At 46.4% G+C, this 561418-nt stretch overlaps 2 protein-coding genes and 1 long non-coding RNA gene across 3 annotated transcripts; 1 reads left to right on the forward strand and 2 right to left on the reverse strand.

Annotated features, from left to right (window-relative positions):
- Positions 1 to 6385: 6385 nt before the first annotated feature.
- On the reverse strand, positions 6386 to 10451 carry LOC115480573. The gene is made up of 3 exons (XR_003943844.1): positions 10388 to 10451; positions 10090 to 10157; positions 6386 to 7621 (listed from the first exon to the last, which is right to left on the reverse strand). It is a non-coding gene; the product is annotated as an uncharacterized LOC115480573 (long non-coding RNA).
- Positions 10452 to 47048: 36597 nt separating this feature from the next.
- LOC115479878 lies at positions 47049 to 376823 on the reverse strand. Its single transcript, XM_030218177.1, has 11 exons — positions 376708 to 376823; positions 374903 to 375034; positions 330883 to 332412; positions 175384 to 175501; positions 140644 to 141488; positions 125602 to 125713; positions 90453 to 91351; positions 89568 to 89632; positions 54648 to 54754; positions 53250 to 53354; positions 47049 to 49407 (listed from the first exon to the last, which is right to left on the reverse strand). Exons 2-7 carry the CDS (start codon positions 375024 to 375026, stop codon positions 91219 to 91221), a joined length of 2862 nt encoding a protein of 953 aa, XP_030074037.1. The 5' UTR covers positions 375027 to 375034; positions 376708 to 376823; the 3' UTR covers positions 47049 to 49407; positions 53250 to 53354; positions 54648 to 54754; positions 89568 to 89632; positions 90453 to 91218.
- Positions 376824 to 388411: 11588 nt separating this feature from the next.
- LOC115480737 (semaphorin-4E-like) lies at positions 388412 to 529828 on the forward strand. The gene is made up of 15 exons (XM_030219608.1): positions 388412 to 388463; positions 389070 to 389396; positions 433111 to 433256; positions 434581 to 434643; positions 451424 to 451522; positions 478426 to 478525; positions 510044 to 510160; positions 514412 to 514563; positions 515409 to 515584; positions 522709 to 522865; positions 523452 to 523674; positions 524108 to 524223; positions 524762 to 524928; positions 525098 to 525150; positions 527673 to 529828. The coding sequence occupies exons 2-15, from the start codon at positions 389288 to 389290 to the stop codon at positions 528350 to 528352; spliced, it is 2358 nt and encodes a 785-aa protein (XP_030075468.1). The 5' UTR covers positions 388412 to 388463; positions 389070 to 389287; the 3' UTR covers positions 528353 to 529828.
- The last annotated feature ends 31590 nt before the right edge of the window (positions 529829 to 561418 follow it).

Below are 561418 nucleotides of genomic sequence, written 5' to 3' on the forward strand. Positions count from 1 at the left end.
ATGTAAAATATTGCTGTTGATGCAAATTAGTACATTTCCTTAGATCCATTTTTTTAAATATATGTAGAGTACATGGCACAGAATTATAGCTAATTTATCTCCAGGAATGTCTCTCACCAAGTCCATGATCCTGGGGGTTCCAATCTGATATTTGTTTTTCAATTTATATATATATGTATTTTCTTATTTCTAATTTTAACATTTCCATTTACATCATGTTAGTCATATTGTGTTTTTTATGTTTTCTTTTGTTACCTCTCTCCGTAGCACCCCTCCAGACCAGTCCAGATGCTTGTGGGTCCATAGCACCTGTTTAGGGACCTAAGATTCAGAATACATCACTATCCTTCTGAGATAGAATTAGAGTGCTAGGCCTTGTACTTGATTCTTCTTTTTCCTTTGAACAGTGTTTTCTCTTTAGTGTGATTAGCTTTCACCATTTTGCAGAAAGCTACAACAGTAAGATTTATTTGATCTCAGAAAGACCTTCAGTGTCTTATTCATACTTTGATTTTAAATTATGTTAATTATTGTGATTCTTTTGTTGTTGGGAGCAGGAGGATCAGTATTTAAAAAGGAATAAAACCATTCAAAACACAGATCAATTTTTGTATGTAGTTATTAAATATATTTGTATTATACCACTGATTTATAATCAGAATTGACACTTTATTTTGGGTATCTTTGAAAGCTCTTTTGTTGACACACTGGGACAGCCTCAGTATTCCCCCCCCCCCCCCCCCACACACACACACTTCAACTCCTTCTATCGTGTCAGGTTTGATTTGTTCACTTGCAATCTCCATTATTATCCATAGTGTGGTTGTTGGAAAGTCTACTTATAACTTATCTGGCCCTGTATATGGAATGGTTTACCTCTCAATGTCCACATGGAAGCTTATTACATTAGATTATCAAAAATTAAAGAACATTTTTTAAAGGTCTGGTTATTTTCTCATGAATTTTAAATCTGAGGGGTTTTTTGGGGGGGGGGAGGGGGAGGGCAGGTAGGTAGCCTTATTCTATGTTGACATTGCCTTTTGTCTCTGGAAATGTAGGTGGGAGCTACTTGTATTACAAGCCATTTTGCTTGTATGTCAAGTGTTCAGCGTTGTGTGCGTCTGGTAGCGCTATATAAATGCTATTAGTAGTAGTAGTAGTTGTCTGGTTTTATTATTTGTTATATATAGTGTTTTTGTTTTGCTTTTTGGGGTTTTTAAAAGTACCATTTGTTATTATTGTAACCCATATTGCTGATGATAATAAGAAAGTGGTTTATCAAATACAATAAACCTTCTTGGGACTGAGAAGAATCTCTGCCTAGAACTGGTACCTCCTAAACTTTTGCACACCGAAGGGCCTTTATCTTTGTAGCTAGGACAGTGAGCTAAGAGGAGGAGTGAGGAGAGTCAGCAATAAGAGGCAGCAGCACAGAAGCAGTGTTGTATGATAACTAAGGGGTCCTTTTACAAAGATGCGCTTGCGCTTTTAGTGAGCACTGAAAATAAGCATGTGTTAAATGCTAGAGATGCCCATATATTCCTATAGCAGAAATTGATTTGGTTAGAATTTATAGCCAAGAGTGCAATCAAGCGATTCTTAAATATTTTTTGTCAAGCTTAATATGGGGATCTTCAGATATTAATGCAGCTCACACCATAGGACTCAGCGTACCTTATTCTAAAAAGAAAAAAATGGTTGTGGCGCAAATCGTCATAGGATCACCCTCAATATTTTTTTAAATTATATCAATTTTAAACATCTTCAGTGTCAAACATTTTTCCAAAGCGTGGATAGTGAAAAAACAACACTTATCTTTTTAAATTGGCAGCAGCTTTTAACAACAGGAGAACCTCCGCCGACTTGGCCAGGTTTCGACTAACTTCCTCAGGGAAGAGGCTCTCTAAAAAAACAAAAAATATATCAAAACTAATAACAAAAAAATCTCTTAACTTACATTCCTACTGTGATATATTAAATTTCCATTACACTCACAGCTACGTAGTATTCATGCTCCTGCAAAAGAAAAAAATGGCCGCTTTAAATAGACTACAGCTGATCGACAAAACACAACTTATGATTGGACCAAAAAACTGTACAGATAACCAATCAGATTAGAGACCACCAATCAATCTCAGAATTCAGTCCGTCAGGATGTAAGGTTTGTAGTTGGAAAGTCCAGCGCTGTTCTTTAAAATTCAATAACTGGCTAACATTTCCACCTTCCCACCCCAGCTGCACATGATCTATAGTCCTCCATTTGATTTCAGTTAATGAGTGATGAAGCTCTAACCAGTGTTGGACCAACGGTGCTGTAAAAACTTGATTTTTAATCCCCGATTTATGCTGATTTAAACGAGCCTTTACTGGTCGGCTTGACCTGCCAATGTAAATTTTTTGGCAGGCACATATAGTTGCATAAACTACATTACTAGTTGAGCAGTTGGTAGATGATTGTGCATAAATCGGACGTGAGGAGGTAGATATTGCCACATAGGTCCTTCAATAATTAAATCACACCACTGACAAGAACCACATTTGATGTGCCCCAAACTGTCAGAGGGATTGCTATCATAGTCCAATCTTTTATAGGTGAGAAGTTCCCCTATGGTTTTATTACGCTTAAATGCGCAAATTGGATATTCCAAAAAACAGTCATAAATTTGTAACATGCGCCAATGAAGATGAATGCTAGCGTTGATTTTAGAGCTCAAAGGAGAGTATGGTATCACCGCTGTTAACTTATCTTCTTCTTCTTTAGACCGATATTGTAATAGTAAGTCTCTCTGAGAAAATTTCGCTCTTAAATAAGCTTTTTCCACAGCAGACCTCGGATAACCTCTCTCCTGGAAGCGCTTCGCCATTAAAGCTGCTTGGGTCTCAAATGCAGTGCTATTAGAACAGATTCTTTTTATTCTTAAAAATTGACTAATGGGCAGGCTAGCTTTCAGATGGTAAGGATGAGAGCTAGAGAAATGCAACACAAAGTATTTCGTGCAGTGGGTTTTTGAAAAAGAATAGTGTGTATTTGATTCCCTACCCTAAATATCCATACATCTAGAAATTCCAAACCTTGAGAATAATAGTGAAACATAAATTTCAAATTATGTTGAAAAGAATTCAACTTCTCCATAAAAAGCAGTAAAGATTGAGAAGAACCATTCCAGATTAAAAGAATATCGTCCAGTTAGCGTTTTCAAAAGGAAACAAATTGAAATTCAGCAGAGCCATACACAAATTGTTCTTCAAATTTTGCTAGATAATGTTTTGCCAGAGACGGAGCTAAAGTTGCCTCCTTCGCTATTCCTTGTTTTTGCTCATAATATTCCTTCTGGAAAAAGAAATAGTTCTTACTAATAACAAGGTGTGCCAACTTCATCAAAAACTGTGTAGATATGCGTTGAGGCAAGGGACGATCATCAAGTATCTCAGAAATAGTTAATAAAGCTTCATCCTGCAGAATGACAGTATAGAGTGAAGTAGCATCAACTGTCACAAAAATGGACTCCTCAAAAAGCTCCACCTCCTGAAGACAGTGTAAAAATCTGTAGTGTCCTGCAAATGTGACTTAACCTGATGTGCTACAGGTTTCAGAAAAAAATCTAGGAATTTTGACAAAGGTTCCACAACAGTGTTACATAACGCCACAATAGGGTGACCCAGAGGTTCTTCAATATTCTTATGGGCTTTAGGGAGGAAGTAAATTCTAGGTACATTAAGATATTCACAGATCAGAAAGCGGGCTTCTTGTGAAGTTAATATAGAATTACTTGTTGCTTCTAATATAAGTTCTTTGATTGCACCTTGAAGTTCCAAGGTAGGATCTGAAGGAAGCTTCTTGTAAGTTATATCATCTTCCAATTGCTTCTGACCTTCCAACAGATATTTGTGTCCCATAATGTTACTGCTCCTCCCCTGTCCGCATGAACAATCAAAGCTTCTTGCTGATTTTGTAACCATACTAGAGCCTCATGTTGTCTTTTAGATAAATTCTGTGTATGAAATTTCAAATCCTGACGTTTTTCCATTTGTTCTAAATCATGTAAAATACAGTTTTGAAATGCACAAACAGAAGAATCCAGATGTTCAGAAGGCATCCAGGTAAATTTCGGTTGCACAATAGAAATATCAGGAGAAGGCAGGTGAAAAAGAAAACATCTTTTTAAATGTAGCTTCCTAAAGAATTTGAAAAGTGACACTCATGTGGCGAAGGGATCATATCTGACCGAGGGTACAAACCCTAACCCTAAATTTAAAAGTTGTTCTTGAGCCACCGTCAGTACATACGATGAAATATTAATTATTGCTGATTTTGGGTTGTGCAAGCCCGAGTTTGGTAATGTCTCCCTGAACTCGGAGGATCGCCATAATTCTCTTGTGTCTGGAATCTTGTTTGGTGGCCTCATCGTCCGCAAGTAGAGGGGCATCGAGATTCTAAAAAGGTTTGAGGTCTTAATGAACCTGCGTGTTCAGGTCTTATGTTATCATCACCACTCGAGTCGCTGTCACTCATCATACCACTAAACACTGTATCCGATGTAGTTTTCGGAAGTTTATCTTTAGTCATCCAAAAATAAATTTGATTAGTCGCATAATCAAATATAAATATGGATATATATGAAGAAAAGTATCCTTATGTACAGCATTATTGTTTGGGACACTAGCTTATTTTCGAAAGGGAAGGACGCCCATCTTCCAACACAAATCGGGAGATGGGCGTCCTTCTCCCGAGGTCGCCCAAATCGGCATAATCGAAAGTGGATTTTTTGCGTCAACTGCTTTCCATTGCGGGGATGACCAAAGTTCACAGGGGCGTGTCTGCAGTGTAGCGAAGGCGGGACGGGGCGTGGTTAAGAGATGGGCGTCCTCGGCTGGTAATTGAAAAAAGAAGGGCATCTCTCACGAGCATTTGGTCGACTTTACTTGGTCCCTTTTTTTTCACGACCAAGCCTCGAAAAGGTGCCCGAACTGACCAGATGACCACCGGAGGGAATCGGGGATGACCTCCCCTTACTTCCCCAGTGGTCACCAACCTCTTCCTACCCTAAAAAAAAAAAATTAAAAAACATTTTTTCCAGCCTCTATGCCAGCCTCAGATGTCATATCCAGCTCCATCACAGCAGTATGCAGGTCCCTGGAGCAGTTTTTAGTGGGTGCAGTGCACTTCAGGCAGGCGGACCCAGGCCCATCCCCCCCCCCACCTGTTACACTTGTGGTGGTAAATGTGAGCCCTCCAAAACCCACTGTACCCACATGTAGGTGCCCCCTTCATCCTTAAGGGCTATGGTAGTGGTGTACAGTTGTGGGGAGTGGGTTTTGGGGGGCTCAGCACCCAAGGGAGCTATGCACCTGGGAGCAATTTGTGAAGTCCACTGCAGTGCCCCCTAGGGTGCCCAGTTGGTGTCCTGGCATGTGAGGAGGACCAGTGCACTACAAATGCTGGCTCCTCCCATGACCAAAGGGCTTGGATTTGGTCATTTTTGAGATGGGCGTCCTCAGTTTCCATTATGGTTGAAAAGCGGGGACGACCGTCTCTAAGGTCGACCATCTCAACATTTAGGACGACCATCTCTAAGGTGGCATCACATCTGTGGGCATCTCTAGCGTTTAGTATGCACTAATCATTAGCATGCACTAAAAACGCTACCACGCCTCTGTAAAAGACCCCCTAAGTAAATGTAACTAATTACTGTACTTAAGTTTTGTCATTTTACTTGTAAAGAAGTACAGGATAACATTTATTACTCTTTCTGAAGTAATAATTTTGCCAATTTTTACTACTTTTACTCAGTTACATCTGATGCTTGCAGTTAAAGGAAAAGTGGAAGCGAGATGTAAATGACAACTCCTCAGTTGTGAATGAAACAGCAAAACCACAGTGGATCATCTCAAATTTTGCTGTTCATTTAATATAGCTTATAAGAACAGTGGGGTTGCCTGTATTTGTTGAACTAGTTACTGGTCTCCAGCCACACAGAGCAGTAGTAAGTTGGATCACTTTAAAGGAGAGATGAAGCTAATTCTGGTAGCAATTCTTGGTGAACAGGCATTTGTCTCTACCACAACAGACTCAAGGACATTCCATGGAAAATTTTTGCATTGGGGTGACTGTCCACTAAATTGAGTCTTTAGAGACTTGCATCAGTTTGCCATCAGAAGAAAAATTATTAGAATAAACAATGGATTCCAACTTTGTGAAAGCCTTTTTTGTAATTGGACATCATAATAATGATAATGAAGTCAAAGATGAAGATGCAAGTGATGAATCAGACAGCACTACTTCTAATGCAGATGATAATGATAATAATGAAGATAAAGTATTCTTTGCTAAGTGTTTCAGAGATTCCCTTGATCAAAACCTGCAGATCAAGTCAGAAGACATCAGTAATATTGCAACTTGGCCTGATTTTGAAGGAACTTTTTATCAGATTGAACAATCCACTTTCTGCTAGCTTAGTTGTTGTACACCTTTTAGTGACTCACAAGTGCACTTGCATGAATGACAGTTATTTTCAAAACTTTAATTTTACTAAAAGCAAAGTGGATTGAATTTTACAGCAATAATGTTGATGGGAGAAAAATGTTAATTGTTTCATTCATTGTAGTGGTGGTACTTTAATTTTCAAAAAGTATTAATTAGGCAATAACTTTGTTACTTTCACATAAGTACATTTTTTAAACGTGTTCACTGTACTTTATACTTTTACTGAAGCATTAAAATATATTTATTTTTACTTTTATTTAAGTACTCAGACCTAGTACTTTGAACAACACTCCATAGATGTTGGGTAAAATTGATTTTATAGCCATGAGAAACTAATCTGAGGATCCAAGTTACCAAGGGCCAAACCTCCCTTAAAAAAAAGTATTTGTTGTCGTTGTTCTCCCCCCCCCCAATAGGCGAGTAGTCAAAATTTGGGGTTACCTGATTATGCGGAGGTTGTTTTCCTTTCCAAGGCCTCTACCATTAGGTAAAGCATTGCTAGGATGGGCAGATCAAAGGGAAAAGGGATGGGATTTGGATATACCACCTTTCTGTGGCTACAAAAGGAGCCTGGTACTCAGCTTGGAAAAACATAAGAATGGACTGCATGTGTTGCGTAAGGGAACTGCAGAACTTGTAATCGCTGCACAATCCCAGAATTTAGCATGACTCCTTGACTTTCCACCCACATCAAGCACTTTGGAATCTTTACCTAAAGGGGTGTTAGAATGGGTTTTGTAAGTAGGTCTGCCCCTACAACAATCAGTTGGTGTGGAAGTTGTGTTGTTTTGTTTTGTGGCCTGAAGCACACCACAACTTGTACTTTAGATCTAGTCTTCTCTGAAGTCCAGATTACGAAGAGTGGATTCAGCCAAACCCCAATTTGCACATCCTTGTTGATTCTGAAGGAATTATTAAAGAAGGTAGAGCATGTAGCTGTAAGACATGGGAAAGTCATAGAAACAGAGAAAATAGCAGCAGATAGAGACTACACATCTTTTCCAGCCTACCTATCCATACCAATGACTAAACTCTACAGTCCTTTCCTCTCCCTTAGAGATCCTTTGTGCTTGTCCCATGCTCTCTTGAATTCAGATACAGTTCTTTCTCCAGTGGGAAGCCATTCCAAACATCACCCTATTAATAAAGAAAACAATTCCTTACATTACTGTTGAGTCTACTCCTTTTTTCAGCCTATGCCCCGTCATTCTCAAGCTTGTTTCCCAACTGAAAGAGGACCATCTCTTGTGCATTTATGCCATGGAGGTATTTATTCCATCATAATCTTCCCTCTTCTGCATTTCTATAAATATTCTAAATCATGTTACATACTAGATGCTCCATCCCCCCCCCCCCTTTAATGGTCTCACCACAAGAATTTTTAAGTTATTTTATTTAATTAGATCAAACATTTACTCAAACAAGGTTGTTCCCCCAGTAGAATGGGTGAAATTGTTCATTACATGCATTATGAAGGATTTAAAAGAGCCAAACAGATTTTCAACTATAGATCTGTCACATCTACACCTTTCTTTGTAAAACTTATAGGTTCAGTTGGTTCTCAGTTAGACTTATATTTGATAAAACATAACATTACTCAGTCTGGTTTTCAATCTTTACACAGAACTGAGACGGTAGCAAATTCTCTCTCTCTCTCTCTCTCTCTCTATATATATATATATATATGTATTTCTCATTCCGGAAATGGCGATCGCTATTAGGGCATCATTTAAGCCACATTGAGCCTGCAAATAGGTGAGGAAATGTGGGATACAAATTCAAAAAATAAATAAATATGGGAGAGAGTGGAATGTTTGACCACGGAAAACCAAAGACTGGAGGGATGGATTCTTAAAAGTTGTTTATTGATGAAAAAAGACTCGACACAAATGTTGTGTTTCGGCCGTTAGGCCTGCATCAGGAACCTACAAAACACATATATACACGTATACATTAATAAAATCAATGACTATACAGATATATAATTAAAATCACAGATAAAACAAGAAATTAAAATATTAATTTTTTTATGTATATAGACCAAATAATAATAATAATTTTGTAAGCTAAGAACTAATCAAATAAAAAGATAATCAAATAAAGAAAATATCAATTTTTGTGTACATACTTCTATGTATAACCATACAACATTTATATATGTATTTGCACATGAAATACTCTTGTTTCAACCATAAAATAGTACGTTGAAGGAGAAGAATAATATTACATCAAGTATGTGTACAATCCCTTATGGATAGGTAAGTAAAAAAAATGAATTAAAAAAAAAAAAAGATTAAAAGTACAGAGAGTATGGATAAATTATGTCTACATGATGTGTTAAAAATATGTATGTGTTTATGTAGGACAAAAATGGTTATATACATATATATGTACATACACGCATATGTGCATTCATATATACATGTATACATATCTCTTTCTCACTCTATGCACATCATATATACCTGTATACCTTCTCTTAAATGTACCTTTTTGCAGAGGAGTCTGAATATATGTAATTCTGTGAAATATAAAGATAATTTATATGTTATGATCAACAATTGTAAAAAATGCTGGTTTATAAAAAAATGAGTACATGTAGAGCCAATGGTAATGAAACGTTGATAGAAACTGAAGTGTGGATATCATTTCAAATCCGTATATGGAAAATAGCGAGTTGCAAGTAAAAAAACAAGTACAAAATAAATAATAAAAAATAAACAAAAAAATATAAAAAGATAAAACATATAAAAATAAAAAAATAATTAATAAATCAAAACAAAACAGTTTATAATTGTAACGGATTGCGTCATGTGGCTTTGATTAGCTAAAAAATGGGATAGGTAGGTGTATGGAAGAAAACAGAAAAAAAGGGGGGGAAGGAGAGAAGGGGGGAAGGGGAGAGAGTGGGAGGGGGGAAAGAAGAGAAAGGGAGGAAAAAAGGGGGAAAAGGGGAGGGGGAAGAAAAGGGGGAAGGGGAAAGAAGGGGGAAAAGGGAGGGGAAATGGAGGGAGTAGGTGAAAGGGGGGGGGGGGCAGGAAGATGGTCAAAATAAAATTAAAATGAACCAGAAAGCGTGAAATGAATATTTAAAATAAAGCAGAAAAATGTGTATCAAGAAATATTGATTCATGTTCAAGATATACATATAGCTATGCGTACATATACATACATATATATATGCACGCTTGCACACTTACATGTATATATAACCAGAAAGGTAACATATACTGGATGACTTAAACGGATATAATTCCGTTGACATGCTGAACGCTTTTTTGTAGGGTATATGAGTGACTAAAAATGTGAATATGCTTAAACTTATTGCCCTGATACTGATCTCAGTCAACGGAGAACAACTGATACAAACGTTTAGAAGCACGTGGTATGGTGATCAATAAGGTGGTTCTGTAACAACACAAACGTATGAATGATGGGTATAGAGTTGCACCGCAGTATGAGAAGGTGTGGAGAAGAGTGATAAAGAAAGAGGAAGAAAGCCAAATGAAAAAAGCAAAATGAAAAAAAGTGAAAAAAAGCTGCATTGTATCTCAGAGTGGGCTTTGCGCTGGAATTGTGCACAAACTTATTACCCTGATACTGACCTCAGTCGACGGAGAACAGTTGATGCGATCATTTAAAAACATGTGCTGTGGTGATCAATGAGGTTGGTCTGTAACAAAACAAACGTTTGAATGATGGGTATAAAATAATGGGGAAGAGGAAGAATGCGAAATGGAAAAAACAATGTCAAAACATGAAATGAAAAAGACAGAACAAAAAGGAGGAACCCACATCGTTACGCTGGAATATACTTCCTGGTTTAGGCATGAATATAGAGAAGTTCTAATTGAAATGCTTGAACATAATAAAAAAAAGATAGCTGGTGGATCAACAATTTACCTTTAAAAAGACCTTTTCCGAAGAAACTTGCTCATAGACAATTGAAATGTCAGCGTAAAACGAAAAGGATCCGGTTTGTATGGATGGTCCCTTAAAAAAATGAAAAGGCGCCAAAATGGGCGGAAATGACATCGATGGACAGTCGTAGTGGAAATCGAAAGTAAAAAAAAGGGAATTCAAAATGTAGCAAAAAAAAGGGGGGGGGGGGGGGTAAGAAATGAAAAAAAATGGTTGTTAAAAAAGTGGAATACTGAAGTATTATTTTATAGAAAAGAAATTGGTAAAAACTCTGATGTAACAACTGAATGAATGACATGGTTAATGAGAGTAGATAACGGTGCTAGGAAAGAGAATGTGTGAATTGATGATTGGGCTATCAGAGGTCTTAAAAACAGGTAGAATAATAGATGTAATAGGCATCTATATTGAGCAGTAAATATAAGTATGAAAAGTATATGTTTTAGGAAATGAAAAAATATGAACAATATAAATGGTTGATAAACAGAAAAGAAAAGGTGTATGAAAATATTGCTGTGATTTGATGTTGTTAAAAAAATAAGATGCCATGTCTATAGATGTGACGTGACTTTTAAAAAATTGCAATACTGATGTTTGAAGGGAGAAAAAACGAAAGGGGGAAAAGTGGAAAAAGTGGGGGGAGGGAAGAGAAAAGGATGGGTAATATGGGAGGGTGGGGAGGGGTGGAGAGTATGATACTTAAAATAAATGGTAAAAGTCAAAATACAGTTCCTATGGTAATGATGACGTAATGTAAAAAAGTATTTGAGGAATCCAATAATGTGTTGCTATGAATTGGAAATTGGAAAATGGAAAATAATAATAATAATATTGAAAAAATAAAAATGAATAATTAAAAGGAAAGTATTATCGGCACCATTAGTTGAGCACTGGATCTCAGCAAATCATTCAATCTCTGACATTAAGTTCTTGGTTTTCAGGACATTCACCAAAAAATGGAGAGGTGGTGATTTAGATAGTCAATTACTCCATGAGGAACAATAAGCTGATTTATGAATTTCAAACCTTAATCCCTAAAGGCTTGAATAATGAAATCGATTTCCGTCCCTTCCTTTGAATAATTCTACATTGCAGAATACTTTATATTTCAATATTACTCCCGCAAAAATTATTCTTTAGACAAAATAAACTGTATCTCCACACCCCCAGTTTATTAGTTTACAAAGTTTGTCACTTTCGCATACATTCAAAACCTATGCACACTCTTATTGTTTAATACCTATTTTTATAAAAAATGTTTTATTAAATGTATCTTATTTTTCAATATAATTTAAAAAAATTAATGTTTTAATTTATCATTAATACTACACTATTCTTCTTGTTTTGTGACCTTGTTTATAATCCAACACCTTATTCAGTATTGTTACAATTTTTAGTTTTCACATATATTTTCCATTTTTTTATTGTTTCTTTTATTATTCATATTTATTTTAATTTTTTCATTTTTTATCAATTTTTTGTTTATTTATTTTTATTTTATTTCTTTATTCATTTATTTTTTAGTTTTTAATTATTCATTTTTATTTTTTCAGTATTATTATTTTCCACTTTCCAATTCATTTTGTACTGATATTTTCTACATTGCAACACATTATTGGATTCCTCAAACACTTATTTTACATTAAGTCATCATTACCATAGGAACTGTTTTACCATTTATTTTAAGTATCATACTGTCCATCCCTCCTCACCCTCCCATATTACCCGTCCTTTTCTCTTTTCCCTTCCCCTTCCCCCCTTTCGTTTTTTTTCTCATTTTTCTCCCTTCATACATCAGTATTGCAATTTTTTAAAAGTCACGTCACATCTATAGACGTGGCATCTTATTTTTTTAACAACATCAAATCACAGCAATATTTTCATACACCTTTTCTTTTCTGTTTATCAACCATTTATATTGTTCATATTTTTTAATTTCCTAAAACATATACTTTTCATACTTATATTTACCGCTCAATATAGATGCCTATTACATCTATTATTCTACCTGTTTTAAGACCTCTGATAGCCCAATCATCAATTCACACATGCTCTCTTTCCTAGCACCGTTATCTACTCTCATTAACCATGTCATTCACTCAGCTATTACATCAGAGTTTTTAACAATTTCTTTTCCATAAAATACTTCAGTATTCCACTTTTTTAACAACCGTTTTTTTTCCATTTCTTCCCCCCCTTTTTTTCTCTACATTTTGAATTCCCTTTATTTTTACTTTCGATTTCCACTACAACTGTCCATCAACGTCATTTCCGCCCATTTTGGCGCCTTTTCATTTTTTTAAGGGACCATCCATACAAACCGGATCCTTTTCGTTTTATGCTGACATTTCAATTGTCTATGAGCAAGTTTCTTCGGAAAAGGTCTTTTTAAAGGTAAATTGTTGATCCACCAGCTATCTTTTTATTATGTTCAAGCATTTCAATTAGAACGTCTCTATATTCGTGCCTAAACCAGGAAGTATATTCCAGTGTAACAATGTGGGCTCCCCTTTTTGTTCTGTCTTTTTCATTTCATGTTTTGAAATTGTTTTTTCCATTTCACATTCTTCCTCTTTCCCATTATTTTATACCCATCAATCAAACGTTTGTTTTGTTACAGACCAACCTCATTGATCACATCACGTGCTTTTAAACGTTCGCATCAACTGTTCTCTGTCGACTGAGGTCAGTAACAGGGTACTAAGTTTGTGCACAATTCCAGCGCAAAGCCCACTCTGAGATACAATGCGGCTTTTGTTCTCTTTTTTTTCATTTGGCTTTCTTCCTCTTTCTTTATCACTCTTCTCCACACCTTCTCATACTGCGGTGCAACTCTATACCCATCATTCATATGTTTGTGTTGTTACAGAACCACCTTATTGATCACCATACCACGTGCTTCTAAATGTTTGTATCAGTTGTTCTCTGTCGACTGAGGTCAGTATCAGTTTAAGCATATTCACATTTTTAGCTACTCATATACCCTACAAAAAAGCATTCAGCATGTCAACGGAATTATATCCGGTTAAGTCATCCGGTATATGTTACCTTTCTGGTTATATATATATGTAAGTGTGCATGCATGCATATATATATATGTATGTATACGTACGCATAGGTGTATGTTTAGTATGTATATCTTGAACATGAATCAATATTTCTTGATACACATTTTTCTGCATTATTCTAAATATTCATTTCACGCTTTCTGGTTCATTTTAATTTTATTTTGACCATCTTCCTGCCCCCCCCCCCCCCCTTTTCACCTACTCCCTCCCTTTTCTCCCCCTTCCTTTTATTCCTCCTCCCCTTTTTCCCCTTTTTTCCTCCTTTCTCTTCTTTCCCCCCCCTCCCCCTTCTCTCCTACCCCTTTTTTTTCTGTGTTCTTTTCTTCCATCCAACTACCTATCCCATTTTTTGAGCTAATCAAACATGACACAATCTGTTACGATTATAAACCATTTTTTTATTTTTATTTATTATTTTTGTATATTTTTATATCTTTTTTATTTTTTATTTATTTTTTACTTGCAACTCGTTTCAAATTTCTATTTTCCATATACAGATTTGAAATGATATCCACACTTATATGTATATAACCGTTTTTGTCCTACATAAACACATAAATATTTTTAACACATCGTGTAGACATTATTTATCCATACGCTCTGTATTTTTAATCTTTATTTTTTTTATTCATTTTTTTACTTAGCTATCCATAAGGGACTGTACACATACTTGATGTAATATTCTTCTTCAACATACTATTTTATGGTTGAAACAAGAGTATTTCATGTGCAAATACATATATAAATGTTGTATGGTTATACATAGAAGTATGTACACAAAAATTGATATTTTCTTTGAGTAGCTTTTTATTTGATCAGTTCTTAGCTTACACAATTATTATTATTTGGTCTATATACATAAAAAATTAATATCTTTACTCGCTTTAACATCCTCCTTTAATCTCCAACTATGCTCCACCTCCCCCACTCATCAAAATGGTCACTGTCTTGATCTCATCTTCTCCTCCAACTGTTCACCCTCTAGTTTCCTTGCCTCTGATCTTCCCTTCTCTGATCACCATCTTATAACTTTCACACTTAAATCTCCTCCCTCCCAGTCCCGTCCTATCTTATCTAATTTATCCAGGAATCTTCAGGATATTGACCCTTCATCTCTATCCTCCCATGTTTCAAACCTCCTCTCTACTGTGGCACCATCCACGTCTGTCAACGAGGCTGTTTCTTCTTACAACAATACTCTATCCTCTGCCTTAGACACTCTTGCACCTTTGATGACCCGCCCTATAAGGCGTACAAAACCCCAACCTTGGCTGACTTCTAATATCCACTACCTACGTTCCTGTACCCGCTCCGCCGAATGCCTCTGGCGGAAATCTCGGGCCCTTGCTGATTTATTACACTTTAAGTTAATGCTGACCTCCTTCCAATCTGCTCTTTTACGTACCAAACAGGATTATTATATCCAACTGACCAACTCTCTTGGCTCTAACCCTCGACTTCTCTTCACCACATTGAACTCTCTCCTCAAGGTGCCCCCTCCCCCAACCCCCCCTTCATTATCTCCTCAGACCCTTGCTGAATTCTTTCACAACAAGGTTCAAAAGATAAACCTTGCTTTCTCTACCTCACCACCTCTCCCTCCACTAGTTCGTTCTCCTCTCTCTCCTTCCCCTCATTCCCTTTCCTCCTTTCCTGAAGTTACTATTGAGGAAACTACACTTCTCCTTTCTTCCTCAAAATGTACCACCTGTTCCTCTGATCCCATTCCCAGCCACCTACTTAATGCCATCTCTCCTGCTCTTATTCCTTTTATCTGTCACATTCTCAACCTCTCACTTTCCACTGCTACTGTCCCTGCTGCCTTTAAACATGCTGTGGTCACACCTCTCCTTAAGAAGCCTTCACTCGACCCTACTTGTCCCTCTAATTACTGACCCATCTCCCTCCTTCCTTTTCTCTCCAAATTACTTGAGCGTGCTGTTCACCGCCGCTGCCTTGATTTTCTCTCCTCACATGCTATTCTTGACCCACTACAATCTGGTTTTTGCCCTCTCCACTCAACCGAAACTCCGCTTACTAAAGTCTCCAATGACCTATTACTGGCTAAATCCAGAGGTCAATATTCCATCCTCATTCTTCTTGATCTTTCCGCTGCTTTTGACACTGTCGATCACAGCATACTTCTCGATATCCTGTCCTCATTTGGATTCCAGGGCTCTGTCCTTTCCTGGTTCTCTTCCTACCTCTCCCTCCGCACCTTTAGTGTTCACTCTGGTAGATCCTCTTCTACTTCTATCCCTCTGCCTGTCGGCGTACCTCAGGGTTCTGTTCTTGGTCCCCTCCTCTTTTCTATCTACACTTCTTCCCTTGGTTCATTAATCACATCCCATGGCTTTTCCTACCATCTCTATGCTGATGACTCCCAAATCTACCTTTCTACCCCTGATATCTCACCTTGCATCCAAACCAAAGTTTCAGCGTGCTTGTCTGACATTGCTGTCTGGATGTCTCAACACCACCTGAAATTAAATATGTCCAAAACCGAGCTTCTCATTTTCCCCCCCAAACCCACCTCCCCGCTCCCCCCGTTTTCTATTTCTGTTGATGGCTCTCTCATTCTCCCTGTCTCCTCAGCTCGAAACCTTGGGGTCATCTTTGACTCTTCTCTTCTTCTCTGCTCATATCCAGCAGATTGCCAAGACCTGTCGTTTCTTTTTTTACAACATCCGTAAAATCCGCCCCTTTCTTTCCGAGCACTCTACCAAAATCCTCATCCACACCCTTGTCACCTCTCGTTTAGACTACTGCAATCTGCTTCTTGCTGGCCTCCCACTTAGTCACCTCTCCCCTCTCCAGTCGGTTCAAAACTCTGCTGCCCGTCTCGTCTTCCGCCAGGGTCGCTTTACTCATACTACCCCTCTCCTCAAGTCCCTTCACTGGCTCCCTATCCGTTTTCGCATCCTGTTCAAACTTCTTCTACTAACCTATAAATGTACTCACTCTGCTGCTCCCCAGTATCTCTCCACACTCGTCCTTCCCTACACCCCTTCCCGTGCACTCCGCTCCATGGATAAATCTTTATCTGTTCCCTTCTCCACTACTGCCAACTCCAGACTTCGCGCCTTCTGTCTCGCTGCACCCTACGCCTGGAATAAACTTCCTGAGCCCCTACGTCTTGCCCTATCCTTGGCCACCTTTAAATCTAGACTGAAAGCCCACCTCTTTAACATTGCTTTTGACTCGTAACCACTCGCCTCCACCTACCCTCCTCTCTTCCTTCCCGTTCACATTAACTGATTTGATTTGCTTACTTTATTTTTATTTTTTGTCTATTAGATTGTAAGCTCTTTGAGCAGGGACTGTCTTTCTTCTATGTTTGTGCAGCGCTGCGTACGCCTTGTAGCGCTATAGAAATGCTAAATAGTAGTAATATTTTAATTTCTTGTTTTATCTGTGATTTTAATTATATATCTGTATAGTCATTGTTTTTTTATTAATGTATACGTGTATATGTGTTTTGTAAACTACTGATGCAGGCCTAATGGCCGAAACACGTTTGTGTCGAGTCTTTTTTCATCAATAAACAACTGTTTTAAGAATCCATCCCTACAGTCTTTGGTTTTCCATAGTCAAACATCCCACTCTCTCCCATATTTGTATTCTCTCGTGGGGCGTTCAAGTTTTCCGCCTGTTGCGGAGTATCTGAGCAATTTCTATCTGACACTGCTTGTCAAATTACATCTGTAAATGGCAAGGCTTTGTTAGTTCAGTTCGCTCTCATCTGCTTTTGATCTAGTAGATCACAACTTGATACTTTCTCAATTAAATCATATTGGTATAGATGGGAGAGTGTTGAACCAGTGTAGAGACTTTTTGCTGTCTCATTTTTATAGGGTTAAGTATAAAGGAATTTTGTCAAATACTTGGAGTAATGCCTGTGGTGTCCCCCAGGGCTCCTCTTCATCACCCACTGTGTTTAACAACTTTCTGCAGTCCCTGGGTTTAGAAATATCAAGATCAGGTTTCACTGTTCAAAGTTATGCTGATGACATTTCTGTTATTATCCCAGTTCCCTTTTCGCTGTCACAAGTTTTGGTTCATACATGTCTCGCCTGTATTAGTTCTTGGATGTGACAACACCCTTTAAAGCTTAATACCAATAAAACCAAATTCTATTTGATAACACAGACCTATATTGGTGGATTGAGTCAAATATACACTTTCCCCCATCATGAAGATCTTGGCTGTTTATTTTGGACCAGACCTTATCATTTGAAAAGCACCTTGGCTCTTTGACGAAAAGTTCATTTTTCATTCTATGAAACTTAAAATTTTTTGAATTTGAGCAATTTAGACTCTTAAGAGGGGCGTAATCGAAAGGGACACCCAAGTTTTTCTGAGGACGTCCTCGCAGGACATCTCTGTGAAAGGGCGGGAAAACCCGTATTATCAAAACAAGATGGACGTACATCTTTTGTTTTGATAATACGGTCGGGGATGCCCAAATCTGGAAATTTAGGTCGACCTTAGACTTGGTCGTTTTCGGCGATAATAGAAACTGAGGACGCCCATCCCAGAAACAACCAAATCCAAACCCTTTGGTCGTGGAAGAAGCCAGCATTCGTAGTGCACTGGTCCCCCTCACCTCAGGACACCAACCGGGCACCCTAGAGGGCACTGCAGTGGACTTCAGAAATTGCTCCCAGGTGCATAGCTCCCTTACTGTGTGTGCTGAGCCCCCCCAAGCCCACAACTGTACACCACTACCATAGCCCATATGGGTGAAGGGGGGCACCTAGATGTAGGTACAGTGGGTTTCTGGTGGATTTTGAAGGGCTCACATTTACCACCACAAGTGTAACAGGTAGGCAGGGATGGGCCTGGGTCCACCTGTCTGAAGTGCACTGCACCCACTAAAACTGCTCCAGGGACCTGCATACTGCTGCGATGGACCCAAGTAATACATTTAAGGCTGGCAAAAAATATTTTTAAAGAATTCTTTTGAGAGTGGGAGGGGGTTAGTGACCACTGGGGGAGTAAGGGGAGGTCATCTGATTCCCTCCGGTGGTCATCTGGTCAGTTCAGGCACCATTTTGTGGCTTGGTCGTAACAAAAAAAGGACCAAGGCGTCCATGTGCTTGTCAGGGACGCCCTTATTTTTTTGATTATGGGTTGAGGATGCCCAAGTCCCGCCTTCACTACACCTCCAACACGCCCCCAGGAACTTTGGTCGTCCCCGCAACGGAAAGCAGTTGAGGACGCCCAAAATTGCCTTTCGATTAAGTCAATTTGGGTGACACTGTGAGAAGCCCATCTTCCAATTTGTCGAAAGATGGTTGTCCTTCTCTTTCAAAAATAAACCTGTGTCGATCATTATTATCAAAGTTAGATTATTGTAATCTTATACTCTTAGATGCGCCCCCCAAAATAAATTATGCATAGGCTTCAAACTACAAAATACTGCAGTTAGACTGATTTTCTCATTGCAGAAAAGGGATAGCGTTTGCTCCTGTTTTTTGGAATTGCATCATTTGCCTGTGGAGGACAAAATTAAGTTCAAGTTTTATTGTTTGATCTACAAGATGGGAAGTGTCCATTGTATATGATATCTCACTTTGAATTTCAGCTCAACAATAGAACTAGAGGGTATAAAAAGATTCAAAATCTTCAATACTCTTGGCAGTTCAAACAAAATTATAGAAGGGTTTGTTCCCTTGTGTTAATTTTTCTTTGGATTCTAATCCTTTTAAGAATTTAAAAACTACTCTTTTAAATAGATTTATCTCTCACTAAACTTCCCAAACATCTGTCTTGGTTTTCTTGATCTAAACCACTTAGAACCTGGTGGTAGATGTGGTCTAAAAGTAAAGGTGTAATGTAACATATTGCAATCTTTAAGTTTGTCCCCCTATGAAGATCACTGACCATTTTAATAGCCACTCTCTGGCCTGGCTCCATCCCATCTATACCTTTTAGGTGTGGCCTCCAGAATTGTATACAGTACTCCTGCCATGTGGGAAGGTTAGAGAGTCATGGTCTTCTAAGGAGAGGGTTGGTCCCTGGTGTCAGATATAGTTCTTCTAATCTCTCTGGCCAGTAAAGTGGTTGGGGGAAGATGATCTCTAGTATATACCTGGTGGCAAAAGAAATAAATGAGCACTTCAGGGTATACTTGCACCCACAGGCAATGACAGTGGCTATAACAGTAGTGCTAGACATGCTGACCAGATGGCAGGAAAAGTGTGCAATGCCATCTACAGTGTTAGAGAAATAGCTTGACCCCCCCCCTATGGATTGTTGCTCTTAAACCTATGGTCAGCTTCTTGATAAGGGTCCTGTGGCTGCAAGTGCTCATGCAGTCTGATCCTGTCATAGATTTGCCTGATCAGCTGCCAGAATATAGGTTTGACACTTTTAGCCACATCTCTGCTACAGCCTATGGCTACTATTATGGATGCTATCACAGAGCTCTGTGTTGGATAACTCTTTGACAGCTACACAGAAAACCATCAGGACAACAAGCATGGTAGCCTTATTTATCATTTTCAGGTTTTTTTTTTTTTAAATTCTATGGATAGCACATCTGAACAATACCAGGGATACATGGAATCTGAGGGCTGCTATATAACATCACCATTTACCGCAGCACAGTCATGGCCCAGGGCTCAAAGGATTCTTAAAGCCTTCCACAGGCACAATTGAGCATGCATATGTGCCCTCGCACATGCTCAACGCACATAGAACCCTCCTTCAGATAGGGGTAGAGAAAATTCAAATGCTACAGGAGGTGGGAGGGATGTGATTATCTATGACTAGCTGTCCTCAAAAAACACATTCTACAGCTAACTTCATTTTCTCCAAGGACAGTAGATTATCATAGATAGGAATACCCTAAGTAGCAGGGTCACTGCAAACAACCAGGCACAGTCAATAGGGTCTTGCAAAACCAGGACCAGCCACAACTAATAACTAAACAACCAATAATTTACTGTTGTGAAGGTACAGCCTAGAACAGAAACGGCCTAGGAGGGTGGAGCTGGATTCTAGACTGTCTGACCAAACTAGTTGTCACATCTGGGATTCTGATCAAGGCAGTAATGAGATGTAAATGTGTGGGCTGAAGATATCTCAAGAGAGGCTGACTTCAAGTGGACTACTAATTCTACCATGGCTCCGATTCTGTGAGCCATGACATGATCTCCAGGGTCAGTCCAGCCTGTGCATAAGTGAAGAAGATGCAGTCTATAGCCAACTAATGGCTGGCCTGAACCTATTTGGGTAAAAAAAAAATTTTAAAAGCTGGGTACACTGTCTAAGGGCTTTAGTCCACTAGAGATAGAAGGCTGACTCACCTGCAGGCTAAAGGGTGCAGTGTGCATTCACCAGGATGAGCATGAGTTTCAGGAAAAATGTTGCAGGGTCAACTGCCAAAGACAGAACTAAGACACTACTTTAGGAAAGAACTTAGGATGCACACTGAGAACTACTCTATTATAATGAAACTGTATACAGCAGATCGCTACTAGGGCCTGAAGCTCACTCACCCTGCAAGCTGAAGTAACTGCCACCAAAAACGAGACCTTCCAGGTCCAATACTTCAGATGATGTGAATCAATCAGCTCAAATGGAGCTTGCATCAGCTGGGTGAGAACAACATTGAGGTCCCATTGATAGAGGGATTTTACCACAAGCAAACCTCACATAAAACGGCTAGAGGCTGTATAGAAATGGGCTTAGTCTCTACACATGAAGAAAAGCACTGCAGAGAGGTGTAGAAGGAAATCAAGCAGCTTTTGTGCAGGGCAAAAAAAAGGATCTACAGCCTTGCCTTCACACCAGACAGCAAACCACTTCTACTTGAAAGTAGCAGAGATCTTGATAGAATCTTTCCTTGAAACCAACAGGAGCTTGAAAACACCCTTAGGCAGTTGAAAAGTCTATGCTCTCACCATCCAATCTGTAAGTGCCAGAGCCTGGAGGCTGGGATACAGACAAGGCCCTTTGTACTACATGACGAGGGTCATAAAACACTCCAAGCTCCAACGTTCTTCAGAGGACAATTCCACACGAACAGGGAACCAGCTCAACCTTGCCCAGTAAACCATGAAGATGATCATGGTTCTTCAGTCCTGCTTGAGGTTCAGCAGCATAGAGGATATGTATACAGAAGACCCTCCCCCCACGCCCCAGTCAAGGAGGAAAGCATCTGATTCTAGCTTGATCTGTAATCTGAGCCTGCAGCAGTAGTGAGGGATTGTGTTGAGATGAGTGGCAAAGAAGATCCACTGAGAGGGGGTGCCCCCCTCTCAGATATCTTGAAGGCCACACCCATGTTGAGAGACTACTCATGCAATTGTATGATCCTGATCACTCTCGCCACCAGCCTTATCTTTTTCCCACCAGAGGACAAGACCTTTTTCAGATATGCAAGTGACAAGAGGAAGTGCCATAATAGCATTGTGAGGCTCAAAGCTGAGGGAAAGAAATATGTGAAAAACCTGGGGTAGGGCTGCAGAAAGCAAAGGCTAAATGGGATGGAGGTATGGTAGACCAAGACCTGTTTATGGAGGACTGTGTTCGTGAGGGACTTGCCAAACTAAAAGTAGTCAGAGCGATGGGGCCTGTTGGGATACACCCGAGGGTGCTTAAGGAACTCGGAGAAGTTCTGTCAGCTCCGCTGATGGACCTCTTTAATGCTTCCTTAGAAACTGGAGTGGTCCCAGTGGATTGGAGAAGGGCCGATGTGGTTCCTTTGCACAAGAGTGGAAGTAAGGAGGAGGTAGGGAATTACAGACCTGTCAGTCTGACCTCGGTGGTAAGCTAATGGAAACGCTTCTAAAGAAGAGGATTGTGACATTTCTTGAACTACATGGAAGGCGGGACCTGAGGCAGCATGGCTTCACTAGTGGCAGGTCGCGTCAGACAAATCTGTCTTCTTCGACTGGGTGACCAAACAGTTGGATGTGGGAGGGGCGCTTGATATGGTATACTTGGATTTCAGCAAAGCCATTGACATGGTTCTGCACAGGCGACTGATAAATAAATTGAGTGCCCTCGGTGTGGGACCTAGAGTAACTGATTGGGTAAAAAATTGGTTGAATGGTAGGAGACAGAGGGTGGTGGTAAATGGAGCTTGCTTTGAAGAAAAGAATGTCATCAGTGGAGTACCGCAGGGATCGGTCCTAGGGCCGGCTCTTTTTAACGTCTTTGTGAGCGATATTGGGGAAGGGCTGTCTGGTAAGGTTTGTCTTTTTGCAGATGATACTAAACTCTGCAACAGGGCGGACACCCTGGAGGATGTGAATGACATAAGGAAGGACCTAGCGAAGCTAGAGGAATGGACAGATATTTGGCAACTAAGGTTTAATCCCAAAAACTGCAGGGCCATGCACTTGGGTCGCAAAAATCCGAGGGAACAGTAAGTATAGGGGATGTAGTGCTTCAGTGTGCGAAGGAAGAGCAGGACTTGGGGGTGATTGTAGAAAAAGCGACGGCCAAAGCCAGAAGGATGCTTGGGTACATAAAGAGACGCATGACCAGCAGGAAAAAGGAGGTGATAGTGCAGTTGTATAAGTCTCTGGTGAGGCCTCATTTGGAGTACTGCGTGCAGGTCTGGAGACCACACCTACAGAAAGATATAAACAGGATGGAGTCAGTCCAGAGGGCGGCTACGAAATTAGTAAGCGAATGCAAAAATTATAGGGACAGGCTTATGAACCTCAACATGTTTATGCTGGAAGAGAGGAGACATGATAGAGACATTTAAATATCTCAAGGGCATTTATGTACAGGAAGAGAGCCTTTTTCAAATGAAGGAGAGCTCTGGAATGAGGGGGCATATGACAAAGGTAAGAGGGAATAGGCTTAGGAGTAACCTAAGGAAGTATTATTTCACAGAAAGGGTGGTGGAGGCGTGGAATGGCCTCCCGGTAGAGGTGGTGGAGTCAAGGACTGTTCCAGAATTTAAAAAGGCACAGGATAAGCATGTGGGGGATTGCTTAGGGACAGGAAGAATTAGGGGTTACAGAGGATGGGCAGACTGGATGGGTCATATGGCCTTTATCTGCCATCATGTTTCTGTGTTTCTAGGTAAATGTCATGGCTAGTGGACCACTGCCACAGTACAATTGCTTCCTGCCACAAGGGATAGAATTCCACACATCCCGGCTTATTGAGAGAGTACACTGCAACCAGACTGGAACAGAACAATTTGGTTCAACAGCCGACCTCTGAAAGCCTTTAGAGAGTTCCATAGTACACGCAGCTCTAGGAGATTAATGTGAAAACGAGTATCTCGACCAGACCTGTGACCGTGTGAAGACCAGCTACATATGCACTCCCCATCCCAGGATGGCTACATCTGTGGTTAGAATTTTCTGGGGAGGCGGGAAGAAGAATTTGGAATGAATGGGCCAAAGTCAAACTGGCTTTCAAGTGGTGTTAAGCCACACAAAGCTGAATGATGCCATTTGTGTCACCACAGCATTAGGACAATCCCTTCTCTGGTGAACAAATTGGACCAGAGTCCACTGGGCACCGCAGAAATGGAGATGTGGCTTGGATGCAACATGCACAGTCAAGGCCCTGTGAGCTAATAATCTCAACAGCTGTCAAGCTATGATATGCTGGCTGCTCTGACCCTGACAAATGATGCAAATCAGCACATCTGCCCTTACCTGATAAAAACAGGCACTGGAAGCAAGTAGGCCTGTGGGTTGTTGATTACAAACCCTAGTAGCTCTAAGAGCCGAATAGTTCTTTGCATTAAATTCTTGAGCAACTTCCTTCAATGTGCTTTTTACCAGCCAACAATCCAGAGTGGGTAACACGGGCACTCCTAGTCTACATAGCAATGCTGTGACTACTGCAAGTCACTTTGTAAACAATCTGGGAGCAAACACAAAGCCAAATGGCAGAACACAGTAGTGAGACAGCTCCTGTGACTTGTATATATCTAGATGTGGGTGTAAGCATTCTTTAAATACAGAGAGCATAGTCAATCCTTTTCCTAAAAAAGGTGCCCACGGAAATTATCCTGAACTTTTATTTGACCACATTTATTTAGAGCCCTTAGGTCTGGGATAGGATGTGTATAATTATGGTACAGCCAGAGACCCCCCCACTGGAATCGTGGTGGGCCCAGTCATAGAGCTCAGGCCATTACAGACCTTGGCTCAGTCAGAAATCTGATGGCTGACATAACTGGGAGCTTACTGGAAAAGTATGGCCTAGTTTGTAGCCCAGATTGAGGCCTAAAAGTTAAGTCAATAGATATGGAAACAAAATGGAGGATTTCAACACAAAATGGAAGCCCGTATCTGTTACAAAGTGGAATTTTCTCTAATGTAAGTTAGAAAAACAAGTTGAGAAATAAGTGAGTCATAGCAGGTGCAAAGAAAATAGAGAACTAGCTGTTCCAGAGAGGAGGGAGACTTCCTGTGAGCAGGATTGTGGTCAGCTGGTCAGCTGGTGTGAGAAAGGAAAGGCGTAGCAAGATAGAAGCTACTCATTAGCATGAGCCAATCAGTGACAACCATGACATTAGCATAGATCCAATCAGGTATATCTACTGTCATATTATCCATATCCTGAGGGCATCTATAAAAATCAGGGTATTTCCTGGTTTAAGTTAGAGAGACAAGGGTTGCCACTCTCTCTCCAAGGGAAACCGATGTGTCCAGCAGAATTAACAAATTACCTAATTGCTTTCCCTTGTAAAACCTCTAATTGGTAAAATAAATTATAAAAGATTAGCAAATAATTAACACCTGTTTGTAGCTTATTATATTCCTATAATTAATTGATTGTACATGCCTGTTGTCAATCACTGATTTGACTTAGACCTTAGCAAATAAACTCCTCATTCCAAATGATGATTTGTGGGCTTCACTTAATGATCAAAGGCTGTAAGTATAAATGCATTGTATAACTTGTAATCTAAATCCAGTTTGTCATAAGGCTGGTATCTTTTCCTTAGATCTAACATCTCCCTTAGAGGCAATAACTCCTTGATTACCCCAGTACTAGTGTTATTTAGAGATGGAGTCAGATTAAGGTCACTCTAGCCTTCTTGGGGGGGCTTGGGACCCCTTAATTCTCAACATTGGTGACCCTCCGTTCGATTTGAACACGCCACCAGAATTTTTGTCAAAGTGGGGGTTACTTATAGCTCTTGACTAAAATTCTGTTGTTTTATCTTCCAATTGATTGCTGTCCCTCATAAAGATCCAGAATTTCCTCCCCGGTGTTTCATACCCCTTATTACAGCATTCTGCTTTCTCTCTCTAAGCTTTCACTCTTTCCTGTGGTTAAGCCACTGCCAATTTCCCTTCCGTTATACTTTCCTATCGCAGTCAGTGAATTCTGTCCGTCCTTTCGTATACTCAGTTCTTTTCTCCCTCTTCTCCTGTCCCTCTTCCTCTTATGTTCATTCTCGTTCTGAAAGCTCCGGTTTACGGTGCTCTGCATTCTAGCCACTTACGGGCATAATACTTTTGCCTGTTTCCTATCTACGGCTGTGGGTTTTTTTTCTGCACTATTTTGTTTTTTCTCTTGCTCTTTTTAGTGTCATTCTCCCAATTCCCCCTCCCTTCCTCTATCTAGATTTCTTTTTCCTATCTTTGCATGCATTTGCGGTCCCATTTCTTCCGATTTTGTAAGGCTTTCACTGACTCTCTCAATTTACAAGTGCGTAGCTGCTTAACTTCCTCTTTTCTTCTGTAAGTGCCTGGCTCCCTGGGCGGTGCCCACTTCCTTCCTCTTCTCTGCATTTTCTCCCTCTCGTATCTGCTAATCTCTAACTTTGGAATCTATCATTAAATCCTTCTTTAATAATGTCTTGTTCTGTACTTTGTATTTGCTTCCGTTGGTCACTACAGCACCTTCCTTTTCTTTTGGCTATGTTCCCTGCTCTAGTCTGTCACTCTGTTACATTGTCCCTCTCTCTTATATACATGCTGTCTGTCAGTAAGATTATGTTCTGCTCCCTGTCAGCTATTTATCTGCTATACCATCTTGTCAGTTAGTTCTCTGACTATAAATATACCCTATGACAGGTCTGTTGCCAGTTCTAACTATTGTCAGCAAGTACATCTTATGCCTTGAGCGCTTGGTGTCCGTTTATGCACTGTAAATGTGATCTTGTGCCTTTACTTTTGACAGACTGCCACCATCTTCCGTGTTGATAATACTTTTGCTTTTCTAACACACCCTCCCATTATGGGCGTACCTAGGGGCGTGATCGTTGGTGTCACTCCATCCTTTGGGCCCACCCCTGATACGTCTCTCTCTATCCTGTCTTTCACTGTGTTTTTTTTTAATTTAACATTTCTATTGTGAAAGAAATTTATTGGATAATCAGTTGGATATTACTATAAGCAATTGATTGTTAGCATTCTAACCAAAGACTATTATAAGGATATTTACATTTGATACTTTGCAATGTAATATTGGGAACTGTAATTGTGTGAATCCGTTTTTGGATTAGGACAAACATATGCAGCATTTGTTTAGCCGTGAGGGGATCATTGAAGTGACAATCCGAAATGTAGTTTCATGATAATATGACTTAGAAGCTATTTGTGTTTCCTTTGCCTTGTTAGTATGGTATTTCTGTCTCCGGAACTTGGTTTATGGCATTATTTCTGACTGGCATGATTAATATGCATTTGTTTCCTGTAAGAACTGTGTGCCTGTAACTTTTCAGGATGCAAGTTAGATAGTAACCACAGATTAGCTTTGCCGTGAGAAGCTGGGGTTTTCATTTTTATTAAGACTGTGATACCGTGCTTGCGTTCTATAGGTAAATGGTGTATGCCATCGTTGTCAGTTCTATCATAAATACTGTTTTATAAAGGTGTAACTTAGTTTTATGGCATACTTTTCTGTAGGCATTACACAATGCATATTTATTAGAAATATATTCCTCCCAAATACTTATCCTTTTTATAACCCTCTGTATATGTGCACTTTTCTGCAAAATCAGTTGTGTTTGAATGCTTTTTACTTTCAGTTTCATGATTGTGGCGCTGGCTCGTTGTTTTCTTAAGGATAGACTCTGTTTCTGCATTGTAATCTTAACCCTCCTAGAACATTAATTTACAACCTGGTTTTATTTTATTAGTTCTGTTTATTTATTCTTTATCTTCTCCGATGTAGGGAAAATTACTTATCTGCTTGCTCATTGGGTTCTAATGCTTGTCTATCAATCTGAAAGTCCCACCTCCCTCCCTCTTTAGTGCATGTCATTTTTATTTGCAGTAAGGTATGAAACCACTCACTTGTTTTTGGTACAGTAATACTGTGTTCACATTTTATACATAGCTCATTTATGACATTGTTTCCTGTTGTATTGCATTTTCAGCTTTATGCAAATTTAATCTGCTTAACTAGATTTACAGGTACTTTTTCTCCGTAAGCATCAAAGTTGTAAAATTACTTATCTTTTGATGAATCATTTAGTGGTCTGTAGAGTTCGTTGTATGTGCACTTCTCTACATGCTGCAGTGTGCGCATGTATTTTTTGCTTTCACTTTTAAGATTATAGCACTGCATCGTAGGTTTGGTTTCCTAATATTGGCTTTGTTTTTGTACCATCATATTATAAACTCCACAACACTATATGTTTATTTAATTTTTTTTTTTTTTCCCTTCCTTCTTCACTCTTATTCTCCCCGGTACTGGGGAAAATATAAAGCTGCTTGATTAATGGTTTGCAATGCCTGTCCATCTATCTCTAAGTCCCACCCACTTCCCCATTTTCTGCATGTCAGATATTTTTCAGACTTTGACTTTTATCCTTGTACCGCGCTGCTCAAGTTTTGTGTTTTTATTTTATGGTCATAGCTACACAACTTTTTCTTTCTCTACTTTATCTTCAATTAAAAAGGCTTTCCTGTTGTACTACAGGTATAACTGAACGAAAGAATTTATTTGTACTATTTGCCCTTGCATTGCAGTCTTTTTTATTGTTACTGTTCCGCTCTAATGCTTTAGAGTTTCCTTCTCCTGGTTTGTTGAGTGGAAAATATATTGTCTAGTGAATGATGAACGTGGAATTTTTCACATTTTTTGTCCTGACTAAGGTGTTCCAACTAAAGGCTCTTTTTATGACTGTGCCTTCCCCGAAGAGCTTACATTTGTTTTGTTTTGCTTTGGAATATTTCGTTTTTCTCTCTATTTTTCTACCACTTCTATAGTAATTTTCAGGGGCTTTTCCCTGGGACATGCTATACTTTTATTGTTTTCTTATATACCAGTGTCACGCTATTACTATTGGGTTTGATACCGATGTCCGGGACTTACACCCATTTGGGGGCCACAAACCCTTCAATGGATGACGGTATCTCAATTAGTAGAAGCAGACTTCCATTCCATTTTCGGAGTGGCCTGCGGATTTGGCATTATTGCCCACATATGAGTTACTTGTATAGATGACCGCGGGGTTAATAAAGAGACGTCTAACGACTTTCGTTGCGATTGTGTACAGGTTGACTCGGGTATTTAAAATTGTTTAGAAATGGTTAGTTGTATACGCGGGAGAGCCTAACCTATAAAATTTTCATTTTACAGCGTTGTAGCGCTAAGGGTTTGTTGACCCTGCAGATGGTTTGTAGATCACTGCAGGTCCATTGGGGTGATTATGTTGTAGCTAATCAGCGGGACCCATTGGACCGCTGCTCCTCGACTCAGGAGACCTTATTCGCAGGTTTTTTGAGTTCTTTTCGGGGGTGTTTGCAATGTCCCTATTTGGGGGCTCTATCATGGTGTTGTAGCCCATGGCCGATAACCGGGAAAAGTTGTTGGCAGGCAAGTTGTAGCTGTCTTTAGAAGCACACTCTGGGGAGTAGTATTTATTAATTTGGGATAGAGTAGTATAAATATATAATAGCTGACACTACGTATTTATTTACTTTTGTACTGTCTCTCTAGGCATATTTCTGTTTACAGCTTTTGTCTTGCTTTCTCCTAATGTCACTTGCGGTCAAAGCGTTGAGCTTTCCGCCAATTCGTAATTTTTATTTTGGATCCCTTTGTTGGAGCACATTAATAGATGCGTGAGTATGATTGTGTTATGTCTCTGCATGTTTTACTATTAGGATAATCATTGCATGTTTTTGTAAACTGTTAGCACATTATCATTTCTAGATCTCCCTGCTATCTCTGAAGCTGCCTTTTGAACCACTAACCTTGTACCAGGTTCTAGATCTAATCAATATATATATTACTACCCTAATTCATTTTTTCTATAGCAAATTACAGGTCTGGAGCTTATTTGTAGACCACTTGTTTACTAGGTCCCGGTATTATACATATTGGGTGATGTTGTTCACTACCCGTTATATCATATCTTCCTCTCCGCACCCAACACCAGATACTGGTGATCTGACATCTATTCAGATCTCTGGTAAGGACTTTCCGTCCGAAACAAACCTTTCTATTTTGCGGTTGACCTCCCTATGCCACCGAGAGTTCAGAAGGGCATAGTGATCCCGCCAACTGTTCTCTTTCTCAATTGATTTTCTGCGCTGGAAATTACATTGCATGAATCGTGAGTATATTTTCATTTATTGTATGTGTTACTATTAAGCTTGCCTTTGTATACTTTCATGGCCTGTTGGATTAGCTCTAATTTAAATGTTTTATTTTACCAAATTTAGAATTAAGATTTTGTCCTCAATACAGAGGGACCTCTTTATGTGGGACAATAACTGTGTCTGTGTATGAGTGTGGTTTTCCTTTTCTGTCTGTGTGCTGTGACTTGTGATTGGCTACTGGAATATTTATTTTCATATTTGTTGTTTTAAAAACCCTAACTGTGCACAATTCCAATGATTGGTTTCGAACTACATTTAGACATATCTTGCTTCCTCTTCTGAACTTTAAGTTTTCTACTTATCAGGATTAGGTTACTGTTTCAATTTTATGTCTATATGTTGCTGTGTGTCCTGTGATAAATGAAATAAATTACACCAGCTATTTATTAAGGGATCATTTCTTTAGTTTTAAATTAGTGTTTTAAGGTTACTTTGAGAGATTGCCTATCAACTGCAGTGGTACTAAATCTCAAAGGAGTGTTTTTTTTTCCCAGGATTGTATATTATTTCATTTAAACAATGTTTGTTTGATTTGTGACGTGATGTTAAATACCTGATTGTTTTTGACTTCTGGTAAATTGCTTTCACTAGAAATGCAAGCACTTTTTAGTTTTAATTTTATAGGTGTGCGTCCGTGTATGTGTTCTTTGAAAATTACATAATTGTTTCAGATATTTCCTATGAAAGGTTCTATATTATATGCCATCTAAAACACTGTTTCTTTGTGATGTTGGTTAAAATAACTAGTGCTGATGTTCACTTCCTGGTTCTCTATTGGGGATGTGTTCCGTAATAATGTATTAAGTGTTTTAATTTTTCTTTTCACGTCTTATCTACTACTCTCAAACTTCCTTCCCTGCCTCTTAAAGATTTATAGTTTTAAGATATATTATTGTATAGAGTTTCAGCATTTTTGGTTCTCAAACCCCAAATGGCACAGTTAAATTTCGTTTCCGGATTCCATAATACTACGGTGCCTGCCTTATTATGTATGCAATAGGGTTCGGAGATTAACCCTTGCATAACATAATTAACTAGTAAATCTGAACTAAAGAAATTCAGGTTGCTATTATTTCAGAGCTATGTTCAGATAAGACTAGCTACAATTGAGAACCGTATCTCTGGAAGCAGATAAAGTAATAACCTTCTCTTCCTCCTTTTCCTCTCCTGAAGTATTAATTCTATGAAGACCAATTCCACCAGCATGAAGTTTTAATACGAAAACTTGAACTTACAGTTTTTGTCTGATGTTTAATCCTATCTTCAGTCACCATAATGTCCAATGCTTGTAGTGAGTAGTAAACTCAAATTAGACACAGGAAGCACCGTTATTTCATGATTTCCTTAAGACCGAATGATAGAGATTAACCCTTGTAGTTCTTATTTTATCTAAAGTTCAACTTTACAAATGCTTTGAACTCAGTATATGATGCAGGAATTCATTACGTGTTTCAGATTTTTAATAACTAGATGGGTTATTCTATGATTCTGTGTTATCCTTGTTACTTTGTTTAGAATTCAATTTACAATGTAGGCCTACAAGCTGTTCCATTTATCATACTGGTCCATATGAACATACCCTAAGGGTCAATTTATGCTATTTATTGCATTAATAAAAATTGTTATTATATTCTTGATTTTTGAATGTTACTAAAATGTTTAAAAAATGCTCCTACTTCTTGTCTTCTGCTTATAAAGCGGCTCCTCCTCTGTATTGAAAATATACTCTAAATTGTAAATTGATTCTTGGGAATATATAAGCTTATTTCTAGCTATCTCTCTGAATGTGAATCTTGATATGCTGTCATGATTTAGGGCCCAAATTGTGAAAGCATAGAAAGGATCAGTTTAGAATTTAATATAATTTTAATTTTCCAAATTGGCTCTGAACTATTACAGAGGACTATAGGTTATTGTCCTCCTCATTTGGCCTATTTGAACCTTGTAAAGGTCACGTGAGGAGCCCTCGTAGAAATATATAGTTTTTACATTTCTGATATTGGCTTTTCTCTATCTCTCTACATATCATATTAAGGGCTGTATTTTCCTGGAGCAGACTCTGACCACAATGTTTCCTCAGACTATGCTGACTTCCTGTGCCAGCAACATCTCATCTACAGAGAAAAATTGTTTTCTACTTGTAACTTATGATTTTATATATTGAAACTATGCTCCACATACTGGTGCACCAAGGAACTAGCAATGCATTCTTTGACTTTTCTTTCTAATGATCCTGTACTAAGATTTAACTACTAGGCATTACTCGTATCTCATCTCTATTTATTAAGTCCTGTAGGATGAGTGAAGACTGCAAATCCAATTCCTGATCTACCGCCTCTATTCCAGTTTAGTACTTCTACTGCAACTGACCTCTGGCCAGAAAAAGGAGCACCAACTTCTCCAATGAGGATTTTCTTTTGTCCAAATGATGTCATTAATGTAGACCTTCTTGGTTATGCACTTAAATATTCTACTGTATTAAATATTTTTGCAGGCTCATCTTTTCCAAAACCTACATGACACTTTACATATGAGCTCTCTGTTACAACAGACAGCGACCGTGATTCCAGAAGATACTTCCAACCTGGACTAGTTATGAGTTTTAAATTTCTGCACATTAGTCTTCTGCTTTGATTATGACTATTTCCTAAGCTACCCTTCTTTCTGAATCATCTAGCTCGTAAGTCCTGCTGGCCTCCTGCAACTGAGGGCTCAACCCTTGGTGAATGTTAGTCATCGCAGGTGAAGATTCCATACCTATTGGCGATAGATTTCAATGCATTGCCCGTGCCTTTTGACTATTTATTTTTGTGCACCATAATCCTGACCCTCCATACCTCAATAACTTGAACAATCAACATCATCTCTAAATTTAAGTTTTTATTGTTTTTTTTTTTTTGGTACCCTTTTCTTTGTTCCATATACTTAACTATTGTTATTTGTTCAGTTCTTCGTAGTAATTACCAATCTGTCTTGCACACTATGCAAGCCAGAAGTGGGGATACATTCTGCAAATGCCAATTCCTAGTATTAAGACTGTCACTTCTACTGATTCCTTGCCCAAGTTGCTGTGAAAATCCAGCCCTGTTAGATCTTCCAGATCTCCGTCCAGATTCTTCAGCGCTTCCACCGCCTCAACCATGATTGATGAAAGAGACTTTAGAACTGATACTTAATTTGAGAATTACTGTTGCTGTTTATGGACATTATAGATTCATATTTTGTTTTATTTTCAGTTTAGCAGTAATCCTGTCTATATATTGAAAAGGTTTTATTTTTATTTTCCTATTATTTCCTTTATTGTTCTAATTGTTTTTCTAAGAGTTTCCCCGTTATTTCTGTTTATGTAATTTAAATTGAAGTTGATATTGCTCAGATACAAGGGTAACATCAAACCCTAATACTGACTATGATATCATAATGTAGGTGTAAACCCTGTTAGTATCAACCAGTTATGCAATTGTTTAACTTTGGTGTAGGGTTACTTAAGCTGCATGTCTTTCTGTAGGTTTGACTAAGCTCCAAGTGGGGTAACGGATATATGAAATGCTTCCCATACTTCCAGGTTATTATGCATATGTCAAGATCCATGCATGACCTTTGTTAATATAAATTTTTCTATGATTGACCCTTTTTACTGTATGAGGCAACCTCATACGTGCTATCCACTTTTTAGTGCTCATGATTGGATGCTAATGATGAGTACTAGTAAGGTCCAGGAATTCCGATCTGTTTAAGGATTCTGAATACCGACAACCTAAAACAGCCTGCAATCTGAGTACTAACCATATATTTGTTGAGCCACCATAACAATGCTTAATCAAAACCACTATTCCTTCCGAGGACCACTGAGATACATACATTAGATTATCTCCCCATGCACTATGCAACAGATATAATAGAAGCCATAGAAAGACCTGAAAATGTTTATTAGTATGATCCACCTGAAATTGCTATTACCCACATACCTTCTAGCAATTTCTAAGACCAAAACTCCCCCTCTCGTTTGATAGCTTGCTACCTTCTGGAATGGATGATTACAAGCTTGACGAGCTTTGTGTCACCCCTCCTCAGAGGGGGTGACAAGTGGGGAATGTATAATTATGGTACAGCCAGAGACCCCCCCACTGGAATCGTGGTGGGCCCAGTCATAGAGCTCAGGCCATTACAGACCTTGGCTCAGTCAGAAATCTGATGGCTGACATAACTGGGAGCTTACTGGAAAAGTATGGCCTAGTTTGTAGCCCAGATTGAGGCCTAAAAGTTAAGTCAATAGATATGGAAACAAAATGGAGGATTTCAACACAAAATGGAAGCCCGTATCTGTTACAAAGTGGAATTTTCTCTAATGTAAGTTAGAAAAACAAGTTGAGAAATAAGTGAGTCATAGCAGGTGCAAAGAAAATAGAGAACTAGCTGTTCCAGAGAGGAGGGAGACTTCCTGTGAGCAGGATTGTGGTCAGCTGGTCAGCTGGTGTGAGAAAGGAAAGGCGTAGCAAGATAGAAGCTACTCATTAGCATGAGCCAATCAGTGACAACCATGACATTAGCATAGATCCAATCAGGTATATCTACTGTCATATTATCCATATCCTGAGGGCATCTATAAAAATCAGGGTATTTCCTGGTTTAAGTTAGAGAGACAAGGGTTGCCACTCTCTCTCCAAGGGAAACCGATGTGTCCAGCAGAATTAACAAATTACCTAATTGCTTTCCCTTGTAAAACCTCTAATTGGTAAAATAAATTATAAAAGATTAGCAAATAATTAACACCTGTTTGTAGCTTATTATATTCCTATAATTAATTGATTGTACATGCCTGTTGTCAATCACTGATTTGACTTAGACCTTAGCAAATAAACTCCTCATTCCAAATGATGATTTGTGGGCTTCACTTAATGATCAAAGGCTGTAAGTATAAATGCATTGTATAACTTGTAATCTAAATCCAGTTTGTCATAAGGCTGGTATCTTTTCCTTAGATCTAACATCTCCCTTAGAGGCAATAACTCCTTGATTACCCCAGTACTAGTGTTATTTAGAGATGGAGTCAGATTAAGGTCACTCTAGCCTTCTTGGGGGGGCTTGGGACCCCTTAATTCTCAACATTGGTGACCCTCCGTTCGATTTGAACACGCCACCAGAATTTTTGTCAAAGTGGGGGTTACTTATAGCTCTTGACTAAAATTCTGTTGTTTTATCTTCCAATTGATTGCTGTCCCTCATAAAGATCCAGAATTTCCTCCCCGGTGTTTCATACCCCTTATTACAGCATTCTGCTTTCTCTCTCTAAGCTTTCACTCTTTCCTGTGGTTAAGCCACTGCCAATTTCCCTTCCGTTATACTTTCCTATCGCAGTCAGTGAATTCTGTCCGTCCTTTCGTATACTCAGTTCTTTTCTCCCTCTTCTCCTGTCCCTCTTCCTCTTATGTTCATTCTCGTTCTGAAAGCTCCGGTTTACGGTGCTCTGCATTCTAGCCACTTACGGGCATAATACTTTTGCCTGTTTCCTATCTACGGCTGTGGGTTTTTTTTCTGCACTATTTTGTTTTTTCTCTTGCTCTTTTTAGTGTCATTCTCCCAATTCCCCCTCCCTTCCTCTATCTAGATTTCTTTTTCCTATCTTTGCATGCATTTGCGGTCCCATTTCTTCCGATTTTGTAAGGCTTTCACTGACTCTCTCAATTTACAAGTGCGTAGCTGCTTAACTTCCTCTTTTCTTCTGTAAGTGCCTGGCTCCCTGGGCGGTGCCCACTTCCTTCCTCTTCTCTGCATTTTCTCCCTCTCGTATCTGCTAATCTCTAACTTTGGAATCTATCATTAAATCCTTCTTTAATAATGTCTTGTTCTGTACTTTGTATTTGCTTCCGTTGGTCACTACAGCACCTTCCTTTTCTTTTGGCTATGTTCCCTGCTCTAGTCTGTCACTCTGTTACATTGTCCCTCTCTCTTATATACATGCTGTCTGTCAGTAAGATTATGTTCTGCTCCCTGTCAGCTATTTATCTGCTATACCATCTTGTCAGTTAGTTCTCTGACTATAAATATACCCTATGACAGGTCTGTTGCCAGTTCTAACTATTGTCAGCAAGTACATCTTATGCCTTGAGCGCTTGGTGTCCGTTTATGCACTGTAAATGTGATCTTGTGCCTTTACTTTTGACAGACTGCCACCATCTTCCGTGTTGATAATACTTTTGCTTTTCTAACACACCCTCCCATTATGGGCGTACCTAGGGGCGTGATCGTTGGTGTCACTCCATCCTTTGGGCCCACCCCTGATACGTCTCTCTCTATCCTGTCTTTCACTGTGTTTTTTTTTAATTTAACATTTCTATTGTGAAAGAAATTTATTGGATAATCAGTTGGATATTACTATAAGCAATTGATTGTTAGCATTCTAACCAAAGACTATTATAAGGATATTTACATTTGATACTTTGCAATGTAATATTGGGAACTGTAATTGTGTGAATCCGTTTTTTGGATTAGGACAAACATATGCAGCATTTGTTTAGCCGTGAGGGGATCATTGAAGTGACAATCCGAAATGTAGTTTCATGATAATATGACTTAGAAGCTATTTGTGTTTCCTTTGCCTTGTTAGTATGGTATTTCTGTCTCCGGAACTTGGTTTATGGCATTATTTCTGACTGGCATGATTAATATGCATTTGTTTCCTGTAAGAACTGTGTGCCTGTAACTTTTCAGGATGCAAGTTAGATAGTAAACCACAGATTAGCTTTGCCGTGAGAAGCTGGGGTTTTCATTTTTATTAAGACTGTGATACCGTGCTTGCGTTCTATAGGTAAATGGTGTATGCCATCGTTGTCAGTTCTATCATAAATACTGTTTTATAAAGGTGTAACTTAGTTTTATGGCATACTTTCTGTAGGCATTACACAATGCATATTTATTAGAAATATATTCCTCCCAAATACTTATCCTTTTTATAACCCTCTGTATATGTGCACTTTTCTGCAAAATCAGTTGTGTTTGAATGCTTTTTACTTTCAGTTTCATGATTGTGGCGCTGGCTCGTTGTTTTCTTAAGGATAGACTCTGTTTCTGCATTGTAATCTTAACCCTCCTAGAACATTAATTTACAACCTGGTTTTATTTTATTAGTTCTGTTTATTTATTCTTTATCTTCTCCGATGTAGGGAAAATTACTTATCTGCTTGCTCATTGGGTTCTAATGCTTGTCTATCAATCTGAAAGTCCCACCTCCCTCCCTCTTTAGTGCATGTCATTTTTATTTGCAGTAAGGTATGAAACCACTCACTTGTTTTTGGTACAGTAATACTGTGTTCACATTTTATACATAGCTCATTTATGACATTGTTTCCTGTTGTATTGCATTTTCAGCTTTATGCAAATTTAATCTGCTTAACTAGATTTACAGGTACTTTTTCTCCGTAAGCATCAAAGTTGTAAAATTACTTATCTTTTGATGAATCATTTAGTGGTCTGTAGAGTTCGTTGTATGTGCACTTCTCTACATGCTGCAGTGTGCGCATGTATTTTTTGCTTTCACTTTTAAGATTATAGCACTGCATCGTAGGTTTGGTTTCCTAATATTGGCTTTGTTTTTGTACCATCATATTATAAACTCCACAACACTATATGTTTATTTAATTTTTTTTTTTTTCCCTTCCTTCTTCACTCTTATTCTCCCCGGTACTGGGGAAAATATAAAGCTGCTTGATTAATGGTTTGCAATGCCTGTCCATCTATCTCTAAGTCCCACCCACTTCCCCATTTTCTGCATGTCAGATATTTTTCAGACTTTGACTTTTATCCTTGTACCGCGCTGCTCAAGTTTTGTGTTTTTATTTATGGTCATAGCTACACAACTTTTTCTTTCTCTACTTTATCTTCAATTAAAAAGGCTTTCCTGTTGTACTACAGGTATAACTGAACGAAAGAATTTATTTGTACTATTTGCCCTTGCATTGCAGTCTTTTTTATTGTTACTGTTCCGCTCTAATGCTTTAGAGTTTCCTTCTCCTGGTTTGTTGAGTGGAAAATATATTGTCTAGTGAATGATGAACGTGGAATTTTTCACATTTTTTGTCCTGACTAAGGTGTTCCAACTAAAGGCTCTTTTTATGACTGTGCCTTCCCCGAAGAGCTTACATTTGTTTTGTTTTGCTTTGGAATATTTCGTTTTTCTCTCTATTTTTCTACCACTTCTATAGTAATTTTCAGGGGCTTTTCCCTGGGACATGCTATACTTTTATTGTTTTCTTATATACCAGTGTCACGCTATTACTATTGGGTTTGATACCGATGTCCGGGACTTACACCCATTTGGGGGCCACAAACCCTTCAATGGATGACGGTATCTCAATTAGTAGAAGCAGACTTCCATTCCATTTTCGGAGTGGCCTGCGGATTTGGCATTATTGCCCACATATGAGTTACTTGTATAGATGACCGCGGGGTTAATAAAGAGACGTCTAACGACTTTCGTTGCGATTGTGTACAGGTTGACTCGGGTATTTAAAATTGTTTAGAAATGGTTAGTTGTATACGCGGGAGAGCCTAACCTATAAAATTTTCATTTTACAGCGTTGTAGCGCTAAGGGTTTGTTGACCCTGCAGATGGTTTGTAGATCACTGCAGGTCCATTGGGGTGATTATGTTGTAGCTAATCAGCGGGACCCATTGGACCGCTGCTCCTCGACTCAGGAGACCTTATTCGCAGGTTTTTTGAGTTCTTTTCGGGGGTGTTTGCAATGTCCCTATTTGGGGCTCTATCATGGTGTTGTAGCCCATGGCCGATAACCGGGAAAAGTTGTTGGCAGGCAAGTTGTAGCTGTCTTTAGAAGCACACTCTGGGGAGTAGTATTTATTAATTTGGGATAGAGTAGTATAAATATATAATAGCTGACACTACGTATTTATTTACTTTTGTACTGTCTCTCTAGGCATATTTCTGTTTACAGCTTTTGTCTTGCTTTCTCCTAATGTCACTTGCGGTCAAAGCGTTGAGCTTTCCGCCAATTCGTAATTTTATTTTGGATCCCTTTGTTGGAGCACATTAATAGATGCGTGAGTATGATTGTGTTATGTCTCTGCATGTTTTACTATTAGGATAATCATTGCATGTTTTTGTAAACTGTTAGCACATTATCATTTCTAGATCTCCCTGCTATCTCTGAAGCTGCCTTTTGAACCACTAACCTTGTACCAGGTTCTAGATCTAATCAATATATATATTACTACCCTAATTCATTTTTTCTATAGCAAATTACAGGTCTGGAGCTTATTTGTAGACCACTTGTTTACTAGGTCCCGGTATTATACATATTGGGTGATGTTGTTCACTACCCGTTATATCATATCTTCCTCTCCGCACCCAACACCAGATACTGGTGATCTGACATCTATTCAGATCTCTGGTAAGGACTTTCCGTCCGAAACAAACCTTTCTATTTTGCGGTTGACCTCCCTATGCACCGAGAGTTCAGAAGGGCATAGTGATCCCGCCAACTGTTCTCTTTCTCAATTGATTTTCTGCGCTGGAAATTACATTGCATGAATCGTGAGTATATTTTCATTTATTGTATGTGTTACTATTAAGCTTGCCTTTGTATACTTTCATGGCCTGTTGGATTAGCTCTAATTTAAATGTTTTATTTTACCAAATTTAGAATTAAGATTTTGTCCTCAATACAGAGGGACCTCTTTATGTGGGACAATAACTGTGTCTGTGTATGAGTGTGGTTTCCTTTTCTGTCTGTGTGCTGTGACTTGTGATTGGCTACTGGAATATTTATTTTCATATTGTTGTTTTAAAAACCCTAACTGTGCACAATTCCAATGATTGGTTTCGAACTACATTTAGACATATCTTGCTTCCTCTTCTGAACTTTAAGTTTTCTACTTATCAGGATTAGGTTACTGTTTCAATTTTATGTCTATATGTTGCTGTGTGTCCTGTGATAAATGAAATAAATTACACCAGCTATTTATTAAGGGATCATTTCTTTAGTTTTAAATTAGTGTTTTAAGGTTACTTTGAGAGATTGCCTATCAACTGCAGTGGTACTAAATCTCAAAGGAGTGTTTTTTTTTCCCAGGATTGTATATTATTTCATTTAAACAATGTTTGTTTGATTTGTGACGTGATGTTAAATACCTGATTGTTTGGGCTTGAACAGTACTTGAAATATAATCCCTTCCCCTAGTGAAAAGGTTCAAGCAGATGGGTCTTTAAAAATTCCTCTGTGAACACTTTCTGCTGAGAGCTGAGTTGTGAAGTTCTTGTGGGAAACTAGGAGGGGACTGATGCCAACTGAGGATGAAACACATCTAGACTATTTGGAGTACCTACCAAGCTCAGGTTACAAGGGGCCAACTTTCTTGGAAAAAATTCATTCTCCCTGCACCTGGGAGCTCATCCAGAACGGGTACTTTTATGTCAGCTATCCTCTGCTGAAGCCAGTGAAAAGCTTGTCCCCTACTTAAACCTGGGGAACTGGCTAAGAGTTTAGGGCTCATTGTTGCCAGGAGATCAAGCAGATATAGTGAACCAACTTCCAGTCACAAACATCCAAGCAGCGGAGGCAGCAGATGGAGCAGGCCCAGCCAGGGACTCATGGGGTATGAGGTTAACAACCTCTTCCACCTTGTCCTCAAAAATACAGTTGCCACTGGTTCTAGGCCTAAGACATACAGCCATGAGAGTCATGCCACATCATCTATGGAAGGAAGTCTGGATACCGCATCAAACACCCGAGCTATGTGCTTTCGACATTCCTGCTTAGCTGCTGGCGAAGTTCTGCAGCCTGCGCAAAGATGTAGAAGCTGAATCAGAGGCAAGAGTCCCCGCTTTGGGGAGACTGGTGCATCAGCACTATTTCAATGCAGGGGGAGCAGTGCTCATGGTGCCAATGTTTCTCAAGTACCGGCAACACCTTTCTCCTGGAGCTCCTGGCACCGTTCTTCGAAGAGGACTGATGCCGATGCCTGCCTTCACTCAATGCTGAGGACAATGCAGAATTCTGTCGGGTCCGATTATATTTGGCCTGGGCACTACCAGTGCCCAACACCAAGACAGGGGGAAACCTCATCAATGTTGATGTATCTCAAGTGTCCAGTGCAGCTCCTGAAGCCATATGGGACCAATACCTTCAATACTGATGGCCCAGACTTCAGCACACTAAAAGGTCTCTCACACAGGGCCTCCCAACTTTTCTGTGGTCTCTTCTGCATTTGAGCACAAAGAAAACGAGAGGACTTACAACACATGTGGGCCAATCACAGATATAGTCCTAGTGCAGCCCGTGTGCTGTTTGAACCACTGGAAAGCTTTTGGGACATCATTGGGAAAATAGCCACACCGAAATCAAACAGCTCAATTGTAAAATTATTGGTCCCCCCCCCCCCCCCCCCAAAAAAAAAAAAAAAGAACCAACCAGGAGCTCAGGCCAAAGAAAAAAAAAAACAAAACTTTGCAAAAAAAAAAAAAAAAACTAAGGAAAATAAAGAACAAAGGAAGGAAATGGGGTACCACACTACTCACAGACAAGAATGGAGGAGCAGGAAAGCAAGTAAAACCTTCTCTGAACAGAAACCATATGACAGGGAGAGAAATAACATCTTCATTGCTCTGTGAACAAAACTGTGTGTCTTGCACAAATGGAGCAGGCAAGAAGGCACATGCGCAGTCAGGCCTGCCAAAGGCTTCAAGGCTCTTCTAACGGTGGGCAGCATCTGTGCAAGACTCCACTGGAGATGTCACCCATCTATGGTAATCACTGTCCTGCTTATCCTCCAAGAACTTTAGTTAAGCGCAGCTATAATATATTCTCTACATTAAATACCAGTGGCACAATATGCTCCAATAAACTTCTCTCAAAATTCCATAATATGCTGAATGACATAAGGGGTTCAGCTATCCAAAGCAGGGTCCATCTTTGAATAAGTGAGAAACTTCAATAGTCTACTATGACTCTATAAAGGTGTGTTTATTCTTACCTATCATAAGTGAAGAGAAGGGAATTTTGGATTTGGCTCACACTTTTTCAGTAGTAGCTCAAGGCACCCACATTCAAGCACAGTAAGTAGAAAACAAGATTTTAAAGATAGTATTCTAAACATGGTAAACTTTTTAAAATAACTTTTAACAATGGTAAATCTTATGAATAAGTTATTTTAAAAAGTTTACCATGTTTAGAATACTATCTTTAAAATCAAAAGGATACCTACCACCCTAGAAGAAAGATCAAGTGTCCAACTTTTTCCCCCAAGGTTTTGCTTATGGATGTTTGTTTGTGTACTGTGGCAGAGGTTATTCTGTTAATTTCAAAAATATTTGGAAAAATGGTGTTATATTGCACCTGTAACAGATGAGACTACAACAGCCAAGTTTTAAAAATTCACATCACTTTATACATTAACTGGGAAATCACACACAAGTGCTTTTCATTCTTATTTCTATAATGGATCACACACTACATGCTACAATCCAATGAATTAAATGGCAGTTAAGTCATTTGATGAGAATCCTGGTACACCTTTGCTGAAGGCTGAGAGGAAAGGATTGATTTCACATACTTGTTGTTCATAGAGCTGTAAGGCTTCCTTACAGATATTCATCAAGCTGAAAAGTCTCTCTACTAAGGCTGCACTTTAACTGCAGTTAACTCTGCAATTAATACATTAAATCATTAATTGCAAATTTTTTAAAATCACATTTGTCACCTCCAAGCACCTCTTCTGCTCTCTTCTACTCCCAACCCCAGTCCTTGCTGTAATTTGACATCTTTCCTTCTACCTTCTGTTGATCCTTGCAACGGCAGCATTGCACATATGCTGACTTGTCTAAGTTTTCCCTTAGGCCTGTCCTGCCCAGGCAGAAACAGGGAATTATGTCAGAGGTGGCAGGACGGGCCAGAGGGAACAGGCAGCATTACCACTCCCAGGATCAGCAGATGACCACCTTTTAGGTATACCAGCAGGGGTATTGAAAAAAAAGGGGGGGGGGGGAGATGCTGAACACTGGGTAGGAGGGCGGTAAGCAGCACACCACCAAGCAGAACTGGAGGGGTCACTGATGGAAGCTGTGACTGAGGCACTGAGCTCCAGCAGCCACGAGAACTTGCTGCTGCTGCTGCTCACCACCAAGTTTGTGTTACAGCTCATGTTGGTGGAGGAGAGAGAGAAAAAAAAAGAGATAATGGACCTGGGGAAAAGAGAGGGAGTGAAGATTGAGAAAGGGCGAGATGATGGATCTGGGGATGGGAAGGAGGGAGATAATCATGCCCTGATGATCAAAAGCCCTGCACTGTTGCAAACAGTACCGGGCTTTGCCGCTCTTATGATCAGGGATAACAGCATGCAAATTTATGTATGCTATTATCTCTTATCATAGGGTAAAGTGCGGAAGGATTAATTCTACTGCACTTGACAGGTCCAGGCTGTCAAAAGCCCAGTCCTATCAAACACAGGGGCTGGAGGTCCATGGGCTCACCAGACCCAAACAGCAAAGGTCCTGGTGGCCTAGTGCCCTCACCGAACCCCACCCAGATCCAACGGACTTCCAGTACCCCCCCCCCCCCCAACACAAGTTCATGGGGGCGGATATCTGGTGGATCACCAGCCCCCTAACCCCCTCTTACATCCCCCCCCCCAACAAAAAAAAAGCCCTGGTTGCCCAGTGGGCTGCAAATCAAGCACCCCACCTGGTGGTCTAGTGGCCCTCTTCCCCGCCCCCTGTACCTTTGTCAGAGAAGGAAAGTAGTACACTCCCTCCTCTTCCAGCATTAGTGCTGTTTCTACCAATAATTTTTGTAGCTGTTTTTGTGATACTCTGTTTTTATTTCATGATATTTATATCTGCATATGGGAAGCATTCAATTTTAAAAAGCTGTTGAAGTGTAAAAAAAAAAAATCATTGTCCTCCACACATTTTAAAGCATCGCCTATCCAACTGGAACAGTTTTTGACTTTTTACAGATGAACCACACAGAGGCAGTCTGTTATTTCTAATTTTTTGCTATTATTTTGGGTGAACCACTCTGTTCGCAGTCTCCGCCTATTGCCAGCAATCTCCGCTTACTGGCGTCAACCCTATAATGGGCTAGAAAGCCTCGTACCCTCTGTTCTCAGTCTAACCTCCTTAGTCTATAAAGTGGACCTCAGTTTTGTATCTCCACCTGCTGGTTGATGGGATATGACTACCCACATGTCCTGGAAGTGTGAAGAACTAATGGAAATTCAGATAAGACCTAACTTCTCCTTACACCCCACCCACACACACACCTTTCTACAAAGCTGCGCTAACCCATTCACTTTGGGCTTTGGCTTCATTACCACACTGGCAGCCACTAGCGTGACTTTGTAAAAGAAGAGGTTAATTATATATATAGATTTTTTTTTGTTCTTAAATATTAAAAAGGAAAGTTGAGTTTTCTTTTACTAAAATCTCAAGACAATTGTAGAGTGAAAGGAAATCTAGGTATTAAATATGTTATCAACCTACTGTGGATCTAAGGTTCAGTCCAAACATTTAAGCTTAGATGCACAATTCTGTAAAAATGTAAAATGACTTGATTACAGCCATAACATGTAAAATTAACACACTGCACTTGAAATCTGTCTTGATCATCCCCTTATTTTTAAATCCTTTTTCCTGTTTTCCCTTATGACTGATTTTTTTTTAATTCATATGTGAATAGCGATTGACTCATAAGGACTAACATAATTGATTCCACAAGAAGAGGTTGAAGGGGGGCAGACTCGGGACTAATATCAGGAAGTATTTTTTCACGGAGAGGGTGGTGGATATGTGAAATGCCCTCCCGCGGGAGGTGGTGGTGATGAAAACGGTAATGGAATTCAAACGTGCATGGGATCAACACAAATGAATCCTGTTTAGAAGGAATGGTTCCGTGAAATCTTAGCGCAGATTGGGTGGCGACGCCGGTAATTGGAAACAAAATGAGAGCTGGGCAGACTTCTACAGTCTACGCCCTGATCGTGACTGAATAGATAAGGATGGGCTGGAGTGTAAATTTTAAGGGGCTTCGATGTTAGCTTCAGAACAGTACAAGAACAGTACTGGGTAGACTTCTACAGTCTGTGCCCTGAGAAAGCCAAGGACAAATCAAATTCAGGTACACATAAAAAGTATCACATACCATGTAAAATGAGTTTATCTTGTTAGGCAGACTGGATGGACCGTACAAGTCTTTATCTGCCGTCATTTACTATGTTACTATCTTGTTGGGCAGACTGGATGGACCGTGCAGGTCTTTTTCTGCCATCATCTACTATGTTACTATGTGGTGCCCAGCCCTGCCCAGTGCATCCTAGGATGTGCTCTCCTCCAGTGGTACAGGAGGCGGGGAAGGCCACAAGACCACCAGGTGGGGGGGGGGGGGGGCCTTAATTTGTGGACCACCAGGGCTTTTTGTGGGATGAGGATGCAAGGGGGTTGGGGCTGGAGATCCAACAGGGGGGTTGGGTCAGGGTTCCTGCGCCTACAGGGGGGACTAAATTTTTTTTTTGGGGGGGGGCCTGCTAGCATGCAAATGCATGCTGGATAGGGCTCACCATTCCTTCCTAATGGTTTGCAAACTGTAACACCAGCTCTGAGCTGATGTAAGGTTTGCCACAGACAGCGCACCAATGTTTGGTGTGCTGCTCACTAATCATTGGGGAGGAATATGTTTAGCATGCATTTGCATGCTACTTGCACTAAGAACCCTGTTTAGCATGTACTTGCATGCTAGTTGCAGTCAGAGCCCGCAAGCGCATTGCTTCATGCACTCAGAGGCTCTGATCATGGGGCGGTAGCAAATGCAGGCACTAGTATGGCACTAATAGCCTCTAGAACCTGAATTTGCTTCTGATTATCAGCCCATCAGTCCTTTAGGGAAGGGGGATGGGATTTGATATACCCACCTTGCTGTGACTACAATCAAAGTGGTTAACATACTATGTACAGGTACTTATTTTGTATTCAAGGTTAAGTGAGTTGACAAGTCACAAGGAACTGCAGTGGAAAATAAATAAATGAAATACCTTTAAATTGTGCAATTAATCACGATTAAAAATGTTAAGCAAAATGCAGCCCTGCTCTCTATAAAATCTTATCAATCTATTCAAGAAGAATGGAATTCTATAGGCAGAGTTATATGGAAGATAGTTAATTTTATTTTTTTTTATAGACTGGGCTTATTAAAACCCACTTATAAAAGGTTGGCGAGCCCCAGACTTTGTTTTTAACTATGGATGCTGAATAATTACAAAGATTTTAATTGAGACATAGTAAGTTCCTTTCAGCTAGAAAAGAAGATAATTCATAATTTGGGACTATTTCAATAGGCTCCAGCTGCTATTGAAATGGTCTAGTTCACGACAATACAAATAAAATAAGAAATATGGAGTTTTCTGTAGTACATTATGCTTCATCCTCAGCATACTTGATCATATCTTACAAACAGCCCATGTTCAGTCTTGGTCCATGTTGCTCTCACCCAGGTTTTCTGGATAAATGGATCTTGGATTATCTTCACCCTGTTCAGGGCTTTCAGCCAATTTCCCAGCTCAGGCACAAAAAGATCACATAATATACATGTACACAAATATATGAAGGATATTGAAAAATCACTGTAACACCATTCCCCAATTAATATGTGCTTTTCTAGCAGAAACTGTATGCAGACCTTTTTACGTCCAAACACCTTCTACAACCATAACAGATTAATGATCAAAATTGGACCGTTGTTCATACTGTGTGTGCAAACCCCCCCCCCCCCCCCCCCCCCGGAAAAGTCCTATTTGATCTGAAGGTGGTCCAAATGGGACTTATTACTGAACATTGAATAAAAAATACTCAGTCTCGTGAAAGATCACTCAAACCACTAAAAGAAAATTAAAAAGAAAAACTTTGTAACCATATCATTCACTACATAAGTGACTTTCTACTCAGTGTAAAAACTGGCCTTTTTTAAGCACTGATGGATAGGAAAAAAAGATTAAGTTTACACACATCAATCAAGGTTAGGTTTTGCATGCATTAACTCTGTTTTTATTTTTGAAAAAGGCTATTAGATCAAAAAGCAGATTACTAAAGATTAACCCATACATGACACAGAATGAAATTTATAGTCAATTTAAACACCACAACATGGGAGAAAGCAGTATGCTAAAGCTTTGTGAGTGGACAGTCACCAACTGGAACCGCTTCAAATTCCAATCCATCTGATTCTCTGCTCCAGATCAGTCTGTTTTTTCTTTATCCATTTCTTTACCAGAATTTATATTTTGGTTAGCAATAGTAGCTTTCATCTCTTGATCCAAGAAAAAGGAGAAAGACAGTACACCTCCAGAGTCCTGCATATACCTTGCATCATTCGCTGCTGTAGAAGTCAAGACATTTCTTTTAAGCTGTGGGGGAGGGGAGGAGGAAGAAGAGGGAAGAGACAAATTCTTCCACTGTTTGAAGTCAATCCATATTATAAACAGTTTTAAGTTACAAATTTCAGCCTTTGTTTACAGATTTTCGATGTCCATTGGGTAGTACCCTAAACCTTGACGCAGCAGCCTGCACTGGACCATCCTATAGCTATTTTCCGGCCTTGTCCGCAAGTTCAGCTCTTCCATGGATACAATCAATTTTTCACTGATGGTAACAGCTGCAGTAACATGTACCTTCAATTTTTAGAAAACTTCACAAATTTGGTACAAAATGTAGCCCATTGTGGCTGTTCATTAAGGTGGTGTTCCAGTGTTCTTGAGATGCAGCAACTTTGGCTTTCAACTACTTAAAGGCACTGATCATAGTCTAGTGTCTGGTTAGCACCATACACGTAAAACATTTGAAAACATTGCAGACTAATTCCTATGCTGACCAAGAACCAGAAACACCTGCTTTTAGAGTAGTAATCAGGTTGCATGGGAATACTGTACCCTTTTCTTTTAATACACACTTATGGCAGAAACAATACATGAAGCTACCAAAAGTTGACTTTATAAACTGCCAAAGCATCCTCCCCTCCCAAACTCTATACACTTCATCATCCCCTTTCCCCCCTTGACAGGAAACAGACTTCACTATTACATTGCTACGTTTTCTTTCATATGCATTTTTCAAAGCATAAATACTGGCAACCGTTACACCCCTTTGCTCTCAGCAGCTTTCCTTAATATAGGGAGAAGCGCTCTTGCAGAGCTGGATCAAGCCTTCAACTCCTTGATAACAGTACTCTGAAGACTCAGAAGTGGGTTGTCTGATGCATGAAGGTGGCAGATGTTCATCTGGGAACTTCTTGCTGGCATCGCAGGAGTCATACATGCGCGCAATCTATCCCCATGCAATCAAAAACTGAGGTGATATTCATGAAGCTGTACTGTCTTTCAAGTCCATCTTCTACAATGAGAACATCCTCCACACTCAGAACACAAAAACCCCAGAAAGAAAAACAAACCCCCCAATGAGATTCACAACATCCTGTTGCATCTTCTGTACTGGGTTGAGTGGGAGGGTGGGGAAGCTCTTGGAAAATGAAAACTTGATTTAAACATAACATTCTCTGAATGAGTACTAGTATACTAGTCTGTTTTACAATAAACTCAATTCTATTTTAATACATGTGTATAACAATAACAGAATGCCTCAAAATTCAAACCTTTTTTCCATGCCTAATCTACAACTGTAAAATAGGGCTTACGTCTCCATCCATCAATGAGATTAGCCAATCTGGACTTTTCTGGGGTGTAAATGGCCAATGCCTGACTGTACAGCAGACATTTAAAAGTGAGCCTAGCATAATAACGGCAGACAGGAATAAGACTGCATGAAAACTAAAGCAAGTTGGGTTTACAGGCTACTTAAGTCCAACTTAAATGGTTATATTGGTTACTCTATTACACATCTGAAAACTTATGTCCAGTCATCTGTTTTCAGAGATGTTGCCTGCACCTGGGCTCTTCAACAGTACTAAAGAGGATCTGCCACTCTCTCACTATCTGAAAACACTTCTAAAAATTCGTAAAACTCACCTGGAGAATTATTACTTTCAACAAAACCAAGGATAAGCCACTAGTTTATCAATAAATGTGTTTTTGAATTTGCAAAATGTTTCCCAGGGAGACAGCAAACATGGGAGTTGACCATTTTATTGAGTGGTAATAAAACTACATTTAAATGCCTACTAAAACGATAGTTTGCTAAGCCTATAACATATCACCCAAATAGGATTATTTCCAACGATGCTGCTACCTTATGCTAAACAAAGAAATAAAACTCACACTAAAAAAAATTTTATAATAAAATGAAGCAACTGTACAGCACGAGCACGGAAGTAACGTTTACATTTTTCATGGATGCCTGTAGTCTTCATGGAACAGATCCTGCAAACTAAAATGACAGAAAAGAAACTAGTGACTCGGTTACAAAGGCAGCGCACTGGCATAATGTTTCACGTTTGTACAGGCACTTCATTTTCAAAAGTACAATCCCTGTACTGACAAGCAGACAACCAGGGAATACAAGCAAGGTCAAATGATAAATTGCAACCTGCTTGAATAGTAAGAAACTTGTAACCTACTTGTTAGAAAATGGGAAAGGAGACTCGGACCACAATTCCACTACCATCATCTCTACGCCTATAAAAGTGTAGAGGTTGCAATAGTGAAATTGAAATCTGACTCACCACACAAACATAACAGTGATCTCAGCACCAACATTAATATGCTAAAGAAAGTCCCAAATTAAAAGCTGTATACAAGGAAGCTCAGCTGCACTCCTAACAGCACCTTAAAGATCTTTCGTGGATCTCACTTGGGAAGCTATATATCAAATAGTGCCTTCAAATCTCCTACCACCATCTTGGGAACTTTAAAGCTTTTTTTTTTCTGCTTAAGCAGGGTTCATGAGCTCTGATGTAGCACTGAGTTTAATATCACCCAGCTGACACCAAAACCAAACCAAATACAGGTCCAGCAGCTAGTGGCTGACTATGGAAATTTCTGGACTAAATGTGGAAGCCACACCTAATGCCATGCTTCTTTTGTCCTCTGTACCACATCCCCCTTTAAACTAGCCTTACCTTCATTAAGATCCTCTACTTTTGAAATATAAATATGCAAGATAAAGTGCATCAGAAAAAAATCAACTCCTCCAATCACAGTCCAGAAGAACACAGGCCAGTATTACCACCCATGTTTACATTTCATGGCAACAGGATGTCTTGTTTGGGACTCATTAATTTTTTCCCACGCCTTGCTTGCAGTGCCTTCAGCTCATTTGTCATTACCCGGTTTCCTGTGTCTCTCTACCCCTTCTCATTTGATATTTTAAGTCTTCCTTCACAAGTACCATCCCCTGGTCAGGACCCCAAATAACTCCTTTCAGAATCTACAGCATGTGCACCCCAAATTCTCCTCACAAGAGCAGATGGGATGCCTTCTCCCAGAGCCTGACCATGTTTCTGCAGTATTCCCAATATACACTAACTGCGGAGCAAGAATTAGGCTCAGAATTACACTTGGTTCATTTCCTTAAATGTCAAACAAAGACTATGAACAAGATTTTGGTTTAATGAGAGCATTTTGATCAGTCAAGAGCCATGTTCTGGTCCTTTTCTGATCTTTAATGACTTGCAAAAACCACTTGCTGGAATTAACTTTAATGGAGCTGCATCCCACTGTCTCAGCTACCTACAGCTACTACAGCACTTAGCCCAGGTGTATGACAGCTCTGTTACAATATGTAAGCAAAGGGTCCTTGTAGAGATACCAACGCTCTCAAAATTGCCATTTGTACATTGTGATTTCAGCATCAAGTTGTTTTCTTATTGTGTGAAAACCAATGAGGTTTCATGCAACCAAGGGCACTGAGCATTCTGCAAACCATCTACAAAAAATGTCATAAAACAGGGAACCCCCCCCCCCCCCACACACACACTTTTTCATTTGTATATGTGTTTATACAAATATATAATAATGAATATAAGCATACTTCATTTAAAATTTTAACTGTTAACATCCAATACTATGAGTTAAGGTCTTATTTTCAGTAGAACAGTGATCAGCTAAGGAAGCCAATTCACTGCCTTCAATTCACAGTCATTTCTAGAGTTCTAGCAGGAAACAATGCAACAAGATACTTAGTCTTCAGATCAGTAGAATCTTCACACTTTGGTTTCTGATCCATGTGCATTGACTACTCCCAACCTTCATTCCAATACATGTTAAATATGTTCAGCCTGTTCATTGATTTTTGAGCTGCTGTCTGAATAAAATTTAAGATGACCAGAAGTTCTTCCTAATGAGTTTGTGGAAACAATTCTGTATCATCCAGATATAAAAATACAGCATGCACCCATTCCCATACCCTCTACAACACTAACCTCAACTGTGCATTATTTAGGCTAAAGTTGCATCCTTCACCTCCCTCAGAGGTCAAGAGGGTTTGATGATGATGTTTGGTGACAGAAAAAAAAAATGTAACGCCCCAGGAGCCTCTCCTAGAAAAAGAGAACAAAACAAAAAGAAAAAGGGGGGCTCGGGGCAACCCAAGACTGGCCATACCAGAGTGGGCTCATCTGACCCGAGTAGGGTCCTGTCCTTCATTCCCATTCAACCAGGAAAAACAGACACCTTCACCTTGGGAGGAACTACTGAAGTTCTTGTCCAACTGGGACATCAGGAAATACATGCAGGGCTGTGGAAGTTCGACAGGGATCCTGTTCTACTGGGCAGAGTGATCCAAAGATCACTGCCCTGGGAGCTTGGGCAACTCAGGAGGAAAGCACATGGATAGGGAATTTGGGAGCTTGTCTGAAAACATATCCTGCTGCACCAGTTCAGCATGTGAGACTGTGTCCCAGAGATAGAGAAACTGCCTAATCTGCACCAATCCTTATAGCAGTAATAACATCAATATAAATAACTGTGGTTCAGTTTCCATCTGCTGGCAAAGTGGCATACCATTCTGCATCTGCAATGGTCTAGCAGAATAAAGGCATATTTTCCACATAGATCTGCTGGCTCATATGGAAGCAGGGGTGTCCCTGTCTAATATGGCTTTAAATAGTATTGCCACATATCCCTACAAAGCCCCTAAAAATTAACCACCAAGGATCCTGAACTCTGAACGTAACCCTTCTGGCTCTCACTGTCAGAAGGCTTCTACAGTGTTACAGCAGCAGCTCCCGCAGATAGGCAACTCTCACTATTCACTGCCTTCCTGCCTCCATTCTATAGTCTGGTTCCTGTGGCACCATGCTTCTACTGTTATTCCCAGTGTCATCCCGTTTCCAGTGCTGTCAATCTCTAAATTTATATATAAAATTCAAAAGTTTCAGGCACAAGCACTGCACGTCTGGAGATTAAAACACAAAACAGACCACTGAATTATAAAACATTTGGTCTTGGTTATTCTTGTGATGATTTTTCAGTCAGGTCTGGGGGTTGAGAAAGGAAGGGAAAAAAAAGAACACCAAGAATCACTTTACTTTCTTTGCTAGCAGCCTGAATCCAGCAATTAAAACAAAAAACACTGTTTATAATCTGAAGAAGCCACCTCAAAATCTGGAAAAGCACTATGCTTTTCACAGCTCTGTTTACAACAGCCTTCTTAACTTAGGCGGATGTTTCCTATAGCCTTGCTTCCAAGTCTTCATCCCTCCTGAAAACAAAGACTGCAGAAAGCAAAGAGAAAAAAAGGGGAGACCAAAACCAAGGAGGGCTCTCGGAACTTCTGGAAGTTTAAGAGCCACAATATTTTTAAAGTCCTTAAAAGTAGCAAAATTGCACAGCCAATAGGAAAGTGTAGTTTGTTTTAAATCCGGCAAAATCGCTTACCAAATGAAAAATGAGAGAAACTGAGTTGGGTAGGGATGGAAAGGTGGCAATTTTCTTAAAAAAAAAAAAAAAAAAAAAAAAAAGAGAGAGAAAATAATTTGATGTAAATGGCTGGTTCCTACATGTTCCACCACTTCAGATCCACAGAGCACACACGCACAATGTCAGCCAAAGATCCTGCCACATACCTATTATCTTGGAGACATTCTACTAAATACCTCCCACCCTTTTACCACACACAGAACGTGGAACCTTGCATTCTGGAAGACTGTATTCTCAGGAAGTGTTATTTATATAAAATAATTGGAAAAAAAGCAAACATTAAAATTTTCAGCCTGCATTTGAATTTCAGCATGGGTTGCAACTGAGAAGGAGATCTGCCTTTCAACATACCTACTTCCGGGGGATGGATTTTGGCTCACATATTTGCATCATAAGGTATCATCCATAGATTCACTGCCTGCAACACCCAAGCCCTCCCCACTACAGGCTGAACCCCTGTGGAATAAAATCAATAGTTAGTTCCTGTGTAAACAGATGAAGTTGCAAAGCTAAAAGTCAATCAATCAAAATCTACTCAATTTATGCATCTGTAAGGAACACTGCTGAATTCATATTCCAGCTTAGAGACCAGGAAGAAACTCAGGGAGTTAGGCTAATCTTATGTCATTTCACTGACATGCTCAGGTCCCACCCACTTTCCATGTGCTCCCTCTATCAAGATCTGAAATTCCAGTTTATTTTCATCTGGCTTGCCCTCCTTCACACCTGAGCTTCCAGCTCAGAAACATACCCCAATACCACTCAGCTGCACGTAACAGGGAAAATGGGGAGGAGTCAGGCCAAGACCATCCTCATGCACCCACTTTCTCTAACATAACCACTATTTCAGTAAGCCCCATAAGTACAAATGCTCAGAATATCACTTAGAGGTATGAGGTTTTGTTTCTCTCCTTATCCTCCTGCCTACTTCTCCATGCCCAGGAATACAAACACCCTCTGCAGAATCTAAAACACAGCAGAGGCATGTTCCAGCAGCACTGACATTGTGCCAGTCCTCTTAAAAACACTTTTGATGACACTTCACTAATGAGGTGAAGATATATATCTCTTTCTCAAGCCTAAATCATAGATCTCTCAAAATAAAGACCATTTCTGTGTATTTATTCTTTTAACTTTGGATTCCATAATCAGATTAAAAAAAAGAAATGGACTCTGGCACTGAAAAAAAACATCACTGAGGAGAGTGCTCTAAACATACTTGTAACTGTTTTGTCAGTCTGATGCACAATAGATCCAACTTCCATTCATACACCTAACTACGCCTTCACAATGCTCAATAAAGTCCAGCAAATCACTCAAGCGCGCAGATGTGTATTTTGTGTGTGGAAGGTTAACAGAGGAACAATTCTTAAGCATCTATGAATGATCTATCACCGGGGCCACAGAAAGTGATCACTCACTCTACTCAGCCCAACAGTACACACAGCGGGAGAAATGAAAGATCCAAACTGTTATCCAGCTATTCACTCTCTTTTCCTGACCTCGTCAAAAATCATTGATTGGATATGCAGTGAACTGACAGGAATCTGACAGGAGAGGCTTCTGCTATGGACTGAGTGGGGATTTGAACTGGAAGATGAAACGGTCATTCTCTTTTTGTGCTCCCCATCTTTCCAAATTCTTGCAAATGCCCAATAAAGGCTACCCAAAATTTCCTTCCAAATTAAGGGACCTTAACTGGTGTCTTAAGGACTCATAGCTGAAAGTGAATGAGCTCCTTTTACGTACAATTTCACAGCAGAGGAGGATGCAGGGCTCTCTTTGGCACCTTTCTTCCTGAGCGCCATGCCTGGACTGGACTCTGGTTTAATATCGGACTCTAAAGCCTCCGGCTTCTGTGTGAGAGCAGAATAAGAACAGCATGAGACATGAAAAACTCTAAAACATTTGAGGCTTTCATACTTGGGGTTTTGGGGTTTAGAAGTCAATAAGCATTTAATCCACACAGCACTTCCAGGAGCATTAACCTACTGAATTCCATCTATACAGTGAGAGAAGCCAATTCAATCTTCCCAGAGGATTCCATTCAGTACAAAACTATTTTAATAAAATTCTAACTCCACTATCACTGCCCCCATTTCCAAAAATCAGTCATATAAGGTAAAATTATGTATCATACCTGATAATTTTCTTTCCATTAATCATAGCTGATCAATCCATAGACTGGTGGGTTGTGTCCATCTACCAGCAGGTGGAGATAGAGAGCAAACTTTTGCCTCCCTATATGTGGTCATGTGCTGCCGGAAACTCCTCAGTATGTCGATATCAAAGCTCCATCCGCAGGACTCAGCACTTAGAGAATTACACCCACAAAGGGACACTCTGCCCAGCTCACCACCGCCGAAACGGGGGAGGGGAATTAACCCAGCTCATCCCCACACAAGTGGGGGAGGGGAATCCGTCCAGCTCATCCCCGCGGAGCGGGGGAGGGACACCACCCCGCCGATGCGGGGGGATCTGGCTTATCCTGCAACCGCAACCGCGGGAGGAGCTGACTGACCCTAACACCGCCGAAGCGGGAGGGGTACAAAGCTGCCCTACAGCCGCACGAAGTGGGAGGGAGTGCCGGCAGAATTTAAGTCTCAATCCAGCCCCGTAAAACGGAGGGGAGAGGAATGCAGCAGCTCACTGTAACACAAACTCGTCTCAACTCTTGAAGAATCCAAGTGAAAAAACTTGAACACGAAGTCCTCCTGAAGTAACTGAAGACTAAACTTGAACCTAAAATTCAACCAGAATATAGACAGTACAGATATCTGGGAGGGGCTATGGATTGATCAGCTATGATTAATGGAAAGAAAATTATCAGGTATGATACATAATTTTACCTTCCATATCATCAAGCTGATCAATCCATAGACTGGTGGGATGTACCGAAGCAGTACTCACCCAGGGTGGGACATAGAAATCCCTGACTGCAACACTGAAGCTCCAAACCGGGCCTCCGCCCGAGCAGCCACAGTCAAGCGGTAATGCTTGGAGAATGTATGGGCCGATGCCCAAGTTGCCGCCTTGCATATCTCTTCCAAGGAGACGGACCCGGCCTCTGCCATCGAGGCCGCCTGAGCCTTCAGCTGGATAGGCGGCACCTTCCCTGCGGCCACATAAGCCGCTGCAATGGCTTCCTTGACCCATCTTGCCACTGTAGGCTTAGCAGCCTGCAGACCCTTACGAGGACCTGCAAACAGGACAAACAGATGATCCGATTTCCGGAAATCATTGGTCACTTCCAAGTATCTGATGATGACTCGTCTCACATCCAGATATTTAAGAGCAGAGTACTCCTCTGGGTAGTCCTCCCTACGAAAGGAAGGGAGACAGAGCTGCTGATTCACATGGAAGCGAGAAACAATCTTGGGCAGGAAGGAAGGCACTGTGCGAATAGTCACTCCTGCCTCAGTGAACTGCAGAAAAGGCTCTCGACATGAGAGCGCCTGGAGCTCGGAAACTCTTCTGGCTGAAGTGATAGCCACCAAAAAGACTGCTTTCAACGTCAGGTCTTTCAGAGATGCCCTCGACAAGGGTTCAAAAGGCGGCTTCTGTAATGCTCTTAGCACCAGATTGAGATTCCACGCAGGCACCACCGAGTGCAGAGGAGGGCGCAGGTGATTAACTCCCTTGAGAAAACGCACCACATCTGGCTGCGAAGCCAGGGAAGCACCCTTCAGGCGGCCCCTGAAGCAAGCCAGGGCCGCTACCTGGACTTTAAGGGAACTGAGCGACAGGCCTTTCTCCAGACCTTCTTGCAGGAATGCCAACACTGAAGAAATTGGAGCAGAGAATGGAGAAAATGAGCCTGCTTCACACCACGCTGTAAAGGTACGCCAAACCCTGGCGTAAGCAGTAGAAGTAGAGCGCTTCCTCGCTCTCAGCATAGTGGCGATGACCTTGTCTGAGAAGCCCTTCTTCCTCAGACGCTGCCGCTCAATAGCCAGGCCGTAAGACCAAAGGGGGAGGGATCGTCCATCACCACGGGACCCTGATGCAACAGGCCCTGCTCCACTGGCAGCCGCAGAGGATCGTCGACTGAGAGCCTGATCAAGTCCGCATACCAGGGACGTCTGGGCCAATCCGGACCCACCAGGATTATCCGGCCCGGATGCTTTGCCACCCGGTCTAGCACCCTGCCCAACATGGGCCAGGGCGGGAACACATAGAGAAGCTCTTGTGTCGGCCACTGTTGGAGAAGAGCATCTACTCCCAGGGATCGAGGGTCCCGTCCTCTGCTGAAAAAGCGCGGCACTTGGCAATTGGCCGATGACACCATCAGATCTAGGCTCGGCTGGCCCCAGCGCTTCGTGATGTCCAAGAACGCCTGAGCAGATAGCTGCCACTCTCCGGGCTCCAAGGTATGGCGACTGAGAAAGTCCGCCTTGACATTCATGACTCCGGCAATGTGGGCCGCTGACAGCTGTTTCAGGTTCGCTTCCGCCCACTGGCATAGACTCATAGCCTCCTTGGCTAGAGGGGCGCTCTTGGTACCTCCATGGCGGTTGACATAGGCCACAGCCGTGGCATTGTCCGACAGGACCCGTACTGGCTTCAACGCCAGTACCGGGATGAACTCCAAAAGCGCCAACCGAATGGCTCTGAGTTCCAGGAGGTTGATAGACCACTTTGCCTCTGCAGGAGACCAGAGCCCCTGCGCTGTCCTTCCCAAGCAGTGGGCTCCCAAGCCCGACAAAGAGGCGTCCGTCGTGACAACAATCCACTCCGGGGTCACCAGAGGCATTCCCGCAGACAACTTGTCTGTCTGCATCCACCAGCTCAGCGCCTTGCGCACTGCTGGGTCCAAGGGAAGGCGCACAGCATAATCCTCCGACATCGGAGTCCAGCGCTGCAGCAGAGAGTGTTGTAGTGGTCTCATATGAGCCCTGGCCCAGGGCACTACTTCCATCGTGGCCGTCATAGAGCCCAACAGCTGCACATAGTCCCAAGCCCGAAGAGGAGAGGCTACTAGGAACTGGTCCACCTGAGCCTGAAGTTTGACAATCCGATTGTCTGGCAGGAACACTCTGCCCACTTGGGTGTCGAATCGAACTCCCAGATACTCCAGGGACTGAGTCGGGCGCAGCTGGCTTTTCTCCCAGTTGATGATCCACCCCAGGGAGCTCAAAAGAGCAACCACCCGGTTCACAGCTTTGCCGCACTCTGCATAAGAGGGGGCTCGGATCAACCAGTCGTCCAGATAAGGATGGACTTGTACTCCTTCCTTCCTCAGGAAGGCCGCGATGACCACCATGACTTTGGAGAAGGTCCGCGGAGCAGTAGCCAACCCGAACGGGAGGGCTCTGAACTGGAAGTGTCGGCCCAGGACTGCAAAACGCAGAAAGCGTTGATGGGGAGGCCAGATGGGAATATGCAAGTACGCTTCCTTGATGTCCAAGGATGCCAGGTACTCCCCTGCCTTCACTGCCGCTATAACAGAGCGGAGAGTCTCCATGCGAAAGTGCCGAACTTTCAAGGCCCGATTGACCCCTTTGAGGTCGAGGATAGGCCGTACAGAACCTCCTTTCTTTGGTACCACAAAGTAAATGGAGTAACGTCCCTTGCCAAGCTGATTTTCTGGCACCGGAACGACCGCACCCAGGCGGATCAGATTGTCCAAGGTCTGCTGCACTGCCACAGCTTTGACCGGAGACTTGCAGGGAGAGAGTACAAACCCGTCTCTTAAGGGTCGGCAGAACTCTAGCTTGTAGCCGTCTTTGATGACTTCCAGCACCCAAGCGTCTGAAGTTATTGTGGTCCACTCGCCCAGAAACGAGGACAGCCGTCCTCCAATCTGCACTGGGGTGTGGACCAAGGTCCCGTCATTGGGTACGAGACCCTGGGGGAGGACCGGAGGGAGCACCTCCGGGACGGCGGTCTCTGCGAAAGGAATGCTGCTTGAGGGAGAAGTTCCTCTTGAAGGAAGAGGAGGCAGAAGAGCCCGACCTGCCCGGGCGGTACCGACGGGCTTCCTGAAACCGTCCTCTGGAGGTACCGGGACGAGTACTAGCCCGAGCCCTGACCTCTGGTAACTTCTTGCCCTTAGACGTGCCGAGATCAGTCACGATTTTGTCCAGCTCGACCCCAAAGAGCAGCTTGCCTTTAAAAGGCAATTTCGCTAGGCGGGATTTAGAGGCGTGGTCAGCAGACCAATGCTTCAGCCAAAGCCACCGCCGCGCAGAGATTGTCTGAGCCATGCCTTTAGCTGAGGCCCTCAAGACATCATACAGCAAGTCTGCCAAATAGGCCAAGCCCGATTCCAGGGCCGGCCAATCAGCCCTCAAGGAATGATCCGAGGGGGAAGCCCGCTGCACCAAAGTCAGGCACGCCCTGGCCACATAGGAGCCGCAAACTGAGGCCTGCAAACTTAAAGCATCCGCCTCAAAGGACGACCTTAAGGCCGTCTCCAATCTTCTGTCTTGGGCGTCCTTTAGGGCCGTGCCACCTTCCACCGGCAACGCCGTTTTCTTAGTCACCGCAGTGATTAAAGAATCCACGGTAGGCCACAGACAGGCCTCACGTTCACTTTCAGGCAAAGGATAGAGGCGGGACATAGCCCTAGCCACTTTAAGGCTCGCTTCCGGGACATCCCATTGAGCCGAAATTAAGGTGTGCATGGCATCATGCACGTGGAAGGTTCTAGGCGGGCGCTTCGTCCCCAGCATAATGGCAGAGCCAACAGGGGCTGAGGGAGAGACGTCCTCCGGAGAGGAAATCTTCAAAATGCCCATGGCCTGCACTAACAGGTTGGGCAAATCCTCTGAGCGAAAGATCCGCGCTGCAGAGGGGTCATCCGCTCCATCCGAGCGGGGATCCGTCTCCTCCAAGGAATCCGCAAAGGACCGTTGGGAGAACTCAGATACGCTGCCCTCATCTACATCGGAGGAGACAAAGTCCTCCAAGGCCTGGGAATCAACCCGAGGGCGTTTACCTCCGGGGGCCTCAACCTCTTTACCAGACGAGGGAGCAGGGGCAGCGTTTTGCATAAGGAAGGCCTGATGCAGCAGCAAAACAAACTCGGGGGAGAAACCCCCCAGACTGTGCACTTCCACAGCCTGGGCCACAGCCCTAGACGCACCCTCAACCGGCGCTCGCAAGAGCGGGGGAGAGACATGCTGCGCATCCAAGATGGCGACACTCCGCGAAGGAGCCGCGCGGGAAGAACGGTGCTTAAGTTTAGCCGCTTCTGTGCCGTCGCCCAAATTAAGGGCGTTCATGGCATCAATGTCTCCCACCTCAAGGGTGGCCCAAGAAGAAGCCGTCCGAGCCGCGTGGCCGACCAATATGGCGGAGGCGAGCCGCGGGGGATGGGCGTTTATGGCGGGAAAAACCGCCACACCGGAGGAAGGACCGGGACACTCATCGGTCACGAAACTGTCACCCAACAAGGGCGAATCAGACTTTAAGACCCCCGCATCCCCTCTGGAAGCGCACACGCGATCCGGGGAGCGACTCTTTGCGCCCTCGCCCTCCGACGCCATGGGCCACGTGGAGACCAATCGGGGAACCCCCTGCCCGCTATAAAAGGTAAAAATTACCTGCTGTCCGCTCCGAGCTGTAACGACCTGGTGTCCCAGTGAGTAGCTGCAATAAACGTTTAAATAAACGTCGAAATAAACGCCTTTAAGGACGTTCAAAAAATTTTTTTTTTTTTAAACGGAGCCAGCGGGAGGGGGGAGAAAAGGAGGGACCTGGCGCCACCAGGTTTGCACTTGCTCAAGAAGAGCCCTCAACCCCAGGCACTCAACAAAACCTAAAAATTAGGCTTGGAGGACTAGCCAGAGCTGCTGCTGTGTGTGACCACCACCTGCTGAGATAGAGAACATACTGGGGAGTTTCCGGCAGCACATGACCACATATAGGGAGGCAAAAGTTTGCTCTCTATCTCCACCTGCTGGTAGATGGACACAACCCACCAGTCTATGGATTGATCAGCTTGATGATATGGAATTTATTTTTGGGTGGGGCAGAGTAAGAGGGACTGGGGCAACTGATAAGGATCTTACCTGCTAATTTTCTTTCCTTTAGTCCCTCCCAGACCAGTCCAGATGCTTGGGTTACGCACTCCTACCAGTACATTGAAAACTGAACTTCTGACTGAACCTATAATTTTCTGTGATGATCCCAGCCAGTCAGTATTCTGTACCAAAGTCAGATGAAACAGTCAACCTTCTCCGCTATTATTGTTTCTTTTCTCTGTTTTTCAGAGAAGTTAGATATTCTCCTTTCCTGTCAATGATGAAACACAGCATCTCCATGTAGAAACTGGGAACTCTGTTTACTTCTTTGAGATCTAAAATAGACCAGAACATATTTCCTGGGGACCACAAAAGAAACTGATTATATCCTGGTGCTGTGCTCTCTACAATAATGGTACCAATGCCTGAAGCTGCAGCAACCTCTGCAATCTCCTTGATGGCACCTGCCTTCCACCAGAACTGGCAGGGAGACTCCAGGAAAATATGTCTGGCAACGGATGCATAAACTCCAGGGACTACCCTCTGCAAATAACCGAGAACCCACTAGTCCAAAGTAATCTGGGTCTACCTCCAATGGAAGTCTCTCAGCTTTGCTCTGTCACTGGAAGATGCACCCAACACCATCACTGTGATCCCCAGAAGTGGCTGGTCTGAAATCCCAATCACCTCGTTAGCCACCCTGGGAGGGAAAAAAAAGTCTAACATGCTGCCTCAAACCCAGGGTGCTCCTGCCTATGCCCGTTGGTTTATTCTCCAGCAAACAAGGAATCTTGACCTCATCAAGACACTTGACAAACTTGTCCAAATCCTCACCAAACAGAAGTGTTCTATTAAAGGGAAATGAAAACGGTAACGGAATTCAAACATGCGTGGGATAAGCATAAAGGAATCCTGTGCCGAAGGAATGGATCCTCAGGAGCTTAGTCAAGATCAGGAGGCGGGGCTGGTGGTTGGGAGGCGGGGATAGTGCTGGGCAGACTTATACGGTCTGTGCCAGAGCCGGTGGTGGGAAGCGGGACTGGTGGTTGGGAGGCGGGGGTAGTGCTGGGCAGACTTATACGGTCTGTGCCAGAGCCGGTGGTTGGGAGGCGGGGCTGGTGGTTGGGAGGCGGGGATAGTGCTGGGCAGACTTATACGGTCTGTGCCCTGAAGAGCACAGGTACAAATCAAAGTAGGGTATACACAAAAAGTAGCAAATATGAGTTATCTTGTTGGGCAGACTCGATGGACCATGCAGGCCTTTTTCTGCCGTCATCTACTATGTTACTCAATTTTGATTTAGATGCCACATCTGCCTGCTATGCAGCCATAGAGACGGCCATCACAAGGACCATACTCTTCGCAGAGGCCCTTAACCAAATACAAAGGGCATCCCATCTCTATCTTGCTAACTCCCTGGTCCATTAGCTCTGACTCCCCTGCTGGCCTAACACCTTCTCGGCTCAACAAACTCTAGTAACCAGACCTCCCCCCCCCCCCAAATCGCTGCCTGCAAGGTAGGGTCAGAAACAAAGCTCTGCTTGAGAAAGGCCTCCATCCTATGGACCTGAGGGTCCATCAGTGCTGCTCCCCCTTCAACCAGGAGATTAGTCTTCATTGTAAAAGTGGACACCACTACATCTACTTTAGGGAACCTCAAGGTTTCAATATCCTCTCCAGCTTGCAGCTCATTTCTTAAAAAAAAAAAAAAAAAAGTGGGTAGAGCTGAGGAATCTTTCACTGGAGGCAAGTTCTTCCATCCAGGCATTCTTGACTTCTTCCTCCTGCTAATGCAGGCTAGATCTTCTGACACAGCTAATCCATCATTACCCAGGTCCTCCAACCACTCCAGCCGTGGTCTTTTGGATACATTGGGATCCACCTAGTAGCTCTCTGGCGCATAGACTGCTTGACCACCCAGTTTCTTTAAGCAGGTGGCTGACCACCCAGTTAAGCAGGTGGTCCTATACCTCACCTTTGCCACATGCCAATACAGGGAGGGGGCTCTACCACCTCTGGCTGTAGCAGATTCTCCAAATGCAGCATGTTTCAAATATAGCTGCAGTTCCCAAAAAAGTTGGAACTGCTGCCCTTGTTTGGATCTGGCCTGACACAAACTTCACCCCTGCACCACAGGCCACTTCTAATAATGTTGGCTCAGCAGATGAAGAACCTGCTCCCCTATAACTGACAATTTGCTCCCGGCCCTTCCAAACCTCAGCGACAAAACACAGCGGTGTCAGGATTGTTCACTGCTCCATCTATCTACCCTGCCAGGACCACTGAAACACTCCTCCTGTTTCCACACCACCAGACAGGCTGTGGCAGCTGTCCCCAATGACACACAATGGCCCTCACACTGGCACCCTGGGAGGGAAACAGAAAATTTGAGGGAGGGGGGACCGGCAAACCGAGGATAATATCCCCAGGGCAAGAGAAGCCACTGGGGACCTCTACTCATTTGCTACTTTATTTTATTGAAGACATATCTGAAAATCAGGGCCCCAGGGACCTTCCTAAGACAACAAGCCTACTAGTCTACCCCCATATTGACCTTGGTCGTTTGTTTCCCTTCTCGCTGCTGGCATCTAGTGGAGATCTGGCACGTTTGCATCGGGGGCATGGTGGCGGCTGCAGATGGAAGTGGACCGGTACCGGATCACCCAGCGGGGGCCAGCGCATTACAGAGGGCTCGTTTGGCCCACCAACAACGGGCATCTCTCTGTTCCTCCACGCCGCTGGCTTCCTCGGTGCTGTGGTTCTTCCCCCATTGCTGGCCTGCCGCTTGGTCAGTTGCTGGCCATTGGAGGTTGCGGCGGTGCCGTTGGATCATCTTGGAGGGTGCTGCCCTGCCGATCCCAGCTGCGAAGGTGGCCTGATTTGAATGCTCTCGGTTTCCGCTTTTCTCTCAGCTGTTTATCTTTGCAGAGGTCGGAGTGTGTGTGGGTCGTTGCACCAGTTATCATGGAAGCGGGAGTGGCGGTTAATGGACTCCATTTCCATCAAGCAGGGTCATCTTGGTGTGTCCAGTTGATTTACCTCTCTTCCAGCCAGAAGAGGCTCAGCCTACTCCTCGGATTCAACTTATGACCTGCAGTTCTTCCTACCAGCATATCTGCGGACCATTTTAGACTCATTTACCCTTTCCCTATTAACTACTTTCCCTGTTTCCACTATTCTATCGAATTTGATTGTAACCATATCATCTCTGATCTGGCAATAGCTATTCAGTGCATTGTAAGCCACTTTGAGCCTGCAAAACTGTGGGAAAAACGTGGGGTATAAATGTGCAAAATAAATAAATATTGCACTGGCTTACCATGTCTACCATCTGCTAGAAACTGAGAAATACTGACTGGCTGGTGACTGCATGAGACACTTATAGGTTCAATCAGAAGTAGAAGTTCATTCTGCTGGTAGAAGTGCATAACCCAAGTGTCTGGATCAGTCTGGAAGGATGCTAAGGAAAAGTAATTTCTTCTCTGGCTTGGTCTGCCAATGCAGGTTCAGTCTCATCTATCCTACCCATTAGAATGTGTGCAAGTCACTTAATGCCCACTCTATAAAATATCCTGCTGGGTTCTCTCTAAACATACATCTGTCTCCAAAGCAGTGGCATAAATAACCACTCTCTTGTTTCTTAGATGCAGAGCTCTGGAGTTTCAATGTGTGGATGAGGCAATGGTACAGGGAGGAGGGTTTTAAATTTGTTAGGAACTTGGCAACATTCTGTGGAAGGGGGAGCCTATCCTGAAAGGATGGGCTCCACCTTAACTAGGGTGAGATCAGACTGCTGGCATCAGTATTTAAAAAGGAGATAGAGCAGCTTTTAAACTAGGAACTGGGGGAAGGCCAATAATCATTCAAAAGCACATGGTTTGGAATATCTTTCAAAGATATCACCAAAACAGGGAAGATACGGCATCACAATAGCAAGGCTGCAATAGAGACCATAGTAGACAAGGAGAAATTAGGTCTTACCTGCTAATTTGCTTTCCTTTAGTCCCTCCGGACCAGCCCAGATTGTGACGGGTTATGCATGCCTTCCAGCAGATGAAGACTGAGAATACTGACTCATCAGAGAGAGCCAATAAGAGCCCTAATCAGGAAGAAAGATCCAGTATATCATAAAGCAGGAAAAGGAAAAGAAACCCATTCTGTGCATCTGAAAACCTGAGCAGCCACCGGCATCTGACCTATTCCGGGTCCATGCCATCAGCCTTCTGTGCCCAACTGCATAGAGCACGAAAAGGACTGTGTGAACATGTCAAAAGACACTTGACTCAAAGATAGACAATGTTGTCTTTTTTTTTTTTTTTTTTAAACAATAGCCAACACAGCTTTCCGAGCCAAAAGGAAACAAACCAACATACCGAACATAACGAAACAACAGACTGAAGTCCACTCAGGTGAGTTCTGGGCCAGTCCGGAGGGACTAAAGGAAAGCAAATTAGAAGGCAAAGCCTAATTTCTCCTTCCTTAGCGTCCCTCCAGACGGCCCAGATTGTGACTGATGGGAAGTAACAAAGCAGTAAAATTAGGGGCGGGCCCCTAACAACCCCGCTGTCAGGACACTCTCCCCAAAGACTGCATCCAGACGACTCTGCACATCCAACCTGTAATGCTTCGAAAAGGAGTGCAAAGAGGATCAAGCTGCTGCCCTACAGATGTCCAGAGGCAGAACTAGAGAACGCTCAGCCCAAGAAGCTGCCTGACCTCTAGCAGATTGAGCCTTTATTCCCTCAGGTACCAACTTACCTGCCAGAAGGTAAGCGGAAGCTATTGTCTCCTTCAACCACCTAGACAGAGTGGGCTTAGAAGCTGCTAACCCTTTCCGAGCTTCTCCGAGCAAGACAAACAACCGATCCAACCTCCGAAAGTCCTCCGTAACCCTCAAGTAGTGCTTGAGAACCGCTTGAAATCTAGGCACTTCAAACGGCGTTGCTCCTCCGATCCTGAGGACAAGCCCAGGATAGGTAAAACCACTGACTGCGAAACATGAGAATGCGACAAGACTTTTGGGAGAAAGGAAGGAATGGGGGTGCAACACTACCTGGTCCTTAGCAAATTCGAGAAACGGAGACCAGCAAGAAACCCTTCTAGCCAAGGCAATGGCAACCAGAAAACCCACCTTCAGAGTCAAATCCTTCAATGTACAGGCAGCCAAGGGCTCAAAGGGAGGCTGTAAAAGAGAAGAAAGAACCAGAATAAGATCCCACAAGGGAAAATTGGACCGTGTAGGAGGCCTCAACAGATCCGCACCTCGCAAAAAACGAATGACATCAGGATTGGAGGCCAGGGACCTCCCCTGATTGCGTCCCCTAAAGCAGGAAAGAGCTGCCACCTGAACCTTCAGCAAAGAAAGGCAAACCTTTCTCCAGATCACACTGCAAGAAATCTAAGATCTGCACTACGGAGGCTCGAAAGGGATACATCACACCTCAAACACTCTCCAAGTCCTGATATAGTTAAGTAGAACGATGCAGATACCGAAGCATGGTGGAAACCACATTCACCGAATAACCTTTCTTACTTAACCATGCCTGCTCAAGAGCCAGGCCATAAGACAAAACTAAGCCGGTCTGGATGAACCACCAGCCCCTGCACCAACCAGCCGGAATACTCCGGACGCCTGAGAGGAGGACCGACAAGCAGATGCACAAGGTTGGCGTACCAGGGTATGTGAGGCCAATCCGGCGCCACCACAATCACACGCCCCCATTGAGTCTCTATCCTTTGCAGAGGATGACTTATCAGGGGCCATGGAGGAAAGGTATACAGACAGAAGGCCCGTTGGCCAGGACTGCAGAATCGCATCCATTCCCTGTGCTGACGGATCCTTTCGGTGACTGAAGTACCTCGGCACTTTCGAATTGGAAGCAGAGGCGAGCAGATCCTTCACCAGCAGCCCCCAGTGATCAACAATGGTTCGAACCACTCCGGCACCGAGGGCCCACACTCCAAGATCTAGAGTGGTGCGACTGAGAAAATCCACCTGGACGTTCATCACTCCTGCTACGCCACCAGATGAAGTTCCACCCAGCTCGTGAGTAGGGCTGTTTCCCAGTCTAGTTGGAGATTTCTTCTTCCTCCTTGATGATTGACACATGCCACAGCTGTGACGTTGTCTGCCATGATACGGACCGATGTGCCTTCCACAAGAGAACAAAATGCTTGGAGAGCAAGGCGAATCGACCTGGTTTCTAGGAGGTTAATCGGACAAGTGCTCTCTTCCAGAGACCACAGCCCCTGGCATACTGACCCTGACAGTGGGCTTCTTGGCCCTTTAGACTGGCATCTGTCGTGACCACTGTCCATTGAGGGGCACCCAAGGGTTTCCCTTTGGACAGACTGGACATCCAAAGCCACCAGTGAAGTCTACCCCACTCCGGTGAAGAGCGCGGCAACTTCTGCAGGAGGGAGTCCCTCTGCGCTCTTGCCCACAGCACTGTCTCTATTGTCGCAGCCATGGATCCCAGCACTTGGGAGGTAATCCCTAGCATGCTGGGGTAATGCCCGTAGAAATTGACTAATCAGAGATTGCAGCTTGAGAATTCGGGCTTCAGTCAGAAACACCCGACCCCTCCGGGTGTCGAAAGTGACCCCCCCTCCCAGATACTCCAAGGACTGGGAAGGCTGAAGACGACTTTTCTGAAAGTTGACCACCCATCCAAGGGACTGCAGCAACTAGAACACCTGCTCCATGACCCTCAAGCTCTCCTGGTAGGTTTTTGCTCTGATCAGCCAATTATCCAAGTAAGGATGAACCAACACTCCCCTTCCTCCTGAGGGCCGCTGCTACGACTATCATGACCTTGGAAAAGGTGCAAGGGGCCGTCGCTAGGCCAAAGCCCAAAACTGGAAATGCCTACCGAGAATCGCGAAACATAGATACCGCTGATGCACAGTGCGAATTGGAATGTGCAGATAGGCCTTAACAAGGTCTAGAGTAGTCGAAAATTCTCCGGACCGCACTGCTACAATGATGGAGCAAAGAGTCTCCATGTGAAACGAAGAGACCCTTAGAACCCGGTTGAGGGGGGGTCACGTGATGGCAGAGACCTGAGCGGACGCCTGTTGGCTGCTCTTCCCGCTCCCACTGATAAATCGGCCCCCCGGGAAGGATCCAAATAGTGGTGATTTGCAGTGCCATAGTGTAGGGCACAAAGTGGTGGAATTTGGAGCGCCCCAGAAAGTCCGCACCCCAGTTATGCCAGCTAAGACCCAGCGGCCTGTGCGAGAGCATGGAGGTGTACACGCGGCCAAGATGGCGGCGGAACAGGGAGGATTGGGGGTGCGCCGCCTCTACCTCTCCACTCATATTTACTTTACAAGAGACAGCAATAAAAGAAATCACGTGGAATTTGGCAGACATTTTGGACGATAAGCTGTCTATATTGCATGCTGCTCTGGATGAGCTGAGGGAGAGCATGGCCTCGCAAAACACGCACATACAGCAGGCGGAGGACAGGATTTTGCAACAGGAGGATGCAACGGCAGACATGGCCTCCCGGGTCGCAGGGCTCGAAAAACACTGCAAGCTACTGGAGGAGAAAGTGGAGGACCAGGAGAACAGAAGTTGCAGAAATAACATCCGAATAAGAGGGCTGCCAGAGTCTGTGAAGGACAGGGAAATCTGGGACTTAGTGGAGGCCTGGCTGTCCAGGGAACTGGGCCCAGTCGAGGAGGGGCAAAAGCTGCAAGTAGAACGGGTGCATTGCGTGGGAGTGCTCCGAGATCAAAACGCCAGACCGCATCCAATAATCGCCAGGATACTCAACTATGCTGAAAAGTCTCTGCTTATACTTAAATGGCAACAGCGGAAAGAGGTTACCTACCAAGGGCATAAGTTACTGCTATTCCAAGATTTTTCCCCGCGGGTCTGGGACATCCGGCCAGCGTTTAGCGCTGTATTGCTCACAACTATTCAACAAAGGAGTCAAATTTTCCCTGCAATATCCTGTGAGAGTGTGGGTGGTGCATGAAAATGCCACGTTTTTCATGGAATCGCCAGAAGAACTTCAGGCCTTCCTGGGGCGGTTAACATAGAAGACATGATATGGGGACTGTGACTCTCGCTAATCCAGAGATCGTGTCCTGTTTTATTTGGCCTGCCTACTGAGGAAATTCTTACATTGACTACAAAGAGGCGGCTGCAGTCAGTTATGTGAAAGCAGATATAAGGGGCCGAGTGCTCTCGAATGGAGAATTTGATTTGAAAGACTGACATATGGTATTTGCCTGAACTGCCTCAGTGACTGCATTGTTGGCTGCTGCTGTGGTGTTGCTGCGGGAAGACTGCCTGGAAGACCAGATGTGGGCAAGAGGTTTAAAACTGCAGTCTGTTTGTTGGTTCTGGGGGAGGGGGCTTCCTCCGAGGGGTGGTTTAACACTGGGTGTTCTTGGGGAGGGGAGGTATGGGGAAGGGACAGGAGAGAGTGTGAGTAGTGGGGTCAGGATGGATGACGAAGTTGACGAGTGTGAAACTTGTGCAAATCAGGCTTTTTGTGTGGTGGCTGGTCTGGGGGGAAGGGAGGAAGAATGAGAGAGGGTGGGTAGGGGGGTTAGGCGAAGGGAAGGGAGGGGAGTCTGGGGAACCCGGGAGCCATTAGAAGTCTCTTATGCTTGTTGCTCTGTTATAATAGGGATTAATTTGTACTGCAATAGAGGGAAGCGGGGAGAGGCGCAGTTGGGACGCTGTTTCCCCGACCGATCTGATATTAACCTAGGGCCGGCATGCAAGCTATCTAGATTTCTAACCTATGAGTAATCTGAGGATAGGCACCTTTAATGTAGATGGCATTCACTCCCCTGTAAAACGCACAAAAATTCTTTCCTACTGTGCGAAGTTGCAGATGGATGTTATGCTGTTGCAGGAGACACATCTGTCGCAGGTTGAACACCTCAAACTGATGCACAGTTGGGTGGGGGAGCTAGCATTCTCCTCATTCAACAGCAGACAAAGGGGGGTAGCTATTCTGTTTCATAAAAAACATCAGACAGCTCAACACAGACTAATCCAAGAACCAGAGGGGCGGGGGATATGGCAGGGAAGAAGGTTGCCTTGTGCTCTGTGTATGCTCCTAATGTGTACTCCCACTCCTTTTTCTCTCGGCTTCTGGCACACCTGGTGTCCATATCCGGGTAACAACTGTTTGTGGGGGGAGACTTCAATATTACTGCTGATCCCTTAATAGATTGCTCTCCTGCCAAACCCAGATTGCAAAACTGGCGAAACAGAGGGGTAAACTTCGTTATGTGAGAGCTGGGCCTTTTGGATATATGGTGGGTATTACACCCTGACAAACCACGACTTTACCTTTTTCTCTCAGGTGCATGCGAGGCTAGACTACATACTGTTGGATCCTTCCTTGTTGTCTCGAGTAGTGGCAGCTGATATACAGGATGGGGCAGTTTCAGATCACTGCTTGTTGTGGGTGGATGTCTCCTAGCAACAAGGAGAGAGAACAAGGATGTGGCGAATGAACCCCACCTCTTTACTTAGATCAACACTTTCGTCATTACATAGCACAGGAGTGGGGTCACTACCTTGCAGAAAATGACCCTGACTCAGTTGACCCAGTCACCTATTGGGATGCGGGCAAGACGGTAATGAGGGGCAAGATCTTAGCTTACACAGCGAGGGTATGCAAGGAAAGGGAGAAACAACCTTTGTCTTTATCTGACCAGCTGCAAAAATTAAGAGGCCAGCATATTTTGACTAGGGACGAGGGGGTGAAGAAGGCATACAACGCCATATGCCAACAGATGATCTTTTGAATAGCAGGGCCACTCAGGACATCTCCATGTACAAATTCAACATGTACAGGTGGGGGAATAAAGCGGGTAAGTTATTGGCTACATTGGTAAAGCAAAGAGGGGCGAAGCAGGTCATCACCAAAATTAGATCGTTAGGAGGGAAGACAGATGGCGCAGGGAGATCAGAAGGCAGAATTTTATAAAGCACTTTATGATAAGGGGGCGGTAGATGTGGCGCAGAGGGAATCCTTCTTTAAGGATATCAGCATACTGCAATTAAAGCAAGAGCAACGGGATGGTTCAAATGCCCCAATCACAGTACTGGAGATAAGCCAGGCTATAAAGCGGCTCAAATTGGTGCAGAAAAGGCATTTGATAAAATAGTGCAGGACTACCTGTTTTGGATGCTTCCGCAATTTGGCATCATGGGAAAGTTTCTGGGAGGTATTAGATCCTTGTACAGCCACCCGACGGCGCAGATATTGATGGGGCATTAACCTCAGAGTTTAAATTAGAACGTGGCACGCAACAAGGTTGCCCTTTGTCCCCCATGCTGTTTGTGCTGTCCTTAGAACCACTAGCTATAAAAATAAGGCACTCAAGGGACCTGGGCGGGATTAAAGTTGGGTCGCAGGAGTTTAAGGCAAATCTGTTTGCCAATGACATGCTCATATACCTAGGCAACGCTTCAGAATCTGTTTCTACACTGGTGTCCCTCATTCAGGAGTTTGGTTCATTTTCGGGGTTAAAAATAAACTTTGACAAGTCCGAAGCCGTGCCTGTCTCCTCCTTAAGGGCAGCGGGTGCGCTGAAGTATTTGGGAGTATACCTCCACAGGGATATGGAGGTGGTCTATCGTAAGAATGTGCAGGAAAAGCTGGAACACATCAAAATGCTCTTTCGGAGGTGTAAGGATTTACCCCTAAAGCTGGTGGGTAGGGTGGCCTTAGTTAAAATGGTCATGCTCCCTAAGATCTTATATCCGTTGCAGATGCTATGTGGAAGTGTAAAAGGAAAGTGTGGGCTCCTTTCTCTGAAGGGGGCGCAGGGCGCAAATTAGCTTTATTAAACTGACCCGCCTCCGAGACGGGGGGGGGGGGTCTAAACCTCCCTGATCTACGGCTATACAATGTGGCAGCAATGCTTAGATGAACACATGAACTGCACACTGGGGTGGAGAGGTTTGCCCCACGGTACATTTAGGAGGACTACTCGTCCCCATACTCTGCTTTCAATTCGTTGCAGATGCAGCTGATGCAGAGGAGAGGGTTGCACTGTTTTCTCTGGCCACTATGTAAAGCCTGGATATGGTGGAGATGTCATGTGGGAAGAGCTTTGGGGCTGTCTCCTTTCTTATCAGCGGTTGATAACCCATTGCTTCCCAGCGGGGAACGGGAACTCCCGCTTTCGGGCGTGGGTGCTGGGAGGGTGTCGGTATGTAGGAAACTTTGTTGCACTGGGAGGAGGAGGAGGAGGAGGAGGAGGAGGAGGAGGAGGAGGAGGAGGAGGGACCCCCCCCCCCCCCCCATCGTTTGACCAAACTACGGAGGAATGGGGGCTATCCCAGTCAGATTTTTTTCCTTTTTTACAGTTAAGGCACTACTGCATATCGTTGACTTCAGTTAGGGACAGGGGGATAGGATTCACTCTTCTCGACAAGCTTTTCTGTCAAGTACCGGCCAAAGCTAATAAATTAGCAATGGTATGCCATGGGTAGAGAACAGCGTCCCTGTGCGGGCTGGGGGCGACTGGCGAGATGGTGGGGAGAGCAGCTGGGAGAAGTGATGGAGAGGGAATTGGCGGCAGGCTTTGTGTTAGCCTTTAAAACCTCTCCCAGCACTATGCTACAGGACATGCAATTCAAACTCCTACACGGTACATACATCACTAGAGCTAAAGGGCAACAAATGGGACTCTATGAGGATGATAAGTGTGTGCGGTGCAAATCCAAGGTAGACACTTTGATCCATCGCTTCCTAGAGTGTGTGCAGCTACGAGAGTTCTGGTCAGCAGTGCTTGAGTTGGTGAGAGGGGTAACTGGTGTGCAAGTGGAGGGGTCCTAAACGCTCCTACTTTTGGGGGATGATACTAGCTTGTGTGAGCAGGGGATGTCCCCCTCGCAGGGTCGGTTCATATGTGTGGCACTAATGCTAGCCAGGAAAACTATACTGCTTTACTGGTTAGAGGAGAAGGTGCTGCTATTACAGCGCTGGACAGCAAAGATGCTACAGATGGCCAGGTGGGAGAAACAGAGATTACAGTCTTCTGTAAAGGAATGCTACAGGGTATATAGATCCCTATGGTGCTTGTGCGAGGCACTGCTCCCTGGCTCTTAGGGCTCTCTTTAGGCGGAAGGGAGGGGGTGGGAGGGAGGAGGGGAGGCTGGGGGGGTTTGTCTGTTGGGTGAAAACAGAAAATGGACGGGTTGGTTCATGTACATAGACAGCATTGTTTTTTTTTTATTTGCTTATAGTTTGGTTAGTTCTTAATGCACTGGCAGCTGGTTCATGACTGCTGTCAGAGATTGTTGATGTGACCAGAGTTACATGTGCTCTAATAAAGATATTTTATTTTATTTATTATCTCATTTGTACCCCACAGTTTCCCAAGAGTGTCAGGCTCAATGTGGCTTACAATGCACCACAGAGGCAGGCGCCAATGCAGTAAAATGAAGCTAATACAGCAAACCTACAAGAGATAATGGGGAAGAATAGGAATGGATGGAAGGAGTGGGCAAAGTTTGAGGGAAGAGGGAAGGGGGATATGTCCAAATGTCTCTAGATCAGTGTGCTTCCAGCAGTGGAGTCACTTGAGTCCGCAGGGTAGGCACTTCTGAATAACATGGTCTTCAGCGAATTCCGGAAAGTTAGATGATCTGTAGTGGTTTTGATGGACCTCGGTAAAGAGTTCCAAAACTGAGTGCCAATGAAAGAGAAGGAGGTAGCGTACGCAGTCTTGTGCTTGACTCCATTGCAGTTCGGATAGTGAAGGGTAAGATATGAACGGGAGAGCCGGAACGTATTCCGAAGCGGTAGGGAGATGAGATCTATCATATAGCCAGGTACTTCACCATAGAGGATTTGGTGAACTAGAGAGCAAAGTTTAAAGGTGATGCGATCTGTGACAGGGAGCCAATGTAGCTTCTTTCGAAGGGGCGTAGCAGATTCGAACTTGGACTTACCACAAACCAATCTGGCCGCTGTGTTTTGGGCTGTCTGCAGTTTCCTTAAGCAGTTGCCATTTACATCCAACATACACTCCGTTACAGTAATCCAGGTGGCATAGTACGATGGATTGTATGAGGCTGCGGAAGACCTATCGAGAGAAAAACGGTTTAATTCTTTTTAGTTTCTACAGTGAGAAGAACATTTTCTTTGTGGTGGTGTTAACGTGCTGCTCGAGTGAGAGTGAGCGGTCCAGGGTGACTCCTAAAATTTTGAGGCTATCTAGTATAGGCAGGCGTAAGGTGGAGGTGAACTAATGCGGGAGGCCTGTACTTGCTGTGTTGAGAAGATAATAGTAGGCAGTGGGTTTTGTCTGCATTCAGTTTAAGTTTGAAAGAAGATGCCCAAAAGTACATTGTAGTTAAACAGCGGTCCACTTCTCTTGAGATCTCAGACAGGTCATTTTTGAAGGGGATATAAATAGTAATGTCATCAGCATAGATATGCGGGTGAAGTCCTAAGGTACTTAAGGGTCTTGGCCAGTGGAATCATCATAATATTGAAGAGAGTAGGCGACAGCGGAGAGCCTTGAGGGACTCCACAAGTAGCTTTCCACGACTTTGATAGAACTGAGTTGGTGATTACCTGGTAAGTTCTGGCAGAAAGAAAGCCCTTGATCCAGTTATGAACATGTCCGCAGATTCTTAGGCTATCAAGAAGGTTCAGCAGTATGGCATGATCAACCATGTCAAAAGCACTTGACATATCGAACTGTAATAACAGTAGACTGTTGCCACGAGCTATCTCCTGCCGAAAGCTGTTAAGTAAAGAAATGAGCACGGTTTCGGTGCTGTGATGGGAACGGAACCCAGACTGAGATTCGTGGAAAACGGAAAACTGGTCAAGAAAGTCTGTAAGTTGTTTCGTCACCATGCTCTCCATCAGCTTTACAAAAAGAGGTATTGAGGCAATAGGGTGATAATTAGTAAGATCACCACTTTTTTTCTTGGAGTCCTTTGGGATTGGCATGAGTAATATATTGCCATGCGCTACAGGGAATAGACCACGCTCCATCATAAAGTTGAGGTAGGTAGTAAGGTCTGCAATAAAGCATGGAGGTGCTGACTTGAGCAGGTAGTTAGGACAAGGGTCTAGCCGACAGTACTTTTTGGAAAATTTGTGAAACCCCTTGGTGACATCCTCCAAGGTGAGTGGGGCAAAGGTAGACAAGAAACGGTCCGCTGGATGCTCACCGGGGATTGGCGTGAGACATTGGAGAAAGGAATCAATGTCAGCATTACTGTGGAATTGTTTTCTGCAGATTAGCAATTTTTTCTTGAAAGTATGTTGCAAGATCGTCAGCAGGCGGTACAGCTGAGCAAGTGGTGGTTAAAGAATTAAAATCTGTTAATTTATTGACAAAGTAAAATAGTTTCCGTAAGTCTCTGAAGGTTGGACCTATTTTAGTTTTGTAGTAATGCCGTTTAGATTGTCTAATTGAATACTTATACTTTCACTGCGCTAATTTCCACGTGTGAAGAGTATGCTCAGTTTTGTTTCCTCTCCAGGCCCGCTCCGCACGTCGAGTAAATATTTTGAGAGTTCGGAGATCTTCATTATACCAAGGCGTCAAGTTCTGTCGGTGTGTTCTACGAGTGTGGACTGGAGCTAAAACATCTAGGACGGTTCTGCACCCAGTATCCCAATCGAAGTGGAAGGAGTTAGAATCCGCATTAGCTGACCAGTGAGTGTCATAAACCATTTCCCAAAAGTCCCTAGGGTCAATCTTATCTCTAAAACTGTAAGGTATACGTCCTGGTGAGCGTTGGGGACCCTTTTTCCGCCCTAAGAGGGTTATGTTTAGCTTGTAGTGATCGGACCATGGGGTTTCTGTCCACTTAGATTTCTTAAGGCAAAAATTAGTATCAAAGGCCAACCGGTAAGAAAGAAGATCGAGGGAATGCCCTTTGGTATGGGTAACTTGTAGGGATGGTAAAGAAAAGTCCCATGACAGGAGGAAATCAATGCAATCCCGCACATTGGCTGATGTGGTATCTTCAAGGTGGAGGTTGATGTCACCTACAATAATAATGCTTGGACTAGTTAAACATACGTTGGAGACAAAGTCAGTAAACATAGTTTGCGATTGATTCCAATTACCAGGTCTATAAAATAGAATGCAGGTTAAATAGCCGTGTAACGATTTGTTGGTGATTCCCAAGGAGGCAATTTCAAGGTGAGAAGTTAGTGAATCCGCTGTAATGTCAATAGTGAAATGACAGCGGTAGAGCAGAGCAATGCCACCTCCTCTTCTTCCCTGGTGAGACCAATGCATTATTTTGTAATCTGGAGGGCATAGATCAAGAAGAATGGGATCTTGTTGAATTGGAATCCACGTTTCACTGACAAAAAGCAAGTCTAGGTGTTCCACCGAGATCCAGTCAGAGATCATAGTTGCTTTGTTAACCACCGATCTAGCATTAACGTAGCCTATAAGGTGTTTTTGAAAGAGGGATGGCTGATTCGGTGAAGGAGATATCCGTAGGAGTTGCTGTTTGGGGGATGTTGTAGATTTAGGATGCCAGGTCTGACTGTTGAGTGAAGGTGGAGTTCTGCAGGACCCTCTGATTGTTATCCGACTGTAGGAAGGACGGCAAAACTGGCTATGGAAACTATGAATAACAGGAATAAAGCTATTTTCAGTGGGCGAGATAGGAAAAACAGGACAAAACAACAGTGGGAAGAGGGACCTGAAAAGAAGGTATAATTGATTCATGGTTCACACAGGCAATGCAATTCAGGACTGATGTGTATAGAACCGCTGCTCTGAGTTCCCTCGACGAGACTGAAGGTGATATTGAATGCTTCAGTGCTTCTCCTGACCCAGCTGGGGGCCCAGACTCCTCAGCATCTAGTTAAAAAGCTGGCTAGTTAGGGTGAAGATCAGGATTCCAAAACTGTGCTTCCCTAAGCTTTTGAGCCTTAAGTCAGCAGTGTTCCACTACTACTGCCAAAGCTGCTGTGCGAACTTCAAGCAGCTGGCGAAATTCCTGTGTTTCAAAGTTTCAGCAGAGAACAAGAGAGCAGCTGAATGGGGGTGGGACAGGCGTACAGTGGCTGACCAGCAACGGAGACAGGGCACTTCCACCAGAACAGCAGATCAGGAAAAAAAAAGCACCCGGTTGACAGCTTTGAGGTCCAGAATCGGTCTGAAAGAACCCTCTTTCTTGGGAACGTCAAAGTAGATGGAGTACTGACCCTTCTGAGCTCTGCTACGGGAACTGGACAGATTGCCCAAGATTGAGAACCCTCTCTAGCGTGTCCCTGACGATGGCCGCCTTGAAGCGAGACCGGCAGGGAGATTCCAGAAAAGTGACTGACAGAGGACGCGCAAATTCTAAGGAGTACACTTCTCGGATAACCTCTAGCACCCACTGATCTAATGTAATCTGGGCCCATCTCTGGTAAAACTGAGTCAAACAAGCTCCTACAGGGACCAGAGGCTGGGTCCGGACACCTTCACTGGGAAGGACGAGCAGCGGATTGGAAAGAAACTCCCATGTCTCTGCCCCTCTGCGAGCTCCCAGAAAGGACTAATGCCTGTGGAAAAACTGAGAACACTGAGCCGGCACCGCCTTACTTGACCTAAAATGCCTAGAGTCGCAACCCCGACCAGAGAAAACACGCTAACCAGAAGACTTAGGACGGTCCTCAGCAAGCCGCGGGACTTTAGTCTCTCCCCCAAACTATGGATTATTTTATCCAGCTCCTCACAAAACAACAAAGAACCCCTAAAGGGAAACTTATTGAGCTTAGACTTAGAAGCTGCATCAACCGACCAACCCCTAAGCCAGAGAGTCCTCCTAGCCGTTACACTCAAGGCTTGGCTGACGCTCACAGCATATCATACACGGCATCTGCCAGAAAGGCTGAACCCATTTCAAGCTTGGCCACCTCCGTATCTATGGATGACAAATCTTCAGAGGCTCTATCAAGGACCCACAGATGACCGCCTGCACAGCCAAGGCTAACACATTGAAGCTACTCTTCAACAGAGACTCCATGCGACAGTCCTGCACATCCTTAAGCGCGGTGCCACCATCCACCGGAACCGTGTTATGCTTAGTGACTGCTGAGACAACCGCATCAACCACATGAGGTTTCAAAAGGGATCTGTCAGCCTCCAGAACTAGATAGAGACGGACCATGGACTTGGCGGGCCTAAATGCCGAATCCGGGACATCCCACTGGGCCTGAATGACATCTCTGAGGTCCAGATGCATTGGAAAGGTCTTACCTGGCTTACGGACCCCTTTTATCAACAGGTCCACTTTATGGGGCTCCACCGCCTGAGAATCCTCATCCTCAAAGCGAAGGTGGAGGAAACTAAAGAAATTAATTCCTGCAAATCTCCCTTGTAAAAAATACGAAGGACTGAAGGATCCTCCCCTGGAGCAAAGGGGTCAGCCCCTGAACCTTCCTGACCAGGATCCTCTTCCATAGAGTCTTCCTGGTTAACTTCCAGTTCCTCCAAGGAAGGCATATCCAGGTCTGAATCATCCAGAAACCAGGACTGCCTGGACAATGTTTAGTGGGCACCAGATGACTTTCCAGAACTGGGAAAGGTTTAGAGTTCTGCAACAAAAAGGCGTTATACAATTGCAGCACAAATTCAGGAGGGAACCCCCCAGCCAAGTCACCAGGGACAAGAGAAGGAGAATCTGACTGCACCTGCTCAGAGGGCGCCGAAAGCACGGCGGGCTGATCTGGCTACTGAAGACAAAATGGTGGTGGTTCCCGCCACAGCCAGGACCACCGCTTTTCTTTTGCTGATTCAACATCCTTCCCTCCCAGAGAAGGAACCGAAGCAATAGCAGCACAGCAGTACAAAATTTGCAGACCCCGCTAGTGCCCAAGCCGTAGCACTGACAAAGAATGCAGTGCTTCAACTTCTCAGCCATGCTGCCAGCACAAAACAAATGTGTGCGGAAATTTGACCTCTTTTTTTTTTTTTTAAACTACTCAGAAACGGCTGCCTCTCCCAACCTAGATGCTCTTCCCTCAAAGAGACCTATGCACACAGCAGAAGAGATTCTGCAAATAGGGAGGAATTGGGGGGGGGGGGGCAGGGACCAGGCCCCCCGGGAGTAGCAACCCCGAGCCTGCAGCAGATCCCCGCGGACCTCAGTCTCAACTCTGCAAGTTTAAGCCAAACCAGGTGCACAGAACATCACTGCCTGAATGCAAAATACCACTCACAGAAAAAATTCTCACAGAAGAAAGGACAGAGAGACTGAAGGGCTCACAACCTTCCACCTGCTGGAGACCGAGATTACTGGATCTTTCTCTTCCTGACTAGGGCTCTTATTGGCTCTCCCTGATGAGTCAGTCTTCACCTGCTGGAAGGTGTGCACAACCCATCAGTCACAACCTGGGCTGGTCCGGAGGGATGCTAAGGAAGGTGTCTAAATAAAAAGCAGACAGATTTTCAAGACTGCACGTCATCACTGTCAACTGCTGAGCAAGATATAAATAGGAACAACAAACAGTTTGAAATGTCTATATGCAAATGCCAGAAGCCTAACAAATATGATGGGAGAGCTACAATATATTGCACTAAATGAAAAATTAGATATAATAGGCATCTCAGAGACCTGGTGGATGGAGGATAACCAGTGGGACACTGTCATACCAGGATACAAATTATATCGCAGTGATAGGGTAGATCGAATTGGTGAAGGGGTAGCATTATATGTTAAGGTGGGCCTTGAATCGAATTTCTGCAGGACATAAAATACATCTTGCAATCCCTATGGATTAAAATTCCATGTGTAAAAGGGGAAAATATAGTGATAGGAGTGTACTACCATCCACCTAGTCAGGATGAACAGAGATGTAGAAATGTTATCAGAAATTAGGGATGAGAACAAACTGGGGAACACAATAATAATCGGTGATTTCAATTACCCCAATACTGACTGGGTAAATGCAACTTCAGGGCATGCTTTATAGAGCAGACAAGCCGTAAAGCCTGTTAAAACGGGCGACATTTTGTTGTGAAAAATGTAATGAAATAGCCAAAGCAAGAAATGAGAGTGGATGTCTACAGTACACTTTTATATACTACGTTCTTTGTGTAAACAGAATATAAACCTTGTTGTTTGACTTATTTGATTTCCCATGTCCCTTATTCTAATATTTTTTTTTTTGTGTGTGTGTGTGTGTGAGAGAGAGAGAGAGAGAGAGAGAGAGAGAGAGAGAGAGAGAGTGCTGCTAGGAGTCCCTGTGACAGTGGAGGCAAAGCAGGGCTCGTTTTTGAGTCGCCTGCCGCCCCTCCCCCATACATCTTCCTGTAACCTATACGGGGTATGGTGCAGTTTTATTGGACTTCAATGAGTTCACTGTATGTGTGGTGTGTGTGAGCGACGTGCCTCGGATGTATTTCCGGTGTCACTGTGTGTGTGTGAGAGAGAGAGAGAGAGAGAGAGACAAAGTGTGTGAGTGTGTGTGAAAGAGAGAGTGTGTGTAAAACAGAGAGAGAGAGCTGCTAGGAGTCCCTCTGACAGTGGAGGGTCAGTCCTCATTGTAGCCAGCTGTTTGAGGCAGCAAAGCAGGGCTCGTTTTTGAGTCGCCTGCCCCCCCCCCCCCCTTCCCCATACATCTTCCTGTAATCCATATGGGGTATGGTGCAGTATTGTTGGAGGACTTCACTGTATGTGTGTTGTGGGTGAGCGATGTCCCTTATGGTTGGAATAATATTTTGTGTGTGTATGTGTGTGTGTGTGTGTTAGAGAGAAATGTGCCTCTGATCCATTGCTGGAGTCGGCTGACTCGCACTTTTGTTGTTCAAATTCGGCGGGCGCCTTTCAACTGCACCCAGTAGTGGCTGCAGTTGAAAAGCGTGAGCCAGCGTCAGAGGTACTGAGTTCACTTGAACAGCAAAAGCATGAGTCAGCCAAAGGTGCTGGAAATTGACGCTGCATTTGAACAGCGAAAGTGCGAGTCAGTCGAAGGGGCGGGACAGCTACGGCGGCAATGACACATCGGTCAGAGCTGAGACCTGCTGTGTTTGGCGCATGCGCAGCACGTTTCGAAGCACGTTGGTCAGAGCTTGCGGTGTCAACCTCGTGGGGTTGGAGGGGTGGTAACGGCAGCGTAGTGGGTGTAGTGACGCATACGCGGCACGTCAGTCAGAGCTCATTTATATAGTAGGATGGTTCAATCAGGAGCCAAAAAGAGAAGGAACAATTCTAGACAGTCCTTATTGTAGCACATGATTCGGTGCTGGAGGTAATGGTGTTGAGGCCGCTTGAAAATAGTAATGATATATCAGATTTGATATAAGCTCTGGAGCAGGTACACAAAGGAAATCCAATAACTTTCAAACAGGAGACTATGATAAAATGAGAATGGTGAGAAAAAAAAACTGAAGAGGAGCAGCTGCAAAGGTGAAAAACTTACATCAGGCATTGATGCTGTTCAAAAATACCATCCTGGAAGCCCAGGCCAAATATATTCCATGTATTAAAAAAGGAGGAAGAAAGACCAAACAGCCTGCAAAGTTGATGTATAAGAAATTTATGCAGTTTATCTGGAGGAGGAAGCAAAATAGTAGCTAGAAAAGGTTTGGTTTTTTTTTTTTTTTTTTTTTGGGGGGGGGGGGGGGGGGGAGGGGAGAGAAATTTCAACAGATAAAAACCATATGACCTCTCCAGTCTACTATCCCTTCCTCTCCCCTTAGAGATCCTATCTGCTTTCTCCACTGGAAGTATTTCCTTACATTATTCCCAAATCTATCCCCTTTCACCTTCACCTACCCCCCATTCTAGAGATTTCAGTTTAAAGGGACTTGCCTCTTGCACATTTATGCCAAGGAGGTATCTAAGTGTCTCTCCTGCCTTTCTTCCAAAGTATACATATATTTGTATCCCACATTTTCCCACCCATTTGCAGGCTCAATGTGGCTTACATAGTACTGTAAAGGCGTTCGACAATTCCGGTATGAACAAATACAATAATGTTGTGGTAGAATAAGGTTCGTGTGTACAGACACATTAGGGAATCGTAGAAAGGAAGAGTTATTATATGTTCATTATGAGCTTTGGTTTCGTTGTGTTGCAGGGTACAGGCATTTAAGTTGGGTCGGTAGGGTATGCCTTTTTGAATAGGTTAGTTTTTAATGATTTCTGGAAGTTTAGGTGATCATAAGTTATTTTCACGGCTTTTGGTAATGCGTTCCATAGTTGTGTGCTTATCTAGGAGAAGCTGGATGCATAGGCTGATTTGTATTCGAGTCCTTTGCAGCTTGGGTAGTGGAGATTTAGGTATGTTCGTTGTGTTTCTGGTTGGTAGGTCTATGAGGTCTGTCATGTATCCCGGGGCTTTGCCGTAGATAATGTGGAGGGGCATAACCAAACGTCGCTGGTGAAATAGATCGCCAGCTATTTTGGCAACGGCGCAACAGCTGGCCGGAACTGTATTTTCGAAAAAGATGGTCGGCCATCTTTTTTTTCGATAATACGGTTAGCCCGGCCAAATGCCAGAGTTCACCGGGTTTGAGATGGCCGTTTTTGTTTTTCAGCGATAATGGGAAAAAATGCCGGCGATCTCAAACCCGGCGAAATTCAAGGCATTTGGTTATGGGAGGAGCCAGCATTTGTAGTGCACTGGTCCCCCTGACATGCCAGGACACCAACCGGGCACCCTAGGGGGCACTTCTACAAATTAAAAAAATATATATACAAATACTTCCCAGGTGCATAGCTCCCTTCCCTTGGGTGCTGAGCTCCCCAAATCGCCCCAAAACCCACTCCCCACAACTGTACACCATTACCATAGCCCTTATGGGTGAAGGGGGGCACCTACATGTGGGTACAGTGGGTTTTTGGGGGGGTTTGGAGGGCTCAACATGAACCACAAGTGTAACAGGTAGGGGGGGGGGGGGGGGGGAGATGGACGTGGGTCTACCTGCCTGAAGTGCACTGCACCCATTAAAAACTGCTCCAGGGACTTGCATACTGCTGTCAGGGAGCTGGGTATGACATTTGAGGCTGGCATACAGGCTGGTAAAAAAAAAAGGTTTTGATTTGTATTTTTTTTTTAGTGTGGGAGGGGGTTGGTGACCACTGGGGGACTACGGGGAGGTCATCCCTCATTCCCTCCGGTGGTCATCTGGTCAGTTAGGGCACCTTTTTGAGGCTTGGTCGTGAAAATAAAAGGACCAAGTAAACCCGGCGAAATATTGCTTAACGCCGCTTTTTTTCCCCATTATCCGCAAAAGCCGGCCATCTGGTAGCCATGCCCGCACATGTCCCGCCTTCGCTACGTCGCCAACATGCCCCCTTGAACTTTCGCCGGCAAGGCGCCGGCAAAGCAGCAATGCTGTCAAAAAAGCCGCTTTCGATTATACCGATTTTGCTGCTTTTGAGAGATCGCCGGCCATCTCTCGATTTATTTGTTACATTTGTACCCCGCACTTTCCCACTCATGGCAGGCTCAATGCTGCGAAATGGCCGGCGATCACTTTCGAAAATAAGCCTGTTTATGAACCAGGGTGCAGATTTTGAAAGCAATACGTTATTTGATTGGGAGCCAGTGCAGTTTTTCTCGGAGGGGTTTGGTGCTTTCGAATCACGTTTTTCCAAATTTAAGCCTGGCTGCCGTGTTTTGAGCGGTCTGAAGTTTCTTTTAATTTGTTCTTTACATCCCGCATAAATTCCGTTGCAGTAGTCTACAAGGCTTAGTACCATTGATTGTATCAAGTTGCGAAATGTTTCCCTTGGGAAGAATGGTTGCACACGTTTGAGTTTCCACATTGAGTGGAACATTTTCTTTGTTGTAGATTTCACTTGGTTCTCTAGTGTGAGGTTACGGTCGATTGTAACGCCGACAATTTTCAGGCTGTCTGAGATAGAGGGAGGGTATAATCTGGGGTGTTTATGTTTGTGGGTTTGGTCGTATTGTATTGGGATGAGAGGGTGAGACAGTGTGTTTTTTCTGTGTTGAGTTTTAGTTGAAATGCGTTTGCCCATTGAAATCTTTAAGTCGGTCATCATATGCCTTATGATGAAGACCACTGGCAACCCTCTGAACCAACTCCATCCTAGTAAATCTTTTTAAAGGTGCTGTCTCCAAAACTACACATAATACTCTAAATGAGATCTTACCAGAGACTTATACAGAGGCACCATCATATCCTTTTTCCTGCTGGCCATTCCTCTCCCTAAGCACCCAAGCATATTTTGGATTTTGCAGTCAACCTTTTCTACCTGTTTAAGGAGGGGTTTAGCGCTTCTGAATTGCAGATAGGACTTAGCAGCCTAGCTGGATCGAGAGGTGGGAGAAGAAACGTACTATTCAACCTGAATACAAATGGTGTGATACATACTCATAGAAATACCTACCTTAGCTATCTGAGGGAAAGGATGTGGAAAGGGAAATGAATAAATTATTTTACAAGACATTTACTACAGGTATTGGGGGGGGGGGGGGGGCAGTATGTAGTTCAGCCGTTAGGTATGAAATGGTTTTCAAACAAGGGCAGGAAAAAACGGGGTTTAAGAGGTGGAAGGAGAAAGAGATTTGTAGGTTCTCTGCAGACAAGCAGGGGAATACGGGCATACTCTATGGTTATGTCACGGATGGAACCTTGTGTGTGGAGCTCTCCTCCAGCTCAGAAAAGTCTAAATTTAGACCTCTGACACTGTGCAGGAGCTCCTGTGGTGCCTCTTTAAATCTCAAACATCTACAGGATGAGGAAGTCTGCTTTGAAACAGTTCTCTTCATTGACCTCCACTCACTGCTTAGTTTCAATTTCATTACCCCACAGCTACGCTGCTGCCTGCTATTTCATTCTCAGTGTTTTAGCCTTCACCCTCAATCCCTGGTACTAAAGCAGGGGTTAAAACAGCAGGTAAACAAACTGCAGTACCGCAAGCCGTAACCGTGCCAGAAGCAGTCAGGAGCGCAGGAGTGCAAGGCCCACTGATTTGTGACCCTAGCTCCATGCCTCTCCACCACCCACCTCCCCTCCAATCCTGACATCCCTCCCACACAGCCATAGACCAACTCTGCAAGCAGAAATAATCTTCAGGTAAATAGCAAGGAATCACAGAGAAAAAGCCACGTGCTTGCAGCCTGCCCAGCCACAATGCTAAAGTGAAAACCAGCCTCATAAATAGCAGCAAAAGGAGAGGTATGGAATCATCTGTTAATCCTCTCCCTTCCTCCTCTGAGATAACACATCTAAAGACAGTCCTCCAGCCAAACAGAAAACATCAGGAGATAAATCTGCGCCCTTTCCTCCGCCCAGTTCTCCCTGCTCTGTCTCCATCAGTGCCAAAAGAAACTGAATTCAGCTTTTGAAAGTGTTTTGCCCAGGACAGTGAAGCCATTCTTCAAACTTCTGAACTACCACTGAACAAGTTACAAGCAGAGATAGTTAGCTACCACAAAAGTCCTTGACAATCTCCAACACCTGTCTGATCCCCTCAGCACTCTTCTCATTAGAAAATGGGCGTTCCCCTCACATTACTGGGACCTTATCCGTATAGAGACTGCATTCCCCAGCCCAGATTGTCTATTACATTCACCAAAAAGAGCTCAGCAAAGATGAAAATGCTTCTTTACAAAAAGGGTGGTGGAGCTGAACATCCCTCCCAGTGGAGGTGGTGGAGATGAGGACCATCTAAATTTTAAAAAGCAACGGACGAGCACATAGAAACTCAAAGAGAGGAAGGGATAGTAGATAGCATGGATGGTCCTTCACACCTCCAGGTAATAAAGGATTTCTGCTCTACACTTCAATTTTGTGGTGCCAACAAGGAAGTCTTAGCCTTACCAATCCATGAAATCCATCTGGAAAACCGCATCAATGCAACCTGCATGAAGATGTCTTGAGCTTAGATACAAAGTTTTACACCAGCACCAGGGTATGACCAATAGCTGCTTTCCTACTAGTTGCTGGTAATCCAAAGCAGCTTTAAAGCATACCAAACCTTCCAAGTCTCATCTTCCAGGAAAAGAGCATAAGACTCAATGCTACAGGAGAAACGGTTTACCAGAGTGCTCAACTGAATCTCAAGACAGTAGCTCAATTACAGATCTTGCATTGTCAACATGCAGTTTTACGACAAACCATTACTGTAAGATCACATATCCAACCTTCACTTGAACCTTCAAGAATTCACCTATCATCTCATATGATCTATGTAATGGCATACTTAGCATCCCTTGTACTGTATTCACCAGCCCATTGTCTTTTTTCTCTCAGTGATAACAGGTTAGTACTTTCTAATCCTAATCTCAAAACGGGAGTCCAACTAGAAATAGTGCATTTTATTTCCTCTCACCTGCACTCTGGTATTCATTCATTGTCACAATATCTTCGATTGGATGTCCCTCTCTTAGCTTCAATGATGCTCTGGATGGCCTTGTAGAATGGGAAAAGTTTCAGAAGCAATTTAAGTCCCTCCAGAATAGAGTTGCTTCCCTGTTTGTCTTCAACTGCAGTCTCCGAGATCCTCAAAATACAGAAGATGGTTCACCAGTAGTGTGCTTTTCCAGAAGCAGGAACTCCCCTTATCTATCAAGTGGATGATAGATAAGGGGAGTTCCTGCTTCTGAAAAAGGCACACTACTGGTGAACCATCTTCTTCTGGAAAGGGGATTTCTCCTTCCTCCAGTGAGCCTCCCCTGATTCTGTGCCCAGCACTCCTTTTAACTACCCAGAGAGATCTGTATCCCAGTCCAACTCTCAGAGTACTTCCTTGGTCCAATGGGCCCGCTTGAACACAGAAGCACTGAAAGAGCTTAGAGGGGGGTCTGTCCTCGCAAACTAACTACAGTCCCTTTGTTTCCTGATGCATGGAAAAAAAACAGTACATGGTGCACTTGAATTGTTAAAAATCTCTCTGGTGGGCTTGTTCTCCCCAGTCATTCTGCTGTTAGAATCAGTGGTCTTGGCTAAGGGAGTACCAAGCCCATGGAAAGTGTTTCACCATAACGGGGGCTCCACCCGCAATCCACGCCACAGGTACTCCTGCATCTCTGTAATATCTTGATCAGAAACTCCTCTACAGGCGAAAGCAGTTGCTCTGAGTTTATCTCCCCACCCAGGTATGAAAGAAGGGCAGCAGAAGGAAACTCTGAAGGGCCACTAGGAATGACTGTTGGTCTGGTGGCTCTGAGAAAGGAAAGGCTCATGATCTCCCTCCTTTCAAGCACATGGGAGCCCCACTCATGGGGTTGCCCAGCAGGGCCTCAATTTCAGATTCTGATGAACCAGCCAGAGCTCTACTCCACTTGGAAGAATATTGGCTGCTAGCCCTGCTGCACCTCAGGTTATACTGACAGCTTGAGCTGTCAGAAGTTTTTCTCTGCCTCCACTTGTTGGCAAGGAGCAATACAACCTAACTGAATGGAAGGGAAGGCTGAAGAGTGTTTATACAGGACTGATACAATTGATGGTGCTAAGCCATGCTGACTACTGCAATGGAATGTGGGATGCAAAGAACATAACTCTAGGAAACTTCAGACTGCTCAAAATATGGCGGCAAGACTCATCTTTGGAAAACACAATTTGAAAGTGCAACACCCTTACGCGAAAAACTACACTGGCTCCCAATCAAAGAACGCATCGCCTTCAAAATCTGCACTATGGTTCACAAAATCATCTACGTCGAAGCACCGGGATATATGACAGACTTGATTGACCTACCAACCAGAAACACAACCGCATCAGCTCGCAAATATCTAAATCTCAACTTTCCAAGCTGCAAAGGACTAAAATACAAATCTACCTATGCAGCCAACTTCTCCTACATCAGCACACAACTGTGGAATGCTTACCAAAAGCTGTGAAAACCACGTACGATCACCTCCAATTCAGGAAAAGGCTAAAAACTCACCTGTTTCAAAAGGCATATCCTCCCACCCCAACATAAAAACATGTACTTCGCAACACCACAGCATTACAGTTCGTTATGATCACCAATAAATCCATTTGCTCCTGACTTCCATCATGTGGTCCCACCACATAAACCTTTTCCTACCATTACTTAACTTTGTATTTGTAACTGTTTACTCCGGAGTTTACCAACACCTCTCCGGCAACATGTAAGCCACATTGAGCCTGCGACTAGGTGGGAAAACGTGGGGTACAAATGTAACAAATAATCTTGGGGGGGAGGGGGTGAGTGAAGAGAAGACATGAGAGGAGATTTTCAGAGGTATGGTAAGGTGTCTACTAGTATTTTCATAGAAGAAACGCTTACAAAATGCTTGTATCGGTGGTTCCTTGCACCAGCTAGACTATGACCATATATCCGGAGACCTCAAATTTTAGCAAGGGTGTTGTAAAGAGGGACCCTTTCTGCACATATGGTGGACATGCCTCAAGGTGAGTGTCTCTTGAGAAGGATTAGGCAGGAGCTGCAGGTATCAACAGGGGTACAGGTGGAATTGGAACCCAAATCTTAGGGTTGATCCCTAGCAACCATTTTACCGCCTTTAACAGGGTCTTAAGGATGGGGATAGTAGCCAAAAGGAGTGAGGCTGCAGTACAATGCAAGAGCAGCCTAGTACCAACACAGTGAACCAGTGGTGGTTGGTGGTCCCGATTAGACTAGGAAAAATGCTACAGATATGAGACATATGAAGCGGGGAGGAGGAATGGGAAAGTTGGCAATTTATTTGGGATTATAAATTAAGGTTAGTTGGTTTGGTGATCTTACATCAGCTCTCCAGTATTTGCAACAATACTAGATAGATAAATTCACCCTGTCCCTTCCTATATAGGGGGCTTCCAAGAGGTCACAAACATTGGCCCCTCAAACTGAGGAGGAACCTAATAACTGAACTAGTCAAAGTGTGGTTGCACCTAGAGGCTGACAATTTCAGTTTTAGTTATAGTGTTGAAACTGACCCAAAAGCCTTTTTCTGCCCATTTTCAGTTTCAGCCAAAAACATTATTTTAATTTTCGACCATGTTTTTGGTTTTGGAAGGATACTGGAAGAGAACTGAACTGAAAGGGGGGAACTGGCAACTCTTAGTTGATATATAATAGAGTGGTATCAGCTAGGGATAGAAGCACTGTTTGCAGTTGGTGCATAAAATACATTACTAAGAACCAAACAAGTGGTGGAACAGGCTGGGGGATTTTAAGAATAGTGGGTACGGTAGAGTCAATGTTATTTATCATCATTGTTGTGATATGCACAGACGGAACTGGAAGTTGTGAGATAAGATATAGGCCAAGTTTATGTATATTGGACTATGTTCCTGTGAATCGAAAACATAAGTTGGAAAAAAATTACATATTAAATTTTATATTACAATTCATAGCAAATACAATATAAAACAAACATTTTTAAAATATAAAATCTCAATCCTGCCAAAAACATACAATAAGGGCCCTATTTACTAAGTAGCGCTAAAGTCGCCCACATTGCCAATGTGCGACTCTAGTGTTTAGCACGCGCTAAAAACGCTAGTGCACCTTAGTAAACAGTGCCCTAATAGTCTTACCAGAAATACGTTTTTAAATCCCAATTATATAAAGCAGGATTAAACATTATTCAATCAAAATTTCTAATACCCATTTTTTATTAACCTCCTAAAAGTCCTATAATTCATTTACTGCCTAATCTCAGGGGAAAGATCATTCTATTCTTTTTATCATTCTAAAGACCATTATCCTATCTGCTGTTTTATTAAAAGGATTAACTACTGGAAGAACTGAGTGTGTACAAGCTGATACATAAGAGTTCTCTGCTTTTACCGTCTTCCTGGGTCTTCCCGGACGACCACGGGGTTTCTCACTGCTAGTTCTGGCAGGATCCTCAACTAAAGTTCAGATCCAAAAAATAAATTAGAATTAAATGTTCATTTTTTCCCTACCAGGTCTAAGTCAACAGCATGAAACATACCCCCCACACACCCATTAAACAAAAAACGTTTGCTATTTCATGAATAGACATATCATATAAACATTTCTCAACCATTCTATTTTCCAGCTTCTTTGAAATACAGCAGTCCAGCATACAGTTGCATAAAATCTAAGACACAAAAAATCCTGGGTACAACAGACATGTATAAAGAAAGAAGTAGTTATATAACTCTTAATGCTACCTTTTGCTTTTTATTAAGGGGTAGAATTAAATCAAGTCTGTCCAGTATTAGTTTTTACTCCTTTAGTTTAAAATACATTTTTATTGAATATAGACAGAAAGGTAAGGAATAACTGTGGTCTAAAAATCAAGAAGTCATAACGTCAAACCAAAGGATTCTAAAGACCAAGCAAAATTACATCACAAATAATTCCTTTTTCTTGGACAAATGGTACAAGATTTTCTGTTAGGAGCCATCCCTCCCAAATAAGACGATCAACCCCTTATGATGATCCTTGGCAAGCAACCAGAACACAAACCATGTGCTCCAAGAAAGTTATTATCCAGACAAAGGTAAAATTACAACTATATGCTCCACAGCACCAAAAAAAAAAAAAAAAGGAAAATATGGTGAAATCTTAAAACAGGTCAATTCATTACTCAGGAATTCGTTTCCCATACCTATCAGAGACCTGGCATCAGGACAACTTACAGAGAACAGATGCTTCAAACTGGACCCCTCAAAAATCCACCCAACCACTGAGGTGAACACATACCTTGTGCTTCCTCTGTCGGCTTGGGGGAACTTGCAGGCTGCTGAAGAGGTCGACCTCTTTCCGTGTTACAGGGCCATGTGCGGTAGAAGCAGTTGTGTCTTGGGAGAGAGGTGGACTGTCATCCACATCAGGTGCTACTGCTGCTGCCTCATCTCCTGACTCCACCTTCATTTCTGTGTCTTCACTAGGCTGAGAGGATAACTCTTCAAGTTCGACTTCAGATTTTAAACAATTCAGACTCCTCTGGCTTAGGCCTCTTTCAGTCCTGACTCTGGCTCATCAGTATATGTTGTTAGCTCACTCTCTTCCATAACAATTTCCTTCATCGGTTCCCCCCGAGTCTCTGTGGGAGCCGGCAAAGGTGTCTCCTGAGCCTCAATGGGAACCTCTTCAGCCTCTGAGAGAGGCAGTGCAGGAGCCTCCTCAGCCTCCGGGGAAGCCAACATAGGAGCCGCCTCAGCCTCTGGGGAAGCTGGCGCAGAAGCCTCCTCAGCCTCTTGGGAAACAGGAATAGAAGATTCCTCAGCCTCTTGGGAAGCCGGCATAGGAGCCTCCTGAGCTTGGCACACTAGCAGAGCAGCCTGCCGTGCTGGTGAGGGAGCTTCCGGAACCTTAAGTGTCAATGGAGGAGCTTGAGCTTTTGTGGGACTTCCTGAGCTTGTGGAACTGGCAGAGGAGTTTCTGGAATCTTGGATTCCTGCAGTCCAGGTTCAGATCCTTCCTGCTGCTGCTCCACAATCATTGCTCTTCCGTCGCAGATTCGGAGTCAGAACGGTCCTAGCTCATCTTCTTGTGCTTTTAAAACTTCCAAATAGGAAGATTTGCCCATGGCTCGACAAACTTCCGTTACCTTCATTTGGTAGTATCTGTATGCTGCACTTCTTCTTGAATTTAAAAACCTAGCATAAACAAAATGAAATATTTACAATTGCTGAATGCAGTTCACTTGCAATGGCCAGTTTAACAACACATGAAAAAACAGTCTCCTTGGGAAAAGAAAATGTATCCAGTTGTGCTATGTAGTTATAGAAACAAACAGCTAGAAACCAATACAACCAACTCCACAAACAGGCCAGAAGCAAGCACTGCAGTGCCAATTAGGTTAACTCAAGCCTCAGAAGAAAGACTTATTAGGTATACCAAGTACAGTCAGGATTGTTGGGTATGTCCTACTCAGTGAGTTAACAGACCTTGGCGAATTGCTGAAGTAGAACTGTATCTCCTCAGCCAACCCAGCGAGCTACTTCCTTCCAGTTTTATTATCTTTACCGGTCATGAATATAAGTACAAACTAAAGGAAAACTATTAGGAAGGAAAGCCACCACTTACATCTAGGTATGACCAACAAGAAGTGATCTACTCTATGGGATTCTGCCTGATACTTGTTTGGTATGATCCAGTATGGCAACACGAAAAGATGTAGTTTTACCTGCTACCTTTCTTCTGCATCCTGACAGATCAGTCTAGACATATGGGTTTATGCCTTCTGACCCCCACTATCAGCAGATGGAGACAGTACATCTAGAATGCTGACAATTCTGTATAGGGTCCTGTGCTGAAATCAGCTCTCCACGAATTGTAACAATGTTAGATAAATGAATCCACCCTGTCCCTTCCTATATAAAGGGGGGGGGGGGGGGGGGGGTCAAAGACAGTAGACAAACATTGGCCTTCCAAACTAAAGAGGAACCTAATAACTGAATAAGCTAAAGCATGGTTGTACCTAGAGACTGAATTTCAGTTTCAGTTACAGCCATATTTTTGGTTTCAGCTGATCATGTGTTTTCGGTGGAAGCTGCAAGTTTGTGCTTTTGTCTCCCTACTACTACTTAACATTTCTAGAGCGCTACTAGGGTTACGCAGCGCTGTACAGTTTAACAATGAAGGACAGTCCCTGCTCAAAGGAGCTTACAATCTAAAGGACGAAATGTCAAGTTCGGGCAGTCTAGATTTCCTGAATAGAGGTATGGTGGTTAGGTGCTAAAGGCGACATTGAAGAGATGGGCTTTGAGTAAGGATTTGAAGATGGGCAGGGAGGGGGCCTGGTGAATGGTCTCAGGGAGTTTATTCCCTACCTCCCCCTCCCCCAAACAGGAGTTGCCCCTTCTTCTGCCCCCCCCCCCCCCCCCCCCGCCTACCCCTTCCACCTGATGGTCTAGGAGTATAGTTGGGACAGAAGTGGTGCCCAATTACTCCTGCCCATTCTGGCTCTGCTCTCAAAATGGCTGCCATGACTGGGGCATCGCTCCTGCCCCAACTACACCACTAGAGATTGCAAGTTAGTTGGTTGGGGGGAGGGGGAGGGGGAGGAACAGAATACTACTCTTAGGTTTTTTTATTTTTTGGGAGAGGGAGGGTTGTACTGCAGTTATCTTACACAATAGTTTATATGATCAAGTGCGCCACATAATGCTTTTGATATAAGATTTTAGTAGGAATTTAAGTCTGTAAATTTGGAATAAGCACTCCTTAGGAATTAGCTTCTATGTGGAATTATGATGGCAGCTGTCACTCCAAGTGTGGTGCAAAGGCAGCCACTGTAAAAGAATTGTGGCTTTTGTTTTCATTAGCTGTAATCCATCTGTGTGGAAGCTATTTTGTTTGGAGATAAAATAGTCTTTCATTATTTAAATTATTATATTCTGGCTTGGATATTACATGTTCAGCAGAAGGATGCAGACAAAGCTTTGACAATCCCCAATGGCCCTCACCAGTTCACATTCACACAACCAAACTTGAGTTTTTGGTTCTTGTTTCAGTCAAAAGCTTTCAGAACAGTTTTGGTAGCAGTTTTGGTCGGTCTCTAGTCTACCATTTTCATTTGTCTCAACTCTAAACTGAATTAGTACCATAAAGTACAAATCCATATCCAGAACTAGAGACAGACCAATCCAAGACCCACTCAGACTCTGCAACAGGGCTCAAGGAAAGAAAAATAGCAGGTAGGACTACCTTTTTCTCTTCCTCTTTGTTCAGCCAAACTAGTCTAGAACAGGGCCACTGACAGGGGGTGTGAGGGTGGGGGCAAAATTCCCCGGGCCTCCAAGGGGGGGGCCCAGTGCGGGGGTCTCTCTCCCTCCTGGTCCTGATAGGAGCCGAGTGATTGCGTCCCGACAGAAGCAGGAGAGAGAAAACTCCGGCGCCAGGCCCCCCTTGGAGGTTGAGGAGGACCCGGAGCTTCCTCCAGCACTGCTCTTCTGCCCATTGCTGAGTGTTGCTTTCCTCTCAGGTGCGCATGCTCGGTTTTGAAACCGAGCATGCCCTGAGAGGAAAAGCAGGCGCAGGGGCAGGCAGTCAGCACTGGAGGAAGACATCTTCTGCTGGCGGGACCTCAGGATCCCCGCCAGTCAAGGTATTTTAACCCTGTTGTGGGGGCAGAAGTGAATGGGGGGTGGTGGCCATGCTCCGGGCCCGGTTCAGTCTCTCGGCGACCCTGGGTCTACACACATGGGATGGACCAAAGCAGACCCTCAAACCAGGTAGGAGACTAAAGACCTGCTCTCAAAACACCAATCCCAAATTGTGTCCTCTCTGGCTTGAGCATCTAGTTGATGTTTGATAAATAAGCATAAGGAAGCCCAAGTAGCCATCTCATAGTACTCCAGAGAGGCCCAGGACTTCTCAACGATTAGCAATCCCTTAGTATATAAAAGCCACCAATAAAGCGAATGCTACATACCTGTAGAAGGTATTCTCCGAGGACAGCAGGCTGATTGTTCTCACTGATGGGTGACGTCCACGGCAGCCCCTCCAATCGGAAACTTCACTAGCAAAGTCCTTTGCTAGCCCTCGCGCGCCCGCGCGCACCGCGCAGGCGCGGCCGTCTTCCCGCCCGAAACCGGCTCGAGCCGGCCAGTCCAGTATGTAGCAAGACAATACACTTCAAGGGAAGACACAACTCCAAGGGGAGGCGGGCCGGGTTTGTGAGAACAATCAGCCTGCTGTCCTCGGAGAATACCTTCTACAGGTATGTAGCATTCGCTTTCCTCCGAGGACAAGCAGGCTGCTTGTTCTCACTGATGGGGTATCCTAGCCCCCAGGCTCACTCAAAACAACAACATTGGTCAATTGGGCCTCGCAACGGCGAGGACATAACTGAGATTGACCTAAAAAATTTACCAACTACTGAGAGTGTAGCCTGGAACAGAACAAACAGGGCCCTCGGGGGGTGGAGTTGGATCCTAAAGCCCAAACAGGTTCTGAAGAACTGACTGCCCGAACCGACTGTCACGTCGGGTATCCTGCTGCAGGCAGTATGAGATGTGAATGTGTGGACAGATGACCACGTCGCAGCTTTGCAAATTTCCTCCATGGTGGCTGACTTCAAGTGGGCTACCGACGCTGCCATGGCTCTAACATTATGAGCCGTGACATGACCCTCAAGAGCCAGCCCATCTGGGCGTAAGTGAAGGAAATGCAATCTGCTAGCCAATTGGATATGGTGCGTTTCCCTACAGCCACTCCCCTCTTGTTGGGATCAAAAGAACAAACAATTGGGCGGACTGTCTGTGGGGCTGTGTCCGCTCCAGATAGAAGGCCAATGCTCTCTTGCAGTCCAATGTGTGCAGCTGACGTTCAGCAGGGCAGGAATGAGGACGGGGAAAGAATGTTGGCAAGACATTGACTGGTTCAGATGGAACTCCGACACAACTTTGGCAGAAACTTAGGGTGAGTGCGGAGGACTACTCTGTTGTGATGAAATTTGGTGTAAGGGGCCTGGGCTACCAGGGCCTGAGCTCACTGACTCTACGAGCCGAGGTAACTGCCACCAAGAAAATGACCTTCCAGGTCAAGTACTTCGGATGGCAGGAATTCAGTGGCTCGAAAGGAGGTTTCATCAGCTGGGTGAGAACGACATTGAGATCCCATGACACTGTAGGAGGCTTGACAGGGGGCTTTGACAAAAGCAAACCTCTCATGAAGCGAACAACTAAAGGCTGTCCTGAGATCGGCTTACCTTCCACTTGGTAATGGTATGCACTGATTGCACTAAGGTGAACCCTTACGGAGTTGGTCTTCAGACCAGACTCAGACAGTGGAGAAGGTATTCAAGCAGGGTCTGTGTAGGACAAGAGCGAGGATCTAGGGGCCTTGCTGTCACACCAGACGGCAAACCTCCTCCAATGAAAGAAGTAGCTTCTCTTAGTGGATCTTTCCTGGAAGCAAGCAAGATGCGGGAGACACCCTCTTGGCAGACCCAAAGAGGCAAAGTCTACGCCCTCAACATCCAGGCCGTGAGAGCCAGGGACTGGAGGTTGGATGCAGAAGAGCCCCTTCGTCCTGCGTGATGAGGGTCGGAAAACACTCCAATCTCCACGGTTCTTCGGAGGATAACTCCAGAAGAAGAGGGAAACCAGATCTGACGCGGCCAAAAGGGAGCAATCAGAATCATGGTGCCTCGGTCTTGCTTGAGTTTCAACAAAGTCTTCCCCACCAGAGGAATGGGAGGATAAGCATACAGCAGACCTTCCCCCCAATCCAGGAGGAAGGCATCCGACGCCAGTCTGCCGTGGGCCTGAAGCCTGGAACAGAACTGAGGGACTTGTGGTTCACTTGAGATGCGAAGAGATCCACCAGGGGGTTGCCCACGCCTGGAAGATCTGTCGCACCACACGGGAATTGAGCGACCACTCGTGAGGTTGCATAATCCTGCTCAACCTGTCGGCCAGACTGTTGTTTACGCCTGCCAGATATGTGGCTTGGAGCACCATGCCTTGACGGCGAGCCAGAGCCACATGCTGACGGCTTCCTGACACAGGGGGCGAGATCCGGTGCCCCCCTGCTTGTTGACATAGTACATGGCAACCTGATTGTCTGTCTGAATTTGGATAATTTGGTGGGACAGCCGATCTCTGAAAGCCTTCAGAGCGTTCCAGATCGCTCGCAACTCCAGAAGATTGATCTGTAGATCGCTTTCTTGGAGGGACCACCTTCCTTGGGTGTGAAGCCCATCGACATGAAGCTCCCCATCCCAGGAGAGACGCATCCGTGGTCAGCACTTTTTGAGGCTGAGGAATTTGGAAGGGACGTCCAGAGTCAAATTGGAGCAAATCGTCCACCAATACAGGGATTCGAGAAAACTCGTGGACAGGTGGATCACGTCCTCTAGACCCCCGGCGGCCTGATACCACTGGGAGGCTAGGGTCCATTGAGCAGATCTCATGTGAAGGCGGGCCATGGGAGTCACATGAACTGTGGAAGCCATGTGGCCCAGCAATCTCAACATCTGCCGAGCTGTGATCTGCTGGGACGCTCGCGACCCGCGAGACGAGGGACAACAAGTTGTGGGCCCTCGCCTCTGGGAGATAGGCCGAGAGCCGTCCGAGAATCCAGCAGGGCTCCGATGAATTCGAGTTTCTGCACTGGGAGAAGATGGGACTTTGGGTAATTTATCACAAACCCCAGTAGCTCCAGGAGGCGAATAGTCATCTGCATGGACTGCAGGGCTCCTGCCTCGGATGTGTTCTTCACCAGCCAATCGTCGAGATATGGGAACACGTGCACCCCCAGCCTGCGAAGCGCCGCTGCTACCACAGCTAGGCACTTTGTGAACACCCTGGGCGCAGAGGCGAGCCCAAAGGGTAGCACACAGTACTGGAAGTGGCGTGCGCCCAGCTGAAATCGCAGATACTGTCTGTGAGCTGGCAGTATCGGGATGTGTGTGTAGGCATCCTTCAAGTCCAGAGAGCATAGCCAATCGTTTTGCTGAATCATGGGGAGAAGGGTGCCCAGGGAAAGCATCCTGAACTTTTCTTTTACGAGATATTTGTTCAGGGCCCGTAGGTCTAGGATGGGACGCATCCCCCCTGTTTCTTTCACAAGGAAGTACCTGGAATAGAACCCCAGCCCTTCTTGCCCGGATGGCACGGGCTCGACCGCATTGGCGCTGAGAAGGGCGAGAGTTCCTCTGCAAGTACCTGCTTGTGCTGGAAGCTGTAGGACTGAGCTCCCGGTGGACAATTTGGAGGAAGTGAGGCCAAATTGAGGGTGTATCCTTGCCGGACTATTTGGAGAACCCACTGATCGGAGGTTATGAGAGGCCACCTTTGGTGAAAAGCTTTCAACCTCCCTCCGACAGGCAGGTCGCCCGGCACTGACACTTGGATGTCGGCTATGCTCTGCTGGAGCCAGTCAAAAGCTCGCCCCTTGCTTTTGCTGGGGAGCCGCGGGGCCTTGCTGATTCGCACGCTGCTGACGAGAGCGAGCGCGCTGGGGCTTAGCCTGGGCCGCAGGCTGTCGGGAAGGAGGATTGTACCTACGCTTGCCAGAAGTATAGGGAACAGTCTTCCTTCCCCCGAAAAAATCGTCTACCTGTAGAGGTAGAAGCTGAAGCTGCCGGCGGGCGAACTTGTCGAATGCGGTGTCCCGCTGGTGGAGAGACTCTACCACCTGCTCGACTTTTTCGCCAAAAATGTTATCCGCACGGCAAGGCGAGTCCGCAATCCGCTGCTGGATTCCTATTCTCCAGGTCGGCGGCACGCAGCCATGAGAGCCTGCGCATCACCACACCTTGAGCAGCGGCCTGGACGCAACATCAAAAGTGTCATAAACTCCTCTGGCCAGGAATTTTCTGCACGCCTTCAGCTGCCTGACCACCTCCTGAAAAGGCTTGGCTTGCTCAGGGGGAAGAGCATCAACCAAGCCCGCCACTGCCGCACATTATTCCGCATTTGATGCTCGTGTAGAGCTGGTAAGACTGGATCTTGGACACGAGCATAGAGGAATGGTAGGCCTTCCTCCCAAAGGAGTCTAAGGTTCTAGCGTCCTTGCCCGGGGCGCCGAAGCATGTTTCCCTAGAACTCTTAGCCTTCTTTAGGGCCAAATCCACAACTCCAGAGTCATGAGGCAACTGAGTGCGCATCAGCTCTGGGTCCCCATGGATCCGGTACTGGGACTCGATCTTCTTGGGAATGTGGGGATTAGTTAATGGCTTGGTCCAGTTCGCAAGCAATGTCTTCTTCAGGACATGGTGCAAGGGAATAGTGGACGCTTCCTTAGGTGGAGAAGGATAGTCCAGGAGCTCAAACATTTCAGCCCTGGGCTCGTCCTCCACAACCACCGGGAAGGGGATGGCCGTAGACATCTCCCGGACAAAGGAGGCAAAAGACAGACTCTCGGGAGGAGAAAGCTGTCTCTCAGGAGAGGGAGTGGGATCAGACGGAAGACCCTCAGACTCCTCGTCAGAGAAATATCTGGGATCTTCCTCTTCCTCCCACGAGGCCTCACCCTCGGTGTCAGACACAGTTCACGGACCTGTGTCTGCAACCTCGCCCTGCTCGACTCCGTGGAACCCCGTCCACGATGGGGGCGTCGAGAGGTAGACTCCCTCGCCCGCATCGGCGAAGCTCCCTCCGCCGACGTAGTCGGGGAGCCTTCCTGGGAAGGTGGCCGCGGTCGGTACCGCACGCGGTACCGACGTCGGGGACCTCAACCTGGGCGATGGGCCAGCCGGCGCCACGCTCGACGGTACCGGTGGCGCAAGCACCGCCGGTACCGGAGGGTAGGGCGCAACAGCTCTCCCAGAATCTCTGGGAGAACGGCCCGGAGGCTCTCGTTTAGAGCGGCTGGCAGAGAAAGGCTGAGAGGTCGATGCAGGCGTCGACGTCAGTACCTGTTCCGGGCGTGGAGGCTGTTCCGGGCTGTCCAGAGCGGAGCGCATCGACACCTCCTGAACAGAGGGTGAGCGGTCCTCTCGGTGCCGATGCCTGCTGGGTGCCAAATCCCTCGGCGACCCAGAGCTCTCGGTGCCGACACGGGGAGGAGACCGGTGTCGATGCTTCTTCGATTTCTTCCGAAGCATGTCACCGGAGCTCCCCGGCACCGACGAGGAGGACGTCGAATCCATCCGTCGCTTCCTCGGGGCCGAGACTGAAGAAGGTCGATCTCGGGGGGGCTGTACCGCAGGAGCCCTCAGGGTAGGCGGAGACCCACCCGAGGGCTCACCGCCACCAGCAGGGGAATGGACAGCCCTCACCTGCACTCCACCCGATGCACCACCGTCCGACGACATCAGCAGACGAGGTCCTGGTACCACCGACGTCGATGCAGCTATCCGATGTCTCGGCGCCGATGCAGAGGCCCGATGCCTCGATGCACTCGATGCAGGGGCGGCCGAGGAAGATGGTCTGGACGCTGACGACGTCGATGCACTCGAAGATCCCGGTGCCGATGCCGACGAAGAGCCCGAGAACAACCGTTCCACTGGGCTATTCTCGCTACCTGAGTCCGCCTTTGAAGCAGGGAACACAGACTGCAGTTCTGAGGGCGGTGCTCGGGCCCCCAGACACTGAAGACACGACGAGTGTCGATCAGTGAGCGAGATAACCCGGGCGCACTGGGTTGCACTTCTTGAAGCCGCTGGAAGGCTTCGATGTCATGGCGGAAAAATCACGCCGGCGAAATCAAAAGCCGAAATGGCGAAATTTGAAGCACCAAATTTAGAGGGAGAAAAAATCTCGACCGAGGCCGAAAAGAGGCCTACCCCGACGACGAAAGAAAACTTACCGGGGCAAAAAGCTGGAAGTACGGGGAGATTTACACGAAACCCGGCGGGGGGTTTCCGGAGCACTTCCCGACTAGGACAAAGCTTTCCCGAAGGAAAAAACACGTTCAAAACAAATTGGACGCGCGAGGTCGACTTTCCGGGGCTCGACACGGCGAAAACACGACCGTACCGAGTGCGGACAAAAGAAGACTGGACTGGCCGGCTCGAGCCGGTTTCGGGCGGGAAGACGGCCGCGCATGCGCGGTGCGCGCGGGCGCGCGAGGGCTAGCAAAGGACTTTGCTAGTGAAGTTTCCGATTGGAGGGGCTGCCGTGGACGTCACCCATCAGTGAGAACAAGCAGCCTGCTTGTCCTCGGAGAAATTCCTTAACCCACCATCTATCAATCCCTTAGATTAAGGACATCAACTAGATCCAGATTTGGACAGGTTGATCCAGTCCTGGTTTACCCCACTGCATGCTGGAACTTAGTCTTTTCTTCTTACAGAATGCCAAGGGGAATCAAAACTACAAGTCCCTGCATGCAACAAGGTAAACCCAGGACTAGATCAATGCTGTTCTGCAATTCTAGATCCGGTTTGCAGCCTTATCATAGATGCAGCTCCCCCTTCCCCCATCCACTGATAAGGATGAACAAAATGATCTGATTCCTGAAAAGAGTTGTCACCTTCAGACAGGTCAGAAGAGATCCAAGAACATCTAGTAAATGTTCCTTATAATACTTCACATAAGTTTCTCTCCTGAAGGATGGAAACTATAGTAACAAAACTGAGAATGACACACCATGGTCAGACCATTACAAACTAAATTTATCCCTACAATGGCGAAAAATGGCTCAAACTGAATACAAGAACAATCAACCTACACCACAAGAGGCCAAACTGACCTGGAAACATTCTGGCAACTGATCTACAAGAACGAACGGACACCACAAACAGACTCGATATACTATCTCCTAGATTGGGACAAAAGATGCAGAAGCATATTAGACAAAATAGCACCACTACAAACAAGATCCTCACGTAGGACATAACTCAATACCGTGGTACAACAAAGACCTGAGAAAACTAAAAACACAAACTAGGAAACTTGAACAAGCATGGAAAAAAACAAAATGTGAGCACACACTCAACGCATGGAAACAAACAAAGAAAATACAAATATGCAAGACAAACCAAAAGGACATACTATAAAACCAAAATAGGGCCAGACTACAAAGACACGAAGAAACTATATCAACTCATGAACAAACTACTAGACACCATATCGGTCACCACAACCAACACAGACACCCCATCAGCAGACATACTTGCTAAACACTTCAAAGAAAAAATTGTAAACCTACGCAACACGTTACCTCAGAACACAACAGACTTCGAAAAATTAACTGAGTGCCTAGACCCAATCCTTGGTGAATAACCAGCAGATAGAATCTGGACAAATTTCGCCCTCCTTACCGCGGAAACAATCACCCAAGCGATCAACAAGTCCGCCAGAACTCACTGTAAATTGGACACGTCCCAATTACCTAATAAAATCCGCGCCTCAACGATTCATAGCAGACCTCACAGCCCACCTCAACTACATGCTTCAACATGGACTCTTCCCAAAGGAAAATGGCAACATCCTACTCACCCCGATACCAAAAGATAGAAAGAAAAAAAACGAACGAAATCACCAACTATTGCCCAGTCGCATCTATCCACTGGTAGTCAAACTGACAGAAAGCATGGTAACCAAACAACTCATCGATTACTTAAACAAATTCTCTATACTACACGAATCACAATCAGGATTTCGCTCCAACCACAGCACAGAAACAGTACTAGCAACTTTCATAATGAAATTCAAACAAGAAATTGCAAAAGGCAAAAGCATACTTCTCCTACAATTCGACATGTCTAGTGCGTTCAACATGGTAAACCATAATATACTACTATACCTCCTAGAGTACTTCGGGATTGGTGGAAGTGTACTTAGCTGGATTTAGGGTTTCTTAACCACTAGAACATATCAAGTGAAATCGCACTTGAACATATCATCACCATGGAAAACAGACTGTGGAGTACCCCAAGGATCACCATTATCACCAATCCTTTTCAACCTGATGACCCCACTAGCCAAATCCCTAGCCCGCCAAGGCCTCAATCCATACATCTACGCAATGTCACGATATACATCCCTACAAACATGATCTATCAGAAATCACCAATGAAATCAAATTCAGCATGAAAATCATGAACTCATGGGCGGATGTACTCCAACTAAAACAACGCAGACAAAACACACTGTCTCATCTTATCATCCCAATACAACATGAACAAACCCACCTACATAAACATCCCAAGACTACACCCTTCCTGTTTCAGATAGCCTGAAAATCCTCAGAGTTATCGACCGAAACCTCACGCTAGAAAACCAAGCGAAATCTACAACAAAGAAAATGTTCCACTCAATGTGGAAACTCAAAAGAATAAAACCTTTCTTCCTGAGGGAAATATTCCACAACTTGGTACAATCAATGGTACTAAGCCACCTAGACTACTGTAATGGAATCTACGCGGGATGCAAAGAACTAATCATAAAGAAACTCCAAACAGCTCAAAATACCGCAGCCAGGCTTATATTTGGAAAAACAAGATTAGAAAGCGCCAAACCCCTTCAAGAAAAACTGCACTGGCTCCCAATCAAAGAACGTATTGCGTTCAAAAATCTGCACTTTGGTTCATAAAATTATCTACAGCGAGGCACCAGGATACATGACAAACCTCACTGACCTACCAACCAGAAACACAACAAGATCAACATGCACATACCTAAATCTCCACCACCCAAGTTGCAAAGGACTCAAATACAAATCAACCTATGCATCCAGCTTCTCCTATATAAGCACGCAATTATGGAACGCACTACCAAACACCATGAAAACAACGCAAGACATATCTAACTTCCGAAAATCACTAAAAACTTACCTGTTCAAAAGGCATATCGACATGATCCAACTTAAATGCCCAGACCCTGCAATACAACAAATCTAATACTCAAAATGGACATAACATACTCTTCCTCCTTTCCAATTCCATAATGTGTCTGTCACACATGATCTCTACCATGATATCACTATGTATTTGTCATACTGGAACTGGCGATCGCCAGCACGGTGCTATGTAAGCCACACTGAGCCTGCAAACAGGTGGGAAAATGTGGGATACAAATGCAACAAATAATAAAAATAAATAAATCTTGAGTAGTAAGAATAGTGGTATGTAGATCAGACTTCTTATCCAAGATCTTCAGGCAAGTTTTCCTGCAACAGGTCACCTCCAGGAAGGAAGTCTTCAATGATAGATCCTTCAACATCACACATCCTTGAGAAGTTTGAACAGCAATGGAACAAGGCATTCAGAAACAGATTCAACAGAGGCAATTCACACTATTATGACCTGAGGAAAGTGGTTCTGGCCTTCAAAGGCTAATCAAAAAATGTATCAAATTAATCCAATAGAAAAAGTCTTATTTTTCTTTATTTTATTCTATATATCATTCCTTTCTGAAATTATAAAAACAGAAGGATGGACTTTCCCAGACTTGGCCCATGTAGAAGAAAGCCGTATCCAAATTAAGCACATTTTTCTCAAGGCTACCTTGAAAAAAGGTTAGGCTAGTCTACACTGACAAGTGCTAAGAAACTGACTTCTTTCAATCTTGCAAAAAGATCAATATTGCTTTTTTCTGAATAGCTTCTCAAAACACGTCCTTTGAAGGACACCATTACTGGTTCCTGTCTTAGAAAGCCCTTAAGTGGAGGATCTATAGCCCCTGAAATTCTTTAAAGGACCAACATATAAATAGCCAAGTTGGAAAGATATATAGAAGCTTCCAGTCTTTAGTTTTCATGCAGCTGAAGATTTTACTACTCTAAGTTTCTTGTGCTTATCATGAGATCCATGTGGTCACCCTCATGGCAACTATTGTAGAGAAGCTAATCTTGCAATCTCCCATTCTCCAGTGTCCAATGCATGCAAAAGTCAGCCAATGTGGAGAAAATTCAGGCAATGTGACCTGCTGAAAGAACACAAATTGCTTCTCTACAGCCTCATCTCAACAAGCTGTGGAAATCTGGTGCCTTTCTGACAATTTAAATGACACCACCATCTCATTGTCTGCCTTGAAAGACTGGAACACACTCTTAAAAAGCTTTTTTTTTTTTTTTTTTGCAGCCTTTTTCCCTAACTGGTATAGAACTACTTGGCCTCTGAGCCCCCCCCCCCCAAATGGACAGATGGCATCTGCTGCAACCATTATATGGGATGGAGATTCCAGGTTTACTCGTTTCTCCAGACTCTCCACATTCAACCACCAGGCAAGACTGCCCTTTGCCTCTGCAATAGCAGCAACTTTACAAGGTGCCCCCATGAATAGGTAGACCACCGTGACAGAGATCTCTGCAAGGAATGCCACCACAGTTCCCAGTATTCCCCCCATCATTTGGGGACTTACACTGCTAGGAGCTACATAAATCATAGGAAAGAAACGTAAGCACAACCAAAGAATAAAACAGGATGTAGTACAGAGGAGACAAGAAGCATGGGTCAGTGTCAGACAATCCTATAAGTTAATCAGGGGTGCCAAATGCTTCTTTGACTAGCCAGGTTTTGAGATCAACCTTAAAATACTTTTAAATAATGAATTTGCATGTAAAGACAGTGGTAAGTTTTTCAAGTATAAGGGCCAAAAAATAAAAAGTCGTATGTCGGGTGGAATAATAATGTGCAGTTTTTGGGTTTGACACAAGATGGTGGTCATTAAGAGATTGTAGAACTCTATTAGGACAGTAAGGTATACTACTACTATTTACTACTATTTAGCATTTCTATAGCGCTACAAAGGCATACGCAGCGCTGCACAAACATAGAAGAAAGACAGTCCCTGCTCAAAGAGCTTACAATCTAATAGACAAAAATAATAAAGTAAGCAAATCAAATCAATTAATGTGAACGGGAAGGAAGAGAGGAGGGTAGGTGGAGGCGGGTGGTTACAAGTGGTTACGAGTCAAAAGCAATGTTAAAGAGGTGGGCTTTCAGTCTAGATTTAAAGGTGGCCAAGGATGGGGCAAGACGTAGGGGCTCAGGAAGTTTATTCCAGCGTAGGGTGCAGCGAGACAGAAGGCGCGAAAGTCTGGAGTGGCAGTAGTGGAGAAGGGAACAGATAAGAAGGATTTATCCATGGAGCGGAGTGCATGGGAAGGGGTGTAGGGAAGGGACGAGTGTGAGAGATACTGGGGAGCAGCAGAGTGATACATTTATAGGTTAGTAGAAGAAGTTGAACAGGATGCGAAAACGGATAGGGAGCCAGTGAAGGGTCTTGAGGAGAGGGGTAGTATGAGTAAAGCGACCCTGGCGGAAGATGAGACGGGCAGCAGAGTTTTGAACCGACTGGAGAGGGGAGAGGTGACTAACAGGACTACCAGACTGGTAAGCTTTAAAGGTGAGTAGAGCAGTATTATAATCAATCCTTTTGATCTTTAGGCAACCAACGGTGGCTTTTAAGCAGATGAATTGTTTGGAGAATTTTCAAAGAGAACCGGGGCAAAACAGCATACACAATACTACAATAATCAAGTCTGGAAATAATAAATGAATGTACTAAATTGTGAAAATCATCATGGCTAAACAAATGTCAAATACTATGCAACTGACGGAAAGCACAAAAGCAGGAATTAATCAGATTAGAAATCTGCGGATGCTGACCAGCAGGAGACAGAGCACACGGAGCTGCATACAGTGCTTAAGACCATAGCACAATTCTAACAGTTCAGTATTTCGATAACCAAGTTGTACAGATGTGCCAAAAAACATAGTTATTCCCTTCTAATACCTTTATTTCAATGTCATCCCCCCCCCCCTGTAAATTCAAAACACACAAAAAAAAACCTGAACTCAAACATAGGAAGCCAGTGCTTCAGCAACTTCAAAACATAGCTAAATTACAAAAAGGGAGGGTATTTGGATTGGTCTGGTGGGACTAAAGGAAAGAAAATTAGCAAGTAAGATCATTTCTCCTTCCTTAGCGTCCCCCAGATCAATCCAGAGCTATTGGGATGTTACTAGCAGGCTTCATGAAGGGAGAGGAACAGCCATCACTTGCCCCTATGACTGACATACTGAAGAATGCATCCTATCTTGCCAAAATAGCCAGTATATAATGCTTAAAAGAAGTATGCAACGAGGACCGCCACTCTACAAACATTAAGACTGCTTTAAGTTCTGAAGTGCACTTAAAGTGCCAACAAAGATGCTTACAGGCCAGAAGGTAAGCAGTCCTGAAACGCGACGTTGCTCAGAGTCCACTTTCTGGGATCCAACAAGTGTCGACTGAGAAAGTCTGCCTGAACATTTTGAACTCCTGCTACATGAGCCGCTGATAGCGTCCTCAGATGCGCCTCGGACGACTGCAACAGCTGCGTTGCCTCTCGCTCCGATGGAAGACTCCTCGTCCCTTCTTGCCGATAGATATAAGCTACCGCGGCGGAACTGTCTGACATCATTCGAACTGCCTCGCCCCTCAGCAGATGAACAAAGGCCTGAAGTGCTAGCCGAATTGCTCTGGTCTCTTAACAGATTAATCGAGCAAGATTTCTCCAGAGGGGACCATAGGCCTTGAGCATACTCTCCCTGACAGTGAGCCCCCCAGCCCTGGAGACTGGCATCTGTCGTAAGTATTCTCCAGCTGGGCTGATCCGGAGGCATACCCTTGGTCAGATTGGCATCTCTCAACCACCATTGAAGACTGCTCCTTACCTGAAGAGGAAGAGATAATCTCTGAAGCAGAGAGTTTGTCTGTGACAAATACCGCAATAGAAGCAACTTCTCCAGAGTCCTCATGTGCGCCCTGGCCCAGCGAAGTTACTTACCTGTAGCAGGTATTCTCCGAGGACAGCAAGCTGATTGTTCTCACATATGGGTGACGTCTGACGGCAGCCCCAGGAACGGAATCTTCCTAGCAACAAAGTTTGCAGAGCCCTCGCGTGCCTGTGTGCGCACCGCGCATGCGCGACCGTCTTCCCACCCGAATCGCGAACGTGCCTCAATCAAATCACAAGCAAAGACAAGGGAAGAGACAACTCCAAAGGGGAGGGGGGCGGGTTGGTGAGATCAGCCAGCCTGCTGTCCTCGAAGAATACCTGCTACAGGTAAGTAACTTCGCTTTCTCCGAGGACAAGCAGGCTGCTTGTTCTCACATATGGGTATACCTAGCCCCCAGGCTCACTCAAAAAAAACAAACAGGGTCAATTGGGCCCCGCAACAGCGAGGACATAACATAGATTGACCTGAAAAATAACAACTGAGAGTGCAGCCTGGAACAGAACAAAAATGGGCCGGGGGGGGGGGGGGGGTGGGGGGGGAGTTGGATTCAACACCCCAAACAGATTCTGCATGACCGACTGCCCAAACCGACTGTTGCGTCAGGTATCCTGCTGAGTGCAGTAATGAGATGTGAATGTGTGCACAGATGACCACGTAGCAGCCTTACAAATCTCCTCAATAGTGGCTGACTTCAAGTGGGCCACTGATGCCGCCATGGCTCTAACACTATGAGCCGTGACATGACCCTCGAGAGTCAGCCCAGCTTGGGCATAAAGTGAAGGAAATGCAATCTGCTAGCCAATTAGAAATGGTGCGTTTCCCGACAGCTACTCCCCTTCTGTTGGGATCGAAAGAAACAAACATTTGGGCGGACTGTCTGAAGGGGCTTGTCTGCTCCAGATAGAAGGCCAATGCTCGCTTGCAGTCCAATGTGTGCAACTCACGTTCAGCAGGGCGGGTATGAGGACGGGGCAAAAATGTTGGCAAGACGATTGACTGGTTCAGATGGAACTCCGACACCACCTTCGGCAAAAACTTAGGGTGAGTGCGGAGGACTACTCTGTTATGATGAAATTTAGTATCTGGAGCATGGGCTACCAAGGCTTGGAGCTCACTGACTCTACGATCTGAAGTAACAGCCACCAAGGAAATGACCTTCCAAGTCAAGTACTTCAGATGACAGGAATTCAGTGGCTCAAAAGGAGGTTTCATCAGCTGGGTGAGAACGACATTGAGATCCCATGACACTGGTGGAGGTTTGACAGGGGGCTTTGACAAAAGCAAACCTCTCATGAAGCGAACAACTAAAGGCTGTCCAGAGATAGGCTTACCCTCTACACGATATTGCACTAAGATGAACTCTTACGGAGTTGGTCTTAAGACCAGACTCAGACAAATGTAGAAGGTATTCAAGCAAGGTCTGTGTAGGACAAGAGCGAGGGTCTAAGGCCTTGCTGTCACACCAGATGACAAACCTCTTCCATTTGAAAGAGTAACTCTTTTTAGTGGAATCTTTCCTGGAAGCAAGCAAGACTCGGGAGACACCCTCTGACAGACCCAAGGAGGTAAGTCTACGCTCTCAACATCCAGGCCGTGAGAGCCAGAGACTGGAGGTTGGGATGCAGAAGCGCCTCCTCGTTCTGAGTTTTGGAAAACACTCCAATCTCCACGGTTCTTCGGAGGACAACTCCAGAAGAGGAGGGAACCAGATCTGGCGCAGCCAGAAAGGTGCAATCAGAATCATGGTCCCGCAATCCTGCTTGAGTTTCAGCAAAGTCTTCCCCACCAAGGGCATGGGAGGATACGCATACAGGAGGCCCTTCCCACAATAAAGGAGAAAGTCATTTGATGCTAGTCTGTCGTGGGTCTGAAGTCTGGAACAAAACTGAGGGACCTTGTGATTAGTCTGAGCAGCAAAGAGATCGACCAAGGGGGTGCCCCACGCTTGAAAGATCTGACGTACCACCCTCAAGTTGAGGGACTACTCGTGAGGTTGCATTATCCTGATCAGCCTGCCAGCCAGACTGTTGTTTACGCCTACCAGATACGTGGCTTGGAGAAACATGCCGTGGTGGCGAGCCCAGAGCCACATCTAGACGGCTTCCTGACACAGGGGGCGAGATCCGGTGCCCCCCTGCTTGTTGGTGTAATACATGGCAACCTGATTGTCTGTCTGAATTTGAATAATTTGATTGGACAGCCGATCTCTGAAAGCCTTTAGAGCGTTCCAGACCGCTCGCAACTTCAGGAGATTGATCTGAAGACCTGATTCCTGGAGGGACCAACATCCTTGAGCGTGAAGCCCATCGACATGAGCTCCCCACCCGAGAGATGCATCCTTTGTCAGCACTTTTTGTGGCTGAGGAATTTGAAAGGGACGTCCCAAGGTCAAATTGGATCGAATTGTCCACCAATGAAGACGTTGAGAAACCTCGTGGACAGCTGGATCGCGTCCTCTAGATCCCCGGTAGCTTGAAACCACTGGGAAGCTAGGGTCCATTGAGCTGATCTCATGTGAAGACGGGCCATGGGAGTCACATGAACTGTGGAGGCCATGTGGCCTAGTAATCTCAACATCTGCCGAGCCGTGATCTGCTGAGAGGCTCGTACCCAGGAAACAAGAGACAGAAGGTTGTCTTCCCTCGCCTCGGGTTGGTAGGCATGAGCCGTCTGAGAGTCCAGCAGAGCTCCTATGAATTCTAGCTTTTGAACTGGAAGAAGGTGGGACTTGGTGTAATTTATGACAAACCCTAGTAGCTCCAGGAGTTGAATAGTCATCTGCATGGACTGTAGAGCTCCTGTCTGCGAGGTGTTCTTCACCAGCCAATCATCAAGATAAGGGAACATATGCACTCCCAGTCTGCGCAGCAACGCCACTACCACCGCCAGGCATTTTGTAAACACCCGGGGCGCAGAGGCGAGACCAAAGGGCAGCACACAGTATTGAAAATGCCGTGTTCCCAGACGGAATCGAAGATATTGCCTGTGAGCAGGCAGTATCGGGATGTGAGTATAAGCATCCTTTAAGTCCAGAGAGCATAGCCAATCGTTTTACTGAATCATGGGAAGAAGGGTGCCCAGGGAAAGCATCCTGAACTTTTCTCGGACCAGATATTTGTTCAGGGCCCTTAGGTCTAGGATGGGACACATCCCCCCTGTTTTCTTTTGCACAAAGAAATACCTGGAATAGAATCCCAGCCCTTCCTGCCCCGGTGGCACGGGCTCGACCGCATTGGCGCTTAGAAGGGCGGAGAGTTCCTCTACAAGTACCTGCCTGTGCTGGAAGCTGAAGGACTGAGCTCCCAGTGGGCAATTTGGAGGTGTTGAGGTCAAATTGAGGGAGTATCCTTGTCGGACTATTTGAAGAACCCACCGATCGGAGGTTACGAGAGGCCACCTTTGGTGAAAAAATTTTAACCTCCCCCCGACCGGTAGATCATCTGGCACAGACACTTTTATATCGGCTATGCTCGCCTGGAGCCAGTCAAAAGCCCGTCCCTTGCTTTTGCTGGGGAGCTGGAGGGGCCTGTGGAGGCGCACGCTGTCGAGAAGGTGAATTGTACCTACGCCTATTAGAAGCATAGGGAACATTCTTCCTTCCCCATAAAAACGTCTACCTGCTGAGGTAGATGCTGAAGGCGTCTGGTGGGAGAGCTTGTTGAATGCGGTATCCCGCTGGTGGAGCTGTTTGACCTTCTCACCGAAAATGTTTTCCCCCCGGCAAGGAGCATCCACAATCCGCTGCTGGACTCGATTTTCCATGTCAGAGGCACGCAGCCATGAGAGTCTGCGCATCACTATACCTTGAGCAGCGGCCCTGGACGCGACATCAAAAGTATTGTAGGCACCCCTGGACAGGAATTTCCTACACGCCTTCAGCTGCCTGACCACCTCCTGAAAAGGCTTGGCCTGCTCCGACGGGAGCTTATTGACCAAGTCCGCCAGTTGCCGCACATTGTTTCGCAAGTGGATGCTCGTGTAGAGCTGGTAGGACTGAATTTTGGAGACGAGCATAGCAGAATGATAGGCCTTCCTCCCAAAAGAGTCTAGAGTTTACGACTCCCGCCCCAGGGGCACCGAGGCGTAATCCCGAGAACTCCTGGCTCTCTTGAGAGCAGAATCCACAATACCAGAGTCATGAGGCAACTGGGTCTTCATCAACTCTGGGTCCCCATGGATCCTATACTGGGACTCAATCTTTTTGAGAATGTGGGGATTAGATAATGGTTTCGCCCAGTTTATCAGCAATGTCTGTTTCAGGACATTATGCAGACGAACAGTGGACTCCTCCTTAGGTGGCGAAGGATAGTCCAGGACCTCGAACATCTCAGCCCTGGGCTCATCCTCAGTAACCACTGGGAAGGGAATGGCCTTAGACATTTCCCGCACAAAGGAGGAGAAAGCCAAGCTCTCAGGAGGAGAAAGCTTCCTCTCCGGCGAAGGAGTTGGATCAGAAGGAAGACCACCAGACTCCTCTTCAGAGAAATATCAGGTGTCCTCCTCTGCTTCCCAAGAGTCCTCCCCTTCGGTATCGGACACCAGTTCCCTGATTGCAGTCCGAATCCGAGCCCATCTCGATGCCGAGGCACTATGGCATCGATGGCGAAATCGAGAAGACGACCCGCGCACTGGCGACGATGAAGCTCCCTCCATCGACGACGCCGGGGAGTCAACTCGTGTGGCCACCGAAGACAGACAAAGCTGATACCACAAGCGGCACCGGCGTCGGAGGCCTCACCACGGGCAGCGAGCCAGCCGCTGCATCCACCATCGGTACCGGCGGCGCAAGCACCCCCAGTACCAAAGCTGACGATCGCAGCAGCCCTTCCATGATCCCAGGAGGAGGGCTCGGCGGCGACGCTTGCTAGGTACCGAATCCTTCGGTGCCCCGGAGCTCTCGGTACTGTGGCAGGAAGGCGACCGATTACGGTTCTTCTTCGCCTTCCCTCGAAGCACGTCACCGGAAGCCCCTGGTACAGACGAGGAGGACGTGGAATCCACACGCCTCCTCGGGGTCGGGTCCGAAAGAGGTCGGTCCCGATGGGCCTGTACCGCAGGAGCCCTCAAGGCAGGTGGAGACCCACTCAATGGCTCACTGCTACCAGCATGGGGGGTCCTATGGACATCACCTGCGCTCCCGACGTCGATGCACTCTCCGATGCCAACATCGTCGATGACCCCGGTACCGGTGCCAACGTCGACTTCAAAGAACCGGACGGGGATCCGAACAGCAGGTTCCACTGAGCCGATCTCACCGCCTGGGTCCTCTTTTTGAGCTGAAGACACAACATACAGGCGGTGGGGCGATGACCAGCCCCCAGACACTGAAGACACGAAATGTGCGGATCAGTGAACGAGATAGTCCGGTTGCACCGCGTGCACTTTTTGAAGCTGCTGGCAGGCTTCGATGACATGGGCGAAAAAATCACATCAGCGAAATCAAGTCGCGATGATGCCGAAAAAGACACCAAAACAAGGAAAACACCCGTACGGGCAGCCACAAAGGCCGCTGACGAAAACAAAAGGAAACTTAGAGGTCAAAACTAAGGCGATAAACGAAAAAGGTTTTTTTTTTTTTTTTTTAACCACAAACCGAAAGGAGTGGCCTAGTGGTTAGGGTGGTGGACTTTGGTCCTGAGGAACTGAGTTCGATTCCCACTTCAGGCACAGGCAGCTCCTTGTGACTCTGGGCAAGTCACTTAACCCTCCATTGCCCCATCCATGTAAGTCGCATTGAGCCTGCCATGAGTGGGAAAAATGCGGGGTACAAATGCAACAAAAAAAAAAAAAAAAGAGAAAAAACCTGAAGAGGACACGAAAAGATGAACAGCGAAGCTGTGAGGGCTCTTTCTGGGGCGCAGAGCAGCGGAAAAAAACAGTTACCCTGACTGCGGAAAAAAAGAGACTGAGGCACATTCGCGATTCGGGTGGGAAGGGCTCTGCAAACTTTGTTGCTAGGAAGATTCCGTTCCTGGGGCAGCCGACAGACGTCACCCATTTGTGAGAACAAGCAGCCTGCTTGTCCTCTGAGAATGCCTCAATCGTTTCCGCCATGGAACCCAGGACTTGTAGATAGTCCTTGGCCACTAGTCTCGGGGACTGCAATAACTGACGAATCTGAGACTTCAGTTTGAGGACACGGGCCGACAGAAGAAACACCCGGACCTGTAATGTGTTGAAACGGACTCCGAAGTACTCCAATGACTGAGAAGGCTGAAGACGGCTCCGCTTGACATTGACTACCCAACCTAGGGACTCCAAGAATTCTACCATGCGAGCTATCGCCTGAACACTCTACTGGTAAGTCTTCGCCCTGATCAACCAATCGTCTAAGTATGGATGTACTGAAATGCCTTCTGTTCTGAGAGCTGCTGCTACTACGACCATGACCTTGGTGAAAGTATGAGGAGTGGTTGCGAGCCCAAAAGGAAGGGCTCGAAACAAAGTGCTGGCCTAGTATTACAAATAGGAGGAAACGTTGATGCGCAGGACAGATAGGAATATGCAAGTAGGCCTCCGTGAGATTGAAAGATGTCAGAAACTCCCCAGGATGTACCGCAACAATGACCAATCGTAAAGTCTCCATACGGAACGAGGGCACCCTGAGAGCTCGATTTGACGGCCTTGAGATCTAAAAATCGGCCTGAAGGAACCCTCCCTTTTTGGGCACCAGAAAGTATATGGAGTAACACCTCTGACGCTGTTCTTCCAAGGGAACTGGACAAATAGCCCGAAGGTCGAGAAGCCTGCGAAGAGTGTCCCTGACAGCCCAGACCTTGAGGCGGGAACAGCAGGGGGATTCCAGAAACACGTCTGACAAAGGACGAGCGTACCCGTGTCGAATAACCTCTAGTAATGTATTTTTAATGTATTACATTTGTACCCCGCACTTTCCCACTCATGGCAGGCTCAATGCGGCTTACATGGGGACAATGGAGGGTTAAGTGACTTGCCCACTGTCACGTTTGTGACTGTTTTCCATGTGGGTGCTCTCCTTGCCCTCTGGTGGCCAGAACTGGTGGCTGCTATGGACTGTTTTCTGCTGTCTTCCATGTTCCAGACTTCAGTGAGTCCGGTTCGGATTTTCTAGGTTGCCAGACTTGCTTTGCTGGTTTGTCCTGGAACAGCAACCTTACTTGGCTGGTGATTTACTGCAGCTGTGGGTCAGCTGCTGAGGGGCTTATTAGCTTCTGTGAGCCTTGCTTGCCTTGGTATCAAAGGTCATCCTGAGTTCCTGTTGGATTGTTGGAGTTCCTGCTCTGTAAGTTTCCTGTGTGTTTGAACCTTTGCCTGGACCTGGACTTTGATTTTGCTTTCTGCCTGCCTAAAAGACTCTTGTTAGTTTATGGATTACCCGTGTTTGCTGCCTGCCCTTTGACTTTGCTGTGCTACTGGATATTGTTACTGTCTACTATTAAAGCCTCTTCTAGTTATATTGTGTGGTTCCTGCCTGTTGTGTTCAGCACTGCTTTCTGCTTGGGTGATTTGCCTGCCGCTGCCACTCCTTGGCAGTGGCCCAAGGGCTCACAATTTCAGAGACTGGGTGAGAGCCCTGACACCCAGAGTCACACGGAGCTGCCTGTGCCTGAAGTGGGAATCGAACTCAGTTCCTCAGGACCAAAGTCCACCACCCTAACCACTAGGCCACTCCTCCACTGGTCTGAAGTAATTTGGGTCCACCTCCCATAAAATTGTGTCAATCGAGCACCTACTTGAACTGGAGGCTGGGCCCGCAAACCTTCATTGTTGAGAACGGGAGGAGGACAAAAAGGAATTACCTGTCTTCCGACCTCCCCTCCGACCACCCCGAAAGGAGCGAGTCCTCTGAAAAAAACCTGGAGCATTGAACAGGGACTACACTGCCCGGTCTATACCGACAAAAATCACGGCCTCTAGCCTGACTGGAAAAAATACCATGCCCAGATCTTCTGGGACGGTCCTCAGGAAGCCTTGGAACCTTAAGTCTCACCAAGGGTACGCACCAGCTTGTCCAATTCATCACCAAACAGAAAGGCACCCTTAAAGAGAAATTTACAAAGCTTGGATTTAGAGGTCGCATCAGCCAACCAGCCCCGAAGCCAAAGAGACCGGCGGGCCGCGACAGAGAGAGAGCCATAGACTCAGCAGAAGCTCGAAGAAAATCGTACAGCATCCACCAAAAAGGCAGAACCCATCTCCAACTTTGCCACTTTGGCATCCACTGCTGAAAGATCACCAGAAGTATGGTCCAAAACTCTTTCAGTACACCGAAAACAAGCCCTTCCCACCAAGGACCCACAAAACTTTTTCAGACCACTGAAAACAAGCCCTTGACACCAAGGACACACAAATAGCGACCTGCACTGCCAGAGCAGAAACATCAAAAGAATTCTTTATCAAGGATTCTATACAGCGATCCTGGGCATCCCTCAAAGCCGTCCCGCCATCCACAGGAACCGTATTACGCTTGGTAATTGCGGACACTCCCGCATCTACTACCGGAGGGTGCAAAAGCTCCTTGTCTGAATCTGGAACCAGATAAAGCCTGACCATGGATCTAGCAAAACGAAAGGCAGAATCAGGCACCTCCCACTGTGCCTGAATAATATCTCTAATATCCTGATGCATTGGAAAAGACCTACAGGGTCTGCGAATACCCTTTACCAGCAAATCTACTTTTCTGGATTCCACCACTGGAGCCTCCTGGCTCCTCAAAACGTAACATAGTGGAAACCTGGAAAATAAATTCCTGCAGGTCATCCTTATGAAAAATTCTTACCACAGCACTATCCTCCCCCGCAGGAAAAGGCTCTGCTCCATCTTCCGGCTGCCTAAGGTCCTCAGAAAGGTGCTTTCCAGGAAACCACTCTCTCCTCCAAGGAAGGCATTTCCTGATCAAGGTCAAAAGAAAAATCTTCTTCTGCCTCCAAAAACTGCCTGACCCGCTTTGCAGCCATGGATTGCCCTTCCTGAGACCTCTTCACAGAAGTTTCCCCTGGAGCAGCTTTGTGCAATTGAAAGGCTTGGTACATCTGTACCACAAATTCAGGTGGAAAGCCTCCCTCACCCGCTGAAGAAATGGGCATCTGAGAAAGAACCAAAATAGAAAACGGTAACGCAGGACGCAGGCAGGGGCGCAGCATGCAGCGAGGAATCCAAAATGGCGGCATTTCCCGCCGAAATCAGTGCTGCCAGCAAGGCTGACCCGCCCGCACCTAAAGCGCCCGAATAGGATCCCCCAGCTGACAGCGCCATTTTCATCGCCCTTGCTCCACCGGAGACTCTAACACGGTGCAGAATTTAGAGACATCGCTTGTTCCGACTCCCCGCTGCTGACAGACTGAACAGGAGCTTGTCTGTCATTGCGCCTGGGACCAAACTGCCGCGAAGAAATACAGCCCAAAGCCAGAACAAACAAGGTAAGCCAGCAAACCACCATAAAAGAGCTGCCCTGCTCATTTAAAGTCCCAAAAGAGAGAGGTCACGTGATGCCGCGGTGGTAAGCGGTTGTGTGTGAGACAAACTCCCGACCTCCATCTGCGTTCTCTGCCTTTATTTGGTATTATTCAGCAGCGATTTGATCTAAGGTTCAAGCTACGTGAAGAGCGGAGACTACTAGATGAATTAGCAGTGCAAGTCAGGCACATCTATGGCAACTAAAGCGCACAGAAAACAGCCGGATAGATCGAGGCAGTCAGACGCAGGCAAGATGGCGGCGAATGAGGCCAGTGGACGGTGAGTTCAGCCTAGGTGGCAGAAATAGTCACGGAGGTGACGCTTGCTATAGAATCCTCATTGGATAAAAAGTGTTACCGATAAATTGGATTCATTAGGTGGGTGGATGGAAGCGATTCGTGGGGAGTTTTCGAGCCAGCGGGTTACAGACCTGGAGGACCGCGTGCAGCAAATGGAAATGGTGAACGAGGCACTTAAAGCTAAGATGTCAGACCTGGAAGGCAAACTAGATGATATCGAAAATAGATCCAGGAGAGGACATTTGAGGTTAGTGGGGCTACCGGAATCCATTTCAGATGCAGAGCTGAGAGGCTTTCTGGAAAAGTGGTTAGTTAACACGCTGCAACTACAATCAGAAGTGGGGCCTTTGCATATTGAGAGAGCGCACAGGTTGGGCCCTCGAAGACAACTGGAGACTAGACCTAGAGTGGTTATATTTAAACTCCTAAATTATGTACGCAAAATGGAAGTGTTATGGGCCATTAGAGCGCGGGGTCCCCTGACCTATGAAAATAATACAATTCTATGTTTCCAAGATTTCTCCATGCGGGTGTCAGCTCTGAGGAAGGCTTATGCGCCACTATGTTCGGACCTACACAAAAGACATGTTCAGTTTGCGCTGTTGTATCCAGCCCGCCTGAAAGAGTTCATGGATGGCAAACCGTAGTTCTTCATTTCTCCAGAGGCAGCAAAAGACTTTGCGGCATATTTTCAAAGCACTTAGCCTTCCTAAGTTCCATAGCAACCTATGGAACTTTGGAAGGCTAAGAGCTTTGAAAATATGCCTCTTTGTTAATCAGCTACCGGGACATCTAAAGACCTGAACAATTGAGCACTTGGAAATCTTAGGTATGGAATGCCTGAGATACTCTTGAGACTAACTTTACTGAAAGCTGTAATGACAATGCCTGGGAATTTTCCATCCAGCATTTCTTCGATATCTCAGAGGCAGCTAAAGAATTTGTTAATCAGTTATCGGTGACATTTAAGGAACTGAACAACTGAGTAGCTGGACTACTGGGGTGCAGATTGACTGAGGTCCATCTTAGGGCTAACTTTTATGATGGATGTTGTAACAATATTTGGGATTTTCCCACCAAGCAATTCTTCAATATCCCAAGGGCAGTAAACGTCTGTTCATCAGCTACCAGTTACATCTGAGGAACAGAGCAAATGAGTAGTTGGAACTCCCTAGGTACAGGCTGCCTGAGGACCTTCTTGAGGCTACTTTAATGAAGGAGGGCTTGATAATATCTGGCAATTTCCCACTAAGCAGCCCTTCGATACTCCAGAGGTAGCAAAGACTTTGGTAATCAGTTCCCGGTGACAGCTGAAGACCTGAACAGATGAGTACTTGGAACTATTAAGGTACAGACTGCTTGAGGACATTTTTGAGGATAACTTCAATGAAGGATGTTGTGACAATATCTGGGACTCTCCCACAAAGCTGAAGACTGTTTTGGTTTTTTTTTTTTAATTATTATGATGAAAAGGTAAGAGGGTATAGTAAGATTTGGATTGTTGGGTGGGATGGACTCGTGAGGACATGGGTGCGTGAAACACGATTGGGTCTGAGCATGGATATGGAGCGGGTTATACTGTTGATTGTTATTTTTCTCCGCTGCATATGCATTAGCTGGTATACACAGATATAAACTAATTTTTTTTTTTTTTTGCAGACTGCATAAGAGGGAGAGGATGGGAGGCACAATATTTGGAAAGGTGTGGGATTGTTGTGGTTGCTTTTGCGGGGAACGCAGGGAGGGAAGGGATAGCCTTGCGGTGACCTTTTCTGTAGTAGTTCATGCCCAGGAGGAAGGGCATCGACGAAGACAGCCCTAGAAGTGGGTTGTTGGAATACCAGGTTGGGAGGGGAGAAGAGATGGGGGAGGGTTGGGTTTATGGGATATATTTTGTTTTGATTTACTGGATGTTGAGATTTGTGTGACAGGTCGTTTGGTCTGGCGGAGGCAACAGTGGAGGGGAGGTGGACTACAGACTTCTATTTTGGTGGAGGGGGGACTGTAAGCTGGGACGGTCCACTCTCACATATGCAAGTTCTTGGGCATGTGTTTTTGTTGCCTTCAGGGACGCACTTGATGTCACTTAAATTTGTGTCCTGGAATGTTAATGGAGTGACTTCCCCCATTAAGAGGCAAAAACTGCTGCAAGTATTAAACTGTCATGGGGCGGATGTGGCCTTTTTACAGGAAAAAGCATCTGAATACATCAGAGCATGGGAAATTCAAGAAATGGTGGGTCAGGGATGTGTTGGAAGCTCCAGCTAAAGAGTGCAAAGCGGGGGTTGTGATGCTTTTTTGGAAATCTTTGGATGTGCAAGTTCAGAGAAGCTGGAAAGCGGCTTATTATAAACAAGCAAAAATTGTTATGTAACATCTATGCCCCTAATGTATATGAAAAAGCTTTTATTTGAGTCGCTGATCCACATAATTACTCAGCAGCAGGGTGCCCCGGTCATTATGGAAGAGGATTTCAACATAGTCCATGATCCGGACCTTGATAGCTCGTCGGGTTCTATTTATTTATTTAGATTTTGCTCATACCTTTTTCAGTAGTAGCTCAAGGTGAGTTACATTCAGGTACACTGGAATTTTCTCTGTCCCAGGAGGGCTCACAATCTAAGTTTGTACCTGAAACAATGGAGGGTTAAGTGATTTGCCCAAGATCACAAGGAGCAGCAGTGAGATTTGAACCGGCCACCTCTGGATTGCAAGACCGGTGGCTCTAACCACTAGACCACTCCTCCACTCTAGAATGGCAGGGGGGAAACAACCGAGGGGGATATCATTACTTTGTTCGGCACTGGACCTGTTAGATGTTTGGAGGACACTTCACCCAGGTGAACGAGACTATACGCATCTGTCTAGGGCTCATGCCTCCCCAATCTAGAATTTACTACTGGCTCTTGTCGGAAACTATGTTTGGGAAGGTTCAGGACGCGGGTATAGGGGCCTTATGAAGTTTCTGATCATGCGACGTATGGTGCTTGCTTGCAGTGGGTCCGCATATGGAGAATTTGTTCTGTTGGAGGTTTCCTGTTTCTCTTTACTGGGATACGACCTTCTGAGAGTACATAACTAAACAGTGGGAGAAGTACCAGGCCACGAGAAGACCTGGTGTTATATTGGGAAGCCACGAAAGCAGTATTAAGGGGGCCAATAATAACATATACGAGCTTTAAGAGAAGGACCAAAGACAAGGAACTACAATTAGAGCGTCGGGTGAGGGAGCAGCGGAAAAGGCTTGGCAGGAAACCCACCTTACAACACCAAAACCAGTTGCTGGCTACACAAAACGCACTTAATGAGTTGCTACAATTAAATCCCTGTTGTACTATAAGCTTTTCTTACATGGTAATAAGCAGAGTAGAATGCTAGCCAATCTGGTGCAACGGAGAGTATGTTTGCAGCAGATACGGCAGATAGACAGAAGAGGGGGGCACATTGGTGCGTACAAACAAGGAGATAGCTGAAGTGTTTATGTTTCAACATTTTTATTGATGGATCAGCTTTATATACACAACTGGATAACTCCAAACACAATTTTGCAAAGTTACACCAAACAGTGGTGCGAATGAATTATGAATTGCCATCAACAAGTTTTTCAGATTTTTCTCCCCTCTCCCTCTTATGTACCAATTGTGAGTTGATCACATTAGCATTGTGGATCAAGAGTCCGGGAGTTTTCCAGGCTATCAAACAGTTCTGCCGGCTTACATTTGGTCCTAGTCCACTCTTATGTACTGCCTTTGTTAACTCAGCGGACATTTGCTGTTCCGTGAAGGAGCCCTTGCTCTTGTGGCCTCCTCTCCGAGATTCAAACATTCCGCTAACCTTTACATTTTTGTCCACCAGGTCAGGTACATCAGCGCATCATCATATTAGACAGTTGTACTAACAATTGGTCCCCCAATTTCAGTCATACCCACTTTCGGTGTTCCGCTATCCATCCCCCCCTCCCCCCCCCCCCCCCCCCCCCCCCCATAGCTGAAGTGTTTAAAACCTTTTACCAACAACTCTACACTAAGCCAACAGATGAGGAGTTAGATAGGAAGCTCTACCTGGAGGCAGGCAATTGCCTACATTAACTGCTCACGGCACCGGTACTCAATGCCCCAATCACAGCGGATGAGGTCCTTTGGTGATTCAACAAGGGATTTCTTTATAAAGCCCTGGGACCTGATGGATTCCGTTCGGAATTTCTATAAAATTCTGGCTCCAAAGATAGCAGATACACTGCAAGATGTGTTCACTTGTTTTATCGAGATGGGAGAGTTACCGGATTCATTGCATACAGCGACGATAGTAGTGCTCCCTAAGCCAGGGAAGAACCCAGAGCAGGCGTCTTTGTACAGACCTATATCTCTTTTAAATGTGGAAGCAAATTGTTTACAAAGCTTTGGCTAACAGATTGGCTAGGATTTTACCATCTTTAATAGATGAGAGCCAAATAGGTTTGTGAGGGGGCGCACAATCTCTAACAATCTCCGTAAAGTATTAGCTTTCAAGTGGAATGGATAGAACGCTCTGAAACTCCATCTTTCTTTCGACAGAGTTAGCTGGGACTTATTCGCTACCTTGGAAGTTTATGGCTTTGATGGGCTATTCCTGAATGCTATCCGGGCCCTTTACAAATCTCCCAGAGCAGAACTGTGGGTGAATGGGATGCTATCAGAGCCCTTTTGAGAAAGGCAGGGGAACGCGGCAAGGTTGTCCGATGTCCCCATTGCTATTTGTTTTGTCCCTGGATCCACTAGTACGTGAAATATTAAGTAATCTGGATATACGGGGGGGGGGGGGGGGGGGGGGGGGGGGGTGTGAGTGGGGACACACAAGTTTAAAATATCGGCATTTGCGATGATATATTGGTACATATTGTTGACCCCTTCCAGATCTTTGGCAGTGTTGATAGATAGCTTTGCTGAATATAGCGATTTTTCAGGTTTTAGGTTAAATTTGGAAAAAAAAACACTGGTCTTGTCTACTTCTCCTTCGGTGAAACACGATTGGACGGGTACCTTCCCTGTGAAAGTGGACGTCGGGGTTGTTTCCTTATCTAGGCATAAAGTTACCAAATCGGATCGTAGGTTGCATGGTCTCAATGTCTCAGCGCTTCTCGATTATACACAAACATGTTTAGCAAATAGATGGCAATGCTTCTTTAGTGTCCGGCAGAATTCACCTGTTCCGTATGATTCTTTTCCCTAAATGGCTCAACACATTGCAATTGTTGCCTATAAGACTAACACATAGGAACCTTATGTTGCTTCGCTGGATGTTGATGCGGTTTTGTTGGCAGGGGAAGAAGCCCAGGACTTGCAGGGTTCTTGGCGACAGGGGGGATTAGGGCTTCCAGATATGCGTAGATATAATATGGCCTTGTCTGCTTCATCACTTGGGGGACTGGATACTGGAGGAGACGACCTTTACACCCAGGGCGTATGAAAAGGCAGTGTATTACACAGAGACCTTAGAGGAAGCATTCTACTTTGGTCGCAGCGGGCGACCTGGAAGTATTTAGTGTTGTTACTGGGAGGGGATCCCCAGACTTCAGATTGCTTTGCCCTTGTTAGGTAATCTACAATTGTGCCTGGGAGGGAAAATGCCAGTTTCCGCAGATGGGCAACTAAAGGGATCTTATATGTGCGTCATCTACTTGCGGAGGGGGGGCATAGACTTGGAGGGGAAGAACTTCTATGAAGAGGAGAGGTAGAGGCTCGAGATTAGTTTGCATATTGGCAGATAAGCCACTATCTGGAGAGTTTGGATCTGACAAGCCCGGAATTTCGGGTGAGGGAGAGACTGGTGGTGTATTTTGCTCCTTATCAGTAGGGAGGGCTGTCGGTCTCATCTTTACACAAGGTACTGGGTACCCTCCTCCCTCCTGACAGGTCGGAGTTGCAAAATCGCTGGGGAAGAGATTTGGAGGTCCCTTTTAGATTCTCTGGATCTATTCGGTCTAGCCAGTCGAGGGCCAGTGGTGTCTGTAAATGCAGATCTAAGGGAATGTCACTTTAGAGTGATCCATAGGGCATATTTTACACAGGAGAGACTTTTTAAAACAGGAGGAGTGGCATCCCCCATCTGTGGGAGGTCAACTCTTTTTTCCATGGTTTCTGGTCATGTGGGATCATTAACTACTTTTGGGTGCAAATAGTTCAGTATTTGGAAACATTGTGTGAGAACCCAATTTAAATGACACCATGGGTTTTTATTAAACATGAAACTTTGGGGGTACACAGTCGTTCATCTAAACTTTTAATATGGAAGGCCGAGCTACAAAGAGAATTATATTGGGAGTGTGGATTAGCGACGAGGCGCCATCCTTTTGGCAATGGAGGAATAGATTTCATGCTCTGATGTTAATGGAGAAACAACATGCTCGCTTCTCCCATAAAAGGAGGCAGATGTTTTTGGCCACTTGCGACAGTTATCTCCAATCACTTCCTCACAAAGCTCGTAGTCTCACTGTCAATTCCTTGTGAGCCAACGCTAGATCTGTGTGTGTGTGTGTGTGTGTGTCTTGTTTTTTTTTTTTGGGGGGGGGAGGGGTGGGATTAATCATACGATACAGCTGACTTACTAAGTGAGGGATGCTGAGAGAACAGCAGCATCTCAAAAAGCAGATATTTTGGGAGTTGCAGTAAGTAGTCAGAGGACAGTATTATATTTGGTTAGAACTACAGTTCAGTTTCACTTGCAGTTATAGGGCAGTAGGTCATATTGGTCTTGAATGAGGCTAGTTGAGGGGGTGCCTAGTTACTGTTAGAGGGCACGAAGGAGAACAAAGAAGAAGGGTGCCCTCTGGGTGGGATGCCTAGCATTATATTTAGGTTACAGCTGAATATTGTATATTAAATTATTTGAAGTTATAAAGCAGGGGTGGGGTGGGGATGCAAATGGTTAATACTAGATGACAATATGGTTTGTATTGCATGTATTCTTTCAGATGAACGCTGTATCACTGCAATTTGAGATGTGCCTGTTTTTTTGTTTTGTCATCAATAAAATTGTTATACATTAAAGTCCCAAAAGAGCAAAATAGCAACAGCCAAGCTACATTTCTTTATTTGTTTTTAACGTATTTATTATTTTTTTAAAGACGTAGCTGCCTCTCCCTGACTCTAAAGTCCTTCCCCTGTAGAGCTTGAGGAAACTGCAAATTCTTGAATGAGCTGTTCAGGTAATAAACGAATTACAGCTCCAAACACAGTAGGGAGTATATGAGCGGGAGGGACTCGGCCATCCGAGTGTGACACCCCCGAGGCGCAAAAAGACCCCACGGGCCTCTGCCTCTCAGAAAACAGGCTTTTTTTTTTAACCAGATGCACAGATAAAACTAATCCATCAAAACAAAGGAATTTAAAAGAAAATACCTTAAAGAATAGAAAAAAAGACGAAGAATGAGACTGAAGGGCTCACCACCTTCCACCTGCTGGAGACTGAGATTACTGGATCTTTCTCTAGCTGGCAAAGGCTCTTATTGGCTCTCTAGTCACAGGTTTTTCTCAGTCTCCACCTGCTGGAAGGTGTGCACAACCCATCAGTCACATTCTGGGCCGGCCCAGAGGGACGCTAAGGAATTGTTTCTTTAACCACCTAGAAACTGAAACTTTGATAGCTGGCTCAACCTTCCCTGGCCTGACCAAACAAGACAAGCAATCAGACTTTCAAAACTCGAAGATTACTTTTAAGCACCTCATCAATCAATAATGGAGTATCTTCTGCCAAGGGCACCATCTTTTCCAGTGCAGCCCCCCCACCCCACCCCCGCTTCCTTCATCAGAAAGATTTGTGCATCAGCAGTCCAAACTTGGGAGAAAACCCCTGAATCTTTCTGGGGCTTCTCTCCTGGCTGTTGTCCCTACATTCACATTTCCAAAATGGCAGTAGTTCTTACCAAAATCAGGTTTGCTGCCATCTCCAGGATTTGGTGTGTGATGCTGGGTCTTGACCAGCTTTGACATTTGGCCGCACCTCCATCAAGTCCCCCACAGGTCATCCTTGTACCTGTAGCATTTGCCCAGTATCTGCCAAGTGTCTAACAACTGCTGCAGACACTACAGCACCACAGTCTCTTTTCTGCTGGTGCCGCCAGCTGACTCAAAACCGCAGTCTGCCAGTTCTTCTCCCCCCTCCCCCTCCAAGGCAGCTCCATCTGCAATTGAGGGTGCCACACACTCTACAAGCAGCACTATAGCCCTATTCAACCTCTCTGTTCAGCTAGCCAACTGTTTTCTTAGCTATAATAGGGCTGCATTTCGATACATTTTAATTGCAATTAAATTAGGTCCTGGTTCAATTATATATTATGTTGTGATTCTCAAAATACTACTGTTCAGTTTCAATTGTTTCTTGACAGATAAGATACCACAATGTGTTAGCCAGAAAAAGAATGAAGGGACAAGCACCCTTGTGCACTTTAGGAACACAATACCATATGCCTATCCTCAACGACTGCTCAACTCTGCTGTCCCTTCTCTTTCCCCTGAAAAAAAACATGCTTTCTTGAATTCAGATACTGTCCTTGTTCCAATATCTCCAAAACAATTAGCAGATTGTGGACTTCAAATTACTCACCCATCCGAAGTCTGAAATAAAGTTAAGTTTCAGTAGGTTATTTCCCTTCCCAAGAGGGCTTGCAATCTAAGGGCTTGAGTTTCTAACATGTGCTAATGTGCATAAACGCAAATTTATAACGTGTTATTTTATTCAATAGGACCTAACTACCGTACTACATGCATCAGCAGCCTCAACATGCAGCAATCCAATAGAACGCTTTAGTAAATCTAGCCCTAAATTGTTCCCAAGGTAATAGAAGGTCAAGTGATTTGTCCATGGTCACAAGGAGGCTGTGGGAAAAAGCAGGATTTGATCCCTGGTTTCCCTGTTTCTCAGTACAGAGCTCTAACCATTAGACCACTCCTCCAATAGTCTGAACATTTTTATTTTTATGAATTGCAAAAATAAAATTAAGTTTTGCTATTGCATATTCTCCTACTACTTATACAAAAAAACAAAAACAAACAAAAAACAGACCACTCACCAAAATTCTGGGTTATTTGCAACATTTTCTCTGCTGAATTTTTCTATTTCTGGTCCCACTTGAGCAACAAACTGAGCCAGTTTATCTGCAGTATCCATTGTCTTCAGATCAACTAGAAATGACAACATATGAACCAAAACATTTTTCTAAATGTTTGTCAACTACAAACAGATTATGGTGAGCAAGGTAGCATATTTAAAACAAATCTGAGGATGCTTTTTTTTCCCCACTCAATGCACAATCAAACTGGAATTTCTTGCTGAAGATGTGGTCAAGGCAGTTGGCATAGCTTGGTTTAAAAGGGGTTTGGACAAGTTCCTGGAAAAAAAGTCCATGAACAGTTATCAGCTAGAGACAATTATTCCTGGGTTTGAATGGGGAGGGGCAGGGGGAGGAAATAACGAATGATACATACCTGTAGCAGATGTTCTCCGAGGACAGCAGGCTGATTGTTCTCACGACTGGTTGACGTGCACGGCAGCCCCCCACCAACCAGAACAAAAACTTTGTGGGCGGTCCCGCACTCAGGGCACGCCCACCGCGCATGCGCGGGCCGTCTTCCCGCCCATGCGCGACCGTTCCCGCTCAGTTGAATGACAAGCAAAGAATGAGGAAAAAAACGAACTCCAAAGGGGAGGAGGAAGGGTAGGTGAGAACAATCAGCCTGCTGTCCTCGGAGAACATTCGCTTTCTCCGAGGACAAGCAGGCTGCTTGTTCTCACGACTGGGGTATCCCTAGCTCTCAGGCTCACTCAAAAAAAGAACCCAGGTCAATTGAACCTCGCAACAGCGAGGGCATAACAGAAATTGACCTACGAAGAACAACTAACTGAGAGTGCAGCCTGAACAGAACAAAATCGGGTTCTGGAGGGTGGAGTTGGATTCAAACCCCAAACAGATTCTGCAGCACCGACTGCCCGAACCGACTGTCACGTCGGGTATCCTGCTGGAGGCAGTAATGTGATGTGAATGTGTGGACAGATGACCACATCGCAGCCTTGCAAATCTCTTCGACAGTGGCTGACTTCAAGTGGGCCACTGACGCTGCCATGGCTCTATGAGCCGTGACATGACCCTCAAGAGCCAGCCCAGCCTGGGCGTAAGTGAAGGAAATGCAATCTGCTAGCCAATTGGAGATGGTGCGTTTCCCGACAGCGACCCCTTTCCTGTTGGGGTCGAAAGAAATAAACAATTGGGCGGACTGTCTGTGAGGCTGTGTCCGCTCCAGTTAGAAGGCCAACACTCGCTTGCAGTCCAATGTGTGCAACTGACGTTCAGCAGGGCGGGTATGTGGTCTGGGAAAGAATGTTGGCAAGACAACTGACTGGTTAAGATGGAACTCCGACACCACCTTTGGCAGGAACTTAGGGTGAGTGCGGAGTACTACTCTGTTATGATGAAATTTGGTATAAGGAGCATGAGCTACCAGGGCTTGAGGCTCACTGACTCTTCGAGCTGAAGTAACTGCCACCAAGAAAATGACCTTCCAGGTCAAGTACTTCAGATGGCAGGAATTCAGTGGCTCAAAAGGAGGTTTCATCAGCTGGGTGAGGACGACGTTGAGATCCCATGACACTGCAGGAGGCTTGACAGGGGGCCTTGACAAAAGCAAGCCTCTCATGAATCGAACGACTAAAGGCTCTCCAGAGATGGCTTTACCCTCTAAACGATAATGGTAAGCACTAATCGCACTAAGGTGATTCCTTACTGAGGTGCAGCGAAGGGCGACTAAAATGATAGCGGGGATGGGACGACTTCCCTATGAAGAAAGACTAAGGAGGCTAGGGCTATACAGCTTGGAGAAGAGACGGCTGAGGGGAGACATGATAGAGGTATATAAAATAATGAGTGGAGTGGAACAGGTGGATGTGAAGCGTCTGTTCACGCTTTCCAAAAATACTAGGACTAGGGGGCATGCGATGAAACTACAGTATAGTAAATTTAAAACAAATCAGAGAAAATTTTTCTTCACCCAACGTGTAATTAAACTCTGGAATTCGTTGCCGGAGAAAGTGGTGAAGGCGGTTAGCTTAGCAGAGTTTAAAAAGGGGTTGGACGGTTTCCTAAAGGACAAGTCCATAAACCACTACTAAACGGACTTGGAAAAATCCAAAATTCCAGGAATAACATGTATAGAATGTTTGTACATTTGGGAAGCTTGCCAGGTGCCCTTGGCCTGGATTGGCCGCTGTCGTGGACAGGATGCTGGGCTCGATGGACCCTTGGTCTTTTCCCAGTATGGCATTACTTATGTACTTATGTACTTGAGGCCAGACTCTGATAAGTGCAGAAGGTATTCAAGCAGGTTCTGTGCAGGACAAGAACGAGGTTCTAGGGCCTTGCTCTCACACCAAACGACAAACCTACTCCACTTAAAAAAGTAACTCTTTTTAGTGGAATCCTTTCTAGAGGCAAGCAAGACGCGGGAGACACCCTCAGACAGACCCAACGAAGCAAAGACTACGCCCTCAACATCCAGGCCATGAGAGCCAGAGACTGAAGGTTGGGGTGCAGAAGCGCTCCGTCGTTCTGCGAAATGAGGGTCGGAAAACACTCCAATCTCCACGGTTCTTCGGAGGACAACTCCAGAAGTAGAGGGAACCAGATCTGACGGGGCCAAAAAAGGCGCTATCAGAATCATGGTGCCGTGGTCTTGCTTGAGCTTCAGTAAGGTCTTCCCCACCAAAGGTATGGGAGGATAAGCACACAGGAGGCCGGTCCCCCAATGGAGGAGAAAGGCATCCGACGCTAGTCTGCCGTGTGCCTGTAGTCTAGAACAGAACAGAGGCAGCTTGTGGTTGGTCTGAGAGGCGAAAAGGTCCACCAAGGGAGTGCCCCACTCTCAGAAGATCTTGCGTACCACTCTGGAATGGAGCGACCACTCGTGCAGTTGCATGACTCTGCTCAGTCTGTCGGCCAGACTGTTGTTTACACCTGCCAGGTATGTGGCTTGAAGAAGCATGCCGAACTGGCAGGCCCAACGCCACATCCCGACGGCTTCATGACACAGGGGGCAAGATCCAGTGCCCCCCTGCTTGTTGATGTAATACATTGCATCCTGTCTGTCCGAATTTGGATAATTTGATAGGACAGCCGATCTCTGAAGGCCTTCAGTGCGTTCCAGACCGCTCGGAGCTCCAGGAGGTTGATCTGAAGATCCTGTTCCTGGAGGGACCACAGTCCCTGGGTGTGAAGCCCATCGACATGAGCTCCCCACCCCCGGCGAGATGCATCCGTCGTCAGCACCTTCGTGGGCTGTGGAATTTGGAATGGACGTCCCAGGGTCAAATTGGTCCGAAGTGTCCACCAGTGCAGCGAATTGCGGCAACTGAGGGACAGGCGGATGAAATCGTCTAGATTCCCGGTGGCTTGAAACCACTGGGAAGCTAGGGTCCATTGAGCAGATCTCATGTGAAGACGAGCCATGGGAGTCACATGAACTGTGGAGGCCATATGACCCAGGAGTCTCAACATCTGCCGAGCTGTGACCTGCTGAGACGCTCTGGTCTGGGAAGCGAGGGACATGAGGTTGTGGGCCCTCGCCTCGGGAAGAAAGGCCTGAGCCGTCTGTGAATTCAGCAGAGCTCCTATGAATTCCAGAGATTGGACTGGTTGGAGATGGGATTTTGGGTAATTTATCACAAACCCCAGCAGCTCCAGGAGGTGAATAGTGCACTGCATGGACCGGAGAGCCCCTGCCTCCGAGGTGTTCTTGACCAGCCAATCGTCGAGATACGGGAACACGTGCACTCCCAGCTTGCGTAGATACGCCGCGACCACCACGAGGCACTTCGTGAACACCCGTGGGGCAGAGGCGAGCCCAAAGGGCAGCACACAATACTAAAAGTGCCGTGTCCCCAGGCGGAATCTGAGATACTGTCTGTGGGCTGGCAGTATCGGGATGTGAGTATAAGCGTCCTTTAAATCCAGGGAACATAGCCAATCGTCTTTCTGAATCATTGGTAGAAGGGTGCCTAAGGAAAGCATCCTGAACTTTTCTTTGATCAGGTATTTGCTCAGACCTCTCAGGTCTAGGATGGGGCGCATCCCCCCTGTTTTCTTTTCCACAAGGAAGTACCTGGAATAGAATCCCTGCCCGGGTGGCACGGGCTCGACCGCATTGGCGCTGAGAAGGGCGGAGAGTTCCTCTGCAAGTACCTGCCTGTGATGGGAGCTGAAGGTTTGGGCTCTCGGTGGGCAATTTGGTGGAGTGGAGGCCAAATTCAGGGCGTATCCGCACCGCACTATTTGGAGAACCCACTGGTCGAAGGTTATCAGAGGCCACCTTTGGTGAAAAACTTTCAACCTCCCCCCGACCGGCAGGTCGTCCGGTACGGACACTTTGATGGCGGCTATGTTCCCATGGATCCAGTCAAAAGCCCGTCCCCGGCTTTTGCTGTGGAGGCGCAGGGGGCTGCTTAGGCGCACGCTGTTGATGGGAACGAGCGCGCTGGGACTGTCCCTGTGCCTGAGGAGGCCTTCGGGCCGGCTGGGTGTACCTACGCTTGTTGTAGGCGTAGGGTGCAGCCTGCCTGGCCCGGGAAAAACGTCCACCTGCTGAGGTGGATGCTGAAGGCGCCCGGTGGGAGAGCTTGTCGAGAGCGGTTTCCCGCTGGTGTAGTTGGTCCACCAACTGCTCGACCTTCTCGCCAAAGATATTATCCCCCCGGCAAGGGACATCCGCCAGTCATTGCTGGGTGCGGTTGTCCAGGTCAGAGGCACGCAGCCAGGAGAGTCTGCACATCACTATACCTTGGGCCGCAGCTCGAGATGCCACATCACAGGTGTCATAGATACCCCTGGACAGGAACTTTCTGCACGCCTTCAGCTGCCTGACCACCTCCTGAAAAGGCCTGGACTGCTCCGGAGGGAGCTTGTCGACCAGGTCCACCAGTTGCTTCACATTGTTCTGCATGTGAATGCTCGTGTAGAGCTGGTACGACTGGATGCGGGTCATGAGCATGGAAGATTGGTAGGTCTTCCTCCCAAACGAGTCCAGAGTGCGAGACTCCCACCCCAGGGGCGCCGAGGCGGTATCCTTCGAACTCCGTGCCCTCTTGAGAGCAGAGTCCACGACCGCCGAGTCATGAGGCAATTGGGGCCGCATCAACTCTGGGTCAGAGTGGATTCTGTATTGGGACTCCGCTTTCTTGGGGATGGTGGGGTTAGATAAGGGCTTCAGCCAGTTCCGAAGCAGTGTCTCTTTGAGGACATTGTGCAACGGCACCGTGGAAGACTCTCTAGGTGGTGATGGATAGTTGAGGACCTCGAGCATCTCAGCCCTTGGATCATCCACAGAGACCACAGGGAAGGGAATGGAAATCGACATATCCCTAACGAAGGACGCAAAGGAGAGGCTCTCAGGGGGCGAAAGCTTCCTCTCCGGTGAAGGAGTGGGGTCGGAGGGAAGGCCCTCAGACTCCTCTGAGGAGAAATATCTGGGGTCCTCCTCCTCCCCCCACGAGGCCTCTTCCTCGGTGTCGGACATGAGCTCTTGCAGCTCAGACCTGAACCGGGCCCGTCTCGACTGCGAGGAACCATGTCCTCGATGGTGGCGTCGAGCGGTGGACTCCCGTGCCGGCGGGGATGAAGCTTCCTCCATCAACGTCGACGGGGATTCCACCTGCGTGGCTGTCGACACCGGCACCGCAAGCGGCGTCGGCGGCCTCTGCATCGGGCTAGAGCACGCCGGCGCCTCCATCAATGGCGCCGGGGGCGCAAGCACCCCCGGTGCCAGCAAAGCCTGGCGCATCAGCCCTTCCAGAATCCCTGGAAGGATGGCTCGGAGGCACTCGTCAAGGCCCGCTGTCGGGAAAGGCAGGGGGGCCGGTGCGGGGGCCGGAAGCTGCTCAGGTCCAGGAGACGGTACCGAAGCACCCATGGACTGACGCAGCGACACCTCTTCAACCGAGGGGGAACGCTCCTCTCGGCACTGCCGCTTCCTCGGCGTCGAGTCATCTCTGGAGGCGCCAGAACTGGTAGTCCCGTGCGCCGTGGGCGACCGATGACTATGTTTTTTAGTCTTCTTTCGGTGCCCATCATCGGCGCTCGGTGGCAGAGATGAAGAGGAGGTAGAACCTCCCCGGCCTCGAGGGATCGGGTCTGACAGGGTTCGGTCCTGATGGCCCTGGGTAGAGGGAGTAGCCGGGGCCGACTGCCCGCGCGGTCTCTCACCCCCACCGTCGCCGGTGGTCCGGCGGGCCAATGGTACCTGTGCTCCTGGGGTCGGTGCCATCGTCGGTGCCGATTTCGTCGACATCAGTACCGGTACCGAAGATCCGGCCATCGACACCGATGCAGTCGACGGGCCAGCGCAAGTTCCAAAAAGACGGTCCCGAAGAACTTGCCTCGCCACCTGTGTCCGCTTCCGCAAACCGAGACACAAGGTGCACGTCTTGGTATTACGCTCCAGCCCAAGGCACTGGAGGCACCAAGCGTGGGTATCGGTTTGCGAGATCTGCCGGCCGCACCGACCACACTTTTTTAATCCGCTCGGGACCTTCGAGGACAGACGGAAAAATCACGTCGGCGAAGTCAAAGTCGTCGATGGTGGCGGTGAAAAGCACACCCGAAAAAGAAACGACCGCGCGGCCACGAGGCTGCAACGAGGCGCCCCCGCGGCTGACGACGAGGGGACAAACTAACCTTTTTTTTTTTTTTAACACAGAAAATAAAGAAAAGAAGCGCGAACACGCACAAAAAGAGAAAAGCTCGTGGTTAGGCCGCGATCCGGTTTCCGGGGCTGACAGAGAGAGAGAGACGATAAGATGTCTCTCTCCAGCGCGGAATCAAAAAAAACTGAGTGGGAACGGTCGCGCACGGGCGGGAAGACGGCCGCGCATGCGCGGTGGGCGTGCCCTGCGTGCGGGACCGCCCGCGAAGTTTTTGTTCCGGTTGGTGGGGGCTGCCGTGGACGTCAACCCAGTCGTGAGAACAAGCAGCCTGCTTGTCCTCGGAGAATGTCAGGTACCTCTTATCTTTTTAGAGCGATTCTGAAATTTACTCTTCATTAGATTGTTGCTGTTAAACCCCAATACACTAGTTTCAGTGGCATAAGTTGAAATTAAGGGCCCCCAGAATGGGAAAGGTACATAAGAACATCTGGGAGTGGCCTGCAGATAACCCGCCCCTTCATCCTTTGTACCTCCCCCTTTGTACTGCTGGAGCTGCTTGGGTGGAATTATGCCACAGATTAGTTCCTTCTATGATTAACATCCAGCTACCAGTGTTTCCAGCAACTCTCATTAGGGAAAACAGAAAGAGAAGGGCAATGGAACTTGATATACTGCCTTGATATACTGTGGTTACAGTCCAAGCTGTTTACATATTATATATTGGTAATTATTTTGTACGTGGGGCAATGGAAGGTTAACTGACTTGACCAGAGTCACAGGGGCCCCAATATCCCCTGCGCTGTTCTAAAACAGCTCTCTAAAAACAGCACCAGAACGAAGGGAATTAACTCCCCAATGATCAATGCTAACATGTAAATTTATGTTTAGATTTCTTTATTGAATTTATACAAAAACAAACTACAAAATCTATGCATGATATGACTTAACATGTGATACAAATTTAGGCACGTTATTAGCACTGATCATCGGGGGAAGTGCAAGAGGATTGTGCCTGGGTATGCACTCAGGCACAATCCTCCCGGCACTTGCTTGATAGGTCTGGGCTGTCAAAAGCCCGGACCTGTCAAACACAGAAGCTAGAGGTCTGTGGGACCCCCCCAGACCTCTCCCCAAAGGCAATGCTCTGGTGGCTTAGTGCCTGCCCCCTGACCCCCCACCCCACCCCCAAGGGCACAGGGGGCTGGAGGGCCCCCCTAACCCAGCCCCACCCCGACACAAAGTAATTCCCTGGTGGCCCAGGAGGCTACATGCTCCCACCCACCCTGGTGGTCTAGCGACCCCCCCTGCCCCATACCTTGTAAGTAGTGATGAGGAGGGAGTAGCACTCCCTCCTCCTTCCAGCGCCACCTCTAAAATGGCGGCGCCCTGCCCAGTGCATCATGAGATGTGCTGAGCAGAGCTTCCCTACTGCTGTCTGGGGGGGGGGGGGAAGGGGGGGGGGCACTAGCCCACCCATTGAGGGGGGTCCAGGGGTCCACTGGGCCCCCAGGAATGACAGTGACAACCTGGGCTGCTTCGCATTGGACTGGGCGGGGGGGGGGGGGGGAGGAAGAGCCTCAACCCTAACGCCAGTTCCGAGCTGGCGTAGGGTTAAGGCGCTATTTGGCCCATAGGATCAGAGAGCACTGCTCTAATCATACGGATGGAATACCGGGGAGCTACATTTAAATATAATTTAAATGAGCCCTGAGGTATTCCCTGAGCAATCGCGCCAGACACCCTCTGATCATGGGCGCTGAGTAAATGCGGGCACTAGTGGTCTCTAGCGCCCACATTTACTTTTTATCATCGGGTCCAAGGAGCTGCAGTGGGAATCGAGCCTGGGTCCCCTCATTCTCAGGCCCTGCACTAATCATTAGGCTACTCCTCCCATTCCCATTACCCTTATAGCAAAAAAAAAAAAAAAAAAGAAAAAAAAGAAAAATATTACTGTAAGTCTTCCAAACCTATTCAGCAATGCGGGTTTACAAAATAAAAAAACAAGTAGTTACACAATTATATCTTCTCAATGCCATATTAATTGTGCTCCTTTAACTTCATTTACAATTTGGATTTCATCATGAATTGATAGCCACTGTGATAAATTTAGTCCAAAGGATCATTACATATAGGGCTTCTGATTCTAGACAGTTTGGAACTTTAGGTGTTTGTTTTTCTTAGGCATTAGGTGCTGAGGGTTGAAAAAAAGGAGAAATTAGATCTTACCTGCTAATTTGCTTTCCTTTAGTCCCTCCGGACCGGACCAGGATTTGACTGATGGGTTGTGCTCGCCTTCCAGCAGGTGGAGACTGAGAAAAAAACTGACTCTAGAGAGCCAATAAGAGCCCTGGTCATGTGACCTTAGCCTCAGTATTTGACTAACAAAGCAGGAAAGAAAGACCTTCTGTGCCGTATGGAATCCTAGCAGCCACAAAGCACTCGGCAATGCCAAGTATTAGAGCTCACCAGCAACTCTAACCAGAGAAGTGGTATGGCCCCTTTTTGTATTCGAGCTCACCAGCAACTCTCACCAGAGAAGTGGTATGGCCCCTTTTTTATTAGAGCTCACCAGCGACTCTCACCAGAGAAGTGGTATGGCTTACTTGTATTATAGCTTACCAGCAACTCTCACCAGAGAAGTGGAATGGCTCACTTGTATTATAGCATACCAGCAACTCTCACTAGAGAAGAGGTATGTCTCAGTTGTATTATAGCTCACTATGAACTCCCACCAGAGCAGTGGTATAGACCACTTAAAGTTTTACATATACATACCAGCAACTGAGCACCCTAGCAACTCTCACTAGAGAAGAGGTATGTCCCTCTCGCAGTAAAGCTTACTAGCAACTCCCACCAGATGGCTCACATGAATTATAACTCACCAGGAACTCACAGCAGAGAAAAAGGTAAGACCCTATTTAAAGTTCTTTATATATATAAACCCATACATACCTATAGCTACATATAAATTCCAGCAACTGAGCCTACCAGCAACTCCGACCAGAGACATGGCATGGCCCACTTAAAGGCCACTATATATAGTAGCATCTGGTTTGATTGTTTTATTTATTTATTTTTTATTATTCTGTTGAAAACAAAAGACGAAACCTGGGAGGGGCCTGGTCCGGAGGGACTAAAGGAAAGCAAATTAGCAGGTAAGATCTAATTTCTCCTTCCTTAGCGTCCCTCCGGACCGGACCAGGATTTGACTGATGGGAAGTACCAAAGCAGTAATATTACGGGAGGGACCCTATGAAAACCCTGAGGGAATACTGGAGTTGCCAAAACCGCCTACTGGCGACAGGGACCATTCAATATACAAAGGACTTTGAGGGCCCCCAAAAGAAATCCCTCTGCAAAGAGACAACCGATTATCTAGTTGAGAAATGAATTTCATTACTGTAACTGTACCCCCGAAAAGACGACAATTAGAAGGTCTGAATTTCCTAATGCAGCGAAATATAGTGAAGCAGAAACGACCAATACGTTACGCCAATCGGCTAGAAGGACAGAAGGACTATCCCAGCGCCAAAAATGTTCAATAGTGGTGAAACACCATGTAACAGAAGGACAGGACAATCCCAACGCCGAAAAATGGGAAATAGTTGTGAAATATCATGTAACAGCTCTCTTAATTGGCAAGATCCCCGTTAATGTCGAAATCATTGAATCTGTTGTTATCTTAAGATCACGAAGAAGACCCCATAACAGCAAGAAAAAACTGATTGAGAAAGATGAAAACATGACCTTTCGGAAGACAGAAAAGAAGGAACCAGAAGAAAAAACAGCTGCAACCTGCAGGTAAAGAAAAGAGAGAGAGAGAGAGAGATGCGGTCCGACGATGCAACTGCAGCCTAGTTACAATTACTGACGCAGCAAATCCTGTCTTAGCTCAACAAGGCCATAGAAAAAAAACCAAAGAAGAAGACCAAAACAAAACTGTTCTGAATGAAAGATGGGACTGTGGAACAGCAGGGCCTTGTGAACAGGAAGATGTAGAATAGACACCAAGAAAGACGCTAAAGATCCGCATATCCCGGATCTCAGGACCAATATGGAGCTGCCAGATCTACTGGGTCCCCGTGTGTCTCTATCTCTTGTAAAAGACGACTCCAGAGAAAAAACGGAGGAAAGAGATAGAGAAGATTACCGCTGCCATAGGACACCTACCCCTGCCGCTGACGAGACAGTTCAGTGAGAGACTAAGCGAGGAGCCTGTGAGGACAGAGCGAAAGCAAAAGGTTGCAGAACTGAAGCGTCCCACTAAGGAACTATCAGCTGACCACACTCATAAGGTGAGAGTCCATTCCTCTGAAACTAGGGAGAAACAAAAGAGAAAAATGCACTTAATAAATCTCGTTTTTTTTTTTGTTTGTTTTTTTTTTAACTCCAACCACATGAAAAACAGAGCGACAGTAAGGCGAAAAACTACCCATGCTAATAAAGTCGCCTTCTGCCATATGAATCGTAGCCTCTACATTGATCTTTGAGAAAATACATAGGCTGTCAAGGAATTGTCCGACAGACTCTCACAGAGAAAGAAACGCCTCTAGAAGTAAAGAAATTATTCAAATTTTGAAGATATTGAAGAAGTGACAAGTTGCCCACTGAAAATGGGGTAGCCTGCCTAACCAACAGGCATCCCCGCCACAGAAACTGCCAAGGAACGATAAAACATGTTCACTGTGCATATTATAGAGACATATGTGCAGTAAGGATGCTTTAGAGTGTTCTTTTACAAAGAATGAGCCAGCATTACTACTAGTAACAGGTGTGGTAACCTTAGTACTGTGGTGGTAGTGGTCATTATGGTTGAAACACCAGAACAGAGAATAGCAGAAAAATGTCAAGAAAAATATAGCCTAGGAAAGAACTCCAACAAATCGCTGTCATGGACAGTAACCTGAATATAATGTCAAACATAAAGAACGCAACCTAGGAACTATATTTGAATCTGCCCCACCTTAGTAGCCAGCCGCTCAGTCTAAGACTGGTCAACTTGCTTGATAAAACGTTTTCCTGATGAGCCGGACATGTAGATACTGGAAAGTAGAATTCTCTCTTCCATAAGAACTACTGCCACCACTACCAAAAGCTTGGTAACAGTGGGAGTGACTGCTGCGAGATACAAAAAACAAATGGTGTCCCAGAATCTCAAACCGCATAAAACCTTTGGCAAGCGGTTCTGAAAGGAATATGTAGGTAAGTTGCCATCAGATCCAAGGATATTAAAAAACAGTATGCCATATTCAAATGACTCCATAGAAAAAACATGTGACATGGAGAACGCGGTACCTTGAAAACAAACACAATAGGCTGCTTGCAAAGTCAAAAGCTTGAAGATCCAAGAACCGCCAACAAACAAAATAGGAGGATTACAAATCCAAAATCCTGAGGGTCCAAGAGCCGCTGTAGATTGCCCCCTACCGCACTAGCAGTGCAGTGAGGACAAGAAGACTCTAGAAAGACGGCTGAAAGAAAGCTGACAAAGCTAGAGGCATAACCGTCTCGAAAAATCTGCAATGATTCCGCCTCAACTGTAGAAAGTGGAAACACGAATCCTGAACTACAAACTCCTACTTGTCTCTTACAGAGCTTGCAGTACCGTGATAGTGACAGGTAGCCGGTAAACATACGCGGAAACGAAACTGGACCAAGAGTAAGGAATAGCCTCCCCACTGAACAGAGAAAATATAGGCCCTTCTGAGCTGTAGAAAGCGAAAAAAACAAGGGTCCTGAACTACCAAGCCTCCCCTGATAAAGGTAGGTGCTAAACTATTGGCCACATAGAAGCAGATAGCGACATGCGCAAATAGTGTCATCCACATCTTACTTCCTCCCCTGAAACCAGAGAGGTGAGAATTGAACAAATTAAACATGCACCCATAGAAAGTAAGTTATGAGAAAAAATATACATCCAACAAGTACAATCCATACCAGGCAGAAAAACTGCCTGTGACTGCTACTGCTGCAAGAAAATTCTCAGTGGGGGTTTTTTTTTTTTTTTTTTAATTTGGCTATTGTTACCAATATTATGATGCCCAGCCCGCCTTCCAGTGGTGAACCCGGACCGCTCCTGATGAGCTGGGCACTTGCGTTATCTGGAATGCACACCTGCACCACACTGCAGCTGCCCCGTTTTTTTTTTTTTTTTTTTTTTACAGCAAGTGCAGCTACCTGAATTGCCACAAAAATCAGATACCTGACATGAGAAAAGGCAAAAATACTGTGAAAGAGGTCCTCACTGTGCGCTATCTACTCACACACAAAAATCAAACAGTCTGACCAAATACAAAAGCAAAAGATATCGACACCAAAACATACAGGTATCTCCTAAAGGGTGACCTGACATTAAGAATATAAGGGACAAGCAAAATATTATTATTATAATTATTATTAACATTTGTATAGCGGTACCAGATGCCCGCAGCGCAGAACACCTTACAAAGAAAGACAATCCCTGCTCCATAGAGCTTACATGAGTCTTTATGTAACATATAGTATAGAGGAGCAGCCATTGACCCATGGCCAGACCCTGGGTCAAAGAAGAAAAGACCCGAGGGAAATACCCATCTGCTGCAAATCCCCAGACTACCCCAGAAACAACATCTCTGTTTCCTTCTACACTCCCGAGAAAAACAAAACCGAACCGGAGAAACGCTGCCTCGTAAAGGAAACTGCAGCTGGAGGCAAACATGGCTACCTAGCGCGCCAAAAGTAAAAGGACGAGGATCAAAGAAGAACAAACACGGAGGACATGAAAGGAGATGCGATCGCAAACGAAGAAGCAGGAAATTGCTGCCGCTGGTAGAGAAAGAAAAAAGTTACCCTCCGGTGCCGAGCAAAAACATGCTTTAGCCTCTCCTCCGACGCTAATAGACAGCGCAGCACATCCTGAGCTTTTCAGACCGATCGGAGAAGAGCGGGCACGCGCCGAAGCGGTTCGCGCCATTTTTTTTTTTTTTTTTTTCAATTCACAGCTGCTAAAACGCCAGAAAACGAAGGAACATAATTGTGAAAATAAAAAAATCACCCTTTAAAGTCTCAAACACTGAATTGTTCCCATCTTTTATTTATTTATTTATCTTTGCACAGCTGAACTAGAAAAGAAAAAACTCCTCAAGCATAATAAATCACAACCGAGCTGACTGCCAGGAAAAATCTGGGGAAAGAAAAAAGGGCTTCTTCTCGTAATTTCCTTCTATTTGTTTTAACTCTTTTAAAGTACAATCCCCAAAGAGAAATATTCTCTTAAGTTTCTTTTTTTTTTTTCCGAGTTAGAAAAGACAGTGCTGAAGTGAAGTAGAATAGCACAGAGCTGCCTGCTCGTTAACAGCCTGGGTATATACATTTTTTTTTTTTTTTTTTTAAACAGTTGAGCTTGCTCATTAAAATTGTGACTTTCTAGAGTGGCTGCCTCTCCCAAAGACATACACCTTTCTAAACAAAGGGTAGCCCTTCCCAGCTACATATGGGAGATGGGGAGGAAGGGGGGAGGGACCCGGGGACACCCGAGTTTAACACCCCCAGAGGCTGTAAAAGAAAGGAAAAGAAATTCCTACCTGCCCAGCGTCTAATAGAGAATTCCTAGGCACAGAAGAAGAGATAGTATTATTGTTGTTGTAATTATGAACCTCTAAAAGAGAAAGAGATAGAGAGAGACTAAAGGGCTCACTTCCTACCTGCTGGGAGACTGAGAAAATACTGGGGCTAAGGTCACATGACCAGGGCTCTTATTGGCTCTCTAGAGTCAGTTTTTTTCTCAGTCTCCACCTGCTGGAAGGCGAGCACAACCCATCAGTCAAATCCTGGTCCGGTCCGGAGGGACGCTAAGGAAATAGGGATTTATCAGTGTATCTGCATTGCAAAAAAAAAAATTATATATTATATTATATATATATTATAGTAACTTTTCAGGTGGATTTCACTGAATAACCCAAAATGCAATTTTCCAATGCTGCCCTACCCCTTCTAATTTCCAGACCCCATATTAACAGCTCCTCCCCCCTCCAAGCTCTCTCCATCAGCTTCCCACTTTCCCCAGGTCCAACAATCCACCACCATCACCTGCTACAAGGGCAGAAGTTTGTGTCCTTACTCCTGCCACTCTGTTGCTTTTCCAACTCTGTAGATGGCACCATGGGGAGACTTTGAAATGCAAAAAAAAAAAAAAAAAAAAGATCTTGTTCTTGCATTTCAAAAAGCTTTTTTTTTTTTTTTAGCATCAGCAACAGAGCCAGTGAAGCAATGGAAAGTGGAAAAAGAAAGAAGCTTCTGCCACTGCTGAGAGACTCTGGGACTTTGCAGTGGCCGACACAGATATTCCCTGACTGCAAAAGGTTGTTTCAGAAGAGGGTTTTTTTTTTTTTTTTTTTTAACCACCACCAAAAATCGTAAGTCCTAATTATATACAAAGAGCAGCACCTACCACCCAAGAGTTGAGTAGCCATTAAGGTTTCCGACTGCATGGCAGGTTCAGATGAATGGGAATCGCCATCTCCTTTTGAGCTCTTTACAGTTCCTGATGGCTGTTCTGATGATTTAGCCAATTCAGACAAGGATGACTTTTTCTGAGAGGACACAGCCACAGCAGTTAAAGCCAACTCAGCCACTGAGGGCTCCTCTGACCTGTTGTGACTTTTTACATGAGATAGTTTTGAACTGGGATCCTTTTTGTGAGAAGCAACGCCAGTGTGCTTCTCTGACAAGTGGCATTTTGAAGTGGAAGACCTCTCCCGAGAGGAACCAGATGACCCAGAGACAGAACGTCTCTCAGATCTGGAATCTCTCTCATGTGATGCTCTGGAACTGGAAGAGTAGTTTTCCTTCTGGGTGACAGGCAAAGATGACTCAGATGTAGAAGTAAGATTGGACTTATTTGATCTCTGACGTTTTACAAGACACACAGAGGAGCGAGATGATTCGGATCGTGAGCGTTTCTCCGGACGGCATCTTTTTGAAAGACGACCCTCTGTAGTAGATAACTTCTGTTTTGATTTAGCTTGTTCAGACTGGGAGCACTTCAGCTTCGTAGAAACTTGAGCCCGCCTGGCCTGCAGCATTACAGCAGCCGAAAGGACTGTTTGTGTTGTCCTGGATGTTTTCTTAATTTTTTTGTGCTTTGAAGCTCCCAAGCGCTCTGCCTTCAATTTAGCTGTCTTCAGTAGCTTTGCCTGAATCCCAACCTCCATGGTGATCTTTCTCAACCTCTGAAACTGTGCCAGCTTCAGGCGATAGTACTTATACTCCATACTGTTCTCATCAAATAAAAACCTACATTAAAAAAAAGGGAAAAAAATATTAACCCAACTTGACTCCACCATATTAAATCTTTCACACACAGAAAATACAACTGTTTTATGAATGTACCAGTGGACAATTAATTTTGAAAACCATCAGTGCAGAATAGTTTCACCAGTAAAACAGTACTACACTTGAGAGAAGTACCCTCTGGACACCAGAGATGCTAAGTTTCCCAGTTGCAAGTTGGGGATTTTGGGACAGTCCTGGATTTTTGCTCACTCCATTTTTGTTCATTATGAGAGCTGCAGCACTGATTTCAACAGGCAGGATCAGACACTGCAAATCCCCAAATCTCCAGTCTGGAACTAAGGGGGGGGGGGGGGGGGGGGGAAACATGCTCAAAGCTTACCGTGCTAGCAACACCTGATTTAAACTGGTTCTAACCAGTCTAGCAATCATGATATTCAGCTTCTAATGCACAAAAGGGGTTCTACATGGTTTTTACCATTTTGGGTAGCAGCAAACAATAATCCTATGTAATGTACTACAAAGAGTTCATTAGTATGAAAAGGAGCATTCCAAGCAATGCACAAACATTTCTGAGTGATGCACAGAATGGACCTCCAGGTCTGGATCTGTCCTCCTGTGAGGAGCAGTCTGCTTGCATTTTTCAATAGCAAAGCTTGTCTGAGAGCAACTTTACAGAGAAACAGTTGGAGGGGGGCTTTCAGCAAGGAGGTGATTGTTTTCAATAGCATACAGTGTGGGAGAGCAGAGCACAGCTTAGAGGGGCAAAGAAACAGTTGGCGGTGGTGGGGGGGGGGGGGGGGGGGTGCTTCCAGCAAGGAGATTTCTTTCAATAGCAAACACTGCTGGAGCGTAGAAGAGAGCCTAGGGCGGTGATGGCAAACCTATGGCACACGTGCCAGAGAGGGGACGCAGAGCCCTCTCTGTGGGCACGGGCACCGCCCGTCGCCTCAGCCCGTTCCAGTCCTCCCTCCCACCCGCCCGGCATCAAGCATTCCTTCCTCCCTCCCACCATCAGCCCGCCCAGCCTCCATCCCTCCCTCCGAGCAGAAAATTTAAGAGTCTTCCCTTGTCGCTGTTAAAGCCGCATCAGCAGTAGCAGTGAAAAGCGTGCTGCTGGTTCGGCGCGCCTCCAGCCTTCCGTCTCTCAAATTCTGGTCCCGCCCTAACAGGAAATGAGGGCGGGACCAGAGTTTGAGAGATGGAAGGCTGAAGGCGCGCCAAACCAGCAGCACGCTTTTCACTGTTACTGCTGACGCGGCCTTAACCCCGACAAGGGAAGACTGTTAAATTTCCTGCTCGGAGGGAGGGAGGGAGGCCGGGCTGGTGCCGGGTGGGAGGGAGGGACGAAGGAATGCTTGACGCCGGGTGGGTGGGAGGGAGGGTGGTCTGGTGCCTGCTGCCAGGTGGGTGGGAGGCCTGGTGCCGGGTGGCAGGCCTGGTGCTGGGTGGCCTGGGTGGGTGGGAGGTAGGGAGGCTTGGTGCTGGGTGGGAGGCAGTGCTGGGTGGGAGGGAGGCTGGACATGGATGGAGGGCAAGAAATGAAGAAGAAAGGAGGAAAGTATTTTGCACTGGGTATAAAGGAGCTGTAACAACTTACAGAAATGATTTATAATGAAAGAAAATCATGTTATTTTTTTCTCCTATACTAGTATAATATTTTCAATGATGTCTGTTTATATGCTGGAAAATGAACGGAGCAGATCGTTAAACAAAACTTAATTTATTAATGGAAACCAATTGCAATATATGTATACACACATACATATATTTGCAATTGGTTTCTATTAATAAATTAAGTTTTGTTTGTTAACGATCTGCTCCGTTCATTTTCCATCTTGGAGTTTGCAGACCGTCTGCCTTTGTGCTTTCTTAGACCCGTCTGTTTATATGCGCCATGGCTGGTGTAAGGGGGTGTGGCTATCATAGGGGTGGAGTCATATGTGGTGACCCCGCCCATAATGAGTACCGGCACTTCGCGATAAATAATTAGATTTTGGGTTGCTGTTTGGGCACTCGGTCTCTGAAAGGTTCGCCATCACTGGCCTAGGGGTTGAGAAACAAGACAGCCAAACAGCTGAGGAAAGCCCCTATGATGTCAGCTGGGGGGGGGGGGGGGACTTTCCCAAGCAAAATAATTGGGGGGGGGGGGGGGGGGCAGAGAGAAGGCAAGCAAGCTGCAGGAGGAAGGTGGAGCTAGAACCAGAGCACTGCAAGGGAAAGGAGACAGGGTGACAGTGGAGCCAGCAAGTATTGCAGGGAAAAGAAAAGTACACCAGCCCTAGCAAATACGCAGAACAGGGACACTTACCGAGAGACTGTTCTGTGTTAGGCACTTTCCCTACCGAACTGCTTGTTGAAATTGCTTGCAGCTCATTTACATGTGACTTCCTTTGAGCATCGCTCGTTATTTCCGAATCAGCAAGTTCTACCGAGAATCTAAACGCATGCAGTTTTTAACAGGGACTTTTGTGCACTGTGCCCTGGGTAACTTGGCATCTGTGGGATACTCATCATGCACCCGCATTTCAAATGTTTATAGCCACTATTTAAATCAACATTTCTAATACACCTGGCAGAAATCTGCCAATTTAATATCAACTATGAAAAAATTAGGCTTACCTGTTAATGTTATTTCCTTTAGTCCTACCAGACTAGTCCAGAACCTATGGGTTATAATCAACCATCAGACGGAGAGAGACCTGTGAGCTCTCCCCAAAGGGGCACCATGCAGCCTTAAGTCTTTAGTACATTGAATGAAAAAGCAAGATATTAGGGTTTTTCCTTTCCAAAGAACCATACAAGTTAACTATATTTTGACCTACAAACATTAAATTTTGAAAACTTTAGAAGAAACTTTTCATCCTGAAAGGAAAACTAGACCAATGGAAGTATTACTGTACAAATCTGAGCATTTACATTGTGTCTGGGAGGGTCTCTGGACTGGTCTGGTAAGACTATAGAAAAACATAAAAAAGTTAAGCAAGCCTAACTGCTCATCCTTATTAGACCAGTCCAGAACCCATGGGGTACAGAAAAGCAACCCTTAAGAAGGGTGGGCCTCAAATTTCGGCCCGAAGAACTTAGGCTCAAAATACAGCACCAACTCAAGCAGCCACATTGAGCCTTCACCGTTTTTGAAGTAGGGGCCACACGGGTGAAAAGACTTCATCAACATGTGAGCCAGAAACAATGCTGGATAAAGCAGATGGTGCTCAGAGCACTAAGCAACTGGGGATTGGGGGAGGGGGCAGGTTGTCCCTCTCCACTGATATAGTCAGTTCAGTTGCTTGGGTGCACTCAAAATTCTGTAAATTAAATGAAATATGATTTTCCATATTCTCTCTCTCAACCAACATTTCCCTTAATACTAGGGAGCAGGTAAACATGGTAAACCGCAGCAAAACCGCAAGGAACGGCAGAACATTTCAAAGTTTTATCACAGGTGCAAACAGAGGTTATTTCCCCATCCCGTGGGAGCAGTAATAACCCCTGCACCCACAGTAAAACAGACACCTACCTTTTTACAGTCCATTCTGCTCATTTTCAAGTTGTTGATAGTCGGCTGCTCAGTCTGCCTCCAACCAGGATGCAGTGCACTATAGCGTGCAGGCTTGCACGAGACACATGCCCAGATAATCCGCCACAAGCGGAGAACTCGAACACCCCACAAGATAATACAAGTATGAGAGAGAGTGGGATTTTTGACCACAGAAAACCAAAGACTGGAGCAATGGATTCTTAAAAACAGTTAATTGATGAAAAAAAGCCAACACAAACGTGTTTCGGCCATTAGGCCTGCATCAGGAGTCTACAAAACACATATATACACGTATACATTATTAGAAAACAATGACTATACAGATATACAATCAAAATCACAAATAAAACGGAAAACTCAAAAATTTTAAAAAATTAAATATATATATATATATATATATATATAATGAAATTAAAATGGAAATTTTTTAATAAAAACATTTTTATATATAGACCAAAAAATAATAAATAATAAATAGTGCAAGCTATAAAACCAATCAATTAGATAATCAAATAAAGAAAATATTAATTTGTGTGTGCATAGTTCTGTACACAACCATACAATATTTTTGTAAGTGTTTACGCATAAAATACTTACATTGCAACCATCCAATCATACATTGGAGGAGAATAATAACATCAAATATGTGTACAATTCCCTTATGGATTGGTAAATGAAAGAATAATGAGTGAATCAAACAAAGATTAAAGATGCAGAACTTATTGATAAATCATATCCACACAATGTGTAAAATGTATGTGTTTATATAGGACAAAAACATTTATACACATATAAATTTTTTTTTATATATATAAAAAATCCCCATATATATAAAAAAGTGCACATATGGGAAAATTATGTTCTTACCGTGATAATTTTCTTTCCTTTAGTCATAGCAGATGCAGCCATTACAGATGGGTTGTGTCCATCAACCAGCAGAGGGAGATAGAGAGCACACTTTTTTCAGTGCCTCATACCAGCTTGCTCCACTGCCTCTCCTTCAGTAATTGAAGCTTCCAAAGCAGTATGGCAAACCGCAATGGGAATAACATGAGCTTTCCTCACAGCGAACGATGGCCCTACAACAAAGGGCATTAACTCAGAATGGAGGGAATGAAACATCCTCCCGGAGGGCATAAACTCATCCTCCACTGAGACATAACTGGAGGGAATAAACTCATCCTCCCGGAGGGAATAAACTCATCCTCCAAAACATGAAACTGGAGGGAATTAAGTCATCCTCCTTTAATTGAACAAGAATCCTGAAGACTGTTTTCCGACTTTCTCCCAAGGACGGAATCTCCAGGAAACATGAACAGAACCTGAAATAGATTTACAGCAGATAGCAATCAGACAGGGAGGGATCATGGCTGCATCTGCTATGACTAAAGGAAAGAAAATTATCACGGTAAGAACCTAATTTTCCCTTCCTTGTCATCAAGCAGATGCAGCCATTACAGATGGGATGGGATGTATCAAAGCAATACCTAGATAGGGCGGGAACAATGTGCGTCCCTCCTGGCAGCCACATCCAGCTTGTAATGTCGGGCAAAAGAGAGCTTAGAAGCCCATGTTGCTGCACTACAAATCTCTTGAAGAGAGAGTGCTCCAGTTTCAGCCCAAGAAGAGGAAATTCCTCTAGTGGAATGCGCCTTAAAGGCATCAGGCGGAGGCCGGCCGGCAAGCAAATAAGCTGAAAAGATAGATTCTTTAAGCCAGCGGGCAATAGTGGCTTTAGACGCTGGAGACCCTCTGCGAGGCCCTGATAGCAAAACAAACAGATGATCAGAGGTCCTGAAAGAGTTAGTAACTCGCAGATACCGCAGCAGAGTCCTGCGCACGTCCAACAGGTGCAATTGCCCAAAAGAGTCTGGAAACTCCTCCTTTATAAAGGAGGGCAAGAAAATAGGTTGGTTTAGGTGAAACGCTAAACCACCTTAGGCAAGAAGGAAGGCACGGTCCGAACCGTGACCCCGGACTCTGAAAACTGCAGAAAAGGGTCTCTACAGGACAGCGCCTGGAGCTCTAACACCTGTCTCGCCGAAGTAATGCCACTAAAAATATGGCCTTCAGTGTCAAATCTTTCTCTGAAGCACGCCGAAGCGGTTCAAAGGGAGCACCCTGAAGGGCTTTCAGCACTAGCCCCAGGTTCCACGCTGGACAAGGTGCACGCACGGGAGGACGGAGCCGAAGCACCCCTCTAAGAAACCGTGCCACATCTGGATGAGCAGCTAAAGACACGCCTTCAACCTTGCCACGCAGGGAGGCCAACGCTGCCACTTGCACCCGCAGGGAATTATAGGCCAAGCCTTTTTGTACACCATTCTGCAAAAAGTCCAGAATCGGCGAGACAGGAGCCCGCAGGGGTGTGATCTCTTTAGAAGCACACCAGACTTCAAACTGGCGCCAAATCCTGGCATAAGCCACGGAAGTGGAACGCTTGCGGGCTTGCAGGAGAGTGGTAATTACTTTATTGGAATAGCCTTTGTCTCTCATTTGTGCCCTCTCAATCGCCAGGCCATAAGACCAAATCGGCCGGCGTCCTCCATGGTCACCGGACCCTGTGACAACAGGTTGGGAACCAGAGGTAACTGAAGGGGATCCTCTACGAGCATCTGTCAGAGGTCCGCATACCAAGGCCACCTAGGCCAATCCGGGGCGACGAAAACCACTTCTCCTGGATGCAGCCGAATCCGCAGGAGCACGCGCCCTATCAAGGGCCACGGAGGGAACACATACAGTAGGCCCGGAGGCCAGGGTTGAGCCAAGGCATCCAACCTCGCCGAGCGAGGATCTCTCAGTCTGCTGAAGAAGCACGGGACTTTGGCATTGGTGCTTGTCGCCATTAGATCCATCACGGGCTTGCCCCACTTGGCACATATCTGCAGGAATACTTCGTCTGCAAGTTCCCACTCCGCTGGATCGATCTGATGCCTGCTTAATCGGCTTGCACGTTGCTCTGACCTGCCATGTGAGCTGCCGACAGAAACTGTAGATGCAGCTCGGCCCAGTGGCAAATTGTTCGGCCTGCGCGGCTAGAGCTCTGCACTGAGTGCCGCCTTGTCGATTTATGTAGGCCACTGCTGTTGTGTCGTCAGACATCACTCGGACAGCCAAACCTTCCAGGGTCACTTGAAAGGCCAGAAGAGCCAGAAACACCGCTTTCAACTCCAGGCGGTTGATAGACCACTCCGACTCGTCAGGCGTCCACACAAGTTGGCATCTGTCACCACTAGGCACCAATCGGGGAGCACCAGCGGCATTCCCCGCCGCAACATGCTGTCCGAGAGCCACCACTCCATACTGAGGTGGGCCGCAGGGAGCCAAGAAAGTCTGCACTGATAATCCTGAGATACTGGAGACCATCGTTGAAGTAGAAAATACTGTAGAGGTCTCAGGTGCACTCTCGCCCATGGCACCACTTCCAAGGTGGCCGTCATCGATCCCAACAGCTGGACAATGTCCCAAGCTCGCGGGCGGGACATCCTCAGGAGCAGACGGACCTGATTCTGAAGCTTGCACCGCCTTTGCTCGGGAAGAAACACATAGCCCGAGGCTGTGTCGAACCTGGCCATGTCATGATCAGCTGATTAAGGGAAAATTAGGTTCTTACCTTGGTAATTTTCTTTCCTTTAGTCATAGCAAATGAAGCCATTACATATGGGTTATGTCCATCAACCAGCAGGGGAGATAGAGAGCACTCAAACTTTCACAGTGCCCTCTTGGCCAGCTAGCTCCACTGCCTCTTCAGTATTTGAAGCTTCCAAAGCAGTATGGCAAACCGCAATGGGAATCACAAGAGCTTTCCTCACAGCGAACGATGGCCCATCACAAGGGCATGAACTCATAAAGGAGGGAATGCACATCCTCCTGGAGGGAATAAACTCATCCTCCTTATTGTATAAGTGGAGGGGAACACACGCGCTTCCTGGAGGGAATCACACATCCTCCCAACACACTGGAGGGAATGAACTCATCCTCCTATTTATAGAACTGGAGGGGAACACACGCGCCTCCTGGAGAGAATCAACACATCCTCCAAAAAAAAACATGCTGGAGAGAATCAACACATCCTCCTAAATTTAAACTGAACATGAATCCTGAAGATTGTTTTCCAACTTTCTCCCAAGGAAGGAACTTCAGGAAATTAGAACAGAACCTGAAAAACAGATTCACAGCATACAGACAATCATACAGGGAGGGCTCATGGCTTCATCTGCTATGACTAAAGGAAAGAAAATTACCAAGGTAAGAACCTAATTTTCCCTTCCTTGTCATCAAGCAGATGAAGCCATTACGTATGGGATGTAACAAAGCAATCCCTAGATAGGGTGGGAACAAGCCACACCACGCGCTAGCACTTGTGCACCAAAACGCGCATCCCTCCTGGCAGCCACATCCAGCCTGTAATGTCGGGCAAAGGAGAGCTTAGAAGCCCATGTTGCTGCACTGCATATCTCTTGAGAGAGAGTGCTCCAGTTTCAGCCCAAGAGGAAGAAATCGCTCTAGTAGAATGTGCCTTAAAGGCTACAGGCGGAACCCTGCCGGCCAGCAGATAAGCTGAAAAGATAGTTTCTTTGAGCCAGCGGGCAATAGTGGCTTTAGACGCTGGAGACCCTCTGCGAGAACCGGATAGCAAAACAAACAGATGATCAGAAGTCCTGAAAGAGTTAGTAACTCGCAGATACTGCAGCAGAGTCCTGCACACATCCAAAAGGTGCAGCTGCCCAAAAGCTTCTGGAAACTCTTCCTCTGAAAAAGAGGGCAAGAAAATAGGCTGGTTAAAGTGAAAGGCTGAAACCACCTTAGGCATAAAGGAAGGCACGGTCCGAACCGTGACTCCGGACTCTGAAAATTGCAGAAATGGGTCTCTACAGGACAGCGCCTGGAGCTCTGACACCCGTCTCGCCAAGGTAATGGCCACCAGAAAAACGGCCTTCAGTGTCAAGTCTTTCTCTGATGCTCGCCGAAGCGGCTCAAAAGGAGATGCCTGCAGGGTTTTCAAAACTAGCCCCAGGTTCCAAGCTGGACAGGGTGCTCGCACAGGAGGTCGGAGCCGAAGCACGCCTCTAAGAAACCGTGCCACATCTGGGTGAGCAGCCAAAGACACGCCTTCCACCTTACCACAAAGGGAGGCCAACGCTGCCACCTGCACCCGCAGGGAATTATAGGCCAAGCCTTTTTGTACACCTTCCTGCAAAAAGTCCAGAATCGGCGAGACAGGAGCCCGCATTGGAACAATGGCTCTGGAAGCACACCAAGACTCAAACAGGCACCAAATCCTGGCATAAGCCACGGAAGTGGACCGTTTGCGGGCTTGCAGGAGAGTGGAAATAACTTTACTGGAATAATCTTTATCCCTCAATTGCGCACTCTCAATAGCCATGCCGTAAGACCAAAGCGGCCGGCGTCCTCCATGGCTACTGGTCCCTGAGTCAACAGGTTCGGTACCAGAAATAACGGCAGAGGAGCCTCCAGGAGCATCTGTCGGAGGTCTGCATACCAAGGTCTCCTTGGCCAATCCGGGGCGATGAGGACCACTTCTACTGGGTGCAGCCGAATCCGCAAGAGCAGGCGCCCTATCAAGGGCCATGGGGGAAACACATAAAGTAGACCCGGAGGCCAGGGTTGAGCCAAGGCATCCAACCCCGCCGAGCGAGGATCTCTCCGTCTGCTGAAGAAGCACGGGACTTTGGTATTGGCACTTGTCGCCATTAGATCCATCACGGGCTTGCCCCATTTGGCACAGATCTGCAGGAATACTTCGTCTGCCAGATTCCATTCTGCTGGATCGATCTGATGCCTGCTCAGATAATCGGCCTGCACATTGCTCTGACCTGCAATATGAGCTGCCGACAGACACTGAAGATGCAGCTCGGCCCAGTGGCAAATCAGTTCGGCCTGCGCGGCTAGTGCTCTGCACCTTGTTCCGCCTTGTCAATTTATATAGGCCACCGTTGTCGTGTTGTCCGACATCACTCTGACAGCCAATCCTTCCAGGGTCACTTGAAAGGCCAGAAGTGCCTGAAACACCGCTTTCAACTCTAGGCGGTTGATGGACCACTCCGACTCCTCGGGTGTCCATAGACCCTGGGCATGCTTCCCCTTGCAGTGTGCGCCCCAGCCCTTCAGGCTGGCATCTGTTAACACTAGGCACCAAACGGGGAGCATCAGCGGCATTCCTCGCCGCAGCATGCTGTCCGAGAGCCACCACTCCATGCTGAGACGGGCCGCAGGGAGCCAAGTAAGTCTGCATTGGTAATCCTGAGAAATAGGAGACCATCTCCGGAGTAGGGAATACTGTAGAGGTCTCAGGTGCGCTCTCGCCCAGGGTACCACTTCCATCATGGCTGTCATCGATCCCAGCAGCTGGACAATGTCCCAAGCTCGCGGGCGGGGCATCCTCAGGAGCAGACGGACCTGATTCTGAAGCTTGCACCGCCTTATTCCGGGTAGGAACACATAGCCCGAGACTGTGTCGAACCTGGCCCCCAAAAACTCTAGAGATTGTGAAGGGGACAGGTGACTTTTGGCCATATTGACGACCCAGCCTAGAGATTGCAGTACTGAGACCACTCTGGCTGTAGCTTGTAAGCTCTCTGTTGCAGAGTCTACTCTGATGAGCCAGTCGTCTAGGTACGGGTGAACCCTGATACCTTCTCGCCTGAGAAAAGCAGCTACTACCACCATTACCTTCGAAAAGGTTCGGGGAGCTGTGGCGAGGCCAAAAGGCAAGGCCCTGAACTGGAAATGTTTTCCCAACACCGCAAACCTCAGAAACTTCTGGTGCGGGGGCCAAATCGGTATGTGCAAGTAAGCTTCTTTCAGGTCTAGAGACGCGAGAAACTCTCCTGGCTGAACCGCCGCAATGACGGAGCGCAGGGATTCCATGTGGAAATGCCGCACTCTCAGGGACTTGTTCACTTCTTTTAAGTCCAGAATAGGGCGAAAGGACCCACCTTTTCGCGGCACCACAAAGTAGATGGAGTATCGGCCGCAGCCTTGCTCGGCGGGAGGCACCGGGGTCACTGCCCCTAACTGAATCAGACCTTGTAAAGTCTCCTCCACCGCCGCCCGTTTGACGGCAGAACCGCATCGGGACTCCACAAACACGTCTCTTACTGGGGCGTTGAATTCTATTCTGTATCCATCTCTGATCAGGTCCAGAACCCACTGATCTGAGGAAATCTTGGCCCACTCCTCGACAAAGAGGGAAAGCCGTCCTCCGATGACAGGCATCGAGGAGAGGGCCGGCACACCATCATTGAGAGGGTCGCCCCTGAACGCCTGGTCTTGAGCCACCGGCTGCGGAACGCTTGTCTGAGCGAAAGGAGTTCCTCTGCTGACCACGGGCACGTGAAGTGAACCCAGCAGAACGCCCCGGGTGGTACCTTCTAGCTTCACGGAAGCGAGGTCTGTACGAGGAGTGGACCGCCTGGCCCTTACAGGAAGGCCTCTGCCTATCTTCGGGCAAGCGCTGGGGTTTTGGATCACCCAGGCCTTTCACAATTTTCTCTAACTCCTCACCAAATAGGAGAAGTCCTTGAAAAGGCAACTTCACCAACCTTTGCTTAGAGGCCATGTCCGCTGCCCAGTGTCGTAGCCACAGACGACGGTGAGCCGTCACTGCTACTGCCATTTGTTTAGCCGAAGCTCTGACAAGGTCATAAAGGGCATCAGCCAGAAAGGACAAGGCCACCTCCATCCGCGGAGCCACATCCAAGAAGGGCTCCGCTCCATCTCCGGGCTGAGCCACTGCCTGTTGCAGCCAAGCTAGGCAGGCTCTCACAGCATAACAGCTGCATGCAGACGCCCGAACAGTGAGACCTGCAATTTCTAAGGACCGTTTCAACGCTGTTTCCAGCCTACGGTCTTGAACGTCCTTCAGGGCAACACCTCCCTCAACAGGGAGGGTAGTTCTCTTTGTCACCGCAGTGACTAGGGCATCCACTGTAGGCATTTGAAAACGAGCCATATGTCCCTCACGCAGAGGGTATAACTGCCCCATAGCCCTGGAAACTCTCAAAGGTCCCTCGGGGTCAGCCCACTGAGCCGAAACAAGCTCTAGGATGGAGTCATGCAAAGGGAAGGCCCGAGCAGCTTTCTTGGTACTAGCCATCCTGGGATTACCCGAGGAGGCCATGCCACTGTCAGGATCTTCAATCGAGAGGGCTTATCTGAAATAAGCGCTGGCAGCTCATCACGGTGGAAAATCCTCACCGCGGAGGGATCATCCAGATCCTGTGGTAAATCCGCACCTGACTCTGGTTCCTCAGACCAAGAACGTCTGTCAGAGTTCTCCGAATCCTCACACCCCGACCACGGGGGGGAAAAAGGTGCACCACAATCTGAAGGGGAATTAACCCTTCTGCGCTTATCTTTAGGCCAAGCATCCGGGAAAAAAGCCTCACTGGGCAGTCCCAGGCCAGAATCCATCGGGGGGGGGGGGGCAATCAGAGGAGCCTCAGGCGACCATTGAGGAAGGGCTCTTTTCATCATGTATGCTTTATGCAGCAAAAGCACAAAATCCGGGGAGAAAATCTCACCCTGGGCACCCAAATCCTGTCCGGTGCTAGCCACTCCTGAAATAACCTCATCTCGAGGTGCCCCACCCAGCTCAGGTCTCTCCGTGTCCACGGAGGCTGCGCCATGCGATGTAAGCAAAATGGCGCCCGCTGCCAGCTCAGAGCGGGAAGAAACATCGCTCGCCATGCTCGGGCCGGCTCCTACGCCAATACAGCACGATTTACAGAGCCCTGCTGCTGATTTGCGCTTGCCACAAGTGGAACAGCGCTTTACATTGTCCGCAGCCATCGCCGAAAAACGGCGGTAAAATCCAAAATGGAGGTTCGCGCCAAAATCGCCCCGATCGCGGGCCCACCCCGGAGGAGTTGGAAAACACTCTTACCTCAAAGGATCTAGTGTACAACTATGATCCTGCTGAAAATCGGGTCAAAAACCTCTGTTCCAGCGTCTCTGCGCTTAAAAACGCGACGCGACCTTTTTTTTTTTTTTTGGCAGGGAAAGGGCGAACCTATATGCCTGCATCCACTGTTGGTGGGTAAGGACAGGGAAAGCAAGGCAATATGTCCACATCCACAGAGGTATGGGTAAGGCAGGGAAAGGGCTAACCTATGTGCCTTTAAAGTGAAGCTGCTATAGCCTCCAACACCCCGGTTAACAACTGGCAAGCCAGGAACCACCTCCCGGCAGATTTTTCTGGAGCTCGAACAAGCTGCAGCCACCCTGCTAAGGGAGATAGAGAATACTGGAGAGGCAGTGGAGCTAGCTGGCCAAGAGAGCACTGTGAAAGTTTGAGTGCTATCTCCCCTGCTGGTTGATGGACATAACCCATACGTAATGGCTTCATCTGCTTGATGACAAGGAAGAGCTCTTTTTAACATGTATGCATTATACAGCAAAAAAACAAATTCAGGGGAAAATGGCTCACCCTGGCCTCCCGGTTCCAGTCCGGGGGAAACAGCTATTTAATTAGCCTCTACATGAGGCGCCCCTCAAGGCTCAAACCCCTCCGCCTCAGCGGGGGTTGTGCCATGCTGTTCCAAAATGGCGCCCGCTGCCAGCTCCATGGAGCGGGAAGGAACATCGCTCGCCATGCTTGGGCCTGTTCTACCGTCTGAAAAGTACGCCTTACAGAGCCCCACTACAGATTTGCGCTTGCCACAAACGGAACAGCGCTTTACTTTCTCAGCTGCCATTGCCGAAAGCGGCGGAAATTCAAAATGGCGGATTTGCGCCAAAATCGTCCCAAACGCGGGCCCTCCCCGGAGGAGCTACAAAATGCTCTTACCTCACCAGACCAAGTCTCCGAGCTCCGGTCACGCTGTACAATCAGAAGAAAACCTCTTTTCTGGGATCGCAGTGCCAAAGCACGACGCAACCTTTTTTTTTTTTTTTTTAAACGCTGTGAGGAAAGATTGAGGCAACAGCGAAAGAGGCAAATTTCCAACTCCGGAGGATCAGTAGCTTGGGAAAGGCAGGAAAAGGCCGAACCTATGTGCCTGCATCCACAGCGTGGGCAAAGACAGGGACAGGGCTTGCCTATTTGTCTACTTCCACATCAGGGGCCGGGTAAGGCAGGGAAAGGGCTAACCTATTTGCCTTTAAAGTGGGCACCATCAGCCACAACACCCCTGCTACAACTGGCAAAAGCACAGGAGCCACCCCAGGCAGATTTTCTGAAGGAGCTTGAACAAGCTGCAACCACCCTGCTGGGGAAATAGAGAATACTGAAGAGGCAGATGGAGCTAGCTGGCCAAGAGGCACTATGGTTTTTCAGTGCTCTCTATCTCCCCCTGCTGGTTGATGGACACAACCCACTCGTAATGGATTCATCTGCTTGATGCCAAGGAACCAATGATGATCAAGCCGACGACAAACTACAGAGGAAATTGTGAAACTAAAAAAACTGATGAAAATACATAGGGAAAAGGTAAGCAGAAAAAATGGTGTCTCTCTGTCAGCAAACTAAAGGAGTCTGACTTAAAAAAGCGCTGTCAAATAGGATAGCAGCCAACAAATAGTTAAGTTATGAGAGTGCCGACATCTGATATTAAAATATGCTAATGTGTCTGATGTCAGGTCAGGATGTCAGTGCTATAAAAAAAAACTGTATGAAAAAACTGAACGCTAAGTGACTGAAGATTAGAACGCAATCTAAAAATGACTGCCTTGACCACCTACAGCAGTCTCGCAACACAGGAAGTTGCAGCAGCCAAATTGACTGCACAACCGGCATGGGCAGGAGCAATCAGGGATTGCTACTGCTCTGAAGGTATCGGAGTTCCACATTAATCAATCCATTGTACTTCCTGTCTTCTTCCCTAACCGACATTCTCATCCTAGAGAAGCAGCACTGCATGCTCTAGCATATTATCTGGAACATACAAAACCTCATAGGAAGTCCTCCCAGCTTTTTGTATCCTTCAGTCCTAACAGATTAGGAAATCACATCACCAAACATACTATATCTACGTGGCTAGCTGACTGTATCTCCTATACACATGCTCAGGCTGAGCTTGACCTTCATGGCCAGGTCACTGCTCACAATGCAAGAGCCATGGTGGCTTCAGTAGCCCATTTCCACTCTGCCTCCATTGAAGAAATTTGCAAGATGGCTACATGGTCTTCTATCCATCTTCACTGCTCACTACTGTCTGAAGCAACATTCTAGCCAGGTTAGCCAGTTTGAATAAGCAGTCTTACAGAATCATTTTACTACTTAAAACTCAACTCCTACCTCCGGCCCCTTTTTCCCCCCACCAGGCTCACTACTTAGTTACCAAAGAATTCATTTATATCGTTAGCCTGGTAGCTAGTGAGTCCCCATATGAGACTATTATGCCTGATTGTCCTTGGAGAAAGCTGTTACATCTAGATTTTCAGGAAGCTTTTGATAAAGTTCCTCATGAGAGACACCTGAGAAAATTAAAGAGTTATAGGATAGGAGACAAGGTTCTGGTGTGGATTAGGAATTGGTTATTGGACAGAAAACAGAGTTAAGTGGGTTAACAGAGTTAAATGGTCATTTCTCTCAATGGAGGAGGGTGAACAGTGGAGTGCCGCAGGGATCTACTGGGATCAGTGCTATTTAACATTTATAAATGATATGGAAATTGGAACAAGTGAGATGATTAAATTTGTAGATGATACAAAACTATTCAAGGTTGTTAAAACACTTGCAGACTGTGAAACATTGCAGGAAGACCTTAGTAAATTGGAAGACTGGGCATCCAAATTGCAGATGAAATTTAAATGTGGACAAATGCAAGGTGATGCATGTCAGAAAGAAAGCAAAGATACTTACCTGTAGCAGGTATTCTCTGAGGACAGCAGGTTGATTATTCTCACATGTGGGTCTATGTCCGCGTCAGCCCGGGAACCGACATTTTGCCACAGCAAAAAAAAACAAAAAAAGTTTACTGGAATCATCTAGAGCGGGTGCAGAGCGCACTGCACATACGCGGACTGACTTCCCGCCCGCCATGTGAGCGTGTACCTCAGTTAAATCAAAAAGCATAACAAACAACAATTACAATTCCAAAGGGGATGTGGGAGGGATTGTGAGAATAATCAGCCTGCTGTCCTCGGAGAATACCTGCTACAGGTAAGTATCTTCGCTTTCTCCGAGGACAAACAGGCTGCTTATTCTCACATGTGGGGTATCCCTAGCATCCAGGTCAATTGGGCCCCGCAATGGCAAGGACATAACATAGGTTAACCTGAAACTATATACAGCTAGCTGAGAGTGCAGCCTGGAACAGAATAAAACGGGCCTGCAGGGGTGGAGTTGGATTCTAAACTCTAAAACAGAGTCTGCAGCACTGACTGCCCAAACCAACTGTCATGTCGGGTATCCTGCTGAAGGCAGTAGTGAGATGTGAATGTGTGGACTGATGACCACGTTGCAGCCTTGCAAAGCTCTTCAATGGAGGCTGACTTTAAGTGAGCCACCGACGCAGCCATGGCTCTAACATTATGAGCCATGACATGGCCCTCCAGAGTCAGCCCAGCTTGAGCATAAGTGAAGGAAATACAATCTGCTAGCCAATTGGAGATTGTGCATTTTGCCGATGGTGACTCCCCTCCTGTTGGGATCGAAAGAAACAAACAAATGGGCGGACTGTCTGAAGGGCTTTGTCCACGCCACGTAAAAGGCCAATGCTCTCTTGCAGTCCAAGGTGTGCAAGCTGCTTTCGCCAGGGTGGGCATGAGGATGGGGAAAAAGTGTTGGCAAGACAATTGACTGGCTCAGATAGAACTCAACACCACCGTAGGCAGGAACTTACGGTGCTTGTGGAGGACTACTCTGTTGTGATGAAACTTAGTATAAGGTGCATCCATTACCAAGGCCTGAAATTCACTGACCCTACAAAGCTGAACCACCACCAAGAAAATTTATTTATTTTTGTTACATTTGTATCCCACATTTTCCCACCTATTTGCAGGCTCAATGTGGCTTACATAGTACCGTAAGGCATACGCTGTGCCGGTAAAGAACAAGTAAGGTTCATGTGTTGCAATAACTGTAATCCCGGTAGCAAATCTTCAGGGGTGGTAGGCTCCCTTTAGCAGTCCACAAACAAAGTCCTTCCAGACAACACACAGCTTTTAGTTCCAAAACAGTTTATTTCCCCTCCTCCCCAAAATCTCAGTTCAAGGGGTTAAAGTCCCATTCAGTTTCCAAAATAAAGCAACAAGAAAAAAACTTCCCTTTAAATCCAAGTTCTCCCCCAGTTCAACAGCCTGGGTTTCAGTTTTAAAAGTCTTTCCGCTTGGGTGGTTGCAGAATGGCAGTACACCGCCCACAACACAGCTAATTGATTCCTGTGACCACCCACTGCCTTCAGTCCCTGCAACTCTGCCCCAAAGTACAATTACAGTCCATGTCAACTGGCTCCTCCAAACCTGGTGTGTTGGTCTCTCCCCACTCTCCTTCCTCCAAACACTCCATTAACTCTGCCTCTCTGCTAGGCTGTTGGTTGGAGACCTCCTCCCCCTCCCAGGTGGAAGGAATCTTGTACTGATTTCTAACCCAAGGGTATTGAGCTTTGTCATCCCTGCTCCCCCTTCTGGCCCTTGCCCGCCATAGCAGCTGCTCTTTCCAGTCCTTTTCCCCCTCCCTTCCACGTGGGGGCCATACCGGGTTTTGGGACCTAACACCCCGATCCCTTCTCTTGGGCCTTGTGGAGAATGTAGTCTGGCCCCATACCTCCTCCTGAGCTGCTTGGACCCTCCAACCTCCTTACAGTGTTACAGACACATTTGGGAACCAGAGAGAGGAAGAGTTGTGTTATGTCCATTTTTAGCTTAAGTTTCCTTGTGTAGCAGGGTATAGGCATTTAAGTTGGGTCAGTAGGGTATGCCTTTTTGAATAAGTTAGTTTTTTGTGATTTCCTGAAGTTTAGGTGGTTGTATATTGTTTTCACGGCTTTTGGTAGTGCGTTCCACGGTTGTGTGCTTATGTAGGAAAAGCTAGTTCCATAGGTTGATTTGTATTTGAGTCATTTGCAGCTTGGGTAGTGGAGATTTAGGTATGCTCTTGTTGATCTGATTGTGTTTCTGAGTGGTAGGTCTATGAGTTCTGTCATATATCCTGGGGCTTTGCCGTAGATGATTTTGTGGACCATGGTGCAGATTTCGAAGGCAATACATTCTTTGATTGGGAGCCAGTGCAGTTTTTCTCGGAGGGGTTTGGCGCTTTCGAAGCGCGTTTTTCCAAACATTAATCTGGCTGCTGTGTTTTTGCAGTCTGCAGTTTCTTTACGAGTTGTTCTTTACAGCCTGTATAGATGCCATTGCAGTAGTCTACATGGCTTAATACCATTGATTGTATCAGATTACGATACGTTTCTTGCAGGAAGAATGGTTTCACGCGTTTGAGTTTCCACACTGTGTGGAACATTTTCTTTGTTGTAGATTTCACTTGGATCTCTAGGGTCAGGCTTCGGTCGATGGTAACGCTGAGGATTTTCAGGCTGTCTGAGATAGGGAGGGGGTAGTCTGGGGTGTTTATGTTTGTGGGTTTGTACACATTGTATTGGGATGAGAGGATGAGACAGTGTGTTTTTTCCGTATTGCGTTTTAATTGAAATGCATTTGCCCATGAGTTCATGATATTCAGGCTTAGATTGACTTCGTTGGTGATTTCTTTTGGGTTGTGTTTATAAGGGATGTATATTGTGATATCATCAGCATAGATGAAAGGGCTAAGGCCTTGGTTGGCCAAGGCCTTGGCTAGTGGGGTCATCATTAGGTTGAAGAGGATCGGTGATAGTGGTGATCCTTGAGGTACTCCACAGTCTGCTTTCCATGGTAAGGATATGTTTGTATTTGATTTCACTTGGTATGTTCTAGTGGTTAAGAAGCCCTTGATCCAATTGATTATTTTTCCACTGATCCCGAAATAATCCAAGAGTCTTAGTAGTATGTTGTGGTTTACCATATCGAATGCACTAGACATGTCGAATTGAAGTATGCTTTTTCCTTTTGCTATTTCCTGTTTGAATTTGGCTAGGACAGTAATTAATACAGTTTCAGTTATGTGGAGGGGGTAAAATCCTGATTGTGACTCATGCAGTATTGAGAATTTGTTTATGTAATCAGTAAGTTGTTTGGTTACCATGCTTTCCATCAGTTTGACTACCAGTGGAATGGATGCTACTGGGTGGTAATTTGAGATTTCTTTTTTTTCTTTCTTGGTGTCTTTTGGTATTGGGGTGAGTAAGTTATTGCCTTTTTCCTTGGGGAAGAGTTCTTGTTGAAGCATGTGGTTTAGGTGGGATGTGAGGTCAGCTGTGAAGCGTTTAGGGGCGGATTTTAATAGGTAGCTGGGAGAGGTGTCTAGTTTGCAGTGAGCGTTGGAGAACCTACTAATCGGCTGGGTAACTGTTTCGTCAAATACTTCAGTTGGCAGGAATTCAGTGGCTCAAAAAGAGCTTTCATCAGCTGGGCGAGAACGATGTTGAGATCCCATGACACTGGTGGAGGTTTGACAAGGGGCTTTGACAAAAGCAAACCTCTCATGAAGCGAACTAAAGGCTGTCCAGACCAGACTTTGACAAGCAGGGTCTGTGTAGGACAAGAGAGAAGATCTAGGGCCTTGCTGTCACAACAGACAGCAAACCTCCTCCATTTTAAAAGAGTAACACCTCTTTGTGGAATCTTTCCTGGAAGCAAGCAAGACTCGGAAGACACCCCCTGAAAGACCCAAGGAGGCAAATTCTAAGGTCTCAACATCCAGACTGTGAGAACCAGAGACTGGAGGTTGGGATGTAGAAGAGACCCCTCGTTCTGTGTGATGAGGGTTGGAAAACACTCCAATCTCCATGGTTTCTCAGGAGGACAACTCCAGAAGAAGAGGGAATCAAATCTGACGCGGCCAGAAGGATGCAATCAAGATCATGGTTCCGCAGTCTTGCTTGAGTTTCAGCAAAGTCTTCCCTATTAGAGGTATGGGATGATACGTATACAGAAGGCCTGTTCTCCAATGAAGGATAAAGTCATCTGATGCTAGTCTGTCATGGGCCTGAAGCCTGGAACAGAACTGAGGGCCCTTGTGATTGATCTAAGTGGCAAAAAATTCCACCAAGGGGATGCCTCACGCTCAGAAGATCTTGCAGCCTATGCCCATATTCAGTGACCACTCGTGAGGTTGCATTACCCTGCTCAGTCTGTCGGCCAGACTGTTGTTTACACCTGCCAGATAAGTGGTTTGGAGAAACATGCCCCGACAGCATGCTCAAAGCCACATCTGAACAGCTTCCTGACACAGAGGGTGAGATCTGGTGCCCCTCTGCTTGCTGGTGAAATACATTGCAACCTGATTGTCTGTTTGTATCAAGATGATTTGGTTGGACAGCCAATCTCTGAAAGCCTTCCGAGCATTCCAGATAGCTCGTAATTCCAGGAGGTTCATCTGGAGACCTGTTTCCAGGAAGGACAAGGCTCCTTGAGTGTGAAGTCCATCTACATGAGCCCCCCACCCCAGGAGGGATGCATCAGTCATCAGAACTTTTGTGGCTCAGGAATTTGGAATGGTTGTCCCATGGTCAAATTGGATCGGTTTGTCCACCACTGAAGAGAATTTCGAAATTCGGTGGACAGTTGATCACATCCTCCAGAGTCCCTGTAGCTTGACACCACTGGGAAGCTAGAGTCCATTGAGCTGATCTCATATGAAGATGTGTCATGAGTGTTACATTCACTGTAGAGGTCATGTGCCCTAAAAGTCTCAACATCTGCTGAGCTGTGATCTGCTGAGACGCTCGAACTGTGGACACCAGGGACAGAAGGTTGTCTGCCTTTGTCTCGGGAAGATAAGCCCAAGCTGTCTTTGTGTCCAGCAGTGCTCCAATGAACTCCAATCATTGGACAGGAATGAGATGGGACTTGGAGTAATTTATTACGAACCCCAGTAGCTCTAGCACCTGATTAGTCATTTGCATGGACTCCGAGGTGCTCTTCACCAGCCAATCGTTGAGATAAGGAAATACAAGCTCTCCCAGTCTGCGTAGCGATGCTGCAACTACTGTTAGACACTTTGTAAACATTCTGTGCGCAGATGCCAGACCAAAAGAAGTACACGGTACAGAAAGTGCTGTGTTCCCAGCCAAAATCAAAGATACTTCCTGTGAGCTGGAAATATTGGGATGTGTATGTAAGCATCCTTTAAGTCCACAAAGCAAAGCCAATTGTTCTTCTGAATCATGGGAAGAAAGATGCCCAAGGAAACCATCCTGAACTTTTCTTGGACTAGGATTTTGTTCAGGGCCTTTAGGTCTAGAATAGGATGCACACCTCCTCCCCCCCCCCCCCCCCCCCCCCCCCCCGTTTTCTTTTCCACAAGGAAGTACCTTGAATCGAATCCCAGCCCTTTTTCCCCTGGTGGAACGGGTTCGACCGCATGGGCCTTTAGAAGGGCGGAGAGTTCCTCTGCAAGTACCTGCATGTGCTGGGAGCTGTAAGAATGAGCTCCCGGTGGGCAATTTCGAGGTTTGGATTCCAGATTGAGGGTGTATCCTAACCGGACTATTTGAAGAACCCACTGGTTGGAGGTTTTGAGAGGCCACCTTTGGTGAAAAAAAACATTAACCTCCCCCCAACCGGCAAGTTGTCCGGAACGGACACTTTTACCATGGCAATGCTTAACTGGAGCCAGTGAAAAGCTCATCCCTTGCTTTTGTTGAGGAGCAGCAGGAGCCTTAGGCACACACTGTTGACGAGAACGAGCACACTGGGGCTGAGCCTGACTAGGCTGTCAAGAAGCCGGACTGTACCTATGCCTAGCATAGGAATAGTGAGCACTCCTCTTCCCCCAAAAAAATCTCCTAGATGAGGAGGTTGAAGCAGAAGGCGCCCAGTGGGAGAGAGAATCCATAGCATCAAAAGATGTAAAGAAAAGACTCTCAGGAGGAGAGGAAGATTCAGAGGGAATCCCATACGGCTCATCAGATGTAAAGTATCTGGGATCTCCCTCTGACTCCCACGAATGCTCCTCTTCAGTATCGGATAGTACCTCTCAGAGAATTCTGAGACTAAGCATGCCTCAACACCGAGGATCAACGTCTTTGATGGCGATGTCAAGAGGTTGACACCAGCATGGACGGCAGCAGACAGTACAGAAGGTGCAAGCGCCCCCGACACCGATGCAGACTGGCGCAGCAGTCCTTCCAGAAGCTGTGATAGCAGGGCCCAGATGCGCTCGTCCAGAGCCACCATCGGCGACAGCTGCAGGGCCAGTGAAACAGCTGGTAGCAGAATCTGCTGAGGTTCACGTGCAGGTACCAGGCTGCTAAGAGACCGGCACATCAGCACCTCCTGTACAGAGGGAGAGTGATCCTCTCAGCGCAGACGTTGCACGGGTGCCGAATCCCTCGACGCCCTAGAGCGCCCGGCATCATATGTCGAAGGAGATCGATGACGGTGCTTCTTTGCCTTCGCTCGATGCTCGTCATCAAGACTCTTCGGTACCAACGAGGATGACGTGAAATCCTCACGTCTCCTCGGGGTCAGGTCCCAACGATGGTCGGTCCCAGGGGACTTGCATTGCAGGAGGCCTCGAAGCAGGTGGAGACCCATTCGATGCCTCACTGCTCCCAGCGCAACTTGGTCTCTCAGCAACCATTACCCTCTGCCCCCGATGTTGAAGCTTTCCTCGATGTCAACGCCGCCAACCTCGGCATCGATGTCAACGTTGAAGGACCAGACCGAGCCCCAAAACGTTTCTCTCGTTGGGCTTCTCAAGCTACTTGGGTCCGTTTCGTCATACAAAGATACAGATTACAAGCAGCTAGGCTGTGGTCGGGCCCAAGGCACTGGATACACCAGGAATGGGTATCGGTATCTGAGATGGTCCGGTTGCACAGAGTACAACGTCTGAAGACGCTGGGTGTCCTCGATGACATGGAAGGAAAAACGGCCTCAGCAAAATTAAAGGACTCAATTGTGCCAAAATAAAAGGGGCACAAAAAAGGGGAGAAAACCCGGGTGCGACGAAAAAGAAAGAAAACTAACTTGGATTAAGAAATTAAATGAAGTGTAAGTGAAAAGTAAATACTCTCTTTTTTTTTAAAAAACAAAAAAGAAAACAAGGAGCAGAAGAAAAACCTACTGGGATGTTCAGATCCAAGATGGCGCCTAGCATAGACGTGCGCGAAGCAGTTCCAGATTCTTAATAGGAACCTGACGATTGGGAGCTACCTCGGTCCTATAATGGGAAAGAGGAAAGGAAAGCCCAATGTGCTTACCTCCACAGCCGGGCGAACCTACCCTCAACTCGCCAGATGACTTTAGAGGAATCGGGTCTGCGAGCGCCGGGAACGCGAGCAGACACCTCGAGAGGTCCTAGGGAAACATCTGACCAAAGCACGGAGGGAGTTTCATTAAGTCTTCCCTCGGTAACAATGTTCAGATCCAAGATGGCACTTAGCGTAGACGTGCGCGAAGCAGTTCCAGATTCTTAATAGGAACCTGACGATTGGGAGCTACCTCGGTCCTATAATGGGAAAGAGGAAAGGAAAGCCCAATGTGCTTACCTCCACAAACCGGGCGAACCTGCCCTCAACTCGCCAGATGACTTTAGAGGAATCGGGTCTGTGAGCACCGGGAACGCGAGCAGACACCTTGAGAGGTCCTAGGGAAACATCTGACCAAAGCACGGAGGGAGTTTCATTAAGTCTTCCCTCGGTAACAGCACCCCCAAGACCCGGAGGAGAAATGGAGACAGCGGAGAGTCAGCAAGCGGGGATTTCCGGATGTGGTACCCCTGCAGCTGCGAGTGGAGACCTCATTGCCACATCGTCGCCAATGGGAACAGCTCCCCAGGCAGAGATGGTGGTGTATACTCTCTTGCCTATGGGAAGTCACGGCGAACCTTCTATAAGAATTGTGGGTATAACGAGACCAACAGTTGTTACATTAGAAGCATTATGGGAAGCAATTCAAGGATTAAATACAACAAATATCTGGATCTTTACGAGGTGAGGTGGTGGATCTGGCACAGGCCCAAACTCATTTATCTGGTAAGGTCAATGAACAGATTACAAAGATGGAGATTATTGATACTGAGGTAAAAACAGTGAAGCTTTCTACATTAGCAACTATAAAAGACAATTTTCAAAAGCGCAAAATTGAATACCTTGAAAATCAGATAAGGAGGAACAACTTACGCTTTTTGAACTTTCCCAAAAGCGAATGCTACATACCTGTAGAAGGTATTCTCCGAGGACAGCAGGCTGATTGCTCTCACTGATGGGTTGACGTCCTCGGCAGCCCCCTCCATCGGAAAGTTTACTAGCAAAGGCCTTTGCTAGTCCTCGCGCGCCCATGCGCACCGCGCATGCGCGGCCGTCTTCCCGCCCGAAACCGGCTCGAGCCGGCCAGTCCAGTATGTAGCAAAACAATACACTTCAAGGGAAGACTCAACTCCAAAGGGGAGGCGGGCGGGTTTGTGAGAACAATCAGCCTGCTGTCCTCGGAGAATACCTTCTACAGGTATGTAGCATTCGCTTTCTCCGAGGACAAGCAGGCTGCTTGTTCTCACTGATGGGGTATCCCTAGCCCCCAGGCTCACTCAAAACAACAACAATGGTCAATTGGGCCTCGCAACGGCGAGGACATAACTGAGATTGACCTAAAAAATTTACCAACTAACTGAGAGTGCAGCCTGGAACAGAACAAACAGGGACCTCGGGGGGTGGAGTTGGATCCTAAAGCCCAAACAGGTTCTGAAGAACTGACTGCCCGAACCGACTGTCGCGTCGGGTATCCTGCTGCAGGCAGTAATGAGATGTGAATGTGTGGACAGATGACCACGTCGCAGCTTTGCAAATTTCTTCAATGGAGGCTGACTTAAAGTGGGCTACCGACGCAGCCATGGCTCTAACATTATGAGCCGTGACATGACCCTCAAGAGCCAGCCCCGCCTGGGCGTAAGTGAAGGAAATGCAATCTGCTAGCCAATTGGATATGGTGCGTTTCCCTACAGCCACTCCCCTGCTATTGGGATCAAAAGAAACAAACAATTGGGCGGACTGTCTGTGGGGCTGTGTCCGCTCCAGGTAGAAGGCCAATGCTCTCTTGCAGTCCAATGTGTGCAGCTGACGTTCAGCAGGGCAGGAATGAGGACGGGGAAAGAATGTTGGCAAGACAATTGACTGGTTCAGATGGAACTCCGACACGACCTTTGGCAAGAACTTAGGGTGAGTGCGGAGGACTACTCTGTTATGATGAAATTTGGTGTAAGGGGCCTGGGCTACCAGGGCCTGAAGCTCACTGACTCTACGAGCTGAAGTAACTGCCACCAAGAAAATGACCTTCAAGGTCAAGTACTTCAGATGGCAGGAATTCAGTGGCTCAAAAGGAGGTTTCATCAGCTGGGTGAGAACGACATTGAGATCCCATGACACTGTAGGAGGCTTGACAGGGGGCTTTCACAAAAGCAAACCTCTCATGAAGCGAACAACTAAAGGCTGTCCTGAGATCGGCTTACCTTCCACACGGTAATGGTATGCACTGATTGCACTAAGGTGAACTCTTACAGAGTTGGTCTTGAGGCCAGACTCAGACAAGTGCAGAAGGTATTCAAGCAGGGTCTGTGTAGGACAAGAGCGAGGATCTAGGGCCTTGCTGTCACACCAGACGGCAAACCTCCTCCAATGGAAGAAGTAACTTCTCTTAGTGGAGTCTTTCCTGGAAGCAAGCAAGATGCGGGAGACACCCTCTGACAGACCCAAAGAGGCAAAGTCTACGCCCTCAACATCCAGGCCGTGAGAGCCAGAGACTGGAGGTTGGGATGCAGAAGCGCCCCCTCGTCCTGTGTGATGAGGGTCGGAAAACACTCCAATCTCCACGGTTCTTCGGAGGATAACTCCAGAAGAAGGGGGAACCAGATCTGACGCGGCCAAAAAGGAGCAATCAGAATCATGGTGCCTCGGTCTTGCTTGAGTTTCAACAAAGTCTTCCCCACCAGAGGGATGGGAGGATAAGCATACAGCAGGCCCTCCCCCCAATCCAGGAGGAAGGCATCCGATGCTAGTCTGCCGGGGGCCTGAAGCCTGGAACAGAACTGAGGGACTTTGTGGTTCACTCGAGATGCGAAGAGATCCACCAAGGGGGTGCCCCACGCTTGGAAGATCTGGCGCACCACTCTGGAGTTGAGCGACCACTCGTGAGGTTGCATAATCCGGCTCAGTCTGTCGGCCAGACTGTTGTTTACGCCTGCCAGATATGTGGCTTGGAGCACCATGCCGAGACGGCGGGCCCAGAGCCACATGCTGACGGCTTCCTGACACAGGGGGCGAGATCCGGTGCCCCCCTGCTTGTTGACATAGTACATGGCAACCTGGTTGTCTGTCTGAATTTGGATAATTTGGTGGGACAGCCGATCTCTGAAAGCCTTCAGAGCGTTCCAGATCGCTCGCAACTCCAGAAGATTGATCTGTAGATCGCGTTCTTGGAGGGACCAACTTCCTTGGGTGTGAAGCCCATCGACATGAGCTCCCCATCCCAGGAGAGACGCATCCGTGGTCAGCACTTTTTGCGGCTGAGGAATTTGGAAGGGACGTCCCAGAGTCAAATTGGAGCAAATCGTCCACCACTACAGGGATTTGAGAAAACTCGTGGACAGGTGGATCACGTCCTCTAGTCCCCCGGCGGCCTGATACCACTGGGAGGCTAGGGTCCATTGAGCCGATCGCATGTGAAGGCGGGCCATGGGAGTCACATGAACTGTGGAGGCCATGTGGCCCAGCAATCTCAACATCTGCCGAGCTGTGATCTGCTGGGACGCTCGCACCCGCGAGACGAGGGACAACAAGTTGTTGGCTCTCGCCTCTGGGAGATAGGCGCGAGCAGTCCGAGAATCCAGCAGGGCTCCTATGAATTCGAGTTTCTGCACTGGGAGAAGCTGGGACTTTGGGTAATTTATCACAAACCCCAGTAGCTCCAGGAGGCGAATAGTCATCTGCATGGACTGCAGGGCTCCTGCCTCGGATGTGTTCTTCACCAGCCAATCGTCGAGATATGGGAACACGTGCACCCCCAGCCTGCGAAGTGCCGCTGCTACCACAGCTAGGCACTTTGTGAACACCCTGGGCGCAGAGGCGAGCCCAAAGGGTAGCACACAGTATTGGAAGTGGCGTGTGCCCAACTGAAATCGGAGATACTGTCTGTGAGCTGGCAGTATCGGGATGTGTGTGTAGGCATCCTTCAAGTCCAGAGAGCATAGCCAATCGTTTTGCTGAATCATGGGGAGAAGGGTGCCCAGGGAAAGCATCCTGAACTTTTCTTTTACGAGATATTTGTTCAGGGCCCTTAGGTCTAGGATGGGACACATCCCCCCTGTTTTCTTTTCCACAAGGAAGTACCTGGAATAGAATCCCAGCCCTTCTTGCCCGGATGGCACGGGCTCGACCGCATTGGCGCTGAGAAGGGCGGAGAGTTCCTCTGCAAGTACCTGCTTGTGCTGGAAGCTGTAAGACTGAGCTCCCGGTGGACAATTTGGAGGTTTTGAGGCCAAATTGAGGGTGTATCCTTGCCGGACTATTTGGAGAACCCACTGATCGGAGGTTATGAGAGGCCACCTTTGGTGAAAAGCTTTCAACCTCCCCCCGACCGGCAGGTCGCCCGGCACTGACACTTGGATGTCGGCTATGCTCTGCTGGAGCCAGTCAAAAGCTCGCCCCTTGCTTTTGCTGGGGAGCCGAGGGGCCTTGCTGAGGCGCACGCTGCTGACGAGAGCGAGCGCGCTGGGGCTTAGCCTGGGCCGCAGGCTGTCGGGAAGGAGGATTGTACCTACGCTTACCAGAAGCATAGGGACCAGTCTTCCTTCCCCCGAAAAATCTTCTACCTGTAGAGGTAGAGGCTGAAGGCTGCCGGCGGGAGAACTTGTCGAATGCGGTGTCCCGCTGGTGGAGAGACTCTACCACCTGCTCGACTTTTTCTCCAAAAATGTTGTCCGCACGGCAAGGCGAGTCCGCAATCCGCTGCTGGAGTCTATTCTCCAGGTCGGCGGCACGCAGCCATGAGAGCCTGCGCATCACCACACCTTGAGCAGCGGCCCTGGACGCAACATCAAAAGTGTCAGAAACTCCTCTGGCCAGGAATTTTCTGCACGCCTTCAGCTGCCTGACCACCTCCTGAAAAGGCTTGGCTTGCTCAGGGGGAAGAGCATCAACCAAGCCCGCCAACTGCCGCACATTGTTCCGCATGTGTATGCTCGTGTAGAGCTGGTAAGACTGGATCTTGGCCACGAGCATAGAAGAATGGTAGGCCTTCCTCCCAAAGGAGTCTAAGGTTCTAGGGTCTTTGCCCGGGGGCGCCGAAGCATGCTCCCTAGAACTCTTAGCCTTCTTTAGGGCCAAATCCACAACTCCAGAGTCATGAGGCAACTGGGTGCGCATCAGCTCTGGGTCCCCATGGATCCGGTACTGGGACTCGATCTTCTTGGGAATGTGGGGATTACTTAGTGGCTTGGTCCAGTTCGCAAGCAATGTCTTTTTCAGGACATGGTGCAAGGGAACAGTGGACGCTTCCTTAGGTGGAGAAGGATAGTCCAGGAGCTCAAACATTTCAGCCCTGGGCTCGTCCTCCACAACCACCGGGAAGGGGATGGCCGTAGACATCTCCCGGACAAAGGAAGCAAAAGACAGACTCTCGGGAGGAGAAAGCTGTCTTTCAGGAGAGGGAGTAGGATCAGAAGGAAGACCCTCAGACTCCTCGTCAGAGAAATATCTGGGGTCCTCCTCTTCCTCCCACGAGGCCTCACCCTCGGTGTCAGACACAAGTTCACGGACCTGTGTCTGCAACCTCGCCCTGCTCGACTCGGTGGAACCCCGTCCACGGTGGGGGCGTCGAGAGGTAGACTCCCTCGCCCGCATCGGCGAAGCTCCCTCCGCCGACGTAGTCGGGGAGCCTTCCTGGGAGGTGGTCGCGGTCGGCACCGCACGCGGTACCGACGTCGGGGACCTCAACCTGGGCGATGGGCCAGCCGGCGCCACGCTCGACGGTACCGGAGGCGCAAGCACCGCCGGTACCGGAGGGGTAGGGCGCAACAGCTCTCCCAGAATCTCTGGGAGAACGGCCCGGAGGCTCTCGTTTAGAGCGGCTGCAGAGAAAGGCTGAGAGGTCGATGCAGGCGTCGACGTCAGAACCTGTTCCGGGCGAGGAGGCTGTTCCGGGCTGTCCAGAGTGGAGCGCATCGACACCTCCTGAACAGAGGGTGAGCGGTCCTCTCGGTGCCGATGCCTGCTGGGTGCCGAATCCCTCGGCGACCCAGAGCTCTCGGTGCCGACGCGGGGAGGAGACCGGTGTCGATGCTTCTTCGACTTCTTCCGAAGCATGTCACCGGAGCTCCCCGGCACCGACGAGGAGGACGTAGAATCCATCCGTCGCTTCCTCAGGGCCGAGACCGAAGAGGGTCGATCCCGGGGGGGCTGTACCGCAGGAGCCCTCAGGGTAGGAGGAGACCCACCCGAAGGCTCACCGCCACCAGCAGGGGAATGGACAGCCCTCACCTGCACTCCTGACGATGCACCTCCGTCCGACGACATCAGCAGACGAAGTCTCGGTACCACCGACGTCGATACAGTCGCCCGATGCCTCGGCGCCGATGCAGAGGGTCGATGCCTCGATGCAGTCGATGGAGCGGCAGCCAAGGAAGATGGTCCGGACGCTGACGACGTCGATGCACTCGATGCCTCCGGTGCCGATGCCGACGAAGAGCCCGAGAACAAAACGTTCCACTGGGCTAATCTCGCTACCTGAGTCCGCATTTGTAACAGGGAACACAGACTGCAGTTCTGAGGGCGGTGCTGGGCCCCTAGACACTGAAGGCACGCAGAGTGCCTATCAGTGAGCGAGATTACCCGGGCGCACTGGGTGCACTTCTTGAAGCCGCTGGAAGGCTTCGATGTCATGGGCGGAAAAATCACGCCGGCGAAATCAAAAGCCGAAATGGAGAAAATTGAAGCACCAAAATTTAGAGGGAGAAAAATCTCGACCGAGGCCAAAAGAGGCCTACCCCGACAACGAAAGAAAACTTACGGGGCAAAAACTAAGAAATACGGGAAGGGCAGAAAACCCGAAAGGGTCTTCCGGAATACTACCGGAGCGCTTCCCGAACTTTTCTCAAGGAAAAAAGGACAAAAACACGTCGAAAAGGACGCGCGAGGTCGACTCTCTGGGGCACGAACAGCGTAACACGACCGTACCGAGTGCGGACGAAAGAAGACTGGCCGGCTCGAGCCGGTTTCGGGCGGGAAGACGGCCGCGCATGCGCGGTGCGCATGGGCGCGCGAGGACTAGCAAAGGCCTTTGCTAGTAAACTTTCCGATGGAGGGGGCTGCCGAGGACGTCAACCCATCAGTGAGAACAAGCAGCCTGCTTGTCCTCGGAGAATCTCCTCTTATCCCTGCAATAGAAATGTTGAAAAAGTACTTTGCGGAGGTATTGGGTCTTTCCCCTGAAGGTTTTCCACCAACAACAAAAACTAATTAGTACTGGAACTAGAAGATTACCTGAGCAACCTACACCTGATCTAAACAGAATTTCTTGAAAGCTCACGTGAGGTTATTACAGAAAGAACAACATTATTGGTTTCATTTGCTTTGGAGCTAGACCGAAATAACATATTTAGACTTTATTTCCGCCACATCAATACTACTTTCCTGGGAACCAAAATACAAATCTTTCCGGATCTTTCAAGAGACACTCAAAAAAGAAGAAAATTTTTGATGTTAAAAGCAAGAGTTCTCCGTTTAGGAGGGACTTTTCTTTTGAAATGTCCTTGTAGATGTAATGTCTCTGAGTTCCTCTAACTATATTTTTTTTGACCCAAGGAAGTTATTAGAATTTGTTTCCAGTAAGGAATAATTGTTGTAGCTCTCCTTGATTGTTAGCGCTAGCTCAGCTGCGTTTACTCAAGTTCCCTTTATTCTATAGATTTGTATTACTTTTCATTTAGTTTTTATTTCCCTAGTACTTGGATCATACAATTGTGAACTAAATATATTTGACTTATTTTCTTTATAAAAGATTTAATTTGTTAAGAAATTGTTTCAATGTAAATGTAAATTTGAAATTTATAAATAAAAAAAAAAAAGAAAGAAAAGAAAACGTACTGCATCTCGTCACGGAAAATGAAAAACTGAGGTACACACTCGTGGGGCGGGCGGGAAGTCAGTCTGCGCATGCGTGGTGCGCTCTGCACATGCTCTAGAAGACTCCAGCAAACTTTTTTGTTTTTTGCTGTGGCAAAATGCCGGTTCCCGGGCCAACGCAGATGTCAACCCACGTGTGAGAATAAGCAGCCTGCTTGTCCTCCGAGAATAACCCGAATCATAGTTACCTGATGCTAGGGTCCACCTTGGGGGTCAGCACTCAAGAAAAAGATCTAGGTGTTGTAGATAATACGCCAAAATCTTCTGCTCGGTGTGTAGCAGTGGCCAAAAAAGCAAACACGATGCTAGGAATTATTAGGAAAGGGATGGTGAATAAGATTGAAAATACTATAATGCCTCTGTATCAATCCATGGTGTGACCGCACCTTGAGTAGTGCATTCAGTTCAGTACGCCTTATCTCAAAAAAAGACATCGTGGAATTAGAAAAGGTTCAAAGAACAGCGACCAAAATGATAAAGCGGATGGAAGTCTTCTCATATAAGGAAAGGCTAAAGAGGTTAGGTCTCTTTAGCTTGAAAAAGAGATGGATGAGGGGAGATAGGATTCATGTCTACAAAATCGTGAGTGGTGTACAACGAGTAGAAGTAAATCTACTCATGCCAAAAGTACAAAGACAAGGAGACACTCAAGGAAGTTACATGGAAATACTTTAAAAACAAATAGGAGGAAATATTTTTCACTCAGTTAGTTCTGGAACTCCTTGTCAGAGGATGTGGTAACAGCTGTTAGCATATCTAGTTTAAAAAATAAAAAGGGTTTGGACAAGTTCAAAGTCTGCTATTGAGACAGACATGGGGAAGCAACTGCTTGCCCTGGATTTATACATTGAATGTTGCCACGATTTGGGTTTCTGCCAGGTACTTGTGACCTGGCTTGGCCACTGTTGGAAACAGGATACTGGGCTAGATGGACCATTGGTCTGACCCAGTATGGCTACCCATGTTCTTATGGACCCTCTCTTATGGGACATCCAGGGACAGATGTTCCATACACATGCCTTTCTCAAACCGAAAGTTTTACACACTTGCCCCTCCCGTGGGTCTCTGACCATCTAGCTACAATCAAGATTCAAGCCACGGAGGCTGATCTGAAACTGCAGTGGCCTCCAAGATGGCAGCAGTTCCTGCCAAGGATGGAACCACTGCCATCTAAGCCTAATGTTCCCATGGCTTTCCAACGCAATCGGGGAAGTTGACACCGGAGTCAAATCAGCTGATTTCGCACCGCAGGAGGCCTCAACCCCCCCCCCTCCCCAGCAAGACTTACACCAAAGCTCATTGCTTTGTCATTGCTCCCTGCACCAATCCCCCACTCAAAATTCACCTCCCGGACTACAAATGTGCCGAGGCACAAAGCAAGATCAAGCAGGCTGCATTGCAAGCTTTCCAGTCAAGCCTTCGCTGCTTTCTCTTGCAATTATATTTATACTAGTAAAAAAGCCCCGTTTCTGATGCAAATGAAACGGGGGCTAGCAAGGTTTTCTTCTGTGTGTATGTGGGAGTGTGTGTGTCCCTGCCCTCTGCCCTCTCTCCCCTCCCCCCTCTGAGTCCTTCACTGTTACAGAGACAGCGATTTGATTTCATGCTTTGCTGTGTTTTCCTTCACTGTTTGTGTTACAGAGAGAGCGAGGGCTGGGGAAACCGGATATCTCTGTCCCTGCCCTCTCTCCCCTCCCCCCCCCCCCCCCCCCCCCGAGTCCTTCACTGTTACAGAGAGAGCGATTTGATTTCATGCTTTGCTGTGTTTTCCTTCACTGTTTGTGTTACAGAGAGAGCGAGGGCGGGGCAGACACTCATGGGGAAACCGGATATCTCTCCCCCTTCACACTTCCGGCTGGAGGCTTCATAGAACTTTGGTGGTGCCTTTTATATAGAGAGATATGTAATCTCATCCTACTCAGCAGCAATCACCGGCACACAAGGCTTCCTGGGGAACCTGTGGGAAATAAGGCACACTGGCGCTCCTCAAGACTTAGAAAGAGACATCCAAGGGGGGGGGGGGGGGGGTGGAGAAGAATCTGGCTACCCAGGGTTAAGAACATAAGAACAGCCGCACTGGGTCAGACCAATGGTCCATCTAGCCCAGAATCCTGTTTTGTTTCCAACAGTGGCCAATCCAAGTACCTGGCAGAACCCCAATTAGTAGCAATATTCCGCACTACCAATCCCAGGGCAAGCGGTGTTCCATCTCAGTAACAGACTATAGATTTTTCCTTCAGGAACTTACCCAAAACTTTTTTAAACCCAGATACACTAACCGCTGTTACCACACCCTCTGGCAACTAATTCCAAAATATTTCCTCCTATTTGTTATTTCCATGTAATTTCATTGAGTGTCCCCTGTTTTTCTTTTTTGAAAGAGTGAAAAATTGATTTACTTTTCACTTTTACCCGTTCTACAGCACTCAGGATTTTATAGACCTCAATCATATTCCCCCTTCAGCTGGTCTCTTTCTGTCCCGTCCCCCTCCCCCGGGGGCAGAAAGAGACGCCAGAGGGCTTCCGCCCCAATTAGACTGTCAAACCCAAGAAGCAGAGTAAAGGGGGGAGAACTTTTAGTTATATTTAAAAAAATCATCTCTCTAGATCTAGAGATATAACCAAAAGACTCCCCAGAACCAACAAAACAAGCGGGGGGGAGGGGAGAAAGTTCTACCTAACCGGCCATACACTTCACAGGTTATCCACATCCACCACCTCCTGGAGACTGAAAAAATACTGGCTCTCCAGGACCTTCACAGGCTAGATATAGGTGTTCTCAGAAGTCAGTTCTTAGTCTCCACCTAATAGGAATGCATAACCCATCAGTCTGGACTGGTCTAGAATGGCGATAAGGAGTAAACAAACAGCCTTTCTGCATATAGATCATGCTTTAGAAAATTACTCCTCTAAGACAGACCCATTTTGGAACCACAGGTTCTGGAGCAGACTGAGTATCATTCAGCCTTAATGCAGAATCGGAAGTTCAATCAGCCATTTCATTTAGTCTTAGTCTGCACTACACAGGAGATAACCTTCCACAGAGAACCCTTGCCAGACTTTACAAGTAAAGATTCACTCCCAAGTCCACTACAACTAATCACAGACTGTCAAGAACCCTAGCACCATGTCTCATTTTACCCTAACACAAGGTTACATAATAATCTAATTTCCTTACCAAAAAGGTGGTTTCTCCTGGTCATTAAGCTTCCCTTTTGTAGTAGAAACTGCATTATTCATGAGGTGATCTATTGTTTCCATGGCTTTCAGGTTTTCTGCCTGTAGGGGTTGGGAGTCTGCAAAAGATTATTAAAATGGACATGATGTTCCATAGGTATTCATAAAATGATTTTAATACTATTTTAGATTAAAATTACAATTACCAAATATATTGAAAGGAGGAACCCACAACACTACTAGATAATTCAGCAGTTTGATCACAAACGGCCTCTTCTGGATGGCACCCAATTATCAGCTCTGCAACACTGCTCTATTTGACATCAAGAATACAAAAGCTTTGCACTCAGCTCTGAGCACACAGGTCTCCTCCCACTTTATCCTCTGTAATAGCATGAAACTATCCCACTTTTACTGTTCCATGCCGATAGACAAATATTCAGATACCTAAACTTGTTCAAAAAACTAAATACATTTTAGGCCCAGAGTATAATCCCTAGTTTTACATAATTTACATGGCACATTCTAAGGGGGTCTCAGCAGGTGTCTCGGCATTTAGCATGAGCTAAAAACAGTAGTGCACTTTAGTAAAAGAACCCCTAAATGTTTTACAAAGAAAATGAATAAATACAAATTGTTTCTGTTACAATAACCAATGAAGTAAAAGTTGCCCTTTGATTATCCATATAACTCAAAAAACCATAGTGGAGAAAAAATACCTTAGTGTTTGCTTATAAACTATGTCAGCTTAAACGAGCTTAAAGCAAAGCAGCATATCAAGGAGAAGAAAAAAAAAGTTCCACTAGTTACAATAATTTAACAAGTAACTATAGTTCAAACAGAGCAGTTCAAACCAACAGTGACTCTGCAAAGCTGCTATATCAGAGCATTCAATCCAAACTATCTTCTCTCTATATAAAACGCACCTCCAACGTTCTGAAGCCTCCACAAGTCCCAACGTTCTAAATGCATGGTGGTGAAACCCGGAATTCGCCCATGACTGTTGGCCCCGCCCCCCACGTAAAACGTCATGACGTCGAGGGCGGACCAATGACACTCAACCAATCGCATTGCAAACCCGTTACTAAGCGACAGAACGTGACATAAGACACATCGCGGAACAATGAAAACCAGCAGCACACAGTTGCTACGCAACGTCAACAGCAACGCTAAAAGGACCATATAGATCTCTGCTCTCCACACAAACAACGGACATGGAGGGCATATGAGGGAAGAAAAAAAAACCAGCACATACAAACACACTCTCACTCTTAACTGGCTATAATGAGCAAATGACCTGCCACTATCACAGGGACTGCTAGCACCTCTCTCTCTCTCTCTCTCTCTCTCTCTCTCTCACACACGGGACACAGAGGGGATGGAAGACAAGGAACAAATCGTTGGGTATGGAGGGGGTAGCAGGGGAGATAAGGCAATAATTGCCTCAAATGTTTGTGCTGTGCTATGTACAATTATAATGCTGTCTCTTCATTTTGACCCTACCCTTTCACACTCTCATTCACACAGACGCACACACACACTTACACTGTCTCTATCTCACACACACACGCACCCACACACATATACACACACTCTCACACAGACACACAAACATGCCTCAAATGGTTCAGCTGTCCTACGTAATATTTCACTGCTGTCTCTTCATTTTCACCCTACCTGTGCACACTCTCTTTCACACAAAGACACACACACACACTTTCTCTGTGTGTCACACACACACAGACATATATATACACACTCTCACTCTCTCTATAGCCTTGCTAGCGCCCGTTTCATTTGTTTACGAAACGAGACTTTTTTACTAGTATATAATAAAAAGCACCTCCAACATTCTGAAGCTGACTCTGTGGCACTGTAGGGTTCGTAAGTCTGTAGTTCAGTGTTTCATTAACTCTCACTGTCCCCGCCCTCACGTCAAGGAAACGGAATGCTGCATAGTTGCCAAGCTAACAAACGTGGCATCACAGGAACGAAGAACCAATCAGACAGAACGGAACTTGGAGGAGGGAAGTGGAGTGGATTGAATCTCTAAGAAAAGAGTAGTTACTTACCTGTAACAGGTGTTCTCCGAAGACAGTAGGCAATATATTCTCACAGATGGGTGACGTCACGTTGGCCCGCAGAACTTTCTAGCAAAGTCCATGACAAAATAAAAAAATGTCCCCCAGAGCGCGGGCGGATGCAGTGCGCATGTGCGCGTCCGTTTTCCCGCCCCTCGCGCGGGCACATTCCTCAGTTAATTTACAAGAATTAGAGGAATACAACTCCAAAGGGGAGGTGGGAGGGTTGTGAGAATATATTGCCTGCTGTCTTCGGAGAACACCTGTTACAGGTAAGTAACTACTCTTTCTCCAAAGACAAGCAGGCCAATATTCTCACAGATGGGTATCCCTAGCCCCCAGGCTCACTCAACATAACAAAGAGTGGTCAATTGGGTCCCGCAACGGCGAGGACAAAAACAAAATTGACCTGAAACCAAACACAACTAGCTGAGAGTGCAGCCTGGAACAGAATAAAAATGGGCCTAGGGGGGTGGAGTTGGATTCTAAACCCCAAACAGACTCTGCAGCACCGACTGCCCAAACCGACTGTCGCGTCGGCTATGCTGCTGAAGGCAGTAACGTGATGTGAATGTGTGGCTTGAAGACCACATCGCAGCTTTGCAAATCTCTTCTATGGTGGCTGACTTTAGATGAGCCAGTGACGCCGCCATGGCTCTAACATTATGAGCCGTGACATGGCCATCCAAAGTCAGCCCAGCTTGGGCGTAAGAGAAGGAAATGCAATCTGCTAGCCAATTAGAAATGGTGCGTTTTCCGACAGCAACTCCCCTCTTATTGGGATTAAAAGAAACAAACAGATGGGCGGACTGTCTGAAGGGGCGTGTCCGCTCCACGTAACAGGCCAGTGCTCTTTTACAGTCCAAAGTGTGCAACTTGCTTTCGCCCGGGCTCGTGTGAGGAGGGGGAAAAAATGTTGGCAAGACAATTGACTGGTTCAGATGGAACTCCGACACCACCTTCGGTAGAAACTTTGGGTGCGTGCGGAGAACTACTCTGTCATGATGAAAGACAAGGAATGGTGCATGAACTACCAGGGCTTGAAGCTCACTGACCCTACGAGCTGAAGTAACAGCCACCAAGAAAATGACCTTCAAGGTCAAGTACTTCAGATGACAGGAATCCAGTGGCTCGAAAGGAGTTGTCATCAGCTGGGTGAGAACGACATTGAGATCCCATGGCACTAGAGGAGGTTTGACAGGGGGCTTTGACAAAAACAAACCTCTCATGAAACGCATGACTAAAGGCTGTCCAGAGATAGGCAAGCCATCAACATGTGAATGATAAGCACTGATTGCGCTAAGATGAACCTTGACCGAGTTGGTCTTAAGACCAGACTCGGATAAATGCAGAAGGTACTCAAGCAAGGTCTGTGCAGGACAAGAGAAAGGATCTAGACCGTTGCTGTCACACCAGACGGCAAACCTCCTCCATTTAAAAGAGTAACACCTATGTGTGGAATCTTTCCTGGAAGCAAACAGAACTCTGGAGATACCCTCAGAGAGACCAAAGGAGGCAACCTCTATGCTCGCAACATCCAGGCCGTGAGAGCTAGAGACCGGAGGTTGGGATGTAGAAGCGCCCCCTCGTTCTGAGTAATGAGGGTCGGAAAACAGTCCAATCTCCATGGCTCTTCTGAAGAAAGTTCCAGAAGAAGGGGAAACCATATCTGACGGGGCCAAAAGGGCGCTATCAGAATCATGGTTCCCTGGTCTTGCTTGAGTTTCAGTAGAGTCTTCCCCACTAAAGGGATGGGAGGATACGCATATAGGAGTCCTGTCTCACAAAAAAGGAGGAAGGCATCCGACGCTAGTCTGCCGTGGGCCTGAAGTCTGGAACAGAATTGAGGAACCTTGTGAGTGTCCTGGGAAGCAAAAAGATCTATCGATGGAGTGCCCCAAACTCGAAAGATCTTTTTGGCAACAGTCATGTTCAAGGATCACTCGTGAGGCCGCATAACTCTGCTCAGCCTGTCGGCTAGACTGTTGTTTACACCGGCTAGATAAGTGGCTTGGAGAAAAATTCCGTTTTGATATGCCCATAGCCACATCTGCACGGCCTCCTGACAGAGGACGAGATCCGGTACCCCCTTGCTTGTTGGTGTAATACATTGCCACCTGATTGTCTGTCTGAATGAGGACAATTTTGTTGGCTAGCCGATCTCTGAAGGCCTTCAGGGCGTTCCAGATCGCTCGCAATTCCAGGAGATTGATCTGGAGATGCCTCTCCTGAAGAGACCAAGCTCCTTGAGTGTGAAGCCCATCTACATGCGCTCCCCACCCGAGGAGGGATGCATCCGTCGTCAGCACTTTTTGGGGCTGAGGAATTTGGAATGGGCGTCCCAAGACCAGATTGGATCGAATGGTCCACCAATTGAGGGAGTTGCGAAAATTGATGGACAGCCGGACAACATCCTCTAGATTCCCCGTGGCCTGAAACCACTGAGAAGCTAGGGTCCATTGAGCAGATCTCATGTGTAAACGTGCCATGGGTGTCACATGAACTGTGGAGGCCATGTGGCCAAGCAATCTCAACATCTGCCGAGCTGTGATCTGTTGAGATGCTTGCACTTTGGAAACCAGAGACAGAAGTCTGTCCGCTCTGGGTCCTGGGAGATAAGCACAAGCTGTCTTTGTGCACAACAGAGCTCCTATGAATTCCAATTTCTGAGCTGGGACGAGATGGGACTTGGGATAATTGATGACAAACCCCAGCATCTCTAGCACCTGAATAGTCATCCGCATGGACTGCAAAGTTTCTTGCGGGGAGGTGTTCTTCACCAGCCAATCGTCCAGATAAGGAAACACATGCACTCCCAGTCTGCGTAGCGACGCCGCCACAACTGCCAGGCACTTTGTAAATACCCTGGGTGCAGACGCCAAGCCAAAAGGCAAAACACAGTACTGAAAGTGCTGTGATCCCAGCCGAAATCGCAGATACTTCATGTGAGTTGGAAGTATCGATATGTGAGTGTAAGCGTCCTTCAAGTCCAGAGAGCATAGCCAATCGTTTTCCTGAATCATGGGAAGAAGGGTGCCAGGGAAAGCATCCTGAACTTTTCTCGGACCAGGAATTTGTTCAGGGCCCTTAGGTCTAGGATGGGACGCATCCCCCCTGTTTTCTTTTCCACAAGGAAGTACCTGGAATAGAATCCCTGCCCTTCTTGCCCTGGTGGAACGGGCTCGACCGTATTGGCGCTGAGAAGGGCGGAGAGTTCCTCTGCAAGTACCTGCTTGTGGTAGGAGCTGAAAGACTGAGCTCCTGGTGGGCAATTTGGAGGTTCTGAAATCAAAATGAGAGCGTACCCGTACCGGACTATTTGGAGAACCCACCGATCGGAGGTTAAGAGAGGCCACCTTTGGTGAAAAAATTTTAACCTCCCCCCGACCGGCAGATCGTCCGGCACAGGCACTTTGATTTCGGCTATGCTCTGCCGGAGCCAGTCAAAAACCTGTCCCTGGTTTTTGCTGGGGAGCTGCAGGGGCCTGCTTCGGTGCCCGCTGCTGACGAGAGCGAGCGGGCTGGGGTCGAGCCTGAACCGGCTGACGGGAATAAGAAGTGTACTTTCGGTTCCTAGAAGCGAAAGGAGCACTTCTTCTTCCCTTAAAAAACCTTCTAGCAGTGGAAGTGGTTGCAGAAGGCGCCCGGCGGGAGAGAGAATCCATAGTGTTGTCATGCTGGTAGAGATGATCAATCATCTCTTCTACCTTCTCTCCAAAAAGGTGATCCCCCCGGCATGGGATATCTGCTATCTTCCGCTGAGTTCGTTCCTCCAGGTTAGAGGCACGCAGCCATGAGAGCCTGCGCATCGCTATACCTTGAGCAGAGAAGCGAGATACCACATCGCAAGTGTCAAAAATGCCCCTGGACAGGAACTTGCGACACGCCTTCTGCTGCCTGATCACTTGACGAAAGGGTTCGGCCTTCTCCTCTGGGAGTGTATCTACCAAACTCTCAAGTTGCCTCACAGAGTTCCGCAAATGAATACTCGTGTAGAGTTGGTACGATTGGATCTTGGCAGCGATCAGACCAGCCTGATACGCCTTTCTCCCAAAAGAGTCCAGAGTCCCAAACTCCCGCCCCGGGGGCGCCGAGGAGAAGCTCCTGGAACTCTTGGCTCTCCTGAGAGCGAAATCCACCACCGCTGAATCATGAGACTGGGTTCCCCGTGGATCCGGTATTGGGACTCAACTTTTTTGGGGACGGTTGGGCAAGAAAAAGGCTTCTCCCAGTTCCTCAACATAAGTTCCTTGAGAGTCTCATGAAAAGGAACTGTGGCAGAAGATGAAGGTGGAGATGGATAGTCCAGAACCTCAAGCATTTTGGCTCTGGGCTCATCCACAATTTCCACGGGGAAGGGGATGGCCTCAGACATCTCCCGAACAAAAGATGAAAAAGACAAGCTCTCGGGAGGAGACAGCTGCCTCTGTGGCGAGGGAGTGGAGTCAGACGGAATGCCTTGAGAATCCTCGCCAGAGAACTCCCCATGCACTCCATCATCATCCTCAGATGAGGTACTGTCAGATGGGGCTAAAAGCTTGGACAGAGCCGCCCTGATCTGAGCCCGTCTCGACGAAGAGACTTGACGGCCTCTATGACGATGCCGAGAAGTTGACTGTCCCTGAGACTCCGGAGAAGCTTCCTGCCCCGATGTCTCGGGAGAGCCAATTTGGGAAGTCAAAGACACCGGCGCCAGAGGCGGCACCGGTGAGACAGACCTCACCACGGACTGAAGGCCTGATGCAGAAACATCCGGCACCGGCAATGTCGATACCTCCGACGCCGTCGGCACCGGTGCCTCTGAAATCATCGACACCGGCACCGCCGACGCCGTCGGCACCGACAACCTCGATGCCGACTGCCACTGCTGCATCATGTCCATAAAAAATGGGAACATGGCCTGCATACGCTCATCCAGAGTTGCTGCCGGAAGATGCTGAGGGGTCGGTTGAGGCACTGGAGGCAAAGTCTGCTGAGGCTGGGGAGTGGGGACTCGGCTGCCAGTGACCCCACGCGTCGGAATCTCAGTAATAGAGGGAGAGCGGTCCTCTCGGCACCGACGCTTCTCGGGTATCGAATGTATCGATGACCCGGAGCTCCCGGTGCCGTGACGCGAAGGAGACCGACGACGATGCCTCTTGGCCTTCGCCCGACGCATGTCGTCGAGACTCCTCGGCACCGGAGAAGAGGACGTAGAATCCACACGTTTCTTCGGGGCCGGGTCCGACGCAGGACGGTCCCGGGGGGTCTGCAAAGCAGGAGGCGCCGAGGCGGGTGGAGACCCACTCGATGCATCACTGCTCCCAGCTTGCATCGGTCGAATGGCAGCCTGTCCCCTGTCTCCCGGTGCCGACGCTTCCTTCGACGTCGACCTCGACGACCCCGGCTGCAAAGACATCGTCCTCGACGGCACCGACTTCCCCGGCGCCGACTTAGACGACGTCGACGGCGCCGAAGCACCGGGCCCAAAAATCTTTTCTCTCTGGGCGTCTCGAGAGAGCAGTGTCCGCTTTTTCATGGCGAGACACAGTTTGCAGCTCTCCGAGCGGTGGTCCGGCCCAAGGCACTGAATACACCACGAGTGTGTGTCAGTGCCAGAGATGGCCCGATGACAGCGGGCAAAAGGCTTGAAGCCTCTGGGCGTCTTCGTTGACATCTCGGGAAAAACTGTCCCTGCCAAATCAAAAGACGCGATTGTGTCTATAAAAAGATGACACAAAACAAAAAAGGGGAAAAAATAAACCCGAACGAGCGATTTAAATAAAATCGCAGGCTAAAAGAAAGGAAACTTAATAAACGAAAAAATACTAATACAATTATTAAGGATACTTCTTTTTTCTTCGAATCTTCACCTCCGGGCACAGCAACACGAAGACGACAGTCGAGCTCCGTGTCACCTCAGACGCGGAGAAGAAAAAATTGAGGAATGTGCCCGCGCGACGGGCGGGAAAACGGACGCGCGCATGCGCACTGCATCCGCCCGCACGACGGGGGACATTTTTTGATTTTGTCATGGACTTTGCTAGAAAGTCCTCCGGGCCGACGTGACGTCACCCATCTGTGAGAATATTGGCCTGCTTGTCTTTGGAGAACAATCATATACAAGGAGGTACAAACATCAGTGGAGGCAAGTGCACAGAACGGAAGGGAAGACAAACCTTTAATCACTTTTGTCACTCACACACATACAGACACACACAGACATCACACACCCTCAAATCACTCTGTGTATCTCTCTCTTACACTGTCTGTAAAACACACTGTCACTCTCAGTCTCTCACATGGGCAACTGTATGCTGCATTCTCACGAGTAAGGCGCTCTTCTGATGTGATTGTTAAACTGAGTGAAGGAACTGAACAAGGAAAACTTTTACCACATTGTAACATAGTTTACACAAAAAATATTGTATATAAAGAAATCTTACACATGTAAACAACAATTATATTCAGAATACAATCGTGGAAACATTAATGGCAGGAACTCATTACATTGCTAGCGCCTGTTTCATTGCGTTAAGAAACAGGCCTTTTTTACTAGTAAACAAATAAAGGCACCCATACTTACTTGTCTCAAAGCTGCTTACAAAGGCCTTGGAGGGAACCCAGGAGAACTGGAGAGTTGGGGTCTCGTAGGGGATGAAGGAAAAATGGAAAGCGTCATCTAATAAAGAGGAATTGTTAAGTTCCTCTGAAGCTGAAAACAGTAACAGTAACTTTTGCTGACAGGTATCAGCTGTGAATATTTGGCTGAAGATAATTATCTGTTCAGCCAAATGAACTAGCAAAAGCCCTGAAACCTAAGACGTGAAGGAAACTGAGCAAAGTGTATGCAGCTTAGCCAAACAAGGATGAGTGTGGGCCAGAAAGGTATGGTGTACCTGTTAATGTAACAGAAAGGGACTGAGAAAGTAAAAATGTGTTGCTTACCAGTTATCTTACCACGCCAAGGAATGTTATCTGTATCCTGAAAATTGCTAATAAAAAAAAACAGCTCAGCTGAAATATGGATTAAAAGCCTGTCTAGCAAAGCTTTACTAAAGCTATTATTCTTTTTTTACTTGTCACCTGTGTTGTGTTTTTATTTCCTAGAACACACCTTGGACCAAGAGCCAACGTAACGGCAAGGAATCCCCCAGGTTTTAACAGGAATCAGTTTTGTGCCATGACTCTGATTCGAAGCCCAGCATCTGTTCAACTGACCACCAGTGGGGTAAGCATGAATAAAGGAAATGCATTGAGAAAAGGTGTTTGTAGAAAGCATCAGATAGTGTAATGAATGGCTGCGTCCCCTCGTTATCAACCATAGTCCGCAGAATTTGCAAGTGATACTGACTGCACTAGATGTGCAAACCTTAAACCAGATACAAAATAAAGGTGGCTTCCTGTTTGGAAACAGATGGTAAAATTATGTCTTACCTGATAATTTTCTTTCCTTTAGTCACAAAAAATGAATGCAGCAACTAGAGAATTGTGTCCATTTACCAGCAGATAGCGAGGGAGATCACCAATTTTAAACCCAGTGATATAAAAGCCAGTATGTTACCTACCAAAGTAGCCCACCGAACTGGGCCCCCAGTCATCTCAGTACTTCCCAGAAGGGCCTGGTTGGACCATGGGCATCTGGCCATCCTGTTCCTGTCACACCCCATTCCCCAGGCCCCACGGATCAAAGCCGAAGGCAATAGCTCAGAAACTGTCCACTGGATGTGCAAACATCATGAATTCTGCCCCCCCCCCCCCCCCCCGAGGTAATCACTATGTTGTGAACACATGTAGAACAAGAAAATGGGGAAATGCTTGCACCACAGAGCAGAGAGGGAACCACTAAAGGAAAGAAAATGATCAGGTATGACATAAGTTACCTTTATTAGCTTCAAGCCACAGATAAATCCAGCAACTAGGGGGATGTAGCAAAACAGTCCCTAAAGTGGGGGGGGGGGGGGGGGGGAGGGAGGAGGATTGGATTTGACGACACCATAGAAAGAACCACTGCAACAAACCGCAAATCATGGCGCACCACAATATCTAAACGATAATGCTTAAAGAGCACAGAGAGGCACAGGTGACCACCAAACAGAAGACCTCTGGGGGGGGGGGGGGGGGGGGGGGGACCCACCTCCGCCCAAGAGATTGCAACGGTGTGTGTAGAAACTGCTGCAAATACCCTGAAGCCTGATGTCCTGCAGCACATACGCCAAAACAATCGCGTCCTTAATCTAATCTGAGATTTATACGCCACACTACTCCCAGCTTGAGGTTCAAGGCGGTTCACAACAAGAAACTCACAACATGAGGAATTACATAAAACAAAAAAATGTTTTAAAACAATATTTTCAAATTTAAAGTTTTCAACGTTCTACACAGTTGCATAGAGTATACTGTGCAAATACATGATGGTACTGCATTCCAAATAGAAACTGCACAATAAAAGAGAATATACCATCAAAATGGTGCTTAAAAATGCTGGAAATTTTAATAAAAAGCTACCACGCACCCGAAAGGAAGTAAAAAGTCCAAAAAGAACTGAATAAGCAATTCTGAAGTACTACCACACAAAAAATGAAAAATCAAACGAACAGTTTTAAATGCAATGCATGCCTAAGAGACAGCCAATGAAGGTTCCTCATATGGAGCAACACTATCATATTTCTTCAAGCAAAAAACCAATTGCACAACAGTATTCTGTATCATTTGTAATTTGTGTAAAAGTTTGGCATTCAATCCAACATAAAGAGAGTTACAATAATCCAGATGGGATAACATCTGAATCAGTACTGCAAAAAGGCCTAATCAGACATAGTTGACGCATGCGATAGAAAGTTCGTCTCCATAAGTTGGTAATCTGTGGTCCAAATGTAAGTGAAGAATCCAGAGCAGCCCCAAAACCCTGGAATCTTTATCCACCTTTAACATTTTACCATGAGCCAGCAATATAGTAGAAGGAATGGTCAATATACAATTGGAAAACCAGAGCACACTGGTTTTATTTGGAATTAACTTAAGCATATTTGCCAAGACCAATTCTGAATTTTATCCATGCAGCGAGAAACTCGGATAAAAGTATCATCCAAGGTAGAACTGATAGGCACTAACATCAGAATATCATCTGCATAGGAAAACAAACGTTCAGCTCCACTATAAGAGAAATGGATCCAGAAGAACTCATAAAAAGATTATACAGCATAGGTGATATTGGGGAGCCCTGAAGCACCCCACAGTTCGAAAACCAGGTTTTAGACAACACTCCGTCTTTCTATACACGGTATGATCGATTATATAGAAATTCCTTAAACTAATTCCAAATAGAACCCACCAAGTTCACTTAATTTCCCCTATAATAAATCATGATCTACAGAATCAAACGCAGCAGAGATGTCATCTTGCAAAAGCAGTATCTATTTATGTCTACATAAATAAAACTTTGAATTTTTGAGATCTAAAATCAAATTGTGATGAGTGAAAACATGAATGTAAGTCTATATATTGAGATAGTTGTTTACTAACAAAAGTCTCTAGTAGCTTAATAAATAAAGGAATACCTGCAATTGGACGGAAAATGGAAATAAGGGAGAGATCTAGATCCTTTAGGTATAGGGGTGAATACTATATGGTCTATTTCTAAGGAGCGTTTACCTGAAGTCAGAGATTTTAAAAAAATGATACTAACCATAAGAATACATTAGATGGTGAATTAGTTTACAAATAAGGACAAATGCTGGATGTAAACGGCAACTGCTTAAGAAACTGCAGACAGCCCAAAACACAGCGGCCAGATTGGTTTGTGATAAGTCCAAGTTCGAGTCTGCCACGCCCCTTCGAAAGAAGCTACATTGGCTCCCTGTCACAGATCGCATCACCTTTAAACTTTGCTCTCTAGTTCACCAAATCCTCTATGGTGAAGCACCTGGCTATATGATAGATCTCATCTCCCTACCGCTTCGGAATACGTTCCGGCTCTCCCGTTCATATCTTACCCTTCACTATCCGAACTGCAATGGAGTCAAGCACAAGACTGCGTACGCTACCTCCTTCTCTTTCATTGGCACTCAGTTTTGGAACTCTTTACCGAGGTCCATCAAAACCACTACAGATCATCTAACTTTCCGGAAATTGCTGAAGACCATGTTATTCAGAAGTGCCTACCCTGCGGACTCAAGTGACTCCACTGCTGGAAGCACACTGATCTAGAGACATTTGGACATATGCCCCTTCCCTCAAACTTTGCCCACTCCTTCCATCCATTCCTATTCTTCCCCATTATCTCTTGTAGGTTTGCTGTATTAGCTTCATTTTACTGCATTGGCGCCTGCCTCTGTGGTGCATTGTAAGCCACATTGAGCCTGACACTGTTGGGAAACTGTGGGGTACAAATAGATAAATAAAAAAATTTAAAAAACTGTCTAACATACAACAATTTGTAAGTTTAGGCAATAAAAAAAGAAAACATCTTCTACAGTAACCGGCTTAAAAGCACTCCATATTTGATTAGCAATAATATCTGAACCTTGGAGGTTGTGAGCCCTTTCCATGGACCCACCATAACAACAAACTGATGATCCAACCTGTGAAAATCATTTTTCAAGTGTAGCTAACGAAGAAGCACCCGCCGTATGTCCAAGCACTGCAGGGCTGCAGTGGATAATCCTCCAATGCAAACGATGGAAGAAACAGCAGTTGATTAAGGTGGAAAGCCAAGACCACCTTCGGTAAAAAGGATGGAACCAGATGGATCATAACCCCCCCCCCTCCCCCCCAAGTCCAAAAACCAGAGAAAGGGGTCCAGATGAGATAAGGTCTGCAACTTCGACACCAGCCACACCGAAGCCATAGCTACTAGAAAAACCACCTTCGGTGTCAAATTCTTCAAGGACCCAACTGTAAAGGCTCAAAGGTTGCCTTCTGCAGAGCACGGAGAATCAAGTTAAGCTGCCAGTCCAGAAGGCTGTAGAGGAAATTTCAGGCAGCTCAAGCCCTTCAAAAACCATACAACATCCCGCTGTACTTGGCCTCAGTAACACGACAGAGCCGCCACCTGCAGCTGAAGCGAATTAAATGCCAAACGTTCTGCAGGTCCTCCTGCAAAAACGCCAGGATCCACGGTAAAGAGGCAGCCGCCATCAGAGAGACTCCCTGCTGGGAGCACCACAATTTGAAAGCGTGCCATTTTGGGGTTAATCACAGCCAGGGTGGGGGCCATGTCCACCGAAATACTCAGGGCCTGAAGCACATGATCAAGGAGGGCAACTCTTCCTTGTGAAAAATCCAGACTGCCATAGGATCATCTGGTTCCAAGGGCAGGTACCCCTCCAGGGAAGAAAGTCCACACCTGCCAGACAGAGGCGGCTCCAACAAGGGGGGGGGGGGGGGGGAGACGAGGGAGCAGCAGGGGAAGGAGCGGCCAATGACCCCACCTCAGAAGCAGCGTCCATACGTCCCCTCTTCTCAGAAGACCCCAAGGCAAGGCTGGGGATCCCAAGGGAGTCCTGCAATGAGCTCCCTGAATGCTGCCGAGTGCACTTCATCAGGAAAGCCTGATGGAATAGCAGCACAAACTCAAGGTAAAAGGTGCCTCCACCCCCGAATCCCAAGACACCCTTACCCCTGCCTCAGGTAACGAGGGCCAGGGATCACTCTGGTAAAGTGCCCTCCCCAGAGCCCTGCTGTGACAGAGGAATCAAAGGGTCCGACGTCAAAATAGCTGTGCAAGTCAGCACTTCAAGCAGAGAAGATGGAAACTCCCTATGCAGGAAAGCATCATGTTTTCTTGTCACCCCAGACGAATTGGCACACTACATATACAAAAAGACACCAGATGCTGCAGGAGCAGCATTTCATGGTCTCTGCAGCCATCTCCCATGAACCACCACAACCAGAACTCTGAATGAAATGAAAACCACTCACTACTGCAAAACCGCCACTCACCACGGTCCCTAGAGACACCCCGCCGGCAGCAGTGCATGCAGCATGCCCTCTGGCAGGCTCTCCCTTGAATAGCTGCTGCCCAAGAATTTTCTTGTCTTCTTTTTTTTCTTGGCCTGAGGCCTTTCACTTTTTTTTTTAAGCAGCTTTCTTGTTCCACAAGTGTAAAATAAAGGCAGAATCAACAGCTTGGGTTCCAAAACCCATTTCTTTGTATTGCGTGTTTTTTTTTTTTTTTTTTGGGGGGGGGGGGGGGGGGGGGGGGGTAAATGAAGCCAAATCAGGATACTGGAACTGAGCAGAGGGAGCCCAGAATGGCAGAGGAACAGCTGGGGTGGGGAAGGGACCCGAGGTGACCAGGTATGCCCCCTGAAGCCAGCACTGAATAGCCAGAATACCCTCAAATTCAACTGCCCAGGAGACCTAGGCCAGGAGCACCCTAACAGAGCAATCCAGGAGCTAGAGGATGTCCGTCCATCCACCCGCTGGAGATAAGAGATATACTGGCTTCTAGGAGGAGCTATACGTCCTATATCACTGGGTTTAAATTCAGTGATCTGTATCGCCACCTGCTGGTAGACGGACACAATCCACTAGTTGCTGAATTCATCTGCTGCTGACACTAAGGAAACAGATGCTCTGTCCAGGTATAATGTAAGGAAACAGGTGATCTGTCCAGGTATAATGTAAATCAATTAAATAAATTATTGAAGGCTTTAACAAAGGATTTGGATAATGCAGGGGCACACAGGAAACAGCTCCACAAGTTGTTAAAAGGGAAAATTGACATGTTGAAAGAAAAGCAAGTTGAATCACAGGTGATAGAGGAAGTTAGACAAGCGCTAGAGTCAGATTTTGAAACTATACGGGAGGAAAATGAATGTTATGAATTGTATGATAAAATAAGCGAGGTTGTTGTGACTATGTTAACCCCTAAGAAACAGTTGGAACCTCTTGGAGATAAGTCCACAGCCTATCCATTGCAGATATCCTCAGCAGGACAGAATGCTACTATGACTGTGCCAATCAATTGGTCTCCCAGGGATGTGGTGGATTTGGCTAGGAGTCTCCTGGATTTTCAGGAGAATCCTACCAGATTTCTAACATCATGGCAATAAATAATACAAACTCATAAGCCCACTTGGTCAGACATAACCAATCTGTCACATGAAGTTTTCCTTAATCCCTCCAATTATCACAGGGCTTTTCACCCTGTAAGAACTAACAACTGGCATTGGCCTGCTGTCTCCTGTCACAAATGCCCAACTGGCCACTTTTGTTACCGATAAAACTAAGTTGTTGGAATCTATTAATGCTATATGTATGCTAATGTATGACTGGAGCAGAGTGAACTATTACAGCTTTTCATATTAGGTGTGCCCAGGGTTTCCAGGATTTTTCAGGAAACCAGGGAACAGACGACTGCAGGTATGGTATCAATTTTTATGCATGGCTTGTTACCTGACAAAGAATCAGCTGGAAAACTCTATGATTGACTAGCCCACTCACCCCATTGATTCTGTTCTTAAGCTGCCTGCCAATGTGAATGGAAAATACTGGCTACCCAAGTTTAACAAAAAGGGCACCATGAAAAAACACTAAACCTTGTTAAATTTACAGATAACATCTCTCCAACAAAATACAAGGGGAGGAAGCAGAGGAGCTCGAGGCGGTATGGGACGGAGAGCAGCCCCTCCATCCAGTCAAGGACACACTTGTTATGCCTGTGGGCAACTAGAGCATATACAACTTAATTGCCCTTACTTGTGGGTACCCAAATCACCAAACCACAGGAGGTCACTGGGAATTCTCTTGCTGGCAACAACATTCCCTGGGTGCTTCAGGGCAGTAACTCCAGATTCACAACCCTTACCCAATGGCTGCCAACCATTACCAGGATAATGATTTTACACTAGATGAAATTGAGTAACTATTCCCCATCTTCACTTTGACCTCTGCATGACAGATAGAAAGACTTATTGGGTTCACAAGACAACTTTCATTGATGACTCTGGAGCAATGACTTCTGCTGTTTCCAAACAAAGTCTAACCTCTTGGCTTGTAGTTTCTGTCCCTACAACACCCGTCATCCAATGCAAAGGAATCACCGGACTTCCCATACCTCACTGAAAGCTGTCTCAAGAACCTGTGACCACTGCAGAGAAGGAATATTATCTGGACTTGCTCGTGATTGATACGTTTTAGGGCATGACTTTTTGCAACAAGTCCATACTATACTATTCCTGGCAAGACCCTGGTGCACTCTCTTCCCTTTGAGGGAGCAACAACTGGAGGTGGAGGCCTTGCAACCTCACTTATGGGCCTCTCCAGGAACAAATGTTCAAATGTGCACAAGCGCCACTTCCAGCTAACAAACTGATTCCACAAAACCTAAATCCTGATCAGACAGTACCCTCTCTTCCCTAAGCCTCCTTTAGAGGGAACAAAACTTGTTATTGCTAATCTACTCCATCAAGGTGTAATTTATCCCACTACAACACCCCAATTTTGCCAATATTGAAAGCAGACGGCAAGACGTACAGGTTTGTTAAAGATTTATGCGCCTTAAATGCCACTGTGATTCCCATCTCCCATTATGCCTAACCCACATGACATATGGACTCAAATCCCTGCCTCTGCCACTTATTTTTCAGTTATAGCCTTAAGCTTCACCTTCTTTTCCATTCCCCCTCCATGAAGACAGCCCCACTTTGCATTTACATTTGATAACCAACAATATACTTTGGTGGACACTTTTCCCAGGGGTACACTGAAAGTCCTATCCATTTTTCACAAGCCTTGCGTTCTGTTTTACAAGATATTCAGCATGAGTCATCCACAATGGTCCAATATGTTGATTTGCTATTATGTTCAAGTCACCAAGGAGCATGTACTAAAGATACTTTATTGTTAAGGTCTCTTGCAGGCCTTGGCCTTAAGGTTAACAAAGAAAATTTGCAATTTGTATTTTCCCAGGTTACCTTTTTAGGTTTCTGTGTATCTGCTCAAGGTCATTCTATTGTGCAACTTCCCTTTCCCTCTACACCTGAGGCCTTGAGCAAGTTTTTAGGCCTTATTGTCTTTTGCCAGGAATGGATTCCCTCATTTGTTGAACTCAAAGCACCTCAGTAGCATAACCAGTCAATTTTGGCTGGACATAAAACTTTCTTTGCCCCGCCCTAACTCCACCTCAAAATGGGAAAATTAGGTTCTTACCATGATAATTTTCTTTCCTTTAGTCATAGCAGATGAAGCCATTACGTATGGGTTGTGTCCATCAACCAGCAGGGGGAGATAGCACTCAATTTTTCACAGTGCCTCATGGCCAGCTAGCTCCACTGCCTCTTCAGTATTTGAAGCTTCCAAAGCAGTATGGCAAACCGCAATGGGAATAACATGAACTTTCCTCACAGCGAACGATGGCCCCTTAACAAGGGCATAAACTCCAAAAAAGGAGGGAATGAACTCATCCTCCTAGAGGGAATAAACTCGTCCTCCACTTTATATAAACGGAGGGAATACTTGCATCCTCCTGGAGGGAATAAACTCATCCTCCCAAAACATGAACTGGAGGGAATGAACTCATCCTCCTATAACTGTAACAAGAATCCTGAAGACTGTTTTCCGACTCCCCAAGGAAGGACTATAACTTCAGGAAACAAGAACAGCACCTAAAATCAGAATCACTGCAATACAGACAATCATACAGGGAGGGCTCATGGCTTCATCTGCTATGACTAAAGGAAAGAAAATTATCATGGTAAGAACCTCATTTTCCCTTCCCTGTCATCAAGCAGATGAAGCCATTACGTATGGGATGTAACAAAGCAATCCCTAAATAGGGTGGGAACAAGCCACACCACGCGCTAGCACCTGTGCTCCAAAACGTGCATCTCTCCTGGCAGCCATATCCAGCCTGTTATGTCAGGCAAAAGAGAGCTTAGAAGCCCATGTTGCAGCACTGCAAATCTCCTAAAGAGATAGTGCTCCAGTTTCCGCCCAGGAAGAGGAAATCGCTCTTGTGGAATGTGCCTTAAAGGCTTCAGGCGGAGCCCGGCCAGACAGCAGATATGCTGAAAAGATAGCTTCTTTGAGCCAACGGGCAATAGTGGCTTTAGACGCTGAAGACCCTCTGCGAGGACCTGCAAACAGCACAAAAAGATGATCAGAGGTCCTGAAAGAATTTGTAATTCGCAGATACTGCAACAGAGTCCTGCGCACATCCAAAAGGTGCAACTGCCCAAATTAATCTGGAAACTCCTCCTCAACAAAGGAGGAAAGAAAAACAGGCTGGTTTAGGTGAAACGCTGAAACCACCTTAGGCATGAAGGAAGGCACAGTCCGAACCGTGACCCCTGACTCTAATAATTGCAGAAAAGGGTCTCTACAGGACAGTGCCTGGAGCTCTGACACCCGTCACGACGAGGTAATGGCCACTAAAAAAAGATGGCCTTCAGTGTCAAATCTTTCTCTGAAGCACGCCGAAGCGGTTCAAAGGGAGCACCCTAAAGGGCCTTCAATACTAACCCCAGGTTCCAAGCTGGACAAGGTGCCCGCATGGGAGGACAGAGCCGAAGGACCCCTCTAAGAAACCATGCCACATCTGGATGAGCAGCTAATGACACGCCTTCAACCTTGCCACACAGGGAGGCCAATGCTGCCACTTGCACCCGCAGGGAATTATAGGCCATGCCTTTGTGTACACCATCCTGCAAAAAGTCCAGAATCGGCGAGACAGGAGCCCGCAACGGAGAAAGCGCTCTTGAAACACACCAGACTTCAAAATGGCGCCAAATCCTGGCATAAGCCACAGAAGTGGAGCGCTTACGGGCCTGCAGGAGAGTGGAAATTACCTTGAGTAGCCTTTATCTCTCAATTGCGCCCTCTCAATCGCCATGCCATAAGACCAAAGCGGCAGGCGTCCTCCATGGCCACCGGACCCTGTGACAACAGGTGCGGAACCAGAGGTAACGGAAAGGGAGCCTCCAACAGCATCTGTCGGAGGTCCGCATATCAAGGCCTCCTGGGCCAATCCGGGGCGATGAGCACCACTTCTCCTGGATGCAGCCGAATCCGCAGGAGCACTCGCCCTATCAAGGGCCACGGAGGGAAGACATACAGCAAGCCCAGGGGCCAGGGTTGAGCCAAGGCATCCAACCCGGCAAAGCGAGGATCCCTCCCGTCTGCTGAAGAAGCACGGGACTTTGGCTTTGGAACTGGTCGCCATAAGATCCATCACTGGCTTGCCCCATTTGGCACATATCTGCAGGAATATATCGTCTGCTAGTTCCCACTCCGCTGGATCAATCTGATGCCTGCTTAGTCGGCTTGCACGTTGCTCTGACCTGCAATGTGAACTGCTGACAGGGACTGTAGATGCAGCTCGGCCCAGTGGCAAATTTGTTCGGCATGCGCGGCTAGAGCTCTGCATTGAGTGCCGCCTTGTCGATTTATGTAGGCCACTGCTGTTGTGTTGTCAGACATCACTCGGACAGCCAATCCTTCCAGGGTCACTTGAAAGGCCAGAAGAGCCAGAAACACTGCTTTCAACTCCAGGCGGTTGATAGACCACTCCGACTCATCAGGCGTCCACAGACCCTGGGCATGCTTCCCCTGGCAATGTGCACCTCAGCCCTTCAAGTTAGCATCTGTCACCACTAGGCACCAATCGGGGAGCGCCAGCAGCATTCCCCGCCGCTACATGCTGTCCGAGAGCCACCACTCCATACTGAGGTGGGCCGCAGGGAGCCAAGAAAGTCTGCACTGATAATCCTGAGATACTGGAGACCATCGTTGAAGTAGAAAATACGGTAGAGGTCTCAGGTGCGCTCTCGCCCATAGCACCACTTCCAAGGTGGCAGTCATCGATCCCAACAGCTGGACAATGTCCCAAGCTCGCGGGCGGGGCATCCTCAGGAGCAGACGGACCTGATTCTGAAGCTTGCACTGCCTTTGCTCGGGAAGAAACACATAGCCCGAGGCTGTGTCGAACCTGGCTCCCAAATATTCTAGAGATTGCGAGGGGGTCACGTAACTTTTGGCCATATTGACGACCCAGCCCAGAGATTGAAGGACTGAAACCACTCTGGCTGTAGCTAGATGACTCTCTTTTTCTGAGTCTGCTCTGATGAGCCAGTCGTCTAGGTACGGGTGAACCCAGATACCCTCTCGCCTGAGAAAGGCAGCTACTACCACCATTACCTTGGAGAAGGTTCGGGGAGCTGTGGTGAGGCCAAAAGGCAAGGCCTGAAACTGGAAATGTTTTCCCAACACCGCAAACCGCAGAAACTTCTGGTGCGGGGGCCAAATTGGTATGTGCAAGTAAGCTTCTTTCAGGTCCAGAGACGTGAGAAACTCTCCTGGCTGTACCACCGCAATTACGGAGCACAGGGTTTCCATGTGAAAATGCCGCACTCTTAAGGACTTGTTTAGCTCTTTTAAGTCCAAGATCGGGCGAAAAGACCCGCCTTTTCGTGGCACCACAAAGTAAATGGAGTAGCGGCCTAGACCTTGTTCAGCGGGAGGCACCGGGGTCACAGCCCCTATCTGGCACAGACTGTGCAAAGTCTCCTCTACCGCCGCCCGTTTGGTGGCAGAACCATATCGGGACTCCACAAACAAGTCTCTGAACGGGGCATCGAATTCTATTCGGTATCCGTCTCTGATCAGGTCCAAGACCCACTGATCTGCGGAGATTTTGGCCCACTCCTCAAAAAAGAGGGAAAGTCTTCCTCCGATGACAGGAAACAGAGGAGGGGGCCGGCGCACCATCATTGAGAGGGTCGCCCCTGAACTCCAGGCCTTGAACCAGCAGCTGCGGAACGTTTGCCTGAGAGAAAGGAGTTTCTCTGCTGAAAGCAGGCACGCGAAGTGAACCCAGTAGCACACCCCGGGCAGTACCTCCTAGCTTCACGGAAGCGAGGTCTATAAGAGGAGCGGATCGCCTGACCCTTAGAGGAAGGCTTCGGCCTATCTTCGGTCAAGCGCTGAGGTTTGGAATCTCCCAGGCCTTTAACAATGTTTTCCAGCTCCTCACCAAACAGGAGGAGAAGGCCTTGAAAGGGCAACTTCACCAACCTTTGCTTAGAGGCCATGTCCGCCGCCCAATGTCGTAGCCAAAAAGTGCGGCAAGCCGCCATTGCTACAGCCATTTGTTTAGCCGAAGATCTGACCATATCATAAAGGGCATCAGCCAAAAAGGACAAGGTCGACTCCATCCGCGGAGCCACTTCAGATAAGGTCTCCGCTCCATCACCGGGCTGTTCCACTGCCTGCTGTAACCAAGCCAAGCAGGCTCTAGCAGCATAACAACTGCATGCAGACGCCCGAACAGTGAGACCTGCCAAATCAAAGGACCGCTTCAGAGCTGAATCAAGTCTGCGGTCTTGAATATCCTTCAGGGCAACACCTCCTTCAACAGGGAGGGCATCCACTTTAGGCATTGCAAAGCGAGCCAAATGTTCCTCACTCAGAGGGTATAATTGCCCTATAGCCCTGGCAACCTTCAAAGGTCCCTCGGGGTCAGCCCATTGAGCCGAAATAAGCTCTTGGATGGAGTCATGCAAAGGAAAGGCTCGAGCAGGCTTTCTGGTACTAGCCATCCTTGGATTAACAGAGGAGGCTGTGCCACTCCCAGGATCTTCAATCGAGAGGGCTTGTAAGGCATCTGAAATAAGCACTGGCAGCTCCTCACGGTGGAAAATCCTCACCGCAGACGGATCATCAAGCTCCTGTGGCAATTCTGCACCCAACTCTGGCTCCTCAGCCCAAGAAGTTCTGCCAGACCCCTCATAGCCCGACCACCCGGGGGGGGGGGGGGGGGGGGCCACACTCAGAAGGGGAATTAGCCCTTTTGCGTTTATCAAGAGGATAAGAAACAGGCAAAGCCAACTCCAAAAGGCCAGGATCCACCGGGGGGGGGGGGGGGGGGGGGGGGGGGTGGGGCAGGCAGAGGGTCCAAAGAACCCTGTGGAAGAGCTCTTTTAAGCATGTACGCCCTATGCAGCATTAAAACAAAATCAGGGGAGAAAACCGTTCCCTGACCGTCCAGATCCTGCCCAGGGCTATCAGCTCTGTTATTAGCCTCACTCAGAGGACCCCCCCAGATTCAGGGCTTTCCGTCGCAACGGAGGCCGCGCCATGTGGAAAATCCAAAATGGCGTCCGCTGCCAGTTCAGAGCGCAAAAGATCGCCGCTCGTCATGCTCAGGCCGGCTCTACCATCTGTACAGCACAAATTACAGAGCCCCGCTGCTGATTTGCGCTTGCCACATTTAGAACAGTGCTTTACAGTTTCCGCAGCTATCGCCGAAAACGGCGATACAATTAAAAAATGGTGGTTCGCGTCAAAAACATCCCGATCGCGGGCCCACCCTGGAGGAGTCAGAAAACACTCTTATCTCTCACTAGACCGAGTATCACAGCTCCGGTCCTGCAGAAGAATCTCAAGAAAAAAACCTCTTTTCCAAGATCGCTGCGCTAAAGCACAACGCGACTTTAATTAATTATTTATTTATTTATTTTAACGCTGTGAGGAAAGCAGAGGCAAAAGAGGTAAATAAAAACACTCCGGAGGCTCAAATAAGTGGGAAAGGCAGGGAAAGGCGAACCAATGTGCCTGCATCCACTGAGTGGGAAAGGACAGGGAAAGAAAAGCTAATATGTCCACATCCACGGGGGCATGGGTAAGGCAGGGAAAGGGCTGACCTATGTGCCTTCAAAGTGAAGCTGCTATAGCCTCTAACACCCCGGCTAACAACTGGCAAGCCAGGAGCCACCCCCAGGCAGATTTTTGATGGAGCTCGAAGAAGCTGCAGCCACTCTGCTTGGGGAGATAGAGAATACTGAAGAGGCAGTGGAGGTAGCTGGCCACGAGGCACTGTGAAAAATTGAGTGCTCTCTATCTTCCCCTGCTGGTTGATGGACACAACCCACACGTAATGGCTTCATCTGCTTGATGACAAGGAATTTCTAGTTATCCTAGATTTGTTTTGAAACACTCTGCTCAGTGTACAGCAGCGGCTAAGAAAACAAAGGTAAAATTAGTCTTTATCTGATACATTTTTTTCTATTAGTCTCAACAGATCAATCCAGAGACTTGTGGGTTATGTCCCTATGCCAGAAGGTGTTGATAGAGAGAATTTCAGAGGTTTGCTATATGTGGTCATGTGCATCCACCTCAACTTCAGTATTGTCAAACAGTAAGCCCACTCTTACCTGCATAAAACCCATGCAGGCTCCTCAATCGCTCCTACAGGAGGGTAACAGAAGGTTTCCTTTTTGTTTGTTTTTTGTTTTTAGCCAAAATCAAATAAAGGAACCTGATCAAACTAAAGCAACTAGAACACAGTAACATAGTAAATGACGACAGATAAAGACCTGAAAGGTCCATCCAGTCTGCCCAAGAAAACAGTCAACCAATAACAACAAAGGGCAGGCCTCTGGATTTATCTGTTGGGACTAATGGAAAGGAAATTATCAGGTAAGGTCCTAAGTTTACTTTCCGTAGCATCCCACAGATCAATCCAGAGACTTGTGGGATGTACTAAAGCAGTCCTCAAGTGGGGCATGGTACTATAACCTCAGCAGACCGGAGTGATGCTCCACAGGACATGGTTAAATGCACTGCCATTGCAAGCCTGGAATGCCTAGCGCTGCCATGTCAAGCCTGCAATGCTTAGCAAGAGAAGGACAGAAGACCAAGTGGGTGATCTGCAAACGACATCCACAGCAGGACAGAGGACCAAGTGGCCGAAGTGCAAAAGGGAACCACAGAAGCTAGATGGGACTCAGAGAAGGAAGTCACCTGCACTCTGGAAGAAAGCGCTGCCACCCGCAATGGCAGAGACTGTCCCATAAAGAGGCCAGCCGAAGAAATTGCCTCCCCCAGCCAACGGCCACCGCAGTTCTCAAAACCAGATCCCCTTCCTTGCAAACAGTTAAGAGGACAGCATGGTCATTTCTGCTCAGTAGGTCAGGAATCCGATGATCCCAACGCAGTGTGGATGTTTCAAAAGGAGGAGTCACCTTGCTGCATACCTATGGCTCTCCAGGTTCTGAGTATGTATCTTCCTAATCCTGCCACAGCCACATCTGCCAATGGTGAGCACTAGACCAGTCTTTTCCAGTGTATGAGGCTATGCAGGAAGTCATTTCTGCTTAGAGGGTCACCCCAGACATTGCCCTGCTACACCTGCATCTACTAATCTATAAATGGCACGCCAGTGTGGCTTTGGAAGCTGGAGTACCTTCCTGAGATCCCAAGCAAAGCATGAAGCAAAGATCTGACCAATGGAACACGCCGGTCACTTTCAAATAGTACAGTAGTACATGGCGAACATCAAAGCAGCAAGAGTCAAAGGTTGATTGGGATGAAAGGCAGAAACCACCTTATGAAGAAAAGACAGGCCTGTGCGCCCTGTCACCCTTTCAGTAGAACTCTGGAGGATCTCAAAAGGACAAAGTCAGGAGTTCCAAAACCCTGCTTGGGATGAACCTGGATCGGTGAAGAAAACTAGGCTGCCCCGGATGATAGTACCTGGTTCTCTTTAAAATGAGGGCGAGCCTGACGCAACCAAAAAGAATGTGTAAACATGTCATCAGGATGATACTGAGTCTATGAATCACCCAAATCTTTCATCATCTTCACCGAGTCCTCAAACAACAGCTTGCCCTTAAAAGGGAGCTTATCCAGCTGCTATTTGAAGCTTCATCTGCTGCTCAGTGGAGCAGATTACAAAGACACAAAGAAATTATACCAACTCGTGAACAAGTTCCTAGACACCAACTTGGTCACTACATCGAACACAGACATCCCATCTGCAGACAAACTTGCTACGTATTTCAATGAAAAAATTGTAAACCTATGCAACACGCTACCTTAGGACAACACTGACATCAAAATCTTCTTTAATGAGTTGGACCGAACCTGATTAAACTTCGCCCTCCTTAACGTTGATGCAGTTGCACAGGCGATCAGCAGGTTCTCCAACACTCACTGTAAACTAGATACCTGTCCCAACTACCTAATGAAATCCGCCCCCTGACCGCTTCTTAGCAGACCTCACATCCCACCTAAACTACATGCTTCAGCAAGGTCACTTCCCTAAGGAAAATGGCAATATCCTACTCACTTCGAAACCAAAAGACACTAAGAAAAAAAACAAATGAAATCACTAACTACCGTCCAGTAGCATCCATTCCGCTGTCAGTCAAGCTAATGGAAAGCATGGCAGCCAAACAACTTACAGATTATATAAACAAATTCTCAATATTACACGAATCACAGTCAGGTTTTCACCCCCTCCACAGCACAGAAACAGTACTACTCACTCTCCTAGCCAAATTCAAGAAGGAAATAGCAATAGGCAAAAACATCCTCCTCCTCCTCCTCCAATTCGACATGTCTAGTGCATTGGACATGGTAAACCATAATATATTAATAAGATTACTAGATAAGTTCGGGATTGGTGGAAACATACTTAGCTGGATCAAGGGTTTCCTAACCACAAGAACGTTATCAAGTAAAATCAAACTCAAACATATCATCGCCGTGGAAAGCAGACTGCGGAGTACCACAAGGATTACCGCTATCACCGATCCTCTTCAACTTAATGATGGCTCCACTAGCCAAGTCCTTATCCAACCAAGGCCTTAACCGTTTCATCTATGCAGATTATGTCACAATATTCATTCCTTACAAATCTAAACTGACTGAAATCATAAACGAAATCAAGATCAGCTTGATCATCATGGACTCTTGGGCAAATGCATTTCAACTAAAACTAAACAAAAAAAAAACACACTGTCTTATCCTCTCATCCCTACACAGCACGGACAACCCCACTAATATCAACACCCCAGATTACACCCTTCCTATCTCAGACAGCCTGAAAATCCTCAGCGTTACAATGGACCACAACTTAACACTAGAGAGCCAAGTGACGTCTACAACAAAGAAAATGTTCCACTCAATGTGGAAACTCAAACGCTTGAAACAATTCTTCCCAAGAGGAACATTTCGCAACCTGATACAATCAATGGTACTAAGCCATGTAGACTACTGCAATGGAATTTATGCGGGATGTAAAGAACAAACCTTAAAGAAACTTCAGACCGCTCAAAACACGGCAGCTAGGCTTATCTTCGGAAAAACGTGATTTGAAAACACAAAACCCCTTCGTGAAAAACTACACTGGCTCCCAATCAAAGAACGCACTGCTTTCAAAATCGGCACTCTGGTTCACAAAATTATCTACGGTGAAGCTCCAGGATACATGACAGAATTGATTGGCCTACCAACTAAAAATATATCCGAATCAACACGAACGTACCTAAATCTGCACTACCCAAGCTGCAAAGGACTCAAATATAAATCAACTTACGCGTCCAGTTTTTCCTACATAAGCACACAACTGTGGAACGCATAACCAAAAGCCTTGAAAACTACTAACGACCACCTAAACTTCCGGAAAACACTAAAAACTAACCTGTTTAAAAAGGCATACCCTACCGATACAACATAAATGCCTGATCTTTGCAACACAACAAAACTAAAGAACGTAATGGACATAAAACAACTCTTCCGCTGTACGATTCCCTAGTGTGGATGTGCCACATGAACCTTATCTTACCACAACATCACTTTGTATTTGTTTACACCGGAGTCTGTAACGCTTCTCCGGTACTATGTAAGCCACATTGAGCCTACAAATAGGTGGGAAAATGTGGGATATAAATGTAACAAATAAACCACATCAAACGACCAGCTGTGACCGCCAAAGACATATGCTTACTCAATGCCAAAACAAATCATTCAAGAAATCTGTTAAATAAGACAGCCTCAACTCCACATTTGGCAATTGAGGACATCGACTGTCTGTCTTTTGGAAGAGATCCGAAATCTGTTGCAGCCAGCTAAAGCATGTCTTAGCAGCCTACAAGCTGCAGATAGTTGCCTCCAGAGTGAGAACTTCTCAATTGTCAGAGTAAGGCTGTGTTGCATTCACCCGTTAAGGCTAAGTTGGCTAGAAGACAACAAGAAACAAAGACCAAAGCTGAGAAGGAACCCCTGAAGTGGTCCGATGCAGAATCTGGCCCATAACAGAATATCCAAGAAGAGACCATTGCACCCAGAACTTGAACCTATTCCCAGACCCTCGACCTGGTAGGAAAAGTAGAACCTCACTTGGGTTGGCATCTGTTGCAGAGGAGCAAAAGGAAGAAAGGACTTCCCAAGCCTATGTGGAATATCACTCCCAGATACACCAAGATTTGTGTTGAAAACAACAGACTCATGGTGAAATTGATTACCAATACTACTGAATGAAGAAGAGTAGCTGAGCAGCTATGTTGGATGAAATTAGCAGAGTCTCTTCACAGAGAGAGTCAGAAATCAGCCAATCGTGAAGTATGGATGAACCTACAATCCATCCCCACGAAGGAAAGCTGCCACTACCACCATGACCTTGAAAAAAATGTCCTTGGTGATGTGGAAAGGCTAAAAGACATGGTCACAAATTGATAATATTCTTCTGCAGGAAGGTGCACTGAGATATGAAAGTACTCTTCCTTGAGATCCAGGGAGGTTAAAAACTCTCCCCACTAAACAAACTATTACACACTACAAAGTGCCCACTGTGAAAAGCTGAACCTTATTAAACAATCTAGACTCTTATGATGTCCAAGTTCAGCTGGAAGGACGCTCCCTGGCTGGAAGTACAAAGCAACGGGAACAAATTGATAATATTCTTCTGCTGCAGGAAGGTGCACTGGGATATGAAAGTATTCTTCCTTGAGATCCAGGGAGGTTAAAAACTCTCCCCACTAAATAAACTATTACACACTACAAAGTGCTCATTGTGAAAAGCTGTACCTTATTAAACAGTCTAGACTCCTATGACATCCAAGCTCAGCTGGAAGTACAAAGCAAAGGGAACAACTTCCCATTCCCCCAGTTGCAACTGGGGACAGACTCGACTGTGCCTAAATGAAGAAACGTTTGCAAGGTGGCATGAACTGGGCTTCAGCTTGCAAGAGAATCTGAGAAAAATCTGCAGAGGAATGGGAGAACTCCAGTTTGTAACCCTGCGTTACAAATCCAAGACCCATTGGTCTAAGGCAATCTTGGTCCACTCCTACCCGTAAAGAAGTCCTGCTATTACAAAACCCGAAGAGTGAACAGACACCCCATCATTGGAAGACGCAGCAGGCATAGGTATACCTGGAGTTGACGCCAAGATCATTCTGCCAGAATACAAGGTTTTCCTGGCCTGGAGCATGTGGCCTCGCGAAACCTACAACCAAGCTGGGAAGGATTTAATGGAATCTTTAAACCTCTGAGACTTGGGAGTCCCTCAGGTCTTGCCCAACTTCCCTAGATCTTCCCCAGCCACAAGATCACTTTTAAAAGGTAGCTTGCTAAACGTGACTTGGAAGCCACATCAGCTGTCCGATGCCTAAGACAGAGCTAACTTCTTGGAGAGACTTCTGGATAGGCATCACTCTGGCCCAAGAACTACCTCGACTGTCACTGCCATGGATCTTAAGACTTGAAGATAATCTCTCGTACATGGTACCGGCTTGCAAAGAATAGACCATATCTGACTCTGAAGTTTGACAATTCTGTTCTAAGGCAAACTAAGGAAACTCCTAAATAAATAAGAGTGAGACGGGACCAGACAACTCTTGAGAGGGCTTACTACCCAACCAAGCCATTGAAGAAACTGAACTACTAATTCCATTGCTTGTACACTTTCTTGATACGATTTTGCTCTGATCAAACAATCATGCAGGTTAGGATGGACCAAAATGCCGTCCTTTATGAGAGCCGCTGCCACCACCACCACGACCCTTCATAAATGTACGAGGAGCTGAAGCAAAACCAAAAGGAAGAACTTGAAACTGAAAATGCTGGCCCAAAACTGCAAAACAAAGAAACCTTTGGTGCAAAGGGCAAATCAGGATATGCATATAAGCCTCTTTCAAATCTAGAACCATCAGAAACTCTCCTGATCAAACAGCCACAATGACCAAATGCAGAGTTTCCATACAAAAACTGGTGACCTTGAGCATCCGGTTGACCACCTAGAGATCCAAAACTGGTCAAAAGGACCCTTCTTTTTTTTGGAACTACAAAGTAAATGGAATAATGACCTGTCCTTACATGTTAAGGAGGAATAGGACAGGCTGCCTGTAAAGCGAGAAGCCTTTCCAGAGTGACCCTGACTGCTCCTGCCTTTAGGTGAGAATGACAAGGAGACTCTATGAAAGCATCTGACAGCGGCCACGCAATCTCTAAGGCAAACAGTCATGAATAACCTTGAGAACCAATTGATCTGAGGTAATTTGGGCCCACCTCCAATAAAACTGAGCTAGCCAAGCTCCCACTGGAAACAGAAGTTGGGCCCTGAAAACTTCATTGGGGCGGATGAGCAGGGGACTGGAAGTGCCCACATCTCTACTTCCACGTTGGGCACCTCAAAACAACTGGTACCTCAGAAAATAGCAAAACTTGAGCAGTAACTACTCGTTCCACTCGAAAAATCTCTGCCATGTATCCTACTAGAAAGAAAGCCACAACCAGCAGACCTAGGATGATCCTCAGACAAACAAGGAACTTTGGTATCCCCTAGATATTTAACCAACTTATCAAACTCATCCCCAAACAGAAAAGATCCTCGAAATGGAAATTTACTAAGCTTAAACTTAGAAACCGCACCAGCTGACCAACCTCAAAGCCAAAGCAAATGATGGGCCACAAGGTTTGGAAGAGAACCTCAACAAAGGAAGGGCAGAGAAGGGCAACAAAGATGATACAGGGGATGGGACGACTTCCCTATGAGGAAAGGCTGAAGAGGCTGGGGCTCTTCAGCTTGGAGAAAAGGCGGCTGAGGGGAGATATGATAGAGGTCTATAAGATAATGAGTGGAATGGAAAGGGTTGATGTGGAGCATCTGTTTACGCTTTCCAAAAATACTAGGACAAGGGGGCATGCGATGAAGCTGCAGTGCAGTAAATTTAGATCAAATCGGAGGAAATTTTTCTTCACTCAACGTGTAGTTAGACTCTGGAATTCGTTGCCGGAAAAAGTGGTTAAGGCAGTTGACTTAGCAGAATTTTAAAAAGGGTTGGACGGCTTCCTGGAGGAAAAGGCCATAGAATGTTATTGAATGGACGTGAGAAAAATCCACTATTTCTGGGATGGGCGGGACAAATTATTTGTTCTTTTGGCCGCTGTCGGAGACAGGGTGCTGGGCTCGATGGACCCTTGGTTTGTCTCAGCATGGCGATGCTTATGTACTTAATAATTCACTAATACTATATTACCGTATTCCAACAAAACAGCACAAGTACAACAAATTATCAGAAGGCATTGGTCTATGTTAGCGTTACTTCAATTTGATGGAAGTCCTGTATTTCAAGTACAAGGGCAAAACATATTGGTGAATTATTAAGATCTCAATTCAAGAGCAATAAAAATTTCAGGGGTGGAAATATAGGGGGACACAAACCTTTTTCTAGGTGTGTCTATCGCAAGTATGTATGGCAGACGAATCAGGCGACTCACCCCAGAACAGAAAATCCATTTCAGCTCATGTTGACAATTGTGAATCCTTTCAAGTTGTGTACGGCATTATATTGGTTACGCTAGAAAAAAATCAAACAACGAATAGCTGAACACGTTAGCAATCTGAAAGTACAAAAGAGACACGCTCCCTTAGCAGATCATTGGGTCAGTCTGAACCATAATATTCTGGATCTAAAATATGTGATACCTATGCAAATGACACCATATGGGGGTAATGTAGCTAGAGCTCTGAAAGAGCAAAGACTGATTTTCCAGTGGGACACAGTAACCCCCACGTGGCCTGAACCGAGAAATTGAGTGGCTACACAAATAGAGAGTAAAAGATACAACACCTGTTGCCTTATATTTAAAAACAAGGCGCTTTCTAATCGGTTAGTCTTGTGAGAGCGACGTGCTCCATTTTTAAGGTATGCTACAGATGTACGAGATTGATCCACGATAGAAAATAATGAAAAATGTTTAACATATGGTTATTCAGTTAGTGATTCTTATATTATAAGATCTTTATATAATGAATATGGAAATAACAATGATGCAAACTTATATTTTAGACCTTCATATAAAAGGGAGTAGGTCTCCGAGTCAGATACCATAAGTTCCCCTGATGATGCGACAGCATCGCGAAACACAGCTTGTGTTGAGAACGTCATAGATATAGAATATCACAGCCTATACACGGAGGAAGAAAGAAGTAGAGAATTCACTTATATATCAACAGCGCAATCCCACTGTTGCTCCGGAGGTCCATTCAAACGCACACAGCAGAAATAATGAAACCAGCCCGAAGATAAGTGATCATCTTTTTGTATCTTGAGATGTGTACGCACAAGGAGGGAGGTAGGGCTGTAGTGCTGTGATGTTGAGTACTGCATATTGCTAACTAGTAGACCAGCCGGAGCAACACGAGTTTTACTGAGCACTAAAATATTAGACTTATACTGTCTCACATTCACCAGTTTAATATAAAAATAATATATATACATAATAATATAATATAAAAATTAAAAAAAAAGAGAGGTAAATGAAAAAACGGTTTCTATAAGAAGCGTAAGTTAAAATTTAATGCCAAGAAGTGTAGAGTGATGCATTTGGGTGCAGAAACCCAAAAGAGAGATACTGAATAGGAGGGGAGAGATTAGTAAGCTCGACTCAGGACCTTGGGGTGTTGGTGTCCAAGGATCTGAAGGTGAAGAAGCAATGTGACAAGGCGACAGCCTGGGCTAGAAGGATTGCTAGGCTGCATAGAGAGGGGTATAAGCAGCAGAAGAAAGGAGGTGTTGATGCCCCTCTACAAGTCGTTGGTGAGGCCCCACTTGGAGTATTGTGTTCAGTTTTGGAGGCAGTATCTTGCTAAAGATGTAAAGAGACTGGAAGCAGTGCAAAGAAAAGTTACAAAAATGGTAGTGGATTTGCGTTGCAAACTGTATGAGGAGAGAATTAAAGACCTGAACATGTATACCTTGGAGGAAAGGAGAAACAGGGGTGACATGATACAGACTCACCCCAAATCGTTTACTAACTATATCTCCAAACAACAAATGTCCCCTAATAGGTAGCATGCTCGATCACACGTTTGAGGCAAAGCCATAGCCCCCTCCTGACATTGACCACCGAGAAAACCAAGTGAAACAAAATATAAACCAAATCATAAGAAATCCACCAGGAAGGCTGCCCTGGACTCCAAACGCACCACTTCTATGGAATCAGAGAGCTGTTGAAACCAACAGAGCATAGCTTGGCCCAAGAGCCACCACAAATAGCAGCCTGCACCCCTGCTGACATCAAAGAGAAAACTTGTTTAAGGGGGGGGTCCTCCTTTCTCTTGTGTGTCTCCTTAAGTGCTGAGCCCCATCTACAGGGTTGCTGATATTCTGTCACAGAAATGACCAGGGCACTCACCTTGGGGATCCCCCAATACTTGTCAATCTCTTCAAGCCGCAAATGGTAGAACCTCTCGAGAGTCTTCCCCCCTCTGGCTGTCGCCTGAGAACATAGGCCATTGCACAAAGCCCAGATAAACCACATCCATCAAAAAAACCACTCCTGCCTCCAACTGCGCCAACTCCTCTCTACAGCAGCTGTTGAATCTATTGAAGCACCACCCATGCCTTAAATCGCCACTCATAGCGCTAGCGAAATGGACTCAAAAACTGCTTCAGGAGTGCTTCCATCTTACAGTTCTGCAAGTCTCAGAACAGTGTGCCCCTTCCACTGGAATGGCTGTCAGTCATTCTCATCACTGCAGAAAAGTAGGTATTCTCCGAGGACAGCAGACTGATTGTTCTCGCATGTGGGTCGAAATCCGCGGCGGCCCAGGAATTGGCAAAACATTTTGCAAGCAAAATAAAGACAAAGTCCTTTCAGAGAGCTCCGTCGCGCAGGCAGTGCAAACCGCACATGCGCGAACAGCTTCCCGCCCGCAGTGCGAGCGTGCCTCCTTAGTGTAATCAAAAAGCATAAAGATAAACAACAACTTCAAAGGGGAGGAGGGCAGGTTTGTGAGAACAATCAGCACAAAAAAGGGGAAAAACCCGACCGCGCGACCCAAAGGCCGGTCGTGTCGAAAAAGAAAGGAAACTTTAAAAATGGACAAAAAGATAAACTACGGGAAAACTACTATTTTTTTTTTATCTTTTAAGAAAAAATAAAAGCAAAAATCAGTTGCGAAGAGTAGTTCTCTTCCTGGGCCTGACGGAGCGCAGCGAAAACAGTGCCGCACCTAACCGCGAAGAAAAAAGAACTAAGGAAACACGCTCACTCTGCCGGCGGGAAGCCGTTCGCGCATGCACGGTTCGCGCTGCCTGCGCGACGGAGCTCTTTTGCTTGCAAAATTTTTTGCCGATTCCTGGGCTGCCGTGGATGTCGACCCACATGTAAGAACAAGCAGCCTGCTTGTCCTCGGAGAATAACAATTAATAAGGGTATTAAGAACTGCTATTTAATATTTTTCTTAAATCCTTTGGATTTTCTTATACAAGACTTCAATATCAAATTATTTTTCTATACAGATTATATTTATCTTAGTTTTCCCAGTGGTCCCTTAAAACCAGATCTCTCAGCATTACAGTCCTGTTTGTTTGCATTATCAACTTGGCTCACCACTCATAAAATGGTACTGAACCCAGCAAAGACCACTGCTTGTTGGATTTCTGGAATCTTGCCAGCTCCTACTGCTTTACTCTCTATCACCTGTTCAATGTTTTCAATATCTGGCTGTCATCATTGATTGTAGACTCTCCTTCAATTCTCAAGTCTCTGCCATTATTAAGCAGGGTTTCTATTGGTTACGACATCTCCAATCTATTAGAGAATTCCTAGATTCTACTTCACTTCACACTCTTGGCCATGGTAAAATTAGTTCTTACCTGATAATTACCTGGCTGACTACTTCCACGGCAAGGTGCAAAAGATCAACCTTGAATTCACTACCAAGCCACCTCCTCCCCGTCACCCTTCAACCCTCTCCCTCAACCAACCAACCAACCAACCAACTCTTTCTCCTCCTTTCCTGATATCATCGAGGAGGAAACCGCCTGTCTTCTTTCCTCCTCGAAATGCACAACTTGTTCCTCTGATCCCATCCCCACCAACTTACTTAACACCATCTCTCATACTGTCACCCCCCTCCATCTATCATATCCTCAACCTCTCTCTTGCCACTGTAACGGTCCCTGACACCTTCAAGCACGCCGTAGTCACACCTCTCCTCAAAAAACCATCTCTTGACCCTACCTGTCCCTCCAACTACCGCCCCATCTCCCTCTCCAAAATACTTGAGCACGCCGTTCACAGCCGCTGCCTTGATTTTCTCTCCTCTCAGGCCATCCTCGATCCGCTTCAATCCGGTTTTTGCCCTCTACACTCAACAGAAACAGCACTCTCTAAAGTCTGTAATGACCTGTTCCTTGCCAAATCCAGAGGCCACTACTCCATCCTCATCCTCCTCGATCTATCCGCCGTTTTTGACACTGTCAATCATGATTTACTTCTTGCCACACTGTCCTCATTTGGGTTCCAGGGCTCTGTCCTCTCCTGGTTCTCCTCCTATCTCTCCCACCGCACCTTCAGAGTACACTCTCATCGATCTTCCTTCACCCCCATCCCGCTCTCTGTTGGAGTTCCTCAGGGATCTGTCCTTGGACCCCTTCTTTTTTCAATCTACACCTCTTCCCTGGGCTCACTGATCTCATCTCATGGTTTCCAGTATTAACTTTATGCTGATGACACCCAGCTGTATCTCTCCACACCAGACATCACCGTGGAGGCCCAGGCATCGGCCTGCTTATCCGACATTGCTGCATGGATGTCCAACCGCCACCTGAAACTGAACATGGCCAAGACCGAGCTTATCGTCTTTCCACCAAAACCCACTTCTCCTCTTCCTCCGCTCTTGATCTCAGTTGATAACACTCTCATCCTCCCCGTCTCATCTGTCTGCAACCTCGGAGTCATCTTCTACTCCTCCCTCTCCTTCTCTGCGCATATCCAGCAGACAGCCAAGACCTGTCGCTTCTTCCTCTTTAACATCAGCAAAATTCACCCTTTCCTCTCTGAGCACACCACCCAAACTCTCAACCACGCTCTCATTACCTCTCGCCTTGACTACTGCAACCTACTCCTCACTGGCCTCCCATTTAACCATCTATCCCCCCTTCAATCCGTTCAGAACTCTGCCAAGCCCCCTCCCTACCCATCTTCAAATCCTTGCTCAAAGCCCACCTCTTCAATGTTGCCTTCAGCACCTAACCTTTATACCTTTCAGGAAATCTAGACTGCCCCAATTTGACTGACTGTACACTTGTCCTTTAGATTGTAAGCTCTTTGAGCAGGGACTGTCCTTCTATGTTAAATTGTACAGCGCTGCGTAACCCTAGTAGCACTCTAGAAATGTTAAATAGTAGTAGTAGTAGTAGTATAATTTTCTTTCCATTAGTCCCAACAGATCAATCCAGAGACTTGTGGGTCATGTCCCTCTACCAGCAGGTGGAGAGAGAGAGAGAACTTCAGAGCTTTACTATATGTGGTCATGTGCAGTCACCTTAACCAGTATTGTCGATACCAAAGCAGTGGAAGATGAAAGAGGAAGTCCTCTCCTGCCTGCATAAAGCCCATGTAAGCTCCTCAACTGCTCCTGCGGGAGGGTAACAGAAGGTTTCCTTTATGTTTTGTTTTTCCTTTTTTTATTTTTAGCCAAAAATCAAATGAAGAAATCTGATGAAACTGAGGCAACTAGAAGAAAACACTCAACCCAGAACAACAAAGGGTGGGCCTCTGGATTGATCTCTTGGGCTAATGGAAAGAAAATTATCAGGTAAGAACTAATTTTACCTTCCATAGCATCCCACAGATCAATCCAGAGACTTGTGGGATGTACCAAAGCAGTCAAGTGGGGTGGGGTACTACAACCTCAGCAGACTGGAGCAATGATCCACAGGCCGTGGTTACACGCGCTGCCAGTCAAATCTGGAATGCCTAGCTCTGCCATGCCAAGCCTGCAAAGCCTGACAAGAGAAGGACAGCAGATCAAGTTAGCGATCTGCAAAGCCATCCACGGAAGGACAGAGGACCAAGTGGCCAAACTGCAAAGGGCAGCCACGAAAGACAGGACATGGAAAAGAAAGTCAACTGCACTCTGGAAGAAAGCGTTGCCACCCGCAACAGGCAAGACTGTCCCATACAGAGGTTAGCTGAAAAAATTGCTTCTCTCAGCCAACGGCCACTGCAGCACTTGAAGCCAGATTCCCTTTCTTGAGACCAGCCAGACAACATGAGGGTATGTCAGGAGGCACTTCTGCTCAACAGGTCAGGAATCTGATGATCCTACAGCAGTGTGGGTGTTTCTTAAGGAGTCGCCATCTTCCTATATACCTAAGGCTCTCCAGGTTCTGAATATGTCTGATCCTACCACCACTAATCTTAAAATGGTGAGCACTAGAAGACCGCTACAGTCTTTAGCAATGCATAAGGCTATGTAGGAAGTCACTTCTGCTCAGTGGGTCATCCCAGGCACTGACCCACTATGCAGAGACATAGCTAGGTGGGGTGCAAGGGGAGCAGCTGCTCCCCTAAAAGGATTTTGAATAAAATGGCACTTATGCAGAACAGCTCTTCAGCTTCACACTGATGCCTATTCTACAAAAGGTCTGCTCCTCCTGACATCAAAACCGCTATGCCCACATCTGCAAATCTAAAAATGACGAGCCTTCTTATGGTACCTTCCTATGGTCCCGAGCAAAGCAAGAAGCAAAGAGTTGACCAACGGAACTTGCTGGTCACTTCCTCTGCAGCAAGGAGCACTGGGAATATGAAAGTACGTTTCCTTGAGGTCCAGGGAGGTTAGAAACTCTTCCCACCAGACAGAATTATTACACACTGCAAGGTTCCCATTATGAAAAGCTGAACCGTAAACACCCTAGACTCTTCAGCTGGAAGGAAGCTCCCTGGTTGGAACTACAAAGCAAAGGGACAACTTCCCATTCCCCAGTTGCAACTGGGGACAGACTCGACTGTGCCTAAAGGAAGAAACATTGGCAAGGTGGCAAGAACTGCCTGACAGTGTTTGAGCTTGCATGTAGACTCCAAGAAAAATCTGAAGTGAAGTCCAGGTTGTAACTGTGCTATAGAAAAACTAAGACACATCTGAGCTGAGGTAATCTTGGTCCACTCCTCCTGAAACCAGTACAGGAGTCCTGCCTGAGGAGTGAACTGAGACTCCATCATTGGAAGATGCAGCAGGCATAGGTTGACCTAGAGTTGAAACAGAGCTCATTCTACCAGCAGCCAAGTGGCTTGTCGTAGTGGAAGTGGAAAATCTGAAAGTGGTTTTCCTGGCCCCACAAAACCTAAGACAAAACCAAGCGGATTAAAAATCATCCTTAAACTCATCCCCTGGCAATCTCCGAGACTTGGAAGTCCCTCAGATCTTTACACAATTGCCCTAGATCTTCTCCAGTCCCAAGATTACTTCTAATAGGCAGGTTGCCAAATGTGACTTGGAAGCCACATCAGTCAGTGGTCTGATGCCTAAGCCAGTGCTAACTTCTTGCAGATAGGGACAAGAATTGGCTGGTGTGACTGTGCACTATAACTGCTGTGCATTGGAGCTAACAAGTGTGGCTGAAAACCAGAGACAGATGGTGTAGCAGAATATGGCTGTTGCACCATTGCGCACTACAGATAGCAAGCTGCAGTGGGTCGTGAAACAGCACCCCTAGAGCTCTGTGCTTACTCTCAGCTGATTGCAACAACTATTAAGCTACCTCTACACTGAAGTAGCTCCTGGACTACTCCTCATAAAATTTAGGTACCCCATAGCATGAAAAGATGCCAAAAATACCATAGAAGCAATTACAGGTACCGGGTACACTGCAGATACCGGGGTAGCTGAGGCTAGTATGCAAAGGTGTGGCCAGTATCAGTGTGCAAAGAGAGAAGGGCAATCTTTATTATTATTATTATTTATTACATTCTGATAACTGTTCCAGTCGTGTAAGAAGTACTTGGCCTAGCAAGCAATAAGAGAAAATGAAAAAAAATATGCCCCGCTGGAAACCTAGCTGAGCCCACAATTTCTAATAGGATGGATAAAACCACCCTTGAACCTGTAACCTTCAGGCTGAAAGGTAAGCCACCGTCCTGAATAAAACTAGTTTGATGTAAACAGTACACACACAGAGCAAACGCCACCAGGGCAGAACAGAGGGTGCAGGATTACCATGGAAACCGAGAGAAACCTGAGAGGCCTGCACTAGCCTCAAAATGTAACATTTCTCACAGAAACATGGAACCAACAGCCCTAAGCCCGACTAACTAAACAAACTGTACTGCCATGCTCTGAGAAAGGGGAAAAGGGAAAGAGTGAAAAACCTAGAGTAGGATCCCTAATCCTGATCCCTTTCTCCCTTGCATTAAAGCGAAGATACATATCTGTAGCACGTATTCTCCGAGAACAGCAGGCTGTTTGTTCTCACTATTGGGTGAAATCCACGGCAGCCCAAGGAACGGAAATCTTCCCAGCAACAAAAAGTTTGCTACAGCCTTCGAGCGCGCGGGTGTGCGCACCGCACATGCGCTGCCATCCTCCCGCCCGTCGTGCGTGAGTCCCGCTTCAGTTAAATATAAAGCAATAACAAATAACAAGGACAACTCCAAACGGGAGGCGGGCAGCTTTGTGAGAACAATCAGCCTGCTGTCCTCGGAGAAAGCGAGGTTACTTACCTGTAGCAGGTATTCTCCGAGGACAGCAGGCTGATTGTCCTCACTGATGGGTGATGTCTGACGGCAGCCTCAGGATCGGAAGATCTTTCTAGCAACAAGTTTTGCTAGCCCTCGCGTGCACATGTGAACCGCGCATGCGTGACAGTCTTCCTGCCCATAGCGCGAGCATGTCCCTCAGTCAAATAGAAAGCAAAATACAAGAGAAGACACAACTCCAAAGGGGAGGTGGGCGGGTGTCTTCGGAGAATACCTGCTACAGGTAAGTAACCACGCTTTCTCCGAGGACAAGCAGGCTGCTTGTTCTCACTGATGGGGTATCCCTAGCCCCCAGGCTCACTCAAAACAACAAACACTGGTCAATTGGACCTCGCAACCGTGAGGACATAAGTGAGATTGACCTAATAGTAACAACTAACTGAGAGTGCAGCCTGGAACAGAAGAAAAATGGGCCTAGGGGGCTGGAGTTGGATTCTAAACCCCAAACAGATTCTGCAGCACCGACTGCCCGAACCGACTGTCACATTGAGTATCCTGCTGGAGGCAGTAATGAGATATAAATGTGTAGACAGAAGACCACGTCGCAGCCTTGCAAATCTCTTCAATAGCGGCTGACTTCAAGTGGCCCACTGACACTGCCATGGCTCTAACACTATGAGCCGTGACATGACCCTCAAGAGTCAGCCCAGCTTGGGCGTAAGTGAAGGAAATGTAATTGGCTAGCCAATTTGAGATGGTGCGTTTCCTGACAGCCACTCTCCTTCTGTTGGGATCAAAAGAAACAAACATTTGCGGAGGACTACTCTGTTATGATGAAATTTGGTATAAGGAGCATGAGCTACCAAGGCTTGAAGCTCACTGACTATGAGCTGAAGTGACTGCCACCAAGAAAAAGGCCTTCCAGATCAAGTACTTCAGATGGCTGGGGTTCAGTGCCTCAAAAGGAGGTTTCATTAGCTGGGTGCGAACGACATTGAGATTCCATGACACTGTAGGAGGCTTGATAGGGGGCTTTGACAAAAGCAAACCTCTCATGAAGCGAACTAAAGGCTGTCCCGAGATCGGCTTACTCTCTACACGATAATGAAAAGCACTAATTGCGCTAAGGTGAACCCTTACAGAGTTGGTCTTGAGACCAGACTCAGACAAGTGCAGAAGGTATTCAAGCAGGGTCTGTGTAGGACAAGAGTGAGGATCTAGAGCCTTGCTGTCACACCAGATGGCAAACCTCTTCCATTTGAAAGAATAACACCTCTTTGTGGAATCTTTCCTGGAAGCAAGCAAGACTCGGGAGACACTCTCAGAAAGACCCAAAGAGGCAAAGTCTACACTCTCAACATCCAGGCCTTGAGAGCCAGGGACTGGAGGTTGTGATGCAGAAGCGCCCCTTTGTTCTGAGTGATGAGGGTTGGAAAACAATCCAATCTCCACGGTTCTTCGGAGGACAACTCCAGAAGAAGAGGGAACCAGATCTGACGCGGCCAGAAGGGAGCGATCAGAATCATGGTTCCACGGTCCTGCTTGGGTTTCAGCAAAGTCTTCCTTACCAAGGGAATGGGAGGATACACATACAGGAGGCCCTTCCCCCAATGGAGAAAGGCATCCGAAGCTAGTCTGCCGTGGGCCTGAAGTCTGGAACAGAACTGAGGGACCTTGTGGTTGACCTGAGTGGCACCAAGGGGGTGCCCCATGCTTGAAAGTTCTAGCGAACTACTCTCGAGTTGAGAGACCACTCGTGAGGTTGCATTATCCTGCTCAACCTGTCAGCCAGACTGTTGTTTATGCCTGCCAGATACGTAGCTTGGAGAAACATGCAGTGTTGGCGAGCCCAAAGCCACATCCTGATGGCTTCCTAACACAGGGGGCGAGATCCGGTGCCCCCCTGCTTGTTGATGTAATACATGGCAACCTGATTGTCTGTCTGAATTTGAATAATTTGATGAGACAGCCGATCTCTGAAAGCCTTTAGCGCGTTCCAGACCGCTTGCAACTCCATCAGGTTGATCTAGAAACCTGTTTCCTAGAGGGACCAACATCCTTGGGTGTGGAGTCCATCGACATGAGCTCCCCACCCCAGGAGAGATGCATCCATTGTCGGCACTTTTTGCGGCTGAGGAATTTGAAAGGGACGTCCCAAGGTCAAATTGGAGCAAATTGTCCACCAATGTAGGGATGTGAGAAAAATTGTGGACAGTTGGATCACGTCCTCTAGTTCCCCCGCAGCTTGAAACCACTAGGGGAAGCTAGGGTCCATTGAGCTGATCTCATGTGAAGACGGGCCATAGGAGTCACATGAACTGTGGAGGTCATGTGGCCGAGCAATCTCAACATCTGCCGAGCTGTGATAAACTGAGACGCTTGTACCCAGGAAACAAGGGACAGGAGATTGTCTGTCCTCGCCTCGGGGAGGTAGGCATGAGTAGTCTGGGAGTCTAGCAGAGCTCCTATGAATTCTAGTCGTTGAACTGGAAGAAGGTGTGACTTTGGATAATTTATCACAAACCCCAGTAACTCCAGGAATCGAATAGTCATCCGCATAGACTGTAGAGCTCCTGCCTCTGACGTGTTCTTCACCAGCCAATCGTCGAGATAAGGGAACACGTGCGCTCTCAGTCTGCGTAGAGACGCCGCTACGACTGCCAGGCATTTTGTGAACACTCTGGGCGCAGAGGCGAGATCAAAGGGCAGCACACAATACTGAAAGTGCTGTGTTCCCAGACGGAATCTAAGATACTGCCTGTGAGCTGGCAGTATCGGGATGTGAGTATAAGCATCCTTTAAGTCCAGAGAGCATAGCCAATCGTTTTTCTGAATCATGGGAAGAAGGGTGCCCAGGGAAAGCATCTTGAATTTTTCTCGGACCAGATATTTGTTCAGGGCCCTTAGGTCTAGGATGGGACGCATCCCCCCTGTTTTCTTTTCCACAAGAAAGTACCTGGAATAGAATCCCAGCCCTTCCTGCCCCGGTGGCACGGGCTCGACCGCATTGGCGCTTAGAAGGGCGGAGAGTTGCTCTGCAAGTACCTGCTTGTGCTGGAAGCTGAAGGACTGAGCTCCCAGAGGGCAATTTGGAGGTTTTGAGATCAAATTGAGGGAGTATCCTAGCCGGACTATTTGAAGAACCCACCGGTCGGAGGTTAAAAGAGGCCACCTTTGGTGAAAAACCTTTAACCTCCCTCCTACTGGCAGATCGTCCGGCACAGACACTTTTACATCGGCTATGCTCGCCTGGAGCCAGTCAAAAGCCCGTCCCTTGCTTTTGCTGGGGAGCTGCAGGGGCCTGCTGGGGCACATGCTGTTAACGTGAACGAGCGCGCTGGGGCTTAGCCTGAGCAGGCTGGCGGGCAGGTGGATTGTACCTACGCTTATTATAAGCGTAGGGAACATTCCTCCTTCCCCCATAAAAACGTCTGCCTGTTGAGGTAGATACTGAAGGCGCCCGGTGGGAGGGTTTGTCGAAGGCGGTGTACTGCTGGTGGAACTGCTCTACCACCTGTTCGACCTTCTCGCCAAAAATATTATCCCCCCGGCAAGGGGCATCCGCTATCCGCTGCTGGACTCAATTTTCCAGGTCAGAGGCACGCAGCCATGAGAGTCTGCGCATCACTATACCCTGAGCAGCAGCTCTGGATACAACATCAAAAGTGTCGTAAGCACCCCTGGACAGGAATTTCCGAGCACGCCTTCAGCTGCCTGACCACCTCCTGAAACGGCTTGGCCTGCTCCGACAGGAGCTTATCTACCAAGTCTGTCAGCTGCCGCACATTGTCCCGCAAGTGGATGCTCATGTAGAGCTGGTAGGATTGAATCTTGAACACGAGCATAGCAGAATGGTAGGCTTTCCTCCCAAAAGAGTCCAGAGTCCCGCCCCGGGGGCGCCGAGGCGTACTCCATAGTACTCTAGACTTTGACAGCCAGATCCACAACACCAGAGTCATGAGGCAACTGGGTCTTCATCAACTCTGGGTCCCCATGGATCTGATACTGGGACTCAATCTTCTTGGGAATGTGGGGATTACTTAAGGGTTTCGTTCGGTTTGCCATCAATGTCTGTTTCAGGACATTGTGAAGGGGAACAGTGGACAACTCCTTAGGTGGCGAAGGATAGTCCAGACCTCGAACATCTCAGTCCTGGGCTCATCCTCAGTAACCACGGGGAAGGGAATGGCCGTAGACATTTCCCGGACAAATGATGAGAAAGAAACTCTCAGGGGGAGAAAGCTTTCTCTCCGGCGAAGGAGTGGGATCAGAAGGAAGACCGCAAGAGTCCTTGTCAGAGATATATCTTGGGTCTTCCTCTGCCTCCCACGAGGCCTCCCCTTCGGTATTGGACACAAGTTCACGAACTTCAGTCCGAAGCCGAGCCCATCTAGGTCCTCAATGGCGGTGCCGAGAAGACTCCCACGCCGGCGGCGACGAAGCTTCCTCCAGCGACGTCGGCGGAGAGTCAACTCGGGTGGCAGCAGGCGTCGATACCGCAAGCGGCACCGGCGTCGCAGACCGCACCACGGGCGAGGAGCCAGCCGCTGCATCTCTCAACGGTACTGAGGGCGCAAGCACCCCCGGAACCCGAGCAGCCTTTCCAAAATCCCCAGAAGAATGGCCTCAAGGCGCTCGTCTAGAGTGGCTTGTCGAGCAAGGCAATGGGGCCGGTACCGGTGACGATGTCAGAACCTGTCTGGAGCGTGGAGGCGGTACCGGGCTATCCGGAGCAGAACGCATCGACACTTCTTGTATAGAGGGTGAGAGGTCCTCTCGGCGTCGACGCTTCTCGGGTGCCAGCTCCCTTGGCGTCCCGGAGCTCTCGGTACCGTGACAGGAAGGTGACTGTTGCCGATGATTCTTCGCCTTCACTCGAAGCACAGTACCGGTACCTCCTGGTACCGAAGAGGAGGACGTGGAATCCACACATCTCCTCGGGGCTGGGTCCGAAGGTGGTCGGTCCCGGGGGGCCTGCACCGCAGGAGCCCTCGAGGCAGGTGGCGACCCACTCGATGGCTTACTGCTACCAGCATGGGATCTCTGGACAGCCATCACCTGCACTCCGGACGTTGATGCACCCTCCGATGCCGACATCGATACCATCGATGACCTCGGTACAGCTGGCTCCGTCGACGTCCCAGACCCGGTTCCAAACAACAAGATCCACTGAGCCGATCTCGCCGCCTGGGTCCTCTTTTTGAGCTGAAGACACAGCGTGCTGGCGTTGGGACGATGACCCTCTCCCAAACACTGAAGACACGAGGTGTGTCTATCAGTCAACGAGATGGTCCGGTTGCACCGCGTGCACTTCTTGAAGCCGCTGGCAGGCTTCAAGGACATGGGCGGAAAAATCGCGCCGGCGAGGTCAAAGTCAAAGAAGACACCAAAAAAGGGGAAAAACCCGAACGGGCGGCCAAAATAGGCCACACACGACAAGAAAAAGGAAAAAAAAAAAAAAACTTACAGGAAAAAAAGATTTTTTTTAAAGCGAAGACGGAAACAGACGAATGTCATAACACACACACCGAAAATTGGCAAAAAAACGCGGCGAAACGCTGCGAGGGTCTCTTCTAGGGCGCAGAACACCTGAAAACAGTCGTCCTGAGCCGGGGAAAGAAAAAGACTGAGGGACACACTCGCGCTACGGGCGGGAAGACTGTCGCGCATGTGCATGTGAGGGCTAGCAAAACTTGTTGCTAGAAAGATCTTCCGATCCTGGGGCTGCCGTTGGACGTTACCCATCAGTGAGAACAAGCAGCCTGCTTGTCCTCAGAGAATACCTACTACAGGTACAGTGGTGGAAATAAGTATTTGATCCCTTGCTGACTTTGTAAGTTTGCCCACTGACAAAGACATGAGCAGCCCATAATTGAAGGGTAGGTTATTGGTAACAGTGAGAGATAGCACATCACAAATTAAATCCGGAAATCACATTGTGGAAAGTATATGAATTTATTTGCATTCTGCAGAGGGAAATAAGTATTTAATCCCTCTGGCAAACAAGACCTAATACTTGGTGGCAAAACCCTTGTTGGCAAGCACAGCGGTCAGACGTCTTCTGTAGTTGATGATGAGGTTTGCACACATGTCAGGAGGAATTTTGGTCCACTCCTCTTTGCAGATCATCTCTAAATCATTAAGAGTTCTGGGCTGTCGCTTGGCAACTCGCAGCTTCAGCTCCCTCCATAAGTTTTCAATGGGATTAAGGTCTGGTGACTGGCTAGGCCACTCCATGACCCTAATGTGCTTCTTCCTGAGCCACTCCTTTGTTGCCTTGGCTGTATGTTTGGGTCATTGTCATGCTGGAAGACCCAGCCACGACCCATTTTTAAGGCCCTGGTGGAGGGAAGGAGGTTGTCACTCAGAATTGTACGGTACATGGCCCCATCCATTCTCCCATTGATGCGGTGAAGTAGTCCTGTGCCCTTAGCAGAGAAACACCCCCAAAACATAACATTTCCACCTCCATGCTTGACAGTGGGGACGGTGTTCTTTGGGTCATAGGCAGCATTTCTCTTCCTCCAAACACGGCGAGTTGAGTTCATGCCAAAGAGCTCAATTTTTGTCTCATCTGACCACAGAACCTTCTCCAAATCACTCTCGGCATTATCCAGGTGTTCACTGGCAAACTTCAGACGGGCCGTCACATGTGCCTTCCGGAGCAGGGGGACCTTGCGGGCACTGCAGGATTGCAATCCGTTATGTCGTAATGTGTTACCAATGGTTTTCGTGGTGACAGTGGTCCCAGCTGCCTTGAGATCATTGACAAGTTCCCCCCTTGTAGTTGTAGGCTGATTTCTAACCTTCCTCATGATCAAGGATACCCCACGAGGTGAGATTTTGCGTGGAGCCCCAGATCTTTGTCGATTGACAGTCATTTTGTACTTCTTCCATTTTCTTACTATGGCACCAACAGTTGTCTCCTTCTCGCCCAGCGGTTTACTGATGGTTTTGTAGCCCATTCCAGCCTTGTGCAGGTGTATGATCTTGTCCCTGACATCCTTAGACAGCTCCTTGCTCTTGGCCATTTTGTAGAGGTTAGAGTCTGACTGATTCACTGAGTCTGTGGACAGGTGTCTTTCATACAGGTGACCATTGCCGACAGCTGTCTGTCATGCAGGTAACGAGTTGATTTGGAGCATCTACCTGGTCTGTAGGGGCCAGATCTCTTACTGGTTGATGGGGGATCAAATACTTATTTCCCTCTGCAGAATGCAAATAAATTCATATACTTTCCACAATGTGATTTTCCGGATTTAATTTGTGATGTGCTATCTCTCACTGTTACCAATAACCTACCCTTCAATTATGGGCTGCTCATGTCTTTGTCAGTGGGCAAACTTACAAAATCAGCAAGGGATCAAATACTTATTTCCACCACTGTATATCTTCACTTTCTCCGAGGACATGAAGGCTGCTTGTTCTCACGAGTGGGGTATCCCTAGAACCCAAGCTCACCCAAAACAAGAAAGAAGGTCAATTGGGCCTCGCAACGGCGAAGACATAACAAAGGATTGACCTACGAAGCAGAACATCTAACTGAGAGTGCAGCCTGGAACAGAATAAAAATGGGCCTAGGGGGGTGGAGTTAGATTCTAAACCCCAAACAGATTCTGCAGCATCGACTGTCGCGTTGGGTATCCTGCTGGAGGCAGTAATGAGATGTGAATGTGTGGACTGATGACAAGTCACAGTCTTGCAAATCTCTTCAATAGTGGCTGACTTCAAGTGGGCCACTGACGTTGCCATGGCTCTAACACTATGAGCCGTGACATGACCCTCAACAGTCAGCCCAGCTTGGGCATAAGTGAAGGAAATGCAATCTGCTAGCCAATTAGAAATGGTGCGTTTCCCAACAGCGACTCCCCTTCTGTTGGGATCAAAAGAAACAAACATTTGTGTGGACTATCTGAAGAGGCTAGTCCGCTCCACATAAAAGGCCAAGGCTCTCTTGCAGTCCAATGTATGCAACTGACGTTCAGCAGGGCGGGTATGAGGACAGGGAAAAAATGTTGGCAAGACGACTGACTCAGATGGAACTCCGACCCCACCTTCGGCAGGAACTTAGGGTGAGTGCAGAGGACTACTTATTGTGATGCAACTTGAAATAAGGAGCATGAACTACCAAGGCTTGAAGCTCACTGACCCTACGAGCTGAAGTAACAGCCACCAAGAAAATGACCTTCCAGGTCAAATACTTCAGATGGCAGGGAATTCAGAGGCTCAAAAGGAGGTTTCATCAGCTGGGTGAGAACGATGTTGGTGGAGGTTTGACAGGGGGCGTTCTCAAAAGCAAACCTTTCATGAAGTGAACAACTAAAGGCTGTCTAGAGATAGGCTTACCCGTAATGAAAAGCACTAATCGCACTAAGGTGAAATCTTACGGAATTGGTCTTGAGAACAGACTCTGACAGGTGTAGAAGGTGTTCAAGCAGGGTCTGTGTAGGACAACAGCGAGGATTTAGGGCCTTGCTGTCACACCAGACAGCAAACCTCCTCCATTTAAAAGAGTAACACCTCTTCGTGGAATCTTTTCTGGAAGAAAGCAAGACTCGGGAGACACCCTCAGAGAGACCCATGGAGGCGAAGTGTACGCTCTCAACATCCAGGCCGTGAGAGCCAGAGACAGAGGTTGGGATGCAGAAGCGTCCCCCTCGTTCTGAGTGCAGAGAAGGGCGACAAAAATGATAAAAGTGATGGGACAACTACCCTATGAGGAGAGGTTAAGATGGCTAGGACTCTTTAGCCTGGAGAAAAGGCGGCTGAGGGGCGATATGATAAGAGGTCTACAAAATAATGAGTGGGGTAGAGCGGAGAGATGTGAAGCGTTTGTTTACACTTTCTAACATAATAGAACCAGGGACCAAGATGAAATTAGAATGTGGTAGGTTTAAAACAAAGCGGAGAAAGTTTTTCTTTACTTCAGCGCGTAGTTATCTGGAACTCATTGCCAGAGAAGGTAGTGACAAGCAGCTGGCCTTGTTAAGTTTTAAAGGGGGTCTGACAGATTCCTAAAGGAAAAGTCCACTGATCATTATTAAATTTTGGGTTTTCCAGGTTCTTGGGGCCTCGGATTGGCGGCTGTCGGAGACAGAGTGCTGGGCTTGATGGACCTTGGTCTTTTCCTAGGGTGGCAGTGCTTATGTGCTTTATGTGATGAGGGGTGGGAAAACACTCCAATCTCCACGGTTCTTCAGAGGACAACTCCAGAAGAAGAGGGAACCAAATCTGACACGGCCCAAAAAGGAGCAAGCAGAATCATGGTTCCGTGGTCTTGCCTGAGTTTCAGTAAAGTTTTCCCCCACCAGAGGTATGGGAGGATATGCATACAGAAGGCCCTTCCCCCAATGAAGGAGAAAGGCATCTGATGCTAGTCTGTCGTGGGGCCTGAGCCTGGAACAGAACTGAGGGACCGGCGTTGGAGAAACATGCCGTGACAGCGAGCCCAGAGCCACATCTGGACGGCTTCCCGACACAGGGGCGAGATCCGGTGCCATGGCAACCTGATTGTTTGTGTGAATTTGAATAATGTGATTTGACAGCCAATCTCTAAAAGCCTTTAGAGCGTTCCAGACCGCTCGCAACTCCAGGAGATTGATCCGAAGACCTGATTCCTGGAGAGACCAAGCTCCTTGAGTGTGAAGCCCATCTACATGAGCTCCCAACCCCAGGAGGGATGCATCTGTTTTTGAGGCTGAGGAATTTGAAAGGGACGTCCCAAGGTCAAATTGGATCGAACTGTCTACCACTGAAGGGAATGGTGAAATTCGGTGGACAGCTGGATCGCATCCTCTAGAGTCCCTGCAGCTTGATACCACTGGGAAGCTAGGGTCCATTGAGCAGATCTCATGTGAAGACAGGCCATGGGTCACATGAACTGTGGAGGCTATGTGGCACAGGATCTCACATCTGCCGAGCTGTGATCCGCTGAGACGCTCTGGCCATAGAAACTGAGCACGAAGATTGTCTGTTTCCTCGTCTCTGGGAGATAGGGCGGCAGGGAGCCGTCTGTGATCCAGCAGAGCTCCAATAATACCAGTTTTTTTTCAGCTTTGAAACAGGAAGTTGTGGACTTGAGGGCTAATTATAACAAACCCGAGTAGGCTCCAGCAGTTGAATAGTCATCTGCACTGGACTGTACAGCTGCTGCCATTCCGAGGTGTGTCTTCACAGGCCATCATTGAGATAAGGGAACAAATGCACTCCCCAGTCTGCGTATCGACATTGCAACCACTGCTAGGCATTTGTGTCATACACCCGGGCGCAGACGGCACGACCAAAGGGCAGCAACACAATACTGGAAGTGCTGCGCTCCCAGACAGAATCAAAGATACTTCCTGTGAGCTGAAAGTATCAGGATGTGTGTATAAGATCGTCCTTTAAGTCCAGAGTTTGGCTGAATCAAGGGAAGAAAGGGGTGCCCAGGAAAGCATCCTGAACTTTTTCTCGGACTAGGTATTTGTTCAGGGCCCTTAGGTCTAGGATGTGACGCATCCCCCCTGTTTTATTTTGCACAAGGAAGTACCTTAGAATCCCAGCCCTTCCTGCCCTGGTGGAACGGGCTCGACCGCACTGGCACTGAGAAGGGCGGAGAGTTCCTCTGCAAGTACCTGCCTGTGCTAGAAGCTGAAGGACTGAGCTCCCGGTGGCAATTTGGAGGTTTGTAGATCAAATTGAGGGAGTAATCCTAACCGGACTATTTGGAGAACCAACCGATCGGAGGTTACAAGAGGCCACTTTGGAGAAAAAATGTTAACCTCCCTCCGACCGGTAGAATCTTCCGGCACGGACACTTTGATAGCGACTCTGCTCAGCTGGAGCCAGTCCAAAAGCCCGTCCCTTGCTTTTGCTGGGGAGCTGCAGGGACCTGTCTGGGCGCACGCTGTTGACGCGAATGACCGTGCTGGGGCTGAGCCTGAGAAGGGCTGTTGGGAAGGAGGGAGTGTACGACGCCTATTGTAGGCATAGGGAGCACTCCTTCTTCCCCGGAAAAAAAACGTTTACCTGATGAGTAGAAGCTGAAGGCGCCCGGCGGGAGAGATTGTCCATAGCGGTTTTCCCGCTGGTGGAGCTGTTCGACACCTGCTCAACTTTCTCGGCCAAAAATATTATCCCCCCGGCAAGGGACTCCACAAGCGCTGCTGACTCGATTGTCCAGGTCAGAGCACGCAGCCATGAAGAGTCTGTGCATCACTATACTTGAGCAGCGGCTCTGGATGCATATCAAAAGTGTCGTAAGCACCCCTGGACAGAATTTACGACACGCCTTCAGCTGGCCTGAACACCTCCTGAAAAGGCCTGGAGTGCTCCACAGGGAGCTTGTCCACCAAGTCCGCCACTTGCTTTACATTGTTCCGCATGTGGATGCTCGTGTAGATCTGGTATGACAGAATCTTGGACACGAGCATAGAGGAGTGATAGGCCTTTCTCTCCCAAACGAGTCAAGAGTCCTAGATTTCCCGCCCCAAGGGCGCCAAGGCGAAATCTCTCTAGTATTCCTGGCCACTCTTGAGAGCGGAATCCGCAACCATAGAGTCGTGAGGTAACTGCAACCCTCATCAACTCAGGTTCTCCATGAATCCGATATTGGGACTCAGCTTTTTTAGGGATGGTGGGGTAGTTAGTGTTTCCCTCCAGTTCCTCACCAGTGTCTCTTTAAAGACATTATGCGAGGAACAGTGGATGACTGGGCTCCTCCTCAGTTACCACAGGGAAGGGAAGTAGCCACAGACATTTCCCGAACAAATGAAGAGAAAGAAAGACTCTCCAGAGGAGAAAGCTTTCTTCTGGCGAAGGAGTAGGATCAGAGGGAAGACCACAAGACTCCTCGGAAGAGAAATATCTGGGATCTTCTCCCTCATCCCACAAGGCATCCTCCTCAGTATCGGACAAGAGTACTTGGACTGCAGTCCAAAACTGGGCCCGTCTTGACGCCGAGGAACCAGGACCCCGATGGCGGTGCCGAGAAGTCGACCCCTGTGCCGGCGGCGATGAAGCTCCCTCCATTGATGTTGACGAGGAGTCGACCTGGGTGGCAGCCGACATCGATGCCGCAAGCGGCACCAGCATCAGAGACCTTACCACTGGGCCAGAGCCAGCCGCTTCCATCAACAGTGCCGAAGGCGCAAGCACCCCCGGCACCGGAACAGGCTGACGCAGCAACCCTTCCAGCAAACCTGGGAGAATGGCTCGGATGCAGTCGTCCAGAGTCGCTATTGAGCAAGGCTGTGGGGTCTGTGCAGGAACCGGATCCAAAATCTGTTGAGGTCGAGGAGGCGGTACCGGGCTGTCCGAGAGACCGACGCACCGACACCTCCTGTAATGGAGGGTGAGGGCCGCTCCTCCAGCATCAGCGCTTGCATGGTGGCTTGAATCCTTCCGACCGCCCCGGAGCTCCCGGTACCATGCTTAGAAGGAGACTGATGACTATGCTTCTTTCTCGCACGATCTCTGAAGCAACGTCATTGATACTTCTCGGTAACCGACGAGGACGGGGAAATCCACACGCCTCCTCGGGGACGGGTCCGAGAGTGGGCGGATCCCACGTGGTCCTGTCCAGCAGGACTTTTCAAGACAGGTGGAGACCCACTCGATGGCCTCACTGCTTCCAGCGTGGTGTTCCGACAGCCTTGACCTGCGCTCCGGCCGGATGGTCGATGCCATCTCCGGTGGCCGAGATCGAGGCCGCCATGTCCGAGGTACCGATGTCCGGCGCTGAAGAACCGGGCCGAAGCTCTAAAAAAGAAGATCCCGAGACCTTGTCCCGACGCCTGTGTCCGCTTTTTCAAGGTAAGACACAACTTACATGCGTCTGGGCGATGGTCGGGGCCCAAGCACTGAAGACACCACACGTGGGGGTCGGTACCCCAAGATCGCCCGGTTTGCACCGAGTACACTTCTTGAAGCCGCTGGGCGTCCTCGGATGACATGGACAGAAAAATAGCGGCGGCTAAATCAAAATTCTCGACTGTGCCAAAAATAAAGGCACAAAAAGGAGAAAAAAGCATACAAGCGAAAGAAAACTTAGCAGGACCTAAAACTAAGAAATAAAGAGGGGGGGGGGTTATATTAAAGGGAAACACTTAAAAGAAAAGAAAATGAGAGCAGAGAGACAAAACTGAAGGCTCTTTCAGTTGGGCACAGAGGAGACCGCAAGCAGCCACTCTCTACTGCAGAGAAAAAAGAACTGAAGTGGGACTCTTGCGCGACGGGCAGGAGGATGGCCGCACGCCCATGCGCTCGAAGGCTCTATCAAACTTGTTGCTGGGAAGATTTCCGTTCCTTGGGCTGCGTGGACGTCACCAATCGTGAGAACAAGCAGCCTGCTTGTCCTCGAGAATGATGTATACACACCCTGAACCTCCTCAAGGAGGGTCCAGAATATTCTTAGTGGAAATCACCTGGTGAAGCACAGGCATCTCTACCAGAAAGACTTTCAGATAGTCAGTACTTTCCAAGCTGCAGCTTAAGGCTCTCGCTGCCACAGAATAGCTGCAGGGGACTATTGGGTCTCCGACCTCGACCCTAGAAAGTTGTGGGAGACTCACAACTGTGGGAAGACCCGAGGACTCCCACAGGAGTCTGCAAACCTCCACAGGCCTCCTTTCTAGAAGCCCTTAAATAACAAATATGAAGAAACTGGGAGTGATCCACACCAGTTCCCCAGTCACATTTCTGAAAAGACTACATATAAAACTGCCAGTGAATCGCAAGCAAATCAGCCCCAGAGAGGCAACTGGGGCTTCAACATTGCCATGTGGAGTTGCAAGAAAGATGGCGCCATTAAGCAACGCACACCCAAGAAAACAACTGACCTGCGCCCACCAAAATGAGCTGGGAGGGAAGGAGCACACCACTCCATGGAGTTGGGCTGTACAGTGGATCTCCAGCACGGGAACCTGCAGCCACTTTTGCTCTGCCCACTGGCGCAGATAGGATAATGACTACTCACCCCCTCGGTAATCACTGTTGCATGCCAAGTCAGTCCGCACACCACTCAGCCGGTACTGCAAACCGGCATGAGTTTGTTGTGCTGGACAAATCTCAGATTGAAATTTTTTTTTGTTTTCAAACAGTGCTCAAACGGCTTTTTTTTTTTTTAAGGAAGGAGAGGACGCCGGAGCAAAAGAAACCTCAGACTCCTTTTAAGTCAGGAGAGTGAGAACAACAAACCCCAGTCAAGCAGAGAGGGGGGGTTGAAGGGGGAGGAAGGGAAGGACCTGGCACCACCAGGTGTGCACCCAAGTCCCAGGACACCTCAGACCCCAGAAGACCAGGCCAGGAGCCAAATCAATCCAGAGCTGTGTCGTGTTCTCGAGGACCTTGGCATTCTGTCAGGCCTTTTTCCGTCCCGTAACCCTGGGTACAGTGAGTCCTTGAACCACGCCGAGGAGCGGCAGTGGCAGGCAAGAGCACCTTCAAACAGAGAAGAGACAGGCTGGGACTGGAACCCCGGACTGGAGTCCTGCACTGTAACATCTGGGACTGGAACGCACCGACCGGAACACACTGGAGTAGGCTTCACGTATTCTTAGCTGCCTTTCCCCGAGGTGTTGAGCCCTCGGTTCGAGGCAGCCGGTAGGGCTTACCAGGGAAACCAGAACTGGAACCAGCAACAGGAACAACCATATCAGGATCCAGCAGTGCTCCCAGGTACCTAGGCTAATGTGAGACAGGCAGGCAGTGAATGTCCGGGTTCTGGCAATAGTCCGAGACAGGTGGCTGGCAGAGATAACTGAGTAAGACAATAGGCAGAGACAGGCGTGGGTCAGGTTCAAAGCAGGAGTTCTCCTGGGCAGGGCGGCTAGCAGAGCAGTAGATAGGTACAGGCAATGGTCAGAACCAATAGCAAGACTAGGGCTGGAGCTCCAGTAACAAGGAGAACTTGCAAAGGACAAGACTAGGGCTGAAGCTCCAGAAACCAAGGAAATCCCACCGGGGAGAACCAGAGGCTAAACTCAGGAGACTTAGAAGCTGTACACAAGCTAACAAGCAGAGCAGTGCCCAAGCTAACTAGCAAACCTAGGAAACTCACACAGAGCAAACACAGAAGAACTAGTAAAGCTGCACACAGGCTACCAAGCAAGGCTGGTGCCCAAGCTAACTAGTCAAACACTAGGCAATCACACAGAACTGGACAATGTAGCAGTGCAACAGAGCACTCTAGCATACCAGGGACCTTATACGATGCAAAGGCAAAGGCTGCAGTCTCTAAGTGATTAATAAGCCCTTCAACACCAGAGACACAGCTGCAGCAATCGCTAAGTAACTACGGAGGCTGTTCAGGCACAAACCACAGAGCAGGGCAGAAAGCAGCAGTGAAACACAGAGAGGCTTCCCACACCCAGGGGGTAGTGGTAGTGAAGCAATTAGAGTCATGCTGGAAAGCAGCCAGCACACAGAGAGAGCTAACCCAGGCAACACCCACAGAGTGCAGTATATGAGGCAATTAGTGGTCATGCTGCTGGATGCAGCCAGCACAGAGAGCCAGAGCTAGCTCAGAAAGGACAGACAGAAGAAACATGAGCCAGCTAGGAAGCTGACCCCAGGAGCAGGGTAAGTCTGAGGGTGGTCACGGCCACAGACGTGACAAGCTGCACAGATATGACCATCCACCTGCTAGAAAGATAGAATTACTGGAGTTAGAGGTGACTGCACATGACCACATATATAACCTCTGAGTTCTCTGTATCAGTCCACCTGCTCGTAGAGGTACATACCCACAAGTCTCTGGGTTGATCTGTGGATGCTAGTGGAAGCTTGTATTATCTCATGTCTCGATTACTGTAATTCAACTCTCTGCGAATTTCACATTCTCTCCTTCTAGATTATGAACATTACATAATGCTTGCAGCATGTTTTTTATGTAAGGCCCTAAATATGACCTCGCTACCCCTCTTTTTCTGCAATTGCACTGACTTCCTTGTGCAATACAGACGTTTAAGGTTTGGTGTCTAAACCATAAAGGCGTATACCCTTGGTGCTCCAGCTTACCTGGCTTCTGTAGCGATACCCTACCTCCCTCCATGCCGTCCATTCACTAGATTCACACTAATTAGTTCTTCCCTTCCCCCAGGCTGCACACTATGAATCCACACATTCCTCTGCTTTTTATTTTCTTGCTCCCTCACATCGAATTCCCCGTCCTCCTTATATCCGATCTGTCATTTTCTAAGTTTAAGGTTTTGTGAAAACTTATTTGTTGATAAAGCTTTCAAACCACCACTGTGACGTCTTTGGGTTACAAGATGGCCTGTCTCTCCCACAGCTCAATACATGCTCCTAGGCCTTTACAGAGTATGTATAAATGGGTTCGTGTTGACTGATCTTTTGCTTTCTATTTTACTCGGCCGTTCCTTGTCTATTTTGTTTTCAATTTGGTGTTTTTGTTTAATTGTTGCCACTATTAAACCTGCAATAAGAATAGGGAAGAGAATATAGACTTTGGCAATGGCCCCCCCCTCAACTCTCAAACAGGCCGCAAGAACGGGAAACCCTATTCTTTTGGTCATCCACTGCTGCCGTGCCAAAAAGAATTCAGCCCTGAATGGTAATATGGGTCAGTCATCAGCGTTATATCGCCTACTTCCTGAAGAGACAAATCATTAGTGATTCTTCATCCTTAGGTAGGGAGGCATCACCCGTCTTCAGATCTGACCCTGCCCACCCGTCCTGAGCCTTAGACAGGTCGACATCCCATACTTCCTGAAGAGACAAAGCCTTATTGATTCTCTCAGCCTGAATAGGATGCATCACCCTCTTCAGATCTTACCCTGCCCAGTCTGGACCTTAGACAGGTCTACATCCCAATCCTAAGCTACAGAAGAACCCTTTCTTCAGTCAGGGCTTCCTGGTCAAAGAAGACTGAAGCAAAGAATTTGTCTGGTCCCGCTTTTGGTCTTGTCTTCCCTGAGTGCCCTTTTTATCTCTGGTCATATAGCGGTCCACTGATTCTTTTACTAGTTTCTTGCTACGCCGTTAACGGGAATATGTAAGCCACATTGAGCCTGCAAAAAGGTGGGGAAAATGTGGGATACAAATGCAACAAATAAATAATAGAAATTGACCCTCCAAGGGCCAGGCAGGAAGATCAAGCTTTCCTCCGCTCTATAGTCTGCACCCCACCAGCCTCCATGTGGCAAGAAAGGCCTAGTACATGGAGGTCACAGAGATGGGGAAAAAAAAGCCACAGAATTCCCCTTCTAGATTACTTCCTGAATAAGATATCCCCTCCTGCTGTAGGAACTGGGTCTACTTTTCTGACGAAGTAGGCTGGGTTCCCTGCCATGGAAGCATGTGGCCAAGATAGCGAGGAGAAAAGTTTCCACCCCAATCTCTGCAGCAGCTTCAATCTTAGTTTCCCAAATTGCTCCACCTAAAGCACACATTCTAACATAATAAACCAGAGCTCCAGTTCTCTATCGGAGTAGGAGCAGAAGGAACCTGCCACACTAAGGCACCAGCTTCCACAGCCCATAACTGCCAACCACAGTCTGACGTTTTGGTTCTTGGCATTTCCCCACCCCACCATCCAGGGTTTCTACACTGACCTGTTGCCATAAGTACATAAGCACTGCCACGCTGGGAAAAGACCAAAGGTCCATCAAGCCCAGCACTCCGTCTCCGACAGCGGCCAATCCAGTTCCCAAGAACCTGGCAAAACCCAAAATTAATAACTATCTATGGACTTTTCCAGCAGGAATCTGTCCAGACCCCGTTAAAACTCAGCAAGGCCAGCTGCCATCACTCCCTTCTCCAGCAATGAGTTCCAGAGTCTAACCACTCTCTCTTTGCTTAAGATTAAAAAAAAAAAAAAAAGTTTGACTGCCAGACTGACCTGCGGATGTTCCTACCTAAATAAGAAAGGACAGCAGCAGACAATGATGGCCCAACAGACCCTGAAGGGAAAGAATACATCTGGCACCCTCAACCCAACACACCTGCAAACATCTGGTCCTGATGCACCAGCAAGACATGTTGCTCACCTGCTGGAAAAAGAGAAATATTGACTATCCAGCTCAGCTGCATCACCTATCATGCCAGGGATAGGAGTTTTCTGACATTTGCTGGTAGGACATAACCCAAATGTCTGGGTTGGTCTGACAAGGTGAAAAGGAAAAGACTAAATGCAGATTTCCAGTGATGATTTAAAGATCATCATCTTGGGCTAGGGCCATAAATAGGGCAAGCTTTCAAGACATCTATATTAGTAATGTATCTGCAAACATGATAAACACTTCATGAAGCCTCAGTTACTATCCTGTGGACAGAAATTTGCACAGGGTTATCATAACACTGGTTTGTATGAATTTCTGGAGGAAGTTACTACATTAAGCATTAGATAGAGGAAATGAGTCAGCTGGTAACCACAGCCACTAACCAATAGCAAGGCAGCTTTAAAAATGATTGATGACATCAATGTGCTCTGACCTCCCTGATATTTCTGCCAAACTAACCTTTTTCCTCAAAAGAATAAAAAATAAAAAAAGAAGAAGAAAGAAGAAAAATTCTAAGTGCCTGGGCTTTAAAGGGCATAGCAAAAGGGTTTCTGGGCACCCATCATCTGAGACACAAATCTGCTTAAAAAAACTGGATTACAATTCAGGGGGGTGAGGGTACAAAGATACACAACAATCTTACAATGCCAGCTTCTCTATAGAAGAGAGCTAAAAAAAAAAAAAACAAAAAAACCTAATTTGAAGATTATGGTTACACTCAAAATTGAGCTTTTTTCTGGCCCTCAAAGGCCAAAGATGAAAATTGTTGAGATAGAAAAGGCAAATTATAGGATTTAAAATACACACACACACAGTTGTACATAAGAATTACCATACTGGGTCAGACTAAAGGTTCATCTAGCACAGCATCCTATTTCCAATATTGGTCAAATCCAGGTCACAAGTACCTGGCAGGAATCCCAAAGGTAGCAAGATTCTAAGCTACTTACCCCAGGGATAAGCAGTGGCTTTCCCCAATTGTACATTTCTATAGTAGACGTAACCCAATACCAACTTCTGGTTTTGAGAAGCTATCACTCAAAATCAAAGGGAAACATTCCTGCCAAGAATGCTTTTCTTTCATCCTTACATAAAATAAGATACAAGAAACGAGCCCAGTAAGCAATACCCAGCAATCTTGGTCTACCTTCATCAGTCTTGCAGACACTTGGTTTTGGTTGTGACTCAGGAAAAGTCAGCAGGTTGCTTAAATTGGCTCCAGTCTGGGCAAATTTGGTAAGTGGAGCATCTTCTGACAGACGTTAACTGCTGGATCTGTCCTTGCTCCGAACCTGGTGGAAAGGAAGATTTTTTTTTTATTTCTCTCCTTCAGACTTTTGTTAAAAGCAGCAGAACCAACATATTTTACTTAGGGGAAAATTTGATCTTACCTGTTCATTTCTTTCCTTGAGTCCAACCAGACCAGTCCAGACACATGGGTTTTTGCCTCCCTTACCAGCACATAGAGAGCCTGTAAGCCTACAGAGCCTCACCCTTATAGGGGGCTGTGCCCTAGCCATAAATGAATGTCCTCTAAGGCAGGAGGGGTGGCCTAAACCTTACCAGAGCCATTCCCACATCCAAGAAATACCTATAACCAGAACATACACACACAGAAATTAAACTCTATCTAGCCAGAACTACTAACTTCAAGTTACAGGGCAGGACCCTGGATTGGTCTGGTCAGGTCAAAACTCAAAGACAGAAAGTTAGTAGGTGACTAAATTTCCCCTACCTTTTCATCCCACCACACCAGTCCAGATGCATGGATATACAGAAGCACCCTGTTAAATTGGGATGGAAGCAGCCAGATCCAAAAATGGGCCCAACATCCAACTGTAATGCTTCATGAAGGAATGCAAGAATGCCCAAGTGGCTACCCTGAAAATCACAGGAGACAACGACATGCAACTCAGCCCAGGTCAAAAGGGCCCTTAAGCCCACAGGGGACCAGACCACATAAGCCAAGAAAACTGCCTCCTTGAACTGCTGCACAATAGTGGACTTTGATGCCGAATCTCCTTTCTTTGCACCCCCAAACAAGATAAACAACAGTAGGACCTCTGAAAGGCATTAGTCACCTTCAGGTATTGGAGCAAAATGCTGTGCATGAATAACCAATGAAGAGTCTCAAAGTCCCTTTGACCTTCATCCTTCCAGGAGGAAGGAAGAGACACTAGCTTGGGTAAAAAGAAAGTACAAAGAAGACTTCATTTCCATAGACGGAATGAAGAGTTCTCTATAAAAGAACGTCTACAGCTCCAAATGTGCCTTGTCAAACAGATTGCAACCAAAAGCATCACCTTAAGTCCTCAAGTGAAGTTCAAAGGAAGTGGCTGACAAAGTCAGAGCCAAGAACCAACACACACAGAGGAAACTGGAGATGCATCACCCCCTTTCAAGAACTGTCACAACTGGGTGCACTGATAAAGAAAACACACACATCCTATAGGCACCCACCCTTGATAGCAAATCAAGGCCACTATTTGCACTCAAAGTGACTCAAAGACAAAGCTCTTTTTCAGGCCTACCTGCAGAAAGAACAAAAATGAACGGCACTTCATATATCCTCCACAGTTTGACTTAAGCTAAGGAGGTGCACCTCTTGTGCACCTGCAGGAGGGTCACAATCTCCTCATGCGCCTTAAACCAACGGAAAAGGTATAACACAGAAGGGATATGGATCGCCCAGGCTTACCAGACCCTGTGAAGGAAGTCCTTGAAAGTGGATACCCCAATCCCTTCCCCACCCAGAATCTGATTAGGTCTACTTACCAAGGTCGCTGACCAGTCAGGAGCTATAAGATCACCAGACCGAAGTGAACTGCAATCTGCTACAGTATAATTGGTATTAGTGAACACAGTCGAGCTATAGGATCCAGCTGAGAAAACCCACCCTCTTCCCTGACTAAAGAAATACAAGACTTTCACATTCTGTCATCGTCGGAAATCATATCCATTAACCAAGCTTGCCGCACCAGGCCACAGTGAAAGCAAGGCCTCTTTCACCTCTCCTGGATTCAGAGTGGCAACTCAGGTAATTAGCCTACATATTTTCCACTCCTGATAATATGAGCTATTGAAGAGGGCCAGCAGACAAGCCTCTGCCAACTACACTGACCAATCTTCCACGTCACCTTAGGACTGTGTCCCCTTGTGAGTGTCCTCTAACCTCTTCTTGCTGTGCTCCACCATGGCACTATCAGTAAACACACTGAACAGCTTTGCCCCAAACCAGGTCACACATGCCTCAAGGCAATTTATTGACCAATTGGATTTGACTACTGACCACAGAACTGCAACCCCTCCCCAAACTGCAACGCAAACCCTCCCTCCAAACTGGAAGAGACCTGCCATCAGTCATGGCAACAATCTACTCTGAGGTCCGCCTTTTGGACAGGTTCCATGAGTACAGGCACCATGCCAGGCTGTCCCTGGCATCCAGCAGCAGCCAAGTCTGGCTCTGTACTCCTTTGACTGCGGTGACCAGTGCTCCAGGAGCAACCTCTTCCAGAGCCCTCACATGAGTCCAAATACACGGAACCACTGCCATTGCACCCAAGAGCTGCAAATAGTGAGGGGGAGTGCCCCACACACGGGACTAACAGGCATCACACCTACAACTAAGACCTATGAGTTCTGTTCACCATCAGAAACACTCTTTCCCACTGGGTACTGAACCGAGCCATGAGATATTCCAAAAACTAAAAGCACTCCCAACTTGCTCTTGGCAAAATTGACACCCAGCTCTCCGAAGCAAACTTAACTAATAAGCCAGTCATCCAGGTAAGGCTGCACCATAATACCTTCCCTGTGTAAGGACACCACTGTCACAACCATGACCTTCAAAGGACACCTGGGAACAGCTCCAAGATCAAACAGAAGGGCCTATCAATCTCCAAAACAATATGAAGTTGAATCTTTGAACTCAAACTTAATAAGATTGGTACTTGGCTAGCTACACCTAAAATGAAGCTTAACTATGAAAAGACTAAAAGGTATGGTTTTCAATAGACAGGATACTGTGGGCTCACCTTCAGTAATTCAAATGGTGCACTCTCCCATCACTTGGGTCCTCTAACATGAAAATTTCAGTACTATTCTTGAAGACTTTGTTTAAACCTTACAACTCATATATTTTCAGAAAGTGCTTCTTTGTTGCATGATTCAATCAGTTAAATCACTCTTAAATATGGAAGCATTAAGGACTGTGATTCTTGTCACTGTCATAAGTAACTTAGATTACCATAACACACTTTTGAAAAGGCTTCATCATATTCAGTGTTACAAAACACAGCTACTAGACTACTTAAGGGTGTCACAAGATGGATTATGTTATACTATTACTGAACGAAGAACACTGGCAGCTTGTCTCTCCACATTAGTTCATAAAAGTTACTATTCAGGAATGCCAGTCTCATTAGCTAGATACACCACCATACTCCTTAGGTAGAGCTCTACACTCAGTTCAGTAAAATGTATTGGTGGTACCTTAATATAGAAATGTTTATTTGGAAACTATTAGAAGTTCAATTTTTAGCATTACGGGTCCATAACTCTAGAACCACCTCCCTAACATACTTGCAGACAAACGTCATATTTAGAAAAAAAAAACTGAAGCCCTTCCTTTTTGAGGACACCATTGATATTTGTTAACAATTAGGGCAGCCAATATTTTAATATATATTTTTTTAATCATTTTTTCCATTTTATTTTGTCCTATTGTATTTTATTGTATATTGTTTCATTAATTTATTTTAATTTGTAATATTTGTAATGTAAACCACCATAGGTTCCTCATATAAAGATATATCAAATAAACTAAACCCTGTAAACGAACTAAAAGCCGCAACACGAGCTGTGACACGGGCCACTGCTGCCCGTATTTGTGCTGCCGAGCTGCCGGTCGTCCAGCATCGGGACCGCGCTGTATGTTGGAAGCGTCCCTCGAGGTCGGTTGCCGACTTCTGGGGCCTGTGTTGTGAGCCGGCGGCGAGCGATCCTGACCAGGGAGGCTTTCGGGTGCTGGTGTTTGTAACTAGGACAGGGCGGAGATCTGCTTTCCCGGTCTGGGCGAGCCGCTGCTTGATTGTTTCGCGGCAGACCAGCTGTTCGCGCCAACGGCCACGACGGTATTCTAGCCGTTGTCCTGTTGGGCTGACCATCACAAGAAACCGAAGGGTATAGAGGAAGGCAATAAGAGCGGAGTGATCTAACAGGGCACTTTTGTATGCCTGTTCGCAGCTTGAGCGACAATCCGTTAACCGTCACCTGCTGAAATCAGAGACAGGCCGACACCACATGGAGTTTTCACTGCGAGACCAGCGCATTGCCTGTCTGATTGGGTCCTCCATCGTTCAAAGTGAGTCTCCAGCTCATTCCCAAGACAACTAAATTCCCTCAGCTCTACAAGTTAAACAGCCTGCAATATCCGCTCCAGCCTGCTCCATCTACACCCTCTGTTTTCAGCCTGCATCATCTGTTCCAGCCTGCATCTCCATCGCACCCTCTATTCCAGCCTGCTCCATCTGCCCCAGCCTACAGGCTTAAAATCCAATCCTGCAACCTAACTACTCCTTTGTTCCAGCTCCAGCCTTGCTGCCTCAACTCTGTTTGTGACGGGTTAGCTAACTGTCTACTATCTGTGTACAACTATTGGCTATTCTACTACTGCATATGCATTACCCTGAATTGTATTACCTTGTATGATTGACTATTACCTCTAATGCCTATACCATCCCCTCCCAATCACCCTGAGCCTATCTGAACCTCCACCCCCTTCAGCTTATTCGAGCATTTCTGTACCATAATCTGCTATTCTTATGGCTCCTGTACACCTGCTCTTCTTGGCACTATCCCTTCCCAATCTGTTCCTCCTCATGAAACCACTTCCCACCGTAGGAATACATTGTCTTCCCCCTGTATTCATCAGCTCTCTAGCCCTCACCATCTCTTTTTTCAACCCCCTTCTTCACAGCTCTCTTCCTTCCTTCCTTCCATTCACCCCTCGCCTTTTTACCTGAATACATCTCGCCTTTGTCGCTATCGTCATACCTCTCCTACTCTCCTTCGTACTCTCCTACTCCTCTGCTCTTTGCTGGGATATTAATCCAATCCTGGTTCCCCACATCAGCCCTCATCCATTTGTGCAGGCCTTACCGTGAGACCGCCAATTTTATTTCTATTCCTCTCACCACCGTCATCCTCTCTGCCCTTCTCTTGTGCTCTATGGAACGCCCGCTCTGTCTGCCACAAACTCATTCCTACATCCATGAATCTCTTTTATCTCTCATCCCCTTCATCTGCTTGCCCTAACTGAAAAACTGGATTTACCCAAAGACTTGCTTCAGTCGCAGCCCTATGTCATGGAGGTTATCTCTTCTCCCATACTCCACGCTCAGTTGGCCTGCAGAGGCGGAGTCGGGCTACTACTCCCACCCTCCTGTAAATTTCAACCCCTTCTTCCATCCCAGTCTCCACTGCTTTTCGTCCTTCGAAGTTCACTCGATCCATCTATTCGCACCTCTACCTCTCCGGGTAGCAGTCAATTTATCGACCCCCTGCTAAATCCCCCTCTTCCTTCTCACTGACTTTGATGCCTGGCACGCTTCTTTCTTGAACCTTCACCTCCTTCCCTCATTCTTGGGATTTTAACTTTCATGTTAATTACCCCTCTAACTCTTATACGTCTCAATTCTTGCTTTAACATCCTCCTTCAATCTTCAACTGTGCTCCACCGCCCCTACTCACCAGAATGGCCACTGTTTCGATCTTGTATTCTTCTCCAACTGCTCACCCTCCAATTCCTTGCCTCAACTCTTCCCCTATCTGACCATCATCTTTTAACTTTCACACTTAAACACCCTCCTCCTCAGTCTCGTACTATTCTAACCAACACGTTTAGGAATCTACAGGCTATTAACCCTTCTACCCTGTCCTCCAGTATCTCTAACCTTTTCTGTTGCTATATCAACCAAGTCCGTCAATGAGGCTTGTCTCTTCATATAATACTATTCTGTCATCTACTCTGGACACTCTCGCTCCTCCCGTGTCTCGTCCTGTAAAACGTACCAAACCCCAGTCTTGGATGACCCTTGCTATCCGCTACCTATGCTCTTGTGCCCACTCTGCTGAACGCCTTTGGCTTAAATCTCATGCCCATGCTGACTTCATACACTTCAAATTCCTGCTGACCTCCTTCCAATCTGCTCTCCAACTTCCCACTATTGGTTCAAACCCTCGACGTCCCTTTGCCACGCTAAACTCTCTCCTCAAAGTGCCTTCTCCTCCAACTCCCCGTTCACTTTCTCCCCAGACTTTGGCTGATTACGTTCACGATAAGGTTTACAAGATTAAACTTGAATTCGCAACCAGCTCTTCTCCACCTCCTCTTCCCTTAGTCCACTCTCTCAACCCTCTTACCCTTGCCTCCTTTCCTTCCTTTTCCGAAATCACTGAAGAAGAAACTTTACTTCTTTCATCCTCAAAACTAACCACCTGCCCCCTCTGACCCTATCCCCTCAACACTATCTCCCCCTGCTGTCACCCCTTTCATCTGTCTTATCCTCAATTTATCAATCACTTTCCACTGCGACTGTCCCTGATGCCTTCAAACATGCCGTAGTCACCCCACTCCTCAAAAATCCTTCTCTGGATCCTACCTCTCCTTCCAACTATCGCCCCATCTCCCTCCTCCCTTTCTTATCCAAGATACTAGAACGTGCTGTCCACCATCGCTGCCTTGACTTTCTTTCTTCTCAAGCTATTCTTGATCCACTCAAATCTGGCTTTCGCCCCCTTCATTCAACTGAAACAGCACTTGCTAAAGTTTCCAATGATCTATCCTGGCTAAATCCAAAGGGCTCTACTCTATCCTCATCTTCTCGATCTTTCTGCTGCTTTTGACACTGTTGATCACAGCCCACTCCTTGGCATGCTGTCCTCACTTGGATTTTCAGAACTCTGCCTCTTTCTTGGTTTTCTTCTTATCTCTCTCAGCGTACTTTTAGTGTCTACTCTGGTGGATCCTCCTCTTCCTCTATCCTGCTCTCAGTGGGTGTACCTCAAGGATCTGTCCTAGGACCTCTCCTTTTCTCTCATCTATACTTTCCTCCCTTGGTGTCCTCTGAACTCGCCCACGGTTTTCAATATCACTTTTACGCTTGATACTCTCAGATCTACCTCTCCATACCAGAAATCTCAGCAGAAATCCAGGCCAAGTTATCTGCCTGCCTGTCTGACATTGCTGCCTGAGAGTCTCACCCTCCTCACTGAAGCTCAATATGTCCCAAACTGAGCTCCTTATCTTCCACTTAAATCAACCTCTCCCCTGTCCCCCACTCTGTATTTCTGTTGACAAACACGCTCATTCTTCCTGTCTCATCTGTTCATAACATTGGGGTCATCTTCGACTCCTCCCTCTCCTTCTCTGCACATATTCAACAGATTGCTAAAACCTGCCGTTTCTTCCTCTATAATATCGCCAAAATTCGCCCTCTCCTTCTGAGCACGTTACAGAACCCTCATCCACACTCTCATCACCTCTCGCTTGGACTACTGCAACTTGCTTCTCACCGTCTTCCACTCAGCCACCTCTCTCCTCTTCAATCTGTTCAAAATTCTGCTACACGATTAATATTTCGCCCATATCAGCCCTTTCTGAAGTCACTTCACTGGCTCCATATCTGTTTCCGTATACAATTCAAGCTCCTCTTATTAAACCTATAAGTGCATTCACTCTGCTGCCCCTCACTACCTCTCCACCCTCATCTCTCCCTACACTCCTTCCCAGGAACTCCCGGTTCACTAGGCAAATCTCTCCTAATTGTACCCTTCTCCTCCATCGCTAACTCCAGACTCCGTTCCTTTTATCTTGCCGCACCTTATGCCTGGAATAGACTCCCTGAACCATTACGTCAAGCTCCATCCCTGGCCGCTTTTCAAATCCGGGCTTAAGACCTACCTGTTTGATGCTGCTTTTAATTCCTACTTGTCACCTGCTCGTACCTTTATCTTGTCTTCCTCTCTTCAATAGTCCCTTCCCCTATGTGTCCTGTTTGTCCTACCCTTATCCCTTATTTGTCCTGTCTATCCTGATTTAGATTGTAAGCTCTTTGAGCAGGGGACTGTCTTTTCTTCATGTTAAATTGTGAAGCGCTGCGTACGACTGGTAGCGCTACAGAAATGATTTGTAGTAGTAAACGGTAGTGTTGACCCAGCATCACAAAAGCAGAGGTACTCCCGAATCTACTTATTAGGACACGGAGATAAAGGTTGTGAGAACTCTCCCTGTCTTACAGCCAAATACAAAGCTCTAGTCATGAGGAACAGGGCAAGGCCTGGCTTACTTTCAAGTCTATAAAGGGATGGGACTTGATATACCACCTTTCTATGATGTTTACACTACATTCAGAGCAGTTTACATAGTATATACTGATACTTATTTGTACATGGGGAAATGAAAGGTTTTGTGACTTGCCCAGTCACAAGGAGCTGCAATGGGAATTGAACCCAGTTCCCCGGATCAAGGTCCGCTGCACTAACACTAGGCTACTCCCTTCTTTGTTATAGCTTTTCCCTTGGTTTCCTTCCATCCATTGGCAACGTAAAGTAGGTAAAGAAATCTGTCTCAGGCCCAACTTGTCCCTCAGCACCAGGACAGACCACAGATCTCTACAGGAGTCATCACTCTAATGTGTCCACAGCCAGCCATCTTATTAGCAATGCAATGACAGAGGAAATAAAGGCATCGATGACAGGATGTAGCCTTTCCCTATCACCTCAAGGATCCACTGTCCAATGCAATCTGTGCCCAATTCCCAGGTAATTGGTTAAGTGACCTCTTATCTGCGTATATATATATATATTTTTTTGTTACATTTTGTACCCCACGCTTTCCCACTCATGGCAGGCTCAATGCGGCCTACATGGGGCAATGGAGGGTTAAGTGACTTGCCCAGAGTCACAAGGAGCTGCCTGTGCCTGAAGTGGGAATCGAACTCAGTTCCCAGGACCAAAGTCCACCACCCTAACCACTAGGCCACTCCACTTATATGGGAAGGCGGTTCACAAACCACCAATGTCACACACTGAAAATGTTAAAAGCCCTTAGCACTCACAGCATCTGTGATCTTCCCATAAGCTCGAAAGGAGACTATGAAAAAAATAAGAATGGTAAAAAATAAAAATAAACTAAGAGCAGCTGCAAAGGTTAAAAATTTGAATCAGGCAAACACTATCCTGGAAACCCAGACCACATATACGCCACTAATAAAAAAAAAGTGGAAGGAAGGCCAAATGACAGTTAGCATGGCTAAAATGTGAGGTCAATGAAGCTATTAGAACTGAAAAAAAGAATCCTTCGGAAAATGAAAAAAAGATACGACAGAATATAACACGAAACAGCATAAGGAATGGCAAATCAAAATGCAATAGTGCCAATAAGGGAAAGGCAAAGGAGACTATGAAAAAGAAGATAGACTAGGCTAAACACATAAAACATTTTTAGGTATATTTATTTATTTGTTGCATTTGTATCCACCATTTTCCCACCTTCTTGCAGGCTCAATGTGGCTTACATATTACCGTTAACGGCGTAGCAAGAAACTAGTAAAGAATCATTGGCCGCTATATGACCACGAGATAAAAAGGGCACTCAGGGAAGTCAAGGCCAAAATGGACAGACGAATTCTTTGCTTCATCTTCATTGAAGACCACGGTATTCAATGGTGCCGAGTCGGAGGTACTGAAACTAATCTCTAAATCCAGAAGACAACAATAATGCAATTAATAATTAAGCGTAGAAATCGCTTTGACCGGATGGTATACATCCTGGAGTACTGATAGAACAATGGAACTTGCCGAGGCTATTGTTAGTAATATGTAATGTATCTTGAACATCAAGCATGGTATCGGAAGATTGAAGGGTGGCCAATGTAACACTAATTTTTAAAAAAGGTTCCAGAGGTGACCCAGGAAATTATAGACCAGTGAGCCCAACGTAAGTGCTGAGCAAAATGGTAGAGGCTATTATAAAGATTTTGTACAAAACTAAAAATGTGTCCCATTAGACATCTTCTGTTGAGTCAACTTTAGACTTTCTGCTTCAGAATAGCTATATGCTTATCAATGTGTTTACTTAATACAACATTGTCTATTTTGTAAATTGTACCTATGTTAACTTATGTAAGCCACAGAACTAGATTTGATATCTGAATGTTTGTGGGATACAAATTCAATAAAATGAAATGAAAATTACTGAACATATACTTTGGCATGGATTAATGAAACAAAGCCATATGGATTTAGTCAACGGTTAACGTATCTGTGTTAAAAAAGAAAAAAGTTTGGACAAGTTCCTTGAGGAAAAGTCCAAAGCTTGCATGAAAAAAATCCTCCTATTTGTGTTAAAATATTTCCATGTAATTTTGTTGAGTGTCCCCTTAGTCTTTGTACTTTTTGAAAGAGAGAAAATCGAATCATGATTTTGTAGACCTCAAATCATATCCCACCTTAGCCATCTCTTTACCAAGCTGAAAAAACCCTAACCTCTTTAGTCTTCCCCCCTATAGGGAGGAGTTCTATCCCTTTTATCATTGGGTCACTCTGCTTTAAGCCTTTTCTAATTCCATTATCCTTTTTTGAGATACGGCAACCAGAACTGAACGCAATACTCGAGGTGACGTCGTATCATGGAGTGATACAGAAGCATTATAATATTCTTGGTCTATTTTTCATCCCTTTTCTAATAATTCCTAGCATTGTGTTTGCTTGTTTTGGCCACCACCAACACTGGGCAGAAGATTTCAGTGCACCATCTACAATGACAACTAGATCTTTTTCTTGAGTGCTGACTCCTAAGGTGGACCACCGAATTAGGTAACTATGATTCGGATTCTTCTTCCCAATGTGCACCAATTTTATTTGTCCACATTAAATTTCATCTTGCCATCTGGATGCCAGTTTTCCAGTTTCCTAAGGTAAAAGGGGCAACTCAGGGAAGACAAAGCCATAGCGAGAGATTAAATGAATTGTCAATTCTACGACCCAGTTGCTCCAAGAAGCAGTCATTCATTACATCTAAGAATTTTACCTCCTGAGAACTCCCTGATGTAGCATTTATCTAGTAAATATTGGGGGTAATTAAAAATCACCCATTACTAGTAATGTTGACCATCTGCCAGCTTTCCTAATTTCTGTATACATTTCTTCAACCCGTCGGTTCATTCTGTCCTTGCAGACAGTAAAACAGCCTACCTGTATACTTTTCCCTTTCACACATGGAATTTCTATCCAGGGATTCCACACTGCTATTTCAAGTAGAATATTAATTTAGATTGGCTCAATTCCCTCTTTAACATATAGCACAACACCCCTCCAATTTGATCTTCAATTTGCAGCATAAAATCTATTTTACTTTTTTGGAATATTGCCAGGTACTTGTGACCTGGATTGACCACTGTTAGAAATAGGATACTGGGCTTGATGGACCTTTGGTTTGCCCAGTATGCAAGGCTTACGTTCTTATGTTCTGCCCCATAGTGGAGTACCAGAGACAATGAGCCAACACCTTTGATATAACCTAGCCTCCTGAAGATGAGTCCTGGACGGACAATGTTTTAATTTGTTTTAAATATCTTATTTGTTTAATTGCTTTTGTATGATTTATAGAAGTTTATCTGCTTGTATGATTTTCTCTCATGTGAATGGTGTGCATGGGCTGCAATCTATAATAATTCAAAGAGCTGGAAAGGAAATCCATAAAAGAAAACAATTCAGTCACAAAAACACATTCGTCCAAAATAAATACATAGAGCACGTTCGTTTATTTAAAAATAAAATTGCTGCACTTGCACTGCAATGTGCGACTGCCATCTAGGATGTTAAAAACCAGTTGAAAAAAAGTAAGCTTTTAATAGGGTTTTAAACAGAGGCAGAGAAAGTTCTGATCTGTTTCAGGTGGTAAACTGTTCCATAAATTTGGGCCAAAAAATAAAAAGCTGCTTTTCTTGTGTACTTGTAGTTTTAAGGGGTTCTTCTTCTCGATTGTATTGGATTTTTAATATATTGTATTGTAAACCATTTCAACTTGCCTTGCAAATAGAGACAGTATAGAAAACCAATAAACGATAAACCTGGGGGAAACCAGGGTTCTGTCCTCCCAGCTTAGGCTCCGAGAGATCCCTCCCAACTTCTCCAAATCTTCACCAAAAAAGCAGCTTCTCTCAAAAGAGAAGCATGCTCAGAAGAATCTTCAAAGCCGCATCTGTTATCTAATTCCTCAACCACAGCCGCCATACTCATTGTAAAGGCTCAAATGAGGTCACGGATGGCAATAGCCCCAGTTGGGCTGCTTCCTTTGAATCAATCCCACTTTCCGCCAAAGGGGTTCAGAGGAGCTGGCTGCACCTAAATCAAGCAAACCCTAGACATACAGCCACATGCAAGGTTAGTCCCCATCCCAAAGGCCTGCATCAAACTTTGTTCCCTGCATAGCCTTTAAAACAGCATAAGCCAGTCCACCAAGATCGTGGGTCTTCTTTGTGGCCACCATCATCAAATCATCAACCTTAGGGATGTAACTTTTATTTCTCCTCTGCAGTCAGGAAATACAGCTTCCTCACGGTGCTGCCTATACTCAAGCCAGAGAGTCCCACTCAATCAAGATCAAATCCCTAATTGCCTAACAAAGGCTTTAGTAGGCTTGCATCATCCCTCTAAAATAGGATACCTAGAGATGGTGTCTCCAATAACTGCAAAGCACAGCTAACAACTCTCCAAAACCAGCAAACTACAAAGGATATCCCTTCACCAACCAGAAGCTCTCCATCCTCCAGTTCCTTATCACTAAACTCATCACCTGGGTTCTTCCAGGTCACCAAGGTTGCCACACTCTGACATAGAAGCTACTGACCCCTTTCAATCTTCCTGGTATCCAAGCGCAGCCAATTAGATGATGGATCACTGGGAGACAATGAAGAGCCCAATAGGAAGGCTTCAGCAGGGGATGCTTCATTAAAAGGCCCTGTACATAAGGAGCATTAATTCAGGGGAAAGGAGGTCATCTGCTTCCCCTGCCACACAGGCTCCAGAGCACTGCAGACGTTCCAACCATTAAGTTGAGCCCACCTCCTTCCATGCCTCTTCTAGAACCCAAAGGTGGTGGTGGGGGGGGGGGGGGGGGGAGGAAAATCAGGGAACCCCACTGTCACCAGCTGGCAAGAGCCACCATTCCCATACTCTGCTGCAGGCCATCACCACTGGGCCACTCCACCTCTGCAGGAATTGCAGCTGCTGCCACCTCCACCACAGAATCAAAACCCCCGCACACAGCTTACTGGCCACACTGGCTCTATCACATGTCTGATAGCCCACCAGATTTCCCTCTGTGGCTCCAATACATGAAGCCAGCTCAAAGGATTGTGGCACCCTGAGCCAACTTGCTTTGGTGCCCCCCCCCCCCCAACCTCACTGAGTCCCTGTGGTTCGTCATCCATCCCCCCCCCCCCCCACACACACACAGTCCTGTAAACTTTACATGGGTTGCTTGCAGAAGCAAAATGAAGATAGGCTGCCTTTGGCGAGCCCCTAGGTCTGCCCTCCACTGCATCCTGCCCTCAGAAAACTGTATCAGAGGAGGTGGGACATGGCACAGGGAAGATCCAGAGTCTATACTGAAGGGAGGAAGAGAAGAAGGTTTAACCATTCGACCAGTTGAGGCAGTGCAAGGCAAGATTTTGTTGCCCTTTATCGCCAGTGGCCTGAGCCATTGCTCACCTTGTCCAATGGTTAAGCTGACCCCATCACCACAATAAATCTCCCTCGTCCAGAGGATTTCTTCAGCAAAGGCGAAGCAGGTGGTAATTTCTTCCTTGGTCCATCCTTTCCTGCTTGCTCCCCAGACTTGTCGTTCCCCCCCCCCCCCCCCCCCCCCGAAATAAAATAACTTTATGGGTCAAGGCACAGCACAGCCTGGCAGCCACCTGCCAGTGAGGAAGATCAATTCAGGTCAAGGAGATATACTCAGCAGGCGGCTCATCCTTAGAGATCTAGGGAAAGAGGGAGGAAATCCCCCCCCCCCCCCACGATCCTCATTCACTGGCTGGCACCAGCTTCAACTGATCTCCAGAAGGGTCCACCTAACCTTACACCCTAAGGCAAAAATGGTAGATGCATAGTAGTGCCTTAGTTATCCACCTACCATTTTTGCTGAAGACACAGTATACTGAGCTTCTTTGCACAGTGCACCGATTCTGTCTCTAGGGCCACAAAACCCATGTGTTCTGGACTGGTCATGTGGTAAGAAAAGGAGTGATGCTTTGGGGGAAAAGGGGAAAGCAACATGTTGAGGGAAACAAAGAACAACAGAAAATAAGACAGAGAAATTAAATCTTACCTGCTAATATTTTCTCTCCCTCCATACCAGATCAGCCCTATGAATTTATACTCTCCCACCAGCAGATGGACACTGAGAACCACTGGTCCGAAGACAAAACTATGAGATCCTGTGCAATCCACAGCTAGCCAGTATTTACATGAAGCAGCTGGAATTAAAACCTATACCCTAAAATCACTATCAAGAAGGCACTGGAATAACATCAGCTGAGACAGTCCCTGATTTCAACCATCAATGCAAGACAACAAACTTCAAAAAAGAAGCCAAATACAGACGCTCCAATTATCTCTTCTTACACTGCCTCCCATATGCTATCTCAAAACACAGAAGGCAAAGTTCTAGACTAGTTGGGTTCTAGACTAGTCTGAACATGCCTTGCCTGAACATACAACAATGAAAAAAATGCAAAAAACGAGCAGGTTGCCACCTTATAGATATCCTGAGGGAGAACTAAACTATGCTCAGCCCAACGAGCAGTTCACACTCTTGTAGAATGGGCCCAAAGTCCCCCGGTATCAATACTTGCCCTTGCACAATGTAAGCCAAGCTAAATCACTTCCTAAATAAGACCTACCTACTGTGACCTTCAAGGCCATTTTCAAGTACTTTTTCATAATAAATTTAATTCCCTAATCCCTCCTCATTTGCCGTTTGTCCATCTTGAATAGACTAAGCTCTGTTAAGCAGGTTTGTGTACAGAGCAGCATATGTCTAGTAGTGCTACAGAAAAAAGTAGTAGTAGTTTCGCAAAACCCTGTGGACATCCAACCGATGTAACTCTCCTGCGTCCCAGAGGAGACAGCAGAATTGCATAAGAAATAGATCTATTCTGTGTTCACAGATGAAGGGTCTGAATTAGGACCACAGAAGACAGAGGGGCCAATGCAGAAAACTACCATGTGCAATAATGCATGGTTAACAAGGGGTCTATACTCGTTACCGGCTGACCAAAACAGAAAGGGTTTCAGCAATGAAGTTAACTTGCACTGTAGACACCAGTGCACAGCATATTAAAATGTATAGTTAGAAATTAATCTACAGCAATGCAGAAAAGATTTTAAGCTGTGCACTAATGTCTACTGGGTGAAAATGAGAAATGTACCGCCAAGTCTGAGGCAGTGTAGAAAGATAAGAACAGCCCTCCGACACAAACCCTCTGCACACAACACGGCTTTCTGCATCGGCCCCAACATCCCTGGTAATCTTGTAGGCACCTTCCCTCAACCCTGACAGCCCTTCTCCAAAAAAAAATAAAAATCCTGATGCCCCCCCCCCCCCCCCCCCCCAATAAAAAAAAACCCTGGAGTCTCCACCCAAACTACCAAATTAGGGAAAAATTCCCATATTTGGCTGGCCTCATTCAGCGCACTCCAGGACGCACCACATGGAGTGAATGCCATTTTCTTGAAGATTCACCCAGAGGAGGGGTGCCAGGTCAGATCAAGTTAGGGGGAGGAAGGTGTGCCAAGGAATTTTAATTCAGAGGAGCTTACCGCTAAACATCATAGAAAGTTGTTTCTTCTTTTTATACTGGCAGGGCAGGGGGCTGATAGACTACTAGGGAAAAGGGCAATAAAGAAAGCTACGTCAGGGGGGACACTAGATTATTTTGGGGCTGCTGCAGATCTAGTGACTTATTCTTTTTTTTTTTTTTTTTAATCCCCCTTTCCTGTTAGTGCGTGAACCAATCAATCACCGCTCATGTACGGACAAGGAAGAAGGACATACTGGCAATGAGATGTATATTATTGCACATTTTTAATCATGGCTATGGAGTCAGTACACCAAACCTCCGACTCCAGCTCAGATTTACATACCTACCTACCATGTATTTTCTGCATTGGTCCCACAAATAGGAATGAAAGTGTGGTGTGGTAGGTCTTGAACGGCTTAAGACTCTGTTCACGAGAAGCAAGCTAGACTAAAGGTAGACAAAGTGATAGAGCCAGTTGGGATACATCCTACGGTATGGAAGGCACTTAGGAAACTTCTGGCAGCTGCATTGTCTAACTTTCTCAATGCTTCTTTAGAATAGGAAATGGTCCCTCTTCACAAAAGTGGAGGTGATAATTCAACATCTTTCACCTGCTGAAGACTGAGAATACTGAGACTTGATAGGGCTGAGCTGGGCACTTATTGGCTCTCTCAAGAATCTTCGTTCTCAGTCTCCACCTGCTGGAAGGCGTGCACAACCCATCAGTTCAACTGGGCCAATCCTGAGGGACGCTAAGGAAAGGCCGATTAGTCTGACCCTCTGTGCTGAGTAAATTAATGGAAATGCAAATTTTCTGGGATCCAATGGACCACAAGACCCAAAGCAGCATGATGTCAGACAAATCTGATTTGACTGGATGACCAGACAGCTGGAACAAGGAGGTGAACTAGATGTGGTATACTTAGATTTTAGAAAAGCTTTTGACAGTTCCCTTCAGGTGACATAAATCAAGTGTTCTTGGTATGGGCCCTGATGTGACAAACTGGATTAGAAACTGGCTGAGTGGAAGGCAACAACAGGTAGTATAAATGGAATTCATTCTGACAGCAAAAGAGACATTACCAGCAGAATACCCCAAGGATCCATTCTTGGTTCAGATTTAACATTTTTTTTCTAAACAGAAAGGCTGCCTGGTAAAGTTTGCCTGTTTGCGGATAATAATCAAAATTTGCAATAAAGTAGACACCCCAGGTGGTGTGGATATGAGAAGGGGATCTAGCAAAATTTGAAGAATGGTCCAGAATTTGGCAGTTAAGATTTAACGCAAAAAAAAAAAAAAAAGTGCAGGGTCATACATTTGGGCTGCAAAACCTGAGGGAGTGGTACAATAGAGAGAATAAAGTATTTCTGTGCACCAATGAAGAGCAGGACTTGAGGGAGGGAGGGAGGGGTGATCATATTTGATAATCTTAAGGGGGCCAAAACAAGTACAAAATATGACTGAAAAGTCAAAAGGATGTTCGAGTACATAGGGAGAGGAAGGCCAGCATGAAAAAGGTGCTGATATCACAGACATATACAGAGATACTAAGACTCCATTTTAGGAATACTGTATACAATTCTGGATACCACAACTTCAAAAAGATAAACAAGATGGAGCCAGTCCAGAGTGCAGCTACTAAAACAGTCTTGATCTTCGTCATAAAGTTTATGAGGACAAAGATCTCAATTTGTATACTTTGGAAGAAAAACGAGAGATATGACAGAATTTAAATACCTCCACCATATAAATGCGCAGGAGACCAGATTCAACAAAGGAAGTTCTGGAATGAAAGGGCATAGATGAAGGTGAAAGGAGATAGACTGGATAATCTAAGGGAATACTTCACAGAATGGGTGGTGAAGAGGAAGACTAACTTCAAGAAAGCATGGGACAAGCAATAGGATCTCCAAGGAAGAGGGAGGGATAGTAAATGGCATATGGATGGAAGGTAAAATTATGTCTTACCTGCTGATAATTTTCTTTCCTTTAGTAGCAACAGATGGATCCAAGAACTGGTGGGTTCTGTCTATCTAACAGGAGGTGGAGATTACAAAGCTGAAGGCAATGATACCAGACGGCCAGCTCCTCCTTCACCTCATACAAGCAGTACAAGCAGAATCAGACAAGAAACCAAGAAGCCTTCTTCACCAACCATACAAAACGACTGCGATGGAGTCCTCTTCAGTGGTTTCTGTTCTGTTTCCTCATTTTTTTTTTTTTTTTGGAAACTAAAGACCAGGACAGGCAAAACAAGCACGGCTGACAAAGGGCAGGATCCTGGATTCATCTGCTGCTACTAAAGGAAACCTGGATCCATAGTCCCACAGACCCCGCCATCTTACAAACGTGCCCACCAGAATACAAAATCACGCACTGGACAAGAAATGGAAAAAAAAGAGGAGGCGGAATAGCTATAATATACAAACCTGAATACACCATCACAATCACGGGCGAATCCACCTCACCACAACTTGAAATTGCATCGACTAGAATCAATCATCCAAGCCTAATAGGACACCTTAACACAATCCTATTCTACAGGCCACCAGAAAAATGGCAAGACACCCAAACACAACTCGTGGATTTCATCTCGAATACCTGCGTATCAGCCTCAAATATCCTCATACTAGGCGACATCAACTTACACCTAGAAGATGACACCTTACCAAGCACACGAGAATTCAAAGAATTCCTAAAACTCTGGGATCTGCAAACACCTAACATGCAACCAACTCACAAAAAAGGACACACACTAGATATCATAACGAATAGATTCGAACCGGACTCAAATATCATACTCGCTAACACAAGATGGACACCTACATTATGGTCAGACCACCATAAAGCAAATGTCACTCTTTGCTGGCGAAAAACACAACTAAACACGAACAATAAACATGAGCGAACAACCTACACAACGAGAGGAAAAATAGACCCCACAACATTCTGGCAACAGATTTACCACAACGAATGGACTACAAACGCTGACACCATCCAATTCCTCCAAGAATGGGACGATATAAGCACAACATTAGACAAAATCGCCCCAGTCCAAACCAGAATATCACACAGGAAAAATGCAAATCCATGGTTCACCGAAGAGCTGAAAAAACTGAAAACACAAGTCAGGAGACTAGAACGAGCTTGGATCAAAAAGAGAGACGAACAAACACTAAACGACTGGAAACTACTTCGGAGAAAATACAAATATACCATAAAACAGACAAAAAGACTACACTACAAAACATTAATAGGACCAAACTACAAAGACACACATAAACTCTTCAACCTCGTGAACAAACTGTTAGACACCACACCAGTTACAACCAACAACAAAGATATACCAAGTGTTGACAACCTTGCGACATACTTCAAGGAGAAAATTATACTATTACGACACAAAATACCCGCCAGCCCTACAGAATACACCACTCTTCTAGACTGTCTAGATCCAGAAGAAGGAACACACCCAGCAGACAGAACCTGGACCGAATTTGAACTACTGTCAGAAGACCTCATCTCTAAAACTCTCAAAAGATATGCCAAATCCAACTGCAAACTAGACATATGTCCAAACAGCCTCATGAAATCTGCTCCTCAACAATTCATAATAGACCTAACAAACCATATAAACTACATGCTACAAAAGGGAAAATTAGGTTCTTACCTTGGTAATTTTCTTTCCTTTAGTCATAGCAGATGAAGCCATTACGTATGGGTTATGTCCATCAACCAGCAGGGGAGAGAGAGAGCACTCAAACTTTCACAGTGCCCTCTTGGCCAGCTAGCTCCACTGCCTCTTCAGTATTTGAAGCTTCCAAAGCAGTATGGCAAACCGCAATGGGAATCACAAGAGCTTTCCTCACAGCGAACGATGGCCCATCACAAGGGCATGAACTCATAAAGGAGGGAATGCACATCCTCCTGGAGGGAATAAACTCATCCTCCTTATTGTATAAGTGGAGGGAATCACACATCCTCCCAACACACTGGAGGGAATGAACTCATCCTCCTATTTATAGAACTGGAGGGGAACACACACGCCTCCTGGAGAGAATCAACACATCCTCCAAAAAAAAACATGCTGGAGGGAATGAACACATCCTCCTAAATTTAAACTGAACATGAATCCTGAAGATTGTTTTCCAACTTTCTCCCAAGGAAGGAACTTCAGGAAATTAGAACAGAACCTGAAAAACAGATTCACAGCATACAGACAATCATACAGGGAGGGCTCATGGCTTCATCTGCTATGACTAAAGGAAAGAAAATTACCAAGGTAAGAACCTAATTTTCCCTTCCTTGTCATCAAGCAGATGAAGCCATTACGTATGGGATGTAACAAAGCAATCCCTAGATAGGGTGGGAACAAGCCACACCACGCGCTAGCACTTGTGCACCAAAACGCGCATCCCTCTGGCAGCCACATCCAGCCTGTAATGTCGGGCAAAGGAGAGCTTAGAAGCCCATGTTGCTGCACTGCATATCTCTTGAAGAGAGAGTGCTCCAGTTTCAGCCCAAGAGGAAGAAATCGCTCTAGTAGAATGTGCCTTAAAGGCTACAGGCGGAAAAACCCTGCCGGCCAGCAGATAAGCTGAAAAGATAGTTTCTTTGAGCCAGCGGGTACATAAGTACATAAGTAGTGCCATACTGGGAAAGACCAAAGGTCCATCTAGCCCAGCATCCTGTCACCGACAGTGGCCAATCCAGGTCAAGGGCACCTGGCACGCTCCCCAAACGTAAAAACATTCCAGACAAGTTATACCTAAAAATGAGGAATTTTTCTAGTCCATTTAATAGCGGTCTATGGACTTGTCCTTTAGGAATCTATCTAACCCCTTTTTAAACTCCGTCAAGCTAACCGCCCGTACCACGTTCTCCGGCAATGAATTCCAGAGTCTAATTACACGTTGGGTGAAGAAAAATTTTCTCCGATTCGTTTTAAATTTACCACACTGTAGCTTCAACTCATGCCCTCTAGTCCTAGTATTTTTGGATAGCGTGAACAGTCGCTTCACATCCACCCGATCCATTCCACTCATTATTTTATACACTTCTATCATATCTCCCTCAGCCGTCTCTTCTCCAAGCTGAAAAGCCCTAGCCTTCTCAGCCTCTCTTCATAGGAAAGTTGTCCCATCCCCACTATCATTTTCGTCGCCCTTCGCTGTACCTTTTCCAATTCTACTATATCTTTTTTGAGATACGGAGACCAGTACTGAACACAATACTCCAGGTGCGGTCGCACCATGGAGCGATACAACGGCATTATAACATCCGCACACCTGGACTCCATACCCTTCCTAATAACACCCAACATTCTATTCGCTTTCCTAGCCGCAGCAGCACACTGAGCAGAAGGTTTCAGCGTATCATCGACGACGACACCCAGATCCCTTTCTTGATCCGTAACTCCTAACGCGGAACCTTGCAAGACGTAGCTATAATTCGGGTTCCTCTTACCCACATGCATCACTTTGCACTTGTCAACATTGAACTTCATCTGCCACTTGCACGCCCATTCTCCCAGTCTCGCAAGGTCCTCCTGTAATCGTTCACATTCCTCCTGCGACTTGACGACCCTGAATAATTTTGTGTCATCGGCGAATTTAATTACCTCACTAGTTATTCCCATCTCTAGGTCATTTATAAATACATTAAAAAGCAACGGACCCAGCACAGACCCCTGCGGGACCCCACTAACTACCCTCCTCCACTGAGAATACTGGCCACGCAATCCTACTCTCTGCTTCCTATCTTTCAACCAGTTCTTAATCCATAATAATACCCTACCTCCGATTCCATGACTCTGCAATTTCTTCAGGAGTCTTTCATGCGGGTAATAGTGGCTTTAGACGCTGGAGACCCTCTGCGAAAACCGGATAGCAAAACAAACAGATGATCAGAAGTCCTGAAAGAGTTAGTAACTCGCAGATACTGCAGCAGAGTCCTGCGCACATCCAAAAGGAGCAGCTGCCCAAAAGATTCTGGAAACTCTTCCTCTGAAAAAGAGGGCAAGAAAATAGGCTGGTTTAAGTGAAAGGCTGAAACCACCTTAGGCATAAAGAAAGGCACGGTCCGAACCGTGACTCCGGACTCTGAAAATTGCAGAAATGGGTCTCTACAGGACAGCGCCTGGAGCTCTGACACCCGTCTCGCCGAGGTAATGGCCACCAGAAAAACGGCCTTCAGTGTCAAGTCTTTCTCCGATGCTCGCCGAAGCAGCTCAAAAGGAGATGCCTGCAGGGTTTTCAAAACTAGCCCCAGGTTCCAAGCTGGACAGGGTGCTCACACTGGAGGTCGGAGCCAAAGCACCCCTCTAAGAAACCATGCCACTCGCCCCGATCGCGGGCCCACCCCGGAGGAGTTGGAAAACACTCTTACCTCAAAGGATCTAGTGTACAACTACGATCCTGCTGCAAATCAGGTCAAAAACCTCTGTTCCAGCGTCTCTGCGTTTAAAAACGCGACGCGACTTTTTTTTTTTTTTTTTAAGCTGTGAGGAAAGCAGAGGTATTGAAGACTCCGGAGGCTCAGATGAGTGGGAAAGGCAGGGAAAGGGCGAACCTATATGCCTGCATCCACTGTTGGTGGGTAAGGACAGGGAAAGCAAGGCAATATGTCCACATCCACAGAGGTATGGGTAAGGCAGGGAAAGGGCTAACCTATGTGCCTTTAAAGTGAAGCTGCTATAGCCTCCAACCCCTGGTTACAACTGTCAAGCCAGGAACCACCTCCCCGCAGATTTTTCTGGAGCTCGAACAAGCTGCAGCCACCCTAGGGAGATAGAGAATACTGGAGAGGCAGTGGAGCTAGCCTGGCCAAGAGGGCACTGTGAAAGTTTGAGTGCTCTCTATCTCCCCTGCTGCGTTGATGGACATAACCCATACGTAATGGCTTCATCTGCTTGATTGACAAGGAAATGGACTCTTCCCAAAAGAAAAAGGAAAAATCTTACTCACCCCAATTCCTAAAGATACAAGAAAGCACGAGCGAAATAACCAACTACAGGCCAAATACATCCATACCACTAATAACCAGATAACCGAGGGTATGGTAACTAAACAACTCACAAACTATCTAGACAAACATTCAATACTGCATGATGCCCAATCAGATTCCGTTCGAATCATAGCACAGAAACAGTATTAGTCACCCTTATGACCAAATTCAAACAAATAATTGCAACTGGCAACATATAACTCCTCCTACCATTTGACATGTCAAGCGCCTTCGACATGGTTGACCATGGAAGCCTACTACACATACTTGAATACTTTGGCATAGGAGAAAAGTCCTGAAATCGGGTTCACAGGGGTTCCTAACCCTGCGTTCGTATCAAGTCACATCAAAGTTCAAACCACGTCCAAGGCATGGACACCCGAATGTGGAGTCCCACAAGGATCACCTCTTTCACCAACTATATTCAACCTAATGATGATCCCTTTAGCAAAACTCCTATCAAACCATAACCTCAACCCATATACATACGCCGATGATGTGACAATATACATCCCATTCAAACAAGACACCAAAGAAATCTCCAACGAAATCAATCAAAGTCTACACATCATGAACACATGGGCAGATGCATTCCGCCTGAAATTAAACGCAGAAAAAACCCAATGCCTGATACCTCCCAATACAACACAAATGAATTCAACACGATAAACACACCAAACCTAAACCTCCCAGTCTCAGAAACGCTAAAAATCCTTGCAGTCACTATCGACCGCCACCTAACACTCGAAACCCACGCAAACAATACAACCAAGAAGATGTTCTACTGCATGTGGAAATTGAAAAGGATAAGACCATTCTTCCCAAGATTCGTCTTCCGTAGCCTAGTGCAATCCCTCGTCCTCAGCCATCTGGATTACTGCAACTCATTATACGCGAGCTGCAAAGAGCAAATACTGAGGAAACTTCAAACAGCCCAGAACACAGCAGCCAGGCTCATCTTCGGAAAACCAAGATATGAAAGGGCAAAACCACTACGGGAGAAATTACATTGGCTTCCACTTAAGGAATGCGTTACTTTTAAAGTTTGCACACTAGTCCATAAGATCATTTACGGCGAAGCCCCAGCCTACATGTCTGATTTAATAGACCTACCACCCAGAAACGCTAAAAGATCATCCCGAACACACCTTCAACCTCCACTTCCCCCACTTGCAAGGGCCTGAAATACAAGACGCTACATGCCGTCAACCTTTTCCTACATGAGCACGCATTCTTGGAATACACTACCGCGCAACCTAAGAGTGATTAACGGAACAAGCTTCCCTTCCGTAAACTACTGAAGACTTACCTGTTTGAACAAACGTACCGGAAAGAGCCAAAACACAGAGTCCATACTCACTGATCATCAATGCAACATACATCCACTTCTGATCCCTCATCCCGTAATCCAATTCATACACTCATTCACGGAACTATGTACACCATATGTCTGTGTCTAACACTGCCCTTTAGGCTTCCCCATTGCCTCCTGAGTCATTCCGTGTCAAGTGGACAGGGGTCCCCACCTCACCATCTCAGATTTTGATGAAATTTGGTACCTAGTTTCTTTATGATAAAAAACTAAGCTGTGCAAAATTTTAGTTCAAAAGACTAAAAATTGGAGGTTCTAGTGGACCTCAAGTAAAGGGTTGCAAAATGTCGCCTGAGCAAAAATGACATTTTGGGCCAACTTCCAGAAGCTGTTAAACTGGAAGTTTTAGTAGTACAAGGGGGATATTTGGAGAACCTGCACTACTTTGAGGGCTTAATGAACTGGCAAAACCCCATGTTCCTAGTCCTCTTACTTTTTGAATGGTTTAGGCTCAAACTTTGGCCAAAAAAAACGGCAAAAATCAATTTACAGCGATGTTGAGGCTGCTGTAGTTTCTAAACTAGTTGGCCTTTCAGGTTGATTTTTGGTAGGTGTACTAAATGCACGGCTGTAATGAGGCATTCCAATTTGCAGCACTTTCCTTCAAGTGGTTGAAAATTATAAGCGTTCCAAAGTGGTATAAAAAGCATTTTTGCCCATTTTGGGCTATCTTTGATGCCCTTGATCTCCAGTGGGACAGCTTCAATATTCTCTCTTTTAGCACTATTAGAAAGAGCAGATTTCCTTCTATCAGAATATGTAGTTTTCATTTGGAGTGTCTTCATATAAGGATTGCAAAAATGTCCTCAATGTTTGCGGGCAGCAGCCTGTGATTTCTTCACTACACCCTTGATACAAGTGTAGTAAAAGTGATTCTTCTTTCAAAAAGCACCAATTTTTTTAAATAAAGAACACATTATGTTATAAAACTGTATTCAAGAAAACTAAAAAACAGGAATGTTTTTTAGGATGTGGAAGGATGAGGCCAGGTTTCATAACAGGTTTAAAGAAAACTGCAGTTAGGATGACCAACTTGGCCAATTATGATTGGTGGACCCTGTTGCAAAGCGTCTGAGTGTCTGTTGCTGGTGTTTCTTCACCCTTGCTACAGTTTGACCTCTTAGTGAACTGTAGGCATCAAAGTAAGCCTAGCAACAGACACTCAGGAGCCAGGAGGTACCAGAAGCATACAATTGGGCAATGAAACAAACAATTCTGCCTTGCAACAGGGTTCACCAATCATAATTGGCCAAGTCTAACTGGCTAAAGAAGTTTTCTTTAAACATTATGTTATAAAACTGTGTTCAAGTAAACTAAAAAACAGGGTGGAAACCATTGTATACATACTTCTTGTTGAAGAAACTCGCACCTGCACCGACAGGCTCATTATATTGAATTAAATGCCACAAATGAAGATATTAATCACTTTAGACTGAAGTAAAATTTTACCCATTGAAAACCTGATTGCAAGAATAAATGCGTTTGTTGAACTGATGCTAATGGTCATCAATGGATCCAGAAAGATCAGATGAATTTCCACTTTGCTCAGTTGGCTGTTCAAGTACATCAGAGTGTCATTTACTGACATACAATAAAAATAAAGGTTTGAAATTAATTGAAGAGCTTCTGCCTGATCAACAGAAGTTGTTACAAGAGCGTTCTGGTCAACGTTTCGATGCTGGATCAACTATTTGCCTTCATCATGAATCCTTACTGTTGAAAAAGTTTGAATTTTTGCAAAGAACCTGCTGTAACCCATTTTTCAAAGGTGGTCATAATGCAAAAAGGGGCTTAAGAGTGCTGGATGACACACTAGCAGCCCAGCTAAAGGCCTTAACAAGCAAAATATTTGTGCCGGGTCAGAAACTATGTCCATCTTGTCGAAAAGACGTCAGTAACAGAGCTGCTGATTCTTTATCATCATCAACAACAGCAGATGATGAACACAGTGACATTTCTGGCAAGTTGAACACAAGTTTGACATCTCTTGGTATTTCTCCATTAAAGTTCAAAAAAAGTCAGCAAGCGTGATGTACGAGGCTACACCAAGCGCAAAATCAGGCGAGTGCAAAATACTTTGAGTCATCATCTTGCAGTTGCTGGTGGCTTAGACCTAAATGAGTTTGAAACTCAACCTTCTACCAGTCAGAAATGTGACAAATGTTCTGATTATGATGACCTGCTAAACTAGTTGAAAAACAAAGTCCAAGTTTCAGCAAATCATGCAGAAAAACTGCAAATACTAACTTTAGCACCAAACAGCTGGTCTATTGAAAGAACTGCCTCAGAATTCATGGTTCAACTAGAATGGTTAAAAAAGCAAGAAATCTGAAATCAGTTTGTGGAATTCTGGCAAAACCAGACAAGAAGAAAGGTAAAGTTTTACCAGAAGAAACAGAAAAAAAAATTCTTGGCTTTTTTGAAGATGATGAATTCAGTAGACTGTGCCCAGGGAAAAAAGATTTTGTCTCTGTCAGAACTGGCACTGAAAAAAATTCAAATGCAAAGTGCTTGCTGCTTAGCAATCTAAAAGAAATGTATGTTGCATATCATACTCGAAATGGGCCAGAAGTGGGTTTTTCCAAATTTTGTGAGCTAAGGCCAAAATGGTGTGTCACTGTTGGCTCATCTGGTATGCATTCAGTGTGCATCAAAATGTGAAGCTTATGCTTGCTGGAAGCCATCTGCTGAACGAAGATTACAAAGCACTGTGATGGCTAAAACTGTGTGCAATTTGGAATGCAAAGAATGCATGCTTCACAGGTGTGAAATATGTCCAGGTAAAGATGTGCTTGAAAATTACCTGACAGAAGTGTTCAGTGATGATGACCCAGGTGAAACAATCGAGTTTAAGCAGTGGGTTCATACAGATCGCACCACACTGGAGACCAAACAGATGTATGTTGATGATTTTGTATCTGAGCTTGCATTGAAAGTTTCAAACCTGTCAATTCACCATTACATTTCCAAACATCAGACACAATACTTAAAAAACTGTTAAAGAAAACCTAAATCCTTGTGAAATTGTTGTTCTCTTGGACTTTGCTGAAAAGTACTCCTTTATTGTCCAAGATGCTGTTCAAGGTTTCCACTGGGAAAACAGTCAAGCTACACTGCATCCATTTGTTGTGTACTTCCATGATGCTTCAAGTGAAATTCAGTGCATAAGTGTTTGCATAATAAGTGACAGCTTGCGGCATGATGCAGTTGCTGTACATGCATTCTTGGAAAAATTAATCGCGTTCTTGAAAAGCAAAATTGGAGAAATAAAATATGTAACATACTTTAGTGTTGGCTCAGCTGCACAATACAAGAACTTCAAAAACTTTGCCAACTCGTGCTATCATCAAACAGAATTTGGAATAAGTGCACAGTGGAATTTCTTTGACACAAGCCATGGCAAGTCACCATGTGATGCCATAGGTGGTACAACAAAGCGACTAGCTGCTCAGGCTAGTTTGCAACGACCTAAAAATAGCCAAATTCTCACAGCACAAGGCTTGTTTGAATTTTGTGATCAAAAAATAAATAAAATCAAGTTCATTTTTGTTTCCAAGGATGAAATTGAATCTTCAAGATCTGCACAAGAGGAAAGATTCAGTAAAGCTTCCACAGTTGCTGGAACTCGTGAAAATCACCAGTTTAATCCCATTGACTTGAACCAAATTTCAGTCAGTAGAGTGTCAAATGATTCCTCCTCATTTGTTGTCAAACTTTGTCAGTCAGGTGACCCAGTGAGTGTACCTGGCATAAATGTGTCTCAACTTCAGCCTGGGCAGTATGTTGCCTGTGTTTATGACAACAAATGGTGGATTGGCAATGTCTGTGACACATCATTTGAAGAACATGATGCCTTGGTCAACTTTATGCATCCATGCGGGCCTGCACGATCATTTCATTGGCCTAGCAGAAGAGATTCTTGTTGGATTTCTGAACAGCATATTCTAGCAGTTCTTCCAGTACCAGCAACTACAGCACTTGGACGACAGTATACATTTCCAGAAACAGCAGTGAAACTTATCAGTGAAAAATTCTTGTCACTTCAGCACTGAGGTTTTACTTGGGAACCATTAAGTCACCCTCATTAGGCTTGAGAAACTAGGCAAAGACAACCAAATGAGGCTTGGGAACCTCAAGTAAGATGCCCACCTTCAGGCTTGGGAACCTGTGCCAAGTGGCTGGACTTGCCTGGCTAGCGGGCGTGACCTCTTGGCGATGAGGTTGCCACTTCCTATTGAATTGGTAGTGGCGTAGCCACCATGGACCAACGCATGCTAAAAGCAACCGAGTGACTTATACAGCAATTAGAAACATCGATGGGCCCTATATCCGTTCATCTATCATTCACAATACTGGCCAAAAAACACTTTTTTTGCAATCCTTATATGGAGAGACTCCAAATTGAAAACTACATATTCTGATAGAAGGAAATCTGCTCTTTCTAATGGTGCTAAAAGAAAGAATATTGAAGCTGTCCCACTGGAGATCAAGGGCATCAAAGATAGCCCAAAATGGGCAAAAATGCTTTTTATACCAACTTTGAACGCTTATAAATTTTCAACCACTTGAAGGACAGTGCTGCAAATTGGAATGCCTCATTACAGCCATGCATTTAGTACACCTACCAAAAATCAACCTGAAAGGCCAACTAGTTTAGAAACTACAGCAGCCTCAACATCGCTGTAAATTGATTTTGCCGTTTTTTTGGCAAAGTTTGAGCCTAAACCATTCAAAAAGTAAGAGGACTAGGAACATGGGGTTTTGCCAGTTCATTAAGCCCTAAAAGTAATGCAGGTTCTCCAATATCCCCTTGTACTACTAAAACTTCCAGTTTTACAGCTTCTGGAAGTTGGCCCAAAATGTCATTTTTGCTCAGGCGACATTTTGCAACCCTTTACTTGAGGTCCCCTAGAACCTCCAATTTTTAGTCTTTTGAACTAAAATTTTGCACAGCTTAGTTTTTTATCATAAAGAAACTATGTACCAAATTTCATCAAAATCTGAGATGGTGAGGTGGGGACGACCTTTAAAATTTGTCCACTTGACACGGAATGACTCTCCTTCCAATGTTTCTATGTTGATGTCCCATTGTTATATTCCTAATGATATTCGAATGTCTCGCACAACTCTGCACAATGTAATCCATAACCAAGTTGTAACAAATGTATTTCTATTATTCATATCTTATTGTAAGCCACACTGAGCCCGCAAAAAGGTGGGAAAATGTGGGATACAAATGCAATAAATAAATAAAGAAAATTATCAGCAGGTAAGGCATAATTTTACCTTCCTTAGAGTATGCAGCAGATGAATCCAAGAACTGGTGGGATATACCAAATCAATCCCTAAGTAGGGTGGGATGTCACTGCTCCCTGAGACAGAACTGCTGCTGCAAAGGCAGCATCTGAATAGTGAAAGCACACGCGTTCCACCCAAGAGGTAGATAGCAATCTCGTGAAACGAGCCTGCAATGCCACCGGTGGGACGCAACCTTTCCAAAAAATCCACAAAGTATCTGCAATTCAACGAGAAAGAAAAAAAATCAGATCAGACCAGAGGCTGCCGTCCCACGGCAAGAACCAGCGACAAACACAAAGAGAAGATCTGAACACTGAAAAACATGCAACATCTGCAAATATGAGAGAACCCTCTGAACATCCAGAAGACGAAGCACCGTGTCCTCCTCGTGAAAATCCCCCTATCAAAAGGAGGGAAGAAAGAGAGGCTGAAAAAGAAAAGCCAAACCACAGCCGGAAAGGAAAGAAGGAACCGAAAGCAAGGTCACTCCAGACTCAGCAAATTGCAGAAAAAACAGCTCGGCATGGCTAAGCTAAAAATTCAGACACTCTGAATGCCAAAGAATTGGTGTCCAAGAACACTGCTTGTAAGTTCCTAAGTGAAGTATTCTGCAAAGGAACAAAAGGAGTCCGAAGCAATGACTGGTAGACAAGGTGCCCCAAGCTAGACTCGGAGAATACGAACGAGGTTTCAGTGTGAAGATCACAGCAACGGAGGAGCAAATCACTCTACAAGAAATGTACCACCTCCGAGTGCAAGGCCAGGCCCTTCTGCAACCCATCCTTCAGAAAGAACTCAATAGCTGAGGAACAGTTGCCCGCAATGAAGACCAAGCGTGGGCCGCAACCAGCCTCAAAAAATCCTCAACACCCGAGAATACGCGGTTGAAGTGGACCGTGGACCACATACAAGATGACAACAGAATGGAAACCAATGCGTCCAAAGAACTCTGTTCCTCAGAGTCGGCCTCTCAAAAACCAGGCCGTAAGAACAAAGCGAGAGAGATCATCCACTCAGGAACAGACCCAGAAGGAAGAGCCCGGAGTCAAGCGGGATCCAAAACAAAGGTGCCACCAGGAGCCGCACTACATCCGCATACCAAGGGCGCCATAGTTAATCTAGAGCTACCAGAATGACTTAAGCCTGGTGGCGAGCAATCCAAAATAAACTCGGTCACAGAGAGGCCATGAAGGAAACACTATTGAAGAACATCCTCTGGCTAAGAAAGCAATTGAACAACCAGCCCTGCCAAATCGCCCTCTCTCTGATAACAGAAGAAAGAAGGCATCTGGGCATGCAGCCAGGACGCCATCAGATCCACCTCCAGAGCGCTCTGAGGCCAAGCTGGAGAAGCACTGGTGCAGAATAACCATTCTGCCAAGACAGAAGACAGCAGAGAAGAGAACTCACCTTAGGAAAAGCCCGCAAAGTGGGCCACACAGAAACGGAACACAAGGTCCTCTGCCCACTCCAAAGGGGCAACACACCCTGATGGCCACAGTCTGACTCTGAGTCCCACTCTGTCAAAGAAGCAGCCACTGTCTCATCTTCTCCGACGGTACAAGCACCGCCTAGCCTGCAATGTCACAAGGATCGGTTGGCTGTTTCTTTGTTCTCTCTGTGGATTAACTTGTTTTTATAACTACGTGTATACATAAAGGATTTATTCAAGCTAATCAGCTTCTTCTCAGAGTTGTTTGTGACCCAGCGCTTTGGTGTCAAAACATGGACAATGTCGGGTCCTTGATATGAATATTCTGAATAAACTGCCTTTTGCTATCAATGTACCCACTTAGGCAAACATGGCTTTCCAGCTCAGGTGATTCTTGCTGCCTTTGTGCAGAAAGGGACTGCCCTAAAAATACTCCATCAGAATAGAGGAACTCAGGGGAGCAATGTACCCTACTGCTGAGGTGGAGAAAAAACATCCCCTCTTTGGGGCAGGGTCCATCAGAAGAGACAGACAGGGAACAAGCCAGAAAACTCCAAAGGCTGAACTAAAAAAGGAACTGTCAGTTTCCCCTACCAGACTTCTGCAACATATAGGCATGAGTTCGATTCCCACTTTAGGCACAGGCAGCTCCTTGTGACTGAGGCCAAGTCACTTAACCCTCCATTGCCCCAGGTACAAATAAGTACCTGTATACAATATGTAAGCCGCATTGAGCCTGCCATGAGTGGGAAAGCGTGGGGTAAAATGTAACAAAAAAATAAATAAAAATACAGAGCAGCCGAATGAGCTTTGGGGGGTGGGGAGGGGAGGGAGAGATCAGAAACCTACTGCCACAGAGAAGTCCCCAGTGTGGATGACGTACATCCTGAAAAAAACAAGGCACATCGCAGGACCATCAGATTCCTTCTGGAAAACTTAACCATCTAGAACCCATCTACCCGAGATGGGCATAAAAACTCCCCCAATCATGAAAAGGGCTACCGAGGCCAAGCTCTCTTAAGAAGAAAGGTTCAAATTAAGGGTCCCAGAGCAGAGGAGATCTTGCTCAGAAGATATAGAAACAGCTTAAAGTAGTTCTGTTCTTCCCTTGGATCCCCTTGCATAGTGGGGGCAGGTTGAGAAGAATTTTATGCCACTGCCCCAGCTACATGCAAACAGTTTCTGACTCAACAGTGATTTTGGCAAAGGAAACCAAAGGCTGGAGAAAATAAAGGGGAATCCCCTGTATCAGAAGTCTAATGAAACACAAGGTCCTTTAGGAGAAGCCCCCCCCCCCCCCCCCGCACACATCAAGGCCACAGGGCAGGAAAGGATCAGAGCCGATATCAGGAGAAAAGAGGGGGCCGCGCCAGCAAAAAAAGGCGTGCGTTCCCGCCATTTTAGTGCAGGGAAAAGGCTGCTCGGGGAAGGGGAACTTCAGCACTTCCCTCCCCAGCGTTCAAACACACCACCACACACAATCCCCGCTGCAGAGCATCTGCTACTACAGCGGGAACAGCTTTTAAACGCCAGCATCGCCTACACTAAAGCTAGGAACCCCCGCACCAAAAAGAGAAAGGCAGGGACTCACCGAACAGCAGGTGTCTCCGGAGGAGAAACAGAGTCCCACTGATGTAGCAGCCTGCTGCCTAACCAGCACACAGACTGAAAGCACAGCACTAAGACAGGGAAACCATTTTTGGTTTGGTTTTTTTAACACCGAATGAAGGCAAAGGCGCTCTCTTAGTATTTTGTTCTTTTTTTTTTTGCTGGTGAGGAAGGCTAGAGCTCTAAAGACTGGGAGGCAAGGGGGGAAAGGGTGAAGCAGGGGCCCAGAAGACTGAGTATGCCCCAAAGTCAGCACCACCAGCCAGACACCCCTAAACTCAAATGGCCCACAGAACCCAGGAGTATCCCCAACAGACAAATCCAGGAGTTGCTGAAGAGCCGTCCACCACTTGCTGGAGCTAGAGATGTACTGAGGTGAAGGAGGAGCTGGCCGACTGGTATCACTGCTTTCAGCTTTGTAATCTCTATCTCCACCAGCTGATAGATGGACACAACCCACCAGTTCTTCGAGACATCTGCTGCATATGCTAAGGAAAAACTGGATAGGCCATATAGTCTATCTGCCATCATTTTCTGTTTCCATGTTTCTAAAACATCAGCAACAAGACTGATTAAGATTGAAAGGAGGGCTGAATTGTGCCTTGCCTCCGTTAATTTGTGGACTTAAGAAACATTTGTTACTTAGGAGAATATGTTAACTATAAGGATTTGTGACATTGTTCTTTCTGTTCAAGAAATTTTCTGTGTGTTGTATTGAAATTAGTAAAAAAAAATAAAAAAAAAAAAGATTGAAAGGAGGGAATCAGGTGGACAACTTTTTCCTCCAAAGTAACTAAACATGTTTATCCATGCCAAAGGACCAGAAACTCTAAGATCCTTCTGGCCAAGGAAAACTGCAACTACAAAAACCATCTTGAATATGATATCTTTAAGCAATAGCTCCTTAACAGAGTACTAGATCATATCCCAAAGAGGTATTACCAACCTCTGAATAGGGGGCAAATACTTCACACCGTGTGCTGAAAAGGGATGTGGCCTTAAATATAACTTCTGTAAAACAGGGAATGGCTGCTACCTGCACCCATAAGTTCAGCATCAAACCCTTATCCAGAGCTTTCTCCAAAAAGGCCAAAATATCAAGCAGGGCCACTACAAACAGATGAAGGCCACAATCCCTACATCATGCCTCAAAAATCTGCCAGCACAACATACATTAGGGAGGTAGAATTTTTTCTAGACTATAATCGCAATACCAATTACCTGACTGCAATAGCCTCTCTTCCTCAAGAAATAGGCCATAAGAATAGGTCTTGGATGTCACCTACCCAGACAGACACGAGTGCTGAGCTCCTCGTCACTTGTTTTATTAAAAGGTGAAATTCAAATTTATCTTTGTTTACAATTAGCTGAGAATAGCACTCTGTCTCTCTAAATAACCAGCAGCTCCTGAGTCAATATGAAGAAACATGGGGCAGCTATTAGAGCATGAAACATAGTAACTGTGGGGGCGGGAAGGGGGGCAGATCACACAGGAACGGGGACAAACCTTTCTACTCTGAAGCCTGTTAATGAACTGAACTGTTTGTGTGAGTAATGCAGACAATGATATTTTGATTTTTTGGAAAAACAAGCAAACAGGCTGGCCACAACTAGCAAAATTTGCATGGGGGACCCTGTACATTGCTGCTACTAGCACATCTTCTAAGAAGACATTTTCTACTGCAGGAAGGACTGTGGAAGACAGGAGAGCTAGACTGAATCCTGAGACTGTTGATGACTTATTGATCAACAGATTTAAACAACAAAAATCTTAACAGTGCTTCAGAGGGCATATTTCTCCCCTGCTAGGGCATACAGAACGGGTTGTATTTTGTACCCTTGAGCATTTTAATAGGGTGGATTAGGATTCCTTGGGGTTGTAGAAGTCAGCTACTATTGGGGTTGAGAAGGGTAGAGCTTGTTATTGTTTTCTACTTGTGATTTATAAAAACAGTTGGACAGCATATTGTTCCTTTTTATACTTTAATAAAATAAGACTTAAATACAAAATCATAAGTGTTCGAGGCTTCTGCAGGTGAGGACATAGTCCACGGGGATGGGGCGGGGATGGAGACAGGGCCTGCGGCATGGGGCGGGGACAAAGACATTCTCTAGCAGCTATTCAATTCTATGCCTGCCCAGCAGCTGAGTTAGGGGGATAGACATGGCAGCAAGATAACTGACTGATGCCCATATGGAGATGCAAATAGATATGCCCACTACTTTGGAACAAGAGTTGAAAGGAGAAGAGAGAAAGACAGTACAGCGAACTGAAATGAGGCAGTGGGTAAAAGCGATCACGTCAGCGACAGTGGTAGTTAAGACAGACCTTCGGTTCTGGAATTGCAGAAATATGCACCATGTTGTCCAAGGTAAGCCAAAGGCTACAAGATATGGAAGAGAAACTGATTGATAGAATACAATGAGGAACTAGTGGCTTTGTAAAAATCTTATGAAGAACAGACTGGGGACAATACAAAAACAGAAGAAACAGGTCTTCGCAAAAAAACAAAAATACAAAACAAAACAGCGAAGATGACAAAGAATAAAAAATTTAAAAAGACGATGCTTCAGATAAAAATCCAGTTTTTAAGAAGTACAATTTTAAAGGTCAATGAACAAGATAAAAAATACAATTAAAATGGTCAGTGAGCAAGACTCGACAGCTGTGTTTCGGCTTAAAGGGCCTGTATCAGGAGTCTTTCAATATCAGATGCTTTGTTTCTTGTATCTTTCACCATCAGATATGTTCTTGTATTCGTCTTTGAACTGTAAATTTTGTTATGGAGCTGTAGCATCTCTTGAATCGGACTCTAATAATACTCTTGAAAATTATCAAATCTCGAGTGTGAACCTGGATCGGATCTTTATTTCTTGATATATCACCAAAGAGTGCATACTACCATAGCAGTTTACAATGCTGTAATAAAACAGAGAGAACACAGAAGGAGATGAACTACAATATATGAATAGGAATGATAATAGAACTAGTAAGAATAAAGAAAAGGGTAAAGAAAATAAAAAATCATAAAAGGGAAACAGAAACAAGTAAGGTTATGAGCAGAATCAAGCCACACCAGCAAAGCTCAATATCCATCAGCGACATCTGAAGAGTTCCCGGCATATCCGAAATCGAATCCATGACAGAATGTAGCCAACTGAGACAAGCTCTAGCCGCATAAGAACTACAAACAGAAGCTTGAAGCGTCAAAGCAGTCACCTCAAAGGCACGTTTTAAAGAGGCCTCTAGCCGTCTGTCTTGCATACCCTTAAGTGCCACACCACCTTCCACTGGAAGAGTAGTCTTCTTAGTGACCGCTATCACCAGGGCATCCACCCTAGGTAGAGCAAACTGCTCTAAACGGTCCGCTGAAACCGGATACAGCCTGGCCATAGCCCTGGCTACTTTCACCCCCCATCCGGATCCGACCACTGGGCCAAAATCAACTCTTCAATAGCTTCATGTACCGGAAGGCCTTAGAAGGTCGTCTGGTACTAGCCATCTTGGGGTTGACTGCCTGAGAAGCCGCAACCTCAGGGCCCTCTACATTCAGGGCTTCCAGCGCCTGAGAGATAAAGGAGGACAACTCCTCCTTATGGAAAATCCTCACGGCGGAAGAGTCCTCCGGTTGGTCAGTGAGGACACCGTCCTCCACATCCTCTATCCCAGTCTGCTCCGAAAGAGCCACCACGGAGGGAGCTGCAGGAGACTGTATGCAGGACCCCTCTTCAGACTCCAAAAAAAGCCTAGGCTTTTTAAGGGAGGAGAAATCCTCTGGGGAAAAACCCAAAATCTCTTGGTTACCCCCAGACCCCCTGAGAGAATCAAAGGCCGAAGCTGTCGCAGCCGTGTGAGGGGGGGGGCAAGGCCCTTTTCAACAAAAACGCCTGATGGGAGTAGCAAAACCCCTCTCCCGCAACGGAGGAGGTCGCAGCCATGGCACCTGCACCACCGCCCACAGTGCCTGATGCCCCCCCCCCCCCCCGACTCCCCTACCAGCGGAGAAAAAGCTTTGCCCAAAACCGGTACCGGAGCTGGATCCGCAACCGATCGCAAAATGGCACGAGAATCGCCAGGCTCTGGGCAGGGAAACCATGCTCTCGGGGGAGGGGGGTGCACTGCTCTGTCGAGTCCCGCCAAATCAGCGCTCAGCACAAGCCTGCTGCCGAACGCTGTTCCCTGCATCGGGAACAGCACTTTACTGCCTCCGCTGCCATTGCCCGTCCCCGAACAGGAACATAGCAGGACTTACCCCAGACTGGAAAAGCACGGGAACTGACAGCTGAGCCAAAGGAAAAAAAAAAACTCTCCGACCACTTCAAGGCAGGCTCAGACAAGCAGGCAACAGAAAACAGGGCTTGGACAGCAGTAACACAAACCTGCTCTCAGCAAAAACACACTTACCTGTGCTTCTATGTTTCTCTTTTAAATAAATTCTATGGTTCTCTTTTTTTAGTGTGGAGGCAGAAACAAACAGGGAAGGAAAGGAACAGCAAAAGCCTGTTGAGAAGGAATTTGAGGTGCAGCAGGGACCCAGCAACTGCGTATGCTGCCAAAGGGGACACCACCAGTCTGTCACTCCCGGCTCAAACTGGCCACCGGCCCAGAAGCACCCTCAGAGGCCTTGGGCCCAGGAGCTGGAGAAAAAGCCGTCCACCACCTGCTGAGATAGAGACATACTAACTGAGGAAGGAGCTGGCCACCTGGCATCACTGCCTTTGTTTACCTCTATCTCCACCTGCTGGTAGGCGGACTTAACCCACTAGTTCCTGGATTCATCTGCTGCAAGTGACAAGGAAATATGTATATATGGCTACTAGGCTCCAAGAATATATGCCTACTTTAGCGCATACAAACCAGACAATATCAGGTGAATTTTGAATTTAATCTAGGCAGCACAGAATCAGATTCTGCAGGCCTTGATTTCTTGCCATAGATGCTGAAACAACCTTTGAACGAGTACATTAGCCCTATGTGTCAATGGCTTTTTCTATCACTGGATGCAACTTTTCTATCGGAAACCACTAGCTTCCCTTAATATGAATGGGAAATATACAAGATGAACTGCATAAAATACTTTTAAATTTGCTGATATTTGGCCATCACTAATCCAAAAAAAAAAAATCTCTTCACTATTATAGAAACTTTTAACAACTATGGGGCAGTTTCCAGCTTTAAGATGGATACTACAAAATTAGAGACATTAAATCTTGTAATATGGGATTTACAATTCCTCTTTCCCTTCAAATTGGCCACGCAGTGTGTCTTATTTGGGTGTGAATTTAACAAGGACCTATATGCTAAAAATGATCTCCCATTACTGAAACTTATTTCAACAGACCTAGAAAGTCGGGAAGCTAAGCATCTATTTTGGCTAGGATTGGTTCTATTAAAATGATTTTACCCAAATAAATAAGTAAAGGTATTTGGGTAAAATCACCAACCGGAACAAAACTTTGCGGGCGGTCCCGCACGCAGGGCACGCCCACCGCGCATGCGCGGCCGTCTTCCCGCCCGTGCGTGACCGTTCCCGCTCAGTTGAATGACAAGCAAAAATGATCAAAACGCAACTCCAAAGGGGAGGAGGGAGGGTAGGTGAGAACAATCAGCCTGCTGTCCTCGGAGAACACCTGCTACAGGTATGTATCATTCGCTTTCTCCGAGGACAAGCAGGCTGCTTGTTCTCACGACTGGGGTATCCCTAGCTCTCAGGCTCACTCAAAACAAGAACCAAGGTCAATTGAACCTCGGAACAACGAGGGCATAACAGAAATTGACCTACGAAGAACAACTAACAGAGTGCAGCCTGACCAGAATAAATTCGGGTCCTGGAGGGTGGAGTTGGATTTAAACCCCAAACAGATTCTGCAGCACCGACTGCCCGACCGACTGTCGCGTCGGGTATCCTGCTGGAGGCAGTAATGTGATGTGAATGTGTGGACAGATGACCACGTCGCAGCCTTGCAAATCTCTTCAATAGTGGCTGACTTCAAGTGGGCCACCGATGCTGCCATGGCTCTGACACTATGAGCCGTGACATGACCCTCAAGAGTCAGCCCAGCCTGGGCGTAAGTGAAGGAAATGCAATCTGCTAGCCAATTGGAGATGGTGCGTTTCCCGACAGCGACCCCTTTCCTATTGGGGTCGAAAGAAACAAACAATTGGGCGGACTGTCTGTGGGGCTGTGTCCGCTCCAAATAAAAGGCCAACGCTCGCTTGCAGTCCAATGTGTGCAACTGACGTTCAGCAGGGCGGGTATGCGGTCTGGGAAAGAATGTTGGCAAGACAATTGACTGGTTGAGATGGAACTCCGACACCACCTTTGGCAGGAACTTAGGGTGAGTGCGGAGCACTACTCTGTTATGATGAAATTTTGTATATGGAGCATGAGCTACCAGGGCTTGAAGCTCACTGACCCTACGAGCTGAAGTAACTGTCACCAAGAAAATGACCTTCCAGGTCAAGTACTTCAGATGGCAGGAATTCAGTGGCTCAAAAGGAGGTTTCATCAGCTGGGTGAGGACGACGTTGAGATCCCATGACACTGCAGGAGGCTTGACAGGGGGCTTTGACAAAAGCAAGCCTCTCATGAATCGAACGACTAAAGGCTCTCCAGAGATGGCTTTACCCTCTACACGAAGATGGTAAGCACTAATCGCACTAAGGTGATTCCTTACTGAGTTGGTCTTGAGGCCAGACTCTGATAAGTGCAGAAGGTATTCAAGCAGGTTCTGTGCAGGACAAGAACGAGGTTCTAGGGCCTTGCTCTCACACCAAACGACAAACCTCCTCCACTTGAAAAAGTAACTCTTTTTAGTGGAATCCTTCCTAGAGGCAAGCAAGACACGGGAGACACCCTCAGACAGACCCAATGAAGCGAAGTCTACGCCTTCAACATCCAGGCCATGAGAGCCAGAGACTGAAGGTTGGGGTGCAGAAGCGCTCCATCGTTCTGCGAAATGAGAGTCGGAAAACAGTCCAATCTCCACGGTTCTTCGGAGGACAACTCCAGAAGAAGAGGGAACCAGATCTGGCAGGGCCAAAAAGGCGCTATCAGAATCATGGTGCCGTGGTCTTGCTTGAGCTTCAGTAAGGTCTTCCCCACCAAAGGTATGGGAGGATAAGCACACAGGAGGCCGGTCCCCCAATGGAGGAGAAAGGCATCCGACACTAGTCTGCCGTGTGCCTGTAGTCTGGAACAGAACAGAGGCAGCTTGTGGTTGGTCTGAGAGGCGAAAAGGTCCACCGAGGGAGTGTCCCACTCTCGGAAGATCTTGCGTACCACTCTGGAATGGAGTGACCACTCGTGCGGTTGCATGACTCTGCTCAGTCTGTCGGCCAGACTGTTGTTTACACCTGCCAGGTATGTGGCTTGGAGAAGCATGCCGAACTGGAAGGCCCAACGCCACATCCCGACGGCTTCCTGACACAGGGGGCAAGATCCGGTGCCCCCCTGATTGTTGATGTAATACATTGCAACCTGTCTGTCCGAATTTGGATAATTTGACAGGACAGCCGATCTCTGAAAGCCTTCAGTGCGTTCCAGACCGCTCGGAGCTCCAGGAGGTTGATCTGAAGATCTTTTTCCTGGAGGGACCACAGTCCCTGGGTGTGAAGCCCATCGACATGAGCTCCCCACCCCCGGCGAGATGCATCCGTCGTCAGTTTTTTCGTGGGCTGTGGAATTTGGAATGGGCGTCCCAGGGTCAAATTGGTCCGAATGGTCCACCAGTGCAGTGAAGTGCGGCAACTGATGGAGAGGCGGATGACATCTTCTAGATTCCCGGTGGCCTGGCACCACTGGGAAGCTAGGGTCCATTGAGCTGATCTCATGTGAAGACGAGCCATGGGAGTCACATGAACTGTGGAGGCCATATGACCTAGGAGTCTCAACATCTGCCGAGCTGTGACCTGCTGAGACGCTCTGGTCTGGGAAGCGAGGGACAGGAGGCTGTGGGCCCTCGCTTCGGGAAGAAAGGCTTGAGCCGTCTGAGAATTCAGCAGAGCTCCTATGAATTCCAGAGATTGGACTGGCTGGAGATGGGACTTTGGGTAATTTATCACAAACCCCAGCAGCTCCAGGAGGTGAATAGTGCACTACATGGACCGGAGAGCTCCTGCCTCCGAGGTGTTCTTGACCAGCCAATCGTCGAGATATGGGAACACGTGCACTCCCAGCTTGCGTAGATACGCCGCGACCACCACAAGGCACTTCGTGAACACCCGTGGGGCAGAGGCGAGCCCAAAGGGCAGCACACAATACTGAAAGTGCCGTGTCCCCAGGCGGAATCTGAGATACTGTCTGTGAGCTGGCAGTATCGGGATGTGAGTGTATGCGTCCTTTAAATCCAGGGAACATAGCCAATCGTTTTTCTGAATCATTGGTAGAAGGGTGCCCAAGGAAAGCATCCTGAATTTCTCTTTCACCAGATATTTGTTCAGGCCTCTCAGTTCTAGGATGGGGCGCATCCCCCCTGTTTTCTTTTCCACAAGGAAGTTCCTGGAATAGAATCCCTGCACTTGCTGCCCGGGTGGCACGGGCTCGACCGCATTGGCGCTGAGAAGGGCGGAGAGTTCCTCTGCAAGTACCTGCTTGTGCTGGGAGCTGAAGGATTGGGCTCCCGGAGGACAATTTGGTGGAGGGGAGGCCAAATTCAGGGCGTATCCGCACCGCACTATTTGGAGAACCCACTGGTTGGAGGATATTAGAGGCCACCTTTGGTGAAAAAGTTTTAACCTCCCCCCGACTGGCAGATCGTCTGGCACGGACACTTTGATGGCGGCTATGTTCCCATGGATCCAGTCAAAAACCCGTCCCCGGTTTTTGCTGTGGAGGCGCAGGGGGCTGCTTAGGCGCACGCTGTTGATGGGAACGAGCGCGCTGGGACTGTACCTGTGCCTGAGGAGGCCTTCGGGCCGGCTGGGTGTACCTACGCTTGTTGTAGGCGTAGGGCGCAGCCTGCCTGGCCCGGGAAAAACGTCCACCTGCTGAGGTGGATGCTGAAGGCGCCCGGTGGGAGAGCTTGTCGAGGGCGGTTTCCCGCTGATGCAGTTGGTCCACCAACTGCTCGACCTTCTCACCAAAAATATTATCCCCCCGGCAAGGGATATCGGCCAGCCGCTGCTGGGTGCGGTTGTCCAGGTCAGAGGCACGCAGCCATGAGAGCCTGCACATCACTATACCTTGGGCCGCAGCACGAGATGCCACATCACAGGTGTCATATATACCCCTGGACAGGAACTTTCTGCACGCCTTCAGCTGCCTGACCACCTCCTGAAAAGGCCTGGACTTCTCCGGGGGGAGCTTGTCGACCAGGTCCGCCAGTTGCTTCACATTATTCCGCACGTGTATGCTCGTGTAGAGCTGGTAGGACTGGATGCGGGTCACGAGCATTGAAGATTGGTAGGCCTTCCTCCCAAACGAGTCCAGAGTGCGAGACTCCCGCCCCGGGGGCGCCGAGGCGGTATCCCTCGAACTCCATGCCCTCTTGAGAGCAGAATCCACGACCGCCGAGTCATGAGGCAATTGAGGCCGCATTAACTCTGGGTCTGAGTGGATCCTGTATTGGGACTCCGCTTTCTTGGGGATGGTGGGATTAGATAAAGGTCTCAACCAGTTCCGAAGCAGTGTCTCTTTGAGGACATTGTGCAACGGTACCGTGGAGGACTCTCTAGGTGGTGATGGATAGTCGAGGACCTCGAGCATCTCGGCCCTCGGCTCATCCACAGAGACCACGGGGAAGGGAATGCAAATAGACATGTCCCTGACGAAGGAGGCAAAAGAGAGGCTCTCAGGTGGCGAGAGCTTCCTCTCTGGTGTAAGAGTGGGGTCGGAGGGAAGGCCCACAGACTCCTTTGAGGAGAAATATCTGGGGTCCTCCTCCTCCCCCCACGAGGCCTCTTCCTCGGTGTCGGACATGAGCTCCTGTAGCTCACACCTCAACCGGGCCCGGCTCGACTTTGAGGCACCGAGTCCTCGGTGGCGTCAACGAGCGGTGGACTCCCGCGCCGGCGGGGATGAAGCTCCCTCCCTCAACGTCGACGGGGACTCCACCTGCGTGGCGGTCGAGACCGGCACCGCAAGCGGCGTCGGTGTCGAAGGCCTCGGCACCGGGCTAGAGTACGCCGGCGCCTCCGTCAACGGCGCCGAGGGCGCAAGCAACCCTCGGCGCCAGCACAGTCTGGCGCATCAGCCCTTCCAGGATCCCCGGAAGGATGGCTCGGAGGCACTCGTCCAGGCCCGCTGTCAGGAAAGGCGAGGGGGCCGGTAGAGGTGTCGGTGCCGGAAGCTGTTCGGGTCCAGGAGACGGCACCGAAGTGCTGGTGCCGTGACGTAACGATACCTCTACCACCGAGGGGGAACGCTCCTCCCGGCGCTGCCGCTTCCTCGGCGTCGATTCATCTCTGGAGCCGGTAGCCACATGCGCCGTGGGCGACCGATGACGGTGCTTTTTTGTCTTTTTTCGGTGCCCGTCATCGGCGCTCGGCGGTACCGAAAAAGAGGAGGTAGATCCCTCTCGGCCTCGAGGGATCGGGTCCAACAGGGTTCGGTCCCGAGGGCCCTGGATAGAGGGAGTGACCGGGGCCGATTGCCCACGCGGCCGCTCACCCCTGCCATCTCCGGAAGACCGGCGGCCCAACGGGACCTGTGCTCCTGGGGTCAGTGCCGTCGGTGCCGATTTCGTGGACATCGGTACCGGTACCGAAGATCCGGCCGTCGACACCGATGCCGTCGAAGTCAACGTCAAGGGGCCGGCGCAAGTTCCAAAAAGACGGTCCCGCAGAACTTGCCTCGCCACCTGTGTCCGTTTCCGTAAACCGAGACACAAGGTGCACGTCTTGGTATCGTGCTCCGGCCCGAGGCACTGGAGGCACCAAGTGTGAGTGTTGGTCTGCGAGATATGCCGGCCGCACCGACCACACTTCTTAAATCCACTCGGGACCTTCGAGGACATCGACGGAAAAATCGCGTCGGCGAAGTCAAAGTCGTCGATGGTGGCGGTAAAAATCACACCTCGAAAAATAAATCGACCGCGCGGCCCCCCGCTAAAAGTACGAGGGGGAAACAAAATTTTCTCTTTTTTTTTTTTTTTTGAAACAAAAACAACGAAGAAAAAACAACGAAGAAAAACTCGCGGCAAAAGCGCGATCCGGTTTCCGGGGCTGACAGAGAGAGAGACGAACACGGCTCTGTCCAGCGCGGAAAAGAAAAGACTGAGCGGGAACGGTCGCGCACGGGCGGGAAGACGGCCGCGCATGCGCGGTGGGCTTGCCCTGCGTGCGGGACCGCCCGCAAAGTTTTGTTCCGGTTGGTGGGGGCTGCCGTGGACGTCAACCCCAGTCGTGAGAACAAGCAGCCTGCTTGTCCTCGGAGAATAACACATACAGCAGACCTCCCCAAGGCCGCCACTGGACAAAGGCTTCCTGTCCCTCCAAACGATGATCCTTCCTGCAACTGAAAATCCCACATACTCTGGTATTCTCTCCAGGCACCATCAGCTCCATGAGTATGCTAAATGCCATTTCCCTGGTATTCAAGATGTTTCTGCTCAGGAATCTGCTTGAATATTCTCTATCCCAACCACAAGAGCCCCACACAGTGACATGAGATTTGTTTTTCACTAGACTGAGCAGAGAACTAGCCTCCTCTGCTACCTAGTGCTGTGTTCCGCCCTACCAATTGATATAGACCACTATTATCACATTGGCTGATAGGACCCTAATCCCTTTGATCTGCACCAACAGTAGAAGGGCTCAAACTGCTCTCATCTTCAAGTGATTGACAGATCATCTTGACTCCTCCAGGGACCGTAGACCTTGAGCATCTCCCCCCACCCCACCATCACTCAGGATCACATCCATCATGACTATGACCCATTACAGTCCCCAAATCCAATCTGACCTAGAAGTTCTCTTCCTTCAGCCACCAGGCCAAGCTTGCTCTCACCTTTCCTAAACTGAGGAGGTGCACCCAAAGGTCCCGATCCACAGTATTAAATTCGTCACCACTAATCCCAGCACCTAATCCCAAACTGTGAAGTCCAGGATATGAGTGCAACTTCCAAATTTGATCAGAAACACCTTCCCTTTCCAGATATTAAGTAGTGCCATACTTCGGTGAAAGTTGACCATCCAGCCAGTTCCTGGAGGAAATGAATCACTTGATCTCCTTGTACAACTTTGCTCATATCAACCAGTCTTCCAAACACAAGTGCACCAAGATTTCTTCCTTCCTTTCTTACAGAAATCTCAACTATCACAGACTTGGAGAATGTGGAGAGCTCAAAATCTGTAATGCTTCCACAGGGCTGCAAAACAGGTTCTTAAAGGTGACCCAGCTGAATGGGAACATACAGACAGGCTTCCATGAGATCTAAGAAAGTCAAATTCCTTTTATATACAGCCACCAATACTGACCTCAGAGCCTCCGCTGGCAACCTAGTTTTATCTTTCCCATTTAGTGCTACAAACAAATAGAATATCTCCCTAATCCTCCTTCCCCTGAAGGAAATGGCATGCCTTCCTCTAGGAGCAACAGCATTTTTAGACTTTCATGAACCCCCTACCCCATCTGAAGGGATTGGCAAAGGGAGTCCATAAAAACGTCTGAAAGGAGCTAAGCCAGCTTGAGAGTGTAATTCTCTCAGATTACCTTAAGCACCTACTGGTCTGAGATGATACAGGTCCATCTCTGGTAAAATCACACTGAACGGCCACCAACAGGCTACAACACAGAATGGACCCCCAAAATCTCAGTGGAATCTACAGACACCTCCTGTGCCTTCAAGCTACCACTTCAATTGCCTTTCCTGCTACCACAAAAAGGGCTGTGTTTTGTAAAGGAATCTACTCCTTTGGAGGGGTACCAACTTCTTTCCTCACTTCCTGAAAGGACCCTCTTGAGAAGAGAATGGCTTGTCTCTTACAACCTATTTTCTGGAAGCCTCAAAATCTTAAGACTCCCCTAGCTCCTTTAAAAGTTTCCCCGAACTCTCACCAAACAGCAACTTCCCCTTGAAGGGGAGTTTACAGAATATTGTCTTTGAATCCACGTCTGCTGACCAATTTTTCAAGGCAACTGCACTAAATACCATCAGTCCAAGTTCTCTCAATCCCTTGATCTTACTAGGTGGACCCTCCAAGATCAAACTCTTCACATTCTCACAGCAGCCAAACTGCACATACTAAGAAATATTGGCTAGCTGTGAACTACATGGGTCCTCACAGGGTGATGTAATCAAATCAGTGGTTCTCAGTCTTTATGGGAGAGAATAAGCCCATACATCTGGACTGCTCTAGAGGGTCAACAAGGAAACTGATGAAAAACAATGGTACTAATCCTTAAAGAAAATTGACAAAGCTGCTATATGTACAGAAATGAATGCAACATTCACATGATGTATCATTTTGTCTCTGAAAGCTACATAACCCCTGCTCAGGATGAGATCTGAATAATCTCTATTAGCCAGGTACCTCAAATTTCTTTGTATAAGCTAGTTTTTAATAAAATGGAGAAAAACCTTTAAATAAAAATATGCTTGACAAGTCTGCTATCCAGGATAGCCTTAGCATTCATATATGTATAATGTTAACTACAAAGGAAAGTAAATGAGTAAACCGACCTAGGTCAAAGCAAACTGGGAAAGCAAAATTACAATTCAGCAGTGTTGACAATGCCCAAGCTTTACAGCATCAGTGTTTTCACTAACTGGTTGCCATGTAATAGCCAAAGTCCCAACATGGGCTCCATTTCAGCTCTACCTGGAACCTAAATAAAGCTTTTGAGATGTGTTATTGCTAATGTTATCAGCACACCAGTAAATTGGAGAAAAAGGAAAAAAGGTAAATGTTTTCAAGTTTCAAATTGTGACACTTGATATACTTGCTCATTGCAACATCTGAATTGTTTACAATATCAACACTAAGGGAAAATTAGGTTCTTACCTTGGTAATTTTCTTTCCCTTAGACACAGCAGATGAATCCATTACAAATGGGTTATGTCCACCTACCAGCAGGGGGAGATAGAGAACACTGAAAACCATAGTGCCTCTAGGACGGCTAGCTCCATCTGCCTCTCAGTATTTTGAAACTTCCAAAGCAGTGTTAAACCGCAAAGTAGCATAACATGAACTTTCCTCACAGCGAACGTATGCCCCAGAACAGGAGCAACAACAGAAAGGAGGGACGAACTCATCCTCCTACAGTAGTAGAACAGCTTCTACACGTAGTTGCATATTCTGGGCCACAGGCCAAGCCGTACCAAGCCCCTGTGGCCCCCTGTGCTGTTTTCCAACAGTCACATCAAAATCAAATACGTCTGCCGCATGGACACCTGAATGTGGAGTACCGCAAGGATCCCCCCTCTCACCAACTATTTTCAACCTAATGATGACCCCCTTGGCAAAACTTCTATCAAATCACAACCATCACCCTCACATATATGCAGACGATGTAACGATTTACATTCCATTCAAACAAGATATTAGCGAAATCTCCAACGAAATCAACCAAAGTCTACACATCATGAATACCTGGGCAGACGCATTCCAATTGAAACTGAATGCAGAAAAAACTCAATGCCTCATACTTCCCAATACAACACAAATAAATTTACCGCTATTAACACACCTAAACTACAACTGCCAATCTCCGAAACTTTAAGAATCCTTGGAGTCACTATCAACCGCCACCTAACACTTGAGACTCACGCAAACAACACAATAAAAAAGATGTTCTACTCCATGTGGAAACTGAAAAGAATAAGACCATTCTTTCCGAGATCCGTCTTCCACAGCCTAGTACAATCACTCGTACTCAGTCACTTGGACTACTGTAATTCACTATATGCAGGCTGCAAAGAACAAATACTGAAGAAACTTCAAACAACTCAGAATACAGCAGCCAGACTCATCTTCGGAAAACCAAAATACGAAAGTGCAAAACCCTTAAGTGAGAAACTGCACTGGCTCCCACTCAAGGAACACATCACCTTTAAAGTTTGCACCTTAGTCCACAAAATCATTCATGGTGTAGCCCCTGCATACATGTCTGATTTAATAGACCTGCCACCCAGAAACGCAAAAAGATCATCCCGAACTTTCTTGAATCTCCACTTCCCTAACTGCAAAGGCGTAAAATACAAAGCACTGCATGCATCAACTTTCTCCTATAAGAGCACGCAACTCTGGAATACAATACCACGCAACCTGAAAACGATCTACGAATTAACCGACTTCCGCAAACGACTGAAGACCTATCTCTTTGAGAAAATTTATGGCAAGGATCAAAACACATGAAGCCTATACACACCAACAGAATTGCATCAATACACTTTCTTGTACCCTCCTACCCGTACTCACACCACTATTAACACTCCCATATATAAAATAGTTATACCTAAGGCTCCTTGCCATTATTCTATCGCCCTATTTTTCCCCCATTGTACCATTCCAATGTTTCTACGCCAAACGATGTCTTGGCTCGATTCTGTTTTCACATAACTCCTCACAATGTTAACCCATAATCGAACTGTACATATTGTATGTCCATAATTCACAATATATTGTAAGCCACACTGAGCCCGCAAATAGGTGGGAAAATGTGGGATACAAATGCAATAAAATAAATAAACTACTGAAGATGTTTTCCAACTTCTCCCAACGAGGGAACATGTCTGCAGGAAAAACTGAACACAAAACAGAGTCAATCAGGGAGGGATCATGAATTCATCTGCTGTGACTAAAGGAAAGAAAATCACCAAGGTATGAACCTAATTTTCCCTTCCTTGTCATAAGCAGCAGATGAATCCATTACGAATGGGATGTATCAAAGCAATCCCTAGATAGGGCGGGAACAAGCCACACCACGCGCAAGCACTTGTGCTCCAAAAAGCGCGTCCCTCCAGGCAGCCACATCCAGCCTGTGATGACGGGCAAAAGAGAGCTTGGAAGCCCAAGTAGCTGAACTACATATCTCTTGGAGAGTGGTCCCGTCTCAGCCCAAGAGGAAGAAATCACTCTTGTTGAATGTGCCTTAAAGGCGTCAGGCGGAGGCCGGCCAGATACCAGATATGCAGAAAAAATGGCTTCCTTAAGCCAACGGGCTATAGTGGCTTTAGACGCTGGAGACCCTCTGCGAGGACCTGACAACAATACAAAAAGGTGATCAGAGGTCCTGAAAGCATTAGACATCTGTAGATACTGCAATAGAGCCCTGCGCAAGTGATTCCGGAAACTCCTCCCTAGTAAAGGAGGGCAGATAAATAGGCTGGTTTAGGTGAAACGCTGAAACCACCTTAGGCAGGAAGGAAGGCACAGTACGTACCGTTACTCTGGACTCTGAGAATTGCAGAAATGGGTCTCGACAGGACAGCGCCTGGAGCTCAGACATCCATCTCAATGATGTAATGGCCACCAAAAAGACTGTCTTTAGAGTCACATCCTTCTCCGAAGTTCGCCTCAGCAGCTCGAAGGGCGAACACTGAAAAGCCTTCAATACTGGCCCCAGGTTCCAAGCCAGACAAGGGGCCCGGCACGGGAGGTCGGAGCCGAAGCAATCCTCTAAGAAACTGTGCAATGTCCGGATGCGCAGCCAGGGAGAGGCCAGAGACCTTCCCCCGAAAACATGCCAAGGCTGCCACTTGAACATGCAGGGAATTATAGGCCAAGCCTTTTTGTAAACCATCCTGCAAAAGAATAGGCGAGACAGAAGCCCGCATGGGTGTGATCGCTTTAGAAACACACCAAACCTCAAACTGGCGCCAGATCCGAGCATAGGCAACGGAAGTGGAACGCTTGCGGGCCTGCAAAAGAGTGGAGATGACCTTGTTAGAATAGCCCTTGTCTCTCAATTGCGCCCTCTCAATAGCCATGCCGTAAGGCCAAAGCGGCATGGATCCTCCATGGTCACAGGGGCCCTGCGTCAACAGGTTCGGTACCAGAGGCAAAGGAAGGGGAGCCTCCACCGCATCCGCCGGAGGTCCGCATACCACGGCCGCCTGGGCCAATCCGGGGCAATGAGGATCACCACTCCTTGATGCAGCGATGCAGCCGAATTCGCAGGAGGAGACGCCCTATTAAGGGCCAAGGAGGGAACACATACAGGAGGCCCAGGGGCCAGGGTTGAGCCAAGGCATCCAACCCCGCCGAGTAAGGGATCTCTCCGTCTGCTGAAAATAAACGGGACTTTGGCATTTATGCTTGAGGCCGTAAGAGCCGCTACGGGCGTTCCCCATTTGGCACAGAACTGAAGGAACATTTCGTCTGCCAGTTCCCACTCCGCAAGGTCGATTTGGTACCTGCTTAGAAAATCGGCTTGCACGTTGCTCTGACCTGCTATGTGAGCTGCTGACAGAAGCTGCAGATGTAGCTCGGCCCAGTGGCATATCTGAGCAGCCTCTGCGGCCAGTGCTTGACACTAAGTGCCGCCTTGTCGATTTATGTAGGCCACTGCTGTCGTGTTGTCTGACAGCCAGTCCCTCCAGAGTCTTGTGAAAAGCCAGAAGAGCCTGGAATATCGCTCTCAGTTCCAAGCGATTGATGGACCACTCCGTTTCCTCGGGTGTCCACAGACCCTGGGCACAGCTTCCCTGGTAATGTGCTCCCCAGCCCTTCAGGCTGGCATCCGTTACCAACAGGCACCAATCGGGAAGCGCCAGCTGCATTCCTAGCCACAGCATGTTGTCTGAGAGCCACCACTCCATACTGAGTCGGGCCGCAGGGAGCCAAATGAGTCTGCGTTGATAATCCTGGGACATAGGAAACCATCGTTGAAGCAGGGCGATCTGCAGAGGTCTCATGTGCGCTCTCGCCCATGGCACCACTTCCAAGGTGGCCGTCATCGACCCCAACAGCTGGACAAAGTCCCAAGCTCGCGGGCGAGGCATCCTCTGGGGCAGACGGACCTGATTCTGAAGCTTGCACCGCCGTAGGTCGGGAATATTGACGACCCAGCCCAGAGATTGCAGTACTGAGACCATTCTGGCTGTTACATGACGACTCTCTTCTGCAGAGTCCGCTCTGATGAGCCAGTTGTCGAGGTACGGGAGAACCCGGATACCTCTCGCCTGAGAAAGGCAGCTACTACCACCATTACATTGGAAAAGGTTCGGGGAGCTGTGGCGAGGCCAAAAGGCAAGGCCCAAAACTGGAAATGTTTTCCCAACACCACAAAACGGAGGAACCATTGGTGCAGGGGCCATATAGGAATGTGCAAGTAAGCTTCTTTTAGGTCTAGAGACGTGAGGAACTCTCCTGGCTGTACCGCCGCAATGACGGAGCGCAGGGTTTCCATGTGAAAATGCCGCACTCTTAGTGACTCGTTGACTTTATCTCGAGAATGGACCAAAAGACCCGCTTTTTCACGGCACCACAGAATTAATGGAGTAACGACCGCAACCATGTTCGGCGGGGGGCACAAGGATCACCTCTCCAAGGTGCAACAAGACTTGTAAGGTCTCCTCTACCGCCGCCTGTTTGATGGCAGTGCCGCATTCGGACTCCACAAACACGTCTCACTGGGGCACCAAACTCCAATTGTTAACCTTCTCTGATCAGGTCCAGGTCCCACTGATCTGAGGTAATCTTGGTCCACTCCTCGAGAAAGAGGGAAAGTCGTCCTCATACAGCTGCAAAGGAGTGGACCAGCGTCCCATCATTATGGAGGACGGCCCTGAACTCCTGGCCTTGAGCCTGCCGTTGCGGAGCGTTTGTCTGAGCGAAAGGAGTTCCTCTGCTGAAAGCGGGCACGTTGAGTAAACCCAGCACAGCGCCCCGGGCGATACCTTCTAGCTTCAAGGAAGCGAGGTCTGGAGGAGGAGGGAACCAACTGACCCTTGGAAGAAGGCCGGGGCCTATCCTCAGGTAACAGCTGGGGTTTAGCACCCCCCAGGTCTATAACAATCTTCTCCAACTCCTCTCCATAACAGAAGGCCCCGAAAGGGCAACGTCGTCAGCCTTTACTTAGAGGCCATGTCAGCCGCTCAATGCCATAGTCATTGAAGGCGGCGGGCGGACACCGCCACCGACATCTGTTTAGCCGAAGCTCTGACCAGATCATAGAGGGTGTCAGCTAAAAATGACAAGACCGACTCCATGCGCAGTGCAACCTCAGCGAGGGACTCCGCACCATCCACGGGCTGTTCCACTGCCTGTTGTAACCAAGAGAGGCAGGCTCGAGCAGCATAAGAACTGCAAACAGACGCCCTTAAGGCTAGGCCTGAAATCTCAAAGGACCGTTTTAGCGCTGATTCCAGCGGCCGGTCCTGAACGTCCTTCAGGGTGACCCCTCCCTCTACTGGGAGGGTGGTCTTTCTTGTCTCTGCCGTAAGGCATCCACTTTAGACATCCCAAAACGGGCCAAGTGCTCCTCATTCAGAGGGTAAAGATGCCCCATTGCCCTGGCACTTTCAAGGGCCCCTCAGGGTCAGCCCATTGAGCAGAAATAAGCTCTTGGATGGAGTCATGCAAAGGAAAGGCACGGGCTGGCATCTTAGAACTCGCCATCCTCGGATTACCAGAGGAGGCCTCGCCTTGAAAAGGGTCATCAATAGAGAGGGCCTGTAAGGCATCAGAGATAAGTGCTGGCAGCTCATCGCGGTGGAAAATTTGAACCGCAGTGGGATCATCCAGATCCAATGGCAAACCGGCAACTTCCTATGGCTCCTCAGACCACGAAGGCCTGCCAGATCCCTCAGAGTCCCCACAGCCCGACCCCGGGGGGGGTGTGCCATTCTACGACGGGGAATTTACTCATCTATGCTTAGCGTGCATCCAACGCTCAGGGGCATCCATGTCTAATATCAGCTCCGGGCCATCATCAGTCGGAGGGGGAACAGGTAGCAACGCAGTGTCAGACACCTGTAGCAGAGCTCTTTTCAGCATGAAGGCTTTATGTAAAATAAGTACAAACTCGGGGGAGAAAAACTCGCCCTGACCTCCCATCTCCAAATTAGGAGCCACAGGGAACGGAGCTCCTCTGGTAGCCTCGGCCCGAGGCGCCCCACTGCTCTCAGACTCCTCCGCAACTGAGAGGGTCGAGCCATGCGGCGCTTCCAAGATGGCGCCCGCTGCCAGCTCCATTGAGCGGTAAAAATCATCACTCGCCATGCTCGTACTGGTTACACCGTCTAAACAGCACGTTTTACAGAGCCCCGCTGCTGATCTGCGCTTGCCACAATGGGAACAGCGCTTAACTCCCTCAGCAGCTGTCACGTCTGTGGTCGTGACCCTTCTCAGACTTACTTCTGGGGGTCAGCTTCTGAGCTGGCTTCTGTCTGTCCTTCGTGAGTTAGTTCTGTCTCTGTGTGCTGGTTGCTTCCAGCATGGCTCTAATTACTCCACTATATTGCACCTGTGTGTGTTGCCTGAGTTAGCTCTGCCGCTGTGTGCTGGCTGCTTCCAGCATGGCTCCGATTGCTCCTCTGTGCTGCACCTGGGTATGCCGAGTCTCTCTATGCTTCAGTATGCTTTCTGCCTGCTTCTTGGTTTGTGCACCTCTCACCCTCTGGTGGCTAGAACCGGTAGCTGCCATAGACTCTCTTGCTGTCCCTACCCGTTCCAGACTTTAGTCCAGCCAGGTCCTTCCAGGCTGCCAGACTTGTCTCTTTTGTTTGTGCCTGGACAGCACCCGTAGCTGTTTAGAGATTGCTGCAGCTGAGCCTCAGGTGTTGATGGGCTTTATTAATCACCTAGCGACTTCTGTGTTTGCCTTTGCATTGTCTAAGGTCCCTGGTATGTTAGAGTGCTCTGTGCACTTCTGCCTAGTCCAGTTCTAGTCTGAGTTTATTGCTTGTGTATAGCTTATTCTAGTTAGCTTGTGTGTAGCTTATTCTAGTTAGCTTGTGTGTAGCTAGTTTTGGTTCTATTGCTTTTCCTAGTCTTGTCTCTGGTCTGTATTCCTGTCTTGGGTTTCTTTCTTAGTGGCTGCTTGGCAGCTTTCAGTATTGCTCTGCTTCCTGCCTGTATTTCTAAGCTACTGAAGCTCCAGCCATAGCCCTGCTCCCTGCCTGTGTTTCTCAGCTACTGGAGTTCCAGCCATAGTTCTGTTCCCTGCCTGTACTTCTCAGCTACTGGAGCTCCAGCCATAGCCCTGCTCCCTGCCTGTGTTTCTAAGCTACTGGAGCTCCAGCCATAGTTTGTTTTTTTTTTTTCTTACATTTGTACCCCGCGCTTTCCCACTCATGGCAGGCTCAATGCGGCTTACATATTGTATACAGGTACTATAGTTCTGTTCACAGCCTGTATTTTTCAGCTACTGAAGCCCCAGCAATAGTCCTGCCCCCGCCTATATTTCTCAGCTACTGGAGCTCCAGCCATAGCCCCGCTTCCTGCCTGTGTTTCTAAGCTACTGGAGCTCCAGCCATAGTTCTGTTCCCTGCCTGTACTTCTCAGCTACTGAAGGCTCCAGCCATAGCCCTGCTTCCTGCCTGTATTTCTAAGCTACTGGAGCTTCAGCCATAGCTCTACTTTCTGTCCGTGTTGGTCAGCTAGTAGTACTGCTGCCTAGTTCTTGTCTGGGTGCCTGGGGGCACCCCTGTCTTGATTCCAACCCTGTCTGCTTTCTACCTAGTGAGGTATTTGGTTGAGGGTCCTTGTCTAGTATTCTGCCTAGCCTCCCTTGGGAATTCCAGACCCCGTGTGTTTCCTGTTGGTGTCCAGTTCCTGCCCTGTCCTGAAAGCCCTGCCGGCCACCTGCACCCAGGGGCTCAACTTCTGGGGAATGGTGGTCAAGCGCAGGTGAAGTCTAGCTGTTCCTGCTCTGCCTGTTCCAGCTTGTCTGCCTCTGCTGCAACTCCAGTCCGGGGTTCTAGTCCTGCTCTGCCGTGTCCCTGGTTTGGAGGTGATCTTGCCTGCCACTGCCGCTCCATGGTAGTGGTCCAAGGGCTCACAAACCCAGTGTTTCCGTGAGAAGCCTGACAGCAGCCATCGCCGAGAAACAGCGGAATAAAATTCAAACTGGCGGCTTCGCTCCAAAATCACCCCAATCGGAACGCCATCCGCGGGCCCTCCCTGGAGGAGCTGAGTACCGCTCTTAGCTCAAAGGACTGAGTCCATGAGCTCCGGTCACGCTGCACAGTCAGGAAAAGCCATAGAAATAGCGCGGTTTTTTTTTTTTTTTTTTTAAACGCTGTGAGGAAAGTTGGAGGCAAACAGCTACAGAGGCACTCCGGAGGCAGAAGAGGGTGGGAAAGGCAGGGAAAGGGCGAACCTATATGCCTGCATCCACACGGGGGGGGGGGGGGGGGGGGGAGGCAGGGAAAGGGCAAACCTATATGCATGCATCCACCCCGGGGGGGGGGGGAGGGGTAAGGCAGGGAAAGGGTGAACCTATGTGCCTTTAAAGTGGCCTCCACTTAGCCACAACACCCCTGCTACAACTCGCAAAAGCACAGGAGCCACCCCAGGCAGAAACTTGAAGGAGCTGAACAAGCTGCGTCCAACCCTGCTAGGAGATACAGAAATACTGGGAGGCAGATGGAGCTAGCCGTCCTAGAGGCACTATGGTTTCCAGTGGTCTCTATCTCCCCCTGCTGGTAGGTGGACACAACCCATTCGTAATGGATTCATCTGCTGCTGATGACAAGGAATACATAGATTTAGAAGAGTTACACTGTGCTTTAAAAAATGGGACGCCTTTTGTTTTTCTCTAACAAATAAATGGCTGGGTTTATAATAATAAAACTTGGGTCAAAAAGAGGCCTATGATAGAATTATAAAATCACACAACAAATATAAAGCATAATAAATGTTCTTTGTAAACACATAAAGGTACTTCAAATGAAAGCAATAAATGTGAACGCTAAAGATGTTATGCTCAAAATCAAAATTGCATAGAAAAAATTGCCTTATTTTAAGTAATTTGTACTGACAGCTTAAAGGGCATGCTTGAAAGTCTTTGCATCGAGTCGGTATGCAAACTGTTATCCTGTCTTACTATCAGATTTTCAACTTGCTCAATGGCATCAGCAGTGTGTGCACTTCAGCTCAACTACTACTCAGACAGCTTCTGAATTACAAGGCAATACAATATCAATTCAGTAAATACATTTCTTCAGTCCACCAAGTGACAATGTTTTTCAGGAAACATTAAGAACTTTCCCTTTAACATTTCGTTTGTCTCAAATATTATGTTCTTATCTTCAAACAAAAAAAAACAAAACCATGTGACCAACTGAAAATAAGGATGCCATGATTTATAACAATGTTTGTTGCATTCTCATTTTATAAAAAAATAAATAGGCCTATTTGTAAGACAATTTTATTTGTTATAGGAAAGACAAAAGAGGGTTTGTTTGTTTTTTGAAACACAGTATTCTATCAGGAAAATTAGAAAGGAGAAGAAATAAGATCTAAGGCCCAGATGCACAAAACTTTAACGACCCTTTAACGAAGAAATTTTCAACCATAGCATGCATTAAAGACCATTTTCCGACAAAGCTAGCAGCTAACGAAAACGTAATACAAACGAGTCACTTCCAATTGAAATGTGAACAATTCGCAATGCACTAACCATACTGATGATTGCAACGAATCATTTACCGTAATATATTTAATGTGAGGTCAGAGCTGTCGTTAAGGCCTGAGCTGTCATACAGACCACTGCTCCCTGCTTCTCTCTGCAGCATAAAAATCCAAGCTGGCATGTTTGGAAAAAAAAAACCCACACAAGCACGTGGCTCCCCGCCTCCCCCCGCATAAAATTGAAAAAAAAAACCCTCTACGTAGGTAACTTACATAGAGAAGGGCGGGCCCAGGAAGAACAGAGGGACGTCGGAGGACGCATCACTGATCGCCGATCAGCTGTTCTTGCCCGTGCAGCGCCTTCACATAGAGATGAGAGGCGCTGCGCGGGCCCGGTAAGGCGGAGGGGGGGGGGTCTGGTGGAGGGGGGAGCACCGGCGATGACCTCAGGGGGGTGGGGCTGTGTGGGAGGAGAAATAGAGAGAGGAAGGGAGGGGGGCCGTGGCTGCTACAGTTTGGAGTTTTGTTTTGATTTTTTATTTAATACAGGGGGAAGTGGGGAGCAGCGTCAACCTCGGGCGGGGGGGGGCAAGGGCGTCCATAAGGGACGCTCCTGACGAGCGCCTTTGCCCCCCTCCCGATCCTCAGCTTCTTTTGACGTTTTTTGGCATGCGCAGAGCAACCGCTTTGCTGCTCTTCGCATGTTTTACGGACACATTAACGACAGGGATTACACTTCTTTAATGCATTCGACTTTCATTTACCGAACCGAACATATGGGACATTCTTCGTTTTTTCAACTTCGGTAAGGACTTTTACGTTTTTGATTTTTTTACGTATGGTTGATGCATCTGGGCCTTAGTTGCTAATTTTCTTTTCTTTAGTACCACCAAACCCAGGGCCAGATGCACTAAACTTAACAAGCCCTTAACGAGCCATTAAACAAGCAAGTAGTAAACCCTAGCATGCACTAAAGACTTTTTTCAGACGATGGTAGCAGATAACTAAAACGGAATGCAGATGAGCAAATCGTGTAGAAACCCTATTGTAATGAGATGCACTAACCTTTTCCAATTGCCTTAACGCTGGAAAATCTAACGAGAGGTCTGTACCTCTCGTTGGGGCTGCGTGGGATTGGAAAAATTATTAAAATGTTTTTTAAAAAAATCGGGGGGGGGGGGGGGGTGCAAAAACGGCCAACTGCTCGCGTCAGGAGCGTCCTTTATGGACGTTCTTCACTATATTTAAAAAAAAAAAAAAAAAAATCAAACAGGCTCCAATGCTGTTTTGATAAATGTTCAATAAAGACTTCATACAACTTAAAAAAGTGGAAAAAAAATCCAAGTGCTCGTCCTTTTTTTTTTTTAACAAAACTATTAGTGGGATTTGAACTAGCCACCTCTGGATTACAAGACCAGTGCTCACGGCCAAAATGGACTTTTTTTTTTTTTTAAGTGAAGTTTTATTTTAAAAAAATTTCGAACAGGCTCCGATGATGCAGGCTCTTTTTTGGATATCATTCAACCCTGGAATAAAAAAATGTCTTTTTTGGCAGTGCTTCACTCAGCTGAGACCTGGAAGTCCCTGAGCCAATCACAACGTGTTCAGCCAAGCTAAACGCGCTGTGATTGGCTCAGAGACTTCCAGGTCTCTCAGCCGAGTGAAGCACGGCCAAAAAGGGCATTTTTATTATTCCAGGGTTGAATGATGTCCAAACTAGATCCTGCAGCATCGGAGCCTGTATGATTTCTTTTAATAAAGCTTCGCTTAAAAAAAAAAAAAGTCCATTTTGTGCGTCTCAGCTGGAGACCTGGAAGTCTCTGAGCCAATCACAGCGCGTTTAGCTAAGCTGAGAGCCTGCAGCATCGGAGCCAGGGTTACCTCGCAGGAGGGGGAAAAGCGTTTAGCTCAGCTCGGCTCAATGCTTCCTTCGCTGTGATTGGGAGGAAGATGGCGCTGGGCAGAAGGAAATCCTAATGACAGTCTCCAGAATTGCTTCTATTTGTACCATGGTAGGGTGCAGCGGATGCCTGCAGCATCGGAGCCTGTGATTTTTTTTTTTATAATACACTACAGTGAAGAACGTCCATAAAGGATGCTCCTGACGAGCACTTGGCTCTTGAGGCGTATTTGGCATGCGCAGAGCAGCCAGCATAACGCTTTGCTGCTCTGCGCATGCTTGACCAGCCGATTCTCTGACTGTTTTACGAGGGAATAGAAAATGCAAGTGAGCTACAACGAGTAGCTCATTTGCATTCCCTTTCGTTGATGCATAGCCGTTCCCTACCGATTCGCTATGGAATTCGGTAAGAAACGGCTCTAACGACGACTTTTGTGCATCTGGCCCCCAGTCCAGAACCTGTTTGTGTCCTTCAACCAGCAGATAGAGACGGAGAAATAAAATAGTTCTGTGCAATCCACTCCTTAAGGGCACCATGCAGCCCAGTTGGTATTTCAACTGAAAGCAATGGTCCATGTTTCATCCCTTTTGCTCGAGTTCTCATACTTAATGTAAATACTGTCCTTAAATTATGTGGTAAAGTTAAACTGTCGGAGAAAAACTGAACCTAGAAAGAAACGAATGAAAAGAACTGAATAAGAGAAAGCAGAGTGGTTTAACAGCCACTGATATGCTAGGTTGGTCCTCCGGACTGGTCTGGTAGAACTAAAGGAAAGAAAATTAGCAGGTAAGATCTAATGTCTCCTTACTGTCCTCACCAGACCAGTCCAGAAGAGAACCTGTGAGATACAATAAAGCACTACTCAAAAAGGGTGGGACTTCAAAATCCCTGCAAGTCTGATCTTCTACGAATGCAGCACTTATATCCGCAGAACAGGAGAATGAAGTCCAGTGATAGAAGGAATAAATGACTAAGTGGCCTCTGCACCTACATCAATCGGAGTCCCCAGTCGCAACTTCGTCCACATAGCCGAACACTTCCAGGATAAATGGTTCAGAAATTTCAACGTGAAGGCATACTCTTTGTAGTGAGCCCTTGACAAGTATTTTCTGTTCCTAAATCTTGTAAGTCCTGGGGGATGGTTCAGCTTTCCACAACCATACCAGAGGAAAACTCGTGTACCCAAAAATCCTATCAATTAATGAAAAGGAGGAGAAAAACTGATGCACCTAGAACAAAAATAGTAGGAATGGCGGAAGAAGATAGAAGCAACAGATGAAAACTGCCATATTAAAAAAGTTTAGAAAACATCTCTGCTCAAATACACAACACAGTGTAGATTTAAAAAGATAATCAAGAATATCGTCTAGAGAACAAGGCCCTTTACAAACTATGAGAAGTTTAAAAGAAAAACACCGTCTATCCAAGATAAAGTACAACGTTTCTGGGGAGGTGAAGAAGGAATATAAAGGATAAGTATCATCATGCAGTGAAGCGCATGCAACAAAGTTCCATGAAGAAAATCTAAAAAATAAGACCAAAACATAAAAGATAAACTTCTGCTTTACCCATGAGGGAAGTTGTAGACCCAGCAAGATCATGATGATAGTTAGGGAGTAGCAGGGGAGATAAAATGCTATTTTCACCTGGGAAGCCTACAGGTTAGTGCCATTCTAGCTAGCCCTACATGGGTAGATTGCTACCAACTTGAAGAAGGGGAACAAGACTTCCTATACCTAATTCTGGTTTTGGAAGGGAAAACTCACAAGAGCTAAACCATGAAAGAGAGGCATCATACTCCTGCTAGAAGAATCCCTTCTGGGAAATCACAGCAGTTGATTCATTCTAATAGAGAACAGAATATAAAATTAATGAGTTCACGTCCAGACTGCTACTATGAACTATGGAGCATGAGTGAGGAAGATACATTTTTAGAAAACTAGGAGTAAGTGCTACTGATTGAACAAAGAGATTCTCACAGGAGCAAACAGAAAAATCACTTTCCCGTGGATGGCACTGGAACTGTGTTGCACATTTGAGCAACAAAGTTAGAGTGCAGGAGTGGCCTAGTGGTTAGGGTGGTGGACTTTGGTCCTGGGGAACTGAGTTCGATTCCCACTTCAGGCACAGTGACTCTGGGCAAGTCACTTAACCCTCCATTGCCCCATGTAAGCCGCATTGAGCCTGCCATGAGTAGGAAAGCGCGGGGTACAAAAGTAACTTAAAAAAAAAAAAAAAAAAGATGGAGAAGCTGAGAAGACTGCTATCCCCAAGACAGAGTTGAAAAAAATCTGAAGCTGAAGAGCAATTGCTAGTTCTATAAGGCTGGAGAACTGGATGTTGAATATGGTACCAGACCTTGACAAAGATCTGCAACAGAGGAGAGTACAATGAATTTGGGATCCCTTAGGACTCAAGTTGGAGCAGACTAGAAACAGAAACCAGATTGCAAAATGTTTTGTTCCTGTAATGCTTGGAGCCACAAATTCACAAGCTTTGGAAATGAGAACAGTGATTAAGGAACTGTGAGCCCAAAGGGTCTAAAAATTATAGGCACTGGTAAAATGCACCACATGCATATACAAATAAGATAGGACTTCTGGCATAAAATAGAAAACTACTTTGCTCTTGATGAAGCTGACATTGTCACTGTACTGTAAAGTACTAGCTGGAACAACTAGCTAACCAAAGAGAACGTTCTCATAGATAATGTATAATTATAGTACAGCAAGAGACCCTCACTGGATGCCCACCGGAAGGGTGGGAAGGCCAGATTTTAGGACTCAGGCTGTAAAAATACCAGCTAGGTTTAAAAATCTATGACTGGCTGCGCAAGGACTTGCTTTTCCTGTAAGTTAATATGTGTCCCCGCTTGGGATCCATCCACTGGAATAGTGATGGGTCAATTTACATACCTTTAACAGCTAAAATAACTGAAGAAGTACCGACTAGGCCAAATAACAAGTACATGATTTAATATTTCAGAATCTGTAAAAAGCAGGTCTGAACAAAGAGTTCTGACACAAACAGGTACAACTGTCACTTTAAATCAGATGAACAAAATGGAGTGTATTAGTTTTGTATAGAAGGCTACAGAGGTTATACAGGGTTCTTAAGATGGTGTGAAAAGTATTGCGACACAAACAGATGTGGAACTGTTATCTCAAAGCTTCTCAAAACATGCTGATAAGACTGCATGGGAAAGTATCATCTCAGAAATTGAGAGCTAGGTATCTCACCATTGACTTCTATGGAGAGTTTGTGTATAAAAGAGGGGACAATTTGCCATAGCTTTGGTATCCGCCCCAACGCTTATCTCAGACGGCGAAGCTCTGTCCGATTGTACCAAGAATCTGTCTGCTGAATGTACCTGATTAAAGTCTGATGTACAAATAAAATCCTTATTCCAAATGATGATTTGTGGGCTTAACTTAATGATGAAAGGCTGTAAGTATAAATGCTTCTGCTGTATCAGGCTATCACTCGCTGCATTATATAACTTGTAACCTAAATCCAGTTTGTCATAAGGCTGGTATCTATTCCTTGCCAGTGCTGAGAGGCGGACTAATGCGGGTCTCTTAGATCTAACGTCTCTCTCAGTGGCAACTCCTCTTAGAACTTCACAACCCCCTGATTGCCCCAGTTCTAGGGCTATTTAGAGATGGAGTCAGATTAAGGTCATTTAAGCCTTCTTGGGGGGGCTTGGGACCCCTTAATTCTCAACAATAACTCTCAGAGCAGATGAATACTCAACCAGTTTAACTCAAAAGGGAAAAAACTACTTTTGTATCAGGAATTTAAATCTCTTGACGTGATGGCCCAAGACTGCATGTCTTACAGCATCCATCACTTAACTCAAGACTTCCAAACAGCATCCATCACTTAACTCAAGACTTCCAAAAAGTATATAAAATATTTGAATGATGAAACTGGGGTAACCGGCATACCAAAAACAGTATGTATCCGAGATGAAGTGGGAGCCAGAGATCCAACAAGCTACTGTTTTGTCTGGATTAAAAACATGATGGCGAGTTTGTAATCAATTGGCGAACTCAGCTAAGCCGGCAAAGGAGGAGGAAGTGACAGTGCAATCTCTGTGGGGGGAGGGGGTGCCAGCTCCAGGATTACAATGAGGAGGGGGCAGATAAAAGTGAATGTGCCACTGAGGAAAGTGGGAGGGAGAGGGCAGATAAAAGTGAATGTGCCACTGAGGAGGATGGGAGGGGGAACAGACAAAGGTGAGTGTGCTACTGGGAAGGCTGGAGATTGAAGAGGAAAATAGGAGGAAATTTCAGGCTTTAGGATGGAGAAAGTCTGTGCAAAAATGCTACAAACCGTACAGAATTTAAATGCTTCGTGCAGAAGTCCCCTGGGAGTAATTTAAGATAACCCTGAAGAGAAAGGGGGGGGGGGGGGAGAACTCCAACTGCACTGTGTTATCAACCAGCTCCAATTTAAGTTTCTCCTTTCTTTCTTAAAAAGGAGTACAAACCTCAAACCCCCCCCCCCCCCCCCCCCCCCGGCACACAGTTCTCCAACTTGGTCAGGAGCTGCTTCAGAAAACAGTTTAGGAGCTGCATGATCTGTCCATCCCACCTGTTAGAAACAGAAATACTGAGTATCTAAGGCTGCTCTTAAGGGGCAAATCACACAATTTTATTTCTCTGTCTCCATCTGCTGCTTGGCAGACATAACCCATAGATTCTAGACTGGTCTGGTGAAGTTACTAAGTAAATAACAGTAACCATATACAAATCAGGTGTCGATACAGGTATTACTGTGCTCCAACTTCCAGCCACCAACAGTGCCATGAGCTTTAGAGGAAAAAATTTAAATCAAAAGATAAGGCAAGTTTTCAATCCTTTTTAAATCTTGGAAATTACATCTCCATTAAGTTATTCCAGAGTGTTGAAGAAACAGCAAAAAATGTCCAATATTATCCAAATGAATGGCCCAAAACGAAGGAAATCAACAAAAGATTCTGCTGGCTAGATCTACACGCACAAACTGAGGCACAGGGAAATGATGGCTCTCCAGAACAAGTTTTATAGGTCAATAATATCAAAAGAAACACAAAATGCTGTTAGGCAGCAAATATTCCTCCTTAAGAGTGGAGTGGTGTGACATAAGCTTATCAGAGGTTCAAAAAAGTTTAATAGCAGTATTTTGAATTATTTGAAGACATCTGATGTTCAGTTGTCTCAGGCCCTAAAACAGCACTACAATAATTTAGATGAGTAAAAGAAGAAACATATGCACACTTAAGTGATTTATTTTAATCAAAAAATCATAAGCGAGGTATTAAATCTGCAGATGACACAAAACTATAAAAAGTTGTCAAAATACATGTGGATTGTGAAAAAATGCAGGAAGACCTTAGGAAACCAAAGACTGGGCATCCAAATTGCAGATGAAATTTAATGTAGACAAATGCAGAGTGATGCACATTGGGAAGAATAATCTGAATCATAGTTACCTGATGCTAGGGTCCACTCAAGGAATCAACACTCAAGACAGACTTAGATCTCACTGTAGATAATACACTTAAATCTTCTGCCCAGTTTGCGGAGGCATAAAAAGCAAACAGGATGCTAGGAATTATTAGGAGAGGGATGCAAAATAAGACCAAAAATAACATAATGCCTCTGTATCGTTCCATGGTGCGACCTCACTTTCAGTATTGCGTTCAGTTCCAGTCGCCATACCTCAAAAAAGATATAACTGAATTAGAAAAGGTTCAAAGATGAGGAACCAAAATAATAAGAGGGGATGGAACTGCTCCCATATGAGGAAAGGCTAAAGAGGTTAGGGCTCTTCAGCTTGGAAAAGAGACGGCTGAGGGGGGATATGATCAAGGTCTACAAAATCCTGAGTGGCGTGGAGCGGGTGGAGGTGAATCGATTTTTCACTCATTCAGAAAGTACAAAGACCAGGGGACACTCAATGATATTGCATGGAAATACTTTTAAAACAAATAGTTATGCCTATCTGAGTTTAAAAAAAGGTTTGGACAAGTTCCTGGAAGAAAGTCCATAGTCTGTTATTGATATGGACATGGGGAAGTCACTGCCTGCCCTGGGATTGGTAGCATGGAATGGTGCTACTAATTGAGTTTCTGCCAGGTACTTGTGATCTGGATTGGCCACTGCTGGAAGCAGGATAATGGGCTAGATGGACCATTGATCTGACCCAGTATGGCTAGTCTTATGTTCTTAGCATTTCATCCAAAGTCCCAACCACCATACTCTTCACTGGGGGAGAGAGTCTCTAGATCTTACAGCCCCTCTAAACAAAGGGAAATTAACAAGTATGCCTAAATTTCACCTTCCTTAGCGTCTGGACTATACTATCCTGAGCATGCAAGAAGTACCCAGACACAGTGGGTGGGAAAATGCAAGGCCTGCAGAATGACAGCTCTTCCAGTCCAAACAGCCTCTAGCCAACATATCCAGTCTGTAATGTTTCACAAATGAATGCAGCAACGAACAAGTCACTGTCCAACATATGCCCTCCGTAGAAATGGCCCAGGCCTCAGCCCAGGTTGCCTTAGCGAGAGTTCAATGAGCTCTCCTATTCCTGCAAATATAGGTGGCCTCAACAGCCACTTTGATCCAACTCGCAAAAGGGGCTACCACCTGGCCTTTCCAAGAGCCATGGAAAAGCACAAAAAGATGATCAGAGAGCCAACCCTCATTAATCTCTCGCAAATACCTAAGCAAAACTCTGTGCATTATCAAGCTTGTGAAGCTTCCTAGCAGCAGGGTCTGAACCACTGTCCACAAAGGAGGGCAGACAGCCTTCATTGTTCACACGAAAGGGGGAGATCACTTTAAGAAGAAAGGAACAGTGCAGATGGACACTGAATCCTCCAAGGAGAAATATGGGTCCCAACAAGATAGAGCCTAAACTCTAAAAGCCTGCTGACCAAAACAATCGCTACCAGAAAAACCATTTCCAGGGTAATGTCCTTAATCAAGGCTCAAAAGAGTAGACCTGAGAGAACATTATACACTCAATTTAAGTCCCAAATGGGAAGATACACATAGACAGGATGCAAATGAGCGCTCTCCTTCAAAAACTAAACAATAGCCCCATGAGTGGCAAGAGAAAAGACCCAAGACTTTTCCTCAAAAACAAGAGAGCTGCTAACAAAATCCTAAGCTCAGCGCAATCCCTGGTTGAATCCCTGCTGCAGAAACACAAGGACCTCAGGAATCTGTGCCTTCCAAGGGGATAGGGTGCACTGTGCACTCCAACTCTCAAAATCTTTCCAAACTCACTCAGTCATAGGACAGGGTCGCTGAAGACTTGTGAGCCTTAAGCAAGTTGGATATCATAGCAGGCAAAAAACCCTTTCCTTGCTAAGCACTGTCTTTCAAGGGCCAAACCGTAAGCCAGAAGGGATCCAGACCCCATTTCCAATGGACCCTGCCTGCACAAGCCTTGGATCCCTAGAAAGAGGAAGCATATTGTCTACCAACAGACTAATCAGATCTACATACCATGATCTTCCAAGGGCTAATCAGGAGCCACCAGAAGCCCCAGAAAGAGATGCCACGCTATCCTGCACAACACTCAGTTGGCCTATCAGAAACCAGGGTAGGAAGACATACAATAACCCCTCCCTGGTCCACAAACCAGAACATCTATGCCCTGTGAGGCAGATTTTTTCCAATAACTGAACAAGTGACCAGCTTTGGCATTACTGCTCAAGGCCATAAGGTCGAAGGCCGGTTGTTCCCACCTGTCCAGGAAGAGCTGAAAGGTTACCTGCCCCAGCTATCACTCCCCTAGATCCACCAGAGAGCAAACTGAGGAAGTCAACCTAAACATCATCTTTGCTGGATAAGTGGACAACTAACAGGGACAGCAGATTCTCCTCTGCCTAGCAACAAAGGAGAATTTGCCTGACTCCTGGTGCCAGTGCCACTTTGTTGATATAGGCAACTGCAGTGGCACTGTCCGTCATCACATGGACCACCCTTCCCCCAGTGCCAAACTAACGGACCAAGCGGCATCCTGCAGGGACCAACACCCCTGCACCACTATATCCAAACAGTGAACTTCCCCAGGTGAGGAGACTCGCATCTCTTGTAACCATCACCCAAAGTGGGTCTAACAGATCCCCTTGAAGAAAATGATTCTGGGCAGGAGCTGTATCCTGCAAGTGAAATCCTGACAGGCCAATGCCCACTGAGACAACAATACTGACTGAACAGTGCTCATATGGACCTGCACCTAAAAGACCACTTCCAAGGAAAAGCTGGAGGTAGGGCACCCTGGGGCTGGGACAGAGATTGTACAAACTGCACTTCTGGGCTTGCAAATGAACATTTGTTCTTCCAGAAGGAAAACTGCTTCCTTTGCCGTGTTGAACCATACTCCCAGGTATTCCAGGGTCTGGGTGGGAGTCAAGTGACTCTTGGCCTGTTTCACCACGCAACTCAGTTGCTTCAAGAGCAAAATAACCTGAAGCAGCAACTCAAAATCCTCTGCCAGATCAACATGGATCAACCAACTGTCCAAATGCCCTAGCAGCGCAGAAGGGCCGCCACACAACCACCATCACCTTAGAGAACATGCAGGAGCAGTCGCCAGTAGGAAGGGTAGGGTCGGAAACTGAGGATGATGCCCCAACACACAAAAGAGGAGAGCACATTCCCATCGAGGCGGAACACAAGTATTAAGTTAAGCCTCTGAAATTTAAAGAACTCATTCAGCCAAATGAGGCAATCAGAAAGCAGTGTCTCCATCCAAAACTGTTGAATCCTGATGCAGACGTCTTGGCCTACTGTAGACCTCAAAGGAGTAAAGGGCCTCATTTTCTTTAAGACCATAAAATAAAGAGTAACTCCCCAGGCCTCACCGCCTCCAGCTCCAAGTGGTGTTGTAGAGTGAAACCGCCTGTCACTTTACCCCAAAGCGTATGGCAGGGACCATGAAGGCATTTGGAACAGGAAGGGCCAGCTCCAGGGAGTAGCCATGCTCAACATGATATGATCTTACTCATAGCAGAAGAGGGACAGCCTGTTTCCCATGCACCGATGGGCCTGACGCACCCTCATTGGGTAAGTCTGAACCCTACAGTCCTGCCAGAGGGCTCCAAGTCCCATGACCTTTCAGAACCTCAAAAGGGACCCTGCTTGAAAGACCTCGTGGGACTTGATTACTTGGATAACTTTAGGAGAAGAGGGAACTAGATTTCATGTAGCCAGTAGGGAGCTATTGGAACCATGGTCCCTTGCTCTCAACACAGTTTGAGAAGAACCATCCCCTGCACTTGCCCCTAGACTACACCTTAGTTGCAGGGAGCCTTTCTGACACAGCTCCGGCAGGCAGAGAGGCCTCTCTAAACAAACAATTTTCCTAAGTCTTCTGCAAATATTAACCACCCCTAGAAGGTCAGCTGGCCGACAAATTTCTTAGAGATCATATCCACAGCTAAGTGGCGAAGCCAGAATCACTTCCACAACCCACAACAGCGGAGGCCATGGACCAAGAGGAAAGATGCACTGGATCATACAAGACATCAACCAAGGATGCAGTTCCTAACTCCAGGTAGAAGACCTCAGGGGAGTTTGGCAGCAGCTGCAACCAGTATAATATAGCTCTCGCTACATAACCTCTGCAAATTGCAGCCTGTACACTACAGTGGAGAAGCCCAACTTAAACTGCTACTACACATTCCATTTGTGAAGTTCCTTAAAAGCAAAGTCTCCCTGCACCGGCACAGTGGTCTTTGTTACTGCTGTGACCAGGGCATCCACTTTGGGGTAGTTCTAGTACCTGTCCACCTCTTCAGAAGCAAAGGGATATAGTCTGTCCAACACCCTGGACCCATTGAGAACCACAACTGGGGTCTCCTACTTCACCATCATACAGCAAAAGCACCCTATGAAGCAGGAAAATATTTGGAGGGGCCATAGTAGGCCCTCCAGAATAATGTCACTCTCTGAAGGGCCAACCATTGTAGTCTTGGAAAGGCCCAAGGTCTCTGACATGGAGCCAATGAAGAGGGAAAAATCTTCCCACTGAAAAAGTAGAAGAAGAGAACGCTCCTCCTCCTCCTGAGGGGGGGCATCCAACTCAATCATAACCCTGGGGCAACTGGAGGTCCAAAAAGGTACCCCATATCCCTAAAGAGGGTTCCATCTCCTCAGATACCTGGTTCCCCTGATGGGAAGACCTCAGCCTCCGCAGCTAAAGCCTGCTTAACCAGCAGAATAAGATGTTGAAGCCAAACTAGGGCTCAAGGGCCCCCATCAGGACAACCCCCCTCATGGATAGACCTGTGGGGTGTGGCAGACACCAAGTACCAGTAGAGGCTATGCAAGCTCCTGCTGCAAACACTGCAGCAGAAGGAAAAACTGTGTCTTAATTAATAATTTTCTTTCCATTAACTGCAGCAGATTAATCCAGAGATTTGTAGATTGAGTCCATCCACCAGCAGGTGGAAATAGAGAGTGCTGACCTGAACTCAGCATTATAGGACTGCAAGCCCCTTAGACCAAGTCATAGCAAAGAAGGAACATTAGGCACAACATTTATCCTTCCCCACAGATAAACAACTTGAACAACCAAATCCACAGAAACTTGAAATTGCATCCTAAACCTTCAATAGAGAAATGAATAAAAGGGAAAAACAGAATACTGCAGAAAAGGTGGGATGCTGGATTAATAGGCTGCAATTAAAGGAAAGAAAAATTATCAGGTTAGACATCATTTTTCCTTCCTTATCATCTGCAGCACATAAATCCAGAGACTTGTGGGCTGTAGCAAAGCAGTCCCTATTCGAGGGAACCTGCCACTTCTGCAGAAAGAAACAAAGCACCATATAAGTCCTTTTGAGCCGCGATACCAATGCAATGTTTTGAAAAAGTATGTAACAAGGCCCAAATGGCCGCACTACAGATTTCTTCGAGAAAAAACAGACTCTGCCCAAGATTTCACCAAAGCCCAAGTAGAAAGAGCATGCAATGAAACAAATGACTGCCTGCCTACCTACCAGAAGATAAGCCCAGGCTACAACACCTTTAATCCAACAAGCAATGGCCACCTTGGAAGCTGCATTACCCCGATTTGGCCCAGAAAGAACAAGGTGATGATCTGAATATCGAAACTCAGTCACCTGTAGATAACGAAGCAGGACCCGCCAAATGTCCAGGCACCACAGGCTAGGAAAATTCTTTTTATAACCATCTGCCCTAAAGGATGGAAAAAAGATTGGCTGATTTGAGATGGAATGCCGAAAAATCACTTTAGACAGAAAGGGCACCATATTTGCCATCACCCCAACTTGGAAAACCAAAGGAACTGATCCCAACACAGCAATGCCTGAAAATCTGAAACCCAACAAGCCAAAGACATAACTACAAGAAAGACCATCTTAAGAATCAGCTTCTTTAAAGAATCTAAGTTACTTATCTGTAGCAGGACATAATATTAGGACAGCAGGCATAATACACTCACGTGTGGGTGACGTCACTCACGAAGTCTGGTGCAGACACTGCCAAGGGCACTGTCACTTTAAATCTTTGAGGCGGTGTCTTCCCACCTGACGCTTGAGCACGGAACCAGAAGTGCAGTACTAAAGCTAAGATGACAACTCCAAGGTGAGGTGGGAGGATGTGAGAATATATGCATGCTGTCTTCAGAGGACACCTGCTACAGGTAAATAAATTAGCTTTCTCCAAGGATAAACAGGCATAATATTCTCACATGTGGGGCTCACTAGCTACCAACCTCACAACAGAAATCAGTTTCTGCAAATAAAGAGAGAGTGGGTGGGGGGGGGGGGGGGGGGCTAGAGGGCACAGCTTTTAAAGTAGTAGAAAAATTCTGCAGAACTGCTTGTCCAAACCAGCTATCCTGCTTGGCATGCTGCTCAAGAAAATAGTGAGCAGCGACAGTGTGGATAGAAGATCAGTAGCCACCTTGCAAATGTCTTCAATAGAGGCAGAGCTGAAATGAGCTACTGAAGCCGCCAGGGCTCTCACATTGTGAGCAGTGACCCAGCCATGAAGGATCAACCCAGTCTGAGCATACGTGTAGGAGAAAGTCAGTAAGCCAAGTTGAGATTGTACATTTACTGATTGCTATCCCTAATCTGTTAGGGTCAGACACAAAGCTGGGAGGACCTCCAATGAGGTTTTGTATATTCTAGATAGTAGTAAAGCAATAGAGTATGATTGTAGTTCAAGGTATGAATGCAGCTTCTCCAGGATTACAGTGTGGCTTAGGGAAGACAACCAGCTGTACAACAGATTGATTGAGATGGAACTCAGATACCACTTTGGGAAGGAATTTGGGGTGAGTTTGGATTACAACCCTGTCGTGGTAGAACCTGGTATAAGAAGGGTCTGCCACGAGAGCTTTAAGTTCACTAACACTTCCAGCAGAATTAAGAGCCATTAAAAACACTATCTTATATGTGAGGAATTTCAAAGAAGAACAAGAACGAAATGGTTCAAATGGAAGTTTCATGAGAGCTGTTAGGATGACATTCAGATCCCACACCAACGGAGGTAGCTCAACAGGTGGTTTGTATGAAACAAATTTTTCATGAATCTATCAAGGGATGAAACGAAACTGGTTTTATCATCAACTTTAAGACGAAAACCACTGATATAGTTTTGAGGCCAGAATCTGAGAGACAGAGGTGGTACTCCATAAGGGTAGATAGAGAATTTGTAGTACTACACAACCAGAGAGAAAATCTTTTCCACTTTAAGCAGTTTTCATGTAGGTGGTTTCTTAGAGGCTAGGAGTATCCTAGACACTGCATTAAGAAGGTTTAAGAATGCAAATCTGTGTCGTCAGAAACTAAGCAATCAGGGCTAGAGAGTGAGGGTCTGGATGAAAGAGAAACCCTTTGTTCTGTGTTATTAGGGTTGGAAAAGGATCCAACTTCAATGGTTCCTTGGATGACAACTTTTGGAGAAGAGGGAACTAGATTTCATGTAGCCAGTAGGGAGTTATTGGAATCATGGTTCCTTGCTCTCAACATAGTTTGAGAAGAGTTTTCCCTATGAGAAGTAGTGGAGGAAAAGCATATAGAAAGTCAATTCCCCAGGAAAGTAAGTACGCATTGGGGCTATACGGTTTGGAGCACACAGATGAGAACAAAAGCGGGGAAGCTTGTTTTCTGAAGAGAAGAAAAGTGAAGTGAAGAGGTCTATCACTGAGGTCCCTCACCTCTATTGGAAGAGAGTGAACCTCCCTCCAACAGGTAGGTGCTTGGCATAGACAACTATATGGTAGCAATGCTCTCTAGGAAGGTGTCAAAAATTAGGTGGTTGTTTAGACTGAGATGGTATCTGGGTTTTGTAACCCCCATGCTGTCTTGGCTGCAAATGTTGGGGCATAGTCCTTTGAAGAGGAGGAGGGATAGGAGTGCAACAACGCTTAGTCATGTAGCAGTTTTATGCCAATATCCTCCTGCAAATCTTGTAGAAAAATGCAGCACAAGTTTGTGGACTGGATAGAGTCTTAATAGCATCTGTATGTTTTTTGTTGTTTGTTTGTTTGTTTTTTTACTAGGTCACCCACTTCCTCAACTTTGTCTCCAAATAAGTTTTCTCCTTATGCTGGACAGCAGATTCAAGATCAGAGCCAGGAGACACATCAAAACCTATCTGACTAGATACTTACAGCAGTCGAGAAATTTTCTGTGAAGTTTATGAATTCCTCCACTTTTTTGGGTGGAAGGAATTCTGCAAAAAATAAAGTATTCCGTATTATATAAATGGTGAAATAAAGTTGATAATTCCATATTCAATTGGTTAGCATTTTTCTGCCAAGAGTCTAAATGTTCTAGCTTCTCTTACTGGAGGAGCAGAAGCATGAGATCTTGCACTGCAAGTGCACTTTAAAGCAGATTCCACAACTAGTGAATGGTGGGATAGTTGTGTATTTTTCAAATCCAGTGCATTTCTGTATCCTATAGATTGCAACAATTTTTTGGGAGGCTACCTGAACTATCAGTGGAGTGTCCCAGTCTTTGAGTGTTCATTATTGAATGAAGTGGAACAGTGGTTCCTTCTTTAGGAGGAGAATCAATCTAGAAATTCTGAATGAGGTTCTTCTTCTGTTTATAGTTTAAAAGGTATGGCTGGAGCTATCTCTTGGACATAGCCAGGAAGAGACGGAGAGGGATCAGATAGAATGTCAAAGGACTCCTCAGCTGAGAGGTCCTATGGGTCCTGGTCAGTCTCCCCAGGAGACGTCCGAGTCCGATTCTTCAAAGTACGGTTCATAGGAAGTACAAGGAAGAGTGATGACTAGCGCGTTGGCTCTGCGTCGAGATGTGTCAAGACAGATGATTCTTCAATAATGTAGAGAAAGCATGTCAGTCAAGTTTATGCCGCACCTGACCGTCAACGTCGAGCTAGCATGCAGGACCTCTCCCGTGATGGTTTCTCCAATGCATCGAAGGGCTGGGCTGAGACAGGGGTAAGCACCCTATATAGACTCCAAATGCAGTAGCCCTAAAAGCTCCTCTGAACATAGCCCTGTACCGGCTGAGAAAACGGTGTGGACGAAGGCGTAGGAGATCTCAAAGACCTCATGGGCTCTCAATGAGAGATGAGGAGGAGGAGAGCAGTAACTGAGGCATGGACACTTCCCATGCATCGACAACAGTTTTTACATTGCGTGGAGTGGAGGAGTGGAGGAGTGGCCTAGTAGTTAGGGTGGTGGACTTTGGTCCTGGGGAACTGAGGAACTGAGTTCAATTCCCGGCATAGGCAGCTCCTTGTGATTCTGGGCAAGTCACTTAACCCTCCATTGCCTGCCGCATTGAGCCTGCCATGAATGGGAAAGCGCGGGGTACAAATGCAATTTTTTAAAAAAAATTGCAGTTCCCTCGATGCGTGCAGCTCTAATGACAAGGATGTAGAGTCCTTACGTGTATGTGGTACTGACTTCCATGTTGGACTCTCGATGTTGCGTCTGTAAACCAGATGTCGACGCAGGTTCCGCGTCAAGTACCAAATCCCCTGCCATGATCGATGCACGTATCAATGCAGAACCAAAACGTTTTTCTTGCTGAACTATGCAGGCTTTAAGGGTCCTCGCTTGCATGCACAAGCAGAGATTATACTGTCCCAGTACTCTGGACCTAAGCTATGGGGGGTCTGTGCCTGAAATAGTCCTATTGTATCAAGTACAACTCTTAAAGCCACTCGCCACCCTTGTTGACATTGATGGAAAAATGGCCGAAGGTTAAAATGCTTTATGCCCGGGGCAGCCATGTACCCAAAAAATGGTTGATGATTCCCAGGTAAAAAAAAGGGATCAGAGGCCCCAGAAGCTGAAAATTGAAAAATGAAAAATAATAAAAATTAAAATAAGGTAAAATTATGTATCATACCTGATAATTTTCTTTCCATTAATCATAGCTGATCAATCCATAGACTGGTGGGTTGTGTCCATCTACCAGCAGGTGGAGATAGAGAGCAATCCTTTTGCCTCCCTATATGTGGTCATGTGCTGCCGGAAACTCCTCAGTATGTCGATATCCAAGCTCCATCCGCAGGACTCAGCACTTAGAGAATTACACCCACAAAGGGACACTCTGCCCAGCTCACCACCGCCGAAACGGGGGAGGGGAATTAACCCAGCTCATCCCCACACAAGTGGGGGAGGGGAATCCGTCCAGCTCATCCCCGCGGAGCGGGGGAGAGACACCACCCCGCCGATGCGGGGGGATCTGGCTTATCCTGAAACCGCAACCGCGGGAGGAGCTGACTGACCCTAACACCGCCGAAGCGGGAGGGGTACAAAGCTGCCCTACAGCCGCACGAAGCGGGAGGGAGCGCCGGCAGAATTTATGTCTCAATCCAGCCCCGTAAAACGGAGGGGAGAGGAATGCAGCAGCTCACTGTAACACAAACTCGTCTCAACTCGAAGAATCCAATTGAAAAAACTTGAACACGAAGTCCTCCTGAACAGGAACTGAAGACTAAACTTGAATCTGAAATGCAACCAGAATATAAACAGTACAGATATCTGGGAGGGACTATGGATTGATCAGCTATGATTAATGGAAAGAAAATTATCAGGTATGATACATAATTTTACCTTCCATATCATCATGCTGATCAATCCATAGACTGGTGGGATGTACCGAAGCAGTACCTACCCAGGGCGGGACACTGAAATCCCTGACCGCAACACTGAAGCTCCAAACCGGGCCTCCGCCCGAGCAGCCACAGTCAAGCGGTAATGCCTGGAGAAGGTATGGGCCGATGCCCAAGTTGCCGCCTTGCAAATCTCTTCCAAGGAGACGGACCCGGCCTCTGCCATCGAGGCCGCCTGAGCTCTAGTGGAGTGAGCCTTCAGCTGGATAGGCGGCACCTTCCCCGCGGCCACATAAGCCGCTGCAATGGCTTCCTTGACCCATCTTGCCACTGTAGGCTTAGCAGCCTGCAGACCCTTACGAGGACCTGCAAACAGGACAAACAGATGATCCGATTTCCGGAAATCATTGGTCACTTCCAAGTATCTGATGATGACTCGTCTCACATCCAGATATTTGAGAGCAGAGTATTCCTCTGTGTAATCCTCCCTACGAAAGGAAGGGAGACAGAGCTGCTGATTCACATGGAAGCGAGAAACAATCTTGGGCAGGAAGGAAGGCACTGTGCGAATAGTCACTCCTGCCTCAGTGAACTGCAGAAAAGGCTCTCGACATGAGAGTGCCTGGAGCTCGGAAACTCTTCTGGCTGAAGTGATAGCCACCAAAAAGACTGCTTTCAACGTCAGGTCTTTCAGAGATGCCCTCGACAAGGGTTCAAAAGGCGGCTTCTGCAAGGCTCTTAGCACCAGGTTGAGATTCCACGCAGGCACCACTGAGTGCAGAGGAGGGCGCAGGTGATTAACTCCCTTGAGAAAACGTACCACATCTGGCTGCGAAGCCAGGGAAGCACCCTTCAGGCGGCCCCTGAAGCAAGCCAGAGCCGCTACCTGGACTTTAAGGGAACTGGGCGACAGGCCTTTCTCCAGACCTTCTTGCAGGAACGCCAGCACTGAAGAAATTGGAGCAGTGAAGGGAGAAAGTGAGCCTGCTTCACACCACGACGCAAAGGTACGCCAAACCCTGGCGTAAGCAGTAGAAGTAGAGCGCTTCCTCGCTCTCAGCATAGTGGCGATGACCTTGTCTGAGAAGCCCTTCTTCCTCAGACGCTGCCGCTCAATAGCCAGGCCGTAAGACCAAAGGGGGAGGGATCCTCCATCACCATGGGACCCTGATGCAACAGGCCCTGCTCCACTGGCAGCCGCAGAGGGTCGTCCACTGAGAGCCTGATCAAGTCCGCATACCAGGGATGTCTGGGCCAGTCCGGACCCACCAGGATTATCCGGCCCGGATGCTTTGCCACCCGGTCTAGTACCCTGCCCAACATGGGCCAGGGCGGGAACACATAGAAAAGCTCTTGTGTCGGCCACTGTTGGAGAAGAGCATCTACTCCCAGAGATCGAGGGTCCCGTCCTCTGCTGAAAAAGCGCGGCACTTGGCAATTGGCCGATGACGCCATCAGATCTAGGCTCGGCTGGCCCCAGCGCTTCGTGATGTCCAAGAACGCCTGAGCCGATAACTGCCACTCTTCGGGATCCAAGGTATGGCGACTGAGAAAGTCCGCCTTGACATTCATGACTCTGGCAATGTGGGCAGCTGACAGCTGTTCCAGGTTCGCTTCCGCCCACTGGCATAGATTCATGGCTTCCTTGGCTAGAGGGGCGCTCTTGGTACCTCCCTGGCGGTTGACATAGGCCACAGCCGTGGCATTGTCCGACAGGACCCGTACTGGCTTCAACGCCAGTACCGGGAGGAACTCCAAAAGCGCCAACCGAATGGCTCTGAGTTCCAGGAGGTTGATAGACCACTTTGCCTCTGCAGGAGACCAGAGCCCCTGCGCTATCCTTCCCAAGCAGTGGGCTCCCCAGCCTGTCAAAGAGGCGTCCGTCGTGATGACAATCCACTCCGGGGTCACAAGAGGCATCCCTACAGATAACTTGTCTGTCTTCAGCCACCAGCTCAGCGCCTTGCGCACTGCTGGGTCCAAGGGAAGGCGCACAGCATAATCCTCTGACACCGGAGTCCAGCACTGCAGCAGAGAGTGTTGTAGTGGTCTCATATGAGCCCAACAGCTGCACATAGTCCCAAGCCCGAAGCGGAGAGGCTACTAGGAACTGGTCCACCTGAGGCTGAAGTTTGACAATCCGATTGTCCGGCAGGAACACTCTGCCCACTTGGGTGCCGAATCGAACTCCCAGATACTCCAGGGACTGAGTCGGGCGCAGCTGACTTTTCTCCCAGTTGATGATCCACCCCAGGGAGCTCAAAAGAGCAATCACCCGGTCCACAGCTTTGCCGCACTCTGCATAAGAGGGGGCTCGGATCAAACAGTTGTCCAGATAAGGATGGACTTGTACTCCTTCCTTTCGCAGGAAGGCCGCGATGACCACCATTACTTTGGAGAAGGTCCGCAGAGCAGTAGCCAACCCGAACGGGAGGGCTCTGAACTGGAAGTGTCGGCCCAGGACTGCAAAACGCAGAAAGCGTTGATGAGGAGGCCAGATGGGAATATGCAAGTACGCTTCCTTGATGTCCAAGGATGCCAGGAACTCCCCTGCCTTCACTGCCGCTATAACACAGCGGAGAGTCTCCATGCGAAAGTGCCGAACTTTCAAGGCCCGATTGACCCCTTTGAGGTCGAGGATAGGCCGTACAGAACCTCCTTTCTTTGGTACCACAAAGTAAATGGAGTAACGTCCCTTGCCAAGCTGATTTTCTGGCACCGGAACGACCGCACCCAGGCGGATCAGATTGTCCAAGGTCTGCTGTACTGCCACAGCTTTGACCGGAGACTTGCAGGGAGAGAGTACAAACCCGTCTCTTAAGGGTCGGCAGAACTCTAGCTTGTAGCCGTCGCTGATGACTTCCAGCACCCAAGCGTCTGAAGTTACCCTGGTCCACTCGCCCAGAAACGAGGACCGGCGTCCTCCAATCTGCACTGGGCCATGGACCAGGACCCCGTCATTGGGTACGAGACCCTGGGGGAGGACCGGAGGGCGCACCTCCGGGACGGCGGTCTCTGCGAAAGGAATGCTGCTTGGGGGAGAAATTCCTCTTGAAGGAAGAGGGGGCAGAGGAGCCCGACTTGCCCGGGCGATACCGACGGGCTTCCTGAAACCGTCCTCTGGAGATACCGGGGCGAGCACTGGCCCGAGCCCTGACCTCTGGTAACCTCTTGCCCTTAGACGTGCCGAGATCGGTCACAATTTTGTCCAGCTCGACCCCAAAGAGCAGCTTGCCTTTAAAAGGCAACTTAGCCAGGCGGGACTTAGAGGCGTGGTCAGCAGACCAATGTTTCAGCCAAAGCCACCGCCGCGCAGAGACTGTCTGAGCCATACCTTTAGCCGAGGCTCTCAAGACATCATACAGTAAGTCTGCCAAATAAGCCAAGCCCGATTCCAGGGCCGGCCAATCAGCCCTCAAGGAAGGATCCGAGGGGGAAGCCCGCTGCACCAAAGTCAGGCACGCCCTGGCCACATAGGAGCCGCAAACTGAGGCCTGCAAACTTAAGGCAGCCACCTCGAAGGACGACCTTAAGGCCGCCTCCAATCTTCTGTCTTGGGCGTCCTTTAGGGCCGTGCCACCTTCCACCGGCAACGCCGTTTTCTTAGTCACCGCAGTGATTAAAGAATCCACGGTAGGCCAAAGAAAGGCCTCCCGTTCACTTTCAGGCAAAGGATAGAGGTGGGACATAGCCCTAGCCACTTTGAGGCTCGCTTCCGGGACATCCCATTGAGCCGAAATTAAGGTGTGCATGGCATCATGCACGTGGAAGGTTCTAGGTGGGCGCTTCGTCCCCAGCATAATGGCGGAGCCAACAGGGGCTGAGGGAGAGACGTCCTCTGGAGAGGAAATCTTCAAAATGCTCATGGCCTGCACTAACAAGTTGGGCAAATCCTCTGAGCGAAAGATCCGCGCTGCAGAGGGGTCATCCGCTCCATCCGAGCGGGAATCCGTCTCCTCCAAGGAATCCCCAAAGGACCGTTGGGAGAACTCAGATACGCTGCCCTCATCTACATCAGAGGAAACAGAGCCCTCTAAGGCCTGGAAATCCACCCGAGGGCGTTTACTTCCGGGGGCCTCAACCCCTTTATCGGACAAGGGAGAAGGCGTTTTGCATAAGGAAGGCCTGATGCAGCAGCAAAATAAACTCGGGGGAGAACCCCCCCAGACTGTGCACTTCAGCAGCCTGGGCCACAGCCCTAGACGCACCCTCAACCGGCGCTCGCAAGAGCGGGGGAGAAACATGCTGCGCATCCAAGATGGCGTCCGGCGCGACACTCCGCGAAGGAGCCGCGCGGGAAGAACGGCGCTTAACTTTAGCCGCTTTTTTGCCGTCGCCCAAATCAAGGGCGGCCATGGCATTAACGTCTCCCAGCTCAAGGGCGGCCCAAGAAGAAGCCGTCCGAGCAGAGTGGCCGGCCAAGATGGCGGAGGCGAGCAGCGGGGGATGGGCGTTTATGGCGGGAAAAACCGCCGCGCCGGAAGACCCGGGACACTGACCGGCCTCCAAACTGACACCCAACAAGGGCGAATCAGACTTTAAGACCCCCGCATCCCCGCTAGAAGCGCACACGCTGTCCGGAGAGCGATTCTTCGCGCCCTCGCCCTCCGACGCCATAGGCCACGTGGAGATCGATCGGGGAACCCCCTGCCCGCTATAAAAAGGTAAAAATTACCTGCTTCTCGCTCCGAGCTGTAACGACCTGGTGTCCCAGTGAGTAGCTGCAATAAACGTTTAAATAAACGTCGAAATAAACGCCTTTAAGGACGTCCAAAAAAAATTTTTTTTTTTTTTTTTAACGGAGCCAGCGGGAGGGGGGAGAAAAGGAGGGACCTAGCGCCACCAGGTTTGCACTTGCTCAAGAAGAGCCCTCAACCCCAGGTACTCAACAAAACCTAAAAATTAGGCTTGGAGACCTAGCCAGAGCTGCTGTTATGTGTGACCACCACCTGCTGAGATAGAGAACATACTGGGGAGTTTCCGGCAGCACATGACCACATATAGGGAGGCAAAAGGATTGCTCTCTATCTCCACCTGCTGGTAGATGGACACAACCCACCAGTCTATGGATTGATCAGCATGATGATATGGAATAATAATGTTGAACATAGAAAAAAAAAAAAAAGAACATAATAGCCATACTAGGTCAGACCAATGGTCCATCTAGCCCAGAATCCGGCCACATGCAAAACCAATGCCCCAAACAATGCCTCTGACTGCATGACAATATCAATCCAACAGTTTATTAAAAGTATGCAGTGACGCTCACGTCGCCACCTTACATATATCCACAGAGAACAACGTGGCCTCCATCCAGGAGGATGAAGTATGCATGATAGCGTGAGCCTTCAAATCCAGAGGGGGAAGCTTCCCCTCCAGATCATAGGCCAGTGATGGCGAACCTATGGCACGCGTGCCAGAGAGGGCACGCGGAGCCCGCTCTGTTGGCACGCGCGCCACCGGTCGCCTCACCCGAAACTTAGCCCTCCCACCCACCCGGCGTCAAGCATTCCTCCCTCCCTCCCACCCAGCACCAGCCCGCCCTGCCTCCATCCCTCCCTCCGAACCCGAAGAAATTTAAGTCTTCCCTTGTTCGAGTAGGCGGCGTCAGCATCAGCAGTAGCAGCGAAAAGCGTGCTGCTGGTTTGTCGCGTCTTCAGCCTTCCGTCTCTCAAGCTCTCTGGTCCTGCCCTCATTTCCTGTTAGGGCGGGACCAGAGAGCTTGAAAGACGGAAGGCTGAAGACGCGCCGAACCAGCAGCACGCTTTTCGCTGCTACTGCTGATGCTGACGCCGCCTACTCGAACAAGGGAAGACTTTTAAATTTCTTGGGGTTCGGAGGGAGGGATGGAGGGATGGAGGCCGGGCGGGCTGGTGCCGGGTGGGAGGGAGGGAGGAATGCTTGACGCCGGGTGGGTGGGTGGGAGGGAGCCCTGGTGCACGCTGGGTGGGAGGGAGCGAGGCCTGGTGCTTGGGTGGGAGGGTGGGTGGCCTGCCTGGTGGGTGGGAGGCCTGCTTGCTTGCTTGCTGCTTGGGTGGGTGGGAGGCCTGGTGCTTGGGTGGGAGGGAGGGAGGCTTGGGTGGCCTGGTGCTTGGGTGGGAGTGCTGGGTGAGTGCATGGCCTGGTGCTTGGGTGAGAGGGAGGCAGGCCTGGTGCTGGGTGGGAGTGCTGGTGCTTGGGTGGGAGTTCTGGGTGGGTGCATGGCCTGGTGCTTGGGTGGGTGGGAGAGAGGCCTGCGTGGTGCTTGGGTGGGAGAGAGGCCTGCGTGGGTGGGAGAGACGCCTGCCTGGTGCTTGGGTGGGAGGCCTGGTGCTGGGTGGGAGGGAGGGAGGCTTGATGCTGGGTGGCCTGGTGCTGGGTGGGAGGGAAGCCTGCCGCTGGGAGGGCAGGGGGGAGAGGAGGGTGGCTGGACATTTGTGGCTGGAGGGGAGAGGAGGGTTGCTGGACATGGATGGAGGGCAAGAAATGAAGAAGAAAGGAGGAAAGTAAAGAAATAAATGGAAAGGAAGCCCTGGAAACAGAGTTAAGAGAGATAGCAGCAAAATCAGCGACTAGGACCAATATGGATAGAAAAACAAAATCACCAGACAACAAAGGTAGAAAAAATCATTTTATTTTCATTTTAGTGTTTGGAATATGTCCAATTTGAGAATTTACATCTGCTGTCTTATTTTGCACTGGGTATACTGGAGCTGTAATAACTTACAGAAATGATTTATAATGAAAGAAAATCATGCTATTTTTTTCTCCTATACTAGTATAATATTTTCAATGATGTTTGTTTATATGCGCCAAGGCTGGTGTAAGGGGGTGTGGCTATCATGGGGTGGAGTCATATGTGGTGACCCCGCCCATAATGAGTACCGGCACTTCGCAATGAGTAATTAGATTTTGGGTTGCTGTTTGGGCACTCGGTCTCTGAAAGGTTCGCCATCACTGTCATAGGCTAAAGTCACAGCCTCCTTCAACCATTAAGCAATAGACACCTTAAACACCATAAGGCTCAATCTCTGTTTGCTGAACAGGACGAAAAGCCTATCTGAACAAAGACATTTGTGATCTCGAGGTGGAACCTCCAGGAGTCTCAGGGATGAGCCCCCACATCCACCTGGAGAAAGGCAGGGAGCTCCATAAATTAATATGGAATGCTACCACCACTTTAGGTAGAAAGGAAGGCACCATCCAAATCGAAACCCCTGCCTCCGAAAACTGGAGAAAAGGATCTTGACATGAGAGCTCCTGAAGCTCTGAAATGCACAAAGAACACCACCTTTAGTGCGAGATCTTTCAAGATTGAGGGAAGTTTCTGTAGAGCCTGAAAGACCAGATTAAGATCCCATTCAGGAAAGAGCGCCCGGAATGGCAGACGAAGCTGACACTCCTGTCAAAAAACGAACCACGTCCGGGTGTGCAGCCAAACACGAGTTCAGCCCCTAAAACACACCAAACTCGCTACAAGGAGCGCAACGCCAGCACCTTGGGCACCCCAAACTGTAGGAACACCAGGATGTGACCAACCAAAGAAGAAAGGATCCAATCCCTGTTCGGCAAACCAGCCCTCACAGGTGCGCCACAAGCAGGCATACGCCAAGGAAGCAGAATGCTTCATAGCCTGAAATAAAACAGCAATGACCGAATCCGAGTAGCCTTTCTTCCTCAGTCAAGCTGTAAGACCAAAGGAGGAGGGTTCCTCCATGAAAACTGGCCCTTGTCAAAGGCCCTGTGCCTGAGGAAACCACAACGGATCCCCGTCCCCATCCAGAGCGCCCAGCTCCCTGCAATGGCTGAAAAACTGTGTAACCTTGGCGTTTGCCTAAAGTCATCATTATCTCCAGGGACAGACGCTCCAGCAATGTACCACAAGCTGAAAAGCCCTGTCAGACAATTCCCACTCACTGGGATCCAGAGAGTGCCAACTGAGAAAGTCAGCCTCCACGTTCAGGGACCCCGCAACCTCTTTTTCTCTTGTTCAAACCTTTTTTAAACCCAAATAAGCTAACTGCTGTTACCACATCCTCTGGCAAAGAGTTACAGAGCTTAACTATTCAATGCGTGAAAAAAATATTTCCTCCTATTTGTTTTAAATGTAACTTCCTTGAGAATCCCCTAGTCTTAGTTCTTTCGGATTGAGTAAAATCGATCTATTCTACTCCACTCAGGATTTTGTAGACCTCAATCATATCTCCCCTCATCCATCTCTTTTCCAAGCTGAAGAGCCTTTAGCCTTTCCTCATATGAGAGGAGTTCCATCCCCTTTATCATTATGGTCACTCCTCTTGGAACTTTTCTAATTTTGCTACATCTTTTTTGAGATATGGTGACCAGAACTGAATGCAATACTCAAGGTGCAATCACACCATGGAGTGATACAGAGGCATTACAGTATTTTCAGTCTTATTCACCAACCCTTTCCTAATAAATTCCTAGCATCCTGTTTGCTTTTTTGGCCGCTGCTGTATACTGCGCAGAAGATTTCAGCATATTATCTACAACACCTAGCATCAGGTAACTATGATTCGATTATTCTTTCCAATGTGCATCACCTTGCATTTGTCCACAGTAAATGTCATCTGCCAGAGGCTTGGGGGGGGGGGGGGGGGGGAACCCACAAGTTACGGATTTGTTATCTATCGGGGTAACCCAGCTTTCCTGCCAGGTTTGGATAATCCAGGTTTTGTTAAATGGGAGGTGCTGGGGCTAGGATGCTTAGAGTGTGTTTTGGACGCGGATGGAGTGCTGAGGTCGTTGGACCACTTAAAGGATCCAAAGAATATTCACTGAGGAGATACATTTGTGCACTGTCAGCTTAAACATTACATTAGGTCCTTAGATGTTGAGGCGCTGCGTTTTCAGACTGGGGCTAGGCTTAAAAAAAAGTTTTGATGAGATCTCGGATAGTGCCCCTGCTGTATTGGGCATTCATAAGGCCCTGTGGACTTGGGTTTGGATTTCGATCAAATCTCTAAGTGGGAACAGGATATGGGGGTGACTCTGGATTCCAGGGATGTTTTACATATAGTATGTTTGGTGATGTGAATCCCTAATCTGTTAGGATTGAAGAATACAAAAAGCTGGGAGGACTTCCTATGAGGTTTTGTACGCTCCAGATCATATGCTAGAGCATGCTTGCAGTCTAAGGTATGCAGTGCTGCTTCCCTAGGATGAGAATGTTCCTTAAGGAAGAAGACAGGAAATACAATGAATTGATTCATGTGGAACTCTAATACCACTTTAGGGAGGAATCTGGGGTGGGTTCAAAGCATAACCCTGTCGTGGTACATAAGTACATAAGTATTGCCACACTGGGACAGACCAAAGATCCATCAAGCCCAGCATCCTGTTTCAAACAGTGGCCAATCCAGGTCACAAATACCTGGCAAGATCCCAAAAAAGTACAATACATTTTATGCTACTTATCCAAGAAATAAGCAGTGGATTTTCCAAGTCAATTTAATAATGGTCTATGGACTTTTCCTTTAGGAGTCCAGACCCTTTTTAAACACCACTAACCGCCTTTACAACATTCTCTGGCAACAAATTCCAGAGTTTAATTACACATTGAGTGAAGAAACATTTTCTCCGATTTGTATTAAATTTACTACATCGCAGCTTCATCGCATGCCCCCTAGTCCTAGTATTTTTAGAAAGAGCAAACGATTCACATCTGCACATTCCACTCCACTCATTATTTTATAGACCTCTACCATATCTCCCCTCAGCTGTCTTTTCTCCAAGCTGAAGAGCCCTAGACGCTTCAAACTTTATTCATAGGGAAGTCGTCCCATCCCCTTCATCATTTTTTTCGCCCTTCTCTGTACCTTTTCTAATTCCACTATATCTTTTTTGAGATGTAGTGACCAGAATTGAACACAATATTCGAAGTGCGGTCGCACCATGGACCGATACAAAGGCATTTTAACGTCCTCACTTTTGTTTTCTATTCCTTTCCTAATAATACCTAACATTTGCTTTCTTAGCCGCTGCTGCACATTGAATGAAGGATTTCAGCGTATCATCGACGACGCCAAGATCCCTTTCTTGGTCGGTGACTCCTAACGTGGAACCTTGCATTACATAGAATCTGATGTAAGGTAGGTCTGCCACAAGGGCCTGAAGTTCACTGACTCTTCTGGCAAAATAAAGAGCTAGTAATAACACTACCTTATATGTAAGGAACTGCAGAGTACAGGAATTAAGTGGTTCAAATGGAGATCTCGAGAGAGCTGTGGATAATATTGAGATCCCATGCCACTCAAGGTGGTTTGATGGGAGGTTTGGTATGAAACTTTTCCTGAATCTAACTTTCAAGGGATGAAAGGAAATTAGCTTAACTCAAGAATGAAAAGTGCTAATGTCACTCAAGTGTACTCAGAGTTAGTTTTGAGGCCAGAAAAGATGGAGGAGGTACTCCATAAGGGTAAGAAGGGAGCATGAGTGCTCTGGCTGCACACCAGATAGAAAATCTTTTCCACTTTAAATGGTAAAATATCTGTGTATGTAGTTTCCAAAAGACTAGGAGTATCCTAGAGACTGCCTCAGGAAGATTTAAGGAATGTAAATTTATCTCATCAGGAACCAAGCCATCAGGGCTAAAGAAAGAAGGTGTGGATGAAGGAGGGACCCCTTATTCTGTGCTATAAGGGCTGGAAAAGAATCTAACCTCAATGGTTCCCTGGACGGTAACTAAGATGAGAGGGAACCAGATTTGACGTGGCCAGTAGGGAGCCCTCAGAATCCTGGTCCCGTGGTCTAAATGCAGTTTGAGAAGTTTTCTCTATGAGAGGTAGTGGGGGAAAGGCCTACAGAAGGTCCACTCCCCAGTGGAGCAATAACGCATAAGGAGCTATTCTGTTGGTAGCATATATCCTGGAATAAAAGCGTGGAAACTTGTTCTAAGGAGAAGCAAAAATGTCTATTGTGGGCCCATTCGTGAAGCTGAAGGATTCTGCTCAACTTGTCTGCCACAGCATTCTGTTTGCCGGCTAGGTAAATAAGTCTTAGATATGGCTTGCTGACAGCTTGTTCAGATAATAACATTGCAACCTGCTTGTCTGCGCGAACAAGTAATACATGATCAGGAATTCGGAAAGTTTTGAGAGCATTCCAAACCGCTCGCAATTCCAGGAGGTTGTTATGTCGTCGCTTCTCCTGTGGGAACCAAGAACCTTGTGTGTGGATATCATCAATGTGAGCACCCCAACCTACCATAAAAACATCTGTGGTAAGGACCTGTGATGTGGAGGGGGCTGAAACGGAAGACCCTCGGTGAGATGCTGGGATACTATCCACCACTGTAGAAAACAGCATAGCTGCGGAGAGGCTCAAATATTCCTTAGCTTAGGACCACTGAGGGGAGAGCGTCCACTGAATATGAAATGGAGTCGAACCAATGGTGTTACATGGATTGTTGAAGCCATGTGACCAAGTAGGCGGAGCATCTGACAAGTTGATACTTGGGTGGCTTTGAACACGAGTGTGGAGATGCAGTATGTTGCTTGTCCTCGGCTGAGGATAGAAGGCCCAACCCCGAGTATTATCAAGGAAAGCATTTATGAACGCTAATCGGTTGAAGACATGATTTGGGGTAATTTGATCACAAACCTGAGTTCTAGGAGCCTTATAGCAGATAGAATAGAGATGTGTATCAACTCCCGGGAGGCTGCCTTGATTATTAACCAGTTGTCCACGTTGGGGAAGATGTGTATACCCCACCTGCGAGGTGTTGCAGCACTCTGCTTCAAACTTACTCACTGCAGACAATGTAGACTGCAATGAGCAAGTTTGAAGCCGAGTGCTGAATTGTTTAGACAGACACAAATGACCTTCTAAAATTAAGCAGAAGTCTGTTTGAATTTAATGCTGAAGATAGAAAGTTTGTTGTAAACAGGTGCTGGAACACTTTCTTAAGATAAGATGTCTGGACTGACAGTGAATATAAATTAAAAAAAAAAAATAAAGAGGGACAGTTTTTTTTAAAGACAATGATTGAACAGTCTGTGGCGTGGCAAGGGCAGGGCGGTGGGGGCGGTCCGCCCCAGGTGCATTCTTGGCTGCTGGAGGGTGCAGAGAGCAACCGCACGCCTGTCGGCTCCGCTGGTTCCCTGCTCCCTCTGCCCCAGAACAGGTTACTTCCTGTTCTGGGACAGAGACAGAGGGAGCAGGAAGCCAGTGAAGCCGACAGGCGCGCGGCTGCTCTCTGCACCCTCCAGCAGCCAAGAATGCAGTTGGGGGGGGGGTGCGCAGCGGCGATCCGCCCCAGGTGGCAGCCGACCTAGGATCGCCACTGTGAACAGTAAGGAGCCATGAACAGCTATTTTGGCTACCCAATGTCCAAGGCTTTTTCCTACCTTTTAGGATAGAGATTGTATGTTCTAATTAACTAAGAAAGTGCTAAAATATTCAGAAATGTTTCTGCACTTGGTATAGTATCACAGCGGTAGAACATTACATTTGGTCTTGTACATAGAAACAATGCCCACAATTCAGTTTTAATTAGGTCAGGGACTTCCTCAACTGTCACCAAACAAGTTTTCTCCATGACAAAGTACATCTGATAGACACTCCTGGACAGCAGATTTGAGGTCAGAAACCTTGAGCCAAGACAGACACTGCATTGCTACTCTTAAGGCAGAAATGCATGAAGAGACCTCAAAGTTTCCTGTGAAGCTTATGGTACTCATCAGTTTTCTCGGGAGGACAGAATTCTGCAAATGAGAGAGTGCATTAGAGATTATAACTAAATTGTGGAATAAAGTTGATAGTCTAATATGCGATTGGTTAGCATTGAAGACTGAAAAGCTTCTTTGTCTAGAGAGTCCAATGTACTAGGTTCTCTTCCTGGAGGAGCAGAGGCATGAGATCTTGCACTGTGAGTGCGTTTTAAAGCAGATTCCACAACTAGTGAATGATAAGGTAACTTTTTTCAAAACTAGTGCATTTCTCTACCCTATACATTGTACCTATATTCTCTGGGACAACTTGAACTGTCAGTGGAGTCTCCCAGTTTTTGATCCAAGTATTTTTCAAAATTGTATGAAATTGAACAGCGATTCCTTTCTTGGAGATGAGTCATGTTCTAGAACCTCAAATAATTCTAAATAAGGTTCCTCCTCTGTCTCCAATTTGAAAGGTATGACTGAGCCATCTCACGGACAAAGCTGGGAAAGACTATACTCTCTGGAGGAGACCAAAGTCTCTCAGGTGGATTAGATAGGATGCCATAGGCCTCCTCAACGGAGATGTCCTGTAGATTTTGGTCTGTCTCCCAGGAGAGGTCCGAGTCTGACTCTTCAAAGTACTGCTCATGGAAAGTATGTAGGAGAGTGTCAACTACAGCATTGGCTCTGCGTCTCCAAGGTTAGAGAATGTTCCACTGCTGATGTAGATGCATGCTTTGGTCGGGTTCATACTGCCAATGGTCGGTGCCAAACCAGTACGCGGGACCTCTCCCATGACTGTCTCTCTCATGTTTTGACGGGCTGGGCCGAGGCTAGTGCAAGCACCCAGTAAGCCTATATAGACTGTGAATGCAATAGCCCTGAAAACTCCTCCTTGAGAATAGCCTAGATTTCCCTCCTGTGCAAAAGTACAGGCTGAGAAAGCGATGTGAACACCGTCCAAGTTATAGCCCATGCAGGTGTAGATCTCGAAGACATCGAAGGCTCTCAATGAGAAATAAGTTGGAGAGAAGGAGAGCAGTCACTGCGGCATGGACGCTTCCCATGCATCGAGAATGTAGATGCAGGGGAGGTATGGGCAGTGTGTCTGGAGGAAGAATGATGGTAATGCTTCTTAGGCTTTATACATTGGAGGTGCCTCAATGCATGAAGCACCAATGACGAGTTCTTACACAGTCACAGTAACAATCCAATTTCAGACCATCTCCATGTTGTGTTGGTGCACCCAATGCCAATGCCTATGCCAATACAGGTTCCACTTCGAGTGCCAAAACCCCTGCCATACTCAATGCAGAACCAGAAAGTTTTCCATGTTGGACTGTGAGCTTTAAGGGTCCTCGCTTGCATGCGAACACCGAGGCTACACTGTATATCCTGGTGCTCCAGACCCAAGCACTGAACACACCAGTTATGGGTGTCAGTGCGTGAAAGGACAAAATTATGCCTTACCTGATCATTTTCTTTTTAGTCAGCGAAACTGTTCTGCATGAATGGGTTGTTATCCCTGCCTACCAGAAGGTGGAAGAGAAAAGACTGAATTCTAGCAGTGACCTCACCGGTAATAAGCTGTGCTGCTCCCTAGAAGATTCCAGTATGCATCTGCCAAAGCAGAAAGTCCCTCTGTAATGCACCCACGCCCCATCAACTACTGTAACTGCAATGAGCAGCAAGCAAGCAAAAACACCAAGTGGCACTCGCTACCCCGCACAAACCAGGGACAAGCCAAATCCAGCTGCAAATCAAACACAAAAAGAAATGTTCTCTTTTGTCGTCATTGTCCCCCCCACACACACACTTTTTCATTTTTTTAATAATGTCAAGCAACTGAAAGAACACAGAGCATACCCAGGATCCCGAGACAAGGTCTTCCAAGGGCGGGACTGCAGAACGGTTTCACTGACTAAAGAAAAGAAAATTAGTAAGGCATAATTTTTCTTTACTCAGCGTCAGCTCAACCATTCTGCACAAACAGGATGTACCAAAGCAGATCTACTGGGGGAGGGGGGAGAGAGAGAATAAGAGCCCTTGCTAGCTACAGAAAGATCCAGTGTTATCATACCAAAGCAGAAGGAAAAAACATGAAAAAAAATTGTCTCTGGATCCGAAAGCCTGAGCAGCTACCGGCCCATGCTACGTAAAGATAGCGTTCAAATGACATGCCTCTGACATATCATACACAATAGGCTTCATAATTAGCAATATCATTCTTGCATGTAACATATTTCTTTTTAAGCAATGGAACAGCAAACGTGCAACACAACTCCCAGGAAAAACGGAATCGTCTAACTCTAGAAGAAACAGATCACTTTAAAGAGAGGGATCTGGGCCGGGCCAGAGGGACTAAAGGAGAGCATATTAGCAGGTAAGGCCTAATTTCTCCCTCTTTAGTGTCCCTCTGGATCGGCCCACAATGTGACTGATGGGAAGTAACAAAGCAGTAAGATCATGGGAGGGAACCAAGAAGCCCCGCTGTTAGAACTTTTTCCACCGAAAACGACCTCCTGATGACTCTGGACATCCAACCGACAATGCTTAGAAAACAGATGCAAAGAAGACCAAGTCGCCACCCTACAAATGTCCCCAGGAGGCACCAGACAATGCTCCGCCGAAGAAGTCACCTGACCTCTCGTAGAGTGGGCTTTGACTCCTTCAGGAACAGGTTTCCCCAGAGAGAAACCATCAATAAGCCAACGCGAAATAGTGGGCTTAGAAGCCATGAGCCCTTTGCGTGAACCTCCGATCAGAAGGAATAAACGATTGGACCGACGAAAATCCTCCGTAGACTTCACGTTTCAGAACTCTCTTGACATCCAAACATTTCAAGCAATGCTGTTCCTCCATTCCCAAAACGACCAGCCAAGATAAATGAAAACGAGACAAGACCTTGGGTAGAAAGGAAGGAACTGGGCGCAACACCACCTGATCCTTACAGAATGCCAAAAACAGTGATCTACACAAAAGAGCCTGCAACTCCGAGACTCGCATAGCCGAGGCAATAGCCACTAAAATCACTGTCTTAAGGGTCAAATTTTTCAAAGTACAGGAAGACAATGGCTCAAAAAGAGGCGTGGTAAGAACCGAGAGCACCAAATTAAGGTCCCAAAGATGGCTAGCCAGAGACTTCCCTTAAATAAACCTCAAAAACAAGATAAGGCTGCAATCTGCACCTTGAGAGGCCAAAGCCAGACCCTTGTCGAATCCGTGCCGCAAAAAAATCCAAAATCTGTGGAACAGACGTGCGACAAGGATACTGAACTCCTCACACACCTTGAAGATCCTCCATGTCCGAACATAATTCAGGGACGTACAGTGTCGCCAAGAGCGAAGCATAGTGACAACCACATTCGCCAAGTATCCCCCCTCAAGAGCCTGGCCATAAGAAAGAATCAACCTGGATGTGGATGAAACACCAGGCCCTGCACCAGAAGACCTTGCATCTCTGGAAACCTGAGAGGAGCTCCAACTATTAGCCACCGCAGGTCAGAGTACCAAGGTCTGCGAAGCCAATCCAGCACCACCAAAATTACTTAGCCCCTGTGCGTCTTGATTCTCTGAATTACTCAACCTATTAGAGGCCATGGAGAAGAGGCATAAAGAAGACCAGCCAGCCAGGGCTGAAGAAGCACATCTACCCCCAGCATCTTGGGGTCCTTCCAATGGCTGAATAGAAGAAGTTTTGCACTGAGAGTGGAAGCAAACATATCCATCTTAGGAAGCCCTCAAAGCTCCACCACAGACTGCAATGCTACATCGCTTAGGGCCCACTCTCAGGGATCTAAAGTGTTTCAACAGAAAAAGTCTGCCTGAATGTTCTGTACTCCTGCCACGTGAGCTGCAGAAAGAGCTACCAGATGTACTTCCGCCCACTGCAACAGCTGCAACGCTTCTTGCTCCAACTGATGACTCCTCGTCCTCCCTTGCCAATTGATATAGGTTACCGCCGTAGCATTCCCTGACATAATGCGAACTGACTCGCCCTTCAGCAGATGGCGAAAAGCCTGGAGAACTAGCCGAATTGCTCTGGTTTCCAGAAGATTGATCGAGCAAGACACCTTCTGAGGGGACCACAGGCCTTGAACATACTGCCCCTGACAGTGAGCTCCCCAGCCCAAGATTGGCATCCATCATAACCACTGTCCAAGCTCAGCTGATCCAAAGGCATTCCCTTGGTCAGGTTGGCTCCCCGAAGCCACTAGCATAGGCTGATCCTCACCTGCACCGAAAGAGACAATTTTCACTGCAGCAAGTCCTTCTGTGGTGACCACCGCGAGAGAAGACTTCTGTAGACACCTCATGTGAGCCTTCGCCCAGGGCACTGCCTCTATATCATTGCCACCATGGAACCTAGGACTTGACAATCCTTGGCCATCGGTATCGGGGACTGCAATAACAGGCGAATCTGTGACTGCAGTTTGAGGATACAGGCCGGCGGAAAAACCCGGCCCTACTGCGTGTCGAACCCCCCCCCCCCCCCCCAAAGGTATTCCAGCAATTAGGACAGCTGCAGACGACTTTTCTGTGCATTGACTACCCAAACTAGGGATTGCAAGAAGCCTACCACCCGATCCTTGGCCTGAACGCTCTCCTGGTTAAGACTTCGCTCTGATCAGCCAATCGCCTAAGTAAGGATGGACTAGAATGCCTTCCGTTCCAAGAGCCGCTGCCACTACCACCATGACCTTGGTAAGTGTATGAGGAGCAGTCGCCAGCCCGAAGTGCTCGAAACTGAAAATGCAGACCCAGCATAGCAAAGCAAAGAAAACGTTGATGCACAGCCCAAATAGGAATGTGCAAGTAGGCCTCCGTCAGGTCAAGAGCCGCCAGAAACTCCCCAGGCTAAAGCACCACAATGACCAACCGCAGAGTTTCCATATGAAAAGAAGGCACTCTGAGGGCACCGATTGACCACAATGAGATCTAAAATCGGTCTGAAGGAACCCTCTTTCTTGGGAACTAGGAAATAAATGAGTAACGCCTTTGTCAGAGTTCTGCAAAAGGGACTTTTCGACATTCGGGATGTCCCTGACCTCTATGACCTTGAGACAAGAGCGGCAGGGAGACTCCAAGAACGCGTCTCGCAGAGGATGGGCAAACTCTAAGGCGTACCCGTCTCGAATAACCTCTAGAATCCACTGGTCGGAGGTAATCTAGGCCTACCTCCCATAAAATTGCCCTGAGCACCTACCGGAATCAGAAGCTGGGCCAGCAAGCTTTCATTGTTGAGGGCGTGAGGAAGACAAGAAGTAATTGCCCATCTCCCTACCTCCTATACGATTACCCCGAAAGGAGTGGGCCTCTGAAAAAACCTGGACCGCTGAACTGGAACCAGTCTGCCCAGTCTATATCAACAAAAATCACGGCCCCTACCATGGCCCGAGAACACAACGCGACCAGACCTTCTGGGGCGATCCTCAGGAAGCCTAGGGATTTTAGTCTCCCCAAGGCTGCGGACCAGCTTATCCAACTCGTCACCGAACAACAAGGAACCCTTAAAGGGGAATTTATTAAGCTTGGACTTAGAGGCCGCAACTGCTGACCAGCCACAAAGCCAAAGAGAGCAACGTGTCACCACACAAAGCCACAGATTTAGAAGAGGCTCTAAGCAAATCATAGAGAGCGTCCGCCAAAAAGGCTGAACATCTCCAATTTTGCCCCTTCGGGATCTATCGCTGAAAGGTCATCTGAAGAATGATCAAACATCTTCTCAGACCAGCGAAAACAAGCTCTCACCATAAAGGAACCGCAAACAGCTGCCTGCACCGCCAAGGCCGAGACATCAAAGCTACTCTTCAACAGGGATTCGATACAGCAATCCTGGACATCCTTCAGGGTAGTACCGCCATCTATGGGAACCGCATTCCATTTGATGACCACCAAAACTACCGTGTCAACAACCAGAGGCCGCAGGAGCACTTTGTCAGAATCCAGGACAGGATAAAGTTGGACCACAGACTTAGCAGGATGAAAGGCTGAATCAGGAACCAATGATGACCTTAATATCCTGATGCATAGGAAAGGTCTTACCTGGCCATCGAATACCCTTCACCAGTAAGTTGACTTTCCTTGCCTGCACTGCAGAAGTCTCCTGCTCTTCAAAACGCAAGGTAGTGGAAACCAAAGAAATGAGCTCCTGCAGGTCCTCTTTCTGAAAAGTTCTCACCACAGAGGGGTCCTCTCCCAGAGGGAGAGTTTCCACTTCAGCATCAGCCGAAACAAAATCCTCGGATAGCTGTCCCTCAGAAAACAACTCTGGCTCTTCCAGAGATGGCATCTCCTGCTCACGATCAGAAGACAAGTCCTCCTCTAACTCCCAGGACTGTCTGAGCTCCTTTGCAGACACTAACTGGCCCTCCTGAGGCTATTTAACAGGAGCTTCCCCAGGACTAGCTTTGTGGAGAAAAAGGCCCAATACATTTGTAAGATGAATTCAGAAGGAAATCCTCCTTCAGATGCTACAGGCAAAATAGCAGGACTCTGCACCAGCAGAGTGATCGGCACAGCAGACAGGGATAAAGGAGGTGGAACTCCTCTCACATGAGGAAAGACTAAAGAGATTAGGGCTCTTCAGCTTGAAAAGAGACAGCTGAGGGGAGAAATGATTGAGGTCTACAAAATCTTGAGTGGTGTAGAATGAGTAGAAGTGAATCAATTTTTTTACTCTTTCGAAAAGTATGAAGACTAGGGGATATTCAATGGAATTACATAGAAATACTTTTAAAACAAATAGGAGGAAATATTTTTTCACTCAACGAATAGTTAAGCTCTGCAACTCGTTGCTGGAGGATACGGTAACGGCAGTTAACATATCTGGGTTTAAAAAGATTTGGACAAGTTCCTGGAAGAAAAGTCCATAGTCTGCTACTGAGACAGACATGGGGAAGCCACTGATTGGTAGCATGGAATGTTGCTACTATTTGGGTTTCTCTCAGATACTTGTGATTTGGATTGGCCACTGTTGGAAACAGGATATTGGGCTAGATGGACCACTGGTTTGACCTAGTATGGCTATTACATTCCTTTTTTTTTTTTCTGTGTTCAATTTATTTTTATTTTTCATTTTCCAATTTTCAGCCTCTGAGCCCTTCTTTTGCCTGGGAACCATCAACCATTTTCCAGGTATATGACTGCTCAACCTCCCCGGGCAAAGAACTTTTTTTTTTTAATCTTTATTTAAGCTTTTATCAAACATACATTTATGAGTGATATTACACAAATCAAATTAAATTCCATCCAATATTAAAAGTGAAATCTGCAAGAAATAATAATAATTACTAACGACCACAATATTTATGAAATCGATCCAAGAAAGAAATAGAAAAAGAATTCCTGTTTAAACAGGCAATTTCAAATAATATCAAATTCAAAATAAGTAGCTACTATCCCAAGTGGGTTACTAAAGTCTGCATACAGCGTTGCATAGGTGACTAGACTTGTATATTGACCTCTTCTCTGCGTTTTAGAAAATCTTCTAATTGTTTTGGGTCAAAGAATTGATATTGCTTGGATTGCAAGATTACTCTACACACACATGGATATCTCAAAAGAAAATTTGCCCCAATTGCCAAAGCTCTTGAGCACAATAGCAAAAACATCTTGCGTCTCTTTTGGGTTTCCCTGGATAAATCCGGGAACACTCTCACCTTTGAACCCAAAAATAATGAATCCAAATGCCTAAATGAAAGCCTAAGTACTGCATCTCTGTCCATTTCCAGCACAAAGGTTACAAGCAGTGTAGTTCTTTGTGTTATCACCTCAAGAGATGACTCTAGGAATGCTGTTAAATTCATTGCTCCTTGTTCTGAAATATTTTCTGGTATCTTAACACCAGTCTGTAAATAATATGCCCTAGTTATTGGGGGCAATGAGGTTTCAGGCATTCCCAGAGTTTCCATAAGATACTTTTGAACCATTTGCATCGGAACAATCAATGGTGACCTCGGAAAGTTTATAAAACGCAAAGTTAGTCTTTGGATTGATTTTCCAAGTATTCCAGGCGTCTTAGGGTAAAATTCTTGTCTTTTAGTATGGTTTGTTCCACAAGTTCAATTTTTCCAACTTTTTCAGACAGTCTTAACTTCAGACGCTTGGCTTTCACCAGATTTTAACTGAATCAGCGCAGTCTCTGACAAAACTTTTATTGTCCCCATATTTTTAAAAATTACTGTTTGCAATGCAGATTGGGTCCTAGAAGTCAAGTCCCAAAGTGACTCTAAGGTCACTACGGCTGGTTTAACTACCTCTCCCTTTATACAGTCCGGTAGGGGGTCTTTTGAAACTTGCTCCAATATACTCACTGCCCTTAAAGACACGACAGGAGAAGATGTTTTTTCTGGTTCCTCCAAGTTTTCAGCTCCAGTTGACCTCTCCAGCAAACTCCCTCCCTGCTCAACCGGGACTCCGTCCACATTGTCAGGGCTTGCTTGGAGATTCTCCCTTTCGGGCTGTGGGGGCGCTGCACGCTCATCAGGGCTAAGGGAGGCCCCGTCTACGCTGCTGTCCTGCTCCAATGAGCAGGCTCCCGCAGTCGGAGTAGACGCCATCTCGGAACCGAAAAGCACTGCGAAACGGTCCAGCTTCGTCTGCTGGAGATGGGGCACTCCGGTTGGGACGGAGGGAACAGCCCGAACCCTGCCCATCTTCCGACGGGTAAGGAACTCGCAGTGGCGTTCGCTTGAGCCGGATCGAAGTGCCTCCGTTGACGCTACTCAACCCGTCACCATCTTGGATACGAGAGGCAAAGAACTTTTTAACCTTGCTTCAGCCATTTTTCCCTCCATGTCAACAAGGGTGCCGTGTGGCTTTAAGAAGTGTACTCAATGTAACAGGTTCATTTCTCAGTCAGCTCAACCATTCTACATGAATGGAATGGGGATGAGACTTTATATACTACCTCTCTGTGGTTACAATCAAAGCAGTTTCCTTAGCGTTCCTCCGGACTGGCCCAGAATGTGCACGCCTTCCAGCAGGTGGAGACTGAGAAACTGTGATGAGAAAGAGAGAGCCAATAAGAGACCTTGCTAGCTAGAGAAAGATCCAGTATTCTCAGTCTCCAGCAGGTGGAAGGTGGTGAGCCTTCATTCTCATTCCTTACTCTTTTCTCTTTCCTTCTGTAATTCTCTTGGATTGTTTTATCCTTTCGTTTGGTATTTCGTTTTTTTTCTGTGCATCAGGTATTAAAAAAAAAAAAAAAAAAAAAAAAACTTAAGGGAAAGTCTGTTAGTGCCTCGTGGGTGTAACACTCTGGTGGCCGGGTCCCTCCCTCAATGTCCTCTCCCTGGCATTGATGGGATGCTCTGTGTTTAATCTGTTAAAAAAACAACAACAAAACACAGAAAGGAAGCTACCTCAGGCTCCTCGGGGGAAGAGCTTTAGATGCAGGGAAAGGCAGCGGCTTAGTAAAAAAAAAAAAAAAAAAAAAACCTTCCCAGCTGTTTTTTTTTTTTTTTGTTAAGTGCTCTGCTGTCCTGTAGTGTGAACGAGCAAGACAGCTCCCGTTCTGGCCTTTTTCTCTTCTCTGACTGCTTTTGTTTACGGCGCAAAAAAAAAACCCACCTCTGTTCTATCAGTGGCGGAGAGTCGGCTCGAGCGGGTCCTGTAAGTTTTGTACTGCGGTGGAGGCGTTGGCAGAGGAAGTAGCAGGGACTTCGAGGTCATCAGCACCGGTGTCGGGGGTATGGTGGGGGGGGGGACTAAGCGGCTAGGGCTATTCAGCTTGGAGAAGAGACAGCTGAGGGAAGATATGATCGAGTTCTATAAAATAATGAGTGGAGTGGAAAAGGTAGACATGAATTGCTTGTTTACGCTTTCCAAAAATACAAGGACTAGGGGGTACACGATGAAGCTACAAAGTAGTAAATTTAAAAGACATCAGAGAAAATATTTCTTCACTCAACGTGTAATTAAACTCTGGAATTTGTTGCCAAAGAATGTAGCAAAAGCTGTTGATTATCAGGGTTTTAAAAAGGTTTGGATGGCTTCCTAAAGGAAAAGTCCAAAGACAATTATTAAAATGGATTTGGGGAACATCCACTACTTATTTCTAGAACAAGCCACATAAAATGTATTCTATTGTTTTGGGATCCTTCCAGGTACTTGTGACCTGGATTGGCCACTGTTGGAAACAGGATGCTGAGCTTGAAGGACCTTCGGTCTGTCCCAGTATTGCAATACTTATGTACTACATGAAAAATAGCTGCAACCACAAACCAGCTTATAATGCTTCCATAGAGCTGCCAGCAAACCCATGGTTAAGCCACCAATTGCTTTTTGGCCCATATATTCCTCCTGGCACTTACAGCATCCTGGGCCTTCATTGGCTGATGTCCAAAAATTGTTTTTGTTTTTTCCTGCCATCTCCTCCCCCTTGTCCAGCCTAGCCTTTACAGCAACAATCTGCTAGTGAGAAGAACAGACAACAGCAGCTCATATTAAACTAGAGTAGTAGTTCTTATCCTAGCACTCAACACACCCAGCAAGGTTTTCAGGATTCCCGCAATGAATATGGATGAGAAATTTGCATACTGCAATGATCACAAGGTCCACCCTCCCAATCCCAGGGGCAAAGGCCAGGATCATGGATCAACAGTCAGAATTTTAAAATGCTATCCTAGAGTGAAATATGCACTCATGAACTTCTTCCTTAAAAATCACATTCCCCCAATGCAGCTGAGCATAAATAAAACGAAGCTCGAACATTCCACCAACTAGGCATCAGCTAACAAAAGACTGCATAATATTAAGGAAGGTCTTAAGTAGGATTGGACCTATACATCAGCTGCTGAAAGTAACAAAAATAGCTAAGAACACAATCTGTGGCTTGGACAGATTTTTTTTTGGTCGGGGGAGGGGGAAAGAGAAGACAGAAGGCAGCAATACAAATTCTTAATTCCATTTACGTAGTTCATCTGGAGTTAGCAAACTAGAAGTCATTTACACCAAGAGGATTTTACCAACTGAGCCATATTCAAGATCATCCTTGTCTCCAGACATTATGCTGTGCTTAAATTTCAGCTCATTTACCTGGCACTTGTGATGGTCCCAGGAAGTGAGGTTTTGGAGAAATGTGTTTATTCCTCTCTTCTCTAGTCTGCAGGACAGGAATCTCCTTTCCCCCCGCGGTACCAGCCTGCAGAACAGGGATCTCCATTCCTTGGGTGTCAGCTTCTAGAAAAGTGATCTCTGCTCCTTCCTTTCCATTAGTGTCAACAGCAGGACTTTCTTCCTTGTTTAATAGACTCTCCTTCAAGGCCTGCAAAACTGTTATTTCTTGAGACTGTTCTCCAGATTGCAGTTCTTTTATAGCTGTAAGAATGGGGTTGTCTTTGTCTTCTGAAGTCTGTAGAACTTGGATTTCTTCCCCTTCTGCAGACACATCTATAGATGTTTCACATGTCTCTGTTGCACTCAGATCTGTGGGCTTTTCTTCTGCAGAACATTCTTCTTTCTCCTCAACCTTCTCTTGTTTAATTGAAATTTTACTATTTCCTTCAATGGTCTGCTCTTCTTTCTTCAACCTAAAGTTACAACCCGTACTCTCCATCCAGATTTTCAAATAAGTCAGGTATTCTTTCCCAAACAATGCCGAATCATCAAGATTTGGGAAGCCAGCAGGTTTGGGAGCTTTTTCATTTAACCCAAGCAAATCTAATATTTTTTCTTGCCTGCAGGAGCTCACAAATGCAAAGGTTTGGCCGACAAGCACCAGTGACTTTCGACATAAGGAAATGCTTTTCTCCAGGGCATTAGACAACTGTGCAGTACTTTTGAGACCTTCTGTTTTTTGATCTATCTCATAAGCATTGCAGGCCATTAGCAATGGAATGCCAGCCTTTAGAAGGCGTGCTTGAACAGTCATTAATTCCTTATCAATAGGGTTTAATAATTCAATAAAACCATTCCTGCTTTGTATTATACTTTTCTCCTTCAGCATGCTTAAAAGATCATTATCTATTGATGGAGTCCTCAAAGCTGCATTTTTTGCATTATTAAAGCTGAAGTAACAGAAGTCTTGCTGTGCTTCCTTAATTGAACATTTGTATGCGGCCAGCGTTTTAGCACAGCTTTCCGTGTCCACTTTAAAGAGAGTCTCATGCTGCTCTTTAAAAATGCTGTCATTCTGTATGTTGTTGAACCCTGCCCATTTGATTATTTGGCTGCCAAACTTTGACATAATGTCAGTCTCTTCTGTCGGCTCAGTTCTCTTTATTTTTTTATGACCTTTTTTGGTCTTGGAAAGCCCATCTTGACCATCTCCTACAGGTACTGGAGGCTTCTCTCGTTTCACTCTATTAAGACTTTTATAAAATTTTCCTCTGTCTTCTGGGCATAGGAATTTAGGTCGCGATGGCCTTGGGTGTTCCATATGGTGGCTTCCCCTCTCCCCAGCTGATAAAGAACTATGACCATATTGAGGTCCCCCCTGATATCTTCTACAAGCAGAGTCATAATCCATGTTAGGGAAAGGCTCCAGGTTAAAATCATCTTTCCAGTATGGACTGTCAAAAGAAAATCTGCCATCACCTTCAGCTCTCATTGATGGCCTGGAAGGACCTGTTAAGAAAAGACATTCAGCTAGAAATGGTTGTCGCAAGTACTACATAACAGTAATCTGAGGAATCTATATTTCTAGTTATAAGGCTACAGTTAAAGAAAGAAGAACTAGCAATAGACATAGGATCACAAGATAAGCTGTGCAGAGCCAGACCAAGGCCCACTAAGCCCAGCATCCTGTTTCTATCACTGGCCAGACCAAGACATAAGTACCAAGCAGATACCATAAAGATTTTTTAATAGTTTATTCAGAGACAGCCTAATAGACTTGGGAAAGCCATTGGGGTGTTTTTCTTTTTTTTTTTTTTTTTTTTGGGGGGGGGGGGGGTGGGAGGGGTTCCCATATGTAGACTTTTTCTCCAGAACTTGTCCAAACCTCTTTGGAACCCAGCTATCTGTCTTGACCATGTCATCCAGCAAACGATCCACAGCTTAAACATGTACACAAAGTGAAAAAAAAAAATTCTACAATTTATTTTCGTCTGCTGGTTGTTAAGTTTCATGGCGCGTCCTCTCTTGTTTTAGGGTTGGAAAACAAACCATTTCACCACATTCATGATGGTACACATTAGGGGTTCTCAACCTAATCCTCAGGGCACAACTAGCCAGTCAGAATTTTCAGGATATCTATAATGAACATGCATGCTTGGACTGCCTCCATTGCAATTTCTCTTATGCCTATTCATTGTAGATATCCTGAAAACCCAGACTGGCTAGGTGTGTCCTGAGGACTGGGTTGAAAACCCTGATATATACCATTGTGAGTGTGGTAAAATGGCTTAAACTTTTCCAACCCTAAAACAAGAGAGGACACTCCATGAAATAACCAGCAGACTGAAAATAAATTATAGGAAGTTCCTCCCCCCCCCCCCACCCCCCCCACACACACACACTTGGTACACACTGAGAACCCCTCTCTCTTCTCAGTCATCTTTTTCCAAGCCCTATTCAGTTTAACCTCTCTTCATAAAAGAGTTCCACTCCATTTGTACTGCTCTTCTCTGAAACTCTTTCAGTTACCAGCTATCTCCTTTTTGAGATGGGAGCAACTAGAAACGCAAATAATTCTCAAGGTGCAGTCACATCATGCACCTATATAGAGGCATGATGCCATTCTCAGTTTTGTTCTCCGTCGCTTTTTGAATAATCCTCAACATTATTTTCACTTCTTGAATAATCCTTAACATTCTTTTTGCCTTTTTTATTTTTTTTTGGAAGTCACACCACACAGGGCTGAAAATTTCAACCTATCTACAATGACTTCAACATTTTTTTCCTAGGCAACTCCTAACTCAGATCCCAGCATTCTGCATATAGTTGGGGATTACCCATGTGCATCATTTTGCATTTTGAGGGTAATTCTATAAACTAGGCGCTAACATTTACATGCCACTTACATGAAGAAAAGGTTTACAATACTAAACGTACATGTATGCCAGATATGCACATAAGCACTATTCTGTTAATTACATGTATATATCCAAAAAGGTAAAATTATGTCTTACCTGATAATTTTCTTTCCTTTAACACAGCAGATGAATCCAGGAACTAGTGGGTTAAGTCCGCCTACCAGCAGGTGGAGATAGAGATAAACTAAAGGCAGTGATGCCAGACAGCCAGCTCCTTCCTCAGTTAGTATGTCATTCGTAAGCATTTGCTAAGGCCAAAAATATGAAACCAATAACAACCAGAAACCATCCTCACTATGAAAAACAGAGAACCAAATAAGAATTTCAAAAGAACTGCAACTTGATCCAGAAATCGGAATCCTTTCCGTGTTCCCATATCTATCTGAACTCTGCAAAAAAGAACCCGGAAGGAAAAAATAGCCACACTGTGCGGAAAATGAAAAAACCATCGGCTGAACTAGGGAGGGATCCTGGATTCATCCGCTGCGTTAAAGGAAAGAAAATTATCAGGTAAGACATAATTTTACCTTCCTTATCACCTGCAGCAGATGAATCCAGGAACTAGTAGGATGTACCAAAGCATTCCTTAAGTAGGGAGGGAAGCTGACGCTCCCCGCACCAACACTCCCTCCCGAGCAGACACGTCTAGCCTGAAATGCGTCGCAAAAGTATGACGGACGCCCAAGTAGCCGCTCGACAAATCTCTTCCAGAGATAAGGCCGACACCTCCACCCAAGAACTCGCCTGTGCCCGAGTAAAATAAGCAATCAGGGCCACTAGAGACGCCCGCCCTTGTAGCAAATACGCCGCTCCAATGGATTCCCTAATCCAGCAAGCAATGGAAGCCTTAGAAGCCGCCTCACCTCTTTTCGATCCCGACAAGAGCACAAAGAGATGATCCAAGCGTCAAAACTCGTTAGAGATCTGCAAGTACTGAAACAAGGCTCTCCGCACATCCAGGAAACGTAGTGAGGCAAACTCCCCCGGATAATCCTCTCTTCGAAAAGATAGAAGTAAACCGCCTGATTCACATGGAAATCCGAAACCACTTTGGGTAGAAACGACGGCACCGTCCGGATCGACACCCCTGCTTCAGAAAACTGCAAAAAAGCATCTCTGCAAGACAAAGCCTGAAATTTCAGAAATCCTCCTAGCCGAAGCAATGGCCACCAAAAACACTGCCTTAAGTGTTAGATCCTTCTCGGAAACATTATTCAACGGCTCAAACGGTGGGGCCTGGAGGGCTCGCAGTACCACATTCAAATGCCACACCAGGCACGGCTGCCGCAGAGGACACCGAAGCCGAAGAGCCCTGCATATGAAACGGACCACATCAGAGTGAGCTGCTAAAGAGAAACCGTCCAGTTTGCCCCTAAAACAAGCTAACGCGGCCACCTGCACTCGAAGGGAACTATATGCCAATCCCTTTTGAAGACCATCCTGAAGGAACTCCAGAATAACCGGAATGTCCGCCCGAAAAGGCGATTCAGCACACAAAGCACACCACGCCAAGAAAGCTTTCCACACTCACGTGTACGCTGTTGAAGTAGACTGCTTCCGTGCCCCCAAAAGAGTGGCAATGACTGGTACTGAAAATCCTTTCTTCCTCAGCTGCTGCCTCTCAATAGCCAGGCCGTAAGACCAAAGCGGGAGGGATTTTCCATCTGAACTGGTCCTTGATGCAGCAGATCGGGAGTCACCAGAAGTCGCAATGGTGGCTCCGAGAGTGCTTGAACGAGATCCGCATACCACGGCCTTCGGGGCCAGACTGGGGCCACTAGAACGACCAGCCCCCGATGCCACCCTATGCAGCAAAGAACTCTCCCTATCAGCGGCCACGGAGGAAAAACATAAAGTAGCTGTTGTTCCGGCCATGGCTAGAGAACAGCGTCCAATCCTGTAGATCCTGGCTGCCGTTTGGGGCTGAAGAACTGGGGAACTTTGGCATTGCAAGCCATGGCCATGACATCCATTACTGCTCTTCCCCAACATTGACGTATCAGCCAAAAAGCCGAGTCCGACAGCGTCCATCCGCTGCGTCCAAAAGAGTCCGGCTGAGAAAATCCGCTTGAACATTGTCTTGACCCGCAATGTGCGCTGCCGACAGACTCTGACCATGCACTTCCGCCCATACTAGAAGATGAGACGCTTTCACTGCCAAGGGAAGACTGCAAGTGCTCCCCTGCCGATTGATGTAGGCCACCGTCATGATGGTGTCCGAGAATACACTAACCACCTGCCCCTACAGAAGGTCCTCAAAACTCGCAGCATATTCACGACTGCTCGCAACTCCAGACGATTTATCGGCCAAGTCACTTTGAGAGGGGTCCACGATCCCTGGGTTACTCGATGAAGACAATGGGCTCCCAAGCATGCAAGGCTGGCATCCGTCACGACTACCACCCAATTGGGAGACACCAGAGAAACACCCTTCTGTAAACTGGCTGACCGGAGCCACCACACGAGACTGTCCCTGGCCCGGCTCAACCAAGGAAGGCGTCATTGATAACCCAGTGATGTTGGTGACCATCTGCTCAAAAGGAAATTCTGAAGAGGCCGCATGTGAGCCCTTGCCCATGGAATGACCTCCGAGGTCGCCGTCATGGAACCAAGGAGCTTAACATAGTCCCACACTCGGGGAGCGTGACGACTCAACCTAAGGATTGCAACACCGCAATCACTCGATGACCACTCGATTCTCCTCTGCTGTCGTCACCCGAATCAGCCAATTGTCGAGATATGGATGCACTTGAATCCCCTCCATCCACAGGAACGCCGCCACCACCACCACGACCTTGGAAAAAGTGCGCTGGGCAGTGGCCATTCCGAAAGGAAGGGCACAAAACTGGAATTGCTGACCCAGCACCGCAAACCTGAGAAATCTCTGATGGGGCTGCCAAGTGAGAATGTGCAGGTAAGCTTTCCTCAAATCGAGAGCCGTCAAAAACTCGCCTGGTTGAACAGCAGCAATAACTGCCCTTAATGTCTCCATGCGGAAGTGACGAACCTGCAAAAACTGGTTTACTTGCTGAGATCAAGAATAGCCAAAAAGCCCCTCTCTTCTTTGGAACCACAAAGAAGATGGAGCACCAACCTGTGCGCCTTTCGAGAGGAGGAACAGGCACAATAGCCCCTATCCTTAGCAGGTCTCGCAAACACTGCAGAACCGCTATCCTCTTGGCCCGCGATACACAGTGGGACTCCAGAAAAAGTCTGTGACTGGAGAGAAGAATTCTAGCCTGTAACCTTCTCGCAATACATCGAGGACCCACTGGTCTGAAGTAATTCTGGCCCACTCTGGAAGAAACAGAGAAAGCCGCCCACCGATCTGCTCTCCTCCCGAGTGGACCTGCGCCCCATCATTGGGAGGCCCAAGGAGCCCCCTGACGAGAGAGGGGTCCAGCCGGACGCTTCTCGTTGCGAAAGGAAGAACGCTGCCCAAAACGAGGATGCTGAAAGGCTGCGTTGGACCGCCCCGGGCGATACCGTCGCGTCTCTCTGAAACGTGACCTCGAGGCTCCCTGCCTGGAAGTAGACTTGGGTCTATTCTCCGGAAGACGCTGAGATTTGAAATCCCCCAAATCTTTAACAATCTTTTCTAGGTCTTCCTCAAAAAGCAATTTCCCTCGGAAAGGCAATTTAATGAGCAGTTGCTTGGAGGCCATATCTGCGGCCCAATGACGGAGCCACAGAAGACGCCGAGAGGAAACGGTCAAGGCCATGAGTTTGGCCGATGCACGGACCAAATCATACAAGGCATCCGCCAAGTACGCTTGCCCAATATCCATCAGTGACATATGAAGAGTTCCCGGCATATCCGAAATCGAATCCATGACAGAATGTAGCCAACTGAGACAAGCTCTAGCCGCATAAGAACTACAAACAGAAGCTTGAAGTGTCAAAGCGGTCACCTCAAAGGCACATTTTAAAGAGGCCTCTAGCCGTCTGTCTTGCATATCCTTAAGTGCCACACCACCTTCCACTGGAAGAGTAGTCTTCTTAGTGACCGCTGTCACCAAGGCATCCACCCTAGGTAGAGCAAACTGCTCTAAACGGTCCGCTGAAACCGGATACAGCCTGGCCATAGCCCTGGCTACTTTCAGCCCCCCATCCGGATCCGCCCACTGGGCCGAAATCAACTCTTCAATAGCTTCATGTACTGGAAAGGCCTTAGAAGGTCGTCTGGTACTAGCCATCTTGGTGTTGACCGCCTGAGAAGCCGCAACCTCAGGGTCCTCTATATTCAGGGCTTCCAGCGCCTGAGAGATAAAGGAGAACAACTCCTCCTTATGGAAAATCCTCACGGCGGAAGAGTCCTCCGGTTGGTCAGTGAGGACACCATCCTCCATGTCCCCTACCCCATCTGCTCCGAGAGAGCCACCACAGAGGGAGCTGCAGGTGACTGTATGCAGGACCCCTCCTCAGACTCAAAAAAAAAAAAAAAGCCTAGGATTTTTAAGGGAGGAGAAATCCTCTGGGGAAAATCCCAAAATCTCTTGGTTACCCCCAGACCCCCTGAGAGGATCAAAGGCCGAAGCTGTCGCAGCCGCGTGAGGGACGGGGGGCAAGGCCCTTTTCAACAAAAACGCCTGACGGAGTAGCAAAATAAACTCTGGCAAAAAACCCTCCCCCGCGACAGAGGTCACAGCCATGGCACCTGCACCACAGTGCCTGACAGACGCCCCCCCCCCCCCTCAACTCCCCTACCAGCGGAGAAGCAGCTTTGCCCAAAACCGCTACCAGAGCCGGCTCCGCAACTGATCGCAAAATAGCGCGAGAATCGCCAGGCTCCGAGTGGGAAAACACGCTCTCGGGGGGAGGGCACTGCTCCGTCGAGTCCCGCCAAATCAGCGTACCCCGCGCTGCACAGGCCCGCCGCCGAACGCCGTTTCCCACATCAGGAACAGCATTTTACTGCCTCCGCTGCCATCGCCCGCCCCCAAACAGGAACACAGGACTTACCCCGGACCGGAAAAGCGCAGGAACCGACAGCTGAGCCGAAGAAAAAAAACTCTCCAACTCTACTTTGAGGCAGGCTCAGACATGCAGGCAACAGAAAACAGGACTTGGACAGCAGTAACACAAACCTGCTCTCAGCAAAAACACACTTCCCTGTGCGTCTCTTTTAAATAAATTCTATGGTTCTCTTTTTTTTTTTTTTTTTTTTTTTTTTTTAGTTAGGAGGCAGAAAAACAGGGAAGGAAGGAACAGCAAAAGCCTGTTCAGAGGGAATTTGAGGTGCAGCAGGGACCCAGCAACTGCGTATGCTGCCAAAGGGGACACCACCAGTCCGCCACCCCCAGCTCAAACTGGCCACCGGCCCAGGAGCACCCTCAGAGGCCTTGGGCCCAGGAGCTGGAGAAAAGCCGTCCACCACCTGCTGAGATTAGAGACATACTAACTGAAGAAGGAGCTGGCTGTCTGGCATCACTGCCTTTAGTTTGTTTATCTCTATCTCCACCTGCTGGTAGGTGGACTTAACTCACTAGTTCCTGGATTCATCTGCTGCAAGAGACAAGGAACACATTTTACACTTATGCGTTCATATGGGCAGATTCTGGGCAGAGCACAAAGTTACAAGTTAACTTATAGAATACTCTAAATTGCGCTTGTATCTCTGGAATACACATACACAGCTCCATAGCTTTCCTTTACAGAATACGCACCAATTAGGCACCCTCTTAGCACATACCCCCCTTTGTCAATATTCAATTCCACCTGTCATTTAGATGCTCAGTTTCTTAGTGTCACAAGATCCTTCTCCAATTTCTCAGTCAGCTTTTTAACTAACAACTTTGAATAATTTTGAGTCATTTGCAAAATCTGTTCATCCAACCTCTCCTTTTTCCAAACCACTGTGAAATTTGAACATACCGGGGAGGAAGTGACGTCACGCTACTGAATGGAGCAGTGAGAACGAAGCTCCCGCTGATCAGCACTAAAAAAAGCATTTAAGTAGCGATCCTTACCCCTCCAATCGGCTGAAAAGTATAGCGACTGACTGGTGAATAAGAACGAAATCAAATGATGTCGCAAGCGAAGGCAAAACTGCCGGACTTAGCAGCGTTCTCATATCAGCAACAGAAAGGGAGAACGGAACAAAATGGCGCTCGCAGCACGAGGGAAGAACATGAAAACACAGAACGAGCACGCGAAGAGCCTTCAAATGAAAGAATGGAGGTAGAACCAGAAATATGGGCGAAGCTATGCTCATGGTTTCAAGAGATTAAAACGGACCTCAAAGAAGTGCGAAGGGACTTTGCCCAACTGAGCGCGGAGCTGCGAGGGGAAATAACTGAGCTGGGAAATCGAGTCCTGGAGGTAGAGAATGAGCAAGAGGAGCAGGGAGAAGCGTTAAAAGCTATGGAGCAACAATTGGAAGAGAGGAAAAATGAAGCTAGATACCTCATAGACAAAGTGGAGGATCTAGAGAATAGAAGCAGACGCTCCAATATAAGAATTCGGGGAGTTCCTGAGGTACCTGAATTTAACAATTGTGAAGAGGTGGTGAGATCCATTGCAGCGCAATTATTATCTAATGAATCTGAATGCTATGATAAAACAACCATAAGCATTGAACGTGCCCATAGGGCATTGGGTGTACGAAGACAAAACCAGCCGAAAGATATAGTGGCATGCTTTACAAACTTCACAGTGAAAGAAGCAGTGATGAAGAAGGCAAGAGGGGCGGCCCCTATAACTTGGGAGAGCTACCCGATTGAACTATACCAGGACATATCAGCATTAACCCTTAAACGAAGGGGAGAACTCCGTCCGTTGACTGCACAGCTGAGAGATGAAGGAATATCATATAAATGGCAGTACCCATTTGCCCTAACCTTTTTTCAAGAGGGAAAGCAAAGGAGAGTGGCATCAATTGAGGAAGCGCAGGAGTATCTGAAACGAAGGGAGACGGCAGAGGATCCTCCACAGGATGGGCAAGGAGCGGTAGTCTGCCCTCCAAAACCTAAATGGCAAAGGGTATCACAAGGCCGAGGGCGCCTCCGACGGCAACTATCGGGCAAGCAAGTGCATTCACGAACGGGAAAATGAGATGGACAACAGAATGACTGGATGATCGATCACTGGAACAGGTTGGCAAAGAACTATATCAATAGGAGGGGAAGGAGAAGTCACTAGAGCGAGCTGTGAGACGGGAGATGACGTCACTCCTCTCAGCTAGAGGCATGGGCCCAAAGGAGAATGGGTCATGCCCTTTGTGTGAAAGGGGGGGAAGGGGGGGAGGGGAGGGGGGGGGGTCTAGAGGGGAGTATCTGGTGGTTGCTGACTAGGCTAGCATATAGGGGAAAGAAATGTATAACATGTTTCAATGTGTGACATGGAATGTTAAGGGCCTCAATTCGCCCATTAAGCGTAAGCGCATATATACAGAACTGTTAAAAATGAAAGGTGATATAATTATGCTGCAAGAAACGCATGTAAAAAAATGTCATGAGAAAATGTTAGCCTACAAAAGATATCCAGTAATGTACCACGCTGCGAACAGGCAACATCATAAAAAGGGAGGAGTGTTGGTGGCCTTCTCAGATAAACTGCCATGGCGCATTATTAAAACAGTAGAAGATAAGGGAGGCAGATATCTTATGGTGATAGCCTCACTGTATAATACTCACTATACATTTATGACAGTGTATGCACCCAATGAAGGGCAAGGTAAATTTATAGAAGAACTTGAAACAGTGATACAAGAAAACATGCAAGGCCAATTATTATTGGGTGGGGATTTCAATCTGACCCTGAACCCGATGATGGATAATTCAAAAGGGGAGGCGGGATATGCTAGAAAAGATAGAGAAAAGATCTCCAGTTTTATGCATAGATGGGGTCTAATAGACTTATGGAGGGTGTCACGCATGCAGGAAAAAGACTATACATACTATTCAGCACCACATAATTCATACTCAAGGATTGATCTCTGGCTTGGGGATGGGCTGGTGACCAGAGCTATAAAAAAAATATCAATAGGCATTCGTATATGGTCTGACCATGCTCCAGTCCAGCTGACTATTGGGAGTGGACATTCAGAGGGAGGTAGAAAGTACTGGAGGATGGATGAAGCTTTATTACATGACCCAGAGACTGTGGGAAAGGTGGAACAATACATAAAAGATTACATTGAGTTTAATGACGTGGCAGAAGTCCGCCCAGAGAGCCTTTGGGAGGGGTTAAAGGTGGTATTGAGAGGGCAGTTGATCTCCCTTAGGGCCCACTTAACTAAACAAAAAGCAGCCAAAGAGAGAGAACTTAGAAAGGGGATAGCCCAGCTAGAGCAGCAACATAAGGCGAAACCTGAAGATATAAATCTCCAGAATGAACTTCATAAATTTAAAATGCAGCTTAATGAGCTGCAGTTGGCAGAAATGGCGAGTCAATTGCAACAAGTCCAACAGGAGCAATATGAGCTGGGGGATAAAGCAAGTAGATTGCTAGCAAACAAGCTGAAAAAGCAGATGACACGAAACCATATTCATAGTATTAAAACACAACAAGGCCAGGCAGTCACGGAAACAGGGGATATACAAGAGATATTCCATAAATTTTACACAAGCCTCTATAAATCAGAAGTGGACGCTACAGCTGGGGAGATAACTACATATCTACAGGGGGTAGAGCTACCACAATTGACACAGGGAGAAAGAGAGCGCTTATCGGAGCCAATAGGAATAGAAGAGATAAAGGAAGCAATTAAAAATTTACCACATGCCAAGGCTCCAGGGCCTGATGGGTATCCAGCAAGATTTTATAAGCTATATGCATCCCTGTTGGCCCCACTTTTGTGGAGACTGTTTCTGGCGTATGATCAGGCACAAGAGTTGCCCTATACATGGCGGCTGGCGGCAGTCACTCTTCTGCTTAAGCCGGGGAAGGACCCACAAGAATGTGGGTCATATAGACCTATCTCCCTACTAAATGTAGATTATAAAATATTTACAAAAATACTAGCTAGCAGACTACAGGTGATGATGCCCAGACTGGTACATGAGGATCAAGTGGGATTTATTGCAGGACGTCAGGCATATGACAATACTAGGTGCTTACAACATCTCATTCAGCAGGTCGGTGATGAACAGGTACCGGCAGTTGTTCTCTCGGTGGACGCAGAAAAGGCGTTCGACCGAGTAGAATGGCCTTTTCTCTTTGCGACACTTGAGAAGATTGGAGTGGGGGGGAGATTTCTAAAATGGCTGCAGATCTTATATCAGGCTCCCCTGGCGATTTTGAAAGTAAATGGGTCTTATTCTGAGCCAATACATCTTAAGAGAGGTACTAGACAAGGATGTGCAGTGTCACCATTGCTGTTCGCACTAACAATGGAGCCATTAGCATGCACTATCAGAAAGGAGGAAGGAGTTAAGGGGATACTGCGTGGGAAAAGGGAACATAAACTAATGTTATTTGCAGACGACATCCTGTTGACGCTGACAAGCCCAGATACCTCCATAAAGCAGGCTATAGAGATAATGAAACAATATGGGGCACAATCGGGCTTTAAGGTAAATATTAATAAAACAGAGATTCTAAATCTCACAGTACCGAAGCAGGAGGTAGTACGGCTCAAAGCTGAGCTCCCCGTTATATGGGCCAATAAGTCTATAAGGTATCTCGGAATACAGGTAACCCCTAAGTTGGAGGAATTGTATGAGGCCAATTATCCTCAGAAAGTGAAAGAACTATTTGGTGAACTGGATAGATGGGAAGGTTTAAATATATCCTGGACGGGGCGCATTAATGCGATAAAAATGATTATTTTGCCAAAGATCCTATATCTCTTTATGGCATTACCCATCCCTATCCCACAAAGCTTTTTTAAGCACTTAAACAGAAAACTGTTTGCTTTTATATGGCGGAAGAGACCACCGAGGGTGAAACGCAATATTATGTACCAACCAAAAGAGAGAGGAGGGATGGGAGTGCCTAATTTCCTATTATACTACCAGGCTGCCCAATTAAGAATTTTAGCCGATTGGCACCCGGCGGTTACTAAGAAATGGCTGCACTGGGAAAGAGCATGGATGGGAATGAGAGAAATAGGAGACATTCTATGGTCAACGGAAAAGGAGCTGGGGAGTTTTAGTAGAAGGGTACCCATAGGAATTAGGCACATTCTAACCACATGGCATCAAATTAGGAGGAAATGGTTTCCGGAAAGAAAATACTTTCACAAGACAGGAATAGGGAGGGCTCCTGGGTTTCCGCTTGGAGGGTCAGAAATTAGTTATAAACATTGGGCACGTGCAGGGCTATACACTCTGGGTCAATTATGGGATGAGGACAAAGTGGTAGACTTTCCAATATTGCAGGAGGAATACGGGCTGCAAGCCAGAGATCAAGTCTATTACTGTTGTATCCGTAATTATATCCTTAGCAAGGCACGAGAGGAGTTGGAACTGGGAAAAACATCTTTAGAAAATGCATTAGAGAAGGGCGGGGGCAGAGGGAGCATATCGCGTTTATATCTAGCGTTGTTAAGTCATACTGACCCCCAAACAATATATGTGAATAGATGGGAAACAGCATTGCAAACTACAATAACTAAAGACTGCTGGAAGAGAGGATATAGGTATCTCTTTAAACCATCTTTGGCTCAGAGTGCAATCGAGAATGGATATAAGATATATTACTGGTGGTATTATACGCCAGAAAGACTGCATCGTATATATCCAGAGGTATCGGCAGACTGTTGGCGAAATTGTGGAGAGAAAGGAACATTTATGCACATCTGGTGGGAATGTCCCAGAATAATGGAATATTGGAAGACAGTTATCTCAACAATTTCTAAAGTGATTCAGCAACCCTTCCCATGCAAGCCCGAAAATTGTTTGCTCCATATCAAACCGGGCTCAACGACGGGGGTACAGCATAAGCTGGCGACACAATATCTGGTCGCGGCAAAAATTGCTATAGCAAGAAATTGGAAAAAACAACAGTCGCCGGATATGCAAAAAGTATTGCAGAGAGTGGACTTTTTGTATCAAATGGCCAAACTGACAGCTATCAGAAGAGGAAGAATGGGACCCTTTGGCAAATTATGGCAGTCCTATGAACAGTTTAAAGAACAGCAAGAAGCACCACCATGATACGGGAGGGAGGGAGGGAGGAGGGGGAGGGTGGGACGGGAAGGTATAGGGATAGTTTCAGATGTTAGACAAGTAAATCAAGCATGATATGTAATGTTGTTTTATTATCTGTTTTTTTTTTTTTCTTTTTTGCTTGTTGTAATATAAGATAAATTTATACCAATAAAAAAAAGATGGAAAAAAAAAAGAAATTTGAACATACCATTAGTCTCCTTTCCTTGAATCCTGCCAGACCAGTCTAAACAACTGGTTTTATGTCCTCCTACCAGCCAGTGGAGGAAGAAAAAAAGACTTGTAAACCAGTCTCCACCCCTGGTATATCCACAGGTATATCCAGCTAGCCAGTAACTAACTGTCAAAGTTTCATTTTACAATTCAATTGCAACCACAAATTCAAACTCCAAGCCAAAAATAAAAACTCAACCGATCTCTTTAAATCAAATTCCTAAAAGAATTTCCTTTCTGGACCCCTTCAGCCCTGGAAGGCCAATCTCCCAAGGAGCTGGGTGGACCAAACATGTTTGGGTACCCTTCACCCCTTTCAGTCCAGGTCACTCTGGGCCAGACTGCAGCACTGACAGCTGATCTGTTCCACTCCTACTTCCCTTAGGCTTCCTGAGAAGGTCTCGGAAGTTGTTAAAACACATGCAAACTGTGAAAAATTGCAGGAACAATGAGCATCCAAATGGCAGCTGAAACTTAATGTGGACAAATGCAAACTGATGCATATTGGGAAGAATAATCTGAATCAGTTACTCGATGCTAGGGCACACAAGAAAAAAAAATATCTAGGCGTCAGTGTAGACAATACGCTGAAATATTCTGCCCAGTGTGTGGCAGAAGCCATAAAAGCAAACAGGGTGCCAAGAATTATTAGGAAAGAGATGGTAATTAAGACCAAGAAAACTATAATGCCTCTGAATCGCTCCATGGTGCAACCTCACCTTGAGTATTGTGTTCAGTTCTGGTTGCCATAACACGGAATCAGAAAACGTTCAAAGAGTGACCAAAATAATAAAGGGGACAGAGCGTCTCTCATACGAAGAAAGGCTAAAGAGATTAGGGCTCTTCAGCTTGGAAAAAGAGAAAGGATGAGGGGAAAATCCTTACTGGTGTAGAACAGGTAAAAGTGAATCAAAGGAGGAAGATTAAAAATGGAATTGAGAGACTGAAAAATGTGTAAACCACTATATGGATAATGATAAGGAAAAAAAACCAAACGTGCTAAACACTTCTCTCTTCTGTGTTCATAGAAGAAAATCCTGGAGAAGGACCCAATTGGCTGGCAAAGGTACATATGATAATAGAGTGGATATAACACCATTTACAGAAGAAACGTGTTTATGAACAACCTGAAAATGTAAAGGTGGACCAAGCCACGGGACTGGACAGAATCCATCACAGGACACTGAGGGAGCTCAGAGAGGTTCTGGCAGGTCCTCAAAGATTTAATAAATCCTTGGAGACGAGGAGGTTCCGTAGGATTGGAGAAGAACAGATGAGGTCCCTCTTCAAAAAAGCAGGAGAAGAAGTTGGAAACTACAGGATGGTAAGCCTCACTTTAGCTATTAGAAAAGTAATGGAAGCAATACTAAAGGAAAGGATAGTGAATTTCCTGGAATCCAATAGATTACAAGATTGAGACAACATGGTTTTTACCAAAGTAAATTGTGCCAAACAAATCTGATTGACTTCTTTGACTGGGTGACCAGAGAACTGGATCGAGGACACACAATAGACGTAATCTTACTACATTTCTACAGCGCTACTAGACATACGCAGCGTGTACACTTGAACATGAAGAGACAGTCCCTGCTCGACAGAGCTTACAATCTAATTAGGACAGACAAACAGGACAAACAAGAGATAAGGGAATATTAAAGTGAGGATGATAGTATGACAGAGGGTGGGAGGAGTAGGAGTGGGAATAGGGGGGCTTACATTGAGTAACTGGAACGTCATGGTACAGCAGGAGGAACTGCACATAGGCAGAAGCCTAAGGGCTGCAATGGGGGAACTAAAACACAGAGTGACAAGTAAAGTCAAGCAGGGGGGGTATGGGCTGGGATGCCCCCCAATGCTCCGTAAGGGCCGATGCTAATTCTGCTTACCTTTTGCCAGATGATATTATGTAATGGCACTTAAGATAGTGACACGGAATGTGGGAGGTATTTCCTCACCGATCAAATGGCAAAAGATACTACAAGCACTTCACAAACAAAAGGTATCTATAGCCTTATTGCAAGAAACACATTTGAATGCTAATGAACATGAGAAACTCTGTAGGTGGTGGGTGGGATCCTATGAATCCCCGGCGCAGGCCAAAAAAGCAGGAGTCATAATATTAATCAGGGAGGGGATCCATGTTCTTACTCATAAAATCATAGCAGACACAGCGGGAAGATTTGTGATAGTACACTTAACAGTAGAGCGTCAACCAGTAGTATTGTGCAATCTGTACGCCCCTAATACATACAATAAGGCTTTGTACAAGCAACTTTTACAACACCTAACGGGGTTTAATGGGCTCCCACTATTGATAGGAGGGGATTTCAATGCAGTGGATGATCCTAGTGTGGATAGGTCACATGGGGAGAAGAGAGGGTCTGGGTCGGACTCGAGGGGAATCAGGATACTGAGTGAGGTTCTGGACATGGTGGATGTGTGGCAAACTTTGCACCCATTGGAACGGGACTATACCTATCTGTCTCGTGCGCACGCCACCATGTTCCGCATTGATTATATCTTTATATCTCGTGACCTGTTCACAAGGATTCAAGAGACCGAAATAGGCCCCATAAAAATATCGGATCACGCAATGGTAATAGCAACTTTGGGGCCCTTAAGGTCCGACACGAGCCATTTTCAATGGAAATTTCCAACCCAACTATACAAGGATAAAACATTTCTAGACTACATATCACAAAAATATAAGCAGTTCCAGGAAACCAACCAGGAGCATAGGGACACCCCAATGTTGTTCTGGGACACGGCTAAAGCCGTACTACGGGGGGAGATAATAGCATACACAAGCCATCAAAAAAGAACAAGGGAAAAGGAGATGCAGAGACTGGAAAAAGAAGTAACAAGGTTGAGGAGAGCATACGGCCGCAGGCATAGTATACAGTTAAAAGCCCAACTTTTAGAACTGCAACAGACTCTAAATGAAAAGATTCAGCAACAAGCCCAGAAAAACTATGCATATTACAGATACCAATTATATAAATATGCCAATAAAAACAGGACGTTAGCACGACTGTCAAAACCAAGACAAGGCCCGTCTAAAATAGCTGCCCTATATTCCTCTGATGGAACACTAGTGAATGAGGATGCCCAAATTAATAAAGTCATGCTAGAATTTTATAAACACCTATACTCAGCCCCAAACCCACCCCCGCTAGACAGTGAGATGTATTTCAGTGGCCAAGATGTAAGGCGAGTGGACCAGAGGAGCTTGGCTATGTTAAATGCTCCCATTACAGAAGGAGAAGTGTCATGGGCAATACAGCAGAGTCCCCTGGGAAAGGCCCCGGGCCCAGACAGTTACAGAGGGGGGTTTTATAAAATGCTGCAGGAAGAGGTGATACCATCTTTGACAGAAGTGTTCAATGTTATAGTGAGGGAGCAACAAATGCCTCCATCACTACGACTGGCGCAGATCACAGTATTACCAAAGCCGGGAAGAGATGCAATGAAGCCAGAGTCATACAGACCAATTTCGCTGCTCAATTATGAAGCTAAGCTATACGCCAAGGTTCTAGCAAATCGACTCTCTAGGGTATTGCCAGATATTATAGAGGAGTCTCAGGTAGGTTTTGTACAGGGCAGAAATATTACGAAAAATGTACGAAAGATACTTACAACATTAGAGGCAGTGTCAAATCAAGCCATCCGTGTTAGTCAGTTTTGAAGCCGAGAAGGCTTTCGATAGAGTGGTCTGGGACTTTTTGTTTGGGACGCTAGAAGCCTATGGAATAAGTGGGTTCTTTCAGGGCGTTATACTATCTACCACAAGCACAGATATGGGCCAACAGTATACTATCTCCCCCCTTTTCTATATTTCGTGGTACCAGGCAAGGATGCCCATTATCGCCTTTATTGTTCGTCTTAACATTAGACCCCCTGATTAGAAACATTCAGCGGCCACCAGATATACAGGGGGTTACAATCGGCGCTAATACTTTCAAAATTGCAGCCTTCGCCGATGATTTACTAGTTCATGTGACCCAACCCAACACCTCACTGCCTGCTCTTTTATGGTAGAGTATGGAGATTTTTCCGGCTTCAAATTAAATTTAGAGAAGTCTGAAGCATTACAACGACAGGAGTGGCAAAAGGGGAATTGGCAAGAAAGGGTTCCATTAAAATGGGCAGATGAGTCTTTTTGTTACTTAGGAGTGAGACTGTCCATGGATGTGTCTAAATTATACCAACTGAATACAGAGAAGCTGTTACAGGACACAGGATGCTCCTTGGAGCAATGGAACCATCTGCCTTTGTCACTGATGGGCAGAATTAACTTTATTTAAAATGATTATATTCCCAAGATGGCTTTACATCGTACAAGTCATGCCAATACACTTATTACGAAGAGACATACGACAACTGAATAGAATATGTGGGAAATTCCTAGGGGGGGGGAATCAAAGGTGCGATTAGAGTACTTATATGATAACTGGGAACAGGGAGGCTTGGGTTTACCCAATCTCCAACGGTATAATCAAGCATGTCTCATGCGGCACCTCCGGGATTGGATACTTGATACAGAACAATTTACTCCGGTCAGTTGGGAACATGCACTATATAAACCTTGGCATGTAAACTTTCTATTACAAGTCCAATCAAAAACCTTACCGCCAACATGTAAGGAAAGTATTCTATTACAACCCTTAAGACAGGTCTGGCGCTTTCTTATGACAGCTTGGAATCAAAACCCAAATATTAGCAATCAGCTTCCACTCCGGGGGAATGGAGATTTTCCACCAGGACTGGAGGCTAGGTTAATCAAGAGCTGGTCAGACATGAGAATCACCCTAATGGAACACATAGTAAATAAGGAGGGAGGTTTGTACACATTTCAAGACCTGCGGCAGAGGCTCTCTCTAACCAACAAAGAACACTATACATACAGACAATTACATCACTATTGGTACAGCTTAGACCAAAAGGCATTGGGCACAAAATTGGGACAAAAACTCCAAGAATTCTTAAAAGGGGATCCACATGGGCACGTTTCCATATCCAGTTTGCACCAGGCTCTGCTGTCGCTCTGTCCGCCCCGAAACTATGGAGCACTCACAGAGGCATGGAGCAAAGACCTGGGATACGAATTGAAGGGAGTAAATTTCGCAAAATTGATAAAAGATATTCCCAGGCAGGTAGGTGGGGCAGAGCTATAGGAGAGCCAGTATAGGATATTACATAGGGGATACATAGCACAAACACAAGCAGCAAGAGCTGGCTGGGCACCGGATGACGAGGGAGAAACACATTTTTGCATGTATTTTGGAGATGTAGCAAAGTGAAAATCTTCTGGAAAAGGATCCATAATTACTTTGAGACTCTCATAGGTCACAGACTAATTCCCTCGTGGAGCGGGATGCTATTAAACAAAAGGGGGGCCTATGAGCTATCAGACAAGAACATGGATCTATTACTGGGTAAGGCATACGCTGTGGGGAAAAAATGTATACTGAGGCATTGGATGCAAGAGGAACCACCCACCATCTGGTTTTGGAGGAATAACTTTCATGAGTTGATGTTATGGGAGGCTAGAGCAGCACGAGGCACCCCAAAGAAAAGAAAAGCATTTATTTCTATCTGGAACAGATATTTGCAAAGTATTTCCCATAAAGCGAGAAGCGCAGTGCTCAATAATCTGTCCATACTATAAAGGGGAAGGTGGGGGAAGTTAAGTAACTATAGATTTGGGGAGGTCAGTTGGGGAATACACAGATAGGGAGGAACTCACAGAAAGAGCTGTAAAGTGCCAAATGAAGCAAGAAACAATAACCTACACTCTGGTAGTTATAGCACGCAGAGAGGTAGAGGTAGCTAAACCACGAAGTAAGAAGAAGGTTCCATAAGAGTAGAGGGGGACAGGGCGGGGGAGGGGGGCATAGATTTGGGAAGGGTAATACTCAATACACATGTCCCTCCAGTATGCATAATTAGCTAGGAGAGCAATCCTTTGAAAGAACACATTAAGAGGACCCGCCTGCAAATAATGTTAGGATAGTACACAGAGTAAAACACGAGATATAATTACTGGAGTTTAATATAAAAGTTTATTGTTAACTAGTAAAAAAGGCCCGTTTCTGACACAAATGAAACGGGCACTAGCAAGGTTTTCCTCGGAGTGTGTATGTTTGAGAGTGTGTGTGTGAGAGTGACTGTGTGAGAGAAAGAGAGTGAATCTGCGAGTGTGTGTGTGTGACAGAGTGAGAGACTGGGTGCGAGTGTGTCTGTGAGAGAGAGTGTGTGTGCCTGGGGCCCCTACCTCCCACCAAGTTCCAGTGTCCCCCCTTCCTCCGTGTTCCAGGGTCGTCGTCCCCCCTCCCTCCCTCCGAGTTCCAGGGTCATCCCCCCGTTTTTCTTTTGTTTTTTAGTTTTTGTACAGGGACTGTGTCTTTTCTTCTTGTTCAACTGTGAAGCGCTGCATACGACTGGTAGCGCTATAGAAATGATTTGTAGTAGTAGTAGTAGGTGATGCATTCCCCCCCCCCCTCCTCCAAGTTCCAGACCCCCCTCCCTCCCCCCCCCAGTTCCAGACCCCTCCCTCCCTCCGATTTCCAGAACCCACCTCCCTCCCTCTGATTTGCCGACCCCCCTTCCTTCTATTTCCCGACCCCCCTCGGACTTCCTGATCCCTGGACCCCCCTGCTGCAACCCTCTCGAGCCCCCCTTCCCGCCGCCAACCCTCCGGGCTTCGGAGCCCATCTGTGAAGAAAGTTACGGACACAGGCAGGCAGACGCATAGAATGTTGGAGGTGAGAATTATTATATAGGATAGTTATGCAACTGTACTGGAATTATACATGTACACATCATAAATACATAAGAAGACAAGAGGGAAGGGATAGGGGAGAAAAGATTGGAAAACTTTGGTGATAGAAGTTTCAGCTTCATTAATTGTTATCCGATTTATATTAATATAATTGTTATCCGATTTATATTAATATGGACTTGTATACCATGTGAACTCATCAATAAAAATTGTTGAAACAAAGCGAGGATGATAAAATAAGGGTTCTGAACAAAGTGAATAAGGGTTAAGAGTTAAAAGCAGCATCAAAAAGGTGGGCTTTTAGCTTAGATTTGAAGACGGCCAGAGATGGAGCTTGACGTACCGGCTCAGGAAGCCCATTCCAGGCATATGGTGCAGCAAGATAAAAGGAACGGAGTCTGGAGTTAGCAGTGGAGGAGAAGGGTTAAGATAAGAGATTTACCCAGTGAACAGAGCTCCCGGGGAGGAATGTAGGGAGAGATGAGAGTGGAGAGGTACTGAGGAGCTGCAGAGTGAATGCACTTATAGGTCAATAAGAGGAGTTTGAACTGTATGTGGAAACAGATATGAAGCCAGTGAAGTGACTTGAGGAGAGGGCTAATATAAGCATAACAACACTGGCGAAATATTAGTCGTGCAGCTGAAGTTTGAAAAGATTGACGAGGAGAGAGATGGCTAAGTGAGAAGCAAGTTGCAATAGTCTAAACGAGAGGTGATAAGAGCGTGGATGAGGGTTCTGGTAGTGTGCTCAGAAAGGAAAGGGCGAATTTTGGTGATATTATAGAGAAAGAAATGACAGGTTTTAGTAGTCTGCTGAATATGTGCAGAGAAGGAGAGGGAGGAGTCGAAGAAGACCCCAAGGTTACGAGCTGATGAGACAGGAAGGATGAGAGTGTTATCCACAGAAATAGAGAATGGGGGAGGAGGAGAGGTTGGTTTAGGGGGAAAGATAAGAAGCTCAGTCTTGGTCATGTTTAGTTTCAGATGGCACTGAGACATCCAGGCGGCAATGTCAGACAGGCAGGCTGATACTTTGGTCCGGATTTCGGCTGAGATTTCTGATGTGGAGAGGTAGATCTGGGAATCATCAGCGTAAAGATGATACTGAAAACCATGGGATGAGATCAGAGTACCAAGGGAAGAAGTATAGATGGAGAAAAGAAGAGGTCCCAGGACAGATCCCTGAGGTACACCAACTGACAGTGGGATAGAAGTAGAGGAGGATCCACTAGAGTATACACTAAAGGTACGCTGGGAGAGATAAGAAGAAAACCAGGAAAGAACAGAGCCCTGAAATCCAAGTGAGGACAGCGTATCAAGGAGTAGGTTTTTGACACGGTTCCTCATAGGAGGTTGTTGCATAAACTTGACAGGCTGAAGTTAGGACCCAAAGTGGTGAACTGGATTAGGAACTGGTTGACGGACAGACGCCAGAGGAATTCACTCACAGAAAGTTGAGTAGCGGAGTGCCTCAAGGATCTGTGTGAGTAGCGAAGTGCCTCAAGGATCTGTGCTGGGGCAGATTCTGTTCAATATATTTGTGAGCAACATAGTGAAAGGGTTAGAAAGTAAGGTTTGCCTTTTTGCAGATGATACCAAAATTTGTAACAGAGTGGGCATCACAGAGGGAGTGGAAAACATGAAAAAGGATCTGCAAAAGTTAGAAGAATGGTCTGTTTGGCAAGTAAAATTCAATGCAAAGAAGTGCAGAGTGATGCACTTAGGGAGTAGAAATCCAAGAAAGACTGAACAAAGAAATGTGCCCACGCTGAGGAAGCAGCTCCTTTCCCTGATTTAATCCTATAGGGTATAAGGCAGGGTCAGAAAGCAGAATCACACAGAGCCACTCAGCGTCCTTCCCGTGAGAGTGGCAACAAAGAGCTGTGCCTCATCCCTTCAAGTAAAGACCAGACTCGGATGAAAATAGAAACAAAGGCTTTGTTTGTCACTTAGCTTTTCCTATATCTCTGCAGATCAGCTTGTGGTCAGAAGGGCTTTTGCAGCTGACAACAGTGACAGGGGACTGGGGCTACAGAAATGGAGAGAGTCGGGGACAGAATACCGGTGACTGGTAAAGCTCGTCTGATTACTATTTTTCAGGAAGAGGTAGCCATGTTGCCACCAGACTTTAGAAAGCTTGACGTGGGAGGGGACATAGTAAACCCACTTGCTTTGGAGGATTGAAGGTTTCACAAGGAGAGGAGAGGAGAGAGACTCCACCCCAAGGGCCCAATGCAGAAAGGCTTGCGGTACAGCCATTCACATATTCCGAGCGCCTGGCTTCTACTGGAATAGACTTCCTGAGCCAGTAAGCTCCATCTCTGCCAGTCTTCAAATGTAAGCTAAAAGCCCACCTTTTTTATGCTGCTTTTAACTCCTAACCCTTATTCACTTGTTCAGAACCCTTATTTTATCATCCTCACTTTAATATTCCCTTATCTCTTGTTTGTCCTGTTTTTCTGTCCTAATTAGATTGTAAGCTCTGTTGAGCAGGAACTCTCTCTCTTCATGTTCAAGTGTACAGCACTGCGTACGTCTAGTAGCACTATAGAAATGATTAGTAGTAGTAGTATGTGTTAGGCAGTGAGAGGCCGACATGCACAGAAGTATCTGAAGGCAACGAAAGTGTGACAAGGTGGTGGCTGTAGCCATAAGGATGCTAGGTTGTACAGAGACAGATGTAACCAGCAGAAGAAACGAGATGTTGAGGCCCCACCCAGAGTATTGTGTTCAGTTTTGGAGGCCATATCTAGCTAAAGATGTAAGAAGACTTGAAGCAGTCCAGAGGAAGGCAATAAATGATATGGAGAAGAGACTGGAAGACCCAAATAGGAGGGACAGGGGAGATATGATACAGGCATTTAAATAAAGGTATTAATATAGAAACGCATATTTTCCAGAGAAGGGAAAATGATAAAACTAGAGAACATATAGAGGTTGCAGGATGGTAGATTTAGGAGTAATAAGGAGTACAGAAGAACAAGAAACTTCACAGACAAAATACCACCAAAGTGACAGCGAAGGTGACTCAATAAAACGATTTAATGAGCAATGACTCTATGGTCAACACGACTCTTGTTTTAAAGTTTTTAGTTTCTCTTCAACCACTGGTTTGAGTGCATCATTTTTCTTTTTAGATGCTTCTGTAGTAAGGACTATAAGGTCTAAGGAGTATTTATTTAGAACAGCACGCCAATGGTTGAGAATCTACAACCAATGGTTGAGAAAACCTAGTCTCCCCAAGCACTCATATGCCAGCTCCCTGCTGTGCTTTTGTTATCTCTTAAGAAAAAAAAAAAGGCACCTGAAGGCTATTAAAACCTGCCTACTGAGGTCATGTGACACCATGCACAGGAGCGGTTGCTGAAAACCCCGCTCCTGCCAGCTCACCACTAAATCCCTCGATTTAAGCTGTTTCAGACCTGCGATCCTGGCTTGTTTGGGGCTACAAAATTATCACGAAGATTAAGCTGTGACCTGATTTTGCTGTAACCTATCTTATGGCGGCAAAGGGGGCACGCAGAGAGAAAGCGGGGCCCCCAGTTAAAGCCGCCGAAAACTGAAAGTAAGCGGTCGGGCGTTTTGAGGTCTTTTCCTTCCTTTTTAGAAATACTTTGTTAAAATCAAACATCATATCCTATATAATAAAACGCACCTCCTACGTTCTGAAGCCGAGAAAGTGAAGCCTTCAAGCCTTGAAGCATTCCTGCAACGTTCTGGAACTACGTGTCATCAATTGAGGAGATGGAGCCTTACAAAGCGCACAAATGCTTCAAGGCTTGAAGGCTTCACTTTCTCGGCTTCAGAATATTGGAGGTATGTTTTATTATATAGGATGTGCTCGGTGCTTTTCTGTAGCACATGGGGGGGATTCAATATATGCTGATTAAAGTGGAGAAGTGGCTGGAGGGGAGCAGGAGAGATAGGACAATTGCTGGGTGGCTGGAGGGGGGCAGCGGACACAGGAGAATCACTGGGTGGCTGGAGGGGGGGCAGGGGACACAGGAGAATCGCTGGGTGGCTGGAGGGGGGGCAGGGGAGAGAGGAGATTTTCTGGGTGGTTGGAGGGGGGGGGCAAGAGAAAAAGGAGAATCGTTGGGTGGCTGGAGGGAGGCCAGAGGAGACACACTCGCACCCAGCAGTCTCACTCTCTCTCTGTCACACACACACACACACTTGCACATTCACTCTCTCTCTCACACACACAGTCAATCTCACACATACTCTCTCAAACATACACACTCTGAGGAAAACCTTGCTAGTGCCCGTTTCATTTGTGTCAGAAACGGGCCTGTTTTACTAGTTTCCATATAAATTTATTGGATTCCTCTTTATATGTTTGGTAATCTTGTATCTTGGAGTCCTGTATGGTGATCCTCCTACTATTGTTTACTTAGGTCTCAATTAGGGGACCACAATAGAGAGTAGGCAGGGGGATAGGGGGCTAGGAACTACAGTAGAATCTGCAATTGGTAAAAGGGGGAGACTAGAGGTGGCATTTTTACTCCCAAGGTTTACAAGAAGCTGGAAAAGGGGTTGTAGGCTGGGGCACTTCCCTCTTGGTTTTAAGATAGAAGATCTGGGGAAGGGCAAGGCCTCTAAGTGGGAGTTGCCCTGAAAGTTGTAACTTAGAATGTAGGGGGAATTAATTCCCCAATTAAAAGGTCAAAGATCTTGCAGCATCTTCAACGCCATAGGGTGGATATGGGAAAATTAGGTTCTTACCTTGGTAATCCTTTAGTCATAGCAGATGAAGCCATTACGAATAGGTTGTGTCCATCAACCAGCAGGGGGAGATAGAGAGCACTCAAAAACCATAGTAGCTCTTGGCCAGCTAGCTCCACTGCCTCTTCAGTATTTGAAGCTTCCAAAGCAGTATACTGACCGCAATGGGAATAACATGAACTTTCCTCACAGCGAACGATGGCCCCATAACAGGAGCATTAACTCAAAAGGAGGGAATGAACATCCTCCAGTAACTCAAAGGAGGGAATGAACTCACCCTCCTGTACTTGAACAGTAATCCTGAAGACTGTTTTACAACTTTCTCCAAAGGAAGGACTAAATCTTCAGGAAAGAAACTGAACATCAAATAGAGACACATCAGCACACAGTCAATCAGACAGTCAATCAGACAGGGAGGGTTCATGGCTTCATCTGCTATGACTAAAGGAAAGAAAATTACCAAGGTAAGAACCTAATTTTCCCTTCCTTGTCATCAAGCAGATGAAGCCATTACGAATGGGATGTAACAAAGCAATCCCTATATAGGGTGGGAACAAGCCACACCACGCGCTAACACTTAAGCTCCAAAGCGCACTTCCCGCGGGAGGTGGTGGAAACGAAAACGGTAACAGAATTCAAACATGTGTGGGATAGACAAAGGAATCCTGCTCAGAAGGAATGGATCCTAAGGAGCTTAGACGAGATTGGGTGGCAAAGCCGGTGGCGGGAGACGGAGATGGTGCTGGGCAGACTTATACGGTCTGTGCCAGAGCCGGTGGTGGGAAGCTGGACTGGTGGTTTGGAGGCGGGGATAGTGCTGGGCAGACTTATACGGTCTGTGCCAGAACTGGTAGTGGGAGGCGGGGCAGACTTATACGGTCTGTGCCCGGAAAAGACAGGTACAAATCAAGGTAAGGTATACACAAAAAGTAGCACATGTGAGTTTATCTTGATGGGCAGACTGGATGGACCGTGCAGGTCTTTTTCTGCCGTCATCTACTATGTTACTATGTTACATCCCTCTTAGCAGCCACATCCAAACTGTAATGTCGGGCAAATGAGACCTTAGAAGCCCATGTTGCTGCACTGCATATCTCATGAAGAGAGAGTGCTCCAGTTTCAGCCCAAGAGGAAGAAATCGCTCTTGTAGAATGTGCCTTAAAGGCTACAGGCGGAGACCGGCCAGCCAGCAGATAAGCTGAGAAGATAGCTTCTTTGAGCCAGCAGGCAATAGTGGCTTTAGACGCTGGAGACCCTCTGCGAGGACCTGATAACAATAGAAAAAGATGATCAGAGGTCCTGAAAGAATTTGTAACTCGCAGATACTGCAACAGAGTCCTGCGCACATCCAAAAGGTGCAACTGCCCAAAAGATTCTGGAAACTCCTCCCTATCAAAGGAGGGTAGAAAAATAGGTTGGTTTAGGTGAAACGCTGAAACCACCTTAGGCATGAAGACACGGTAGGCACCGTGACCCCAGACTCTGAGAATTACAGAAATGGGTCTCGACAGGACAGCGCCTGGAGTTCTGACACCCGTCTCGCCGAAGTAATGGCCACTAAAAAGACGGCCTTTAGGGTGAGATCTTTCTCAGAAGCATGCCGCAGCAGCTCCAAGGGAGAACCCTGAAGAGCCTTTAAAACCAGCTCCGTTCCAAGCTGGACCGCGTGCCCGCACGGGAGGACGGAGCCGAAGCACCCCTCTAAGAAACCGTGCAACATCTGGATGTGCAGCTAAAGACACGCCTTTAACCTTACCACAAAGGGAGGCTAATGCTGCCACTTGCACTCGCAGGGAATTGTAGGCCAAGCCTTTTTGTACACCATCCTGCAAAAAATCCAGAATCGGCGAGACAGGAGCCCGCATGGGTGTGATCGCCTTTGAAACACACCATGACTCAAACAGTCTCCAAATCCTGACATAAGCCACAGATGTGGACCACTTGCGGGCCTGCAGGAGAGTGGAAATAACATTGTTAGAATAGCCTTTGTCTCTCAATTGCGCCCTCTCAATAGCCATGCCGCAAGACCAAAGTGGCAGGCATCCTCCATGGTTACCGGGCCCTGTGACAACAGGTTCATTACCAGAGGCAACGGCCAGGGAGCCTCCACCAGCATCCGCCGAAGGTCCGCATACCACGGACTCCTGGGCCAGTCCGGGGCGATGAGAACCACTTCTCCTGGATAAAGCCGAATCCGCAGGAGCACTCGCCCTATCAAAGGCCACGGAGGGAACACATACAGGAGGCTCATAGGCCAGGGTTGAGCCAAGGCATCCAACCCCGCCGCGCAAGGCCATAAGATCCGCTAAGGGCGTCCCCCATTTGGCACAGATCTGCAGGAATACTTCGTCTGCAAGTTCCCACTCCGCTGGATCGATTTGATGCCTGCTTAGATAATCGGCTTGCACGTTGCTCTGACCTGCAATATGAGCTGCTGACAGAAACTACAGACTCTGCTGCTCCCCAGTATCTCTCCACACTCGTCCTTCCCTACACCCCTTCCCGTGCACTCAGCTCCATGGATAAATCCTTCTTATCTGTTCCCTTCTCCACTACTGCCAACTCCAGACTTCGCGCCTTCTGTCTCGCTGCACCCTACGCCTGGAATAAACTTCCTGAGCCCATACGTCTTGCCCCATCCTTGGCCACCTTTAAATCTAGACTGAAAGCCCACCTCTTTAACATTGCTTTTGACTCGTAACCACTCGCCTCCACCTACCCTCCTCTCCTCCTTCCTGTACACATTAAATGATTTGATTACTTTATTTTTTGTCTATTAGATTGTAAGCTCTTTGAGCAGGGACTGTCTTTCTTCTATGTTTGTGCAGCGCTGCGTACACCTTGTAGCGCTATAGAAATGCTAAATAGTAGTAGTAGTAGCATAAGCCACGGAAGTGGAACGCTTGCGGGCCTGAAGGAGAGTGGAAATGACTACTGGAATATCCCTTGTCTCTCAACTGCGCCCTCTCAATAGCCATGCCGTAACACCAAAGCAGCAGGCGTCCTCCATGGTCACTGGGCCCTGTGACAACAGGTTGGGTACCAGAAGCAACAGCAGGGAATCCTCTACCAGCATCCGCCGGAGGTCCGCATACCACAGCCTCCTGGGCCAATCCAGGGCAATGAGAACCACCTCTCCTTGGTGCAGCAGAAACCGCAGGAGTACTCACCCTATCAAGGGCCACGGAGGGAACACATACAGGAGGCCCTGAGGCCAGGGTTGAGCAAAAGCATCCAACCCTGCCGAGCGAGGATCTCTCCATCTGCTGAAGAAGCACAGGACTTTGGAATCTGTGCTTGATGCCATAAGATCCATTACGGGATTTCCCCATTTGGCACATATCTGCAGGAATACTTCATCTGCAAGTTCCCATTCCGCTGGGTTGATTTGATTCCTGCTCAGATAATCGGCTTGCACGTTGCTCTGACCTGCAATATGAGCTGCTGACAGAAACTGCAGATGAAGCTCGGCCCAGTGGCAAATCTGCACGGCCTGCGCTGCTAGTGCTATGCACTGAGTGCCTCCTTGGCGATTTATGTAGACCACTGCTGTCGTGTTGTCTGACAGAACTCTGACAGCCAATCCTTCCAGGGTCAATTGATCGCTTTCAACTCCAAGCGATTGATGGACCACTCCGACTCCTCGGGTGTCAAAAGACCCTGGGCATGCCTTCCCCGGCAATGTGCACCCCAGCTCTTCAGGCTGGCATCTGTTACCAGCAGGCACCAATCGGGGAGCGCTAGCGGCATTCCTCACTGCAGCATGCTGTCTGAGAGCCACCACTCCATACTGAGACAGGCTGCAAGATGCCACGTGCGTCTGCATTGATAATCCTGAGATATAGGAGACCACCGTTGAAGCAGGGAACACTGTAGAGGTGTCAGGTGCGCTCTCGCTCAAGGCACCACTTTCTTAGTGGCCGTCATCGACCCCAACAGCTGGACTATGTCCCAAGCTCGCGGGTGGGGCATCCTCAGGAGCAGACGGACCTGGTTCTGAAGCTTGCACCGCCTTTGCTCGGGTAGGAAGACCATCCCCGAGGCTGTGTCAAACTAGACCCCAAAATATTCTAGAGATTGAGAGGGGGTCAGGTGACTTTTGGCTATATTGACGACCCAGCCCAGAGATTGCAGTACTGACACCACTCTGGCTGTAACCTGATGACTCTCTTCTGCTGAGCCTGCTCTGATGAGCCAGTCGTCTAGGTATGGGTGAACCCGGATACCCTCTCACCTGAGAAAAGCAGCTACCACCACCATTACCTTGGAAAAGGCTTGGGGAGCTGTGGCGAGGCCAAAAGGCAAGGCCCGAAACTGGAAATGTTTTCCCATCACCGCAAAACGCAGAAACCTCTGGTGCGGGGGCCAAATTGTTATGTGCAAGTAAGCTTCTTTCAGGTCCAGAGACGTGAGAAACTCTCCTGGCTGTACCTCCGCTATGACAGAGCGCAGGGTTTCCATGTGAAAATGCCGCACTCTCAGAGACTTGTTGACTTCTTTTAAGTCTAGGATAGGCCGAAAAGACCCTCCTTTTCGCGGCACCACAAAGTAAATGGAGTAACGGCCAGAGCCGCATTCGGCGGGAGGCACGGGGGAAACTGCCCCTATGTGAATCAAGCCTTGCAAGGTCTCCTCTACCGCCACCCGTCTGGCGGCAGAACCGCATCGGGACTCCACAAACATGTCTCTTATCGGGGCATTGAATTCTATTCTGTAGCCATCTCTGATCAGGTCCAAGACCCACTGATCTGAAGTCATCTTGGCCCACTCCTCGAGAAAGAGGGAAAGTCGTCCTCCTATCACAGGAATCGAGGAGGGGGCCGGCGCACCATCATTGAGAGGGTCGCCCTTGAACTCCAGCTCTTGAGACTGCTGCTGCGGAATGTTTGTCCGAGCGAAAGGAGTTCCTCTGCTGAAAACGGCCACGCGAAGTGAACCCAGCAGAACGCCCCGGGCGGTACCTTCTAGCTTCACGGAAGCGAGGTCTGTAAGAGGAGGGAACATAAAGACGACCAAGTCACCACTCTACAATTTCCAAAGGAGGAACCAGCGACCGTTCTGCACATGACGCCGCCTGACCTCTAGTAGAATGTGCTTTGACGCCTCAAGGACTCCAAGAAAGCAGGTAAGTGGAAGTGATCATTTCTTTAAGCCACTTAGAAATAGTGACCTTAGAAGCTACGAATCCTTTACGAGCCCCTCCAATTGGCAGAAATACAATCCGTCTGACGGAATTCCTCCGTAATCTTCAAATAGTGTTTCAGGACCCTCCTGACATCGAGACACTTCAACCGATGTTGCTCTTCTGACACAGAGGAAGAACCTAGGATGGGCAACACCACCGACTGAGACAAATGAAACCTAGCTAAGACTTTAGGCAGAAAGGAAGGAACTGGGCGCAACACTACCCAATCCTCAGCAAACTCTAAAAATGGGGCCCGACAAGAAAGGGCTTGTAACTCCGATACTCTTCTAGCTGAGGCAACAGCTACCAAAAATATTGCCTTGAGCGTCAAATCCTTTAAAGTACAGGACAACAAAGGCTCAAAGAGAGTGAGTATGGAAAGAAGTTAAGGTCCCAGAGCGGAAAGATTGCCCGAACAGGACAACATAGAAGGCCTGCCCCGCGTAAAATTCAAGAAATATCCAGATGAGAAGCTAGAGCTTTCCCCTGAATGCGTCCCCAAAAACAAGACAAAGCTGCAATCTGCACCTTAAGCGAAGCTAGCGCCAGGCCTTTTTCAAAACTGCGTTGTAAAAAGTCCAAGATTTGTGCCACCGATGCCCGAAAGGGAGAGAAAATTCCTATCAGCACACCACTCCTCGAAAACTCTCCAAGTCCTGACTTAATTGAGAGAAGTGGATCTACGCCGCAACTGAAGCATCACGGAAATCACGCCCGCCAAATAGCCTCTCTTCATCAACCACGCCCACTCAAGAGCCAAGCCGTAAGACAAACATCAAACCGGATCAGGATGAGTAACCAGACCCTGAACAGAAGCCCAAGAACCACCAGAAATCTGAGAGGGGAATCAACGAGAAGGTGCAGGAGATCAGCATACCAAGGCCTGCGAGGCCAATCCAGAGTCACCAGGATCACCTGACCCCTGTGTGCTTCAATCCTGTGAACTAGCTGCTCTATTAAAGGCCACAGAGGAAATGAACAAAGGAGCCCCTCCAGCAAAGGCTGAAGAAAGGCATCCACTCCCTGCGCCTTGGGATCTTTCCGGCAACTGAATAGAGACACCTTCGCGTTGAGAGAGGCGAAGAGATCTATAGCTGGAAGCTCACAGCAATGTATGACTGCTTGAAAACCTCCTTCGCTGAGAGCCCACTCTCCAGGATCCAGAGTGTTGCGACTGAGAAAGTCTAACTGAACATTCTCCGCCCCCCCTACATGAGACGCTGTAAGAGCCACTAGATGTAGCTCCGCCCAACTCATAAGCTGTGCAGTTTCAAGTTCCAACAGATGACTCCTCGTCCCTCCTTAATGATTGACATAGGCGACTGCCGTGGCATTGTCCAACATGATGCGAACCGACACGCCTGCTAACAAAGAAACAAACGCTATTAGTGCCAGGTGACTCGCCCTGGTTCAATGTGCCCCCAAGCCCTTGAGACTGGCATCTGTCATGACTACTATCCACTGTGGCGGATTCACAGGCATCCCCTTTGGAAAGATGGGCCATCCGAAGCCACCAGGAGCTCTGGGAACAATACAAAATAAAATCTAAGGTCAGCTGCAGTGCCAAAAGGGAAGGGAGCTGCTTTGCTGACTTGCAACTCTGCCCCAACTAGACCAGAAATAAACTCTCCGTTTGTGGTCTTTTGTTGACTTCCCCCCTCCCCCGCAAATGCTGCTGCCTCTCCCTTGCCTCAACCGCTCTTCCCCCGAAGACATCAAGGATTTAAATCAATGTACCACGCTGAACATAGGGACGACTTAGGGGGACGGACCTGGTCACCCAGGTGTGACACCCCCAAGGCTCTCAGAGACCCCCACGGGCCTCAGCCTCCACACACAGGTAAACACAGAAAAGAGATGCATAGAATGAACAGAAAAGAATAACAGCTCACTACTCTGCAGCAAAACAATTATTAAATACTAACTACTAAATATGAAATATTGAAGAAAAAAAAAGTCAAAAGAAGGAGAATGAAGGGCTCACCACCTTCCACCTGCTGGAGACTGAGTACCCTGGATCTGGGGCTAGCTGACCAGGACTCTTATTGGCTCTCTCCAGAGTCAAAGTCTCCACCTGCTGGAAGGAATGCACAACCCATCAGTCACATTCTGGGCCTGTCCAGAGGGATACTAAGGAAATATGCTTTGCCAGTTGTGTTGAATGCTTCTAGTTGTTGGGAGAATCTCAACTTGCTCTTCCCATAGTTCATGATCCAGCCTGGGACTCCAGCGTCTTAACTATCCACACTATTGCCTGCCCTGACCAACCAGTCATCCAGTTATGGGTGAACCCTGATGTCTTCCTTCTAAAGCATCACATAACCCTTGGAGAAGGTCTGAGGTGCTGTGGCTAGTCTGTGCCTCCCCAGCATCATAAACTGTAGGAACCGTGATCCTGCCTAACTGGAATGTGGAGGTATGCTTTGGAAAGATCAAAGAGTACCAGAACTCTCCTGGACAAACCACAGCCATCACAGAGCACAAGGTTTCCATGCAGAAAAGTAAATCCTGAGGCACACATTAAGTCCAGGATTGGCTGGAAGGTGCCTACACGGTTGGAACCACAAAACAGACGAGTACCTGCCTGGGCCTTTGAGACTGGTATAAGCCTCAAGTGCCAGGAGCAGTTCTATGATGAACCTTATGGACAGCCTTTTGGCTGCTAACCCACAGAAGTGTTCCAAACCGCATCAGTGATTCAGGAAGCCAGAACAACGCATATCCCTCTGGATTACCTAACATTAAATTATATCTGAGCCAACTTCTGGCAGAAACACTTGAGGCAGCTACCTATGGGTGTCACCCTAGAAGCAGATTGAAAATCCTCACTGGGTTTCCTCACCGGGTTTTTCCCCGAAGGCTCCAGAACTGAGTTGAGGACTCCAGCGACTTCTTGGAGACAATACTATGGTGTGTCTGGAAGGTCTTGAAAAGAAAACCCTTCTCTACCCCCTAAACTTGGGGCGAGAACCACCAGTCCTGGTTGGCATTATTGAGATCCTCTGAAAGCCACTGAGGTTTGGTAACACCCAGCTTCTTCTGCTCCTCCTTCAGTTAGTTCTACAGCAAACAGGAGCTTCCCCCTAAAGACAGCCTTAGATGCCAAGTCCACTGCCCAGTGCTGCAAACCAGATCCACCTTCTGTTTGTGACCGTGGATGCGGTACATACAGAACAGTGATTCTCAATCTTTCTTCTGTTGAGACTCACCTGAGACTACATTCAAGAGTGTGACACACCAAACACTAAATTCACAGCTCAACAAAGCACACCAAAACTGCATTAATTGTAATTTTAGTATGAATTTGCCTATCCCACACCAAAAAGCTTTATGCAATAGATCAGTCCCAGATTTCTCACTTGTCATACAACAAAACAAATACATATTCAAATTCTGGTGTCACCTCAGTAACAGCAAAACAAAATCCCTCCACAGCCAGATACTGTAAAGGAACACAAAAACCTACAAATATGCTACTCAGAAACTATAGCAAACAGAATCTGTAGACAGCAGACCCACAACAGTTATTATTGGAGGTAGTGGAGAAAAAATAAATAGGAACCAGTTACAGGGATTTCAAGAACCTAATTCAAGGTTGCTGGTCTTCCCAGCTTGCAGGTACTGATGATTGTAAAGGAAACAGGCTTGTTGTCTACACCAGTGGTTCCCAAACCAGGTCCTGGAGGCACCCCAGCCAGTCAGGTTTTCAGGATATCCACAATGAATATTCATGAGACATTTGCCTGCAGTGGAGACAGTGCAGGCAAATCTCTCATGAATATTCATTGTGGATATCCTGAAAACCTGACTGGCTGGGGTGCCTCCAGGACCAGAATTGGGAACCACTGGTCTACACCAAAAGGTTTTGCAACACATCCCACCTTTTGAGACACACCATTTGAGAACCACCAATACAGAAGTTGGGAGCAGATTTTCATGCTGATGCAGTGCCTGAAGTTCTACATTGCATCTTCATTCTGTGGCAATTGTTGACACATACCCCCACCACCACCACCCCCATGGCCAGCAATGATGCCCCCCCAGACTTGCTTCAGCAGAGCTTCTAACATCCAGTCCTGGGAGTCCAACAGAACAGTGCTGACCTTCAGCAAGATGGTTATCTGTCTTGTCATTGCTCAGATAGTCACATCTACCCTCAATGTAACCAAAAGCAGCTCCTTCTTATCCTTGGGAAGGAAGGTAGAGCTTCACAATGGTTCTGCCAGCCCACATGGAATAAGTACATAAGTACATAAGTAGTGCCATACTGGGAAAGACCAAAGGTCCATCTAGCCCAGCATCCTGTCACCGACAGTGGCCAATCCAGGTCAAGGGCACCTGGCACGCTCCCCAAACGTAAAAACATTCCAGACAAGTTATACCTAAAAATGCGGAATTTTTCCAAGTCCATTTAATAGCGGTCTATGGACTTGTCCTTTAGGAATCTATCTAACCCCTTTTTAAACTCCGTCAAGCTAACCGCCCGTACCACGTTCTCCGGCAACAAATTCCAGAGTCTAATTACACGTTGGGTGAAGAAAAATTTTCTCCGATTCGTTTTAAATTTACCACACTGTAGCTTCAACTCATGCCCTCTAGTCCTAGTATTTTTGGATAGTGTGAACAGTCGCTTCACATCCACCCGATCCATTCCACTCATTATTTTATACACTTCTATCATATCTCCCCTCAGCCGTCTCTTCTCCAAGCTGAAAAGCCCTAGCCTTCTCAGCCTCTCTTCATAGGAAAGTCGTCCCATCCCCACTATCATTTTCGTCGCCCTTCGCTGTACCTTTTCCAATTCTACTATATCTTTTTTGAGATACGGAGGCCGAACCTTCAGATGTCTCCCACTCCACAACAATCATACTCCGAATGACCCTCTGGAATGGAAAGATATCAGGGGACACATGATCCTCTTCAGAATAGAATCACTGTCCTGCTCGTCCTCAACTGATGTCTCAGATATTTTAAAGTAGAAGAGATCCGGGGAGGAATTCAAGATGGTGGCGATATAGCAAGGCTGATGAGAATGCTCTTCCACTAATAGTTTGAATTTTCCTTGTTCCTTGTAACGAGCATGCCGAAGAGGAAGGGTAAGCTTAAGGGACCTCCTCTCCCAAAGCTAGAAGCCCATTTATTTCACCAAGCTTCTATCTCAGCCTTTTTGGTGCCAACTCCGCATTCGGGCGCTTCCGCTACCGGGGCAAAGAAGAGCCCCGGTCAGGAGGGCGACTTTTCGCTCAGCCCGGTAGGACCAGCTACCCCTCCACTTCCACGACTACTACTACTACTTAGCATTTCTATAGCGCTGCCAGGGTTACGCAGCGCTGTACAACTTTAAACATGGGGAAGGACAGTCCCTGCTCAAGAGAGCTTACAATCTAAAGGTAACAAACTATGTAGTAAGTGTAGGTATCATGAATGGGGAAGGTGGTTAGGCGCCAAAAGCAAGGGAGAAGAGATGGGCTTTGAGTAAGGACTTGAAAATGGTCAGGGAGGGCGCATGGCGTATGGGCTCGGGAAGTCTGTTCCAGGCATAAGGTGATGCGAGGCAGAAGGGGCGGAGTCTGGAGTTAGCGGTGGTGGAGAAGGGTACAGATAGGAGTGATTTGTTCTGAGAGCGGAGGTTACGGGTGGGAACATACGGGGAGAGTAGGGTAGAGAGGTAATGGGGGGCAGCAGATTGAGTGCACTTGAAGGTCAATAGGAGAAGCTTGAACTGTATACGGTAGCGGATTGGGAGCCAGTGAAGCGACTTGAGGAGAGGGGTGATATGAGAGTATCGGTTCACGCGGTAGATAAGACGTGCGGCGGAATTTTGGACAGATTGAAGGGGGGATAGGTGGCTAAGCGGGAGGCCAGCGAGGAGAAGGTTGCAATAGTCAAGACGAGAGGTAATGAGCGAGTGGACGAGGGTTCGGGTGGTCTGTTCAGAGAGGAATGGGCGAATTTTGCTAATATTATAGAGGAAGAAGCGACAGGTCTTAGCTGTCTGCTGGATATGGGCAGAGAAGGAGAGGGAGGAGTCAAAAATGACTCCGAGATTGCGGGCTGAAGAGACGGGGAGGATGAGGGCGTTGTCAACAGAGACGGAAAGTGGGGGAAGAGGAGAAGAGGGTTTGGGTGGAAAGACAAGGAGCTCAGTCTTTGCCATGTTCAGTTTCAGATGCCGGTTGGACATCCAGGCAGCGATGACTGAAAGGCAGGCCGAAACTTTGGCCTGGGTTTCGACTGTGATGTCGGGAGTGGAGAGATAAAGCTGGGTGTCACCAGCATAGAGATGGTACTGGAAACCATGTGATGAGATCAGCGAGCCCAGGGAAGAGGTGTATATCGAGAAAAGAAGTGGTCCAAGGACAGATCCTTGAGGAACCCCAACAGAGAGCGGGACGGGGGTGGAAGAAGAGCCATTAGAAAATACTCTGAAGGTGCATTGGGAAAGATACGAAGAGAACCAGGAGAGGACGGAGCCCTGGAACCCGAATGAGGACAGTGTGTCGAGAAGTAAATTATGATTGACGGTGTCAAAGGCGGCGGATAGGTCGAGGAGGATGAGGATGGAATAGTGACGTTTGGATTTGGCAAGGAACAGGTCATTGCAGACTTTAGAGAGTGCTGTTTCTGTCGACTGTAGTGGGCGAAAGCCCGATTGAAGCGGATCGAGGACGGCCTGAGAGGAGAGGAAATCAAGGCAGCGGCTGTGGACAGCGCATTCAAGTAATTTGGAGAGGAAGGGTAGGAGAGAGATGGGGCGGTAGTTAGAGGGACAGGTGGGGTCAAGTGATGGTTTTTTGAGAAGTGGTGTGACTACAGCGTGCTTGAAGGTGTCAGGGACCGTAGCAGTGGAGAGAGAAAGATTGAGGATGTGACAGATTGAGGGATTAACTGTAGGAGAGATGCTGGTAAGCAGATTGGTGGGAATGGGATCAGAGGAACAGGTGGTGCACTTAGAGGAAGAAAGAGGAGTTGAGGGTGGCGAAGAGGCGACGAGGGTTGGAGCCAAGAGAATTGGTTAATTGAGAATAATATTCCTGTTTGGCAAGGAATAGGGAGGACAGCATGAATTTGTAATGGGTGAAGTCTGACAGGGTACGAAATTTCCTCCAGAGTCGTTCAGCAGATCGGGTGCAGGAGCGAAGGTAACGGATGCAAGGGGTTAACCAGGGCTGAGGATTAATGCGCTTAGTGGGGCGAGAGACAGAAGGTGCTAGGGTATCCAGAGCAGTGGAGAGAATTTCATTGTAGGTAGAGACAGCCGTGTCGACAGATTCAGAAGACGAGATGGAAGGGAAGAGATTGGAGATGTGAGGATAGGGTAAGGGGGGGTCGACAGCTTGGAGATTCCTGAAGGCAGTGGTTAAAGTTGGGCAAGGTTGAGGGGGTGGGTGATGAAGTGTGAGGGTGATAAGGTGATGATCTGAGATAGGAAGGACTGAGGTGCAGAGATTGGAAGGTAAGCAGGAAGAGAAGAGAACGAGGTCGAGACAATGGCCATTATGGTGAGTAGGGGTGGTAGAGCATAGTTGGAGGTTAAAGGAGGATGTCAGAGTGAGGAATTTAGAAGCGTAGGAGTTGGAAGGGTTGTCAACGTGAATGTTAAAATCACCAAGAATGAGGGTTGGAGATGAGGGATCAAGAAAGACGGTGAGCCAAGCGTCGAAGTCAGTAAGGAATGAAGAGAGGGGCTTATCAGGGGGGCGGTAGATGACTGCAACTCTGAGTGGTGTCGGGTAGAATAGACGGATGGCATGAGTTTCGAAGGATGAGAAGCAGTGAGACTGTGGCAGGAGGAGGGGTTGGAAACTACAAGAGGGAGAGAGAAGAAACCCAACGCCTCCACCGCGTGCATCTGGGCGGGGAGTGTGGGAGAAAAGATATCCTCCATGGCATAGGGCTGCGATTGAGGCAGTGTCGTTAGGGGTTATCCAAGTTTCAGTTAAAGCGAGCAGTTGAAGGGAACGGGAGATGAATAAATCGTGGGTGAAGGAGAGTTTGTAGCATACTGAGTGGGCATTCCATAGGGCACACGAGAAGGGGAGGGAAGCGGGGGGGAGAAGGGGAATAGAGATGAGATTGGAGGCATTCTGGGATCGGTTACGTGGATATGGAGAGGAGAGGTGAGGGGGACCTGGATTGGGATTGACATCACCTGCGGAAAGTAGGAGAAGGAGTAAGAGAGTACGGAGGAGGGTGGGGGAGGAGGGTCGACGAAGATGACGTGATGTGTTAAGGAGGAATGGGGATGGGTTAATGGTGGGGAGGAGATGTAGAAGGTTGAGAGCTAGGAATGATGAGGGGGGCAGGAGAGCAATGAGCAGGACAGGAGGGGACAAGGGTGGGCAATGAGTTCCTGAGGTAGACAGTGGAAGGGGAGGGTGGACGAGGTTAGGAAGGGACAGGGCGATGAATAGAATGTGTATAAGGGCCATATATAGGGCTAAGGTGGATGCGGGTAGATGTGAAAGTGGCTAAGGTGATAGGAGTAGAGGAGGAGGCAGGAAGGCTAGGACTGGGCCATCAGGCAACAGCTAAGGCATAGGGAGTGATAGTGTCTAGAGGAATTCAATCAGCAGCTAAGATAGAGTAAAGGAATTCAATCAACAGTTAAAGTAGGTATTCGATATGCATCAGAAGTCGAGGTAACAACTGGAGCAGGTAGCTGGAACAGGCAGGGAGAGGCTGCGCGAGCTGGATCAGGCGGGCTGGAACAAGCTGGAGCAGATGACTGGGACAGGCAGGGATAAGCTGGATCCGACAGCCTGGGACAAGTTGGCGCAGGTAACTGGAACAAGCTGGATCCGATGGACTGGGACAAGCTGGAGCAGGTAGCTGGAACAAGCGGGGAGAGGCTGGATCAGGTGAACAGGAACAAGCTGGATCAGGTGGGCTGGCACCGCTGAAGCAGAAGGACTGGAGCAAACAGGGAGAAGCTGGATCAGGCGGGCTGGAAGAAGCTGGAGCAGGCTGGAAGAAGATGGAGCAGATGTCTGGCACAAACAGGGAGGAGCTGGGTCGGGCGGACTGGAACAAGCTGGTGCAAAGGACTGGGATAAGCTGGATCAGGCGGGCAAGTTAGAGCAGATGTTTGGCACAAGTTGGAGCAGATGGCTGGAATAAACAGGGAGAAGCTGGTTCTGACGGACTGCGGCAGGAACAAGCAGGGAGAAGGTGGATCCGACGGACTGCGGCCAGACGAGGCAACGGTACTGCGACCATACGCAAATGGAGTCTCGAAGGGGAGGCGAGCCTCGTTTCAGGAAGCGGTTAATGGAAATACTGCCGAGGTTATTCGTCGACCCTTAGTGGAGGGGATCCAGCAATCTTCGAATATGGCATCGGAGGAGGCAACGGTGGAAGCCATTACTTCTAGTTATTCTCAAGAGGAAATTTCCTTATGTGCCTCAGCGATTCAGCCATTGAAAAGACCACAGGAAATCTCGCTGTGGCCTAGTGGTTAGAGCACCGGTCTTGCAATCCAGAGGTGGCCAGTTCAAATCCCACTGCTGCTCCTTGTGATCTTGGGCAAGTCACTTAACCCTCCATTGCCTCAGGTACAAACTTAGATTGTGAGCCCTCCTGGGACAGAGAAACATCCAATGTACCTGAATGTAACAACTTGAGCTACTACAGAAAAAGGTGTGAGCAAAATCTAACTAAATAATTTGGACTGCCCTTGAAACCCTGCATAAGGTTTGTTCTTCTTTTGTATCAGTGTCTTTAAATAACTCTGTGCAAGTAAGAGAAGCTAAGAAAACTACTGAAAATTTTTCTACTAAACAAGTTGGAAACGGACATGGTAAAAGTTCAAGAGAATCAAGCTCAGTTTGCAGGAGATAGATTGATTCTTCATTGTAAAATTTAAAATTTAGAGAATATTACAAGGAACTTAAATTTACAAATATTCAATTTTCCATACTCAAACTTATAGCTCCAAGGGAAATGTTTCATAAGTTTCTGAGCGAGAATGTTAAATATCCAGATCAATCTTTTCCACCTGTCCAGAAGTTATATTATTTGAGTACAAAATTTCATCAAGATAATCAAGAGCGACGGGAAACATCTGTGGATATATTGGACATTTCTACATTTTTGGAACAGCCGAAGGAAGAAATTAAAACTAGAGCTACACTTCTGGTCTCTTTTGTATTCTTACAAGACAAAGAAGCCCTATTGAGACTATATTTTCAAAAAATTCAACCTGAATTCTTAGGAGGAAAAGTGTCTATTTTTCCTGATATATCTAAATGGACACAACAAAGGAGGAAAACATTTTTAGAGATGAAACAAGACATTATTATTAAATGCTCGCTTCCAGTTACAATTTCCATGTAAACGTATTCTTCTCTTTAAAGATAAGAAATGTGTGTTTTTTGAACCTCTCCAACTGCGCAGTTTTTTTTTTTACTCTCAGGGTAGCACGGGAGGAGAACTAAATGTTTAGCTGGTTAAGATTATAAGGGGGAACTACCTATATCTTTACTTGTAATATTTCATTTATCCAACTTCCTTTGGATTTGTTCACAGATTCCTCTCGACTGTGGACTAATTAAAAAAGTAATTATTTCTTATTGTTGTTCTTTCCAGAATGTATTCTTTTCTGGATCTTGGTGTTGTCTTTCAAAGATTATTGTATCTTTGTAAATAATTAAAATTTATAAACAAATTTAAAAAAAAAAAAAAGTAGAAGAGATCCTCTCGATAAGCAGAAGCATCTCTCGTTTCTGGAAAGGCAGACGACCACAGAATCTTCCTTGGGGGGGGGGGGGGGGGGAACACCACACAACTTCCCATTCCTCCAGTGGGTCTTTCCCAAATCTCGACTCAGCCGTCGCTCTGACGGCAAGAAAACTGGGTCCCACTGTATGTTGCGAAAAACATTCCAAGCCCAAAGGGCTCACTTGGAGTCTAACGTGAAACCAACAGAACCTCAAGAAAGGTCCCACCCAACAATCTAACTGTGGCCCCTGCATGAAGAGAAAGGCCCTAGTACATAATTTCAACAAATTGGGAGAGGGAAAAAAAAAAAACTTTAAGAGCAGCACCTGATCTCTCCTCCATCAGACCTGCACCCCCCCCCCCCCCCCACAATACATATGTAGTAAGGATAGGTATCTCCCACTGCCTACTATGAAACATGCGTCCAAAATAATGGCAGTCCCAACCACAAGCATTCCTGCACTTCCCGGGTCAGCTACACCCAAGTCACACACTAGCCAACACTGCTGTCATCCCAACCTCCAGTTCCATCCTGTGAATCGGCATACCCATCACAGCGAGGACATACGAACCTGCAATGCTATTCTGTGGCCAAAGATGTGATGACTAAGGGACTGGGGCCTATCTCCAGCATCATCACACCATGCTAGCTACCGGAGGCCTCGACACACTCCTAGGGGAAAGTAGCAGGAAGAGGAAAGATAGACCATGATGGGTCCTGCTGGAGGGCTTACTCACACACTTGTCTGGTCTTGTGGCTCAGAGAAGAGGCACTTTGCTCATACGTTTCCTCCAATAGTTGAGGCGCTGCCCTAGAAGAACATAGCCTTAACAGACCCTGCTGTACCAACCAGTACTGTCCCTACCTGCTAAATGCAGAGAAATACTGGCTAGCCAGTACTGCTGCACATCTGGATATACCAGGGCTAGAAACTGGATGGCCAGAGGATGTGATAAAAGCAGTTGCATGGCAAGGTTTAAAAAAAGGTTAGGATGTTTTCCTGAAAGAAAAGTCCATAAACTTAAGTAGTGGCTTTCCTCCAACTCTTCTAAAAAAAAAATAAAAAAAATCTTACACCTAGAGCTTTAAGAGTAAATAATTGAAACTGAAAAACAACACCTTCTCTTTTCACGTAAGTTACTGCAGCACAGTACTTAACTATTTATCCAAAAAATAATTTAAAAAAAAATGGAGGAAAAAGCCTCAACAGACTCAATTACTATATAGGCACTTAGCCATTAAATCTCAAGGAGCGCTTGATGTCATCATTGGAAAAAACCCTCCATAGGCTTTACAGCTTTCAATCTCAATTTATTAAACGGATACTTCTTATATGGATGCCCATCATTAAGAGAGAGTTAAGAAACGCTGGGCATCCATGTAAGTTTCAGTTTAATAAATTGAGATTGAAAGCTATACAGCCTATGGAGGTTTCTTGCCAATGATGACAGCAAGCGCTCCTTGAGATTTAATGGCTAAGTGCCTATATAGTAATTGAGTCTGTTGAGGCTTTTTCCTCCATTTTTTAATTATCATTTTTAGATGATTATTTTTTGGATAAATAGTTAAGTACTGTGCTGCATTAACATATGTGAAAAGAAGAGGTGTTTTTCTGTTTCCCCAAGTCTTATCATTTGTGGAAGGGGCAAGGAGGTGGAAAGCAGAATGGCATCTAGCTACCTTTGAGGATTGCAATAGGCACTTGTGACTTATATTGGCCACTGCTATAAACAGGATACTAGGCTTGATGGATATTTGATCTGCCACAGTACAGCATTTCTTATGTTCTTATATTAGATTTTGTTCTACAACAATCTGCTTTTCAAAGCTGGCATACCCTATTACTGTCTTTTCTTCAATTCACTTGTGCTCACACTGAGCCACATTTTCCTCATTTAACCTTTAACTGTTTCATTTACCTCACTGTTTAACCACAGGAATTTTTATCTAGCTTTCAAATTGGAATTTTTAAACTTCTACACATCATACAAACTTTATTTTTCTGATTATCAGTCTCCCTACTGCACTAGTACTTTCCTTGAGTAATTTTAATATAACTAGATTTCACAAACCTTTGCAATAAAACTCAAGATGAATTACAACGTATAAACATTAATACAGCAATACAAGATATTTTAGGCTTTACTCTTCTTACAAAAAGAACTTAACTCAGCCTGCCATCCCTCACAGTGCTGTTTTTTTTTTTAATAGGTATTTACTAACAGGTAACGAGCATTATTTACCAGAAGATCTACTGCATAAAATTAATTAGTAAATAATCCATCTGTAACAGATGTGTACCTCACACAGAAACAACATGGGAAAAGAAGAATGGCCATGGCTTACCTTGGAACCGACATTGTTGAATAGTCCGTTTGATGGCCTCATCAACACTCATGCCATACATGTCAACCTTCTCTTTCACCATAGCATCAAATTTTTCTCTTGTGATTCGCCCGGATGTCGACATTTTGTAATCTACAATCAGAAAATGGATGTTTCTTCAATAAACCTCTTTATGAATTATACACATCTAGAATTCCATTAGAAAGCAAAGCACCTGCTTTGCTCATCCTTCTCAACTTATGTCCAGCTATCTGTAGAGCTAACTATCCCTACATTAAGGAGTAGGGAGAAAATGATCCACTATTCTACAATAGAACAGCGAGTACTAATGATCTATTGCAGTTCAGCAATTAAAGTGTAGAGTTCCACTAACTGTGAAGGTCTTTTAAAAGGGGTACTAATCTAATGTAACAATCAAGAAAAGCAGATGGCACCTTACAGAATAACCACAACTCAAAATAATAGTAAATTTGCTCAAAACAGGCCACTGACAGGTTACTGAGCCACTGACTACCCGCAGTTTATCAACTTAAAAGCCTCAACTACTCAGAGGAACGAACTCTCAATGGAGTTCACTATTACTGGCAAGCAATTTGAGGCATAGGTTTTCAAGGACCAGAGTCCACTTCATCAGATGCATCTGGCAAAAAGCACTAGTCCACAAAATATCTAGTCTATAAGGTGCTATCTGCTTCTGTCAACTATGGAGAAGTAATCTAGTGTTTAGAGTAGTGGACTCTGAACCAGAGAAGCCAAAGTTCAAATCAAGCCCCTCTCACTGACACTCCTTGTGACTTCCACTGCCTCAGATACCAACTTAGATTTTAAATCCTCTGGGGCAGAAAAATACCTACTGTACTTGAATGTGTAACTTTGCCCACAGATTGCATTTGGAAAAGCAACCAAACTCTAATCATGGTTTCAACTTATAAGTGCAGTAAGAAGTATTTAAAAGTTGCAAAGAACCTATAGAAATATTAATCTCACTGTCCTATGATTACCACTGATTGAGTGGAAAAGCGTTTATCAAAGGTTTCTACTTTGAAACTGGGTCAGAAAAAAAAAGCACACACAAAACAAACTGCATCTTTAAGATTGGTTGGGGGGGGGGGGGTGATTACATTTGTTCACAACCGAAACTGATCAGGCAACCACGAAAACGTATTATACTGAAAAAATATCTATGTAGTTTACATCGTTTTAGCAATATACATCATGAAAAAAATACTAGGGTTCCCAAAACGTTTCAAAATGGTTCTTTTCAATTTGATCTTTTCAACTGTATTAAAATGGTAAGAGTCCACAGACAGTAAGAAGACCCCATGAGAGTCTGCTGAGCAGGATGGGAGCGAGAGATCCACCATCTTCTTCAGCTGGTGAAGCCTCGTTGCTTTGCACTGCTGCTGGTGTCCATGAAAGAGTAAAGTTTTTCCGGCAAAGCCAGATGCAGCTGCAGAAGGGAAAAAACCGCATGGCAGGACACACAAGCGAGCCCCGCGGACTAGTCTGGAAATTCCTTTTCTAGATGCCTATAAAAAGGGAGGATACCTAGACAAACAACTCGTAAACAATAAACTGTTAGTGGCGAACAAGCGAAATACTACGACCCCACGTCAGCGTGATTCTGCTACCTAACGGATTAGCAATCCATCAGGCCTCGGTTCACACAGGGGCCCCTCCCCCACCACGCAGGATGAGCTCAGGCCTCAGCCTCACTACAGCGCTCTAGTATTAGAGAAGGCTAATCTTGCAAGAGGAAGGGCAAAAACACCAGGGTCGCCCTAGAACGGGCTGATGCGTCTTACCGGTGTGAGAACTCGAGTACAGCTCGAGAATCTTTCCACCACCACCTCTACCGCTCTCGGGCCCCTCTCACGCACGCACACTCCCGCTCGAGCAGGCAGAGCGCAAGAGTGGAAGTGCTGTGGCGTCATTTCCTTTGTGGCTGAAAAAAAAAAAACCTGTAAACAACAAAACCAGAAGCGAACGCAGTAGCATTTCCAAAAACGAAGCAAAAGAAAATAACGTATTTGCTTTTCTCCATTCTATTTGCGTATTTACAAGTAAATTAATGCTTGAGTTCTCTCACTCCTCTGGCACGTGACTGAATCCGAAGTGCCGTGCGCGACATCCATCTTTGATTCGGTTATGACTGGCGGACTGAGCTGAGCATAATATGGGAAAGTTAAATTGTTGCATACTTGAACAGTGTTCAGCAAAGTTGCAAACCTGTAATGGCTGTTCTCCGTGAACAGCAAGATTTTATTTATTTATTTATTTATTTTATTGCATTTGTATCCCACATTTTCCCACCTATTTGCGGGCTCAGTGTGGCTTACAATAAGATATGAGTAGTAGAAATACATTTGTTACAACTAGGTTATGGATTACATCCAACACTCAGCCACACATAGGTGATGACACCACTAGCGGCGCGGTTGTGATCCTTTGTCCTAAAAGAGGTTGCTGAGCAGGTCCCACTTTTTCGGCCGGAGTCATTTCAGACTTGAATGACAATTCTTTTCTAGCATGCTTCACGGCAATAGCCATACAGGGACTCCCTAGCTTAGGGTTGCAGTCATTTGTTGTTTTTTTTATTTTTTAATGGACGAGGAGATAGGTTGAAGCTTTAAAGTTTGTGGCTCTCAAGAACAATTCTGGCAAATGACGTATCAACTGAGGATACTTGATCCAAACAATTAAGTGCTTGATGAAAGGATAAAGAGTAGTGCAAATCACTGCTTTGTAAATTTCTTCTAGTTTTGGTTATCAATAGAAATCAAACAAAATAAAACATGGAAAAGAACATAAAATAAGATGATACCTTTTTTATTGGACATAACGTAATACATTTCTTGATCTGACAAAGAAGGGCAACCTTCGAAAGCTAAGTAGTAGTATTCAAGAAATGTATTACGTTATGTCCAATAAAAAAGGTATCATCTTATTTGCTTTTCAATGTTTTATTTTGTTTGATTTCTATTGATTCGTCAGATCGGAAATAAGCAAATGTCTGATCTGACGAAGAAGGGCAACCTTCGAAAGCTAATCAATAAATGTATTACGTTATGTCCAATAAAAAAGGTATCATCTTATTTTCTTTTCCATGTTTTATTTTGTTTGATTTCTATTGATAACCTTAAGAGTGGACTAACACGGCTACCACACTCCTCTACTTCTAGTGTTGGGAAATTGGCCAGACTTATACGATCTGTGCCAGAGCCGGTGGTGGGAGGCAGGGCTGGTGGTTGGGAGGCGGGGATAGTGCTGGGATACGGTCTGTGCCCTGAAGCGGACAGGTACAAATCAATGCAGGGTATACACAAAAAGTAGCACATATGAGTTTATCTTGTTGGGCAGACTGGATGGACCATGCAGGTCTTTTTCTGCCGTCATCTACTATGTTACTATGTAGCTTTTACTATGGTTTTATGAGCAGTCACCCTTATTAACGGGGGGGATATGAGACTTTCCTTTTTTTCTTTCTTCACAGATGCTTAATTAACACACATTATTTATCAACAAAGATTAATTGGCGACGAAACAGTGTGACAAGGCGGTGGCCGTAGCCAGAAGGATGCTAGGCTGTATAGAGAGAGGAGTGACCAGCAGAAGAAAGGAGGTGTTGACGCTCCTGTACGAGTAGTTGGTACAAAAATGGTATGGGATTTGTGTTACAAGACATATACAGTGGTGGAAATAAGTATTTGATCCCTTGCTGATTTTGTAAGTTTGCCCACTGACAAAGACATGAGCAGCCCATAATTGAAGGGTAGGTTATTGGTAACAGTGAGAGATAGCACATCACAAATTAAATCCGGAAAATCACATTGTGGAAAGTATATGAATTTATTTGCATTCTGCAGAGGGAAATAAGTATTTGATCCCCCACCAACCAGTAAGAGATCTGGCCCCTACAGACCAGGTAGATGCTCCAAATCAACTCGTTACCTGCATGACAGACAGCTGTCGGCAATGGTCACCTGTATGAAAGACACCTGTCCACAGACTCAGTGAATCAGTCAGACTCTAACCTCTACAAAATGGCCAAGAGCAAGGAGCTGTGTAAGGATGTCAGGGACAAGATCATACACCTGCACAAGGCTGGAATGGGCTACAAAACCATCAGTAAGACGCTGGGCGAGAAGGAGACAACTGTTGGTGCCATAGTAAGAAAATGGAAGAAGTACAAAATGACTGTCAATCGACAAAGATCTGGGGCTCCACGCAAAATCTCACCTCGTGGGGTATCCTTGATCATGAGGAAGGTTAGAAATCAGCCTACAACTACAAGGGGGGAACTTGTCAATGATCTCAAGGCAGCTGGGACCACTGTCACCACGAAAACCATTGGTAACACATTACGACATAACGGATTGCAATCCTGCAGTGCCCGCAAGGTCCCCCTGCTCCGGAAGGCACATGTGACGGCCCATCTGAAGTTTGCCAGTGAACACCTGGATGATGCCGAGAGTGATTGGGAGAAGGTGCTGTGGTCAGATGAGACAAAAATTGAGCTCTTTGGCATGAACTCAACTCGCCGTGTTTGGAGGAAGAGAAATGCTGCCTATGACCCAAAGAACACCGTCCCCACTGTCAAGCATGGAGGTGGAAATGTTATGTTTTGGGGGTGTTTCTCTGCTAAGGGCACAGGACTACTTCACCGCATCAATGGGAGAATGGATGGGGCCATGTACCGTACAATTCTGAGTGACAACCTCCTTCCCTCCGCCAGGGCCTTAAAAATGGGTCGTGGCTGGGTCTTCCAGCACGACAATGACCCAAAACATACAGCCAAGGCAACAAAGGAGTGGCTCAGGAAGAAGCACATTAGGGTCATGGAGTGGCCTAGCCAGTCACCAGACCTTAATCCCATTGAAAACTTATGGAGGGAGCTGAAGCTGCGAGTTGCCAAGCGACAGCCCAGAACTCTTAATGATTTAGAGATGATCTGCAAAGAGGAGTGGACCAAAATTCCTCCTGACATGTGTGCAAACCTCATCATCAACTACAGAAGACGTCTGACCGCTGTGCTTGCCAACAAGGGTTTTGCCACCAAGTATTAGGTCTTGTTTGCCAGAGGGATCAAATACTTATTTCCCTCTGCAGAATGCAAATAAATTCATATACTTTCCACAATGTGATTTTCCGGATTTAATTTGTGATGTGCTATCTCTCACTGTTACCAATAACCTACCCTTCAATTATGGGCTGCTCATGTCTTTGTCAGTGGGCAAACTTACAAAATCAGCAAGGGATCAAATACTTATTTCCCCCACTGTAAGGAGAGACTTGCTGACCTGAACATGTATACCCTGGAAGAAAGGAGAAACGGGTGATATTTAACAGATGTTCAAATATTTGAAAGATATTAATCCGCAAACAAATCTTTTCTGGAGATGGGAAGGCGGTAGAACTAGAGGACATGAAATGAGGTTGAAGGGGGCCAGACTCAAGAAAAATGTCAGGAAGTATTTTTTCACAGAGAGAGTGGTAGATACTTGAAGCGCCCTCCTGTGGGAGGTGGTAACATAGTAGATGGCGGCAGAAAAAGACCTGCACGGTCCATCCAGTCTGCCCAACAAGATAAACTCATATGTGCTACTTTTTGTGTATATCCTGCATTGATTTGTACCTGTCCTCTTCAGGGCACAGACCATATAAGTCTTCCCAGCACTATCCCGCATCCCAACCTCCAGCCCCGCCTCCCACCACCGGCTCTGGCACAGATCGTATAAGTCTGGCCAGCACTGTCCCCGCCACCCAACCACCAGTTCCGCCTCCCACCACCGGCTCTGGCACAGACCGTATAAGTCTGCCCAGCACTATCCCCGCCTCCCAACCACCAGCCCCGCCTCCCACCACCAGCTCTGCCACAGACCGTACAAGTCTGCCCAGCACTATCCCCACCTCCCAATCACCAGTCCCGCCTCCCACCACCAACTCTGGCACAGACCGTATAAGTCTGCTCAGCACTATCCCCGCCTCCCACCACCGGCTCTGCCACCCAATCTCAGCTAAGCTCCTGAGGATCCATTCCTTCTGAACAGGATTCCTGGAGATGAAAACGGTAACAGAATTCAAAAATTTGTGGGATAAACATAAAGGAATCCTGTTCAGAATGAATGGATCCTCAGAAGTCTGTCAATGAGGCTGTCTCTTCCTATAATACTATTCTCTGCTCTGGATACTCTCGCTCCTCCCATTCCCCGTTCTGTAAAACGTACCAAACCCCAGCCTTGGCTGACCTCTAGAATCCGCTACCTACGTTCCTGTACACGCTCTGCCGAACGCCTTTGGCTGAAATCCCGTGCCCATGCTGACTTCATACATTTCAAATTCTTGCTGACCTCCTTCCAGTCTGCTCTTTTACTTGCCAAACAGGACTATTACCATCCAGTTGACAAATTCTCTTGGCTCAAACCCTCAATGTCTCTTTGCCACACTGAACTCTCTCCTCAAAGTGCCTTCACCTCCAACCCACCCCCCCTTCACTTTCCCCCCAGACTCTGGCTGAGTTCTTTCATGATAAGGTTCACAAGATTAAACTTGAATTCTCAACCAGGTCACCTCCACCTATCCTTCCCTTAGTCCATTCTCTGAACCCTCCAACCCCTGCCTCCTTTTCTTCCTTTTCTGAAATCACTGAAGAGGAAACTACACATCTTATTTCCTCCTTGAAACTAACTACCTGTTCCTCTGATCCTATTCCCACCCATCTACTTAACACTATCTCTCCTCCTACTGTCATCCCTTTTATCTGTCATATCCTCAATTTTTCACTGTCCACTGCGACTGTTCCTGATGCCTTCAAACATGCCGTAGTCACACCACTCCTTAAAAAACCTTCATTGGACCCTACCTGAATTCCAACTATCACCCCATCTCCCTCCTCCCTTTCCTATCCAAGATACTTGAACGTGCTGTTCACCATCGTTGCCTTTACTTTCTTTCATCTCAAGCTATTCTTGATCCACTTCAATCTGGCTTTCGCCCCCTTCATTCAGCTGAAACAGTGCTTGCTAAAGTCTCCAATGATCTGTTCCTGGACAGATCCAAAGGTCTCTATTCTGTCCTTATCCTTCTCGATCTATCTGCTGCTTTTGACACTGTTGATCACAGCCTACTCCTTGATACGCTGTGCTCACTTGGATTTCAGGGCTCTGTTCTTTCCTGGTTTTCTTCTTATCTCTTCCAGCATATCTTTATTGTATACTCTAGTGGATCCTCCTCTACTTCTATCCCACTGTCGGTGTACCTCGGGGATCTGTCCTGGGACCTCTTCTTTTCTCCATCTATACTTCTTCCCTTGGTACTCTGATCTCATCTCAAGGATTTCAGTATCATCTTTACGCTGATGACTCCCAGATCTACCTCTCCACACCAGAAATCTCAGCCGAAATCCAGGCCAAAGTATCAGCCTGCCTGTCTGATGCTGCCTGGATGTCTCAGCACCATCTGAAACTAAACATGACCAAGACTGAGCTTCTTATCTTTCCCCCTAAACCAACCTCTCCTCCTCCCCCATTCGTGGAGGGGGGAGCGGTGGCGACCTCGGGGGGGGGGGGGGATGCCCAGGGGCGGCCTTGTCCCGGGCCCGACCCAGTCTCTCGGCGGCCCTACAGGGACGGACGTCCTCAACTGCTGTCGCTTCCTCTAATTAGGAAGGAAATCGTGTGCAAATGAGCTAATAGCAAGCAGCTCATTTGCCTGCAATTTCCTTCATGCATGCCCATTCCTTTCCAGATTGGTAAGGGAAGGGCTTTTTACATTCAGTTAGTGGGACCAGTGCACTACAAATGCTGGCTCCTCCCACGACCAAATGCCTTGGCTTTGGCTGGTTTTGAGATGGCCGGCCTCGGTTTCCATTATCTGCAAAAACTGATGCCGGGTATCTCAAACCCGGCGATCTCAACATTTATGTCATGATTTGGCTGGCCCCAACTTTATTATCAAAAAAAAGATGGCCGGTCATCTTTTTCAAAAATATGGTTGGCTCCGCCCATTTGCGGAGCCAGCCATGGAGATGGCCGGCGCCGTTTGATTATGCCCCTCACTGGCAACTATTTAATGATGCTTGCTCTTCTCTCTCTCTCTCTCTCTCTCTCTCTTTATTCCCTCGTAATACTAAACTAGGTCCTGCTTGCTTTTCCCTCTCTCTCTCTCTTTTTATTCCCCCTTAATACTAAACAAGATCCTGCAGTGCCTGTCCAGGAACTCTCCATTCTCCCCTGCCCTCTCTTCCATCCACCTATATCCAGCAAATTTCCTCTCTCCTCTACCCCCATTCATCCATCCATGTCCAGCAATTCTCCTCTCTCCCCTGCCCTCCCCTCCATCCATCCATGTCCAGCAACTCTCCATTCTCCCCTGCCCTCTCCTCCATACATCTCCAGCAAATTTCCTCTCTCCCCTGCCCCCTCCATCCATGTCCAGCAATTCTCTCTCCCCTGCCCTCCCCTCCATTCATCCATGTCCAGCAATTCTCTCTCCCCTGCCCTCCCCTCCTCTCCTGTCCAGCGATCTCTTCTCTCCCCCTGCCCTCCCCTCCATCCATCCATGTCCTGCAATTCTCCTCTCTCCCCTGCCCTCCCCTCCATCCATCCAAGGCCAGCAAGTCTCCTCTCTCCCCTGCCCTCCCCTCCTCTCCAATTATCTCTTCTCTCCCCCTACCCTACCCTCCCCTTCTCTCCATTTCCAGAGATCTGTTCTCTCTCCCTGCCCTCCCATCCTCTCCTCTCCAGCGATCTCTTCTCTCCCCCTGCCCTCCCCTTCTCTCCATACCCAGCGATCTGTTCTCTCCCTCTGCCCTCCCCTCCATGTCCGGCAATCTGTTATCGCCCCCTGCCCTGCCCTGCCCTCCCATCCATGTCCAGCGATTCTCCCTGACAGCCCTCCTCTCCGTTCCTTCCCCCCCCCCCCACGCGTTTAACCCTTTTACTCTCCGTGGCAGCGACATCAGTGAAGAAGAAGGCACTGCAGGCTTGCCTCCAGCTTCTCCCCTCTTCACACAGTGTCCCGCCCTCGCGGAAACAGGAAATGCATCATCGCAGAAGGCAGGACACTGTGTGAAGAGGAAAGGGAGGAGCTGGAGGCGAGCCCGCAGTGCCTTCTTCGTCACTAATGTCGCTGCCATGGAAAGTAAAAGGGTTAAAACACATGCACATGTGGGGAGGGGAGGGGGGAGGAGGATGCCTGCCGGTCGGGGAGCTGAGGGTGGGTGGGAAGGAAGGAGGGACTGCTGGAGAGCTGCCTGGCTGCTGCGCCGCACCAGCCCTGCGTTCGTGGGGGCAGCAGCCAGGGGAAGATCACGGTTGCAAGCCTCCTATACGGGGCGCCTATGGTTATAGCACTTACACACAATTCTTTAATGACATTGCTCTGTACTCATTCAGAATTCCTGCCAAAAGTGGTTTCTCTGTTTTATGTTAATCAGTCCATTATTCTTCCTTATTTCTTCCCCCATTTCCAAACACTGAAGAAGAAGAAGAATTGCATATCTTTGGTTGTGTATATTGCCTTTCTGTTTATTTGCAAAAGACACAAGCCTATCCAGAAAACTTCACAATTATTTTTGCCCTTTGATCCTAACAGACCAGGAAACTTGCTTTTGTAGTCTTAAGATTCATGTATTTCCAGGTGTAGCTCTTGCCACTGAAAAGAAGAGACAATAGTTCCTACTTATGTGCACAGATTGGCGTGACTTTTTTCCTCAAGTACCTGTGTAAATGCATTGTGCAGTAAAAGGACACTAAAAGGTGAAATTATCAATGTGGGCTACCCTTAAGACATGTTTATTTATTAGGATTTATTTACCACCTTTTTGAAGGAATTCACTCAAGGCAGTGTACAGTAAGAATAGAACAAACATGAGCAATAGGCAATTACAGCAGTAAAAATATTCGAACAACAATGCAAAGTATGGCATAGTATACTACTTGCAATGACAACACAATATGTACTAGAGCATTATAATTGGTAGTGAAGGGTAAGGCAAAGTTGTAACATATAGATGAGTAAGAAAATAAGAAGAATTAGAAAGTAAGGTGATTGATTTGAAGAAAGTTGCACGTGAGGTCAGAGAGATGGTTAAATATTATCTCAGCTAGGGTAGGAGTGGATAAACATGTCCCACTGCAGTATGTGCAGCCCAAGTCAATCCTTGTGTGTGTGAGTGAGACTAACAAGTTAGTTACTTTACTTTATTTCATTGTTATTTTACTGTTAATCCCAGTTATTAGTAACTAGGTCTCATCACATAAAATGGGACCTTTGTGAAAACAGCACAAGTTAGTGGTAAAATAACATATCTTAATGATAGCCCATGTCGACAACTACATTCTTAAGTTAGATTTTTTATGATCTCACATTTTTCCTTTTTACTTAGTGATAAAATTGCTGCTTGGGACTACTACTTCCTTCGTATACTAAGGGGGAGGACTGAAGAGGGGTTGCTATTCAGAAGTGTTAAGACAGCACTATATCAGGCAGCTTATTTCCTTTATAGTCAGTGTCATTGATATTTGGCTCCTTGATGTTTGTAGTTTTTCTCCCCAGTATATGGAGGATTGTGGTGTTGAAATGGATAAGAGTAAGAACATAACAAGATAACTTTGTCACAGTGGGTAGCAGATTCCTTTTCTTATCTGATCGAGGACAAACAGATTCAGCACAGGTACATGCTCATCAAGTTAGGAAGACTGCTATCACAACAGCAAACCTTTGCAATATGCCCCTCCAAGACATATGTAGGGCTGCGACTTGATCCTCTTTCCATGTGTTCATAGATACTGTTTGAACCAGAACATTTGGTTATGTAGTTTTGTCTTCTGTTATTTCCTAGCTGCTACATAGTCTCCGTTTCGTTTTGCTTAGGACTAGTGTTTTAAAAGTAAGAAGAAAACAAAAATATCAGTTATTACTTGGTGAACCAGTGGTTAATGCTCTTTCCTCATCCTTCTTGATCTTTCTGCTGCTTTTGACACTGTTGATCACAGCCTACTTCTTGGCACGCTGTCCTCACTTGGATTTCGGAACTTTGCTCTTTCCTGGTTTTCTTCTTATCTCTCTCAGCGTAGTTTTAGTGTTTACTCTGGTGGATCCTCCTCTTCCTCTATCCCACTCTCAGTGGGTGTACCTCAGGGATCTGTCCTAGGACCTCTCCTTTTCTCCATCTATACTCTCTCCCTTGGTGCTCTGATCTCAGCCCACGGTTTTCAATATCACCTTTACGCTGATGATTCCCAGATCTACCTCTCCACGCCAGAAATCTCAGCAGAAATCCAGGCCAAGATATCTGCCTGCCTATCTGACATTGCCGCCTTGATGTCTCACCGCCACCTGAAGCTCAATATGTCCAAAACTGAGCTCCTTATCTTCCCACCTAAACCATCCTCTCCCCTTCCCCCACGCTCTATTTCTGTCGACAACACGCTCATTCTTCCTGTCTCTTCTGCTCGTAACCTTGGGGTCATCTTCGACTCCTCCCTCTTCTTCCCTGCACATATTCAACAGATTGCTAAAACCTGTCGTTTCTTCCTCTATAATATCGCCAAAATTCACCCTCTCCATTCTGAACACGCTACCAGAACCCTCAGCCACACTCTCATCACCTCTCGCTTGGACTACTGCAACTTGCTTCTCACCGGTCTTCCACTCAGCCATCTCTTTTCTCTTCAATCTGTTCAAAATGCTGCTGCACGATTAATATTTTGCCAAAGTCGCTATGCCTATATCAGCCCTCTTCTGAAGTCACTTCACTGGCTCCCTATCTGTTTCCGTATACAGTTCAAGCTCCTCTTATTAACCTATAAGTGCATTTACTCTGCTGCCCCTCTCTACCTCTCCACCCTCATCTCTCCCTACACTCCTTCCCAGGATCTCCGTTCACTAGGCAAATATCTCCTAATTGTACCCTTCTCCCCCCATCGTTATCTCCAGACTCTGTTCCTTTTATCTTGCCGCACCTTATGCCTGGAATAGACTCCCTGAGCCATTACGTCAAGCTCCATCCCTGGCCGCCTTCAAATCCGGGCTAAAGGCCTACCTGTTTGATGCTGCTGTTAATTCCTAACTTGTCACCTGCTTGTAACCTTTATCTTGTTTTCCTCTCTTCAATAGTCCCTTCCCATGTCCTATCTGTCTGTCCCACCCTTATCCCTTATTTGTCCTGTCTGTCTGTCCTATTAGATTGTAAGCTCTCTTGAGCAGGGACTGTCTTTTCTACATGTTAAATTGTGAAGCGCTGCGTACGACTGGTAGCGCTATAGAAATTATCTATAGTAGTAGTAATGCTTCTCTCAGCATTTGTTTGTTTTCAATTGGATGTGTTGAAACTTCATTATTAAAGTCAGTTCGACTGGCAGATTGTTTTGTGGTGTTATGCCTTATGCCATTGATTGCTTCATATGTTACACACTGCTAAATTTTGCCAGCTTCGCCTTAACTCTGTAGGCACAGGTTGAACAGGGGGCATTTTTAATGTTTCTTTAGTTAACCATCTGCCTTATCAATGCTAAGCTTTGTAGGCTGATGATTACTGTTTGTCCATAGAGAAACCAGTCACTTGCCTGTAATGAAAATTCTCCTTGGACAGCAGGATAAATCAGCCACACAAACCTGCCAGCCTACCCCTTCCAGGCTGAAGCTGTACTATCCTTCCACTCAAACTTAACAGAAGTGTGGTACCACTGGAAGTGGTGGAAGTTCTAGTGCATGCCCAGAAAAACATCTAGAGTTTGTTGGACCTTGAGAATGTGGTCCAAGTTTGCGCCATCGATGACTGCATTGATTCTACAGAGGGAGTTCATGAAAACGAAGAACGTACCACAGGTGGTGGAGGAGACTATTAATAGGCACTATGCATGTCCAAACATTCTCAGCATTCAGCAAACTCCTGTGTGAAAAAGTGTTAACTTGGCATTAGTTTAACACCATCATCCCAACCGGTTTGTTTTTAATTGTCTGCTGCGGACAGGGAAGATAACATGTATCCACAGACATCATCATGCTCCTTTTGGTTGGAGGGGCTGATATGGTAACCCTAAACAAACCAATCCTTGCCCTCTCTCCAAAGTTGCCTAATTTCTGCAATATATATTGGCAAGGCCAAGCCTCCCTCCCCCCCCCCCCCCCCCCATGCCTACTATATATATATGAGATTACCCGCAGAGCTACAAATATCACAGTATTCTGGGGTCAAAGAAAGTGGAAATGAGACGGCATGGAGAGAACCTGAATGCGCATCACTGTACTATTCAAGTTTCTGTTCGGTACCGTGGACTCTTAGAACCAAATAATTTAAACCAGAGTCAAACACTCAACGTCTAACGTTACTACCGTAACCAAGCAACTACTAGCTAGTCATTCCCATTTCAGACGTTTCCTTGCTAAGTTTAATTGGCGCAGATGTCGTCAATCACAAACTCGCAGCCAATGAGTTGTGGTATCGGGTGAACAACGGAGGCAGGGGCGGGGTGTTTGTGTTTGCGGTATGCTGCTGGCCTCTCGGAGCGCTAGAGAGAGAATAGGATTAGAGTTGGGTCTCTTCTTCCGCACTGTGGTACGTGTTGGCGGCCTGTCGTAGGGGAACAGGGCGGGGTCGGGTATTTCTGGAAATAACGGCAGTTATTTCTGGAGAATGTATAGAGAACAACAGCGTACAGAACAGTGTGGTTCTCATCAGTGGGTATTAGAAGTTATAGCTAGGCTGCTGTCTGCTCTCTGTACCTCCCCTACTTCGTTTTTATTAAGAAGTTGGGCTCGAAATCTCGCAGTATACAGGATTAAAAATAGCCGAAAGTCTTTCTACAGAAATAAATCTAAAACCGTACAGGTATATGGTATAGAAGCCAGTCTGTTGGTGCAATGGGTATTGAGCGAGTGCCTTCATTGTGTTTAGGGACGGGAGAAGTAATTTGTATTGTGTTTGGTACCTCTAGTCGTTTTGAAATGTTGGCACCAAAGATACTTGCCATGTTGAGCATGTGATGCAAGTATCCTATCCCCTTTAACAAGCACAGTCTTCTACTGAAAAGTAGTGACTTGGTTTATAGTGTGGCACCCACCCTTACATAATTGTCAGCCTGATGACCCTGAGATTCCTTGATTATGCTTTTCCTGTATGTTTTCAACTAGTAAAATATTCATTGATATTAAATGTATTAAGTTTTAGGAGAAAGATGATGGATTTGCAGTGCAAAGTTTGATTTTGAAATGCTCTCCAAAAGATAGCTACTTGATTGAAAGGGGTTGCAAGCTCCGTGCATCGTGTTCCAGTGGTCTCAAATTACAACATTTTCAAGGCCAACGTGGGACATGGATTGCATCTGTAAATAATCACAAACTGAAGAATTCCGACTGAACAGAAGATAAGCATCTCTGAAAATGAACAAAACCACAGTTGCCTTTTTCCTGTTTCTTATTTGTGGATTATTACAACACAGTGAAGCATCCATCGCCAACTGTATCCCACGAAAAACAATCTCCTTTCAGAGTGAGTGTACCAGAAATGGAGATGAGCTCAATAAATACAAAAATAATATGCTGTCATGAAAGAGCCACTGATTTTTTTTTTTGTAATTTGTAATATAGGAATCAAACAACTGAGAAGGTAGTATTTGGCCTGTATACAAATATTAGGAAGAAAACTCTGAGGGGAAAATGTTGTAATAAATGTGGCTTAATTAAACCAAAAACCAACTTGATACAAAATACAATTTCCATATCGTCCTGTCAGATCAATCCAGAGACGTGTGGGTTATGCCCCTCCTCCAGCAGGTTAGATAGAGAGAACACTGAAGTTTCCCTCTAGAGAGCATGTGCAGCCTCACTAACTTCAGTATTCTCTCTATCTAAGCAGGTAGAATGAGCATACTGTGCAGCTCTGTATTCCAAGACTCCTATCCCATTCCCTCGGGGGTGTTGAGCTTTTGGTGGGGTTGAGGTGCGGATGCACATTGGGGATACACCTGGTGGTGCCAGGTCCCTACCCTTCTCCCCCTCTCAGCCGGACAAATTTACAGAAAGGTAGTCTCCTGCCTCTTTAAAAAAAAAAAAAAAGAGAGATACCTTTCACTACACAGCATTGCCTGCAAAATAGCACTGGGTGTGATAGTGCTGGAAGCAATTTCAGTGTTCTTTACCTTGAACGTGAGCAGGGCTAACAAGGTGCTGTAAGTAAAATTTAATTTTTACCATGTCTGTGCCATCTTAGTCTGTGAAGCGCTGTGGAGCTCGTCGGTCAGCGTCGGGGGTATGTGAGTCAAGCTCTGTAAATTTAAATCAGGCCGGGGCTGAGATTCAGGACCGCGAGTTGGGCTCCGATGGGGCGCTCCAAAGCGATGCAGGTTTGGCGGGAAGCGCGGGTATCGGCTCGGCGTGTGCCTCCGCCAGTGCAATTTATTCTGTCAGGCATGAGAAGCCAGAAACCGCGAACGCGGCGGCTGTGGCAGATGCAGTTCAGGAGAACAGCGCGGGAGCAGCGTTGGACAAGTCGGGGTTGTCAGGTTTCTCTCCGGCATTCGTTTTGCTTATGCATGAGGCGTTTTTGCTGCGTACAGGCGGCGATCTGCAACTGGCGGCCATTTTGGGGACCCAGGTGGGTTCAGAGCCGCAGCCGGTGCTGCAGCACGCCAAGAGGTCTCGTTTGGACTTTGAGCAGTCCATGGCCGACGATTCGGCTCACTCGGATGTAGAGGGCGAAATAGCGTCAGCGGAATCGGGCATAGAGGCCTTAGAAGAAGGAGAGTTACCCGCAGCTGAGGGGGATGATCCCACTGTGGCGAGGCTTTTCAGGAGAGAAGAGTTGCATGCTCTCTTATAGTGCAAGCGCTTCAAATTTTAAATCTCTCGGCTCCGGAGCCTTCGGTCCCAGTTGCGGTGAGTGGGTCCATTATGTCAGGTACTAGAGCCCCGCCAAGGGCTTTTTATATTCATGAGGCCATGTAAGTTCTAATTAAGGCTCAATGGGAAACCCCTGAAGCTAGTTTGAGGGTGGCCGAGGCTATGGGCAAGCTTTGTCCGTTGCGCCAAGAAGATTTGGATTCCTTGAGGCTGCCGGTGGTGGATTCCCTGATTATGGCAGTTACTAAGAAGACCGCCTTGCCAGTGGAAGGTGGAGCGGCTCTTAGGGTCCCACAAGAAAAGAAGCTCGAGGCGGCAGTCAAGTCGTCTTTTGAGGTGGCCGCTTTGACTTTGCAGGCTTCGGTATCTGGGTCATATGTGGCTAGAGCATGCTTGTCTTGGGTGCAGAAAGCGGCGTCGCCGGATGACCTAATTGAATACTTTCCTCTTTTAGAGTCGGGTTTGGCATATTTGGCTGATCTCCTGTATGATATTCTTAGGGCTTCCGCTAAAGGGGTTTCTTTGGCGGTATCGGCTAGGCGCTGGATTTGGTTAAAACATTGGGCGGCTGATCTTCCTTCTAAATCCCGCTTGGCGCGCTTGCCATTTAAAGGTAGATTGCTGTTTGGTCAAGAACTGGAGCAGATTGTTAAGGACCTGGGGGAGTCCAAGGGTCGTTTGCCGGAGGATAAATCCAAAAACCAAGCGAGAACTTTTCGTCCGCGTTTTAAGGAAGCTAAGAAATATAGGCCTGGAAAGGTTGGAGGCTTTTCGAAGTCCCGTTTTTCTCAGAAACTTCAACAGCTCTTTCGGCAGGAACGTAGAATTCCGCAGACAGGTTCCAGAGGTCAGTCTGGAGCTAGAGGCCCACAATGATGGGGCCCTGGTCCAGCCCTCTCCACCGATAGGACAGCTGTCTGACTTTGGAGAGGAATGGGCCAGGGTAACCACAGACGAATGGGTGCTGAGTATTATACGAGAGGGTTACAAACTGGAGTTTGCGCTCTCTCTCGCAGACAGTTTTCTCGAGTCTCCGTGCAAATCTCCAATAAAGTCGGCAGCGGTGAAGGCTACCTTGGCGGAGCTACTTCGTCTGGGGGCTGTAGTCTTAGTACCGGCAGACGAGGTGGGGCGAGGTCGTTACTTGATTTATTTTGTGGTGCCAAAGAAAGAAGATGCTTTCCGCCCAGTGTTGGATCTCAAAGCGGTAAACAAAGCCCTCGCTGTGCGACACTTCAGGATGGAAACCCTGCGGTCAGTTATTGCAGCGGTGCAACCCGGAGAGTTCCTGACAGCTCTCGATCTAAAGGAGGCCTACTTGCATATTTCCATTTGGCCTCCTCATCAAAGATTTCTGCGTTTCGCAATCTTGGGAAAGCATTTCCAGTTCAGAGCTATGCCGTTCGGTCTAGCTACGGCTCCTCGCACGTTCTCCAAAGTTATGGTAGTCGTGGCGGCTCATTTAAGATCCAAAGTCTTGCAGGTTCACCCTTATCTCGACGACTGGTTGATCCGAGCCCCTTCTTACGCGGAGAGTGTGCAGGCCACTCAGCAGGTCATAGCTCTTCGTCAGTCTTTGGGTTGGGTAATAAACTTTCGGAAGAGCCATCTCATCCCAGCTCAGACTTTGGACTATTTGGGGGTGAAATTGGATACCGCCCAGGGGAGAGTTTTTCTACCGGATCAGCGTCGCTTCAAGTTGGAGGAACAGGTGTCATCCATTCTTCAGAAGCCGATTCCAAGGGCCTGGGATTATGTTCAGCTTCTGGGATCAATGGCAGCGACGATAGAGGTGATCCCCTGGGCTCGGAGTCACATGCGCCCGCTGCAATGGCATCTTCTCAGTCAGTGGTCTCTATTCGAGGATTACTCGATATGGCTTCCCTGGTCTCCGCAAGCTCGTTTTGCCCTTCGTTGGTGGCTCAAGTCGGACAATTTGATTCGGGGAATGCCTCTGGACACGCCCGATTGGTGTGTAGTGACGAGGATGCCAGTCTCTCGGGTTGGGGAGCTCATTGTCTCGGTCACTCAGCGCAGGGGACCTGGTCGGTGCAGGAGTCCAAGCTGCAGATCAATCTTCTCGAGCTTCGAGCAATCCGGTTGGCTCTGGAGGCGTTCGAGAAGTTTCTAGCACATCGCCCAGTATGAGTCCTCTCCGACAACGCGACGGCAGTGGCGTATGTCAATCGTCAGGGGGGGACGAGAAGCATTCTTCTGGCAAAGGAGGCGGCAATACTGTGTCAATGGGCAGAGAGCAAGTTGGCACAGTTGTCAGCGGCTCATATAGCGGGAACTTTAAATGTTCAGGCCGACTTCCTCAGTCGCAATCGATTGGACACGGGAGAGTGGGTTCTGTCCCAGTCTGCCTTTTGTCTGATTTTGGAGCGATGGGGACAGCCGGTGATGGATCTGATGGCTCGCTCCTCCAACGCCAAGGTGGCCAGATTTTTCAGCAGGGCCAGAGAGGTCGGTTCCGACGGTGTGGATGCTCTTCTTCAGCGGTGGCCACTAGAACTTCTTTATGTCTTTCCTCTGTGGCCGATGATAGGTCGGACGGTGGGCAGGATAGCTCGGCATCCGGGACCGGTGATTCTGGTGGCTCCGGATTGGCCCAGACGTCCGTGGTATGCGGATATGATTCATCTTCTAATCGACGAGCCGGTCCATCTAGCTCATCTGAAGGATCTTCTCTGGCAGGGTCCGGTGACCATGCAGGATTCCGCTCACTTTCGGCTTACGGCCTGGCTATTGAAAGGTCGCGTCTGAGGCGTAAAGGCTATCCGGAGGATGTTATTACCACAATGTTACATGCGCGTAAGCGATCTACATCGACGGCGTATGCGAGAGTTTGGAGGACGTTTGTTTCCTGGTGTGAGTCGGCTGGATTGTCTCCGCAGTCAGCTTCTCTAGGCTCTATTTTGGCGTTTTTACAACAGGGTTTGGACAAACAGCTGTCACTTAGCACTCTGAAGGTATAGGTGGCAGCGTTAGCCTGTTTTAGGGGCCGGTTGGAGAGGCATTCCTTGGCCTCTCATCCGGATGTGGTTCGTTTTTTGCGAGGATTAGGTCAGTTGAGGCCGCCTCGAGTTCCGGTAGTGCCGGCGTGGAATTTGAACCTGGTCCTGCGAGCGTTGCAACGGCCTCCGTTTGAACCCCTCAAAGAGTCTTCCTTGAAGGATCTTACATTGAAGACAGTCTTTCTTGTGGCAATGACTTCCGCTAGGCGGCTATCGGAGCTTCAGGCACTCTCATGCAGAGATCCCTTCCTTAGGTTTTCGGAGGCAGGGGTTTCGGTTTGGACAGTTCCCTCCTTTCTGCCTAAAGTGGTTACGCGTTTTCATCTTAGCCAAGAGGTGGTTTTACCATCTTTCAAGCGGAAAGATTATCCTCAAGATTTTAGGGCTTTACATTGTCTGGATGTTCGGAGAGCCTTCTGTGCATACCTGGAGGCAACTAATTCATTTCGGAAGTCAGATCACCTCGTCATCCTGTTTGCAGGAGGGAAAAAGGGCAGTATGGCCTCTAAAGCGACAATTGCTAGGTGGCTTAAGGAGATGATTTCCTCGGCATATCTTTTGTTGGGGAAGTCTTCTCCGCTAAGCGTAAAAGCACATTCTACAAGGGCGCAAGCGACGTCGTTTGCAGAGTCTAGTCTGTTTCCATGGGAGGATATCTCGAAGGCGGCAATGTGGTCGTCAGTGCATACATTCTCGAAACATTATCGGATTGATGTCGCAGCGCGTCGGGATGTGATCTTTGGGGCTTCGGTGTTGGCGGCCGGTGTTGTTCGGTCCCACCCTGTCTGAGGATTGCTTTGGTACATCCCACACGTCTCTGGATTGATCTGACAGGACGATATGGAAGGTAAAATTATGTCTTACCTGATAATTTTCTTTCCATTAGTCCTTCAGATCAATCCAGAGGCCCTCCCTGTAATGCAAACTCGTGATTTCAGAAAAGTTTATTATAATCAGTTGGTTCTGTTCACGTTCTGGGTTTGTTGATTGGTTAATAAGTTTGGGCGATTGCAAATTCATTTACTACTTTTCAATTTGGCAGCGGGGAGTATTCTCCCAGGTTCGGCTGCAGTTCTAGAGGCAGGAGACTGTATCTTGTTCGTTTGTTACTGCTTTGGTATTGTGTATACTGAAGTTAGTGAGGCTGCACATGCTCTCTAGAGGGAAACTTCAGTGTTCTCTCTATCTAACCTGCTGGAGGAGGGGCATAACCCACACGTCTCTGGATTGATCTGAAGGACTAATGGAAAGAAAATTATCAGGTAAGACATAATTTTACCATCTTGACCATTTAAATCTGAATTTAACTCCTATCTCAAAAAGGCAAGCTAAATCTTAAGGGGGGTCTTTTACTAAAGCTTAGCATGAGTTACCTGCAGCAGTGTCCATTTCATTCCTATGGGCCCTGCTGCTGATAATGAGTTAAACTTTAGTAAAAGACCTCCAATAGTAAAAGAGCATACTGTACCAAACATCCTATCTCCAATGCTCCTGGGGGAATTCTGTACAAGAAATTTTAACATTCTGAGCATAATAAATAGAAATAAAACAAAAAAAAGAAATTAAGATAAGAAGTGAAGAAGGTATTGCCTTCAAAAGCTAATCAAAAATGTATTGTTAGTCCAATAAAAAAGGTATCATCTTATTTTATGTTTTGTTTTATTTCTGTTTATTACCTTTAAAAGTGGACTAATACGGCTACCACACCACCTTATCCAAAATTCTGTGCACAATATTTTAAAATTCTGCATAATTTATTTGTAGTGTTTTAAACACAGAATTTCCCCATCATAAGGCTTGAAATATCTGTCTGCCTTTTCCCTCCATAGGCTCCAGCTTCCCCAGTTCCCCCTCTCACTCCTACTGCAGTTCTGTCTCCTAACTCCCAGCAAAACTCCTAAATCTGCCACCAAAGTCTTCTTCATGAGGCACGCCTCCTCCCACCTCTCATTTTCTTCCCTCCACAGCTATAATGGTATCTCTTCTCCCATGGTACACTCTCAAGTTTGATCCCTGACAACAGTGGCACACTCAGTTTGCTCCATCCCCATCCCTAAGGCACAATCTCAACTTTCTTTGATGCCCCTCACAACCCCATGGTGCACAGTACACCAAGGAGGTTTGATTGAGAACAGGTGATGGCATGACGTTGTAGTCACTTTACACTTTCAAACAACAACAAAACCAGGGGACACAAGATGAAGCTAGAATATGGTACATTTAAAACAAATAGGAGAAAGTTTTTCTTTACTCAGCGTGTAGTCAGACTATGGAACTCGTTGCCGGAGAATGTAGTGACAGCAGCTGGCCTTACGGAATTTAAAGGGGGTTTGGACAGATTCCTGAGGGAAAAGTCCATTGAACATTATTATAATTTTTTTTTTTTTTTTTGGGGGGGGGGGGGGTTGCCGGGTTCTTGAAGCCTGGATTGGCCGCTGTCGGAGACAGGATGCTGGGCTTGATGGACCCTTGGTCTTTTCCCAGTATGGCGGTGCTTATGTACTTATATTATGTACTTATGTTAGTCTATGTTTCCCCTTCCTCATGCTGCCGTCATTCTGCATACACTCAAAGCAAACAAACCTATGACCTGTTGCATCCACGTTACAGCTCTTCATTGTTGGTAGCATTTTTATTTAATTTCACTTATGTTTTCAAACATGCCAGCTTGTACAGCATACAGATGTACAAAGAGGAAGTATAATAACGGAATAACTTTTCATAGGTACAGTATTTGTTATAAATCGTAATCAGTGTATCAGTTGGAGGAGCTGGTTATAGGAACATCCTAGCAAGTGTTATATTTGTGCAGAGATTTTTTTTCTCCTGGTAAAGGGCCACTAAAACAGACATCATGTTATGAGAATCAGGTGCTCAACATTCAGAGTTTATATCTATTAATTTGTTTACTTATTTATGGCAGTTATAGCCCACATTAAACATGAATTAGGTTGAACCCTGGGAGCATTTAAAATCTTTCTTTTTTTTTTTTTCCTGTGCCTAGATAAAATAGAAAGATGGTTTGTGGGAACTTGCTCCTTTTGTCATGTGGAATGCAGTGGTATATTATAAAAATGCACTTGGGGTCACGTGATGCTCTAGAAAGAGAAAGACGTGGTCCCGTGAGCTCCCGGGCCCTGGCTTATTAAATTGCATTTAAAGCGGGACGTTTAGCTGGCATCTCTCCCCAAAAAGCGGCGCAAGACATAACTCAGATCTGCATGGACAAATACCTAGGTTCACCAGCGCGAACAATGGCGAATCGAGGGACCAAAAAAGAAAAAGAAAAAACTAAGGCGCCAACCGCGATAGCGGAGGAACGCACCACAAGCGGGGGAACCCTGCTCACAACGGAACAATTGCAACAGATCGTGGAAGCGATGGACACAGCATTAGACCCGAAGCTGGAAAAACTATATACAAAAGTGTCCCACCTGGAATCGCTTATTGCGGACACGGTCCAGCGAGCGGGGGAGCTGGAAAGAAGAATCTCCGCGGTAGAGGATGCAGCAGGCCCCGCGACGCAGAAGGAAAAGAAAATGGCCGCCGCATTGGAAACTCTGCACGCAAAAGTGGAGGACCTAGAAAACAGATCACGGCGGGGGAACCTTCGCATAGTGGGACTGCCAGAGTCAGTACCTGACCGAATGTTACCAGATTTACTTGAAAAATGGCTAGCAGAAGAATTTGCGCTTTCGGACCACACAGGGAAACTGTGCTTGGAAAGAGCACATCGTATAGGCCGGAAACAAGAGGGCAAGCAGGCCTCACGGACAGTGATTGCAAAAGTGCACAATTACGTGCACAAGGAAGAAATACTGAGAGGGTTTCGCCAAAAAAGAAACACACTGCAGTATGAGGGGCAGCAAATCCGTATCTTCCAGGACTACTCAGCCGCACTGCAAGAAAAAAGGAAAAAGTTTACCCCACTGTGCCAGGAATTGCATGATAAACAACAGATATTCAGGTTGATTTACCCAGCGATTTTGAAAATCAAACACGAGGGCAAGTGGAAACAATTTGAGGATATTCAAGAAGCACGAAGTTTTGTGAAGCAACTGGACACGCAAGGCAACACTGAACAGACAAATGGCTGAAGTGCACAAAGAAGGGAGACCTGCAGTGCAAAAGGTTTGTTTGTTTGGGGACCGATACTGAGTAATAAAATAGTTCCAACAAGGGTAGAGCCAATGTAGGGAGGAGGGAAGCCGGGGCCCGGGGGCACGGGAAACCCCAACACCCATTAATATGGGAGAAGATCACACAGGGGGGGGGGAAGGGTGGATAGGGGACACAAGGAATCCCAAAGGAGAAGAGGAGAGAACAGGGGAGGGGAAGGGAGGGAGGGTAGGATTTGGGGATCACACGCAGGGAAGATCATTCAAACGATGGGATTGTATAAGGGGGAGAAGGTCTGTACAAAGGGGGAGACGGGTGGACACACAGTTTAAGTACAACCAGAGATGGATATTCCAAGGGGGGAGGCTGGGTCCCCTGAGGAATGGAATAGAAGGCAAACTAAAGTCTTATAGAACACATAGAGGGAATGGCTAATCAACAGGGCGGAGGGACAAGATTGATCTCCTGGAACGTGGGTGGGATCACATCCCCGGTTAAGAGGACTAAGATCCTAGGCGCCCTGAAGCGGCATAAGGTGGGAGTGGCATGCTTACAGGAAACCAGGTTATCGCACACAGAACATCAGAAATTAAAAAGGCACTGGGTAGGAGAGGTCTTCTGCTCCTCGGCAGTGGGAAGAAGAGGAGGGGTGGCAATTCTGGTACATAAGGCGGCAGCAATTCAAGCTAAATTGGCGTTTGCAGACAGTGAAGGACATTATGTAGGGGTACAGGTAAATTGGCAGGGTCAGACGCGGCTCTTGGTAGCGGTTTATGCACCCCAGATGGGAGAAAAGAAGTTTTTTGCAGACCTTTTTGCAAGATGCCAAGGGTATGGCTCCGACCCACTAATTATTGCAGGAGATATGAACCAGGTCATGGAGCCGGGACTAGATAGGACTGGCCGACAATCGAGAGGGGGGACGTTGACACCTAGTGTGCTGGAGACCTTCTGTGGTGGGCTGGGGTTGGTGGACCCCTGGAGGTTATTACACGATACAGAACGTGATTTCACGCATACCTCACGGGCCCATGGAACCCAGTCCCGTATTGATTACATTCTTGTCTCGCAACAGTTATTTTCCCAGGTTTTGGACGCAACCATAGGCCCAGATGAGATCTCAGACCACGCTTTAATCTGGATAGATATAGAGGCACAACCATACTACTGCACACCGGGAGGCTGGCGCTTCCCAGCATATCTTTATTCTTCCAATGAGTTTGCCATATATTTAGCTGATAGGTGGGCAGATTTCCAATCGAATAATGCGCAGCATGCGGACAACGCCGGCCTGTTTTGGTCCACTGCAAAGGCAGTAATGCGGGGGGAGGTGATGGCATACATTGGTAGGAGGAATAGGCAAATCGCACAGCGGGTGGTACAGGCAGAGAAGAGGGTAAAACGGGCCAGGCGGGAATATACGGCGCATGCTACACAAGATTTGTTTGAGTCCTTAATTGCAGCGCGGACAGAGCTAAATAGCCTGCTCCAGGAGAGGTTAATGAGAGCAACGGTGGTACGTAAATACCATCTTAATAGATTCGGGGATCGCCCGGGAGGGATGATGGCTAGGCTGGTTAAAGGAGTTCGCAGACGACAAATGGTGACTAGAATACGGAATGGCCCCCACACTCACACTACAAACCCAGAGGAAATTGCAGAAATTTTTAGAACACACTTTGAAGGGGTGTATTCCGGGGAGCAGACAGGGGCAGAGATACAGGGGAAGATTCAAGAATATCTAACTCAAGCTACAATGCCGCATTTAACAGAAGACCAAATGGAGTCTTTAGATTCCCCCATAGACGCCAAGGAAGTGATGAGAGCGTTACAAGCCCTGAAGATGCACTCCGCACCTGGGCCGGATGGGTTTTCGGGTGAGTTTTATAAATTGCTTAAGCAACAAGTGGTGGGACCCCTGATAGGCCTATTCGAAGAGGCGATAGAAGCAGGAAGGCTCCCCAGATACGCAAACGAGGCGATAATTACATTAATTCCCAAACCAGGACGAGACTCTACAGACCCTGCTGCCTATAGGCCTATCTCATTAATTAATGTGGACATTAAGATCCTCTCCCGGTTATTAGCAGAGCGCTTAGCGAATGTACTACCAACGTTAGTGGGGGAGGAACAAGTAGGATTTGTGCGTGGTAGACACTCAGTGTTAAATGTGCGGAAGTTGATTGCAGCAGTGATAGCAACACCTAGGGAAGCTGCAACAGGCCTAGTGATAAGCTTAGATGCCGAGCGCGCTTTCGATAGGGTGACCTGGCCATTTATGTTTGAGACACTAAAGTGGACTGGGATACGTGGCTGGTTCCTACAAGCTGTTAAGATGCTCTATGAAGATCCCCAGGCCCAGCTATTGGTAAATGGGGTCAGAACACAAAAATTCTTGATAAGGCGGGGAACAAGACAGGGGTGCCCTCTGTCCCCGTTACTATTTTTGATAACACTAGAACCCTTGCTATGTAAAATTCGCGCAGAGCCCGGAATCCAGGGCATGAAGGTGGGTGGGGGGGAGGTGAAACTATTAGCCTATGCAGACGACTTATTGATTCTAGCAGATGACCCGCAAACATCAGTGGCGCGACTACTGGGGAGCCTAGGAGAGTATGGGCAGTTATCAGGGTTCAAACTAAATCTGGGAAAGTCCTTGGCGTTACCGATGTCCCCCACTGTTAGGTCTAATTGGAAGGGTCCTTTTCCTTTTAAGTGGGTAGATGAGAAACTTACATATCTGGGGGTGGAAATCCCGGTAGACTTATCGACACTATATAGGAGGAACGTACAGCCGTTGCTAGAGGAAACTAGACGCCTTTTGGGGATATGGGGCTCTTGTCCGCTCTCTCTGGCGGGGCGAATTGCTCTTTTTAACATGATGATAGCACCAAAATGGCTGTACAGATTCCAGTTGCTGCCCTTGTATCTGCGAGGCAGGGAGGAGAAAGCACTGCATGCAGTCTTAAGGAAGTTTTTATGGAATAATAAACGCCCCAGAATAGCGTTGAATGTGCTATGTAAACCTAAAGCACATGGAGGCATGGGATTACTCAGTATCAGGTACCTTACAATTGCTTGCACCATGAGACATGTGCGGGATTGGCTAGCAGGCAGCCAACAATTTACAAACACACAGCTGGAAGCCTCATTGGTGCCGGAGGTACATCTCAGCTGCTTAATGCACACACCAAAAATAAGACCTGTTAGACAACAACCCTTGAACTGTTTCGTGAGATCAGTGAGAGCAATGTGGCGTTGGCTGTGCCGAAGACAAGGCTTTGCAGCAGATGCGACTCCATTTATATCACTACGTCTTAACCCGGATTTCCCAGATGGGTCATCAGCACAACACTTCAAATCCTGGAGGACAAAGGGGATTCAATACCTTTTTCAGATATTGAATGAAGAAGGGCAGGTTAAGCCACTTGCAGATCTACAAAGAGAATTCGGACTGGTTGCATCAGACTTTTATGCACACGCACAGGTGAAACACTATGCTCGCTCCCTGGGTGCAATGAATTTGGCCGAAGATGTACAGGAAACGATATCAACAGCGCTTACTCTAAGATCGGAAGAAATAGTGCCATTGCGATTTCATCATAGGTATCTCCTAGACACAACAGAGGACATTGACTATCGCAAGGTGGCACAAGACTGGAAGCAGGACCTCAAGGTCGAGATCACAGCTGACATTATACAAAGCTTCCTGCTGTCCATCTTGCACAGATCAACGTTTACTAGACAATGGGAACAACAATATAAATTTGCCATGCGGGCCTTTATAGCACCAGCCAGAGCGCGAAGGGCAGGTTTTGGAGTAGGAAACTGCCCCAAATGTGGAGAGGACAGAGCAACTTTGGGCCATATGTTCTGGCATTGTGTACAGATTAGAGCATTCTGGAAGCAGGTGCTGGCTGAGGTCAGCCATCACTGGAAGCGGACAGTGGGAGATACCCCACTGCTATTGTTTGACACATATGCTGTGGCAAAGCCGATTCCAGCGGGATGCACGGGCTTTTTAAGAAGGACAGTGCTAATAGGAAAAAAGGTGATTTTACTTAACTGGAGAGAGACACAGGCGCCCACCAGAGAGCTGTGGAGAACAAAGATGACAGAATTGCTACACCTTGAACTATGTGGACTTCTCGAGGCCGCTCACCCAGATCAGGAGCGGAAAGTATTCCGTGGGGTATGGGAGCGATACTGGAGTACCCTACAGCCTAAGATCAGACAGAGGATCTTGTGCAAATTGGAATAGAGAACTGAGACAAAGTGACACCCGTCAGATCCCTACAGAAGTGACATTAGATCCCAATACCAGAGTCTAGAGGAGGGAGAGGGTGGGAGGGAGGGAGGAGAGGGTGGGGGGAGGGGGGACGAGGGATATAAAATGATAAAAGAATCGGGGACAGCATTTGGGGACTCAAATGTGAAAAAACTTGTTTTGCTAAGTCTTGTGGTTTTGAGACTGATTGATATATACACATTTGTATTGTTTGATTACTTACGGCTTTAATAAAAATCATTGAAAGATAAAAATGCACTTAATATTAAAAGAAAGATATTAAATAATGAGGGCAGTGAAAAAGAAGAAACTGCCTAGATGGGAACAGATATGGCAACCTTTTGTTCACCATTGTCCTGTATGATTGGTTAGTGCAGTAACTGTGTTTATTTTTTAAAATTTGTTCAGATCTGGATGAAAGGTGGTGGGGGGGATTGGGGGTAGAAGGGTGGGGGGGGGAGGTATGAGGAGGGAGGGGGGTGTGAAGGTGTTTTGGGTGGTTTGTTGTGGGGAGGGGAGTTGTATGGGAGGGGGAAGAATAAAAATGAAAAAACAAGAATATAAAATGATTCCATAGCTGCATTGACCTTGTACTTATGCGACTTACTGAGATGTGATTCGTTGTCTTTTTGTGGAAGTATTTTTTGTTATTTGTTGGTATTGTTTTTGAGAGTTTGAATCGTTGTACTGGCAATCAATGCGCAATAAAGATTCTTATAAATTAAAAAAAAATAAATAATGAGGGCAGAGCTACCTTCATGAAGAAGCCCAGAGTCAGTCTAAGGGGGTTGTTTATTAAAGCTTAGCTCGAGTTATCTGCAGCAGAGCTCATAGAAACAAAATGGGCCCTGCTGCAGATAACTCGTGCTAAGCTTTAGTAAACAGCCCCCTAAATGTGCCAGCATTTTCCAGTTCTGGCAGTACCAGCAAAGGTGGTGATGTGCCTATGTGAGTCCTGGACATTAGTGCTGCTTTATTAGGACAGATATTCTTACTCGGCTGATATCATCTTCCTTGGGAGGATTGTGTCTTGCGCTCAAGGCATGTTTTGGTGACAATACCTGCTATGCTTTAAAGAGAGGCTGGTCCCTCAGGCGTCATGCCGAACAGGACTGGCAGAATGCGGTAAGCAGGGTATGCATGGCAGGGGGGTGCCGTGAAACACAAACAGAAGAAAAAAAAAACTCCACTGAAGGAAAACGCCAGGCATCCACAGTAGAGAAACAAAAAGAAGAACCTCTCGTAGGTGGTGTCCAAAGAAAGTCTTTATTACAACAATTTTCAAAAAAACAAAAAAGGGGACCCAACACGACTCGTATGTCGGCCCTACCGGCCTGCATCAGGGATCTAAAAAAGTTGCAAATAAATAATGAACATGTCAAACTCTGATTTTAAAAATAAAAACAGTAGTAGATAAATACAGTAATATATAATTCAAGGAGAGAATAAAAAAGTATAAAGAATATATATGAAAAATACATACCTAGGAATTTATCATGTCAAACATATTCCCAGACAAGTCATGAAACAAAGTCTCCTATTGGCAATCTAAACAATGCTTGTGAAAAATTAATAAACAATAAAATTGTATATGCAACAAATGTATACAAGGAGTGTTTTCCGCAACCTGGTACAATCAATGGTGCTCAGTCATCTAGACTATTGCAACGCACTATATGACGGCTGCAAAGAACAAATAATCAAGAAACTCTAGATAGCCCAGAACACTGCAGCTAGACTCATATTTGGTAAACCAACATTTGAAAGTGCCAAGCCTCTACGGGAAAAATTACACTGGCTCCCACTTAAGGAATGCATCACGTTCAAATATGCTCACTAGTTCACAAAATTATCCATGGAGACGCACCAGCTTACATGTCAGACCTGATAGACCTGCTACCTAGGAATGCCAAAAGATCATCCTGTACATTCCTTGATCTGCACTTCCCCAGCTGCAAAGGAATGAAATACAAACTAATGCGTGCGTCAAACTTTACCTACCTGAGCACACAATTATGGAACGCACTGCCGTGCAGCTTGAAATCTATCTACGAAAGAATGAACTTCTGCATATTACTGAAGACCAATCTCTTTAATAAAGCGTACCACAAAGATCAACAAATGTGACTATACACAACTCGCACATCTATATTCAGAACTGTTTTATAATATCTGCTTGTATACTATTACTCTGTTTGTTTGTTTGTTTGTTTGTTTATTATCATCATGCTGACCAAGATCCTGCAATACTAAATGTTTAACTACTAGCATTCTTCCACTACTCATGATGTATTGTAAGCCACTTTGAGCCTGCAAAGAGGTGGGATACAAATGCAACAAATAAATAAATAAGTTGGTATGTAAGAGATACATGGAAAAATAGGTAAATGACATTTGAGTTATAGACAGATAAATAAAATGATAGTGTGAATATAAATGTACAAATGTATAGAGACATAATTGTTCAAGGACTATAAATGCATGATCTAACAGAAATAAACAGGATTAAAAAAAGTTTTATAACATTGGGTGATCTTGAACAGATAAAGCTGTATATCAAATAAATATACAGCTTTATCTGTTCAAGATCAAATAAATATGATTATAAATGTCATAAACACAATAGACACAAACTTATAAAACTGGCAGAAATAAAAAGGTATACAAAACAGGAATGATAAGATCATTGTCATGGCACGAGACAAATATGAAAAAATACATATGTATATGGACCACAAATGTCAATAGATTAAATAACAAGGCTTACTCTAAAGAGAGTACCAAAAGCAGTAGGATCAAAATTAAAAATGAAAGGGTAAAAAGTATATGTTTCCTTGTCATCAAGCAGATGAAGCCATTATGTATGGGTTATGTCCATCAACCAGCAGGGGAGATAGAGAGCACTCAAACTTTCACAGTGCCCTCTTGGCCAGCTAGCTCCACTGCCTCTTCAGTATTCTCTATCTCCCTTAGCAGGGTGGCTGCAGCTTGTTCGAGCTCCAGAAAAATCTGCCGGGAGGTGGTTCCTGGCTTGCCAGTTGTTAACCGGGGTGTTGGAGGCTATAGCAGCTTCACTTTAAAGGCACATAGGTTAGCCCTTTCCCTGCCTTACCCATACCTCTGTGGATGTGGACATATTGCTTTGCTTTCCCTGTCCTTGCCCACCAACAGTGGATGCAGGCATATAGGTTCGCCCTTTCCCTGCCTTTCCCACTCATCTGAGCCTCCGGAGTCTTCAATACCTCTGCTTTCCTCACAGCTTAAAAAAAAAAAAGTCGCGTCGCGTTTTTAAACGCAGAGACGCTGGAACAGAGGTTTTTGACCTGATTTTCAGCAGGATCATAGTTGTACACTAGATCCTTTGAGGTAAGAGTGTTTTCCAACTCCTCCGGGGTGGGCCCGCGATCGGGGCGATTTTGGTGTGAACCGCCATTTTGGATTTTACCGCCATTTTTCGGCGATGGCTGCGGACAATGTAAAGCGCTGTTCCACTTGTGGCAAGCGCAAATCAGCAGCAGGGCTCTGTAAATCGTGCTGTATTGGCGTAGGAGCCGGCCCGAGCATGGCGAGCGATGTTTCTTCCCGCTCTGAGCTGGCAGCGGGCGCCATTTTGCTTACACCGCATAGCGCGGCCTCCGTGGACACGGAGAGACCTGAGCCGGGTGGGGCACCTCGAGATGAGGTTATTTCAGGAGTGGCTAGCACCGGACAGGATTTGGGTGCCCAGGGTGAGATTTTCTCCCCGGATTTTGTGCTTTTGCAGCATAAAGCATACATGATGAAAAGAGCCCTTCCTCAAGGGTCGCCTGAGGCTCCTCTGATTGCCCCCCCCCCCCCGATGGATTCTGGCCTGGGACTGCCCAGTGAGGCTTTTTTCCCGGATGCTTGGCCTAAAGATAAGCGCAGAAGGGTTAATTCCCCTTCAGATTGTGGTGCACCTTGCCTAGCTTGGCTGCAACAGGCAGTGGCTCAGCCCGGAGATGGAGCGGAGCCCTTCTTGGATGTGGCTCCGCGGATGGAGGTGGCCTTGTCCTTTCTGGCTGATGCCCTTTATGACCTTGTCAGAGCTTCGGCTAAACAAATGGCAGTAGCAGTGGTGGCTCGCCGTCGTCTGTGGCTACGACACTGGGCAGCGGACATGGCCTCTAAGCAAAGGTTGGTGAAGTTGCCTTTTCAAGGACTTCTCCTATTTGGTGAGGAGTTAGAGAAAATTGTGAAAGGCCTGGGTGATCCAAAACCCCAGCGCTTGCCCGAAGATAGGCAGAGGCCCTCCTCTAAGGGCCAGGCGGTCCACTCCTCGTACAGACCTCGCTTCCGTGAAGCTAGAAGGTACCGCCCGGGGCGTTCTGCTGGGTTCACTTCACGTGCCCGTGGTCAGCAGAGGAACTCCTTTCGCTCGGACAAGCGTTCCGCAGCCGGTGGCTCAAGACCAGGAGTTCAGGGGCGACCCTCTCAATGATGGTGCGCCGGCCCTCTCCTCGATGCCTGTCATCGGAGGACGGCTTTCCCTCTTTGTCGAGGAGTGGGCCAAGATTTCCTCAGATCAGTGGGTTCTGGACCTGATCAGAGATGGATACAGAATAGAATTCAACGCCCCAGTAAGAGACGTGTTTGTGGAGTCCCGATGCGGTTCTGCCATCAAACGGGCGGCGGTGGAGGAGACTTTACAAGGTCTGATTCAGTTAGGGGCAGTGACCCCGGTGCCTCCCGCCGAGCAAGGCTGCGGCCGATACTCCATCTACTTTGTGGTGCCGCGAAAAGGTGGGTCCTTTCGCCCTATTCTGGACTTAAAAGAAGTGAACAAGTCCCTGAGAGTGCGGCATTTCCACATGGAATCCCTGCGCTCCGTCATTGCGGCGGTTCAGCCAGGAGAGTTTCTCACGTCTCTAGACCTGAAAGAAGCTTACTTGCACATACCGATTTGGTCCCCGCACCAGAAGTTTCTGAGGTTTGCGGTGTTGGGAAAACATTTCCAGTTCAGGGCCTTGCCTTTTGGCCTCGCCACAGCTCCCCGAACCTTTTCGAAGGTAATGGTGGTAGTAGCTGCTTTTCTCAGGCGAGAAGGTATCAGGGTTCACCCGTACCTAGACGACTGGCTCATCAGAGCAGACTCTGCAACAGAGAGCTTACAAGCTACAGCCAGAGTGGTCTCAGTACTGCAATCTCTAGGCTGGGTCGTCAATATGGCCAAAAGTCACCTGTCCCCTTCACAATCTCTAGAGTTTTTGGGGGCCAGGTTCGACACAGTCTCGGGCTATGTGTTCCTACCCGAGCTAAGGCGGTGCAAGCTTCAGAATCAGGTCCGTCTGCTCCTGAGGATGCCCCGCCCGCGAGCTTGGGACATTGTCCAGCTGCTGGGATCGATGACAGCCACGATGGAAGTGGTTTCCTGGGCGAGAGCGCACCTGAGACCTCTACAGTATTCCCTACTCCGGAGATGGTCTCCTATTTTTCAGGATTACCAATGCTCCCTGCGGCCCGTCTCAGCATGGAGAGGTGGCTCTTGGACAGCATGCTGCGGCGAGGAATGCCGCTGACGCTCCCCGTTTGGTGCCTAGTGGTAACAGATGCCAGCCTGAAGGGCTGGGGCGCACACTGCAAGGGGAAGCATGCCCAGGGTCTATGGACACCCGAGGAGTCAGAGTGGTCCATCAACCGCCTAGAGTTGAAAGCGGTGTTTCAGGCGCTTCTGGCCTTTCAAGTGACCCTGGAAGGATTGGCTGTCAGAGTGATGTCGGACAACACGACAACGGTGGCCTATATAAATCGACAAGGCGGAACAAGGTGCAGAGCACTAGCCGCGCAGGCCGAACTGATTTGCCACTGGGCCGAGCTGCATCTTCAGTGTCTGTTGGCAGCTCATATTGCAGGTCAGAGCAATGTGCAGGCCGATTATCTGAGCAGGCATCAGATCGATCCAGCAGAATGGAATCTGGCAGACGAAGTATTCCTGCAGATCTGTGCCAAATGGGGCAAGCCCATGATGGATCTAATGGCGACAAGTGCCAATACCAAAGTCCCGTGCTTCTTCAGCAGACGGAGAGATCCTCGCTCGGTGAGGTTGGATGCCTTGGCTCAACCCTGGCCTCCGGGTCTACTTTATGTGTTTCCCCCATGCACCCAGGAGAAGTGGTCCTCATTGCCCCGGATTGGCCAAGGAGACCTTGGTATGCAGACCTCCGACAGATGCTCCTGGAGGCTCCTCTGCCGTTACCTCTGGTACCGAACCTGTTGACTCAGGGACTGGTAGCCATGGAGGACGCCGGCCGCTTTGGTCTTACGGCATGGCTATTGAGAGGGCGCAATTGAGGGATAAAGGTTATTCCAATAAAGTTATTTCCACTCTCCTGCAAGCCTGCAAGCGGTCCACTTCCGTGGCTTATGCCAGGATTTGGTGCCTGTTTGAGTCTTGGTGTGCTTCCAGAGCCATTGTTCCAATGCGGGCTCCTGTCTCGCCGATTCTGGACTTTTTGCAGGAAGGTGTACAAAAAGGCTTGGCCTATAATTCCCTGCGGGTGCAGGTGGCAGCGTTGGCCTCCCTTCGTGGTAAGGTGGAAGGCGTGTCTTTGGCTGCTCACCCAGATGTGGCACGGTTGCTTCGTCTCCGACCTCCAGTGCGAGCACCCTGTCCAGCTTGGAACCTGGGGCTAGTTTTGAAAACCCTGCAGGCATCTCCTTTTGAGCTGCTTCGGCGAGCATCGGAGAAAGACTTGACACTGAAGGCCGCTTTTCTGGTGGCCATTACCTCGGCGAGACGGGTGTCAGAGCTCCAGGCGCTGTCCTGTAGAGACCCATTTCTGCAATTTTCAGAGTCCGGAGTCACGGTTCGGACCGTGCCTTCCTTTATGCCTAAGGTGGTTTCAGCCTTTCACTTAAACCAGCCTATTTTCTTGCCCTCTTTTTCAGAGGAAGAGTTTTCAGAATCTTTTGGGCAGCTGCACCTTTTGGATGTGCGCAGGACTCTGCTGCAGTATCTGCGAGTTACTAACTCTTTCAGGACTTCTGATCATCTGTTTGTTTTGCTATCCGGTTCTCGCAGAGGGTCTCCAGCGTCTAAAGCCACTATTGCCCGCTGGCTCAAAGAAACTATCTTTTCAGCTTATCTGCTGGCCGGCAGGGTTCCGCCTGTAGCCTTTAAGGCACATTCTACTAGAGCGATTTCTTCCTCTTGGGCTGAAACTGGAGCACTCTCTCTTCAAGAGATATGCAGTGCAGCAACATGGGCTTCTAAGCTCTCCTTTGCCCGACATTACAGGCTGGATGTGGCTGCCAGGAGGGATGCGCGTTTTGGTGCACAAGTGCTAGCGCGTGGTGTGGCTTGTTCCCACCCTATCTAGGGATTGCTTTGTTACATCCCATACGTAATGGCTTCATCTGCTTGATGACATGGAAGGGAAAATTAGGTTCTTACCTTGGTAATTTTCTTTCCTTTAGTCATAGCAGATGAAGCCATGAGCCCTCCCTGTATGATTGTCTGTATGCTGTGAATCTGTTTTTCAGGTTCTGTTCTAATTTCCTGAAGTTCCTTCCTTGGGAGAAAGTTGGAAAACAACCTTCAGGATTCATGTTCAGTTTCAATTTAGGAGGATGTGTTCATTCCCTCCAGCATGTTTTTTTTTTTTTTGGAGGATGTGTTGATTCTCTCCAGGAGGCGCGTGTGTTCCCCTCCAGTTCTATAAATAGGAGGATGAGTTCATTCCCTCCAGTGTGTTGGGAGGATGAGTTTATTCCCTCCAGGAGGATGTGCATTCCCTCCTTTATGAGTTCATGCCCTTGTGATGGGCCATCGTTCGCTGTGAGGAAGCTCTTGTGATTCCCATTGCGGTTTGCCATACTGCTTTGGAAGCTTCAAATACTGAAGAGGCAGTGGAGCTAGCTGGCCAAGAGGGCACTGTGAAAGTTTGAGTGCTCTCTATCTCCCCTGCTGGTTGATGGACATAACCCATACGTAATGGCTTCATCTGCTATGACTAAAGGAAAGAAAATTACCAAGGTAAGAACCTAATTTTCCCATATCTTAAAGGAATGACACTAAAGGTGAAGGAAGTCCTCATTTAAACATCTATAAAACATTTAATTTGAGCTGCTCAAAACGAGCAAGGAATATCCTTGAAAATACAGTACCACACGAAAAAGATGTGCCGTCTTATAACAAAATGATCGTACTCGCGGATATTAACTCTCAAAACGCTGTGTAAAGAAGGGGCTCTGAGTAACGCGCCGGTACTTAAGGGTGTGCATACTACGACATAATTTCAAAGATTCGTCAAAACAATGCTATCCTATATATTTGTCACCTCCAACGTTCTGACTTACTGCCTGGGACCGTGGCTCATTCCGAGTTGGTCAGAACGGCTCCGTAGATCAGGCTGACATCACCGTAGCCATTATGATGTCAACTTCAGAACCCGGGGGGGGGGGGGGAAACATGCCTCACAGCTGATCCATGTCCAGAGGAGGGTCGCTGGACATGAGTGGCTAGAGGGGGGGCAGGGGAGAGAGGAGGGTCGCTGGACATGGGTGGCTGGAGGGGGGGCAGGGGAGAGAGGAGGGTCGCTGGACATGGGTGGCTGCAGGGGGGGGCAGGGGGAGAGGAGGGTCGCTGGACCTGGGTAGTTCCAGGGGAGCTGAGGAAAACCTTGCTAGCGCCCGTTTCACTTGTGTCAGAAACAGGCCTTTTTTACTAGTATTTCAATAAGACAAAAAGAACATTATAAAAAGAGAAATAGAAAAAATGTGGTAAAGAAATATATATATATATATATATATATATATATATATATATACATATACAGGAAAGTACTCAAAAAAAGATGGAAGTGTGTGATTGCCTTAATTTGCATATGTCTGCATAAATCAGTGATATATGAATGCTCATAATCATAAACTAATGGTAAAAAAGGGGGAGAAAAAAACATCCTTTTTTATTGTTTTTTTATTTCTAAAAAGTTTGTATAAAAAAGATATGGATGGATAAATACTAAACATCACTTACAGTGACCTAAAAAGTGTAAATAAAAGAGTAATTATAAAGAGAGTATAAATAAGATATAAAAAAAAAAGGCAAAATAAAATATCAAACGATTCAAAACAAATATAAAAAAAATAGAAAATGTCTCATCTAAAAAACATAAACCAAAAGCAATATCTTTTAAAAGGGAATAAAAGCGAAAAAAAGATAAAAAGAGAGAGAAACTAGAAACACCACAAAATCTGCACGATCATACCTAAACCTCCACTACCCAAGCAACTATGGAACGCACTGCCAAAAATAATAAAAACTATGCCAGACCACCTTAAATTCCAGAAAGCACATTCTTACATGTTCTTTGTAATCCTTTTTTTTTTACTATGGAAGCCGCACTGAACCTGCTGTATGTGGGAAAGCACGGGGTACAAATGTAATAAATTAATAATAATAATAATATTTATTTCTTCTTCAAGTCAGTTTTCAACAGCATTTTCTCAGTTATTACCGAAATGCGAACACAATTATAATGTTAATAAGTTTTGGATGTAACTGAATTCTATTATTCTGTCTCACTGTATTTCCAGTTTTGTCACAGTATAAGTGATAGAACTGAAAAATGAGCTTGCGGAGCAATTCTTAGAAATATGTAATTTATCCTTAAAATCGAGCGTGGTACCGGAAGATTGGAGGGTGGCCAATGTAACGCCGATTCTTAAAAAAGGTTCCAGAGGAGATCCGGGAAATTATAGACCGATAAGTCTGACGTTGGTGCCGGGCAAAATTGTAGAGACTATTATTAAGAACAAAATTGCAGAGCATATTCAAAAGCATGGATTAATGAGACAAAGAGGGGCATAATGGAAACAGAAAACGCCTATCTCCATGGGCGTTATCTCCGAGAACGGGTCCGTGAAGGGGCGGGGCGGATCGTATTTTTTAAAAGAAAAAGACGCCCATGTTTTATTTCGTCAAGGTGTGAGCTGGGCGTTTTGCTTTTCAGCGATAATGGAATATGAAATCGCCCAGCTCAAAAACGAATAAATCCAAGGCATTTGTTCGTGGGAGGGGCCAGGATTCATAGTGCACTGGTCCCCCTCACATGCCAGGACACCAACCGGGCACCCTAGGGGGCACGTTTACAAAAACCAAATAAAAGGTAAAAGAGCTCCCAGGTGCATAGCACCCTTCCCTTGGGTGTTGAGCCCCCCAAATCCCCCTCAAAACCCACTGCCCACAAGTCTACAGCATTACTATAGCCCTAAGAGGTGAAGGGGGGCACCTACATGTGGGTACAGTGGGTTTGGGGGGGTTGGACGACTAGTAGCATTAAGCAGCACAATTGTAACAGGTAGGGGGGGGGATGGGGCCTGGGTCCACCTGCCTGACGTCCACTGCACCCCCTAACAACTGCTCCAGGGACCTGCATACTGCTGCTTAGGGAGGAGGGTATGACATTTGAGGGTGAAAGTAAAAAGTTGTGAAACATCATTTGTTGTGGTGGGAGGGGGTTAGTGACCACTGGGGGAGTCAGGGGAGGTCTCCCCGACTCCCTCTGGGGGTCATCTGGTCTTTAGGGCACTTTTGGGGGGCCGTATTCGTCAAAAAACAGGGTCCAGGAAAAGTGTCCTAAATTCTAGCTCAAAACTGTTCCATTATCGGCGAAGGGCGCCCATCTCTGTTCGCCCGATAACCACGCCCCAGTTCCGCCTTCGACACGCCTTCGATACGCCCCCGTCAACTTTGTCCGCATCCGCGACGGAGTGCAGTTGAAAGCGTCCAAAGTTCGGCTTTCGATTATACCGCTTTATTTGTTTTTGTGAGAAGAACGCCCATCTCCCGATTTAGGTCGGAACTTGGGCGTTATTCTCGTTCGATTATAAGCTGGAAATCAACATGGATTTAGTGATGGGAAATCTTGCCTCACCAATCTACTACATTTCTTTGAAGGGGTGAACAAACATGTGGATAAAGGGGAGCAGGTTGATATTGTGTATCTGGATTTTCAGAAGGCGTTTGACAAAGTACCTCATGAAAGATTCCAGAGGAAACTGGAGAGTCATGGGACAGGAGGTAGTGTTCTGTTGTGGATTAAAAACTGGTTACAAGATAGAAAACAGAGAGTAGGGTTAAATGGACAGTATTCTCAAAGGAGAAGGGTAGTTAGTGGGGTTCCCCAGGGCTCTGTGCTGGGACCGCTGCTTTTTAACATATTTATAAATGACCTAGAGATGGGAGTAACTAGTGAGGTAATTAAATTTGCTGATGACACAAAGTTATTCAAAGTCGTTAAATCGCGGGAGGATTATGAAAAATTACAAGCGGACCTTATGAGACTGGGTGTCTAAATGGCAGATGACATTTAATGTGAGCAAGTGCAAAGTGATGCATGTGAGAAAGAGGAACCCGAATTATAGCTACGTCATGCAAGGTTCCACGTTAGGAGTTACGGACCAAGAAAGGGATCTAGGTGTCGTCGTCGATGATACGTTGAAACCTTCTGCTCAGTGTGCTGCTGCGGCTAAGAAGCAAATAGAATGTTAGGTATTATTAGGAAAGGAATGGAAAACAAAAATGAGGATGTTATAATGCCTTTGTATCGCTCCATGGTGCGACCGCACCTTGAATATTGTGTTCAATTCTGGTCGCCGCATCTCAAAAAAGATATAGTGGAATTAGAAAAGGTGCAGAGAAGGGTGACAAAAATGATAAAGGGGATGGGACGACTTCCCTATGAGGAAAGGCTAAAGCGGCTAGGGCTCTTCAGCTTGGAGGAAAGGCAGCTGAGGGGAGATATGATAGAGGTCTATAAAATAATGAGTGGAGTTGAACGGGTAGATGTGAGGCGTCTGTTCACGCTTTCCAAAAATACTAGGACTAGGGGGCATGCGATGAAGCTACAATGTAGTAAATTTAAAACGGATCGGAGAAAATGTTTCTTCACTCAACGTGTAATTAAACTCTGGAATTCGTTGCCAGAGATGTGGTAAAGGCGGTTAGCTTAGTAGAGTTTAAAAAAGGTTTGGACGGCTTCCTAAAGGAAAAGTCCTTAGACCATTATTAAATGGACTTGGGGAAAATCTACAGTTTCTAGGATAAGCAGTATAAAATGTTTTGTACATTTTTGGGATCTTGCTGGGTATTTGTGACCTGGATTGGCCACTGTTGAAAACAGGATGCTGGGCTCGATGGACCTTTGGTCTTTCCCAGTATGGCAATACTTATGTACTTAAGTAATCACAAGGATAAAATATAAGAAAACCAATGGACTGCATTAGGGGCTTATAGTCTATTTAGTTATGTTTAAACAAATGAGAGATTTGCATGAAAGAAAACATTTATTTATTTATTTATTTATTTATTTGTATTATTGTGACTTACGAAAACCACTTGCCCCTGAAACATGCTCAAAACAGAATAATCCATTTGTACAAAAGAGATGAATATGTGCTTCCATGTGCTCCAATGAAAGGAGAGTTTAATTTAACTTCCAATCTTTATAACACCAGGCTTCCCAAGGTGGGTTACAACAGTTAAGATGAACCCATCAGTAAACAGGAAATCCTCACTGAAATTTGGCCTTGTATTACTGTATTTTACTGTATAGTAAAAGATTATTAGAAATAATGGACTGCCTATGCGTGGTCCATCTGTAAAAAGTGAAAAGCTGTTTCAGTTGGATAGGCAGTGCCTTAAAAGGTGGAGGACAAAAGATTTTTTTTATTTGTATTTATTTGACAGCTTTTTAATTTATTTGAAAGCGTCTAATGTGTAGACATAAATATCATGAAATCAAAACTGAATGTCACTAAAACAGCTTCAAAAATTATTGTAGCTGGTAGAAACAGCACTAATAAAGGCTGTATTTTGTGCTAATTTTTCTACACTTTCAGGGCGCCTTTCCTGATTGGTGGTCTAGTGGCTTCAGGGCAGGAAAGATTTCCCCCACTATTTCCTGCCTACTGTCGCTGATCCGCTCGCTGCTGCCGCTTCATCAAAATAGCTGCTGAGACTTCAAGCAGTGGCCTCGCAAGACTTCATGTCAGGCCACTGCAGTGCTTCCTGCTCAGCTATTGGAAGCTATCTCCCTTAGGACTACGAGTCATCCTCTGCCATTTCTATTGGATCTGTTCAGCCTTCCACTGACGATTCGGTTGTCCTTGTTCTCTGAAAAGTGCTCTGCACAGCTCTTGTAATCAGGGGAATGCCCCAGTTGGGGGCTCATGGATTTCGATTCCTTGTTTGTCTGATTCGGGCGTCGTTACACAGCTGGGTTTGGATATCTTCCGTCCATTGATTTAGTTATATCTCTGCATGGCGGCTGCAGCTTGTACAGTGGCTAATTGGCCTCCCATTTTGGGGCACATCTGTGTTTGAGGAGGACTTCGCAAACTCAGTGTAGTTCTGGTGTATGTTTGTTCTAGGGACGAGTTAAGAAAGCTTTCAGTTCAGATTGGGTTCTTCCTAGTGCTATACGCATACTATCATCCAAGATGGCTTCCTTGTTCAGGGCTACTGGTTTCAGTCCCACCAAATTTTCTAATTTTCTGCCCTCATCAGGTCAAGATCTGCCAGATTTCTATTGAAGGAGGACAGTGCACTCAATTCCGTCCTTGGTCCTCAGGGGATTTCTGATTTCTTCCCTTGTTCCCTTGTTTTCCAACTGGTGCGATGTTTTCTTTTTTGGACGTTTCCTTTGACTTTCGTAGGTCTGTTTCTTGATTCTCTATCTGGGAAATCTACTTCTAGGCACGTTTCCTTGCTAGATCAGGAAGGCTATGGCGTTCACATTTTCCTAATGGGTATTCCACACCTGGTTGTCTTCCAGGCGTCTTCTAACTGTAGCATCATACCTTCCTGGGTGTACACCCATATGCCCTCTCAGGAGTACAGAGGGTGGGCGTCTGCATGTCTTCCCGAGCTTTCCATCTCTGGTCCCTTTCAGTTCCGGGTCTCTACGTGAGCTACTGCATCTTTGGAAGGAATAGGGCTTTCCACGGGTTCTTCGAATTCCCACCCTATTGAAGGACTGCTTTGCTACATTCCACAATTACCTGGATTCATCTGCTCCTGATGCTAAGGACTGAAACATTGTTTCTTATCTGATAATTTTCTTTCCTTTAGTCGCAGCTGATGAATCCAGGGCCCCACCCTATTTTTCCAGCGATAAGACTTGGAGTCTTCTATTCCTTGTCTCCATAGTGCTGCTTTGTTTAATTTTTAGGTGGTGTGTTGGATTTAGCCTTCCCTGTTTACAGTTCTGGATTTTCCCTGTGGGGGAGGAGAAATGTTATAATTCTGTTTCCTTCTGCTTTGTTATGAAAAAAATACTGACTGGCCAGGGAGCATTCTGTCCCATAAGGCAGTGCAAGTCAGCGCTGTTCTATCTCTACCTGCTGGTAGATGGACACAACTCACAAGTGCCTGGATTCATCTGCTGTGACTAAAGAAAATAAAATTATCGGATAAGAAACATAATTTTTAATAATTTCTGATTCAGGTACAGAACTGTGCAGCTCACATATGCCAGTGTTGGCAACATCATAGTTTTGCTTTCTTTTTTCATCATGTCATGGCTATGCAACCAACAACACCTTCTACTTCTAACATTCAACTGGCCCTGCTGTCCCAGGGACGTGTGTTGACAGAGAATATTGGTGCTAATGTAAAGACAGCCATACAGCAAGCTTCTCCCTTACACATTGTGGATGGGTGCTGTGTATCACAAGTCCCGCTGAATCGGGACCAGTGCTCTTCCCCTCTCATCTCCCGCCACCTCCATCATCTTTTGAAGTAAATCTCTTTCAGAACCCACATCCAGGAAGCACAGTGAGTAAACATCTAAACATAAAGAAAAAAAAAGCACTCATCCCATAAGGCTGTCATATTTACAAGAGGCATACTGCTAAGCACTCTGCTTCTAGCCACAAAAATGCTTCAGACATCAGCTGCAATTGCCTACAAAAGACAGGGCTCTCCCTTTGTTTTACTTCTGAGGTGCTTTGTCCAGGATAGTGGTGCCATCCTACTAACCTACTTATTTTCGAAGGAGAAGGCCAGCCATCTTCCGACATAAATCGGGAGATGGCCGGCCATCTCCTAAACCCGGTCAAATCGGTATAAGCGAAAGCCGATTTTGGCCGGCTTTAACTGCTTTCCGTCGCAGGGCCAGCCAAAGTTAAAGGGGGCGTTTTGGCAGGGAACGGAAGGTGGGACGAGGGCGTGGTTACAAGATGGCTGGCTTCGGATGATAATGGAAAAAAGAAGGCCGGCTCTGACGAGCACTTGGCCGGCTTCACTTGGTCCATTTATTTTTAGGACCAAGCCTCAAAAAAGTGCCCCAACTGACCATATGACCACCGGAGGGAATCGGGGATCACCTCCAGTGGTCACCAACCCCCTCCCATCAAAAAAAATGTTTTAACATTTTTGTGCCAGCCTCTATGCCAGTCTCAAATGTCATACCCAGCTCCCTGACAGCAGTATGCAGGTCCCTGGAGCAGTTTTAGTGGGTGCTGCAGTGGACTTCAGGCAGGCGGACCCAGGTCCATCCCCCCCTACCTGTTTCACTTGTGGTGGTAAATGTGAGCCCTCCAAAACCCGTCCGAAACCCACTGTACCCACATCTAAGTGCCCCCCTTCACCCATAAGGGCTATGGTAGTGTTGTACAGTTGTGGGTAGGGGGTTTGGGGGGCTCAGCACCCAAGGTAAGGGAGCTATGCACCTGGGAGCAATTTGTGAAGTCCACTGCAGTGCCCCCTAGGTTGCCCGGTTGGTGTCCTGGCATGTGAGGGGGACCACTGCACTATAAATGCTGGCTCCTCCCACGACCAAATGCATTGGATTTGGCCGGGTTTGAGATGGCTGCCATTAGTTTCCATTATTGGCAAAAACCAATGGCGGCAACCTCTAATGCCAGCCATCTCTAACGCCGGCCCAAATGTTGAGATTTGGTCGGCCTCGACCATATTATCGAAACGAAAGATGGCCGGCCAACTTGTTTCCATAATACGGTCAGGTATACCGCTTTCCGGGGCCGGCCTTAGAGATGGCCGCCCATATAGATGGCCGGCCCCGTTTGATTATGCCCCTCTAATTCTCCACCACTTCTGCCACAGCAATTGACGTATGTGGAAATGATACAGCTCCTAGACAGCCCTCTTTGTTCCCCCTCCTCAGCCTTCCTGGTCACCTCAAAATTCTCCAGATGACAACTTTTTGCCTCAAAGTCCACACTTCTTCCATCATTGGGACCTCATTCCAGTTAACACTGCCTTAGAACATACGAGCATAAGCATTGCCATACTAGGACAAACCAAAGGTCCATCAAGACCAGTATCCTTTTTCCAACAATTTAGGTCATAAATACCTGATGATCCTAGAACAATAAAGCAGATTTTTTCCTGCTTATCCTGAAAATAAATTGGATTTTCCTAAGTCCATCATGGCTTATGGACTTTTCTTTTAGGACATTGTCTAAGCCTTTTTTTAAACCCTGCTAAGCGAACTGTTAGCTAATTTGGTCCAGTTTTGACCATGGGACTGCCATTCCAAATTTAGCCTCCTCAAAAGATATTGACCATGGATGCATCCAATCTGGACTGGAGAGTTCATGTAGATGGGTTTCACACTCAGAGGACTTGGTCCTGCCAGGAGATGTCCTTCCATCAATCTCCTGGAATTGTGAGTAATATGGAACACTCTAAAGGCTTTCAGAGACTGGCCAATGAACCACATTCTAATTCAAATGGACAACCAGGTTGCAATGTACCGTATCAACAAGTAGGGGGTATGGGATCCTACCCCTTGTGTCAGAAAGCAGTCAAGATGTGGCAATGGGCCCTCAAGTATGGCATGGTGCTCAGGGCCACAAACCTGGCGGGGAAAGACAACTGGCGGACAGGCTGAGCAGGATCATGCAACCGCATGAGTGGTCTCTCAATATGGGCATAGCTTATGATCTTCCGAGCATGGGGCATCTCCTTAGTAGACCGCTTTGCCACTCATCTCAACAACAAAGACCCTCAACAACAAAGTACTGTTTCAGACTCAGATCACTTGGCAGACTAGTATCAGATGCCTTCATCCTGCATTGGGGGGGACGGTCTCCTGTGTGCACATCCTCCCATTCCTCTCATATGGTAGACTTTGTTGAAACTCAAACAAGATCAGGGAACCATGATCTTAATGGCAGCCTACTGGCCAAAACAGATTTGGTTCCCTCTGCTTCTGGAGTTGTCCTCCAAAGATCCATGTAGGTTGGACTGTTTTCTGATCCTTATCACATAGAACGAGAGATCCATTCTACATCTCAGTCTCCAGACCCTTGCCCTCATGGCCTGAATTTTGACGGCGTAGAGTTTGTCTCCTTGCAACTGCCTGAGAGTGTCTCCAGGATTTTGCTGGCTTCCAGGAAAGATTCCAGTAAGAGGTGTTACACATTCAAATGGAGGAGGTTTGCCATCTGGTGTGAGGGCAAGGCTGTAGATCCGCTATCTTGTCCTACACAAAAACTGCTTGATTATCTCCTCCGCCTCTCTGAGTCTGGTTTATGGGGCTAAGAAATTTGATAGTATAACATTTTTCTTTCTTGCAGAACACTGATTGCTTATTCATTTTTTTGTTTACCGTTAAAACTATTCATTTTGTCTTTTCATGCACAGTTTTCTAGTTCCTTGTCAACCAACATGCACTCTCTGCATTCTGCTAATTGGCACCTTCTTGTTGTTCCCTTTCATCTTCAGATTCGCTCAGCATGGTGTAATTTTGACTGCTTTTGTGCTTGTGCTCCTACCTTATGGAATTCTTTACCTTTATATCTTTGCTCTGAACTGTCCTTTCTGAAATTCAAAACTTTGTTGAAAACATATTATTTTCACTGCACTTTTCCTTCCACCACAGTTTGATTCTTTCCTGTTTTGTAGTAAACCTTTTAAGGGCCATGCAGCAGCCTTTCCTTTCCTTTTTCTGTTTCACTGTGTCTTGTTTTGCATTCCTTCCCTTCCTTTTGTATCTTGACATAGGTAATTGGTCATGTGTTTCCTCATTCCTTATTATTATTTACTTGTAGCCTAGCTTCCTTTTGTATCTTTCCTGTTCCCTATATATTATTTTTATTTTTTGTAAACCACTTAGATATATTTACTGTTTGATGTATATTAAATAAAGATGAAATGTTTAAAGATCAGCTCTTTAAGGGTTCATCTCTCTGCAATTAGTGCTTATCACCATCGGGTAGAGGGAAAGCCCATCTCTGCACAGCCTCTAGTTGTTTGCTTCATGTGAGGTTTGATGTTGACCAAGCCCCCTCTCAAACCTCCCATGGTGTCTTGAGATTTCAATGTTGTCCTCACCCAACTGATGAAAGCTCCTTTTGAATTTGAACCACTAGACTCCTGCCATCTGAAGTACCTAACCTGGAAACTCTTGTTTTTGGTGGCAGTCACTTCAGTGCTCAGAGTTAGTGAGTTTCAGGCCCTAGTAGCTGATCCACATTACATTAGATTTCATCATAACAAGGTAGTTCTCTGCACGCATCCCAAGTTCCTTCCTAAGATGGTGTCAGAGTTCCATCTTAACCAGTCTATCGTTCTGCCAACTTTCTTCCCCAAACTTCATGACCATCTTGGCTAAAGTGCACAGTATACCTTGGACTGCAAGCAAGCCTTAGCCTTCTATCTGGAGTGGACTAAAGCCCATAGACAGTCCACCCAGCTTTCCATTTCTTTTGATCCAACAGGATGGGGACAGCCATCAGTAAGCACACTTTATCCAGTTGGCTAGCAGATTGCATCTCCTTTGTTCATGGGCGTAATTTGACTGTTTCATTTGGGGGGGGGGCAAAGGATGGGGGGGCATATTAGCATATTCATTATGTGTCATAGTGTGTCATGATTTAGGCTCTAAAACCCTTTCTGATGTTTTAGTGCCACCTCAGTAAGGCCAACACACAATCTCTCCACTGCAAAACACTATACACAAACTTGTGCAAAAACATACTTATAACCTTAACAAACCATAACAGCACTAATTCCAAGGACAGGACAATCCACAACCTTATGCGTGGAAAGGCAGCACTGTAATTACACTGGGCTCTACAACACTGGTACACTACCTAGTGAAAAAAAAACCAAAAAGGGCTGCAAATACTACACGCTAGCAGAATACAGCACCTTGATCACACATGAAAAACATGACACAACAGATATGACGTAAGGAACTAGAAATAAAAAAAAATATGAAGGCAAAATACTGAACTGGAAAGTTACCTCAAGAAGTCAGACTCAGCATGCAGCAATACCAGAAAAATTGAAACATACATGCAAAATATCACAGATGCACATTTCCGAAAGCTGACATATTCCAATTAATCAATTCTGAATAAAATACTTTTTTCTACCTTTGTTGTCTGATCATTTAGTTTTTCTATTCGCTTTGGTCCCAGTGTCTTCTGTTTTATGCAGTGTCTTCTTTCCATTTGATATTTTTCACTAACCATGTCCACCATCCTTCTGTGTCCTTATGCATCCTGTCTACCATCTGTAGCCCTATCCATCCTTCCTCCAGTTTCAGTATCTGCCCTCAAAGTGTTCCGATCAAGCCCTTAAATTCAGCAGTTTACCCTCCATCCATATCCAGCATTTCTCCTCATTCCCCTCCCCTCCATCCATGTGCATCTACTTCATCTGTCTCCCCTCCCTCCATCCATGTCCAGCATTTCTTCTCTCTCCCTTCCACTCCATCTGTGTGCATCTCCTTCCTTTGTCTTTCCTTCCCTCCATCCTTGTCCAACATTTCTCCTCTCTTCCCTGCCCTCCACTCCATCCATGTCCAGCATTTCTCCTCTCTTCCCTCCCCTCCATCCATGTGCATCTCCTTCCTATTTTCCCTCCCCTCCATCCATCCATGTCCAGCAACTCTCCATTCTCCCCTGCCCTCTCCTCCATCCACCAGTATCCAGCAAATTTGCTCTCTCCCCTGCCCCCTCCATTCATCCACCCATGTCCAGCAATTCTCCTCTCTCCCCTGCCCTCCCCTCCATCCATCCATGTCCAGCAACTCTCCATTCTCTCCTGCCCTCTCCTCCATCCATCCATATCCAGCAATTTTCCTTTCTCCCCTGCCCCCTCCGTTCATCTATCAATGTCCAGCAATTGTCCTCTCTCCCCCTGCCCTCTCCTCCTTCCATCCATGTCCAGCAACTCTCCATTCTCCCCTGCCCTCTCCTCCATCCATGCATATCTAGCAAATTTCCTCTCCTGCTCCCTCCATCCATCCATGTCCAGCAATTCTCCTCTCTCCCCTGCCCTCCCTTCCATCCATCCATGTCCATCAACTCTTCATTCTCCCCTGCCCTCTCTTCCATCCACCTATATCCAGCAATTCTCCTCTCTCCCCTGCCCCCTCCATTCATCCATCCATGTCCAGCAATTCTCCTCTCTCCCCTGCCCTGCCCTCCCCTCCATCAATCCATATCCAGCAACTCTCCATTCTCTCCTGCCCTCTCCTCCATCCATCCATATCCAGCAATTTTCCTTTCTCCCCTGCCCCTTCCGTTCATCTATCAATGTCCAGCAATTGTCCTCTCTCCCCCTGCCCTCTCCTCCTTCCATCCATGTCCAGCAACTCTCCATTCTCCCCTGCCCTCTCCTCCATCCATACATATCCAGCAAATTTCCTCTCCTGCTCCCTCCATCCATCCATGTCCAGCAATTCTCCTCTCTCCCCTGCCCTCCCCTCCATCCATCCATGTCCATCAACTCTTCATTCTCCCCTGCCCTCTCCTCTATCCATGCATATCCAGCAAATTTCCTCTCCTGCCCCCTCCATCCATCCATGTCCAGCAATTCTCTCTCCCCTGCCCTCCCCTCCATCCATCCATATCCAACAAATTTCCTCTCTCCCCTGCCCCCTCCATCCATTCCTGTCCAGCAATTCTCTCCCCTGCCCTCCCCTCCATGTCCAGCAATTCTTCTCTCCCCCTGCCCTCCTCTCCGTGTCCAGTGATCTCTTCTCTCCCCCTCCCATCCATGTCCAGCGATTCTCCCTGCCCTCCCTCAGCTCCCCGACAGCCTTCCTCTCCGTTCCTTCCTGCCCCCCCCCCGCTGCGCGTGTTTAAACCTTTTATTTTCCTCGCAGTGACGGCAGTGAAGCACACAACACAGTGGGCTCACCTCCAGCCTTTCCCTTCCCTCACACAGTGTCCTGCCCTTGCGGAAACAGGAACTACATCATCGCAAGAAGGCGGGACACCTAATATTTTCATAGGGTCCTGAAGGACCTCTTAAACGATTGAGCTGGTGGCTAGGGACCGAGTACATCTTTTCAGCATACTGCATTGCTGATAGGGCTCATGATCAGCGGCAAAGCAAAGCTTAGCAAGGGTCCAATAAAACCCCCAGACTGCATCACCACTTGTTCTTTGTTTTTTAAGAAGTATTCTTTTGTCCCTGAGACTGTTCATTGCATGCCTTTGTCTTTTCAGGATGCTGATCTGATGCTGTGATGATGGTATGTTATCTTTCAGAGTGTTTAGGGCTAATTCTGCTATAGCTGCTATTAAGTCATCCAAAGCAATGCCGAGGATGACCTTTCTCTGCCGGGGTGAAGCCTGAACTAAAAGTTTTAAAAGCTCCAGGTTCCTCTTCAGACAGCTAGACATGTTGCCTGTGAAAGCAAAATTACTGTGTGTGGAAAAAGCAGCGGTTTGTCAAAGGCCCCTGCTTTTTCTCACCGTATACGACCATGAAAGCTGAGGGAAAGATGTCCCTCCTCAATCTGTAAGCCTTGGGTGTCAACGTGTTCAAATCCACAATGAGATAGCCATATGGTTTTCTTGTAGCATATTTGAAGGCCTCGAGAAAGAAACATGTCTTGCCTGGATACATTTGACTGGCGAGAACAACTATCTGCTGTTCATCTCTCAGATTCTTAAAACAACACCATATATTTTGTAATTAAGGTGATAGTGTGGCTTGTTCTGCCTTGATAAAAAACATTCTGGATGATATATATATATATATATATATATATATATATAATACTTAAATTTCTGTACTGTGTATATTTGGTAAAGGCTTTTTCAATCTCATAATTTTTACAAGCAGACTCCATAAAATCATTGATGATAACCAGATTTACTTTATGGGGTGGAAACCACTGGTCATCATTAAATGTCACAGGCAACGAATCTATAAAATGTATAAACAGGTATCATTTTAACAATTCTTCATATATAGGTTGCCAGCAGGTGTAACACCATACCATTTGATCGGGTTTCACGCTGAATGTAAGATTGGCGTGTCAATTTGTTAACAAAAAAGACTTTTACCACTGTTGGATGGCCCCACTGTGATGCATGAGAAGGTATGATGCAAGCATGCATCAAATTCATCAGTAACCATAGCGAAAATGTAAACTCCTGACTGCCTCCAGATTAAAGTAAATTCTGCTTAGGATTTTTGTACATGACCATAGGGTGCTGCATGTTTCAACAGTAGTGCTGTAGGGTGGGGAGAGCCAATAAGGGGAGTGGGGAGGAGGCATATGATTAGCCGCATGTTGCATCTCTCAATGTACAGTGACTTAATGCTCCTGGGGAGGAAAAAGTTACCTGTGTAAAAAATTTGTAAACCACACAGACAAAGAACAGCATGCTGAGAGGATGGGAGGAGTCTACTTTAAAGAAGAGAAGCCAGAGTTGCAAACAGCGAAAATCAGCGTGTATTGAAAGCCTGATGGGTCAGACCCCCCCCCCATAGTATCTTAAAATGGCTTTACATCTGCTGCCTCGTGTTGTGAAAAAAAGAACATATCCTTTTAAAAAGGAAAATTCTGAAGACTAAAATGCCTATTTTAAAGGTTAAGCTGCAAGCATTCCCTCCACGTCTGTAGGGGGCGGTGTCGGGTTGGAGGGTATTTGATATCACTTCCCATCATGTGACCCTATCCAAGATGGTGGATAGTGGTGGAAACAGAAAGTGATGTAGTGTGCCCAGTGGTAGCCACAATCTTGAAAAAGGGGTGTGGCTATGACATCACTTCATCTAACCTCACTAGAAAGGGATGGTGGTTAGGGTGCGGTTATGCAAAAGAGGATGGGGTTTGGGGCAGGGCTATGCAAATAAGATGGGGCAAGGGCGTGGTTATGAAAATGAGTGGAGCTATGACATCATATCCAATGATGTCATCGAAGGGGGCAGGGAGTGGGTGTAGTTTGGGTGGGGAATGAGCGTGTCTTCGTTTCTGATTGGCCGAGAACCTGGAGGTGGGTGTGTCCCCTGTCAAAATCAATTAGTTTGACATATGCTGGTGAGATACACTCAGTGGTGTGCTGGAGCCAGCTCGCACCAGCTCACAAGAGCCAGTTAAAATTTTTTAACATCTAGTGAGCCAGTTCTTATGGCATGGTGATCTGGCTCCGGTAAACGAGGTAAGCATGGCAGGAGGGTGCCACAAACCATGCTTACCCCGCTTACCTCACCTCTCACAGCCCTCGTTTGCCTGCGCCCACCCCGCGCCACCCTGGGGGGGGGGGTTAAATATTTTATTTACCTCCATTGCAGCGGCCATGTCAGTGAAAGCCCTGTCCATCTCTAACCTTCCCTTCGTGAGTTTGTTCCCTCAGAGACCCACCTTCTGTCATTTCCTCTTTCTGCGAGGGTGGGACTGTAGAGATGGGCAGGGCTTTCAATGACGCGGTCGCTGCGATGAAGGTAAATAAAAAAAGATTTAACCAATGCAGGGTGGCACTGTGGCAGGAACAAAAAGGGGGATGTTGGAGGGAGAAGAGGGTGGGCAAGTGGACATGGGAGGGGAGGATGGGGGTGAAGGAGAATCGGTGGACATGGATGGGAGCAGAAGGGGAGAGAGGAGAATCGCTGGGTATGGATGGATGGAGGGGGCAGGGGAGAGAAGAGAATTGCTGGGGATGGATGGATGGAGGGGGCAGGGGAGAGAAGAGAATTGCTGGGGATGGATGGAGGGGGGCAGGGGAGAGAAGAGAATTGCTGGGGATGGATGGAGGGGGCAGGGGAGAGCATAGAATTGCTGGATATGGAGGGGGAGAGGAGAATTGCTGGATATGGATGGATAGATGGATGGAGGGCAGGGGAGAGGAGAGTTGCTGGACATGGGTGGATGGAAAGGAGAGTTGCTGGACATAGGTGGATGGGATGGAGGGCAGGGGAGCAGAGGGTTGCTGGACATGGGTGGGGGTAAGGGAGAGGAGGGTTGCTGGACATGGATGGATGGAGGTGAGGGCAGGGGAGAGGAGAATTGCTGGACATAGGTAGATGGAGGGGAGAGGAGAGTTGCTGGACATGGGTGGATGGAGGGGAGGGCAGGGGAGAGGAGAGTTGCTGGATATGGGTGGATGGAGGGGAAGTGGAGAGGAAAGTTTCAGGACGTGGAGGGGAGGGTAGGAGAAATTCTGGACATGGATGGAGGGGAAGTAAGACAGGAAGGAGATGAACATGGATGGAGGGGAGAGAAGAAATTCTGGACATGGATGGAGGGGAGGGAAGACAGAGGAAAGAGATGCACATGGATGGAGGGGAAGATCATCATCTCTTCAGCCCGCAATCTCGTAGTCATCTTCGACTCCTCCCTCTCCTTCTCTGCCCATATCCAGCAGACAGCTAAAACCTGTCGCTTCTTCCTCTTTAATATTAGCAAAATTCGCCCTTTCCTCTCTGAACAGACCACCCGAACCCTCGTCCACTTGCTCGTTACCTCTCGTCTTGACTATTGCAACCTTCTTCTCACTGGCCTCCCGCTTAGCCATCTATCCCCCCTTCAATCTGTTCAAAATTCCACCGCACGTCTTATCTACCGCGTGAATCGATACTCTCATATCACCCCTCTCCTCAAGTTGCTTCACTGGCTCCCGATCCGCTACCGTATACAGTTCAAGCTTCTCCTATTGACCTTCAAGTGCACTCAATCTGCAGCCCCCCTTTACCTCTCTACCCTCCTCTCCCCGTATGTTCCCACCCGTAACCTCCGCTCTCAGGACAAATCACTACTATCTGTACCCTTCTCTACCACCGCTAACTCCAGACTCTGCCCCTTCTGCCTCGCATCACCTTATGCCTGGAACAGACTTCCCGAGCCCATACGCCATGCGCCCTCCCTGCCCATCTTCAAGTCCTTACTCAAAGCCCATCTCTTCTCCCTTGCTTTTGGCGCCTAACCACCTTCCCCATTCATGTCACCTCCACTGACTACATAGTTTGTAACCTTTAGATTGTAAGCTCTCTTGAGCAGGGACTGTCCTTCCCCATGCTAAACTTGTACAGCGCTGCGTAACCCTAGCAGCACTATAGAAATGCTAAGTAGTAGTAGTAAGGACGAGAGAAGAAATGCTGGACATGGATGGAGGGGAGGAAAGAGAGAGGAAGTGAGATGAACATGAATGGAGGGGAGAGAGGAGAAATGCTGGACATGGATGGAGGGTGAGAGGAAAAATGCTGGACATGGATAGAGGAGAGGGAAGGGAGAGAGAAGAAATGCTGGACATGGATGGAGGGAAGGGAAGAGAGAGGAAGGAGATGAGATGAGGGAAAAGGAAGAGAGGAGAAAAACTGCACATGGATAGAGAAAATAGGCAGAAGCTGAATCCACTGGACAGGCAAGTCTGCGGAGGACCCAGCTTTTACTTATGGATGTAGGGCAAAAAATGAAGAAGAAAGGAGAAAAGTAAAGAAATAAAGGGAAAGGAAGCCCTGGAACTACTATTACTACTATTTAGCATTTCTATAGCGCTACAAGGCGTACGCAGCGCTGCACAAACATAGAAGAAAGACTGTCCCTGCTCAAAGAGCTTACAATCTAATAGACAAAAAAAAATAAATAAGCAAATCAAATCAATTAATGTGTACAGGAAGGAGGAGAGGAGGGTAGGTGGAGGCGAGTGGTTACGAGTCAAAAGCAATGTTAAATAGGTGGGCTTTCAGTCTAGATTGAAAGGTGGCCAAGGATGGGGCAAGACGTAGGGGCTCAGGAAGTTTATTCCAGGCGTAGGGTGCAGCGAGACAGAAGGCGCGAAGTCTGGAGTTGGCAGTAGTGGAGAAGGGAACAGATAAGAAGGATTTATCCATGGAGCTGAGTGCACGGGAAGGGGTGTAGGGAAGGACGAGTGTGGAGAGATACTGGGGAGCAGCAGAGTGAGTACATTTATAGGTTAGTAGAAGAAGTTTGAACAGGATGCGAAAACAGATAGGGAGCCAGTGAAGTGACTTGAGGAGAGGGGTAGTATGAGTAAAGCGACCCTGGCGGAAGACGAGACGGGCAGCAGAGGAGTTAAGAGGACATATAGCAGCAGAATCAGATATTGGGCCAGCATGATCAGAAAAACAAAGTCACCAGACAACAAAGGTAGAAAAAATCATTTTATTTTCATTATAGTGTTTGGAATATGTCCACTTTGAGAATCAGGTGCTCAACATTAAAAGTTTATTTTTATTTACTTATTTATGGCATTTTATCCCACATTAAACATGAATTAGATTGGAACCTGGGAGCATTTAATTTTTTTTTCCTGGAGAGAGTAATACATTGCCCCCCCCCCCAGGCTCTTTCCCCGGCTATAGCCAGCTCTTCAATTTGGGGGGGGGGGGGGGCGCAGAGGTGGATGAGGGGCGCAGTGGTGGACCGGGGAGAGAGCCTGTTGTTAAACATTTACCAGCACACCACTGGATACACTTCTAATGATCAATCAAGTTGAAGGCTGCAATGAAGTCAAGAGAAAGGAGAAAAACGGATTCGGTCTGACTGAGCTGGTGGCGGATGTAAGTAAGGACCCCCAGTAGTGTGGTTTCGATGCATTGATTTGCATGGAGCCCTATCTGATTGGGATGAAGAATAAGGGCACCATCTAGATACTCCAGAAGCTGCATGTGAACAATAAACTCAACCAGTTTTTGCTGTAAAAGAGAGATTGGAAAATGGATGATAATTGTTGCAATCATTCAATGGCTTTGAGGTGTCCTTAAGTATGGGCCTAAGTGTTGCCAGAGACCTTCAGAGAGGCCGGAAGTCAGCATGGATAGAAGAAAGGGGAAAAGGCACTCAAACATTTTTTGTCAGCAGACCATGAATTAATCTCAGTGTAAATGTTTAGGTCTTTTTACCACCTCTCAAAATCTTCATATACCAGTTACCCACAATTTGTAGAGATAAAAGACCAAGGCTGCCGCTTATGAGAAAAGTAATTTATTTACCTACCAAGTATTGATACAATTCATATTTTCTCATGGGAGGACAGAACTGCTACATACATATGCTCTCTGTATCTATCACTCCAACATACTGAACTGAAACAGCTATTTTTATACATTTGTATTTAACAATGATTTACAAGGCTTCAGCAAGTTATCTTACTCAGGATCATCTGGTCTTCTTTCAAAACTATCTGGTTTCCCTCATCTGTTAGACCACATTCTCATGTTTGTTTATGCTTCCTCCTTTCCCAGGCCTGTTTGCCTGTAAGGATATCATATCAGATCATAAGTCCCTGGGCCTCACGATTTATGGCCTTTGCCCTTTGACTCTACTCAAGGGTGCATAACTGTGTTTATTATTTACAACCAGTGGAAAGAGCGTCCTGGGGGGGCAGAGGTAGACCTCAGGGACTTAAGAATAGTGGAAAGACTATGGCTTGTAGGGAAGGAAAAATTAGAGAATTGGCGAATAGGGATATTAGTAGGTGATGGAGTGGGTGGGTTCACTTGTGGTGCATGGGCTGGCAGCTGTTGATGTAATCTGAGGTGCTTGTGCTCAAAGTGGGTAGTGAGTGCATGAGCAGTGGGAATAGTGTCAAGTTGCTCATGTGTGGTGTTCGGGCTAGTGAGTTTCCAAAGGACCTTATACAGTGCAGAAGAACTAGATGCCATGGAAATCCTGTTGGTATAATAATGTTTTTGGCAGATAAGACTACCTTTTTATGGTGGTGCTTTTATATGTTGCCAATTGTGTTCAGAGTCCAATGACTTCTCTACCTTCATTCGGACTGTCTAAGTTGGCATTTAAGGCGGTGCAAGCTAGCAGTAAACCAAGGCTCCTTGGGTAGATGAGGAAGGGTCAACAGAAGGGGGGGGGGCAGAGTATTTAAAACGGTATGCAAAGAATCGGTCCACATGAGTAGTCTCATCCAAGAGCAAGTGAGAAAAGCTTTGAGATGCACATTTTTTTCTGCTAAAAGGATGCAGGGGTACTATAGGTGAGGTCTCTAAAGGGAGAGCATGGAGATGGCTGAGTAGCAGGAAGGACAGCCAGGGTAAGAAAAGGTGATCAAGGAATGGTCAGTCCATGGCTGCAAGAATGAGGAGTGCTTAGAATATGTTGTGTGTTTGCATGTGAGAGTATAAGGTCGAGGGTGTGCCCCCCAATATGTGTAGGATCCTGAACATGCTGGATTAATCCTAAATCTAACACATTATAAAAGCAGAGGCTGAAGTGGGATCGTCTAAGTGAAGGTTGCCGTCGCCTAAGATAACAGGATACGGAGAATCCAAGCAGTGTGTCGAGATCGCATCACCTTTTGGACTTAGGATTTCATCTGTTTGAATTTATTTGGTGGCCGTTTTGGCTTACCCTCACCTTCTTCAAAGGAAACCACTATCTACCCATCCTCTTGTTTTGCATTTTATGAGAAGCCTTGTGAATATAAGGCCACCTATAAAACTCCCCCACCAGCATGGGATCTCAATTTTGTACTCACTGAATTAATGGACCATCCGTTTGAACCTCTAAGAGATGCTTCACAGCAGCATTTCTTTTGGAAGACAGTACATTGCTAATAGCTAGCAAGAAGAATTTGTGAACTACAAACGCTACTCCGCTATCCTCCCCTAAATTCAGTTCCACAATACAGTGCTACTGCATACTTATCCTATATTTTTACCCAAAGTGGTCTTGGACTTCCACTTAAACCAGTTAATAATCCTACCATCCTTTTTTACTCTTGTGCACTCAGCTCAAGCTGATATCTCCTTACACACATTGGACTGTATACGTGCATTGCTCTGTTACCTACATCATACAAGGATTTGCACAAATCTTCACGACTATTTGTCTCCTATAATCCAAACAATCCTGGGATAGCAGTTTCCAAATGAACTTTATTGAATTGGATTACTGGCTATATTTCACTATGAATTTACTTACTAGTCTTCATCCATCAGGACATGTTAGCCTGCATCAGCTTTGAGTAAAAGCAGCCTCAGTGGCAAATCTCAGAAACACATCTGTGATGGATATGTGCAAGGCTGCGACTTAGGCTTCTGCTTATACCTTTGCCTGGATCGTGCCTCGGCATTTGGATAAGCAGGGCTCTGCAACCTCATTGCATAATGTTTATTCAACCCTGTCTTATAATCTTCCTGCTCCTTGGTTTTTCTTCTACCTTCTCAGGCCTCTGAGTTAAACAATTTTTTTTAGTGGCCTTTAGCCATGGACACATCTCAGAGTGTGCCTGCATTTTTCTGCCTGCTAGAGAAAGTAAAGTTGCTTACCTGTAACAGAGATTCTCCATAGACAGCAGGGAAATGCAGCGACACTCTTCCTTGCCCCATCCCCTCCAAAAACAATTATGTGTTTTTAATAGGGCTTTAGCAAATATTCATATTTGATTCAATTTGGCCTTGAATAGTGCCCCAAATACATTATTTGTATTCCGTCAAATAGTGATTTAAATTGAAATACAAATAAACCGTGGCTCTACTGTGCTAAGTCCTACTGAAACAAACACTTGATCTCTGATTTCACATTGCTTCTTTTATTATTTGTTATGTTAAAGCTTAATGCCCATTATTTGTATTCGACCAAATAGTAAAATTTGCTATTTGGTACAGCTCTAGGGCCATTTACTAAGGTGCATTAGCATTTTTAACGCACCTACAATTAGCTTGTGTGCTAACCCTATAGGCGCCTATAGGGGATAGATATTGTAGGCATACACGGTTAATGTGCGTTAAAAACACTAATGCTCCTATAATGTGGCTTAGTAAACAGGGCCCCTAGTTTTTAATAATATTGCCAATAATAAATACTTATACTTTACTGAGATACTTCTGCAGATTCGTTAGGGACTGAGGGAGAAGAGGGAGACCGAGGCAGTGCAGGAATACCTGTGCATGCTCAGAAATGTCTCCTTAAGATCCCTGTAAGTTGAAGAAGAACTGTGTCGCTGAAGCTCCGTTGACTGACATCACCTCAGAGTGTGGCTGTATTTCCATAGTGTCTACGGAGAACTTCTGTTACAGGTAAACAAATTTGCTTTCGGCAAAGATGGGGAAACTGCACAAATTTTGTTTTGCACAGAATTCCCCCAGGAGTACTCCAACAGGGACCAGTCCAGGTTACTTAGACATATCTGTCTTGAGTCAGTCCCAAAACTGGCAGTTCCCAATAGCCTTGACTATGCCTTCTGGCAAGAAATTATTGTGTTGACTGAAAAGGAAATATTTTTTTAAATTTGTTTAAAATTTGCTACCTCTTAGTTTCACCTCCAGTGTCCCTTCCTTCTAGTACTGTTTGTAAGGGTAAATAATCATCTATTTACCTGTTCCACCCCATGCATGATTTTATACACCTTTATCATATTCCTTCTCGATTGTCTCTTCTTCAAGCTGAGGAATCCTGAACTGTTCAGCCTTTCTTTATAAGTTGTTCCATTCCATTCCCTTTATTATATATTTTTTTACCCTTTTCTGTAGGTTTTCTAGTTCCTCTATATCTTTTTTTAAGATGGGGTGACCAGAATGGTACACTGTTTTCAAGGAGTGGTTACACACCGTGGCATTTTGAAGTTGACAGCTTTCTTTTTTGTTCTTGGCCACTGATGATATGGGAGAGAAGCTGATAGGTGCTAAATAAAGAAACAATGTATAAACATAAACCTGAGAAAACAGATTTTATTTACAGTTAGCTGATTTATGCATAAACCATGTTTAAAATGTTTTCTCTTTTCAGATGGTACTATAAAAGTATTTGTGAAACCTGGCTTTGCTAATTTTTCAACCCTGCTTTTCTCTGAAGAATCTGATTCTTTGCTTATTGGAGCCAGAGATGCTCTGTTTTTGGTGGACCTGAATGATATTTCTAGAGAAATGGCCATGGTAAGCCAGTTGATATGACCTAGCACTGGATAATTGTAGAAGCCTAGCACCTTCAAAATGCAGAACTCTGTTAGGCAAACATGGCTTCACAGATGTTGTCATATAAAAGAATACTTCACTGGAGAATATGTATTCTTGATAAGCTGCTGAATTTACTTGGAAGGGCATTTTTGATATGACGTTTAAATCTGTCTTTGGACATTTTGCTCAAAACATCTCAAATTCAAGTAGCAAAAATAGCGATTTTTGAAACAGAAAAACATTTATCTTTTTGTTTCGAAAATGGACATTTGCAAGATGTGTTTGTGCTTAGTACATCTATCTTTCTGGACCATTAAAAAAAAAGGTTCAAGTGCAAAATGTACAAAATCAAGCCATTCACATAAAAGGTCCCAGGTACGCATCTCACAGTTACTCACCAAAAACCCAGTGTACCCAACTGTACACGATTACAATAGCCCTTATGGCTGGAGGTATCACCTATATGTTTTTGATAAGTTTTGGAGGGCTCACACTTTCCACCACAAGTGTAATAGTTAGAGTGGGATATAGGCCTGGGTACCATTTACTACGCTACTCCAAGGACTGTTTGCTACTCTAATAAGACTGGCTATAACATCTGAAGCTGTCAGAGAGGGGGGTGGAGGGAGTAAGGAGGTGGGGTTCATACCTTAATCCCTCCAGTGGTTATCTGGTCATTTAGGGGACCTTTTTCTGACCTCATGATTAAAAATGGTCTAGACCAAAACATTTAAATTGTAGCCCCAGACGTTTTTGTTTTGTTCCATTATGCAGAAAAACATCCAAGTCTTAGGAATGCTAAAATCTCTCCCCATTTTGATGTGTACTGCCAATGAACTGCATAGCAAAGCATTTAGAATGTGGGTTTTAAAAATAGCAATTTGAACATTTTGGCAAGCAAAACATCCACATACCACTTTATGCCACTTTTTAAACATTTTTCTCTTTTGAAAATGAGCCCTTAGAGGCGTATTCCAAAGCACGTAGACTTACAAAGCTACATAGGAACCTATGGAACTTTCTAAGTCTAAGTGCTTTGAAAATGAGCCCATTAGTATCCCAGCAGTTTACAGTAAAATAATGAGATGGAGATGAGGACGATACCTGAATTCAAGAAAGCGTGAGACAAGCACATATGATCTCAGAGGGAGAGGAAAGGATTGTAGAGCATAATGGTATGGATGGACAGACTGGATAGGTTTTTATCTGATGTATTTTTCAAATTTTCTATGCAACATTCTGAAGTTAATTTTTTGGTGGTGTTTTTTCTTTTTTTGGGGGGATGGGGGTGGGTTTGTTCCAGGAATACTGGCCCGCTTCTGAGGAAAGACAACTGGAATGCACACAAAGAGGAAAGAATAAGGAGGTAAGGAAAGTATTGATTTAAATGCTTAATTCATCACTGAAAATCCTGTTTCCTTGTCACAAACAACAGATGAATCCAGGATCTGGTGGGTTGTGTCCATCTACCAGAAGGTTGAGATAGAGATAACAGAACTCTTGGGAGTAAAGCAGACAGACAGCCCCTCTATCATTTAGTATATCTGTATCTCCAGCAGGTAGGTGGACGGCTTCTCTCCAGCTCCTGGATTCAAGGCCACTGAGAGCGCTCCTGGGCCGATGGCCAGTTGAGCTGGGAGGGGGTGTCTGACTGAGGGTGTCAGCTTTAGGGGCATACCTTACTGCAAGGTCCCTGCCTCACCCTGGGCTCTCTGCTGACAGGCAGCAATTCTCTCTGTTTTGCTCTCTTCTGCCCTCCTCACTAAAAAATAAACCAACACAAAAAAAAATGAGAACCATAGAATTTAATTTAAAAAAAACCCGGGAGTTTTATTGAGAGCTGAAGGCATTTGTTTCTGTCTGCCTGACTGCGGCTGCTGTCTGAGTCAGAGCAGTTTCCCTTGGCTCTGGCTGCCCGATTCTTCGCTGCAGGGGGGATCAGCTGGTAAGTGCCGGCTTCTGGCTTCTCTTTTCGTAGGGGGGCAGCATGGTGGCGGAGACGGTGAAACACTGTTCCCACTGCGGGAAGTGGCGTTTGGTGACAGGAATATGCAGCGCTGAGGTAACTGGTGCAGAGGGCCCATCTTCCATCGGGGAGACGGCATTTCCCGTGCTGAGGTGCGTGGTTCGCGCGCCATTTTGGCTAGCATGGCTGAAGCGGCTCCGGTAGCACTTCCTGCTCTCCCACCTTCTCCTTCACTTGGGGCGTGGTCGGGGGGGGGGTCAGAAATGCGGGCAGGTTCTGGGCCTGCGGCTCCCATTGCCCCGGGGGAATTTTTTTTCTCCGGAATTTGTATTATTGATGCATCAAGCATTTGTCATGAAGCGCAGACTGCCCCTTTCTTCTTCAGGGATTTCTCCGGAGTCCTTGTCTCTTCTTGGAACTCAGAACGAGATTTTGGGACCTCTGGTGGATGATGGGGCGCGCTTAAAAGGAGACGGATCTCTCATAGTTCTCAGGAGGGGTCTTTGCCCTTAGGGTTGGCGGCTCTATCAGTTGTGGCCCCCTCTGAGGGGTTCTGGAGACAGACGATGGGGGAGGACATTGAGGAGGTTGACCTTCCTCAGGATCAGGCGGATGATTCCTCTTCTGTCCGCCTTTTCCAAAAAGATGAATTGTCTTCTTTAATTTCGCAAATTTTAGAAGCTCTAAATATTGAGGACCCAGATGTGGCGGCTGCACAGTCTGTAAATCCTAAGATGGCCAGTACTTGGCGTCCAGCTAGGGCCTTTCCAGTGTATGAAGCCATTGATGAATTGATTACCGCTCAGTGGGCGGATCCGGATAGCACTCTGAGGGTTTCCAAGGCCATGTCTCGGCTTTATCCGGTCATGTCAGAGCGAATGGAACAGTTTGCCTTGCCGAAGGTGGATGCTCTGGTGACGGCGGTCACTAAGAAGACTACTCTGCCGGTTGAGGGTGGAGTAGCATTCAAAGACATGCAAGATAGACATCTGGAAGCATCTTTGAAGCGTTCCTTTGAGGTGGCTTCATTGACTATGCAGGCTTCCATTTGCAGTTCTTATGCGGCTAGAGCTTGTCTTAGTTGGCTTCACTCCGGTCAAGAGTCTCTTCAAGAACAAGAGGGTGCCGGGGCTCCGGCCTTTCTTCAAATGGAGGTCGGGTTGGCTTATTTGGCGGACGCCCTTTATGACTTGGTTCAATCGTCGGCCAAGATGATGGCTTTGGCTGTCTCCTCTCGCAGGATGTTATGGTCTTTTTCTGCCGTCATCTACTATCTACTATGGTCGGCTGACATGGCTTCCAAACAGCGGCTTATTCGGCAACCTTTTCGGGGTAAACTGTTGTTTGGAGAAGACTTGGAGAAAATTGTTAAGGATTTGGGGGAGTCCAAATCCCAATGTCTCCATGAAGATAAGCCTAGGACGGCTTCCAGACAGGGAGTGGCAAAATCCCGGTTTCGGGATGCACGCCGTTACCACCCAGCTAGAACTTCTGGCTCTTTTCAGCGTCCTCGCTTCCAGCAAAGATTTTCCTTTCGTAGTGAGAAGTGAGCTGCGGGAGTCCCCGGTCGACAGGGAGCCTCTCCTCGCACCTCACAATGATGGGGTGCTGGCCCAATCTGGGGTGCTGCAGATAGGGGGCGCCTTTCTCTGTTTCTCCCAGAGTGGGTCGATAACTTCAGACCAATGGGTACTAGACGTGGTACAAGATGCACCCGTCACAGAATTTTTTCTGGAGTCTTGCTGCAGAATGCAATCCAAGCGAGTAGCAGTTCTAGCTGTCACGGTTGTGTCCCTGTTTCATGCTCTCATTCATCTCGTCACCTGGTGGTCAGACCTAGTGGCTGCGATGGACTGTCTGCTGTTTCCCATGTTCCAGAAGTCATTCCGGTCCGGTCCGGATCTTCCAGCCTTCCAGACTGGCTTGGGATTTTTGGAACTTAACAGCACCCTTACCTGGTGAACTCTCTTGTATGTGGCCTTTATTACGCACCTGGGAACTTTCAGACTTTGCCTTGGCAACAGAGGTCTTCAGTTGTGTTCTTGTCCTTGTTGGTCTGTTGCGGTTCCTGCCCTGTAGCTTGCTTGGCCTGTCTTTGACCCTGCTGGTTTCCTGGTTTATTCTTCTGATTGCTGCCTGCCCAAGACTCTGCTTGTTTCCTGGTTTATTCTATTGTCTGCTGCCTGCCCAAGACTGCTTGTTTCCTGGTTTGTTCTACTGTCTGCTGCCTGCCCAAGACTCTGCTTGTTTCCTGGTTTGTTCTACTGTCTGCCGCCTGCCCAAGACTCTGCTTGATTGCTGATTTACTATTGATTGCCGCCAGCCGACAGACTCTATGTGGTTCCTGGTTTTCCTGCTGCTTTGCTGCCTGCCGGTAGGACTCTGGGTGATTCATGGACTATTCTCCTGCTTCTGCTTAGTGCTTCTGCTCCAGTCCAGCTGCTCCAGTCCGGCCTGTGCCCGTCTGTCTGTGGTCTGCCTTGCCTCCTGTTTGAGTGATGTGCCCGTCTGTCTGTGGTCTGCATTGCCTCCTGTTTGGGTGATTTGCCTGCCGCTGCTGCTCCTCGGCAGTGGCCCAAGGGCTCACTTTTCCTCACCAGCATGACAGATTGCCAAGGCCATGAGCTCGGTAAAATCACCCTTCCAGCCTAGGACTTTTTCCCCTGTTGCCAATCTGGGTCTTAGCCCGGGTGCAGCTCCCAGGTTGAAAGTCCATCCTGACCCAGTTTCGGATATTAATTGTTTAATGATGCTTCAGACCTACCGTGAGAAACTCTGTTCTAATCTGGCCTTGAAGTATACCCCCGAAGCAATTGCTGAGAGAGAGCGTGTCAGGTGGCTTGGGTTTGGGATAAATCCAGTGTCTGATATTGACTCCTCTATCAGGCTGTTGGAGTACCAAGACTTATCTTTGATCGAACCCTGCGGAATACTCCTGAAACCGTCGCTGAAAGAGGGCGTCTGGCCCGCTGGCCACCTTGGGAGTCCAGCCTGAGTTCTGCGTCCAGCCAAGCTTCTGATTCCAGTTCGAGTGACGCCTCCAGCCTCCAAGTGGCGCTTCCAGCCAAGCCCCTGAGTCCGGTCTGAGTGGCGCTTCCAGCCAAGTCTCTGAGGCCAGGCTGAGTGGCGCGTCGTACCGAGCCTCCAATTCCAGTCCAAGTGGCACTTCCACTTAAGCCTCTGAGTCCAGTCTGAGCGGCGCTTCTAACCGAGCCTCCGATTTCTGTCCAAGTGACGCTTCCAGTCAAGCCTTTGAGTCCAGTTCGAGTGGCGCTTCTAACTGAGCCTCCGATTCCTGTTCAAGTGGCACTTCTAGCCGAGCCTTTGCCGAGTTCCAGTGCCAGCCGAGATGCTGAGGCCACTCTGGGTTCCAGTTCCAGCCCAGACGCTGAGTGCAGTCCGAGTTCCAGATCCAGCCAAGAGACTGAGTCTAGACCGAGCCCCAGTTCTAGCCTAGATGCTGAGCCTATGCCAAGTTCCAGTTCCAGCCATGAGGCTAAGTCTAAGCCAAGCTTCAGTTCCAGCTAAGATGCTGAGTTCAAGCTGAGTTCCATTTCCAGCCTGGACGCTGAGCCCAGTCCGGGTTTCAGTTCCAGCCAAGATGCTGAGTCCAGTCCGAGTTGCAGTTCCAATGCTGAGTCCAGTTCAAGTTCCAATGCCAGCTGAGATGCGGAGTCCGGATCGCGTTGCAGTTCTGGCCAAGATGCTGAGTCCGGATCGAGTTGCAGTTCCGGCCAAGATGCTGAGTCCGCTCTGAGTTGCAATTCCGGCCAAGATGTTGAGTCCGCTCTGAGTTCCAGTTCCAGCCAAGACGCTGAGTCTACTCCGAGTTCCAGTTCCAGCCAAGATGCTGAGTCCAAACCGAGTTCCAGCTCCAGCCAAGAGGCTGAGTCCAAGCCAAGTTCCAGTGACAGCCAGGATGCTGAACCTAGGCCGTGTTCCAGTTCCAGCCCAGATGCTGAGTCCAAGTCGAGTTCCAGTTCTGGCCAAGATGCTGAGTCCAAGCTGAGTTCCAGCCCGGATGCTGAGTCCAGTCCGAGTTCTAGCTCCAGCCCAGATGCTGAGTCCAGGTCGAGTTCAGAGTCTAGTCAAGATGCTGAGTTCATTCTGGGTTCCAGTCCTGATTCCTGTTCAAGTTCCAGCCCAGCTACCCCTGGTCATGTTTTGAAACTCCTCCATAGGTTTCATCATTCCTACAAATGGAGACCTGAATCACCCGTGGAGACCGGGGGAGCCTTGAGGGGGAGGTACTGTCACGGTTGTGCCCCTGTTTCATGCTCTCATTCATCTTGCCACCTGGTGGTCAGACCTGGTGGCTGCGATGGACTGTCTGCTGTTTCCCATGTTCCAGAAGTCATGCTGGTCCGGTCCGGATCTTCCAGCCTTCCAGACTGGCTTGGGATTTTTGGAACTTAGCAGCACCCTTACCTGGTGAACTCCGTTGTATGTGGCCTTTATTAAGCACCTGGGAACAGGGGCGTAGCCAGACAGATTTTGGGTGGGCCTAGTCAAGAAGTGGGTGGGCACCAAGTGTTCTCCTCCCCCCCCCCCCCCCCCCAATACAATGAGGCCAGTATCAGCAGCTTAGGAAGCTTAGACTGCTGAAGTGGAAAGCAGAGTTTTCAGCACCATCAGGGGGAGGTCTTCAGCTGGCGAAGCTTGGGATCCCCACTGGCTAGCACTAAATATGTGCTGCTGTTGGGTGGGCCTGAGCCCTAAGTGGATGGGCCCCGGCCCACCCAGGCCCACCTGTGGCTATGCCACTGCCTGGGAACTTTCAGACTTTGCCTTGGCAACAGAGGTCTTCAGTTGTGTTCTTGTCCTTGTTGGTCTGTTGCGGTTCCTGCCCTGTAGCTTGCTTTGCCTGTCTTTGACCCTGCTGGTTTCCTGGTTTATTCTTCTGATTGCTGCCTGCCCAAGACTCTGCTTGCTTCCTGGTTTATTCTACCATCTGCTGCCTGCCCAAGACTCTGCTTGTTTCCTGGTTTATTCTACCATCTGCTGCCTGCCCAAGTCTCTGCTTGTTTCCTGGTTTGTTCTACAGTCTGCTGCCTGCCCAAGACTCTGCTTGATTCCTGATTTACTATTGATTGCCGCCAGCCGACAGACTCTGTGTGGTTCCTGGTTTCCCTGCTGCTTTGCTGCCTGCCGGTAGGACTCTGCGTGATTCATGGACTATTCTCCTGCTTCTGCTTAGTGCTTCTGCTCCAGTCCAGCTGCTCCAGTCCGGCCTGTGCCCGTCTGTCTGTGGTCTGCCTCCTGTTTGGGTGATTTGCCTGCCGCTACTGCTCCTTGGCAGTGGCCCAAGGGCTCAATTTTCCTCACCAGCGTGACACTAGCCACATTGCGAGAACTTCTAAGGCTGGGAGTCTCTCCTCCCGAGTTGAGAAAAGGTCGCTATTCCATTTACTTTGTGGTTCCAAAGAAATTAGGTACCTTTCACCCGGTTCTCAATTTACGGGTCATGAACTAGTTTCTGCAAGTTCGTCATTTTCGAATGGAGACATTGCGAGACGATATTGTGGCGGTTCAGCCGGGGGAGTTCTTGACGGCACTGGACCTCAAAGAAGCTTACCTACACATTCCCATTTGGCAACTGCATCAGAGATTCCTCAGGTTTGCGATTTTAGGTCGGCACTTTCAGTTTCGAGCTCTTCCCTTTGGCCTGGCCTCGGCACCGCGCACCTTTTCGAAGGTCATGGTGGTGGTAGCAGCCTTGTTGCGGAAGGAAGGAATTTGAGTTCATCCTTATCTCGACTACTGGTTGATTCGGGCCTCCTCTCCGCAGGAAAGTCGGACTGCCACCTCCAGCGTGATTTCTCTTCTTCAGTCATTGGGATGGGTTATCAACCTGAACAAGAGTCAACTATGTCCGACCAGGGGTGTAGCCACGGGTGGGCCTGGATGGGCCTAGGCCCACCCAGTTTGGGTTCAGGCCCACCCAGCAGCGGAGCGGAGGGAGCAGGCAGCGCTGATCCTGCATCTGCCTCCTTCTCTCTGACGGCAGCGCTTCCCAGATGCTGCCTACCGCTGCCACGATCTACCTCCTCCCTCTGTCTCACTCTCAACAGCAGCGGTAGCATCGCGATTCAAACACGCTGCCTGCCTCCTGCTTCTAACCCGGAAGCGTCTCCTCTGCAGAGGAGACACTTCCGAGTTAGAAGCAGGAGGTAGCGTGTTTGAATTGCTACCGCTGCTGTTGAGAGTGAGATGTTCCTGCTTCACGTGTGCAAGAGACACCCCCCCCCCCCCCTTTGTCATGCAAGCCAAACAGACCTGAGCTGGCCCCGTACAGGTGAGGGAAGTGTCCTATACGGACAGATGTCCAGTGTAGGCTTCTTAGAGGATCCGGAGGAAGGAAAGGACATCGGTATCTGTAGGATCGGATCCTAACTGAGGTGCTTGTGAGCCCAGTGTGTGCTGCTTTCGCGCGTCATTTCTAATAATAGCAGAAACCGCTGACTCCATACAGGTGTGATGCATGTGCTTCTGCAGAGCCAGAAAAGGCAGGTCGCTCGCCTCTAAGGCAGAGACAGCCTTGTGGGTACTGATTACTGTAATTGCTTTTGGAAGGATACTCTCCTAACTGTGAATGATTCATAGAAAGAGACATTCTGGAGTCTGCATGTTTAGAGAGCCCAGGAGAGATGCCCTTACTGTGCTGTGTGTACTTCAAATCATATCCCTGTGCTATTAGTAAACTTCCTGCTTTGTGGTTTGCTTGTTTTCTTGGTTTGATACTGTACAGCTTGTATATGTTAAAAGGTATGTTAGTTTAAAAATTGCCCAAAAGTGTGGGACCCTACCCTAAGGAATATGCAGTGTGGGGTGTTTTTTTTTTTTTGGGGGGGGGGGGGGGGAGGAGATAAGGATGGACAACTGCCTGTACTATCAGTTTTTAGTAGCAACTGTAAAACATGAAATCCTCTTTTTCAGCATTAATTTACCCTAAAGGGACTGTGGTCATTTTACAGGGAGTCACTTTACCAGTCCTATTAGTTTTTAGTACAGCTGCAGGGCAGCATCAAAGGAACAATGGCTTCTTGGGACAGAAAGTTTTATTATTACATGAGCTTGATATACTATTATTAGCATATGTACCTAGCATAGCACTACACAACACAAAATAAAGAAGGCAGAAAAACAAGAGGTGGGGAAAACCTGGGGGGTTGGAGGGAGGGCGCAAGGGGGAGAATGAGGAGGTGAGATTAGATATGGCAGCAAGCAAACAAGGAGAGCAGGGGAAAGTGAGCTACATTGATGCAGCTCCCCTATACTTTGCAGTAGTACCCAAAACCCTGTTTATCTGCATATCTATAAAGAGTCGGAGCTAGGCTTGCTGTTTGCAAAGATTTATACTTCAGTTTCATAGACTGACATAGAGAAGCTACAAATCTATGCTTTACAATGGGTCAGAAGGTTACTTTCACTTGTTGCTCATTGTCATTCATATCTCATAACAAACTTCCTTTCATACTACGTGACTTAAGTTTTTCACTAAACATTTAATATCAACTTATCTGAAAAAGGCCCTGAATCACTTGCCACTGTGGGGTAGTTGGAAATGTCCAATAAAGTCCTTCAAACTTTTAGTAATCTTCAGACCTCAAAATGGTTCATTTTCAAGCATATTTTTATAGGAAATAGCCCTTGATTTCGGTCGGGAGCTGTTCTGAAACTGAAATTACTGGATTTAGGGGTAGTGGTAATTCAAAGTAGCTTGCATAAACAGTGGTGAAACTATGGAGCGATCATGAGTAGAGGTCATTATAATGATTGGAACATGTCCACTTTGAGAATCAGGTGCTCAACATTAAAAGTTTATATTTATTTACTTATTTATGGCATTTTATCCCACATTAAACATGAATTAGATTGGAACCTGGGATCATTTAATGTTTTTTTTCCTGGAGAGAGTAATGCATTGCCTCCCCCACCCCCCAGGCTCTCTCCCCGGCTATAGCCAGCTCTGCAATTTTGAGGGGAGGTGCACAGGTGGACGGGGGCGCAGAGGTGGACCGGGGAGAGAGCCTGTTGTTAAACATTTACCAGCACACCACTGTCTAGTGCCCACCCATCCAACCTGTTGGCCCACCCAAAAATTGACTTCTGGCTACGCCACTGTGTCCGACTCAGAGCTTGGAATACCTGGGAGTGCTTTTGGACACCAAGGTAGGGAAGTTCTTCCTTCCCAATGGCCGGAGAGTACAACTGGTGACTCAGGTGCGCAGCTTGCTGCGGATGCCTCGTCCTCAAGTTTGGGACTGTGTTCAAGTCCTGGGGTCTATGGCGGCTACACTAGAAGTGGTGCCATGGGCAAGAGCTCACATGCGGACCCTCCAGTTGTTTCTTCTGAGCAGGTGGTCTCCAACATCTCTGGACTATCAACGTCGTCTGGCCTGGACAGATGCGGCCAGGGGCAGCATGTATTGGTGGATTTGCCCGACTACGTTGCGGAAGGGCATGCCCTTAGCATCCCTGGATTGGGTGATGGTCGTGACGGATGCCAGTCTGACTGGTTGGGGAGCTCATTGCCTGCACAGAGTGACTCAGAGGACTTGGACCCCTATCGAGGTGGCATGGTCCATAAACCACTTTGAGTTGAGAGCAGTGGTGAATGCCTTGGCTGAGTTTCAGGAACTACTGCAAGGGAAACCTGTTCGGGTGTTGTTGGACAATTCGACGACGGTAGCTTACATCAATCGGCAAGGGGGGACGTGCAGCAAGTCCCTAGCGGTGGAGGCATCTCGCCTCATGGAGTGGGCGGAAACTCATGTTCTTTGCATGTCAGCAGCCCACATTGCAGGACAGTCCAATGTCCAGGCGGATTTTCTCAGTCGGACTCTGTTGGATGCGGCGGAGTGGTTGCGTTCGGCAGCGGCAGCAGCAGCAGCATTCAAACTGATTTCTCGTCATTGGGGAATGCTGGTGATGGATCTCATGGCCACGGTTCAGAAAGCCAAGGTGCCCAGATTCTTTTCACGGAAAAGGCAGCCTGAGTCTGCAGGGATCGATGCCCTGCTGCAGCCGTGCCCACAGCGGGGACTGTTGTATGTGTTTCCTCCTTGGCCCCTGATAGGGAGAGTTCTTCATCGCATCAGTTCTCATCGCGGGCTCATGGTCTTGGTGGCTCCAGATTGGGCCTGAAGGTCGTGGTATGCAGACCTAGTTCGCTTACTGCACGACACTGCACTGCGCCTCCCGGTGACTCCGGATCTTCTTTGCCAGGGCCCTGTTCAGATGGAAAATCTCTCCCACTTTGGTCTTACGGTCTGGCTATTGAATGGAACCAATTGAGGAATAGAGGTTTTTCAGAACCTGTGATTACGACACTTCTGTAGGTACTGAAGAAGTCCACTTCGTACGCTTATGTTCGGGTGTGGAAACTCTTTTCTTTGTGGTGTGAGCAGAAGACCGGTTCTCCTTTTCGGGTGTCGGTTGTACTGATATTGGATTTCCTTCAGGAGGGTCTTTCTAAGGGTCTAGCGTATAACTCTCTGCAAGTGCAAATAGCAGCACTAGCTTGCTTTCGAGGGTGAGTAGCCGGATTCTCCTTAGCAGCTCACCCGGATGTGGCTCATTTTTTACGAGGAGTACTTCATCTACATCCGCTTCTTTGGCGGCCTTGTCCTTCTTGGTGGCTCAACCTGGTGCTCAGAGCATTACAGGCGTCTCCCTTTGAGCCTTTGCAAAAGGCAACAGATAAGGATCTTACGCGTAAGGCTGTCTTTTTGGTGACGATTTCCTCAGCTCGGCACATTTCCGAACTGCAGGCCTTGTCTTGTAGAGAACCCTTTTTGCAGTTTTCGGATTCGGGAGTCTCGATTCGGACGGTTCCTTCCTTTCTTCTGAAGGTGGTTTCAGAGTTTCATATCAATCAGACTCTGTTTCTTCCTTCGTTTAGGAAAGAGGATTTTCCGGCGGAGTTTGCAGGCTTTCAGCTGTTGGATGTCCGAAGGGTGCTTTTGCGTTACCTTCAGGTCACCAATGAATTTCGGAGATCGGACCACCACTTTGTCCTTCTTTCGGGGCTGCGGAAAGGTGAGGCAGCCTCCAAAGCCTCCATAGCACGTTGGATCAAGGAGGCCATTACGTCAGCGTATCTGTCTCAAGGTCGAGAGCCACCTTTGGTTCTACAAGCTCATTCTACTAGAGCGCAGGCGGCGTCCTGGGCGGAGACGTCTTCTCTTCATGTGGATGAAATTTGTCGAGCAGCTACTTGGGTGTCTCAGCATACTTTTGTTAAAAACTACCGGTTGGATGTCGCCTCCACGGAAGATGCGCGATTTGGAGCTCAGGTATTGGCGCGGGGGATGTCGGCTTCCCGCCCTTCTTAGGGTAGGCTTTGGTACATCCCACCAGTTCCTGGATTTATCTGCTGTTTGTGATAAGGAAGGTAAAATTAGGTCTTACCTGATAATTTTCTTTCCTTTAGCAACAGCAGATGAATCCAGGATCCCTCCTGTTAGCTGACTATTTTTTCCGCTGCTCTATTCTTTTTCCTCTTATGCAGATTCGGTCAGATATGAAAGATACTGAAAAAAAAAAGAACGTACTCTGCTACGGCACACTTTCTTGCAGCTTTGTTTCATAGTTGCAGTTTTTCTAGTTGGTTCTCTTTTGTTATAGTGAGGATGGGTGTTATGTTAAAGTTATTGAGTTGATTGGCCTAATTCTACTGCTTTCGAAAGATATATTCTAAATGATAGAGGGGCTGGCCGTCTGCTTTACTCCCAAGAGTTCTGTTATCTCTATCTCCACCTGCTGGTAGATGGACCCAACCCACCAGTTCCTGGATTCATCTGCTGTTGCTAAAGGAAAGAAAATTATCAGGTAAGACCTAATTTTACCTTTTAAATGGCCAAAGGCTGGAAATGCTCTGAGCTGTATGTCAGGACTGGTCTTTTGCTGCTCATCTAAAAGAGGGGCCTGCACCAGTCTAAAACACTCTGTATAACATGCCTTTTGGGATAATTCTTATGTTGGTTCAATTAATGATATCCCAGCCTGTTGAGAATCCAAGACCAGTTCGACTATAGGAATTCTGGCCAGTTCCATCCTAAGTCTGATGTGCCCTACCTGATCTTCACCAGCCATCAGACATGCATGCGATTCTGATAAGCTAATGCTGGACACTTAACTCTAGGATGAGTGTCTTCTGTAATACAGTACCAGGTATGCGCACCCAATATGCAGGGCCGTGCCAACACAGTAAGTGAGGTAAGCACGGCAGGGGGCGCCGTCCTCTGGGGGGCGCCGCCGCACTGTGCTTACCTCGCCCTCCCGCTCCCATGTCCCACTGCCCGCCCTCTTCTCCCCCCCCCCCAAGATCCCTTCCCTTTTTTTTTCTTTTAAATTTACCTCCGTCTGGCAGCGCAGCGTCAGTGAAGGAGGCGGCGTTCCCAACGTCTCTAGTCAGCCTTCCCTTCGCTCAGTGTTCCGCCTTCTTCTGACGTCACGTCAGAAGAAGGCGGGACACTGAGCTGAAGGGAAGGCTGGCTAGAGATGTCGGGAGCGCCGCCTCCTTCACTGACGCTGCGCTGCCGGACAGAGGTAAATTTAAAATAAAAAAAAAAGGAAAGGGATCTTGGGGGGGGGGGGGGGGGAGAAGAGGGCGCCAGCGGGCAGTTGGGACATGGGAGCGGACGGGCAGGGGAGAGAGAGGAGCATGGATGGGAGGGGAGAGAGGAGCATGGATGGGAGAGAGGGGAATTGCTGGATAGATATGAATGGAGGGGGCAGGGGACAGATGGGCATGGATGGATATGAATTGCAGGGCTCAGGGAGAGATGGGAATTGCTGGATAGGGATGAATGGAGGGGGCAGGGGACAGATGGGCATGGATGGATATGGATTGCAGTGCTCAGGGAGAGAGGGGAATTGCTAGATAGGGATGAATGGAGGGGGCAGGGGACAGATGGGCATGGATGGATATGGATTGCAGGGCTCAGGGAGAGAGGGGAATTGCTGGATAGGGATGAATGGAGGGGCAGGGGATATAGAGCAAGAAATGAAGAAGAAAGGAGGAAAGTAGAGAAATAAATGGAAAGGAAGCTCTGGAAACGGAGTTAAGAGGACAGATAGCAGCCGAATCAGATACTGGGCCAGCATGATCAGAAAAAGAAAGTCACCAGACAACAAAGGTAGAAAAAAATCATTTTATTTTCATTTTAATGTTTGGAATATGTCCACTTTGAGAATTTACATCTGCTATCTTATTTTGCAATGTATAGCAATTTGTTTCTAAGAATATTGCTGACAATTCCTGTCAGTGTGGCAAGTGGTGAGCGATCATTTTCACAGGGGGGGGGGGGGGGGGGGGGGGCAGCGCAAACTGATAGTCTGCAGGGGGGCACCAGAGACCCTAGGCACGGCCCTGCCAATATGGGTCCACATAGAATCAGTGATACACTGCAGAGGAGAATTTTCCCAACCCTTCTTTGCAGGGCCATGGTCCTTTGAATTGGAAAACCTCTGCTAGCTGTTCTTTTTTACTGTTCTCCCTTGCCTATACTGAAACTGAAACCAGTGGAGGATTTGCAGGAGAAAATTCAAAAAGATTAACACACACACACACACAACACACACACATGGGGGAGGGGAAAGTACGTGTGCTGATTGCATTTTCAAATCACCATGTACTTTGTACTTGCTTTCATATAGGTGCAGATTACATAGGTACAAAGTATTCACACTATGTGCAGCACCCACCTTTTCAAGGGAAGATTACAGGAGTTTCCCCTTGAAAATTAGCTTATAGACTGTAACTCTGGGTCTGCAAACTTCCTTGCCAGCGTCAAAATTGCCTTCTTCATTTGCAGACATATATCATGTATTTAAATGTAAACCCATCCAAATATAAGCCAAGATAACATTTTTCCCCCCAAAAAAGAGGAAGAATGTTAACTCAAATATAAGCTGAGGGTTTATGTTCAAGTACTCCTCCCTCATGATGACGACATTTCTCTCCCACTTACCTCTCCATCCTCTTCCAGCAGTGACCGGCATCTCTCCCTCTCCTACCTCCCTCACGTGGTGACTGACACTTCTCTTTTCTCTCTCCTCCCCCCGCAGTTACAGCCACGTCTCTCTCTTTCCCCCACCTACCCCACAAAGTGACCTGCATTTCTCTTTACCGGTAAGCCTGGACGCTCAAATCAAATCAATTGTTGTATACCGCTAATATCCCCTTTTCAGGGTTCAGTGCGGTTTACATTCTAAGTGACTCTGATGCTGACACAAAAGTGACTGCTAGCAGGGACTGGTCCAGGACTTTGAGCATCTGCGCATGCTCAGGGCCTGCCGGCTCCCACCCTCAGGGTAAGTGGGGAAAGAGAGAGACTGCCCATTCATGCCATCTACTCTGTTTATCATGGAGATCCTATGTATTTGTCCCACGCTCTTAGGGTTACCATTCGTCCGGATTTCCCCGGACATGTCCTCTTTTTGAGGGCGCCGTGGGGAGTCCGGGCGGATTTCCGCATTTCCCTGATTTGTCCGGGTTTCGTCGGGACGAATGGTAACCCTACCGCGATCCTGTAACGCGGCCGTTGCCGAGAGGTCCGCCGACTCCACCCTTCACTTACCATGAAAAACGGGTCGGTATCCTTCCCCTGTTCTTGCGCCCTCCCTGGCTCCAACAGTGTATAGCTGTCGCGTCCGTTACCAGCACTGCAGTCGGAAGCGTTGCTATGGGACACACGTCATCTCCTCGAAGCTCGAACGAGGCAGGGCAGCAAATCAATCCCCGATCCTAGCGGAGAGGGTGGTGGACAGGCAATGCACAGTCTATGCATAGCACTGGGTTCCTGCTGGCACCTAGCGATGTCTGGAGCCGATCAGCGCTTCCTGGTGGTGGCCGGCACCAGAGCAGCAGCTCACGTCGATGACAAGCGGAGCAGCCAGGGCTTCTTCGAGGGCAACGACTTCGTCTTCGTGGTGCAGGTGCTGGAGCAGACGGTGGATGGAAGATGGAGCAGAGAGAGGGGGAGAGAGGGAGGCGGGCAGACTCTGGATGGAAGGGAGAGAAAGGACAGATGGTGGATAGAAGGGGGGAAAGAGAGGACATATCCTGGATGGAAGGGAGCAAGAGGGAGATCAGACCCTGGATGGATGGATGGGAGAGAAAGGGCCCATGGTAGATGGAAGGGGCAGAGAGAGAAAGGGCACATTCTGGTTGGAAGGGATCGGAAGGGCAGATGGAAGGGGGCAGAAACAGAGAGAGGACAGATCCTGGAGGAAAGGGAGAGGGTGGGATGGCAGATCATGGATGGATGAGAGAGAGACAGGGCAGATAGTGGATGGATTGGGCAGAGAAAGAAGGGGCAGACCCTGGATGGAAGACAGAGAAATGGCAGAGGATGGAAGAGCAGAGACAAAGAGGGCAGATCCAGGATGGAAGCAAGAGAGAAGGCATACAATGGTTGGAAGGGGGGGGGAGGACAGACAGGGGCATACGGTGGATGGAATGGGCAGAGACAGAGCAGACACTGGATGGAAGGAAAAGAGGCGGCAGATAGTGGTTGGAAGGGGCAGACACTGGATGGAAGGGAAAGAGGGCAGATGCTGGATGGAGGGGCAGAAAGAGAGAAGTCAGACACTGGATTGCAGGGGCAGGGAGGGAGAGAGAGAAGGCAGACATTGGATGGAAGGGGCAGATGGTGGATGGAAGGAGGAGAGTGAAGAGAAGATGAGGAAAGCAGAAACCAGTGACAGCAAAGGTAAATAAAAGATTTTTTATTTTTTCTGCTCTAAGTTAAAGTACTATTGTAGCAGTGTTAATACATGTTTATAAATAGAAAATGGTGTCAAATACCCCAGGTACGCCACTGGGAATATGTGACAGGGCGAAATGAGGATTTGAAAGGGACGTGGTGTGGGTGGGGCAGGGGGGCGTGGTGTGGGCGGGCATGGGCGGGGCAGGGGGCGTGACATGTGTCCTCTTTTTCAGAGGACAAAATATGGTAACCCTACACGCTCTCAAATTCAGATACTGTTTTGTCTCTACTTCCAACAGGAGGCCATTCCATGAATTCACCACCATTTCCACAAAGAAGTATTTCCTCAGGTTATTTCTGAATCTATCCCCTTTCACCTTCATCCTATGCCCCCTCGTTCCAGAGCTTCCTTTCAGGGCCGCCGAGAGGGGGGGGCAAAATCCCCGGTGCCGGGGGGGTCTCTCTCTCTCTCTCCTGTTCCTGACGGGACCCAGGAGATCGTGTCCTGACAGGAGCAGGAGAGAGAAAACTCTGGCACCAGGCCCCCCTTGGAGGCTGGGGAGGACCTGGAGGAACAGACACAGCAGGCTGCTCTTCTTCACAGTCTGCCGCATTGCTTTTCCCCTCAGGCCGCTCATGTGCAACCTAAGAGAAAAAGCAGCTGCAGGGGAAGGCCACGCAGCAGAAGGAAGAAGAGCAGCGCTGGAGAACTCTTCTGCTGGTGGGGCCTTGCGATCTCCGGCAGCCAAGGTACCCAGGGCAGGTGGCAGCAGTGATCAGGGAGGGTGGGGTGGCAGATCCTGGTGGGGCCCAGTGGCGACAATCCTAGGGGGGGGTCCACTGTTGGTGACGATCCTGAGGGAGGGAAGCATGGCTGCAGCGACGATCCGGGGGGGGGGGGGGCCGGCAGCAGCAACGATCCTGGGGGGGGGGAGGCACGGCAGTGGCGATGATCCTGGCGGGGGGGCCCGGCGGTGGCCTTGCCCTGGGCCCGGCTCAGTCTCTTGGCGGCTCTGCTTCCTTTCAATTAAAAGAGACTTGTCTCCTGCATTTATGCCACATATGATAGAGACATTTAAATACCTGTCTCTGCTCTTCCACCTTCCTTCCAAAGTTTTTAAATTTTTAAGTCTGTCCCCATACGCTGTATGACAATGACCACTGACCATTTTAGTAGCCACCCTCTGGACTGACTCCTATATCTACATGTTGAGTGGGTTGCATGCTAAGGTTATAGACTACCACTTAGTGCCCAACTAGCACATATGCATGTAACTGTCTCGTGAGTAAGTGCCAGAATTCTTTAACTTTCATGTGTAATTAGCATCTAACTTTAGGCAGCTTGTTATGGAATGAGGGGGTAAGTGGCTGAAATCCTGAGAAAGTGCTTATGGCATTATTCCCAGATTGGAAGCAAAAGAGGAGTGAGCCTTTTCTTGTTATGTGTTTTTCTTCCTCCTTAGGCAGAATGCCGAAATTACATCCTCCAGCTTCATAAGATAAACAACACCAGGTTTCATGTGTGTGGAACAAATGCATTTTACCCAACTTGTGACTATCTGGTAAGCTTGGTAGTACATTCAGAAAAGTGTCTCTGAAGTTACAGCAACCTGTGGAATGAGGAGGGTACCAGGTACTGAGTGCCCCAAAATTGAGAATCACAGCCCTTTCATTAGAGGAAACTAAGGGCCAGATGCACTAAACTTTACGAGCCAATAACGAGCCATTAACGAGCAAGTAGTAAACCCTAGCATGCACTAAATACTTTTTTCTGACGGTAGCAGCTAACGCAAACGGAATGCAGATGAGCAAATTGTGTAGAAACCCTATTGAAATGAGATGCACTAAGCTTTTCCGCTTGCCCTAATGCTGGGAAATCTAACAAGAGGCCTGTACCTCTCGTTGGGCCTTTGCGGGCTTGGAAAACTTATAAAATGTAAAAAAAAAAATCGGGAGGGGGCAAAAACGACCAAGTGCTCGTCAGGAGCGTCCTTTATGGACGTCCTTCCCCCCCCCCCCCGCCCCGCCCGAGGTCGCCGCCACCGCTCCCCCCCCCCCCCCCCCCCCGCATTGAAATCAGAACTTTACACAGCCCCGGCTCCCCCTTCCTTCCTTCCTTGAAATGACAGCTTCCCCGCCATTCTCCGCCCCCCCTTGGCCCTGCCCCCGCCACCCTCCCTTGAGGTCGTCACCGCTGCTGCTCCCCCCTCCACCCTCCATCTGCCACCGGGCCCTCACAGCGCCTCTCACCTCCGCGTGAAGGCGCTGCACCGGCATCAACAGCTGATCGTCTCTCCGGACTTCCCTCCTTTCCTCAGACGAGGGCGGGCCAGGGAGGAAAGGAGGGAAGTCCGGAGAGGCGATCAGCTGTTGTTGCCGGTGCAGCGCCTTCACACGGAGGTGAGAGGCGCTGTGAGGGCCCGGTGGCAGATGGAGGGGGGCGGGATGAAGAGGGAGAGCGGCGGCGACGACCTCAGGGGGGCGGCAGGGGGGGGGCCATGGTGGGGTGGAGGATGGCGGTGAAGCAGTCATTTCAAGGAAGGAAGGAAGGGAGGGGGGCCAGGGCTGCGTAAAGTTCTGATTTCAATGCAGGGGGGAGTGGGGAGCGGCGACCTTTGGGCGGTGGGGGGGGGGGGGGGCAAGGCCGTCCATAAAGGACGTGTTTTTCTTTTAAACGTTCTTGGCATGCGCAGAGCAGCCAGCATAACGCTTGGCTGCTCTGCGCATGCTCTACCGGCCGATTATCCGACGGTTTTATGAAGGATTAGAGAATGCAAGTGAGCTGCAAAGAGCAGCTCATTTGCATTCCCTTTCCTTCATGCATAGCCGTTCCCTACCAATTCGCTATGGAATTCGGTATGGAACGGCTCTAACGACGACTTTAGTGCATCCCCCCCTAAGTTGTGAGGACCAAAAGTCCTGATTGAGAGTCATTGGGAGGTACATGGAATGAATTGGTGTGCTCTAGCCCTTGTCCTGTGGGCAGCAGTTTGCTCCCCCCCACCCAGCACAAATTCCTAACACCTTTGGCTGCCATGCAGAGAAACCAAAATAGAATATGCCCCTGGGGTCTGAATTATCCTAGTGGAAATCTTCCTACAAAGTGGCTGAATCAGCATGGATGAATCATTCTCATAGTGCCACTGTCTACTAGTCTCCAGATCAATAACCTGCATCTGGTAGCGCTATACAAATGTTAATAATAATAATAATTAATGAAACCAGTCTGGCACCTTTGATGGTACTAAATTAAAGAACTAGAAGGACTAAAAAAACAAAGAATTAGCTTTCTTAACTCATGACTTGCCTTCAACCACTTACCTATAGCTTTCTCTCTTTCTTTTTCCCCCTACCATCATAGCACTTCTGTGCCTCCACGACCTGCCTGTGTGCTTAGTAAAACTTTGTTTTCTTAACATGCTGGGATCAGTTGCTACTGAAATATAAAAACTAGAGTCCCCTGATAGCTGCTTGAACTGCAGATGTGTTTCATATAGCTCCTGGGCCCCATTCAATTATTAATAGCTCTTTTGGGGGTTCTGGTACTCGATTCTGCAACCAGCAGTTGCGGTGCACACCAGTTCTTAATGATGAGTAAGTTAGAGGGAAAGTGGGCACTCAAAACAGTTGCAACAGCAGCAAAAACTAGAATGGGTTCACAGCAGTCTGTTATGATGGAATGTATGTATCACACCCCTCACCTGTTTTCCATGGTCCCCAGCAGCATTCCATGCCAGAAGAGTCTGTTTTACTTCCTGGAAACTCTACACTTCCTTTATAGCCCTGCAAGAGGACGCTGACTGATGTTATCACTTCCTGTCTAGTGGTATATAAGGAAGTTCCTGACTCTGTCAGTGCCTTTGCAACAGGTTGCCTAGCCTGGTCTAGAGAGAGTTCCAGACTGTGTCATCAGTAGGGTTACCATATTTGCTTCCCCCAAAAAGAGGACACATGCCTCGCCCCCGCCATGCCCCACCCTGTCCCCGCCATGCCCCCACCCTGCCCCTGTCACATACCGCCCCACCCCTTTCACACCCCCACGCCGCCCCCCCATCACACCCCCTAAGGGTGTCCTATCCTCCCCTTCCCTTACCTTACTGTACTGGTGGTCTAGTGACCTCTTTCCTGCCCAGAACAGCTGCAGACTGTCTTGCTCCCTCCCGTATCAGCGCTGATTCAAAATGGCCACCAAGAGTGACCTTGCTAGATTTCTGCAGAGGTCTCGCAAGGCCACTTCAACTCTTGGCAGCCATTTTGAATCGGCGCCGGGACCGGAGTCAGCAAGAAACAGTCTGCAGGTGCTCCGGGCAAGAAAGAAGGGCCTTTTTCCTGCCCTGAAGAGGTTACTAGACCATCAGGGCAGTACAGTAATGTAAGGGGAGGGGAGGATAGGACACCACTAGGCCCACCCGCCAGCTTGCCCGTTTGTCTGCAAATCCGGACAAACGGGCAGGCTGGCAAAACCCGCCTGGTTGCCCGGCCATGTCCTCAAAAAGAGGACATGTCCAGGTAAAACCGGACATATGGTAACCCTAGTCAATCAGCCTTGTTCCAGCCTTGATCCAGTCTGTGTCTTCCATCTTATTCCTGCCCTGTTCCAGTTTGTGGCTTTATCCTGGTTCCAGCTACTCCCTGGCCTCGACTGTTGGGCCAGCCCCAAAGGGCTCTCTTAAGAGCCACTCTCCACCCTGATTTGTCGGAGCACCTCCAAGGGCTCTTTTAAGAGCCACTCTCTGGTCTGGGCTTCGTTGGGTCATGACTCGCCTGTTGCCAGTCAGTGCCCACCTAGCCTTTGGGTTGGGTAGGCAGTGTAAACCTGACTATGGCCCAATATGGCTGCACAAGATGACTGGGACTGCTGCAGCAGAACCTGGTAAGCTGCAAGATTGCGTGGGAAATGAAGCCTGGGGATCAGATGTGCCTCACGGTGAAGCGTAGAAATGGTGCTTCAGGAGGTGCAGTCGGGAGATGCTACCATAAATAACAAACTGAATTTTCTACAAGCCAAGGTGAGTTGAGGCTGTAGGAGGCAATGGGCAGCTCAACAGTGGAGACCATCGGATGTTACAAATGGAGGATGATTTCAGTGAGGTCTGGAAAACGTTTGTTGGTACTCGGGGCACCCTGCAGAGAGTATTGGTGAAACTTGAGGATCTAGAAGGCTGTTTTCTCCAGAACAACATTTGTTTGATTGGCATGCCACAGGGAGAACATAAGGGGACATGGAGATGTAAGAGCAGATAGTTCAAGAAATCTTTGTTGATTCCCCCATCCCCACCCCCTTCTCAGCAAACGTAGGGCAAGATGCACTAAAGACTCGTTAAAGCCCTTTCCTTACCGATTCCCTTAGTGAATTGGTAAGGAACGGGCATGCATCAAGGAATAGGAATGCAAATGAGCTGCTCGTTGTAGCTCACTTGTATTCTCTATTCCGCCGTTAAACAGTCAGCCAGTCGAGCATGCGCAGAGCAGCCAAGCGTTATGCTGGCTGCTCTGTGCATGCCAAATAAGCCTCCCTGTGCCGCCCAAAGACGCCGCGCTGCTCACCCCTCTCCGATGCGGCTCGACAGAGGACAGTGCAGTTGAGGATGCCCATCCAAAAAAACATCCATTTTGGCCGTCATTCCCCCCCTGCAATAATAAAAACGTCTTTTTTGGCAGTGCTTCACTCAGCTGAGAGACCAGGAAGTCTCTGAGCCAATCACAGTGCGCTTAGCTCGGCTGAATGCGTTGTGATTGGCTCAGGGACTTCCAGGTATCAGCTGAGTGAAGCACTCCCAAAAAAGACGTTTTTATTATTGCAGGGGGTGGGGAATGACGGCTAAAATGGACACCCATCCAAAAAAACCGTCCATTTTGGCCGTCATTCCCCCCTGCAATAATAAAAACGTCTTTTTTGGCAGTGCTTCTGTTACCACCCCTCTCGGCTGGACTGTAGTGATGTGCTCCCAGATACCTGTTGTTGTAGTTGTGGCGAATATCCAGGGAACACACACTCACAGCCGAGGGAGTGGAACAAATAAACTAACCTCATCCTTTACTCTCAAAGAATAAAGGAGGAAAAGAAGCTAAATTTAGGATTTGTTCCTGACATGGAAGAACCAAACCTTCAGATTTGCAAGATATCTTTTTCTTTATTGAATACAAATGCAAGCAAATTGTCATTCAAATAAACTCAAATTCACAATTAGTGTGTGGCTTAATAGAACTGCAATAACATATTCAACATTCAAATGTAGAACTACATGTACACCCTTTACTTTTTCTGTTTCTTTCAACAGAATCACTTATAAAGGCAGAAAAGAACCTTCTCAGATAAATATTTAAATTGTCTTTTTATCAAAATCAGATATTTGTTTTAATACTCTTTCCTTGCTATTGATGTCAGAATTTGAGTCTTTATAGGTATTATGGATGTTGGTGCAGGGATCTCACTTGAACCCAGAACACTTAGGCAAGTCAGGAAAACATGGATTTTTTATATTTGATGTTTTTCTGTTCTTTAGTTTTCCCTTAAAATGTTGTAAACCAAAAAAAAAATGATATGTCTTTCAACACCCTTTGCCAATGTCACTTAGCTGTGGTTGAATTTATTTAGGTGAGGTCTTTCTTGCATTGGAGCTCAGCCGGAACCCTTCAGAGGATGACTCCCCCAGATTTCTTCTTCCTCAACCTCACTTATAAAGAAAATAATCAGGGAAGCAAAACCTTAAACTCCCTGTACTTGTCCAAAAACTGACTCCATCTGGTGTCAATTAACCAATTCTCAATACTGTGGCCACACTCTCTAACTGAAATAAAATAAGTTAAAGGTTTTCTCACTGCAAAACCCATTTCTCACTGTTGTTTCCCTATTCTAAAATGATCCAGCAGGGTTCAGCACTGCAGTCAGAACCATCACACAGTAACACATTCCATATTAAAATGGTGATTCAACATTCCATCTCACAGACTTCACATAAAAACATAACATTTCCCTTTATAGCTATCAGATCTATTTTGAAAATACAGCACACTCATACAGAAGCAGTGCTTAATCTGCTACCTGACAAACCTTGCACTGAACTCAGAGCACTCACAAACAACACACCTTTTCCACAGACACAGCCTAAGAGTTTCTTTCTCCAAATAACAGATTCACCTTCAATTTCTCCTTAATCATCCTTTAAATTCTAGCACATTTCTTTCCCTAACACCCTTATAGTTTCTCTCACTTAGTATAATTACTAACAGAAATCACAGTCTCCCACACTCCTGTGTCTCAACTGTTTTTCCCTATTCTAAAAAGAGTAGGCAGCCATGTGTCCACTTAATTTCTTAGCATACAGACTCTCATTCCACAAAATTGTAACTCACTTTTTATCTCTTGGAACCCAGTTCTATCTCTGAAACACCCTTCACACTCACCTCAGCTCACTTTCAATATCAAAGTACCCTTTTTCAATGTCACATTTCACTTTAAACTCATAAAATATACTGTTTTCTCTTACATTACACAGACACACACCATACGTTTTTCATTCCCAGTCCTTCCCTGCTCTCTCTGCTCAGCAGGGTTGCCAGGTGGAAAATTTTTTTCCAGCCCACTGGAGCCCAAAAAACAGCCCAAAAACCGCCCAAACACAAACCCCGCCCCTGACACCCCCACCCCCGCGTCATCACCCCCGCCCCCGCCGTCATAAACCCCGCCCCCGCCGTCACCGGCCCCGCCTCCCACGTCACCGGCCCCGCCTCCCCGTCATCGGCCCCGCCTCTTACGTCATCGGCCCCGCCTCCCCGTCATCGGCCCCGCCTCCCCGTCATCGGCCCCGCCTCCCACGTCATCGGCCCCGCCTCCCACGTCACTAACCCCGCCCAAACTGTCATTAACCCCACCCAAAAACGTCACTAACCCCGCCCCCCCGCGGCCGAAAAAACCGCCCGAAGCACAAAAACCAGCCCAAAAAACCGCAACCCGCCGCGGGCAAAAATTTCCCGCGGCGGGTCGCGGAAAACCGCCCAATTGGGCGGTAAAACCGCCCACCTGGCAACACTGCTGCTCAGCAGTCTCCCTAGCAACTCACCCCCCTAGAGGAACATCTGACATCACTCAACCAATCAGCTTGTCAGCTAAAGACTGGTTTTCTTTCTTATCTGTTTGGTTTAGAATCTAGGCTGTCCCTTCCCCCCATAGAAGTTACTGCAAAACTTACTACACAGAGAATTCCAAAGTCAATTTTAACCTGACTTGTACCCAAAACAGCAAGAAACATTTTATAGTACAATCCACACCTAATCATGGTTTATTCCTTGAAAAATAAAACCATATTCAAGAAACATCTCACACTTTCTTCAGCTAACTCCATTAAACAAATTCCCAAACTAACTTTAAACCTTTTCCAGCCAGCACCAGCCACCAAACCCCTGGAACAGCACCCCCCCCCCCCCCCCCAGAGCCCCAGGAAAAAAACATTTAATATATGTTACCATATATTACACTTCATTCAGCTGAGAGACCAGGAAGTCTCTGAGCCAATCACAGCGCGTTTAGCTTGGCTGAAGGTGTTGTAATTGGCTCAGGGATTTCCAGGTCTCTCAGCTGAGTGAAGCACTGCCAAAAAATATGTTTTAATTATTGCAGGGGGGGGGGGGGTGTGATGAGCATGGAAGCCTCTTCTTCTTCAGGGTTCAGCAGCAGGGTTAAAGACTGCGGTGGGGGGGGGGGGGGGGGGGGGGGATGGGAACAATTTTTTTTTTTTAACGGAGCGTTTTTTTGTTCCCCAATTTTATTTTCTGTTACTTTGGGCCAGGTTTTATCCCGCGCAGCCACCACGAGAGGTACAGACCTCTCGTTAGATTTTCCAGCGTTAAGGCAATTGGAAAAGGTTAGTGCATCTCATTACAATAGGGTTTCTACACAATTTGCTCATCTGCATTCCATTTTCGTTAGCTGCTACTGTCGTCGGAAAAAAGTCTTTAGTGCATGCCAGGGTTTACTACTTGCTCGTTAAGGGCTGGTTAAGTTTACTGCATCTGGCCCTTAGTGGTTGAGCGGGTTCGGTTAACTACCACCACCACAGAGAATTAACCTTGCAGAGAGTGCACAAAAATCAGAAGCAGTGCTGCAAGAACACTAAAGTTATGTTGTTTGCCAACTTCAACCCAGAGGCTGATCGACTGACGATACAGTTTTGAGAGGCAAAAAACAATTTTACTCTCGTTCCTCAGGCCATGGTGTATCCTGCCAAATTGAGAGTCACGAGGAAAGAGGGCATTTTTTTAATCTCACTGAAGGATGCTGAGGCATTTATTAAAGTAAATTTTCCTACTGGAGACACACAGTGCAGCAGTCCTATCAGACATGATGGTGAGCATGCTGGGGCATCCCCGGGCTGGCAGAGCTACGCAGAAGTGAGGCTATATCAGATGGGAGTGTGAGGCTATTGTCCCTTTGGTCTCACACTAAACTTAGTATATTCCTACTCTAAATATTGTTTTCTGACTCAGGAGACACTTGATTCACTGATTTGGGCTTTTATTTGGCACACAGGACCATCAGTGCCACTGAGACCTGGGTGGCTGCGATTCACTGAATGAGGAAGAGTTTAACTGATCTCTAATGCAAGGATAGTGGTGGGAATTCACATCTACCCAGTCCACTTCATTCAGTATTTTATAGACCTAATACTGAGGCAGTGAGCAAAAGAAATTGAATAATTCTGAGAAATCATATGAAGGGTTAATTTTGTTTAAAGGTGCTCAGATATTATTTTAAATTCTCAGTTCTGCTAGCAAGTGAAGGAATGTTATCTGGTTTAGGTTATTTACGTTTGCCGGGCTGGGTTAGAAAGGTCAGAGACAGGAATTTCTTTCAACCTTGTGAGTGATGGATTGCTAAGCAAACACATGTATTCTATTATGAGCCGGTATATAGCAGGCTGTTTGTTTAGGATTAGTTTAAAATGCTTAGAAGAAATACTGTTTAGAGAGAGGCAATAGATTAGTATTTACAAGTTTTTGATATTTAGAATATGTCTTATAAGAAATACTGATTCTGTGTAGTTAAATGTAGAATACCTTTTTAAATCTAATGTTACTCTCTGCTGTATTTGCAAGGACTGCAGTGAAGAGGTCAAACATGTGTTTTGACTTATCTGCAGTTCTGGCTGGTTCAATGTATAAGCTGATAGGTGAACGAGGTCAGGGCTAGTTAGCTCTCTTCTCCTTGATTAATTATAAGCTAAGTGTAGGACTGGCCTCCTGAAAGAAATAACAGACCATAGCCGTATGCTATTAAATAAGATTAACTTTTGACCCCTTTAATGAATGCCAGAGTCCAGTAAGCAATTTAAGCTATAGATGAGAAATCAATCATGATGAGAAGATAAGAGTTCTAGTGCCATATTGTTTGGCTTGAGGGGCCCCAGGTTAGAGGTCAGTTTGAGGAATACCAAACCTATGTAACTGATATTTCAAAAGTAATGATTGGTTGAGGCAAGGTGACCAATCTATTCCTTAACCAATTGGGAGTAAAGGGGGCTAGGCTAGGAGGAGGGCTTAGGACCCTATTTAAGTGGGAGAAGAAGCAGTTTATGTCAGAAGGAGCTCAGAAGAAAGAGAAGGACAGAAGGAACAGATAGAAGAAGGAGAAGACACAGAGAGCTGAGAGAAAGACACAGAGAGCTGAAAGAAAGAGAAGAAGAGACTTAATGCTGATGTCCTGCTTTGTTTGCTGGCAAATAAAGAAGATTTCTCTCTCATTCTGGTGTGTGCTGTCTGACTCCTGAAGTATCACAAATTCCTATCTCAATTCCTGCAACAATTCTTGGTGGCAGCGGTGGGATTCGAACCCACGCCCCCGAAGAGACTGGAGAACATTCGCCGGGTATGTATTCTGTATTTTGTATTGTAATCCTAGCTAGGAAGTTGTAAACCAGCCCCTCAAGAAAGAGGGAAGGAGAATCTGATCAATTCTCAGCGAAGGCCCTAGTACCTTCTAGTCGCGGGGACTAGAAGCGAAAACGCTTGAGCTTATCTGTATCTGAGAAATTTGAAATTGTTGGGTGGGATTTTCTGTATGGAATGTGTGATGCTTGAATGTTAGAAGAGTGCAGACCCCTTACTGCATTCTCAAAAACTCCTTCCCTCTTAGTGTGTTGTAACTGTAAGCATTATGGGTGGGACATCATCTAGAACAATTGCTACCCCCCTAGATTGTATGCTTAGAAATTTCAAAAAAGGCTTTTTAATTAATGATTATGGACAGACTTTAAGCTCAAGTACTTTAAGAACCTTGTGTGAAGTTGAGTGGCCATCTATGGGAGTGGGGTGGCCCCCTAGTGGCAGCTTAGATATTGAAGTAATCCGGAAGGTCTACAGCATAGTAGTAGGAGGACCAGAATATTCTGAACAACTCCCTTATATAGATTCCTGGGACAGCCTTGTGACTGACCCTCCCTCTTGGTTGAAAACTTATATGGGATCCCCAGTAAAATTCATGTTAGGCCGTGTTCAAAGAAAGATTAGAAAATCTAAACTAGAAGAGGGAAAGAGCCCTAGGAAGCCTACCACCCAATCGGTGGCTTCCGCCCCTACCCTGTCTGAGAAACCCATACTCTCTGATGACCCCTCAGATCTTGAGCCACCACCTTATGGCCCATTGTTGGGGTTCCGTGCTACCCCCAGAGATCCACGCCGCCCAGCCCAAGCCTCTCCAGCACAGGCTTCTCCGGATAGTTCTTCCCCTCCTGTGCCAAACCTGCCACACCCTAGGTTGGACTTTTCACCTGGCCTCTACCCTTCTGTGCCAAATCCTCTCCTGTTAACCTCTGAAGACCCGTTTTGGGTTCCACTCCCTGACTCCTCAACTCCCGACAGCCCAGCCTCTCCTTCTAATACCCCTACCCACTCATCAGGGGCCCGGCATCCCTTTCAATGGACTGACTCACCTGTGACCACCTCTCAGTCTATGAGTACCCCTCCCCATCCCTCAGGATTTCAACCTACCTCTACTGAATGGGTTAGACCCGCTGCAATTACCTTTGAGCATGATAGGAGGGTAGCTCCTAGCTCTACCTCAGGTTCCATTCCCACCTCCTCGAGAGTTCTGCCACTTCGTCAGGTAACTACCACTCGACCGGATCCTAATAATCAGGGTCAGGTTATACAGGCACAGGCCTATCAGTATGTACCCTTCACAACCACCGATCTCCTGAATTGGAAGACGCATTATCCCTCTTATACTGAAAAGCCTCAGGCAGTGGTGGACCTAGTGACTAGCATTATGGCCACCCATAACCCAACCTGGACTGATTGTCAACAACTTCTCCTGACCCTCTTCACAACTGAGGAGAGGCGGAAGATTTTGCAAAATGCTGAGGCCATCACGCGAGAGCGTGTCCACGGGGGGATACAGGACCCAGAGGGATGGGTTAGAGCTCGGTTTCCTCGCGCAGCTCCAGATTGGGATCCAAATGATGGGCAGCACTATGAACTGTTGTCTGGCTATTGCCGGGACTTACTGGAAGGTATGAGGAAAGGCATAAAGAGGCCCATTAATCTGGCAAAGGTCTCTGAAATTCTCCAAGGGGCAACTGAATCCCCTGGGGCCTTCTTAGAGCGACTAATTGAAGCCTACAGAACATACACCCCATTTGACCCTGAAGCCCAAGAAAACCAGAGAATGGTGAATAGCGCATTGGTGGCCCAGAGTATGCCAGATATCCGGAAGAAGTTGCAGCGTCAGGAGGGATTCGCAGGGATGAATACCACCCAGCTAATTGAGATCGCAACCAAGGTTTTCATTAATAGAGATCAGGAGGTGCGCCGAGAGGCTGACCGGAAGATGCAGAAGAAGGCCGACCTTTTAGCGGCAGCCATTACTAATTCCACTCTTAATCGAGGTCGACCTCTAGCTAATGGGAAGCCAAAGTGGGATCCCGGACCACCAGCCAGGCCCCGAGATTCCTTCAATCAATCCCGGCCAAGGGGGGAGAATCCCAGACCAAGATTGGAGAAGGATCAGTGTGCCTATTGTAAGGAAAGAGGGCACTGGAAAGATGAATGCCCCCAGAGGCGCCAGGGACTGAGAAGGGGACCAGGAGATCGAGGAAGCCGAGGCCGAGTTCGAGAGGGAAGATATGAGCCTCCTGAATCTGACATCATCGGGATAGCCGAGATGGCAGAATGGGACGAATAGGACAGACCGGGTTCCTACAAACTGGGCTCCCAGGAACCTATGGTCAAGTTAACTATAGGGAGCCGCTCAATTCCATTCATGATTGATACAGGAGCTGAACATTCTGTTGTGACGGAGCGATTAGCGCCTGTGTCTGGAAAAACTGTCCGAGTGGTGGGTGCCACGGGGGTGCAGAACCGGAGGCCCTTCCTGACAACCCGTAGATGCCAATTAGGCTCACACATAGTCACTCATGAATTCTTGTATATGCCAGACTGTCCAATCCCTTTGTTAGGTCGAGACCTGCTGTCCAAGCTTAGGGCCCAAATTTCCTTTGACTCTGATGGCCAGACTTCAGTCTCCTTTCGGCCCCCAACATCCAGCCCTAAGGGTATACTGAGTTTCTGTTGCCCTCTTGAAGAAGAATGGCGGCTGCATCAGTCGCAGGGCCAAGTTGACCTACCCCTGGCAGACAGCTTTCAGGTCAGAGGGGTATGGGCAGAAGATAATCCCCCAGGGTTGGCCCGAAATATTCCTCCTGTACATGTAGATTTACTTCCAAGTGCCCGGCCAATCCATCTTCGCCAATACCCAATTCCCAGAAAGGCTCTGGAAGGGATCCAAGCACATTTGAATCGTCTGTTATCCCATGGAATTATTCGTCCTTGCCAGTCTCCATGGAATACGCCACTATTGCCAGTTCAGAAGCCAGGGACTGAGGACTACCGGCCAGTCCAAGACTTACGAGTGGTCAACAAATCCACTATTTCATTACACCCTGTAGTGCCTAATCCATATGTCCTGCTAGGATTGATACCTTCTGGAGCTACCCATTTCACAACACTAGATTTAAAAGATGCCTTCTTTTGTATTCGGGTGGCCCCCGCCAGTCAATTGCTTTTTGCCTTTCAATGGGAAAACCCAGTAACAGGAAGGAAGCTTCAGTATACATGGACCCGCCTGCCACAGGGGTTCAAGAATTCCCCCACTATTTTTGGGACAGCCCTAGGACAAGACCTTAAGACTTTTAAATCTGAGCCTTCCAGGCGAGTTTTACTCCAGTATGTAGATGACCTCCTGATTGCAGCAGTGACCCAGGAAGAGTGTTTTGAGGCTACTAGAGAATTGCTGGAGCTACTCTTGGATGCAGGCTATAAGGTCTCACGCTCAAAGGCCCAACTTTGTCAGTCAGAAGTGAAGTATCTGGGCTTTTGCATTTCCCAGGGAAGTCGGAGATTGGATGCTAGTAGGAAGCAAGCAGTAGCTGCAATTCCCCCACCCAAGTCCAGAAGGGAAGTTAGGGAATTTCTGGGAGCAGCTGGATTCTGCAGAATTTGGATTCCAAATTTTGCATTGATGGCGAAACCCCTATACCAAGCCACAAAGGGGGGTGAAAAGGAACCATTTGAATGGGGATCTACTGCTCAACAATCTTTCATTGCCATAAAGAAAGCCCTACTCCAAGCCCCTGCGTTAGGCCTTCCTGATGTGGAGAAACCTTTCTCATTGTATGTCCATGAGAGACAGGGGGTTGCTCTGGGTGTGCTGACCCAGATGATGGGATCCTGGCAGAGGCCTGTTGCATACCTGTCTAAACAGTTGGATGGAGTGGCTAAAGGATGGCCAGCCTGCATGAGGGCCATTGCAGCAACAGCCTTACTGGTCCAGGAAGCTGATAAGTTGACCTTGGGGCAAGAACTGGTTGTTAAAGTCCCCCACGCAGTTCTTACCCTCATGGAGTATAAGGGCAACCACTGGTTTACAAATAACCGTATGGTTAAGTACCAAGCTAGTTTGTGTGAGAATCCACGGATACACCTGGAAACAGTGGCTACATTTAATCCTGCCACTCTTTTGCCAGCATCTGAGGGACCACCAGATCATGACTGTATCCAAACCATGGATGAAGTGTATTCCAGTCGACCAGATCTTAAAGATGTTCCATGGAGGGACCCAGATGTAATTTATTTCACAGATGGAAGCAGTTATGTGGAGAACTCCAAGCGACTGGCAGGCTATGCTGTGGTGACAGAAGACAAGGTGATAGAAGCAAGGGCCCTGCCCCAAGGAACTTCAGCCCAGAAAGCAGAACTTGTGGCCCTCATACGAGCTCTGGAGTTAGCAGCAGGACTGGTAACCAACATTTATACTGATTCCAAATATGCCTTCACAACTCTACATGCTCATGGAGCTTTGTATAAGGAAAAGGGACTCATAAATGCTGCAGGCCAACCTGTTAAGTATGGATCTGAAATACTTCAGCTGCTAGAGGCTGTGTGGGCCCCTAAGAAGGTAGCTGTCATTCATTGCAGGGGACACCAAAGAATAGATACTCCAGTGGCCCGAGGGAACCGCCATGCTGATCGGGTGGCCAAGGAAGCTGCTCGAGGACCCCCAGCAAGTACTGTGACCCCCCTGTTCCAAATCCGACTGCAAGAATGGACGCCTATATATACCCAAGTGGAAGAGAAATGGGCTCAAGAAGAAGGTGCAGTAAGGAGACCTGATGGTTGGTTACATCTCCCTGATACCAGAGTTCTGGTGCCACGCCACCTAGCTTGGCCTGTAGTGTCTCAAGCTCATGACCTATCACACTTAGGGAAAACAGCACTAGCCCGCCTACTCAGTCGAGTAGTGGTGCTGGAAGGATTGGATAGTCTGGTTGCCACTGCCTCTGCCCGATGTACTCTCTGTGCCCAGAATAATGCCCGCCAGGGACCCCGTATTCCACCAGGAGTTCAGTCTAGAGGACTAACACCCTTTGAGTCCCTAGTTATAGACTTCACAGAAATGCCCAGGAGTGGTAGGTTCCGATACCTCTTAGTCATGGTCTGTACCTTTTCTGGGTGGGTGGAAGCATATCCTACAGTCACTGAGAAAGCCACAGAAGTAGCTCGAGCCCTCCTTAGGGATGTCATCCCCAGGTATGGACTGCCCCTTGCCATAGGTTCAGATAATGGTCCCGCCTTTGTTGAAGCTACACTTCAGGCCCTGTCCCGCGCATTGCGCATTACCTGGAAATTGCATTGTGCCTACCGTCCCCAGAGTTCAGGGCAGGTTGAGCGAGCAAACAGAACCTTGAAAAATAGCCTAGCAAAGATTTGTCAGGAAACCCAATTGAAATGGCCACAGGCACTGCCACTAGCCCTCTTCCGCCTCCGATGCACTCCAACTAAAGGAACAGCCCTTTCTCCCTTTGAAATTGTGTATGGGAAGCCCCCAGCCATTTTACAGGGAATTAAGGGAGACATAGGGATTTTAGGGTCTGCCCAGGTGCAGGAGCAGGTAGCCCTCCTGGGTAAGATAATTTCTGAGCTTCAGTCTTATGTGAGAGAAATAAACCCTGTCCCCTTCCAGGCTCAGGTACATTCCTTCCTGCCAGGGGATAGAGTTTGGGTGAAAGACTGGAAGCTCCAGCCTTTGGGGCCCCGGTGGAAAGGACCTTTTACTGTTTTGCTTTCTACCCCTGCAGCTGTGAAGGTCGCAGGGATTACTCCATGGGTCCATTGGTCTCGAATTAAGTCTGCTGACCAGACTGAGCCCAGCACGGATCAGACGGAGCCTAAACAGTGGAGAGCAGAAAGTGATCCAGCGGAGCCATTGAAGTTGCGCTTGACCCGAACCAAAGAATCTACTAGCTGAAAAGAAGGGTCAACTGCATACTGCAGGAGCGGCTGAACTTTGGCTTCATACTGAGACTCTTTCTTGCCTGATTCTGGCTTTCTTGGAATTTGAAAGCTTGATCCTTATCAGTTGAGGGTCTATCCCAACTGGTATAAGAACTCAAAGACTGAGAACATTATATGAGAGTAATCTGTGATTAGCACAGACTGTTGAAATATTACTGCTTAATTAGTTTGCTGTATTTGTTTTAGATTAGGAAGAAAGAAAATGTTAGTAGTTTGGATGCTTTTGTTGTTTTCTACTCCTTGCCTCCTTGTTCCTAATACCCCAACTCGCTCCAACCTTTGGTTACACTCTGTCCAGGAACTAATTAGCCAGGCAAAGATTACTTCCCCTTGTATTGTGTGTTCCCGATTTTCTCCTTATACCACAGATGTTCCAGCTGTTCCTGTTCCTGTGCAACTCCCAGCTCTTATACCTCCCTACTTTTCGAGTTCAGGTCCTTGGAGCCAGGATTATACTTGGTGGTCCTTTTATAATGCTACTTCCCCCTCTGACTCTTCTCTAAGGCCAGTCTTTACGTCTTCCTATCCAGCTTCTGGAGTGTTTTGTTTAACAAGAGACATCTCAACTGTTCTTCCCATTCCCTGTAACTATACTAATGTTCTCCCAGAGAAGGAGGAACCTGTGTGGGTAGTTTCTCCAGGTACTCCTATGTGCCCTATTACCATACCTGTAGATTATGACCAGGGTGATTACCTGGCTCCTAACTATACTACTGAGAAAACTATAGTGTCCCATCCCATTTTCTACTTTCATAAGTCCCCGGGGTATGAAGGGGTTGCATCATATGAGCGGTCTGTTACAATTGGGGATTGGCACCTATGGTGTACAAAGTCTCCATTTCTTCTTCGTTCCCCCTGGGATAGGGGCTCGCATTATGGGCATCCTAATCTCCATCCTGTGCCTACATTTATTGGGAACTTTCGTCGCCCTCTCCTTGGTCATTACTGGCTCTGTGATAATGTCCTCCACATGATTCTTCCCTCCACGTATGATTTTTGTGTATTGGTAACCTTGAATTATTTTCCTAAAGTTATTCCTCTTAAGCCACCATCCCCGCATCGCTCTAAGCGAGAGGCTTTGTCCTTACCTTCCTCCGTTGCCACAGAGGATGAGGCGATTGAATTAGCCCTCCAGTATATTAATTCTACTTATCCTCTGACTAAAAAGAGACTTGTAGCCCTTTCTGCCACGGCCTGGATTCCAATTGGAGGCCCGGTAGCGGGTATTACTGAACTAGGTATGGCTACTCGGAGACTTCAGTCCCTACTTCATGTTTTAGTTCATGAGTTGAATGTGGTAGTCAATGCATTGCAGGATCAAATTAATGAATTAAGTATAGTTTCTCGGTATAACCGTATGGGCCTTGATTATCTCTTTGCAGCCCAGGGTGGCCTCTGCACAGTGCTAAATTCTTCAGAGTGCTGTACTATTGTCATAAATAGGACGCATGTAGTTAGGCATGCCATGGATAAAGTCCTACAGTTGGCCAGCCTTAATGTGGAGGATTACCGAGGAGGATTAGACCTTACCTCCTGGTGGTGGTCTTTGACCTCCTGGATACGTCCCTTGTTCATTTCCCTAATAGTCTTAGTTTTAGCAGGGTTTTTGTTTTGTTTCCTGGCCTCATGTGCTTCGGCAGTATGCCGTCGGACCTTAACAAGTAGGGTAATGGTGGTTCATAAGTCTATTCCTAGTTAGGACCACTATAATCTCCAGAGTCTGAGTTGTGAGACTTATCTCTGCATAAGCTGATTTTAGTCTCAAAGGGGGGAATGAGGCAGTGAGCAAAAGAAATTGAATAATTCTGAGAAATCATATGAAGGGTTAATTTTGTTTAAAGGTGCTCAGATATTATTTTAAATTCTCAGTTCTGCTAGCAAGTGAAGGAATGTTATCTGGTTTAGGTTATTTACGTTTGCCGGGCTGGGTTAGAAAGGTCAGAGACAGGAATTTCTTTCAACCTTGTGAGTGATGGATTGCTAAGCAAACACATGTATTCTATTATGAGCCGGTATATAGCAGGCTGTTTGTTTAGGATTAGTTTAAAATGCTTAGAAGAAATACTGTTTAGAGAGAGGCAATAGATTAGTATTTACAAGTTTTTGATATTTAGAATATGTCTTATAAGAAATACTGATTCTGTGTAGTTAAATGTAGAATACCTTTTTAAATCTAATGTTACTCTCTGCTGTATTTGCAAGGACTGCAGTGAAGAGGTCAAACATGTGTTTTGACTTATCTGCAGTTCTGGCTGGTTCAATGTATAAGCTGATAGGTGAACGAGGTCAGGGCTAGTTAGCTCTCTTCTCCTTGATTAATTATAAGCTAAGTGTAGGACTGGCCTCCTGAAAGAAATAACAGACCATAGCCGTATGCTATTAAATAAGATTAACTTTTGACCCCTTTAATGAATGCCAGAGTCCAGTAAGCAATTTAAGCTATAGATGAGAAATCAATCATGATGAGAAGATAAGAGTTCTAGTGCCATATTGTTTGGCTTGAGGGGCCCCAGGTTAGAGGTCAGTTTGAGGAATACCAAACCTATGTAACTGATATTTCAAAAGTAATGATTGGTTGAGGCAAGGTGACCAATCTATTCCTTAACCAATTGGGAGTAAAGGGGGCTAGGCTAGGAGGAGGGCTTAGGACCCTATTTAAGTGGGAGAAGAAGCAGTTTATGTCAGAAGGAGCTCAGAAGAAAGAGAAGGACAGAAGGAACAGATAGAAGAAGGAGAAGACACAGAGAGCTGAGAGAAAGACACAGAGAGCTGAAAGAAAGAGAAGAAGAGACTTAATGCTGATGTCCTGCTTTGTTTGCTGGCAAATAAAGAAGATTTCTCTCTCATTCTGGTGTGTGCTGTCTGACTCCTGAAGTATCACAAATTCCTATCTCAATTCCTGCAACAATACCTGTAGGTTGCTCAACATCCTACAACTGGCCAAATAGGGTTGATAGACTGGGGCACTCTTGGCAATAGATGCTAATAAGATGTTAGATAAGGTACAATGGCAGTACCTGTTTGCGGTGTTATGAAAGGAGGGGTTTCTGTCATAATTTGTGGGTTGGAATTCTGTTTTTTAATTCCTCTCTCAGCTCCTCATTAATGGGGCACTGTCAGCTTCCTTCTTGATCCACAGTGGGACATGGCAGGGGTACTCCATTTTTCCTACATTGTTCAATCTTGCACTGGAAGCTCTGACTCTTGTTTGATCAAAGGTCTAATGGTGGAGGGAACTGAACACAAGCTATCCATCTATGCAGTTGATTTGATTTTTTAAAGAGATGTTAGCGGCAGTGTTGATAGCCTTCTTTGAAGATTTTGGCCAGGTCTTGGGTTATTGGCTAAATTTTGCCAAGTTGGCACTGTATGTTCTAGGGGCGTGGCATATTTTGCCTGCTATATTGCACAGGATTCACAGAGTGTCATCCTTAAATATATTGGTATTTGGGGGGGGGGTTGATAGCAATAAAGGGAGGGATCAAGATGATGAGGGAAGCTTTATATGCAAAAAAGGAAGGGGGAAGAATTGCTGTTGGAATTGCAGTAGAGATGTTATCACTTGTGTAGCTGAAGATGCTGGAAATGGTATTTGGCTATATTGTTTTGGAGAGTACAGTTTACTATTGTATTTTCTTGCCTTTTTCAATAAAATATCATTTAAAAATATCTTAGTATTAATATTCCTTTTTGATTTCAGGATTTGTACGAGGTCAAATTGACATTCCTTGTAGTTTTAGTAGATGCCTGAAATAGGAAGTGATTTGATAGATATAATGGAGCGAATCAAAATATAACCTTGTGTAGTAAAGAAATTTGAAAGTAACTCTCGCGTGTACAGGAAGCCAATAAATGTTCATTTAGCAGATTGATAAACTATCTATTATTTTAAAGAATACATTCATCGTAAAGCAGTATTTTGGATTGATTGAGGCTTCTTAAATATTTGCTTAGAACAAAGTAAGCAAATGATATTACACTAATCCAAAAAAATTAATATGAGAGATTGTACTAGTAAATGAAAATGATTCTGATCAAAATATTTGCATATCCGATGGAGATTTTGCACTACAAAAAAAGATCTTTGAGTCAAGATGGTGACCTGTGACTTCAAAGTATCACAGTCCTACTGTGACCTAAGGGCCGACACCATCCCCAAAAAGCCAGCTGTAGTAGATGCGTCCTTTCTGGCATCCCAGGAGTACTGCAGGGCCATGTAGGCACGCCCCTGACATCTCCCTGGCCCCACATGTTGCACGTATGACGCTGACATTCACGTCATCATGGTGGGGCATTTAATTTCCCCAAGCTGGAGCCTTGGAGTCTTCATGTCTCACACTGCAGTGTTCCTGAGATGCTGAAGCGCTGCCTTGTTCCTGCCAAGTTCTCACACTGCCTTGTTCCCGAGGCGCTGCTTTGTTCCTGAGACACTGTCTTGTTCCTGATTGGAGCTGCCTGATTTCTGTTCTTCACGGGAAGTCGCTCTCCTGCTTAGCCGGAGACTCATCTACCACAGCTGTGGTACTGTGGACGAAGGGCTCACTACACCGATCATAACACAAAGTTAGTCTAGAGTCAGGTAAGTTACTCAAAATTCTAATTGTAGGAGAGAAGGGATAGACTATTTAATTGATTGTCACACTGTTTTCCTCTTCTGTTGGAAAATTACTAATAAGCATAAATGTTGTTTTCTCTTTGTTTGGTTAATACAATTTCATCCAGTTTTCCAACATGTCAATAATATTCTGTATTAGGTGAGTGCATGGAGAGCAAAGAATCAATAGGAATTAACACAGTTAAATCATCTGCATGTTATAAAGACAAACACACATTATTTCCAAAAGATAGCCAAGAGAATATACATAAACATTAAAGAGAATGGGGGATAAAGGGAAAACCTTGAGGGACGCCACAAAATTAGTCCATTTATCTGAAAGTCTATCATCTATTTTAACGCTACATGAACGTTTTGTAAGACAACCTTGTAACCAATTATGGACTTGACTGACAAAACCCATATTCTCCAAAGTGTATAATAGAATATTGTGATCTACTAAGTCAAAAGTGCTTGATAAGTCAAATCATAATATCAGAGCCTTTTTTTCTTCACTCAGCGAATGACGGACATTATCTAATAAAGAACAAATAATCATTTTGGTTCTAAAAGATGACCTACAACCGGACTGGGAAGAGTGTAAGATATCATGTTGGTCTAGATAATCTGTTAACTGTAGAGCCATAAGTCCCTCCAGAAGTTTAACAAAAAAGGGATAGATGCTATTGGTCTGTAATTAAAACTTAACTCCTCTGTTTACTAAGCTGTGTGGCAATGCCGACACAGCACATTCAAAGTAAATGGGCTGTATCGGCATTAGCGCACAGCAGCCGCTAGCCCAGCTTAGTAATCGGGGGGGGGGGGGGGGGGTAAATGTCTTGGCCCTTTACAGTTTTTCATGATTGGGGTGATTATGATTTCACCCAACAGTGCAGGAAACCACCCAGCAGCTAATACTGTTTCTAACCAACATAGTAATAAACCCTTAAAATGGCAAGAAGCAGTTTTTAGAACATATGGTGTACAAGTATCCAGTGCAGAGTAAGAAATAATATATCCTATATAATAAAATGCACCGCCAACATTCTGAAGCCGAGAAAGTGAAGCCTTGAAGCCTTGAAGCATTGCTGCAATGTTCCAGAACTACGTGTCGTCAATTGAGGAGATGGAGACTTACAGAGCGCATGAATGCTTCAAGGCTTCACTTTCTCGCACACACACACACTCACTCTCTTTCTCTCACATGCACTCTCACACACAGACTTACACACACACTCTCTCACTCTCTCTGTCTCTCTCTCTCTCTGACACAAACACACACACACACACACTCTGTCTCTCTCTCATTCTCTCTCACATACACACTCCATCTCTCACCCACACACTCTCTCTCAAACATACACACTCCGAGAAAAGGGGGGCATGGAACACGCTGGGGAGGGGGTCATGGAGCCCCCCCCCACACATACACTCACTCTCTGTCTCTCACATACACTCTCTCTCTCACACACTCTATCTCTCACACGCACTCACACACACACTCCATCTCTCACACACCTTTCTCTTTCACACACACACACACTCTTTCTCTCTCAAACACACACACTCCGAGGAAAACCTTGCTAGCGCCCATTTCATTTGTGTCAGAAACAGGCCTTTTTTCCTACTTTTTTATAAAGAGAATTTACAGTAGATCGAGTTTTAGGAGAAAATTCCTTCCAAAGAAATCTATGGAGAGGAGGCACAGAGTGGTCAGGTTGCTTCAGTCCCTGAGTTGAGTGATCAACTTCACTAAGAGTTGTTTGTCTTCCTCTCAGTTCATCCAGTATCTCCAAGTTTCTTTGATATGTAGGAGGGGAGATTCCTTCCGGAGGCACGGCAGCTGAAGATTCGGTCCCAGGTGACAAGTCTGCTCCAACTAGCTGCTCTGAGAGTATGGGCTACATGCAAGTGCTTAGCAAAATGGCTTCTACTCTGGATGTACTTTCATGGGCAAGGTTTCACATGAGACCTCTGTAGTTGGCGCATCTCAGTCATTGGTCTCCCATGTTGGCCAACTGTTATTGCAGACTGCCTTGGATAGTCCAGGCAAAGTTCAGTGTTCACTGGTGGCTGTGCCAAGCAACCTGCGGAGAGTGACAGTGCCAGACTGGCTGGTAGTGATAACTGATGCCTGTCTTTCAGGTTGGGGGGGCACACTGTTTGCGACAGATGGCGCAGGATCTGTGGACACTGCAAGAGGTGGCGTGGCCAATTAAACTTCTTGGAGTTGAGAGCAGTCAGATTGGCCCTGCAGCCATTTGTGGATTTGTTGAAGGGCAAACCCATTCATGTTCTTTTGAATAATGTGACAGTTATGGCCTACATCAATAGGCAGGGGATACGAAGAGTGTGGCTCTGGCTCAGGAAGAGCCTTCTCTGTCAGTGGGCAGAGTCCCATTTCTACTTGCTGTCGGTTTATATAGTGGAAGTGATGAATGTGCAGGCGGATTACCTCAGCAGGAATCTACTGGATCTTGGGGGATGAGAGCTCTCAGAAGAGGCCTTTCAGATGATCTCAACCAAATGGACTCTCCAGCCCTGGATCTGATGACCACGAAGCACACCAAAGCTCTCAGATTCTTCAGCAGAAGGAAGGAGCGTGGGTCCGAGAACATAGATGCCTTCCCACTCCCTCCTCTATGTGATTCCTCCATGGCCAATGATAGGGTGCTCAATGAATCTCTCTGCACCAAGGGCTAGTGATTTTGGTGGTTTTGGATTGACCCAGGGGATGTCATCAGGCTGCAGATCAGCAGCCCCCTCTGCCTGCCATCCTGGACAGGACTTCTGGCATAGGGTCCTGTGCAAATGGAGGATCTCTCCCCTTTTTGTCTTATGGTATGGCGAGATTAAGAAAGAGAGGTTATAATGAAGAGGTGATCGCTACACTTTTCTCAAGCATGGAAAAGGTCCACTTCTGTAGCATATGTGAGGGTTTAGAGAACTTTTGAATTGTGGTATGTTTCCAGGGGTATTGCACCTTTTTTGGGCATGTTGACTTACATCCTTTCTTTTTTTTGCAGAATGGCCTCAAGAAGGGTTTGTCTTTGAGCTTGCTGAAGTTCCAGGTAGTGGTGTTAGTGTGTTTTAGGGAGTTTGTGCATTACTCTTCATTAGCAGTGCATCTAGATGTGGTTTTCTTCCTTAAGGGAGTTAATCACTTGCATCCCATCAGTAGGGTGATTTGTCCAGCTTGGAATCTTAACATGGTTCTTGCCTTTCAAAGGCCTCCATTCAAGCCTTTGGATAAGCTCTTCCTGAAGGATCTCACTCTGAAAACAGTCTTTCTGATAGTGATAACTTCTGATAGATGGGTGTCAAGAGTTGCAGGCATTGTTGTGCCAGGACCCCTTCCTATGTTTCACTGAGGCTGGGGGGGGGGGGGGGGGTGGGGTCATGATTAGAACAGTTCCTTCCTTCCTTCCTTCCTACCAAAAGTGGTCTCTAGTTTCCATTTGAGTCAGACAATTTCTCTTCCTTTCTTTTGCAGGGACGATTATCTAGAGGAGTTCCAGTCCCTTCAGTGTCTGGATTTTCATAGAGTTCTAATGAGATATCTGGAGGTCACCATTGATTTCAGGAGTTTTGACCATCTCTTTGTTCTGTTGGCCACAAAAAGGGTGACCAAGCTTTCAGAGCTACTTTTGCAAGATGGCTCAAAGGCGCCATTTCCTCAGCTTAACTCTTGGCAGGCAAGGCTGCTCCGTTCAGTCTGAAGGCGCATTCCATGAGAGCTCAGGCTACTTCATTTGAGGAGTCTCAATCCATTTCTATTGATGAAATTTGCAGGTTGGTGACCTGGTCCTCTGTTCACACCTTTTCAAAGTATTACAGACTTGGATGTTTTGACTCAGGGTGATTTGGCCTTTCGGGCCTCAGTCCTTTCTGCTGGGATTGCCATGTCCCGCCCTACTTCATGACTACTTTGTTATATTCATTAGTCCCAGAAGGTCAATCCAGAGTCCCTCTCTGCTTCTGACGTCAGTTTAAATTTTATGCCTTTTGTTTGGGTGTTTCTTCATATTTTTTTCCTTTTGACTTGTGTGTTTTTGCCTCAAGTTTATTTGCAGATGCTTTTCAGAGCTACAAAAAAAATCATTGGTTTCGCTCCTACAGAGCGTTCCTCATTGCTGTTTGTTTCCTTGCAGTTTGTTTTGACTAAGTAGTCCTTTTTGGAGGCAGAAGAGTTCTTTGTTTATTGTCTGTCTATATACTGCTTTATTATCAAAAATACTGAAAGCAAGGCTACTATAGAGAGTACTATATGTCAGAGCTCTGGCATTCTCTCTATCTCCACCTGCTGGTAGATGGGCATAACCCGCAAATCTCTGTATTGATCTACTAGGACTGATGGAAAGAAAATTATCAGGTAAGAACTAATTTTTCCTTGCTACTGATATTGGAACGGTGAAAAGAAAACATAGAGGAGCGACTGCGAGGGTCAAAAATTTACATCAGGCATGGATGCTGTTCAAAAACACCATCCTGGAAGCCCAGGCCAAATATATTCCACGTATTAAAAAAGGAGGACGAAAGACCAAACGACAGCCAGCGTGGTTAAATAGTGAGGTGAAGGAAGCTATTAGAGCTAAAAGAAAATCCTTCAGAAAATGGAAGAAGGAACAGACTGAAAATAATAAGAAGCAGCATAAGGAATGTCAAGTTAAATGCAAAGTGCTGATAAGGAAAGCTAAGAGGGACTTCGAAAAAAATATTGCGTTGGAGGCAAAAACACATAGTAAAATTTTTTTTAGGTATATTAAAAGCAGGAAGCTGGCAAAAGAATCAGTTGGACCGCTAGATGACCAAGGGGTAAAAGGGGCGATCAGGGAAGACAAAGCCGTAGCGGAGAAATTAAATGAATTCTTTGCTTCGGTCTTCACCGAGGAAGATTTGGGTGGGATACCGGTGCCAGAAATGGTATTCGAAGCTGATGAGTCGGAGAAACTTAATGAATTCTCTTTAAACCTGGAGGATGTAATGGGGCAGTTCTCCAAACTGAAGAATAGCAAATCTCCTGGACCGGATGGTATTCATCCCAGAGTACTGATAGAACTGAAAAATGAGCTTGCGGAGCTATTGTTAGAAATATGTAATTTATCCTTAAAATCGAGCGTGGTACCGGAAGATTGGAGGGTGGCCAATGTAACGCCGATTTAAAAAAAAGGTTCCAGAGGAGATCCGGGAAATTATAGACCGGTGAGTCTGACGTCGGTGCCGGGCAAAATGGTAGAAGCTATTATTAAGAACATGGATTAATGAGACAAAGTCAACATGGATTTAGTGAAGGGAAATCTTGCCTCACCAATCTACTACATTTCTTTGAAGGGGTGAACAAACATGTGGATAAAGGGGAGCCGGTTGATATTGTGTATCTGGATTTTCAGAAGGCGTTTGACAAAGTACCTCATGAAAGACTCCAGAGGAAATTGGAGAGTCATGGGATAGGAGATTGTGTTCTATTGTGGATTAAACACTGGTTAAAAGATAGAAAACAGAGAGTAGGGTTAAATGGTCAGTATTCTGAATGGGGAAGGGTAGTTAGTGGGCTTCCCCAGGGCTCTGTGCTGGGACCACTGCTTTTTAACATATTTATAAATGACCTAGAGATGGGAGTAACTAGTGAGGTAATTAAATTTGCTGATGACACAAAGTTATTAAAAGTTGTTAAATCGCGGGAGGATTGTGAAAAATTACAAGAGGACCTTACAAGACTGGGAGACTGGGCGTCTAAATGGCAGTTGACGTTTAATGTGAGCAAATGCAAAGTGATGAATGTGGGAAAGAGGAACCCGAATTATAGCTACGTCATGCAGGGTACCACGTTAGGAGTCATGGACCAAGAAAGGGATCTAGGTGTCGTCGTTGATGATACGTTGAAACCTTTCTGCTCAGTGTGCTGCTGCGGCTAAGAAAGCAAATAGAATGTTAGGTATTATTAGGAAAGGAATGGAAAACAAAAATGAGGATGTTATAATGCCTTTGTATCGCTCCATGGTGCAACCGCACCTCAAATATTGTGTTCAATTCTGGTCACTGCATCTCAAAAAAGATATAGTGGAATTAGAAAAGGTGCAGAGAAGGGTGACAAAAATGATAAAGGGGATAGGACGACTTCCCTATGAGGAAAGGCTAAAGCGGCTAGGGCTCTTCAGCTTGGAGAAAAGGTGGCTGAGGGGAGATATGATAAAGGTCTATAAAATAATGAGTGGAGTTGAACGGGTAGATGTGAAGCGTCTGTTCATGCTTTCCAAAAATACTAGGACTAGGGGGCATGCGATGAAGCTACAATGTAGTAAATGTAAAACGAATCGGATAAAAATTTTCTTCACTCAACGTGTAATTAAACTCTGGAATTCGTTGCCAGAGAATGTGGTAAAGGCAGTTAGCTTAGCGGAGTTTTAAAAAGGTTTGGACGGCTTCCTAAAGGAAAAGTCCATAGACCATTATTAAATGGACTTGGGGAAAATCCACTATTTCTGGGATAAGCAGTATAAAATGTTTTCTACATTTTTGGGATCTTGCCGGGTATTTGTGACCTGGATTGGCCACTGTTGGAAACAGGATGCTGGGCTTGATGGGCCTTTGGTCTTTCCCAGTATGGCAATACTTATGTACTTATATTGCTCTGTGCATTGTCTGTCAATGTTAAATAAAAAGTAACCCCCCCCCCCCACTAAAACTCACTGTGCAAACAAGTGGTTGTATCAGTTCTGCAATATTCAAACAGCTGCACAGGACAGTGGCCTGAATATATTTTTTTATTGAACTCAATGAGACTTAATGCCACAAGTCCAGCATCAGCACATGCTCATCCATTGATGCATATAAGAAATTTTGTAAAATGTATGGTATAGTATGTGTATATTTGTTATTCAGATGATCTGTAGATTACCAAATAAAACAACTGTAGAAGATTCATTGACCTGAGGCACCTGGGGGGTGGGGGGGAGGGAGAATAAGGAGGGATGATACCTGGAAGTTAGCAGTTGAGCTTTTCTGATTTATGAAATTTACATGCAGACTGTCAACAACAGCAGTCTTCAGTTGGAAGGAAAACCGAAAGAGAGTCGGGGTAAATGTCCCTTCGAGCCAACGCTGAAATATTCTTCTCTTCTAGTTGGTAAGTCAAGTCAGTGCCATTTCCCATTTCACTTAACCCGTGAGAGCTGTTAACTTTGATTTTTCATTCAAAGAATATAAGGAACTAAGGGTAAAATGCTTTGGGGAAGGGCAAATGTTATTCCTTATAAAGCCAAGCAAAGCTGTTCTCAGTGCACAAGAGAAAGTACAGCTTGCAAGAGAGATCTCCAGACATGATAAAACATCTGCTGCTTTGCTTTCAAAATAATTGCCAAAAACACCTATCACATAGTTCTATCAGATGTGAGCTGCACTGTCTGCTGGCCTGATATTCCATACTTAACACAGCAACTTTTTCTAGCACATGTAGGATGAAGTTTTCTTTTTAATACTTTGACAAATTACTACAGAAGAACAATATAAAGCTGGTAGACTTTGTGTCATTCAAAAGAGCCTCAGTTCACCCCACCATGCATTTCTTTTCAAACGGCCAACTTTACCCTCTCCTGTATTCACTTGAATCTTTTCCAACTTTAAAAAGTGAGAAAGTCTGATTCTCATCAGTCCTGCCTCTGGCGCTGCCATCTTGAAAAATGGCAGTGCCTGACCTTCTGCAGTACATCCTGGGATGAATGGGGGAGGGGCAGTCGGTCTGACAAATAAGAGAATTGTAGACTACCATCCTAGAATGCACAGTGCAGGGTCAGGCACGGCCATTTTTCAAGATGGCAGTGCCAGAGGCAGGAATTGGTGGGGGCAGGAGTAACCTACACACCGGGGATTTTAATTTTTTAAGTCCGGGAGAAAGGGAGATTAGGTTGGAGGGAGAGAAGGGAGCCACTAGACGTCAAGGAATTATTTTTTGAAGTTGGGGGGGGTTGGGTTGAGTTGAGTTGGGGAGGGGTCACTAGACTACTAGAGATTTTTATTTTTAATTTCAGGAGCAGGGGGTCGAATTTAGTCGGGTTGGTCGGAGGGGGTAACAGAGAGGGGGCCACTAGACACCAGGGACTGATGTGGAAAGGGGCAGGGGGAGTTGGATTGGGAGGAGACAAGGGATGCTACTAGACACCCACTTCTCTCAACCAACCCTTCTATACCATTCCTGACCTCACAAAAAACTCACATTGTGCATGCATCTAAACCCATTTTTTTCTCTGTATTGCTGCAGATTGGTAATGACTGCATTACCATACATTGTATTGCAATGTATGGTCATGTTTGCCCCATGAGTTATTATTTATTTATCCATTCTCAACCCCTTTTTTGCATTGCTTAACTATTAACTTTCATGTAAACCCCGCGATAACTCTGCAGTTAGGCTCACAGTAGCTTTTTGCATCGGACCCCACGTGCATTTCTTATGAGAGAATTGCCAACTCCTCCCATCACTCCCCAGCATTAAAAAGTAGAAGAGTTGGGGGTCATGTGTTGTCATGAGTTTCATCAGATTCTCTACTAAAATCAACATTTTATCAGTTCCCTCCACGCACCAGTCTCTTAGTACAGACGTTACTTAAATTGGAAAGAGAGGTACCTCGAAGGGTGCTGTTTGTTGGAAGGAAGTAGCTTATGGCATCTAAATTTGTCCAGAAAGAAAAGGAAAAAGTGAGGCCTACAGAAGTCAAGATGGCAGAACACCATAGCCCACCTAGCCCCTCTGACAGCTCGGCGTGGACCTCTGAAATCATGGCGGAGGTTATCGCAGCAGTTGAGGCTGCTGTAGATTAAAAAAACTTTAAGAACTGTATGATTAGGCAGAGGAGACTCATGAGCATCTGGACAATAGCCCTCTAATTCTATATATAGCGTGCAAATGAATTGTGCACATGCTTAATGAGCATTAGCACTGATAATTGGGCACTAACAATCAATTACTGGTGCTAATTGGCAATAATTGGAATTTACACACACATCTTTATAGTTTCTATTCTATAAGGATGTGCTCGTCAGGGCGTTTCTAGGATTTGTGCACAGTGTTATTGAATGCAGGGGATCTGCGCCTAATTTAGGTATGAGGATTTACACTAGGTTTCAGTTGGTGTAAATCCTGGCACGGATTCCAGCACTGAGCACTATTCTATAAACAGCGCCCAACTTGGAGTGCTTAGCATGCATTTTTTGGCACCCATATTTGGGCACTATGGCAAAACAAGGGACTTATATCTTTGATTTCTTATGCAAATGTATAACATATTTGTTCCCCAGTGCATTTCCCTTGTTTGGCAGCAGATGATGTCTGTCCTTTGTTTGTAAAGCTGTTGCAGAAGTGACCATTTCTTCCCTCCTAAGCTCTGAGGAAATGTAACCTGCACTGCTGTTGGCCAGAGTCCCCTCAATGTTAATGCTCTGGGCTCTGAGGTTCAAAATCCAGCAAGAATCTGCTGGAAATCTGTAGCCTCAGAGAGGGAACGTGGAGAGTAAGAGCCTCTTAACTGAGACCCTATTCAAACCTGTAAGCAGTTATATTTTTTCTGAACTCCCCAGGAATTACTAAGGTAGTGAATAAGTGTTTAGTTAGTTTTATGTTGATACCTGTCTAATTTACCTGTTTTTGTTTGGTAAGTACACCCTATTCCTCCGTTCACTGTTCTACCTTATTCTGCTAATAAACCTATTAGTTTATTAGCTCTGTTGTCCTGGACTGACTACGAATTCTGGTGTTTATGTACTTGGTCTGTGGGTGCTTTCTAGGAACTGTAGGACCCCTGGGATTGTGGCCCCAGTGTGCTTAGAAACCACCGGGGAATTAACTTGCAGGTGGGAGACTTGCCCAGAGGCAAGCGTAACCCAGTTCAATGGGGGGAAGGGTATGCCAGTGTAGAGCATGCGCCCAGGTGCAGGTGGTCCTGAGCAATGCTGGGACAGACCCTTTTGGTAGCCGCAGGGTTAGTCCCTGGTGAATGCTAGATTGCCCAGATAATCCCAAGCCTGCACCGAAGCTGGCAGCTTTTGTGGGTAGCTCCAGTCCCATGGAGGAGGCCTACACAGCAGCCACAGCACTAAAAGTTACTGTCCATTCATCAAGCAAGGAAGCAGATGGGTTTCCACAACACTACAGCACCCCAGTAACTGTGAATCAGACACAGGTGGCTGGGCTTGTGGACACTGGCTCTAGCATGACTTTGTTATGACCAGAGCTAGTGCCAGAGAATGCTATTCTTCCAGGGCACACTGCAGATGTAGTGTTAGCCAATGGATCCAGAGAGACTGTACCCGTTGCTTGAGTACACCTGGATTGAAGTACCAAGCCTGGATACAGAGAACTAGGAATAATGAAGAACATGCCTGTACCAATGCTGTGTGGAACCAACATGGTTCCAATGAACATTACCGTTGATAGCAGAGTCAGCGTTTTCGCTATGGTGACCAGTAGTCAGGCATAGGTGACCCAACAAGTGGAAGCAGCAGGAACCACATCTCCAGTTTCAGATCCCAAGCCCTACCAAGTGGGACCAGCTGACCAAGCGTCAGGAGAAGGTGCTCCAGTGCTTCCAGCAGAACCAGTTCCTGAGGTGACTGAAGCCGTGAGTATGGGACAACTTGACTTATTTGACACACCTATTGATCAGACTGTTGACCCTGGTTTGACAGAGTCACCAGCAGAGACCTTTCTAGCTATGGATACCAATACAGGACAGAGACATGCTTTTCAGGAAGCACAACATTCTGACCCTAACCTGGAAGCCCTGTGGCAGAGGACTGGTCAGCCAACTGATGAGACTTGTAAAGACCATATCCTATGGATAGGGGACTTGCTGTATAGAGAGACTGATCCCATTGATCTGAACAGGCCCTTGACAGCAGGCAAACAGCTTATAGTGCCCAAAGCATATAGTGAACAGCTCCTGCAGATTGCACATGACATTCCATTAGCAAGACATCAGGGGGTGACACGCACACGCATTAGATTGACATAGAACTTCTATTGGCTGGGAGTATCTTGAGCTGACTATTGTCAAACCTATGATGCGTGCCAGAGAGTGGAAAAGCCCCAAGATCACCCCTGAAGCATTTATCTTTTATCAGTGAACCCTTTGAGAGGATAGTGGTGGATTTAGTGGGGCCTCTAGCTGTCCCTAGCCGAACTGGGGGAAAGTATATACTGACAGTGGTGGACTTTGCTACCAGATATTCTGAAGTGGTAGCCTTATCCTCAGTAGATGCAGAGAAAGTTGCCACTGCCCTGCTAGAAATATTTTCCTGGGTAAGATAACCACGACAAATACTCCCAGATCAAGGGACACAGTTTATGTCTGAGCTGATCCAGAATCTGTGGACACACTGTGAAGTGAAATCTGTCCGTACCACCCCATATCACCCTGAAACTACTTGGTTGGTGTAGAGATTTAATGGGACATTAAAGCATATGTTAGACTGGGAGACCAGGACTGGGAAAAGTACTTGCCCTACCTACTGTTTGCATACAGTGAAGTATCCCAGGAGTCTACCGGGTTCTCCCCATTCGAGCTGCTTTATGGCCAGAGGGTGAGGGGGCCCCTTGAGCTAAAAAGAGTACCTTGGGAAGGGAAAGTTGATGCCTCTGACACCCCTGTAATTGAATATGTAGTCAGTGGCGTAGCTAGGGTAGTTGACACCCGGGGCTGGTCATTTTTTAACACCCCCCCCCCCCCCGAAATCCAGTACTAGGCATACCAAGAATACAAAACACTCAGGACCTATAGAGCAATTCTACCATACCATAAGCAGTAATTTGTATGAGTCACACAAGGAAAAGGAAAGCATCTTAAACACTACAGTGAGCACTAGAACATCAATTCACCTATTGTAAAATGAAAACAGACAGATTAGTACAGATCGTCGATCCTGCACAGTCAATGCCAACCGAAAGCCATGTCTTTTTCACAAATACAGATACACCCTAATCCACTATAGAATAAGTAATCATAAACTTTCTATTTAGACAAAAATTAAACTGAACCCCCGATGCCAGACTCTGCATACAATGCAACACCACAGAAACAGAAAATGTCCTCTAGTACTGTGCAAAATATAAAGACAGCAGATGTAAATTTGAAAAAACTAACAAATACCAATCACCACTTTACAAATTAACAAATAGAAATAAAACAAATAATATCATTTTATTGGACTAATACATTTAGCTTTCAGAGGCCAAACCTCCTTCCTCAGGTCAATTCAGTATAGTACTGTTACAGTGTCCTATCCTGACCTGAGGAAGGGGGTTTTGTTCTCCGAAAGTAAAATGTATTAAAATTAGTCCAATAAAAAGATTACCTTATTTACATGTTCTATTATAAACATTTATTAGCACAGCTACAATACTACTTTATCCTAAAGCAAAAAAATAAAAATATATATTTACAGTTCGTTGTCTCTGGTTTCTGATTTCCTCATCTTTTCACTGTCTTCCTTCTATCCAGCATCTGTCTTCGCTCTCTCTCTGCCATCCAGTGTCTGCTCTCTCTCTCTGCCCCTTCCATCCACTGTCTGCCCTCTCTCCCTTCCATCCACTTCTGCCCCTTCCATGCACCATCTGTCCCAATCTGCCATCTCTATCTCCCCCTTCCATCAACATCTGCCCTCTGTCTCTGCCCCTTCCATCCACCATTTGCCCCAGTCTGCCCTCTTTCTCTCTTCCCTTCCACCCACCATCTGCCCTTTCTCTCTGCCCCTTCAATCCGTCTGCCCTCCCTCTACCATCCATCCAGGGTCTGCCCTCCCTCATGCTCCCCCCTTCTATCCCCCCTCTCTCTCTCTGCCCCCTCTTTTCAGCCCCCAGTTCCAGCCCCCTTATTCCACCTGCCCCTAGTTCCAGCCCCAGCCCACATCTCCCACCTGCCCCCCTTTTCAGCCCCACTATCCCACCAGTCCCCAGCCCTTTTCTCCCATCAGTCCCGAGCTTCAGCCCCCAGCAACTTCTCCCTGTCCTCTTTTCAGCCCCTAGTTTCAACCCCAGCCCTTTTCTCTCACCAGTCCCGAGCTTCAGCCCCAGCCAGTTCTCCCTGTCCCCTTTAAAGCCCCTAGTCCCCACAGTTTCAGCCCCCTTCACCACATGCCTTGCATCCCCCCTTTTCAGCCCCAGACCCATTCTCCCACCTGCCCCAGGCATGGACCCATTTTCCCTCCTGCCCCCTTGTCAGACCCCAGTTCCAGCTTCAGACCCCTCCCATCTGAGCACTCCCCTCCCCCTCCCCTTCTCCCCTCTCTGAGCACCCATCTGAGCTCCCCCACCCTCCCTAATCCCCTTTAAGTACCCCTCTGAGCTCCCCCACCCCTCCCCAATCCCCTTCTCCCCTCTCTGAGCTCCCCACCCTCCCTAATCCCCTTTAAGCACCCCTCTGAGCTCCCCCACCCTTCCCCAATCCCCTTCTCCCCTCTCTGAGCTCCCTCACCCTCCCTAATCCCCTTTAAGCACCCCTCTGAGCTCCCCCACCCCTCCTCAATCCCATTCTCCCCTCTGAGTCCCCCCCAACCCGACAGCTGAGATCCATTCTCCTGCTGCTCCTACCCTGTCCTGCCTTTAAAAAAATTTTTTCGAAGCGCCGGAGAGTGGCAGGCAGCGTGCCTCGCGTCTGCCCAGCTAGTAAAGAAGATCTCGTCGACGTCGTCGTCCTTCCCACACTGAGTCCTGCCCGCCCTCGCGGTAATAGGAAGTTGCCTCAGAGGGGGGCGGGACTCAATTTGGGAAGGGCGACGACGTCCGCAAGATCTCCTTTACTAGCAGGGCAGACGCGAAGTGTGCTGCCTGCCACTCTCCGGCGCTTCAAAAAAAATTTTTTAAAGGCGGAGCAGTGGGAGCGGAGCACCCCCCCACCCGATGACACCCGGGATGGACCGCCCCCACTGCCCCGCCCTTGCTACGCCACTGTATGTAGTTAATATGCGGCAGAGCTTAAAAGACCTTGCGGGTTTTGTCAGAGATAACTTGCAGGCAACCCAAACTAAGCAAAAGACCTGTTATGATCGTAAAGCATAAAATAGAGAGTTTCATGAGGGCCAGCAGGTACATCAGAATAAACTTCAGGCTAACTGGGCGGGACCTTACAAGGTTGTACAGCGCCTAAATGACACAAATTATGTTATATCTATAGACAAGATAGAAAGCAGAGTACTTTTCATGTAAATATGTTATTTTATTTCAATTTCTGTTTATTGTGAGTCATATAGTCATTCACAGCAAAGTAAATATAATATAGAAACAAAGTAGTATACAAAATTTGAACTTACTGCAACAACTAGTGCAACTTACGTTGGGAATACTTTAAACTCTTACATATCTACCAGCTCTGCCAAATGCAAAGAATTTTGCTCACATTTTCTCCCTCCCTAACTCCCCCCTCCCTCCCTCCCTCCTTCTCTTAATAGTAAGATACATGGTAGCAAACATATACACTAAGTCTCTCACAGGGGTTCATATGTTCATAAGGTGTCCTTTCCCGGCTGGCGTGAGCGTTTGCCAAAAAGGTGTCCAAACACGAAAGAAGGCAGATTCTGAAAACTTTAAATCAGACCTAGCCACTCTCCACTCAAACTTCATATAGTCAATCATTTTACTGCGCCATTGTTGGATTGTAGGGCTTTTGGAGGAGATCCATTCTTTCAATATGACTGCTTTAGCTGTTGTTGTTGCTCTGCGTACAAATCCTTTGTATCCTGCTGGTATGGGGGTGGTCAGTAATGGTTTTCCAAACAATAGAAGGGGAGTGCGTTTCCATGAAGTGTGCCACAATGACGAGGTATACTTTAATAAATTAGTCCAGAAGGCTGTTATCTTGGGACAGGACCAAAACATATTGCCCAGAGTAGCGCCCTGGGCTAGACACTTAGGGCACGCACCGTCTGGGGACACTCCTGCATGGCATGCCCTTTGAGGTGACATATGTATCCTCATTACAAACTTATAATCCATCTCTTGATACGACACCAATTTTGAGGAACTCTTAATACTGCGAACAAAGTCTTGAAGAATTGGCCTTGACATTGACACTGCCAGCTCCTCACTCCAAGACGCCGCCAATGCTGTATAGTTGGGCTCCTGTACTGAGTCTCTAATATGTCTGTGGTGCATCCGCATTGGCACCTTTGTTTGTGATTGCAAAGAAAAGGCGGAGGACAGCTCCTCCTGTACATCTTCTGTTAGTGTTGTCCATGGGATGCTATGGACATAGTGTCTCAGTTGGTAATAATGGAAACGATCCGAGGGTAATAGCCTGAATTGGTTTTGTAACTCCTCAAACAACCGCATCTGACCCTCCTCTGTTAGTACATGGATTAAGTAGATTAGCCCGTTCCTCTGCCATCTGGCAAAAGCAGGATAAATGTTTCCTGGAGGGAAGTTAGGATTACCACAAATTGCCCTAAATGGAGTCGTTCTTGCTGAAAACTGATGGTGACGGCAGATCCACCTCCATGTTGCTTTTGCCGTGGGGAGGATATGCGAATCAGTCAATATGGGTGGTAATGGGCCCCCTCCCACATGAAGCAGGCAACTAAAATGAGTGTCCCGAGTAAGAATCGTCTCTATTTTAGTAGCAGAGAATACTGAAGTTGATCGAAACCAGTCTGAAATATGCCTCATGCTACTGGCTATAGTAAGGTAACGAATGCTCAGTAGTCCCAGCCCTCCATGCTCCACTGGGACACACAGGGACTTAATGGAGAGTCGAGCCCGCTTTTTTCTCCACAAGAAACATTGTAGGTGTTTATTCAGTTTCTTCTCGTCTTCAGGCCTGAGGAAGAGTGGCAGCGTCTGGAAGATGTAAATCCACTTCGGCACCAGCAGGATATTGTACAGCGCTATTCTTCCTAATAGAGACAGGGGATAATCTGTCCACAACTTCAACCTGTGACAAGTCATCTCCATCAAAGGAGTTATATTCTCATGATATAATCTTGTCATATCCTGAGTTATATACGTGCCAAGGTATTTAATTCTGTTCTCTGCCCAAGATAGAGGAGTGCCCAATTCCTGTGCGCCCTCAGTTGTAGGGAAAACCCTAAGGCCTATAGATTTATGCACATTTAAGATAAAGCCTGACATTCTCCCAAATTCTTGAATCATATCCAGCAACTTTCCCAGAGTAGTTTGCGGCTGTGTGGTAATGATCATGAGATCGTCTGCAAAGGACAAGGCCTTAATTGTTTCTCCCCCTTCTCGAACCCCTGAGATCTCCCCTGAGTATTTAATGGCCCTCAACAGAGGTTCCATAGCCAGTATAAAAAGTGATGGTGAGAGGGGGCATCCCTGTCTAGTACCTTTTTTTATGTGAAAAGATTGGGACTGTACTCCATTAATTAGCACTGCTGCTTCCGGGTCTGAATACAGGGCTCTTATGGCCCCAAAAGTCCACCCACCAAACCCCATATGTGTCAACACAGTAAATATGTATTCCCATTCGATCTTATCAAATGCTTTTTTAGCGTTGAGGGAATACATACAGGTTGGAATTTGGTGTTGTTGGCTTGATGCCATGGCCAGTAATAATCGTTGAACATTACTAGCCGCTTGTCTGGTTTTGACGAAGCCTACCTGCTCCTCCCCAACCAATCTGGGCAGAATGTTTGATAGTCGATTCGCTATGATTTTGGCTAGGATCTTGAGATCAACATTAATTAAGGAGATAGGTCTATAAGAATTAGCCTGATCCTCCGGGCAGCCTGGTGTATGAATTAACGTAATAAATGCCTTATTAAAGTATGATGGAAATTTACCCTCCCCAATGATCTGTTCATAAAAATCATGCATCCTGGGGTAGAAGGAGGGGGGCAACAGCTTATAGAACTCCCCCGAGTATCCATCTGGCCCAGGTGCAGATCCAACAGGTAAAGATTTCATTACATCTTGTATTTCTTTAAGGTTTAATTCATGTAAATATGTTAAAGGCCTATGCAGCCCACCAGAAGAGTGTTGGGATGTGCTGATGTGCTGATGTGTTTTCTACAAAACCAGGAATTACTCATTTGGCTAATCAAAATGGTGACCTTAAACCACTGAAGCAGAGTGCCTATCAAATATCTGCTGAGGTGGAGAAGCAAATGAAGCAGGAGCCTGATGAGATGCTAGCCTCATAGTCCTTGGTCTTCTTCTGTAGTTCTTAACCCTAAGAAAGATGGCACAATTCACTTCTGTGTGGATTACAGGCGGCTTAATGAATGTACTGTATCTGATGCCTAGCCGATTCCTCAGATGGACGAGTTGCTAGACCACTTAGCTGGAGCCCAGTACCTTATCACAATGGACCTTAGTTGAGGGTACTGGCAGATCCCCCTAACAGCTGCTGCTCAGGAGCAATCAGCATTTATTACTCTATTTGGCATTTATGAATTTACTGTGATGCCTTTTGGAATGAAAAATGCCCCTGGTACATTCCAGTGCTTGGTCAATCATCTGTTAGATAGATTCCAGAAGCATGCTTGGGATTATTTTGATGACATTGCCGTGTACAGTCAGTCTTGGGATGACCACCTGATTCATTTAAGTGGGGTGTTAGTCAGAAATAGGGAGGGCCGCTTGACCATCAGGTCCAGCAAAAGTCAGATGGGGATAGCAGAAGTCCAATATTTAGGACATAGAGTGGGGGGTGGACAGTTAAGGTGGAAGCTATACAGAATTGACCCACTCTCCAAACCAAAAAGCAAGTATTAGCCTTCCTTGAGACAGCAGGGTACTAGAAAGTTTATCCCTCACTGTAGCACTATATCCAAGCCCCTGACTGACCTAATTAAAAAGAGACTGCCCTGAATTATTGCCTGGTCACCAGAGTGTGAAGCATCCTTCCAAAAATTAAAGACTGCATCAGGCGCAACTAGTACCACTCAGGTACTAGTTGTGCCTGATTACCATCAAAGATTTGTGGTACAGTCTGTAGTTGGGTCACCCATCCAGGACCCAGCCAGGCTTGACCCTGCTTAGTTTCCTCTTCCTCCACACAACTGTTGCCTTCACTCCACAGCAATCTGGCTCCTCTGAGCCTTGGCTCCAGGCCCTGTGAACTCCCAGGACTTCCTCCTCCCTCCGTTCCTTTCACAGAGGCACATTCAAAGCCCAATGTTTATAAGTAAGAGCTTTTATTTTCTTGCTTCAAATCAACAAAACACCCTTCACTTCAGGTTGTTTAGGCTAGCAGCCCAGAGCACAATTCAGGTACAACACAGTCAAATTCAGGTTCAAAAACAGTCCATATAACTTCAAACTCAGGTTCAAAAATAGTCCATATAACTTCACTTCACTTTAGCTCAGATTACTTCACTTAGGGAACAGTACATTATCAGAGGGAAAAACCCAAATAGCTAGGTAGGTTGCAGCCCAGACCTTTCTAGTATGAAACAGTTTACACAGTCTTTCTTGCACCTTCTTACAGCACGGTTACACAGCTTTATTCCCACCTGGTTCAGGCTGGGATTTCAATTGTGCCCAGCTCTCTTTCTCTCCCACAGGCTGCACCTGTTTCCTCTTTAGTAGAGATTTCCCCCAATGCCTCAGCTTCTCTCCTCCGGACTTCCACCAGTCTCTCCAAGGTACAGCTAGCCACCCTCTTACAGCAGCTTCTTGGGTTTGAGCCAGGGCTCCAATCTCCATCTGTTCCTCCCCTAGTCCTTCAGTAATCTCCATTTTATCCTCCTCTTCAACTTCCCCCGCCCCCAATCTCTCCAGCTGGCCCTCATCACCTTCCTCAGAGACCATTTCCCAATCTTCTATCTCCTCCCCTAACTCTTGCACAGCCGGGAGGGGAAGAGAAGGATTCTGGGACTGGTAGTTCCTCCCCTTCTTCCTTAACCCAGCCAACCTCTCTGCCTCCGGTAGCCCAGCTTTCTGAATGTGGGTGTTGTGCACATGAAATCTGCCCCGTTGGGATTCCCTGGCTCCCTGTACCCCCTTTCTTCGTGCCTTCCCAGATCCCCTTTCACCTGCACTCTCACAAGTCTGATGTCTCAACATTTGGCATTAGGGCTGTACTCTGTCAAGTGGATATCAAAGGGGCACTGTGTACCTGAGTCACAAGCTTCTTGACAGAGAGGTAGCCTATGCCACTATTGAGAGAGAATGTTTGGCCTTAGTGTGGGCCCTTAAGAAACAGCAACCACATCTGTATGGGCTAGACTTTACTGTCATTACAGATCACAATCTATTGGTCTGGCTTAAAAGAGTCTCAGGAGAAAATGGGACACTACTCTGGTGGAGCCTGTCCCTGCAGATGTATAACTTCACCATACAGCACCGGAAGGGCAGTGAACATGGCAGTACCAATGGACTCTCTAGGAAGGAGGAGCCAGGAATGCCCTGAAACTGGACTGTCAAGACCTGACCAGCGGTTTGAGGAGGCCGCAGTCCGGGATCTCTCTTAAAGGGGGGAGGTGTGATGGAAAAGGGGACATATGTCTGTGATTTCTTATGTGAATGTATGACATATTTGTTTTCCAGTGCAAATCCCTTGTTTGGCCAGCAGATCATGTCTGTCCTCTGTTTGTAAAGCTGTTGCAGAAGTGACCATTTCTTCCTGCCTAAGCTCTGAGGAAAAGTAACCTGCACTGCTGTTGGCCAGAGGCCCCTCTACACTGAGACCCTGTTCAAACCTGTGAGCGGTTATATTGTTCCTGAACTCCCCAGGAACTATTCAGGTAGCAAATAAGTGTTTAGTTTTTTGTTGATGCTTGTTTAATTTACCTGTTACCATTTTCTAATTACACCCTATTCTTCTGTTCACTGTTCTACCTTGTTCTGATAATAAACCTATTAGTTTACTAGCTCTGTTGTCCTGGACTGACTAAGACTCCAAACAGCAAAACAGCAAATTAGGTTTGCTTTGTTATATCCAGCCAGACTTTGTGTCACACATGAGGGATACATCAAGCAATTTGAGCAAGTGGGAGAGGCTCAGAAATTTCTTGCATCACTGTCACAATAGTCAACAGATGCTTAATAGCTACTGTGTTAAACCTTTTTAATGGCTAATTTTGTGGTGATGCACCGTATTAACTGGTTTGGTGCTGCTTCTGGGGTTGGATTTTGTGACCATCCTAATGAGACATAATGATTTGCTGTTACTGACTCATATACAATCCTTTGCTGGCTGCCCCAAAATTATAGGGGGAGACTTTAATCTTGTAACAGACCCTGTTCTGGATAATTCTTACAATTTCAGTATGGAAAAGATAGATATTACTAAAGGTATTCCTTTATTATCTGAAACCTTGGATATGGTTGATACATGGAAAGTCCCTTCTCCGAGGACAAGCAGGCTTATAGACTCTCACAAGTGGGTGATACCAACCCGTGTCGCCGATCCAGGATTTACAAAAATAAAAACAGAGTTTTGTGGAGCATGGGACACGCTCCACTGCGCTTGCGCGAGTGCCTTCCTGCCCACATCGCAAACGTGGTCTCCTCAGCTGTTTATCTACTGCGGTGAGGAGTGGGCATGTTTTTTTTGCTGTCTCCTCACATCGCTCGGTCCTAAAGAGCTTTTTGGTGCCTTTCAGCTATTTGTTGTCTGTTTTTTCTCCATTATTGTGTTCCTGTTGTGGAGCCTCCTTTCTTTGTTTTCCCTTAAGTTTATAGTTCTTTTTCCCTGTGTTTGTTTCCTTTATTTTTCTTTGTCATTAGCCGCTTTTAGACCTTGACCTCAGCTGGGAACTTTCCCTTTCTTTTTCTGTCGTGCTTTGCCCCTTTTTCAGGCACCATCAATTCATTTAATTTAACCGAGGAAGTTTTTCCTTCCATGTCCACGAAGGTTTCCAGTGGCTTTAAGCACTGTACCTGGTGCAATCGGATAATCTCTGGGAAAGACACCCATTGTTGGTGTCTACAGTGTCTTGGGCCCAACCATAGCCCCACTAACTGTGTTCTTTGTCTTCACATGAAGAAGAGGACCCAGATTTCCAGAGAGGCTCTTGAGAAGATTTTTGGAGCCAAGTCCAGTTCCTCAGCATCGAGGTCAGACATGTCGGCATCATCATTGAGCATTGGGAGCATCGGTAAGCATGGCTGCTGCTAGACCTTAGACACTGGGAGCAGTGTAGCATTGAGTGGGTCTCCACATGCCTCGAGGCCTCCTGCTGTGCAGAGCCCTCGGGACCATCCATCGTCAGACCTGACCCTGTGGATTCGACGTCATCCTCTTTTGCACCAAGGAGCCTCTGTGACATGCTTTGGGCGAAGGCTAGGAAGCATCGTTATCGGTCGCCCTTGATGCATGGTGCTGAGAAGTGTAGGCGCTGAGAGGACTGTGCCCCCTCCATATAGGAGGTATCGATGCGCCGGTCTCCTAGCAGCTCCCGCATCAACACCAGCAATTCTGCCACCTGCACCTGAGCCAGCACCCCAGCCTTTCCTAGTGTTGGCACTCAATGAGCTCATCCGGGCCTTGATCCCTGAGCTGCTGGATCCCTGAGCTGCAACTGATTGCATCAGCATCAGGGGTGCTTCCGCCTACCTTGCCTACCATCGTGCCCCGCTTGGCTCTCAGCCTGCCATGTGGCCTCCAACACCAATGCCATATGCAGCTCTGGTGTCACGCTGGTGAGGAAAAGTGAGCCCTTGGGCCACTGCCGAGGAGCGGCAGGCAAATCATCCAAACAGGAGGCAAGGCAGACCACAGACAGACGGGCACAGGCCGGACTGGAGCAGCTGGACTGGAACAGAAGCACTAAGCAGAAGCAGGAGAATAGTCCATGAATCAAGCAGAGTCTTACCGGCAGGCAGCAAAGCAGAAGGGAAACCAGGAACCCAACAGAGTCAATAGGCTGGCGGCAATTAGTAGTAAACCAGGAAACAAGCAGAGTCTTGGGCAGGCAGCAGACAGTAGAATAAACCGGGAAACAAGTAGAGTCTTGGGCAGGCAGCAGACAGTAGAATAAACTAGGAAACAAGCAGAGTCTTGGGCAGGCAGCAGACAGTAGAATAAACCAGGAAACCAGCAGGGTCAAAGACATGCAAAGCAAGCTTTCAGGGCAGGAAGCGCAACAGACCAACAAGGACAAGAACACAACTGAAGACCTCTGTTGCTAAGGCAAAGTAGAAAGTTTCCATGTGGTTAATAAAGGCAACATACAAGGGAGTTCACCAGGTAAGGGTGCTGCTAAGTTCCAAAAATCCCAAGACAGTCTGGAAGGCTGGAAGATCCGGACCGGACCAGCATGACTTCTGGAACATGGGAAACAGCAAACAGACAGTCCATCGCAGCCACTAGGTCTGACCACCAGGTGGCGAGATGAATGAGAGCATGAAACACGGGCACAATCATGACATCTGGTGTCGACTGCCACCCAAGCCGGCACTCCCTCAACGTCGGTGGAGGAAGCATCGCTGGAGTCAAGATGGGAACTGACTTCTCAACGCTGTTCTCACCATGTCGAGGCAGGTTCAGTCTCAACACTCCCATTGGGAGGTATTGTCTGACACCAAAGAGGAGCACTCATGGGATTCAGAGGAGGATCTAAATTACTTTTCCTCTGAGTCCTATGGAATTCCCTCTGAACCCTCCCCTCCATCTGAAAGGAGAAAGTCTCCTTCGGAGAGCCTTTCATTCCCTTCTTTTGTTAAGGAAATGGCTGATGCTATTCCCTTTCCTATGGAAGTGGAGGATGAGCCCAGGACCAAGATGCTTGAGGTCCTGGACTGCATGATACCTCCTAGGGAGGCTGTGACTGTCCCTCTCCACGAGGTACTCCAAGAAGTCCTCGTTAGAATCTGAGAGTCCCCTCTGCCAGTCCATGTCCTGCCAATGAAGATCGACAAAATGTATCGGATCCACAGCCCACCTGGTTTTGATAGGCCCCAGTTGTCTGTCCCGGTTATGCTCAGAAAGATCGACACCCAGTATCAGATCCATAATGCACCTGATTTTGATAAGCCTCAGTTGCCTCACAGTTCCATGGTGGTGGAATCCACTCTCAAAAGGGCCAGGAGTTCCAGGGACTATGCCTTGGCGCCCCCAAGTAGAGAAGCTAGAACTCTGGATTCTTTTGGGAGGCACGGCAGATATTTTTCTCTCTTCTTCTGGAGTTATCCTTCAAAGAACCATGGAGATTGGAGTGTTTTCTAGTCCTCATCACGCAGATCAAGGGGTCTCTTCTGTATCCCAGCCTCCAGTCTCTGGCTCTCATAGCTTGGATGTTGAGAGCCTAGAATTAGTTTCCTTGGATCTTTCGGAGGGTGTTTCCTGGGTCTTGTTGGCTTTCTTGAAAGATTCCACTAAGAAGTTTTACTCTTTTAAATGGAGGAAGTTTGCCATCTGGTGTGAGCAAGACTCTAGATCCACTTGCTTGCGCTACACTGACCCTGCTGGAATACCTTCTACACCTATCAGAGTCTGGTCTCAAGACCAACTCCATAAGGGTTCAACTTAGTACAATTAGTGCTTATCATCAGCGTGTAGAAGGTAAGGCCATCTCTGGACAGCCTTTAGTTGTTCACTTCATGAGAGGTTTGCTTTTGTCAAAGCCCCCTATCAAACCTCCACTAGTGTCATGGGATTTCAATGTTGTTCTCACCCAGCTGATGAAAGCTCCTTTTGAGCCACTGAATTCCTGCCATCTGAAGTACTTGAACTGGAAGGTCGTTTTCTTGGTGGCTGTTACTTCAGCTCATAGAGTCAGTGAGCTTCAGGCCTTAGGGGTGGACGCACCTTACACTGTTTCATTATAGTAGAGTAGTCCTCCGCACTCACCCTAAATTCCTGCCAAAAGTGCCAAAAATTCCATCTGAACCAGTCGATTGTCTTGCCAACATTCTTTCCATGACCTCATGCCCATCCTGGCGAAAGCAGCTTGTACACCTTGGATTGCAAGAGAGCATTGGCCTACTACATGGAGCAGAACAGGTCCCAGACAGTCCACCCAACTTTTTGTTTCTTTTGATGCCAACAGGATGGGGGTTGTCATTGGGAAACACACAATCTCTAATTGGCTGGCAGATTGCATTTCTTTCACTTTGTGATAAAGTCACATCCAGGATAGTTGGGTTAAGGCAGCTTCAGTCTGAACTACAAGTCCCAGAAGGCATTGCAGGCAAGGAGCCAGGGGGTGAGATGGAAAACCCAGACTGGACTCCTAGCTGCAATAAGGGAGGACATGGGTGTAAGCTAACAGGAGTTGTAGATTGGCTGCCACTATGGGGAAAGAGAGATAGGAAACCCTGTGTTCAGGAGCTCCTCATTAGTCTAATGCTTAACTCTGCTAGTATGGGTGTGTAGAGAAGCTAATGAGTGGAGAATGATTGGTTGTGAAGGCAGAAGCCAGGGATTGATTAGGCAGGTGGGAAGGAGTCTCAGGAGTTCAGTTCAGGGAGAGCAACAAGGAAGGCGAGAAGCAAGGAAGGCGAGAATTATAGCTACGTCATGCAAGGTTCCACGTTAGGAGTTACGGACCAAGAAAGGGATCTGGGTGTCGTCGTCGATAATACACTGAAACCTTCTGCTCAGTGTGCTGCTGCGGCTAGGAAAGTGAATAGAATGTTGGGTATTATTAGGAAAGGTATGGAAAACAGGTGTGAGGATGTTATAATGCCGTTGTATCGCTCCATGGTGCGACCGCACCTTGAGTATTGTGTTCAATTCTGGTCGCCGCACCTCAAGAAAGATATAGTAGAATTGGAAAAGGTGCAGCGAAGGGCAACTAAAATGATAGCGGGGATGGGACGACTTCCCTATGAAAAAAGATTAAGGAGGCTAGGGCTATTTAGCTTGGAGAAGAGACGGCTGAGGGGAGACATGATAGAGGTATATAAAATAATGAGTGGAGTGGAACAGGTGGATGTGAAGCGTCTGCTCACGCTTTCCGAAAATACTAGGACTAGGGGGCATGCGATGAAACAACAGTGTAGTAAATTTAAAACAAATTGGAGAAAATTTTTCTTCACCCAACGTATAATTAAACTCTGGAATTCGTTGCCGGAGAAAGTGGTGAAGGCGGTTAGCTTAGCAGAGTTTAAAAAGGGATTGGATAGTTTCCTAAAGGACAAGTCCTTAAACCGCTACTGAATGGACTTGGGAAAAGTCCACAATTCCAGGAATAACATGTGTAGAGTGTTTGTGCGTTTGGGGGGCTTGCCAGGTGCCCTTGGCCTGGATTGGCCGCTGTTGTGGACAGGATGCTGGGCTCGATGGACCCTTGGTCTTTTCCCAGTATGGCATTACTTATGTACTTATGTACTTAGCAGTTGCAGGCTGAAAACCCTTGGGCAGGGAGGTCCCTAAAGTACTGAAGTCTGAGAAGTGTTTGCAGGCTGAAAACCCTTGGGCAGAGAGGTCCCTAAAGTACTGAAGTCTGAGAGGCAGTTGCAGGCTGAAAACCCTTGGGCAGGGAGGTCCCTAAAGTCAGTGGCATTGCAAGGGGGGGGGCGGTGAGGGCGGTCCGCCCCGGGTGCCAGTGGGTGGGGGATGCTCCGCTCCCGCCGCCTCCCGTGGCCGTTCCTGCGGCGCCGCACATTTAAAAAAACGGCGAAGCAGTGTCGCAGGCAGCGCCTCGTGCCCTGCTTGTAAAAAAAAAAATAAAATCTCCTTCCTTCTCCTCCTCATCTTGACGTCTTGACGTCGACTCGGGCCTTCCAATCATTGGAAGGCCCGAGTCGACGTCAAGACGTCAAGACGAGGAGAAGGAAGGAGATTTTTTACAAGCAGGGCACGAGGTGCTGCCTGCGACGCTGCTTCGCCGGTTTTAACAGGACTGAGGTGGGGAAGGAGAGGGGCGAAAGGGACTCGGGTGGGGGTGTTCAGAGGGGAGAAAGGGACTGGGGTGGGGGTCTCAGACAGGGGAGGGGAGAAGGGGACTGGGGTGGGGATCTCAGAGGGGAGAAGGGAAGGGGAGGGGAGAAGGGGACTGGGGTGGGGGTGTTCAGAGGGGAAAAGGGGAGGGGAGAAGGGGACTGGGGTGGGGGTGTTCAGAGGGGAAAAGGGGAGGGGAGAAGGGGACTGGGGTGGGGAGAAGGGGACTGGGGTGGGGGTCTCAGACGGGGGAAGGGGAGGGGAGAAGGGGACTGGAGTGGGGATCTCAGAGGGGAGAAGGGGACTGGGGTGGGGGTGTTCAGAGGAAAGAAGGGGACTGGGGTGGGGGTCTCAGACAGGAGAAGGGGAGGGGAGAAGGGGACTGGGGTGGGGGTGTTCAGAGGGGAGAAGGGGGCTGGAACTGGGGGCTGAAAAAAGGGGCAGAGAGAGAGAGGGGACAGATCCTAGATGGAAGGGGGAGCGAGAGGGAGGGCAGACCCTGGATGGATGGGAGAGGGAGGGCAAATGGTGGATTGAAGGGGCAGAGAGAAAGGGCAGGCAGTGGATGGAAGGGACGGCAGAGAGGGCAGACACTGGATGGCAGAGAGAGAGAGAGTGAAGACAGATACTGGATGGAAGGAAGACGGTGAAAAGAAGATGAGGAAAGCAGAAACCAGAGACAACAAACTGTAAATAAAATATATTTTTTTATTTTTTTTGCTTTAGGATAAAGTATTGTAGATGTGTTAAATGTTTATAATAGAACATGTAAATAAGGTAATCTTTTTATTGGACTAATTTTAATACATTTTGACTAACTTTCGGAGAACAAAACCCCCTTCCTCAGGTCAGGATAGGATACTGTAACAGCACTATACTGTATTGACCCAAGGACGGAGGTTTTGGCCTCTGAAAGCTAAATGTATTAGTCCAATAAAACAGGGGCGTATCTGAACTGCGGCAGTAGGGGGGGCCAGGGCCAGAGTGAGGGGGCACATTATAGCCCCCCCCCGCCGCCGCCACCATTGCCGATCCCCCTCCCCCCAGCCGCTGCCATTGCCAATCTCCCCCCTCCGTTGTTGTCGCCTACCTTCGCTGGCGGGGGACCCCAACCCCCGCCAGCCGAGATCCGCGTCCTCCTGCCGCTGCCGGCTGCCGTTAAAAGAATTCCGTCAGCTGGCGGGGGACCCCCAACCCCCGCCAGCCAAGCCGAGGTCCTTTCATTTCTTCTTCCAGTAAAGCTGGCGCCGAAAGTTTCTTCTGAGTCTGACGTCGCTGCATGCTTTCCTTTTCCTTGTGTGACTCGTAGAAATGACTGCTTATGGTATGGTAGAATTGCTCTATAGGTCCTGAGTGTTTTGTATTCTCGGCATGCCTAGTACTGGATTTTGGGGGGGGGGGGTGTTAAAAAATGACCGGCCCCAGGTGTCAACTACCCTAGGTACGCCACTGCCTAATGTACTGAAGTCTTGGAAGTATTGGCAGGCTGAAAATCCTTGGGGTAAGAAGAAGTCCCTAAAGTATTGACCTTACTAGTGCAGCTGTTGCAGGGTGGAATCCCTTGGGTGTGAGAAGTCCCTAAAATATGGAACTCATTATGAGAGTGAAGAGAATAGAAAGTATAACTGCTGCTTGGTGATTTAACTTTGAGGATGAATTGAATGAATGCTGCTGTTGGAACTGTGTACTAGAAACCTGCATGGAATAAAGTCCTTGAGTTTGAAGTTACTGGTGGATATCTGTTTCTTCATTTTTCCGGGAGCCTGTGGTTAGAGGAGATTGTTCTGTCCCTGGCTGCACAAGAGAGGCGCCTGGTTACAACTTATGCCCAGGCTGTCCTGACCCTGGAGGGTCATGTCACAACTCACAATGTCAGAGCCATGGCTGCGTCGGTAGCTCACTTGTGGTCAGCCTCCATTGAAGAAATTTGCAAGGCTGCAATGTGGTCTTCAGTCCACACATTCACATCTCATTACCACCAAGCATGATACCTGACATGATAGTTGGTTTGGCAGACAGTGTAGCAGAATCTGTTTGGGGTCTAGAATCAAACTCCACCTTCCTAGGCCCATTTTATTCTGTTCCAGGCTGCACTCTCATTCAGATTGTATATAGTTTCAGGTTAATCTGTGTTATGTCCTCATTGTTGTGAGGCCCAATTGACCAATGTTTGTTGTTTTTGGTGAGCCTGGATGCTAGGGATTCCCAGCTTGTGAGAATCTATAAGCCTGTTTGTACTTGGAGAAAGTGAAGGTACTTACCTGTAGCAGGTGTTATCCGAGGACAGCAGGCTTTATATTCTCATAGTCCCTCCCACCTCCCCTTGGAGTTGTTGTCTTTATCATTTTTACTTTATTTTTCTGTAGTATACAACTGGGGAGACTGCGTTCGTGCAGTGGGCGGGAAGGCACTTGCACATGCGCAGTGGAGCGTGTTTCACGCTCTAGAAAGCTCTGTTTTTACTTTTGTAAATCCTGGACCCGTGTCACCTACATCTGAGAATATAAAGCCTGCTGTCCTCGGAGAACACCTGCTTACAGGTAAGTATCTTCGCTACACCTCAATATAAAGCACAAGTATTGATCACACAGGCTTGTTTCAATGAACTGCTCCATCAGACAGCCAAGAAAGCAGCTAAATGTTAGCAATACCGATTATGTAAATATGGGAGTAAATGTGGAAAACTGCTAGTTAGGTTTTCTAACCCTGGGAGTGGCCCTCAAAAAAATTTAATGCTGAAAAATAATCAGGATAAGCTTGTTCACTCAGATGTAGAGATTAACAAAAATTTTTAAGCAATTTTTCATAGAACTTTACAGCACAGACAATTCTACAGAGGTGGACCCGAAAACATATCTATCGAGTGAGGATTTACCTTGTCCAACCCATTCACAAAGTACTATGTTGAATCACCCTATTGGGGAAGATGAAGTCACTTGGGCTATTAATAGAAGTTCGCTTTATAAGGCTCCAGGCACAGATGGGTTTAGGACAGAGTTGTATAAATTATTAGTGGCTGGTATTGCTAAATCGCTTACTGCTGTGTTCAGTAACATAGTAGATTTTTAAAATTTACCAGAATTTTTATGGTCAACATAAATAGTTTTTTCGAAGCCTGGGAGATCCCTCTCTAGGAGACAAAACTTCAAAGAAGGTGCATTAAAGTGGAGAAAACCCCTCAGAAACCTGGGGCAAACTGTCGCAGGTTTAGAGCGAGGTTACTAATAACAAGAGTAACACACGCCCAGATTCTATCACTAGGTATAAAAAACTCCACAAAATTGGACAGCTAAATAATTTTTTTGAATTTTTTTAAACATTAAGCTGCCTTATGTGCTAGCATAATTATCTTGCTTTAACAAAAATATGATTCTTAATTGCTGAACTGTTAAATTTACAGCATCAAAAAAAGTGAGAACACTTAACTTGATAAAGTGAATAAAGCACTCATCTTTATGTTCATAAACAATGCGGAAACAGACAAGACTGGAACAGTAGGACTGGAGCTGAAGCTGAGGCAGGCAATGCTGGAACAGACAGGACAGGAGCTGAAGCTGTAGACAGGCAATGCTGGAACAGACAGAACTGGAGCTGAAGCTGTAGACAGGTAATGCTGGAACAGACAAGACTGGAACAACAGGACCGGAGTTGAAGCTGAAGGTAGAGGGGATTAGAGCAAGCAAGGCAGACTAGGCAGAACACAAAGCTGACCCACACAGACAAACAACAGAACTAAGTCTGAAGGCTGACCCTAGCACACAAACAAACAGAGAAGAACAGAAGCAGAAGTGCACACAGGCACCCTAAACAAGAAATCAAGACAGAAGTGCCCACGGGCACACAGACTATAAACAAGGCAGAAGAGCTTCACTGCACACGGACTAACCTGGAGACCTTTGGCATTGCAAAGGCCCTGAATGAAAGTCTACCACTTCCTTATAAAGGCCCTCACTAATGTTGTCACAACTACAGGACAGAGGCAGGAAACACACCGAACACCAAAGTGAGGCTTGAAACACACAGGAAGTGGAAACACTAAAGGAAAGAAACGATGCAAGGTGAAAGAACAGACAGGAGCCAGCTCAGAAGCTGACCATTAGGAAATAAGGTGAGTCAAGGAGGGGTCACGACCACAGTCGTGACACATTCCAGAATTGGCAATTTGTATATAGTAGAATAAACTTGTATCATATGACATTATTTCCGTGATGGCTTTATGTGCTACAGCATGTGCCAGTCTAGGCATTGCGAAAGGATCTGTATGTATTGAATGGAGAAATTGTTAAATTTTGTTGGAAAGGGAAAAACCCCAAAGTGAAGATTGACTTATTACAGTAAAAGTCTAAAAACCTGGATGCCAGAAATCTGGACCATCTGAGAATCCAGACCTTCAAAAATTGCTATTTTCAGACTGCCTGATATTCTGGACTCCCTCTCCCGTTCTGCCCCACATGGTCCAGCATTTTTCTCCTCACACCCAGTCCTGCACGCTGCTCTGTCTCACTCTTCCTTTTTCCTGAAGTCTGCAGCAGCAGTCTTACTCACAGGCTGCCTCTGGTATGCACCATGCCTTTCCCTTCTGACCTATCCCACCCAACAACAGAAAGTTGCATTAGAAGGGGTGGGACAGGCCAGAGGAGAAAGGCACTTCTACACTATATGGTAACTGGTCCTTGGAGGACTTGGGACTTCCTAATATTCATAATTATCTTGCCTTCTGTGACATCTTAAAGATTGGGTGTTGGAATCTGAGGAGTTTACTCCTTGGAATATGGAATGGAAACTGTTTATGCCTCTGCATCCACATTACCTGTTACATGTTCCTATTGGTAAACTGCACAGAAAGAGAGTGGGAAATGGACCAATGACTCCGGGAGAACGGGAGATAAGATTTCAAAGAACCACTTTATTCAATGACTCAAACAGTCTAGATTATCCAAAATGTGCCAATTGCGTCTTATTGATCTCTGTATATCTTTTGCTAGATGAGAGAAACGTAAGGTACATACAATGTCCGGTTTCTCTCTGTGCGTGGTGGATTGCAGTAGAACAGACCTATCTTTGGAGAGTGCTTTGGTGTATCCGTCCTTGATGCATTTCTCCGGATAACCCCTATTGGAGAATCTCTTGCTTAAATGTTCTGCCTGCATGTTGAAATCTTCATCCTGTGGCAAGGTAGTATAGAATCCTTACAACAATTCTATACTTGGCTCAACTCACGAGACTCCAATCTCAAATTTAAAATGGAGTATAATAAAGAACAAGTCCATTTTTTAGATCTCAATATCTCAAAAGGCATATATTTTTTTCAGACATCTATTTACAGGAAACCCACCGATAGAAATGTTTTTTTGCACTATACCAGCTATCATAACCCATCATTAAAGCAAAACCTACCGCTTAGCCAATTTTTGAGATTACGCAGGATTTGCTCAAGTTTTGAAGATTTCAACATGCAGGCAGAACATTTAAGCAAGAGATTCTCCAATAGGGGTTATCCGGAGAAATGCATCAAGGACGGATACACCAAAGCACTCTCCAAAGATAGGTCTGTTCTACTGCAATCCACCACGCACAGAGAGAAACCGGACATTGTATGTACCTTACGTTTCTCTCATCTAGCAAAAGATATACAGAGATCAATAAGACGCAATTGGCACATTTTGGATAATCTAGACTGTTTGAGTCATTGAATAAAGTGGTTCTTTGAAATCTTATCTCCCGTTCTCCCGGAGTCATTGGTCCATTTCCCACTCTCTTTCTGTGCTGTTATTTTTACGTGGGAGTTAGTGTTCATCCACTTAGGTGGATTACTCTCTCCTATTGGTAAACTACCACATTTCTTAAAGTGCAGTGCTTTGCTGAAATCCTTGAGAGATACATGGAGGGCCCTGATGTCCCTATGGCACAAAGCCTCTATATTCTTACCTATAACAGGCAGCCAGGATTTTCTTCTGGGTATGGATACTGCAGCATTTCGTAGATGGGCACATGGTGGGCTTACATATATAGCTGACCTTCTATTGGAGGGAGGCACAATGAAACCTTATGACTTTATTACAAAATGCTGGTGTTTCGATGTGATGTTTATGCTTATATGCAGATTCTCCATTTTGTATCTCTTCTATTAAGAGCTAATTGCACCATAGGAATAACCACTAAATTATATGATTTCTTTAATCAAGATAGAAATAGGCAAGTTTCAGTGTCAGGTTTACATAAATCACTTTGCAATTTTATCCCAAAGAAAAATTATGCATCCTTGCCCCCAAATTCTTTATATGGTGCCTTAAGTTGTACGCACTAATTTGGCCAAATGGCCAAATTGCACACACAACTTAATTGATTAACAAGCCAATCAGCACTGATAATTGATACTTAACAACCAATTAGTGGCACTAATAGGCTTTAATTAGAATTTACACAACTTTCTAGGCATATTCTATAATGTGGTGCACGTAAATTCTAATGTGCGCAGTCAAAAATGGGGCATAGGCGTGGAATGGGTAGGTTGTGGGCATTTCAAAAAACTATGTGCACTATTATGGTGTACACCTGATCTGCGCCTAACTTAGGTGTGGGTATATAGGCTTATATTATAAACTACGCCTAACTTTAGACGTAGTTTATAAAATCACGCTAACCGCGTGGTTTTTCATCACCAATTTTTAAGGCACCATTTATAGAATTTGGCCCTTGGTGAATAAATGGAATACTGAAATGGAGGTCAGATTGCAGCCAATAGATCTCTATTGAGCTTTAAAGCAAACTCCATTTTTGGTACACAGTGCAATTTATAGAGACAGAAACAAGCCTATTATGTAGGTATTGTCCAATCTCTTGTCTGCATTAAGTGTGGTACACTGGATAATACATTATATCATGCCTTCAGGTTATGCAGGTATATACAATGTTTTTGAAATTAGATGCTGACATATCTGGGAAAGGTTCTTGATAAGTCTATATTACCTTCCCCATTGGGTATTTTATTTAGGGAAATGGAACATTGTTGTCCTCTCTCTAGAGGGGACGTATTCTATTATGTAAGGCAAGTATAGTGGGAAATAAATGTATTTTGCAGAAGTGGATCTAGGATCAACCACTAACATTTTGTCAATAGAGAAATATTTCATAATCTAATATCAGAAGCTCAAGATGTATGTGTCACAAAATGTCTAGCCACCCGCCTGGGTTTACTCCGTGGCCACTTAGAGGGTCTATCCCCAGCACAACTCGGGTCAGCCTACACCTGCCGCTTTTGCTCTACACTAGCACCCTTCTCCCACCAACTGGGTCACAACAACCTCTGGGCGAGTCTCCCGCTCTCTAATTATCCCCAGTGATTTCTTGGTTACTAGAGCCACACTCCCAGTGGTCCCACAGTTCCCAGAAAGCACTCACAGACCCAACACACAAACCACCAGGATTCTTTATCAGTCCAGACATGCAAAATGAACAAACAATTGTGTTTATTCTCAGAACTTGGAACAGTGGACAAAAAAAAAGTGCAAATAGCAAACAATAACAGGTAACTGAAATATGGATCAATTATAACACTAACTAGACATTTGTATACTATCTAAGTAGTAACTGGGAAAGTCAGGACATATAATTCACCAAGCCTCAGCAAAGAGATCTAGCTCTCTTTCCTCCCTGGCTGAAACTGAACTCAGTAAAGTCCAAATGAGATGAGCTTCTGGGCAATTGGAGCCCAGTCAATAATTTCTAAATATATACTGTTTTTTGCTTCCGGTTCTGTCAAACTAAAGAAAAAACACTCAGTTCTCTGTAACAGCTTTAACCATAAACATGCACCATCTGCTGACCAAATAGGAGAAATACACTTCAGAACATAATCAATGCAGGAAAATATTCAATACATTTTATGGGCTTAAAACACTGTTTCTTCACAGTATGTCTCACAGATAAACGTAAGAAATTATTTTTGTCTATTTGGGAGCCTTACATTCAAGATCTTCCACCTCAAGCTCATAGCTGGGTTCTTAATGACTTACAATTGTAATTTGCATATTCAAATAGACCATCCTTTAATGTTTTACTTTGGGTTACTGTAAAAGGGAAGGGTGGGATGGGATTAGATGGGTTAATGGTTGTTCCATGTTATATCATAGAGCCAAAGAACCAAAGCTCTCTACATTGTTTAGTACCTTTATTTATGTAAACTGCTTTGTTGCAGTCATTGTTTTATTTGTAGAATTCAATAAAAAGATTTGAACACATAAAAAGTGGGAGAGTTAAACATGCCTCCCCCAAGAACCAATTTCCACAAAATGTTTAGTGCAGCTGTGTTTAGCATTTCTAAAGTTATTAGAGGGATTCACATACATAAAATGCAAACTGGTGGGTGGCATTTGAGCTAGTTGCTCCTTTCTGAGCTCCGCATTAACCTGAGTTGTAGCTGCTGTGCAGCACTCTATATCATGGGGAGAAAGAGGAAAGGAGCAGTCAAGGTTGCTCCCCAAGCAGCTGAACCAACCTTGGCTCCTAGACAGCTCACTTTGGAAGCTTGCAGGATAAGGACTGAGTCAACACCACTGGCTGTGTCTTTGACCGGGTCCGTGCTGTCGGACCGCAGTGCCGAGGAGGTCTCTGAGCCCCATAAGGACAGTACCATCCAAATCCAGAAGTGCCTTGCTTAACAGAGGAGAGCAGAGCGGTGCAGTCTGACTGAGGCAGACGCCGTCTTTGCTGGAGGTCTCCCTGTGGTGTTTTTCTCTCCCAGTGCTGGGAGCATCATATCATTTCCACTTGGTGTGGCTGCTCCCTGTGGATTGCCTGGAGAGGGCTGAGTAGGAGAACTGCAATCCGGAGGTTTGGAAGTAAAAAAAACAGCTGTTGTGACTTTGGAGTCACTCTGGGAAGTTATTCAGGCTGTGAACTGTTCTTAACAAACTGTTGTCAACAACTGATGTCAGATATTAAAGATTCCAAAACAATCCAGCAAGAACAGGCTGCTTGTATGGAAAACCATGATAAGAGGCTAAAGTCCATAGAGGGGAGATCTGCTCAAACACAGGAGGGAATGGTTGCCTTGTTGAAGGATAAGGAATATTTGCATCGTAAGCTTGAATTTTTGGAAAAGCAAATGAGGTACAATAACGAGGTTATTAAATTTTCCATGTTCCCCATTAATTTCTGCTCTTGATATGGTTTGCAAGTACTTCCTTGAAATCCTGAAGATTCCATCTGAGGCATTGCCCCCCCCCTCCAGTACAGCTTACTATGTACCTGGCCTTGGAAGAGTAGCTGTAGAACAAGGCAGGTAGATAACTACTGTGGACTTGACTGCTTCCTTGAGTCATCTTTAGAAGTGGTAATGCAAAGGTCAACTATGATTGTTACCTTTGCATTGGAACCTGACTTGGCCCAAGTATTGCGTATGTTCTTTGATCATTTGAAGTTTTTGGAGGATCACATATTTGTATATTACCTGAAATTCCTGATTTATCAAGCAGAGGAGATAACAGGAGTTCTTGGCTTTAAGACCTAGAATTCTGACTCTTGGAGCAAACTATAAATTAAAATTTCCTTGCATTTGTTTGGTTGGTTTTGAGAGCAAATCTTTTTTCATTTTTTTACCCAAATCAACTTCTTGAGTTTCTTAATTTAAAAGAGAGTTCACGTGCAAGGCAGTTATTACCAGAGAATTGAGCACTGTTAAGGTTGGCTGGTATGTCCAGTGTTATTGTAGTCTAGCTCTTATATTATATTGTAATTATTCACCTTATAATTTTGATGATAATGCCTTATCTTTTGGTGGTCTATTGAGGTAGTTTCATTGAAAATGGTTGTATAAACATTTCCTTTTTGTATTCTTTGTTACAACTTTAAGGGCTCTTTTACTAGGGTGCTAAGCCCTTAACATTGGGTTAGAGTTTTTTTTACAAAATAGTGACTGAACGCTTTGCAGCGACTGAGCTTTCCTGCTGAGGTAGAGCTTAGCTTCGGCTTCTTTTTTTCTTCAGCATCATGCCTCATACCAAGAGGAAGGGGATGGTAAAGACTGTTCCACCGCCTGCAGTTGCATCGTCCCCGCTCCATCCTACACTCCAACAGGCTATGGACCGCCCCACTGCAAGATCCCAGCTAGGAAGCCCAGTGAGGGGCCCTGCTTTTGTGATTGGAGGAAGAAGTCTTCGACCAGAGCAAGACATTTCACTGTGCCCCCCCCCCCCCCCCCCGGCGGCTAACCCTCTTCCTTGTCCATCTGCGGTAAGGGTTGAGGCCGTGACTAAGGCTGCAGTGGAAGTCGCTGTTGCAGATGTCAGAGGTGGCATGGTTTCCCCTTTGGATCCTGCTACTGAGCAGAAGAGCTTCAGGGCAGCTGAGGGAATTGCTGCTCCCAAGGTGGTGAAGCTGTAAACTCTTTGGATGGCTATCCAGAAATTGGGAAAGACTGCTTCAGATACAGCAACACTTGTGAGAAAAGTTGATAAATTATCTCAAACTGTAAATAAAGTGCAGCAGGAGAATTTTGACCAAATACAACAAACGCAACTTGAGGTTAATAATTGTGATCAAGGATCAGAAGTTTTTCCATAGAAAGACTGAATAGCTTGAGAATTTCAAAAGGGGACTGAACCTAAGAGTACTGAATTTCCCTAAAGTATTGGGTGTGACCCCTGTTGACATGTTTAAAAAGTTTCTTCGTGAAATTTTGAAGATTGCCTCTGAAAACATTCCCCCGTTGAACAAGGTATATTTGCCTGTTGTGACCAAGAATGTCACAGAGGATCAACCCTTGGAAGACCAGTTGATAGTTGGGACTCAGGTTCAGGGCCGCCGAGAGGGGGGGCCAAAATTCCCTGGGCCCAGGCATCCAAGGGGGGCCCGGCACCGCAGTCCCCTCCACCTGCCCCCCTCCGTCCACCACAGGGCCGGGCCCCCCTGAATTCAAATCATAAAACCTCACCTCGACCTCGCTCCGTGTGAAAGAAGTGCAGCAGTGGCAGGCTGCAAATCGCCTCCCTTCGGGCCTTCCCTCCCTGTGTCCCGCCCTTGTGCAAGTTACGTCAGACGAGGGCGGGACACAGGGAGGGAAGGCCCGAAGGGAGGCAATCTGCAGACTGTCACTGCTGCGCTTCTTTCACACGGAGCGAGGTCGAGGTGAGGCGCTATGATTTGAATTCAAGGGGGCCCGGCCCGGTGGTGGACAGAGGGGGGTGGGTGGAGGGGGGGGCGGCGGCGACAACAACAACTTCAGGGGGGCGGCAGGGGCGGGGGTGGGGCCCTGGGGGCGGCCTTGCCCCGGGCCCGGCTCAGTCTTTCCGTGGCCCTGCTCAGGTTCAGCCACTTGTTGGAGGAAATGATTTGAAAATAACATCTCTGCCATCTTAAAGGCTTCCTTTACGGATGTGAATGATCGCACCACTTGATTGCTGACTTTGTTTTTGAACAGGACCTAAACTGTAATGAGATTATAATTCAGAAATTCTGGTTCTCTGTTTTGTGGCCAATGAGTTTGATTATATCCTGATGTGACTAAATCAACGCAGGAGAGGAGGAAACAGTTTTTAGCAATGAGGGAAGAAACAAAACATTTAGGGGCCTCTTTTCTCTTAGCTTACCTTTTTGTGGTCAAATATTTGGGTTTGAAGTATGTATTTTTTGCTCCTGAGCATTTAAGATCTTTTCTGGACCTGAAGAAGTTGATCAGTGGTAAAACAGCATGATTAGCTTTGCATCCCAATGTTTAATGAGATTAGTCCCTTTAGGCCTTTTTCTTAATTTGAGTTATTTGTTGTTCTCCTTAACTTTTTTTTTTCACACCCCCACTGTTATCTATGATGTGGTCTAAGGAAGAAGTTTGGATTTCCATAATTGTTTTTCCTTTTTTTTTTCTAATAGAAATTCTTTCTGTATTTCTAGAACAAGAGGTTTTCACTTATGATCTGTTGTTGAAAATTATAAATAAAAATGTTTTAAAAATCATGGGATTAGCACATGAGAACAGGCTACCACAAAATGCAGTAAAGCATTTTGCAGTATTTTGCCTGTTAGAGTGTGTGGTACACTGCAGATTACGTATTTTTTAGAATTTTTGTTTTTGTAGGGGGAATGCCATGGGTGGAGAGTGTGCATTTCCAGATTAGCACGCACTAACTGTATAATGCAGGGTTAATGCAGGAGCTCTTTTTGCTTCCTAAATAGGAAACAGTAATTGCTCCTGCATTAATTAGTGCATAACTTACAAATGAAAAAGCATTAAATCTGGGTTTAGCACATGGGAAAGTCCCATGTTAAAATGAGTTCAGCCCAAATGTTACCGCTCTTTAATGAAAGGACCTGTTAGGGAGAAAATGCCTTTGAATGGGGTAAACAGCAGAGTTTATTTTTTATTAGGGAGAAAATGTGAGACAATCATTGTCTGGGAGGATCACCACTAGCAGATATGGTAGAACTCAGTAGTGGAAGAATCTGCTACCTCCAGTTATCCGCTTTTCTTTATCCTCATGACCTACTATTTTCCCCACCCTCTTTTTCCCATCTGCTCTCTCTATCCTATTTATTTTGTAGCTCTTTTCAACTTTTATTATAATTTTTATATGTAAACTGCCTGGATGGACTCCCTGAGTGCAGTATGTCAAATTTGAATAAAACTTGGAAACTTGGATTGCTTGGGACCATGATGCTGAGGGGAATGACTAGAAATCAAGTAGGGTCTCCAGCAATATAGTAGATATAGCACAACAAGACAGTCTGGGGGGGGGAGGGGGGGAAGAAACAAGAGATTTTTATTTTATTTTTGTTAACAGCTATTGCACATCTCCCTCTTTATTTTTAGCAGATTTCTGTGGTTTCAGGAAACTGCAGTGAGTACACATAATAAATATCTCCATGTCTCTCTTTAGGTGATGAACTTTATACAGCCACTTCATATAACTTCTTGGGTTCAGAGCCAATCATCCTTCGCACATTAGGAAACCGTCCTCATTTACGGACAGAGTTTAAAACATCTTGGCTTAATGGTAAGATCTACTTCACATTGCATATTGCCCAAGTTTTGGGGGCAAAGAAAGTGTGTGTAACCGAGTGTCACATGAATTTCCAGTTTGAAATGTATGTGGGAGCTCTATGTCTTGGAATTTTCTCGTTCATAGAATGATTCCATCACTGAAATGCCTACTGTGAAGATGGGTAGAACAGATGTACGTACGTGGCTGCCCTGTTGCTGAAATAATGTTAAATCTTTTTGCCACTGCACGTAATGTAAAGACTAGAAAACTCCAGCTCCCGGGATCAGAAAAGCAGTTGAATATGAGAGTCTTTATAGGGCAAAAGTAATTGTTGTACCAAGTTAGGGACAGTCTATGCTCCCCCTCATCCTCTCCTGCCAGGTAAAATATTTCACTCTGTCCTCTGTCTACATGGGTAGATTAATGTCATCAGAACTTATAACAGAGGACATGAATAGGGATAACACTGATAGGGTATAGTGTTATCAGGGCCACTACTGCAAGAAGCAGATGCAGAGCCATAGGCAGTCGGTGGCCCAAATACAGATGTCAAAATTCTGGCCAAGGTTTTGGCCAATCGCTTGGCCCCAATCCTTCCAGTCCTTATATACCCAGACCAAGTGGGCTTTGTATCTTACCGCAAAGCGATGGATAATATTAGAAGGGTGGTGGATATCATGTACTTGGCAAAACAAAATCAGAAGCCGCTTTGTCTTTTAAGCCTTGACGCGGAAAAAGCCTTTGACCGGGTCCACTGGCCCTTTATGTATAGAGTAATGGAGAATATGGGGTTTAGAACGCAGTTTTGTAGGTGGATTCAGGCTTTTTATGAATCCCCAAGGGCTTGTGTCCGGATAAATGGCGGAAATTCAGAGTTATTCAGGCTGCATAGAGGGACTAGGCAGGGCTGACCCTTGTCGCCTTTGCTGTTTGCAATGGTGATGGAGCTTTCGCAGCCCATGTGCGGTTAGACCCTAATATCTCGGGAGCCAAAGTAGCAGATAGAACCCATAAAATGGCTCTTTTTGCAGACGATGTGCTGCTGTTTGTTACTCGACCTCAGTCCACTTTCCCACATCTCGAGCAGTTGATAAGAGAATATTACTACTACTACTACTATTTAGCATTTCTATAGCGCTACAAGGCGTACGCAGCGCTGCACAAACATAGAAGAAAGACAGTCCCTGCTCAAAGAGCTTACAATCTAATAGACAAAAAATAAAGTAAGCAAATCAAATCAATTAATGTGTACAGGAAGGAGGAGAGGAGGGTAGGTGGAGGCGAGTGGTTACAAGTGGTTACGAGTCAAAAGCAATGTTAAAGAGGTGGGCTTTCAGTCTAGATTTAAAGGTGGCCAAGGAAGGGGCAAGACGTAGGGGCTCAGGAAGTTTATTCCAGGCGTAGGGTGCAGCGAGACAGAAGGCGCGAAGTCTGGAGTTGGCAGTAGTGGAGAAGGGAACAGATAAGAAGGATTTATCCATGGAGCGGAGTGCACAGGAAGGGGTGTAGGGAAGGAAGGACGAGTGTGGAGAGATACTGGGGAGTAGCAGAGTGAGTACATTTATAGGTTAGTAGAAGAAGTTTGAACCGGATACGAAAACGGATAGGGAGCCAGTGAAGCGACTTGAGGAGAGGGGTAGTATGAGTAAAGTGACCCTGGCGGAAGACAAGACGGGCAGCAGAGTTTTGAACCGATTGGAGAGGGGAGAGGTGACTAAGTGGGAGGCCAGCAAGAAGCAGATTGCAGTAGTCTAAACGAGAGGTGACAAGGGTGTGGATGAGGGATTTGGTAGAGTGCTCAGAAAGAAAGGGGCGGATTTTACGGATGTTGTAAAGAAAGAAACGACAGGTCTTGGCGATCTGCTGGATATGAGCAGAGAAGGAAAGAGAAGAGTCAAAGATGACCCCAAGGTTTCGAGCTGAGGAGACAGGGAGAATAAGAGAGCCATCAACAGAAATAGAAAACGGGGGGAGTGGGGAGGTGGGTTTGGGGGGAAAAATGAGAAGCTCGGTTTTGGTCATGTTTAATTTCAGGTGGTGTTGAGACATCCAGACAGCAATGTCAGACAAGCACGCTGAAACTTTGGTTTGGATGCAAGGTGAGATATCAGGGGTAGAAAGGTAGATTTGGGAGTCATCAGCATAGAGATGGTAGGAAAAGCCATGGGATGAGATTAATGAACCAAGGGAAGAAGTGTAGATAGAAAAGAGGAGGGGACCAAGAACAGAACCCTGAGGTACGCCGACAGGCAGAGGGATAGAAGTAGAAGAGGGCCAACTGTTTGACACTGATTCCCTGTTACCCTTTAATGCACTGCGGGATAGTTACCCAGGGGTGGAGGGAGATGAATTTGCCTATTGCCAGTTGGCATCCCTTCTCAAGAGTAAGGCGGTGTGAGAGGTAATGCAGCGTAAGAAACTTGACCTGGAGGAGATATGCGAGAAGTTTGACTCATCCCAGGGCTTGATAGGTTCCTTGTACCACACCATAAGTAAGCAGGCACCCAGTTGTGGAACACATAGGGGTAGCTGGGAGCGGGAATTAGGTGTGAAGTTGGGAGAATCCGAGTGGGAGAGAATAGAAAAAGCAGTGATGGGGGTATCAATTCATGTTCCTCTGCAAGAGAACGCTGTCAAAGTATTATATCGATGGTACCTTACACCAGCCCGACTGCAGTGGATCTTTCCGACCTCTTCGGACACCTGCTGGAGAAGGTGTGGTCACAAAGGTACAATGGGGCACATTTGGTGGAGCTGTGTCAAAATTTGTGCATTTTGGAAGGCGGTACATTTCAGGTTACAGATCTGGTTGGGGTGTGTTGTGCCATGGGCCCCTGAGGTGTTCCTGTTTTCAGCTAGGATTGCAGGCCTACTGTCACACCAGCAGACCCTAGTCAAACATGCGGTTGGCACAGCAAGGGTGGTTGTAGCGTCACATTGGCGAAAGGAGGGGGTTCCCTCTTTAGCTAGATGGCTTAATAAGTTGAGGTATGTTCGTGAAATGGAGAGACTAGTGGCTGAGCGTAAACAACAATTGGGAAAATGGTGTTCTGTTTGGGAGCCCATCCCTTTTGACGCTGTGTAAATGTAGCTGCTATATACAAAGAGTGATATGAGGGCTAGTGCCCATTAGTGTCCACCTGGAGGGCGGGGGTGGGGGGTGGGATGGGAGGGCGGGGGGGGGGGGAGAAATCTTTGTTTTCTTGAAAATTGGATAAAAAATGTGAAGTTTAATGCAGTTGACATAGTTATGTTGAAACTATTGAATGTAATCATGCAAGCTGTACTGGTGGGTTCCTGTATTAGAATCAGCATGTCGTATTCTTTTATTTTTTGTGGTTCCCTTGTGCTGTTTCAATGGATAATAAAGACTTCTTGCAAATAAAAAAAAAAAAGAATAAAGTGGTTGCTCAAAGCATATTCTAACCACAATTGCTCAACTGCAAAACACTATGCACAACTTTATCCAAAAACACACTCAGAACCTTACTGTACCATAAATATTACACTGGGCAGACCTAATACACCAATATACCACCCATACGGAAAATGCAGACAGTCAACAATATGAAACAAGGGATCATATCATCACAATTCTCATGTAGAGCCACAAAACACCCTAATTCATGTTTAATGTGGGATAAAATGCCATAAATAAGTAAATAAATGTAAACTGTTAATGCTGAGCAACTGATTCTCAAAGTGGACATATTCCAAACACTATAATGAAAATAAAATGATCTTTTCTACCTTTGTTGTCTGGTGACTTTTTCTGATCATGCTGGCCCAATATCTGTTCTGCTGCTATCTGTCCTCAGTGCAGGTCAGGAAGTCATCCTCATTAAATATCTCCCTGGCAACCCAGGACACCTCCAGCCAACCCCCCCTGCTTTCCCAGCAGTAAGGTAAACAAACCATAAACCAATTTCTACAACTGCTAGAGGGCTTTCACTGCAGCTCCTGCTGTGAGGATGGAGGTAAATCAACAATTTAATCCTCTCAGAGCAGCTGGACTCCACAGCTGATCCATTCTGCTGCAGCAGGGGGGAGGCTTAGCCTCTTCAAGCCTCTTAAACGGGGCGCCTATGTGCAGAGCATAAATGATAGGCCTTACCCAGCAAAAAAAAACATTCCTCATATGCTTAGGAACTGAAACCATGAGTTTTTCCTACAAGAAATAAACATTTCAATTGTGCATGCATATTCTTGATTTTCCCCTGCCCTTTCTGCCCATCTATGACCAATGTTCTTTTTTGGTTGCAGAACCTAGTTTTGTTTACATGGATGTAGTGCGAGAAAGTGAGAATAATCCAACTGGAGATGATGATAAAATCTATGTGTTCTTCAGCGAAACTGCAATTGAGTTTGAGTTCTATGACAAGTTGCTGGTGTCCAGGATTGCTCGTGTCTGCAAAGTTAGTGTCCAAGTCACATTCTCAGCTTCTAATAATGAGTTGTGGATATATGAAAGGCCACCTCTAGAGTGACCTCTACTATGTGAGAGATTTATGGGATTCTTGTATTAAAATGATGGAAGAAATGTTGGGAATCTAGCTGAAAAGGAATATAAGGCTTTTCTTGTTAAACGTGGAGGGGGAGGGGGCATTGATGAGACTAGAAGCTACTGAAATACTTTATGGTGGCAGCAAGGTATGAAATTGCAGCCTGTTGAAAGGAGCTCAGGGGCCCAACTATACAAAACTATTGCAATAGCATGAACATCTATTACTAGATGAATAAACTGACAGCCTTAAAATATGGGAAACTGGGGGAGATGGAGCACAAGTGGGCTAAGTACTGGCAGAGGCTATGCAAATCATCGCCTTAGTAGTGCATCTGTCCATGTGCTCAACATTTGCTTGTTTATATTATTATTATCCTATTGCTATTGGGTATTTGCTTATTAGGAGGCATGTTGTATCGGGGGGGGGGGGGGAAGGAGGGCGGGAGGGGGGGTGGGATTATAAAACTATAAAATGTGGATTTGTTGGTAGTGGCGGAGGCTCATTAATTATAGTCTGTATTCTGTGAATTCAATAAAGAGTTTTTAAAAAGAATTGCATTACAATAGTGTCACAAGAAGGGGACCTATGTGATTTCACAACCTGCAGTACTATAGTATCTTGGAATTAGTCTTATATTGACCTGACTAAAGATATCCAGAATACTGTTCCTGTCCCCCCAAGATGAGTGTGGCTGTTAGCCCTCTCTATTCTTCATATTTCTGCTCTGATGTGGCTTTGTGGACATTTATTAACAGAATGATCTTGGAGGAAAACGCATCTTGCAAAAGAAGTGGACATCATTTTTGAAAGCCAACCTCATCTGTTCTGTACCGGAATCCAACTTCCTCTTTAATGTCATTCAAGATGTGTTTACTCTCAAAACAGCTGACTGGAAGGAGACAGTTTTCTATGGGGTGTTCACACAGCAGTGGTAAGGTGGTGCTCAAGCACATCTGGCATATTAGCAAGTGAAGGAAGCACTTAGAAACCTCCCTCCTCTGTGGTCAGACTTTGGCAACTGTGCAAAAACAGCTGTCTGCTGTCCAGAAAAGGAAGGCAACAAATCCTGTAAGGGGGCCTGTAGGGATCAGAAATCAGCATGTTGCTCAGTCCCATGTATTTTTTGCAGAACTGTAATTCATTTTCATTAAAGTCTCTTTTGTGGTAAATGTTTCAAATCGACTTAAAACAGTCAGGTTTCCATGACAGTTAACAGAAGCTCATGAAAAAAACACTCAAAGCAGCATTTCAGCCCACAAAATGGCTGGAAACATACAAAGATAGCTCAGCACACCTTCCAAAAGAGAAGTAGCATCCCCGTTTCAAGTTATTATTGGGGGTCAGTGACTTTCCTGGATGCTTACCTCCAGTAACCTTTCAACCTTGGGAAATTGTGTGTTGCTGTTTGCCATTTGCAGCAGGGGGACATGGTGGTGGTCCTGAATGGGAAAATCTAGACTGTTAACATCCACTTCTAAATTTAAAAAAATAGTAAGTTTTCATGTACAAGTAACTTTCTCCATGGACAAGTAGGATGAGTCAGCCACACATAGACAACATCACCGAACACTGCCATTGATGGCAGAAAAGCGTGTGCAGCCATCCCCCACCAAAGCACCGACCCGTTAATCATCTCAGACTTTTCTATTCGCCCTGCCAGGCAGACATATATTCCTGCTTTCCTGTTTTTAAATTTTCTTTTCATCCTTGAAGTATGCTCCTTTTACTCTCTTTGCCCCCTCCCTACCCATCTTCAAATCTCTGCTTAAAACTCACCTCTTCAATGCTGCCTTTCGGCGCCTAACCGCTCGAGATAGATAGAATGCCCCAATCTATCCACCCTATCAGATTAACTGTTCACTCGTCCTCTAGATTGTTCACTTGTCTTTAGATTGTTCTCTTGTCTTTTAGATTGTAAGCTCTTTGAGCAGGGACCGTCCTTCTATGTTTAAATTGTACAGCGCTGCGTAACCCTAGTAGCGCTTTAAATGTTTATTTATATTTATTGAACATGCACAAATCGCATAGAAATAATTGTGAACAAACAGTATCAACACTTCCCTCTGCTACATCAACATTAATTTTTTTGCTTTGTTTCCATTACTCTGTAATCCCCTTATATACCCCTTACCCCCTCCCCCACCCTCTACCCCCTTCCTCCCACTTAGTTAATTGTCAAGGCAGGGTCCGGCTGCGCCGACCACTCAATATATGAGTCCCATATTCGATGATACACTACCAGGCGACCATGTCGCATCGCCGTTAGCTTAGACATTAGGTGAATGTAGTCCAGTTTCCTTATAACAGTCCTGAGTCCCGGCAGAGTTTGTTGTTTCCATGCCGCTGCTAGCACCAACTTGCCAGCCACCAATATCTGGGTAGCCAGCTGATACATATATTTTTTGGACCCCTGGGGTCGCATATGCAGAAGGCAGAAGTCCATTGTCATTGGAAAGTCTGATTTCGTTATGCTTATGATCAACCTCACCACTCCTGTCCAGTACTGTTGAGCATGAGGACAGGCCCACCAAATGTGAGCCATATCTCCCAACATTTCACATTGACGCCAGCAGAGAGCCGACCCCCCTTTAAACATTTTAGCTAATCTCTGTGGTGTGTAGTACCAACTATACAATATTTTGTAGCCATTTTCTACAAGAGCATTGGAAATTGACACCTTAAGCAACGAAACAAACACTCGTTCCCATACTGAGTATTCATGAGAGACCCCCAGTAATTTTTCCCATTTATGTGTATAGTATAGAATTGGCTGTGTTTGCAATAAAAGTGCTTTATATAGCCTAGAGATTCCTCCTCTACCCCCTCCTCCGGCCATAGCCCTCTCTAATTGCGTTTCTTCCAGACTCAACTCTTCCTTTGCTCTCCTCATAATGTAATCCCTTAGTTGGGTATATTGAAATGCATTAGACGTTGGGATCCCGTATTCCTCTTGTATTTCTGCAAATGGTAATATTTCCCCCTCCTCCCACATCTGCCCCAGCTCCCACAAGCCTCCCCGCTCCCAATTCCTGTAACGCGAATCCATAGATCCCGGTGTGAATCCTGGTGCATGACGTATTGCGGTATGTAAAAAGTGTATGCGTCCTCTAAAAAATCTATTACGTATATTACTCCAGGTTGTGAGTGGCCACCTAATAATCGGCGGCATTTCTTTTATTATCTCTCTGATCTCCCGTTCAGAGAGCCAAGGGATAACCCTCAAGGGGTAAGAGCCGCACCAAGTCTGCTCCATAGCCTTCCAAGCCTTCCCACCTCCCTGCAACCACTCTGCTAAAATGCGAAGATGAGCCGCCTGGTAATAAAGCAAAAACGAGGGCACCCCCATACCCCCATGTACTCTCGGCTGATGCATCACTGACCGACGCACCCGTGGCGGCTTCCTTTTCCATATGAAGGCGAAGACTCTGCGCTGCAACCCCTTAAGAAACTTGTCAGGTAGAGAAATAGGAAGCGCCATAAATAAGTAGAGCAGCTTCGGCAGCAAGATCATTTTAATCGCATTTATCCGACCCATCCACGAGATTGTTAGGCCCTCCCATCTCTCCATTTCCAAGAAAAGTTCCCGTACCCTTGCAGGGAAATTGGCCGCATACAGGTCCTCAAATCGCTTAGTAATATTCACCCCTAAGTATTTGATACTTTTGGAGGCCCACCTAAAGGGGAAAGTGGCTCGCAACCCTGTTACTTGGTCCCTTGGTATGGAGATGTTCAACACCTCGGATTTCTCCATATTAACCTTAAATCCGGCCACCCAGCCAAAATCCCGCAATGCCGCCCCAATAATTGGAAGTGATGTGCCGGGGTCTGTTAAAGTAAGGAGAATATCATCCGCAAATAATAGCACCCGAGTTTCAGTGGTTCCCATCCTCAGTCCACGTATGTCAGGGTGTGATCTAATGTAAGCCGCCAAGGGCTCCACGACCAAGGCGAAAAGGATGGTGACAAGGCACATCCCTGTCTCGTCCCCCTCCGCAGCAAAAAGGGTGTGGACTGGCTCCCATTGACCTTAACCGAGGCCGTGGGCGCTCGATATAGTAGATGTATCCAGTGCATGAACCCTTCCGGAATACCCACCCGCTTCAGGGTTGCAAACAAAAATGGCCAATGCACCCTGTCAAACGCCTTTTCTGCGTCTAATGAAAGGATACATAGTGGCTGCTGTTTTATATGTGCAAATTGGATGAGGTGGAGCGCCCTTCGAATATTATCAAATGTTTGACGCACCCGCACGAACCCCGCTTGGTCTTCGTGGACTAATTGCGGCAAATACTGCTGCAGACGGGATGCCAGGATCGCAGTAAAGATTTTATAGTCCACCCCCAGAAGCGAGATTGGCCTGTAAGAGCCGCACAGCCGTGGATCTTTGCCTGGTTTGGGCAGGACTATAATATTCGCTTGATGCCAGGTCTCCGGAAGAGACCCTTGTTCTCCCAAATCATTAAACGCCTTCAGCAGCATCGGAGCTACCAGGGATCCAAAAGTCTTATAAAACTTGTTCGTAAATCCATCAGGTCCTGGTGCTTTATTGGGTGCTAGTTCCTTTATTGCCTGTAAGACCTCTACTAACTCAGTTGGTCTGGAAAGTCTCAGCTTGGCACTCTCTGTAAGTGTGGGCAGTACATTCCTATCCAGGAAGGCCTCAATCTCAACTTCCTCTGGACTGATATCCGGAGTATAAAGTTTTTCATAGAAGCTCCTAAAGGCTTCTTGTATGGCCTGAGGATCCGCTATGCGGTCCCCCCTGTCATTTCTCAACTGAGTGACATGCGCTTTTTTTGCCTGTTGCTTTAATTTGTGTGCCAATACCCTGCTGGCCTTGTTGCCAAACTCAAAATGAGTCTGGCGTGTCCTCTGCAGTTGTTCAGATAGATCCGCCAATTGGAGCTCCCTAATCTCTTGCCTTATCTTATGCGCTTGGTCTAGCAGAGTTTGTGCTGGGCCTCCCTTACCCTGTCTACTTATTAATTTCTCCACCTGTGCCAATTGCTTGCGCCCTAACTCCTCTGCCCGATTTCTTTCCCGTCGCACATGTGCTTTCAAGGCAATAAAATGGCCTCTCATCACAGCCTTGAAGCCCTCCCATAGCACCCCAGGGGTCACCTCCCCATTATCGTTAAATTGGATATATTCTTTAATTATCTTCTCCAATTGAAGTACATGAGTCACCTCAGCCAGCAATGCATCATCCAAGCGCCACTGTGGGGCCTCCCTCCTCCCCTCTTGCATATGTAGGACAAGGGTGACCGGACTATGATCGGACCAGGTTCGCGGCTCTATGTATTGATCTTTAACCCTACCACTCGCCACAGCATCCCCCAGCCAAAAGTCAATACGAGAGAGGGAGTTATGAACTTGGGAGAAGCATGTGTAATCTCTGTGTTGGGTTGGCCTGTCTCCACAAGTCACTCAACTGCCACCTTGCTATAAATGTATGAAGTACAGTAGCTCCCGTCCCTGTTTAGCATATTGAATTGATGTAGAGGAGTTATCCAGCTGTGGGTTGGGAGTAACATTAAAGTCTCCTCCCACCAGCACGGCTCCCTCTCCATGTGCCAGCAATATCTGATCTAGTCGTTGAAAAAATTCCCCATGGTCTGCATTGGGCCCATAAACATTAACTATGGTGTAGGTAGGTCTGTGTTCCCAATTGGATAACTAATAAAATATAGCGACCTTCCTTGTCTCTACTGATCTTTTTAATCTGCCATGGGTGGGAGTCATTAAGTGCTACCATGACCCCCCTACTTTTGGTGCCTGAATTATTCGATGCAAAGAACACATGCGGATACTGGCTATGCCTACATAGTCTCTCATGTTGCTTTTTTAAATGAGTCTCCTGAATCAGGGCTATGTCTATTTTTAAGCGGATCAGCTCCCTAAATAGGAGCTGTCGCTTCATTGGCACATTTAAACCTCTGACATTCAGGATCGCTAGTGTTACATCTTGCATTCCATCACCTCCCATGGGCGCCCTAAGCCAGCCCGGATATGGTCTCCCGCCTTGTCATCCCTTTGTTCCTCTCCTCTTTTCCATTTGCTCCCCCCCCCCCCCCCCCCCCCGCCCTGTCCCTCCCTCCCTTCCACCCCCCTCCCTCTATGTTCATATAGATCCTCTCTCATATATGAAAGAGTATCCCGTAGAGGAAGTACCTCACCCCTCCACTCACCCTCTTAGTGCCATTGAACAACATAACAACTGTTCTCCCGCTATATATCAATCAAAACCATTACAAACCAGAACCAAATAGCTCTTGCAAGCCTTACATTCTGAACTTCCATTGGGCCCAGACCCAACACGTGTTAACACATCATTTATGCCCCCCTTACCCACAGTCATGTAAGGTGGCCAGCCGACTGCTGACGTTGCAATCTCTTCTGCCCCTTACCCACTCGCTGCCATTTCGAGTGGGATGCCGGGGCTCTATCACGTCTTGTTTTCCCCGGGGTCTCCGGCGGGCATTCTTGCTGTATTTCTGGGAGAACCGCTCTAGCTTCAGCTAGGGATCTTGCTTGGTGCATGCGGCCTTCCTTATAGAATGCTAGTACAAAGGGATGCTTCCAGCGGTAGCGAATTCCAAGCTCCTGCAACTTCCTTGTTATCGGTTTCAGCTCCGCTCGCCGTTTTAAAGTGGCCAGTGCCAGGTCCTGGTAAATTTCCACCTGATGCGTGTCCCACTTGACACTTTGTAGGCTTCTAGCCGCCTGAAACACCTTCTCTTTTAATTTGTAATCCTGAAAGCAGGCTATGATGTCCTTAGGCAAGTTGTTCCGGGCTGGGCCCAGCGTTCTATGAGAGCGCTCAAGCACTACTGCAGTTGCTTCCACTGGGCTGCCAGCCTCTTTCAATATAGCACACACCACCTGTTGCACTACTGTCTCACAGTCGGCGTATTCCGGGGTTTCAGGAATACCCCTAAACCGCAAATTATGCCGCCGACTCCTGTTCTCTAGATCTTCCATCTTGTCAGTCAACTGTTGCTGGCCCAGCCGGACGTCCACGATCGCTCGGTCTAGCGATCCCAGTTCTTCCGTATGTTCTTCCACTCGAGACTCCATCTCCTCCATCCGATTCCCCAGCTCTCTAATTTCACCGCGGAGATCGGAGCCTAGTGTCTCCAGCTCCGCCCGGACCGCCTTTACGTCTGCACGGATCTCCAGTAGCCATTCTTTTAGCTCTGCGAGCGGGTCCGCTACGGTCCTCACCAAAGAGGCAGGGGCTCTGCTGCAAATCGCCGTCTGATTGTTTGCCAACCCGCTCGGGCTGGATTTCCAGGCCCGCCACGCGGTTAGCCGTCTTTCCGCCTTTAAAGCCAAATTGGCTGAGTTCTGGCTGCATATTTATCACCGCCCGGAGCGCCACCGGTTCCGTGGGTGCTGCGAATCAAAATCGCACCGGGAGGACACGATCAGTGGGAGAACTCACGCTTTTTTTACTACGGTGAGCGGGAGCTAGCTGTTTAAGCCTCCATCTTTATTGGTGACGTCACTTCCTCCTCAACCCTAGTAGCGCTTTAGAAATGCTAGTTAGTAGTAGTAGTAGTGATGTGTCATGCTCCAAGCAGACAAGAAAATGAGTCCCTCCAAGGAATTTTGCTCCAGGATGGTCAACAGGGACCCATTGGACCTACCACATGGATCTGGTTGATTATGGTCTTGAATGGGAAATCTAGGTCTTTGTTAATATCCACTTCCACATTTAAGAAAATAGTAACACTTGATTTACAAATAACTTTCTCCTTTTGAGAGTATGTTATAGTGGGAAAATATTTTTGCTTTGATTGTGCAGCCTTATATCTGAATGCTGTCATAAATCTTGTTTTACAAGTATGTAGCGCTATATCTGAGTACTATGCACTCACTAGGGGGAGGGACTTATTTCAGCCTCGGTTCAGTGTTTTTCTTTGTTTATGTTGCTATAATTATGTATGATTTGATGCAATCACGTAGTGTTGAAAAAGTGAACATTGTTGAATAAGCCTGCACTGGTAATGCAAGGGTAATTCCTGAAGCCACTTTTATTTTTCCCTTCTCTAGGGGGAAGCTGGACATCTCTGCAGTTTGCACGTTCAGCATGGAGACAGTTCATGAAGTGTTCACCCGAGGGAAGTATAAGGGGCCTGTGACTGTGGAGCACTCCCATGTGAAATGGGTGATGTACAAAGGCGAGGTGCCATCCCCACGTCCTGGTGCTGTAAATATCCAGCCAATCTTTTTTCTTCCAACAGGCTAACTTTGAAGGAACTTGTTTTTCATGATATAGGCCATTCCATTTGCTCTTCACAGAGCTTCTCTCTTTGAGGCTGGTAGGGCTCAGGGAGCCACTTTTGTGTTTTTTTTTTTAAATATACCATCTTTCTGTGATACAATCAAAGCAGTTTACATATTACATACAGGTACTTTCTCTGTCCCTAGTAGGCTAACAATCTAATTTTTTTGTACCTGGGGCAATGGAGGGTTAAGTGGCTTGCTTAGGGCTGGGCATTTCATGCAGACAAAAATATCTAAGTTGGGTTTGGTGATGATGGTGCCATTCCAGTGCATTAAATCAGCCATGATGCCTTTTCCTACCAGTTGCTGGTTATAGCTCTGCATCTGCTTCTTGCAGTAGTGGCCCTGATAACACTTTACCCTATCAGTGTTATCCCCCATTCATGTCCTCTTGAAAAGATATACATTAAAATCATCAGTTATAATCCAGAGGAGAGAAAATGGGGTGTCAAAATTCTTACCATTAATTTCATATTAGGAGTGATTTAATTAACAGTCTCTCTCCCTAGTGTATCAACAATATTGCCCGACAGAATGGCTACCATAGCTCTCTGGACTTGCCCGATAAGACTCTCCAGTTTGTGAAGGACCATCCTCTAATGGATGATAGCATCAGTCCCATTGGGAACAGACCTGTCTTACTGCGAAGAGGATCTAACTACACCCGCATCGTTGTGGACAGAGTCCTCGGCATAGACAACTGTACCTACAATGTCATGTTTTTAGGAACTGGTAAGCTGCAGAATCAGGGCCTTTACACGGTTTAAAAACTGTTTGCAGACATTTTCTGCAGAACAGATCCATTTGCAGTTATTAGCCAGTAGATAATGGGTCCCCAGCTTTTAGTTTGGGAAGTGAGTAACAGGGAAAGGATATCCCTATTTGGATTCGGTAGGGGGGGGGGGGAGAACTTTTATTCTCAGAGACAGGATGCTGTACTATGCAGTGGGGATTTCTTTAGTACCTTTAAATGAAAGGTCCTTAGTACTGTAACTATGGGAGCCACACTTTTGTAGTTCAGAGAGAGTCTTGTGCAAGGAAGGAGCCATCTGTTTGACTTTCTGAATGCATATTTTGGATTTGATACATAAAAGCACAAATTGGTTACAAAGTCCCAAAGGCCAATTGCAAATGCTGATCCTATATAATCTGTTGTGTTCTGCAGACAATGGTTATTTACATAAAGCTCTGAACTGCGATGGGGAGATGTTTATTATGGAGGAGATTCAGCTTTTCCAGGCTCCTGAGCCTGTGCAGTCCCTCAAACTGTCATCCAAAAAGGTAGCAAGCTCCTTCCTTTATCTGGCTAGCTTATTGCACATGGGTGGAAGGACTAGGTCCAGGTTCTACCTGATGTCCTTCTGCTTTAGTAAGAACCAGTGCTCTGTATACTTCTTTCAGTATCTGATGTCATCACATGTTACCTGCTAAACACAGCCTGAGCTTTATTAACCATTCCATTAGATCCTCAGCTAGTGAACTGAATGGCTATTATTTCAGAATTCAAGCCATATGAGCAGTCTTAATTTGTAATTGATTTTTATAAGGAGCGTAACTGCTCCAAAAACCCAACACTTCAAACCCATGTATATTCCTTTTAATGTTACTTTTACCTTCCACGCCTCCAGTTTCATTACCCCCACCCACCAAACCTACCAAGGTTCTCTCCTGTCCCAGGGCTTGTACTGGGAGATACTAACTGGACTGCAGGACCTGTTCTTTGCCAGTAGGGGGCATGCTTTTGTACTCATATATTGCAGATTGGGGAGTGTAACCCAGGAAATCCTAACCTTTGAATAATGGTGCTTTGTACTTGCAGGGTTTGCTGTACGTGGGTTCTCCCTCACAGGTGGTGCAGCTGCCTGTTTCAGCATGTGGACAATACACCAACTGTTTTGATTGTGTTTTGGCAAGGGATCCCTACTGTGCTTGGTCTCATACTTTGCAGAAATGTGTCAAAATAGCTGACAAGCATATTGACTCCCAGTAAGTAGAGCCCTTCCTTGTTGAACATCCTCTTATTTTACACCTCGAACACAGCTGACAGACTTAGAACCGAACAGCCTTCAGCTAGTTACTGTCACCTTAAGTTGCAGACCAGAGCTGCATTTGAATTATGAAACATGCATTAACTTTCACTTATTTCTCCCTGCAGAAACCTCAGCCAGAGCGTGACAAGCGGGGATGCTTCCGACTGTCCTCATATTGGTGGGTAAAAGTTAAATAAGAGTGACTGCAAGGTGGGCAAAAACTAGCAATTATTGCCCTGGTGGAAAGAGCTGAGAGCCCTTCACATTGCTTCAGACCTATACACTATCCAACTTTTAACAAGAGGAAGTGCTTCTGTCTGGAGATCTTTACTAGTTCCATAAACCTCCTGGTATTCAAATAAAGCTCTCCTCACCTTTTGGTCACTTTTGGAAGGTTTCTAGTACAATATTGTTAACATGTACTGGGGACATTTGGAGCCTCATAATACCTCACACTGCTATACGCCTTGAGGTATCTCCCAACCCCACTAGAAATAGAAGCTTTTCAGTAGTAATCTGTTTAAACCATGAGCATGGTAGGACGTATCCCAGTAAGAATGATTGTTGCTTATAGAATACTGTTTGACATTGTAGTCAATGGTGTGCTGGAGCCGGTTGTTAAATTTATTGGCATCTTGCGAGCCTGTTGTTGTGGGCCGGCTTGCCTCTCCTCCCCCCACCCTGCGAGCTGCAGGCTCTCCCACTCCGCAGGTCATCCATCATCTCCTGTCTGCCCTGATCTCCCTGATAGCCCTCGTTTCCTTCCTGCCGCCACCCTGCCTTTAAATATTGTATTTTTCCTTGAGTCACGGCGCCGCCATTGACAGCAGCAGGCTCGGCTCGGCTCCAGCCTTCCCTCGCATGGTTCCACCCTCGCGGAAACAGGAAATACATCAGAAGAGGGTGGAACCATGCGAGGGAAGGCCGGAGCCAAGCTGAGCCTGCTGCTTTCAATGCCGGTGCTGTGACTCGAGGAAAAATACAATATTTAAAGGCAGGGCGGTGGCAGGAAGGAAGCGAGGGCTATCGGGGAGCTGAGGGCAGACAGGAGATGATGGACGACCTGGGAAGCAGGGAATCGGGAATCGGGGGGGGGGGGGGCTGGAAGAAGGCAGGAAATGTCTGGTGTTGATTAGGGGAGGGGCTAGAAGGGAAATGGTTGACATGGGCTGCTGGGGGGGAAGGCTGGAAGGAGATGGTTAACATGGATGGATGGAGGAGAGGGCAGGGGGGAGAAGAGGGTTGCTGGACATGGGTGGATGGAGGGGAGGGCAGGCGACAGGAGAGTTGCTGGACTTGGGTGGATTGAGGGGAGGGCAGGGGGGAGAGGAGGGTTGCTGGACATGGGTGGATGGAGGGGAGGGGAGAGGAGGGTTGCTGGACATGGGTGGATGGAGGGGAGGGTAGGGGGAAGAGGAGGGTTGCTGGACATGGGTGGATGGAGGGGAGGGCAGGGGGAGAGGAGGGTTGCTGGACATGGGTGGGTGGATGGAGGGGAGGGCAGGGGGAGAGGAGGGTTGCTGGACAGGGGGATGGAGGAGAGGGAAGGGAGAGAGAAGAAATGCTGGACATGGATGGAGGGGAGGGAAGAGTGAGGAAGGAGATTCTCATCTCCTTCCTCACTCTTCCCTCCCCTCCATCCATGTCCATGAGGAAAAAGGAAGAAAGGAGAAAAACTGCACATGGATGAACAAAATAGGCAGAAGCTGGATCCACTGGACAGTCAAGTCTGCGGAGGACCCAGCTTTGTCATACAGATATAGGGCAAGAAATGAAGAAGAAAGGCGGAAAGTAAAGAAATAAATGGAAAGGAAGCCCTGGAAACGGAGTTAAGAGGACAGATAGCAGCAGAATCGAATACTGGGCCAGCATGATCAGAAAAACAAAGTCACCAGTAGAAAAAAATCATTTTATTTTCATTATAGTGTTTGGAATATGTCCACTTGGAGAATCAGGTACTCAGCATTTAAAGTTTATATTTACTTATTTATGGCATTTTATCCCACTTTACATATGAATTAGATTGGAACCTGGGATCATTAAAAAATTTTTTTTCCCTGGAGTAATGCATTGCCCCCCCCCCCCAGGCTCACTCCCCAGCTATAGCCAGCTCTGCAATTTGGGGGGGCGGGGACGCAGAGGTGGAGGGGGTGCAGAGGTGGACTGGAGAGAGCCTGTTGTTAAACATTTACCAGCACACCACTGATTGTAGTGTTGCACAGATTAACTCCTGTAGCTGTAGGGTACCTGTCACCAAGAAAACTGTGCTCTGTTTTCAGTCTTGAAAAGTGATTGTATTAAGTTGATATTCCAAGCTGTTTATTAGCTACTAAAGCTCCTTCCCCACTACTCTTGTTGGCTAGAAGATCCTTGCATTTGACCATTTGATATTCCCTAATGATTACTGCTTCTGAACTGAGCAATGACATTCCAAGAAGCATAACTTCTATTATGGGACTTTATTTACTAAGACTTCTGTTCTTTCTGCTGGTCTGAGCTAGGAGTACCAAAGATGTAGATATTATAGCATCTTGAAGGGATAGGTGTGGCAGAGGCACTGATTTTACAGTGCCAACAGCTGCCTACTGAGAGAGTATCATTTAACCAGATAATTTCCATACTGGAGTCTGTATCCAACATAGATACTTAATGAATCTCTACCTTCAGTGAAACACCAGCCCTGTTACTGCTTTCTTTCAGGAAATCATGTCAGAAATCGTTCATTTGTTCCTGGCAACAGCATCCAGCTCCCTTGCTCCCCAGTCTCTAATCTGGCCAGCACCAAGTGGATCTTTAATGGCAGTTACCTCCAGTTAAAGGATTCCAAGTATCTCCTGTATGAACAGGGCATGGTTATCTTCAATGTGACTTTGGCCGACCGTGGCTTTTATGATTGTCAGTCAGTGGAAAGTGCCAATGGGAAAGAATTCTGTGTGATTATGACCAGTTATGCCTTACATCCTACCCACGAAAACTTGTTAATTATTCCACGACACTTTGTAACGAAGGACCCAGATGCCACAGAACTTACCACCAATGTGACGCCTTTATCTGTATCTTCAGTGCCAGTGATCTCAGCCAAGCAGATTCACTTCAGCACCAGTGAGGAGCTTCTGCTGAAAATTGCAGTGGGGTTACTGACATTCCTCTTCCTGTGTCTGCTAACATGGGATGTAAGTCAAGGGAACATTCCTTGTCTAAAGTGTGGAAAAATGACACAGGCAGAAATCCGGCCACCTATAACTGAGAGGCCATGTACTTCCTGTTGCAGGTCAAAAGATAGGCAACCAGGCCCCTGCTTTATCACTGCTCAGCGAATGTCCTCCAGCGGCAGCCCTCAAAATGCAACAACAAGAACAGAACCTTGGGGCCTGTCCTGAGGGTTACCCACAAGGGAAGCTTTGAAAAAGATTAAAGAAAGGAGATTCCAGGGCTTCCTATGCTGCTGAAAGGTCCTTTTGGAGAATGGAATGCTTGTTGTCCGTAAATATACTGTACTACACAGTCAATATTAATTTTGGTGATCTAGTACCATTTAAAGCACCCTTTTTATATCCTTAAGGGCTGTATTTCGGGCCCCTGGGCTGCCAAGGGATTTGACTCCTAGAAGGTGATGTTACACCATTACCAACATTGTTCTCCCCTCCCCCCTCCCAAATTCTGGGTTCTGTAGTGTTGTTATTAGATGGAAAAAGCAGAACTACAGTTTCCACAGTAAACTGTATGTAGAAATTTGAAGAGCAGAGCTGATTACAAGTCTCCTTGAAGCAGCGAAGTCAGCTGGTAATAGCAGTAAGAAAGACCATCTCTGATCTTTACAGGCCCTGACTAAGGAACTGTCACACCAGAAGCACAAACTCAAATAGACCATTCCGTCCAGTTAACTTTCAGCAGCATTTAGACTCAGTCAACTCAAACAGGTTGCTTTTTTTTTGTCTTTTTCAAATTCTGTTGCATTAGCAAAACGCTATTTTTATTTTTTTAAGAAAAAAGAAAGTTTTCTGCTGATCTTTCATGGTGCCGAGGCAGAGATTCCAAACATTTTAGTAGACTGCATTAAGACTCCCAAGATTAGCAGTGTCCCATGTTCCACAGAACCTCAACACGGTTCACCTGCAATGTTGCTGCTGTAGCAGTGCTGAGTTCTCTCAAAGACCAAATTTGTTTAAAGCAAATAAGTTAAAAATGTGATTTCACTGCTGGTGCCAATGATTCAAAGTAGTTATCTTCAAATTTCCAAAAATAGTGTTCTAGTATTCAGACATTGCACACGTCAGGTTAAATACACAAACAGATCCTTTCCCCACCTTCTCCTCCCAAAAAGTGAAAATTTAAATGTGTATGTATATATATTTGTGTTTTTCTTCTGTCCTGCTATCAGTGGAACATGCAGCAAAACCATGAGCATCTCCTGACATCTGAAGTTATCAGAGGAGGTGATCAGAATTAAACCCTTCAGGACAAACCCTAGCTGTGCTTTACAGTCAAGGTTTCCCATAAAGGAGATTAGTTGTAAAGGTACAGTATTTTGTCAGGTGAGGAAATTAGAGGGTAAAACCATTGGTAGGTAGAATACTGAACTTGCTGAAGTATAGCACAGAGGAACCTTACTTGCAACCATTGTTAATGTGAAAGCATGGGGTGTGTGGCATTTCTCTTTCAAATGCCACCATTTGTGGAAATTAAAAACAGGTTAGAAGTTAAAGAAACATGTTAGTTGAGGAGGGGTGTTACCCTATATTCCTATATGTTTGTAGAATGACTTATTATTCAATAAGCAAGACAACAGCAGAACAAACTGGAAAATCACAATTAAAAATACTGCATAATCAGCTACATAAATGTATTCATATATGTAATCTGCAATGTTTTTTTCACAATTAAAAGTTCTTTAAAGCTGTGTCTAGGCTGATCCCTTCTTGATTTTATCCCATCACAAGCAGGGAGATGTAGTCCTGTTTAATCTACCTTGTCTTTATGTTTGTGGCATAGACTGATCTGAAGCAGGAGGCTGCAGCACCTGCTTGGCCTTGAGAAAAAGTTGGTAATGTCCCCCCTGACAGAGGAAAAGGCAGCAGTGTCCTCTCAATCCAAGTGAAAGAGGAATCCATAGCTTCCATAGCATCCCTCCAGATCGGTCCAGATGCTTGGGTTATGCACTCCTACCAGCAAATGAAGACTGAGACGTTCTTACTATTGACTGCCCTATAACTATCTTATGCAGTCTCAGTGTAGTCAGTATTTATCAGTCTCCAGCATATAAAAGACGTGATAAACCTGTGCAGTTAGGATTAGTCTGGTGGACCTGGTGGTCTCAGTAGGCTACCTGAGGTCCTTAATTTTGACTCCGATCAAAAAATGCCCTGGGGATGTAACACCTGGGTGGCTAGGTCCCTTCCCCCCTTCATTGCTATCCCTCTGCCAGAGTCTGGCTGGAGGCAAGGGCCACCAGTAGCCTTGGTTTTTCTTCCATGTATCGGAAAGGGAACCTTGAGATTGTTGCATACAACCAACAGTAAGTAAAAAAAATTTTTTTTTAAAGCAAGAAAGATGCAGCAGTGTGAAAGGAGCTGCTTCGGGCTGTGATCTCGCAGTCTCTTGCTGTCTCTCCAAAATGGGTAAGCGGGGGCAGGGGGGTAAGAAAGTCCGGTATGCCAACGTGAATGGGAACGACTCGGGCACTGCTGTGTTTGCAGACTCTGTGGTCTTGATGGGACTGGTGCCAACTGTCTTTTTTTTGTGGAGGTATGGGCCCAGTGGCAGCCGATTTGATTATGTCGGAAAATGCCCAGGCGCAGTAGAAGCACTCAGCAAGCCAGTTCAGATGTGTTGGCAGTTACAAATTTGGCGGGAATAGCTGCCATCTTGGATGCTGCTCGTGTGTAGGAACAGCTACCTCAGCTCAAGTTAGTGGAACCACTCCACGGATACAACAGGAATTTAAAGGAGAGTCCACCCGGGTGGAGGATTGATTTTCCTAAATACTTCACTCTGGTCATATATCAGGCATTTTGTCTGAAGAAGTTATGGGAGTGCTTCCAGGGGGGTGGGGGGTTCCCTTTGCTGTTCAAAGGCCATGGTTGGAATGGTCAGATGATTCTGAGGAGGAGGGATCCACCCCCTCTGAGAAAGAGCCTCCGATGGATAAGGGCCTAGATTCTCAGCCAGAGGATCCAGCAGAGTGTGCATGACTGGAAGAGATGACCCCAGGGGAAGACTCTGCAGTGGATCATATATCTCATAGAGATGAACTGCAGGAACTCATTTCTCAGGTGTCTTTAGTTTTGAATTTTTCAGAGGTGAGCAAAGAAGGAGAGGCTCATACTGTGGATCCCTGGGGAAGGACATTTGGAAACAAGCTAGGTCCTTTCCCATGCATCAGGATATCTGGGATATCATTCACACAGAATGAAGTTCTTCAGATTCGCCCTTCAAAGTGGGTAGGTCCATGAAAAGATTATACCCTATTCCAGGGGAGGATAGGGACACTCTCCAACCTCCCACAGTGAATGCGGTGGTGACCACTTTGAAGAAGAAGACGACTATCCTGGTGGAAGGTGGAGCAGTGTTAAAGGACCTTCAGGACTGGAGGATCTCTTCTCAAACAGAGTTTTGATGTCTCTACCCTAGCCTTGTACGTGGATATTTGTGGGGTCCCGGTATGTAGAGGTTGTTTTTGATTGGCAGAAAAGGTCCTGGATAGAATGATGGAGGCATCTGCCTTCAAGATAAAAAGGTTGCCAAGATATAGCGGAATTAGAAAAGGTTCAAAGAAGAGCAACTAAATTGATAAGGGGGATGGAACTCCTCTCATATGAGGAAATGCTAAATAGGCTAAGGTTATTCAGCCTGAAAAAATTACATATGATTGAGGTCTATAAAATTCTGAGTGATGTGTAGAACGAGTAGAAGTGAATCAAATTTTTTACTCTTTCAAAAGTACAAAGACTAGGGGACACTCAATGAAGTTACATGGAAATACATTTAAAACAGGAGGAAATATTTTTTCATTCAACAAATAGTTAATCTCTGAAACTCATTGCCGGAGGATGTGGTAACAGTGGTTATCATATCTGGGTTTTAAAAAGGTTTGGACAAGTTCCTGGAGGAAAAGTCCATAGTCTGCTATTGAGACAGACATGAGGAAGCCACTGCTTGCACAAGGATTGGTACCAGGGAATGTTGCTACTATTTAGGTTTCTGCCAGGTACTTGTGACTTGAAGTGGCCACCATTGGAAACAGGATACTGGGCTAGATGGACCATTGATCTGTCCCAGTAAGGCTATTATGTTCTTATATAAGACTAAGATGGGTCCTCCTTTCTGGTGAATGCTTTTTATGATTTGCTAAGGGCCTGTGCTAAGAATATGGTCCTTGTGGTTGCTGTCAGGAGATCCTTATGGTTGTGTAGCTGGTCAACTGATATGGCTTCTAAATCAGAATTGAATATGCTACCTTTCAAGAGCCCTCTGTTACTTTGAGAGGACTTGAAAAAGCTGGTGAAGTGTCTTGGGGAGACCAAGGTTTCTTGCCTTCTGGAGGACAAGAAGAATACTTTAAAGTACTTCTGGTAGAGGCAGGTTTCAAGAGACCAATCATTACCATCCTGGTAGACCAACAGTTTTTTTCAGTGATCTAGGACAAGCTCATAGGACCCAATGATGATGTGGAGGTTCATCCTGTGGTAGCAGGGCTTCTATTGGAGATGTACCCAGATTATGGAGAACCAGCAGGTCCTCAAAGTTCTCTGCGATGGCTATGCTCTGGAGTTTGCCAAGCCATTGCAGGCACCTTTCTAGAGTTTCCTTGCCAGTCCAATTGGAAATCAAGGACCATTGGGGAGACTCTATTATGGTTGCTGCACCTGCAGGTGGTGGTTCTGGTCCTGCAGGAAGAGTGCAGCACTGGGAGATATTCCATGGTTTCAAAGATGGTGGGCACATTCTGGCTGATTTCAGATCTCAAAGGATTCAATGGGGCCCTCAACGTTCCCAGGTTCTGCATCTCATTGGGGTGGTACGGAAAGGAGACTTTCTAACGTCTTAGATTTGACAGAAGCATACCTCAGCATTCCCATTTATTGAAGTCACCAGAAATTCCTTTTCTTCACGTTTATGCAACAAGGCAAACGATCTGCAAAGTCCAATATGGAAAAAGAAGCCAGCAGATCAATATAACATCAGAAAGATTTTATTGACGATACCGCATGTAAACAAATTGCCCGACACAGGCCGTGTTTCGCCCACCAAGGGCTGCGTCAGGGGCTAATTTGAAACCTGTGCCTCAATTGTTTTCCAAGGTGATGGTGGTGGTTGCAGCAGCTCTGCACAAGGAAGGAAACCTGGTCCACCCCTACCTGGACGATTAGCTGATTCAAGCAAAATCTCGTCAGGAAAGTGAACCAGTTACTGCATGGGTGGTACTGTTCCTGGAGTGATTGGACTGGATAGTCAACCCAGCCCAAAGCAATCTTCACCGTGCCCAAGTAATTGACTGTATGGGGGTTCGATTCACACACAATTGGGTTGTATTTTTGTGCCAGAGGTCAGGCTTCTGAAGCCAAAAGGCCAGTTCCATCTTCTCAGTATATGGACTCTGCCAGCTCAGGATTACCTCCAGGTCTTGGGATTGATGGAGGCAACTCTAGAGGTAGTCCAAGTGACTAGGGCTCATCTATGCCTCCTGCAGGAAGCTCTTCTTTCTCAGTGGTCCCCTCACTCTGCGGGAGGGCACACAAAAGCCTGGAGTGGTAGCTCCACTGACCCAGTTTGGAGTGGGGCATGCATGGAGCCTCCAGATTAGACAATGATGAGCATGGATGCCAGCCTCAAAGGATAGGGTGCCCATTGTCTGGGTCAGATAGCTCAGGCTCAGTGGTCGCAGGATGAGTCTCAGTAGTCAATCAACAGGCTAGAGACTAGGGCAGTTCACCTAGGTTTGGAATCCTTTCATGCCCTGGTCAAAGGAAGGGGAAGGGCAATGCAATGGCAGTAACTTATGTGAATCATCATGGGGGTACAAGGAGTCACCAGGTAGTGGCATAAGTGGTGAGCCTGATGTCCTGGGCAGAGATTCATTCATCAGTTCTGTCAGCAGCACAGATGGCTTGAATTGCAAATTTTCAGGATGAATTCCTCAGGAGGAACCTGTTTGATCCGGGAGAGTGAAGCCTAGGGTGGCAGACCTTTAACAACATAGTTGACCCATGAGACGCTGGTGACTGACTTGATCACATTGGCAAGCAAAACACAAGTTATCAGATTCTCCAGTTGCAGGAGAGAGGTGAAGTTGGAAGGGATTGATGCTGTGGTTCAACCCTGACCTTTCAGCAGCCTGCTCTATGTCTTCCTGCCATGGCTATTACTGGGTTGAGTGATTTCTGGTAGTGGTAGTGATGCTGGATTGGCCCATGAGGTCTTGGTATGAAGATTTAGTGTGCCTAGCTGTTGGAGCACCAATGAGACTCCCAGTGATGGACGACCTGTGGAACAAGGACGGGTGTGGATGCTGGATCTGTCTCCATATTCTCTTACAACCTGGCTCTTGAGAGGGTGCATTTGCAGAAGAGAGGATACTAAAGTACAGTAATTTCCATCATGTTGAGTTCCCGTAGAAAGTCCACTTCTATAGCCCACATTACAGTATAGTGTGATTTTGAGCATGGTGTTGGGATTAAGAAGTAACTCCCTTGACATCGTCAATAGGTGATGTTTTAGACTTTCAGCAAGATGATCTTGATAAAGACTGACGTTGGCATCCCTCAGAGCAGATAGCAGCCTTGGCATGCTTTAAGGGGCTGGTTCGGAGCAAGCTGTGGATGTGGTTAGTTTTTGAGAGCACTCAAGCTTATTAGCCCTCCCCTCCCATTGGTCTTAGTGCTTTGTCCTTGAAACAGTGAACAGTGAAGGATGTCATCTTGAAGATGGAGTTTCTGGTTGCTATTGCTTCATCTGGAAGGATCTCAGAGTTACAGGCCTTGTTGTGCAATGAACACTTTCCAGTTTTATCGAAGGAGAAGGTAGTGATGTGGCCTGTCCCATCCTTTCTTTCTAAGGTGAAGTTGGTCTTTCACATCAATTAGAGCATTGTTTGCCAGTTTGGAGCAAAGAAAAAGGGATTAGTGAAGAGCAACAGTTGCATCAGTTGGATATCAGGAGGACACTGTGGGAGTACCTCTGAGGAACAGAGGACTGTTGGTGCTCGGATCATTGGGTCATTTTTTTGGAGGACAGAAGCACAGAGAGGCAGCTTCTATAGCAACATTAGCCCAATGGAATAAGGGGGCCATAACTTCATAGTAACTTAGTAACATAGTAAAAACCTGAACGGTCCATCCAGTCTGCCCAAGTCACACTCATTATGAATAAACCAACAATGAATGTGATAATAAATACATAATCATTGTCTTTCTTTGGCATTTCTGGGACAGAGACCATAGAAGGCCACCCAGCACATTCTTTAGGTTCCAGCTACTGGAGTTGCCATCAAAGCCCACTCCAGTCTGTCCGAATCCATCTTGTCATTTGCAGGACACAGATCGTCATGTTCCAATTTCTGGAGTTTCTGTTGAAGCCCTCTCCAGACCATCCTAAACCGGATTGCAATATATGGAACACAGACCATACAGGTCTGCCTGGCACCGGTCTTAGTTCTTTAAAGCTGGAGTCACCATCTAAGCACCACTCAACACATCAAACACACATGCAGCCATTTAAGTTTTGTTTTTTTATACTATTAATTTTCTAATTAGAGATCATCCCACCCATTTTTGAAATCCATCACCATTTTTGTCTTCACCACCTCGCTTAGGAGGGCAGTTGTTACGTCTGTGGCCGTGACCACCCTCAGACTTACCCTGTTTCTGGGAGTCAGTGGCTGTGCTGGCTTCTGCTTGTCTCTGTGTCTGTCTTAGTTTCTCTCTGGCTCTGTGTGCTGATTGCCCTACTGAACCTCACCTGTGTGGGCTATGCCTTTTCCAAGATGGCTGCCACCGACTCCTCTATGCCAGTATCCAAGATGGCTCCCGCTGGGCTGACTTCTCTGTGTGTCAAGCCTCTGTTTGGATGCAAGGTGATTGCTGCAGCTGTGCCTCTGGTGTGGAAGGGCTTTATTAATCACTTAGAGACTACAGCCCTGGCCTTTGCATTTCATCTAGGGCCCTGGTGTATAGAGTGCTCTGTACACTGTTTCAGTGTTTGCTCTGTGTGAGTTTCTATGTTTGACTAGATAGCTTAGGCACCGTGTGGCTTGTTAGCCTGTGTATAGCTTTGCTAGTTCTCTGTGTTTGTTCCTAGTGTTAGACTAGCCAGCTTAGGCACCGTGTGGCTTGTTAGCCTGTGTATAGCTTTGCTAGTTCTCTGTGTTTGTTCCTAGGGTTGGACTGGCCAGCTTAGGCACCGTGTGGCTTGTTAGCCTGTGTATAGCTTTGCTAGTTCTCTGTGTTTGTTCCTAGTGTTAGACTAGCCAGCTTAGGCACCGTGTGGCTTGTTAGCCTGTGTATAGCTTTGCTAGTTCTCTGTGTTTGTTTCCAGTGTATGACTTGTTAGCTTGGGCACAGCTTTGTTGTTAGCTGGTGTATAGCTTTACTAGTCCTTGTGTCTAACCTGCCGACTGCCAGAACCCGGACATTCCCTGCCTGGCTGCCTTGCCTTCGCCGAGGTGCCAGGGGGCACTCCTGGATCTTCATTCCTGCTGTTCCTGCTTGCAAGTTCCAGTTCCGGGTTTTCCTGTAAGTCCTACCGGCTGCCAGAACCTGAGGGCTCAACCCTCGGGGAAAGGTGGTCAAGCGTAGGTGAAGCCTAGGTCCAGTGTGTTCCAGTCCAGCGGGTTTCACTCCTGTATGTTCCAGTCCTGTGGGGCCCTCCAGTGTGTTCCAGTCCAGCGGGCTCCACTCCAGTGCGCACCCGTCCGGTGCGTTCCAGTTCCGTGTATTCCGGTGTAGAACTCCAGTCCAGGGTTCCGGTCCAGTTTTGTCTCATCTCTACCTTGGAGGTGATCTTGCCTGCCGCTGCCGCTCCACGGTAGTGGCCCATGGGCTCACGAACCCAGTGCTCCCGGGGAAGAAGCCTGACAGTATGCCAAGGTCCTCGAGCACGCGACAGCAGTCCAGGCATCAGCCACCTTTTCCATTAAAAAGAATTTCCTGACATTACTCCTTTGTCTACCACCCCACAACCTCAATTCATGTCCTCTGCTTTTACTGTTTTCCCTTCTCTGGAAAAGATTTGTTTCTATATTAATACCTTTCAAGTATTTAAACATCTGTATCATATCTCCCCTGTCCCTCCTCTCCTTTAGGGTATGCATTTTCAGGTCTTCCAGTGTCTCTCATAGGACTTTTGGCACAAACCCCATACCATTTTTGTCGCCTTCCTCTGAACCGCTTCAAGTCTTTTTACATCCTTAGCAAGATATGGCCTCCAAAACTGAACACAATATTCCAAGTGGGCCTCAACAATGACTTGTACAGAGGCATCAGCACCTCTGTTCTTCTGCTGGTTATGCCTCTCTCTATTCAGCCTACCATCCTTCTGGCTACAGCCACCAACTTGTCAAACTGTCAGTTTCAGATTCTTGGACACTATCACTCCAAGCTCCCTCCCCCTGTCTGTGAATATCAGCCTCTCACATCCTAGCACATACAGCGCCCTTGGATTTCTACTCCCCAAGTGCATCACTCTGCACTTCTTTGCATTGAATTTTAACTGCCAAGCATTAGACCATTCTTCTAACTTCAGTTTATATTCTCAAAGGATACCTAGTGCTGATGACTCGCAAGTGCATTCTACTAAGGGGACAAGCGGCATCTTGGGTGGAAAGCTTTCTGATTCTCCTGTTCTATATTTGTAAAGTGGCCATCTGGTTGCCTTTCCATTCTTTTGTAAAACACTACCGTCTAGATTTGCAGACAAAGCAGGATGTGGTCTTTGGCGCATGGTGCTGTCGATGGGCTTCATCATATCCCTCCCTCAATGGTGACTGTTTTGGTATTTTCCAAGCATCTGGACTGGACTAGAAGGATGCTATGGAAGGAGAAATGAGGTCTTACCTCCTAATTTTCTTACCTTTAGTTCCTCTAGACTGGTCCAGGAGGTCCATCTTTATTCAGCTGTTTTTTTATTAGTGAAGACTTGGTCAAGTTGTTAGCGGGGTCAGTGTTGCATGCAGGAATTCTTTCAAAAGTGGTTTTTAGTTGTTTTATAATTGCTTCTTCTTGCTCTGTTGCCAAGGATGGATAAAAAACATGTTGCTTATGGTAATGAAATATTACAAGGGAGAGAAAGTTGGGGTCATCAATTGGTAAGAAATACCTGATTCGACTGAAACTGCACAGGACAATTGTAGGGCAGTCAGAACTTCTAAGTCTCCATTTGCTGGTAAGAATGCATAATTCAAGCTTCTGGACCAGTCTGAATGGACTAAACGAAAGAAAATTGGCAGCTAAGATTTAATTTCTCCATCTGCTAAGGTTGAGGAGGAGTCAGTGACATCGTCCCTGGCCCTATTGGGAGGAGAGACAGTAGCCGAGAGTGTCCATATGCAGTGGGGCCCCACTCAGAAATATGGAAGGACTATCCCCCCCCCCCCAAGAGGTAATCTGAGGTGTGAGGAACCCAACCCAGGTCCCTCTCCCAGTAAACCCCCTCATCTCATAGCACTGCTTGTTTTGCAGATCAGCACCAGACCCATAGAAGAAGCAGCTCCAACCAGATAATGCAGTTCTGGACCTGCAATCCCTCACTGAGCCCTATGGTGCTCTGTTCTTTGCTCCACGTTTTATGATAATAAGCTCCACGCTGAATAATTTGGTTGGAGTTGCTGCTGTGGGGCTGGCACCACTTTCCAAGACAAGCAGTGTTGTAGTGGCAGGCTTGTATGGATGCATGACAATAGCACTATGAAAATATGATGGTAGAGGAAGTTGTCTGTGTTGTCTACTTGTTCCAGATGGAGGAAGAATCCATAGCACCCCACCTAGGCCATAGAGGAGTTAGAGGATCCTGGCTTCAAAATAAATTGGTCAGCTTATATTTGGGGCAGTACACTGGGTGACAAACTAGGAGTGGATGAGCCTGTCCTGACGTGGATTCATCTGCCAGTGATTTAGTCTTAAGAGGATATAAAAAGAAATAAAACAAGACAAAAAAAAATAAGATGGTATCTTTTTTTTCTCCATCATCTAGCCACACAGCTGAAGTTACTCTCTGGTGACGTGACTGACCCTGCCCTTCCAAAGCACAGAAAAATCAAAACAAGCTCTTTGCCCATGTCCCTGCCTTCCCACCACTGATAGGCACTATATATACTGCACACTCAAGTCAGCCCTCCCCCCTTAGTTTTATTTTTTTCTGCAGTTGCGACAAGTCCCGCATTGCCTTAAATAGTCTCAGTCCAGCATTATGTCACTGTAAATGCTTCTAACAGCATATATCTAACCTGCTACCATGAAGAGGTGTTATCACACTACTAATTTCTCTGCAGCTTGGCAGCCTGACTCACTGGCTTTTTTTTTTTCATTGTTGCAATAACATCTGTACCTGCTGTCTCCTATCCAAACAATTTGTGCACAAGGTAACATCGAGGCCAGTGCTAAGAAGAGAATCAGACAGTCTGTGCCTGCTCTCTCCCATGCTGAGCGCTAGGAGATCAGGATCCAGACAATTTGTGCACAAGGCAACATCGATACATTACTAATGTCAATGCCAATTTACATCAATGGTAAGTTCTAGCCTAATGGTAAGAGCAACTGCCTCTGAACCTGATATTGTGGATTTAAGTCCTGCTATCAACTCCTTGACACAAGAACAAATTCTCAGTATATCTGAGAAGACTTTGGTACTGAGGTTACACTTTGAGTTCTAAGTACATTCAGTGTCCTGCCATCTCTCGACACCAATACGCATGACTCCACCTCAGATGTGCATAGATGTCAGGGGCCAGTCATCGGAGTTGACAAGGAGCTCTCGGTGCCGACGCCCAAAATTCGGAGTCGATGGGGAGCTCTCAATGCCGATGCCCAAGTATGGTGCCGAAGTCAACAGGGAGCTCTTGATGCCGAAGCCCAAGTTTCCGACGCTCAGGTTCAGGTAAATTGCCACATTCAATGCTGCTGCCTACGATGCTGAGACTCGAGCTCAGGCTCCAGTTTACAGTGGTGCCTAAAGTATGTTTTACCTCACTCTCCCATGCAATACCATTGGGAGGTTCTAAACTGGCTTTTAATGATGGTACCACTTCATTGAGGCATTACTGTCTTCATAGCTGCCAACCCTGTGATTGAGTACACCCAATATTGAGCAAATGCCCTTACTTTGTCCAAAGTAGGGTGGTCTGTTATGGGTTAAGCACCCCCACTTCTAAAACACTGACAGCTTTCAGGGTCACTGGGGAAGGCTCCTTCTTTTTCCTTCTGAGCAAGATCCTTACTTCCAATAGTCATAAGGACGACCTGTGACTTCCTTTGGAAAGTTTTTCCTATGTTATTTCTCTTTAGGTTTCTCAAGAGCATGACATTTGTTTCTGAGTGCTATTGTGACCCCTAAACATTTTACTTTTTCTGGTAGATTTCCTTCCTATATCTCAGATTTCTTCTTGATCTAAAATACACCCTCACAAACCTCCCACAATGAATTTCCTTACTGGAAAGGAACAAATGGAACATCAAGCAGATCCCTTTTATTCTAACATTTTTACCATACAGGATCTGGTTGTTTCCACTTCCTAAGCCTCTCAGGATAATCAACCTGCAGTACTGAAGTATCTAAATCTTAATAGTTAATCTCTAGCACTGCCAACGGATGGTGTACTATAAGATTGTTTTTTAATTCAATATGGTCAAAACCTGCCAAAATTACTCTGACTTACTGCAGCCTAGAGGGCAGGAGTGGCCTAGTGGTTAGAGCACTGGTCTTGACATCTACAGCTGCCTGATTCAAATCCCTCTGCTGCTCTTTCTGATTTTGGCCAAGTCACTTAACCCTTCATTCCCCTGGGTACAAGTTTAGATTGTGAGATACCCAGTGTATCTCATCTTGAGCTACTCCTGAAAAAGGTATGAGCAAAATCCAAATAAATTGCATTTGTCTGTTGGATGAGGTATGGTATACAACATTCATGTGCTACAGCTCCGGTGATGAGATCAATGATAAGGATGCATAAATTGATTAAAGATGATTCAGATTACTTATATACTGAACACCTCCAATCTATCCACTAGATGAGTAAACATATCCATTGGATCATAATGTCCATGAATTCATTGAAGAATTACCAGAAGCATCTAAACCTTCTTCCTTTTGGTTTACTACAATTTTGAACGTTGTTCAAACCTTTTGATTAACTATTGCAGTATGGTTCAAGCAGTCTCTCTGGTGGTATTAATCAACCATCTATCCTACCTTGAACCATCTGCATTGTATCCATATCCATCTACAACAGTTTGAAAACTGCTTTCTATAATAGGGGATTTTTTTTCTCGAGTTAAATCACAAACGCCATCAGTTTTTTTGTAATTTCTATTAAGGTAAGTACATCTTATAGATGTGTAAGTGTTAAAAAAAATAGGAATACTGCATTTTAATAGAATATGATTTCCTCTTTGTTGTTGGTGTTTTCTTATCAATGTAAACTGTTTGAATTCTATTGCTGGAATAAACGCAGTATAGAAAACTCTGATTGTATGGTATAGTATACTATATTTTGTCATACCAAAGAGGAAACGAGAGTTTTCTGTGCATTTTTCAATCTCAGAAAACTCAACATAAAAATTTTGAAGGCTCACACTACCAACCATCCTTCCATTTTTGCAATGCAGTCTAGGTTTCATACTTCTGATTTATAGGATATATCTCCCAATTTTTCAATTCATCGAATATTGAAACACTTATTTTCCTTTATATTGGATACAATTCACTGTTACTGATGGTAATTCCATTCAATCTAACTTCACCACTATGAGTATTCATAGTATGCGTGCTCACAGCAGTGCCCCTTCCCTATCAGAGTGAACTAGTAGCATTCTTGTATTTAGATGTTTGGTTAATTCTACACCAAATATCAGGGGATGTATTTCATGCATGGCAGATTATTGAAAACTAACATTTAATTCACTGTAGTAGTTGGAGCGTACAGCTCTCATCATCACTTTGTTACTTATGGAGCAAATATCATTCTTAACAACGCAGATTATCATTTTGCTTGTGCTTCATATTTAAACTGTCAAATTCCGAAGACCACATTCTTTCTCCCATTATTCAGCCACAGGGTGATATCACTTCATGTTTTCCCTTAGTCTAATTTTCACATAAAACAGTTGAACTCCCACCTAATGGATTGGTGGTCATATCTCTATCAGCTGTTAACAATGAGGATATCACTTACGCTTCATCTTTCTTGATCACTTTGGTGCTGGGATATCCAATAAAATCTTATCATAGGAGCATCATTTTAATTTTTCTCCTCCATATTGCTATCAATAGCGATTTCTGGCAAGACTGAAGAACGCATCTACTGCAACATACATTTCTGACTAATAAGACAGTAAAAGAGCAGCTGCACAGCATCAGTCTTTTAGACCTGAGACCCATTCAACTAACCATGGCTAGTTTTTTCTGTAATAATTTGTCAAGACACATCATTTCATAAAGACGGATAATCAGATTGCCATGTGCTCTATTTACAAACGGACAGGTTCGAGCTTGTAACTATTGTGCAAGGAAACAATTTGATTTGAATAATTTTTCTTGTCCTCAATTGCAATATCATAGTACCTTGTCGCTCTCTGAGCCTCATTGCCTCCCTCTGCACCTCTCCCTGATTTACTGAGCAAGAATTTCTTTCAACCTCACGCGTGGTCCATCAAGGCCATATTTTTTTCTCTGTCCTATCCTAAGAGTGAGAATTAACAATTTTGTTCTGTTACCATTCTCACTCATCACCAATAGTTTCAAATATTGCTCAAAGTGACCAATTCAGAATGAAGTAGCAATCGATCTTTACCAAATCCAATGGAATCAAGACCTTCTATATGCCTCTCTTCTGATGCATCTCATAGTATAAACTTTATAAAAGCTGCAGTCGGATTCAGCTCACATCATACTAACACAAGCACTCATGAATCAAGACAGTGCATGACATAGTTATTCACCACTTTTATTGTTGAAAGACCCAGCTTTCAACATACAGAATCAAAGCCACCTTCAGTCCTTGATTTTAGTAGTCTGGCCATTCAAAAGTGAACAGTTTTCTGCATGTATTTTGGAATTCTTGTGTCTTCAAAACACTCCACAAACAGATCATTTATACTTTTTATCAAATACCAGATTGTCTTTTTCAACAATACAACTACATCTTGTTCTGGTATCAGTTTCTCAAGTATTCTATAATGAAACGTTTTTTCAAGGGTTTGATACATTTTCACTCTCCTTTTTAGTCACTTCCATTAGCAAGGAATTTAAATCTGGTACAGATAGTTCTCATTACTCTTTTGTATGCACCTATCCAATTGACAAAACCTAGCTTTTTAAGCTAAATCCCAGGTTTTCTCATTTCCATCACATCATCGTAATGTATCGCTGAAATTCAGACACTGATTCACTATAAGCGTTTTTTCTTAAAATCTTGCTAAACAAGATGCTGCTTTGTCCACACCTGAGATTCCTCTTAAAGGTTGTGTCTCTGTACCACATCAGTCAATCTTTTATTCCGCCAATTTTCTTTCATCTCCACACATTATTAAATACTAGTAAAAAAGGCCCGTTTCTGGAACGAATGAAATGGGCGCTAGCAAGGTTTTCCTGGGAGTGTGTATGTTTGAGAGAGAGAGCCAGAGTGAATGTGCAGGTGTGTGACAGAGTGAGACTGTCTGTGTGACATTGTGTGTGTGAGAATGAGAGTGTGTGACAGGGCCCCCTCCCCTGTTCCTAATGCCCCTCACCCCGTTCCCTCCCCTCCTTTTCCTCCTCCTTCCCACACTTTGGGTTCCTTAAGACTTTCAAAAGTCTTTGTACCCCGTGGCCCTAACGGCCAGTATCCGGATACCCCACCGCTTTCCTCCTCACCCCTCCCCCAAGATGTAATACTTTCACGTCCTTCATTTTTTTTAAAAAGTGTCCTATCTACCCTGTGTACAAATGCCTGGCATTCAGATTGTGTTCCTCTCGTAAATTTTCATTTCTTTCATTCATTCAGAACTTGCCCCCCCCCCCCCCGAACACTTTTGGTTCCTTCAGTCTTTTAAAACTCTCCTATGTACCCTGTGTGCTAATGGCCAGCATTGAGATTGTTTTCCTGTCCCAAATTTGCATGTCTTTCAGTCATTCACAACTCCCCCCCCCCCCCCCCTTCTCCAGTTTAACACTTTCGTTTCCTTCAGTCTTTTAAAACTCTCCTATCTACCCTGTGTCCTAATGGCCAGCATTCAGATTGTTTTCCTTTCCCAAATGTTCATGTCTTTCAGAACTCCCCCCTCCCCCCATTTAACACTTTCGGTTCCTTCAGTCTTTTAAAACTCTCCTGTCAACCCTGCACCATTCGATTATGCCCCTCCACGCGCGCCAAAATGGAGTTACCACCCAGTGACTGCGTGGCCCTTGTGGTAATTTCATTTTTGGCAATGTCCGATACGCATGTCTGGAAAATATTTTTTTATTTTCGGGCGCTCGTAACGGATGCGTGCCAAGTGGCATTTGGCGCGCGTAGGTCATTACCACCCGGTTACCACGTGATTCTTTACCGCTAGGTCAATGGCTGGCTACCAAAATTTTCATTTTGCCACATGTCCATTTTCAGCAAAAAAAATAAAGCGCTTTTTTACAGGCGCGCTAAAAAATGAATTGGCGCGAGCCCAAAGCCCGCACTTACAATACCGCAAGCCATTTTTCAGCGCGCCGTTGTAAAAGGAAACCCTTGTGTTTTTACTGACGCTGCCTTTCTTAATGGTTTATCAGCATCGTTAGTCTTTCTAAAGGTATCCTTTTGCTTCCGCTATATGTATTTTCATAGTTCTTCTTTTACTTATTATGTCTTTTGCATATTTTGGACATTATGTATTATATATATATATCGTCCAGACTCGATCCTGTTCGTTCACCTTTCTATATCACACACAGGTCAGTTTTTACTCATAATCATATTTCATTTTACCCTTTTTTCAGATTTCCACAGGTATTTCTGTTCCCTTACCCCCTTAGGCTCTTTTATTACTCCTTGGTTCTAATCTCTATAATATGTCGATTAGTACATACAGGTATACATTTATACATATATTTTATCATTATTTTTTTAGAGCTTTAATTTATGTGATTGTGTTTAATGTTTCTATCTTATGTGATTGTCTTTACTATTTTCATTATATATATATATATATATATATATAATTTGTATTGATGGTTCAACAAAATATACAGAACTGTTACTTTTAACGTTACATAGAGTGGAATCACACAGATTGCAGACTTTACATCTTCATCATCCATCATCAGCTTTTTTTTTTCCATTTCCTCCCCTCCTCTCCCCCCTCACCCCCAGAGATAAATCTTTAATACCTAGATTACTTGACCATGGCGGGCCGGTCCCAATGGGCCTGTACTCTGATAGCCCTCCAGGACCCCCCCCCCCCCCATGTAGCATGTTAATCCTCCCTCTCAACTCCCCTCCCTCCCCCCTTTCCCAATTCGATACTGTCCAAGGGGGAATTTGCCACTGGTTCCAACTGGTAAGTCATATATTCAACAGGGAACTCTTGGCTTTTGGGGGCATAGAATCTAAAAATGGGCCCCATCGCATGCAGAAATTGTTAAACTTGCGCGGACTTCCCTCCCGGACCATTAGTCTCTCAGTTCTTAACAGCTGCACCATTTGCATTCGCCAATTCTGGAGGGAGGGGCCCTTTGGCAATATCCAGTCCACCAATATAGACTTTTTAGCTATTAAAATAGCTTGTTTCACAAAAGTTGTAAATCATTTTGGCCTCGGGGCTCGTAAGCAAGGCTTCCCAAACAATAAAAGTGGAGAGTAAGACCATCCAGTCATCCACATGACTGAAACTTGCTGCAGTAAGAGTCTCCAAAATCTCCTCACTCTTGGGCAAGTCCAATACATATGACCCAATGTCGCTCCATCTGCGTTACACTTGGGGCATGCCCCATCTGAAGAGGCACCTATGTGGAACGCCCGACAAGGTGGGATGTGCATCCGGAATGCAACCCAGTACTGTAACTCCCAGTGATCGGCTAGAGGGGACATTTTGTACATTGCCAACACATGCTCTTTGAACAGGCCTGGTGATATTTCTACCATCAGGTCCCGACCCCAGGCTGCAGCGTATTTTCCAAAATCTGGTTCTGAAATTGTGTCTTTAATGTGCCTGAGGTGAAACCTCAACGGGACTTTTTGCTGCGACCCCAGAGAGTAGGCCGACGGCAACTCCTCCTGCACATCCTCAGCCAAGGCCTCTCATGACAGGCTCCTCGTGTAATGTAGCAACTGCCAATAATGAAAGTAGTCTTTTGGAGTGAGAAGGCCTTGTTCTTGCAATTCTGGAAATGATTGTAATTTCCCCTTCCGAGTTAAGATCTAGTGTAGGTAAACAAATTGGCAACATTGGGGTAACCCTTGGTGAGAACTGGTGTAACTTGCAGACCCAGTTCCAGGCCTTCTTTGCCTGTGGCAAGATATTTGAGAGATTCAACACGGGGAAGCCCCCCCCCCCCCCCCACTTCCATGGAGGCAACTGCTGAAGTGATAAGGATCAAACAGCCTCAGTTCCATGGCAGTGGCCGAGAAATCTGTGGCATTGCGGAACCAGTCATTTACATGTCTCATAGCACTTGCGACCGCTATGTGCCTATATATATATATATATATATACTAGTAAAAAAGGCCCGTTTCCTCGGAGTGTGTATGTTTATGAGAGTGTGTGTGAGAGTGACTGTGTGTGAGAGAGAGAGTGAATGTGCGAGTGTGTGTGTGTGACAGAGAGAGAGTGAGACTGGGTGCGAGTGTGTGTGTGAGAGAGAGAGTGTGTGTGTGAGAATGAGAGTGTGTGCCAGGGGCCCCCCCTCCCTCCCAGTTCCAGGGTCATCCCCTCCTCCCTCCCTTCCTCTGAGTTCCAGGGTCGTCCCCTCCCTCCCTCCCTCCAAGTGTCAGGGTCGTTCCCTCCCTCCGAGTTTCAGGGTTGTCCCCTCCCTCCCTCTGAGTTTCAGGGTCGCTACCTCCCTCCCTCCCTCCCTCCCTCCCTCCAAGTTTCAGGATCCCTCCCTCCCTCCGAGTGTTCTTCCCGCTGCGCTACGGGCGCATGACCCACTAAGTTCTGTATAGTAGTAATGTGAAACAACTGGTAGAACAGAGCCAAATTCCTAAAAGTACATCAACTTAATTGTACTACACTCGGAGGCATTTGCAATAGGGTCTTACACATGTCCATTAAAATGTATTGTTCTTAAAGATACCTGCCTTTCACAAAGTAGCAATTTTCCCAAACATAAACACTGAGAACCACATGCTACATTTAACAGAAACTACCTCACAAAGAGTTTGTTCAATATTGGGGGTGCCCAAACACCCACAGAGCTAGCTCCTACGTGCAGGATCATAGCTAGCAGTCAAGGGGCGTGCTCCCTCTCAGATTTAGGGGCAAGCGCAGTATCTCTCTTCCCCGGCTTGCCTGCGGGCCCAGCATCTCTCCCTCACCGGGGGGGCCTAGTGACGTGTCTCTCTCTCCCTCTCGCCGCCACCTCGCAGGCCCAGCATCTCACCTTCTTTCTTCCTTCCCTCCCCGCCACCCTTCTAATTCTAACACACCTGCATCTCCAGTGGTGACCGGCAATGAAAGTGCTTAACAGACGCCTCCCTGGAGACTCAAAAGCTACCGGGCCGGGCGGCTGCCAGGATCCACCCAAACCGGAAGCAGGAACACATCAGAGGGAGGCGGGACCTGGCCGCGGCCGGCAGCAAGCTGGAAGACTTAGAAGGGTTGTGGGATGTGACCAATGGGTGCCTTTTTCCCGGGTGTACGTCATAATGGTTCGGTGACGTCAGCCTGTGTTACGGAGCCTAGCAGACCAACTCCGAAGAAGTCATGAACACAGGCAGCAAGACCAATAGAATGTTGGAGGTGAGAATTATTATATGGTGTATATATATATATATATATATATATATATATATATATATATATATATATATAAATGTTTTACACTCCTGATGCAGGCACTGTGCCAAAACACGGTGCCGTGTCGAATCCTACTTCATTATTGAATAAAGAATTAAAATTTTCATTATGCCTCCTTGGTTTGTTGGAAAAGTCCTGCTGATCATGCTACTCCCATGTTTCCATGGTCTAGGCCTGCTAAGTCTAGGAGGGGAAATAAGAAGAGAAGGGTGTCTTCCTCTTCTTCTTTCTCCTCCTCTTCCTCTAGTTCTTCATCTTCTTCCGGCTGGACAGGGCAATCTGATAGGGTGCCACTGGCCTTGGTTGCTATGATTGAACTGTGAGGAAGATTAAAAAATGGGTATGTATAGATATATTCAAATTGATGGAGGAATGGAGAAAGTCAAGAAGAAGTTGAAGACTGACTTGGTGTCAAGCCCTGGAGTAGGATAGTGAGTCTTTGTGTCAGACAAAGTCTAACAGCCGAACAACCCTGACCTTACCTTGGGGATTGGAGATGAAGACCCAAGGCTCCGCAGCACAGTCCTGGTCCGGGCAAAGACAGGTGGCAAGCACAGTCCAGGTCCAGGCTAGGCTCAAAGGCAGGTTGCAAACAAAAGTTCAGACCAGGTCCAAGCAAAGGTTCAAAAACAAGCTGCAAGCAAAACACAATCCAGGTCCAGGCAAAGGTTCAAACGCAGGCGGCAAACAAAACACAGTCCAGGTCCAGGCAAAGGTTCAAAGGCAGAAGGCAAGCAAAACAGAGTCCAGGTCCAGGCAAAGGTTCAAAGGCAGGTGGCAAGCAAAACACAGTCCAGGTCCAGGCAAAGGTTCAAAGGCAGGCGGCAAGCAAAACACAGTCCAGGTCCAGGCAAAGGTTCAAAGGCAGGCGGCAAACAAAAGACACAGTCCAGTTCCAGGCTAAGGTTCAAGGCAGGCGGCAAGCAAAAGAAGTAGCCCAGTTCCAGGCTAAGGTTCAAGGCAGGTGGCAAGCAAAAGCAGTAGTCCAGTTCCAGGCAAAGGTTCAAGGCAGGCAGCAAGCAAAAGCAGAAACAACACCACAACGCACCAGTCACTCTACCTAAGTAGAAGCCGAAGCAAAGCAAGTGGGAAGGCTTGCTCTTAATATAGCCCCCTCCCTAGAGAGACAAGCTACAGCTGGCAAGGGCAGGGAGACTGATGTCAGCTGGCCAGGGAGAGCCTGATAGGATGATCAGCAGGAGGAGGCGGAGTTCGGACAAGGAAAGCCAATCTGGGCATAGGAGGCAGGGCCCGAGTTCCTGGGCTCCGCGCCCGAAAGAGAATAGCTGCTCCAGGAGCACCAGTGCTGCCAAGATGGCCGATGCTCCCACTGCAGGGATGACCACATCGGGGCAAGGAGCCCCGTGCTGACGCTGTCCAGCTGGTAAGGGTAGAGTGCACGGCTGCCGCTCCCTCTCAAGGAGGCGAGGCCACGGAGTGACCCAGCCGTGAGGAGCGGCGTGAAGGACGGGCAGGACGCGCAGGTGAGAAGCGTGACAGTACCCTCACCGGAAGCCCCTCTCCGTCCTGGTCCAGGCTTAGTAGGGTAGTGAGAATGGAACTCTTGGACCAAGTCAGGTGCATGGACATTAGTAGCCGGTTCCCATGAATTATCCTCAGGACCAAAGTTCTTCCAAGAAATCAAATAAAAAAGCCTACCCCTGAGGCGTCTGGAATCAAGAATCTCTTGCACCTCAAACTCGGGGTCAGGCTCAGAGTCAGGAACAGTGATCCTCTTTGGTTCAGGATGCCACTGGGAGGCCAAAAAAGGTTTGAGCAGCGAGACATGGATGGCATTGTGTATGCGAAGATTACCAGGTAAGTGAAGGCGATAGACCACCGTCCCCACTCTGTCTTGAACAGCAAATGGACCAATAAAGCGAGGAGCAAACTTAAGGGAGGGAAGGCGAAGTTAGGGTATTTAGTGCTGAGCCATACTCTTTGTCCAGGGTGGAAAACAGGAGCAGAACGGCGATGACGATCAGCAAACCGTTTATACCGTGCAGCCACACGCCTCAGATGACGTTGAACAGTCCTCCATGTGTCCTGAATAGTGGTGAGGGTCGAATGAACCAATGAAGGAGCTTGATCCACAGGAATCGGTGTAGGAAGGCACGGATGACGTCCATAGATAGTAAAGAAGGGCGAAGTCTGGGAGGCAGAATGAAAACTGTTGTTGTAGGCGAACTCGGCCCAGGGCAGGAGATTCGCCCAATCATCCTGATGCGTGTTAGTAAAGGCCCGGAGAAAGGTCTTAAGGGTCTGGCTAGTCCGCTCTGCCATGCCATTAGTCTGGGGATGATAGGCTGAGGAAAAATGTGTGGAGACTCCAAACGCTGAGCACACCGATCTCCAAAATCAAGAGGTGAATTGCGACCCTCTGTCACTAAGGATGCATTGAGATAACCCATGTAAACGAAACACATGCTGGACAAAATGGGATGCCAGAACAGCAGCAGAAGGTAGGGCCCGCATGGGGACAAAATGTGCCATGCGGGAAAAACGATCCACCACCACCCAGATGATCGTGTTGCCCTTGGAGGGAGGAAGAACCTCCTGCCAGGGTTGACGGGGAACAGGTAAGGGCTGCAGATGACCCCACAGCTTGCCAGGAGGAGACGGTGCGAGCCCAGGTGGGGCAAGTAGAAACAAACTGTAGGATGTCCTGAACCATATGAGGCCACCAAAAATACCGAGAGATCAGATGATAAGTCTTACAGAAACCAAAATGTCCGGCAAAAGCAGATGAATGACCCCACCGAAGAACCTTACGTCGGGCCCGGGCAGGAGCAGGGGTCTGAAGAGAGGTCGAGGCCACCACCGTAGATGGGACACAAGCCGGATTAAGCATAGGACAAACCTCCTCCGGTTTGTCAGTCACATTGAAGGCTCGAGAGAACGCATCCGCCTGTACGTTCTTCTCAGCCGGCCAAAACACTAAACGAAAATCAAAACGGGCAAAAAAAAGTGACCACCGGGCCTGTCGTGGGTTCAGACATTTAGCATCTTGTAAATAGAGAAGGTTCTTGTAATCAGTAATGATGGTAATAGGATGAGCAGCCCCCTCCAGAAGATAACGTCACTCTTGAAAAGCAAGCTTCAGAGCCAACAGCTCTCTGTCCCCAATAGTATAGTTGCGCTTTGCAGGGGAGAGCTTCTTCGAGAAAAAGAAGCAAGGATGTCGTTTGCCTGAAGAAGCTAACTGGGACAACACAGCACCGGCGCCCAGGGATGACGCATCAACTTCAACAATAAAAGGCTTAGCGACATTCGGGCTATGGAGCACTGGAGCAGACAAAAACGCAGCCTTCAAGGTAGAAAAAGCCTCCAGAGCAGCAGAGGACCAATTTCGAACATCAGCTCCTTTCCTAGTCAGAGCAGTCAGTGGAGCAGTGATCAACGAGTAATGTGGAATAAACTGCCTGTAGTAATTGGCGAATCCTAAGAACCTCTGCAGCGCCCGGAGTCCTTGCGGAATAGGCCAATTTTGGATAGCCTAAAGCTTAGCAGGATCCATCTGTAGACTGATAGAGGAGATGATATGCCACAGAAAGGGGATAGCTGACTGATGGAAGGCACATTTCTCCAATTTGGCAAAAAGTCAATGCTCCCGGAGGCGCTGCAGTACTGTGCGCACATGCCGGGAAATGATCCTGAAGAGAAGCGGAAAAAACCAGAATATCATCCAGGTAGAATATGACGGATGAATACAACAGATCCTGAAAAATGAAATTGATGAAGTTCTGAAAAACAGCTGGAGCATTGCAGAGACCAAAGGTCATGACTCGATACTCAAAATGACCCTCATGAGTATTAAACGCCGTCTTCCATTCGTCCCCTGGGTGAATTCGAATCAGGTTGTAGGCGCCCCGGAGGTCCAACTTAGTAAAAATAACAGCTCCTTGAAGACGGTCAAATAATTCAGGAATAAGAGGAAGAGGGTAACGGCTCTTCACCATGATGTTATTCAGGCCTCGATAATCGAAACACGGTCATAAAGACCCATCCTTCTTTGAGACAAAAAAAAACCCCTGCACCCGCAGGGGAGGAAGGAGGGTGGATGAAGCCCTTCTGGAGATTCTCCTTAATGTAAGTACGCATGGCCACAGACTCCTCTCGGGACAAGGCATATAATCTACCCCTGGGAGGCATCTTACCTGGAATCAGGTCGACAGGGCAGTCAAAGGGGAGATGGGGCGGGAGGGAATCTGCCTCCCGAGCATCGAAAACATCCTGAAAGTCACGATATTCTACCGGAAGACAGGCTTCACAAGGCTAAAGAATTCCGGGCAGCACTGGAATGGCACTGGAAGGAGGTTCCACAGGAGTAAGGCAGGTCTCAAAGCATCGTGAACCCCACTGCCCGATCTCACCAGCGGGCCAATCCATTTTAGGTGAATGGAGACGTAGCCAAGGCAATCCCAGAATGACAGGGTGAATGGCTTGCGGCAGGATAAGGAATTGAATCTTCTCATGATGCAAAAGACCCACTTGCATCTGAAGCGGCGGAGTAAGGTTAGTAATGGGCTGAGGAAGAGCGGAACCATGAATAGAAGTCACTTGTAGAGCAGGTATACAGGGCACCGATGGTCCTCCTAATCTCTTAAGCAGAGTCGCATCAATAAAGTTGCCCCCTGCTCCCGAGTCCAGCAGGGCAAATGTGTTCACCCTGAATTCTTGCCAAATTAAAATAATAGGTACTGATATTAAATTGTCTGGAAGGGAACCTGATTGACCCAAAGCCCCCCTCCACAAGGCTCGAGCCTAAACTTTTCCCGGTTTGTTAGGACATTCCTTCACAAAATGGCCGGGTTTTCCACAATATAGACAAAGTCTGTTATTCTGCCGGTGGGCCCTCTCCACGGCAGTGAGTCGATGTCTACCTATCACCATAGGTTCTTCAGTCCCCTCTGCAGCAGAACCCGCTGCTCCTTGCGGGGAACTGGCTCGTCTCTTCTGAGGAGAAGATCTCAGAGGAGGCCGTAAGGTAGACTGTTCTCGGGCCCTCTCCTGAAATCGAACATCAATCCGAGTACAAAGAGTTATGAGAGCATCTAAAGTGGTGGGAACCTCCCAACCAGCTAATTCATCCTTGATGCGTCCGCTTAACCCTTGCCAAAAAATCACTGTAAGTGCCTCCTGATTCCAATGGAGTTCAGAGGCTAAGGTCTGGAACCATATCGCATAAGTACCCACAGAGCTGTTACCTTGTTGGATACGCAATAGTTCACCTGCCGCTGAAGAAGGACGCCCCGGGACATCGAACACCATCTGAAACCGGTGAAGGAACTCCCCCAGGTCCGAGAGGAGCGGATCCCGTTGCTCCTACAGGGGTGAAGCCCATGCCAAAGCGGGTCCGGAGAGTAAGGAAATGATGTAAGTCACCTTGAGGCTGTCAGATGGGAATGAAGCAGGCTACATTTCCAAGAACATCTGGCATTGGTTCAAGAAACCCCGGCAAGCAGACGGAGTACCATCGAATCGTGGAGGTTCGGGCAGATGCAGAGTCGGAATAGGAGGAGTGCTCTAGCTGCCCCAACGGTAGGTGATCGCTGAGCTTGAAGAGATGACATCTGTGAACATACATCCTGTAGAACTCCTGATAATCTGTTGAGCTGGGCCTGCTGCTGTTGCTGGACCTGAGCCAGATTGGACATGTCAGGCTTGTCCGGCGAACTCATGGCTTCGGCTTTCTGTCAAGCCCCGGAGTAGGATAGTGAGTCCTTGTGTCAGACAAAGTCTAACAGCCGAACAACCCTGACCTTACCTTGGGGATTGGAGATGAAGACCCAAGGTTCCACAGCACAGTCCAGGTCGGGCAAAGACAGGTGGCAAGCACAGTCCAGGTCCAGGCTAGGCTCAAAGGCAGGTTGCAAACAAAAGTTCAGACCAGGTCCAAGCAAAGATACAAAGACAAGCTGCAAGCAAAACACAGTCCAGGTCCAGGCAAAGGTTCAAAGGCAGGCGGCAAACAAAAGACACAGTCCAGTTCCAGGCAAACGTTCAAGGCAGGTGGCAAGCAAAAGACACAGTCCAGTTCCAGGCTAAGGTTCAAGGCAGGCAGCAAGCAAAAGCAGTAGTCCAGTTCCAGGCAAAGGTTCAAGGCAGGCGGCAAGCAAAAGCAGTAGTCCAGTTCCAGGCAAAGGTTCAAGGCAGGCGGCAAGCAAAAGAAGTAGTCCAGTTCCAGGCAAAGGTTCAAGGCAGGTGGCAAGCAAAAGCAGTAGTCCAGTTCCAGGCAAAGGTTCAAGGCAGGCGGCAAACAAAAGACACAGTCCAGTTCCAGGCTAAGGTTCAAGGCAGGCGGCAAGCAAAAGCAGAAACAACACCACAACGCACCAGTCACTCTTACTAAGTAGAAGCCGAAGCAAAGCAAGTGGGAAGGCTTGCTCTTAATGTAGCCCCCTCCCTAGAGAGACAAGCTACAGCTGGCAAGGGCAGGGAGACTGACGTCAGCTGGTCAGGGAGAGCCCGATAGGATGATCAGCAGGAGGAGGCGGAGTCCGGACAGGGAAAGCCAATCTGGGCGTAGGAGGCAGGGCCCGAGTACCCGGGCTCTGCGCCTGAAAGAGAATAGCTGCTCCAGGAGTGCCAGTGCTGCCAAGATGGCCGGCGCTCCCACTGCAGGGACGACCACATCGGGGCAAGGAGCCCTGCGCCAACGCTGTCCCGCTGGTAAAGGTACAGTGCACAGCCGCCGCTCCCTCTCAAGGAGGAGAGGCCAGGGAGCGACCTAGCCGTGAAGAGCGGCGTGAAGGACGGGCAGGACGAGCAGGTGAGAAGCGCGACACTTGGTAGCTGCCAACACTAAAGAAGTTTCCAGGAATGTTATAAAGTGGATTTGCTCCTTTCTGCTCCTGGCAAGCGTTTGGGGCCATGAGAACCCCACCCAGAATGGCCCCTTACTTTGGTATGCTGATGCCATCTTAGATGCCTATCAGCACTACAGTGGGTGGTGCTGGCTGAATTATGACGAGTTTACAGATAAAATGGAAGAGAACCTCCATATCTCATGGGGTACACAGGATATTAATCTGTGGTTCACCCACATGCACAAATCATTCCCATCCACTCTGATATCAGCCAAGGCCTCGGGTGACTCGGAAGTGGGAGCGTCTCGTAATTTTTGTGCAACCCAAGCTGGGCAACCTGTTACAGCAGAAGGAGCATTGGCTGATTTGTGCTGGTGCTTCAACAAGTCCGCATGTCCCTTCACAGACTATAAATTTAAATACATTTGTGCCATCTGTAGGGCTGGACACCCAGCCACTAAGTGCAATAAGAAGGCAGTCCTGGCCATTGCTGCCCCCAAATAATTCTCTTGTCCAGAAGGCGTACACCCCTGTGAGCCTCCAAGCCATGCAGCCTTGGTTGCTTAGCTACCCTAACACTGTAGCAGTGATGGTTCTACTCCAGGCTTTTTTTTTTTACAGTTTTCCCATCCCCTTTGTTGGTGAGGTGACTAATAACGAAGCAGCTCCTCTGACTGCTCGGTTGAGCGTCATTGTACTAGCTAAGGTAAGTTAGGAGAGCTTGAGCCGCATAGCAGGCCCCTTTGCGTCCAGGCCTCTTTGAACTTTGAGGCTTTCCCTCTTTGCTGTTATCCCCAAGAAAGAGCAGGGAAAGTTCAGGCTCATACATAGTCTTTCACATCTGGCTGGCAGCTCCGTTAACAATGGTATTCCCCAGGAATACTGTGTCGTTCATTATGTGGACTTTGATATGGTGCTATCCTTGGTGCATGCTTAAGGTAAGATTGCTTTGATGGCTAAGGTGGGCATCGAGTCTGCATTTAGGCTCCTGCCGATCCATCTGAATTCCTTTCAGTTGCTGGGATTTAAATTTCAGGGCCAGTATTACTTTGACAAGTGTATGCCCATGGGATGTTCAATCTCATGTGCATACTTTGTACTTTGAGTGCTTCAGCACCTTTCTGCATTGGGTGGTGGAACAATCAGAAGATCTGGCTTTTATCATCCATTACTTGAATGATTTCCTGTTTGTTGGACCTGCCAGATCCCATGAGTGTATCCATTTAATGGGGACTTTCTTAGATACAGCCCATGCCTTTGGTGTTCCTTTATCTAAGGAAAAACTGAGGGACCAACTACGACCATAACCTTCCTGAGCATTGAGATAGACTTGGTCAACACGGTAACTAGGCTGCCACCTGATAAGGTGGCCAGCTTGTTGGAGTTTGTGTCCAGGGTTTGTGCCACCATTAAGGTGCCATTGCGGGTCATTCAATCCTCATTGGTAGCTTCAATTTTGCTTGCAGGGTTATTCTGTTAGTCAGGATCTTCATACGACTGTTGTCGGTGGCAACAGCAAAAAATTTCCAAGCCACATCACTTTATGAGATTGTCTGCTGGCATCCAGAAGGATTTGGACATCTGGGAGCATTTCATGCCTCACTTTAATGATGTTAAGCCTTTGCAGAAAACAGGTTTCTAATGCGGACTGGAACTTTTTCGGATGCAGCTGGGGGTGTTGGTTTTGGCCTTTTTTGTAAGGGCTCATGGTGTGCTGCTACATGGCTACTCAAGTGGATTGAGTCCGAGCTGTCCAAGAATATTACCTTTCTGGAGCTCTTTCCTATCCTTGTGGCTTGCAAAATCTGGCCAGATAGGTTGTGCAATAAGTGGGTTCTGTTGTGGTGTGACAACCAGGGGGTGGTTGAGGTGGTGAATAGACAGGTGGATCACTGATTAAAAGTTAATGAACTTCTCAGAAAGATAATGCTAAAATGTCTAATGCTGAATATCTCTTTCAGGGCCTGCCATGTGCCGGGTGTGCAGAACCTAATTGTAGATTCCTTATCTTGATTCCAGCTGTCTCACTTTCGCTCTCTGATTCCTTGCGCGGATGCCAAAGGAACTCTGATGCTTGTGCATCTATGGAGCATGAGAGATGAGGAGTCTGGTCATTGTTAAGGAACTCAGTGGCGAAGTCCACATGGACTGCTTATTTGTCAAGCTTTACCAGCGTTGATGTTTTTTTGCATCATAATGCGGCTGAGGTTTCGGAGTTGTTGGATAGGTGACTGGCACAATACATTCTTTACATCAAGGCCCAAGGTTTTTCTAAAGGAGTGATGGTGCAGCACTTGGCAGGCTTCACGTTTTTGCTCAAGGCAACAGGTTTGAGGAGCCCAGTGGGTGCTTTCTTGGTATGCCAGATGTTTTGGGCCTGGGGTAGAGTTGTACCTCCACTCCTAACTCCTGAGTGCCAATTACTCATGGCATTCTCTTGACCTTGTGGTATGTCCTGCCCTTGATGGCGTTTTCTATGTTTGAGGTTGTTCGTTTTCGAGCAGCCTTTTGTTTATCTTTCTTTGCTGCGTTGCAGATGGGTGAAGTGGTTTCCCATACAGAGCACTGAACTGGGGGCCTCCTGCGGAGCCATATTCGGCTTCCAGTAGAACTGGTTCATGTTACAGTGGCCAGGTCCAAGACTGATCAGCTCAGCGTGGAACAGGTGTTGGTTCTTCGCTGTATAGTCGGTCTTTTGACTTGCCCACACCACAATATTTCTGAGTATCTGAACTGTAGGCTGCATTCCTCCAGTTTGTTCTTCTTCCTGCATGAGGATGGACGGCCCCACAAGGATCAATTTGTGCTGGTACTCAAAATGGTAGTGCCATTTCTGGGCCTTGATCCCTCCCAGTTTATCCCCCATTCTTTTTGCATTGGTGTGGCTACCAGTGCTGAGAAGGAGGGCTTGGGCAAGGATTTTATGAAGCGCATCGGCAGATGGAGGTCTGCTACCTACAAGGGTTATGTCAAGAGGGTGGAATAATCAAAGGTTTTTATTGTTCTCTCCTTTGGTGGTCATTGCATCTTTGCCACTGTCTTTTTTTCTGTTTCCTGTTATGGGTATGGCAGGCAATCCCTATTTGATTTGTATTCTGGGCCATTCCTTTATACACTGGGCAGCTCGTAGGATGGTGGATCAGCCCTACGGATTGCACTTGGTCTTGGCAGTGAGGGGAGCTCAACTTTTCTGGTGGGGTGATCGAGGCATACACTGACAGGACCTGGTCTCCTTGATGACGTGTTTCAAGAGTCAGGGAAAATCCTTGGATCTTCTGATACTTCACCTGGGCAGAAATTATGTATTGGCCTTTACATCCAAGCAACTTATTGTCTTGGTCAAAGACAATCTGAGACTCGGATTGGTTCCCACATACCATGCTTTTGTGGTCAGACATTATTTCCCACCCATGCAGTGTGTGCGACTAATGTTGGACCATGGGAGTGGCGAAAATCAACTGACTTGTTGAACGTGGAATTTGTGGGCTGACGTCGCTTGCCCTGGTTTATATGGGCATGATGGGGTCCACTTGTCTGATGTAGGTTTAGAGCTTTTACTGCATGATTTTTTGGAGATGATAGAATTGGTCCTTTGGCCTGCAGCTTTCTTTTCTGGGGTGGGGGGGGGGGGGGTGAAATGCTTTTTGGGGGGTTCCCCTGGTGGTGAGTACCCGAGCTACAGCCTGTCCAGAAGGAGGGCCTTCTGGGCAAGGCCTCAATGTTCACCATTGGGCCCCAGCTCAATACAGACATGGAGGTCTGGAATGTTAGCCTTGCTGCTATGGTGGATAAAATCATGGTGTTTACATTAGTTGGCGTTATTGCATTTTGACTCCTTGCTGTGAATGGCAGGTAGTCAGGTTATTGGTGGTAAAGAAACTTCACTTGTTTACTAGCTCGGGCTATACCATTTTTCACCAATAAACAAAGCTGCAGCCCAGGGGTGTAGCTGCTATGGGGACACGGGGGCCTGGGCCCCCGTAAATTTGGCCCTGGACCCCCTTACTGACGCCCCTCTCAACCACCCCGCCAACCCGCCTTCGCCGTCTGTACCTTTGCTGGTAGGGGACCCCAACCCCCGCCAGCCGGTCTTCTTCCTACGTTTGGTTTCTTCTGAGTCTGACTTCCTGCTGCACATACAACCTGCAGGACATCAGACTCACAGAAACAGAACGAAGCCTTGCGATCTGCAGGGCTTCGTTCTGTTTCTGTGAGCCTTTGTTTTGAGAGAGAAAAGGGAGGTGAGTAGTCTCTAGATTACTAACCTAAGTCAGCAATCATTCAACTAAAGTTAGGTGTGACCACTTATGCCTGCTCTATGACAGGGGTAACTCATGCCTAAATGTGGTTGTTTTGCATGTAAGTGACAGGATTCTACAAAGCACGCACCAACATAGTAGGAACAGCCATGACCTGCTCATATTAGCCCTCTCCTCAAGCCACTTCACTGACTTCTTATCCGTTTCCACATACAGTTCAAACTCCTCTTATTGACCTATAAGTGTATTTTTTTTTGTTACATTTGTACCCTGCGCTTTCCCACTCATGGCAGGCTCAATGCAGCTTACATGAGGCCAGGGGCGTATCTGGAATCCGGCAGTAGGGGGGGCCACAGCCAGAGAGGGGGGGCACATTTTTGCCTCCCTCCCTCCCCCCCCCGCCGCCGCCGCCGCCGCCTCTCTCCACCCCCTCCCCGCCGTCAACCCTCCCCCGCTGCTTACTTTTGCTGGCGCCGAGGTCCGACCCGCAATCTCCGTTTTTTCGTCTTCCTCCGTGGCCATGCTTCCAGGAAGTAACGCTGCAGTGCTGATTCGTTGAATCCAGTTCGACGTCTGACGTCAGACGCCGAACTGGATTCAACGAATCAGCACTGCAGCGTTACTTCCTGGAAGCATGGCCACGGAGGTAGACGAAAAACGGAGATTGCGGGTCGGACCTCGGCGCCAGCAAAAGTAAGCAGCGGGGGAGGGTTGACGGCGGGGAGGGGGGCCAGGGCGAAATCTGCGGGGGCCCAGGCCCCTGTGGCCCCACGCAGATACGCCCCTGCATGAGGCAATGGAGGGTTAAGTGACTTGCCCAGAGTCACAAGGAGCTGCCTGTGCCTGAGGTGGGAATTGAACTCAGTTCCTCAGGACTGAAGTCCACCATCCTAACCACTAGGCTGCCTCTCCACTCTGCAGCTCCTCAGTACCTCTCCACTCTCATCTCTCCCTACATTCCTCCCCAGGAACTCCGTTCACTGGGTAAATCTCTCTTATCTGCACCCTTCTACTCCACTGCTAACTCCAGACTCTGTTCCTTTTATCTTGCTGCACCATATGCCTGGAATAGACTTCCTGAGCCGGTTCGTCAAGCTCCATCTCTGGCCGTCTTCAAATCTAAGCTAAAAGCCCACCTTTTTGATGCTGCTTTTAACTCCTAACCCTTATTCACTTGTTCAGAACCCTTATTTTATCATCCTCACTTTAATATTCCCTTATCTCTTGTTTGCCCTGTTTGCCTGTCCTAATTAGATTGTAAGCTCTGTTGAGCGGGGACTGTCTCTTCATGTTCAGATGTACAGCGCTGCATACGTCTAGTAGCGCTTTAGAAATTATAAGTAGTAGTAGTACCTGCCCGTACCCGCCCAAATCCATGCCCCTTTTTCAGATGTGCGCTATAGAAGTTACATTCTAAGTTTATAAAAAGCTGCCTAACACACATGTGCAGAACTAATCAGTGCCAATTAGTAGTAGTTCACACCAAGCACTGGTACACAGTACCAGATAAGCACCAATTAAGGGCCAATTAACCAATTAAGTGATAGTATTTTATAACCTGGTGTAAATATGCAGGTAGTTTATAGAATGAGGGGGATAGTGGTAATATTCATCCACTATAGGGATAACTTGTGTGTTTATGCCAAAAAAAAGCAAAACCCCTTCACTGGCTCCCTATCCGTTTTCGCATCCTGTTCAAACTTCTTCTACTAACCTATAAATGTATTCACTCTGCTGCTCCCCAGTATCTCTCCACACTCGTCCTTCCCTACACCCCTTCCCGTGCACTCCGCTCCATGGATAAATCCTTCTTATCTGTTCCCTTCTCCACTACTGCCAACTCCAGACTTCGCGCCTTCTGTCTCGCTGCACCCTATGCCTGGAATAAACTTCCTGAGCCCCTATGTCTTGCCCCATCCTTGGCCACCTTTAAATCTAGACTGAAAGCCCACCTCTTTAACATTGCTTTTGACTCGTAACCACTTGTAACCACTCGCCTCCACCTACCCTCCTCTCTTCCCTCCCGTTCACATTAATTGATTTGATTTGCTTACTTTATTTATTTTTTGTCTATTAGATTGTAAGCTCTTTGAGCAGGGACTGTCTTTCTTCTATGTTTGTGCAGCGCTGCGTATGCCTTGTAGCGCTATAGAAATGCTAAATAGTAGTAGTAGTAGTAGTAGTAGTAGGCTACTCGTACAGAGAGA

The sequence above is a fragment of the Microcaecilia unicolor genome, chromosome 11 (assembly GCF_901765095.1).
Source record: "Microcaecilia unicolor chromosome 11, aMicUni1.1, whole genome shotgun sequence".
Classification (NCBI taxonomy): Eukaryota; Metazoa; Chordata; class Amphibia; order Gymnophiona; family Siphonopidae; genus Microcaecilia; species Microcaecilia unicolor.

Coding starts and splice junctions, on each gene's coding strand:
- LOC115479878 (XM_030218177.1), bottom strand. CDS start 375,026: ATGTCGACATCCGGGCGAATCACAAGAGAAAAATTTGATGCTATGGTG. Junction 332,413..374,902: donor TCAACAATGTCGGTTCCAAG/GTAAGCCATGGC, acceptor TTTTCTTAACAG/GTCCTTCCAGGCCATCAATG. Junction 125,714..140,643: donor GGCTACTCAACTCTTGGGTG/GTAGGTGCTGCT, acceptor TGTCATTTCTAG/TTGATCTGAAGACAATGGAT.
- LOC115480737 (XM_030219608.1), top strand. CDS start 389,288: ATGAACAAAACCACAGTTGCCTTTTTCCTGTTTCTTATTTGTGGATTA. Junction 433,257..434,580: donor TTTCTAGAGAAATGGCCATG/GTAAGCCAGTTG, acceptor GGTTTGTTCCAG/GAATACTGGCCCGCTTCTGA. Junction 524,224..524,761: donor TCAAACTGTCATCCAAAAAG/GTAGCAAGCTCC, acceptor TTGTACTTGCAG/GGTTTGCTGTACGTGGGTTC.